The 576,716-nt window shown below is 44.6% G+C and overlaps 1 protein-coding gene, 1 long non-coding RNA gene and 1 pseudogene across 4 annotated transcripts; 2 read left to right on the top strand and 1 right to left on the bottom strand.

The window, feature by feature from the left end:
* Positions 1–28,976: 28,976 nt before the first annotated feature.
* Positions 28,977–40,147, bottom strand: LOC118501904. The gene is made up of 3 exons (XR_004904557.1): positions 40,045–40,147; positions 34,682–34,687; positions 28,977–28,988 (listed from the first exon to the last, which is right to left on the bottom strand). It is a non-coding gene; the product is annotated as an uncharacterized LOC118501904 (long non-coding RNA).
* Positions 40,148–165,686: 125,539 nt separating this feature from the next.
* On the top strand, positions 165,687–509,712 carry SAMD12 (sterile alpha motif domain containing 12). Of its 3 annotated transcripts, none has more exons than XM_028533859.2 (5): positions 165,687–165,856; positions 201,749–201,927; positions 312,984–313,113; positions 356,582–356,722; positions 502,407–509,712. In XM_028533859.2, exons 1-5 carry the CDS (start codon positions 165,844–165,846, stop codon positions 502,427–502,429), a joined length of 486 nt encoding a protein of 161 aa, XP_028389660.1. In that variant the 5' UTR covers positions 165,687–165,843; the 3' UTR covers positions 502,430–509,712. The 3 variants fall into 3 exon arrangements, with proteins under 3 accessions (XP_028389660.1, XP_035887265.1, XP_035887267.1); XM_036031372.1 differs by lacking the exon at positions 502,407–509,712 and adding an exon at positions 388,294–388,646 and having other exon boundaries at positions 165,688–165,856; XM_036031374.1 differs by lacking the exon at positions 502,407–509,712 and adding an exon at positions 417,683–418,068 and having other exon boundaries at positions 165,691–165,856.
* Positions 446,102–447,781, top strand: LOC118501776 (annotated as a pseudogene).
* Positions 509,713–576,716: the final 67,004 nt, after the last annotated feature.

The raw sequence follows: 576,716 nt of genomic DNA, 5'->3' as shown, positions 1-576,716 counted from the left end.
GCAATGCAAGTGATGAGATGTTAGGTCCTGAGGTTGAAACAGAGGGCATAAGCACAAAGACAAACAACACACTGGAAGAAAACAATAGTCCTCTTTTCACACAGAGCTCTTATTGATCTATAAGAAAGATACAAATGTCAATGAAAAAAGGTTAAAAGGCTTGAACAGGCAACTTACAAAAGCCCCACAGATACTCACTAAGCACATGAAAGCATGTTAAATTCAATTAACAAAAGAAATGCAAAGCAAAACACCATTATTTTGCCTGTTAGTTAAGCAAAATTAAATAGACTGATAATATTCAAAATGGCAAACTTAAAAGACAAAGAAAAGACAATATTCTTGAATAAATATATGGTAATATTTATAAAACAGTAAAAGGCACATAACATAAAAAGTATCATTGTGACCATTTTATTTTATTTTTTAATTTTCTATTGTATTTTTTTTCATTGTGGCCATTTTAAAGATGCAATTCAGTGGCATTAGGAACATTTACATACCTATAGCCATGCCCAGTGAAATAAAAACTGTTTAAAAAAACATTTACCATGCTCTGTAGCCGTGACCATGATCCGGTGACACCGACTTTTTCGTTGCCCCAAGTGGAAACCCCCCACTCATTAGGCAACCATCCCCGTTTCCCTTTCCCCCCAGCCTTTCACGACCACTAATCTGCTTTCTGCCTCTATGGATTTGCCTGTTCTGGATATTTTAACTAAATGCACTAATAAAATAGGTGGCCTTTTGTGTCTGGCTTCTTGGATGATTTAACAGAAGGCAGTGATGTGATCAGGTGTTAGTTTATCTGAAACAAAGCCTATTCAAAAAATGGACTCATTTCACTGTGTGACCTTTTAAAACCGCTTTTTCCTCTTTGCACAAGGAAAAATAAGCCACAGAAGAGGCAGAAGAGGTAAATCTAGAAACAGAGATTATGATAACGCATGGTAAATGCAATGCCAGATCACTGTGGGGCATGTTTGGGAGGAACACAGCTACCCCAAACTGAGCAGCCTGAGAGGGGTCCCACATTACTGTTCTTGTATGAATGGCTTCAGGAAGCAAAGTGGTCTTGGGGAAGAAAATGGAAGGAAGGCTCTGCGAGACGGAGAAAATATACTGAAAAAGACACCTTGAGAGGCTTTAAGCAAACTGGCAGCTCAGCGGTCTGCTAAATGAACTGTGAACCCAGAGGCAAGGCCACGGGACGTGCCGGGTCAGAAGGAAGGACGGTCACGTTGGAAGAACCAGCGGTAGCCGACCTGTATCCCATCCCCACTACAGGGGAGGCCAATCTGTCACTCGCATGAGCTTTCATCTTTCCCCAAACCTTCAGTCACTCTTAAATAATTCACACACATTTTAATACTGGAGACTATATGCCTCGTGATCTTCTGTGTGTGTGTTACAGGCCACTGACTCAGCTCCAGCTCCTGGTGACCCTCTGGATGAGTGATGCCCACAGTGTCCTGTCCCCGACAGCCCTGCTCAGCTCCTTAGACTCATAAAATACGGCTTCTTTTAAGGAGTCGGGCCAGCTCCTATTTAGTCTTCCTCTTTTCCTGTGGCCTTCTGCTTTTCCCAGAATTCTTGTCTTTTCCAAAGAACCCTGCCTTCTCATGATGCGCCCAAAGGAGAACAGCTCCACTTTTGTCATTTTCGCCTCCAGCGACATTTCAGGCCTCATTTGCTCTAGACTCACTTGTCTGTCTTTATTCACACTGTATTTCAGATGGTGACAAGCCAATATTATTGCCTCCAAGGCAGAGACACACAGAAGACGTTGCATTGAATCATAAGAGTGTCACCGCCCCTTATAATCAAGCAGTGCACGAAAGTGCACATCAGAAAGATGGTTAGGTAGAAATCTTTTACTTTATTTTTTAAAATAAGTAATAATATATATTTAGGTTAGGATGAGAATTAGTAAGAAAACTAAGCAATGGCGGCCAATATTTTCTTTGGCACCTACATGGTTTCTAGTCTGTGCAATATACCCTTTTCCTTTGGTAACTTCAGTCTGCTTATACTTGCCTCAATGCCTATAGTTTTGCTTGCTCTGTCAATCAAGGCTTTTCCCATCCTCAAGCCAAAATACGCAGACACAATCCCAGTTGGCTCTGCCGCCAGAGCCCAGATCTTCCTGGCAACTAAAGGAGAGCTTCTTCTCCGAGCCGCCTTTGGAATGAGCCAGCATCGTCAGAGTCATCTGAGGTTTCACGCTTTGGGAAAGCGAGTTTAAGTAGCTGACTTGGGATCACATGCAACCTGCTTTGACTGCTCATATCCCAGTGCATCCCCAGCCTGTGGAGAACACCCAGGGAGGCAATCCATGCTGGAGAGGCACTCCCGCTGAGGCCTCAGCCTTCTACCCTCTGTAGTGGCGCCACCAACCCCCGGGAAAACTGAAAATCAACTCCATCTCAGCCTCTTTCCATGATCCTAACCCCAAAGCCAGAATTTCTCCCTCTCTTTCCCTGCCTCGCTTCTCCTCTCTATCTCCCTCTTTTAGCCAAACTCAATTCTCTTGGTTATAAAAAATAAGAAAGGAAAAGTCATGGCTGTGTGAACATCATACATTGGAGTCATTTTCATGGTTGTACACATGAGGATGCTGGGAGATTCATCTTTTTAGAAGAATTAGTGGTTGTCCCCAGTGCACAGGGCACCCATCCCCGGTGCACATGGTACCCAACTTTTAAAAATCTTGCTGACTTTTAAAATTAAGGAAATAAAGGCAGAGAGACATATACTCTTTTCTGAGCAACAACAACAATGAAAAAAATGCAGAGGTGCCAAATTCTTGGAGAAGTAGAAAAACAAGCAGGAAAGAATGTGGAATCTTACCACATGTAAAAGATTCAGGTAGCTCCAGGATAATATTTTCTTTAAAAAATATTCATTATACTTGTCTGGAAACCTGAAAACTGTTGCCTTTTGGCCAAACAAAGCAGAGGAAGAATGTTGGATTGGGTATCAAGTCATTTCCCTACACGCATAGAGCTGGGCAACCAAAACAAATATTTAAAAATACCCATTGTGTTTCTGGCACCCAGAGGAGATAATGTGTAAGGGACACTGCTCCTTCCCCTAACGTAAATGAGGGAAATATATAAAATGAGAAAATTGCATTCTACAGTATTATTATTAGGGGGAGGGGGAGGTTTGGGGCCAGTGACATACACATTACTTACAACTGCCTCAAATACCAGGTACCCTATGGTGGGTACTATGGCGGGTAGGAGAGCAAGCTTTGGAGTCAGGCAGACCTAGGCCTCAGCCCAGATCCTGCCACTTACTTTCTCACTTGACTTCAGACAAGTTTCCTAATGTTCCTCAGCTTCATTTTTCTATTTGTAAAATGGGGGTAATAATAGTATCTATTGCATTGTATGCGGATTTGTCATTGTTGTTGTATTCACTTACCGTGTGATAATAATTGGTACCTCATAGTGTTTTTGTGAAGATTAAGTGAGATTTTATATATATATATATATATATATATATATATATATATATACACACACACACATATATATATACACACACACACACATATATATGTCTTAGATGTAAGTGAGCAATAATTATTCATTATTATGATTATAATTTATCTTGGTGCCATTAGTCAGGCTGAAATTCTAAGTCAGTCCAAGTCAATATTGCCTTTCATAAGTGTTTTTTCTTACTATTAACAGGAAGATTGTCTTCTCTTTTGTCCCTTCACTATTATCGACACTCCAGTAGTTTGCAATAAAATATGGACTAGTCTGGCATCAAGAATTCAGAAATGGCCTCAGTCTCAGTTCTCCCAACATCCTTCCGACAAGCACGCGAAGACACAGAGCAACAAGAATGAAGGGCGGGAACGGGAGCCGCAGTGGATAAACTTCACAAAGAAACACTGTGTTCCATATAAGAAAGAATTTTTCAACAACCAGAGCTGTCAAAATAGGGAATAAGCAGCCAGAAATTGATAGAATATTGTGGTTGAAGGGGACTCCAGAGGTTTTTCTTCAGTGGTCTTCTTGAGTTTGAATTATTTCTCTACCATCCTTGAAGAGACCCTCCATTTCTGAAGCACCTCTAAGAAACTCATACGCACAGGAAACTCTCTCACTCCGTTTGACATCCCGTTTTGAGGAGCTTTTCAGAAGTTGGCAAACTTTTTTTTTAGTAAAGGTCTGAATAGTAAATACTTTTAACTTTGTGAGCCATGCAGAGTGTCCATTCCCCCTTCTTCCTCCTCCTCTTCTTCTTCTTTTTGAACAATGCTTTGAAATTATTAAAGACCATTCTTCACTCATAATCTGTAACGGACAGAAGGCTTGCATCTGCCCAAAATGCACATGTCAAAATCCTAACCTTCTATGCCAAGGTGTTTGGAGATATGACATTTGGGGAGTAGTTCGGTCATGAGGTTGGGACACTTATGAATGGGACTAGAGCCCTATAAGAAGACACGATGAGAGAGCTTGTTTCTTCCCTCTGTCTCTCAGCCCTGGAAGAAGACAAGCAGAAGATGGCCATCTACACACCAGGAAGCATGCCCTCCCCAGACACCAGGTCTGCAGGCAACTTAATCTTGGACTTCCCAGACTCCAGAACTATGGAAGAAATGTTTATTGCTTAAGCCACCCAGTCTATGGTGCTCAGTTACAACAGCCCAAAATGATAAAGATACAGTCCACACAAAACCAGGCCACGGGTGAAATCCCGCCTGCCTTAGTTTGCCAACTCTCTCTCTAAATTGAAATGACTCTCCCCATTGGTAAGCTGCAACCTACCCCAACACAGTGCTTTTATCCTTTAGCCCTAGTTAAATACAAGTGAATATAAAAGAATATATCTTTGAACTTGGTTTATTATTCTGTCAACTCTATAGAATCAAGTATACTATCATCATCCAGTTTACAGACTGGGAAATGGAAGCTTGAGGGTGTTAATCTACTTTAAGTTGTACAGCTTGTTGGGGGTGAGGGGTGGGGTGGGGAGCCAGGTTACAGAAAAGGTCTTTCCACCCTCAGGTTCTGCCTCTGCCACCAGGGATACACAAAGGATATCAGCATTCTGGCAGTTCTTGAAACAGTTATCGAATCTCACAAGATATTTACTTCTGTGTATTAAGCATCAATTAATTCCTATTCCTCAGATAACATGGTTTTGACCCACCTTGGTGGTAATTCTCCTTTAAATAAGGTCTTTTTAAAGTTTGCTACCCCCTTTGAAGAGCTACAGCCAACACCGGTCTTTTGCTTTTCTACTTAACAATATAATTTTGCTCCACAGCTAGTGTGTAGGTTATAGATTTATGAGTGCATATATCTGGGCACAGGAATATAATGATTATTTGTTACTGTTTGCCTGTTTCATATGCAAGGCTCATATATTCAGAATTTTGTTTTGTTCTGTCTTACTGTTATGAGTTTTGCCTGTATAAGTTTTTCCTCTCTAAATTAAGGTAAATTCTTTTAGATGTGCAATGGAAAAAGCAAAATCACCCTTTAATTACCAAAGGTTACTCAAAATTGGATAATAGATCCTCAAATTGCCACCATAATTAAACAAAATATCTGGAGAGAGCCAAAGCGTGGTAGGCCACCCCTGAGATGACCCCCAATAATTCCTACCTCTCACACAGTGGTAATTTATACCTTCGTATAAGCCTCTCCCCTCCAGTGGGGGCTGGACTGAGTGATTGCTTCTAACAAATAGAATACAGAAAAGGCATGGAATGTCACTGCCAAGGTTGTTTGCAAAAGACTCTGACTTTCATCTTGCTGCATCTCTCTGTGTCTCCTCCTAATTCTCTTTCTCCCTGTTCCCCCACCTCTCCTTTTTTCTCCTCTGTCTCTACCTATCTCCACCTCACTCTCTCTCTCTCTTTCTCAAAGTAGTTCATTATTTTTTCACTTGCTTGTCACCTGCCCTGCTGTGAGCTTCCCTGTGGAGAGACCCTCACTGCCAGGAACTGAGGGCCTCAGACCTACAGCCTGCAGGACTTTGAATCCTGCCAACAGCTATGTGAGCGAGGATGGAAACCCACCCTCTTCTCATCAAGCCTTGACATGACTATATAGCCCCTGACACTATGATCATAGCCTGGGAAAAACCCTGAGCTGAAGTCTAAGCTGTATCTAGATTTCTGACCCCCAGAATCTATGAGATAATAAAAGATTACATCATGATTTAAAGTGCCGTGTGAGAGGCATTTGTTACACAGCAGTAGATGACAATACAATAAGCACTTGGTCTTACCAAAGAGAAATGAGACTGCCTAGTGGGTAAGGGGTTTCCTTAGGGGCTGATGAAAATGTGTTGGAGCTAGATAGTGGTGGTGGCTACACACCATAGTGAATGTACTACATGCCACTGAATTGTAAACTTCAAAGTGGTTACATTTATGTTAATTTTACCTCAATAACTTTTTTAAGGAAGCACAAGAAGCAGAAGAAAAACAGGAAGGTAAAAAGAAAAGTAAAGTTGATGTAAGAACACCCACAAGAAAAACAATGCCTCCCAATGACTGAAAACTATGATCAAAATTTGGAACAATTTACTCAATGTCATGAATCCACCTTCTCACAAAGATGAGGCAAATACAAAGATACCAGGGCTCAGTTAGTAAAGGTCAAGGTTAAATAAATAGAGATGACATTTAAAAAGCAGCAAGCGTTAAAAATATCTCACTGTGGGACAAGGAAATGAGATAAAGTGTATGAAGATGCTGTTTCTTTAAATAAATAATTTTACAGCAATTTATCCCTGTAAATTATGTAAATGTATAATTTGATTCAAAGGTAAACTTTGAACAGCTGGAAAAAGTAATGAAAATATTTTTCATTTTAAAATCCCAACAAAAATTTTGTGCACCTAAGGGTAGAATTAAGGGTAACTGCTGCTGAACTTGGTTTTCTTCTATTGTACCAAAAGCCAGCAAGGTAGTCTGTAATCAGGAATCTAATCAACAAACAGAAAGTAGAACTTTTCATAATGAGGTATGATGTTACATCCACTGTGGGCAAGGATAATTGCTTAAATTATTTTGCAGTTAGGAAAATGTTTTCTTATCATGGTATTCATCTAGATTGTTCTGTCAGGGTATAACAATTGCTTCTCGGAAAGTTATATGCATCTTGTACTTGGAGTATCTCATGTTGCTTTTCTAAATCGGTGGTTTTTAACTCTGTTTTAGAATCACCTGGGGAGCTTAAAAAAATCAGGGTCAAACCCTCAGGAATTCTTATTTGGCCAGGCTAGAATTTGTCCTGGGCAATGGATAGAAATAAATGATTGTTTCTAAACACAATGGAGAAATAGAGCCGAACGAATCTGTGTTCTAGATTGGAAGATAGCAGAATTTGGGAAATGCACCACTGAGGGTTGTGTTGTTCTGATACCTCCTGGAGTTGCAGATGGGACTGATGGAAAACACTAGCGCCAACTCAATGCCTGTGAATACCAGGGGACGTAACAGAATGCAGTCTCAGCCCTGCGGGTTGGATAAAAGGGGCGCAGAGCCAAGAGCAGGACAACAAGCAGCCCGGGGTGTCCAAGCGAGGACTCCGCTGTGAAAGAGACAATTTATGGTGCTTACTTCTTAGAGTGTCCACACTCTACATGGATATAATATTTAATCTATAACAAGTCCTATTTATGCCTCCACACAAAATCTCTCATAACAGTCCTTGGTGACTAGCTCAGAAAGTGTTCAACTCTCATTAAAAGCCAAACCACGAACAAAGAGGGTGTTGTGGGTTGAATTATGTTCCCCTCCCCCCGAAGTTTATATATTAAAGTTCTAATACTCAGTGTCTCTCAATGTGACCTTATTTGGAGATAGATTTTTGTAATAGAGCTCTTCATGTAAGAGTGAGTCTGTTAGGGTGGGCTCTCCAACATGCCTGCTGTCCTCATAAAAAGGGGAAATGTGTACACACGGGGAGGACAGAGGGAAGGCAAAGGTCAGGAAAAGAGATGAAGAACGGGGCCACGTACAAGCCACTCAGAGATGCTTGGAGCAGACCCGTTCTTCCCAGCCCTCAGAAAGAACCGATGCTGCCAGCGCCTTGGCTTTGGACTTCTGGCCTTCAGAACTTCCAAACACTGCAGTTTTGTTGTTTAAGCAGTCCCTTTGTGATGCTCGGTTCCATCATCCCTAGGAAACTCATTGAGCAGATGTTGGTTGGCCTTTTCTTTTGGATGAAGGGGATTTTATTTAGAACAATAATTCCTGTTTTGGGGAGAGGGGAGAGGAGATATCATATTACCCCTAGAATAAGCCAAAAATTAAATCCAAGGTAACAAAGAAAAGTGTCCCCCCAAAAGTTCAACTTTTAATTTCAAAATATGTCAGTATGGTATAATAAGAAATACATATTTTGTCTTTGTCTCCTGTTCCTGGCACAGAGCTCCTAAAAACCCTTGACATTTCCTGAAATAGGAGTGTCTTTTGACATTCATAACAAGCCTCTTTCAACTATACCTGAGTTTATGTTTATCAAGTGACACATCAGTGACCCTAGAGACCTTCAAGACAGGGGCTGATACCCTTAATGACCCAGGATGATTAGGGGATTAGAAATTTTAGCCCTATCCCATGATCTCTGGACAGTGATGAGGGGATGGAGATTGAGTTCAACCACCCAGGGCCAATGATTTAATCAACCATGTCCACCTAATGAGACCTCCATCAAAACTCCTAAATAATGAGGTTCAGAGAGCATCCAGGTTGGTGGGCATGGAAACTTTGCATCCGCCTATGCCCCACCCCCTGAAATACCTTGCCCTGTGCGTCTCTTCCATTTGGCGCTTCCTGAGTTCCATCCATTAGATTAAATTGCTAATAATATTTAAAGTGCTTTCTTGAGTTCTATGAGTCCTTCTAGGGGGTGATTAAATCTGAGGAAACCCCTGAACTAGTAGCCAAGTCAGACAGAAGTCCAGGTAACCTATTATCTGACACTTGCAACCGGCATCTGAAGTGGGAAGTTGTTGGAAATGAGCCCGTACATTTGTGGAGTCTGATGGTGACCCAAGGTAGGTAGTGTCAGAACAGAACTGAATTGGTGGACACGCAGTCAGTGTTTGGAGAGAAGGAGAACTACAGCGTTACTAACATCCATATGCTGCAATGCAAAAAAGAAGCTACTGGTCATATTGTCTCTTATTTATTCACTTACCCTTTAAGCGACATCTACCGCATAGGAAGCTCTTGTTTTGGCCCTGTAATTCAGTGAGATGGCAAGGAGGGCACACGTGTTTCCCAGGGAAACCCTATCACACATTCCCTAAGACTCACCCTGGAGCTTGTGCTCTCTCTCAAGCCTTCAGCAGCCTCCCTGACACACAGCTCTCTTTAGCAGCCTCTGCCCAGGTGGCAGCTGGGCGCAGACAGGAAGAGGGGGAGAATGCGGGTGAGGTCAGGGAGGAAACCAACCTTGGCTGAACCTCCCACCAGCTCTTCCTTTCTTCTCCCTCCTACTCCCATTCTTCAAGGGCATTTTTCTCCCTTTGGGCAAGAACTAAAGGTAGGATGAAGTGCAAATTGCTAGTTGGAGGCCACTGCATTTTTTGAGTCACCCTCAATTCTCACTCCCAGGCCAATTAGATTTCCCTGGGCCAACTCAATTTCCTCTCGCCTCTTCCATGTCCTTGCCCTCCATGAGGACCGCACCCCCGATCCACATGAACTGCAAAAAACATGAATGTAAGCCCTCCACCTTCCCTGCCTCTCACGCTCCTGTACTTTGGCCTGATGGATGGGTGGCTTTGTGAGTTGTTTTGCTGGTTTTCTCCCAACTTTCCACTGTAGGTTGGTGTGGGTAGAGAACGGTACCTGCTGGGCTTAGGTCTCAGCCAGGTAGGGATTCAGATTTCCCTGTGGTCCCTATTACCTATGTGTCCTTGTATAGGGTAAAGCCTGTGAATTGCTTTCCTTCTTGTCAAGTGGAGATTTTAACCCAACAACCTGCTGTGTAGCCAGATCTATTTTGATTGTCAGCTAGGTGAGAGATGTCATTTAATGTAGTTGTGTAAAACCATTAAGATCATGTAACTTTTAGAGTAATCTTAGAACCTAAACTATTTGAAAAATGAAATGTAACTATTTTATCCCAACAGTAAATCAGTGTATTATGGCTTAGAAACTAAATACTAAGTGTGAATGGAGTAAACTCTATGGGCCAGAAGGAGTACTTTAGAATTTGGATTCATCCCCCCGCACCTTCAGAGCTTGGAGGGTTATGTTAGAGCAGAGTGGCCCCACACTCAGGCACCTACAAAGCGATTTTCCTTTGTTCTTCCTTAGGGCATGTCATCTGTAAACTTTACCATGTAAAGCATTTTATAGGCTTTTATGCCAAAAATCAAGTGATATGTACTTTGGGATATAAGGAATTTATTATTCTAACTACACCCAATTTTTACCTTATGCAATGATTTAGAATTTCATTTTTTAGTAAATGTATATCTATTGTTTAACACAGAACAAGAGACTGAAATATAAATATATATTCATTTTGGCTGTTTGGCATTTTTCAAATATCCAGAGTAATATTGTATATTCTTACAACATGTAAAAGCAACACTACAAAATAACAGATAAGCAAATCTGCTGGCTGATACCACTCTCAACAATATACCTACACACACACACTCATACGAAAACACTGACACACACTCACACACACAGAGTAACCAGCTTGGGATATATCCTTTCAAATAATCCTATCCATCAAATTTATATATGCATATATTCACATTCATAGGACTTTTACTGTTATTGTTTTTAACAAAATAGAGTATACATGTTACTGTGCAACACTGGTTTTTCTTTCACTCACTCATATTTAAAATGGCTAGTACTAGCAGATATAGAGCTATAAAGCACATATATTTGCATACACTGAAAATTTTATACACATGGGTTTATATTCAACATTCTGAGAATTTTGCTGTTTTTATTTTTTCTTACTTTTATTTTTTTGTTTCTCTACACCTCCCCTCTTTCCTGTCTTCAGGTTCATTGTATTAATTTGCATCCTTTGTTCACAATTCTCTTTAGTTATGTTTTTGCATCAGTTTGAATCCTGTATGTTATTTCTATTCTATAGAAATAGAAATATTTTAAACCGTTACCTTCATTTATGTTGCAACTACATTTTGCAGATCTATCATCTATCCGTTGATTTTGGTATCTTTTGTCATATTTACTTATATTTAAATGTGTCTGTCTTTTATGCTTTATGGATTTCCTGTCCTGGTTAAAAGTTCTTCCACACTTACCTCCAGGCAGTAAGTAAAGATTCTTATTTATTTATCTAAATACTTTATATGCAAGTCTTTAATCCAGTTGGAATTTATTTTCATATATGGTATGACATGGGGCTTCCACTTTATTTTCTTCCAGATGAACTAAATGTCAACTGTGTTAAATAAACTGTTTTCCCCCAGTAAAATAAAGTGCCAACTTTATTATACGACGTCTGTCTGGAAAAAGTCCAACCATTGTTAATATAACAAGAATGGTTTGCGTGACATTGGTGTTACCTGGCAGCCAAGGAGAGTGAACTGGAGTTCTCTAGAGTAGTGAACTCTACTGCGCACACTGCGTGTGCATGAACAATGACAACTTCACCGGGGGCACTAGTCACTGGGGGCAGTACACGCTGTTGAGTGAGCATGTGTACTGTGTGGCCGTTGCATTCAAAATGACTTAGTGAATAGAGAAACAAATCTGCATCAAATTTTGCATTACGTTTGAACATTCCTCCATGGAAATTATTTGGATGATTCAGAAGGCCACATCTATGGGTGACTGGCAGCTTCATCACAACAATGCTCCTGCTCATGCATCACGTCTTGCAGTTTTTTGTCAGAATATCAAATCACCCAGGTGACCCAGCCCCACTACAGCCCAGATTTGGTGCCCTGTGACTTCTGGCTTTTCCCAAAACTAAAATCACCTTTGAAAGAGAAGAAGTCTAAATAGGTAGTCTCAGACTAGCCAGTGGGATGTAAAGTACAGTGCAGGAAATGCAGGAGCCAAAGAACTGATTCACATGACCCGAGGACATGAACAATGGTGTGGGGGTTGCTTGTGGAGTGAGGGTAGCTGGGTGGAGGGGGAAAAGGGAGAAAAATTGGGACAACTGTAACAGCATAATGAACAAAATGTAAGTTTTAAAAATTTTTTAAAAAGAAAAAGAAGAGAGTTCAGACTGTTGATGAAATTCAGGAAAATATGACAGGGCAGCTGATGGTGATTGGAGAACTGTGTGAGGTCCCAAGGTGCCTACTTTGAAGGGGACTGAGGCATCATTGTCCTACATACAATGCTTCTTGTATGTTGTATCTTCTTCAGTAAGTGTCTCTATTTTTTTTCTATTACATAGCTGAATACATTCTGAACAGTCCTCATAGATTCAGGATTCATAATTATTAGAGTTCATTTATTGATTTTCTATTTTGCTTCCATGATCTATTTATCTATTTAAATGTTAAGTCCTATAGCACCTTCTAATGCTTAGCAAGGCAGTATCTTTTCTAATATTTTTTTCATACTTTTCTTGGCTATTTTTGTTACTTATCCTTCATAAGAACATCCTTTATGAAATTCCCCATACTCTTCTTAGAATTAGAATTAGAATTCACATTGTTTTGGAAGAATTAGTATTTTTATTAAATGTTACCATTGAAAAGTATGTTTGTCTAACTGCATGAATATTCATTTATGTCCTTCAATAAGAACTATTCTTTCCTGTAAATTTTCTATTAAATTCTAATTCCTTTCTACTTAAAGTCATTTCTAAGTGCTTTGTCATTTTGTCACTATTATAAATGAAATGTTTTCCTACTTTCACTTTTGGGAAATTCACTTTTTATACATTTATCTTATATCTAGTCATTTTCTCTAACTTTCCTATTAATTCTTATTAATGTATTATGGTTTTGTTGGCTTTCTAGTTATATAATTTTTCATTAGTAAAAATATTTTATAACTTCTTTTACAAATTTTTTTATTTTGTTTTAACTGAAATGGTTTTAGTATTTGACCATTTAGAATATTTGTGTTATATGGAGTGTTTGAAAGTCAATAATTATTTCAGTATTCACTAAGTATTCACATCAGTATTCACATTTCAAAATATTCACTAAGATATTTTTATCATTTATAATTACCTGTTTTTAAATTAATGTTAATACTCTCTAACAATTAAAGGTAAATAGAAAATAAATGTCTACCTCTCTACATACATAAAAGATTCTATGTTAAAATGAAAATAATTATACAACCATTTATTAGCAATCAGGAGCCAAAATAGTCACACACTCTGTGTGTTTAAACTGCACGAGGTCCCAGGATCTCTTTACTTTTGAAGAACCTCAGGAAATATCTTGCCTGAAAAGTTTACCCCTTCACAATTAAGACAAATATTCCGATGACAAAGAAACCCTCAATCTTCTAATCAGGTCAGGTGGCAAACAGAGGCTCAGACGCCATTCTTGATGCAGAGGGTACTGCTGAGGGATGAGGTTGAAGACGGAGGCGCCAGCCAGCAGCCGTGTGACGAGCCACCTGGAAAGTGGATTCTCTTTCCCCATGCAGCCCCTCAGATGGTGTTAGCTCCCACCAGTATTCTTGTTTCGTGTGAGACCCAGAGCCATAACTGTCCAGCTAAGCTTCTCTGAAATTCCTGACCCCATAAAGTACGAGACCATACATGTTTGTTGTTTTAAGTCACCAAGTGTCGGGGTAACTTTTTATGCAGCTGTAGATAACTAATATAATATATATAATATGCCTTTCATATCATCCATCTGCTCTATGGTAATTCATTTCACTTGATTTAATTTTATTATTTTAATTTTATTTAAATTGTTATTGCAGTACAATTTTCTATGTTTTACTCCCATTTAACTTAATTTTAGTTTGACATGTTTCTTTTCTTTCTTTTTATGCTTACCACTTATTTACAAGTAAGACTGCTCATTAATTTGGGATCACTACTGTACTTTGCTAATATACTAGTGGTTCCTTTCCATTTCTTGGCAGTTGCAATCAAATCCATTATATATCTATTAATATTAGTTTTTAGTTTTAAAAAACCCTCACCAAGCATTCTGTTCCTCTACTACATTAGGTCCTTCCATAAAACATCATTTTTTCCCAATGCTGTTAACATGCTGTTTACATGGATGAGATGCCCTAAGAACTTAACTCTTGTTTATATCAATTACCCTGGGGCAAACATGGTTTTGTTACACATCGTTTTGCCTAAAGTCACAGAAGCTACTGATGACACTAAGTGAGGACTTTCTGTGCTTGCTCCCACCACCCATGCACAGTTCAGGATGAGACTTTCAGGTTCTTCACTCTTCCTGCTCCCACTCACCGATTCAATCTCTCCTCAGCCACCTCTCAAACATTTAATTCTTATCTTTGTTTGGATGTAATCTGTTTCAATTGCACTCGGTTCTCCAGAATTTTCTTGCTATAGAGTAATCGGATGATGGATGTGTACTTTGGAATCCTGGCACATCTACAAGCATTTTTATTTCGGTATGCCGGTGAAGTGGCATTTGGGCTGCCCATTGGGTCCACAGTTGCCCATCGCCAGTCTATACATGGCATTCCATGGTTGGCAACTTGTGATTCTACAGATGAGAAGTTTAATACCAACATGACTTTTCCCATTAGCCTTCAAAATAGCTTGTTCTTTCTCCCTGGAAGCTTATACATGTTTTCCTCTGTTCCTTGGAGTTTAGGAAATGTATCAGGACTTGCCTCAATGTACCTTACTGCCTACTCAGGTCTTTCTTCAGTTTAGAAAATGTTTTCTTCTATTATTTGCTTAATAGATCTGCTTGTTTTTCCTTCTGGAACTCTTATTATTTGCCTGTTAAGTCTCCTGTGACTCTTAAGCCTCACCTTTCCCTCCTAACGTGTACCCCTTTGGATTTGACTGGGTGATCTCTGAAGATTTCCTCCCCTTGAACTTTCCCAGACTCTAATTTGAATCTCAATAAGGACTATTTCTCCTTCAATTCATGCACTGACATTTTATCTAAAAAATAATGTCACTTACTTCCCAGAATCATTTCTATGCTGTAATAAATCTTCTTATCTTCTGTTATTTCTCATTATTCAAGTTGCTGTTCACATTGTCCACCAGCTGTCTCGTGGAGCATGGCTGCCTTTCTTGCTCCGCTTGTTCTTGCCGCCTCTGGGCAGTGGGTACCTTCTAGTGTGCAGTTTCTCTTTGCCAGGTTACCCTAAGTGGCATGGGGGACTCTGCTCCAGTGGGGTCATATATTTATGTAGCCAGCATATTTGGGGGGGCCTCCTGTCAGATCACCTAAGGGATTCTGTCTGTTTCTTGGTCTCCTTAAGCTTTCTAGTGGGGTAGACTCAGCTCATTTGCTCAGTTTTTCTTCAGATGGTCATAAATGACAGACCAATGAAGACCCACCCCAGTTCAGTTACTCACCCCAGTGCTCATCTGTACCGGTCCTGGACTCTCATCGTGCCCAAAGCATGGGAAATCTTTCAAGAGCCTTCTCAGTCACATCCTCCGTGCTCTGGATACCTTCTAGTCCCAGCAGCTGTTTGTCAGGCTCGTGAGGACAAAGGACTCGAGTTGAATTTGGGAATGGCAGGACAGCAGGACGTTGTAGCCAGCACACTTCCAGAATTCCTTTCTGCCTCTAGAATTTATTTCTAACTAAAATGTGATGCTAATTTGTGTCTAACACATGGTGTTAGATGACATCCCAACCCCCAAGCATCTATTTACAGTCTCTTATTTGCATGCAAACAGAACATTCTGAATGTTTTCTGTAATTAGGATATTTCTTATACAAGCCATATTGTAAGGACAGATGATAGCTGTTACTGATATATGGGAAGATCGATAAAAAAACATCTCACTTTTCCTGGCTTCCGTTTTAAATCGAATGGAAACTAAAAAATGAAACAGTAAGACAGATGGAGATGACAGTAGCACCTTAATGACCAATTTAAGAACATGGCCTAAGCATTGTGGTAGTTAGTTTCTAAAAAGACACATCCTCTTCGCCTTTGAATCATCTATTGGTATTAACATCCTTGTATAGTCAACCCTCACCCGTTAATCCCTGGCGGGTGCTGTGATGCACTTTTAACCAGCAGAATACATCAGAAGTGACGCTGTGTTACTCCAGCGACTACATCAGCAGAAGCTTTGCAGCCTCCACTTTGCTCCTTTGGAATGCTCACTCTGGGAAAAGCCAACCCCTGTGTAAGAAGTCCAACTACTCTAGACCATCATATGAGAAAGCCCAAGATAACCCTTGTAGTGTGGCCAGGTGCAGAGGTTCAGATACTCAGCTAGCTCTACTTGGTTCAGCCACCCAGCCCAGGGAAAGCATGTCAGCAACACGCTTGGACATTCTGGCCTTGGTAGATAGTGGTGGTGAAAAACTGCGGAATGCAGCCGATGCTTAGAATGAAGGTCCAAGCCAGGTGGCTCCAGTCAAGCCAGCTGAGCCACATCTAACCGATGGCTCTGGTCATTGTAGAGAGCGACCTCTATCGGTCATCCTTGCTGGGTCCTGCCCAAATTTCTGACCCTGAAAATTATGGATGTAATAAAATCATTGTTGTTTCAGAATCACTCAGCTTTAAGCCAGGCTGTCACAGAGCAATAGTAAGTGGGGAAAGCTGTGCAGGAGCAATGGGCTTCCTGTGACCCGTTCTGTCAGGGACAGTACTGGCTAACCACAGCCCCTCCAAGCAGGGTGCCCTAGTTCAATGAAAGGCACAGGGGAACAGCCTGGAATGCATTCAAGAGGGACCAGGCTGCTCCTTCAACACGTTCCTTAGATATGTCCTCAGCTTAACACCCAATTTCATCTCTCACCTGCTTCACTGTGGAAGTCCCATGTTCCACATACACGAGAGGCACGATTCAGCCAAAGCCTTTGATGCTGCATAAGGAGATCTGCCGTTGCTTCAGCTTCCAACCACACACTCTTCATGTTCATCTGAGACCTAATCAGAGCAGCCTTTTCCATCCTCATTTCTAACAACATCCTCGTCGGGATGACTTGGGGATTCTCCAAGAAGATCAATGCTTCTCTGCCGGGCTTCCTTTCTTTCCAGAAGCTCACCAGAGTATCTCCTTTAGTGGTCTGTTCAGGCCAATGCAGGCTATTTCCAGCCTGAATTTCAAAGCTCTTCAGCTTCTTCTCGTTACCCAGTTCCAAAGCCACTGCCACATGTTTAGGTGTCTGTTATAGCAGCACCCCACGCTCACTCCTTACTGTGGACGTAAGAAATGCCCAAACCTGTGAGAATTTCTATACATTTATTTGAGCCAAACTGTCAACAATTCCCAGGATGCAAAATCTCAAAAAAAAAAAAAAAAAAAAAAGAGGATTGAGAAAATACTCTGGAGAACAGCAGTTTTGCAGCTTATTTTGTACATTAGAGTCAAAGGAGGACATAAGGGGGGTTAGACTAAAATCATCTGGTGGTAGATTAAGGGGGTAGGAGAAAAATGTGGGTGGCGCATTATACATGGTAAAATTCGGTAACTTGTTTGATTCTATAGGCTCATAGCTGGAGGGGGTTTGCCTGAGGACGAGCCCTATCTACAGCCTCACTCATATCTGATTTAGATGATTTAGATGAGACTTTGCACCTTAGACGTCTGAGTTGAGGCTGGAATGAGTTAAGACTTTGGGGGCTGAGATGGAATGAAGGTATTTGCATGTGAGAAGGATGTGAATTTTTGGGGAAGCCAGATGTGGAATGTGATAGACTGAAAGTTTATGTCACCACCCCCACCCAAATTCATATGTTAGACTCACAGGCCCCAAGGTGGTGGTATAGGAGGTGGGGTCTGTGGAAGGTGAATAGGTCATGCTGATGAAGCCCTCAGGAATGGGATTAGTTCCCTTATAAGAGAGACTCCAGACAGCAACCTCACCCCTCTGCCATGGACATTCCAAGAAAGATGGCTGTCTGGGAAGTGGGTCCCCAGCAGACATCAAATCTGCCAGCACCTTGATCTTGGACTGCCCAGCACTCATGGTAATAATTTTCTGCTGTTTATATGCTACCTAGTCTATGGTAATTCTATTATAGCAAGCACAAACCGACTACCAGAGTTTTTAAGATTTTAAAAATGTATTTAGTAGAGTTATTTTTAAGGCAGTTTTAGTTTCATAGCAACATTGAACAAGACGTACAGAGTTTACACTTACCCCACTCCCAACATGTTGTATCTTTTCATGTGTCTTTCTATCTTATTTTTTAAAGTAATATTTGTACCTGCCAAAAATTATCATGTGAACAGTTGGTAATCATTCTAGGCTGGGATCCCATGGGATTCTAGTAGGTACCAGTGATGATATTGGAGAAAGGGGGGACAGGTTAGTATTTGGGCCCAAATGTGGCCTCAGCTTGGAGTCACCCAGCCCTGACCACCTGGATCCCAATGCCAGAGATTAACTGGTCTGGATGCAAAATCAAGAGTTATTCAAATGATCCCAAGTGTGCCAAAATTTAGGACCAAGGAGATAGCCACATCCAGCCACAGCGGAGAAAACTGGGCACAATTGAGGGTGCTCCTTTCATCCAGCCTGGCATCTTCTCTCAGCTGAGAGCCCAATGGGGTTAGCATGTACGAAATCAAAACTGAGGTAGCTGCAGGTTTCCACCCTCGGGGCTGGGGACCTCAGGTCAAGTCCTCCCCGGTTCCCTGGCCTTAGTCAGTTGCAGCATGCTCACTGTAAGCCATCCTAACTCTCAATCCTCAGAGCGACTCTCTTCAGATAAAGTTTTGATTTTCCATTTCATGTTGAACACTTTCCACCTGACTGAAGGAATGGCTTAGGTTTTAGCAGTTCTCTCTGGAACCTTGCGATTGTGATCGAACTACTTATGACCTGTCTCAACGACTTCTGCTTCTTTTACAGGTCCATTTATAAAAGAAAGAAGTAATTGAAGAAGTGGAAAGGGGAGAGTCCAGATGCCCTCTAAATTTCCATTTATGTCTAAAATCCTCTGGATTTCCAAAGCCCTTGATGAGTAATCCTCTGAGGCTTCATTTAAAATGGATTCTTGTTTTAGAGTTCCCAAAACTTTTGCATTGTTTTTCACCTTTCCTTTTCCAGTCCAGATCTACCTGGTTGGCTATGCTCATTTAGCTGTTGGCAGTGTAGGACCCCTGATCTGAGCCCAAACATTTCTGGGATTTTCTGCAATTGGCTGGAAAGAAAGTGGTAAAATCATGATTAATGGGACGTGGGCAGAACTTTCTCCCGGCTTCCTTGTTAGCAATAGTAATCTACTCCCCATAGTCGAGTCTCCTGGGAAGGGCATGAGAGATGATGGGGTTTGGTCTTGCTGTTTTACAACCCTACCCCAGATGTGTACAGGTAGAAGTTCACATGTGCTGTTTCTGATTCCTTCCAAGTCAGACGCTGGCACTGAGGAAGAAGGCCAAGATCACAGATGCCCTTCCTAACCATGGTTGTCACTGACCCTAGTGTTGCCTTCAAGGACTCAGGGCACAGAGCCTGGTGTGCAGCATCTGCGGGCATCTCCCATGCATGCAAGCAAGGCCCAGGTCTTCAACACAGAACCCCAATATCTTCCTGCACTCAAGGAGCTAGCACTGTATGTCTCTGGGCTTTTCAACTCCAAAGCTAGCTTCTCGCTTCTCTCCTTCAATGAATGTTTGCACCCTTACAAATAATACAAGACTGGGAAGGAGAACTTAGTTGCTTCTGAAGGCCTGGAAAATTCCATTTCTTGGCCAACAGAACTTCTGAGGCAGGGAAGTTAGAGTAGGAAGGTCTGTGTGCATACTTAGGATGGGAGAGGGAAAAGTGCCTCTCATTTACTTAAGGAGAACAAATCATATAGCACATCATCCAGCCTCAAAACTAACATTGACCTTTTCCCATCTAATAACCCATTCTTGTAGCCCACATATTCTGAATATTCCATCAATTACTTTCACGTTACCTAATCACATGTATGTGAGTCTTTATTTTCCTCATTGGGATATTAAGTCCCTTAAATGCCAAGTGCAGAGCATTTGCTTTGTTCTTGCTTATGAACAGGAGGTGACAACAATGGCAATTCCCCCTTATACTAGGCCCTGCGAAATGAGGGTGAAGCCTTTGTACCATTTCCAGAGCTAGTTTTATTTCGCTTGGATTATTATATCCCACAACAGTGGAAGACACCCTCCATCTGTCCACCTTTTACCCATTCTCCCTCTTCTCCCAAACATTGGTATGGGATTTCTTTTTGCCCTGATGAATGAGAATCTGGGCTTGGATTTCATGTCTCACATCCAGAGTTCACAATGAATTTACACCTATGAAAACACATGGACATCAATACCCTTTCTCACAACTTCTCAGATGAGTTGGACAAGTAGCATAGGCTTTAGATGGCCTGTGAATATTACATGTCGAAACCGATCTGTAAACTTGATAAACCAAGCTGACAGAAGTCCCCCCCCTTGTTAGGAGTCCATAAACAGCACAGCTTCCTCCCTATTTTTCTACCTCAACTATAAATAGAGTCAAATGTTATGTGTGCTGTGGAGGGGAAGATTATGAAACTTCCTGTCTTTTTCAAATATTGTACTGTGGGTAAAGTTATGGTTTTAGCTGATGTTTGTCCAATAAAGTTCTGTTCCAATCACTGCTTGAAGATTTAGGGTCCCTGTTATTCCTTAAAAGCATCTCATAAAATAGAGCAATTGCTACACTGATGAAACTATTGCAAAAAAAAATATATTTTCTAAAGCTAGCATTTGAAACTAGAAGCCAATTCAAAAGAAATTCACACAGCACAACAAAATTTGACTCATATCTTCAATTACTCCCCAGTCACTACTTCGGTGTCCTGCCTGAAACAACACAGATTGCTTCCCTTTCACAAAATTTAGCGTCAAGATGTTATCCCTGTTGGGTGGATGGGCTGGAACGGGAGTAGGGGGGAGAAAACTGTACTTGAACAATGATTGACATTAAAAAAAAAAAAAGATGTTATCCCTGCACCTGTCACTGATCAGGTGTTTTAAACTGGGGTGGTAGGCCAGTCCTAATGTACAGAGGTGAAGCTATCTCTATGAGTGAAGTAATTGCTCTTGAACACACTCCACTTACCGCACGCACTCCTACACAGTCTGCAGTGCTGCGACTGCATCTGTGTGGCTTTCAGCAAGCCAAGGGCTGACTTATCAGCAAATGCAGTGATCTCTCAGTCAAGTTAGAAAAGTTACAATGCTTTAGGTGTGTTCCCAAAGACATTTTTCATCCCCTCCCCTTGAATGGCTGGAGCAAGAAGGAATAGAAGAGGCAAGTGAGTTGCGTCACGAAAGTACTGATACTGATTTCTGTTTTCCTTGGTTATCGTGTGAATGGCCCCTTTTCTCCAATGGAGTAGGCCCCCAACTTGACTGCTCAATTTACCGTTACTGCTATCTGGCCCTTCAGTCCCCAACTCTGCTCTTTGGTCATACTCTGTAGCCAACCTAGCTATCAGTTTTTAGCTCCCTCATCTGGATTTGGTCCATGCATGTGTAGGTCACAGGAATGGAGGGGGAATCTCTGCCACTTCTTGCCTTGGGGCCGAGTGCCACTCTCCTCTCAGTCCTCCTCCTCGCAGCAGACATGCCTCCTCAGCAGATCCCAGCGGAGAAAGGAGAACAACCCTAGTCCTCAAAGCCCCTCCTTGGAAGACCAGTCAAGGAAACACTGCAAGCTCCCTTTAATCTCCACCAGAGGTGAGGCAAAATAGATATATATAATGGAAAGAGAAATCTCTTTGTCTCTTCATGCTAGCCTACTGTCATATTAGGAATGATGTCCTTTTGGCCTTATCTATTTAGGGTGTGCCATTTTTGTTCTTGAGAGTAAGCCCTCACCAAAGCAATGATTACCTTTGGGGAAAAGGTTAACAGGTAAGATCTGGACCCAAAAGAGCCGATTCTGGTTTTTATTTATTTTGTGGTCGTCCCTTTCACCTTGCCACGATGACAACTACCTCTTCCATGTTCAACACTCAGCTTTTTTGCTAAACTCCTAATTCCCTGTAAAGTTTGGCATCAAATCACATCTGGGACAGAAATACTATTCAAGACATTGGGCACCTTGTCTACTTGCTATAACATAAGCCGGCCCCAAAGTTCCTGTCTAGGGCTGCTTTCTTATTTCCCTGAAGAGAACTACCCAGTGTATATGCTCGGAACACTAGCACAGAACTGCCCAACAGTCAGTGCAGTTCATATTATGGAAATATTTTATCTCATCTGTCTAAAATTATATATTGCTAACATGTGAGTCTATAAATCATAGATGCTCTGAAAGAGGCATTCTAACTCTTGATGTGAGATTGGGTATATTCGAAGTCTGAGCAGTAGAATCACAGAAGCTATATTTGCCATTAACCTTAGCAGTCAATGACTTTGTCTCTGAAGGTCCCCAAAGCATTAATCATTATATTCCACCACCTCCCACCCTCCTTGCTTCCAAATATGTTGTATGTTGTCACATTTTGTTTTCAGCCCTTCAGGACTGGAGGGTATAAGGTTCTCTATAAAAGTACTCAGTATATCATTAATCTGAATGTCTCGATACTTGTCATAAGGGACAAAATTGTTTTCTTTTCAATTTCAGCCTGTTAATCTTACCTAGAAGCCTTTGTAACAACCCACATCATTTTTCTCTCTTCTCTGCCTTTATGGGGGATTTTTTTGTCGCTGTTATAAATTTTACATTTTGTAGCTCTTACTCATAAATCATCTACTTAGGCCCATGATTATTTGATTTTCCTCTTCAGGTAATTCTCTATGGGTAGTATAAATCAGATTATCATCTTATGGATTTGCATAGTTTTCCCAAAGCAAATCAAAGAATTTTTCACAAACATGACACCATGAGCCATTCTCACAATTCCAGATGGAAGGCATGAAGGAGAACTGGTGTGTTTAGGCATGAAGAAACTGAGTCACGGAGCATTTCAGTAAGGAGTAGTTTTGAACCCGGTGCTATATATTGTCCTATACAAGCCAGACTGGATAAATTTGACAGTATCAGGCAACTGGATGAGGTTCTATGGGAAACAGGATATGCTTCTGTCTTTTCTGCCGCTCTTGAGAATACAGAATATGTGCATTTCTTTAGAACTCCCCCAAAGAGAGGGTTACACACCTCTAGTTTTTGTGTAATTGACTTTGCATTCTCACTCTTTTTCCTGATTAAGTCAAGGAATTACTGCAGATAAAGTAAAAAAGTTGTGTGTTGGTTGAGGGGTGGCGAGCAATCATGTTTTAATTGCTTCCATTTGGACCAATATAAAGTATTCAGATGGGAAAGGTAAGTGTTGGAACTAGGTAAATCTTGGAGATGTGAGGAGAACTCAGGACTGGCCATGGAGAAAAGTATCACTAGACACATGAACTGTGTCTCTCTGTCCCCTTGGGCTGATTCAGTTTCCTTGGGTTCTGCTGCTGCTTCTTCCCACATCTCACATTGTCAATGTCTCCTGCAGGGACACCCCTTGCTGAAGCTGTCTGATGTAGATCTTCCTGGTGCTCTTTCAACCAAAAAAGCTCATTTACTATTAGACAATACTTACCTAGAATGAGTCCTAAGTGAAAGGAAGGCAAGAGCTAGATGGTGCATCTTCTTTGTACCAAACCTGAAGCTAAGTGCTTTGCATGCGCCATCACAATAGAATTGTGAACCAGGTACTCTCAGCTTCACTGTACAGATGAAGTGTCCGAGGCTCTTCATCACTTGTAAACATCACAGTGTAAATAAGGAGCTGATCTAAAATCATACAGTTAACAACTGGTAAAGGTGAATTCAGGCCCAGATCCTTCTGTCCCCAAAGCCATGCCCTTTTCACCCTACCACAGAGCTTCCCAGCTCACATTTGCCTTCTCTCTGTTAAGAGGCCCATGCATGCAGAAATTCCCAAAGAGCTCACCATATTGGCAGCGATGTCAGCCATACATTCATTTGGCTTGACATATTTTTCTACGTGCAGATCCATCACTGTCCATTAATCAGGTCAAGTAAGCATAATGTTCAGCCACTTATCCAGAGTGTCAGACATAGAGGGACTCTGAAACATAACTCAAGTAGACAAGTATTCCTAAGACCAAGTGCCAATCAGTACCATCCACGATGAAGTACTGTAATCATTAGCCTGACCAGCTTTAAACTATACAGTAACATGAATGAGACATAAGTTTCCCACCTAACTTGTTTGACTCTGAGTCAGGTCACTCCTCTCTCCTTGGACTTAATAAATGCAACTAGTCATATCTGTATAAATTATTTCTTTATACAGCATCAGGGAGGAGAGCCCATTTCTGTGCTCAAAGGGGAATACCTAGAAGGCATAGAGGGCCTCCCTAAAAATCTCCACCTTTATCCCATGGTTCTAATTGATGAACGGGTTTTAATCCATGTTTATAAAACTTTATATGTGTATGATTTTTTCATCAGATAATTTCTTCAAATCATCAAAGGGAACTATGGTTCCTGATTTTAGTTATCATACTGTTCCCCCCTCCCCCCCACAGAACCTACACCACAATATCTGTTCCCACTCAATTAACCTGAATTACAGCATAAAGGATTTAAACTCTGTAATACTAGCTCGAGGTACTGGGCATATGAGAACATGAAGCATCCTTGAATCTACAGCTCTCTGTCAATACATGTCCAGAGGGTCAGGAGATCCCCTGGTCTTCAATAAATCATCTCTGGGTGCAAGAAAGAATTGGTATATTAATAATTGATGTTGTAAGTCAAAAGCCACAGAGTAAATATGACTTCCTTCAACTTGTTTTTGGAATCTATGGGAAGCAGTAAAAGTAGAAAATTAAAAACTTCCTGTATACAGTAGCCACCATACCTTCTGGCAATTCTTTCCACAGGCACTAGTCATTTTCTATCCTTGAAACATTAAGTATCTTAACATTGAAAGAAGCTTTCAAAATCCAATTTCCTGCCTAGAGCCGGAACTTGACCTTGCAAAATCCCTTGCTGAGAGAAAGTCTTCCTACTTCCATCTGGGCCCTCAGTGACGAGGTCTTCATTTAGCATGTAAGGCAGCTTACTTCATTGTTTTAGAGGGAGTCCTAAGTGTACAGACCTTCCCTCTGTTGAGTTAAAATATGAACCCACATAATATTTATTCAGTTTCTTATTTAACAAAATATTTCTATGCCAGACTGGAAATATAAGTCAATTATGACTTGTATTGGAGATTATACATCTGGCCAAGGAATGTTCTGGAAATCAGCCAGACTGAGTCAATACCATCTCTCAGAGGACAGTGTCAATGCTTGAGGTTGTGATCAGGTTTCCTCAAGATGTGTCTCTCTTCCGGGCTCTACAGCTTCATGGGAAGTGTTTCACAGGCCCCTCCATTACCCCAGTCAGCCTCTCCTAGGTGGGATCCTGTTTCCCAGGGGTCGTCTGAACACTGTGGAGTCTAAAATGAAACACAAAACTCAAGTCTGGTGGGTCTGAAACAGAGATTGATTTGTGGAGCAGAGCCTCAATCAAAAACTTCAAAACTTCCCCCGATGATACTGACGCTTCATTAATTGTTGATCAGTGAAGGGAGTAGTAAAACCTGTGATGAATGCCACTCTCCGAAGACTCAGCCAGTTGAAGCAGAACCCATGTTCTTGTCCATGTTCTCGCCCACGTTCTCACCCATGTTCTCACCCACAGGCCCTGCTGTTTTGAGTGGTGGTGATGAGCCACCACTGCCAGGCTCTGACTACTGCTGCGGAGTGAAGCAGCCCAGCTTGGTGCAGGCTCCCCTCTCAGGTGCAGACTCACAATCATACCCCCTGCCCAGTCCTACTGTCTTCGCTCACTCCAGAAACTGACACTGAGAACACCCCCCAAAAAACTCCCTGAACTCCCAAACAGACTCCATGTCAGAGCCTGTTTCCTGGGGGATCTAGCCTAAGACTGGGGCCCACAAGGGTAGAGACTTAAATATGCTCCATCTAATCAGATTCTAGAGCTGAAATGTGTCTACAGAGTTGCCCCACCCTCCTGCAGGGAGACCAGGCCCAAATCCCGCACCTTGCACAATCCGTGCATGGCAGCTCTCTCTAACTGTGGACAAGTCCCAATCACCGAGGGCACTGAGTATCGAAGCCCATGGGTGGTGTACCTAAGCACCTATCACAGACCCTCAGTGGCTGTGTACAGCAGAGCCCATCCACCAACCCAGGGGCTGTGCATAACTGAAAATAAACATTGCGTGTGTGCATGTGTGTCTATGAACACCGAGAGTTCATGGTTAAGTTTTCATTAGCAGCATGGTCTAGACACTACACTGCCCAATAAACCTCCCACCCAGCTTTGCTGGAGCTGAATACATGAAAATGAACGTGAAGCGCATTATGCCATAGGGGCCTTTCCCACCTTTCTTAATGTTCTCGCTCGTCTGTTCCCCGTATGATAAAAGAGTTCTAAGAAGGGAGTCTGTGTGCAGTATTATCTTCCCATTCCTTTGTGGCTCTCCCAGTGTGTTCCCTAGGCCAGCATCATCAGTATTATCTGGAAACCTGTCAGCAGGACAAATTCCCAGGCCCATCCCAGCCCAATTAAATTAGGAACTCTGGGCACAGGGCCCAGCAATCTGTGTTTTAACATCCCTTCCAGGTAATTCTGATTCATGGTGAATTTGAGAAGCACACAGCTCTAACTCATTTTCTTAACTGCTTAAACAATGTTCCTGCCATCTCAGCCAAAGCTGCGGGATCATTTGATTATCTTTCTTGCTTCGAGTCTCCCACACTACTCTTTGTATTCCTCTACCCCTTTTCATGTTATATTTTATGATGTATAGAAATGCATCTCTGCTAACATGTTCTTCTCCAGGGCAGGTGTTAGCTCATTGTGATTTTTGCATCCTAGTGCCTGACACGGTGCTGACACATCATGAATGCTCAACCAAGTTTTCATGAATAAATATGTAGCCCATGTTATTTGCCGTGGATTTTTTTTCTAGGCATATTAAAAAAAATTTTCTGTCTAACAACAAAAGACAGACAACCTTAAAAAATAAATGCAGTAAAGTGAAGCAATGCTAGGCCAAAGTATTATGAGTAGTGATATACTTTGTGTCTGGCACTGTCCACGGTGGTTTGCATACGTTAGTTCACTTGGTCCTCCCGGTAATACTATAAGGTACAAGTCTAGGAAAGGAACAGAGTTCATCCTGAGGAAAAATTGTTCTTTGGTTTGGTATTAACTTTAATATGATCTTTGGTTAAACAAAGCAAGATTTTAGCCTAACGTGGGATAAGGAGGATAAAACAAAGGCAACTAAAGTGAAAGAAAATGTAAAAGCCTGGCCTCCTTGGAGGTTGATGTTTTAATAACTGATTTTTTAAATTTCCCATTCATGAAATGTGAAGATAGAATAAACTTGTATATGGTAAACATCTTCAAAATCAATATAATCTTAACCCAAAGAATAATTCTTTAAGGGTGAAAGCTCAGACCCTGGGAACAGGAAGGGAAGTGCTGGGGTAAGACAACCAGCCTGCTTTAGCTTTAAGGTTATCTTGCTGCCACTTCCCAAAAGTATGGAAAAGTTTCTCTCATGTGGCACTTCAGTTAAGGTTGTCTCATAATCCAGAAGAGTTGTTGTGGATAGGAATAAAGTAGTGGATATGAATACTATTAATACATGAAAGAATCCTTTGGCTTCCCTGTCTTCAACTTATTTCTCAACAGGTTCATGAACCGGTGTTTGAATTACTCACCCCATTTACATTCAGCAATTCTCCCTGGCGTGATCTGATCATGTCTGAAAGACTATATTATCAAGCAAGGAAAAAATCCATAATATTGGGCATCTGAAATGATTTTGTAATTAGCATGATGTGATTTTCTATAACATCCCATTACTTATAACCGTGAAAAAAGACTGGAAATAAATTGAGCTCAAAGTGTGAAGTAGACCATTTTCAGCATATGTGAAAGAAACCCTGCATTATCCATTAGGGTACATGTATCAGGATGCCTCTTGTTATTGGAAATACGAGGCTGGGAATCTCTGAATCACAGAATCCCAGGAAAATGTGACAGGCAATGTGGTAGATTATGCAGGTTGTAGTGAAGACCCCATCCTTCACCTCTTTCTCTACTCATACCCTCTGTTGTGTGAGTCTGTGGTTCCTTCTGTGTCGTAAAGTAGAATAAATTTCCTTGCCCTCTGACTTTGGGTTTGGCTAAGAGGCTTGCTTTGGTCAATGGAACAAAGCAATGGCGACAGTAGTGTTCAGTTCTGAGACTAGGCAGTAAGAGAGAGGCCTGGTCCAGTTCTGTTTGTTCTCTCAACCTCTGCCATCTCCACAGGACAGCATGCCCAGCCTGCAGCGACCAGGAAGAAGGTGGGAGACCCATAGGTCAGAGCCTGCGAGGCGAGCAAGCACCCACCTCCACAGACACAGTGTGGGAAGTAAACGCCCACGGTTGAATGCCATGGATATTTGACGCTCTCACGCAGCATTACAGTGGCTGCAGCTGATTGAAACAGGTGTCCATCTGTTTTTGTTCCAAGATAACTTCAAATGCAAACCTGAATGTTAGCAAATAATAATAACTGAGTTTCGCCTTGAAATGGACCGAAATTAGGAAAACTAGAAACAAGGCAGCCAGAAACAAAGGCTAAAAAATATAAATGGGCCTTGGCTGGTATGGCTCAGTGGATCGAGTGCTGGCCTGTGAACTAAAAGGTCACCAGTTTGATTCCCATTCAGGGCACCTGCCTGGGTTGTGGGCCTGGTCCCCACTTGCGGGTGTGCAAATGATCAATGTATCTCTTACACATCCATATTTCTTTCCCTCTCCTTCTCCCTCCCTTCCCCTCTCTCTAAAAAAAAATTAATAAATAAAATCTCTAAAAATAAAAAAATGAAAAATGACTCCTTGAATCAGCTTTCATTTCAAAGATAATGGAGAAGAATCCAGTTCTCTCAGTGAAACTCAGGTACTCCGGCCTGACACTTCTAATGAAAAAGACATTAAAAAATGAACAGAGAACTCTCCCACTCCGCTCCAGGGCAGCTCAGGAAAGACCGCCGCTTCGCTGTCACAGTGCATCACGGCCGTGCCTGGGCCCATCTGCTTCCCTCCTCCAGGAGCGAATGGGGAGGTCGGTGCCTGCAGTGAGAAACCGCCCTGTCGAGGCTTCATTTCCTCAGCGCCGAGAACATAAAAGCGATCTGGCAGAATAAATTAGTGGATGGTTCCAAAACACACACTTCTGATCATTGGCCATATTCCTGACAGAAATCATAACAGTCAAAATACTTCTCGCTACCAAGAATGGAAAGAAGCCCTATTGGAAAAGGCACGATCCTGTTTTGTCCTTTAAAAAAAGCACTTTCTGAGATAGATACCGGGGGAGGGGGCGTAACTTCTAGGACAGTGCTTCTAAAGCACTCATCTACATACAATCACCAAGAGATCGAGTTAACTAGGGTCGTCCTTCTGTCCTTCTGTCCTTCTGTCCTTCCTTATTTGTGGAGGATGTGTTTCAGGATCCCCTGGGGATGCCTGAAACCTGGGATAGCACAGAACCCTATACATACTGTGGTTTTTCCCAATAAATAAATACCTATGATAAAGTTTAATTTATTAATTAGGCATAGGAGAGATTCATAACAATCACTAATAATAAAAGAGAGCCATGATAACATTATACTGTAACAAAAGTTATGCGAATATGACATTATTAAGTAAAATATGGGTTCTTTGAACAAAGCACTGTGATACCGGGACAGTCCACCTGGTAACTGGGCCAGCTGCTCAGGGAGTAACGGTAGGAAATGTATACATCGTGGATGTGCTGGACAAAGAAACGATTCTCATCCTGGGCAGGACAGGGCAGGAGGATTAAAGATTTTATCGTGTTACTCAGAATGGTTCACAATTTGAAACTTGTGAATTGTTTATTTCTGGAGTTTTCCATTGACTATTTTCAGACTGCAGTTGACCACAGGTAACTGAAATGGTGGAAGGTGAAATCTCAGACCAAAGGGGCGGGGCATGGAGGGCCTGCTGCACGTTCTGAGGCAGTAGGGAGGAAGGGAGTTCCCAGGTTGTGAATTTCTGCGTAGCTCCTGTGTGTGGCTGGTCCCGCTGGCCCAGATACCTCTAGGGAATTATTCTTTATCTGCAAGGAATCTCTATAAAATGAAGTTACCCTTTACTAGAACTGATTCTCACTACTAGGAGAGAGTATTGAGTAGTGGAAGGAAGAGTTCAGAGTCAACCTAACTGGGTAAGCAGAAGGATTTAAATCATGCCCATTGACCCATGGGCTGTATATATATATATATATATATATATATATATATATATCACTCAGCCTCCATTTTCTTTGCCAGTATAATGGGAATATTGTGGAAAAGGAGATAACCTATGCGAAATCATTGTCAGTCAATAATATGAGTTCTCACTGACAATGCAGTAAAATTTCAAATAACCATAATCTCACTTTTCCTAATCAACTGTTCTACATCATGTCTTTGGAAGGGAGCTTGTTCTTGTTCTGTTTCATGTTTGTTTATTTTGTGACAAAATGCTCTAATCATAAAGAGATATGGAGACAAGACTTTCTGTGGTGCTGGAGGTGTTTAAATGCTATTCGTTTGATAAATGTTTCACTGAAGGGAGCTGCTTTGTTAAAAACTGTGATGAGTGCTTTGAAGAACACAAGATTTCACACCCTGAAGGAAGCTAAATTCCAGAAAGGATAGGATCACATTTTGTTTGGACGGTGTTAGCTTCCTCTTGAATCTGTTTAAGATGTCCCAGGATTCCAAGACTGAATATATTTTGTTAGTATCGTCCTTGTGTTTCAAAGAGGTATTTATTGGGTTTGTAGGATCAATTTTTCCCAAGGAAAGGCATTGCTGAAGCTGTCTTGATCAGCTACTCTGTTGTGCAGAAAAACTGAAGTAAGCTGCATGCATTTCAAACTGGATTCTTCTATATTTAAGCAGTCCTAAATATAAGTCACTGGTAAAATGCCTTTTGATACCAATAGGACAAAATAAAGACAAATCATATCACTGAACATTTCCTAGTGAACTAATGGATTCCTGGAAGTAACTTCTCAGTTTTTGAACTGTTGGGAAATCATTTAACACCACTAAACCTCCCAACCCTCACCTGTACAATATAAATTAAGAATGTCTACTTTATGTAATTTGGGAGGAACATAATAATTGCTCAACAAAAAAGGTGACAGTTACTTGTTATTCCTTAATCACTTTTTCTTACCCTTTTCATTTAAGGTATCCGGTCTCTTGAGCCAATAAAAGCTTTAAACAACTAGTTCAAAGGCGTTTGCCTTGCAATCTCCCTCGTAAAATACAAAGATGAATGTGAGGCTTTATTGTAACTAGAACTTTGATTAAATGTAATCATTACTCTCTAGCTTGTCAGCACGTTGTCTTTGTGGACCCACGACTTCCTCACAGATATCTTGTATCCCACGTAAGCTATAATATCCACTTTGTTGTTACAAAGCGTCTTCTCCCTCAGAATTGGAAAGCCCCCACCTCCGTTCTGTCCCCACCCCTAACCTGTGGGAGAAGCTGCCAGAACTGACGATAAGCTCCAGAGGTCCGTAACTCATAACAAAGCCTGAAGTGATGGAAAATCATGCAGCTGAGGCTTCTCGGGAAACGGATGGCAGAGATGTGAAACCTGGACCCAGGGGCGGGATATTATGTTCAGTCCCGAGTGCTGACCCTGGACTTCTCTAAGTTGGCGGAGTTTGTAATTCAATTGTGAACACTCAGATTATGCATCTACAGAATTGTAACTGGATTAAACCAAAAAGAGAGCCAACTCATACATCACCTTTTAATATTAGTATGAAAAGGTCAAAGAGGATGTGAAAATTTGAGAATTTTTATGTTTTTGCAAGTGTTGCTTTTCTTAATGGACATGTTTTGGCTTCTTAGTGTAACCGATTGCCTCCATTTCCTGGCACCTATGATGTTCTCCATACACACTTACCTTCCTTTGAGTCTTAAATAACATTATGAAGTACGCACAGTTATATCATCCCGATTTACAGATGAAGAAACTGAGACTCAGAGTGGGTGAGTGTAATTTTGCCCGCATCAGAGAAACTGTAAAGGGGTAGGGCTGGGACGTATACAGTCCCTCTGACTTCAGGGCCAGTACTGGCTTCAATGAACAAAATATGCTAATGAATTAAGAGGGGCCCCTGTTTTCCACTAGAAAGTGAACTATACTTTAGAATTGATGAAATAGGGGAAACAAAATAAATGACAAATTGCAGGCCAGTTCTAATTGTCATGATAGCTTCTCCCTCCAGATCTTTTATGAAAATTGTGCATGAAATATTTGGCTGAGTTGAGTTCCCCATATTACCCATACAGCCCTATCCAATGTATAGAGAAAATGATGAGCTCATGAGCAGTAGAATATCAAGATGGTTGAGATCAAGGAGGAGGGATGGACAGTAAATGAATGGATCAAAAAATTGTGGTACATTTACACAATGGAATACTACACAGCAGAAAGAAAGAAGGAGCTCCTACCCTTTGCAGCATCATGGAGGGAACTGGAGAGCACCATGCTAAGTGAAATAAGCCAGGTGGTGAGGGACAAATATCATATGACCTCACCTTTAACTGGAACCTAATCAACAAAATGAACAAGCAAGCAAAATATAACCAGAGGCATTAAAATCAAGAACAATCTGACAATAACCAGAAGTGAGGTGGGAGGGGATAATGGGGGTAAGTGGAGGGGGGGAGAGTTTTCAGGAACACCTATAAAGGACACATGGACAAAACCAAGGGAGGGTGGAAGCAAGGGAGGGAGGTGGGAATGGCTGGGTTGGGGGAGGGGAGTGGTGGGGGGATAAATTCAGACAACTATAATTAAACAACAATAAAAAATTAAAAATAAAATAAAAAGGAGGAGGGATGGAGAGTGGAGATTTTGGAGAAGACTCGGAAAGTAACTGAGTGGAAGACTTGAGTGTGTCTATAAATTCATGAAAGAAATTTCTACATGAAGAAAAATTTGCTCTGTTAGCAACAAACAGTAAATTCCTCCCTTAATGAGATCTGCTTTCCTGGGAACTAGTTCCTTAAGATCCCTTTAGGGCAGGATTGGAAGGAATGTTTTAGTTGAGAGAAAAACAAGGACCTAGGGAAGGAGCTCAAAGACAAAAAATGCTGGATGGGGAGTGTACAGGATGAGACAGAGTGTACTTACTTTCTGAGGTGACCACAGGCCACGATCTCAAGGCCTTTCCATAGAGACTGCCAAACGTGTTGAAACTAACAAAGAGGTGGGATCCTTATCATGATCAATGACGCTGGACAAGAAAACATTTGACTTCTTTTTTAAGATTTTATTTATTTATCTTCAGAGAGAGGGGAAGGAAGGGAGAAAGAGAGGGAATGAAATAACCACATGAGAGAGAAACGTGGATCAGTTGCCTCTCATATGCACCCCATCCAAGGATCCGCAACCCAGGCATGTGCCCTGACTGGGAATCAAACCAGCAACCTCTTGCTTTGTGGGAGGACACCCAACCAACTGAGCCGCACTGGTCAGAGCAAGAACATCTGACTTCGAACCACGTGTAGAATGTCAGTTAGCTATTCCGCAGCACTGAAAAAGGACTCAGAATATATCTGTGGTGGATGGAGTTAAACCTTTGATTCCTCTGAAATTGCCAGTGTTTAAACCTCTCTTGTGGCCTATGTCTCAAGCAGTGCTATCTTGATTACATGGCTCTGCTCTCATCCTATAGCTTCTATTCGGTGATGAAATAAATACACTGTGGTAAGGGGCACTTTAGAGTCATCTTTGTACACCCTTTGATGTCTAACAGATAAAGTGCTTGAAACATTTTTATATGAACATATAATGAATAAATTAATCTTTTAGCAAATTTAGAGTCTAGATTGCACTTCACACCTATGTGTCCTTGGACAATTTATGTTACCTCTCTGAACCTTAGTTTCTCCACGTGTGAACCTGAGCTCACAATATCCACTCCACAGGGCTGGTAGAAAGAGGAAAATGAATAACATTTGTTTCTATGTATGTATGCATGTATGTATGTATGTATCTAACATGAATAAAACATTTGGGACAGTACCCAAAATGTGAAAAGTGCACAAATTATAGGTGTTGCTGGTATGCTTAAATTATACACGTAACTACTTTTTACAGATATGCTGATTTTGATCTGAAGTTCAATTCCATAGATTGGCAATCGAGAGCTCTCATAATACTCCTCTAGTTCTCAAGATTGGTTTGCTGTTAGCTCTGTTTCCTCATTCCTGTATCCAAGCTTCCCATCATTCAGAATTAATGAGTGTAAAATAGGGTCCCTTCATAACTTCCCCGTTTAACTACCTCTTCCTGTCTTCACATGCAGCATTTCTGCATCTTTCAGAACATTCAGTGTGAGGGTTGCAAGGGGGTGTCACCTTGCATATCATGTAGTACCCCTACCAGCATTTAGCCCCTACCCCTCTCCTCCCTTTTCCTTTTTCCCTGTACCCTCCCTCTGAGAAGTGGTGAGAAAATCTGTTCCCTTAAGTAGTACAGAGCACTAAAGCTCTTATTTAGGCCCACCAAGCCTAGTCTTCTATTCTAAGTGAGTTTCCTAAAAAACATAGCTGTGCTCCCCTGTGGAATTGTAGTGAATAAAACATTTCCCATTCTTATACTTTATTATTAACATAATAAGGAACTCCCTGATGGTGAGTTTCACTAAGCCCATAATAAGCTTACCAGAGCAGCTACTGAGATTTTTTCCTTCTCTAGGGTTCTTCACAAGTACATGCAGGTTTACGTGTATGTGCAGAAGGGAGCTTGAGATGCTCTATTTTCCAGTTGGTCTGATAGTATAAAATCTTGCGTTTATACTAGGGGTCTTATATTAATGATCTCAGATAGAAGAAGCTGGTTTCACCAAAGCTCTGAAAGTTTCAGATACCTATTTACCAGCAAAGACAAGAAATTGAGTCACCTGACTCTTAGTCCTATGTTCCTCCCACTACATATTACATTACACCCAATGCCCTAGCTCAACCAAATAAACCTCTGTAGACCTCTGATTACAGACCAGGAAGTGCCCTCCTTCCTGATCAAGGTTGACCTCAAAATTCTAAGTCATTTATTTCTATTTTAGTTCTTAAAAAAAAAAAGAGAGAGAGAGAAAGAGACATGCTTTTCTTTTGAAATGATGCAGAGTTTGGAAACATCCCCAAGAAAGTCTTTCTTTTTTTCAAAAATAAATCTCAGGGTCTGGTTTTGTTTGTTTGTTTGCTTGTTCTTGGTGAGGTTGCTCTTCAAAAGGACCCGATGCACTTGGGTTGTGCAGCCATCTGCCACTACATGCTCACGTACTGTGGTTAAAAAAATCTGGCCACCCTGCCTTTGATACAGAAGAACCACATGGGGTTGAGTCATACGCTGTGGAGAGAACACAGCTAATTATGGCATGTGCTGGGCCCAGAGAAGATGTTAGCTGCCACATAATTACAACTGCAATCCAAGGGGACAGAGTCATGGAAATCCAGTTAATATAAAGAAGTCAACATGAAAATTCTAAGCCACAGAATACTGAAATATAGTCCCATTCCTGAACTTTTATTCTCATAAATTTCCAAATTTAAGATCTGGTTTTTCATCAGGGGTGTCCATGATCTTGAACTACTCTTTGGCATTTGAAAAATGGTGTTTTAACAATGCTGGATTGTGATGATCTGAATGAAGATGAAAGGATGGCACTAGCTTGAGAAATAAGACCTTGGTTCTAGCCTCATCTCTCCAATTAAAAAGGCAAGAGACCTGTACAAGTCACTCAGTCTGAGGAGGGGAGGGAGGCAGGAGGAAGGTTAGTAGAGAATGTATCTAAAGTTTCCCCTTCTGACAAATAGGAATAGTTCATTTCAAAAAAGTTATTGATCATCAAGTTCACGTCCAGCAAGTATTTGTTAGTCAGAGTCTAAAAGCCAATTTTCCAAGGTTATTGTACTTTCTCTGGATGTCCTGTGATTTAGAAAGCTCATGAGAGTAATAACACCCTTTGGACATCTTCTTTATTTAAAGAAAAAATTTCAACTGATTAAGTAAAGTAACACCTCAAACTCAGTGGATTAAGAAGTTGAATGGTGGCAAAGCAGAAATAAAACTTTCACTGGCAAAATCTCATGGCTATGCTCAATGATGGCTCAACTATGTTTCTGCAACACTCTCTTTGTAGGACATGAGGCTACAGGCTGAAAACCAACCAGAAAGCACAGGAACCTAAAAGAACCTTGTTAGCGTAGTCAGTGCATCTTATAGGCATATGTGTGGACATGTGTTTATGTGTAAATATGTAGCTCTGTCCCTCAGGGGTGGCCTGGTGTGACATGGTCATGGTTTTTAAACTGGTATTTGAGTCATAATCTTCTAAGATACCCATGTCATACCATAAAGTTTTCATTCAGTGGACATGGGCAATAGCCTTGATTTTGCTTTTTAAATAATAGCTTTATTGTGATATAACTTACATACCATATAATTCAGTCTTTTAGAGCACACATTCAGTGATTTTTAGTATATGCAACCATCACCACTGTCTAACTTCAGAACATTTTCATCACCCCCCAGAAAAGAAATTCTGCTGTCTCAGGACCATTAGCAACCATGCCCAATTCCTCCTCCCCCAGCTCCTGGCAAACATGTTCTCATATCTCAATGGACACTTGTTGGGAACCACCCTGCCTGGTATCAGAAGCTGTAACCCCCGCCAAGGCTAAGGCTGAGGCAGTGGCCTTGGACCATAAGCACCAAGGAGACAAAAGCTTATCTCACTGGCAGGAGTGCTGCTTCTGCTTCATTCATAACAGAACCCCAATGCTTGGTCGGTTAGCCAATGATGGGTAAGATTCCCCAAGGGGGGAACAATCTAAGACAGGCACGATCACGTGGAAGGCCCCCAAGAAAAGGGGGTGATGGACCCTTGCTTCTCAGCTTAGATATAGCCTGAGTCTTCATCGTCTGGGAGAAAACCTCCTTATCCCTTGGCTGCCTTACTTCCCTTGCTTCACCTAAGCCTGAAACAATGACAGGGTGGTGCAGCTCTGTGCTGAAAAGTGGGGGGTTCCCCGGGTTATCAGGCCTAAGAAAGAACATGTAAACTCCTGTGAAACCTGCTTTGTTTAGAATGCTCTCAGTTGAATGATAAGGGTCCAAGAAGAAGTAAGTTTGTTCTTTAAAGTTTTACAGCTCTTTGACCCTGATTCAAAATAGGCCCTCAGACTTCCTTGTTTTCTACTGTTTGATCCTTACTTCCTAGCAATGAGTAATGAGCTTTTACCTGAATTCTTACTCAAACGAAACCAATAAAAAGCCTCTCCCAAGGGGGATTGAGGCACACTCCCCACGTGAGGGGTGGCCATGGCGCCCTCCAGGAGAGAGGGTGGCCAAGGTGCTCCCCACCTGAGGAGTGGCCCTTCTGTTCCTATTCCCCCACAGGACCTGGTTGTCTCTGTGTATGTTTTTAGCATGTGTTGATGAGCATCCGTAGCCGAGATGGATACTGCTGGCCGGTATCATCTACAGACACCTATAAAGAACATGGTCTTTTGTCAAATCTGCTGATTACTTAATTCTTGAGGCTCCAGAAAAGCAGCATACAACTGGGGTCTAGCAGAGTTTCCGTTTACATGGGTTAGGAGATATGTGTCAGGTTCAGGAAAATGCAGAATAGACCAGATAAACAGTAGAATTATGACACCAACAGGGCTTTCACAGTCTTTTTTTTCATAAACCAATTCCTGGAAGTTTTCAGGGAGTTCCCTAACAGAGTAATTCTTTGAAACATCTATGTGCTATCCAACGAGTAGAGAACCCAACAGGAATATGATGTCCAAGAGTTCTTGAAAAAACACGCTGAGCTGACCTTTTAATGTTGGACCAAGAATCTGCCCGGACCTGCTCGGAGACACGTGGCAGACACTAAAGCATGCATGAGAAGGTCAAGGTTCCACCACTCCCCAGAGCTGCTGCCGGGGCCCAGGCTTCTTGAGGGCTGTCACCACTGCTGTCGGTTGGAGGCCACAGCAGCAGCCAGCCTTATGGTGCGATCCCATTGATAGGAACTACTCCTGGAAATGGCAGACGGTTTTCAGGCTGGCGGCACAATGTTATTTTCCAACAGGAGTCAACGGCTCACCTTTGCAGAGAAGCCAGAGACAGTTCATGTATCAGTCAAGATGGAACTCAGCTGCATGTGCCAAAAACCCAGTTGTGGCATATAAACCAAACAGCGTTTATTTTTCTCTTATGTAATAAGGTCTAAATGAGGGTAGTGCAGGGCTGAAGGAGCTGCTCATGGAAATCCCCAAATACCAATACTCTTTCTTGCTTTCTGAGCTGTACATAGGTGTTACCCTTTGTGTTTCCCTCATCTTTCTGCCTACAACTCAGATGAAGGTAGAGCAACCATTATACAACCATGAGTGTGATGGTGCTACAGTCTGAGACAACAGGTTTAAAAACAAACAAACAAAAAAGCCCCAAAACAGATAGCCCTTCCAAAAGCTCTATCCAGTAGACTTCCACTTATATTTCACTGGCCAATAACAGGTCGTATGTCTAGGCGAGGCTCTGCTTCAGGGAATGCTATAGCAGAAAATAAAAACCAGCAGAGAGAATGAATATGCAGGAAACTAGCACTGTCTGCCATCATGAATCTTCTTATACAGCCGCCTCCCCAGCTACCTGTAAGCACAACACTTGATCCAAAATTCATGGGGTTTTTTAAGATGCAAGAAATGACTGACTAGGGCTAATTCCAATTCAAAGCTTCTAGTTATTTTCTGTTACCCTAGAAGGCTGCAACTCAGAAGAAAGGAAAAAGTATGCAGGTTTGATACTGTAAGTTTTTAAAATGAGAATCCTGCCTCAGAAATGTATGAAGCCACAGTCAGTATAATGCTTTGCATATAGAATTCTCCATTTCCTCCAAAGTGTGAATGGGATGGGTTTGCAAAGTAAAGTTATTTTACTTCCAAATCCTGGTAACCGAATCTAAAATACACAGCACCTTCCAAGCAACCACACAGAGCTAGTATCAGGTTGCCTATGAGAAGGCCAGTATGAACACGAAGGTCAAACCAAGTACCTTCCTCAAAATATCTAAAGAGTGACAGAAAGCAGAGAAGAATACTGAAGAACTTTCCAAAGGACTGAGTTGCTGTCACCCACAGGCAGTGGGATGCAAAGGGACATCAGGCTTACCAACAGGAAGAGAGGATTCTGTAGCTTGTTCCTTGGCCCCAGGCAAAGAAAGTAACACTCTATTAGAGGCTTAGGCATGTCCCCCAAAAGTCAGATATTGAAGTCCTACCTTCATATCTCAGAATGTGACCTTATTTAGAAGTAGGGTTATGGCCGATACAATTAGTTAAAATGAGGCCATACTGGAGTAGAGTGGGGCCCTAGTCCAATATGACTCGTGTCCTCATAAAAAGGGGAGATTTGGACACAGGCACAGAAAGAGTGGCATGTGAAGATGAAGGCAGAGATCGGGGTGATGCTTCTGCAAGCCAAGAAACCCCAAAGATGGTGAGCAAACCACAAAAAGCTAGGCGAGAGGTATGGACTGTCTTTCACAGTTCTCAGAAACAAACCAACAACTTGATCTTGAAGTTTTACGCTCCAGAACTGTGGGAGAAAATGTATTTTCGTTGTTTAAGCCAAACTTGTGGGACTTTATCACCACAGCCCTAGCAAATTAATAGGTTCCCTACAGGAAGACGCTGCTGGTCAGCTTCAGCTCACTTCACCCAGGAAACAGATCTAAAGACCATCCAGGGGTGTCGGACCTTTTGGTTTCTCTGCGCCACGCTGGAAGCAGAGTTGTCTTGGGCCACACCTTAAATACACTGAGGCACGTAAGTGCACACACACAAAAAACTCATAATGTTTTAAGTAAATTCACGATTTTGCATTGGGCCACATTCGCAGCCATCCTGGGCTGCATGCGGTCTGCGGGCTGCAAGCTGGACGCCCCTGGTAGTGGTTTTCCAGGGTATCTTTACTACGCACTTTACCCGTTCTGGTGGTTTGGAAGCCCTACTACGTTCATCTATAAGCAAAACATGAGAAAGTTGTGGCCTTGAATTCTGAAAAGACTCTCCAGTTTCTGCTCATTAATAGCCATATGGAAATTGTTTTGGAAAAGGTTATTGGGAGAAGCCACGGCTGCCATCAGAGATTAAAGTTTGCTTTTCTACTATGCTGATTAACTGACGGAAGGGCTTTGGCAAGTAACCTAATCTCCCTACAACTCAGTTTTGCTTATCTGTGATATGGAAAAAATATCTAGCCCAAAGGAATGATCTGAGGGTTAAATAAAGCAACTTATGTAGTTCGTTCTAAGGCTGGCATTTAGTAACAGTTTATGGAATTGTGACAATACTAATACTTCTGAATTGTGTCTTCAGAGAGTGTTTCAATAGAAGAAAACACACGATTTCTGAGGCATAGTCAACTCTCTATAATTTATGATAACAAGAAAAAATTTTTGTAGGAAATAAGATCATTAATAAATAATCTAAAAATTGCATTTTCCAACATCAAAATCTTTATTGTTTTTATTATAAAACTTGTATATGCTTACATAAATATTTAAATTATATAAATATTTATAAGGTGGAATTATAATTTTATACTTCCCAACACTAATACTCAGCGGTTATTTTTCATGTTTCTTTAGGTACATCAATATATATGTTTAATAAACAAGTTATTTTAAATGAAATGGATCATATTATATATGCTGTTCCGCAGATTAATTTAGCTCTATTCAATAATAGATCTTAAACCTTTCCTACCACTACATATTATAAATAATTTCTCATTGTATTAAGGTGTTATATAAAATAATGATATACTGACATACAAAGAAACCCTTTACCCAGCTGTTTAAACATTTACATTGCTTGCAATTTGGAAGAATCTCAAAGGCAAATCACAATAAGTAGAAACTACGCTTTGGAGAATGGTACTTATTTTTTCCAACCTTTTGAAAACAAATTAAGGCATTGTTGGAAGGAAGGAAAGAAAAAGCAAAAAGTGTGTTAATTTACCTAATAATTTGGCGTGTATAATGTCAAATAGCATCTTGACATTATAAGGTTTTCTGCGGAATTTTATCTCTAATTTTCCAGGATGAGAGCGAACCACATTTGGCGGCACTCCGAGGGCTGTGCTCGCACAGCCTTCATAAAAGCTGTCCAATCCAATAAAATTGGGCTTCGTTGAAAATACGATGAATCTAATCTCAGGAATCTCATCCAAGGTTTCAAATTCTGTATCAAAAAATATGTGGCAAATCAAAATATAAAGCTACAGCTATGAAAACATTGTGGTGATTGCATTAGGAATAGACAAATAAATTGGAATGGAATACGAGAGTCTCAAAATAAACCCACGTAAGAGTTTACTGTGTGATAAAGGTGGCACTTCCTCGTGGAGGTACAATTATGTGCCACTCAAAATGCAGGTGGAAACGCTAGGTGCCAACCAAAAAATAAGCTATATGTTTCCTTTTATACATGAATGAAAGACTCAAATGTATAAAGAAAGCTTTAAAATTAGTAGAAAGAAACGGATGCTAATAAGACTATTAATAAATTATTATTTGAATCACGAACATAAAGCACTAGAAAAAACTATAGGATATACATGTATTTCCTATACTGAGGAGAAAGTCTTTCTAAGAAACACACAAAACTCCAAGGGTATAAATAACAAAGATCGGTAGATTTTATTACCTAAATTGTTCAGTTTGGATACTTTGAAAGACATCATTAAGATCATTATAAAACAAGGAACAGAGAAAATATTTATTTAAAAAAGTCAATACTCAATATTAAAAGCTATTACAAATTTTTATGAACAACGTAATAAACCACTAGAAAAATGCACAAAGGATTTGAACAGATAGTTCAAAAAAGAAAGAGAGCAAGTCACCAATAAACATTAAAGGTGAATATTCAAACCTGTAGTAATTGAGGAATTTGGAATAATTAAAACAATACCAAGACGCCATCTTTTTACTGATCAGATATATATAAATTCAAAAGATAATATCTGCTGTTGGTAAAATTGCAAGTGCGGGAAAATGGACACATCCATGCCCTCTATGTAGGAGAGCAAACAGAGCCTTATTGCATTGTAATTTCAAAGTGTTCATCAAATTCAAGTGCACTTATACTTTGGCCCAGCAGTCTCACCTTTCCATTCTCCCCCATAGGACTACTCACTAATGCTAAGGCTTCAGAACGTCAAACCCTGTACTTGTTGCATTTTGACGAAGAAAATTTTTTTTTGCCCGGAACAAATTAACAATGAGTACTGACTGAAGTACCACTGTACTTTTGCAAGGGTATGCCAGCAGCATTTTTTCATAGTCGTCTGTGTAAAGACATGCCGACTACCTAGGAGACATCAAATGGCTGGCAGGATGACTTGAGCATTCAGGAGGACAAAAATACCCAGGAGAAACCCAACTTGAGTGGGCACTCCTCCAGTCAGCTCACTAAAAAGGCTGAAGGAGGTGTACGAAGAGGAAGCATATTTTTTCAGATACTTCATCATCTCAGAGAAAGAGCCAAACCCTGTGTGCTGAACATTCATAGTCATGCTTCTATTTTGTGCCTTTATTTGTGTTTCTTTTCCACTGAAAATTAAGACAATACTTTAGAAAACTTAAACAAATAAGCTTTTACGTCAACGCCTTGCAGTACCCATGTCGAAAGCCAAAATGAATACTTTGGCTGAAAACACCATCTCCCGGGGCAGAATACAAAATTTCACGTATTTGCCAAAGCTTGAGGGTACAGCTGTCACTGAGGAGCCATTGCTCTTTTGGCTAGGGACCAAATGACATCCTCCCCAGTAAATGACTCTAATGTTCTCTTCTGTTTGGTAAAGGTCTGAAAGGTCTGGCAGATGCAACTTCCACAGCCACGTTTGTCTCCATAATCATATTGTCCAACCTGTGTTTGGAAAGCTAGTTCCATTTTATTATAGTTTCCCACGGACAAAACAAAAATCTTGGTTGAAACTTATTCATTGAACCAAAAAAAAAAAAAACCTGACTAATGTTTGCCTCGTCAATTGATACCAGTGTCAGATTTAAACATTAAAATGATGTTAGTGATGCCAGTCTGTCTGAGAAGAGAGCAAGAGATCTTAGGCTCAGAAAGACCACCATGTCCGTCCTTCAAAGTGACTTCATTGGTAGGGTATGAAATGCAGTATCTTGGATCAGTGGGACGATGCCTTTCCCAGGCTTCCTAACTACTCACCTGCTCTCAACCACCACTGACACCAGAGTCTGTCTCACTTGACTTACCTTTTCTCCCAAAAGCAGGGGATCACAATTATCCCAGGATGGTACAATTAGCTTCCCTTTCTAGCAGTTAGCACTCCCACAGGCCCTTCCAGATGCCCAGCACAGTGTGCTCTTGGAGTCACTTGCAAAGGGGAACACCATTACCTGTGTTATGAACACTGGATATCCAGGAAGGTAGTGATTAGGGATTGCAATGTCAAGTTCGACTATAGAAGGAAATCCCAGCTCTGCCACTAGTGTGCATGTCCTTGAGCACAGACTCAACTTCCCTCAGTGCCAATGTCTTTACCTGTAGAATGGGAATAGTAAAAGTACTTCCAGGGTTGCCAAGATTATTAAATAGACTAGTGGTGTCTGGTATATAAAAAGTACCAAAATATATCAGCTCTCATTCCTGGCATTCTCATTATCTACCTGTGCACCCCTGCTGTGGCCAGGCTTACTCAGCAAAACAGGTCACACAAATTCCCCCAAGGCCAAGGTTTCCACATGGAAGGCAGTTCCATTTACAGGGAGGTGAACCAAAGTTCCACCTGGAGTCCTCGTCATGCTGGCCTGGCCATTGTCTGTTTCATTTTCTCAGGGCCCAGATAAAAAGGACACAAGTTCCAGAGTTCGCCACTGGGTACACACCGTCCTCTAAAACCAGGCCCTCTGCAGTCTTAATTGTGCGGACTAATGTCATTGGTAGATTATGAACTTGAAGGAGGAAACGAAGTTTCCTTCTTCTTTGTATTTCTGTGGGTGATTTGCCTTGCGCTCCCTGGAGAAGAATTAAGGCTAAATAAAGAAAGAATGAAGGACAGTAATATTTATAAGCAAAACAATCGGACCAGCCCAAGGTAAAAGGGAATTTGCCTCACTATTTCCCAACTCCCTCATTTCCAACCACAAAAGATATCAGCCCTCCCCCCACCACTGCCCTTGGTTGTCAATGCTTTCCAGAAGGTCTTAGCTTGTCTCCACCCACGCTTTGGCTTCTTCCTCCGGTGTCTCTGGCGCTGTATCGGAACTGCCCCCCCCCACCATGTGGCAATCTGGTGTGAATGCATTAGTCAGGTGAGCAGCCCCTAAACAGCTAAACAAAGTACTAATAAATCGAGGTAACAGGAAATCAAAAAACCTAATCCAAGGAGATCTTGTGCACAAAAAAGCTAATATGGACCCTCAGGCAGGTGAGAGGAAGACACCATTTGGATCATCTTCTCTCCTTGGGATCCTAATGGCTTCTCGAAGTGGCTCTGAGAAATGCTTTTGCATATGGAGGACCTGAATAAGTCTGGCCAGGTGGCTGCTGCTAATTCTATCTGTACTAATTCTATCTTCTCTCTTCGGTTTTTCCAGAGCCACCCTGGAAAGTTCATGCAGAAGGCACTGTTTGAAGAACAGTTGCAGAGAAACTACAGATAGCAGAAGGGTTATCTAGTTCCTCCTCAGAGGCCAGCAGCAGCATTGTTCCAAATACAATCACGTGTTTGATTTCTTTGGATGACCACACGTAACCCCCGGGGCCAGCGAATGAGTAAATACGACCAAAGGCCGGTACTTTCCCTCTCCATTGACACTTCCAGCTACATGGATCATAGTAGTTCTATGAGAAAGTGAGGGAAAAACCCAGGATTAACTGGTCAAAAAACGTTCAAGTATGACTGAGGAAGCAGCTGGCGGGGAAAAGGCAGAAAGCCTAACAAGTCGATGGCTTTTCAGATGCACCACCTACATGCATCCTATCACCTAAGAGTTCCCTGGACTGGAGCAGGTATGGCACTGTCACGATCACTGTATTCGATTAGAGTATAAACTCGCTGAGGACAAAGTCTCCCGTGGCATGGCAGGAACGGTGGCTTTGGTGAGCTGCAGTGCCTGGGTTTGAACGTGTCTGCCACGTACACATCTGTGAACTGTGTCTCGTTATCCCATGTTTCTGGGCTTCATTTTCATTTCTTTTACAAAAAGAAGACAGTAAGACTGTCTACCTCATAAGTTACTGTTGATGTTGCGGATTTAAATCATCCATCTAGAACTCTGTGCTCCACCCAGAGGCATACTAGCATGCAATTTGTATCAACTGCTCTTGCTGACCACGGCTGTTCTTCAAGTACAAAGCTCAGGGCACAGAAAATTCTCAAGTTCAATATAATTTAATAAATAACCCCCCATGGAGCTGTTACTTCGGTGAATAAATTAGTCTGGACGATTGTACCATTGTACTATCCTACCTCTGCTTACCTTATTAAACAAGTTTATATTTTATTTGTTCAGTAACAATATATAATATAATATAATATAATATAATATTTGTTCAGTAACATTATATTAAACATTGTGCAACTGTATAGGACAAATAAGAACTTAAAATGTCAAGGGAGTTATTTACTTATTCCACAAACCCTTTAAAACAGATACAGTTTTCCAGACACTGAAAACACAAGGAAATGAGAAAAAGATAAAATTTCTGTATCATTTTTACTGTTAATAACACCTTATATTTGTGACTCAACACAAAACAGACATTGTGTTCGACTCCTTGCCTATATTTGCTCATTTTATGCTGACAAAACCCAGTAAGGTGATTATGATGTCAATTTTAGGAGGAGAAAACAGAGACTTAAAAAGACTCAATAACTTGCTTGACGTTTTTCAGTTAGAATTTCCCCTCACTTAAACCTCCTCTGTGTTCCCAAAGCCTGCTCTTTTTTCTACTCTCTTATGATTCCCCTTTCAGCATCGCCCCATAATGGCAGGCAGAATGAAATAAGTACCCTGCTGGAAGTGTGTGTAAATGATGGTGGGATCCAGGGAGGGAATCATGAATTTGGCTCATGGGGGGGTGAGGGAAGACTTTATTCAGGACATTTAAAATGAACCAGGGAGTTGGGATTACAGAGGAGGAAGAGGAGGAAGGGAAAGGGGACTCCAGGAAGTAAAAACATACCAGCAGAGGCCCAGGGGTGTCCACTTCCAAAAAGGAGTAGTTTTGTTCTGGGACATAGAAAATAGGCTAAAAGCGGAGGCAAATTAGGTATGTAGATAGAGGTAGAACTTCCAGGTTAGAAAATACTGTTCTTAAAAGCATAGGTACAATCTTCCCATATTTGCAAAGCTTGTTGGATACCTGCAGCAAAGATGAACTTGAGTCCCACCTTAGTTTTGGAGAACCATCACAGCTCCTGTTCAAGCAGGTCTGATTTAAGGGTGTTTCTACATCACACACACACACACACACACACACACACACACACACTGAGTAGCTGATGTGTAAATAATCATACTTTGGTCATTCCCACTCCATTCATTTTCTGCCATCAAGCAAATTACCCAGAGATTATTCCTAGCTCTATAAATCATCAGTGAGCAAACATTTATGGGACCTCAACCTGTTGCAAGACCTAAGAGAGAAAGAGAGACAGACAGACAGAGACAGAGAGAGCGCTTGCTTTGTTGGTGGCCCACAGCAGGTGTTTTAAGAAGCACACAGGGTCTAGAAAGTGATAGTCCTGGGCATGAATACACAGCGTGGAGCAGGGGACGTGTGGAGAACTATGGACCTTCAAAACGGTCTGTGTCCCCTGCTTTTCCAGATGAGAGGTTTAGGAAGCCCTGGATCTGACACAGGCGTTCAGCACTCCTGTTCTTCAGCATCAGTGGTTCTGAGAGCAGCAGCTCCTGCCCCCAGAATACATCCCACTTGCCTCCAAAGGGAAGGCTTTTTTTGGCTACAGCGAAAGGAAAGTGGGAAGATAAAACAAACTTTAATTCATCTGTCCTTACTCATAGGCTTCCCATCAAGGATGGGTTTTATCCTTATTTAGAATCAATACTAAGTAAAGAAAGTATAAATATACCGATTGAAAAACTCTCTCTGTGGATGCCTTGGCAGCCACAGTTAAATTGCTTGAGGTTTAGAGACACCATGCTCTTTCCCTAGATCTTCTTCTGAAACCCTCAAGTGCTACACTCGATCATTTCCCGAGACCCCTGCTATAACAGCATCTAGGATCTGTTCATGCGGGGGGGCGGGGGGGGGGGGGGGTGTTGGGGGATGGGAATAAGGGAGTTGTAGTTCCAGAACAGTTAGGTAAATCCCTAACAGACCCATGGAGGTTTCAAACTCTCACTGCTTGTGTCAAATATTTCCCCCCAAGAGGTAAGAGCAGCTATATTTAACTTGGGCATTATTACATCCGAGAAGAGTAAGAGGATCTGGATGAAAGTAGGGAATTTCCCCTGGGCATTTCCCACAGGTTAGCCTCACGTCGGGGGAACCAAATCTCAGAGTGCTCCTGGGATCATCTAGCAAATGGCACAGCCTCTGAATCGGGTGGCTTTCATTCTCTACTGTCCCTCACGCTGACTAGTACTGTAACCCAGAGGAAAGCCTGCCTTCAAAGAACATGCAGATTCTTCATCTGTAAAATAGTAAACTTGAACTGAATGCCCCTTACAGGGGTGTCCAACCCGTGGCCCGTGGGCCACATGTGGCCCAGGATGGCTATGAATGTGGCCCAACACAAAATCATAAATTTACTTAAAACATGATGAGATTGTTTTGTGATTACGTGTCACAAGGTATTTAATGTGTGGCCCAAGACAACTCTTCTTCTTCCAGTGTGGCGCAGAGACACCAAAAGGTTGGGCAGCCCTGCTGAGACCATGCAGTCTCTGGGTCAGTGAGTCCCAAGGAGGCTCACACTCCCGAGGACAGCGACAGTGGGTTCACGCTCATAGAAGGTGAAGCCAACACAGCCTTGAGTGACAAGCCCAGGCCTGGGACTCCTGGGGTCTCTGGCCCCTTTCCCACTCCAGTGTGCCGCCCAGCTTTTCTCCTGCAGGCCTAAAAGAGAACATGAAATGAACAGCAGATGACCTGGAAAACATTGGACCATTGTTTCCAGATTTTCCACAGACCAGCTCCAGAAGATGTTGCATATGAAAATGTTTTCAATGTGCAAATTGAGGGAAACCAGAAAATTCATCTCTCCTTTAGAAGCTTCAATGCTAGCATTAAAAAAAGCTCCAAAGGTCCTACTATAGACAGACATGTACACATGTTCTTAAATTCGCATTTTCTAACTTATTTGGCTAATTGTCACTGTATGTGATCTATAAGTATATAAGTGATCACTTGCACAGACATATGGAAAGATCATTCTACCTACACTGGGAACTGACCTTTCTCTCATCTTAATGTGTGCTCATTTGCAAATCCTTTACCAAAATTACTCCATTCAGTACAGGTTTGGTTTTCAGTACAGTATTTGACATCCTGATCCCACAGTTTTTGCCATTCCAGATTTTGACATCACACCTCAAAACTGCCTAGCATACTAGCATAATACTTGCAAGTCATGGACCCTCAGACACTTGTGATGACCCAGTAACTGATTTTTATATAATATTTCATCATTTTAGTCAACCCAATGTACAGGTCCAAGTTGATCCTTATTACATGGGATAATCAACTGCTATAGCCCATCGGTCTGGTAGGATTCTATCTAGTGATGCTCACCCAACCTTTCCTGTGTCAGTGAGAGGGGTGCAGCACATCTAATCTTGGCTTAAACATAAACCCAGAGTAAAAGGAAGCCACAAGAATCCTCCCTCCAAGCCAGTATACACAAATCAGGGTCAGTAGTTAAAGGCACACGGTCAGCTGCTGAGTGACTTATCTTTACCCTCGGGAGCTGGTTTAGTTCCAGATAAGCCTTAGTGGGGAGGAAGAATGAATCCAGACCCAAGTAGCCAGAGGGTCCATGTGGCCTGGATTGGCTCCATGTGGTCCAATCCAGCTCCAGGCCATCCTTGGCTAGAACTCCAAATGGTAAGGTCAGCCAGTGATAAGTAGATGATACGGATGGGCACAGGTAACTGGTTTTGGTCATCTGCATGTGTTCAGAGGAAATAAAAAACATATTTAAGATGAAATGTGTTGGTGAGGACAAATGTACAGGTGAGAAATTGGATCCTTGTACAATTGTTGTGGAAATGAAAAATAGAACTACCGTATAATCTAGCAATTCCACTTCTGAGTATTTATTCAAAAGAATTAAAGTCAGCATCTCAAAGAGGCATCAGTACAACTATGTTCATTGTGGCATTATTCACAAGAGCCAAGATGTGGAAGCAACCTCATTGTTCATTGACAGGTGAATGGATAAGGAAAGTGTGATACATATGCACACAATATTACTCAGCCTTCTAACAAGTGAAATTCTGCCATATGCAACAACATAAATGAACCTTGTGGGCCTTATGCTAAATGACATAAGCCAGTCATAGACTGATAAATGCCGCATGATTTCATTAATATGAGACACCTAGAATAGTCAGACTCATGGAACAGAAGAGTGGAATGGTGGCTGCCAGAGACTAGGGGGAGGGAGAAACGGGACATTACTAATCAATGGGTGTCAGGTTTCAGTCCAGCAAAATGAAAAACTTCTAGAGACCTGCTGTACAACATCGTTCCTATAGTCAACAATGTATTGCATACTTCAAGATTTAAGAGGTAGCTCTCACATTAAGTTTTCTTACCACAATAAAAATTTTTTGAAAGGTGAAATATAAGGACCTGGGATGTTGTAGGCTCTCAACACATTGCATTATTTTTCTTACTCAGTGAGTTCTGACAAGAAGGGTTAGCTTCATAAATAAGGGGGTTTAGACCAGAGTCTGATACAGTGTGTCAAAAATCCTCCTAATCCCTCCATTGTATCATCTATACAATTAAAATAAAATAGAATCAGGTAGAGCACATAGCATGTAGGCAGTTCCTAACATACAGTGAGTATATGTTAAGCCATTAAAGATAGGATAGTACAAAGGCCTTACCAGTTTGTCATTAGTCAGGCTTTCTTTGATGTTGACAACCTCCAGATGACCTTGACAATTCTCTTAACCTACTCCACTCTTCTCTTGTTCTTCTCTCCTTGTTCCTCCCTCCTGTTTATTCTCTCTCTGATTTATTATATGCCACATCGATCATAGTCTTTCAAATGCCTACTCCCCTCCTGTAAGAGAGGGAAAGACAGAGACAGAAAGGAGAGAGAGAGAAGGAGAGACAGAGACAGAGAGAGAGAGAGAGAGAGAGGGAGGAGAGAGAGAGAGAGAGAGAGAGAGAGAGAGAGAGAGATCCCCTGCTGGGGAAGGAAGTGGACAGTTTCTCTTTCTACACATGCTGGCCATGGAGAAGGGGGAAGGCTCTGGTGACAGTAGGGGCCGCACATTTCAGGATCTGAGGAAAAATGAAGTAGAGACTATTTTCCTTTATCTACCATGAAATTGCCATAGTGTAGACCCACCACTCTCCTCCTGAACTCATTCACAGTGCTCTAAGAGCACGTGGTTCTTGGTGTAACTGCCTCCGATTGTGATGAGGGTGTATATCGACCCATAATACCCAGGTGTCCGTCAGGCTGCTGTCTAAGACAGACTGGCTCTTTCTTTTAACTGGAAATTATTTGCTTAACAAACATCTCCCAGAAATTATGTTAGTCAGCTACCAATATGAAAAACAAGCAAATGCAGTTACTTAGAAGGAGTTTTTATGGCTTCGTAATGCTTGAAAATATCTCTAATAGACATTGCTTAAGTAATCTGTTTACATTTAAGTAAAAATATATGCAGAAAATATACAAATGGCAAGTCCGCAGCTTGACAAATTTTCACAAAGGGAGCACACCCACATAACATCACACCAGCCAAGAGACAGGACATTTTAAATGTCCCAGAGTGTCCCCATCATCCCATCTTTCAACCACCACCCCTCCAAGGCTCACCCTGTGCAGAGTTCTAGATCATAGATTACTTGGCCTGTGTTTAAACTTCATTTAAATAATGTTAATCAGTCTCTGGACTCCTGTGTTTGACTTCTTCTTCTCAACATAGGGCTACATGCAGTGAAAGTTCATTTGTTTCATTGATGTAGATTAGTCCTCACCTGTGGATTTCAATTAACTTTATATATTAATACTGGCACATTTCTGAGTGCTTATAAGCAGGAGTGATGTGGGAACTAGAGGCAAGATCAAGAATTTCCTTAACTCTTAAACGGTTCTGTTTATTCTTTCTCAGGAAGGCTTCCACTTGGCACTAGCCTGAGACCATCCATTGCATTATTGTCAAACCATGTATGTCTGTCTCCCTTTGCTAGGCTCTGCCCCACCAGTCATTCTGCATCTCCCTCTGCCACCTCTCCCACTTCACCCATAGATCCCCAAAGGGATGAACATCAGCGAGTCTGAAATACAATGTTCTCCTTCCCTGCCAATGTGGAAAAGAACTACACTACACGGCGGAGAATGCTGGACCAGTTTCAACCACTGGCTAACTGGGTCTTCACACTCAAGATTCACTATTTTATCTGAGGTGCCTGTGGATGCCGACACCATTCTATACAAAAAGAAACATTTGTTCCCACATTAAAAAAATTAGTAAGGGTTTATTTGCACTAATCCTTTTTCTACCACCTTTAGCAGGTAGAAATAAGTGAGATTTGACTGTAATGAACTAAAGTGAAGGTAAACATTACATCAAAACAGATGGATGCTCAGAGACCATGTCCTTGTATTTTGCTGTGTACACTGTGCATGTTTTCCCCCAGATTTCTGAAGGAAAAATAAGGGTGTGCATTATACATGGGTAGTATACCTAAAATCCCTTGTATCTGTTCTTGTATTTTGTCATTATTTGTTACATAAAATTTCTTGTGCCATAATATGTTCAAAAATAAATGCTAAAACTATTTTATAATAAAAGTACCTAAATATAAATAAATGAATAAACAAACAAACAAATTGAATTAAAAAATTAAAACACACTATTTTTTCTCCTGAAAGTTTGGGCCAAAAACATGGGTGGACATTATACGCGGCAAAATACGGTATATGGGTAACTCAGCCATGGAAAAAGCCCTGGGGTGAGAAGGAAAGACAGACACACTAAAAAGGGAAGCAAGGAAGCATACTGGGAAATACGGTGGCTCCTCAATGTCATTCTTGCCCATCCCAAATGGGGCACAAATAGAAGCATTTGGGGGCTGATAATTTAAGTCCAATTTCCAGCAAGGTCAAGACTAGGAGCGAGTTATTTGTTTTACTAACTTAGGGTGCGAGCACCTAGGGCGGGTCCTCTGCCTTCTTCTGTATCTCGCTCAGCGCCAAGAACTCTGTTAGCCATCAACAAAACCATAACAGACCTAGAGTCTTCTCCGAGGGCCAATGAAAACACACACACTGAGCTAATGGAGACATTTACAGGCCGAGGACTCCAGTTTCCTTTCCGAAAATGCCACCAAGGCAGCCGAGCTAATTAGCTTTTAGTAAATGGCAATGACTGACCGGAATGGCCCACCTGTCTGGGGCTTTGTGTGAACACCAAACCTGTTTCCCACGTGTTTGTTTTTGTTTTCGTTCTTCTAGCTTTAAAAAAAAGTGCTATTTTTGGAATTTCAAAAGACTCCCTCTGAGATCTAGCCTGGGAATATAATACTCAACAGTACAAAGAATAAATTGATTCATTTGGGACTGTTTGATCATTCCTCTCCCTGCCCTATTATCTTCCCCTTGGAGACACCTAAGAAAAATAATTTTGTCCACGGCTACTCTGAATTGCAGTGACAATTCCAGGAATGAAATTCAGACGTTTCTTGCAGTCTTGTCTGGGACCCAGCCTAGGAGCAGTCGTAATTTTCCCAGTATTCTTAATATAAGTGTCCTTGTAATGGTCCAACACAGCCCGTGTTTGTATTTCTGAAAATAATGCAAATTGATAGGGATCAAGGACATGAGACACTAGACTAACACAGACTCAAAAACGAGCAGGTCTCCCTATGAGCAAGAATGTCTTGGGCTTCAACCAAGATGCTTGAAAGCCAGAGAAAAACCACATCTGATGAATGCTAATTGCTGAAAACTCATTAAGTATTAATGGATTTCCTATTATAAATACTCGGCACACAAATGTTTCTGTGTCCCTCATATTTTCTTCCTCCGAATACCAGTAGAAAATGATACAACTGCAAGTCATGGCCTTTATCCATCAAAAAAGAAATAAATGGCAATTTTTAAAGAAGCCAAAACATACCCCCAAAACTGGAGTGCAATGTGATGGAGGAGAGAGGGAACGAACCACGGAGGTAGATATTCCCAACTGCCGGTTCTGGTTCTGTTACTAGTTCTGTAGTTCTCTAAACCTCTCTCAGCTTCATTTCCTTATCTATAGAACTGGGATAAATATATGTATTCAGAGCTCTTTCCATCGAAAACATCAAAAACTGAACCTGAATTTTTGCTCATTTATTTTGCATTAGTAAAAATACAAATAAATAAGCAAGAATTAAAGAGATGTATTGACAGGCTATGTAACAGAAAAGCCTCGGAGCGTCCCGCTTCTGGCACACCTGGGTTCAGGTGCTTGATACTGTCAGGACGTCATCATTCCCGTACACCTTGTTTCTATGGAAACATCTTGATTTTCAAGTAAGCTTTCCCGTAATGGTCATGCCCAGAACTCATGGATAATACCTTCACAGCCCCAAGTTCAATTCAGTGAAAACTTCTCTTTGCCCACAGTTTAGGAATTCAACCTCACTCTGATCAGTTATCGCTCCATACCTGGAAAGAATCCCAAGGGTGCTATTACCTGGTAGATGGCTTCTAGAAAGACCAAAGCAACCATTGTTACCAATCACATAGCTCAGAGTTGCTGGAAAAGCAAACAAACAAAACTTATCCCAGGACCTATAATTCCCATTAAGATAATAATAAGCTACTTGTTATAGGTGGATATTTGACATCTAGGAAATATTTGGCTGTATTGACCCTGCACTACTGACCAAATCATACTCTTAGTAGTGGAATCTCCACCTGGGGTGTCCAACCTTTTGGCGTGTCTGGGCCACACTGGAAGAAGAAGAGTTGCCTTGAATCACACATTAAATACACAAACACTAATGAAAACTGATGAGCAAAAAAAGGTTTTAAGTAAATTTATGAATTTGTGTTGGGCCTCATTCATAGCCATCCTGGGCCGCATGTGGCCTGTGAACCACAGGTTGGACACCACTATAAATCTGCCAAAATTAAGTAAGGCTGCAAGGATGAGATTTTAGCTGGATTGGAAGGGGCAATGCAAAAATAACAGTTACAGAATTCGGTTGTATAAAATGTCACTAGCAAAGGAAGGTTTCTTCTGAAGTATTCACTCAGTACAGTCCTTTGAAAAGAGACTCCTCCACCTTAAGCTGGTTTGCTTTCAGTGAGGAAGCCTGTGTGCAAACATAAACCTGACCAGTGATGTTCAGACCTCTTCAATATAGGGCACAATTAGCCCATTCCAGTATCGGCGAGGATTTATTGGTTTAAGCATGTTAATGAAAGCCTAGCTACAACTGAGAAACTCCAAGTTGTTCAGAGTGAGAAAGTTACATTAATACACATGATGTGGGTTCTAACTGGGGCCGAGACGAGAACCGTTTCCTGGATGTCAGATACAGGTCTGTCCAAAAACAATCTTATTTTTAGCATTTTGAAGGAAGACTTCAAATAAATAACGGAAAGCAAGACAGAAACGTTTAACCAAATGTGAAAAGAGGTTTTGTAAACACATTGGGAGTGCCAACCATAAATAATTCCTGCAAGCAATACTAAACCAGACTTATCATCCTTCCGGTAATGTACCTACATCAGGCACCAAAAAGCTTTATTTCTGGCTATGATGAGTTCAGATAACCTGTCCCATTCTCAAAAAGCAGGCTCTACTAGCTGCCAGAAGCACTATTCTCTCAAAATAGAAATCCCTTCTCAGTTCGATTTACCAAGTCTCTTGTGATAATCTCAGGGAATTTACCAGTCTAGGGAGATTGATTTCATGGAAATGGAGTGTTTTCAAAGTTTGAAGAAATTCACTCCATATTTCGGGAAATGAACGCATGATGCATTTTGCATGCTGTTTGCACAAAAGAAGCAATAGCTCTTTCCACGGGACATTATGAGCTGCTGATTATAAACTGTTGTAGCTTCACAATCAAGGAGCAAAAACAAAACATTAAAATAAGCAATATAATAAACTAAAATCTTGGGAAAATGAGGGCATTTAAAGGTCATAACAGCAACACATTAGGCTCTAAAACAAAAAACTCGGTGATTCATCCAATTATTCTTTATTGGTATAAAGTCGTTCCTAAACATGGGCATATTGAGAAGTTTCTACACCGAGTGGTCATTGGATGCTGTGATGCTGCTATCCACCTCTGTTGGTATGGGTCCCATATCACTGTGTTTGTGGTCTAAAGGGACCCTTCTTGGACTCTCCCCAACCAACAGCTCTGAAGCCAAAACACAGTTAACGATGTGGCTAAACAAACTGAAAATTTTGATGACAAGAAGAACGTGTACAGCTCTCTAGGTGTCTTATTAGCTATAGAACATCAAGCTAGCCTTGGTGTCTTGCTCATAGGAGAGACACTTAACCTCATCTCCAGAAAACAGGGAGGCTTCTGTGCATAGGGGAAGTATAAGCGATGGCCTAAAGGAGGCTATTCAGATAAATAAGCTGGGACAGCCATGTGCAAAAAAGCAGCAGCCCGTGAGGGCGTGGCTCTTTGCGGGATTGGAATTGGAGGATTTAGCAGAGAGAAAGAATGGAGTGTATGATGGGGGAGTTGGGGGTGGGGAGAAGATGTTAGAAATGTAAGCAGAGACAAGATCATGCATAATCTCATAGGCCATTCAAGATCTTCTCTTTATTCTAAGAGCAATGGGGAGCACATGAATCATCAGGAAAACCTATCATATGTACATATGAAATATATCCGGAATCGACCCCAGTTTTTTACACATCTTCAGCCTCATCATGGTCCAAGGCACTGTCAGCTCCTGCTCAGAGTATTACAATGGCCTCCTAACTGGCCTTCTCACCTTCCCTTGCTCCCTTCAGGCTCTTCTCCTCCAAGCACCCCTGCATCTTGACCCTGCTGCACTTTTCTCCATTACACATGTCATCTGACATATTCTCTAGGGACTTAGAAGTTCCTCGTCTGTCTGCCACCAGAAGGGCAGGAATAAAATAATTCTTTATAAGAATAAATTATATTCTTTTCTCTTAGAGCAATGACTGGCATGAAGTAGATGCTCAAAAATGCTTTGATCACAGAGGACTTGCTTGTGTTTCCTGTATTCAGAACCTCTGCAGTGGATTTCCTGTTCATGAAAAGTTAGAATCTAACTATGGCTCCCAGGGCCCTATGGAATCTGGTCCTCCAGCCTGCTCTCTGCTTTCATCTCCTCCCCCTTTCCCACCCGTTCCATTTGCTAGAGACACCTTGACCTTTCCAGTCTCTGAATGTAGCAAGCCAGCCTCACCCCTGCCTTTGCACTTCCTGCTCCCTCCGCCTGAAACACTCTTGTTCCACAGAGCTCTTTGACTGGATCCTACACTTCCTTCACATATACTCAGATGTTACCTGCCCAAAGAGGGCTTTTCTCTACCATCCCCATATAATAGCAGCCCCTTTCTGCCACCATGGTCACTCTCTCTTTCATCTTACCTGGCTGTATTTTTTTTCAAATAATCATAGTACATAGCTATGTATATTGCCTGAGTTTCTCTATAAGAATTTCAACTCTATGAAGGCAGTGGATTTATCTGGGTTGTCACTGTTCCCTGCCATTTGGAACTGTGCCTGATCCATGTTAAGTACCTGCATTAGTGAGGAGCCAACCGGAAATCAGAAACCGTGTCAGTTATTTGATGAGAAGGAATGAAATATAAAATGTTAACTACTATAAAGTAGTTAACTGGGCACCAGAAAGGACACAAGGAGGCTTCCAAATGTCCCAGAAGTAACAACAGCAGGAAACAACTAGCACCCCTCAGGCTTTGGGGAAATGGGAAGATACTGGAGTTACTAATGCTTAGAAACCTGGAGGAGGGTCCTTGCAGAGCTGGAACTCAGGACTCTGAGGAGGAAGCTCTCCGTGGCCAATGTCTCTGAACTCCAAGGAGCAACCTGATAGGCTTGACACCCAGAGCTTTGGGAGATGGCTCTGCAGGTGAAGAAGTATTGCGTGCTCGAGTGATACTACTGGAAACAGAAAGCAGAAGGGATGTCCCTGGGGAGCTGGCAGGGAGTGTGTCCCTCCTTCCTATTCAGGTTGTGCTGTCTCCTATTGGTGGTGCCCCCTACTGGTGAAGCCTAACATGAAGCCAGCTGGTCAAGCCAAAATATTCAGTATTTGCAGTCCCAATTCCAGCCAGCATTGCAAAGCTGGTGGGTTGAAACTGAAAGACAATAACTGAATGACTGCATAGTTCTCAGTAAATTTCTGTTGAAAGAAGCAATTGAAATGTATTGGAATTTCTTCAAAAATTATTTAAACTGCTTTCAAAATTAAACACATGCCTGAATGTCATAAACAGCAATTTTTAAAAAATTATAAGAAGGACACAGAGCCAATGGAGACTTGTCAACAGGCTAGGCTCAAATAAATTAATCAATTTCTATAACAGGTAGTGACAGTAGTCTGTTTTCTGACTGCTGGGGCAACAATGGAGATGTCTCATGTGTTCACACTTAATTACAATGGTCTAGGGAGAGCATCAGGGAGGTGAAAAAATTAAAGGTTTTTTTTTTCCAGAGCAAATATTTGATCCTTTCAGCATGTTTGAAAACCTAAAGCTCAAAACCTGGTAACATGAAATAAAAAGATTTAGTCTAGCTTATTAAGATTTATCTCACAGAAGTGCGTGTGTGTGTGTGTGTGTGTGTCCAGCTGTTGGCCTCCTCTACTGAAGAACATCAATATACACCCTAGCAAACATCTCATTTTAAGAACCAAGATCCTTGGGAGCCATCAGGATGAATTAGGAGCAAAATGCATGCCTGAATAAGAGAATAAATTCCCTTGTACACCAAGAGTGACTAAATCCTTACAAAAGACAGAATTAGTTGACTTGTTGCCTGAGGATATTTAAAATTGACTGTCTACTACATGCATTGATTTTTTTGTTTTGCAGAATTTTATGCTGAGTGGCTCTTTACGAAAATAAGAGGCCAATAGACCCATACTGCCTCTTTTAAGCTGGCTCTTCGAGAATGGGACAAGGTAATAGGCATAACGGAGGACACTTGTGATTCTTGTCCTTACCACAGGAGGAGATAAAGTCAATCCATTTCATCCTTGTACTATGTTGATAAAGATTCTTAAAACAGGTGCTAGAACTTAGTCCTGTGGGACATCACCTCAGGCTAGATCGCATCTCATTGTGAGAACATTTCGGTCTACTCCAATTTTGGCAAATGCAGTGAATGAAGGAGACAGTGACAGGTGAGGAGACTGAGCTGCAGGAGCTGGCCCATAGGCACCTGTTGTCCGTGGAATCAGAGGTGGATGACGGAGCAGTGATGGAGTTCACACATGGCCTTAAACCGGAGGCAGCACATCAGTGCAAGTGCATCAAAAGCAACAGTTATATTTTCAGTTTCAAAAACAGGGATTAGAAAGACAATCTCAAGGACTGTGAGAGGACAAGGCCACACGGACTAGGAGAAAATATTTGCAAAAGACACATCTGATGACAGAGGACTAGTATCCAAGATATGCACATATCTCTTAAAACTCAACAATAAGAAAACAAATAATCTGATTTTAAAATGGGCCAAAAACCTGAACAAATACCTAACCAGAGAATATATACAGATGGCCAATAAGTATATGAAAAGATGCCTCCCGTCATTTATCATCAGGGAAATGCAAATTAAAATAACAATAACATACCAAGGCACACTTATTAGAATAGACCAAAACAGAACACCAGCTGCACCAAAGGCTGCTGAGGCTGTGGGACAACCAGTACTCTCATTCATCACTGATAGGACTGAAAAATGGTATAATCATCTTGGGAAAGAGTTTGGCAGTTTATTACAAAACTAAACATACTCATACAATCTAGCAATGATGCATGTTAATATTCACCCAAATGAATCTAAACATTATGTCCACAGAATAGGAACACGACTGTTTACAGTAGCTTTATTCATGATTGCCAAAATATGGAAGCAGCTAACATATCCTTCAGTAAGCAGATGGATACACTGGACTATATGCAGACAGTGGGGTGTTATTTAGCACTGAAGAGATCTGTCAAGCGATGAGAGGACATGGAGCAAACTTAAATGCACTAAATGAAGGAAGATGGTAACAAACAGACCGCTCTGGTGTGGGACGGGGAGCTTAGCTGTGGGGAAGGGGGACAGAAGGATTGTGGGAGCTCTGTGTACTTTCTGCTCAAAGTTGCTGTGAACCTAAAACTGCTCTAAAGGAGAAGGTTTATTAATTTTTTAAAAGCATAGCTTGAATGCCTATGCTATGTTACATTGAAACTCCCATTTTACCATGACTTGCTTTCTTCGTCTCTTACTTTCATGCTAAGAAGTAGTGGTTCAGTGTTTGGATTTCCTACCTTTGAACCAGCTGGCTTATAAATCTTGCTCTGTTTTCTACCTGTCATTTTCCTCATTCTGTCTCCTACCACTTCTGTTAATGACGTGTTAAACAAGAAAAAAAAATTGCTACTTTAAGGTAGCACTCGAAAGTTTTATTTGAAAAGTGGCCCAGATTATTTAAATGGGTGCCCTGGAGTCTAACTAGTTAGAGCTCCTTAAGAAATTTGGACCACGTCAGTCTTGCTAATCTCTCTCCTCATTACTTATCGATTTCAAATTCCATTAATCTGCCATGATAAGAACTTTCCAGAAGCCTCTGTAAGAAACACTTTTTGCTTCGTGGTGTTTCTTACGTATCATTCACTCAGCTGGCTCTCTGAAGGCACGTTCACCAGGCGAAACGAGAGAGTGATGGTGAATGGGTCAGAGACCTTCTATCACCAACGGGAGTACCTTGTTCATAATAGTAACACATATAGTAACATTAGCTACCTAATATGGATTATGAAGCATGTGCCGGGCACTGTGCTAGATATTAAAGTGAAAATAAATACTGTGTTGTTTGTAGTTAAGGGGACCAAGGCTCAGACCTAACTTATACAAGGTTATAAGGCTAGATTGTTTTTGGATCCTCTGTTTGCAAAAGTCAGAAATCTGCCTAAAATCCCAAAGGAGCTTAAACAAACGGATGGAGAGAAGGGCGGAGATCAGCAGGGCCTCAGGAACGCACGGAGCCAGCACCTCAGAGCCTACCAAGTCTTCGCCTCCCTCCTCTCTCATTTCTTCTGCTTGTGCCTTTATTTCCTCTCATTCCAGGCAAGCTTTCTTCTTTTGGCAGGAAACTGGGATACCAAGAGATCCAAAAATTTGCATCTAAATTCTCTGGCCCTGGAGAGATATTAATGTCTTTGCACTTATCAATTCAAAAAATCCTGGCCAAAAAAAAGGAGCTCTCTCTATTACTACCGATCCCACTAGGATAATGAACTTCTATTCCTAAAGAAACCACATGGATGACAAGAAATGGGAGTGGAATTGGGAGGAAGATCCAGGTAAACTGGAGACAGTTCTCATAAGACAAACTCAGAGGACTGAACACGGGCTGCAAACCAAAGTGTCGCAGGTTCGATTCCCAGTCAGGGCACATGCCTGGGTTGCAGGCCACGGCCCCCAGCAACTGCACATTGATGTTTCTCTCTCTCTCTCTTTCTCCCTCCTTTCCCTCTCTAAAAATAAATAAATTTTAGAAAAAGACAAACTCAGAGATGTTCGCTACAAAAACCATGATACAGGGCCTGCAAGTATTATTCTCATGCAGATGAGGAAAATAAAAGTTAAGTAATTAAAAGAAATTAAAAGGTGCCTTGCCCAACACAACTCAGTGAGCAACTAGATGGGATTGCACTCAGTTCTCTGTGTTTTCATTTTATATGTTTCCAACCCTAAGAAGAGAAAGTGGGTCCAAGAAAGCTATTGCTAGAGGGTTAATGGCACAGCATCTCATAGGACTAGCTGATGCCAGTACAACTTAAAGTCCACAGATAAGATCAAAGCCCCATCCCTCTGACGTCTACACTTTGCATATTTATAAGACAAAGGCAGCCATGCAGAAATTTGGGTGGGGTGGGAAGTTAGGGGTGGGAAAAGGGAATGGGAAAGACAGAGAGATAGTTCCAAAAAGAAGGAAGATCAAGTGCAAAGACCTTGAGAAGGGAAAAAGCCTGACCTGTTCACAGGGCAAAAGGAAAGCAACTATAATTCTATCTCAATAGTTGTGTTGAGAAATCTGAGAAGAGGTTTGGCAGACGAACATGATCTGGGTCCTGTAGGGGTTAGTAGGCCAAAGCCAAGAGCTTTACGTGTTAATGGAAGTCATTGAATCCTTCCATAGGGAAGCGACATGATCTGATTTGTAGTTCAGAACGATGACTCTGAAGGAAGAACCACATGAAGGAAGAAGGGATGTGGAGGCTGGAGGCTGTTGTGGGAGAATAGGCAAGAGATGATCAAGGCTTGAAAGTAAGTTTTAGTATGAGATTAATTTAGTATTAAGTTTTAGCAATGAGATTAATGAGCAATAGTTAGATTTAGGGCATGTTTTGGAGAAAATGCCTCTAAGCATGTACACAACCCTCCCCAATCCTAGATATCTGGCTCTAACACAGGTTATGTGGCACTGAGATAACAGAACTTTATAGGGAAGCAGATACAGTGGCTGGGTGGGTGGGGGTGGATCCTGCTGTTTTACCTATGCTGTGACTAGTATGCCTATTAAACATCCAAGTGGAGACATCACCTAGGCAGTTAGGTATATGGATTTGCAATTCAGGAAGGGGACTGGAGCTAGAGATGTAAAAAGCCAGAGTCTTCAGCTTATGGATTTCCCTGGAATAAATGAATTCCCTAGGGAGATACTGTAGGTTAAGAGACTGAGAGATAAGGGGAGAGCCTTGTGTCACACTAAAGTTCAGAGTGCTGGTGGAGGAGAGACAGAAAGTCACTCAAGGTATAGTGTGTTTGGTAGCAGGAAAAGAACAGGATTAGAAGTCAAAGGACCCTAGAGAAAAATGTGTTTCAGGATGGAGGAAGACTTCAACAATGACAAATGCTACCAAATGCAATAAGTCAAATAAATAAGGGTAGGAAAACCTGGATCAGAATTCTTTCCACTGCAAACTCCAGAAATCCAACCAAGATACCTTAAACAATATGGGGCTAGTTATCTCACATATCAATATGCCTAGACCCTGTGGTGTCTAGCTTCCCTTTCTTCAGAGAATAACAACAGTACCAAAAATTAGATACTTTCATCGTGTTTTTCTGCTCTCCTCGGAGTGTGGACAATGTCTTTCTACGTGCTAACAAGATGACTATACGTGTTCAAAACCTCATATAGACATGACCACATCCAAGAAAGGAGGCTTTTTTCCTTCTGTGCTTCTCGGTTTAGTAGGAGGGGCCCACATATGCTCCCACCAGACTTTTACTCAAAACCCATTGACTTAATTTGATCTGAAGCCCAAGTCTAAACCAGTCATTCACAAGGAAATTGCCTTTTGGTTTTTGCTTATATCAATGATAACTCACATTCCAAGGACTAGGAAGGTGTTTGGTTATCTTGCCTTACCACACGAGGAAAAAAAAAGTCCAAATATCATAAAAGGCTTAACTAAAGTGAGTAAAAGGTGAAGACAAAACAGCAGTAAGAAATGGGGAAAGTGGAGAAGGAAAAGGAGAAGACACAGCTGAGGAGAAGGAGACAAAAAAAAAAGGAGAATGGAAATATCTTTGGGACAGATAACCAAAGTGTTATAAAAACAGTGTCAGTCGAGGATGGAATGAAAAGTTCTATTACAGCAATTGCAGAGAGAGAGGAACGTGAAGAAGACCATAAACACCGACAACACTCAAGAAGTTTTGAGGGGTGTCCAACCTTTTGGTGTCTGTAGGCCACACTGGAAGAAGAAGAGTTGTCTTGGGCTACATATTACATACACAAACACTAAGAAAAACTGATGAGCCAAAAATGGTCTGTGCATACTTTACAATTTTGTGTTGGGCCACATTCATAGCCATCCTGGGCCGCATCCCTGAAAGGGAAGAAGATCAACGTAACAGCTTCCAAAGAAGGATACAAGGTCAAAGAAGTTTGAGGTTGGTTTTAGTTCTATTTTTAAGGTAGGTGATTTTGTGGCATTGCTCTTTGTCAGTATGAGTGATCCTAAAATGGGAAAGAATTGATTTAAGAAATATGACAATTGTAGGAGCCAACTCCTCCAGAAAGTGAGATGGAAAAAAAATCTAACACATTAATAGAGGGTTTCATTTTAGTAGCAAAAATAAGTCTAGCCTTTTCATAGGATGGGTGAGTCAGTAGTTGAGTACACATGCTAAAGGCTGATGGGTTTGTTAGAAGAAAAAATTGTTCACAACCAATTGTATCCATTTTCTCAATAAAATAAGCTTCAATATTAGGAAGTAAGTAGTTGAAGAGGAGATGTTTAGAATTTGGGGACAGAGAGTAATAAGAGAGAGCCTTTGAGATGGAGAAAGTTCATTGACTAGAGGAATATTACGGTCAGCTAAGCAGAGCTCAGATTTTCAAAAATATTTTTACCATTACAGGATTGGCACCAAGTTAGTGGGTGATTTGGTTTGGTTGGGGATGGGATTTTGCCAGATAATGAGGAGAGTGGAGAAGAGGATGAAGCCAAGCGGGTAAGAGTGTTTTCAAGGGGGTGTCATAGCACCAGATCAGGACGTTACTAGGCTGAGCAAGAAGAGGAGTAAAGCCAGTGAGTTGAGAGTTCGAATAGGGTCACAGAATGTGTGTTGTGGGAGCAGTAAAGGATGTGAACTGAAAATGTAGACGGTGAACAGAAGCGGGTCCGAAAACGAGAGGTTTGAAGTTAAAATTTTTGAAGTGGTCTAACCATTGGTGATGACAAGACAGCTGGACTAGGATAAGAGAAAGCTATAGCTGGCGCTATAGACAGACAGCAAGGACCTGGGCGTCTGGGAGGTAGGATATTCACTTCCTGGCTCAGTAAGTATTGGCTGGTGATCGTGGACAAGGTATTTTATATCTACATGTCTCTGTGTCTTCATCTAAAAAAGAAAGGATAATAATATGAGCTATTTCACAGAGCTGTTTTGAAACTAAGTAAGTTCTTATACATAAAGTGCCTTCAACAGTACCCAGGACACAGTATATGTTCAGTAAGTATTATCATTGAGTACTGTCTGCACTTGTATTATATATTTATTACTTTATTTTTAAGTGACGGTGAAAGTTCTGAATATATATGTATAAGACAGGTACTATTCTAAGCATGCATCTTTTTTAAAATCTCATTTAATCTTTACGATGTCCTTACAAGGTAGACTATTTCTATACCCATTTCATAGTTTAAGAGACAGAGAATAGCCCTTAAGTGGTAGAGCCAGGCTTTGAACTGAGTTATCTGATTCCAGATACTACCCTTCACGGCCGTCCTATGCAGTGATTTATGGGGCAATAGAAAGCCCAGTAGCCACAATAAAAGAGAAGAAGCCCTTGGAGGTAAGGATGGGAGAGCTACAGGAAGGATTACAGGCAATGGAGTCAATAACGTTCACTTCAAAGAATCTGGGGTTTTGAGGGCAAAGGATAGAAAGCCTGAGAGTGACAGTGAGGAGCCAGCCTTACAAGGCACGCAAGCATCTCAAGCATTTCCGACCAAAAGGACAACATGAGAAAATAGCTTCAAATATGGGCATCCAGTGGACTTGGCAGTCCCCGAGGGTGCTGTCCTTTCCCTGTATTTTTGTCCCAGGAAGAGGAAGCTGTTGTCCTCCCGCCCCATCTTGCTAAGAATCACACCCAGTTTAAGAGTGCAGCTATCAGGTCAACCAAGATGACACCTAACTGACTTTTTCTCTCTTTCTTTTTTTCTTTTTCTTTTTGGTAGTTCTTAGACCAATACCTATTTAAAAGTATTCTTTAAAAAAACACATTTAAAAGCTCTTGAATTTAGGGACTTTTCTGCCATGTGAGATATTGCAAATAATGTCATTAATGCAAATTTTCAATTTCCCGTGACAGATTTACAAACAAACAAACAAATGGATTGAACTCTTTTCAAAGCCAGTAGATGCAGCACAGAGGTCAGCAAAGCGCAGCCTCAGGGCCAAATCCAGGTCACCACCTGTGTTTGTATGGCTTGAGAGCGAAGAATGCCTTTTGCATTTTTAAATAGTAGGAAAAAAACAAAAGACAAACACTACTTTAGTGACATGCAAAAATTATGTAAGTTTCAGACTAAGTAAACTAACTAAAATCTTGTTAAACATCAGCATTAACAGATAAACATTTGCAAATTATTCTGATGATACAGGACATCCAACCCAATTAAACAAAACGTTACCCACCCCCATATTCCCAATGTTTTCATTCCATTACAAAGAAAACCCCAAAACTGTGTACTCTGTTATTATATTTCTAATTGTATCAGTAAAATATAGTGGAAATTTGTTTTCCCTCATGTTACATAAGTACTTACTTAATATTCTCCATTTTACCTCTTAGCCCAACCAACTTAGACGTTTTTCTACCTGACCCTTTATAGAAAAACTTTGCTGACTTTTGGTTACAGATAATGGATAGACAAAGCTTATTTTACTGGCGGTATCATGATATAAATACAGATTATGATTGTGACATGTGGACTTCTGAGTATAAATGTAGCCTTCGATCACATATCCATTAAGCCAATGTACATTTATTGGACACTTACCATGTACCAGAAACTGTACTGGTTGCTGAGGATACAAAGCTGAAAATATACGGTCCCTGCTTTCATGAAAAATAAGTCTTATTATGGTATTGTCTTAGTAACTCTAGTAGAATTTAAGAAGAACACAGGATTTCTGTAAAATTTTACTTCAAATAAATATGTCCTCCTCATTCTCTCAGTCAACTTTCAGCTACTATTAGTTATTGAATATTACATTTCTTCATAGCAGTCAGGCGGATTCGCTGTTTTCCAGTCCCGGATAGAAAATGGGAGTTATGACAAACGGGACATCTCCTCCCCACCTTCCTCTCCACTGGAATGTCTTCTAACCTCTCCTCCCTATGCTCATTATGTCATTTAACTTGCTGGAGGCCTGGCATGCCACTTGGATTCAAGTCATGTAAGCATCACTGAGCTGTTGTTCATTATCATTGCAATGGCATTGCTCATCTACAGGATCAAGACCCAAAGCTATTTCCATACTCTTCCGTAGTTAACTCTTATCCTTTCTTTCTAAATTGCCTCTGACATCAGTTGCCCTACAGGATTTCAGCGTGGGTTTTGGGGACTGAACAGCCAATGAATACGGAGCATTCTGATAGCATGCAATCCTAACTTGTGTTTAGCTTTCACAACAAAATCTTATCCAAAACCATCTCAAAGAAGCCAGAACCAACCCAAAACCACTTCCTAGGTCCACATTGCATAACAAGTGGATAAGTTCTTTCCCACTCACGACCAAGGGCACTAGGTAGCTCGATGTCTGATCACAGGAATGGTCAGAGTATCTGCCTACTATGTTTGGGCTACAAAAAATTACAAGATATCTGGTTCCATGTTGTTTATTAAACATTTCTCTTTTCACATCCATTGTTATTCAGTCTTTGACTCTTGGGAATAGTCTATTGTTCTCTCTCTTTCCTCAAATCCTAGCAAAACATATAACTTGCAGGAGTAGAAGAATGGAGAATTTAAGTCGGCTTTCACTGAATACCTACAGATCAAGAAATAGTAGAGAAAGACAATGAATATTTAAGAGCCACACTGACGAAAATAAAAAGGCATCAAAGGCTGCTTTTTAGCATTAAATCATATTTTGGCATATCTCAAGTATCTTATTTCCTTAAGCTGTATCAACCAACACTAATGAGCTTATCTGTCTGGGAAATAGCAAGGATTTGGGAATGTTTACTTGGTTCAGTAATCACCTCTCTCCCAAAATGTCTTTGTTGGTAGCAGAACTCTCAGAATGCTGAGTTCATGGGTAAGAAATCTTCATTACTTTCCTTTTAGAGAACAAACATGTGCGCCAGGGGTCTCTCCCTTCTACAGCACAGAGGGGGAGGGGCTTGCTTGTGCTGGGACAGGAAGGAATCAAAGAATGAATCAAAAGCTAAAGGGTACAGAAATTAGAGGGGGAATTTTTAAGTGAGAGAGAAAGTAAGTGTGCAGAGAGGGCAGGATCACATATTAAGCAGGTCAGAGGCTCAGATGATGCAAATCGATTCTACATAGCTCTGTACCCAGTTCCACTCTACCATTCAACCAAAAGAACATTTCTTCAATTGATTTATTGTGGTCTCTAAAGCTGCCTGCATTATCAACATTCTTTATGGGTGTAATAAAAGAGATAATGCATTTTAACTTAGGGAAACCAATCTGATGCCTATTTGGTAAGAAAGTAACATGTGAACTGATTAATGAATTTCTGAGCTTCAGTGAAGCCTCATCTACACCCACCGCTATCAGAATATGAGGCTTTAATCAGCCCCACTTCGTACGTTCTGTGTCTCTGGGAAGGCACCAGCACCTCCATCAGAACCCTTAAATCCCCCAGCTCCCCTCTGTCTCCCCCACACAATGGCATAAGGAACCACCGAAATGTGCAATTTGTACCTCCTAAAATACCTCTCCTCTCCTCTCCTCGCTATCCACACTACCACTGCTCCATTCTGGGCTACCCCATCTTTCCTCTCGATTTCTGATTTAAACTGAGTGGTCTCATTCCCTGACTGTACTTAAAAGTGAGACTTTCTAAACTGCACATCTGATCTTGTCACCTTCTTGCATAACCTCCCTTTGGGCCCTCCTTTTGGGCCCTCAGGATACAGCTTGCGCTCCTCTCTTGTCTTCCCAGCACGCTCGTTCAGTGGCTGTTCCAGAACAACTCCCAGCATGCATTCAGGGGTCTTTATACTCTGCCACCAGGACCTTCTTCCAGTGTTTTATGCTGACTCCTGCCTTTGCGTTTTTGATACCGGACAGTCTTACTGATCTGTCTCATGCAACTGTGCTTTGTGAGCATACGGACCATGGCTTGTTTGCTGTGGTAGCCATGACAGCTGACAGAGCCTCTGGCACATGGTAGAATAAGACAAAGGACTGGTAACTTTTAAAGCGAGCTGACAATTCCCAAAGGAAGCTGTGTTTCCTGGCTGAGGGCAGGTCGCACCGTGATGAAGGTATAGTTACTCCTGAGAAATTTTTGAGCATCCTGAAAATGTGGGCCTTGGGGAGAAGGATAGGGCGAGTAATGGACACCAGGAAAAAATAAAAGGAATGCTTGAAACACAGTCTCCTGCATAATTTTGCAGAGGCCTGGCCCTGATGTGGAGGGTGGCTCAAAGGGAAATTACTGCCCAACACAGGAGTCAAGAACACCAATTATTTTCCTCTTAAGTAGGGCCAGACCAACTCAACAGAAAACCAGAGAGGGTGGGCATCGCATTCCTGGAAGGAAGCTGACAGTGACAGTGCCATCAGCCGGGCTGACTAAGGAGGCAGGGTCCCGGAGCCACGCAGCAGAAGGCTGGTATACCACAGACACACATGCTTCTTGGAAAAGACCTGTGGTGATTAGGAATCCAAGCTTAGCCCCAACTTTTCAAATGAAGCCTTTTAATTTTCTTTTTCCCTCCCCTATGCTTCTTCCAGGAAACTTGCTTTGTCCTCCTGTGGTCGGGGAAGATCAAATGCGCCTTTTACCGAAAAGGCAGGGCTCCCCTCTCCTCCCTGCTCCTTCCTGTGGCCCCACAGGCGAGGGGTCACGCAGGAGCACTCCTGGTGCCTCTGACCTGGAGCCGCCTCCACCCTGGCCTGTGACATTTTGTGCAGAATGAGAGTACGAGAGGTCAAGGTGGGAGGCCAGACCTGCTAGTCCAAGACCGTAAATGAGGACAGACTAACGCATCCGCAAAAACCTCCATTGTGAATAGAGCTTTTCTGTGCTGTCTTGTGTGCTCAGATATATTTCATGGGATACCACCATATTTTCCCTCGAGCTAAGTCATTTTAACCAAAATCTTCCCAAGAGACAGGAAGAAATCTGAAAAACCACACGGCCTATCCTACTAATTGGGAATAACAATGATTTGTTAAACAGGGAGAGAGAACTTTGACCCCACCTTAGTACCCACTCATTTTTCCCAATATTCCACAAATAATTCCAGACTTCCCAGACATTCTCTACCTGCTGGCCGTGGAAACACAGTATAGCTTCTCAGTGGGCCTCTCCGGTCAAACCCCTTTCCCCTGCCTGCCTGGTTGAGTCAGTACGTCCAACCCTGAGAGCACGGAACCATGCCCCTTCCCCTTCTGTCCCTCTCATCACCTCGTGAATTTCTGGAAGACAGGAATTCATCTCGGTTACCTCCGTTTCCCATCCTTAGGTCACTCTCTTCTTCCAAACACCTCTTCCTGTGTACCACTGCAGGGCTGCAAGCTCCTCATGGGCTGGGGTCACGGCTTATCTCAGCACGGAGGAGACAATACGTAGGTACTGGTCACTTGTGTAACTTGGCCAAACCATTGGTTGCTCACATATTGCCACGTTGAAAGGTTATGTGTAAAACACACGATTGCCCCTTTCTGAGATATGTATTATCCTCATAGGAAGTTAAATACTGCACGTGGAGAGATTTCATCATCTCCTGGTGTCAGCCCATGAGAGGGCTGTGAAGGTGCAGGTGTTGCTAACATTGAACAGGACTTTGAACTTGAAGCCGTGGGTGGTGGTGGCGATGATGGGCTAGGTCCTGCCTCACTCAGGACACTCACCGAAAAACTTCAGCTCTAATGAGGCTAGAAAAGCAGGCTGTTCCAGGAAGTGGGGAAACCGTGGGGTCACTACAGAACAGTCATGAACGGAAGTGTGCTGTGTTTTATAAATCACAGGGTTCCTGACCCAAGGAACAACTCAATTTCTCTGAGGATCCCACAGTATTTTTAGCCATTGAGCTGGCTAGTTCCCTGTCTGAATAATATTCCTCTTGTGTTTGGTCAATCTCGATTCTTCCTTCCTTCCTTCCTGCTGTGAAATGGCATGTTTACTATGTACTGCTAAATCACTACCATATTTACTTGTATTTTTATTGCCAAGATGCTCACAAGCCTTGTTTTTTTCCCATTTGGAGGGAAAAACCGTAACTTAAAAAAGAAAGAAAAGCGTGGCTCTTGCAGGAACAGAAATGTTTCACTTTATTTTCTACCACGTTCTGAGTGTTTCCAGGGTATCAGGTGTCATTAAGCACGTAACACACATTATCTCATTTAACACTCACCATATTGATAGCTAAGTTCATTATTATCCTCAGTTTTATCTATGGGGAAATAAGCACACAGAAGCCTTCCCACAGTCATCATTTATACATAGGAAAGTCAGAATTTGACCTGGGGCAGTGACACTCACAAATTTAACTCTTAGCTACTAATCTCTGTCACTTTGAAGTCTGTGTTCTTTTTTCTTTAACTTTTTTTTATTGTTGATCAGTTACAGTTGTCTCACTTTTTCCCGCATGGCTCTTCCCTGCCCCGGCCACCCCCCCCCCAATCCCCCACCCTTGTCTGTGTCCATGAGTCCTCTATTCACATTCCTGGGCATGTCCCGTCCCCTTCTTTCCCCCTTACCCCTCTCCTTCCTCCCCTCTGGTCACTGTCAGTTTGTTCTTTATTTCCAAGTCCCTGGTTATATTTTGCTCATTTGTTTGTTTTATTGATTAGGTTCCACTTATAGGTGAAATCATATGGTATTTGTCTTTCACCACCAGGCTTATTTCACTTAGCATAATGCTCTCCAGTTTCATCCATGCTGTCATGAAGGGTAGGAGTTCTTTCTTTCTCTCTGCTGTATAGTATTCCATTGTGTAAATGTACCATCGTTTTTCAATCCACTCATTTACTGCTGAGCACTTAAGCTGTTTCTAGCACTTAGCTATTATAAATAACACTGCTATGAACATTGGGGTACATAGATTCTTTTGAATGGGTGTTTCAGGATTCTTAGGGTATAATCCCAGCAGTAGAATTGCTGGGTCAAAAGGCAGTTCCATTTTTAGTTTTTTTGAGGAAATTCCATACAGTTTTCCACAGTGGCTGCACCAGTCTGCATTCACACCAACAGTGTGTTAGGGTTCCCTTTCTCCACAACCTCACCAGCACTGGTTGTTTGTTGATTTATTAAGGATGGCCATTCTGACTGGTGTAAAGAGGCATTTCATTGTGGTTTTAATCTGCATCTCTCTGATGGCTAGTGATGTTGAGCATTTTTTTCATGTGTCTCTGAGCCCTCCATATGTCCTCCTTGGAGAAGTGTCTTTTTCAGATCCTTTGCTCATTCTGTAATTGGATTGTTTGTCACCCTGGTGTGGAGTCATGTGAATGCTTCATATATTTTGGAGATCAAACCCTCATCCAAGGTATCATTGGCAAATATGTTTTCCCATACTATCGGTTCCCTTTCCACTTTGTTGTATTCTTCGTTCCCCACACTCCCTCCAAATCTGGCCCTGCTCACGAGTTTCAAAACAATCCCTTGCCCAGTAGGTTTGCGGTATCACACGAGATCCCGGATCTGTTGGGCTCTTAGCCTTGTTGCAGCGTGTGCTTCTTCTGCCCCTTCTTTTTTCTGTGACTTTCTTTCTTTCTTTTTTTGTTTTTAAGTATATTTTGTTGATTATGCTATTACAGTTGTCATGATTTTTCCTCCCTTTTATCCCTCTCTGCCCTGCACCCCCACTCTCCAGCTTTCTGCCCCATAGTTCAAGTCCATGGTTGTACATGTAAGTTCTTCGACTTCCCCATTTCCTTTACTGTTCTGAACCTCCCCGTCTATTCTGTGCCTATGCTTCTTATTCCCTGTACCTTTTCCCTCATTCTCCCCTCCCCCTCCCTGCTGAGAACCCTCCATGTGATCCCCGTTTCTGTGATTCTGTTCCTGTTCTAGTTGTTTGCTCAGTTTTTGCTTCTGATTTTTTAGGTTCTGTTGTTGATAGTTGTGAGTTTGTTGTCATTTTACTGTTCTATGACTTTGTGATAAACAGTATTTCCTTTCTTTCCCTCAAGAAGTTCTACTTGGCAAAGGAGAATGAAATATCTTAGAGAGAGAGAGAAATCCAAATATGTTCTTTGAAGCTATCATGTACCATACCAGTGGTATATTGAACCTTTTGGAGGCTTAACACATCTTGGTTATGAAAGATGAGTAAGTCAATGAAGATGTTAATTTATCATTTCTCATTTTATAAATTATCCATAGGAACCTGCTTATCCACTGGATGTGACCACAAGGAAGACCAATGCCAGGTAAACTTCGAATTAGGCATACACGTTTTGAATGACGTGCAATGTCCCTTCTACTCTTCTCTTACCTCCCAGCATTCATCTTCTTCCCTGCTCATCTGTCACGTGCCCAAGGCAGCTCACAGGCTTGGCCGCCCAAGCACACCCTGTACCAGCTTCCCTCCTTCCCATCTCCGTTATCCCCTCTCTTCATCCTCCTCCAGGAGGGTTCTCGTTCCCTGAGCCAGATGATCTCCCTCGAGGTTTTGAGGGCCTCTGGCATTCTTTTCCACTCTTTCTCCTGTCCATTATTCTATATTCTGAGAGCATCGATGATCTTCCAATACTTCCTTCAACCTACTCCCTACTAAAAGGTTCCACCCAAATTGGGTAGTGTTGAAACTTTGGGATATTTCCAATACCTCTTTTCCATGACTACCACTGATCACTGCTTAGCTTTCGGAATGCCATTTCCTTATGTCCTGCTCTTTCCTGGTCTAGACTCTTTTTATATTTTGCCTTTTGCTATGTGTCCCATCCCTTTCCACTCCCCTTGAACCCACTGTATTCCACACATGGTTCTGTTAGTAGCAGGTATGACATGATTTCCTATTCACTCGCTGGGGGCTATGTGACGGCAGATATTTCATCCTATTGGCTCTATGTCTATCCAAAGATCAATGCATTTTACATGAATGGATAGACAGTCGTGTATCCTCCCCCATCATCAGGATAGCTTATTCATGAGCAAATCTCTAAGGTTTCATCCCCAGCCACCATGGAAAGAGACGTGGATCAGTGAAGAATGAAAATGCAAATCAGTTCAGTGAAATCATCACAGAAAGCTCAATAATTCTGCTACTTCATATCTCAGTTCCTCTCAAGGATGGTTTGCCGGTACTAGATACTGTTCTGACCACAGTGTGGACATCGGTATCTTGTGTGTGTAAAGTGATCGGAAGGATAAGTAATCATTGAATTAGCAACATCAGGCTTGTTCCAGGAGAAAGTAAACGCAAGTAAATAAAAAGACACAAAGCTGGAAATAGCTTAACTGTGATGTGTGTAAACTGTGGGAACCGTGTTTACATTCCTGGAATCATAAGAATGCAATAAGACAGCAGTGCTTTGGGTCCAGGCCAGAGAAGGCAAAAATCTCTAAACAGGCGACACTCTCTATGTCTGTTCTGCCACTAGCAGGGTGGTTTATAAACCTCTGCCCTGGTCCACAATATTGTGAGAAGAAAAGCCCCATGCAGATGAGGTTAACAGTTAATTGGATGAAACAGGCCACGTTTCAGCTGGTTCTGCCTAGGGATAGTGATGGGCAGGTTGGGGAGAGATGTGGATGGACTCGCAAGTGTAAGATCACACGGGTTTTGAATAAGACAGACTTCCAGCCTGCAGGCAGTGTGCAGTCAGGACAAACAAGCTGAGCGTTCTAACATCCAAGTGACCATGCCAGCCATTCCCAGTGGCCGTCCTGCATGGGAGGAAATCCTAGCCCTGAGAGAAAGCCTCTCCCCTAGGATGGGGGCTTTCGGGGACTGGCTTGGGTTCCTGCAAAGCAGCCTTTGGGCTTGATGACTCTTGGTGGGTCTTGCGGCCATGGAAGGGGTTAGAGAAATAAACAAGAGACATAGCCTATATCTTTACATATAGAGAAAGGTTCCTTCTGCATGACTAATATTGCATTGTATATTCAACTTTGTTTTTAGAGTTTTCTTATACTTTTATATCATGAGAATTCTTCCCCTTGACATCAGAATCTCTGTTGTAGTTTTCCTGATGCTTATACTCACTGCTGAATAAATAAAAAACAAGTCGAACATTTGAAACAAGGCTAAAGGGCAGCGCATGTGAACATAAAGGTTGAAATGAGTGGGAAGCTTTTCAGGAATGTTAAGTACAGTTGAATAAGATAAAGTTGAAAAGAGCTGGGCAGGGTGTGACAACCTGGCCTGCCTGAGCTGGAACTTTAATCTCTGTGAGCTACACTCCCTGTTGAAAAGCATTAATGGCTTTACTTTGTTTATTGCTACGCTTTCCAACTTGCAGTCCTCAGAGTCCAGAATTCACTACATGAAGGTGATTTAGGGGCCCAGGAATGGCTTGGGTGGGCCTTACGGGGAGGCTGTATAAGTTTACGAAAAGCCCAGTTAAATGATGTTTCTGACAGCTCATCGCCTGCTCCAGCCAGAGCAGCTCTGTCTGTACCTATTTATAACGTATTGGTTTGCACAGACTTTTTCACTTGATAAAAAGCAGCTCACCTGCTTGATTTGGAGACCACTGACTATTTAGCTGCGCTCCACTGCATGGCCAAGAGCAGGGAGAGGCTGCAGAAATAACACTCGACAGGCCAAGGCAACGGTGGAAGGAGGCAGGGCCAGCAGCACGAGCGCAGAGGGAGTGCCAGAGCTGACCAGGTGCTCCCCGAGCCTGTTCCCTCTTCCCAGTCACAGAGAAAGACTATTTCCCAGCCTGCTTTGCAGTTAGGTTGCTACCAAGTGGCTGGATTTGGCCAATTCAATGTAATTGGGAGTGATTTCTAGGCCTGCCATTAAATATCGTGCCTCAACTTCATCATTCTCTTATCCCCACACCTCCTTCCCCATCTGCTAGCTGGATGGCATCAGGGCAACTCTGAAGTGACAACGTAATAGAGGCTCGAGATGGTGTGTCCCTTAGTCTATGCTTGCAGAAAGCCTCCAAGGATTGACATCCAAACAGGGATGTCCATACTGACCCTGTGCTAGCAAGACATAAATTCTAACTGGGGTAAGCCCCTGAGATGTCAGTGTCTTTTTCACTAGAGAGTAGCCCACTGTGATGAATGAATATGGTAAAAGGCCAGTATGTTCTACGTGCTGTATTTGATATTCAGAGGATCATTTTTAACACCCTTTTCCTCAACGTGAGAAAATTATTTTGATTGATGACATTTTTAAGAAAGGGTCAGAAAATAGAAGCAGGATGAAATCTTTATTTTATAGGACTTTTCATATAGGTCTAAATTTTTTACAAAATATGAGATAATATGACAACATAAGAAAAATCATTCTAATTATATTATTATATTTTTAAGTGGGAAAAGCATACACCTACACATTGATTTATTCTAGTAATAAACAATAAAATCATAGCTTCCATTTTTCTGCCTTTAATGTTCTATAAATTTGTCAATACTTTTGTTAAAATTAATTTTCTTTATATATTTCTGTTAATACATGGACATTTTATCAATCTGTGTTTATTGACAGGTGATGGAAAACACATTTTTACTCATTTCAATGTCATAAAGCCTCTTGCACATGACGCAGCAGATACGAACACTAAGAAACCTCTCCAGCAGTACACACAGGCCAAGCTTCATAAAAATTCCATTTCTTAATACGTTTCAGAAATTGCATACTCTTCATGTCTTTGTTTCTTTGGTATCAATTCAAGTTATTTCCATTATTTTGTAGTCTTAACTGTTCCACTGGACTACTTTACCAAAACATGTATCTTAAATTTTTATTACATTTAGTAAAAAATTGTAAGTTTTTCTTCTGGATTACAGCAAATGTCTGTATCTTGGGGAAATAATCAGAACATCAAACGTTGCCTTGTTACCTCTCCAACCCCGTAAGATGAGCATCTTTGTTGTTTCTCTGGGTATTTTCCTCTATCTCGATTAATTTTTCAATGCAAATGTCCAATTCCTTACACTTTGTATAGTTCATAGACAGCCTCTCCCACTATGCCTTGTGTGCCAGTCTGCAAGGAACGAGCTTGAAGCTCGCTGTTTTCAATAGACCATTAAACTGATTTTTGTTGTCTGCAAATTTTCTTATGTCTGGTTTCTTCACACCAGGAAAAACAAAAGTGTAATTCAGAAAAGAAAAAATCATATGCAGCTATCTTTGTTTATTTCAAATGTACTGTTTAAATGCAGGAATAGATAGTGCCATGGGAATTCAAAACACAAACTTCACCCGAAGCAAGCTCCGAGGACTCTGAATCACTAGGACTTCCTCTGGAAATGAACTTGGTAGCTGAGTCCACACGGGTTGCAGGCTGACGGCACAGCTGGGAGCCCTCTGAATTAACTTTTGTGCAGAATCCAGTGTTTATTAAAGAGGTCATTTAAATGTGCTAATTCGAAGCATAAATATATGTTATTGAAACTCAGCTGCAACCGTGACCAATGTTTCAAAAGTAGACCAGAAAATGATTTTGTTTTTCACTGACAATGCTTAAGAATTGCCGGGCATGGTGGCAATTTAAAAACAGACCTACGTTTAGTTCCAGTATGCTTTTAAATTCTCTATGGGTAATGCACCCCCTAACTGTCTGTACCCCAGGTGGATTGCGCATCCACCAATGCAGATGGATGATCCCATAACCATCCTCTTACTGAGGTGGAAAATGAGCAAACTGTGAACAGACACAGAAAGGGCACTGGAACCAGGCAGCTGTTAACACCTCCACGGATGCCTTCCCACTTCACTCTGTAAAGTTTTTCTCACAATTTTGTGCATGGTTCTGTGACTATGTATTCCAGGATCTCCCTAAAAAGTTGAGCCAGAAACCAAAGTCCTAGTGCGAATAGTTCCCTAGGAAAGAAAACATTTGCAGAAATCCCTGACCTATGCAGTCCATTTCCCCGCGACGCACGCCTCCTCCCTAACAATGGGGTACAGCAGAGGCCTGTTCCCACACCATTCTCGGGGACACAGACTCAAAACACAAACTAAACATCAACAAAGACAAACTGTGACTTTTTGCTCCGATGCAGAAAACAAACGCAGGTGGAGAGATGGGAATGTCCACTTCATGCCACGTAACCCCTACACCTGTCCCCAGACTGTTACACCTGCTACAAAAAGCCAAGGAGCCGCTTGGTGAACTGGTGGGAAAGGAAGAGTGGCCAAAACCACGTGGGGTGGGGGTGGGCGGAGCAGAAATGCAGGGAAGCATGACAAAGAGAGCAAGACAAGCCATGTCGCCCCTTCTAGCTGGAGAAAAATCCCGTTCTCCCTACCGAGAATCCCTTCGGATATGTCATCCGCGTGGAAGAAAGAAAAGTTCTCCTAAGAGCTCTGATTTCGTCTCTGAGTCTCTCCTATCTTCCCCAGGCCCGTTCAGCTGCCCAGAGTTCAGTTAATCCTCCTGAAAATAAAATACGTCTGCCGTTGTTTCCAGCTTTATTCCCTTGGCCGTTCTGTTTTCCTGCCAGCTGCTTGACTATGGTTATATTGATCCGCGAATCAGTGAAACAAAGCCCAGAATAAACCCGAGACCTTGGGATGTTCACCTCATGGCTCATTTTGACAGCTTTATTTAAGGAGTTCTTGTTGTTGTTTTACTCAGTTTTTGTTTCTCTTTCAAACTAGGTATATCTTCAGGTTCGAAGCCAAATTCATATGGAGTGGATGCCCTGGAATTAGTCTCCATACAAGTGACCCCTTCCGCCCAGACACAATGTGCATCACACCCACCCTTGGGAAACCGGACAAATTCTCAGTGTTCAAAAGCTTCACCTAAATGCCAAAGCGCAGTGTGGTGTGACTGCCATCTGCTGGCGAGGGACTGACATTACAGATGGACCACCGTGCACTCCCTGGCAAAATAATCGGGCGGGGGGGGCGGGGGGGGGGCACTTGCTGGGGGAACGAAAGCTTTCTCTGAAGAAATGAAAAATGTTTCTTTATAAGCTTTATCCATTTTAAGCACCAAAAAACACCCTTTTACACTGGAAAATATAAAGAAGAGTAGAAACCTTGTTTATGGCAAACCTCCGAGTGCTAGAAACATTGAGGATACATACAGTCCGGAGGGTGAACCTCATCCAATCAAGCAACACGATCCTACCTTGTAAAGCCTATCATGGGCCGACATTAAAACCAGAAATTCCTTAAAATAATGACAATTACGATGACCATTTTCCCTCTAAAAGAAAAGGTTTTGTTTCTTAGAGCCCAAACGGTTAAAACATAAGCATTGGGTGTTTATGGGATGAGGGAATTATTTTTCATTCTAAAAGCCGGTTTCCAGTGTTTAGGAATAACAATCATGCTTTAGAAATGTTTGCACAGGCTCACCCTTGAAATCAGAGCCAGGCGCTTTTTCTCAGCCCCGGCCCCTTCTTCCCTTCTCTTATCTTCAGGATTTGTGGGAAGGCGCAGTCCGTGGCCGAGGAAGCCCAATGCCTAGTGCTGACCTCAGTGGGCGTTGCCCCTTATTTCCATGTCAGAGAATGGGACCTTGTGTAATTGTGAATAGATGACCACAGGGAAGAATTTCCCAGAGAGAACACCCCTGATGGGGGAAGACCACTCAGCTTCTTGAAAGGACCGCATTCATGGCAGAAGCAACCCACTCAACACTGAGAGCACCGTCTGCTGTGAGTCAACTTACATTTCTCCATCGAAGGCCATGGGAACCAAAACAAGTGTCAGCTTTTATAAAACTAAAGGTGTATCAGAAAGGCTGCATTTTATACCTGTACGAGCATGATGTAGCCCTTCCCCAGCATCCGTTCCTCCATCTCTGTCAATGGCCACACGTCTGCTCAGCTGCCTGACCACGCCCCCCCACCCCAAAGCACAGAGCCATCATGCAAGCTCCACAGATGCGCCTCAGCCAACCCATCTCCGCGTCTCGGCAGCCCTACCCCCAATTCAAACCTGTTTCCATCTCTCCACTTCCACAGGGACCAGCTTAGTCGATCTTCCTTGTGAACAACAGCAACCTCGTGCCAAAGGGCCCTCCCTTCCACGGCTGTGCCTACGGCTTTGATTCTCAGCGGGGCCGCTGGGACCACTTTTCTAAAACATGAACTGCCAGTGGTGACCCAGCAAACAAAACCCAAATGCCGTGCCGTGGAGTACAGCCCTCCCAAGACCGGGCCTCCACCTGTTCTTTACGCTCATCACCTTCCCCTCTCTCCCCAACTCATCCCATTCCAGCCACTCTGCTTTTCTTTCTGTCCTTCCCACTCTCCAAGCTTGCTCGCCCTTAGGAGTCCAGATGGGCACACTCCACTCCTCTGTGGGGGCATGTTTTCACGTGATCAGCTCCCTCTTGGGGTTCGGGGCCTCATGGAGAACATCACCGCCTCAGCCCAGGGCTCCTCCTTGACCCTCTGTCAAAACCAGCCCTGCCCTGTGTCCCACTTGCTTTGCGTCATCAGCAACAACTACCTCGAGCCTTTGTTTTGGTAAGTTTATTATTTCTATTGTGCCATGAGAATGTAAATCCATGAGAACAGAGAACTGGCTATCTTGTTTGACATAGTACCTCCAGTAGCTATTTCAAGCCTGGCACCTTTTAGGTATTTAATAAACTTTGGTGAATGAATGGATATGTGTATACCATGTAGCTAGTTACATTTGCTCATAATCAGAGTTTTCTCTTATAAAGAAGAATAAGTGGCACTTTTTAGAATGAATCTCTCATTGCGTAGTGGAGAAGAGTTTGGCCTCTGAGGTTAACACTTTGTACATTTTAGGCCAGGATACCAGGTATCGCACCCTGAGAAAGGATGCACGTGCAAGTGGTCAAGGATGGGGCCCAGCAGAGACTTGTAAGGGATCGGAAGAAACGGGACAGGGAAGGGATGGAAGCCGAGCCAAGGTGTGACCTCAAGCAAAAGGCCTGTAGCAGGGACACTGGGTGTGATCCCACAGGGTGCTCTGGGGTGGAAGTTGCCCCTCACAATCAGCCCAACCCGAGGCAAGGGAGCTGGACTTTCATAGTTCATTGTGAGCAGGCACTGGCTAAGGGCTGCCAGAGGGGATTCAAACTCCCAGGCCCTGCTGGACAACACAACTCCAGTGGCACCCAATCCCAGCACTGCCCAGCAGTCTGACCCCGGTGTGTGGAGTGATGCCTCTCAGCATTAGTGTAAATGAGCTTCAATGTGAGTAACTTTCTTGTGGGGCGATTTTGTACCTGGAGACAGTGCATAATACAATTTAGCTCAACATCTGAAACTCAGACAAACCTTGGGCAATAGCTATTATTTAAGATTTGGTTTATGAAGCAATTGGCCATTGAAAGGGATCTCTAGCAAGCTCAGTTCTGGCTCAAGAACAGACACTGAACAGCATCTCCAGTACGCCAGCTTGCCCCTATGCATTAAAGATTAAAAACACATGTAAGGGTTCTTCTGGCAACTGTGGAGCCTGCCGGGAACAGGATGTCTATAATGGTCCAGGGTCCTTTCTGCTTGCTGCAGGCAGGGTCTCCAGAACCAGAGGAAGCACACAGATCTTCGTCCAGCTGAAGGTGTTTATGCTCGAGATGAAGCTGAATTCTATCTGGGCAAGCAGTGTGCTTACATGTACGAGGCAAAGAACAGCCCAGTGACTCCTAGGGCAAAGCGAACAAAACCAGAGTCCTCTGGGAAGGGGAAGCTCATGCTCACGGAAATAGTGGATGGTGTGCGCCAAATCCCGAGGCAACCTTCCTGCCGGGCCACTGGACACAGGACCTGCGCGATGCTGTGCTTCTCAAGGATTTACACATATTGAAAAGTAAATTTAAAAAAAAATTGGATTTGTTCTCTTATTACAAAATAGATGTGAGGAGATTTTTTAGGGAATGGGCTCACAGATGTGAGGGGGCTAGCGAGCCCCAATCTGTAGAGCAGGCTGGCAGGTGGACAGGGTTGGCTGGGGTTGGCATGACCGCCTGGGGTCTGAAGACGGTCTGGAGGCAGAATCCCATCTTCTCCGGGAAACTCAGTCGCAGCCTTCACTGATTGGGTAAGGCCTACCTACGTTAGGAGTGTAATTAGCTTTACTTAAATTTTAATGTTAATTGAATCTTTAAAAAATACCTTCACAGCAGCATCTGGATTGGTCAGTTGGGCACCAGAGCCTAGCCAAGCTGACATATAAAAAGCCACTATTACAAGACAACAAGTGCAAAAGTGATGTGAGACAGTGCCAGGAAGAAAGGAAACTGATGCTACTACTGAACAGCATGCCTTAGGAATGCCCACACGCCCTGCCCAGCCTTGCAACCCCCTTTCTGTTTCCGCCCACAACGAGCTGAGGGGCTGCTTAGCCCATGAACAAAGGGGAGTCTAACAAAAGCTAAAAACAGAAAAGAGGGGTCCCTGCAATCTTTGCAGGCAAAAAGAAATTCTGCTGGTGAATAATGTTTGTGGAGTGCTTCGAGATTACCCTCCACATCCGACTGCCATGTACTCCTCAGGGTGAATGGCCCCTTCCATCACACGGAAAATGAATGCCCAAGCCCTGACCAGTGTGGCCGGTGAGTTGGGTGTCGTCCCACCACTCTGAAAGGTCGACCATTCAATTCCAGGTCAGGGCACATGCCTGGGTTGTGGGCCAGGTCCTCCCGGTTAGGATGCACATGAAAGGGAAACGATCGATGGAATGTTTCTCTCCCTCTCTTTCTGCCTGCCTTCCCCTCTCTCTAAAAATAAATGAATAAATAAATAAATAAATTCTTTAAAAAAACGAGTGCTCAATTTTTTTATCATGAGTCATTATCGTCTGTTTATTTTTAATGGATGCCGTTAAGATTACATTTGTGGAGTTTCCTTCCTTACAATCTTTCGAAGATTCTTTTATACTCTTATCAGTGACGGCTCGCAAAAAAATATTGAAGGAGACAGCACCGTGCACCTGGAGATGCCTGCATCCCCCAATTCCAACATTGTTTTCTGAGAGTTTGAAGCTTTGGAAGGTTACTCAAATCGAGGAGAGAAATGCTGCTTGTACATCGGGCCCCAGATGTGTCTTAATGAACTAGCGAAGGAGCTTGTACAATGTTTCCAAAATGATAGAAGTTGCTTTAGGGTGCTGTGAGAATCGGGCTGACGTCTCATTCCAGCACCATGAAGACGTTGGCTGAAGATTCACCCTATGTTTAGGGCATTGGTGGGTAGAAACTCCATGTGGTTTTCCCATCAAGGCATGACATTGCCTCTAGCAGCCTGATAATAATTTCGAAGTTCTTCAAATATATATTCATAAAATAGCTTTTAATAAGGGTTTAGAGATTATTTTGAATTCCACACGAGGAATGGGGGCGGCAGGACATCCGCCGTCACATCCCTGCTCTCTGTTGTGCCCCTCCCCAAGCAATGTAGTCCTGGCCCGCTCACGTGCCTCCTCTTCCCGAAAAACAAAACTCTGACCTGAACTGCCCCTCCTTCTCGAAAGGCAAGCTAGTAAATATTATTAGTTTTCCCATTCAAGAGTACCCCAAATGGCTTAACAAGAAATCCTTCCAATCACATACATTATTTTGGGGATAAGAATTCTGCTAGATTCCTCTTTCTCCATCTAATTATCTTCCCTGAGCTGTTTAGCAACTTGCATTAGTCAGGGTTAGATCCCAGAAGCAGAGCCACTAGGGGGTTTTGTATAACAAGGGGTTTAGCACAGGGATTCGATCTTAGATGACTGTGGGTTCAAGAATCTATTGTGCTGCTGAGGCTAGGAGATCAGTCAGTCTGGCATTGGGGCATGGGAGAAGGGCGTAAAGAGGGGGAAGCAAGTTCAAGAGGAGCCTCGTAGGAATGGGCTGAAACCCAAAACGCACAGGAATCTGTGTGAGACTCTGATCGCCTCTGAGCCTCCAGCTTTGATGGTGGGGAAAGTATTAATATAAAAGGAGAATCCCATGTCAAGGAGCTAAATCTTCTATCTGAGTCAGGAGTTAGACAACGTGAAAGAGGGCGTCTGGCTGGAATTGCCACATGCCAGCAAGGTGTGTCAGCAGACGAATGACAACAAGCAAGAGCTGCAACAGCACTTCAGGCCCTGCACCAGCCTCTGGAGCAGGAAGGGATTATCGCTATTGCTTCACTTCTGTCTTCCAAATCCTGTGCCTTCAGGGTCTTCTGTGACTTACCCCAGCCCAGAGCTGTACACAGAAGGGAATTCTGGGAACTGTAGTTCCAGATTTGCTACACTGACACCATATCAATCCACCACATTCCCCCCATGAATTGATCCCCCAGGAAAATCCTTAGCTGGCTCCCCCATGAATCCAGCTGCCAGTTAAACAGAAGTTTTGTGACGTCAGGATATAATGGAGAGAAAAAAGAGAATATTAGATGAAACAGATGACTTAGGTTTGTCTCAGCCCAACCCCACATTTTATAAATAAATAAAATGAGGTCTAGCGAGGTATAGAAACCAGCCCAGGTCTCATAACTACTCAGAGACAGTGTAAGACAGCAGCTTACCTGTCTACCGATCCACGATATTCGAATGGAGACAGGAATGGGAAGCAGGAGAAACGCCCAGGGAGGCCCACCCCTGCTTCGACACACACAGGCCCCCTCGAAGCCTGCGTATGTGAACATGTGACTAACTGTGACCTCGGCGTCCCTTCTCATTTAAAAAAAAAAAAGCACTACATAACCTATGTTCATAATTTTTTACTTTGGTATTCACGTTTTATTGAAAAAAATTATGCCTTTTTATGATAATAGGCCACCAGATAATTCATCTGACAATAAGGTGCAGACATTTGAAATTTTCCTTAAAATTACCTTCTAAATTATTTTTAATTTGCAATGTCCTTATGTAAAAGGCTTAACTAAATACAGTAGAGGTGATAGTTTGATTAAAGTTGATATTCTAGACTGGGGCCCCCGAAAGCTGTGCAGTACAGGACGTTACGCTCACAGTCTGCCGACTCGCACAGCCCCGACTTCAAATAGGAGTTCCGCCACTTGCAGGAATGGGGCCTTTTCTCCTGCCCACTCCATAACATATAAACCAGAGTGTGGTTGGCATTCAATGACATAATTCAGGTACAACATTTACTACCATGCCAAGGAAGTAGAAAGAACATTAAAATAGGAACCATTCATTACTACTATTATTATTCTTGTTGTTGCTGTTATATTTCACACTATTAGTAATGGTGTTGTAGTAATTCATATTAACAATTATTTAATTAGTGTTATCAATAGTAATTAATGTGATTTCTTAAAGAGGTCATGTGAATGAAACTAGGCTTCAATGTGAAAATAATCTGATATTATCATTAAATACCTTAGAGTCTTTCCAGTATGAGAATTGTTACACAAATTTCAAGCCTAAGCTATAGGACACGAAATGGTAATTGTCTGAAAAAAGTGTGAATCTTCGCCAACATCCTCTCTCTCGTGCAGTTTATCTATCAGTCTATTGCTCAGCTTCCTCTTCAGAGTTAAGAAATGTATGTGAACACATAACTCCACCTGCCCAGCATCCTCTCTTCAACCAATCTTGGCCACAGGTCAAGAGGTTCTTTGCATGGTCCTTTTAATGTGGGGACAATGTATTCTGAAGCTGCTGGGCCCCAAAGATTTATTCCTTCCCCATATTATATAGCCATTATAAGTTACAAGTAGGTTTCTGCTTATCTTTATCATTCAAGGTCCCAGGATGATGGAGCAGACACCACCTTGAACACTGCCAGTTGCTGTGCCAGAGGAAAGAAAGCTCTGCAGTGTGTTATATCAGTATTTAAAGGCTGGATTAAAAAGTGACATCATAGCTTCCTCTCATAACTCATTGGCTAGAAGGGCCACATGGCCCTGTCTAACATAACAGGACTTGGAATTACTACTCAGCCAAAGGCAAGTGAACTGGGAATTCCTGGGGAGGCCCTAATGACTAGTAGACAATTTATATTTGATTTCAAGCAGCAATGTAGAGACAAATATTTAAAAAACTGTAACCTTGAAAAGGCTGTTTAATTATTTTCTATGAAGAAGTTTTGGTGGTAAGTCATAGGATATAATTGTTATTAAAAAATTTCCAAAATCAGATATCTGTGTAGCATATTGATTAAAAACCTCAGATGCAAGTAAATTTTTGGTCTAGAAGACTTTCTAATAGCAAATTGCCACAGTATCCCAGAAATCACACTCACATGGAGACACGCATGCAACACGGGCAACAGGAGGCTGGGAGCCACGTTAGGTTTGGTTGGATAAACACGTAAATATGGCTTTTTCTGTCTCCCAAGCATTGCGTGGTAATCAACAGTGTTATTTTCATAAGACTTTGGAAAATATGGTTTTAATGCCTTAAAAATGTTAGCAAAGCACTCTTGTTGGGCCTTGCAACTTCCTCTGACCACACGATACTTCACCTACTTCAAGGAAGGATTTCACTGAAGGAATCCTTAGTTCTCACAGGTTCCACATCTGTGAGCAACAAACACACACCTTTGCTCAAGTCTAAAGCATGAACCACAGTGAACGTTCCAGGCCTCTACAGTGAAGCAGAGTGGAAAATTCCAGAGTAGCAGCATCTACAAAGATATTGAATGTTATAACTTAAAAATACCAAATGCATATATCTTAAGGTTAGCTAAGTTTCACGATAGTCTAACCCCTGTGCTGTGTATCTAAAGCTAATACAGAATAATATTAAGTATAAACTGTAATTTAAACCAGAAACATTGAATTAAAGGACAAACTGATGGTAACCCGAGGGGAGGGGGAAGAGGGACAATGGGGGAAAACAGGGGAAGGTCCATCAAGGAGCATGAACAAAGGACACATGGACAAAGCCAAAGGGGGTAGGTTCAAGGATGGGAGGCAGGGATGGGTGGGGTGGGGGGCCAGGGTGTGGTGAAAATGGAGACAACTGTACTTGAACAACAATAAACACAAATAAATAAATATTTTTTAAAATTTAAATATGAAGAAAAGATAGTTGGGTTCCAACTGATTGAAGAAAAACATTTTTATATCCTTCATCTCATTGCCATTAAGCTTTGTTTACACCCTCAGTCTTTTCAAAATGATGAAAGCACACTGCATCTCAGCTGGAAAACATGGCAAACCTTGGGTTTTCACCCTCGGATTACGCCCGCCCCAGGGAAGAACTAGCCTGAAGATGCCGTTTCTAGTGGCTGCAATGGAAGCCGTGCAGGAATTAAAACAGTCTAAGGAAAATAAACAGCTCATAGCTCAAGTCTAGAGATTAAACTCTCATTATCACTTTTGTCTGAGAATTCAGGAAAAAAAATGTGGAACAAAGTCACTGAAGCAAAGCCAGAAGCCACTCTCATTTCAGAACAAGGAACTCCCGCTGCTTTTTTTCTGTGCAATTTATCATGAAAGCCTGGCTTGTATCCCAACGCATAGGGGAAGCTGGAAGTCAATTTTATCCACCTTGTTTGAAAAGGGTATCATGAGTGACCATGGGAATTAAAACAAAACCAAAAAAAAATCACATCTTACACCAAGAAAAATAATATTCAGCAGCCTGAAGGAGATAAGTTCCACTATTATGGTTTGGCATTAATGGATACTTAGAGATGTCTGTGAAGCTTTCTCTTTAGAAAACTCAATGGGATGTTAAGTGACTCTCTGATTGACAAAAGCCAGGTAGGCCCCCCTTCCCAAGCATGGCGCACACCAGGAGAGGTGGTCCTCCTTGAGCAAGTCCTCCTATCCCACGGATTTTCTACACTCGTGATCCAGCCCCTGGGCACTAGGGCAGAGGGTTGGCAGAGAGAAGATGGATTACTCTGGGGAAAATACGTCAAGTCAGATACTCGTCTCAGAAACAATCTCAAAATAAAATCCAAGTGGGTTAAAAAGTGAAATGCAAAAAAAATTATTAGCGAGACCCACAGGAAATAGATGGTATAGCTAATATTGATAAAAATTTTATAAGCACAAAAGCATAAAGCACGAAGGAGCATTTTAATGGAATTTGCCACATAAAAATGCAAATCTCTGCATATCATGAAACACTGTAAATAAAATCAATAGACAAATAACCAACAGAAAATATTAGACTGCTTAAGATAGACAAAGATAAGTATTTATGATGTATAATTAGTTCTTATAAATCAATATAAGAAACCTCTGGTGAAAACACAGCGGAATTAAATATTCAACTCTCAGACATAGAAATTACCAGTAAGCATATGAACAAAACTTCGGGCTCACGTAGAATCCAAGAAGTATTGAATAATAAATAATAGTCTCACCAATGGGCAAACTTTGCTTTGAAATGACAAGCAACATGCTGAGGAAACTTTAGAAAACCAGGTAATGGAAAATGACTAGGAAGCTTTCTAAATAAACTGAACAGCTATGGTCTCATAGAAGACGAGTCGGGGAATGAGGAAAAATGGGTCCCGCCAAGTCACGGGAAGACCACAGCAGGGACTTTGTGTCACTGCCCTCCAGCGCTCACGGCCACACCCCTCTGAAGGACCTGCGTCCGGGATCTGGGGCGACACTCCCCTTCACCGCTAGTGGGGCACCACTGCCTGAGGCCGGGTCAGGCAGTGTCCCAATACTCTCTCTTGGTCACTCAGAAACAGAGCCTGGATATCTTCCATGAGTGTGCAAAGAGATAGATACACTCCATTATTTTTAACAGCAAGCTGCATGTCTTTATTTAATTTTTTAAAATTGTATTCTTTTGAAAGGACTCGTGGATGTGGACAACAGGGTGGTGATTGCTGGGGGGATGGGGTATATGGGGTCTAAATGGTAATGGAAAAATATAATACAGATTATATATTTTTTTAAAAATTGTATTCTTTTATGATGTCACTCTTTCCTTAATGTTCAATAATTCTAATGTTCATATACTGCTTTTAAGATCAAAAAAATTTATAAACATTTATTTTAAGGGGAAGAATCTACTGCATTAGAAGGAGGGAAAAGGCGACTCCTTGGAACTATCCGCATTCCCCCACCCCCTCCCCCCACCCCCTGCCATGTAAAGTAGGGAGGCATCTCCAGGAGAAACCTCAGTTCACTGAGCCACGCATCAGATATCAGCGGAGGACCTGCTGTGTGGCAGGCTCTACGCTGGGCACCGGGGAGACAGGGTAGAGGGGCATGACCTGAGTGCCTGCCTCAGAGTCGTCTCTCCGTCAAGGACAAACCTGCACTCTGCAGCCGCTGCTGAAATGAAGCGGGCAGCGCTCTGCCCCTGGAGAGAAGGTTACAGGCGAAGTGGCGCTTGGCGCTCTCTCGGGTTTACTGATTTTCTGTTAATGCTTACTAGGAATGAGACAAATGCTTTCCCCTGCCCCCGGACTCCAGTAGTTTAGTGTAATGGAGCAGCCAATCTGTGATCTCTACAATAAGAATGATAATGGGTAGGGGTTAAGGGAGAATTGGGGGTGGAATGCCCAGCAAGGGCGTGACCTGTGGTTCCTCTGGATGAATGACTCCAGCCAGAGCAGCTTCCCCTCTCCGACTGCCTTCTCCTCCTCCATCGGCTCTGCGGGAAGGACCACGGCTTCCTCCGGACCCTAGTGACCACTATGTTACTGAAGTGCTGTGGTCAGAGGGCTCTGAGGCTGAGTCGAGGTCCGGTGTGGCTAAGCTCTGCCACAGGCGTTGGAGAAGGAAGTAGAATAGTTCGTTGTTCTCCCCAATCCCAGGTATTTTCAGAGGTGCGAGCTTATTTTAAAATCACCCCAATGCAAATGAAACAGGAAAACTGTTCAGTTACTGTGAAATGATTGTAGGATTATCTGCAGTGGGATTTGGGCTTATAGATAACATCTTTCCTACGATATCACACGTATTTCTCAAACCCACACCTGATTACAAAAAAATAGAAAAGAAAAAAAAAGCTGAGTTAAGAGATCATCCTAAATGGGACAAGAGAAAGTGACTTCAGCCTTTCGGCCCAGCTTTGAACCAAACCCACTGGGGTCACTTGGGTTTCCGCCCCCCCCCCCCCCCCCCCCCCCCCCCCCCCCCCCCCCCCGTTATCAACGAAGCCAGTGGAACATTTTATTGACCCCTGCTGACATTGTCAGGGAACGTGACCTGGCATTGGATCGGGAAAGGAAGTGAGTTCTCCAGCTCACAGTGAGCTTCTGTCATTGGGTTGCAAATGGACTTAAACATAATTTTAAAAAGCAGTTCATTGAAAGGATGTAGAGGACTGAAAGCCACTCAGCGACCCCCAATACATATGTTTTCTTTGTGCAGCTGTGATTGCCCAGTCAGGGTCAATTAAGCCACTTTGCAACTAGAATTCTGACCCATCCAAGCAAGAACTGTCCTGCATAGGTATCAGACACATATCAATGGAGCTGATAGAGAATCAAGTGTTTCTGTATCAACAATCACCAGAGGCATTTTAAAAGCATAGTCATTAATTTAAAAAAAAAAACAACAACATTGCCTCTTTAATGAAGTCTTCCTTGACATCCACTCAGATTGGAGGGGTCATGTCCTGCTCTGAGTTCCCATGTCCCTTCGTCGCTGCGTGTCTCAGCTTTCATCACAGTGCGGCTTGCACGTCACGATGTGTGTGTGTGTGGTACAGTTCTGCTAGAGCTGCTCTGGGTCTGCTGTCTACAGGTCTGATTGTTTTTAGCTTAGTGCTCGGTACAGGTCTGTGAGATGCATAAAAATGCACACACACACACACACACACACACACATAATCACTCTAGGCCAGGACACACAGCCTTTGTCATACTCAGCCTACACCAGGGTCTCCTTCACCAACACAAGTGTCTGCCTGAAGGGGGCACACAGCTAAGGTAACTGGGTGATGTGGGCCTGGGATGGGGCATTTGGGTGAATTGGGGAGGGCCGGGCAACCGCCGCTCAGCTAAGTATCATTGTTCTGCGGGAATGTGAGCACAGATTTGCCGGATCTTCCCATTTTTCAGGAGCCAGAAATCTTGACTGATGTGAGATCCTTTTGCTTTTAAAATGTTATTAACTAACACAATTTTGAAAGTGGAGCAGGACCAATACTCGCTGCCTGCAGGCCAGATACACGCCACAGGCTGCCAGCTCCCGACCTCCGGGTTAGGTGCATACATGACCGTGCCCTTCACCCATGTGCTTGTCTTGTTTCCCTCTCCCTGCCATTCGGCCTATAACCCTCCATCCTTGTCATCACCATTGCTGTCCTCTTCCCTTGCTGGAAGGATTGTCTCTAAGGCTCGGTTTGCCATTATTTGTCTGACCACCCCCCCGCCCCGCCAGGTTCTCCAGCTAGAATAAACACAATCTCCATCCCCCATCTTATGCCTGTTACGCTTACCTTTTTAATAACTCTCCTTCTGTGCTTCTGCCAAGTGAAGGCCACCTTTTCTCTTTGTAATTCAAACCACCGCAAAGGTCCTTCTTTACCTGATCTTTGAAATACATTGATCTCAGCAAGGCTGGGTTTCTTTGATTCTACTTTAACTTGAGTATCCTTCTGTCGATCAGTTCCTCTCTGTATCTTAGGTCTGGGTTCTCTCCTTGACCATTTCTCCTCAGGGATAGTTTTAAGGCTTCATGTTTCTCCTGGGAACTGTGCCCTTGAGTGTGTATGTAGCCACCAGCCAGGCAGCTCCCTGGTTCCCTCCGCCAGGCGGGCTTGTGCGCCTACTCTGGGAATCTTTGATGAGGAGCCATGCAGACGTACACAAGATGTCATTCAGTATGCCGTAACCCTGACCAACATTTTATCAATATGTTGTGACCCTTGGGACTCAGGGATGGCATTGGTCTATCCTCCTCTTGAGATACCTCTCACATTCTAGTCTCTTCTGTGAATACACTGGGAGGAACAACTGATTTTTGATTCCACTGTTTTTTAGCAAAAAAGGAGAACTTCTGGGGTACAGTGTAATGCAGGTATTTTTACAGAATACAAGCCTTGCTGTGTAATCTAGTCTTATTTGTCTTTTCAAAGTCTTTCCCCTGCTCCTAGAGCCATATAACCAATCCGACCTGCCATATTTAAAGCAAAAATACTGATGCGCGTATTCAGATTTCTGCTGCTTAACTGAAAAGGACTTTCACTCTTAAATCCTTTCCCGTCCCAATGTGGATGGCTAGAGAGCCTACTTAAAGGTCTCACTGTTCCTGTCTGTAAAAGTAGATACAAAGAACTTCACATGATTGAGCTTGAACAGAAAAAGAATGCTAAGTAAAGTTTTGTGGTTTTTTAATCATAAAGAATTAGAGACAAGCTAAATAAAGATAGACACATTTCAGGGCATTTTTAAGCATACAATAATAAGAGGTAATAAGCAGGATACCATCAAAAGTAGCCTGCAGGAAAACTAGCCTGCAGGAAGCATAAATAATCTGTAGCAATCATCCAAGAAAACCTAGACAAGATAGGCAAGATGAAGTAAACGGTACCACATAGTGATTCCATAATTAGTCTGAACTCAGTCAAATGAAACTCTGTGATTTTAGACAGAGGAAAACAGGTAATTTCAGAATAAGATTAAAGGTAGTGCTGGGGAGTGGAAAGGACGTGGGGGTACAAGCTGGGACCTGGTGACCTTCTGAAAACGATCTGCCCAAATCTGAGCTTCAACCTGAACCGGAGTTCGGTAAACAGAATTGTGACTGTGTGCAAATTTAAAATTAAATGTCTACTCTGCGTATACTTATTTACGGCCCTAGTCTTCAAATACCAAAGTCTTCAAGAGTCTTGCAGTTCTAAGCCACCAAAATATTTATTTGCCGATTCCCAATCATACCGTCTAAACTGTGGCAGGAAATAGCAACTGTTTGTTATGGCATACTATCAATTCTTTGTCAGGTTTAGTGGTTCAAAGAATCCCCTCCCTGGAGGAGCAAGAATGCCCACCTGAGAACCTCTCCAAGCCCAGCTGGAAATGCCATCGTGTCTTATCTTCAGATCAAGAGTAATTATTCCATTTCCTCACACACCACAGAAATGATCGCAAGTACGGACCACCAGTGATGGCTTTATTTATTTTTGAAATTTTCCATCATCCTGTCGACTCTTCACCCTGTGAAAGTAACTAGGTTTTAAAATAACATTTTCCAACCATGAAAATAAATCGAAATATTGAAGCATCCAAGCTATGCTTACTTGGAAGTAACATGAAGCGGCCGCTTATTTAAGAGCGATTCTTTTCCCCAAATCACGTTAGCTCTGGCGTTTAGTTTACAGGCTTTGGGTTTGGTATTCCAGGTTGAGTTGATTACATGTAAGCCAATAGGAACAGCAGCGACAGCCACTTCGAAAATGAGATGCCGCACAACGTTTGGTCTTAAAAGTCAAGAACCTATGAGTTCACTGGATGATCTAATTGAGCTTCAAATGAACCACATTAAAATAAATTAAATGCTCTTTCCTCTTCACGTTGCAAAACATAAAATGTCATCCTCTGTGATTTGAGAATGGCTGTTCTCATTTGACTCAGGAGATGATGCGGTGTCTTTTAATTTCTTGATCAATATTATCCCACATGAACAGATGGAAGATAAAGCAATAAAGGAGAAATGAGCATGTGCTGTACTTTTGTTGGGGGTGGGGAGGGCTCCCGAAGTTTGCTTACTGGTGGTTGTTTCCCTATATTCACCAGACAGGGGTATGTGCAGCCAGAAAATGACAAAGACAAAATTAAAGGACTAGGGAAAATCCATGATCTATCAGACAGGCAGGGACAGAAGACAGTCACCTCTCTTTTCTCAGGCTACTTCCACTGTTGCTAGATTTTTATTCTAGCAGACAAGTATGCAACATCCTTGATGTTTTTCCTGGGTGAGAAAATTGTGACCTAGATTTTGCCAAGGTAGTGCATCAGTCAGCACGTGTTTAGTGAGCATCTAATATATGCTGAGCACATTGCTAGGTTCTGCAGACATACTGGTGACACAAAGATAGTGGCCCTGACTACCAAGGGAGCCAGGAAACTAGAGGGGAAGCAAATATTAAGGAAAGCATTTCATTAATTAAATGTAAAATAACTGAATTTGGGTCACAGCTGTAGGGATCAAAACAAGTTATACACTATGTCGCTTAGGGTCTGAGCAAGAAACAGAGGCACACTTATACAGGTAAAGGAGACACTTTACTAAACACACTATTTGTTAAAGTGTGGGCAGGAATCATGGCGTCCTCCAGGGTAATAATAAAGAATGGGATAGTACCCTGGGTCTATCACCCCAAGTCCTTTTCCTTGGCCCCCCACGCCCACCCCATCTACACACTTAAAGGAGTAAGAGAACCATGCCTAGGAATCCTGGAAGAAGAGCCGCATGGAGAAGTCTGACTGAGAGGAGCCAGGTCTCAGTGGAGGAATGCACCAGCCCTCGGCAACGCAGCAGGGATGGGTGGGGAATACGCACCCAGCCCTACTCTCTTCCACCCTGATTGTTAGTGGTGAACACAGGGGCCGGACTAAGCACAACATTTAAGCAGGCCCTACGGCCCTTGCTCCTTTCTCCCTGAATCTGGCCCTGAGTGAACGGCATTAAACGACAGAGCAAGGCAGCCTGTGAATGCATCCAGGTGGGCCGGGGAGCGAGGCCGAGAGAGGGCGGGGCAAATTCATAGGAGGGCATGTAGAATGCTCGGCAAACCTCATATCTTTTTCTCTCTCACATTATATCTGCTCTAAATCTCTATCCATCTAGTTGGAGAGAAATTCAGTTTCAGTAATGTCTGGCCCCCTTTCACTTCCTCCATGGGATTTCAGAAGAATTCTAGGAATCTGCGGCAGACATTGGGAGTGGGTCCAGGACTTGATGGTTGTTGCCATCAATAACTGCTCCTTCAGCCACTTGAACTTCCCCTACTTTAGGCATTCACATATCTAGGGACTATCCATATTATTATTTCTTGATCTGATCTTCCAATTAGTATATTTAGTCTAAAAAAAGTAATGACCATGAAATGACAGTTTTTGGTTTTGTTTATCCTCACTCAAGGACATGTTTATTGATTTTTAGAGAGAGGGAGAGGGAGGGAAAGAGAGAGAGAGATCAATTGATTGCCTCTTATATATGTCCCGAACGGGGGGCCAAACCTGTAACCCCAGCATGTACCCTAACCAAGAATCGAACCCATGACCTTTCTGTCTACCAGACGATGATGCTCTAACCAAGTGAGCCACAATGGCCAGGGCTAAAACAAGTTTCAATGTGCAAGGCATAAGTACTCCCTACCTGCATTAAAGTAAATAAATAATCTCTGCCTGACGTCATCCTACACTGCTATGACCTCCAGGCATTTTGGACTGTCAGGTTTTCAGCTCACCGTCCAAGCACGGCTGCCCTAGACAAGCTCAGGGATGCCTCTCCTAGCAGTTTCCCCAGACGCGAACTCCACAGCCTCCCGTTTCCCCTGAGACGCAGCAGCGCCACGCTCTTAATCTCCAAGGTCTTCCTAACTCTGAGAAACCCCCAGTTAATCCTTCTGAACAGACCCAGACCTTAACAGCTCCTAACTCTCCCAGCTCAAGAGAACTCAGAAATGTAGATAGAAATCTGGTGCTGGATTCTCTGTTGTGTGTTAGGAGGGGAGAAAGGAGTCACTAACATCCCTTAGAATATGTGTTTTTTTAAATTTTTTATTGTTATTCTATTAGAGTTGTTCTAATTCTTCCCCCTTGGCCCTTCTCCACCCAGTCTACCCCACCCCTCGGTCCCAAAGTCAGTTCGTACATGTTATTTGACTAGTCCCTTCCCCTTCTTTCCACCCTTATCCCCCTCCCTTCTGCTGCCAGTCTGTCCCATGTTTCCATGTCTCTGGTTCTATTTTGCTCATTAGTTTATTTTGTTTATTAGATTCCTCTACAGGTGAGATCATATGGTATTTGTCTTTCACTGACTGGCTTATTTCACTTAGCATAATAGTCTCCAGTTCCATTCATGCTGTTGCAAAAGGTTGGAGTTGCTTCTTTTTTTCTGCTGCAAAATGTGTGTTCTCACTAACAGCTGCTGGGAGCAGACCAGCCTTGGAGAAGGAGGTTGCCTGGGGGGAGAGAAGGTGTGAGCTGCCCAGACTCTGAGAGAACTGGCCGCAGGCAGCCAAGAGAAGGGGGCCAGAAGTCGGAGTGCCTGAGCTTGGCAGGCGTCCTTGCTCATTTTGCAGGACACCTTCCAAGTTTTCATGGTATGTGCCTTTTCAGCTCTGCTAATGGTGATAAACTGCTGCCTCTGGACCCACAGCCAGCGCCACACATTGTGCACAGGTTCATCCCTCTCACCGGCTAACAACACGCAGTCATTAGGGAATGTGAGTGTCTGGTATAATACAAAAACTCACAGATGTTGTCGTTATCCTGTGTGACATCAACATGTAATTGACCGGGTTTCTGGGGGCAGACCTCCTGAGAAATAGGTAACAAAGCTATTGATGTTTCTTTTTTTTTCAGTAAAAAAAACAAAAACACAAACAAACAATTGCCACTTTGGCCTTGCACTGTGGTGGTCCATGTTTAGAACCAAACTGAATAGTGAGAGATCTGAACCTGGAGGAGGGACCACTGGGCTGGGTGGCGATCACAGGATGCTGCTACTGCAAAGCTACAGCTCGGACACTTGGAGGTGGCAGAGAAGACCTTCATCAACCTCTTTCTCTTTTCACAGGCTTGCTTCCTTCTTCTTGACTCCCATTGGCTGGGCCCAGTGACAGCCAGCCAGGAAGGGGGTGGGGAAATGTAGCCAGCCTAGCAGGATGCAGAGCAGAGAAGGGATCAAGGTGGATGGGTGGAGAGATGATTGTTTTAGTTATTTTTATGTCCTCTATTCAGGCTCTGAAGATCTACTTCGTCACCTGAACCTGACTGGGGTCAGAAATATAGCTTGGAGGGAGCAGAAAATGGTTCCTCCCCTGGGGCAGAGTGTGATCTGGTAGATTTTTTTAAAGTCTCAAGACAAACTACTCCAACAAAAGTGGGGAAGTGAAGGCAACAGGAGCTATAACAACAAATAAGGGTGGCATGTTTTAAATGGAGAACTACACATATGCTGATGTATTCCAGAGGGTGCTTCTGGTTCTGTAGAAAGCTCAGAGATGCTCTGCAAAGGGCCAGAGGGAAAAAGAAGGGGCGGGGGGGGAAGGAAAAGAAAAACATGTAGAGAAATTTGAGAGATGCAGGGCCAAACCCAGGGAAAACCTTTTTTTCCAGCATTTCTTCTACTCTTTAACGTGGTGAAGTGTACTGTTAGTCTCCAAAAGAAGCACTATTTGATGGTGGGATCATTTCACAGGACGTACTCTTTAAATATACTTCAGGATCAGGGTGTGGGTGGAGAAAGGAGAGTGAGGCAGGAGATAGCATAGGAAGAACTCCGAGACTGCACTGCTGTTACTGGCATCCTGGTTGCCAGGAAACACCTTTTATCACTTAGGTAAGATGGATAGTAAACCAAGGTAGGGAGGAGGTGGGACACATGTCTCACCCACTGACTCAGCGGTCCTGAGCCTGGTCCTATAATATTGCCAGGTGTTCCAGCATTACAAGAAACGCCATGCTAAAATGGGAAGAGGGCAAATTCCTTAAAATTCTGTCTACCATTTCCACTCTCTGGGAAAGAAAGCCTTTGAAACTGCATTCATCCCAAGGCTTGGAAAGGAGAAGAGGAGGGGGCCCACAGTACCCAAAAAAGAAGCCCATAAAACAATTTTGGTTAATTGCCTACCTCTGGTTACTATCTGTTTTACAAGGGAGTCCCTAGTGCTTACAGGAAGAGCCCATAAATAACTTTGGGTAACTGCTTCAACTTTAATTAACTGCCTCCTGTCATGTATCTGTTTTGCAACAAGATGATCAAATAGAGTCGGGAGCAAGATAAGGATTCAGACTAACAGACCCCCCCCCCAGACATACCTACTTTTGGGTAGTCAGTCCCCCACAGAAAACCTTTACCCGCCAATCACTGTGTAATTTCTTCACCCCATCCTAGTAACTATATATGTCCTCAGAACAAAGGACCTGATGCTCTTGTCACCCCTGGTCTTGCTTTTTGTCACCCACGTTCTTTCCTTTCTCTCTCCCCACCTCTGCAAGGCCTGTTCTCTTCCTTGAGAACGTATCACCAATAAACACTGCTTGCATGCTAATGGGCTAATCTGTAATTCTTTACTGTGTCAACAAGAAAGACTGAGTTTCTCCCGTAACAAGAGGGTTTGGGGGAATAAATGGTAATGAAAATATGATAAAATAAAAATACTCCAGTAAGGAAAAATGTACAAAATGTACTTACAAAGCTAGTTTAACAATGATGTTTTTAAAAATCTAGCAATAGGGAAAAATCCATTGAAAATCAGTATAATACCTTATAGAGGCTAATTAAACAAGCATGTATCAAGCACAACAAGAAAGCTGCCATTGTTATTATAGATCTGGACTTTATTTTATTTTCTCTTAAAGATTTTATTTATTTATTTTTAGAGAGATGGGGAAGGGAGGGAGAAAGAGAGGGAGTGAAACATCAATGTACAGTTGCCTCTAGCACACCCCATACTGGGGATATGGCCTGCAACCCAGGCATGTGCCCTGACTGGGAATCAAACCAGTGATGCTTTGGCTCACAGGCCTGCACTCAATCCACTAAGCCACACCAGCCAGGGCAAGATTTGGACTTTAAGTATTTTCCTCTTTTCATTTTAACTCCCACTGAAAACGGTATCAAGGAAAGCAAGCATGGGTATTTTATGTCTGTTGACACTGGAAGACAACATAGAGTTGCAGTTTTTCATCCTCGGCTGGGTTTCATTTCCATGAGGAATGCGGACCCTATAAACTCAAGTCAATCATGGTCCCCAGTTGGAGAGCATGGAGAAAGAGAGAGGAAAGTAAATCTTTCCTGTTTGGCTTTAAAAAAAAATATCTGAGCTATCCCTTCAACTTTTGGTTGCACAAAATTCTGGAAACCCATAAAACACTGAGGTGTGAGCAAAAGATAAGGTATGAGAAAGGGTGTTTAGGAATCCATTTTCTCTCTCTTGGAGCCTTTGGTAAGGGTGGAGCCACCTCAGGAAGAAAACACAATAACATATTTAAAACTATTTGGATTCATGTTGACTCAATGGGAGCTAAATCTGGAACCACAACTGTAAAAAATCAGTACACAGATATGACTGAAACGTATCCTAATATTTATGTGCGTGTGTTTTATTTGTGCGTGGGAGAGTGTCTGCATGCCCCGCTCTTCCAGGACGGTTTGGGGTTGTACCTGTTGTCCTGGCGCAATGACTAATATTGCCCTTCTCTACGGGGAACCGATCCGCATGGCAATGGCCAATGTAGCCCAGCTCCTGATTCAGAAAACCAGCAGGAGTGAGTCAGTACACAGGAACTGGGCCCACAGATCAGTTTTCCCAGGGAGAACCAAGCCTGCATTGTACTTAGGCTGCTTTGAGGTTTGCTTTTTGCTAAAACTCCCTCACCCTGAATTGAGGCAATGTTTACTGCATATCTTTAAAGTAACTTCCTAAAGTCTGTGCTGAACCTCCCAAGGAAGAAGTGTAACCAGCTCAACCACTTTTCCCCTTGCATTTGCAAACATCCTTTTCTTTGTAGCAATTAGCAACATCCTCTCCTTTGTTATCTGTAAAAGGTAATCACCTGAAGCGAACCTGTGCCTAGTAAATGAGGACCATCCTCAATGTAATGTGCCCAGAAAAAAAAAGCAATAAAAGCCTGTTCAGGCAGGGGTCAGGGCCCTCTCTCACTTAGAGAGTGGCCATGCTGTCCCTTTTCTCCACAGGACTTCTGTAGTCTGTGTGAATTTGTTTGTCGCATCCACAACACACGGACCCCACTGGCCAGAGTCCACATCACTTCTCTCGTCTCCAAAACGTCAAGTTGGACTATAACTACACAGTCATCCTAAGCTCATAACAAACTGTACCATTATCTTCATTAAACCTCAAGTTGCTATTGGTTTTTGGAGGGGGGTGGGGGGGTATGTAGAAGAGATTTTGAAGTCATAACTACATCCTTACAATCAAATCACAACTTTGCTAATTATGTGACCTGTGAGAGATCATTTCCTCCCTTGTCCTCAGTTGCCTCATGCATAAAATTAGATAATCATTTTAACTACTTCAGGGTCATTATGAGGATTAAATAAGAAAATATCCTACACTTAGCATAATAGCTGGTGTTTAGTAAGTGTTCTATAATGTGAATATTATAACATATCATATATAATTCTAACAACGACCTCGCAAAGCTCCAAGTTTCTTCACATATAAATTGAGTATAATGATACCAAAATCCTGAGTGATATGGAAGACTATATTAGAAAATCCATGACATGTGCCTAAAGCAGTGCCAGGTGTATAATATGTGGTTCATAAATGTGCATTTCCTTCTTTTCCCTAAATCTGCAATAGCTGTAATATTAATGAACCACCACTAATTTGTGTTTCATTACATAAAGAGGATTCTATACTTGGAAAAATGAAGCACAGAAAAGAACAATAGCAAGATATAATTGATGTCTAAAAAATAAAACTTAAAAGGAAAGTAACAGGAATTGAGATTAATTGGCTTAAAGGAACAAAATTGCAAGGAGATTTATTATTTTAGAATGTTTGGACTGTGCTTGACTTTGGAGACATTTTTAAAACTCTGTTTTTTCCCCATTCTTCATAGCATTCCCCCAAGTGTTCTACCCCATCCTATCCTAGTCTACTTGGCCAGAAGTAGATATATCTAACCTGAAGGGAAACCCCATTTATCTTCGAGGATATGTTGTAGCATTCCAAACTGTCGAAAAAAATTGTACAGAATCTAGGATTTTACCCTACTGCAAACTAACAAGTTAATTTGCCATATTCATGGATACCTGCAGAGGATCCAAGCCTCCTAGGTCAGAGGCAATGGATTTTATTACTCACAGCAAGAGCAGGAACCAGAATGTCAGCAAGTGGTACTACTTCCCCAGGCCAGATTCCCGCAGGTGATGTGAAATGGACAAGTGATGCCTACACACGCAGTGGATCGGGTTACAGGAGAAGAACCCAGAGCCTGGGGAACCTAAGTGTTTTCTAGTGGTCAGTAAGTAAGGAATGATTATCTTTATTGTACTGGATAATGAACAACCTACCCCTTGCTCTGGAGAGAACTACTATCTCTATCATCCAAGGCTATTCCCTATGAAAATGTTCTTGAAAATGTAGTCCAGACCAAAGGCAGGCAGTGTCTCTACTCAGAAACATGAAACACCATCAGAATTGTCTCCCAGCACCAATAGAGCACTCAAAGAGTGTGCTCCCCTCCACACACACACAGTGTTCTGTACTTACATAAATGAAGGAAATGTTAAATGCTGGGTGATTTCTGTCCAGAATGCAACGCCCCACATTGGGTAACAGTACCCCTGGTTTGCTTTGGGAACCATTCTCTGCTATACTCAGCACAACTCTCAGACTGGGCATGTGACCCCAGCCACACCAATGAGATCCATCCATCCATTCATTCATTCATTCACTGGCATATTTACTGAACACTTACTATGAGCCAGGTACTAGGAGCTAAGGATATAACAGTAAACAACATATAAAAATCCCTGCCCTCATGGAGTTTACATACCAAAGCTTTTATGGAAACTGATTGGGGGGGGAAACTGATGGGGGGATTGTATTGTATCAATACAATACAAAAAATGTATTGATTTTTTTAGAGAGAAAGGGGAAGGGGGGAGAGAGAGAGAGAGAAAGAATTTGTTGTTCCATTCATTTATGCATTCATTGATTAATTCTTGTATATGCCCTAACCAGGCATCAAACCCACAACTTGGGCCCTATTGGGACAACACTCTAATCAACTTAGCTACCCAGCCAGGGCAGTACTCTTTATTGATTTCTGAGAGGGTGGGATGGAGGCTGAAACAGTTGGCAGCCATCTTGCCACCACAAGGAGGCAGATAAGGCATGAGAGACAAGATCTTAGGATTCCTGGACTTTTTCAGTTCCCTACACCAAAACTATAGTCCCTTTTTTGCTTAAACGAATGTAAATGGGATTGTGGGGAAGGACAACTTGCATCTAAAAGATTCCTGACCAATACCTTAAGACTTCCTCAGAAAAGTATTTGAGGCAAGTTTGGAAATGCCAAGACAGACAAGTTTTCTGAAAATGGCCCATCCTTTAACATTTCTCATCCCAGTCTCCTTCCATGTTGTCCTTTCTCACTGTAAAAACAAACAAACACACAAACAAACAAAAAACCTCTACCTCCAATAACCTCCTAGAATGGGGAACTGGTTGGTTCAGGTCTCTCCCATTGTGCATTAAGAACCAAACCACATCAACAGCCCCCAAATGACCATGAACATGATGTTTCCAGCTGCCTCCTGGAGCTCTTAAAATTGCTTGCTACTGCTGAGGGCTGCAGGTAACATCACCTTTATTTCCCACAGGGCACAGTCACAGAGGTTTTCCTCAAGGCAGTTACTGGGTCCCAGTGTCTCTGATAATAGCTTTCCGTCCCAGGCTGGCCCACCATGCTCTGGACACTCCGCATGCTTACTGTTAGGGGTGTCTGAACGAGACACACAGATAGATAACCGAAGTTAATTGACCACATCCTATCCAACAAGGAGCCCAATAGCCAGCTGTTTCAGACCCATTCTCACGCCCCCTCCTCTGCCTCTGTCACAGTGCTGAACTGATGAGAGTCAGGGTGTGCATAAAACAGAATTTGAGCAGAGGGACATTGATAATTCCAAAATTCTTATATAAAAGGGGCTTAGAGGAAACTACCTGGTTGGGAGAGGTGCTAGGCACTGCATTTGCATTGAAAAAAAACCCACTGCATTTTTCCTTTGTGTGTATTTTGGGGTGATCTAGTGTGGGTGCGTGGAAACTATAGGGAGCTAAAGTTCCCCACAACCCACCCGTGGGGCTTGTGCTTTATATCGGCCTCATTCTGATAACAAGAGTAAGTGATTTTCCATTACTGTTTTGAAGAAATTACATAAAACTCAAAGACGACTGTGTAAAAAATGTTTACCATGGCATTTTTTTTAAAGAGAAAACTTTGCTGTAAAGTGTTCAAGAAAAGAGAAGGATGAGGCTCCTCCAGGTCTCCTGCCTGGAGGCACAGGCAATGGAGACATCCCATAAGAAGCCCCTACCTGCTGCGCATGCGTGTGTGTGTAGCTGTCTTCCGCTCTTGCCAAAGGGAAAACCCAGCCATGCTTCGGATTTGGTTTTGCTTTTCTCGCCTCCGCTTCCTGTTTAGGGGAGCCTATCTCCCCCAACCTGAAAGCGTCATCAAGAAGCATTTTCCCAGAGAGGTTTCATCCTCGGGTCCCTGCTAACCATCACCCTTCTGAGAGTGGTATGAGGTATGTAAAGAATCGGTGCCACAATATCTTGGTCCTTGTCACTAAACAAACTCCCTCGAGTCTGAATTCCTTCCCCAGACCAGCAGCTGAGGACCACTGAGTGCCTCCCAGAGCGGTATCGTGTCCCGTCAACTGTAAAGCAATTGCCCATTTGCCTCCCAGCTCAGGGACCATCCTGCTCTACATTTTCCCTCTAGTCACAGGAGGTTTTCACACAGACACCAGCCCTGTGATCTGCACACAGAGCTAAGTTCTTAGTAGAACATTCAAAGTTTAATGGACCTTGGAATTCCAGCTCTAGCACTTACCAGCTGCATGTCTTTGTCCACTCGGGCTGCTATAACAAAATATCACAGACTGGGTGGCTTTAAAACAACAGAAATTGATTTCTCATGCTTCTGCTGGCTGGAAATCCAAGATCAGGGTGCCCGCTGGGTCAGGCGTAAGTGAGTGCTGAGTCATGATAATGGAATTTTGAGTCGTGGAGACACAAATGTTCAGTCCTGGGAATGCGAATGCTGAGTCAGGGGTGTGTGAATGCTGAGTCATGTTGTCAAGACAACATACTGATATGGCCATTGGACTATGTTATATAGACATTATAGGAAGAAATGTAAAATTGACCATCAAACTCATAAAAAAAGTATTCAAAGTATCTTTTATTATGGTTTTATTCCCTTAACCGCCAATCTTATAGATATTGACTATTGGGTTGGTAGAGAATATTCAATAACAGGGTAGCAAAACAGTATCTCTAGAAAATTGTTCCTCCATAAGCACTCCTCTCAGAGCATGTAAAATGCAGTGAGGTATCAACCAGATTCCTCATCAGAAATAAAGATCTTAAACCCCCAGTTGCTGGGAATGGTGTTGGCCAATGGTTCTCGACCATCAGGGCCCTCCAGGGACTGCCTTATCTCGAAAAAGAGACACTCACCCAAGGTCATGCACCTCTTCCCAGCCCCAGAAGAGCTCACACCCAAAGACTGATTGACACAGGCCTATAAAGGACCAGCTTCCTTAAGCCAACTAAGGAAGCCCTGAAGGGTCACGCCATCTTCAGAACTGCCCTTAGGAATGGCTGAGTCTTCTGCCGAGACTGTGTCTCACTGGACTCTCCCTCCACACATCCCTGCTTCTTCTACTTCCCTTCCTTGGGGTGATCCCGAGAACACTCCCTAATAAAAGCTCTAAATGCTAATCTCCATCTCACAGTCTGCTTTCCTGGGCCCCGACCCACATCACAGAGAGATTATCTGGGAACGAATAAACACTTGTATTTCTCTCTATTGTTCAATATGCCATCTATTGCAACACAGCTGAACAAAGGGACTATTTCCCTGCCAGTATTTCATTAAACTCTTTGCACATGTTTCCCTTTTCCAAGTCTCTAGTTTTGCCCTTGAATTGTACTGGAGAAAATTAATAGACCCGGATCCTTTCAAATAAAACCCAAAGCACACACAGTCTTTTACCAGAAAACCGGATTAGAGGGCAAGAAGGAGAACCAAGAGCTGTGTTAAAAAGGAATGAAGGACTTGAGAAAATCAAGTAGAAGAGCTAGACATGTAGTAAAATATGTTTTAACTCTGGAGGAAAAGGGAGGAAGTGTAATAAATTCACAGACTTACACATCTAATGAAAAGCATACTTAAAATGGAAAGTGGATGCCTGGTCCCATGGACCTCTTGAGCATGCAAACCACCCACCCCATTTTCTGAACTCCACCCCCAGAGGATGCAAAGTCGAGAGCCTTCCTCAGTGATTGACAGGAATGGTCAGCACCACGAAATGATAATGCAATCTCATCATATTCTGTGACAACAGAATAATAGCTAAGTCTGAGGTGTTATGCATGTCCAAGGCACAATGTTAAATGTTTCAATAACATCTCCTTTAAAGAAAAAAAGAGATGCTGAGAACTATAGATCACGTGTTGGGTTATGTCCTGTACTAAATGATTATGGGCATCAACAGAAAGAAATCGAAGAGGAGCTATAGTGTCTTTGCAATGTTTTCAATTGACTTGACAGAACAACATTTCCCCAAATTCCTTTTCCTGTGTGTTGTATGTTAGGGTAAACCCCAAGAGAGGTCCTTATGAGAGATTTGGAGGTCAGTCCTTTCAAAGCTCATACACATTGTTGCTGATCATCATGTTGGCATGAGGTAGTGGCTGGGCCTTCACCGGCTCTACCTTTCCCTGGATCCTCCACACAGAGGTGGGATGGATCTGCTTACACATAAATTGGCCTCAGGCATTGAGATTGCACATGCACCACGGGAGGTTCATTACTCACTTAATGAGATTTTCTGGAGAGAGCAAGGCAGGCTTTCAAGCAGGTAGGGAAATGGCTTGAGAGCAGAGAAAAGAGATTCACTTAGGGTTTTATGGCAGGTAGAGGGTGGGGTTGGGGTGACAGCTCTCACACTTGGATGGGGCTCATGTGGTACGAACATCCCACAAGTGCCAAAGGAGGGAACAACTAGGCTTTCTTAAGAGCTTTCCCAGCTGTGTGGCAGAGGGGATGGGAGGAGGTGGGGCTTGAAAGCTCTCATCAGTAACAACAAACATGGACTCAATCCCTTTATTAGAAGTGCTGTTGGCTCCCGGACCAGGTGTGCATCTTTCACCCTGTGACAAAGAGCCTTGTCTTCTACAGAGCATACACACCACCAAGATCAGTGGCCATAAGAAAAGACAGGTTTCAATCCATCCTTGAGGGTTCCAGGTTAATGTTGCTTGAGCCTCACTTTATATCCATCATCCCTTCAGCATTGCCTGACCTGTGGACTTCAAGCTCTAGTAGCAGGTACAAGGACAACAACCTTAGAACAATACTTAACCAGCTCCCCCCACTCCATTGCATATGACCAAATAAATCCCTGACAGAAATACGTGTGAGTGCACACACTAGTGATTCTGCTGCTCTGCTTGAACTCTGACTGATACAGGAACTCCAACCCCTACTTTTTTGGGACATAGAAATATGGTTCACACAGGTTTGGCATCTCTGGCCATATGATATGTGTATTCAATATATTTCATAATTATAAATAGACCCCTAATACAGTCTCCTGGTGTTTAAGGCCCCTGGGCCTACATTTATACCATATACTGTAGCCAAACAGATGAGACAGCCATATTCACATACCCAAAATTCAAGGGCCCAACCACCACCGGATGAAAGACTTTGGCCAATCAGGCCCTGTGAGCCATGATTACCTTATTCATATGGGGGCATGTGTGGTCCCCTTAGCTAGTCCTCGACTTTTGTTCACTTCATTTTGAAAATCATGAGATCACATGTCCAACTGGTGAGGCTCTTTTGTTTAAAAAAAGGGACTCTGTACATTGAGACTTTCTAAATACTATTCTCGTTAGAAACCAATTCGCAAGGCCCTCATCATGCAGCGTACTTTCTAACTGTTTGATGACAGGTCCACCTGTCATGGTATCGACATGTGCATTAACTTCCTTCCTTTTCTTTTTCTCTCACTCCCCTTACTTAACATATTAAATGCCATAGCAATTTCCTACAATGCCCAATTTGTGCCAAGTGAAGATTTTTCATATTCGCAGACACAATTTAAAAGTGCCAGCATTTAAAAGCTTAAGTTCTTATCAAGGCAAATGATTGTAGTCATTTGTATAATTCTTGCTGACAGTTTTCTTTAACTTTGGTCTCCATGTCATAAAAATTCATGTCTACAATTCACTTTATGGTCTCATAGCGAGGGACAGCACAAGAAAGGGGGAAAGTGCCTGTTCTGTTAGTGAGTGTGGCCAGAAGTGAGCATGCGGGTGAAAATCTAGAATAAAATTAATGCTACTAAGATGCAGAGCAAAGAAAGTGGAATTTAAAAAGCATTAAACAAATGTACCAGGGGAGAAATATAAACTCTACAGAAGACATATTTGCTAATAAAAAAATAGAGACCTAAATTATTTTGACTCTGAACTTAGCTGAATGATTGTAGTTATATTTCTACTCCTGTTTACCAAGTCAAATTAGAAAAATAAACTTGCACAATAAGAATATTGGAGATGCTGCAAAATAAGTATTGGCAAATAACAGGTGGGGAGTACTTAGAGTAAATGTGAACATAAACATTTGGTCTGGATAATATGCATCCTAACATAATGAGAAAATTAGCAAACATCTATTGAATTGTTTATAATTGTCATAAAACACAAAGCACTCAAGACACACCATAAGATTAGATAAAAACAAATGTGGCATTATTCCACAGAGCAGGTAAGAATGGCTGAGGCAGCTATTACAATTCAGAAACTCTACCTTAGCAATATCATGAAACAAATATAATAAGATGAAAAATCTTTAAACAGTTAGAGCAGAATGGGATCGTAAGCAAAAGATATGATGGGCTTACAAAGAAAATATCACGTTAGACTGAAGTCATAGATTTTTGCCAACAAATTGGAAAATCAATGACCGAAGGAAATGAAGTAGATGTTTCATAATTGGCCTTTGGTGAAGCCTGTGACAAAATCTCATATAATTCTATTTGTTAAATTGGTTTGAATTGGCTTGGAGATGAATATAGCCACCTGGGCTGAAAATTGGTTGCCTCGTTGAGGGGATAACCCAGAAGGCTCTGACAAGGATGAGTATTTATATTTTCCAGTGCTCTTAAATTTCCCTTCTTCTTCTCAAGGCCCTGATGAAAAGCAGGGTAGAGTTATAGATTCAGGTACTACTCACATGCAGACATTAAATTTTATATTTTGAGTCAACTAAACAGTGACTGGTACATCCATTTGAAGAATGCAGGTGGAGAAGTGAATTAAGGAAGGGAGTAAAAGGAAATATTTCTGATAAAGCCATAAAGTGCCAAATGTTGACTGTTTCTTATATGTAAACAAATGCAGGTAGGATTTGTTTTTTGTTTTGGGTTTTTTTTTCTTTACTTTGGTTGAGTAATCATCTGTACACGTTCTGGAGTACAGAACGTACTCCAGAAAATAACTGGAGTCTAAGAACTTAACCCTTGAATAATTCCCTTCCTTTACTGCCCAGCTACACCTCCCGCTCTCCACCTGAAAATCCTTTCTGTCAACTCAATGGAGAAAGAGCCAACAGGAAGCTTCCCAAGGAGGTACTCTGTGGAACAACAGAGGTAAGGGTCCTGCTCACACAGCTGGTTTTAAAGGAGTTTATTTATTTATTTTTTAAAGAGAGGGGAAGGGAGGGAGAAAGAGAGGGAGAGAAATATCGACTGTGGTTGCCTCTCATATGCCCCCCACCAGGGACCAGCCTGCAACCCATACATGTGTCCTGACTGGGAATTGAACCGACAACCCTTTGGTTCACAGGCCAGCACTCAATCCACTGAGTAACACTAGCCAGGGCACACACCCAGATGTTTTCACATGCAACAACTTGAAGGAATCCCAAGAAAATTATCCTGAGTGAGAAAGAGCCAATCCCAAAAGGTTACGTATTTTATGATTCCATTCATATAACAGTTTTATTTCTGTTTTATTTCTATCTCCTGGAAATCAGGGCAGAAGGTGGATCTTGTTATAAAAGTGTGGCATATAGGATCTTGGTTGTCCTGAAACTGTGCACCATCTTGACTATGGTAGTAGATAAATGAACCTATTGTATATATAAGTAATTAAATACACAGGCACACACATGAAAATATAAATGATCACAAATAAATTAAGTGGGCAATAATAAGGTCAGTGGATTTTGTCAATGTCAAAATCCTGCTTGAGATACCATGCTATGGTTTTATATAATGTCACCATTGGGGGAAATTAGGTGAAGAGTACATGGGTCCTCTCTGTATTGTTTCTCATAACTATACGTAAATCTAAAATTATCTATACAAAAATTTCCATTGAAAACTCATGTGACATGCCAAAGTTACCTCTTTGCATAAGGAAAGAAATCTACTACAGCATATTTGAAGGCAGAACAAGAAAAAGATAAATCTTTTCCTATTTACATCACATCAAGTCCAACCAGTTTTGTATACTTTTACATTATTCCACATTTATTTTTATGTACTTTGATAAATTCATTTTACTTTAAGCTTCTTTATGGCAGGACCATGCCTGGTTTGCTGATTATTTTAGCTCTAAGACCTGACAGTTTTTACGTGATCAAATATTATTAAATAAACTAATGAAAAAAGGCTTTTTTTAAAAAAATATTTCATGTACTTATTTTTTAGAGAGAGGGGAAGGAGAGGAGAAAGAGGGAAACATTGACATACAAGAGAAACTTTAATTGGTTGCTTCTCTCACACTCTCAACTGGTGCCTGGACTGCAACCCAGGCATATGCCCTGACCGGAAATCGAACTCATGACCTTTTCCAGTTTGCAATACAATGCCCAAATCTCAAGACTCATTCTACAAAACCAGTTGTTGCAATTGAAAATAAAAAACAATACTGGCCAGAGGATTTCAGACAGATAGAAACATTTTTCAACATGTCTTTCAATAGGAAAAGTTTTCTATAAGTTGCATATTTTTTCTATTGGGAGATAAAAATAATAAGCTAGTTAAATAAAATCATTAAAAACAGTTTCATATTCACCACAATATACCACACTCTGGGTCATAAAATATACCTTAACAAATTTAAAAGAACAGAAATCATATAAGGTATGTTCTCATCTCACAATAGAATTACACTAAAAGTCAATAACAGAAAGAGAGCTGGAAAATCTCCCAAATATTTGGAGAGTTAAACAACATACTTCCAAATAATGTGGATCAAGGAAAAAGTTACAAGAAAAATGAAAAATATTTTGAACTAAATGAAAAATGAAAGCACAACTTAATCAAAAACGGTGGGATGCTGTGGAACAATGCCTGGGGGAGAGTTACCACATTGAATTCAGATATTAGAACTGAAGAAATATCTGAAACTAATAACCTAAGTTTTAACGTTAGGGAACTAGGCAAAAGGAAGGAATTTAAGTCTAATGCAAACAGAAGGAAAAAAGTAAAAATGCAAGAATCAATAAAATTGGAAACAGAAATAGAGAAAAATTAATAAAACCAAACACTAACTTTTTGAAAAAGTCAATAAAATTGATAATCCTTGGGCCAGGTTAAACAAGAAAAAAAAAGAGGGAAGACCCAAATTTACCAACCTCAAAAACAAACAATTGAACAAACAAAAAGGATCATTACCACTGATACCTGGATATTAAGAGGATAATAAAGAAATGTAACGTTATTGTCCACAAATTCGACAATTTAGATGAAATGGACAAATTACTTGAATGACACAAACTACTCATACTTACAAAGGAGAGAGAGATAATCTGAATGAGCCTATATCTATTAGATAAACTGAATCAATAATTAATAACTTTCCAAAAGGAGAAAGCATCAGGTCTAGACAATTTCACTGCTGAATATTTTACCAAATGTTTAATGAAGATGTGATACTAGTTCTCCACAATCTCTTTCAGAGAATAAATATGAATAGAAAACTTTTTGATGCATTCTGTGAAACCAGCATTGTCACCCTAATATTAAAACCACGTAAAGAACATTGCAAGACAAGAAAACCTACAGACCAACCTCTCTCGCTAATATAGATGCAAAAACCCTTAACAAAATATTAGCAAATAAGATATAATGATGTATAATAACAATTACACCATGAACAAGTGAGATTTATTCCAATTATGCAAGGCTGGTCCAATATTTTAAAAAATCAATATAATCCACCAAAACAGCAGGTAAGCATAAAAAAAAGATCATATCAACATACACAGACAAAGAATTGGCAAAATTCAATGCCCATTCAGGATACAAACCCTCGGCATACTAGCACTAGAAGGGAATTTTCTTATCTTGATGAAATGTACAAACGTCTATAGGTAACATCATATTCAATGGTGAGAAATTGAATTCTTTCTCCCTAATATGGGGAACAAAGCAATGATATCCCTCTTACCAATCCTATTTAACATACATTGGAATCCCTAGGTAGTGTAATAAGACAATAAAAGAAGATAAATAATATACAGATTTGAAAGGAAGAAATAAAACTGTTCCCATTCTTAAGTTACATGATTGTATTGTCTTCATGGAGAATTCCAAAGACTCAGAGAAAAGACTTCTGGAACTAATAAGGAAGTTTAGGGAGGTCACAAGATAAAACTTAATATACAAAAGTCAATGGCTTTCCTATAATATCAGTACTGCACAACTGGAATTTGATATTAAAAAACAATACCATTGACAATAGCACTAAGGAAGAAATACATATAGGTATAAATATAACACATGTACAAGCTCTATATGAGAAAAATATAAATTCTGATGAAACAAAGGAAGATAAAAAATGGAGAGATACTCCATTTTTATAGATATTTACAAACTGATTCTAAAGTTTATGTGAAAATGCAGAAGACCTAGAATAGCTAGATTAACACCTAAGAGGAACAAAGTTGAAGGATTCACACTACCTGGTTTGTAGGCTCACAATAAAGTGACAGTAATCAAGACAGTGTAATACTGACTAAAGAATTTAATCAATGGAACAAAATAGCTAATGAATAGAATAGACTCACACAAATGTAGTAACCTGATCTTTGATAAAAAGAACAAAACCAACTCAATGGAGAAAAGAGTCTTTTCAAACATGGTGCTGCAACAATTGGGTGTCCATGTCACAGAGAGAGACAGAGAGAGAGAGACAGAGAGAGAGAGAGAGAGAGAGAAACACAGACCTGATCTTACTTCTTTGATAAAAATTAACTCAACGTGGATTGAATACCTACATGCAAAATTCAAAACTATACAACTTCTAGAAAAGAGCAAACAGAAAAATCTATATGAGCTTATTCAGTGGTGAGTTTTTAGATAGCGCACCAACAGTAGGATCCACAAAAGAAAAAACTGGTAAGTTAGATTTTATTAAAAAGTATTTCTCTGTTTAAGACATTATCAGAAAAATGAAATGGCACATTACCGACTGGGAGAAAATATTTGGAAAACACATATTTGACAAAGAACTTGTATCAAACACATACAAAGAATTCTTAAAACTCAACAATAAGAAAACAAACAACCCAACGTTTAACAATGGACAGAAGCTCGGAACATGCACCAGAATAGGTACACAGAAAGGTAAAGAAGTTTAAGAAAAGACCCTCAACATCTTTTGTCATCCGAGAGTTTCAGATGAAAACGTTAGTGACTTTACAGTTCAGAACCATGTCAAACACTCTCAGCCAGGTGATCTAGGTCGGCAGCAACAGGAATGTCAGAGTGTGCGAGCAGGTACACTCCCCTGAGTCTCATCAGTAGAACAACACCAGACAAATCCCAAATAAAGAGCATTCTACAAAATACTCAACCAGTTCTCCTCAAAACGGTCCAAGTCTTCAAAAACAAGGGGAAGTCTGAGACACTTTCACAGCCATGGCAACCAAATGTGATGTTGACCTTGAATAAAGAATAGACTTTGGTTAACATTGTATCAATATTATTGTCACAAATGTACTATGCTAATGTTTGATGTTAATAATAGGGAGAATTGGGTGTGATGTATGGAAATTCTCTGTACTATGTCTGTAATTTTTCTGTAAATATGAAAATGCTCTTTTAAAAATTTTTTTAAGAAAGTCTTCTTTAATGGATATGGTCTGGCAGCTTTTCAAAATAAAAAGTTCTGGAGTTTCAATGTACAATGATGTAAATATAATTAATAACATTGATTTGTATATTTAAAAATGGCTAAGATGGCAAATTTTTATGTTATTTTTTAATTATTTAAAAAATGTAAAGGTCTCATTTTTGCTTTTAGCTACACAGTCAGGAATTTCTCTTCAATCACCTTTAACATTCAATATTAATTATTACAATATTATAGTTATTATTAGTGTAGCCTCTAGCATTGATAAAATGCTTAATGTATGTAAGGGCTATGCTAAGCATTTCACAAAAATTCTTCAGTTGAATCCTCACAACTCACAACTCCATTAGGTAGGTCTTAGTACTCAGTTTCCTATGTTACGGGTGGTAAACAGAAAAGTCAGAAAATTTAAGAAAAGTGCTGTGGTCACATGCTAGTAAGATAGTTCTAATCTGCAGAGAAACTTGACTCCCCAAATCCACATTCACAGCTACTTTGCTATAGTTGCAAACTTCACTCACAGCAGTTGACAACAGTCCTCCCTGCCCCTGCCCCCTCCCCAGATACTGCAACAAAAATAAAAATAAAAAAGCAGGAGAGGAAACAAGTGAATAAATGCCAAGCCAGCAGGGCAGCCGGCTACTACTAGAGCGGCTTTGAACTCCTAGGCATTTCCCATTTTATGGGCTGCCAGTCCCCAGCTGTGATCCCATTACAATCTCTATTGGCTGCTGTGATGTAAACCATACTCCCTACCACTCACTCATATTCAACTCATTTTATGAAAACTGGGAGTGGGAAAATGCTGTAACTTCGAGACCTGGGACAGCCTAAAGGATTTTAACAAATGCAGCATTGAAACAAAATACTATATTCCTAGGAAAATTGGGCTACAGAAGCCCCATCCTAAATGTCATTGCCCTAGTGGGGAGCGAGAGGCTTTGAACAACAGGAAGTAATGGCCCTAAGAAATAGCTTAATCCTTCCTTTTGCTTAAAAAGGCCTGCATTTACCTGTCTAACTAAGCAGCCCCATGCACTTGTCAGACACGGGCAGCAACTGATGGAAAAGCTATTTCCCTGTTTGTAAAATTTCAGACTGCTCTCTTGGCATTTTAAAAAAAGGCAGAAAGCTAATATGAGGCCGCACTGGGTAGCGGCTTGCAGGTGAAAGTTGGAAACCTGTGAGGAAAAAAATGTCAAGCCCCGTCTGATGTAAAACTCAGCACCAATGCTCACTCTTAATGTGGAAAGTCATCAGTGGCCAGAATAAACCCCCGTGTGAGAGGGCACAGGCCATGTGACTGGAGCAGGGAAAAAGCATAAATAGTTTTGAGTAGAAAAAAATGAGCACATTTTCTAACTTTCAAAGTCCAGCAGGATGTCAAGCCAGCCAGGGTTCAGTCTGTATGACTGTTCCCCTCCCCGTCAGCTTTTATTAATTCCACTTTCAAAGACTTTCACATGAAAAGAAGAAATCACTTCTAGGATCAGGGCTCAAATTTCCAGAGTTATTAGCTACACATTATTGGTAATATTATAGGGGTTTTTTTTTGCAATATTGGCAATATTGCAGTTTTTCTGTCCTTAGTGGGGTTTTGTCCTCTGGTTTTCCCATGATTGAAACTAGCGTGTTAAAATCTCCTATTTTCGTGTGTCCATTTCTCATCTCTAGCAGTTTCTGCTTTTTGAAAGTCATTGCTGTGTTATTGGATGAATAAACAATAATAATAACTTTTGCATCTTACAATTTTCAGCCTTCCGAAGTACACAGTATCCTTCTTTACTTATTTTAATGTTATTGTCCTTAATTCCATCTTGTCTAGATCGAGACTGCTGTTTTTTTTATTGTATTTGTCCATCCTTTTATTTTTACCTTTTGAAAGTATTTAGTTTTAGGTATGTCCCTTTTAAACAGCAGAGAACAGTTTTGCCTTTTGGGACAATTTGAAAGTCCTTTTCTCCCTCTGCATAGTAATGAAAGCAAGCCTCTTATATTTGTTAATGTGACTTATGTGTTTAGTCTTCATTCTGTCATGTTGTTTTATGATACTTATTAAATATGTGGTTCTTTTCCTTGCCACCTCCCTTTTCTAAGATCTGTACTATAAAGTATTTGATAGTAAAATAATACAACGTCTAGGATTTACTTTAAAGCACTGCAACCACACAACAGTGGTAATGGCAGGGGAATAGATAACATTAGCGCTGATAGTGTCGCTGGTTATTGAACCTAGATATTAGGGTACATTTGTACATATTTTGAGAGTTTTGTTTTCAAAAATGTTGTGCTTTAAACAGTTATAAAAATAACTTCATATTGTTCATGTTATACAAAATTTATGTATGTTTAAATTTACTTCTATAAAAAGCCAAGTTATAACTTCTCGAACATAGACCTGAAATAATTAAAACTTAAGAGCTTCATAAAAAGAAGTGTTAGTCTCTAAATCAAATAAAGACCTTCCCTACTGCCTCGAGCTCTGCAGTAAATTATACATACTGTAAATGAACACAGCTTCTTTTAAACTTACAAAAAACAATTTTGTCTTTGTGCAAGTTTTATAACTACACCCAACAGCCTATAAAAAGCCCGTCTTGATGCGGTTCCCATGGTGACAGGGCATAATATATGTGTCCATTAAATTTGGAAATGTAATGAAGTGTAATAAAAATCTACTTCAGAAAAAAATACACTTCTCAGCATATTTTTATTAATTAAAACATTGCATTGAGCATTTTTCATGTCTGCATGCCTGACAGCAAATAAAAGCTTTGCCACAGATTAACTGTGACTCGAGTTCCATCCAATATTAATTGGTACAAAATGGAAAAGGCATCTTTGCAGACAAAATATTTTGACGAGTGGCCCAGAGTGATTAATGGGTAAATAGCTATGCTTCTTGAACTGTGCCTATACCATTTCAAATTCCACCAGCAATATGGATTTTGACATTTGTGTCCACAGGGGCAGAAACAAACTAGAAAGTAGATATCTTTAATCCTTGGAGAAGAAGAGAAATTTTTTAATTTTTATTTTTTATTGCCTTGCAGAGAGTGTGTGACTATATTGCCTGTAGGGGAGGCATGGTATCATAAAGACAGATTAAGGAACCCCTGCATACATTCAAGGAACAATAACAAAAGCAAAAACCACAAAAACCACCTCGGCACATGGCTAGGAGCACAGAAGTTGAAAAAAGAATGGGGCTGGGGAGAGGGAACCAAGGAGTCATGAGCCAAATCACTCTCCCATTCCACTTTGGAGAGTTGAAACTTTAAGCAGAATCAGAGGAGAGGGAAGAGTCTTATTCTCAAGATGATTGGCCACTCATCTTCAGACGAGGAGTGGAAAGCTCTCATCAGCTGCTTCTGAGCACCCCCCTCCCCCCGTGTCTGTCCTCCCAAATTAACAATATCTGGATGCTTCTGACATATTTGATGTCACGTGGAAAGTATGACTGGGGAAAGTGTGCAGAGCTTCTGCCCCAAATCAAGAACAGCATGAATTGCCTGTCATATATTAAATTAATCTGAGATATTGGCCTTTTGAGTTCTATGTCATACTGCGATTAAAAGAATCTTCACTGTCCTGCTTGCTGTTCCATGAAGAGCCTGATCAATTAAATCACATTGAACACCTACTCAACTGAAGCACTAATGAGCTGGATTTACTAAGTCATAAACTCTCTCCCAAAATCATTTTTAAAAAAAAATACTCTCCCAGGGTTCCCATTGCTCAACCACGTCTCAATATCCTAGTCACATTTTTGGAATTAGGGAAATACCTGAAAATACCACTGCCCCGGCTTAAGTAGTACTGTACTCAAAAAACGAAATGAAATGCTTGGGCACAGTATTTATACTGGGCCCATCACTGCGGGCAGAATACCAGTATTATATTTCTATTAGAGGGTACAGATTTGCTCAATTGTTGCAGTGGAAAAGCAATCAGTGGCAATCTACAAATTTTTGGAAGTTCCCCAAAGAAATTGTTTTCCCTGCTGGCTCAGAGGTTTATTGGACGTAGGAAACTCGAGGAGTTGCTCGTACTAGGTGAAGATGGGAAGCAAAAGAAGTGAGAAACCCGAAGGCTTTCCAAACCCACAGGCTCCCGGGGCCGCAGAGCACAGCCCATTGCCAAGGGCTACTCCTCACTGGGGGAGGCAGGGAGATACAAAAGCAGGCTCCTTTCACTAACCCAGTGAAGTGTTTCTCTACCAAAATACATCGGAGTTAGAACTCCAGTGAGCTTCCTGATTTCCAACACGGGTACTCCTGCTCCTGCCTATTCCAGAGTTTCTCTGGAGTGGCCTGTTGGTCCCTGATGCTTCCTTTCGCACTGAAGCGCTAGTAAGACTAATCTTTGTGAGCCCCTTGATGGAGGGAAATGAATCTTACTCTTTTCAGCATTCCACTCTGTTGAATATTTAACTCATAAATGTTGATTTGTATAGATGGAAAAAGTCTCAGTGATCTGTTTGCAAAATACCATATACATATGCACACTGATTCTGTCAAACACGTAATGGCACACTTCATCCCGGCACCTCGAGATCACACTGTCCTCACACTGTCTGGGTGTGGATCCATAAGAACGCTCGCATTGTTCTCTGTACCAGTACTGGTTTGCCTGTGTGAAGTGTTACTGAATGGTTAACTTTGAATACGGGAAAAGAGAAAATACACACACCGAGTCACTACCTCTGCCTATTTATACCCATTTATTTATTCCTTCATTCATAGTATATCTTTCTGAGCACCCAGGAAGTACTACATTTGTAGAAGTGCCCTTTGGACCCGTGAGCTTACAACATTCTATGGTGCTTTGGGAAATACAATCACCTAGTTAAAAAAAAAGGCACTGGTCAATCTCAGGTTGTAATAAGTGCTTATAAAGAACACAAAACCGCTGATAACACAGAGTACCTGGAAGGAGAGAGGGACTGTGTTCATAGGTGAGCAGGGAAGGCCTCTCCCAGGTGGTAACTGTGACCAGGATAAATGTAGAAGGAGGGAAGGAAGTGGGGTAGCCTATGCGTTAGAGAAAGGGCTGGGTCAGGTCATGGAGTATGCTCATTTACAGGATGCTACAAGGACTTCGGATTTTATTGCAGGGCAGTGAGGAGCCATTGAAATATTTAAATGGAAAAGCGACAAGATCCCATTTTTAGGAAAAGTCTCTGTGCCTGCTGGGTCGGCATTGGGATGTGGCCTGCCCAGGGGTGAATCAGAGGATCTTTAAGGCCAAGACTGGCCTACATTTACTCTGCATTTACTCCGCTGGTCCTCAGTCCAGGGCATTTTTGCCTCCCACAGGATGCTTGGCAATACCTGGAAGCATTTTTGATTGTCACAACTAGGAGAGAGGCATGCTTCTGGCATCAGGTCACGGGGGAGCCACGGATGCTGCTAAACATTCTTTAATGCACAGGACAGTGCTTCTCAACAAACAACTACCATTTAGCGGTGCCAAGGTTGATAAACCTCAATTTACTCTATGCAGATCTGCTCTGTGACTTCTGGATTAGATGATAGAAGCCAGAGAAAAGGAGAAACCGGGGGGGGTGTGTTCATGGGAAGCCAAGAAGCAAACAAAGTTTAAGAAGCTGTAAAACTAGAAAGCATTTTGCATTCTAAAACTAGAATGTAAAACTAGAATCCTTCCAAACAGGGAATCATCCACTAGCAACAGCTTTTGTACCAAAAGCAAAGCTGCTTTGCCCTTGAGACCAGCTGAACACCCATTAATTTCTTATCCCTTTTTCAACAAGGTGACCCTGGGAAGATGGGCAATACAGGTTTTCTTTTCCTTTCCTTTAAGGAAATAGCATCCATTTAGATTATATTATATTAACACTTGGAAATCCTGGATGAATGGCATTTCTGGTCCTTGGATGTGTCTTTCTTTCAACAAGCTTGACCATTTACTTTCAGAAACTTGAGCATTTTATTAGTGATAGGGTTTAAAAAGTGTGTGACAGTACCTGGATCTTTCCCATTAACATGTGTAAAAATAGACAGCATTCTACAATGGGCTGTGCAGTCAGATACGTGGATCTGGGTTAAGCTGGATTTTTTTTTCATGAAGAGATTGATGGGACAGGATTCTCTCAACAAATTATTACACTGAATCTCAGAAGGTATTCACACCCAGGGGGAGCACCTTGGATTATATTTTTACTCTTTGAAGGACACGTGACTTTCACCGGATATCTGCCTTGCTTAAAATACCCCCACTAGGTGTGAGCACCTGAACTGGATATGTTAGCCAAGGAAAACAACCAGCAAGAAACGAGTTTGCAAATCCCAGGACCTTTGCCAGTAGGCAAAAACACAACTTAGATGCTCAAAAGAAAATCCTTTAAAAAAGGTGTTTAGGGGTTTTCTTTGAAGTCTACATTTTGTGAATGATAACATTTAGTAAAAGTCAACAAAAATTAATGGAAAAATGGAGATCACGTATTTGTACAAGAATGTGAACATTAGACACACTAGAACAAACACATGAGGTAATATATCGGTGGAAAAACATACTTAAAAATGGAAGTACAAGTTAATGGAATGAGTGTTCTCACACTCTGCAGGGTTTATAAATTATTACAGCCTTTCACAGAAACACCTGCAGACAACTTGTTCCTGGATGGAGAGCAGGAGGACAGCTGGGGAGGGGAGGCTGGGGGTGGAGGGACCGAGCACAAAGGGAAGAGGACTCATGGACATGGACACCAGGGTGGTGATTGCTGGGGGGACAGGGGTACAAGGGGACTAAATGGTAATGGGAAAATATAATAAAGATTAAATTTAAAATATTGAAAAATAAAGTTCATGCTTTATAATTTGATAACTACCCTTTCAACTGGAGTGATCAGAGAACACAAAGGTTTATAAATAAGGGGACTTGTTGCCAGATTACCAGAATAGTGTGAAATGGTAACAACAACAGTCAGAAATCTGTTAAGTGGGTTCGAGTTAACCTAAAATAGGAAATACTAATGAGTCATTTTAAAAATTAGGTTTTAAGTCCTGGCTGGCGTGGCTCAATCAATTGAGAGCTGGCCTGCAAACCAAAGGGTCGCTGGTTCGATTCCCAGTCAGGGCACATGCCTGGCTTGTGGGCCAGGTTCCCAGTAGGGGGCACTTGAGAGGCGAACACACATTGATGTTTCCCTCCCTCTGTTTCTCTCTCCCTTCCTCTCTCTAAAAATAAATAAATAAAATCTTTATAATAAAATCAGATTTTCAGGAAAACAATCAAGATACTGTTTACTAATGTATCCTTAAAAATAGTGCCTGATACATAATATTAAACCTTCTCAATATTTGTCAGATAAAAGAATATAACACTGAATGAAAGAGGCTTCAAAATCATTTTTTAGCATTATTCAAATTCTCTTATAAGTACAATTTAGGTAGATAGATAGACCCCTACCTATGCATAGGAAAAGATCTGAAAGGAAATACTCAGAATTATTTACAATGATTATTTCTGGTTGTGGGTTTGTAAGTTGTTTTTATGTTCTTTATTTTTAAAATCTTCTACAATAAGTATTCATGAGTCCTACTGTGGAAACGAATGATGTTTTAGTGACAAAAGGCATGTGTGCATTAGAAAGATGAGTCGGTTTTCCTTTGCATGGTGTTTCTTGCTGTCCTTGACTCTATTTCCCTGCTTGAGCTCTGAGAGTTTAAGGGAAATCAATTAATTAGTTTAACAAACATTTGCTGGCACCCTGTTAAGTGTCTTCCATGATCTGGCAAGACATGAATGAACATATACTTCCTACTCTTAAAGATAGTAGAGTACATATAAAGTTATACTATTCAGTTATATATTTAATGCAAAGAGAAAATGAAAGAAACCTTGGCCATCACCTGGATCCAGCACGCCAAGGGTGGTCAGTCGGTGGGCACAGGCCACTGTGGGAGCGAAGTGCAAGAATGCCTTCCCTGACCTGTGACCGGAAGGAGCAGTTAAAGTCATACGAGCAAAACTCAGAGTTACAAAAGCCAAGGAAAGAAAATGAGCCAAGCAGGAGGCCAAGTTGACATGTAACCCAAAAAACAAGTAAGACGACCCCTGGGATGTGAACTAGACAGCGTGGCTGGCTCTGCTTTTTGGTGGGTATTCCGGTCACACCTTCACGTCAACCCAGGGAGAAATGATAAAGGACACGCATGCTACCTTCTCCAGCTGGAAGACTGACTACCAGCCCCTCGATCTGAGTCTCATTTGTGAGTGAGGCCCCCTTCCCCGGTTACGTCTCCACACCCTGAGCACTCCACTCTTCTCTCTTTCCACACCCCTAGTCTTCCAGCACTGTTCCCAGCTAAAAAAAAAAAAAAACACACACATTCCATAATAGTTTCAAGGTTTTATGACATTTTAAGGCAAAAGAAAACGTTTTAAGACAAAGAATTCATGATTTAAATTGCAGAGAGGGTCCGTTGAAGGGAGATTTGAGTTACTGGTAAGATGATTACCAAAACCAGAAGCCCTTTCCTGCTGGTTGTCGGGCAGGGCACTAAAGATGAATGGCCCTAATGCCAGGCCCTTTGCGCTCATAAATGCCAGGCCCAACGGGAATGGCCCAAAGGAAAGGTGTCTCCAACACGCACTTTATTCAACAACCACACAGATATAGTAATTACCGTTACAAAATCGTGGGGCCAATAAGAGCATAGTCCACTTTGTGGTGCAATGTATAGATAAGCAGCTGAGAATTTCCTTCTTTAAACACAAATTTCAGAAACAAAGCAACAAACCACAAAGCGGCATAACCAATGTACAGAAGGCAGAATGCTAAAATGTTTATGGGATTGTAATAACTATTATAAAAAAATGAGGATCCTGGTTAAGAATTCTGGGGAACACTAGGTAAGATGAGCTTCTGCACCACTGTGTTTAACATGTCAAGATGAATCGAAGGTCTCCTAGTGGATGGAAAGATTATGTCCCATTTCCCAAGTTTATTTGACCACAGAATCTCTTTTTGTAGATTATTTTGCAGCTGTGGGGTTTTCTTAGGGAGCATAGTTTTAAAAATCATAGAACCAGATGAGATTTTAAAATTATAGAATCAGATTAGAAGAGGTCTCTGTTCTCACTCAGAAGTGGTTTTACAGCAACTGCTCACAACTGTGTCTGCACCATGGGATCACCTGGGGAACTTTCAGGACTCCCAATGCCCAGACCTTGCCCCAGGTTAATTCCGTCACAATTCCTGGGGCTAGAACCCAAGCCTCAGTGTTCTGTAAACACCCAAGGGAGTCACAGTGGACAACTGAGAGCCACCGCCCTCACGTCTCCCACAAACACAGCTCCTTGGTGTCTTGTTGTGCTGGCTCGTCCTCACGGGGAACCTCTGTGGCTCTACGAGACCATGAACCATTCCCCTGCTCTGTTAAATGCGAGATGAAGTGCACTCTGTCTAAGATGACACTTATCTCCATTATATCTTGCATTGCTAAAGCTGTAGGACACATGCTCCATTCCTATCTTCCACCAGTAAATGAACGGCCATTATTTTTTTTTCCTTAGTAGTTTGAACATAGTGTTCTGGATAAAATTGCACATGTGGGGGAAGGGGGGGAGGGGGCAGCATGGGAAGCCTTGCATTTATTAATAAAGTTCTAACAGCAAATACTGAAAAGCAGATACCTAGACAGAGAGTGCAGAATACTAACTGTGACGTGTACTATTTAAGGGCAGAAATTTTACATTTATTTTATATATATATGTACCCCTAATATGTACAATCTAGAGATCTAAATAGCAGAGATGCTTTTTGCATTAGGCAGTCATAGGCCCAGCGAGTCTAACCAGCCTCTGGGCCACACAGTAAGACTATGTTAGAGGTGGGAGCTGACACAGGTCCCTTTACCAATCTTTGCCTTGGTAGAAAACTTAATTAAATTTACTTAAAATTCTCCCCAAGTACTGGCTTGCTTCTTCTCAATGAGTTGTGTAGAATCTGTATTTGGCGGTAAAACACTGCTTTCAGTTGAATAGTTATAATAAAAATATTTGACCTGCAGAGACTCCAGCCACACCACCGTTCGAAACTTGGGACCTAAAAATAAAGTAGCTTTGATCGAATCCACCAGATGGCAGTTTCGCAGATAACACCCCCAATAGTACTGTCCTGATTTGGGGTGAATCAATATGGCATATAGGTCATAAAATTTTGTAACAGTCTAATCCCTTGTTACGCATGGGTTTCATGCAAAGTCTGCATCAAAGAAAACAAAATACCAAGTGCTTTGTCCTTCAAACTGAAGAGGTATATGACAAGGGTGTGGTGGTATTTATTGGAATAATAAAATAGAGCCCAAGTTCAAACCTGACTTTCTAACACCAGCTATCTTATTTTAGAGTCACCAGTTTTTATTTCCTTCATAATCCAATTTCCTTTGCTTTGCTAATGACTGTTTTGATTAAGGAATTATGAATAGAAATGATCATGTTGTATAATTGAGTATGTAGATTTGGAGCTTTTTACTTTTAACTGCAGTGTTATCAAAGAGCCGGAACTCAGCACTAGATAATTTGTGAAATTATGTATTGCATTAGTGATGTGCTGGGAGAGTTAAGGAGCTAAGAATTTCAGGATGATCCCAGAGTCCAAGGCCGGTGGCCCATAAATATTCCAAGTGAATCTAAGTGGGCCTCTAAAAAATCCAATTCATTGAATTAAGTATGAGCTTTAATATCCCAATAAAACACCACTGAAAGATAAATATTGCAAATTACATTGCCCAATGTCAACATAGCAATTCACTGAATTTTATCTATCTAGGAAAAATAAATAAATATTATAATGAGTTTTCATGACAAAATTGTATGTAATTCAAAATATACTGCTTCATGAAGCTGGTAGTTTCTATAACAATGGACTAAAGTTACCTGCTGTTTCCAACACAGTGTTTTAGGTATTTTGAAACTGAAACATAAAGAGGGCCTAAGGGAATGTGTAGCACTTACGCTAAGAAGGGGAAACACAGAGAAAGAAGCTGGGAGGGTAGGGGGAGTTTCCGGGTGGATTTAGTCTTATGGTTGGGCTGCTATCTTGTACCACAGGGATTTGACTTGGGTGCTATTGAGAGCTGGAGGCCATGCAGACCGAGACAGATGATAAAGCAACAACAGGGAACCTTTTCAAGCAGGCAAAATTATTTCAAGACAAGAAAGTCCCCAGGAGGAAGTGAATCTTTTATTAATAAAAGCAATTAAGCCCAGGTTTGACAAACACAAGCAGAAATATTAAAGAAGAGGTATAGCATCAGATTCCAGAGTCAACTGGTTACTTTCAAAGTCTGTTTCTACCCTGAGATCTTGGGATTTCCTGAGACTAAGCTACAGTGAACTGGGGATGATCAAAATACAAGGAATTTAATTTAAACATCATTTGAAATATCAGAAATGAAAATCAAATTAAAACGAAACTTTTAACCAAGGCGTAGCCACTGAGAAACCACACATATTTGTGTAATTAGGTCACTCTCTATTAAAAATCTGTACAAGTATGGTCATATTTTTCTATATATAGTCATGTTTTTTTAGAAATCTTTATAAGAATTTGATATTTCACATTGAAAACTATAAATTATTTTAAACCTATATGCTTATAGTTATTACCCCTAGTTTGTACAGTCATAGGTAATTTTTATTTTCTTAGTGTTGCTTATGTTAATACATTTGTTTTCTTTAAAAGGGTACAGTTAATAAATACATTTTAGTAAAATATTAGACGTACGTTTTTACTACTCATACACATTCATAGAATAAAGTTAAAAAGATACGTAGATAATTCTTCGTCAAATACTTCCTTTGACCTCAATTAAATGGGTATTATAAAAAATGTTTAGTTAAACTATAACTTGCCCTTTAATTTCTCATTGCAGAAGCAGCCTACATATTTCATCAGCTGCAGACTCATTCAAATTAATAAAATCAGCATCCTGGACATATTTTAGATCTGTAAGCAAGCAATGTCTTAGTATCTTTCACAATATAATTGTGTACTAGGGAGAATTTTATATTTCACAACATTTTAGTTTAAATTAAGTCATTGTTGATAATTATTTAGAGTTATAATCTCAACAGCTATGCCAATTATGGAGGTAGAAAAAGCAGCAAGATTTAATTTTGGCAAAATCAAGCATTTTACCAAGTAGAGCATTGTAGTCAAAATTAAGGCAATAACCACATGGTAGAAATTCAGGGGGGAAATATGAATTATTTTGCTGTTCCCTGCTAATACCATACAATAAGATTTATGAAAAAATCCATATTTGCTGTGTACTGACCACCTTTGTACTCTGTTTTAAAATCAAGTTGCCTTCATTTAAACACTGGCTGCAAGTTAAGGACATCACAGAAGGCCTTACAACGGAATTCACCCTTTATACTTTCAAGATTATTTGAAACTTCTGGAAATCACAGTGTTGGATAACTCACCTGAAGGAGTGAGATGAGATTTTATACCAAGTCGATAATATAACTGAACGCTTTGAAGGGACCGATCCAGTACTAGTTTTCCTGACACACTTGCCTAGATGATTGCGTCTAGTCTCATGAGTTAACCACAAGCCCAAGGCCCCAGATTTAAACATTTAGCCCACACCTATTCCCTGACCTGCAGACCTGCTGGCTGAATGCCTCCTCTACAATTCCGCATGCATGTCCACCAAGCATCTCACACTGAACATGTCCAGACCAGCAGTAATGCTCCCATATCCTCCCTCTGTGTGTCCTGAGATGGTTTCTATCTCACTACAAAACACCTCCTTCCAGGTATTTCCATTCTTCCAGGTAGGCAGGTAAAAATTCTTGATTCTTCTCTTTCATAGTCAACCCCTTAGCAAATTCTATAAGATCTTTCTTCTAAATATCCAGAATTGGATCTCCTCTTTGCAGCGCTACCAGGACAATCCTGGGCCAAGCAGCAGCATCGCTTGCCTGGATGGACACAGCCTCCTAGCTATGGCTCCCCGGCTTCCACTCACCTCCTTCATGTGTTCTGCACAGAGCCGCAGAGGAGAACCGTTATAGAGGGATGTCAGCTGTCACTCCTCTGCTCAAACCCTCTCTTCAATCCACAACACAGAAGACCTAAATGCTGTGCCAAGGCTTAGAAAGGGCTTGATGGTCTGCACCCCATCCTTCCTCTGCTTCTCACCTGTATCTTGCGGTGACATCTCCTATCACTCTCCTCTTACCCGCTCTTCTAGCCTTCAGCATGTCCGTGCTGCCACACCTTAACAGCACTCCTATTCCACCAACTTTGCCACGAGTGCCTGAAACACTCTTCTCCTAATATCTGAAAATCTAACTCCATCACTTCCTAAAGGTCTCTGCTGAACGTACACTCAGAGAGGTCTTTTCCTGCTCCTTCTAGGTAAAAGAGCATGTCTTACTATGTCACCCCTCACTCCCTTATCCCGCTTTATTTTTTCTGTTAGAATATAATTGATTGAATGATTGATCGATTGGTTGGCCGATTGCCTGTCTTCTCCCAGAGGATGCAAACACCTTGAGGATAGGGACTTTGTATTCTCAGCACCTTGTACAGAGCCTGATGCTGGACAGGCACTCACTCGATACTGATTGGCTAGTTGATGAAATGAATGAAGTGTACACTTTTGTTCCCAGGCTTCCTCATGAAGGAGGCCTGTGTGTTCGTACGTCTTTGTCCATCATCTGGAACACATCAGCCCTCGATCCAGGCACTTCCCATGTCCCAAGGATGGAAAATCTGGAGTTAATCATCCTTTTCAAATTGGCACCGCCCCAGGGGCATTTTATCCTCCTTATACCAAGACCACTGGAAAATCCAGACTGAGCAATTACAATGTTCTCCTAAGGAAGCCATTTGCTGTTCATAAAAATCTAAAAAATAGCATCTGTGAAACAAAGAGCCTGATGCTGGGTAGAGATACATTATCCTGAACAGCTGACGATGGCTTCCCGGAATGGGACATACAGTGTAATAGCATAATAACCTGTCCATTTCTCATTAAAGGGAGACTGAGAGGGCCTGGCACCATACATTTGTGTTTAACGCTCTCTTGTGAAGTTGTTCCCATAGACTCTTAACTGCAAGAAATACAAGTTTCAAAAAGAATTTCTAACAACTGTGAGAATCATCAAAATATCCCATGCCTTCCAAACGGGGAATTGGAGAGCGAGGCAATGGAGAACAGAAGGAAGAAACTGCTGCAGAGAATATGGCAAGTGGTTTTTAGGCAAACCTTTTACACTTTCAGAAGCAATGGACTGGAGTGGTGCTGCCCAACCCAAATCAATTTTTGCTCCAATAAATCCTAACTATTTTTAATATGCCTCAGTTTGCCTTTCAACAGTTCTGGTGTCAGAATAGGAAATGGAAGGAGACCCCCCAAGGCGGCAAGGGATGACAAGGAACCCAGGGTAGGTGCCTGTTCAGCTCCTTGAGTTCACTGCTCTCTCGCTGCCATCTGAGATGGTGGGCAGGTCCCCTCGGCCCTGGATCCTTTCTCCACAGCTTTTGCATTATTTGCCTTTAGACTTTATTTGAGCATTTCTCTTTCTCGACTTTGTCCAGAAACCAGCTGGAATCAGCTGGTTCCAACTTATAGACTGGGCTGGATCTGGGGACGGACTGTTTCCAACTTAGAAGCTGGACTGGATTCACTGTGTCTTCAGATTCACAGCCGTTACCAGGACATCTGATGGTCTCAGTGAGCTTGGAGAAACAGAAACAAGATGAACGAGATGAACACCAAAAACACTTCTTCCATGGACCTGACATCATAGCCTATGTGTTTCACCGAATTTCACCATGAGACAAGAGCAGTCTAACTCTCATGGTAAGTGAGAGTAGTGCTCATACCAAATTCTCAGTTCATTCAGATCTCATGTATGAGAGGATGACAAAGGGGGAAAACTGTTAAATTAATGAAAGGAGGCTTTTCAAATGAGGTGTCTCTCTCTAGCGCTGTAGTGGATTATGTAAGCAAAACAACGTCTAAACCAATGAATAGCTCGAGGTTTGGAAATCAAAACTCTAAGGACAACCAATCACAAGCAGCCAAGTAGTCTTTACACTATAGCCAGTTGATAATTTCCTTATTTCTTCCTATAAAGTCTTGTCTATAAAGTCTTTCCCTAAGCTCCTGACAGTGAAATACTCCTAATCACCCACAGTTTGGGGCTGCCTGATTCTTACTGATTTCTGGGCAAATAAGCTCTTAGAATTAAAAAGAAGAAGGAGGAGGAGGAGAAAGAAAATAAATGGACTAAAGATTAGACAGTAGATATCTTGCCCCATTTGTTATGCATTATCCACAAGAAGTTCTTGGCTCAGAAGAGGCCTTGAGTATTTGGTAGTATTTGAATCACCATGATATCGGTTCAGATCGTAGATTTTGATGTCAGATACACAGGGGTCAATTCTTTTTTTTTGTTTGTTTTTTAATCCCCAATGGAGGACATTTTTTTCATTGCTCTTAGAGTAAGAGGAAGAGAAAGGGAGAAAGAGATGAGGGAAGAACATTGATGAGAGAGAAACATCGATCGGTTGCCTTCTCACAAGCACCCCTACCAGGGATCAGACCCACAACCTGGGTATGTGCCCCGACCCGGAACCAAACCCAGGACCTTTTGGTCTACTGGACAATGCTCCAACCAACTGACCCATGCCAGCCAGGGCACAAGGATCAATTCTTAGCTGCTACTTATTAGCTGTGGGGTTGGACCAGTCACTTCGCCTCTCTGATCCTCCATTCTTTTATTTGGAAATTAGAGATAATAGCACTCTTTATAGTGAGAGGAATAAACAAAATAAATAAAAGAATGCATCTAGTGGAGTACCCAGCACATAAATAAGAATGACAAATACACTAAGAACAGTAGCTCAAACAGCAGGCATTGCTGGGAGAGAATGAGCAGGAAGAGAACTGTCTAAAGTGCAGTGTGATTACTCTTCTGCTCTTTCAACTGTCTGCAGCATGTGATTTGAAGAGTTGCTAACAGGGGAAAGGCTTTGGAAACCTGTTTCTCATGCAGTATGGAGAGGAAATCATTGCCTTCTACCTGTCAACTGATTTCCTACCTGACTTCACACTAACTTAACATCCATCCCTCCAGGGTTTGATAATGCTGCTCTTTCCCTAGAAACTCTCACTTGACCTCTTAGAATTAAGGTGGTCATCCTTTGTCACTGTGCCCATCCTGCCAGCTCCTTGCACTAGGTGGGCTCTACTCCTTACCCTCCAATCTAAGTGCCCTTAGCTGCCTTTCTCCCCTGTGCCCTGTACTCTTCTGGTTGAAGGAAGAGACTGGGGTCTCACAGCTCATCACGTTTGCACCTGCTAATCTTCTTTGTTTTTACCCAAACCAACCTAGACTTACCTTTCAAGATCAAGCCTATGCATCACATCCCTGTGAAAATCCTGTTGTCCTCCCCAGCAACCACAAGCAGAGATGGCTTCTGACTCCTTTGCCTCACCTGTGTGCCTTGTTAGGACTGCATTATATCTTTTAGAACCTGTATTGCATCTACTGATTTGTCTGAAGCACGGTATTAGGGTCGGACAAACCTGATTTCTAATTTCAACTCTCCATTTACTAACTGTGTTGCCTTAAGGATGTTATTTAATGCCCTTCAGCTTCAGTAGCCTTGTCTATGAAAGGGAAATAATAATACTTATCTGAGAGGATTATTATGGGAATTCAATGAGACCATAGAAATAAATGTTAAATCAATGCAGTCACATTGTAAGTGTTTTATGGGCACAGTGCCTGCCATTGGAGAACTCAGTCACTCATCCAAAAAATATTTAAAAGCATTTGTTATGTAGGCATTGTGTTAGGAATTTGCAATTCAATGGAGGAAGGAAGATACAGTTCCAGCATTTGGGAAACTCAGGGATACCAGTTGGGTGGTTGGAGAAGGGGCGTGGCAGAGCAGGGTGTGGAGTATATGGATAGACAAGGAGAGCTGCGATCATGTCCCAGTGTGGTTGGTAGGGGCTATGATGGGTGGGATTACAAGTGACTTGACCTGCTTCAGTTTTGGAGCAGCAGAAAGGCTTGCCAGAGCTCTTGTGAATCAAGCTGAGACCTAAAGGGTAAATAGGAATGAGCCACACAATGGTGGTGGTGGAGGTGGCAGAGGTGGTTGAGGTGAAAAGGCAGGTCAGTTGGCTGGTACTGGGGCAGGCAGGCATGGAGGATATTCTTGGTGTGGAATGTGCAAAGACCAGAACAGGGAGGGGAAGAGAGCATAGTGATTTCAGAGAGCAAAAGCATTTCAGTATGGCTAGAGACAATAACAATGGCTAATAAATACTGAATTGATTCATTAGCTAAGTAATTGATTCATTGGGCTCTCTACCCTTCCGACCTTCTCGAAGCCCTTAGAGCACTTTTCTGCTCTCTGCTGTTTGAAGGCCTGTTCACATTCGGCAGGATACAGTGGTTAAGAGCAGGGGCCCTGGATTCAGACTACCCAGGTTCAAGCCTCAGCTCTGCTGTGTGACTTGAGTTGCTCACCTCCAGGATCCTCTCTTATAAAACCAAGATAAAAATAGTTCTTTCCATGGGGACATGGGTTTCATTGTTATTGTGGCATCTGACACAGCGCAATCATTCAGTAAATGTTACTAACAGGACATATACTCCCCTCTAAGTATTCCCTATGAGCACTTCCTGTCTTGTGACCTGGTTGGACAGGGCAGTATTGGTGTACAATGCTCAGTACATGTGTGCTGACAGTTATATTAGTTCAAGGATCATAGCAGAATGCTTAAGAGCTAACTGAATCCCAGAGCCAATTTGATCCCTGCCTGGGTTCAAATTCGTAGGGAGCTCTTCCATTTTCTGACTCTGTATTCTTGGGCAAGTTGCTTAACCTCACATTGCCTCCGTTTTCCCATCTGCAAAATGAACACAATCATAGTAATGACCTCCCTGGTTAGTTATCAACATTCAAATAACTTATGTAAGAACCCTTAGACCAGGACTGGTATCTAGGAGCTATTATTATTACTATTACGCTGTGTGTAACTGTAGCATTAGAATGGGAAATTGGGACTAAGTTGGAAATGTAAGATGTCTAAATATGCAGTCAACCTAAAGACACAATGGCAATGAAAATGTATGCTTTCTGTGTACAACCACCTGCACCTATGCACAAATTAATATTCACAACACCATTACATTAAAAGTAGCATCACCTATTGTAATAAATAGGTTATACATAGACTTCTCTGTGCTTCACACCTGATTTTGTCCTATTAATCTTGAGTCACAGAATCTTGGCTTTAGTAGAACCCCATTAAGGGACAGGAGGGCTTCCCAGAAATAAGAAATCAAGGAAGAGACTGCATCTTAATATCCTGATATCAACAAATACCAAAAACTACAGCTTTAGAAAGTTAGATATTAATGACTGGTCCAGTCCTAAGAGGCTCACTGCAACTTGCACCATCAAAGTCAGTTCTAAAGTTGGATCAAATCTATTTACCTATCCCTGATTTAGAGCTTATGGATTTTATTCTTCTAAGGACCTGTAATCCAAATATCTCATTTGGGGCTCTTGGGGGAAGATGCAATAAAGTGTACAGAATGCTAGGAATTCAAATGGGGAAATTCCTAAGTCCTTAATTAAAATTGCAGGAATAATGCTTTCTGCATGAATCAGATTCATAAAAGTATAATAACAACCCTAGATTTATAGCCGGACAACAGATATATGTCATGCTCTGAGTTACAGCTGAGAACAGAGTTTGTTAAAGCTGAATTATGGCAAATGCCTTCCACTGAAAAAAATGTATGCATAAAATATTGGCAGCCACGGCACGCACTTAGAATACTCTGCAGTATGATAAAGACCGTTTCTTCTAAAGGTTATAAATTAAGAATGCTTCCTTTAGAATGAATTACAATGATCACTTTCTTTCTCAGAGTGGTTGAGCATGTATCTTGTGCCTATCTGCTATGTAAAGGATATGTCCTTAACCTTAACAATTTTCTCTGTAACTTTCTCTAGGGTACCTGGATTACAGGCCCAAAGCTACCATAAAGATGAGAAAGAAATACACCTCAGCTATTATGATCAGTAATTATCATGTTCACTACCAAGCTGCTTTACACATTCTTTGATTCAGTGGGCAGGCTCGCAAATATTCGGAGCACTTCCTCCATTCCTCCCTTTCTTATTATTTAAAAAAAAAAATCCAGGTAGGAATTGCTTAGACAGTAAATATTTTTTTCAACACCTACCATGAAGGCATATGTCTTCCTCCACACCAGGAAATGAGAGAAGAAACATTTTGCAAGCATTTGAAGGTATATTTGCATTAAGAGACACGGGCATGTGAGCTCATTACTCACCCTTTCAGGGAAGGGAGTTTGTGGGGTAGAGAAACGAGCCCCCACCCAGGCCTGCAAGGGCACACTGTCATTTAGCTGGAAGGCGATTGGGTGAGTTTTGGTATATCCGGTTGTCAGATTTGCAGTAATATTTAACCTTTGCAAATCATTTTACCAATATCAGTCTGTAGTTAGTTGGGGTCCCCCCTGCCCCGAAAATTGGCTTTGGTTCCTACTGGTCTACTGTCTTGAGTTATTGCTGAGTTTATCCCAAACTCATCAGCTGCTGCTTCACCACCTTTTGGTTAGGGTGTGATTCACAACCCTGTATATATACAAACAGCATATACATAATTATTATATATATATAATATAAAATATATATATTTTTAAAAACACTCTGTAGTTACCTAGACATTAAAAACCATGTCTTCCTCTAAAAGTTGCTATTCTTTGAAGATATTTGAGATTCCCATTCTGTATCTTTATCTAGCAGTTCAGAAAGAACTAAGGAATATAATTCTTTAATCACCACTTTTCCTTTCCCTGTGTCATTTTAAAAATACATGTTTTCTTAACATAAGAATAATTGTGGAAAAATTTGGAAATATGAAAACATAAAGAACAAAAAAATCATTTCTAATTTTGGTACTCTAAGATAATCACCATTAATATTCTGACATTTCTTTCTAGAACTTTTCATATGTGCTTTCTAATAGCATTAGGGTATTTATATATATACAGGTAACTTTACATACTGCTTTTAAAATATAACATAATATCTGAGAATTTCTCTATTTCCATATTCTTCGGACACCTAATTTTCCATGGGTGTATAATACTTTCTAATATGAATATGCCTTAATAATTTAACCATTTCTATCAAGTGTGACATTTCAGATATATTTTATCTTTCATATTTACACCCAGAACCTTCCTCTCATCTCTGATTATTTCTTTAGTTTCTGCAACTGCAAACATTATGCCAAAAGGTATATTAGAAGCTTATTTAGCACATACTATTCACTAGACACTGGTCCTAACTTTAATAATGTTGGCTCATTTTATCCTTGTAATAGGTAGCTACTCTTGTTATCCTTATTTTATAGATGAGAAAACTGAGGCAGTGAGACTAAGTAATTTCACCAAGTCACACTGTGAGTGGGTAGAGGGGCTGGGCTTTGAACTCAGGTAAATTCTCCAAGCTGCCTACTGAGAAAAAGTTGTCGGGCTTATTGTAAATACATTCAATTTCTATAAAGATCAGATGATATGCAAATACATGAGTGTACATAGCTCACCTTATCTCATCTTACGTTCACTGACACAGACTATTATGGCTTTAATGTCTGTCCCAAAATTTTAGATTTTACATTTGCATTTATTCGATTCAATCTCTTTTTTTCTTAATTATATAGACATTTTTGCTTGTTGAGAAAACAGTACTTTGGACATAGTTGAAATTCAGCCAATATTTGTTCGTTGATTAATGAATTGATACAAGGGAGCTAATTCAAACAGATCAGTACGCCCTGTTTCAGACTCCTGGAATGCAGGTAGCGGGCTGGAAAAAACAGTATGGCCACCAGAGGACTGTCTGATAGAGCACACAGAAAAACTCACAGCCCCCGCGCTCGCATTCAACGGGGTTCATCTCCTAACTCAGACGAGAGCTGGCAGCAGCTCCTTCAAGAAGCTTATCATTCCTGAAGGGCCAGGCAGAAAGCAGTTGAAAAATGATACAGGATTCTAGGCAGGCATGGACGAATGAAACCAGCTGTGATAGTAGGTCTGAGAAAGGTGGGAACTCGCAAAGGCTAGGTGTAAGCTAAGCCCTGACGAATGCCGTGAGATTCATCCTACGTGATGGCACTGAATTGGCTGAACACATCTTTCTGGGCAATGGTGCGAACCCACTCTTTTGGGTGAAACCTAATTCAGGAAAAGTAGAAATGTTTGCAAATGGCAATATTAGTGTATGCTAAGTGAAATAAGTCAGACAGAGAAAGACAAGCACCATATGATGTTACTTACATTTTGAGGCATCTACAAAAAACAACAAAATACACGAACAAATAAAACAGAAACAAACTCGCAGATAGAGACAACAAACTGATGATTGCCAGATGGGAGGAGGGCTGGGAAGGTGGGTGGAAAAAGTGAAAGGATTAAGCAGTGCAAGCTGCCAGTTATAAAAACAGCCATGGGGATGTTAAGTACAACACAGGGAATATGGTCAATAATATTGAAATAACAATGTATGGTGCCAGATGGGTATTAGATGTATTGGGGTGACCATTTCATAAGTCATATAAATGTCTAACCACGATGTTGTGCCCCTCAGAGTAATATAATATCATATGTTAACTGTCATTGAAAAGAAGCAAATGACATTATTTTTAATTGCCTTTTTTCCCAAGCAGGAAACAGAATATCTGCAACTCTATGTAGGCGTTTTCTTATTTCCCTATCATGAAAGTGGTTCGTTTGGGTTTAATTTATTTTATGTTAAAAATAGAGAAACTGTATAAGCAGGCTGATTGTGTGCTGTGCTTCTGAACACGTTTTGGGTTTGAATAAGATATATCGATGCTCATGTAAGTCAGCTAATTTTGAAATGTGGCTTGTTTTAGCTGCACTTTTTAAGAAAGAGTTCTTTAAAGCAAGAGAGTTTTGCTGTGGCAGAAGTTATTAACAACAGGCTTTTTAAATACAGAACTCCTCATGCTTATGCAAATATGGGCTGCTTTCAGATGTTTCTTGAGAGCAAATATTTTTGCAGTTTAAATACTATGCTACACGTTAATTATGTTTTATAGTTGTTAAGAAAGATGTAATTATAGAATGGTTAAAATTTTTTAAAGATTAAGATAAAAATATCCATTTCTTCCACTAGGCACCAAATGCACATTACCATAGGCCTATAAAATGTTCAAAACCCACAAAAAGGGAAACAAAAATGGGAAAGGATATTGTAAAATGGGAATTAAGAAATGCTATTATATCTACAGATTGTGGCCTGTTGTAAACTATTCAATGATAATTAAATCTTAAGAGTTGTAAGTGTATAAATGTATGACTTGCCTTATTAATGTATATTCTATGATGTGGGTCTCCAAAAACAAGGAAGGCTAAGAAGGGCAAAAATCTTAAGTTGGCCCTGAGTTTAAGGTACTTCTGTCTTACCAAGCTGGCTTCAAGCACTATTCATTAAACATGGCTTTCATTGCTCCCTTAAGTAACATGCATTATATAACATACCTAAGGTACACTTAAGATACCAACAGGTGTTATAAGATTTCTATATCTGTCTACAGCCTCAGTTAATAAAGATCAGTTTCTTCAAGCATTTGCTTCTGTGGACTATATTGTTGGAGGTGTTTGCAGTATTGTCGCCTCTAATTTCATCACTGTGTATTCTTTATTGAATATACAGTACCAACATTCTTCTTGTTCAGACCCTGGAACAAACTATTCACTGCTCCTCCCCAGGGGCCACCCGGTTTCTGGTACTGCGTCAGACAGTCCTAGCAACCTACACATTATCTCTAGTGTGAAATCGCAAAATCCAGCAAGAAGAAATCTGGTCCATCTTAGATCAGGTGTCCTTCTCTGCACTAGTCGACGGTGGTCATGGAGGCAGAAGTATAACTTCTGCAGGCCAGGTATGATACAAACCCTGCGGGGGGAGGGTCTTAGCCTATATCCCTAGAAAATAGAGCAAGAATCAAGAATTAAGTCCTGGTGCTTTATTTGAGGGGAAGAGTGCAAAACCGAGGCAGCCAAGTTTAGGAAGAGTAGGGCTACCATACATCCCGGGTTGCTGTAGCCCTGGTTGGCACCACTTGCCCCGTGGGCCGTGAGATAGCGGTGAGCACATGTGTGGGCAGTGAGCACGTGTATGGGCGGTGAGCGCATGCGTGGGCAGTAAGCACATGTATGGGTGGTGAGCAATGTGTGGGTGGTGAGCACATGTGTGGGCGGTGAGCACGTGTATGAGCGGTGAGCACATGTGTGGGTGGTGAGCACATGTGTGGGTGGTGAGCTCATGTTTGGGTGGTGAGCACGTGTATGAGTGGTGAGCACATGTGTGGGTGGTGAGCACATGTTTGGGCAGTGAGCACGTGTATGAGCGGTGAGCACATGTGTGGGTGGTGCTACTTAGCTCCACAAATTAAGTGCCATTCTTTTCTTCAAGAAAGAATGTGTGATGCCGAGTGACCAAAGATTTCGCAGGAATAGAAATCAGGACATTTCATCTGTTTTAACAATTTCCATGGGATATCAGGCTTGGAAGACATCTGGTTTTGAGTTTACTGACAGATGGAAGTGTTTGTATAGTCATCTTTATATTTTAATGTGCATTACACAAAATAACCAAAAGATCAAATGTGTGAAATATAGTTTCTGAATAAATATATCTAATAAAGTGAATTAAAGGAAAATATTTAATACCTCTTTTAATTAATAAATAAATAATAAATATACTAATAAATAGTACAAAGACAACTGGAGCAACAAATGTGGGGGTCGTTCAGGAAAAAAGTTCATTCATAAATCCAATGTTGGATTCCTTGTGCAACACGCAAGATGCAGCTCAGCTTGACCTTGAACACGTCCAGTGCCTGGTTTCTTCTGCTAACCTTTTCCCATGGCTCAGCCAGGTCTGGCCTCTTCTTCCTCTGTCCTCCACCCACCCCTATTTGGCCTAACTCTTCTACAGAGTCATACAAGATTATTCTACTATTTCTTTTTCTTGACTGTCCTTTAAATACATGAAGTCAATAATCAAAGTCTTCTTTTAGTCAAGGCTAACTATTCCCATGGGTCTTCCTCGTTGAGAATCTTTATATTTTCTTCCCTGTCACATTATGAACGAAGAGAGTGAATGCCCACACCTCAGGAGCATATATTTCTAGTGTAATCTACTTGTGAAGGCCTCCAGGAGAATAATAAGGCTCAATATTTCTATGTGGCCAAATTTTTTAAAATTCTTACATAGAGATATCTCATTCGATCCCCTCTGTAACTTTGCAATGTAGATAGGCAATATTAGTCCCATTGATTGGAGTTGAAAACTGGGGAACAAAAATATTAAGTGATTTGCTTTCATGAGAAGACAAATAATAAAATTTGTCTTCTCTGATCATAAACACAGAGTTTCCATATAGTATGCCTACTTTTTATATAGTGTCTGGCCTCATGAACTTCACAGCCAAGGATGTAACCTAGGGCAGACAAATGAGACAAAGAGAGGTCTGAGCCTGCACCCCTAGAAAACAGAATCACAGAAAGTGGAGAGCAGGAAGGAGAAAGCAAACTAAGAAATTAAAAGAGAAAACATATGAGTTCTGGAAAAGGGAAGATGGGCAAACCCGAGAGAAATAATGGGTATAAAAGAGGTGCGATATCATATTTGAATATTTTAGAGTGGATTGTCTTTCTGCACATTGGCTATTGAACTTGAGCTCTCTAGGCCACAGCCTGCTGCTTTCCTGGTTCTAGGGATGCCTCTCAGAAAATACAATAAAACAAGTACATTTCCCCGGAGAAATAGGAAAAGTCTCAAGACCAGGCCCAGGTTTGATGATTTACCAGAAAGAACTGCATGACTCAGTATATGGTCATACTCATAGCTCAGATATATTACAGTGAAAGAATAGAAAGCAAAGCCAACAAAGGGAAGAGCTGATAGGACAAAGTCCAGGGGGAACCAAGTGCAAGCTTCCAGGACACCTGTCCTAATGGAGTCACACAGAACATGTTCAATTCCTGCAGCAACAGGTTGTTACGGCATCCATGAAACACTGTTACCATGGAAGCTCACTGGGGACTCAGTGACCACAGTTTTTTCGGGAGCTGGGCCCATTGGCACCCATTGCCTGGTGTGCACCAAAATTCCAGAATCCAAGAAGGAAAGCAGGTGTTCAGCATGTTTTTTTTTTATGTTGTTTGTACAGTTTCAGCACAATGAGCCAATCTTATCAGCTGGGAGCAATTTTATATCAGTACAAGGAATTATTCACCATTCAAGTTCCTAGATGCCGGCCAAGGCCAAGATTGCAAGCAGGACTTCCAAAGGATGGCAGCCTCAGGTCTGTTGTGTTAAGTTCCTACACATCCTGTAAATATTGCAACAAGCCAAAAGCTTTATGACAATCACAGGTGGACTGGGCTCTAAGACAGAATTTCTTTTTTCCTCTTGGAAACACAGAGCCCAGACAGTTCCTATATGTAAACACCAGTGATCAGAGATACACTGGGTTAGTGGATACAGGAGAAAGAGTAAGACCAAGCAGTGAATGCGTAAGTCCATCGGATGGATACATAAATCTATAGTTTCATGGATGATCCCTAAAGAACATTGTTTCTCAATCACTTGAGAGTTAGTACTGGCAACTGAGATGTTTCTGCCCCATCAATCTAACCTAAGTCTTTCCTTCTTATCGAACTGGGTCTTTCTATCAGGCTTAGGAAAGCCTTCTATTCCCTGTGGAAGCTAGGTTGGCGGCAGCATCGCACATTATTAGAGGCCACGACTGTATCGGCACTGAGGCGTATCACGAAGAAGAGAGGAATTTGATCCTCTTGTCAAAGGAGCAGGGTTGGAATTTATATGCATATAAAATAAAGTAGTTGGTTCAGATTACTTGAAAAAAGTGTGTCAGGAGATCTGATTTCCTTCAGAGAAAACGTAGACACTGATTAGCTGTGTTTCCTTGGGCAGTTAAACATCCAAAGTTCAGTTGTTGTTGTTTTTTAAATCTATAAAATGAGAGAGTCAGGTTACCTGGCCTGCAAAGTCCCTTCTGACTCTAAGTCCCTGATTTAATGGGTTGCACAGCCATGTCATACACAACACCATCGGCATTGTTAAAAAGTCACAGCAACGCTCAAATGCCTTTTATCCCTTTCAAGTTCAGGGGTGCAGTGAGCTGGGTTTGGGGAGGAGTGACACAAAAGAAAAAGCTATAGGGATAAAAAAGGATCTGATACCCAAGGGATCTTCCAAATATTCTCCATACGCAGAAACTTTCGTTTGGACCGCACAGAACTATTCCTTTGTGCTCTGGCTGAACTTCCCCTCCTTGGATTTTAATAATAAAGAACGCAGCACATTAATTTTTAAACCAGGAAATGATAGGGCAAAGACTCCATAAACAGCTGAAATGTTAATCACACAAAGGCTCCCAAAAGCAATTTCATTCTGGATTCTCCATGGTTTTGCATTACAATAAGAATTCTGGCCCAAACACGAGTTCTAGGACCAGCTGCTGGGCAACTGACACCCAGGCCAGCCTGAGTCCCTGTGCTGGCTCTTGAAGGGGCCACCAGGCCAGAATGTTCCAGAAAAGCCACTGGCATAGAGGGTACTGCCGGTGGGGCTGAGGCACTGGAGGGGGGTAAGTAATCCATGCTGAGGAACTATGAGATACTCTGCTTATATTGTCTCGGCCGATTTCAACACCAGCCCATGAGGGGGCGTGATTATCATGCTTGCTTCACAGATGATGAACATGAGGTTCAGAAAAGGTGAGTAACTTCCCTAAAGTAACGCCATCACATGGTGTATTAGTTTTCCATTGTTGTGTTCTTTCTGCATATAAATCACCACAATCTTGGCAACTTAAAGCAACACGATTGTGCTATGTGGTAGCTTCTGTAAGTCAGGAGGGCTGTGATGAGTTAGCCAGGTCCTCTACTCAGGTCTGTGGGGCTGAAATCAAGGTGCTGGCCTGGGGTTTTAATTCTCATCTGAGATTTGTGGTCCTCCATCCAAGTTCCCAGGTTATTGGCAGAATTCATTTCAACTAGCGGAGGTCAAGTACTCTAACCCTTGTCGTGTGAGTCTCATAGGCAGTTCACAATCTGGTTATTTGCCCCACAGGCCATTCTGGCCCGCACAGGATAACCTCATCCTTTAGTTAACTCAAAGTCAACTGACTACTGACCTAATCACAGGAGTGCTAACCAATCGTAGTCACAGGTTCCACCTTCGATCAGGGATGGGGCGGGGAGATTGTGCAGGATGCGGGCCCTTAGCATTCTGCCTGCTGCACACACATACACAACCCGGAAGTGGCAGAGCTAAGGCATGACTTCATGTCTCTTCACCTCCAAGGCACGGTCCGGCCTGCACACCCGAGCCAGCCTGGGTTGAAGTGGAAGCCTGGACCAATATTCCCAACAGGCCTGAGGTCACTCAGAAGAAGAAGTGATGGCAAACCCTAGCGCCTACATTTCCCTGCCAAGTGTCATCTCTAAATAAGATCATTCTAAGCATCCTCGAAAATGTCCTGGCTGTAAAGGCTCCAGACCATCAGGAGGAATCTGGTTGCCCTGCATCAGTGGCTAATTCCCTAACCCGTTGGATCTACCCAAGGCTCCCTTCCTTCCGCTCTTCATTTGTGTCATATTTGCAGAGTGCCTGCTTTGTGCCAAGAACTCTGAGAGTCACTGAGGAGACAAAGGTGAAAAGGCAAAGCCCTACCCTCAAGATATTTTGGTCTTAAGCTTTGGGAAACAGATGAAAGTGAAAACATACCGTATATAAAATACTATAAATGTATTCAGGCAGATATACCTATATCCATATCTCCATATCTTTCTATCAATCTACCTATCTAGCTGCCTGCCTGGAATTGGAGAAGAAGGAGGCACTGTATATGCCTGGGATGGTTCCATCAAGTTCAGTGTGATTCTTAAAGAGGAAGAGGTTGTTGAGTCAACTAGATGAGTATAGAGATTGGGTGGGGAGGGCCACAGAGGCACAGAAGACCCTCCAGCAATTCCCCACTGACTCTTACTATGAAATCCGGAGTCCTGAATATGATGTAGAAGATCCTACATGATCTGCTGCCTGGGCTCACCACTGCTCTTTCACGTGTGTGGTCTCTGAGAGCATTCTTTACCAGCCTACTGCTGCCGTACTTAATTCCCCAACCTATCTTTACACACACACACACACACACACACTCATCATTCTCCTGTTAATTATTATTTATGGTCATGGATTAGACATCAGTTCCTCTAGGAAGCCCTCCACAGTGCCAAAGCCCTGATTTACAATGCTCACGGTGAGTGCTCTCAGAAAGTTGTATGCATTCCCTACCACAGCATTTATCAGTGCCTTGCATCTGCCTCCTTGAGGCCAGTGGAAGATACGACACACCCAACTTAAGGAACCAGGCCTATCTTTTCACTCTTCCATCTCCAGTGCTCACCAGATACTTAAGTGCTCAAAAAATCTATTGGATAAATAGATAGAAGGCACTGAGGCAGCTCTTGTCCATGGAAGAAAATTAAAGGCATCATAAACTAAATAAAAACTAAATTGCTCACATCTTCCAAAGCCTAGTGCCTGCACTGGAGTACCTGATATGGACATTAACAAAGAATGCAGAAATATATGATAGTATTTCAGTGAAGATCAGAGAAAAAAGAAAGACTTATGCTAATGTTAACCTTGGAAGTGATCCATTATTTTCATCTGTATTACACTGAGTAAAGCAAGTTCACAGGCCACGCCTGCGTTCAACAGGGCAGGCACACAAACCTCACACAGAAGGGGGTTCTTCAAGGAGGGAAAGTGAAATCTTACTGTGCAATAGTAATGCACAGTAAGACAATAGTAAGACAAATAGTAATGCACAGTCTCTTGCATCAGAGATCAGCAAGCAGAATTTGGGATTCGCCCTTATCTTTTGTCAACAATTAAACTTTATAGTACTTCCCTGCAGTGGGAGTAAAGAATACAACCTAGGGCTCTAGAGAAAAGAGAAAGAAAGGATCGGAATGCTTAATTTGAAAAAGTCCCTTTACTATACATAGTCACACCACCATATTTGATGAATGAGAAAACCAGCTCAGAGAAGCTGATGGTCCTCCCCAAGCAACCCTGCATCGTGTGAGGACTAAGACAAAATCCAAAATCACTGGTTTCAGGACTTAGAATCAGACATCCATTGCCTGCAAGAGATAACCCAACTTAACGTCTACAAATCAGACCCGAGCCTTCGTGAAGCATGGATCTGGTTCCTGCCCTTGAACCTGATTGATGGTCCTGCTGAGAGAACCCTCCAGTGCAATGAGTTACAATGGAGCTTTTCTCAAACCAATTCTCCTTGCTCTGTTGAGAGAGGCTGTAATTATGCTCAGTTCTTTGCTTGTTTTATAGCTTGGTACTGACATAGTGAGAACATCTACAATAAAAATGTCTATGGGGCTTTGTTTCCTTTTGTATAAATTCATTGTCTGGAATCTAGCAGCCCCATGTCTCGGTGATTTATCAGAAATAGTCCATTTAGGAAGGAGTGTTTCGCTCAATTGAAATCCATTCTCTTTATTTTATCCACACACTGGTATTGTCGTGCAGCTTAACCTAAGCTCCCATAACTATCTGAAAGTAAAAACACATGAAAAAATAAAAGGCCCTCTCTGGCCCTTCCTCAGTTGTTCTCCTAAAGCCTCTCTATTCTGATCTTCATGCTTCTTGATTGGACAAGGGACACTACTTCTTCCTCATTTTCTTCCCCACTGATATTCCATGTAATTGGGCTACATCATCTGGTGGCTACCCTTACTTACGAATTGGTCAAATCTTACAAATGGCAGACAATGTATGAAACAGAGAGTTATTCTCAAAGAATAACTTATGATTTATTTAGACTTGTATCCTCAATTTTTAATATATCATGGATTTTATGTCCTTCAAATTTTCTATGTAAAAACAAGTAGCACATATGTTAGTGTTCTTGAATCCTTAAGAAAAAGGTACATGTATATTAATACATAATATTAGCATTTTCTTCACTCTCTGAGTTTTGGATCCACTATTTTACCACCTCTTATTTTATATTTTTTAAGAAAAATTTTTTAAAGATTTTATTTATTTATTTTTAAAGAGGGAAGGGAGAGAGAAAGAGAGAGAGAGAGAGAGAAACATCAATGTGCGGTTGCTGGGGGCTGTGGCCTGCAACCCAGGCATGTGCCCTGCCTGGGAATCGAACCTGTGACACTTTGGTTCCCAGACCTCACTCAATCCACTGAGTTATGCCAGCCAGGTTATTTTATATTTTTGATACATTTATGGTTACATTTTTCTCCTAGTGTATTCATGGCATTAATGTACAAGGTTTAGTGCTAAGAACTGAGCAAACAGTATAATGTGAAGGAGTTTAAGGACAGAGAGAGAGAGAGAGAGAGATTGTGCTATTATAAGAAATAAAATAAATTTTTGCTGCCCACAGAGTTGTTTAAATGTAGGTTTTTTAAAAACTGCCTCCCGACACTTCCAGAATTCGGAGTTTAAAAGGTTGTTTTGGGGTCCCCCACTCCCCAGTTGGATTTTGACTGCCGTCTCTGTATTTGCTGACTCCAGCAAAAGGTACCTATGAGTAGTTGGTGTGGTTTCCCTTTGAACAGCTCCACAAACTAGGAATTCGCTAAGTGGGTTCACCTTCTGAAGATTTTCTGTTCTTCGGTCTATATCCACACACACAAACATATATAACACGGGTGTAGTACTTCCCAGAGGGTTCTCTAACATCAATAAACTAAATGATGTCATGTCTAACATGGGAAAGTCTTCAGAGAAAGCCACCCTGCCGTACAGAACCCAGACATGGGGAGCACGTATAAACAAACAGGCAGACTGGGTGCTAAAAAGCTGCTTCTCTACAGCGCCAGGGCTTGGAAAAGCTGAAAGGTTTGGATATTTGAATAGACCGTTTCTAGGAGACACCATCAATCAGTGGACAGGTGACTGGGTTAGGATGAGGAAGCCCATAATTAAGCCCGAAAGGTCTAGAAACTTAACCTGCTCCATGACTTAATTTCCACGGCTCATCCTGGCATGATTTCTGTCTTGGCTATGAGAACTATACTGTGACTTTCTCACTTTGCTTAAGAATAACGAATATGATATTAAATCTACCGCTAAACATGACAATGCTAATCCACAATATGTTTTCTATTTGAAGGGTAAGGAAGAAAAATATCATGTAAACCTATTGCTCTGAGATGAAACTTCTAACATATTTGGTGTATGTCCTTCTAGCTCATTTTTCTAGGATGTCTCCATCCGTATCCCCCAATCTACACATTCAGACCCACACACAGAACCCCACCCCCAGCACATGGACACACACATAGGCACCCTTTGTCCCTTATTAAAGAATTACTTAACCGTTTCACTCCTGCATTTTCTTATCTATAAAATGCAGATAAAAATAATGCCTACCTCCTGGGACTAGTGTAAGGATGAAATGAGTCAGTTATTCTATATAATATCCTTAGAACTTTGTCTGGCACATAATAGATACTTAATCCATGTTGGCTACTATTATCTTAATGTATATAGAGTTTTCTTTCCTTTTTTTAACTTCACAAAATACATTCAAACTCTGTCTCCCTACCTTCATAACCCCAGTCTAAGCTAGCATCCCCTCTCTGCTGAATTACTGCGATGGTCATCCCCTCAGTGCCCCCCCAAGTCTCCATAGAGCAGGGATGATCATTTGCCACAACTATAAATCAGAACTTATAGCTCTCCTGTCTGAAACCCTCTGGCAATTTCCAGTTACACGTGGAACGAAAGATAGAATTCTTCCCAGATCTGTTATGTGGGGGTAGGATTCCAACTCATGTCATAGGATCCTAGTAAGAGTGGTCAGGCCAAATGGGAATCTGAAGGTGGGTATTCCAGAATGAGTGTAACAGCTACAGGATGCCCTCAAGATCTCAGGCACTTTTCATCTTCCTGCCCCAAAGTGCCTAGCCTGCAGCTCTCCCTCTCATGGTTGCAAGGTATTGCTTCATCTTGTCCATGTTCCAGAGAGAGAGAGAAGAGACCCATGAAAGGGCAAGAGTCAAAAGTCCAGGAAGATGAGCTGCGGAATCTGTTTTCCTTATGAGAGTCTTCCTAGAAGTCTCCTTCCACACATTCATATCACCGTACATCTTTATTGGCATGGACAGGGTCACAATACCCCTAACACCAACTCTAGCTGCAAGAGATGCCAGGAAAACCAGTATCTTAATTACAAACACTAAGTTGGTTACCTCTGTAAGGAGGCAAGGAAAGAGGAGAGATGGGACATTAAGGGGAAGTAACTGGCAATGCCTGCCACCAGCTGGCTTGCAACATCTTCCCTCATGCCTACTTGCCCTATCTCTCTCCTTGTTCATTGTGCCCAGCCCCTCTGGCCTGAGACCTCAGAACATACCAGCCTCCTGCCTGCCTCCAGAAAGCTGGCTGCTCTTGCTTTCCTTCTGCCTGGAAGGTTCGTGCCTGTGGTCTGCACATTGGAGCCTCCTTCTCCTCAGTGGAAGAGAAGCCATGTTAGACACTAGTGGAAAGGCAGCCACTTTAGAAAACTCTCCTTAGTGTCCTCTGCAATGTCTCTCCTCATGCCCCTCCCATTTGCTTCATAGCACTTAATCACTAGTTGAAATGACTATTTATTAGTTCATTTACTTACTTACTATCTCCCTCAGTAGGATGTAAGATGCAAGGGAGAGGGACATCCAACCTGAAACATCTCTCCAGTGCCCTGAATAAGACCTGGAGCTTTAGAAGCGTTAGATTTGGTGATCAGGCGTTGAATGAATTATGATAACTCTCTGTCTTCATTAAATGTTATTCAAGAAATACAGATTACAGGAACAGATACAGATTATTCCCTCTAGAAAGATATTTTTTTATCTTTCAATCGGAGTTGACATTCAATATTATCTTGTATTAGTTAAGGATCTTAAGAGATTAGGAATTGAAAATGAGGATGTTATCCTGGGTTATCTACATGGCCATGATGTAACCACGACAGTCCTTTAAAAGGGACCCAGGAGGAGTCAGAGTTAGAGGGGAAGGTGATGTGATCCCAGAAGCAGAGATTGAAGTGATGGTGCTCCTTGGGGACAGGGGAAGGGGGGTCAGAAGCCCAGGGACACGGGGGGCCAATAAGGGCTGAAAAAGGTAAAGGAGCAATTATCCTTTCAAAGACCCCAGAACAGACCAGCCCTGACACCTGGACGTTAGCCCAGCAAAACTGGTTTCAGACTCCTGATCCCCAGAACTGTCAGAGACTACATCAGTGTTATTGGGAATGATTTCCATCTGAAGTAATGTGTGACAGCAGCAACAGGAAACTAGCAGGAGTCTTCTGGACATCTTCCTTGAGTGTTTGCTATTACCATGATGCCGTGATGAACTTGCTTTTACAGGCAGTTCTGCCTGCCTTTCCAGTGGTTTCATCAGAACGGACTTCTGGAAGCTTGCAATGCCTTCCAGCATCTCCAGAGGTGGCTGCGCAAATGCCGAGCAACCTGCCTGTTGAGAAGAGTCTGCTATTATGACCCACAGCCACAGGGCCTGCACGGAACAAACCCGTTTTGTGCAACAATCACACGAATACAAAGAGATTGCTTTCCATGGGAAACAAGGCATATGGAAAACAAGCAAAATACCAGGGTGCTCATACCCCCCTTCTGTCTTCATTAACATCACAATGTAGAAGGGCCAAGCAGGGAAGTGTTAAAATATAAGACCAGAAAAGGCTGCAGTTCAGCTCCAGAGATGGAGACACACCATGGGTCCCAGCCAGATGAGCCTCTGCAGTGCTGAACAGGATCCGACCCCTAAGGGAAGGCAGGCCCACAAGTCCCAACCTATGACTTAATCAGAGAAGCCACCGTGTGTGTGAACAGACAGGGCAGATGTTACAGGGTACAATTCATATAGGCTGCCTGGCTGTGCTGGTCCTCCTGACAGGAGAGGGAAATATCATTTACCTGGGGGACCAGTGACAAGTGTGGGGTCCCTCAGGGCAGTGTGTGTCAATAACCACCCCTTCATATAGACAAGAAGCATGTCACAAATAATACAGAAACTTGTGAATGATTAACTTTGGTGTTTTCCAAGGTTTTCCTGCTTTCCTCACTAGAACCTTGCAACTAGAGCAGTGGGTACCAGCAGCATCCCCACCCTACGGGAGGCTGCTACAGATGCAGGCCGCCGGCAGCATCCACACCTGTGCAGTCAGAACCTACATGCTGACAACTTCTCCATGTGATTCTGATGCTCGTTAACATCTGAAAACCTAACACTAGAGTCTAAGCCGCATGAAAGCAGAGACTTTGGGGGCTTTGTTCAGTGTCGTAGTATTTCCACTGCCGCAAATAGTGCCCCGTGTTCCTCAGAGGGGCTCAACAAATACGTTTCATGAAAGACTCAGTGAGGGAATGCACTAAGGCTTGTACACTGAAGACAAATTTGAAAAGATGGGAATTACTTGTGTATTATTCTCTGCATTCTACACACACACACACACACACACACAAGTCTAAGAACATGTTTTGAATCCATCCCTCAGTCATACCTCAGGCTCCTGAGTGCAACCTAAATAATGTCTACAAGATGGACTCCCTTCCTGACCATTGTGAAAGCATAAATTTACGGTAGGAATTAAGATAAGAGAGCCCGGGTGGCCCTGGAGAAGTTATTTCCCAACTGAGAAGAGCAAGGACGTCACACCCTCCTTGGGAGTGAATGGACCAAGACCCAAAGGGGATGCTGCACCTGGAGGGAACCTGGGGAGGCTGGCCATGTCCTCGGGTACCACAGGCCTCAGAAAAGATCCCTGCTTCCGCTTTGGCATAGAGGCAGCATTGCTGTCTTCTTTCTGAAGATCACTGATACCAGCTCATGGTCATGTCACCAAGGGCCTGTGGGCCCAAGACTTTTCGAAGTGCCAAAGGAGCCTTCCAGATCATTGAGTGACTCTAATAAGGGGCTCCTAGAGTGACAAATTGAATTTTCCTCCAGCCTTGTGATGTAGAGACCGTGAGTCAGATTTCGTTGCATTTTGTCACATTCCCTTTTTATCATTTCCTTTTAATTCTTTGTTAAGAAAATTTCAGATATACAGAAAAGGTTAAAAGGAAAAGAATAATGAGCTTTCATTATCCATCACCCAGCCTCGAGAATTATCAATGTCTTGCCAAACCTGTTTTGTCTATGCCTCCCATTCTCCATTCTGTGTTGCTTGTTTTTATTTAATAGCTTTAAATTAAAAATTCCTAGCATTCACCCACTGATTATTTTTGTAAATTTATATAGATAGGAAAACATCACCACAATTCACACTTTTGTCACCCAAGTTCCCCCAGCCTACCCTCCCACCCCCCATCTACCCTGCTTACAGTCGGTTCCTGCTCCCGGTCCTGGCCCTGGCAACCGTCAATCTGCTTCGTGTCTCTGTGGGCTTGCCTGTCCTGGACATTTCCTTTGTAGAGAATTACCCAATGCGTAACCTTTTGCTTCTGAATTCCTTCATTTAGCATAATGCTTCTTTTTATTTTTTTATCGTCATATGAGGATCTGGCTATTGACTTGAGAGAGAGAGACATTGGTGTGAAAGAAACATCAATTAGTTGCCTCCCCTATGCACCCGAACCAAGAATCAAACCTGCAACCTAGGTATGTGCCCTGACCAGGGATCAAACCTGAAGCCTTTTGGTGTATGGAATGATGCTCCAACCCAATGAGGCACTGGGCCAGGGCTACCATAATGTCCTTGAGGTTCGTCCATATTGTAGTGTATATAAGATGTTCAATTCTTTTTATTACTGAAGAATATTCCATTATGTTGATAACCCACATTTTGTTTACACATTCACAAGTTGATGGACATATGGATCTAGTTTGGGGCTTTTGTGCTTTCATAATGCTGTGAACATTCATTTAAAAGTCATTTTGTGTACACATTTTCATTTCAGCAGGGGGGGGTAGATACATAGGCATGGAATTGCTGTGTCATATGGTAGCTTTTTAAGAAACTGGACACGTTTTCCAAAGTGATTACACCATTTTCATCCCTACCAGCAATGTGTGGTTTCCATTTTCTCCGCAACTTCCTCAACACTTGCTTTTGTTTCTTTTTTATTATAGCCATTCTAGTGCACGGGAAGTGGTATCTCAGTGTGGTTTTAATTTGCATTTCCTTAATAACTAATGATGTTGAACATCTTTTTATGTACTTACTAGTCCTTCAGATATCTTCTCCAGTGAAAAGCCTATTCAGGTATTGTATCCATGCGTTAATTGGTTTGTTTGTCTCATTACTGAGATGCAAGAAGGTTTTTTTCCCCAAGCTAAGAAGTTTTTTATTCATTTATTGATTTTAGAGAGAGAATAAGGGGGTGGGACAGGGGGGAGAAAGAGAGAGAGAGAGAGAGAGAGAGAGAGAGAGAGAGAGAAACATTGATTTGTTGTTCCATTTATTTATGCATTCATTGCTTGATTCTTGCATGTACCATGACCAAGGACTGAACCCACAACCTTGGTGTATTGGGATGATGCTCTAACCAACTGAGCTACTCAGCCAGGGACTGGCAAGAGGTGTTTCTTGGTGTGTGTATGTGTTTGTTTGTTTTTTAAAATAAATTCTGGACATTAGTCCTTCATAAGGTATGTGATTGACAACACTTTCCTCAAGACAGTCTGTGTGTTTTCATTTGATTAGTGACATCTCTTGAGCCCTTTGGACCCTGGATGGCCATACTATCTGCTCACTCAGGATGCTCAGGGGCCTTATTTAGTTACGTGTAGTTCTCTTATCTATGACATTTGACTGGGAAGCCAATTTGCACTGAACATTTTCAGCCTCTGCAAAGTACAAAGATTCTGTGTGAGGAACTGACTCTGGCCCAGTGTCTGGCTAATGGGCCTTCTCTTGTGAGGGCAGGACAGTGGTCCCAGCAAGGCTGCCTGCCAGGATTTTGATAGTGACTGAGGAGAAGGAACATCTTCTGATTCATAACATGGAATGTCTTTTCATTCATGTAGATCTTTAATTTTTGTCACCAATGTTTTATAATTTTCGGTGTACAATTCACACACTTCTTGTTAAATTTATTCCTAAGTATTGTATTCTTTGGTGCTGTTGTGAATGGAATCATTTTCTAAAATTTCATTTTTGGATTGCTCATTGTCAGTATATAAAATTGCAGTTGATTTTTGTACGTCAATGTTGTATTCTGTGACCTTGGGAAACTCACGTATTATTTCCATTTTTTTTTCCTGGAAGATTCCTTAGGATTTTCTACATACAATTGTGATGTATTTCGGACTCATGTGTTTGTGTAATAAGACTCACAGAAACCTAATTTTAAATTAGACACATTGGAACGCACTCAAGATCGTTTCTATGATTGTGGTGTGTGTGCCGAAAGAGCACCATGGGGGGTGGGAGGTGTCACTGGGCATGCTGGGAAGCACATGTCATCTGTCACCTGTCTCATCTGAGAGCTTTGTCAAAATGTGCTCATACCGATAGGAATGTGTCAGAAGGGAAAATCATTGAGAATGGCCGCCTTCAGAGTATTGCTTCTCCTGAGACACGTCCTTGGAGAAGATTCCAGGAAGAGAGCAGAAGCAGCAGAGCCAAAAACAGAAGGGAGAGCAATGCACTCTGATGCACCCCTGTGAAGAGGCGTAAGAAGAGGCCTCTTCCGTCCTTCCCGGAGGGTAAATAATGGTGCCAAGTCAGCATTGTTGAGCCCTGTACAGAGTTAACAGCTCAAAGAATTAGATTAAGGCAGTAAAAAAAGAAAAGGTATAGTAATGGCTAAATTGTCACTGTGTAAGTCCCCAAATCCTTATATTGTAATACAATTGAATTCCAACCTATCACTGAATTAGTGTCAATAATGACTTTGGCTCAGAGTTTGGTTAACAGCAAATGTCTGATAAATGGTAGCTGTTTATATTATGACTTTCTAAACTGGAACTGGAGGCATCCCGTGACTCTCTACAGCCAATATTGATAATGCTAAGGACAGTCCCCTGCTCAACAGGATGGGTACTTCTGAGCCGACATCAGGGGACTGTGGAGGTGAATATGGCAAGGGGTCGGTGTCAGAGGAGAAGGGGGTAAGGAAGATGACAAAGTGCTTTTGCAGAGTGCCTTTCTCATGTCCACGCAGCCGAACTGACAACAGTGAAGGTGGGGGACCAGAGGCAAGTGCTCCTCCACAGTTGCAGGGATAAAGAAGTGGATTATGTGTACGCAAGGTAACAGTAGTCACCTGTGAGAATGAAGGAAATTCTGCTGTTCGCAATAACACAGATGGATCCGGAGGGCATCGTGCTAACAGAAAAACAAATATGGTACGATATCACATGTTTACAGAACTGGAAAAAAGCTGGGGGCTATAGAAAATGGGGCACAAACTTCTCGTTGCAGGACAAATAAGTTCTGAGAATCTAAAGTACAGCAAGGAGACTCTTGTTAATAATACTCTGTTATGTACTGGAAACTTGCTAAGGGAGCAAATCTTAAAAGTTCTCCTCACATACACATGGCAATTATGTAATGTGATGGAAGTGTCTGCTAGCTCTAGGGTGGTAGCCATTTTCCAGAATATGTGTATAAACCCCACACCTTGTACACCTTATACTTACACTATGTTACATGTCGATTGTGTCTCGATGGAGCTGGGGTGGGGGGAAAACTGACAACGTGCTTTCGAAGAGACTCATGAGTAATCCTCAGGTATGTGCATTTGTACCTGTGTGTATTTACATTCAGAAAATCTATTTCTGAACAGATTTATGCATTATGCTTATCCATAATCATATTTGGTTACATCTTTGATTTCTAAATCACCAGATTAAGAAACCGGGTCCCTTCTTGTTGAATTTGCAAATCTGATAGTGGAAGTACCTGCCCAAGAGGCGGCTGTGGTGTGGCCAGGGACACTCCCCTCTCCTCCACGTTCTCACCCCCGCTCTAATTAAGGAAGAGCCGTCTGACCCTAGAGATTACAATATCATTGATTTGAGGAGGGGGGATATTTTAGCTACATTTCGTTCATTTGACTATAATGTATCACCCCCCAAAAACGAAGTTCAACCTGGTTGGAAGGCTTTTGGACCCTGCTGGGTACCGGGGAAACCACCTCTATCTTGCTCAACTCCTGTGCTCGGAGCAAACCCAAGCCGAAGCTTGTCTGGGAGGATGGCTCAGGGCAGGGCCCCCAGAAGTGGCCTGTATTCAGTCGCATGACAAGAATGCTCAGGCAGCCACTGCCTCAGGAGAAGTAGCCAGTGTCAGAGCCGCCCACCTCAGCTTCTGTGCATCTCAGCAGACAGACCATCCTACAGCCAGCAGGGAGAAAGGCCAGGTTGCCGGAGGAAGCAGGCAGCGGGTACACTGATCACGTCTCCGTGTGGTGCCTGGCGAGCAGTGGCTGCGGCCTCAGGAAACGCCGTGCTGGATGGAATAAGCATTCTAGACTCCACTGTGCCGCTTGGGAAGTGAAGGTATTTCACTTCTCTGAGCCTCTGTTTCTGCTCTGTATGTTGGAAATGTAGTAATCCCTACCTGCAGGGTTGCATCAAGGATAAAAAAAGAACATGCTCTCTTTGCGAGACCCAAAGTACCACACAAATAGGAATCAAACCGGGCCAGCTGCCTGTGTCGCTGTGTCTAAACCTGGGCCAGGTAGTACTGTTTACTTGGCTAAAAGCACGGCCGATTTTCTCGCGGATGTTTTTCTAACAAAGGTAGTTTAAGTAGTAAGAATGTATTGTTTTCATAGAATTCTGTAACATTATTTTTGTTTGGATGAAAGGCATATGGTCATGAACATTTTTTTTTTTCTGAACGGATGTCTGTACAAAAAATACATTGTTTATCACGGTTCTGATCAGTTCTCCGATTTCAGTCTGACACTCTCTTAAATCCATCCCCCCCTCCAGAGCCGGTCTGCGCTGGCTCAGAGACAAATCTGAAGCTGCCTCCTCTTTCCCCCAAAAATCCATATCCAATCGCTCAACTCATGAACTTGGCCTCCCGAATATCCCTCAAACACATCCATTTCTCTGCATCCCGCCTGACATGTCTTCAGTTAAAGTCACTGTCGTGTCCCACTGGAAACTGCTGGCCACCTGGTGGTCACTCACAGGAGCCCCCCGTGTTGCATTTTTATCTGATCCCTTTTTCCACACTGCAGCCAGAATGATGTTTCTGAAGTGCAGGTTTGTGAAGTCCCTGCTGGAAAGTGTGATTCTCAGGATATGTGGGATGTAGTCCTCTGGCCCTGGCATCCCTGCACTTTCAGGGTCAGGGTCAGGGTCAGGGTCAGGGTCAGGGTCAGGGTCAGGGTCAGGGTCAGGGTCAGGGTCAGGGTCAGGGTCAGGCCCTGGCTCCTCTCCTTTGCCTCACGTTGCATTTTCCACTCCAGCCATTCCTAACTCTGCAAGTCTCCCACATCCCACACCCTTGCCCTCTGCGCTTGTTGTCCTCTGTACCAGGCCAACTCTTTCTCTTTAACAGTGTCCACACCCACTGCCTTCACCTGCCGAGTCCCTGCTCTCCTTTGGGAGTCCTTCTCAGGGCCACTAAGGCTGGGCTGGGTGCTTCTGCTCTGTGTTTTCCTAGCACACACCTCAGCCCTGCACTTACCTGTTTGCTGCCACAGCTCATCAGCCAGACTTTCAACTCCCTGAGGCCATGGGTGGAACCTGGCTCCTGCTACATGCCAACAGTGGATGCCGTTGGGGTCTCCAGGTCTCCACAAATGTCTCCCCATCTCCTGATTCCTGGGGTACTGACTGCTGATGGCTCCAAGTCATGTCCCTTGCTGGGCAGCGCCCTAGTCTACAAAAAGCAAAATTGCCTTGCCGGTGGTTAAAGCCCCTCTCAGTGACTCTGGGCCACCAAATACGTAGTGACACAAGCACACAAAGGTCTAGCCTTCTTGCCTCTTTGAGCCACTTCTAAAGGGTCATCTCAGTTCATGAGCCCCTGATAGGACTGACTAGGCCTCAGACGCAACCACACTGAGTGCCTGCTTCTCTCCCTGCCCTTTCCTGCCATCCTCACTCTTTCAGGTATATCTGCCAAGAATATTCCCCAATAAACCTCCTGCACACAGGTGACACAAATTCCAGTCTTAGAGTCTATTGCTGGGGAGTCTATTGCTAAAGCATTCCCCACCATATAATATAGGACCTGCACATAGTAGGTACTCAGAATGCACTTGCTATATGAACAGATGAATGGATGAATCCCTTCTAAGGCCAGCTCTTGGAGTGGGAAACTTGTATTGTTTATGTTATCACTTCTAGTGCCCAGCACAGGGCCTGACTATGTACTTGCTTAGATGGTCCTTCAAACGTTCTTGCGACGTGACTAAGGGAGCGATCTTCTGGAGGCACACGGCTCCCATCCTCACCCATCAGGCTCCAAGTGATACAAACGAAAAGCATGCAATGAGTGTAATGTTACTCCATAAAACAATGAAATGTGCTGCTTTCAAAGGAAGAAAAAGTTATATTGCAAATTACAAAGCAGTGAGAAAATACTTTGCTTTTCATTAAAGTTTAGAGAGATTGTCTTCTGTGAATTAAAATAACTTTATGCCAAGCCATGTGCTGCTGTAATAGATCTAACAGGACTTTTGAAAAGGTGTGTCTTTTAGAAAACAAGCAGAGAGATTGAACTTGGGGTTGGGAGTACATGCCCAGCTGAATGGTGCCATCAGATGTGGAGCACCAAGACGCCTCTCTGCCCCTGCACCATTCTGCAGCTCTTTGGGTTATCAGAACAGAGTGTCCACTGTCCAAAGGAAAGGCCCAGGATCCTCTTTGGGACTCGATGACTTGAACTTGGGGAATGTCTTCACGGGGGTATTACACTGGGTCCTGGAAGAACCCAGAACGAGAATGGAATTTCGGTGGGGGAGTCTAGAAGGTGAGTCTCACTGGAATCGAGGGGCAAACCAGGGACCGGGGAGTCAGGTGAGAAGCTGCAGGTGTGCTCAACCCCCCTCTAGTGAAGGGGAGACTTCTAGTCAACAAATATACACACATACACATACACACATACATGCTTTGGGACCCTAAGGTATATTTAGTACTTGGATTTACATTTTTTCCCTTTTGAAATAGACTTTATTACTTTTAGAATAGTTTTAGGTTCGTAGCAACATTGAACAGAAAGTACAGAGAATTCCCATACCCTCTGTCTCCCACACACATGACCTCCTCCACCACCCACCTCCCCCATCAGAGCCGTACATCCGTCGTAATTGATGAATCTACACTGACACATCATTACCACCCAAAACCCACTGTTTACATCAGGGTTCACTCTTGGTGTTGTACATTCTGTGGATTTGGACCACTGCATAATGGCATGTATGCGCCATTATATTATTATAGTGCCACGTAGAGTAGTTTCTATGTTGTGAAAATCCTAAGTGGCTCAATTGCTTTTAAAAACTACCCAGTCCTTCGGTGGAGAAAGTTGTGTGTGTGCATATATATGCACACGTCTTGATATCCTGAAGCGGCAGCTCTGAACAGAGGAGGGTGAGAGTTGCACGGTGAGGGAGAAATAGAGCAGCGGCCCACCGAGAAAATGCTTTTTGTTCTTTCATGTGTTAAAAGCAAGAAATGTCAGGGAAGAGGCACAGCGACAAGAAACAGCTTTCAAATGGACAACTCAGAGGGTCTCTTGGCCTAAAACCTGTGCCCGCCCACAACAGGGCACAGAGGAAAAAACCTCAGGAAGGTAGGTTCACATCATGCATCTGCCTATCAAAGTCTTCAGCAAATTCTATCAGTAAAGGAAACTTCTTAACTTCTTTTAAGACTGCATTCTCCCCAAACTAGCTATTGCTCTGCACTCATGTCTGTGGTCCTCTGTGGAAGGATTCTACTCAGTCAACTGAGGGGTTTGAATTTAATACCAGGGCAGCTTCACTGAGGAGGACATCCCTGGAGACCTGTGTGATCATGGGACACAAGGTCGTTTGGAGAGAAGCGATGGGAGTCGCTGAGCTGCTGCTCGCAGGTCTCCATCCCGGCCCTTATCAGCCGTGGAAGGAGGACAGTGGACGAGAAAAGGAGAGTCATGAGACTAACTGTTAAGGGTGAACTGACTGGATTTGGTCTCTGATTTCTAGGAGGATGAGGAAGCAGGAAGGAGGACTCATGTGATCCTAGAACCTTAGAGCAGGAAATGACCTTCAGATCACTCAGTTTGGTGATATTTCAAACTTGTAATTAAGCTTAGGGCTTTCAGATCTCAAAGTCTCCAGAAGAAGCCTGAAGTGCAGAACAGAAGGAAGCAGAGGGCTGTGGGAGTGTTTGTCAAAGAGGGGAGAAGCCGGGAGCACGAGGGAGCAATGCCTGCCCTTCGTGCTGTGAGATTTTGGCGGGGAATCTTTAGGGCATTCTAGGTCTGAAAGAAAGGCCTCATGATACGGACTTCACAACTCAAGTATCATTTTCTTTCGCCCTCAAAATATTCTAGGTCAAGTAAGTTTCAGAGGGAGGAGTATTTCACGTGGATCATTTCACAGTCCTTGATTTGTGGGAAGAAGCCTAATTTGGTGGTTTAAAGCTACATCCTAGAGTTGACTATTGGGGACCAATTCTTGGCTCTATTTAGCCCAGTTTTCTGTGTATTAACTTGACTTCTCTGTACATACTTTGCCTCTCTCATCTCCCAAATTGATATAATAATAGAGTAGTATTCATTTGGGAACATGAACTGAACCATTCTATCAAAAGTGCTGAGCACAACACCTGATACAAGGCAAGCAGCAAATTTAGCTCATTGTTTAATTGTGAGCTCATTATTTTAAATGGTTGCTATATGCCCAGCACGGTGCCCGACACTGGAAGGGCAGAATGGAACAAGATACTAGTTGAACCTTCTATTGAATGTTTCCATCTATTTGGAAGCCTTCTTTCTGTTGGAAGCCTTCTGTTGATACTATTGAATGCAAATACCAGTTCCATTCATTTCCTGAATATTCATATCCTGAATATTTCATTCTAAGAATTTTACCAATGTTACCCCTCACAGTGATTTAAAATGCCCACAATTCTTAGACACTCCCTTCAAAGAATAGCACCTTATTCCCCTTCCCTTGGGCGCCAGCTAAATGACTCTCCTCTAGCAAGTAGAATATGTGGACGTGATAATGTCCTATTTTTGAGACAAGACACAAAAGAAATTGTGGCTTCCCCCTGTTCTCCCTTGGGCCACTCTCTCTGGGGGAAGACCGTGACCTTTGTATGAGGGCACCCCAGCAGTCTCATTAAGGGGTCCGTGTTGGGAGGCGCGGAGGCCTCCTGCCAACAGCGAGCTCTAACTTGCCAAGTAACCAAGTGAGCCAACACAGAAGGGGGTCCTCCAGCCCCAGGCAAACCTTCAGATGACTGCTGTCCGGGCCCACGTCCTGGCTGCAACCTGCTGACAGACTCGGAGCCAGAACCACCCCGCTCAGCAGCTCTCCGATTCCCTCCGCCATGGAAAGTAGGTGAGTTGATCAATGTTTATTATTTGAAGCCACTAAATTTTGAGTTATTTTGTTAGACAGATAGCTCCCTTATCTTCAACCAGCCCCCGAGGAGGATATATTGTGGTCCATTTTATGGAAGAGAGAACCGAGGCTTGAGATGTTACTCTGTTTCAGTCTGCCCTGCTGCTATGTGCTGAGAGGCAGACTTCAAACCCAGACCCCCATGCCTCATGGGTCCATCGCTGGGCCTGCAAAGGGAAACTCAACAATGCGCTCAGCTCTTGTAAGGCCTTGGAGACACGTTAAGATTAGTTTGTTTTTCTTCCTGAGACCAGCCCAGGAGATAAGAATGAAGGACCCCAAAAATCCATGGAAGGGTTGTACTAGAAATACAGGGACCAAGACACCTAACTGAGATACCCCATTCACATTTAAAACAGTGGGGCAAAAATGAGTGGAGTATTTTTCTAGCCCCCTAAGATTCACATCTCCTTGACTAAAACCAGACTCCACAGAAATCCCTTTTCTGTACCAAGTTTTTCTCTAGCAGTTACCATGGTCTGGGAAAAGCAAGTTCAAAGCAAAAGCTGGGCCGGCCTCCTCTCTGCTAACGGTTGCTTTATCTCACAAGGCACATCTTGGGTGCACTGCATCCTTTCTCTCCCAGGTGCAATCTACATCGTCTCCCCTGTCGCATTTTTCTTTCACTTCGTTGAGTTTGGCAGACATTAGGATTGAGCCCTAGATCATGCCTCCGGGTGTGTGAGAGCAGTAATCCGTCATCAGCGCCTGCAGCACTTTTATCGGGCTCCTACCACCTGAGTTGCCCTGACTCTCACTTTCTGACGAGTGATGGACCTTTCTCATCTGTTACCGCGAAGGCTCAACTCCATCCTTTCCTTGTGCAACGATACAATACGCTGTTGTTGTCATTGTTGTTCCTTCCCCTGGGAAAATAAGGAAGCATGGAGCTTCCTAAAGAGAGAAGGCTGCAGAGGACCCATCCGTATTACTTCCCTGCCCTTCAAGACGAGAGGCACAAGGAGATGCTCCTTGTGGCCCACACCTGATATCCATGCATCCAGCCCTTTGTTTTGACTTTGGTCTGCCACTCCCCAAAAGTGCCTTCAGCAGAAACACGGTTTGTGGAAAATTAAAAAGGCAGCACAGTACAGTGTTCAAGCACGTGGCCTTCGGAGCCAGAAATGCCTGGGTACTTTTAAAACACTTAAAACCATTTCTGGCAAATTGTAGCCACTTCAAAAGTGTTGATTCATGTAGGTGGGTTAAATCTGTTAAACCCACTGCCATATTCTTAGAGGCCTACCTATACTCTAAGAAGGGGTCTCCTTCAGTGACCTCATGTAATCCTCACATCCAAACAGTGTGTGCAGGTATTAGAGTCCAGAATGAAAAATTTGATGCTGTCTAATCATCCTCCCGTTAAGAACCAGAAATTTGATTATTTTCAGGGCAGACTGCTTTGTATAGAAAGTCATCTGCACGAAGTCTTTCCTTGTAGTCTTTCCTTTATGTTCTCTAATTCTGGTGTGCTAGAAAATTGTTCCACGGGATTGTATACATAAAATTGCCAGTCCTGTAATTCAGGGGCAACGTAAGGCATTCTCCAGCACAAAGTTGCCCATTCCTGACTTTTACTCTATATTTTTACTTGAGAATCTACCCTCCTTAAGCCTTGACTCCTCCTTTTAAATTTACTTGTGCATTAGATGTGACTTCACTAATAAATTAAATGTGGAGTCAGCAATAGACCTTGGAGAATCGCCATTTCCGCAAGGGTACCGAACACTGTGCAAAGCACCTTACCTCTTACCTTTGTTTTCTCCTTGATTCTCCCCAGTGTACCTCATGCTGCAGACTTGAGAGCCAGCTGGATGACCCCTCCCCCTTTCCAGAAAATAAAAATTCGTTGTGATGACTTTTGGGTGTAAGAACAATGTTTTATCAACTGCACTGATCCACGAGGCAAGTGGGACCTGGGTTCCTTAGAATTATATTCTTATTACTCAGTGAATGGGTTAAAACTCACTCCACCTCTACCACCTGCCCCTTGCGGATGACGTTCCTGTCACTTATCCCAACAACCCTACATACTCAGGCACAATACACAATGGGGTTTGGGGCCTACTTCTCACTTCTTCTTGAGAATAATGGCTAAATTTAACTTTTCACCAAGCCTGGCTTCCACAGGCCTATCTTGGTGATACTATGGGTTCAGTTCCAGATCACCATAATAAAGACAGAGTCTCTTTAAGAAGCTCCATGCATTCTTATTTTCCCAGTGGTAGAACAAAAAGAACCCCACATAAAGTTGTAATCTCTTTTCTGGTGGTGGATGGGGGAGGGGAGGGGTGGTTCTTGCCTTCTGTTTGTCTAAAAAAAAAAAAAAAAGCAACACCTGTGAAGTGCAATAAAGTGAAGTGCGATAAAATGGGGTCTGCTCTCCTGTATTCTAAGGTCGTGGTTCTCAAACTTGAGCCCAGATGAACACCCCCACCCCCGCGCCCGGAGGACTTGCTACACCACAGATGGTGGGGCCTTGCTCCCCTGAGTCTGAGTCAGGAGGTCTGGGCTGGGGCCCAAGAATTTTCATTTCTACCCAGCTCCTGGGTGATGCTCATGCTGTGGGTCTAGGACTGAGACGTTCGAAACAGCTGCTCTGGTTTATAAACTACGGTATGGGATTCTGGTCTGTTGTGGGTTGAGTTATGTCACTCAAATAGGTCTGTTGAATTCTTAACTGCAGATACTTGCGATCGAATTAAGATAAAGTCACACTGGATTAGTATGGGGTGGGCCTAACTTCAATGAGTGGTATCCTTACAAGCAGAAGAGACTTAGAGAGACAAACTCATGAGAAAAAACGTCACGTGATGCTGAAGGCACAGTGATGTAGCTACAAGCCACGGGACCATAAAGACTGCCGGCAACCACCAAATGCCAGGAAGAGGCAAGAGAAGATTCTTGACTGGAGTCTTCAGAGGAAGTATGGATCTAACAACTTGGTCCCTTCAGACTTCCGGCCCCCAGGACTCTGAAGGAATAAACTTCTGTTGTTTTCAGCAACCCAACTTGTGACGGTTTGCTATGGAAGCCGCAGGAGACTAATACATGGTCACTAGAGAGACTGAGTGATTATCCTGGCTGCTTCTAGGGCTGACTGTATTTCCCTGACTTTGACAGCGGCCATGTGGCTTGCTCTGACAAATGACACGGGAGAGGAAGTGAACGGTGCCCCAGTTCTGAGCCAGGCCGTAAATGTCTCACGTGCTTCCTTCTGACCTCTCATTCCTCTGCCATGACCAGGAGAACAGCTTCCCGCAGGTAACTGCGGCCTCTCCAGCCTGGAGCAGAGCCACCTCCGCCTACCCACAAACCCGCAGGGAGGAGCGGAGCTTCCCCAGCCTCTTCAACCCAAATCTGAGCCACCCAACCAAGCTCAGAGTGACAAAACCCTTTCCACCCAGCCCACTTCTACCCTCGCCCTCCTCCCCCAAATAAAGCCTTGGCCTGTGCCCAGATTCTGGACTCTGACCGTCGTGCCTTGAAGTAACCTGGGCAAACCTTCTCTCCGCCTCAACCATGAAACGAGAGGGCTTCCGTGAACTTGTCTCTAAGTCATTTCTGAATTGATTCCAGGTGTGAAAAACATCTACTTCTAAGAGTATGGAAGCTTAAAGCAAAAATAAAACATGAACTTGCAGCTTCATTGGGACAAAGGTAGGCCTCATCATGATTAGGTAGTTTATTCACACGCTGCTTCAGTCCGTCATTATTTATAAACACATAATACTCAATTCACATGCGACATACTTACGTGCCAGGCACAGTGCTGGTGGCTGGGACATCCATCCACGTGAGCCGAACCCAGTCTGTCTGTCCCTGTCCCTGTGGAACCAGAGGAGGCGCTGACACTATTTAAATGAAACGCTGGTTCGCTCCAGCGTGGGTGCAGCAGGGCTGGGATGGAGCCCACATTCAAGAGGTGTGCTGCCAGAAGACACGACAAGAGCCAGGGACAGGTCAGTGGAGCATGTAACAGAGGGGAATGTGGGACATGGCTCCTCTTCTTACCCGGGCACTTTGCTGTCTATTCACTCAACAAGTTTGCACAACAGAAGCTAGACATTAGACTTTTCTGAAAGTCCTTAAAAAAAAAGACAAAAATGTTGAAGTTGGGAAATCCAGAGATACTGACTTACTTTGTCAGCGTGGGTATTACTAATGATTATTGTTTAACCACCTGTCTCCACCCACAAAAATAGGCCCACGATAACTGTCTGCTTTGCACAGAATACTTGGATATTCTACACTAGTTTCTACTGCTGCATAACAAAGTAAAAAGATGAACACATAGAAATAAGCCCATGTAGTAGCCTAAAACAATACTGGTTTCTTAGCTTACAGTTCCGGAGCTTACAGGTTGGGTGGGTTCACCCGTGTCTCTGTGCAGGTTTTACAAGGCCTAAAACATGGTGTCAGGTGGGTTTAAACTCTCACCTGACACCTCTGGGGCAGAACCCAATTCCAGGCTCTTGCTGGCAGAGTCCAGTTCCTTAGCACTGTGAGACTAGGGTCCCTGTTTCCTCACTGGCTCACTGCCATGGGTCACCTGTACCGCCACTCACGCGGCCACACCTGCCTTCAAAGGAGTGGCTGGTGTGGTGAGCCTTTTCCAGGCCTAGAGCCTCTCTGCGCTCCTCTCCTGCCCTCCGTTTTTACTCTCAGGTGGAGAAAACTTTCTCGTTTGATTAAGCCCACCTGGGTAGTTTTCTGTTTTTACTCTCAACTGTGCCTTATAACAATCCAATCATAGGAGGGGTGGATCATCATACTCACGGGTTCCATGGATTATGGTATGGAATCTTAAGAGATTCAGCCTACCGTATATCACAAGAGCCCCATAAAAATATACTTCTTAAAAAAAATGAAATGGAATGGAACTGTCCCTTTGCTTTGGCAAAAAAGGAGAAATCATAGATAACTAAAGAGTGGCTGATAAATGAGTGATTTATCATATTTAATTAAATCTAAGCATATGTTATGTTTTTAAAGTTTTCACTGGAGTAGAACACATACACACACAACTTCCACAAATCACACCTGCACAGCCCAGTAGATTTTCACAAACACTAGACACACGTGTAAACAGCGTGCAGCTCAAGGACCAGAACACCCCCAGCTGCCGTCTGGGGGGCTTCCTTCCCGTGGCTAATTATTCCCCACTGTGTCACCTCCTTCACACCAAGAGGAGCCACTATTCTGACTTCTAATAATATAGATTCATTTTTCCCCCTGGCTTTTGAACTTCATATAAATGGAACCACACAATAGGCACTTCTTTTTGCCTGGCTTTTTGTGTTCAGCAGCCTGCTCACAGCTGGTGGCAGGCGGCCTCTCGGATGACCCCCAGTGACCTCCACCTTCAGTTACTCACAGCCTTGTCTGATCATCTCCTCCTGAAAAACTCATCCACAGTAGAATACGGCAACATTCAGGGGATGGCAATTCCATCATTAAGTTACAAAGCATTGTGATTTCTGTCTGGCTAACTTGCGGGATCTGATGTAGCAGGCTGCCATGTTGGAGAGGCCCTTGTGGCCAAGTGTTAAGGACAATCTCTGCCCAACCCGAGCAAGGAACTGAGGCCCTCCATCCACGAGCAGTCTGTGAGGAACTGAAATCTTCCAAGAACCACATGAGCCTGGAAACTGATCCTTTCCCCGTGAACCTTCAGGTGACTTCTGCCCGGCCAACACCTTGGCTGTAGCCTGTAAAAGACCCCAAGGGAGAGGCCCCAGCTGAGGTGCACCCAACTTTCTACCCCACAGAAACTGAGATAATAGATGGGCCCTATTTTAAGCCACTAAATTTAAGGGCAATTTGTTATTGGCAATAGAGCATTGATGCATATAGTTCATCCATGTTGTTTTATTCATTCATCCTCATTATTTTTAATATGGTTTGAAAACCTTTTTTTCTATAAAGGGACAGGTAGAAAATATTTTAGGCTTTGCAGACCAAAAAGCAAAATTGAGGATATTATGTGGGTACTCCTTTATAATTTTCATGTGTCACAAAATATTTTTCTTCTTCAGATTTTTCCCAAACATGTAAAAATGGAAAAGCCATACTTTGTTTATAGCCACACAAAGATAAGCATGAGCTCTATTTGGCCCACGTGCCATAGGTTGCTGACCCCTGCAACAGAGGGTGGTTTGGCTATACTACAATTCATTTATCCAGTCAACTGCTGATGAACATTTGGGTTGTTTCCAGTCTGTAGCTGTTCAAATAGAGCAGCCATGAACATTCTCGTATGTGTCTTTTGGAAAAGATGTGCATGCATATATGCTCGATACACATCTAGGCGTGGAACTGCTGGATCACAAAATAAGCGTATTATTTGGCTTCATGTGCCAGATGGTTTTCTGTGGTGCTTGTATCACCTTGCACGGTATACATGAGTCCTTACTGCCCCACAATATTGCCAAGCGTTGGTATTTTCTTTTGGCCATTCTAGTAGAAAATGATTGTGTGTATGCTTCCCAGGAGATTCTAATATTTGTCCACAATTGAAACTCCCTGCTCAGAGCCTGTTTATCCTTCGTTAGGTTGACCCACAGAAAATGGCTCCACTCATAGAAATGTTAGAGACTAAAGACTAGCTGTTTTATATGGTTACACTACTATTTCCTTCACGTCTTACTTATATTTACATTAAAAATGAAACTCAAACTGGAATGCATATCAGTTGGGAAAGCGTTCCAAGACTTCAGCTGAAATAAATTTTTGTAATTAAAAATGGATTTTGGTGATTTTCACATTTTGGTACCCCCCAGATCCTTAAAAGCTTGAAAGCAAACCAGTGATTTTCGCCCTTGCTGCAGATTAGAATCACCTGTGGGTTTTTAAAACTTAAGCGCCCCTACCCAAACCCTCGAAAATCCTGGTTCTTTGAGACTACAGTGGGGCTTAGGAATGTGTCTCTGCAAAAGGCTGATGCACGGAGTTGAGAACTATGGGTGTTGCCTGTCAGCCCACGGCTTTCTCTCTCACTCATTCAGTCTGAGGACGTGAATGCTCTGGAGCTTTCATGCACTTGAGAGGGGAGACAAACACCTGGGTTTCAATTCCTTCCGTATTTCGGAATGCTTGGTTACGTATGTGGCTGGGAAATTTATTTTGCCCGTGACTATTGTGTACCACTGAACAGGTGTCTGTTTACCAAAGCTAGAAGCCTTGGGTTTGATTTGCACTGAGTTAAAGTATCCCCAGAGACCTTTAATGGATACACACAGGTCGTTTTCAAAGACCCAGACACAGCCATATTACCCAACAGGAGGACTAAGCTCATATGTTCTTGGTGGTTAAAAGAAAAGAATGGAAGGAAGGGAGGGAAGGGAGGAAGTAGGTGTGCTAGCACACACTGAGAAACAAAACTGTTTGTAAAAAATAAAAAAAATATATGGCCAAGATAGAAAAAGAAAATCTAAGTCATAATGGAAGAATCAGATCTTTGCACTTCCTTGGAGTTATTTTTTAAAAATCTTCCTGCAGTCCTGAGTCAGTTTTATTTCCAAGGCCATTCCCTTACTCTACCAGCCATAAATGCATCTGTATTTCCACCTGCAGAGGGGAAAAAGTTTGCTAACTTCATTTTTATCAGGACTAATCAGGAGTTACCCACTCTGGAATTCTACTGCCCTCCACGTGACACACTTTCTCCTATGTGTTCAAAGCACTCCCAGCGCCTGGCGTTAGGGCACAGGTTCAGCAGGTGAAAGGACATGAATTCCTAGGCGGTGTAGGCCATATCACAAACCACCGACACGTCCCAGGCCAGGCAAGCTGAAAGGTTTCCAAAAATCTCTGACGTCCTCAGGTGGAATCCTGGTTCCTAGGTTTTGCTCCCAGTAATCCCTTAGGGCGGATGCCTCTTTGGGATTTGTATGCCATAGTCCAATCCTGTGCGAAGTGTTAACCACCTGGACCACGTGAAGGACCAGCTTTAATACTTGCTGGGATTCACCCGAACCCCACACAGCCCAGGGCGCAGAGGAGCAAGTTTCAATAGCACCGTGTGCAGCGACTTTCTGGCCCAGGCGATTAACCATAGCCCCCTGGTGGCTCTGCCATCGTCACTAAATGGGTGGCCAAGGAGGCCAGAATACAAGCCCAGGAGATCACACCGAAAACCCCGCCGCCTCCTGCCTCCTACTCCAAGCCACTCCTGCCAGGTGCTTAACCCCTTCTAATTGAGGAGGAGATCTCAATCACCGGTCTCTAAGTGCGGAACGAATCCCATCTCAGGGCATCTTGGGAAATGTAGTCTCTGCCACCTCCTGGGGTTCCCCGGGTCCTCTCACAAAAACCCCTAGCAGGGATTGCTCTGCGTTGGCCGGCTGAAGCCAGAGCTGCAGTCTGAGTGTGGAGGGTAGAGCGAGCCCCGCGGGGCATTCGGGGTGTTTTCGAGGATCGGAGTGTAGAAAGGGAACTACACTTCCCAGCCGGCCCCGCGCGGAGCTGGGAGCCGGCAGCCTCTCTCTGCGTGACCGCGGCAGGTTGGTCTCGGAGCAGATGAGCGCAGAATATTGAGGCGAAAGCGCGAGGAGGGGGGGGATCGCGGGGGCAGAAGGAGTATCTCGGCCAAGAAAATTATGCATGCGTTAGGGAAGCTCTGAGAGAATGGCTGTGGAAGGTAAGGGACGCTTGGGCATTTTAAGCTCCCTCTTAACCCGCGCACCCCAATACACACATCCTCGGTGAATCTTGGGGAACGTGGGGAGGACAGGAATGGTGTTGGTGGCGAGCGGGCCCTTTCCTCTTACACCTCTTGGCGCTCACCTGAGCCACGTAAGGACGGTAGGCGCTTTATTCAGTTGCTTTGGAAGGACATGTAGGTGCGCAGGACTCTAGGCTTGGAGACCAAGCGTCCCTAATGTGAAACGACGTGCTGGAAAAGGGGAAAATGCGGAGAGACAGGCATGAGGTCTTAGCCCCGAGGGTCCTCTTTCGCTGCCCCCTCCCTCTGGGCTGGCTGGCCGGCTGGCTGGCTGGGTGACCAGCGGGGTGGCCAACGGGCTGGGGATACTGGCTTTGCCCCCGACACGTTGGAGACGACCCTGACCAGGTGCGTCATCGGGAAGTACGGACTGCGATTGGATCGAGGGCCCCTCGTCGTGTGCACCCGGCAAGAGCGGCAGCAGATATACCCCTGAGAGTGGAGGTGCTCCTACACCTGTCTCTCTTTATGCAACCCTCCCGGGATTCCAAAGTTTACAGAAACGGAATGAGATCAGCCAGGGATAAAAAGGACAACCAACCTATTCGATTTGGGTGAATTCATTTCTTTGAAAACCACCTGCCTCTTTCCTAGTATAATTCTGGCCTTTGGTTTTGCACTTTCGGCTCAACAATCCTGCCTCCTTTGAACTTCCTGGTTAAAATCAGGGACAGGCGGTGTGTGTGGGATCCCGAGTTTTCACTTCAGGTTCTCTTAGGTCAGACAGAACGCAAGCTTTCTTGTTGAGGGTAGTTTCATGGGGAAAATATGTGGACCAGATATGGTTGGGATGTCAAATTGGAGATCAGACTGATAAAATGAAATAACCAAGGGGCTAAAGGATGCCTGGTTCACCTCCAGAATTGTGGGTCATGAGTATGGCTCAGGTCATAGGGCAAGGGGCGGGGGGTGGGGAAAAGAGGGCATGCCTGCTAATTGCATCAGGCTCTGTGCCAAGGGGAAGTGAGCCTGTTCCTTGTAGGCTGCAGGCAAGAAGAACCACAAGGACTTGCTTACTTTCCTCTTCCCTCCCTGCCCCAGGTGAGAAAACTTCAGCTAATTTGACTTTCGTTTTATCATTAACCCCACAAAGCAACCAGCCAGCTCCTGCGCTCAGCTTTCAAGAATGCAGGGAACTGCTGCCTGCGGGCTATCTCAGGTGCAGACATGCCCCGCTGGCCGCTGCTAGTTGTCTGTCCATCAGCATCTAATGTATTTATTTATATGCCTGGTTATTTAATGCTATACAGCATCTATGCCTTTGAACAGGACAGACACATAGCCCAAGACTTCTCTAAGTTTCCTGTGCAAATTTAATAATAGGGTAGGAATCTGGCTATTTTCATCTTACAGTTGATGGTGAGATAAGACTTCAGATTTTTAAAAAAAAGACAAAGTTCATCGTGAGCTTGAGGCCAAGGGTAAATTGATGGATGGACACCCCCTCTACCTCACTCATCAGATGACTCTTATCTTCCCCACTTCTCTGTGCCCCCAATGAGGGGCACTCCCACTGCTTGCCAGCCTGCTGTGTACTTGGAAAGAATTCCTGTGTACTGGAAGAAGTATAGAATTAGTCATATTTCTCGTCTGATGGGTTATGATACCTTACGAAAACAAGGGTTTTAGAAGGACTTACACATGGGCCATGGAGAACTTACACGGAAAATAAATTGAGTGAATCATTTGGTTTGATAACCTGCTTGTGTAGTAAACAGGAGATCCTGAGTTTGAATCACAGTGGGGTCTCCACTTAAAGAATGAAGGAAATATTGTAGTCTGAACTTCGCCTGCAGATACGATTCCTCTCTCTGGTCTTTGAAAAGGCAGTTCTCTCTGCCTGGATTGGGCCTGCCTGGCTACTCTCATTTGTTCTTTGCAGGCTCAGGGGAAACTTCCCTTCCCCTGGGAACCTTTCCCAGCCCTTCCTTCCGTCTGCCTCCCTGGCACTCCGTCCTGTCTATGGGAGGTGCCTTCTGCACTGAGCATCCCTGTCTAGCACCTGTGCTTCCATCCGGCCTCTTACCATGCTTAACCTCTCTCTCACGACACTATATGCCTGCGACCCCTTGGGGGTTGGAACCGTGCACCCTTTGACTTTACATTCCCATCACAGTATCTGACCTGTAATAGGTACTCAATCAATGCTCTTGGAATGCATGGGAAATACATTCAGGGAGCTTTTGTAGCTGACTCCATAGAGCGTGGGACTTTCTTGGGCGTCCCAATGCCATAAAATGATGGACTTTGGAGAGACATGAAGGTAGGGGGGCACTTTTCAAGGATGTGCCCCTCTCGTCAGTCTTTTGTCTTGGTACTCGAAGAACCTTTTGGGCCAGTCATTCTCAATCTGAGGGGCCATTGTCCTCCTGAGGTATGTTTGGGACGTGTAGGGACTACTGCTGGCGTCTGCTGCCGGTATTTTGTGCTCAGGAGCCAGGGATGTTGACTGTCCTTCAGTGCCTGGTCATCCTGTACATCATTCCCAGCCCGAGACCGAGCTCACGGAGAAGCACTGATTCAGAGAATAAGGAATTTTGCCAGAGGAACTGGAAGAGGAAATATATGTTACTTAACATCTGAACTGTAATTTCTGTATCTGGAATAAAATGGGTACGTTAGTATTTACTTTCCAGAAAAGTTGTGGGGATCGAGTCAAGGAAGAGGCTTATGCAGGGGTGCCTGGGACATAGATCCTCAGTAAATGGCATCTGTACTCCTTTCCATCCTTTGGGAAAAAAAAACTATGTGGCACGTGTTTTGTATCCTCAATCGTCACTTAATTCACACCAGTCTTTCTAATTAGTGACACATTAGGAGGTTTTCGTGATGTGAGGAGGTTTCTGTGAGGTTTTCGGAGGTTTAAAACCTGTGTTTTAAAGTAAGCTTGAACTTGCAAAAGTGTTAAGAACAAGGAGGGAGTTCATTCATTTTGCTGAACGTGTAGCCTTGAGTTGAAGATGAAAAAGAGGCGCCCCTTGTTTATGGTTTTGTGGCTGTTCTGATTGGTGTTTTCTTCTTTGACTTGAATGCCAGCATCCTAACTCTGTTCCCAGGCCTGACCGGTGCTTTCAGCTGCTGGGCAGCTGGGCTCCCAGAGCTGTGCTTTCCAGCCATGGAACACCTGATGGTCTGCATTCCCACTGGGATTGTGCTGGCATCCATTGTCTATTTTAAAAACAACAACACTGTATTGTAATAAATTACCCCAGCTAGCTGGAGAACTAGGAGCACTGGAGAGGAGGTACCTGCAGAAACCGCAGGGTAGCCCGCTCTCCTTGATAGACTGTGTAGACCGTTGTGCTCACTGGGGCACTGTGTGGTGACAGAAGAGGGTGGCAGGGTTATACAGGGAGAGAGAAGAAGTGGGCTCATCAGGGACCGTGTTGTAGTCACCTCTTTGCGCCAACATTGGTGACTGGCGGTTGGAGAATCGCGGTTATAGTTTCACGAATGAAGTATAAATGCCCCGAAGCCAGAGAAGGGTTTTCCAAGGCCCTGCCCCCAGTTCATCTCCTCGCTTCATCCACAGAGCTACGTAAGGAAAGTGGAGCGCGTGGACCTTGTACACAGTGTTTCTCTTCCAGATCTAATAGACTAGCCCCCCTTACGTGGCAGAAAAGTGGTTTCCAAGATTCAGCATCCCCCCACCCAACCAAGATTTCAGCCGTCATTTAGACTGAAATGTGCTCTGGATGACAACGGTGTTAGGGAATCTGAATTTCCCATCAGAAGGGAACAAATTGGCTTATCAAATGGTCTCTCGTGAGTCATTCAGTGCTCGGGTTCTCTGGTTTTTCTCCTGTAAAAGAGTGAGAAAACTGCCCGTCACCAAAATATCGTGAGGATAAGTAGTAACAGTGGCTGGGGAAGAGGGCAGATGAGATAGACACTTGTCGCAAAGAGAAGCAATTGGAAATGATGCTGTGTATGTACCCTGCTTGAATTCAGAACTGAGTCACAGGGAGTCACAATAGCAGATAAGAACGTCATCTTTATGACCAGGCCACAGGAGTTATTTTTTTTGAGCTTCGAGTAGAGAGATAAAGTGGACTTCCTAATATTGCACCCCGGCAGTAAAACAACCCTCCCAGATGTGCCACGCTGTAACGCTGACAGCTGGGGGGACAGAGAGGAGGACCCTAAGGGGAAGGAGGAAGGCCTGAGTCACCTGGGCTTTGTTCCTTTTCATAGACTGGCATGTGAATCATTGTCTTTTCCTCTTCTGAGAAAAGCCCCGTGAGGGAGTGGAGAGACCAGAAGTGTCATTTTCATGGACCCGCCCCCCTCTTATGACGCTGGAAGCAAGGAGGAAGGTGGCAGTCTTGCTGCTGGCATGCCTGCTTTTTTCTAGCTACATTTCCCCGTTGAGAACACCATTCGTATGCATCTCTTCTGCTTGGTGGTGCTCCCTGAGGGCAAGCACTGTGTCTCAGGCCCAGCCCATGGCACACCCTGCATGAGGCTTATCAGATGAATGAATAAGTGGGTAGGATCACGGAGGCTTCTGATTTCCACGCAGCCCCCTCGTACCCCTAAGCGACACTCCCAACCACGTTCATCTACAGAGCCCATGTAAAAGCAATGGGACTGCCGGTGAGTTTCCCTACCAGGGCCTTTATCTGTGCGGTGTCATGATGTTAGTGTCCAACTAATAGCTGCCCCATGTCCCTTATCACCCAGGGTCCTTTTCCTTCTCCCTTTCTAATATTTTTGTTCCTTAGCCCAGGTGATCAGACCCTCCTGCACCAGCAGATTCTATTAGTCATTCTTTTAGGACAGGAGAGTGCTGAACAGGAGCCCATCCCTAAAGATTCCTGCCTAGTGACTGAGACGTGCGGCCTCAGACCTGCTGTGGCAGTGGTTCCTGCCACTCCCCTCTTTTCCTCCCGAGGTCACAGCCAGTTCAGGCGTTCCAGTCTCGTCCTACTGTTGGCCCAGCCCTTACTCTTTCCCTTCAGCCCACCCTTTCTTTCTCGTCCGCCTTGCCTTACTCATACTCAGGAAGGAAAAAGGGCTGGTGCTAATGAGGGGAGGTTGTGTAGAAGCTTCACCGGTGTAGCTGTGACCTGGAAAGCTGAGTCACAGTGGGTGCTGTGGCGACCTGTTGCAGGAGGGGCAGCCAGCGATCTGAAGCTGGTACTTGAACTTGAGGGAGTGTCAGGTGTGCATGTAATTAATCAGGAGAAGGGAGGGGCAATTGCAAAGACTCTTCCACTGGCCTCCAGGCAGATTTTGCATTTTCCGTTGATAAGCAGGGAACACTGTCTGTGCTCCTGGCCCGGTGGCTCAGCGGGTTGGAGTGACATCCCATACACCAAAACCCTGCGGGTTTGATTTCCGATCGGGGTACATATAGAAGCCAGCTGATAGATGTTTCTCTCTCTCCCCCCTTCCTCTCTCTCTAACAGCAATAAACATATCCTCAGATGAGGATTTAAAAAACAAGAGTGCTTCCTGTGTGCAGGAAGCTCCAGTAGATTTGGGGCAGCTCGCTCTGCTCCCCCCACCCCTTTGGTGAAGGAGACGGAGAACCAGATTAGGCTGAATGATATAAGTGCTAAATAAAAGTCCAAGTGACATAACGTGGGAGGTCTGAGAACAAATGGGGCATTGAGTTCTGAGCTGGATGAGGAAAGCCTAACCAAGGGAGAAGCATTCGAGTGAGCTTTGAGTGGGATATCGATGGATGGGGAGTGGGGAAAGAGCATGAAACGGAGTGGCGTACGTAGAATATGTTCTACCTAATGGATTTTCCCTGCACGTCCCAGTGTTGTGGCTGTGTAGCCCTTTGTGGGCAGGGGAGTGAGCGAGGATGCTCCTAAGTCACGTCTGGTGCGTTCCTCTTCCCACAGGCTCTATGATCTGCTGGGCCAAGCCTGCAGCCCTCCCTGCAGCCCAGCTGGATCTTGCATAGAGTCCTTCTGCGACCACAGGAGCAAGCAAGGAAGCTCCTCGCCTGTAACTCAGGTGGATTCCTCCCCAGTCCTCTGAAGGGGAATGTAGCAGCTTCTCCAGCTCTGAGCTGGCTCATGAGAGCACACTTGGCTATATTTAGTCCGAGTTTTGTAAAGTGTGGGTGCAAGAAGCTGCTTGGACAGCTCCATTCCCGCAGTGAAGAGCATGAAGGGGCGGCAGCTGTCTGGTGACAGGGGCGGCCGCCTCTCTGCCTTACGCAGCCTTTTTCCAAGGGCACTGGGGCCAGGAGGAGCCAGCTGGCAAGTTCGGTTCCTTTGCTCCTCGGCTGCCCTTGCTTCTGCAGAAGGTGTTCGGTGGTGTTCTGCCCAGCAAATCCCAAGTCTTCAGTGACTTGGCAGGTGCTTGTGGGTTGGCCATGGGGTGTGAGCCTCAGAGCTGCAGCTGATTTGGAGAGCGGGGGCACAGAATGGGCTCCGGCCGGCTCAAGCTGCACTTTGGGGGCGCCGATGCACGCATACCACTCACAGTGCTGTCTTTAAACTTACAGCTCTGCAGCCAGACTGGGTGCGGGGCCCAGCTCTGCCGAGCACCTGCTGTGTGGGCCTGGCAGTCCACCGAACAGCTCAGAGACTCCTTTGCTCATCTGTCAAATGGGCATATTAATAGTAATACTCCCAGGCATGTCGAGAGGGTTATATTCGTGTCAATAAAGCTCTTAGGACCCATTCTATCCTGGCAGCTGCTCAGTAAACATTCAGTAAATGTCAGACGAGATGATGGGGATGATGCTGTCTGTCTCTTCTTCCTGCCACACATTCGAAAGTGTCCAAGTCATTTTCGTGGTGCTCTGGTGATGCAGCGTCTGGTGTAATGGGAGATGCTTAGTGAAGGAATGCACGTTCTCAGAGTTGGGATAAAACTGGCCTCCTCACTTTTAAATGTGTTACTTGATTTGTTAACTGTCTGATTCCTGCAGTTATGAGGTAATAGGGGAAACTAAAAGTGATTATAACATGAGTGTGTTCATGAAGGACTCGTCACTTAGATAATTCTTACCCTCCAAAAATTTATCTACCCCCTGATTCCCACACTTTTGTAGGTCGGGCCCTCTCTGATTGGTGTGATAATCACCCAGCCATATGATAGAGTGTGTATGTGGATTGATTGCATAGAGCAATTCTAGGTCTTTCAAAAGAGGAAAATTTTCATGGACCCCATGAAAATGGCATTGGAAAACTGATGGAATCATACAGCTGTGACTCAATTAAGGTCTGGCAGTGTTAGGCCAGAAAACCATTAAAGAAGAGAAAATTGGCACAAGATGCTGACTTGATAGGCACCCAAGAAAAAATATTAATACCATCTGAGGATTAGAAAAGGTCTTTGGTGAAAATCGATGCCCTGAAACATTTTGGGGAATGTAATCTGTATAAATGGGCTATGAAAAGTCAAGCACGAAATGACGAGTGTTTTGTCTTGCTAACATAAAAAATCTTGTTGCAGAAGTTACATAATTAATAAAAAATGGGGTTTTGTTAAGAATGAACACATGTACAATGATACAGATTTGGTCTAATAGGAGATAATATAAACTGAGTTTCTCTTTTCAAGATGAAGTATCATTCCATCTATTTTACTATTAATTTTGAAATTTGCATCCCTATTCAAATACTCTCTATTCTCTGTTAGTATTTTTTTAAATTTTATTTTAATCATTGTTCAAGTACAGGTTTCTCCCTTTTCCTCCCAATCCGGCCCACCCTCCCAACCCTCACCACTCCCCTCCCATTACCACCCCCCCCAGTTTTTGTCCATGTGTCCTTTAAATTTGTTCCCGTAAACCCTTCCCATTCTCCCCTGAAATTCCCTCTTCTCTCCCCTCTGGTCACTGTCAGCCTGTCCTCTATTTCAGTGTCTTGGTTATATTTTGCTTGTTTCTTTGTTTTGTTGTGTAGGTTCCTGTTAAAGGTGAGATCATATAGTATTTTTTTAAATTTTAATTTGGGTATTTAGGTATCCTTTACATACCATAAAATCCACCATTTGTGGTTGCATTTTGACAAACATGTACAATAATTCTGTCTTGTAACCACCACCACAATCAAGCTCCATTCCTACACCCCCAAAAAGTTCCCTGGTGCCCCTCCCCGTCCCCACGGTCCCTGACAACCACTGCTTTCAACTCTGTCCCTGTCCTTGTGCCTTTTCCGGAATGTCACATAGATGATATCACACACTACATTGCTGCTGGAGGCTGGCTCCTTTCACACAGTGTAATGTGTTTAGGATTCATCTGCCTTGTTGCGTGTATCAGGAGCTGAGTCCTCTTAATGACTAGGTTTTACTGCATCAAAGGGATGTGCCCCAGTTTGTCCGTTCACCAAGTACAGTTGATTGTTTCCAGTTCCTGGTGATTATGAATAAACCACTCTGAACTGTTACCTACAGGTTTGTGTGTGAACATAAGTTTGTTTCTCTTGTCTAAATAGCTAGGAGTGGGATTTTTGGGTCATATAAATAGTATGCCTTTAACTTTTTAAGAAACAGCCAGCCAGTCTCCCGGAGTTTCTCACATGTGCGTCACATGTGCCTCCATCGGTTTGGATCTTTTTCTCTGTGCCTATCTTCTGATGACAGCGAGGACCTCACGAGAATGAGAGAAGTGCATTCATGGGGACCAGGCAGGCAGATGGGTGAGGGGAAAAGGAAACATTTTTTCCAGGAGTGGGTTATTGGAGCTGCATTTTAGAAGAGCTGTGTAGCTGCAGCAAACATACACATACCAGTGTCCAGGTCAGGGCTTGAAGATAAGCTGGAAACGCCACTGGTTTTGCCTCCAGAAGAAAGCTGTTATGTTCCCTTCCATAATTTAAAAACAAACAAACAAACAAACAAACACACACCAGAATTTGCCATCAACTTCTGGATATTGAATTATTTTATTTTTATTTTACTTGGTGGTGGTGGCGGGGTCGGTGGGGGAGGCTTACCTGTCCCTGAGCGGAAAGGTCTTGCCTGCCTAGGGCAGTGAGGGACTTCATTTTGCAAAGCCTAAGAAAAGGTTACTTGATTCCATTTCCTGCATGATTTAAATTTTGAGGATGACAGGGGCCAGGTTTGTTTTCTGCCCAGTGTGATTCTGACTTGGAATTTGGTGTTTCATCGGCTGTCCTTGGAAACAGTGGGGGAAGTGCTTAGTTCGCCTGCAAGACCCCATTTTCATCAGCCACACATCGGACATAGGGCCTGACATCAGATTCTGCAATTGTGTCCAAATGCAAAGGGACAGACAGAGGTATAATTTGGGTGCAAACACACTTAAGATTTCCAGGATTTCCCACTGGTCTATGGAACCATGGGGTGGAATATTTGTGGAATTGCTACAGAATCCCTAGATCCATGGTTGCCTAACTGTGTCCTGTTTAGGTTGTAAAATGTGAGTCCAGGGTTCCCTGCCTCCCCGCCCTGAGAAGGGGCCTGTGCATTGCATGGAGGTAAAAATAGGATGTCATTAACCAGGTTGCAGTAGATGTACTTTCCATTTGATTTTGTGTGGGGTTTCTTGTCGCCCCCTTGATGACCAGTGGTTTGTAGGCAGAGGAGAGAGCAGCCAGCAGCCCAGAAGCGGACACACAGCTCCCAGCCCTGGCTGAGTCATCGTCCTGCGCTCCCCTTCCGTCTGCGAGTAGCGTCAGGGGTGTGTCGGGACTTTCTGATGCCCAAACTCTCGCTTTCGGTTTCTTTTCTGCTCTCTGGGAACACTTAGCCTTTTCTACGTGGCTGTCGTTTAATGAACTGTAGGATTGACATTTGGTGTTAAAGTCATCTAGGAAACGTACGTGGCTACGGCGTTTACTTCCTGCAGCTCTGAAGTGGAGTATTCTTCACTTCACCTTCGCAAATATTTACTGAGACCCTAGCGTGTGCCAGGCTCCAGCACAGTTAGATTTACAGCTTTATAGGGCGGTGGGTCAGCCGGGGAAAAGCAGGTGCGGAGACAGACCTGCTTGGGTCATATTTCCGCAACGGTGAGATTCTGCCTGGGCCCTTCATCACATCCACATTCCTGCTCCTTTCCCGTGGGTGGTTTTTGTTTTATTTCTTTTAAATCAAACAGGTGTCCTTAGTCAATTCTTTTTTTTTCCCTTCCGGGTTGCCACAAACCTTTAATTTATAAGAAGTATATCTGTGAGGCTCCGTAGAACCAAGTGCGATGAAACGAGGTGTGCCTGTACTTCTGTACGACCTTAGTCATCCCTCGAAAATATCTTGGGGCCGGGTTCTTAATCCAAGATGACAAGAGGAGACTTAAGTTTTCGCAGGATTCTTGACCCCCCCTACAAGGTGTATGCACGCCTTGTTTATGGGCCTCTGTGTATTTTCTGGGGGGGAAAGGCCTGGGGCTTTCCTTCTGTGCTCACAGGGGCAAAGGATGAATGAGATCAATTCCGTGGGAACGTGCACTTGGCTTCTGTGTTGTCCGCCGCCACTCCAGAGCCCACAGCCCTCCCAGGAACAAGGAAGGCACTCAACTCTTTGTTGTATAGGCAGGAGAGCTAATGTTATTTTGTGCCTCCTCTCAGCCAGATTCTTGATGTCCACTTTCTGAACACTAGCTTTCATAAGGCAGTGGATAGGTGGTTTTTCCCACCCAAGCATTGGAAGACTTTAGGTCCAGAGAAGGTAAGAAATTCCCTCAAGGTCACACAGCTCACTGGTGGTGGATCCGGGCTGTGCCGCCAGCTCCCTGGTATTCCAGGGCCTGTGCTCTCGCACTGGCACGTGTTGCTTTCTGGTGTGGGTTTTGTTCCAGTTTGGTAGTTTGGTCCTGGTTTCCTTTGCCTTTTGGAAATGTTGGTGGTTTATGAAAAACAATGTAATAAAGCATTGCTTATTTGGGCTCTTCAGTAGGGAAGATTCTTTTAGGTTTGGGGATCAAACCTCTCCTAAGGTGTTTGTCTCAGTGTTGGCTCTCTACAGTTTTGTCAGCAGCCCCAGGTCTTTGGGGTTTTGTCATTGAGGTTGTGCCATGCTGCCTTCCAAGTTCACGGCGTGCCCAGCACCCGTGAACATGCCTGCCTACATATTTATTTGGATAATAAATACTTCTTGTGCGCCCGCGGTCAGATAACCACTGTGGACAGCACTGAGCAGGGTAAAGGGATCTGAGGTTCTGAACCTTCCTCTCACCGGCTTTCAGTCAAGTCAGATGCAAGGCTTGGGTTGCCAATGCATCCCAGTAACAAAGCTATGGACTTGGGCGGGGTGGGCTGTGTCGGGGCTTGATGCAATAGGAGGAAAGGAAAGAACAGAGGTATAGATGGGAGAAACACCTCATAGGGCAGAGAACGGCAGGGTGTGGGGCGGTTTCTCCACGGGGTGGCAGAGGCAGACACAGAACTGGACCCAGCTCTGCAGGAGCTGTCTACCGCCAACGGGTCATGTCCAAACTCCTTCGCAGTCAGGGCTCCTCCCCGCGTGCCACTGCCTTCCTGCTTCACGCAGATTTCCACCCCTTCCACTCAGGAATCTGCCCCGGTTGTTGGGGAGCCCAGGGCCAGCTGTTTTCTGGGCTCTCCCTGTGCCTCGAATCCCTTCTGCCTCTGCGCTGCTCTTCCCCCTGGGAAGGCCTTTCTCCCGCAGGCTCACATGTTGCTCCTCTTGCACGAGTCTAAAGCGAGAGACCAGGCGGGCGAGAGAGAGAGCTCCTGTGTGGGAAGAGCGTGACTTCCAGGCAACTGCAGTGTTTCAGGGATGGGTTGAGGGAGCTGAAGCAGGTCATAGGGAAACCATGTCGGAAGGGAGTGTGTCCGCATTGCCTGAAGCCCAGCTGGCAGAGTGTGTGCTGGGTAATGCCCATGCGTTTGGCACGTGGTAAACTGGGAAGCGAATCCATATCCCGGTCATTCAAAGATTGCATGGGTGAGGAGGAAGTTACTCTTGATGTGAAATGTATAGAGATGGAAAGAAGTGGAAGGAAGGGAGTAATCGTTATAGGAAGAGAGATATCAAGGTCAAGGGAGTTGTACACATGGTGAGAAGTTGGAAGAAGGAGGACAAAGGGCCTTACCTGGATGAAACAAGTTCAAAGAAGCTTTTTTTTAAGCTACAAAATAGATAAGAGTGTTTATAGACTGTGTGAACTGACCCACTAGAGGGGGAGGTTTTGTTTAGATGTATTGTCTCTTGGAGAAGGTGGTGTTCTTTTTGGAAGGGGCGGGTGGTGCAGATAAGGAGTGTTGTTAACTGTAAAATAAATACATCACTAAAATATTGATACCTCTAGTGTGTGGTAGGCACTGTTCTTCCTGCTTCTCATCTATTGACTTAACCCTCACATAAACTCTACGAGGTAGACACCGTTATTATCCCTTATAAGTACCCAAGGGGGCCTAATGAGGTTAGTAACTTGGCCGTGGTCGCTCAGCAAGTAAGTGGCAGAGCTGACATTTGATAAACATAAAAGATGTTCATCCAATTTCCTAGTTAGGACACTTTGGGGAAATCCTGGGTTAAGACATCATCTTCAGAGTTTTCTTTAAAAATGAGATTATTAAATGATGACCTACTAATATACTGTTATAGCAATGATATCTTAAATTTTTTTTTCTTCAAGATGACCTAGGAAAACATGTGGGTCACTGACAGTTTCTTGTGTATCCTGTAATAATTCAAGCAAAATGAGACAGGGATGAAATAGGAAGACTTCTCACTTTCAAATGTTGAGGGAGGGTGTAGTTTTCGGAACATGAGTTGTTTTCTGGAGAGGCTAGGCCTTGGTGGGTGCTTGGGCGTGGAGCAGGGGTTGGGTGCACAGGCCAGTCAGCAGGTGCCATGAGGGAACACTGGCCCTACAGCCTGGGTTTGGGGTTCCAGGAAAACAGCAGCAAGTAGTGGGGGCGATATCAGAAAGGGAAGGATGCTGAGCACAGACTCGGCCCATTTTACCTTTTTGCTGAGACAAGAACATAAGCTCCAATTTCTTTTCCTATCTCCTGCCTCTTCCTGTTTTTAAAAGCCTTAAGACTTAGGTTTCCAGGGTGCTGAGGCCATTGTCCCCGATTCTAATGGTGATGATGAATTGTCTATTGCTTGCTGAGTGTCTCTCTACAACCCCATGAAGCTCCAGCCTCCCCGCTGACCTGCTTTGCTTGGCCAGGGTTTCTTAATTGAAACTCCATAGCCTGGTAGCTTTGGCACTGCGTGTTTTCTGGGGCTCACCCCAAGGCCATGGCCACTGTAACCATACCACCCTGGCTTTGCACAGCACTCGTGCTTTCCAAAGTGCAGTTTCTGGTTGGCTCCACAGCGGATCCATTGGCAGCTGGAACAGGGACTCTTATTCCTGTTTCACAAATGAGGATGTGAAGGCTCCTTTGCCCAAGGTCACACAACTCATTAGTGGCAGAGCTCAGATTTAGAACTTGGTGTCTTGAGTCTTTTTATTACAGCTTCTCCCATGGCTGCTGTGAGAGGGGAGGAAGGCACCGTGCCTACTTTGAAGGGGTTTGTAAATGGAATGTTCTAAATGGGATCAAGAATTTTTCTTAAATCACAGATGAAGGCAGCCAGCGTGGGCCTGTGGTCATGTAGTTCTCCAGCGGTGCTTAATCCTTGGCTCAGGTGATGAGAGATTAAGTTCCCCTTCTTTTCTTCCCCCAGTATTTGTTTTGATTCTCCATAATTCTATCTTCCAAGTAGCTATATTAAAGTAATATTTAGAAACATATTTCCTGCATCTAAAAATCCTTCATATTCACTATAGCAAGAAAAAAATTGAATACCAATAAGAAATGAATAACAATAGCTATCATTTATTAGGCCCTGACTGATAACAACAGCCAGTAGGCCCTCGTACGGCTCTGCTGGTTGATGGCAATGAGTGTTCTGATGGGTGGGGTTTCGGCCATATTGGTAATTGTTTGTTTCGAATATTCTGCCTCTTCACAATAAGCCCATGAAATGCTTATTAATATTCTCTCCCTTTCCTACATGAAAAAATTAAGGCTGAGATAAATTTCCCCAAGGTCACCAGCGGTAAATGGTGGAGTAAGAATTCAAGCCCAAGTTCAGATGACTTCCGTGTCCACTCTGTTGCCGTGAAACAAGGGGCCACGCTGACACACCCTGCGGAGAGCCCCAGAGAGAGTTCCCGTTTCCTGCATAACTGACGCACCTTACCTGCGGTAACCTAAGTCATTCTAGCACATCTGAAGAAGTGTTTAGCTGTTGATGAACTATTCATGCATTTCATTATTTCTCCCTTTTTTCCTAACTGTGTATAAGCATAACGATCAGTCTCCTTCTTAGAAACAGATGCCCAGTTCATGAGGGCAGTGATAGGAGCTCTTGAAAGGACAATAAAGAACTCTGTCCAAGTTTCAGAAGATGCCCCATGAGTTCTGTCCCTGTAGCTTGCTGACGGCCATTGCTGCTATCAGCGTCCCAGCGTCCCAGCGTCCCACACTTACCCTTTGTGACGAAGGGCATTTCTGCGAGATGGGGTGCGAGGTCTGTGCAGGATGAGGGCAGGGTCCCAGCTGATTGTAAACCTCATACGAGTGGTGACACATTTCTTACGCTCCAGCCACCTTCCTTACGGCTTCCCAATCATTCCCACACACTCCTTTTATGGGACTATTGCCCTGCCACTGTATTCTGGTTTTCACTATATTGTTCTAACAAGGTTTTCCGCCTGTCCTTTTCGTTTCGTGCTCATTTTGGTCTCCCAGTCTAGCTGGTCCTTCCCTGATGCCTCATCCATCTTTCCTTTTTCTTCTTACAGTGTGTTCAGCCATTTTTATTCTTAATGTAAGAAACCTTTGATTAAGTAATCATTCAGAATCCCTGCGGTTCTTTTCCTCAGCCACTTTGTAGCCATGTCCTCTTAGTGTTAAATATTTTGAAATTAGGTGATGAAACTTACCCAATATTTTATATACAAGGATAGGCAGAGAGATAAATATTTCTACTGTATGCCAAGGATTGTGGCTTTATAAATATTTTCTCAAATGCCTACTAGAGTTGTACTTATTCATGTTTGTGCATGAGGTTTTGGGTAAGTAACTTGTCTGAGAACATTCAGTGAAACAAATCGGGAGTGAAGCCCGTGTATGTATGTATTGTTTAGATAAAATCATCATAAGAGTGTCTAAATTCTTTGAGAATCTACTATATCACAGGAAGTATGATACGTACTTCATAAACTTAAAATTTAGATTATATTTTTATTAAAATTATATGTGAACATAATTTTATAATTAATCATTAACATCTTTAAAAATTGCTTAATGATATTTTACTGTTCTTTGCTTAGTGTCCCATCAACTTGTCACCTATTTCAACAAAACGTGTCACAGTTAAGTCTCCTCCCAATAATTCACCCATTAGGTAGTCTGTGAATTCCTCGTCACTGAAGAACTGTTTCTGAAAGGATTCTGGCTTGTTTCAAACGGGTCTAGTTGTCCTCTACACTCACTTGTGTTTAGGTTTTCTTCCACCGCTGTCCTCGGGGTGCCCGTCTCGGTGGCAGATCCCCCCTTCCAGGACCCTGGGTAACCCTCTTACTTTCCTTTAACCTTGGTTTTGACGGAACTCATCCTCCTGAGAAAAGGTGTGTGGGAGGCATACTTTTGAGAACTTGCATATCTGAAAATGTATATATTCTACCCTTGTACTGAATTGATAACTCGATTAGATTTTTAGAAGTTGAAGGTCATCTTTCCTCACAATGGCGAAGCCTCTACCATGTCTGAGTTTCTAGTCTTGTTTTTGGGAAATCTGAAGCCTTCTGGTTCTTGATCATTTGCATGAAATATACATGTTCTAAAAAATTGTTTAATCTTCTTTCTGTCCCTAGTATTGAGATATGTAATGAGACTGTGTTTTGGTGTGAGCCCATTTTATCTATTGTATTGTGTATTTGGTGGTCTTTCAAAGCGAAAGTGGTCTTTCCATATGATCATTCATTTCTGTGAATTTTTATTGAGTTATTTATTTGATTGTAGCCAATTTGTTCTGTTCTTTATTTCTCTAACTGCTATTTTTGAAATGATAAATTTCCCAGGGTGGTTCTCATTTTTGAAATCAGTGTTTTCTCATGCCTCATCTTGACTCTTTTTGTTCTGTTTTCTGGTAGATTAATTTTTTCTTTCCAGCTTCTATGGCATTTTATCATCCCTATCATTTTTAATTTTTAGAGAGATTTTTTTCCTTCTGAAGTTTTTATAATACCAAATCTTATTTTGTGGATGTAATCTTTCCATATTTCATTGAGGATGTTAATGCTGACTTTTTTTTTAATAAAGCTTACTTTGCTCTCTGTATTTATTTCTTCCAAAAATTCCAAATAGTAATTTTTTGCCAATTTGTTCATTTTGGTCTGCTTTCATGTTATATAGCCCCAAAAGTGTGTATACATTAGGCTCTCTGCCCATATTTGAATGGCCCATTAAAAAAATTAAAAGCTCTTTGTGAATGAATGGAACCTGTCAATCATGGTTTTTATTGTAAAATGAACTGACTGAGTGTTTGTAGGACAAGAATAGGGATCTTCTTATGTCAGAATGTTTAGGCTTTTTTTTTTCTATTGAGTTGGTTAATTACTGAGAAGACCCAATATTTAAACTCCAGAATCTGATTCCTTACTCTGTGCCCTTACCCATTCATTTTATCAACTTCCAGGCAAGTATATTACCTGGTGCCTTCTTACCTGTAAGTATATTACAGGTACCTTCCGTCTGAGTGTATTTTACTATATTATTTCTAAGAAAGTTAGCAATCTAAATGTAGATTTTCTAGGAATTCTCATTTCTGAAGAAGATTCTTAATTAACCAGAAATTTCCCTCCATGACAATTATAATCTTTGTGGGTTTTTTCATGGATGTATTTGAGCACCTAGAAGAATACCTGGTGCATAGTAAGCACTTGACAAATAATAGTTGAATGAGTTAATGTTTTGCCCAGTGCATCAGGCTTGCACAGTATGTAACAGGACATAGAAAAAGCCCAAATTTCCTAACTCTCAATATCATGCTGAGCGTACACGCTCAGATTTGACAAAGGCAGTCATGCAAACCAAAATAGATTCACCCCAGGAAGAGGGGATTCCTATTTATGAAGCTTCCTGGGGCAAAAGTGTATTTCTTTATACTTGAGATTGGAAGGTACTACTGAGGTGGCATTGATCACACGCTGGCCTCTGGAAAAGGTCAGCTGTGGAAGGGTTGGCTGGGATACGGAACTGGTCTTAGGAACTTAAATGCACAATACTCATGTGTTCAGATGTGGCATTTTGGGGTCTTATTTAAGCATCGATTCTGCTGACTGCTTCCTAGAGACTTTCCCATCTGTTCCTTTGTGCTGACAGGGTCTTTCTGAACTTAGAATGGAGAGCTGTCCCCAGGGGTCACACACAGCAGCCTCTTTTCACCCCGACTAGCTTTTTCTCCGCTCTACCCATCTGTGTCTCCTCGTCATTGGAGTGGGAATGGGGGTGAGGGCCTGATAATGCTGAGCTGGCCTTTTTAGAAGAGCCAACTGTCACACCAAAAGGTCCCAGCTATTGGCCCCGCCGCTTGCTCTATGGCATTGCCTTTGTCCTCTATTTTGACATCGTCCGTTTTCGGGAAGGGGCCAGTGGGTCCATTTCCTGAAAGAAGCAGGAAGAGAGCAAGACCACAGCAGGAACCATTTCTAAAGAGAATTCATTGTTCAGAAAATTTTGAACTTATGATACTCAGCCAGCCAGCCATGTTGGGTTTATTTGTCAGGAGATGAGAAAAAAGGGAACAGCACTGGGAAATAAGATAATAGTGAGGAGGCTAGGGTGTCTGGAAACACTTAAAGAAGAGCCATTCTCTAGGCATGAAGGAAAAATAATTTATCCAGTTACAATGCTCTATCAGCTGCTTATACCTGAAAGCATACTTTGTGGTACACCTAAAGAGCTTTAAAACTTTTTACATAATTGTATGTTAATATTTACATAATATATTCTGTTAATATCCTAGAGCAAGATACTATTAGAAATTCAAGAATTTTAAAAAATTCAACATAGTAACATTTTCCTTTTAAATTAACCTTATAATTACATGGTTATATATCCTCTGAAAAGTAGAAGGAAAAGAGTTTTACATGGACCCATATTAAAAAAACAGCCACTATTTGTATTTGGCATATTTTCTTCCAGCCTTTTTCTCTTTGTATGGCTTTTGGTTTTGCATAACAGTCGTAAGGCATTCCGCTTGCCTCTTAGTAAGGTTTTTCAGTCTTCAATTGGAGTTGACTGTGGTTATGTTCTGATAATGCATGTCTGTGATTTATTCTTTCCTTGTCAGGAGGCTGAATAAGCAGTGATTTAGTTCCTGGCCTGAATACATTCTCTGTATGCTTTTAACATAAAACAGTGTTCAGATTAGAAAGTGAGTGATCCTTCGGGCAAAGAAGTATGATATATGTTTCACAACCACTTTAAAAAATATCTGATCCAAAAAAAAAAAATCCGGAGCACAAAGATGGCTTGGGTGGAATGTGTATAACAACAAGACTTTAAGCTTCCTGCAATGGGAGACAGTCTCTCAGTGGTCCTAGGACACGTTATAGACATCTAGTGATATTTATTTAATACTCGATAACTGTCATTACATATGTAACATGGTAGTCTCAAGGCAGAGAGAGAGAAACACCTTTTCACCTAGAGGTGTAGAAGGCAGGGGTGCAGTGTAGAGTTAGAAGCTCTGGTATTATTTGTGCTGCTAACTAGTCACCATCAGAGGCACCTGCCCTCAATGTCATGACCAATAAAACGAGGCTGTTGAATGACATCATTTTAATGAGGTTTTATCCTCCTCTGACATTCAATTGACTCAAGGAATTTGTGATTCCAGACCAGATACTGAGAACATAAAGATCCCAAAGCCTAGCAACTACCTTTATTTCCTTCCTCCCTCATATCTAGTCAATGACCAAGTTTGACCTGTTTTATAGTGTAGATCCGGTGTGAAAAAATTGGCCACCTCTTTTAAGTTTTATTGGAACATCATTATGTTCATTAGGTTATGTAGTTTATTGCCACTTGTGTACCATGGTGGCAGAGTTGGGTAGCTGTGATATGGTTTGCAAAGCTTTCAATATTTATTCTCTGTCCCTTTATAGAAAAGCTGGCCAACCCCTGATCGAAATGGTTTGGAAACCCATCTTCATCCTTGCCATCTCTGTCCTGACTCAGGCCTTCATCTCTCTCTCACCTGCACAACCCAAGACCCACTAAACCTAGTTTTGCTGACTGCGGTTTTGAGCCTTGCAAATGTATTCTCTATAGAGACAGTGTAATTTTGGGATTGTGATTGCCCTTATTCTATGGTTCTTAATTCCAGCTCATCATTAGAAGTACCTTATGCTGGGCTCTTCAGGGACCTGCTAACTTGGGAGCTTTCCTGGTTGGCCAGGTGTGAGTGACTTTGCAAATTCTCCATGTGATTCTCATGTGCATCCAAGATGAACTGTTGACTGGATGTAGGTCCTGACTTTATTTTCTGGTTCTGTGGAATGGGAACAGTCTGTCCCTATTGTTCAAAGGAATAAATAAGTAAGTAAAGGAGGTGAGGTATGTAAGGAATACAGCCTACTTAGGTGCTTAAATAAATGGTAGTTTGTTATGAGTGGTTCTTAACTTTCCAGGGATATTATATAAGATTCCTAGGGCTGCCATCCCAAAGTACCTCAGACTAGGTGACTTAAAGAACAGAAATTTATTTTCTCACTGTTCTGAAGGCTAAAGGTCCAAGATCAAGGTGTTGGCAGGTTTGGTTTCTCTCGAGACCTCTTTCCTAGGCTTGTGCATTGCCTTTTCTTCTTTGCTTACACATCCCTGCTGCCTCGTCTCGTCCTCTTTTCCTAAGGGCACTAACCCTCCTGGACAAGGGCTCACCTGTAGGGCCTCACGTAACGTGCAGTACCTCCTTAAAGGCCCAGTCCCCAAATATAGTCACACCAGGGGTTGAGGCTTCAACATATGAATTTGGGGAGGCACAATTTAATTCATAATAGATATGGATTCTTTGATTTCCTGATGAAAACCAGGATTTCTTTACCCAGAAAAAATGTAGAGACATCCATACAAGTTAAACCTTGTCAACGGCTATACGAGTTTGAAGCTCCTGCTACCTAGGAGCATCCAAAGCAGAAGAAAACACGCCGGAGGGAAGGAAGGATGTGTGTCAAAGATGAGGACGTCCGGTTCTCCTTCATCCGTTTGTTCGGCTGTTAACAGTTATTTCCCAGGTGCTGCCTGTGCGCCGGGCACTGTGCTACAGTTACAACCATGAGTAGCACAGGCGAGACCCCTCCGCCTCGTGACTTAACTTACGATTTTTGTCACAGGAGACGTACAGTTCAGTATCCACACTCCAAGTACCGTGTAGAGAATCAAAACAGAAGGATGGGGTGTTGTTCGCCGGGAAGCCCACTTAGATTACGTGGCCAGGATTGTCTCCACCGAGGAGATGCTTATGTGGAGGCCTGAATAACAGGAGTCAGCCATGCAGATGGTGGCAGAGGGTGTGTGTGGCTGATGAAATGCCTTTTACCCTCCGGTTTATTTTCGTATCAGCTGGCAGAGCCACCTCCTCTCACGCCAGCTGCTTCCCAGATTCAGTCCTACTGCCTGCAGGGCAGGCGTTTAGGACCTGCTCGGAGGCAGGCATGGCTCTTGTGGGTTGCTCCGCTAGCTCTGAATGTCTGTCTGTTCTGTCTCCAAAGTGCTTAGGCCACGCATTCAGAGGGGTAAGACCTGTCAATTGACACATCTGATCCTCTGGGTTTTCTTTGACATGACCGGGGTGCAATCACAATCGTCTTTCGCCTGAATTAGAATAACCACTGTGGGGTGGGACGTCAGCGTTGGTGGGGTGATAAATGCCTAAGCAGCCATTGTATTGTGGTACGTGCTTCTGGAATCACAGGCTGGGCCTCTGAGGGATCTAGACAGACCCCAAACAGCACCTGGATGGAATGGAGAGGACTTCCCCTAGAAGCTGCATCCTAACGGTCTCCTGTGACTTTAGGATAAAGAGCAAAATGCTGCCGTGGCTCGCATGCCCCTTTGGGTCTGGCACCTGGCACACTCCCCAGTTCTCCCCACCTCTCCACCAGAGAGATTGGTCTTCATTCTAGGCGTTAGGTTGGGGTCATTTCTGCTCTGTGTATCTCAGTCTGGGGTCCAGACAGAAGGGGCAGCAGCCCCTGGGCATGCTGTTTCCCTGGTTGCTACAGGTGCGTCAGACACCAAAACAAACCATACCCACATGTTTAACTCCTCTGCTCACACGTGTCCACTCATATCCATTGGCCAAATTAACTCACATGGCCAGGGTCAAAGTCATTGCATTAGGGCCACGCTGCTCCAAAGGGAATGAATATTTGTATCAAACAGTAATTTGATCCACCTTAGCATGTAAGGTGCTTAGAACAGTAACCATACAGGTCTGCCTGATCTATAAACAATAATGCACTTTTAACAGTGTTACCATAGGGAAGGGAAAAAGAAGGGAGTCGTTTATTAATAAGTGAACCAACAGAGTTGGGGGAGGATTATCATCTAGGGCAAGACTTGAGCATGTTGACAGACTGATGGGAGGAGCCAGTGGGCGGGTCAAAGGTGGAAGACAGAGCAAAGCTTGAGGATTCGGCTGAACTTTGGAAACTGGACTGTGGCACCCCCTTCCTCGTGGCTTTTGATAGCAGCAGCCAAGGAGGCAAATGGTTGGAGTGACAGGCTTTCTCCAATCTGAGCTTTATGTTCTCGATTGCCCCGCGGCCCCCTAATCTTAAGGGGAGATTTAGCTGATAACAGTTGGTGTTTACAGTGCTTTAGTGGCTGTCATATTGAGAACTGACTAGAAGCATCTTTAGAAATAATTTATAACACCATGAGATGAATTGCTAATCTTTCAAAGTGTATCCTTTAGAATTGTTTTTGTTTTCGTGTACCAGCCAAGAAAGTCTAGAACAGTCAGGAAACTGATAAAATATTTCAGAAGCATTGTCTGATTTGAAAAGCTAAGTAGGAATATAAATCCTTTCTCAAATGCATAATCACGCGCTGTGTTGTTTGCTTTGGTTTTGTTTCTTTAGTCGTCCCTCGTGGCAGTGTGTGCGCATGTGCGTGGGATGCCCATGGGGTAGGTGCCCGCCCACAGCGCTCAGCTAGCTGTAGGGACTCATAGGTGGGCACATGAGGGCCATGGAATTTGTGTTGCCTTGTCATTATTTGGCCCCTCTTGTGGGCCCAGTATTTGAAGGGACACAGGGAGTGATGCTGATAATTAGCTACAACAGTTTGATTAAACAGGTGCCTAATTTTGTGGTGGTTACTTGAGAAAACAACAATGTGCTGCCCTATGCGGTGCACATAAATGCTTCGGGGGTTTGGATGAAGGAGTCTAGGTATGTGTTATCATGAAGGAGAAGGTGTCAATGAGACTTAAGCTGAATCTCGAAGGATGCTCACACATCAACCGATGCTTATTGCCATTATGTGTGTATCCGTATTACCGAGACACAACATTGGCTGAGTTTCCCCTGCCTGAATCATTTGTTGATTTTCCAATTGTTTAGTAAAAAAAAAAACAAAAAACAAAAAACAAATTTCTTACCCTAATCACACAAGCCCCACACTTTCACTGTAAGCTGCTCCCAGATTATCTTCCTGTCTCATCGCCACATTGTTTTTTTCATGTCCTGTAGATTCTGAACAACTTATTCTGCCTTGTAAACACTCCAAACTTTCCTAATTTGTGTCTTATTTTATTTTAATTTGGGGGGGGGTGTTTCTTTAAAAAAATTTTTATTGTATTTTTTCCATTACCATTTATTCCCCCTATTCCCTCTTCTACCTCCATTCCCCTACCCCCAACCCCGCAATCACCACACTGTTGCCCGTGTCCATGAGTTCTTTCTCATTTTTTTTCTTTTTTTGCTCTGTTCCTTGGTCCCTTTGCTTGAGCACCTGCTCCTGAAATATAGGTGCAAATCTGCTCTGACCGCTTTTTCAAAAACCTATCTGAAATGCCAAGTTTCTATGAAAGCCTTACCTGATTTTTGTTTGGTCGGGGGGTGACTTGGAAGTAATCATTTACTTAGTTTTTGGAACCTCTCAGCGTTACTTTCTCTGTTGCTCTTATTTCCACCCTCTTTCACCTTCCTGTCCTCTACAAATAATTACTAGTCTGCTTATTTTTCATCACTAGTACAGAAGTACCACTCAAACAAAAAATTTTTAAAAATGGAGATAAGGTTTCTATAGCTTTTATTTTCATGCCATTAAAACTTATCTGAAGCCCTGGCTGGTGTAGCTCAGTGGATTGAGCGCGGGCTGCAAACCAAAGTGTCAAGGTTCGATTCCCAGTCAGGGCACATGCCTGGGTTGCAGGCCATGACCCCCAGCAACCGCACATTGATGTTTCTCTCTCTCTCTCTCTCTCTCTCTCTTTCTCCCTCCCTTCCCTCTCTAAAAATAAATAAATAAAATCTTTAAAAACTTATCTGCACATATACATACATACACTCACCATCTCTTATCTAATTTGATAAAAGATAGGCAGTTAACATAAAAAGTGCAGGAAAGATCAAAATAAAGGACAGGCTTTGACACTGAAAACATAACATAGGGCCAGTGGAAAACTCACGAGGCTATCTTTTTTTTTCCCCATTTTGCTGGGGACCAATGACATTTTCATCACATGTCTCGGCTCTGGGCAGACTTTTGGGAGCCACTGTTTCAGTAGACTGTGAGCTTTGCCAGAGCCGACTTATCTCTGATTCTCAGTTTATCTCTATCTCCCTTGGAGATAATCTCGGGTCTCTAAAAGCTTATAACAAAAAGCCAACTGATTTGTGACACAGAAGCAGCCAGGTTGGGGGGTAGAGGACTCAGCGGTCTGACAGCTGTCGGAAGCACGTGAACAGGAGAGCTTTTACTGTTGCGTGAGCCTGTCTGAAATGTGTAGGAAGGTCAGAGCTAGACCCATTACAAGGGCTGTTTATGCCCAAAGAGCAAACATCTTATAAAATCCCTCGCTATGGTATTGTACTTCATGTTTTCTTATCCCTAAGATGTAGATATCACTATTTAGATAACTAAAATCAATTAAGCAAATATAGAAAAAAATGATTTCTGACATCAAATTCTTGTTTTTTTTCTGTTCTTTTTCGAGTAGCATTGGGGAGAAAGACTGGTTTGCCCAACACATGCTCTCAGTAGCCCTACCTGTGGTGGCTGAAGTGTCCGGGAATACACACTGACAGTGTGGCAGTCACGGCGACAGGTGGCCATTGAGCGATCGCCACGTGGCTGCTGTGACTGAGGAGCTAAATTTCCGATTGTATCTAAATATCGAGGAAAAAATAACTACCGTGACTTTACATGAAAGTAGCCAGCCGTGTGCACATGTCGGCTCCCGTCTTGGGACGGTGTGGCTTCAAGAGAGCGACCCAGGTGACCCGAGGACCAGTGACCTGCAGCCTGTGATGCCAACTTGGATGGCACCTTGTCAGTTTCCTTAGGAAATTTGGGACGTTTTTTTAAAAAGGACTGTTTTTTCCATATCAAGGAATCTTTAGCAAGTTCTATACCTATCTGTGGCTCCGGTGAACTTTGCGCTGTGTTTTGGTCCATGAATTAAGCTCTGTTTCCTTACAGCTCTTCTTTTAGGTGCTGTGGTCTTTCATTTCTATTTATACGCATGGGCATATATTAACATGGCATGTACATTTGGAAGATCAAGTGAAACAAGGAATGAGGCATGTTGAACTTGAGTGATCCTTTAGTCTGAGGAGCATTTACTGTGAACAGAGAGAGTGAGCAAACAGACTAGCCCATGGAGATGACCTTGCTTCACACACACACACACACACACACACACCACACACACACAGGACACTCACATTCATCCCATCACACCAGAACCTATTGAGCCTTTTTCATGTTCCTGTGACGTGATAGATACTTATGTTTCTGGCTGAAATAGTATTTTTCCTTTAGTTGCCCAAATAACCCTTCCAAGAGAATTTTAAGCTTCTCTTTTATTTTCTTCTGATGTCTTTTTCTGCCTCCTTGTCCCCCTCTCCCTCCCCCAGCCACACTGAAGTCAGCTCCTCCTTTCTTCAGTGGCAACATCTGTGTGTACGCCAGCCACGATGTGTCCACCCAGCGTCAGGGTGTCCGCTTTTGAAGGCCTCGGCACCATTAGGACGATCTTCACAAGCACAAAGGAGGAAATATGCACAGCAATGGCTACCGCTCATTGCACGCTTGCATTAAGGACTTTAAAAAACTTTTTATTTCATTCTTCTGAAGCTTTATGAAAAAGTTATGATTATTCTGATTCTGTAGGAAAGACAGCCCCCACCTAAAGCTAAGTAACTTGCCCAGTGCCACACAGACAGTTGCTGGCAGAGCCAGGTTGATTAACTCCCAGCCCATGACTTGACCGACCAGACGACTGAAGATACAGAGGGAAAACCTCTCATCCCCGGGGGCAGCGTGCTGTGGTGGGAACAGCGTGGGACATGGGGGTGGGGGGCGGTTCTTGTTCCCATTTCCCCTTTGCCATGTGCCTGGCGGCCTTAAACGAGTTGCTTACTTAACACCTCTCAGTCTTTCCCGCCTTTTAATATCTAATTTTCTCCTTCTGATCTCTAACACCCTCGTGATAGAGGATGAAACGTCCTCCATAGGTATTCATTCTGTGTCCCTCCCTCCCTCCCTGAAATGCCAGCTTGCTGTACATAGTCTTTCTAAACTGAGCCACCTTCGTTTGGTTGACTGGGTTTGGCAGAATGCAGTCCGTAAGAAAGTGTTACAGGTGCCGGTGTTTGCCTTGATCTTTGCTCTTACCTAGTTCCTCAGTCCTCACCAAGCTTGTTTATATATTTGTAAAGCTATTCTTTTTTCCCGCTGGCTTTATTTTAGTTTTTTAACTGAATTTCACTTTAGTTTGCCCTTCTCTCCAGGGCTGCCACTTGGTACTTTCCAAGACTGTATACGATGCCCTAAAAGATTACCCAGTGACTCTTCCTGTCCGCGACCTGAGATGACCTCTGAGATGGTTCACTATGCACCTGACTCAGAAAACCCCACAGAATCATGCAAATCCAGAGGTTCAAATCTTCGCGTTCATTTTCGGAGCACTCATGAAACTGCCCAGGCATCAAGGGAATGCATATCTGAAAAGCCACCAAGTATCTGGAGAATGTCACTTGACAGGAGCGGTGTGTGCCATTCCATTGTGACAAGGGTGGGGTTGGTGGGTGTGCCCAGGCCAAACAGTGGCTCTGGACCCACCCAGGGCTGCTGGCTCAAAAAGAGTGCCGAGTTTTTGCTGCACGTGCTTAAAAATGCAGACAGTGCCCTGGCCAGTGTGGCTCAGTTGATTGGAACATTATCTCATTGCTGAAATGTCAGCGGTTCGATCCCCAGTTGGGGGACATGCCTAGGCTGTACGTTTGTTCCTTGGGCTAGGCTCATACGATCCCCCATGCCAGGCAAGTTCGGGAGGCAACCAATGGGTATTTTTCACATCGATGTTTCTCTCCTTTCCCCTCTCTCTTCCTCTCTCTTTAAAAGCAATGAAAAGAAATGTCCTTGGGTGAGGATTAAAGAAAGTGCAGACAGTAATGCTGAACTAAAGGGTTTAGACATAGATTCTCTGGCCACTGACACATGCAGGTGAGATGAAGCACAGAGCTTACAGAGCTCACGGGTGGGTTGACCCACGTGGGGGCTCGCCCCGCCGCACTGAGATGCCCTACTGAAAAAAAATCAATTGTTCCTCAACCGGAAGAGGAGGCTGCACGGGAGAAAAAGATATCCCAGAAGAAATGGAAGAACAAAAACTTAAAGTCTAGGTGTAAATTCAGCATCCAATAAATACATACTAATAAAAGTAAAAATACATGGCTACTCTTCTGTTTAAAAATTGTTGAAATCGATGCCAACTATTTCTCTTTTATGATAGTGGAGGGCAATAGGATCAAAATGGGGGCGGGGGGTTGATGTTCATTAAACATGGGGTGTCAGGTGTGTGGTGTGTCATCAACACAGTAGGAAAGGGAGAAGTGATAGTGTCGTGTTAACATTTCCATTTGCAGGAAAGAGACAAACACACTCAGCAGCAACTCGGCAGAGCTCGGACCCGCACTGCTGGGTGCTTGTCTCTCGGGCGGAGGAGAGGGATGTGGGTGAAGACACATGATTCAGAAGTCACTAAATTCTCTCTGGAGGTCATTAAAATATTGATAGATAGTATCTGTATTTAATTGTTCTTGTTACATTTTAAAGATTACCTTATATACAACAGCGAGCGCATAGCCTAAGTATTTGGTTCACTGAGTTTGGACACTTGATAGTGTTGTGTAACCAGAGCGAGATGGAGAATGTTTCCTTTTCTGAGGAAGTTCCCTGTACCCTTCCCGCTTAAATCTTCCTTTGTCTCTTCCGTTCTGCTATTGAGCCCATCCACTGAGTTTTTCATTTCAGTTATTGTATTTTTCAGTTACTACATGTCCATTTGGTTCTTCTTTGTCTTCTGGGTCATGTTTGTTTTTTTTTGTTGTTGTTGTTGTTTTTGGTGTGTGAGTGTGAGACTTTCTAATTCTTGGCTGGCTTCCTCTTTAAAAAAATTCATGTCAGCTGTAATTACTTGTAAAGTGTTTTTATAATAGCTGCTTTAAATTCTTTGTCAGATAATTCTGTTACCTCTTGCATCGTGGTGTGGCCATTTATTATCTTTTCTCATTCCATTTGAAATCCTCCTGGTTCTTGGATGTGAGTGATTTTTTTATTGAAACTTAGATATTTGATGTCATGAGTCTCTGGGTCTTCACTCTTCTGTTTTAGCTGGCTCACTTTAACCCTGCTGTGGCCTCAGTTGGTACCTGGGAGGAGGAGCCCCTTACTCATCACAGGGTGTTGGGGAAGGTCACTGGGCTTCCTCTGACTCCGCCCGAGGAAGGGCACCCACCTCTTACTGTCTCGTGCAGGCAGAAGCCCTGTCTCCCCACATGACTTCAGCTGGCCCTGCAGGGGTGAGGAAGTGGCCTCATCACCAGATGGCAGAGATGAAAATCTGGGGTCCCCGTGTAGCCTTCTCTGACGTCTGCATCTCGGGAGTTTCAGGGTACCTTATTCTAGCCTGAAGGGTTTAGAAGTCTAGGGTCTCCATTCCACCTCTGCTGAGTGGTTGGTCACCTGTATTCCATGATATTTGAGCAGAACAGTTATTGTATAAACTTGGTCTTGCTAGCCTGCCCCTTTCACGGTCCTTTGGCTAGAGGGAGCAGGCTTTTGTGTCTTATTTTTGTTCTGTGCTCCGTGACATTTTTGGTTGCAGGCTGCTTCCGCTTCCAGTCTGGAACAGAGGATGCAAAAAGAAAGCCCAGAGAACTCACCCCCATATCACTCCTTGAGTTCTAAGGTCCCTAGATGTCCTCCTTATTTCTGCCTTTCAAAGTCATCTTATTTTTGTCTTATGTATAATGTCCAGGGTTTTTGTGTTTCCTTAGTGGGATGAATTAAGAAATATATGTCTATTCTGTCTTCTCAGAAGCATCCAAAAAGCACTACTTTATATTAAAAAATAAAGGATTTAAGGAAAATTAGATCACCTATAGTAAAGGAAAACATTGTTCCATAAAATCTCCAATTTATATACATAGATGCAGGTGTGTTTGGGCACTGGACTGAGTGGACCCTGTTCCTTATAGTATCACAGTTAAAGTGTTTTAAAGTCACCTGTGTAGTTCACCTGTCTTTTACTCTGACACCTGAATCCTGTCTGAAGCTTCATCACACCTTTAAATAGGCCCGCCTTCATACTCTCTTCATGAATGAGAAGAGTTAATGCTTTGTGCCTTAGAGCCCTTCCCCCACCCTACTGGTGCTGAAATATGTAAGTTAAGCATTATTTTAATATCTGCTATATTTAGATTACCTAGTCCAGAGGTCATGAGCAGGAGGGTGTATATTTGATGTGATTACACCTAAGTCGTCTTTGAGGAACACAGATCCCTCCTGACAAACCGTTACCAAGATGAAACTGTCTCTGTAGACACGGAGCCGGAGTGTGCTTCCTGTGGCGTGGCAGAGACAGTGTTCTGACACAGACGCACGTGGCCTGCACATCTGGCCGGGACAGAGTCATCCAGGCCCAGCTCCAGCGGCCACACAATAGTCATCAGCGCTGCCATCTGGCACACTGGGGAGGATGACAGAGTGTGGTGTTATGGGGTTCAACTCCTCACGGTCACGTTGTTTCTTCCCCTCTCTTCTCACTGGCATGCGAATCCAATGAGTATAGTAAGTCACTTCCACTAATTAAACCAATGTTTGGAGAGTGTCTGTGACGAGTATAGTTTTTACGGCCAATGTATGAAACACAGGCTGTGTCCTTCAGGGACTTTATTTCTAGCTAGAAGCAGGCCATGTACATGAAATCGTACACAGTGGATCTCAATTCTAATAGCTAATTATGGGATTCGAATAGATTTGCTTCTAAGGTCATTCATTCATCCAACAGCATTTATTGGGTGTTTAGTCTTTGCAGGCACACAGACCGTTTCGGCTCAGCAGAAGGCAGGCAAGTAAATCAGTTTCAGGACAGCTCGATGGTTCTGTGATTTTCCGTACTTTTGGCGAATTACACAATTAGTCTGGAAGCAACCTTTATTTGCTCTTTTGAAAAAGAGATGTATATTGCTCCTAAGAAGGGAATGGCAGTAAGTAGGATTGAATCAGGCTCTTCCCAACATACTTCTGCTCGTTGTCCAAACAGTGACTGAGCACTGGCTGTAGGGTGGTCGCTAGGTGCTAAGTTTGTAAAACTTAGCGTGAAGTAGTCACTTGCTTCAGGGGATTCCTAGTCGTAAGCCAGGCAGTCATGTCACTAAATACTTGCAGTGCACAGCACACACACATACACATGACACAGAACACATCTTCTAATAGGGAAAAGAGGTTCCTGTCAACATTGCTTAGGAGGATATATTGGGTACAACATCATTAAAGCTTCAGAGCATTTGATATTTGCTGAGAGGTTCTCCGTGAAAATAGGGAAGAGCATCCTCTGTACAGAGGTGTGTCCTGTCATGGCAGAGGAGCACAACTCATCCCGGGAGCTGGGAGCACTTTCTGCGGAACTGTGGGAACCCTCGGTGCAGGGGCCAGGGCAGCCCCAGGCTGGTGGGAGTGTTTGCTCAGCGTCTCTGTTCACAGAAAGGCTCAGAATAAAGGCGCCTTCAACTCGAACAAGGCTGCGTCCCTTGTTTCACTGCAGGGAGAGAGTGAGGTGTGGGTGGGGGTTGAAAGGACTGGGAAGCTGGGTGACTTCTTGGAGAATAAGAGCCCCTTATTCTCGCAAATGAATTCAGCCATGCCCTCACTTCTTATTCCTCTTCTCGCATCGTCTTGAAGAGAACTTGTGGATGGTCTGCTACTGTGAGACCTGAGTCACTCAGAATGGGCTCCCTCAGGTCTGGGGAGTGGGGGCAGGCTTCCTTCCAGCCACGGCAGAACCTCTTCTCCCCATCAGGCTGGGCTTGGCTTGGAGAAGGTGCCCTTCCCAGGGAAACTCTCAAGTAGTCTGCTGAGCTGTCATGATTAGCTATTTTAAAAAAAAAAGCCCTAACTGAAAATCCCAACTGGATTATTGCTAAGCTCTCAAAACTTTGAATAAAGAAAATATCCTTGGAATTTCTCTTCCTGCTTATGGAGACTGTGAGGGGACAAAATGAGAGGGGGTAGTGTTTCTAACTCTTTTCCCTTTTATTGTAGAATATGCATAACGTGAACTTCATTTGTTTAACCGCGCTTCAGTGTACGATTCAGTGGCGTTAAGCACCCTCACGCTGTCGGGTAACCCCACCACCACCCATCTCCAGAGCTCTTTCATTGTCCCAAATCGAAGCCCTAAGCAATACCTCCCCTCCCGCTCTGCTCCAGCCCCTGGGAACTACTGATCTGCTTTCTGTCTCTGTGGCTTTGGCTGCTCTAAGTACTTTACATGCCTAAGTCCAATCATACGATGTACTAGTCCTTTTGTGACCCGCGTATTTCATCTAGCACAATGTCTCCGAGCGTCATCCCTACTAGAGCCTGTGTCAGAACTTCATTCCTTTGTAAGACTGAGAAGAATATTCCATTGTGTGTTATGCATCACATTTTGTTTATCCACTTATCTGTCAATGGGCATGGGGGCTATTTCCACCTTGTGACTTATTATGAATAATGCTGCTATGAACATAGATGTGCAAATATCTGAGTTCCCCCTTTGGATTCTTTGGTTGCATGGCCGAATCGAGTGGTAAATTCCATGTTTCATTGTTGGAAGACTCAGCAGACAGTTTTCCACAGCAGCCACGCCCCCTTGTATTCCCACCAGCATTCCCACAATGCACAGTGCTCTGAGTTCTGAGGAAGGGATGGTGCCTTCCAAGTGGCACCCCCAAACGTTAAAACATGTGCCTTTGCAGGGAAATCTTTCCCGGTTAAATTTAAAAGTGATATTGATGAAATCTGTTTTGGTTTTCATCTCTTGAAGTGCTCAATAGCAGCAGCATTAACAAGGAAGGGGCGGCACATCGGGTGAAGAGCACAACCAGCCTGGAGCGTGGGTCAGTGGCTGGAAAGGCGCGGGAGTTGTCGGGAAGGTCAGGTGGACATGCCGACCTGGGGGCTGCAGAGCCCCTTCCGTTGAGTAGACAACTTCAGAGAAAACAGAAAGGACATTGATGAAGATGGAAAAGAGAACGCCAACTGGGGCACCTTTTCCGTGATGGGTAAGGAGATGACAGTCACGGCTTGTAAGGGGGCATTTGGGAGTTGCTTGATATCGAAATATTAGGGACCTGACATTTCAGGGGAAGCAAAGCAAAGGCTGTCAGAAATGTGTTTACACAAACAAACCCGAGCCCAGAAACCTAAATCAACTGCCGGGTTTGCAGGCGAGGACGGAGCAGCTAGGAAGGATTAACATGTTTGTGTAAAGGAGGCAGCTACATGTACAGAAAGTCAAAACACCGTAATCCGCCTCATGTTTATAGGTACCTTACATTCTGAATGCTAGGCATTTACTAGCAGAGGAAAGTTTCCTTCTGATTGAAAGGCACGATCGTGGATAAAGTGGAGATTGCTGGTTCCTTTGGCGGCTGGACAAGTGATTCTTAGATGTCTACTCTGTGCCAGGTTCTGGACAGGGGTTGGGGATCGTGGAGATGAATGAAATACGGAGTCTGTGTCTAGGAGCATACAGTGGTGGTGGGCAGGCAGGTGGGTCAGTTAGGTGCACATCCTCGATACAGCGAGGAGGTGACGCTCCAGGGTACTGTGTGCACAGAGGGAGCACAGCCCGGGGGTTCAGTGACCCCTGGAAGGCTTTCTGAAAAAGAGGTCTGATCTGACATGTGGGTTGATGAGGAGTTTGCCTTCCAAGGGAGGAAGTAGGATTCAGGTAGAGTAGAACCTCTTTCTAGGAGGAAGGATGTATTAAAGTCTTATTTGTGGGGAGTTGATGGGGAAGGGGCACAGGAAGCTACCAGGAGCTCAATAGCATTGCTAAGTCATGAATGCCAAGACACGAAGCAGCCAGGGACTGTGTCAGAGAGGAAGATCAAAACTATTCATTTCTCTTTTCCTCATTAATGTCTAAATCCATCCCATGTTAATCTCCTATCTCCCTACACGACATACCTTTTTTCAGTAATCATAGTTTTAGTATGTGAAATGGAGTGTCCATTGTAAGCAGGCTGTTCTCTGAGTGGAGGAAGTTGATTGATACTCACAGTAGTTAGCCACACGCTCTCCTAGGCTTTGTTCTCTTCCTACCACTGCCGGCGTCATGCGTTGTGGCTGGTTCTCCGGCACCCATTTGGTGCCTGCCTTGCTGAGTAACAGGAGCGTGGCTTGGGGAACGGACCTCAGCTGAAGGTCGGCAGGTTTAAGGGTAATCCTATCTCTACTGCTAGGGTTTAGTTCAGTGATGGGCGTGTGGTTCACTTTGGTCTCGTGAGAAAAGAGGGCAGTTTGGAGGAAAGAATGGCCGAGCAAGCTGCTTCTGTTGCTGGAGGAGAATCAGAAGCTTCTAGCTCTATGTGCCATGAGGGAACTTAGGCTTAGGACAGAGGTGATGCATGGAGAGTAGAATGGAGAGATTTAAAAACACACATCAGAGTCCTTAATGACCCTTTTGAACTGGGAAATGAGCTAACTCTCTGTGCTTTTACTCTTAGTGGCCTCTCTGTCCCAAAAGCCAATATATTTTCTTGCCATTTCATATATTTTGGGCTTGTTCATCTGAAACTTGAAATCACCTACACCCTAAATGAAATATGATCTATATAATCTTCAGCATACACCTGTATGACTTTTTTGTGACTAAGTCTTTGAGCCTCATTTTCCTTACCTATGAAATGAATATAATTATTTCTCGTAATTTTTCAAGAAGACTATTTAAGATCCAGCACAAAGCCTGAGGCAGGAGCCATGAACTAATATATGTTAAATACCTATTATGTACCATAAAACAAGCCAGTCCTCAGTTTTAGGAAGGTTAGAAACCAGAAGAGAACTTTACAGATAATTCTATATAAAATGGTATAAAGCCACATGCATAGGCACTGTTGTGCAGTCGGTTTCAGGTCATTCAACATTTGTTAAATACCTGCTGTGCCAGGCACATGATCCAGCGTGGGATGGGGCTGGGCACGGGGCTGGGGCTCAAGGGCAGGCATATCCAAAGGAGTGGTATTGACACCGAAACCTGAAGGAGGAGTGGGAATTAGGTGAAGAATGGGAAAGTGATGAATCACATGCCCATCACTGAAGTAAAACCCTCTTTCTTTTTTTTCATCTGTGGCAAAAGAAAAAAAAATACAAAGTCCAGGAGATGTGAAAGAACTCTGTGTGCACAACTGTAATAGAACAACAATAATAAATAAATAAATAGTGAATAAATATTTCTGCAAGGTATAGAGGAAAATCACTGACTGTAACAAGTTGTTTCTTCAGGAAAAAGAAAAGAGGAGAAAGAAAGAAAGGACTCCATGCGTGTGGCCCCAGTGGAGTGACTGAGGGTGGACAGGGGGGAGACGAAGGGGGAAAGGGGATGGGTAATGCAGGGGACCATGTTGGCCCGTGTGAAAGTTGTTCATGTGCTAGGTGTGAAAGGAAGCCACTGGGAAATTGAAGCAGAAGATTCTCATGATCTGTCCTCTACATTTTTTCAGTGAGATCTCAGGGGTCAAGGGAGCAAGGGTAGCGGGGCTAGAGAACTGGGTGGGTTCGAGCAGCATTTTGGGTGCAGAGCTTACTGGATCTGGCCATAGTCGGGAGGGACGTGAATCATGGAGAGACTGATGTCACAGATGACTGTTGGGTTTCTGTGTGAGTAACTGGAGGAGACTGGAAAGGGGATATTTTTCATAGGAAAACCAAGGTTCAGGTTTGAACATGTTAAGGTCAGGATATCTGTGGTGCATTGAAATTGGGATGTGGAGTGACAGTTTCGCTGCTGTCTGAACCTCGTGAGTGAGGACTTCCTAGGGTGGAGTTAAAATGGGAGGGTCCCTGGCGGGTTGGTCCAATCAGAAGTGAGGGGAATGGGTGGCCCCTGTGAAGGAGGGCGTGGCGAGTGGGAAGAGGGCTCCTTAGCTCACTGTTTCTGGGAAGCCTTCTCTCACCTCTCAGGCGTGAGATATTCCCAAGCCTGGGGAAGAGAAAAGGAAACCCTGACCTGGGTGTGGAGCTGAGTAAAGGGAAGGATGTTTTAGAGTCGTGGAAGTTGGTTGAAGGGGGAGAGTGATGAGAAAGGGGAAGAAGGAAGACGTTGGCTGCGGGGCCTTTATCAGCGAAGTGGAGTCCTGAAGGAGATGGGAGGGGGTTTAAGGTCCTGGCTTTAAATCCTCTGAGGCCAAAGCGAAGGAAAGGAGGACAGGAGTTTAATGGTGAAGGGCTGGGGACACAGGGAGGTGAGATCATTTCCTACTAGAACCTCAAAACACACGTGTCCTGTGTATGTGCATGCACACCCACGCCCCCTGCACACCCTTGGTGGTTCACAGGGTCGCCTGGGGAGAATGTATGGTTCCTATCACATTCACTGCTATTTCTTTGGTAACACTGGGTACATAGGAGGGGCTCGGGAAGGGTTTATTGAATAACTAAATGTGCTCAGGAAATGGGCTTTGTATTTTAGCTGTGGGGCTGCCTATGCTAGAGGATGTGGAGGGTAAGTAGGAGAACTCAGAAGCCACAGACTGGACCCCCTTGCACCTTCCCCTCTGCTCTTTTTGTGATCCTGTAGCAGTTACAACTCTGTTTAAAAAAATCAACAGTTCTTTTGTCTTTTATCAGCTTATTCTATTGGATGGTGAGTTCTTTGAGAGTAACATCTCCCGTATATCCTGCACCCATGGTTCCGGAATCGTGGGATGATATATAGTAAGTGCTCAGTAAATATGTGTTGAATGAGTGCTGGAAGAACGGAGGATGCAGAGGGGGACAGAGACAGTGCTTTCCCGCTCGAGGCAAGACAGCAGCTGAACTGCAGGGGGTGATGGCTGCACGTGGGGGAGGCACTCACGAGGTTGCCTGATTCCGTACTCTCACGTGCAGTGTGGTGATCCGTGACTTGCTCAAGGTCAAACAATGTGGCACTCAGGGTTTCCGGATGAGCACTCCTTCCTCAGCAGAGGTCTTGCCCGTAGTTACCAGGCCACCTCCTCACTCGCTGAAGCCTTGTTTTTACCCACTTAGGCCAGATGAAGTATTGCCTGCCCTGGACACCGTCTTCGTGTGATTTGTTTCCTGAGTTATATTTTTTTTTCCTCTTGCCCAGCTCTCCACTGCGGTTTGAATCCACGGGCTATTGATCACCCTGCCCGCGCCGAAGGCATTAAACTGCAAATTGGCGGTGAAGGCGTCGAGTCTCAATCCATTAAAAACAAAAACTTCCAGAAGGTGCTTGACCAAAAAGGAACCCCCAAGCGACTGCAGGCAGAAGCTGAGACGGCTAAGGTAGGTGGTAACCCAGTGCGCTCGGGAGCGTCCGGAGCTGCAGCTTGGATATTTTGTGGTCCGGCCACAGAGAAGAACCGACGGTGCTTTCCCCAATTACTGTTGTCTCTTCAGGTTAACGGACACTGCTTCTTGATTATAGGTAATAATAAATGAGACTATCGACTGCCTCCCCTGCGGGGTGAAATCGAAACCCATTTGTGGTCAGTCTCACAGCCTGAGGTTCTGAGTATGGTACCGAGCGGGCGAGAGTGCAGAATGCCCTGAACGTAAAGCTGAAGGATTTGTCTGCCAGGCTCACATTTATCACCGTGTGATGTCGGGCAAGTCACGTGACTTTCCGAGCCTCAGATTTCTTCAGCTATTGAGTGTGTATCAGAAAAGCCACCTCCTTCATCGGGTTGAGTGGATGAAATAATGCAGCGCATCTGGAAGTATTTTGTAAAAGGATCGGCTGCATGAGTATCGGGGGGCTTTGGCTGACAAACACTGTTAATAGTGATAACAACGGACACTTTCTTCAGTATATCCATGTATTCCAGGTATTTCTGAAGGACTCTTGACGTCCTGGCTTATTGTATCTCTGCAACAGTTTTATGAGGTAGATGATAGTAAACAGTACATAGGACCCTGATTAATAAGAGACGCAGTTATTCTAGGTCACACTGGATGCTTTGTTCTTTTTAGCCTTCAGTCTGAGTGTAGGTGCAAAACACACATCGGTAAACTGGCCGTTGGAGGGGTAAGTGGTACTTTAGTAAAGCTTTTTAAAAAAGCTTTTCTGCCAGGAAACTGGCACTACGTGGGTTTTTGTCAGAAATAAGGGAAGAAGCTCATGTTGGGGTCACAGCGTATTCACATGAGTTCCCCTGAGAAACGGAGAGAACTAGTCATGGTGTGGCATTTGGCTTCTCCCTTGTGTGTTCTCTGCAAAAGAATTTCCTTTCAAATGTTTGAGTGGAGGTATGTGTGGCTTGGAAAGCAAATGTTGCCGTCACCCAAGAAAAACCTTAAGTACAGATGAACCTCGAAGATATTTCGCATTAGGTCTGACCATTGTAATAAAGCAAATCATAATCTTTTTACCGGTGGAGGATCTTGCCTTCAGTTTGTTTAAAAAAAAAACACATGAAAAGTGCAATAAAACAATAACATGAGTAAAATGAGTTATGCCTGGAGAGACTTGGCTGTCCTACAGTAACCACTCCCTCCCCCTGAAAAACATCTTCCAAAATCAAATGTGATGTTTTTGTTTTATCTGCAGTTCTGAAAGTTTTGAATAATTGACATTGTTGCTTCTCTTTTTTTTTTTAGTGTGGAGGATTAAAAACTGATGGCATTACGTGTGTGTGTGTGTGTGCATGTGTGTGCGCGTGTGTGCCAGCAGCAGTTGGGAGTGGGGAACGGTTATCACGGAAATAGTTACAGATGTTCTGCTGTAGACTTTCTACGTAAGAGAAACTGCACCTCATAGGAAACTGGTTGGTGGTCACTGAAGTTCGGGTTGTGGGCCAAGCTGGGAATAGGTGACCCCTGTTTTGACATGTAAACATCATGAATCTCTGATTCCACACAGGCATCTTGAAAGAGTGAAGGGGAAGAAAAGGTCTTAGTCTTCTTTAGGAAGACAGTTGGAGTAGAATCTTTAAAAAAAAATGATGCTTAAAATGTTAAAAATTAGACTGGAGAAAAATCAAGCAAATTATTCTTTTTCTGATTTTCATTCCGATTTCAGCATTTCCATATCATCTCTTTTATTTGCAAAACAAGTAGGCATTATAAAGAATGCGATTCAAATCTGATGTGCTTTGATTATTTCTGAGGTACTGAGAATAAGAGATAGTGTATGAAACCTGAACTTGCACGTGGGTAGCACCTGCCTTTGCGTCTCGGCCACTTTGCACTTGCTTTGCCTCACACCCACTTCACCCGGAGTGTGGCTGTCTGTGACAAACATTGCCTCAGGAATAGGCCCCAGTCTGGAAACCAGATTCATTACAGCTCGTCCAGATAATGGACGATGAAACCCCCAAGCAGACGGGGTTGCCAGGGGATTCTGAGTATTTTCACATCGACATCATATTTGGGAGTGAACAGACTGGAAGCTGAAAAGCTTAGACCAACTACTGATCGAGTCATGTTTTCACGGAGGACTGGATGGGAGCAGTGGGTGCTGTGGGGACAGAATCGGAAGCAGGCAGCCTGGTGTCACTGCTGCAGACCTGCGCTCCCCTGTGCCCTGAGGTTGCTGAACCGCAGACAGTGTGAACTGGTTTCATGCACGGGCAGACCCGTGCACATTTTCTCTTCTGTTGCATTTACAGGGTTATTGGAGTTTTTTCTTGGGTAAACAATTGAATCTCTGGTAACTTGAGATACTCTGAACGCACCTTAAAAAAAATAGAAACCTTTGGGCTAGGGATGCATGCACTGAACGCCAGTCAGTGATGGAAGCTGGTGCAGTTTTTCTGAAAGACAGTCTGCTAGTAGTTATCAGTGTTTTAAATGTGTGTAATTTCTGAGCCACAATTTTCTCTGTAGGAACTTGTCTTCAGGAAGCAAGTGTCCAGTGTGCAGCGATGGCCGCAGGAGCGGGGTCCCTCTAGCAGTGTTTATGATACAAAAGCGCTGGAAACAGCCTGAATGCCATTCATGGGGCGCTGGCTAAAGAAAGTGTGCACTCATGCAATGGAAAAGACTTTTTTCTTTATGAGGGTAAAGGATACCTGTGTGTATCTATCCTAGTCCATTTGAGCTTCTGTAACAAAATACTTTGACTGGATGGCTTGTAAGCTATACAAATTTATTTCTCATAATAGTGGAGGTTTGGGAAGTTTAAGACCAGCGTGCTGCCTGATTCAGTGTCTGATGAGGCCCCACTTCCTGGTTAATAGGCGGCTATTGTCTCACTGTGTCCTCACATGGTGGAAAGGGACGTAGGGGTATCTTTTGTAAGGGCACAAATCCCATTCGTGAGGGCTCCACCCTCATTACCTAAGCAACTACCAAAGGTCTCGCCTCCTAATACCATCACACTGGTGGTTGGGTTTCCACATGGATTTTAGAGGAACGCAGACATTCAGTCTCTAATAGTATGTGTGTGGGGAAATGAGTGTGATGATGGTTCAACGTAGGGAGGGGAAGAGAAGGCCAGGCCACTGCACAGCGTGTCTAGCGTGTTCCCATGTCTGTCAAAGTGTCTTTCACTGCCGAAGGGCGTCACTGAGACTGGAGGACTGTTCCCCACAATTTGAGCAGCCCTTGGTATCCGGAGTCGAGATTATGGAGAAAACTTTCTCCACTTCAGTTTTGTTTGATTTTTTTGTTTCTAAGTATGCATTCTTGTATTTATTTTCAAGCCTTTTACAGATCGCCCTAGTAACGTTAGTAGCTCAACTGTGACTCACGGGTGAGTCATGTTCTGCCTTCTGGGGCGCTCTGCTCCCTTCCACGGCTCCCGGTTCTGGCCGGTAGACTGTTTGCCAAGGGAGAGTTATCTTGGGGAGTGTGTGTGGTCATGGAAGCCATTTGATGAGGCGGGGTTTTTTTTCTTTTTTCTTTCTTTTCTTTTTCCCACTGAATGAGCACTTACGAGGTGTTTCGGGCTTATCTCTTCCTGAGTCTTTTGAGATACAACACCTGTGACCAGGTGTTACATTATGTTTCAATTTGACATTCTGACTGCCGACTAACTAAGCAAATAAAGTCCTCTCGCTTGCACTTCCCCGGTGTGGGCTTCACCCAGGGAACCTGCTTCTAGCTCCATGCCACGCGTGGGGGTTCTGACACGGAGCGTGGCCACAGTGGGCTTGGAAACCACTCAGTCCCTCCGCACGTCAGCTGTCCCAGCTCTCCACCAGATACTGTGAGCCCATGCCTCCTCCCTGCCATCACTTCCTGGCACCTAGAGAGTTCTCTCCCTTGATTTTAAGCTTGGTGTTATATAAGTGTAAAATGTTATTTTCTAGGATCTGTAACTTTCTAGAGCCTTAGGGTGGGGTTGTAGCATGAGTTTCATCTGTCTTCTTGATCCTGAAATTTGTATTTCTTTCCTTTAAAAAAATATATCATCTCTACCTATACAGGGTGGGGCACAAGTACTGTTACAGTTGCTTGTATGGGAAATAATACAATAATTAATAAATAATAATAATACAAGACTAAACTCTGTTTTGTGTACTCACAACTGTAAACCTACTTTTGCCCCACCCTATGTTTCCATTCTGGGAAAAATCATCCTTTTTGCTTCTCTCTTAGAATATAATTTTGGGACCCTTGGCCCCAATTCTTCAAAAGACTAGAACCCTAATTCCAGCAGGAGGTTTTCTGGGCCACAGGTTGCCTCCAACTCCTACAGACCAAAGGCAAAGCAATGGAGAACCAAGCTCACTTTTAAGCCTTATTATTGGGCAGCGGTCAGTCTAGTTGAAAAAAGAAAACAGATCCAGTTGAATTGTTGATCTGAAAAAGATATTTGCCAATGGAGGTCCTAAGAGCCTATGAGCACTTGGGAATCCAGAAAGCATGAGTACCATTTTACCAGTTCAAGGGGTAAAACTATGGTAACGTAGCTTTACAGGTAGGTACAGAGCAAGAGGGATGGGAGGTATAGCACCTTTCTCTCTTTGGGAGGACAGAGAAGTTTTGGGAGGCACCTCATCCAGGCAGGGGCACGTGCAACTGCACCAGGTGAGAGCCACGGTAGGAATGAGTCTCCTCGACACGGAGGAGGCACAGCCTCTGCTCCCCACCAATCTCTTTTTAACACTGTACTTACAGAGGCCTAAGGCCAACTCACGGCTCCTGAAGGCCAGGTGCAGTTCTATGTAGAAGTTTCCAAAGAAATAGCCCAATGACTGACAGGTCCTTCCTGGATGGGCCCAGGCCTGAGGTTCATTAACCCTTTCCTCACAGGGCTGTGGGGATGGGGCTTCCAGAGAGGGCACTGCAGTGGAGGTGGAGCTTGGCATGGGTTGTGAAACACAGGTAAAATTCAAACACACAGCAGTGAGAATGGAAGGTGCCCTTCGCCGTGACGTCTAAGTGCCCTGAGCCCAGGTGTGGCAGCAGACATCCTCAGGTGTCTCCTCAGAGTCAAGGTGTGTGTTGTGCAAACAGGTTGAAATAGTGCGTTGGGGTCAAGCTATATGGAACATGACAATGAGAATGGGGAGCATGGATTTCTTTTCTACCTGTACTGTCCGGTATGGTAGCTAATAGCCACATGTGGCTTTTTAATGTTATCGAAATAGAATAAAATGAATAAATGAATATCTTTGTTCATCAGTTGCCACTTGTGTCTAGGGGCTACTGTTGCAGATAGCAGAGACATAGAACATCACAGAAAGTTCTGGACAGTGCAGCTCTGATCTGTGGGAAGCTGTGGAAGTGCTCTGGTATAGGAGCAAGATGAAAAAGGGGAAATGGTGTTATGCTAACTTTCTCTCCAACCCTTGTCCTTGGGCCTTGGAGGACATGTGCTTCAGTCACAAGAAAATTGTCAGAGCAAGAGCCTGCTTTGCAGGTGATATTTCTAAATGCTCTAGTGGTTGGGATTTGAGTTTCCATGGCAACCTGGAGGGTGGAGTTAAGATCAGCCTATCAGCAGGAGGTATCCTGGCTGGTCCCCATCTTGGAATCCTGGGATGCCTCCTTACAAGTGACCTAAAGACAGTATTGGGAAACTAAATCCCAACTTCTAGATTTGATCTTCTAGGTGATCACAAGAAAACGTACCCTTTCTATGTTTTTAATCTGGAAAGTAAAGGTTTCATAAGGTTAAAAGCCTTTTTGTTTCCTCCTTTCGAGTAATCCCAGGGTCCAGAAAATGGTGAGTCAGCGTGATAATCCAGAGCCTGGGTGGCTCTTGCCTGTGTCATGGACAAGAGTGACTGCCCCGCACCTTTCATTTATAAAATCTGCATCCCGATTTTGCAGCCAGGAAGACAAAGAATTTAAATGACTTGCTTAGGTTCTGGCCAACAACTAGAGGAAGATGGATGTAAAACTGGAGTCAAAGTCTAATGACTCTAAATCCAAGGGTGTTTCTTTTTAATTCCCTTAACATTAGATGTACACATGATTTATTTATTTGCACAGAAAATGTAATCTGTTCTGCTGAATATCTGGCCAGCAAGGCAAAGGAAGAGGTTAGAACGCTGCGTGCAGTCTTTCTTCCTCAGAGAGCAACACAGGAGATCTTGATTGCTGCGTTATATAATGGCAAAGCAGTGCCAACATCTAAAACAGTGAATAATTGTCTGCATTTGGCTTTGGGATGCATCATGAGAATCTTTGGCAGCAGATAGCCTTTTCTCATTAGGCTAATATTAGATTTAGTTTGTATTCATTTGGCACAGAGTTAAAGGAGCTGGCCCAGAACCTGGTGCTGGAGGCAGGAGGAGGACTGAGCCCACTGTGGTGGATGAGCCACAGGTGGAGAAAGGGGAGCTGACCGGAGGGCAGCTGGTAGACGTTTGTGACGATGAGCAGGAAGCATTCATCTGGGATTTAAATGGAAAGCTAGAAGAATTTTGACTTGGGTTAAAAGAAGAAGGCTGGACTGTACTTAACCTTGATCAAATTACATTGCTCAGCTGCCTCTGAGAAGGTCTGCGGCAATCTGGGGATAGAATGATCTAATTCTTGGCTATCTGTGTTGCTTGGCTCAGGGAGCAAGTGTCTCTCCAAAAAAAGCTGCCAACCCAATATACTGACACCGATGATATGAGAGGACATAATGCATGAGAATCACAATGAACGCACACTTTGTTAAGAATTGCCAGGAGGTTCAGGACAAGCGAGACAAGGCAGAATGACGTCATGCTGTGTCAGTGCCAGGGCCCCAGTGCACACACCGGACGCTTGGGGAGATCTCAGAAAAACTACAGCAAACCCATATTTGAAAACGTAAGCGCTTATTACTAAGGAGTTGAGCTCTGAAAAGTGTTGCAATACATAGGGTGCTATTTGAGCCATAGTTTCGTGGTATCATTAGCGAAGAAAGGAACCTTAGGGTTCTTCTGACCCCATTTATATTGCAGATGAGGGAACTGAGACAAAGATGGGGTTAAATGGCTCCTCTGAGATTTCTCTGAGGCCAGCAGTGACCAGGCTAATGTAAAGCATTGTTTGTCTAATCCATGGCCAGAGCCTTCTGCTCTGTGGTGCTGCCTGACCCACACGAAACAACCGGTGCTGGGGGCCATTGGTCCGCGTTGTTTCTCCAGTGTACAAAGACTGCAACGTGTGCCATCTGAGGGTGCAGGCTGGAAGGAGGTGTCCGAGGAACTGGAGCCCGTCAGAGTGGGTTGATCAGAGCCCAGTCACAATTCCATTAAGAGGTTTGACGCAGCCAAGATAGGCCTCTGGAGAAAAGGGCACGTGGGCCCTGGGGACGGCTTGTCTGGTAGCACTCCGCCCAAATGCTTTTCCAGCCTGAACCTCTAAAGATCAATATGGAACCCTTCCAACCATGTGGCAGCAGTTAAAGAGCCATCACGCTCAGAGTGGCTGGAGATATTTCTGGATCGCGTGCATCTATATAAAGGCTTGTACATACAGCGTGTACCTGAGAAAACGGCAAACGTGACAGCAGTGGGCTTTTTCTGTAGTTGTGATGCGAAGACTCTCAGTCCTTGATGAGTGACATTGGAAAAGCCTAGAAGTACCTAAGAGCGCTGCTCAGCCCAGCCGCGTGAAGGGCTTGGGCAGCAGATAAAGCCAGCGCTTCGAGGCAGAGTAAGGTCAGCAGCCAGGGGTGGTAGAAGAAAGCGGCGTTTAGACATAGCCGGAGGGCTGATGACTGTCCCTCGTGAGGGCATCATAGTTAAACACAAGTCATCTCCAGACATACAATTTACCTTCCCTGTCTCCATACATACGTGCTAAAAGATCTTCTTTATACAATGGGTATTATTTCGTAAGGTTTTCACGTGTTTGCCTTGCTTCCCCCCATATCCTACGTGGTACTTGCTGTTGAGCTGTGACTGCTTGGACTCGGTGACCATTTAGAACAGGGGCTTTGCAAAGATTTCCTGAGAAGAGGCAGATGGTAAAGGGCTCTGGGTGGTGGGTGTGGCTGTCGCCATGTGTCCTCGGGGACGTGGATGCATTTCACCGAGATAGTAAGTAGTGAATCTGTGGTTTGGATGCTGTGCATGCCTTCGCTGCTCCATGTCACCTCGGCTGTGCCTCAGCTGATGGGGGATGCTGTGCACCCGGCGTCACGGAGAACTGTGGGAAGAGGGGTGGGTGGCAGAAGGGGTACTTCAAATCATTGTAAAGGACCATCCTGCTTTCATATACAAATGTCCACAGCTGATGTCCTATTTGGGTATAAGTTGCCAAAAGGTTTTTATTGTAAAGGAAAAACAAAACCATGGAAATAAGTAATAAATTGTTCAAAATTGTACTGATATCACTCATCTATCAAGAGATTTAGTAATAATAATTGAATTAGAAAAAGAATAGTCCATCATGCAAAAAGCATGCGAATGGGTAACTCTTTTGTTTTGGTGGGTTATCCATCAGCGTGTCCGGTCGGTCCGTTCGACCCCGCACAGATTCTGGGACCCGTGCGAGTCTCACCTGCTCTGCCGTCACCATGTGGGGCCTCCTCCCGGAACCTTGTCGGTGGCCTCTTACCTGGCGTCCACGTCACTGTCGCCTTGCTGTGATCCATCTTCCACACAAGTCTTCAATCAGAGGATGCTCCTCACCTGCTGAGCATCCTTGATGTTTTTTTGTAGCACTTCCAGTGAAAACCCAGACTTGGTATCATGAGTGTTGACCTAAGACATCCGGGTCCTGCTTGCCTTCCCAACCTCACCTCGTCCCCGGCTCTCCTCTCATTGTCTGAGCTCCAGACACACTTGCCTCTCTGTTTCGTGAGTACACCAAGGTCATTCTCTCTTGAGAGCATTGGCACTTGACACCCTTTCTGCCCATAATGTTTTCCCCTTCAAGCGTTGCATGGCTGGCTCCTTGTCATTTGGGTCCCAGTTCAAGGGTGCCTCTCCGGAGAGGCCTGCTCACCCTCACTGAGTTAGTCCCCCAGGCATGCGCTCTGACATCGTAGAACTTCTTCCTCTCTGAAACCATTCTGTTTATTTTTTCTCTGCACTGGAATTTAAACTCCTTGAGAGCAGTTCTTGACTGTCTTGTGTCTTGCTATAACATCAGTGCCTGCTACAGTGTCCAGCACATAATAAAGAATACATTCTTGGAGGAAGGAAGGAAGGAAGGAAGGAAGGAAGGAAGGAAGGAAGGAAGGAAGTTGGTTGATGTGACACAGAAGTCCCTGGCCTCTGGTCCTTCCTCATTTTTGCCTCATGGCTATTTCATTATCTTTCACTTCTCCACAAGTGAGCAGAAAGATCGATCTTGCTGGGCCCTATAATAGTTGACCGAGTCAGCGGAATGCTGCTCTGGGTGGTGGGGGTGCATGGGACATTGTCCACTGGGTGCGCAAGGGATCCCTCCACAGCCACTCAATTACCCTCCATCCTCGAAACGCCTTGGTTGTCCCTAGGACTGGGCAAACATTTGCAGTCTGTGGCAGGCACTTCAAACTTCACTTAAAGAGTCTCCAGGGTCCAGATCAGAACCCATTGATCTCTCTGCTGCCTCCGGGCTTGGCCAAGATTTCAAATGGCAAGGTTCCTTCGCCCCCACCCTGAGCTCTCTTCATGGTCCCCAGTGTAAACATCAGCAGATTCCCAGGATCACACGTCTCTTTGAAGTTAAAAACTTGAAGGAAATGGAAAGCAGCGGCTTCTTCTTAAATGATTGGGAACTCCTGATTTGAAAACCAAACCACCAGTTACCAAGCAACACCTGGGACATCATTTCCAGGACTCTATGAATCAGAAATAGTTTTCAAATGTTGCCTTCACACATAACCTTAGATATATACTATCATAGTTTGGGATGCTGTAGCAAAATACCATAAACTGGGTGGCTTAAACAATAAACATATAGTTCACATAGTTCTAGAGGCTGAAAAGTCCAAGGTCGAGGTGCCAACTGGTTTGGTTCCTAGTAAGGGCCCTCTTCCTACAGTTGGTCACCTGCTGGCTGTGTCCTCATATAGTGGTGAGAGGGCGAGCATTGGTCGCTCTTCCTCACCTAACGAGGACACTAATTACTTCATGGAGACCCCACCCTCATGATTGCATCTCATCCTAAATATCTCCCAAAGGCCCCACCTCCAGATACCATCACATTGGGGAGTTGGCCTTCAACATATGAATTTGTGGGTGCACACATAGTCATAACGTATACTAGCATGTGTTTTGGTCACACAGCTGAGTGTTAAATCACTATTAGTCTGAAGTTCAAGATCACCATCACATACCGAATGTCTGTCCTATAAGAATACACCTGTGATACTGAGTCCCTCTTTATTACAACTTAATTAAAATTATACCAAGCAGATTTTTCAATGACATTATACTTCAGTGGTAATCATTTCTCCAAGCTGTCAGTTCCTGTGGGCTTTATATTGTACATTTACAATGTTAAAAATATGCTCTCTTCCAACTGAGGTCAATGAAGGCACAACAGATGTTTTTTGTCAAGCTCCACCACTACAGGGCCTTGCTCATCATGATATTCCACAGTTATTAACCTTTCTTTCTCTCTAATAATAACTGACTAAAATAAAGACTTCAACTCTTGGACTTGCCATCTTGGCTCCAGAGTCACAATTCAGTTTTATTGAAACGGTCCCGTACGTTAAAGGCTTGGGCTGCACTTAAAGAAGACACTTTGTAAAAATTCTTAAAATCAAGCTGAATTTTGTTGCTATCACGCATGGTCTCCGTTTTTTTAAAGTAATACTTTCACAATAGTCATCATAAAACAGGATTCTCCGCTCGGCCAGAATGATCTGGTCAGTGTGCGAGTCAGCTCACGTTGCTCCTCTGCCGGGACCCCTCTCATCCCTCCCCATTTTCCTCAACTTAAAGGCCACTGTCCTTCCAGGTTCTGCATGGTCTGTCCCCTGGCGAGTCACTGGTGTCCTCTACCACAGTCTCGCATGCTCAGGCTGCCCCTGGACTAAACCAGGAATCCCCCCCACTACCACCCCGCACCAGGGCCTTTGCACTGGCTGTTCCCTCTGCCCACAGTTCCTGTTCCTCAGACTGCGCACGGCCTGCCCATCCCCTTCAAAGGCTCGCCCCACGGAAGCAGAGCAAGCATTCCGCGGGCGACTCTGTTTAGATGACGTCTTCCCCGATGCCTCTCATCTCCTGGCTCCTTTCTACTATTCCTCATGCCCCCCCGCCCCCTCCAAAAAAACACTGACCACTTTCTAACGGTTACTCATTTCCTTTTTTTTGTTGTTTATCATTTTATGTCACCATCTACTAGAGTGTAAACTCTGCGAGGACAGGGACCTGTTTTGTTCAGTGATGTGTCCCTAAGACAAACCATGCCTGGTACCTGGTAGGGGCTCAAGTCTTTGTTTAAATGAATTCTTGTAATCATCAGTGCACATTTAATCTTCACCTGGCCAATGGATTTACTGTGTAAAGCCAACCAGGAGAATTTCACTCTCTAAGTTACATCTAGAATGCTTAGTTTTCTTGGAAAGGAAATTTTTATGTAGCAGCAGTAAACTCTAAGGACATCCCTATTTGGGTTACTAATAGTTCTGCGATGATCAGGTAAGTAAATAATCTGTTTGCTCAAACACTCATTAATTGCGTACAACTTCAAGGTTGCCAAAAATATGGCCGGAATGGCATTTAGCTACTTGGTCTGCCAAAAACTAGGGCTGAAGCCAAATCCTAATAGCACATTTTTGGCCAAATGCCATAACCAAAGCTGAACTTCAGTGCCTCCTTGTTCTTTACATAATTGCTCGGTTTAGTTCTAAATGTTCACATGTCTAGCGCGCACATTGTGTAATCTGTTTTTTGGGGAAATCTGATACTAACCTTTTCTCATGTTGTACTAAATAGATGGAGAACAATTAACCCTATACATGTCCGGATCATGGAGGGGCCAGCGACAGACTAGAGCTGTAGTGAAAGGAAGAAAGGGAAGCATCGAAACTTGGGTTTTTTTTTTATAAAGCACGATGTTTTTATAGATACGTTAGTCCACTCTTTTGATTTATCTTCAAATTACGTAGTAAAGAGCCTGGCCCCGCCACTCACTGGCTACACCACCTGGTGCTGATTTCTTGACTTTTCTCTGCCTCAGCGTCTTTCTCTGTCTGGTAGGAAATAATGTAATTTCTCTGCTTCACTGGGTGTTGTTACGATCATCACGTACATATATATGAAGTGCCTAAAACAGCTCCTGGCATATGCTAAGCACAATGTAAGTTTGCTACCATGGTTGCCCTTAATTAATATCATCATTATTCTCAGAAAACACTTTGGCAAGATGGGTAAAAGAATGTCGTGGGGTTTTTTTGTTTGTTTGTTTAGCAGAGATTTCAGACTGTCTCTCTGCAGCCACATTGGGTCTGCCAACAAGTTTTTTTTGTCCAACAGAAACTTCAAGTTTAAATTATTCTCTAACAGTGGAAAAACCCCTGAAACTCCTCATTTAAAAGCTCCAGATTTGCCACTTCTCTTGAAAAATTAAAAATCTGGAAATGATAAGCCTAAATTCATACCAGCCGGCGTTGTCAGCAGCTGCCCCTTGTGGGTGAGTGGTGTTCTTTTCAGTTTGGTGCTGGTCTGTGCTGGCAGGCGCTCTTACTTCTATAAACACGTTAGTGTGCGCCCCTGGGTGTACAGGACCCTGGCCCAGGGTGGGTGCTATAGTTGACCCTCTTCTACTGCATGGCAGTGGCTCTTGTCCCTCTCACAATGCACGTGCCGTTCTGCATTCCAAGTGCCTGTTGACCCTTCTCTGGTGGTACTATATGGAGCAGGGTGGGAGGGGAAGCTGCATCTCAAACATGTATTCTGATGCAAATTATAATATATATTTGGAAGAAAACCAACTGAGGTTTGAGAAACTGAGACAGAACATACCATGAAACCTGCATGTTCACGATGCAGCCATGCCGAGCGGTAAGCGCAAGAACACCACAGGGACCTGGGTCAGCTTGTGCGGAGACGCTGCAGAAGGAAGGCTGCGTCCTGGGCAGGCACAGAGAGACCCATGCGGCAGGCTTAGGAATGGCTGGAGATGATGCTAGAGACACCTGTGGCTTTGCCTGAACTTGATACTTAGTGCAGTAGAAAACCAATGAATGGTTTCAGATAAGGGAGGCACTTAAAAAAGGGAAGAGTCCCGCTGCTCTCTGGAGAGTGGATTAGAAGGTAGCAAGAGGAGAGAGGAGAGACCGGGAAGTGACTTAGAGTTGATAGAGTTGAGAGCTTGGGCCAACTGGGTGGAGTTAATAGAAATGGAGAGAGGTGGGGTGATGCATTTGAAGTTTGTCTCGAAGATGAAATTGGTAAGACGTGATAAGGTGTAACCCGTGACGCAAAGGGAAGAATCAAGATGTCACTCCTAAGTTTGCAGTTTAAGCAGTTACATGCATGGTGGTATTCTTTAATGACATGGGAGAAAGTGGCAAGGGAGAGGGTTAATAGGGGGAGCTTTGGGGCAAAATCAGGTGCTTATGTTAATTTTATGGTTTTTGAGTCCCACTCAGGAGAAGATGTCAGGCAGGCCACGAAACTTGTGAATCTGGGTTTTCAAGAGAGGTCTCAGCTGCAGCTATAGATCAGAGGTCACCCCTGTCACTCTAGGAGGGGGAATGTGTGTGGAGGGGGACACATGCATAAAACAAGGAATTTTCCATTGGTCCTTTCCTCTGGGTGATGCTATCTCTCTGCTTTTCCTGCCTCTGTTGTTGCTCCTTTGATTTTTTTTTTTTAACCTTTGCCTCGTCTTCACTGAACTTTGATAAGCCTGAGGGATGGACTTCACTGTGGAGGGTACTGGCCCAGCATGGAAGCACGTAGAAAGGGTACACCCTAATTTTTCTTGTCAGCCTAAGTTTTGACATCTACTCTCCCAACTGTGCTCGCCTGCTGTTAACTGTTTTGCACATCCCGTGGAAAGAGACCAGTGCATTTCATGGACGGTCAGAAAAGGAGAAGAGTAGGGCTGTTGGGGTGAGCAGCCAACACGGTGTTTAGAATGTAAGGCGGCTCACTGACTTTTTTTTTTAAGATTTTATTTATTTATTTATTTATTTATTTATTTATTTAGAGGGACGGGAGGGAGAAAGAGAGAAAGAGAGAAACATCAATGTGCGGTTGCTGGGGGCCGTGGCCTGCAACCCAGGCATGTGCCCTGACTGGGAATCAAACCTGCGACACTTTGGTTCGCAGCCCGCGCTTAATCCACTGAGCTACATCAGCCAGGGCTGCTCACTGACTTTTGTAGGGCTGTGAGGATGTGTTCGCTTCTCACCTGCGCCCTCACAGGAGGCATCACTTGTGTTCGCTCCCTTCCTTCCCGGCTCATGGACAGAGGCGTGCACTTCCCAGTCTCTCTGAACGACTGGTTCCACACAACGGCCCGTGCTGGAAAGTGACATGTGCACCAGCAGGCGAGGGCAGCAGAAGCCCGGGTGCAGCCCTCCAGCGCCTCTCCTTCGGGGGAGTGTGGTGGCAACGGGTTCAGTGGCAGTGCACAGAGTCAGAGGAACTCGTGTTGCCAAGTCCCCGCATGGGGGACGGCTGCCCGGGAGCTGGCTGAGCACAGACTTTGTACAAATAAGTGAAAACTTTTAGCGTTTTTCTTTAACTAATTTTGATTTTTCCGTTGTTAAATTCTTTTAAGGATTTTATTTATTTTTAGAGAGAAGGGGAAGGGAGGGAGAATGGGAGGGAGAGAAACATTGGTGCATGAAAGAAACATCAATCAGTTGCCTCTCACACCCCCCGGCTTGGGGCCGATCCCGCAACCTAGGCATGTGCCCTGATGGAGAATTGAACTGGCGACATTTTGGTTTGCAGGACGATGCCCAGCCCACTGAGCCACACCAGCCAGGGCTGTTGTTAAGATTTTGAGGGGTGTTTGTTACTGCAGCATAAGCTTAGCCTAACCAGATTAATCCAGGCAGTATCTGGAAATGATACAATAATGCTTGCTCAGAAGCTAAACAAACAAACAAACAAAACAAAACAAAACTCCCAGACAACAGTACAATGATTACCAAAGTGGTAGGGGAATGGGGGAGGTAAAAGAGGGTAAGTAGGGGATAAATAGTGATAGACGGAGACTTAACTTGGGCAGGTGAACACACAATACAATATACACATGATTTACTATAGAATTGTACACCCAAAACCCATTAAATTTTATTAACCAATATCACCCCCAAAAATTCAATTAAAAAACTTAAGCTGCTGATAGGCATCTTGCTGAAACTCAGGCCATGTGCAACCCCCCAGCCAAAAAAAAAAACAAATAGGTTTGCTAAACTATTACTCTAAAGTCAGCATTGACTGGGACTTTGTTTTTAACAGCTGTAGGCTATCAGAGCTCTTCTGGCACTGCACTATGGCACTAAAATCATTATTTGAGGATTTCAGACCTTCCTCCTGGGTCTCAGTGATTGTTACCAGTGTCAGGACATTGTGGGGCATGCATCTCCCTCGTGCCCTCTTTTGTGTTTGAAGTCATTGACAGCAATTAGCTGCCGTTTCCATTGCATTGCGATGCTGTGATTTCCTTTCATGTGACTCATGCTTTTTTCTAGACTGTACCACTACGTGCTCAGCCCTTGTCACTGGTCTAAATTTTGGGGCTTCCAAGTTAAGAGATGAATGGTGTTTTTCCAGTGGGGGGTGTGTGTGTGTGTGTGTGTGGTTTAATCCGCTGAAGCAATTATTTTGTTGTGTAGAAGCTGACCTATTTTTCCCTCCTGAATGCAAATCCGGGCTACACATCTTGCCATTTACATGTCCGCTTTCTGAGACATGAGTGCTTCTCCTGGAATGGCCCCTTTCCCTCTTGGGCTTACTCGGCTAATATTTACGGACAGGATCTGGGCTCGAGCGCCGTGCCATTAACATGCCGCAGGGCATATTCATGCACATGCGTGGGTCATGGGCGTTTCTGGCCAGCTCAGCCATCTTGTTGGGAATGGGCCCTCAGAGCCCGGGGGTCTGCAGCTATTTCTTAGGAAGCAGAAGGCTTGCGGGCCTTGGTGCAAACTCATGGAGAACATAAGAGAAAGGACCAATTCCAATGGGAATGGATATTAGGAATCACCTATGCCAGCCATCTCCTTCTACTGGTGAGAAGACGGATGGACAGAGAAGTGAGCTGACTTGCAGAAGCCACCAGGAAGAAGTCCCAGAGCTGCCAGGAGGACTCAGATGTGTGGCTCTCAGTCTGTTGATTACCCCATCCTGGCTTTTCTTTCTTGGGACTCTACTCAGTGCTGAACCCAGGATAGTTTATTTGGCAGGGGGCGGGGGGACTGGGAGGAGCTTTCTTAGTTCACAGATTATTTCTTAAATTGTCTTTCAGGGAAGAAAAATATGAGAAAATTCCAGTTGTGCTTGGTCGGTTATTTTCCGCATTTTTAGGTTTCTGCACCTTCCTCCCGGAGAAGTTCTCTTCAGGGGCTGTCGCTCGGTCAGGGCAGCGTGGCAATGCCTTTTGCTTCACACTCTGGGCGTGCCCAGCGGTGGCCGCTGCTGCGGCCGGGACGGAAGAGAATGGCAACTCCAGCTGCTGTTAAAAGTGATTCCCAGGCTCATGCTTATATTTCCACTCTCTCCTTTTAAATATGTATGTGTGATATTTGATACGCGTCCCCTAGCACATGAAACACGTGCGCGTGGCTACCAGTAAAACCAGCACTGTGCCGGAGCCACCACCGAGCTTACAGAAGTCTGCCCGCTTTCAGACTCGCCTCTCGTGTTCTCTGGAAGGGGCTCCCTTCGCTCTTTCCCTGTTTAAATTTTTGTGTTTTCTCTTCCTGTAAACTGTTACTAAACATCTGTACTAATGTCTCTCTTGAAGACAACTGCACTTATGACAATTTTTTTTTTCTTTTTAACCTTTATTCCTCAGATACACTGATTTTCAAAACGGTCGTCAGCCCCTTTTCGGTCTTTCTCCCCGTTCCCACCCCCAGCAGTTCGTGCGCTGACTTCTCTCCTGAGGGCACCTTCATTTTTGGCTGCGAGGTGGACAGTCCACTGGAGTTACGTCCGAGGCTGCATCGAAAGGAACGAAGGAAATCTCTCTCCTTTGACCCCACCCTGATTTTTAAAAATTCTCTTTAGTGCTGAACAAGTATCCTCAAGGAATACTTTGTACTCACTCCCTGTATTTACACTGCACCATCGACGCTGTTTCATTTGTGCCGTTCGCACTGTAGCTGCACGGCTGACAGTACAGTCTCCACAGCCGACAGTCAGTTGTATGTTCCCGCCGTCCTGTCGCTTTTCTCAGCGCTCACGCTTGTCACGTCTCTGCAGTGTTTTACACTGTTGAGCAGCGCCTGTTGTGTGTGTTTGTGTTGGTGTGTGCACTCATCTCCCGGTCTATAAACTGCTGCTGCAGCCTGATTTTCTGCCTCGCCCTCTGGCGTTTCCCTATTTTTCAATGGCCTCTTCTGTTCTTCTTTCATCCTTAAGTACAGCGATTTCCAAGTGTGGCACCAGCCCCTTTCTGGCCTTTCCATTCCCCTCCCTGGCAGTGTCCGTCCGTGTGGACAGCAGCCAGCTCTTCGTCCCCAGGCCCGCCTCCTCTCCCGAGGCTGTGTTCATGTCCTGCTACCTGGTGGGCAGTTCCCACCCCACCCCCCGGCCTTACGTCAAAGGCCACATCGGAAGGAACACGACCAAGGGAAGGCTGCCTCTCTTCCTTACCAGCTTACAAGCCCTTGATACAGAAATCGAGGAGGGGAATTATCCAGTGTATATTGCACTGGGTGGCTGTTGGCTCACCTCCAGCCCCAGCCAAATGAACCTCCCTCAATGTTTCCTCAGCATTTTGCTAGTTCCCCCCATTTTGTCACTTATATCACAATTATCATAGTCCCCGTGCCATTCTCTGTCACTAGTGGGTGACTTTCTTGAGGACAGACTGTGTGCCTTTGCCATTGCTAGCTGTTGACACTTTTACACCTACTGGATTCTGAAATCATTACCAAATTATCTGCACTTGCGTTTCAAATGGTCTCAAGGGTCCAAAAATTATTCTTTGCTGATAGCTAGAGGGACTTATATATACACGTCATTTGCACAGTTGACAAAGGTAAGTCATCGCGCTGCCTAAATATTGTGACTCGTGAATGATGATTACTAGGGACTCTTGGCCATTTCTGCCCCCCGACCTGAAGATGCCGCAGAGCGTTTTGGAACTCCCTCCACCTCATCGTGGCCCTGTCAGCCACTCTAGAAGATCATGCTCGGGGGTGTGAGTGACGTTCTCAGCTCTAGAACATAAAGGGGTGAATGCTGGGTCATTGAGGGTATTTTTTAAAAAATTGTACTATAAATGGAATTGCTTTCCACTTAAATCTTTAACATATCCCTGGCAGGTGATTGGCAGGTAGATTTTTGACCCCCTCCACCGTCCCCACCCATTTCCAAGATGAGAAGACAGATGAGGCACAAGAATGAGGATTGAGAGTGGAAATGTTGTGCCTTTCCCCCCAGTGCCCTGTCCATAGTTATCTCACCCCAACATTTTCTAGTCCCCTGTTCTCAGGATGTCATTTCTCTCTTTCTTTTTGTTTCTTTTTTTTTAACCCAATTTAGTAGAAAGAACATCACTTAATGACTGGAGAACACACTGGAAATTACCAAATAGAAGCAATTGGTAACCCCACCTCAGATAATTCATCTAAAATTAAATTGCTATGCTAGGTAGAGATGACACAGTGCTCAAGGATCCAGTCATACCCATTGCTGATTTAATGTTGCAGACAGAGAGGGATTTGGTTGGTTGGGCTACCTATAGACAATAACTCTCCTTACGGTGTGTCCCTCTGTTCGGCAAATGTAATGATAAACATGTAACAGAGCCAGGAGCCGCCTGCTCTCCGTTGGTGCTGCATATCCTTCAGCAGGAATGGGCGTTCACAACATGCCGATGCTCAGAGTAAAAGAGAGCTCATTTAAGTTTTATGATATTAATCACTTTGAATATTGATGTGGCTGTCAACGTGGACTATTGAATTCATTCCCATATTTGACTCATTAGCAGAAGTTTTATAGCTTGTGTCCGTGTGATGTGGGGAAGAAGACAAGCTTATTGTTGTACCTGAGACATACGAAGAGGTACACCTGGAGAAATCCAGCTGTTGTCGTTAGGAGTAGGGAGATAAAGAGGAAGAACACTATTGTTTTAGGGAAATGAATTTGGTGTGTTGTTTTCCTGGCACCCTCTGGAAAAGAGAGAAAGACACCGTAAACAGACTGTGAAACTTGAGTGAGGGTGCCTTAGCTGTTTTGTTAGTGATGTAAACAAAACAAAGAGTGAAAATCGAGTGTAAAGATAAACAGCATCAGGAAAGGGATTCTCCAGCATGCGCCCTGAGAAAGTTGTAGTGGAAACTCACTGGTAATTAATTGATTTGTGGAGCTGCTCTCTGTACTGCTTACTTTGTTTAATTCTCACATTTTCTGTGTTAACAAACAACAGATGAATGTTAGCTTTTTTGTAGTTGTTGAATTACTTTTATTTCCTCCCAAATCCCTGACTGGTCATCTCTAGGTATGAACCTCCTCCTGAAAATGCACAAACACAGAAAAATGTGAGGCTTTAAGTAGAGCAAAGTTGTCTAGAGGACCAGAGACAATATAGAAACAGATACATCTCAGGAACTGGCACATTCAAAATCCATAGGGCAGGTGGCCCGGCAGCAGGCTGGAAACTCAAGCAGGGCTTATATGTTGCAGTTTTGAGGCAAAATGCCTTCTCTGGAAACCCTTAGTCTTTGCTCTTCAGGCCTTCGACTGATTGGATGAGGCCCACCTATACCATGGAGGGTTCTCCAAAGAAGCAGAATAGGGTATGTGTGCGTGTGTTTGAGTTATTGTAGGAAATTGGCTCGCACAATTACGGAGGCTGAGAAGTCCAGAAATCTGCAGGCGGCCAGCTGGAGACCCAAGAGAGCCAATGGTGTCGTTCCAGTCCAAGCCCCGGCAGGCTCAGCACCCTGGGGGAGCTGGTGTGTCAGCTTGAGCCAAAGCAGGGAAAGACCGATGTCCCAGCTCAACGCTGTCAGATGGAAAAGGTTCCCTCTTACTCTTGAGAGTGACAGCGTTTTTTCCCTCTCTCTCTTCAGAACTTCAACTGATCGGGGCCCACCCACATTAGGGAGGGCGGTGTGCTGGACTCAGTCTACTGATCCCAATGTTAATCTCATTGAAAAACACCCTCACGGACACACACCCAGACTAATGTTTGTATCTGGGCACCTGTGGCGCAGTCAAGGTGACATTAATCATCACAGAAGGGAATCTGCTCTCCTTAAAGTCAGCTGACTGAATGTTAAAAGAAAAACAGTTCTACAGAAGCATGTTATACTAGTATCTGACCAAACTACCGGGCACCGTAGCCTAGTCAAGTTGACACATGAAATTAACCATCACAGATGGTGTATGTATTTATTTTTTCATTACAAAGTACTATATAACCACATTGTAAGTGAAAGTGGGAAGGAGAAAAAATAACCTATCTGTTACAGTGCCCGGCTTGTTTTATTTTCTAGTCAGTCTTCTTAATAAAAGGGCACTTTTTAAAGTATCTTGAAAGTATTTTCAATAATGTTTTAGATGTTTCAAAGCTTTCATCTCCATCTCATATTTGTCCCAGTTGTCAAACCAAAACATTAAAATGGGAGCTGGCGCCCTGGATGTTTGTCCATTCTCTGCCACTTACTAATTTCATGACAAAGAAATAGAATCCCCCTGAACCCCTGTTCTTACCTATTTATGGACAGTTTGGGCTGGGCGATCTCGAATGACCTTTTGCACTTGAATATTTTATCGGTCCAGGATTTCATAAAGTGAGGCACACGGACCGGTCTATTACTGTAGGCTGGAGGATCAGAGGTGGCACACGCATGAACAATGTTGAGTTTAGTAATTCAGTGTTTTATTGTACATTTGGAAAAAGTATAATTAGCCCACACAATCGTGGCTTCCCTGTTATTGTGGCTTAGGGCAAAGTGAGAATTAACACAGGGAATTACTTAAAAGAAAAACATTAAGAAAACACATGCTTCAGACTGATCTGGCAAAACATTAGACATGAAGGAAGCTTGGAACATATACGCTCTTGATCTACAAATCCGACTTGATGCACGCCGACGCTGCTACTGCGGAGACCCGCAGGACTGCTGTTCTCCTAGCACAGGGCAGCACAGGGTGTGGTTCATGTAGTGTTTTGCCCCACCTGCATAGGGCACCTCCTGCTGCTACTGTGCCAGGAGCAAGGGTGCTGGAGGGAAGGGGGTGGGACTTAGGCCCTGGGTAGTTTACAGTCTGCTGGGGCATCAGAAGTATACACGATCCATTGCTGCAACCCATGTCATACCTGCAGTAATAGAAGTACGTACTCGGGACCAGGTTTGGGATAACAGAGAAGAGACACCAGCTCTGTCTGGGGACACCAGGAGAAGCCTCACTCAAGTCACCCTTGACCTGGCTGACAAACTGGGGACAGGCATGCTGGGGAAAGGGAACAGGATGGCCAGAGACTTTGCGTAGACCCTTGGGTACTTCTGATATGCATGTATCAAGAGCCTGCGGAAAGTATCCGTTTTCACAGGAAACGCTTATATAGAGAGAAGACGATCTTTTCCAGCTCTCTCCCCGGTTCCAAGTGGCAAGCTGGAGCGAACGCTCCCAAATTCACAGGTTTAGATTCTGGAATATTTGCTTTTTCCAGGCTCACCTGTTACCTGGCTTGGGACTTCTACTTCTTTACTCCTAAATGGGTCTCAAGCAAAAGTCTGTATCCTATAAAAATTATTTTTCAGTATAGCTTTTATCATTTAAAAAAGGGAAAGAAAAAAATTATTTCCAGTAATCTCAGGAGAGGGAAGACTTTGTAGCCCTAATTAAATTCCTGAGTTTGGTCTTGTGTTTGCTGGGAGCCTACCATAAAGCAAACCGATGCGGCCTTCTGTTCCCTTCCCGGCGCCAGGAGCTCGCCGGGCTGGGTTCCCGCTGGGCCTGTGCGAAGCATTCCTTCTGTCCCACCCCACGTGGCCGCTCTGCCCAGGCTGACGGCATTGCCTTGGCTGACAAAGCCATTCCCCACTGCGTTACCCGTGGAGCTGCCTCCATGGAGGGCTGGGGTGGGGGTGCAGAGGGACTCGCCAATTAGTTCAGCATTTCATTTGCCTTTTAAAAAGTGCTCTTTAGAAGTAAGCATGATTGCACGTTGAAATGGGAAGCACTTTGCAGGACTGATTTATCGCTCCTCTGCCATCAGCCCTGCAAGCACTTCTCATCATCTGTGCCCCTGACTATGTAAGTGTGTTTTCCTCCCAACGAAGGCCTCATCTGGACACCTGGGGAGGCGGTGGGAAGCAAATGGGCAAAGTGGGTGTGGGCTGCTGGGAAGAAGTGCTGGACGCAGCGTCACTCTGGTTGAGAGCAGACGAGGTCAGGGCTCCTCGCTCCCTATCAGGGCTGGGGTTTCCAGGAACCTCTCCCCATCCTGCCCTTGCCTTGGTAGCTGAATGCTACTCATCATTGTTAAAGTCTCATCTGAACTGTTCCTTATTCCAGGAGCCTTCCCCGACCACCCAAGGCAAGGGCGAGCCCCCATGCTCTGCTCTCTAGGGGCGCCCTGTGCCCCTCCTCTCATGACACTTGCTAGCAGCTACTTCTCAGCTCAGTCGCTGCGTGGCGACTGTGGGTGATGGCATTTGTCGAGAGCTTGCTTTGTGCCAAGCCTGGTTCTCGGTGTGTTCTGTGCGCTCCGTAAAGGCATGTACAGCGGAGGCAGAGTTCCAGCCCGGGCTCGAGACTGCTCCCATAAGCTCTGTGGCCTGAAGAAAAGCAGTTCCTGGGCTGAGATTGGTCATGTTGCATCAGGCCATGCGCAGTACCCATGTGGTATTTAGGATTGCCTGGGCTGTCTATTCAGAAATGTGTGTTTACATGCATATGTTTGTATACACACATGCATGTATGTACACGTATGTATATATTTATGTAGCTCTGGGCCTCATCCCAGCTCTACTGCTTTATCTGACTTGGGCCTGAACATCTGTATTTTAGCATTCACCTACTGTTGGCTTTCACTCTGCTTCCAGTTGCCGCTTTGCCTTTTTCTATTTGCTTTCTTCCTTCTCTCTCTATATATGGCAGCGCCTGGCACCATGCCTGGCACAAAGCATATTCTTAATATGTCTCACTTCTTTCTCCATTGTTTCTCCTTAATATTTCCCAAGCTAGTGCATAAACATAACGCGTAGGGAGCAGAGTTGCTCGCAGGACATGCTGAGGAGGCAGTGGAGCCATAAGCTCTACCGCCTGACCTTTCTCCACGTCAGCAAGGAATGAGGGCTGGGGAGCAGGGGAGCCCCAGCTGGCGTGGTTCTCGGCTGTCCCTGCATTGGCTGGTCTTCTTCCCTTGCTACTCTGCAATGCACATCGAGTACTTTAGTTTCAATTTGATTTTTCAAGACACGGGCCTGGGGTGAAATCGCCGGAGGACCTCTCTGTCTGCTCTGACCGACTTTTAGTCCTGACCAGTCTCGACATCAGGTGCTTAGAAAGCCTAGAGGACAGGAAGTCCTTGTGATTTTCCTGTTCATGGTTATAGGTAAGTGTGACTCTTACCCCAGAAACCTTGGAGAGAGGCACCTCTTGTGTGTCCCCTCCCACCCCCGAGCTACTGCTGCTCTTGGCCCTCTGCTGCACCCTTCTATCCAACAGCATTCTTTCTGGAAGGTTTTTGTGCAGACTGCTCTTCTTAACCAATCCCTCAAAGAGGAAAGGGGGTCCTCCTTTGTTGCTTGCTTTTCTCGGGTCTTCCCAGCCTTAGAACTAACCATTCTCTTGGCAAACGTACCTCTAAACTTTGTCCAGCTAACACCTCCCTCCTGAAGGATTCCAGTGTGACTGTGAGTGTGAAGTGGGGCCTCTGGTGCTCCCCCGCCTGCACAGCACAGAGCAGGTGATTCCATGTGGATGTGTGTCCAGGGGCAGGTGGGGACGAGCCTGGTCATCAGGAGAAGGCCCGACGATCATTCACAGAGCCTTCGGCCTCGGGGAGATGGGGAAGGAAGGCTGGGAACGGAAGGTGGGAGACCGAAGACACCACACAGCAGCTTACACTGTTTCTGTATGCAGAGGGGGCCACCAGAGATTTTGCAGAACAGGAGGCTGAGGGAGCAAAAGTGGCGTTTTGTCCAGAAACCTTCAGCCTGATGATCTGGAATGGGGATACGCTGGAGACAGTGTGGGGAGAGGCGAGGGCTGGTCTAGAACTTCACGAGTGCCCAAGACTTGGAGCGTTATCGGAAGCACGGACAGGGAGGAATGGACGCTGAAACAGTCCGGCTCTTCACTGTTGAGGGGGGTGGGGTCAAGGCCCCTGAGGTCTCTACCATGAACTGGAACAGGCGTGGGAAAGGGAGGCGGCTGAAGGAAGAGCGTGCTGTCTCAGGTCACATCAGGGCGAGAAATGAAGGTGGTTGTCCTGGAGGGAGGCCTACAGCGGACAGCTGGAGGCTCCGCCCGGGAGACCAGCGGGCGGTGGCTGTCACGGGCAGGTGCAGTCGGAGTCACGAGTGTGAGACGCCGTGCTGAGGACTCCGTGCATAAACTCTGGGGTCTCGGTCCTCCCAGCTTTTTCATTTTCCCTAGGACGACAGGGTAAACAGCATCTAGGCTGTTTAATGCTCTTCGTTTTTCTCCTCTTTTCCTTCTGTCATCTGCCCTCCCATTAAAACAATAATTTCTTACATTTTACTTATTTCCAGCCATACTGACATATGTACTTGACATATAACATTGTAAGTTTAAGGTGTACAATGTAATACTTTGATATACATATACACTGGGAGGTGATTCCTGCAGTCACATTAGTTAACATATCCATCACCTCATGTAGTTACTGTGTGTGTGTGTGTGTGTGTGTGTTCGGTGAGAGCATTTAAGGTCTGTTCTCTTACCCACCCCCCAGTGTACCATACACTGTGTCCCCCAGCTTTGTTGAGCTGTAGCTGACATACAACATTGTGTAAGTTGAAGTTGTACAATGTGTTGATGTAATACTTTTATATATTACAAAATGATTATCACCTTAGGGTTAGCTAACCCCTCGATCACAGCAGATAATTGCCATTTCTCTTTTCATGGCGAGAACACTTAAAACCTACTCTGCGGGCAACGTGCAGGCGAACAACAGCGTGGTGTCGCTCCCTGCAATGCCCGAGCTGCATGGTGGATCCCGGAACTCACTCGTCTCCGAGCTGCCGTCACAGAGCTCGGCTTCAGAGCACCTTCTTGCCTTGCCCTCCTCCTGCCCCCTCCCTCTCTCCTGTGCTGCTTCCATCCCTCCTTTCCTGTCTTGGGCTTCCTTTCCCACAATCCTGTGCAGTGATGCCTGGGTAGTTAGGTGCAGGGTAGGGGCCACCGTGGAGGCTAGACAGAAGAAGGTAGGCAGACAGGAAACCATAGACAACCTCCAAGGAAGTCCGTGGTTCTCCTTTATGTGTTACACACAGGACTGCTTTGTCCTTCAAGGGCAAATCAGTCCTCGTGGTGGAAAGAAAAGGCATTTTGTTCAATGGTATTTACCAGCAGCCTATCCTTACCTAAGTAGGTATAGGCTCAGAAAGGAACTTTCCCTTGGATCTAGTTAAATAACCACATGAAAGTGATTGTCATAAAACATGCCTGTTCTTGTTCTCTGATTCCTTAATTCTGGAAGACCTGGGCCGCCTCCCTCGAGGCCCTCTTTAATGGTGTTGGAAGTTGAGATCAGAGTACCGCCTTCTTCTTCAGATGCCCTTAGAAACGTGTTCCCTTAGAAACCAGACTGTAAAAAGGTGTATCTAAGATTGCATTCTTTTCTCAGTACAATATTTTAAGTAATAACATGCATTGGTAGCAAATACTGTTATCTCACGGATATTTTCATTTATATCTAGAACAATCACACCGTGACTTAATTTTGAAAACAAATGCTTGTTGGGAAATGAATGCCAGCAGAGGTGCCTGTGTTCCCACTGAGGAGGAGGCGATCGCATCACATCGGCACCTCTCAAGGAAGGAGAGCATCTTATTGGTATAGCATTCCGTTGTGTTGCTGTTGTCTGGAAGCACCTAACACTTCCTCTTCATGCAGCCAGGGTAGCCCGTTTCTCACTGGTTTACGTAGTTCTTCCGTCCATGCGTGCAGGAAAAGGGGCTGCCCTTTTGCAAAGGCCGTACGCCCTCCCTCTGGCTTTGCCTGCTCATCTTAACTTTCTTGAATTTATTGCCAATAAGACATTTGGAACACTCATCTTCAAGAATCAAAATACTCAAAATCATTATGAGTTAACATGTGAAGTTAATTAGTACATTTGTGTACTTCATATGTGTCTGGCAGTTCAGATAAGGGTGTATTTATTTATTTTTTTTTATTTTTATTATTTTTTTTTTTATTTTTTTTTTTTATTTTTTTTTTTTTTTTTCAATCATTGTTCAAGTACAGTTTTCTGCCCCCTACTCCCGTTTCAGCCCCTCCACCCAACCCTCCTCCCTTCCCCCCATTACCCCCCACCCTTAGTTTTTGTCCATGTGTCCTCCAAATTTGTTCCTGTAATCCCTACCCATTCCCCCCTGAAATTCCCTCTTCTCTCCCCTCTGGCCACTGTCAGACTATCCCCTATTTCAGTGTCTTTGGTTATATTTTGCTAGTTTTTTGTTTTGTTTTGTTTTGTTGTTTAGATTCCTGTTAAAGGTGATATCATGTGGTATTTGTCTTTCACTGCCTGGCTTGTTTCACTTAGCATAATGCTTTCCAGCTCCATCCATGCTGTTGCAAAGGGTATGAGCTCCTTCTTTCTTTCTGCTGTATAGAATTCCATTGTGTAAATGTACCATAGTTTTTTGATCCATTCATTTACTGATGGGCATCTAGGTTGCTTCCAGCACCTAGCTATTGTAAATTGTGCTGCTATGAACATCGGGGTGCAAAGGTTCTTTTGTATTGGTGTTTTAGTGTTCTTAGGATAGAGTCCCAGCAATGGAATTGCTGGGTCAAAAGGCAGATCCATTTTTAGTTTTCTGAGGAAGTTCCAGACTGCTTTCCATAATGGTTGTACCAGTCTGCAGTCCCACCAACAGTGCACTAGGGACCCCGTTTCTCCACATCCTCTCCAACACTTGTTATTTGTTGCTTTGTTTATGATGGCCATTCTGACTGGTGTGAAGTGGTATCTCATTGTGGTTTTAATCTGCATCTCTCTGATGGCTAGCGATATTGAACATCGCTTCATGTGTCTTTGGATTTTCTGTATGTCCTCCTTGGAGAATTGTCTGTTCAAGTCCTTTGCCCATTTTTTAATTGGGTTACTTGTCTTCTTAGAGTGGAGTCGCATAAGTTCTTTATATATTTTGGAGATTAAACCCTTGTCTGAGGTATCATTAGCAAATATGTTTTCCCATACAGTTGGTTCTCTTTTTATTTTGATACTGTTTTCCTTAGCTGTGCAAAAGCTTTTAATTTTGATGAGGTCCCATTTGTTTATTCTTTCCTTTATGTCCCTTGCTCTAGGAGACAAGTCAGTAAAAAAGTTTCTGCGTGAAACATCTGAGATTTTCCTACCTACGTTCTCTTCTAGGACTTTAATGGTGTCACGCTTTATATTTAAGTCTTTTATCCACCTTGAATCTATTTTTGTATAAGGTGTAAGTTGGTGCTCGAGTTTCATTTTTTTGCACGTAGCTGTCCAGTTCTCCCAACACCATTTGTTGAAGAGGCTATTTTTATTCCATTTTATGTTGCTGCTTCCTTTGTCAAATATTAATTGACCGTAGAGGCTTGGGTTTATTTCTGGGCTCTCTGTTCTGTTCCATTGGTCCATGTGCCTGTTTTTATGCCAGTACCAGGCTGTTTTGATTACAGTGGCCTTGTAGTATAGTTTAATGTCAGGTATTGTGATTCCTCCTACTTTACTCTTCTTTCTCAAAATTGCAGCAGCTATTCGGGGTCGTTTATGGTTCCATATAAATTGTTGAAGTGTTTGTTCTATGTCTGTGAAATATGCCATTGGTACTTTAATTGGTATTGCATTGAATGTGTAGATTGCTTTTGGTAGTATGGACATTTTAATGATATTAATTCTTCCAATCCATGAACACGGTATATGTTTCCATTTGTTTGTGTCCTCCTTGATTTCTCTCCTCAGTGTTATGTAGTTTTCTGCATACAGGTCTTTTACCTCTTTGGTTAGGTTTATTCCTAGGTATTTTATTTTCCTTTTTGCTATTTCAAATGGGATTTTTTTCTTGATTTCTGCTTCTGCTGTTTCATTGTTGGTGTACAGAAATGCCTTTGATTTCTGGATATTGACTTTGTATCCCGCTGTTTTACCAAATTCATTTATTAGGTCAAGCAGTTTTTTGGTGGAGTCTATAGGATTTTCTATGTACACTATCATGTCATCTGCAAACAGTGACAGTTTTGTTTCCTCCTTTCCGATTTGGATTCCTTTTATTTCTTTTTCTTGTCTGATTGCTGTGGCTAGAACCTCCAGTACTATATTGAATAGAAGTGGTGAAAGTGGACATCCTTGTCTTGTTCCTGTTCTTAGTGGAAAAGATTTTAATTTTTGCCCATTGAGTATAATGTTGGCTGTAGGTTTCTCATATATGGCCTTTATTATGTTGAGGAATGCTCCCTCTATTCCCACTTTACTGAGTGTTTTTATCATAAATGGGTGCTGTACCTTATCAAATGCTTTTTCTGCATCTATCGATATGATCATGTGGTTTTTGTCTTTGCTTTTGTTTATGTGATGTATTACATTTACTGATTTGCGTATATTGTACCATCCTTGCATACCTGGAATGAATCCAACTTGGTCATGGTGTATGATCTTCTTAATGTACTGTTGGATGCGGTTTGCCAGTATCTTGTTGAGGATTTTAGCGTCAATGTTCATCAGCGATATTGGCCTGTAGTTTTCTTTCTTTGTTGTGTCTTTATCTGGTTTTGGGATTAAGATGATGTTGGCCTCATAAAAAGAGTTTGGTAGTCTTCCATCTTTTTGGATTTTTTGAAATAGTCTGTGAAGGATAGGTGTTAGTTCTTCCTTAAATGCTTTGTAGAATTCTCCTGTGAAACCATCTGGTCCAGGGCTTTTGTGTGTTGGGAGTTTTTGGATTACTGCTTCGATTTCTTTTGCTGTTATTGGTTTGTTGAGGCTTTCTGCTTCTATTTTATTGAGTTTTGGAAGGTTATATTTTTCTAGAAATTTGTCCATTTCATCTAGGTTTTCAAATTTCTTGGCATACAGCTCTTTGTAGTAATTTGTTACAATCCTTTGTATTTCTGTGGTATCTGTTGTAATCTCTCCTCTTTCATTTCTGATTGTGTTTATTTGGGTTTTCTCTCTTTTTTTCTTGATGAGTCTGCTTAAAGGCTTGTCAATTTTGTTTATCTTTTCAAAGAACCAACTCTTGGATTCATTGATCTTTAGAATTGTGCTTTTAGCCTCTATGTCATTTAATTCTGCTCTGATCTTGGTTATTTCCTTCCTTCTGCTTGCTCTGGGCTGTCTTTGTTGTTGTTCCTCGAGTTCTTGTAGACGTAGGGTTAGGTTGTTTGTTTGAAATGTTTCTAACTTTTTTAGGTGGGCCTGTATCGCTATGATCTTCCCTCTCAGGACTGCCTTGGCTGTGTCCCATAAGTTTTGGGTTGTTGTGAGTTCGTTTTCATTTGTTTCCAAAAACCGTTTGATTTCTTCCCTAATATCATTCTTGACCCATTCATTGTTTAATAGCATGCTGTTTAATCTCCACGAATTTGAGTGTTTTGGGTTTTTTTCCTTGGGGTTGGTTTCTAGTTTCAGTCCCTTGTGATCCGAGAAATTGCTTGGTATGATTTCAATTTTTTTGAAATTGTTGAGGCTTGTTTTGTGTCCTATCATGTGGTCAATCTTTGAAAATGTTCCATGTACATTTGAAAAAAATGTGTATTTAGCTTCTTTGGGATGGAGGGTTCTGTAAATATCAGTAAAGCCCAGCTCGTCTAGGGTATTGTTCAATGCCACAATATCTTTGTTGATGTTTTGTTTGGAAGATCTGTCCATTTTTGATAGAGGGGTGTTAAAATCCCCCACAATAATTGTGTTGCTGTCCATATCTTTCTTGAAGTCCTCTAAGATTTTCTTTATGTATTTAGGTGCTCCTATGTTGGGTGCATATATATTTACTATGTTTATGTCTTCTTGGTGAATTCTTCCCTTGAGTATTATGAAATGACCTTCTGGGTCTCTCTTTATGGATCTTCTTTGGAAGTCTATTTTGTCAGATATGAGTATTGCTACCCCGGCTTTTTTCTCCTGTCCATTTGCTTGGAAAATTTGTTTCCAGCCCTTCACTTTCAACCTGTGCAGATCTTTTATCCTGAGGTGGGTCTCTTGTAGACAGCATATGTGTGGGTCATGTTTTCTTATCCAATCAGCTATTCTATGTCTTTTGATTGGAGCGTTTAGTCCATTTACATTTAAGGTTATTATTGATAGGTACTTATTCATTGCCTTTTATGTACGTGTGATCCTCTCTCACTCTCTCTTTTCCTTTCTTTCCTTAAAGCAGTCCCTTCAGCATCTCTTGCAGAGTTGGTTTAGTGGAGGTGTATTCTTTTAGACTTCTTTTGTCTGAGAAGCTTCTTATTTGGCCTTCTATCTTAATTGAGAGCCTTGCTGGGTAAAGTAGTCGTGGTTGCAGGCCTCTGGTTCTCATTACTTGGATTATTTCTTGCCATTCTCTTCTGGCTTGGAGTGTTTCCATTGAGAAGTCAGCTGTTAGCCTTATTGGAGCCCCCTTGTATGTTACTTCCTTCTTCTCCCTTGCTGCCTTTAAGATTCTCTCTTTGTCTTGAAATTTTGCCATTTTAATTATGATGTGTCTTGAGGTGGGCCTCCTTGGGTTCCTCTTGATTGGGACTCTCTGTGTTTCCTGTATTTGTGTGACTTTTTGTCTCATCAAATTAGGGAAGTTTTCCATCATCACTTGTTCAACTAGGTTTTCTATCCCTTGTTCTTCTTCTTCTCCTTCTGGTATCCCTATTATACGGATATTATTACGTTTCATATTGTCTTGCATTTCTCTTAATCCCTCTTCATTCTTTCTGAGCCTCTTTTCCCTTTCTTGCTCTTTCTGGGTGTTTTCTTCTATTTTGTCCTCTAGCTCGCTGATCCGATCTTCTGCTTCATCGATCCTGCTTTTCATTCCTTCTACTGTGTTCTTCATTTCAGAGATTGTATTCTTCATTTCCTCTTGGCCCTTGTTGAGAGTTTCTATTTCCTTTTTTATGCTGATGTAGTTTTCATTGAGTTCATTGTAGCTTCCCTGTAGCTTCTCGTAGCTCATTGTGAGCTCATTGAGCTTCCTGACAATCACTGCTTTGAATTCAATATCTGATAGTTGAATTGCCTCTGTTTCATTTAGCATTCTTTTTGAGGCTTCCTCCTTTCCTTTCATTTGGGGAGTATTTCTTTGTCTTCCCATTGTTTGTGAGACTCTTCTTGTTCACCTCAGCTTCTTATATTGATCTGTTCTGGCTCCCTCGGTTTATGATGTGAACTTCTTTAGTAGAGTAGCAGTGAGTTTCAGTGGTACTGTTTCCTTGACCCCCCAAGCTCGCTGGTCTTGGGCTGTTGTTTAAGTTGGCTTTGTGTTTGCCTTTGGGTTCTGATTGTTGTTGAGTCTTTCTTTGATGGTTCCTTCCCTCCAGCTGGTTAAATGTGGGTCACTCTGTCCACCACCTTCTATATTTTGTTGTGCTGGTGAGGGCAGGTTGTGTTGAGGCTGGTTCTTCTGTGTGTACAAGGTTTAAAGAAATCTTGTTCAGTTGTTTGTATTGGGTACTGTCTCTACTGTTTAGTTGTATTTCCAGATAAGCCCTGGATTGAGGTTTGTGTGGTTACTACTCCCTCCTTCACCTTCTTCTGCTGTTATCTGTTAGTGGTTCCTTAGTTGTTGGGTTTCCTCTTCCAGTGGGTATCCTGGTGTTCACCTCCTCCACCTATTCTTTTTTGTCATCAGATGGAGGGGAGGGCAAAATGGTTTAAGACAGCTACCGAGAATTCTATGCTATTTACAGTAGTAGCAAGTAGGGAAGATATAGGAGATCCTTTCACTATGTATAGTGTTAACCGTGGTCTTCCACCCAGCTAGCTGATTTTTAGAAAGGATGGAAAGAAGATAAGACTCTTGTTGGGGGAGGAAGGATTGTGCGTTGGATCTATAAAGCAGAGAGGTTGTGGGCGGTCAGATTCTGGGGTAAGGTGACAGTAAAGGGTAGTAAATAGGTGTAGTGTGTGAGAGAATAGAGTTAACCACTACAGTAATAGAGTTCAGGAAACTTTGAAATGGGCTACGATCTGGGGGGGGGTGTTGTGAAGTAATTACACTTGCATGGAACAGCAGTTATTTACAATAATATTATGGCAACATTCATATGGCAGAGTCTATGAAATTTAGGTAATAAGGATATGAAGTACCAAACATTGAGTAGTATGCTTATAGGACACAGGTGAGTTAATGGACAGTAGATTAGTAATACGGTATAGAAAGAGATATCAGGGGAAAGCTGTGAGGTCATACAATAAAACCAGCCTAGCAAAGCAGGCTATACAAAAATAAGAGGGATATAAAAATATTGTTTAAAAAAAAAAAAAAAAAAAAAAGGATGTAGGAACACTGGAGAAATAATAATAATACAAATTTGCAATAACTTGCAGGTTCTTTGTAATAGCAGAGTGACATTTATCTCACTGTCCCAGCTGTTGTGATGCCCCTTCTTTGGGTTCAACTTTGGTCTTTTCACCGTTCCAGGCTTTTGTCTCACTTGTAGGTATTTAGGAAAAAATTTAAAAAAGAAAAAAAAATAGAAAAGGCAGACGAAGGCAGGAAGAAGAGATAAAATTGGAGGACAGGAAGGAGGAAGGAATAAAACAAGAAATCAGGTAAGAGAGGAAAAAGAAATCAAAAGAGAATAAAAACAATAAAACTTAAAAAATTAAAAATTGTTAAAAAAATAGAATCAAATTAAAAAGTCTCTTGATTTCAAAGTGGCCAAACCGGTTTTTCTGCTCTTGCTGGCTGAGGCAGTCTGAAGGTTGACTTGTTTGGCTTTTCTTCCTAGGCCCGTGGGGTTCGCACTGGCTCCGCGGCCCGGCCGCCGCCCGGCGTGACCCTCGCTCCCCGCGCTCCGGTGAGCGGGCGCCTGCACGGCCGTCTGCCGCACGCCGGTGCCCCCGCGGGCGGGCGGGCGCGGCCTGTCTGCAGCCTGCGCGCTCACAGCTTGATGCAGCAATCTGTTCTTTGTTCTTTCGGTTCTGCCACAATCCTTGGTCCTCCGTTCTCAAAAATGCTGAAATATGTTGGTTGCTTGCCTTCCCACTCCAAAGATCGGTCAGGACTCTCTCCCCTGAGCAGAGGACAAGGGTGTATTTATATGTGTGTTGTCATGGGTAAATTGTAAAGCAGTATGGAAATATTTAACATATGGAATTTCTCTGTAAGAAATTTACAGTCTAATTGCAGAGTGAGTAATAGCTTACAATAACAAACTGTTACCCACAGGCCTTTCCCCACCACCTATTTTGTAAATAAAGTTTTATCAGAACACAGCCACACACATTCATTGACATATTGTCTATGATTGCTTTCACACTACAATGGCAGATGTGAGTAGTTTTGTTGGAGATTGTGTGGCCTGCAAACCCAAAAATACTTATCTGATTCTTCATGGATGAAATTTGCTTGACCTCTAGCTCACACGGAAGCGTACGTCAGCTGATGCCCAAAGACGTGCCCACGTCTCCTGGGTAGGCATTTTCACATTGGCTACAAAGTCCTCCTCATTTGTGGTTTTTGCTTTCTGCGGTTTTCATTAACTTCGGTCAGCCGCAGCCCCAGAAATATTAAATGGAAAATTCTAGAAATAAACAGTCTATAAGTTTTAAATTACATGCTATTCTGAGTAGTACAATATGATGAGATCTTGCATCATCTTATGTGGGATGTGAATCATCCCTTTGTCCAGCCTTTCCATGCTGTGGACACTTCCTGTCCATTAGTCCCTTAGTAGCCACCTGGGTGATCAGGTCGACTGTCATGGTGTTACAGTGCTTATGTTCACGTGACGCATATTTTACTTAATGTCAGGTGGACTGTCATAGTATTACAGTGTTTGTGTTCGTGTGACCCACATTTTCCTTAATAATGTCTCCTAAACACAAGAGTAGTGATGCTGGCAGTTCAGATATGCCAAAGAGAAGCCATGAAGTGCTTCCTTTGAGTGAAAAGGCGTGTATGTATGGGGGAAACCATAGTATGCATAGGGTTTGGTACTACCTGAGGTTTCTGGCATCCGCTGGGGGTCTTGGAGCTTACCCCCCATGGGTAATGGGGGGAACTGCTGTAAAACAGTATATAACTTCTTGGAGGACACGCCAGAGAGACTTAGACTTTAGTGTCTGCTCTTTTATTTGCTGATTATATGACTTTGGACAGTGACTTAAACTTAGAGTCTTAGTTTCCTTGTCAGAAAAATGGGCTTGAGAGTGACCCACTTCCCTGGGTCCTAAAGATCGAATGCAAGAACACACACATAGTGCCTAACATACCACTGTGTGGTCGTGTTCCCGGGTCGGCTTCACTCTCTGGGAGAGACAGTTCCTTGTACCTCTCAGCTTACAGGGTTCTGCTAGGAGAGTTTTGAGAAGACTCGTTTTGTCATTTCAACTTCTGAAACAAGGCTCCTGATTGGCCCCTTCCAGCCACACCCCTTGACCAATCACTGTCCTACCAAGATCCTAAGGCCTGAGGGAGAGGCATTTCCCATGAGGGAAGAAACCAAAAAGTAACACGTTAAGTACATTGTTCAGCCTCATTATTTGACTTTACCCAACCTTTGCTTGAGATCAGTTTTCTCAAGGGCCAAGACTGGAAGACACACGGACACTTCGTGGCCAGCTGCGATGGTGAAGGCTTAAGGAACCACTTATTAAGCTGCTATGATGTGTTTAAGATTCTGTGAAAGACACAGTCTCTGTAATTCTTAACTTTCCATCTACTTTAGTGAACAGTAGGGATGGTTTTCACATAACTAACATACCCCTGTGTACACACCCAGGGTTATAGATACAGAAAATTTCTCTTCCACCCAGAGAGCATATGGGAATGCAAGTGACGATGTCATATTACAGATGACCTTGAATCTGCTTGGGGGAGGGGGGGGCACAATCATAAAGCACTAGCCAACATTATTACTTCATTATAATTTAAAAATTACAAATGATATCTCTCACCATGGATCACAATACCCCGGAGGCCTGTGTCATAGTGGTTGAGAGCCACTGCCCAAGGAGAACTTGGAGTCACCAGAGGGTGATCGAAGAGGCCTGTAAAGTGAGTCTCGGTACAAGGAGATGAGTTGAGTGCCTAACAAATGGAACAGCCTTGGGAACAGCTACACATATCAAAGTCCCGCAGATAGAGGATTCTTGTATTTGTGCATCTATGTTAGTTATAGGCCTGGTTACAAAAAATAGGAGCTCCTGCCATGAGCTTAAGCAAAAAAAGGACAATTCATTGTAACAATGAAGTATATCATCTAGTGTTTAGTTATGTAGAATGATATCTGGTACATATTAGGTGCTCAATAAATATTCATTGAGTGAAAACATGGTCCCAACCATACAGTCATTAGAAACCCAGGCTGCAGCCTGTCTGCAGCATTTATCTCTGCTTCTGTGTCTGTAACACCTCGTTTGTCTTCTCTCTTCTGAAGCTGGTATCTCTGCCTCCCGGTGGCACGTGGCTACTCCAAAGCTCCTGAGTTTGACATCTGGTTTCAGCTGTTTGATGAGGCTGACTTGATCCCCTATTTCCAGCTGTAAATGCTGGTAAAGAGAGAATCCGATTGGCCCACTGTTAGCTGGCGGTCCACCCTGGTAAATCACCTGTGACACAAGCTTGGTGAGAGCCGCATCTTCCCCAGGATCCTGTGGCTCTGGGTTAGACCATATGGGGAGCATTTCCAGACACAAAGGATTGCATTATCAGTCGGGAGAATAATCCCAGGGGTATTTACTATGAGCTGCATTGGACAGATGAGACAAAAGTACCAAAGCCAACTCTCTTGCTGCAGGACAGGAATTGCTCAGAGCTAGTAGCTGTAGCTGGTGTCAGAATAGTTTATCGTCCTGGTGTTGGATAGAACATGAACCCTAATCTTCTTCCTTGGCTATTATCACTTGGCCAAGAGAGCATAGAATTGTCTTTTGAGAAAGTGTCAACTTGAGGCATCCTTGTTTTTTAAGTGAATTTATTGGGGTGACAGTGGTTCCCTAAACCATACAGGTGTCAAGTGCACAACTCAACAGAACATCATGTGCACACTGCATCATGTGCTCATCGCCCAAAGCAAAGTCTCTTTACGTCTCCATCCCCACCTTTGCGCACCTCCACCTGCCCCCCACCCCCTTTCCCTCTGGCTATCACCACCCTGTTGTCTGTCTTTATGTGTCATATACCTTTTTAAAAAAATCTCTCCACCTTCTTTCATCCACAAGCCCCTCCTCTCTGACAGCTGTCAGTTTGATCCATGTACCCGTGAGGCATCCTCATTTTCGTGATAGCAGATAGTTGGTGCTGAGTAATAATGGGATTCTATTCCTGGACTTCGTGATCCCATCTCTGGGCAAATGCAAAGCAGAACTTGGCAGGTATGTCTGTATACAATCAGCGATGCCAGGGCATCTCTCCCATCTAAAGCAGCACAGTAGACTTGAGCGGCATTTTTAAGCTTGTTTGTACTGAGTGTAAGTGATGATATTTTAATGTGGAAAATATCGTGCAAAGCTATAGGGAAGTGGCTCGGTTTGGTAAAAAGGACCAAACAGGTACTGTTCCAGGCAGGCCACTTGCTGCCTCTGCAATATCAAGTGAGTTTCCTAACATTTCTGAGTTTTAGTTTTGTCTTTAGCAAACTTGAGATAGTAACATTTCAGGAGAAAGATAGGAAACAGAAATAGATGCCTCCCCTTTTGTATCTATACAAATATAAATTCCAGATGGGTTGAAGAGCTAACATGATAAAACAAATCTCTCACGGTTTCAGAAGGCGATATAGGGGAGAGGCTTTCTTAAGCATCATAAAATGAAGCACTTTTTATTCAGTAAATACAAAGTCACCGTGAGCACAGGTGAACATGGGTGACAGTGTTGGAGAAGATACTTGTGACATAAATAGTAGACATTGCATTAATGTCTATGGCATATTTAGTAAAACACAGATCCACAACAAACCAGTAAAACAAGCTATCAAATACATAAATAGGCTAACGGAATAAATAGGCAATTGAGAGGAGACATTTTTACATCACAGTAAACTTATAGAAAGACTCAACCTCATTAATCAAAAATTCAGTTTTTAAAGAATGAGGCTCCTTTAGCAAAAATTAAAAAGCAAGTTGTGTGGAACAAGGAGCACTTTCATAGTCTGTTAATAGGAAGCATTCTTCAGTAAAGCTTCTGTTTAAGTTATTTTGTCAGTGATTCCAAAATACAAAATGAGTATATCCTTTGACCCAGCAGCTTGACTTCCTGGAACCATTAAGAATTCTTCAATTGTGCACAGTAATGTATGTAGGGTTCTTGTTTTAGCATATTTTGTTGTAGAGAAAAAATTAGCAACAACCTTTAATAATAGGAGTTAAATTATAGTACATCCATCCGAGTGAAAAATTGGAAACCAACAAATACCCATCAATAAGGGGTAGCCAGTCAGCTGTACATACTCATTCTGTTGAATGTTTTGCAGAGATTTAAATGAAGGAGGTAGATCCACAGATAATATTATGGGCTCATAATGAATTATAGAATCATTACATATAATATTCAATTTAAGTAAAATGCACTTATGTGTGTGTATATACACACACACACACACACACACACACATAAGTGCATGGAAAAGGGACAGGACAGGTCACACCAAACTTGGCAGTGGTCACCTTTGGAGAAGGTTTACACATATGGCAGAAGGATTATTGTCACACTTTCCTATAGTATTGTAGTATTTGACTAAATATATTAGGTAAAGCTCTTACTAATTTTTCACCTGAAACACAAAGTGACAGATTATTTTAAAAACAGTGATGGTGTAAGGACCCAGTATTGCATTAAATCCGAAAACACTGAGGACAGTGCTTGGCAGATCGTACGCCCTTGATACATGTTCGTGTTTTCTTTTAATCCTTTGCTAGGACAAACGAGAATTGTTTGAATTAAAAATATTCCAGCCGGTGCCTGGGGAGAGCTTATCTGTAAGGACCTTCCAATCTGCCTGTGACCACGAGGCCGATGCACAGATATTTCCAACAGTGATTGGAATTGGTTCATGCACTCCGGTAATGTTTGTGCTGTTATTTACAACTACCACAAACTTCTACCGTGACTGCATTTATTACTCCATGTTGGTCGTGTACGGTTTTGTTAATGTTCTTTAGTTAGCTACATTTCTGATCGCTTTTTATTCTTCCCATCCCAAGGGGAACAAATTGATCCTTTTATGCGTGTCCTTCCTTCCTTTCTGCATAGGCATCTGTTGAGGCACGTCTTATTTACCTGTGTCTTTGTGGCCAGATTCTGGAGTTCCAAAGGAATCAGAGACAATGGATGTTTGTTCATGGAATAGACAACAGGCCAGGGCCAGGACTGTAAAATAAATGGTTGACGGCAGCATAGTGTGAACATTCACATGCTGAAGGCATCCGGGAGTACGGGAGACTGAGGAAGAACATGGAAGTGTGAATAATGCTGATAGGTTTGTGGGAAGGGGCTTGGAGGCGAGCGGGTAGACAAAGTCAGAGAACAGCATCGCTTATAGTAAAGAAGAGAGCAGACGAAAAGCACACTGTATGTCAGAAGGCCAATGTGAAATGAATGTCAAGTGGAGGGATGATGCTAGAGAGAAGGTAGGAGCCAGATTCAAATGACTTGGTAAGCTCCACTTTGCCTGGGAAAATGGTGGCATAGAATCTGGTCTCTGTCTCCCTCCTTCAAGCCTAACTGTTTCCCATCTGTGCTAAGGGGAGCAGTTGTGGGTTAGGCAGGAGCACCTGGGGATCTGCTGGAATCCAGAACCAAAGAGCCAAGCCAGGAGCCCAACCTAGCCTGGGGTGTGGTGGTGGAGAGCCCTCGGGGGACTTTGGGGATGCCGTGCTGCCTGGAGCTGGCTTGATCTGCAGAGTGTCGTGGACCTTGGGGGTGAGGGCAGTGCCAGCCCTGAAGTGACTCTGGAAGGCCCCCCAACCCTCAAAGAGCTGCGTGATGAGGAGCGAATATGTCGATGGAGTCCTTTCTTTCCACATGAGCAGGAGAATACCGGCTTTATCAGCGGAGGGATCCAAGCAGGGAACTTAATTCCCTGTCATTGTATATTAGTCCTGGTAGGCTTGGTTTAATCTGCGGAAAGAGAAATTCTCCAAATCTCAGTGACAAAAAAATACAACAAACATTTCTTTCTTTTTCCTATTACTTTTCCGTCACCCATGATCTGAGGTCTCTGCACGAGGGACCCAGACTGACTGAGACTCTGTCATCTGGAAAGCCCGTAGTCACTCTAGCAGAAGGGAGGACAAATGAGTATTTGCACAGTGACCTTTAAAAGTTTTCACCTGGAAGTGATGCCTGCCATTTGTCCTCATTTTCACTGGACAGAACAATTCCCATGGGTACACTAATGTGGGGGGCTCGGAGGAGCGTTATTCTTTCCATGGCAGAGTCAGAGGGAACTGCATGAGTGCACAGGCGAACAGTGGGATTGTCTCCCACATCTGGAACGGTAGCCGCCACCCTGGCCATCGCTGGCCCATAGGTCCATATTGCCTGCTATCTCTTACCAGGCTACTGCTTCAGGGGCCTCAGGAGCAGAACCTGACCCTGAGGGGTGAACAGAGTCCCAAATGGGCAAAGAAAAATAACCTGAAAGGGCCCAAGAAGGCAGAGAGAAGAAAGATATGCAGAACACCCAGAAGAGATAGCAGCTCTTAGCGGGGGCTGGCAAAGGACAGCCCACAGATCAAACCTGGCCCAGCCACCTCCTGTGGTATGACTTTCCAGGTAAGAATGACCTTAGCTTCAAATGGTTGAAAAAAAACTAGAAGAAACAACACATCAAATGCTTTACAATATGTCATGCCTTCTAAGTCTCTGCATTTATCACCTCGCTTTATCTTTCCAACAAGCCTGTTGTAAAGAGGTACCAGTAGTCATCTTGCAGAGCGGGCATCTGAGGCTTCTAGGTAGGTTGAGTAGTTAGGTGGAGCTGATGGGTCCTTCCGCTGGCATACAAACCCAGAAGGTTAAGACTTTCGGAGGTAAGACTTTTTCAGAGCCTCTTCTCTTCGTCCACTCTCCTAAATGAAAAGGTCAGCACTGTGCGTGCAGGATTTAAGTGACAAAAGAAGAGACGCAGCAGCACATTCTGCTGTGTCCCCAGGAGAGACGGCACTGTGTTTCAGAGAAGCGAGGGAAGGCTTTCTGGGGAGAGGGGCCACGTTTCTACCATGCTGATAGGTAGGAACTAACTTTGAACTAACTTTGAACCTCAGTTAAGGAAAATTTACCCATCAAAAAACAAAATTCACTCTTCTCATTAGTAGGCTGTAGGGTTGTATTACAAAAATTATACTCAACTGTTGCTATTATAGTTGAATTTAGCCAACCAAGAATTTATGAGAATTGATTTTCTCTCTTGCTAAATGTGTAACTACATAATATCCTCGGTTTTGCCTGTGGGCTCACGAAGCCTGATCCTTTACCAAAGCAGGCCGCCGACCCCTGAGCTTGTGCCTGGAAGTTCAGAGGGAGACCTTCCAGAACATTAATGGAAACAACACCACAGACACATAGGAGGTTCGGCAACAACATAAAAGGCGTTTGCAGAAATAAAAAATAGGATTTCCCTTAAAATTTTAAATATGAAATGTTCAAGCCTACACAAAATAGTAAAAAGATTGGTAAAACGGACTCCCAGGTACCTAATACTTCGTTTCAACAAATACCTCATCTTATGGATTTCTCCAGTTGGTTATCCCCACTCCCAAGGTTGGGGTGTTGTAGAGTAAGCAGACATACTCTCATTTCATTGGAAACTATGCTAGGATGTCACAATAATAGATGAGGACTTCGGTCGTTTAAAAAACGTGTGCAGCCACAGTACCATTATCACACGTAATAAAACTGCTAACAGTGCCTTGAGGGTACCTAGTACTAAGTCCACGTTCCGTTGTTCCTAACTGTCTCAAGACATTTAGACATGAACCAGGGTGCAGACAGAGAAGGGTAATTTGATTAAGCCAAGAAAAACAAGAAAAAGAGAAAAAAGGAAATAACAAAGTAAAAAATAATATTAGATTAAATTTAAAAACCAGCGGAAGCACAAAGAACGGAATTAAGTGTACCCGTTGCTTGTTATTATGAACATGACAAATTCCCTTATAATTTTATACAGATTCAGTTAAAAGCCTGCAACACGGAAGCACTTTTAAATCAAAGAGATGAAAAATGGCTTAAATTACAGTAATGTGCAGATAGATACCAAGAAAAATAGAGGTCGTAATTTTAATAGCAAACTTATGGGAATTTAAGGTTAAAAGCACTGAACAGAATAAATAAGGACATTGCTTAATTATCATAGGCACAGTATGAGAGAAGATATATTAGTCATAAGCATAAATGCAAAAATGAGACTGAAAAATATAAAGCAAAACATTAAAATGCAAAGGGGCCTTGACATTAATAAAATTTTAGTGTGTGAGCTTGCTACATATCTTTCAGGATCACCCAGCATCAGGCAAACGATGTGTTATGATAAACAAAATTGAGTATCTTTAACTTCTAACTCTATGAAGGGGAAAATTATGTGTATTTTTGTGTATCTGTACAATAGTTCCAAGAATAGATTATGTTCTTAGACCTGAATTTTCCTAGGCTATGTATGTTCTCTAGTCATAATCTAATAATTCTAAAAAGGAAATCAGCACTAAAGTGATGACCAAGAAAGTCTTAATTATGTGCTAATAAACTTCTTCTAAACTATCCTTAAATCAAAATAGGAATCAAAACGTGAATCATAGATTATCTAAAAAGTAATTAAAAGAACATTTTTTACCAAAATTTATGGGATATACTAAAAACTGAACTCCTAAGGGAACTGTGTTGCCTTACACATCAATATTTTAAAAGTAAAATCAAGGAATGTAAAATGTGTCCTAAGAAATTAGAAAAAGAGCATAAAAATAAAACATTTTTTTTATTTTTAGAAAAAGAGAAGTATTAAAGATAAAGGCTAAAATTGTTCAAGTAGAAAATGGACAGTTTGTAGAAAAACTAAATGAGTCCCAAACCTGGCTCTTCGAAAAGAGCAATAAAATTGATTACTTCTTTTTGAGTGTACTTGAGAAAAATGGACAGCAAAAAAATATATATAATTAGGAACAAGAACGGTGATAAAACCACAGATAGAGAATAACACATACACCCTTGTGACAAATTGGAACGCCCAAAGGGAATGACTAGGGTGCGAATTGTAAGTCATTTGCGGTGCTGGCCGAGTGGAGATGCCCACCAAGCCCATTTCTCCCACCGATTACAACTGTGAGCTCCCGACAGAATACCGAACGCAGTGGCCCGAGGCCTCTGAAAAGTCAACCACACAGACAGATCGCAACAGCAGCCTGAACTCGCCAAGACAAACAACTAGTCCAATGGCGAGGGCAGCCCGCAACACCACACTCTGTGTGCAGGGTCCACAGCCACAAGTTAGGAAAGAAACCCTCCATTTCCGGCCAGGAAAGGGGGCCCCCTGCAAACTGGGGAGCGTGGGGGGAATCTCCCTTTTTTCTTCCTTTTGTTTTCTCTCTCAGCTGCATTCCAAGGGCAGCTTCAGCAGGGGTGCAGGCACCTAAATCCTTAGGGGGGACATGGTCTCCATCCAGAAGAATCAGAAAAAGGGATCCCTGTGGGCCAACCAGTAATGGGGGGAAGGGCAACCCCCATTATCTTTTCTCACCTCTCCTGAGAAAAAGTGTAAGGGACAAAAACTGCAGATCAATATTCTGTAGCTATAAATACCAAATAATCTACATGTGTCAACGAATAATGCGCTGTGACTAAGTAGGTTTTTTCCAGGGATGGAAAAATATCCCCTGTCAGGAAATCTATCCATGTAATTTATTTCTACCACAAATTGAAGGGAAAAAATGATATTGTATTAAAATGCTTCAAAAGCGTTTCCCAAACTTCAGCAGGTATTCCTAATTAAACACATTTAAAGTTAACTAGGAATTTTAGAATATAATAAAGGCTGTTTGCCCCCAAACAGTGGCTACTATTATCTTAAATGCCAAAACTACTGGAATCACTTCAGGTACCTGAATTAGACAAGGAGGACTGCTTTCACCATTATTATTCAGCGTTGTTTTGGAGATTCTAATGTAGTAAGGAAGGAAAATGTAAAAATTGGTAGAAATAGCAGAAAAATAATTCAATTATATCCTTTTTTGCTTGTTATGGAATCACGTGCCTAGAACACGCATGATCGACTGACAAAGTACTAGAATTAACCACGACTTCATCCCCGGGAAATATGTAACATCAATAGTTTTCCCTCTGCATTAGCAAAAATGATCTAGACCTGGAAATAAGGAAACATTTCGAATTCACAGCTGGCCTCTGCAGTTTACCTGTATACTGTAGGGAACAACAGAACGAAGCCAAGCTGGAGAGAAAGGGGATCAGGTTTGCATTTTGAAAAGAATGCTTCAGCAGCTCGGAAGAGACAGGTTTGAAGCAAGGAGACCAATTATAAGGCTCCTGCAGAGAGCCAGGCAGGGAGATGGGGAGGCCTCAAGCAAAAAATGGCACTGAGAAAGAAGCGAAGGGGAAAGAACGGAGCTATCAAACATCGAGAATGATGAAGGATTTATGTTCCACTGATTGGAAGGAAGGGAGAGAGGAGTGTTACAGAAGACTCCCTAGATCCTGGCCAGGAGCCTGGGCAAAAGCAAGTCTGTTCGTCTGTTTGTGGAGTACAAATACAGGAGGATAAGCAGGCTTCCGGGGGGTGGGGGTGGGGGGGTTGGCTGAGGAGTGGCATTTAGTTTGGGCATGACATATCTGTGGGATATGTAAGTATTCAGCAGGCAGCTGATGGTGTGGGCTTCGGCTCCGAAGAATGCATTCGGATGCAAGACATTTGGGGGTCATCAGCAGGTTTGTCTGATACGTCCAGTGCAATTACTGGACCAAATGTGTCTTTCCACAGGAAGCTGACGGTTGAGTGGTGGGTGTGCACAGTGGTTTCCGCTCAGCCCTCCACAGCAGTGTGCCTCTCCCGGTCTCCACGTGGCCCCAGACCTCAGGAGGCTGTCCCGTACGGACTGTACCCCGGCTCTCTTGTTCTCTGGTTTCTCGCTGCCTTTGGTGTTGACCGAAGATTCAAGCTTCTGCCAGGCTGTCTTCTCTGGCAGCTATAGCAACTCTGCAGCCTTCTGGCAACGGCTCCGTCACCTGTCTCTTTCAGCCTAGAGTTAGTAACAACCCTCTGCCGGGACTCTACTCCGCTGTGTCCCCACCTGCACTTTCATACGTGGTCTCTTCATTCAGTTCCGCCTGCCCTCCCCCATTTGATGTGCTGTTGTCTGTTTGCTACATACACCTGGTCAGTGGATTGGCAACATCAAAATCGCTCAGGGTACCTGTTAAAATAGGGCTCTTTGGGCTTTATCCCAAAGTTCAAAACAGAATTTCTAGGGGTGAAACCAAAGACCCTGCAATTTCTCAAGCATCTCAAGTGATTCTGATCTGCAGCCAGAACTGGGGAACCTTCCCCGGTCTTGGCAGCCCTTCTGAGGCAAGATAATGCTATGAGCTGGATGGTCGAGGTTCAACTGTCCAGTCCCAGGCTCTGCCAGTGCCATTGTGTGACCTTGGGCGTAGTTGTTTAGCTCGTCTGAGCTTTGGGTTCTGCAAATGCAAAGGGAGTTCATAGTTCCTACCTTGTGTTGTTTTTCAGAGGCTTAAGTGAGGTAATCCGTGTAAAACAACAGGATGCTAATAAGCTTCCCGTAAGTATTATTTATGATCTGTTGATAGCATCCATTTAATCTCTATAAACTTAACTCAGATCTTGCCAACTCTAGGTCAAATAAGACTTGGCGCCTATATTCCGTCTTGTGGAGGACACAGAGAAGTAAAACCATTGTAACAAAATGCAATGAGATGCTTCCATATGTATAACCCTCTAGTTTAGGACGTTTCACTGATGCCAGCACAGCCGTGGCCCGGAGCAGATGTCTGTCAACTCCGCGCCCCATGTGGGGCGGGGCTATGGCCTTGCACACCTGACTTCACAGACGGGGACGTTTTCTAACGAACCGACTTGGGAGTGAAGAGGAGGCTGGGAGGAGCAGGGCAGGTTTCAAAGACGTTTGTGAAGTGTCTCAGACCTTTCAAGCTGTCCATCCAGTGCACAGGGAGGCAGGGCAGGTGTTCCCGTGACCGGGAAATAGCATCTGGAGTACACGCGCGTGAAAGTGCGGAACCGTGGGGAAAGGCACGGTCTGGTATAACAGGAACACACTGTTAGAACCAGCTGATCTTTCGTCCAGCGAGTATTCGTAGGCCTTCTCCTACAGGCCAGGCACTGGTCTGGGCGCCGGGGACACAGAGGAGCGCAAAACAGTCACTGCCTGTCTTGGTGGAGCCTACATCCTAGTCCGGGCTTCAGTTGATGAGCAAGTAAGTAAAGGTATAGTGTGAAATGATAACTATTACCATAGAAAGGCATTGTACAGAGGGCAGAGGGGAAGAGCGGGGGGCGGGGGGGGGGGCCGGGGGGCCAGGGAAGGCCTCCCCAGTGGGAGGGCTTACAGAGGCTAGCCCAGGGGGCATCTGGGGGAGAGCCCTCCCTCCGGCAGAGGGAACACAGTGCAAACACCTGGACGCGGAGCACGCTCAATGTGCCGGAGAAACAGCCAGGAGCCTGTGGGGCCTGCACAGAAGAAGATGAGAAGAAGGGTGAGAGGCAGGGTTAGATAACCGGGCAGGGGTGCTGCTCTCGTAAAGCCTGGGAGGCAATCGTGAGCATTTCCGCTCTCGCTCTGAGGGAGGTCGTAAAGCAGCATTGGGTGCTGATGTCATCTGACGTCTCGTACTGGCTGCTGTGTTGAGAAGAGAGTGTGTGTGGGGGGGCAAGTGGGTAGTGGGGAGTACCACCCGGGGGCTACTGTAACTGTGGGGAGGGGGCAGCGTGGGAGCCGTGGCAGTGGAGAAGAGGGGTCAGAGACCCGATGTATTTTGAAGATAGAGCCAAAGCGCTTGGAAGACGGGTCACACAGAGGTGTATGCATGAGATAAGGAGCCGTTGAGATGGACTCAGGGTCTTTTGGGTGAGCAGTTGGAAGTTGACAGTAGTCATGAACGGAACTGGAGGACTACAGGAAGAATGGGGTTGTGAGAATGGGGATCGGGGTTCTCTTTCGGATGTTGGTAGTTGGAGATGTTGAACAGGCAGCTCGGTAGGCGAGTCCGAGGTTCAGGAGAGCAGTCCAGGCTGCAGATGTAAATCTGGGAGGCGTTTGTGTATGGACGGTATCTAAAGCCTGGAGACCGGGCGAGTTCCCTTAGGCAGAGAGAAGAGAGGCAGGAACTGAAGTGGGGCATCCAATGCTGAGAAATCGGGGAGACTTGAGGGAAACAGCAAGGAATTCGAGAAGGAGCAACCAGTGAGGGAGGAAGGAAGGGGGGAGAACCATGTCCTGGATGCTACAGCGAAGTGTTCCCAGAAGGGGGGATGGTGGAGGCAGACGTCGCTGTTGGGCTGAGTAGGACAACTGAGAACATGCCGAAGGGTGTGACGACGGGGAGCCCCCTACTGGCGACTCCGAGGAGCTGTCTCAGGGGCGTGGCGGGTGCGGAGCTGGTGAGAGTGAGTTCAGGAGAGGACGGGCCCTGAGGGTTTGAAGAACGAGAGCAAGGACCACACTGCAGGGGGCAGGGGGACTTTTTCCTGTAAAGGAGGGAAAGAGAAGTGCAGCGGGATCTGGAGGGGGTGAGGGACTTGGAGTGAAGATACAGAAATCCCTCTGTGCGGTGATGGGTGTGACCCAGGAGGGGGGGGGGGCTGGGGGTGCGGGGGAGGAGTGCTGTCCCGAGGTAGGCACAGGGGTGTGAGATCCGGTGTAGAAATGGGTGGTTTTCTTCACACGGGCATGCCCAGAGCTACGAGGCAGAACGCAGAGTGAATGGGCCCAGGGACAAGGTGGCAGACGAGATGACAGGGCCCAGAGGCAGGTAGGGTGATGGGAGTCGGAGTGGAAAGCCCTGTTCTGCTGGCCATTCTTGTCTCAGAAATAAGAAGTGGCGTTTCTGTTCAACAGCGAGCATGGGGAGCGTCCGCTGGGGGGCGTAGGTGGGAAACTGGATTAGGGACTTGTAGCAATGATGTCCAGGAGCACCAGGGTCCTTTTGAAGTGCCGGCCTTGACTTTCCAGGGAGACCAGTCACGAGGGGTGTGTATTATGCCTTCGTCTTACTCAGCCGGACAGCCGGAGGCGTTGAGTAGACAAAGCTGAATTTGCCAGGCAGGTGGGGTTTTGCCAGGCGGACCAACTGATGAGAGGGAGACAAGTGTGCTGTGTAGGAAGTCTCGCTGCGCTCCCTACACACCGGAGTCGTCTGTGCCTGCAGGTGTGTTCACAGAGACCCAGCTGATGGAGGTGGCAGCAGGGAACCCTGCCCAGGGCGGCAGCAGGGGACGAGAGCTGACTCTGAACGGCTTCCGATTCAGCTTCAGCCGCCCCGACACCGGGGGCCTCCTGCTTTCAACTCCATGGGCTTTTCGAAGTCCGGACCTCGCACTAGACCTCTCTCTCTTTGTGGCAAATAATAACTTCCATTTCCACAGGAGGTTGAGGGCACCCCCTGACCCACCCCCACATCCTCCCCTTCCCTCAGTCTTCAATAAACCCTGCGCCGAGTCAGCGGTCTCTGAAAGGTTTGTGGTTCCCAGAGCTAATTTTAAAACCTTTGTATATCGCGGCACACACATGGCGTGCCACCCGTTTGGCTCAACTAGGCCAACTATTTTCAGGCGCAGAGTGTATTTTATGAGTTAGATATGTATCTAAAGAGTACATTTTGTAAAGTCGGGTAAAATTGCATCTTCAGCTAAAGAAATATCAAATATCAGAATGACCTCCAAGGACTGAACCGTCCAGGAACATTGTGTATTTTATTAAATAGAGAGATCTAAGCAAAATCCACTGCGTGGCTGTGTACAAATTGCATTTACACCAGAATAATCTGTCTTGGGGTGACCTCCTTATGGCTCCTCATGTCCTCAGGAACAGCACAATATCTCAGGGATTTTTAAATTTATGTCAATAAAGGGGGAAAAAAACCTTCAAAAGCTATTCCATCAAGCCAGCAATTTTCAACCTTTTTCATTTTATGACATGCATAAACTAATTACTAAAAGTCTGTGGCACACCAAATAATGTATTTTTTGCTATCTGACAAAAATATAGGTATAATTTTGATTTATTCATACTGATGGCTATTGTGTTAGCTGTTGTCATTTTTTTTTCATTTTTTTTTCAGTCGACAACCTATGGGAAGAGAGGTCAGTGCCCCTGACTAAATAGTCAGGTGTTGCATGTATTAACAATCCTTGCAGCACACTGGAGGAAAATCACTACATTAAGCAGTGCTGATTTTGTTCAGATTCTTTTCTGTGTCTGATGATACATTTGTTTCTCAAATGTAGCAAATCAGGAAAGTCCTGTTGACAAGGTTTACAACTGAACTGAATATGAAATTCTTTAATGTGGCATTGTCACAAACAGATGAAAAGTTCACAGCGACTTCTAAAAAGCGTGTCTTTTAATGATGCCTCTGTTTCCATTTGATGGACATTTCATTAAAGGTTATGTTTCCTAAATGAGGGTGAGTATTTATCACCAAACTTTGTATCAGTCTTTCAGCATGGGCATTCATTCAGAACTTCATTTGGTACATGAGTGTTTAGGTTACTGTAGCCCTAGAATTGATGTGCTTCAATCTCCCCTCAAAGATTGCTGAAAAACTCTCTCCCCACCCCTCCAAGCTGTTAGGAGTGACTTTCTCTAATGTGATTTGTGAACAGGGCAGACTTATGGGACCACACAGTTCTTAGCCCCGAGAGCTCACAATGTGGGGAATACTGGGCAAATCGTGGGATATTGATTACCATAGAGATTATAGGCCTTGTTGGTTAACCAGTACTTACTTGGACTAATACATTTGCTCTTGACCAGTATGTCCAGTAAGTCACTTTAAGAACGAGCCATCCAAAGTGAGTTTGGAAAAACTGGGCAGAAATAATCTCCTCTCCCCCATCCCCATCCACACAAGGAAGGGGAGAAAGCTTCTGTCCTGCATTTGCTCTGTACTTCTGAATCTGGCTGAAGGCCAACAAAATGAATGGGGACAAGGATATGCCATTTAATTAATCTGGGAAGAAAGATGCGTAATAAACTGTTGGCCTTGTCACTTAGCATTACTGTTACCAGCAAGGAAAATAAGGACCTGGGTAGAGGTCACAGGGCAGCCCAAACAGCCTGGGGTGAAGCACGAGAGTGGATAGTAAGCCCTAGAAAGGCCTGAAGGTCACGCGTCAGTCACTTCTGCCATACGTGTGCGTATCTGGTGGCCTAACACTATCGGCAGTAACACAGTCAAACATGCAGGCACTGGAGGATACACGAGCAAGCTTCGTGAAAGGCAGAAGCGAGAACAGAAGAATAAATGACAACGAGCACTTCTCTCTCAACAAGAGAAGTGATTTCAAACATGCCCTCCTCCGGGCTAGCTCTGACAGGTCTCTAAAATCCTTTGCCTCGGGTTCCTCGGAGCCAGCATCTGAGAGCTGGAGACACGGTGCTCGGCCACCTCTGCTCAGCAAGGGGACGAGGGGTGCAGACGTGGTGGTGGCCGGTGTTACAGGAGCTTAGCTCAGGGGGAGGATCGAGGGACATGTGACAGCCAGTGAGTGCTGGGCAGAGATCACAGCCGCATGATGGGTATTTAGAAATGTGTGAAAAATGGGACAGTGCACCAGATAAAAAGGAGGAGTGGAGAACGCACAGCGAAGCCAGTTGAGACTCAAAGGAAAGAGGTGGGCAGGCGTTCTCACAGACACAGACCAGCTGACGTGAAGGAAGAGGAAGGTACACACACACAGTCCACGCGCATTTGAATTGTGCGTACGCGCAGAGCCCGGCCACTCTTTAGTGCCTGAGCAAACACAGATTGACAAGACCGATGGCGCGTCGGTACTGCATAATAGGTTTACCCTTGTCCTAATTATTTTCTACGGATCGCTGCCCGCAATGGATATAAAAAAGAATGGCTTTAACCTTTCTCTCAGACTGATTGGAGTTTTACTATCTTTTTGGTCTTCGCCTTTCTAAACCAGTGAAAAGAAGGCTCGTAGAAGAAATAGTGAATTCAGCCACTCTGACCTTTCGATATTTGGGTAAAGCAAAAATGTAAGTGATCATCTTCAGATGTCTTATTGACGAGTCTTCCAGAAGAGAAACAGAAGCCACCTGGTGCCCTGGCCACTTTTCCTGGGCATCTAGTTCTTTATCTCTCAACATTTCACCCTTGAGAGCCTGTGTCTTCACAGATAGGATATACATTTTCAGCAACAGTTAATTTGTCTCAAGGTCCCTGGACTAAATATGTTGGTATATAGATTCCACGGAGCATTTATACTGTAAAATTATCTTTCTTTATTTTCTCCATTCTCATCTCAGCGTGGAGAAAAAATTGGCTTGCCTTGTGTTCAGCCGCTTTCTCTTTCCTGGCGGTAGGAACGAGCATGTTTTGAAATATCTCACCCCCATTCAGTGTGGTCTCTTGCCACGCCCGCCAGTTTAGTTATTTCAGATGCAAAAACATTTGGGGAGGCTTCCAAATCATTTAAATGGACTGCATTCTCTGAAAACTCAGGAATTTGAGGGTGGAAAGATATTTCTATGGAAATTTTTTTCTTCTTTGCTAGAAGCTGGTTCTCTCTCTCAGTCTATACTCATACGAGGTACTTAAATCTTTAGATTCTAGCAATGCATTTGTTTTAGAGAACGGACCGAGCAGATTACACGGGGAATGCTCACTGCCCCTCCCCTTCCTCAACTCCCCTCTCATCTCTGTGAGCCCTTCCCTGGAGTAATGTCTAGTGTGGGGCCACAGAAAGCTCTTCCATATTGGTGACAATTACCTGAAATTATCAGTAATCATACAAGAGGCAATTATAACTCATAGAAGCACCAACATAATTACCACATCTTTTTCAGCATGCTGAACTTAAATGCACTCTGATAGCTGGAACACAAATGATGTTGCTATGGCCTTTTTTAGTCAAATTATCTAGAATACACAGAGCAGGTACTAAATCACTTTATGTAGTTGTGACCAGTAAAAGCCAAGTCCCAATTTTAAAAGTGTAGAGCTGTAGACATGTCCATTACTTGCGACACGTTCATCAAGGCCGTACCATAAACAGCACATCTTTGGGTAGGATCTCTTGTTACAAGGGATGCGTGCTTGACTTACATCCGCGTCCCTCAGCTCACAGATGCAGCCGTCAGGTACCCTGTGGCACTTGAAACAAAGGTGCCGCCACTGTGCCCGTAGGAATCATCCAAAACCATAAAACTGTGCTCCATGCACTTTAGAGCGAACCTAACTCCTCTGATTGGGAAAGTAGCCCCAGAGGACATTTGATTTTTATACAGGGGGAAGAATGTACAAATGCCAGGGGGCTTGCATTAACATTCTGATATATAACAAGCTCGTTCTTAAGCTTGAGCCACTTAGACTTTTCCTTACCATAATTAATAGGGTAAGCTCATTAATTAATATAATTAATGATTACTGTAAGTAAAGAAGTGAGGTACTTGGCAGAGGGCCTGGCCTATAGCAGGTGCTCAGTAAACGGTAGCTTACGTCACATGTAGATATGCTTGGAAGAGGCCCTCGAGTTTTGCAGGGGTGGGAAGATGAGTGCAGGGGTGTGGAGAGAACCAGAAATCCCTTGAGGCTCAGGTAGCTGGGCTCTGGGGAGGTGTGTGTGCACTGAGGGCCTCACGGAGGAGGAGACAGCCCAGTGCCAGCCTGCGGTTGGGTTTCTCTTACGCCCGCATGAGGGGCCGACTGGTCTGTTAGTGTAAACCAGCCCGGACCTCAGTCCCAGCTGCTGCCGACTGCGGTCCCCTCTGCTGACAGTGTTCTGTACTCATATGTCTCCTGCCTCTTCAATCGAGCTCTGTCGCACGAAGCTGCCGTCTAAAGCCCCAGGTTTCCATGTTCCCCTTCTTTACGAGTTCCTGCTTTTCTTTCCACAAACATTTATCAAACAAGCCCTGGGTACCAGACTCTTGGGTCTAATACAAGGGATACTGAGATAAAAAAAATAAAAAAAAAGACCTAGCTGTGCTTTCCAGGAACATGCATCCCAGCTGTGAGGCCTGATGAAAATGTGGTACTTAATGATGCTGGGGACACACTGCCTTAAACCTTCTTCAGGAGGGCAGTGCCCTGCACACAAGGGTGGGGCAGTGGATACAGAAAATCTGATCATTCCGAGCATCGTTCCCTCTGTGTTAGGTAGGAAGGGCGGGGAAGGTGGCGGAGGCTCTGGTGTTAGTAAGTGATTGCCCTTCACCCCCAGTTTCACACAACAAAAGTTTTCTGATAACTTAGAAAATGTTCAGCAAGTCCTGTGCTAAATGCTTCAGATGCAGCTCTAAATGACAATCTTTGTCATCCTGTGACCGGTTAGGCCCAGGGGTGTTGGGGGGAGATTGGAGGGAGGGATGGGTAACAAAGGCTGTTTTCTGATGGGTCGAGAGACAACCACGGGCCCATGGCGAACGGGATGTGGGTTTCCGCGGGGAAGTGATGTCCGCTGTGTTACTCCTCTGGCACAGAAGGCTTGCTTTGCGGATGATGCTTCCCCAGTGTCACCCAATGAAAGGGGCTTCCGGTTTATCTGTCCATCATCCTCCCCCCCATCCCTGTCCTAGCACAGGCCCTAGATCCTGTGGGGAACCCAGTCCCTGCGGTTTGGTGGAGCCAGCAGTCCCCATCCCGTTGCACTGACGTGCCCACCATGCAGCGGCACCTGTCCGCAGCGGAAGTGGTTTGGGATTATACTGGTTTGGAATCACTTTCGGTGATCTTGCCCTTGCCCTCCCACCTCCTTTTCCTCCCCAGGTGACCAGTGTGTCTAATGCCCCCTGGGAGAGAGGAACCATTCAGAATTAAAATGATTTCTCCCACAATGATTGCTCGTGGAGAGGGATGTTCACCCATATAAGGAAAACAGGAGTCAACCTAAAGAGAAGGTTCTGGGTTTTCTTGGAATATGGAACTTGTAGAAACATAGCCTCTGCACAAAAAATGCCTCTCCTGTTCAAAATACCAGTAGTTTGTCTTTGACAAAGAAAAATGTCAACAGTAGCAAAGTGCCATGGACGAGATTTAGGGGAAAAATGAGTCAGCAGGAAAAGAAAACGGGAACCAGAACGTTTGTAGTCCAGCGAAGGAGGAGTAGACGCTTCTGGACTGTCTGAAAAACCACACTGCCCTTCTGAACCAAGGAGAGCTTGACTTCAGCCAGCTGATGCCACCAGTTAATGAAATAATGGGGTGCATGTCATCTGGCTCACAGCACCGATGGCTCAGGCACGGCAGATCTAGGGCTCACGGTGTCATGGATGCCATCTCTCTGGCCTGTCGGGCCTTCCTGTGCTTTGCTCTCCAGCAACATCTCTGCGTATGGTCCTCCCAGCCTCGAGTCCAGTGGACGCGTCTCTTTCCTGGAAGCTCCTTCCGCAGTCTTCCGAGTGAAGAGTGCAGAAACCACCCTGTGTGCATTCACCTGCCCAGTTGAAATGCAGACCTGGGGACCATGAGAGAGGTGCCCCCAAGGGACGTGTGCATCCTGGGTCCCAATGAAGTGGAAGCAGTGTTGGGAAGGGAAACACGTCCATGGCAGTGCCCCATTCTTCTCTCTCGGGAAGGTGCAGCTCCTGGTTAGTTTTCTCATTTACTTCCTTGACTTAACATTTAGGACTGCAGGCTCATATCTCATAAAGGGACAGAAAGGGCAGCTTTGATTTGTCTTTCCGCCTGAAAAGTAGCAGCAAGCTCATGCCAGAGGCCACCACTCTGTCCAGTGTAGAAGTGGCGGGGCTCTGTCTGCACTTTTTACAAAGTAAGTGGATTCTCTCAAAGTCATGACAATGAGAAACGACGATGTAACTACGCCCAAATTGTCTGTTTAATTCCCTAACTGATCTACACGGCACTGTGAAGCCCAGTGCTCACCTTCACTTTGTTGTGGGTTTTTTGTTGAAAAATATTTTAAATTGTCCTTCCGCCTGCCCCCTTACTTTAGACCACCCGCCTGTAGAAGCTTGAGTGCAGGGCTGTAGGAAAGGAAAGTGACTTTCTGTGGTTCTTCAGGTGGAACTACAGAGTCACAGGGGCCCGCCGTAATAACTGACACCACGCAGGTTCGGCAAACGTTGTTCTGAGGTTCACATTATCAGGTCCACCTGGATTTTTCCAGTCTACAAAACCTCTATTCAAGCACTTGTTTTTTTTTTTAATGTCAAGAGATTTCTAAATTTGTCAATTGACCTGCTAGACACTACATATTGTATTGCCTAAAATAACACCGTAAACCATGGGGGAAGGTGGAATTGTCAAATCCCCCACAGTTTTTAATGGTTTTCTCTTTCATATGAACATTTCAATTTCAGTTGCTGTCAGTTCCTCTAAATAAGAATCAATCTTTTTCCTCCCTTCCTATTCCCATCGTTCTGAGTGCTTTCCAAGAAAGTAACCAAATTAAACTAATCTCTGCAGCTTTGAGTTTTTAATGTTTATTTATTCTTTTCTAGTTTGGTAAGTCTATTACACTGAGACATTTCTTTTGTTAACAGTTCAATTTTCTTCTACTGTTCTAGATGAGTTGTCAGTGATAAGCAAAGTAATATTCAAATTCCAGTAGGCTCTTTTGTAAAGAAAAATAAAATACCCCAGAACGTTACAGTCTGCTTATTTTTTTTAATGACAGCAGTGGTGTTAATACCTTTTAAATCGAATTTCTTGAGCTACCTCAAGCTTCCATTGTTTTAAAATCGGTAGAAAAGTAACCACATCACACTTTCTTTGCATGGAGGAAATGCGTTCTATCTACTGAATATTATTAGCTATTAACATTTTTAAATATTGACCAAGCTCTTGATGGGAACTCTATGAAGAATGGCTCAATGAATAAAATGCTCCCATTTGTTGTTGTTGTTGTTGTTTTGTGGGGGTTTTATTTTAATTCATTTCTTTTTTGAGTGGTTGCGAGGTTTAGGGTCCTCTAGTGCCTAGTGCAGCTGGGCTGTTGTATCTAAAATTGACCAGTAGGTGTCACTCTCTGGGTATGGTGCCTCCCTGTCCACCGGCTGTGGCCAAAGTGTGAACTGCATGCTGCAAAGGGTGGGGGGACTTTCATTTAATTTATCATATGAATGATCCCTCCTGGAATCGTGTTGCCAAATTTTTTCTCTTCAAAATTTATGATTGAGGCATATAAATGTAATTATCACCCTACTTCATAGGCAATAATGGAATATTATAAAAGAAGCCTCCATACATAAGTAGTTAGTTCCCTCTCCTGTTTTTAAATCTGTCTGTGGCCCTGAACAGCTCCATGAAGCATGTCCTTGTTTCTCAGAGCGTGGTTGGCATCGGAGCCACGGGGCATGCTTGCCCCACCCCCACCCGAGCCTCCTCAGGCAGAATCTTTCTGGTGGGGAGAGTTGCCCCTCCAAAAAGATTCTTAGCATTACTGAGCTTGCCGGGGTATTCTATAAAGTACAAGATGGAAACCATTGCTATAAAAGATTACTGGTTGTGGTAAAGTGTTGGCCCAACACACATTTAGGACCATGGTTTCCCCAATGAAATGAGGGGAGTATGAAAAGGAAAAAATATTTTATTTATATGCGAGTATATATATATATATATATATGTGTGTGTGTGTGTGTGTATACAAGTATAGGTATGAGGTCCAGAAAGTATCCAGCCATGCACTATGAACGATAGAGACATTTATTGAAGAAGAGACAAGAAACATTGTACATAGGTCAATGATGCCTCTGTCCCCTTCAAAGATATGACCTTCTTGAGGAAATCTTGTTCATTGGCAGTGGTTTGAAGGAAGCCATTAGCAACTGCAGCATGATGTTCTTTCTGCCGTGGTAGAAGCAGCTGTGGAATAAATTTTTCCATTATGTTTCATCCCAAGGTTCTGTGTCAAAGTCTCAGACACAGTAGTTCTGGGATCCCCAGATCAGCTTCTAGCTCTCTCACCGTCAGTCACGATCTTGGTTGACTTCAGCCCATACACGATCACCATTCTCAGCTGTTCTGCTTGTTGCCGGCCTTCCAGAGCGTGAGTCACTTTCAGCAGATTCTCGACCATCGTTGAAGGGTTTGTGCCACACTGTTATTTGCACTGCACTCAGTGCATTGTCCCCGAAAGCCTTCTGAATCATGTGAATAGTTTCCACAGGAGAATGTTGAAGCTTAATACAAAATATGATGCAGGTTCATTGCTCTCCTCACTCAGCCGTTTTGAATGTGACAGCCACACAGTACACATGCTCACCAAGGGCATCTGCCACCCTCACTGACTAGTACAGTGACGTCGCCATTGTTCATGCTTGTGCATTCCAGCCCACTCTCCTTGGCTGCCAGGTTACACATCAGTGTCACACAAACCATTCTCATTTTATTAACAATGGCTGGACTTTTTACGGACAGACCTTGTATTTGTGAGTATGTACATAGTGTGTGTTACTACTTAGTTTGCAGAGATAACTCTTCCCCCTCAATGTTGTCATCTCTAAATACCCATGGCGGTGTTATTCACTATTATTGAGATAATTTATTGTATGTTAACAGTATATAATGTAACACTTTAGAATAATGCATTTTTATGCAGACGTCACCTTTCTATCAAGATTTATTATCTAAGATAAATAGCTGGATATTTAGGACATATGCTAAGAACAGAAATTAAAGATATTAAATACTTCAATTACATATAAATTACAGCTGTTCGTGACGTTAAATTTTAATGAAAAATAATTAGCTATAATCTGAACTAAATTATATAAAGGGTGTTAGGGAAGGAGTGTGTGTGTGTGTGTGTGTGTGTGAGAGAGAGAGAGAGAGAGAGAGAGAGAGGGAGTATGTGATGTTCAGTCTTCTGTACTGGGGAAGTTATGTCTGGGGCTTCTACCAAATCATACACTTCTCCACGGGAGAAATAGAACGCTTTCAGGAACAGAGCATGTGTGGGTGTGTTCATACCTGCCCACAGAGTCAAGGCCAGGTTCCCGAAGACACAGTAGAACTCCTGTTCCCTGGGGAGGCGCTCTCTGAAACCCCCAGTCCGGTTGGCAGTGTAGTTCCGGCGCCGGCCGTTCGGGCCCCTCGCCGCCCGCCCCAGCCACTCCGTGGTCTAGTCTGGGAGTTCAGCCAGCCCAGACCAGGGGGCCGTTTGGGCTGTGAGTCACCCTTAAGGGTTTAATATTATTAAACTTTGGATAGTTGGCCAAATTCATTCACGTAAGAACTTTGAAAGATTTAATGTAATTAATTATTGGGCGCTTATCGGGTGGATGCAACCACACAGACGGACGTTTCCTTAAATTTGTGATCTTTCCGCACCTTCATTGGAGATCAATTGAGAATCATCCAAGAAAATGATGCTTTTCTTTTACCAGACAATTATTGGACCTTAAGGGAAGAAGGCTAATATTTTTGTTCTATATTTTTTATCATCCTCTTGCCTCCCAAGTGGCAACTCACTGTCAATATTTATACCAGGGTGTTATTAAGAATATAAAACGTTATTACAGAGCAAATTTCATGAGAAATTTAATCTATTACTTAGGTCTGATCCCAGACTTCCAATCATGTCTTCACATTAAAGTTCCATTTTTATTGTTGCCTGGGCCTGGAATTATGTCCAAAGTTAGAGAATAAAATGACTTTGGGGAAAAAAAATCCTGTCTTTCATTAGTATCTCCATCTCAGCCATGCTCTGCCTGCCTTTCTGGCTGCACACGGGAACTTGGTTGAAAATAAGACAGCACGTACGGACTGAGCACCTGCCGTGTGCCCCAAAGCGCCCCCGTTTTCGGCAGTAACGAAAGGAAGCAGCCTCCTGCCCACACTCAGAACACCCTGATGGAGGCAGCCGGCGACTGCGCAAGGGACGCGGAAGGGAGGGTGTAAGGCCTGTGGCCGTCATTGGTCAGTTGAAAGGGCGTTGACAAGTCCAAGTTCATTATCGTGAAAATGTTGGCTTCACAGATGACAAAAAGAACACACCACCCCTTCAGGAGAAGGGTGCTTTAGTCTTTGTTAATCCATTCTTTAAAAAGGAGAAAGACTGTATCCTCTGGGTGTCTGTCCCACCTAGCAGCCCTCGCCTGCCCTTTGGGAGAAGAGATCTTGTCTCCGAGAGGACTCCTCTCATCAACTAGCAGTTTAGGTGGTTGTCCTCGCGTTTCTGGGTCGAGGTCCCTGTTCCATATAACAGCTAATATATCCTTAGTTCTTACTCTTGGTCTTGCAGCCCAGAATTTGAATCCCAATTAGCTTTGGGACTTTGGGCAAATCACCTAGCCTATTGAAACCTCAAATTTTTTCAGCTACAAAATAGGAATCATAGGGAATTAATGAGATGATGATTACCCTGTGCTTGGCATCAGGCTTGGTCCGTAATAAGCATAATAAGCCCTGAAACTATGCTCTGGAGTGGATGTTGTCTGTGTTATACACACCATTAAGGAGTTTACGGTCTAGTAGTTAAGATGGGGCCTGTATTCATACCATTATATAGTCAGTTAATACAAAGTAGGGTTCAGAAGGGGGAGGAATCATCTCTAACCTGCACCTTAGAGGAGGGTGTGTCGCTCAACCTGAGCCTTGAATAAAATTATTAATGTTTCAGCAGGAAGGGAGCCTTTCTACGATGAGAGAATTAACCACGCAGGGCTGGAAAGGCGGCAAGGCAGGGTCTGCGAGCTGCAGCGATGCAGGGGAAGCCTGGGAAAGAGGACCCTGTGGTAGCTAGACCAATTGTGTGAGACCTCAATGCTTGGTGTTCAAGGGCTTGGTCTCCAAGCCGTGGAAGATGGATCCTCATTCTGATCCTTTGGAGGGGGTCATGGCCAGCTCAGTGATAACCACCGTGCTTACCCAACACTGAGACCCACCCCCATAGAGCTTCGTGGTGGCAGATGATCTGCTGCAACAAGCCAACAGCTGAAGCTTCCTGTGTGGCCCTGGACCTTTATATCATCCAGGCACTCCATCGCAGCTTCCAACGAAACCTGTGGAGTCATTGAGTATTACACGTCATATTTTTAGGTTGGCTGAGCTGAAGGCTAATATTTTCTAAATTGGCTGTGACTGATTTCTTTGTAAATAGTCTCGGCGGAGGAAACCAGAGGAAAAATGTGACCCTAGTGCCTGTCAGCCAACATCGGTGACAATGTCAGGTACACATCACTCTTCTGACATCAAGTTATTACCAAGCACTTTTTAAAAAAATATCCACTTATGGTTTGGAAAGCCCAGACTAAGAGGGTGTGTAGCTTTGTCTAGTTCCTGCAGGCATCGCTGACAGAGTGGCAGGACTGACCCAGTCCCATCTCCCTTCTCCCCATGGAAGATCGGGGAGCAATGCTAATGCATCAAAGACCCAGAATGTCAGGCAATGTCAGGAGGGAATGGGCCCCTCCAAAACTGTCTGCAGTCTTACCTGCATTGGGGTTCCAAAGATGTTCTGCTCACTAGAGACCAAAGCCCAAGCAGGAATTCTAAGCTCAGAAGTGTTCTAGGCCATAGAAAAATGAGTATGTAATGAAGTTTAATGAATAATCATGACATTAAAAAACTGATGACAAAGTAAAGCCAGTGATTAGTGGGCAGGCATAATGAGGAGCAGATAAAAACTTAGGAGTTCTGAAAATCTCTAGGAGAAAAAAGGTGTCAGTCTTCAAAGTGGGAGCTTAGTCTTCCTCCCGTTGGCACCTCCTCCGATCCACTCTGCCAGTACATGGGGACCTGTGTTCTGTTCTGCAGGGTCCTGTACCTGGGCCACAGGTGTGCAGGCCATCAGTATTGTGGGTGCTGACTTCTATTAGTGATGAGAGAAGTAAGCACAATTGCTAACGTTTACTCAGAGGTTTGTTATAGGAATGACAATGAGATTGGGATACACATGGATGATATTATAACCAAAGCATTGAGTAATGAGCAAAACCCATTCAGGGATCTGAGGATGATATTCCAGTGACTGCAAACCGGAAGGCAAAGTCATCCATTTGGGGCTGTGAGTTCACCTCAAATCCTGGTGTGGTGAGCTCTGTGAACTGAGTGAGTACACAAAGAGCATCTTCATTTTTCTAAGCTGGGGGCACATCAGGATTACATTCGGTGTGTGATGGAGAAAGCCCAGTTAAACAGTGGCTGACATACGTGCTTGATTCTCCTCACCTGACGTGAGGTCCAGAGCCTGTGGTGCATGGCTGAGTCCCACACATGCAGAATCTTAGGCTCCTTCTGTCTTTCTCTTCTGTCTCCCTCTTCCTTAGCATAGGGCCTTTTCCCTTTCATAGTTTCAGTTCTAATCACATTTGCATGCTAAGGAGGCAGAGGGGTCTTCCTTCCCAGGGCCAAGTGGGAGCACAGAAGAGTGTGTCTGGCCCCTTTGAAAATGGTTTTCCTGGAGGACAACCGAAACAGCTCCCACTTTTCTCTGTCAGACAAGAACTCAGTCTATTGGACAGTTGCAAAGGATCTCGGGAAGTACAGCTTTCCTATTACTTCCCTGAAAAAATTAGAGTTCTGTTCATAAGAAAGCAGAGACTGGATATTGAAGAAGCCACAAGTGCCAAAGCTAGTTAAGTCTGGACACCTTCCAAACCAAGCGGCTCCCTGAGGCTCACCGAGCCTCTGAGACTGCTCACCCAAACCCAGTCTCTGGTTCTATCCCAGTGTCACCCCATCCCAGCCTCGTGCCGAGTAGTACAGGGGCTGGCACTGGAAATACCCAGACAGAGGAAGCTCCTGTGTACCTTCTGTAGTAGTGTTTTTGCATAATCTAACACATCCCCCCAAAGGTTAGGAAACAACCTAAATGTATCCTCTCGCAGTTCTAGATGCTAGAATCCGAAACCTGGCTTCAGGGGCTGGAGAGAGGCCCACATTCCTTCTGAAGGCCGCGGGGAAGAAGCTGCGCCTTGGCCGTGTCTCTGGCCGCTGCGTGTTCGCACTGTCTTCTCTTCTCTGTCAGAGCCCCCTGCGCCGTTCTCCTGTGAGGACGCTTGTCTGGGGCCCAGGGCCCACCCGGCTAGCCCAGGGTGGTCTCATCTCAGGATCCTTCCCTCAACGAGATCTGCAAAGATTCTTTGTTCAAGTAAGGTCCCATTCCCAGGTTCCAGGGAGCAGGACATGGACGTAGATTTTGGGGGGCCACCATTCAACCCAGGATACCTCCTTCTAAGCACTGAGTTTTCCCAGCTCAGCAAAAACTTTTTAGAAATAGTAAGTTAATGGCACGTTTGCCAGATGGTCTCACCAGTTATTGGAACAGAGAGAATGTTTAACAGCCTGGTCTCCTTTCTCTTGGAGGGCTGCTTTGAGGGTTAGACAGACGTGGCACTAAGTGTGTGTGCAGTAAAGAGAATCTACTCATTACTGTTACAGTGTTGCCCTAACCTGGGCTTCTCCCTAATGCCTGGTCTGGGAGAGAAAGATCGCAGACAGAGGTCTGTTGTTTTGCTATAGGTTAGAGGGGCCAGTGCAGAGCTGCTTTAGAGAAGTTGACCCTTCCTTCCCACTCAGCTGTGGCTCAGGATATAAGTGAAGGCACCGGTCACGTGAACCTCGTAATGTGCCGACAGGAGAAGACGGGAGGATAAGGGGCTAGGAATGGCTGACCTTGGATGATAGCAGGGGGTGGAGGTAAGCCAAGGAAACTGTCACAGAATATTTCTAGGTTGCTATTAATATAATAAACCGTTTTTGAGCACTTATGCTTTGAAATAGCCCCAAAGTACAGTTAAAGAAGGTTTGGGGTATGACCTCCCCCCCCCCAATATGGCCGACTTGCAAAATTAGTGTTACTACTCCCCTTACCGTCTGCAAAATCACTGTGAACTACCTTGTGAGATCATTAACTCCTTTTTAAATTCTGCTTTAGTTATTTATTTTGACTGGATTTTACTTGGGGCAGAAAAAGAGGTGGCGGTTATGAACAAGGATTGACTCTAAGAATGAGGTGGAGGGGCGTGGCAGCAGTGCTGTGATTCCCCCTCCCACCACCAGGTGGCGATTGATTTCTGATAGAACATTGCGCCTTAGACTGTTGTCTGTCTCCCCAATCCTCAGGAGTGATGAAGGCAACATCACTTGGAAACACATGGCCGGCTTTCCGTGGACTCTGTGCCTTGAGGAGAAATTCTGGCCTTGCTGAAAGTTTTCTAGGGCGCGATAAGTGCTTGGCCAGACGAGTCTTAGTAGTGCCGTCGGCTGCTAGGAAGGGAGCCTGGAGCACAGTGATTCTCTGTATAGACGTTTGTTAAATGAATAGAGGACTCTAATACCTTTCCATGAAAGAACCTTCTTCATCAAAGACCCAGTCCCAGCCACAGAAATAATCGCTGAAGTTTCTTAATTTTCTTTCATAATGCAGTCCTGGTAAGAGAGCTAATTTCTAGCATTAAGCCAACCTGTAATGCGTGATGTATTTCCTTTTATTTGCAAGAAATCCCCACAGACAGCATTAATGGATTTATTTTAAATTGTTGTTTGTAAAATGAAAGCAAACTCCAAATAATTATATAGAATTGTTTTTTAATGTTTGCATAAATTTTTCATCATTAAAAGCTACCCAGCTCTTTAATATTGAGGCAGAACTATCCACTGAGCATTAAAAATTGTTACCTTGATGCTTTTAATATCTCTGCCTCACATACACACGGGCGCTCTCTGCGTGGTTATATATAGCGCTTGTCATATTCGTGGCTTATTCTGGAAAAAAAAAAGTATTGTTTGGAAATGACCTTGAATCAGAGAGTTAGGAAAACCCTAATCCAGAAACTTCCTCTAAACCAAGCCTGTGTACTCGACCTGCGTAGAGAATTGGACAAAGGGGCTACTCCCACTGTATCATCGGAGAGGCCCTCCCTAACTGATGCTCTTCTTGGTCCTGCCCCTATTTTCCTGACTATCCTCCGCATAGGTCTCGATTCCATGGGCGAAAAGCCTACAAACTCTACTCGTGAGAATCAAGGTGTGGCTTGTAAGACGCCTTCATCAGAATTGCAGAGGTGGCTCAGGAGTTCAGCTGATAATTGCTTTGAATTTGGTTTTACATATATTTTTACTCACTGAACGCGGTAATGAAAATATGCCCTCAAATGTATCCTCAATTAGAATACACTAGAGACCGTGTTTTAACGTGCCCTGACTTTTACACAAATATTGGAGAAAAGCTTTGTCTGTCATTTCTGTTTCATTGACACCTAACCTAAGACTGTAAGGCAAGCTGTTAAACTGCTGTAAATGATTTCTATGGGTTTTTTTTTTTGTCTCTGTGAATCAGGACATTCATCCAGACATGAAAAAATAAGTACTAATGGTAATATTCATTTGTCTTACATAACCCACCTCAAAGCTTGCATTTACCAAAAGAGCCTCACTAATCTTTTGACTTAACTGGCGTTATAATTAGAAATGTTACAAATTTGAACTTTAAAAAAAATCAAGCTAATAAATATTGGTTTTCTCTGTCATAAGAGATCCTGGAAGAGATTTTAAGATAGGCTCCTACCTAATAAACAAACTGACAAAAACAGTTAAACGTGTGACCTTGTTATTTCAAGTGTGGTCTGCATACCAGCAGTCTGGAGGTCTGTTACAAATGTGTAGGCCTGGTCCCCCACCCGAGACCTGCTGAGTCGAAGTCTGCATTTTAATAAGACCCCCAGTGGTTCAGTGATTCGCACGCATGTGGCTCTGAGAGGCACCGCGCTGGTGGGCACAGCGGAAGTTCCTGCCAAAAAACTTGTAATCTACGGGAGTCACCCATTGTCACCCGTGCACACATATTGTAAAGGTGCTTTTCAAATGTCACTCAGTGTCCAAGCGGGACAGATTCCCAGGCGCCACGCACAGAATCGTGCTTTAATAGGCCTTGTGGGAATGAGAAATCTGTACTATTTTAGAAAGCTTCCCAGGCAATGGTGCTGAACAGCTAGTTCTGCAGAAAGCAAAGCATTGAAGAACAGGATGTAAAACTCAGTTTTTTTTTAATTCTCACCCATGGATATGTTTATAGATTTTAAAGATAGAGGAAGGAAGAGAGAGAAATATCAATGTGAGAGAAACATCAATCACTTGTCTCCTGTCCACACCCCAAGCAGGGAGTAAACCCGCATCCTAGGCATGTGCCCTGACTGGGAATTGAACCCTCAACATTTTGGTGTTTGGAATGATGCGCCAACCAACCGAGCCACCCAGCCAGGGCAAAATGCACAGTTTCTTAAGTTTGGATGAAGAGAAGATGGGTATAGGAAAGGTTGATGTGGAGAAAGATCTCGCTCGATTATCTGTGACACAGTGATCCCCAACCTTTGAGGCACCAGGGACCAGTTTCATGGAAGACAATTTTTCCATGGACTGAGACGGTGGGGGCAGGCGGTGTTTGGTCCAGGATGACTCAGGCCCAAGCCCTTACATTCAAGTTCACCTCCTGCTGTGCAGCCTGGTCCCTAACAGACCTGGACCAGTATGGAGCTGAGGCCAGAGATTGGGGACCTCTGCTCCAAAGTATCAAGTTGGTGAGAAGCCATTTGGGAAGGACATGAAAAAATGGGAAATGACAGAAAAAGTGGCCAGAGAGGCACCCCACCTATCCCACAGGGGTCTGTCTCTTTCACAGACCACCGTGCTAGACGGTGGTGGGCAGCGAGGTGAGGCATCAGACACTCTCTCTGAGCCCCCTACGCTCTCTGACAGGGCAGGGCAGACGAGAGCATCCTTAACAGTGGTCCAAGTCGGAAGGGAAGAAACATGGAAACGAGGTAAGGTCATGGTATTCCCCCGCAGAGGAAGGAAGGAGCGGCTGTAGCGGAGGGCGTCAGGAGTGCCGTGCAGAATGCAGCTCCTGCCTGCACCCCAGGCATCGCCCTGACCGCACTGGAGGAGGACTGGGGTAGAAGGAAAGGCTGGAGGAAGGGTTCCAGGACAGCACAAAACTCCGAGGCATGAAAGAGTTTCTGGGGCCCAGACCAGCACCCACACTGGTGTGGCTGGGGAGGTGGCAGGCGGTGACACAGCATCACAGCGCACCTGGCGGTACCACGGGGGACAAGCCTTACACGGTGCTGCGGGGGCATGAAACCTGGGAAAACGCTCGGGAAAGGATAGTGTCCCAAGAGAAATGACTACCAAAGCAGACTCTCGAAGGATGAGGAAAGTGAGTTGGGTGAAGTCGAAGAGGCAAGGAGGGAAACAGGATTCCAAAACACTTGGAAAGTGAGAGAGCTCACTTCTTCAAGGGACAGAGACGCCCAGCACGGCTGAAGGAAGCACACGGTGGGGAGGTACAGAAGATGACTCGGATGGAAGCGTTCTCGGCCAGTTCCTGGGAGCCTGCTCCCAGAGGGACCTGGAGTAGACCCACCTTCTGCTTCAAGTCCTCCTCCCTGCTCCAGGAATTTGCGTGTGGCCTTGTGCCTAGAGGATGCGGCTGCACCCTGGGGCTCGGGACTCAGGGCTTCCTGGGGAAGAGCTTACAGGCCAGGGTTGAGCTGCAAGCCCTCAGCTTTGATGAGAGGGAGAGGGAAGAGGAGAGAAGGAAGAAAGACAAAGTATCTTCAGAGTTTGTTGTTCCAGCTAGGTGCACCTAAATCCTAAATAACACCCTGGATTTACATTTGACAAGCATCCTCCTGGCTTCATTGTGATTCCTGAGCTGGAGGTTTCCTTCCCTTTCTTAGGATTATTTCACTTGTCTTTCTGTCTCCTTGTCCCTTAGGGATTAAGATGAGGAGAATGAAGCCATCCTGTGTCAACAGGAATAACATTTTGTGGTTTTTACTGTTTCTCCAAGTGGCTGGTGTAAGGTACAGGAAAATGATAGACATGATACACAATTATAAACTAATTGCCAAGAACGTGGGAACCAAATCTCAATAAACGGTTCCCTTCTCCAGTTTGTTTTGAGCAAAGTTGATCAGCATCTTAAATAGGGAGGTTACATGACTCTCATATCTGAGTAGCTGCAAAATGTTAACATGCGATAATGATTTGCTGCATCGACAGTGTCAGACCCCTTGTTTTTAAAACACCCAGCTAGGGAGGACTTAACGCATTTTACCCAATTAAGATTTTTTTCTCTTGACCAGGAGGGGACAGAAGCAGGGACCTTGCAGAGGGTGGGGTGCCTGGGGACCATTCCTCCCTATAGCAGTCTGAGTTCTCTAGGATGTATCCTGAGCACAGGGCTGCCCTCCCCCCGCCCCCACCCCTCTGCCCCCGGTGGTCACCGGGACCTCAGTATTCTAATAATAACCAAAGGTTTGCGTGGTTGTTTTGAACAATTAAATCATGTTCTTTCCTCTCAAGTGTATCAAGCAAAAGGAAAAGCCAACATTAAAAAAACACACACACACAATAAAACAAAAGCCATTACAACAACTGTACTTAGAACAGAAGGACATTATGATCTAAAAATGTTTTAAATTAGTTTTTAATGTGAAAATTAAAGGCATTATAAATCCATCACATAAACAAGATTGTAATTTCCAGTCGATATAAAGGAAAAAAAAACACATCCTGATAGTAGGAAGGGTTTTAAAGCGCCGGAACAGATCAGTGAAGGAGATTCGTCAAGGTGGTTTCTGTGGAGACCTTGAAAGGGGGAGAAGCTCATCTGTCTTTGCTGGTTAGAGGAAACTCTGCAGGAGGCAAGAGGCTGCAAGTGCTGGTGGTGAAGTTCTCTTCCACGGGAACGTTTAAAAAGCTTCATGCACAGGAAAGGCCTTCATGACCTTGGGTTGGGCACAGATTTCTGAAACAAGAAACAACAAGCACTAAACGCAACTAAAAACGATAAACCGGATGCTGTGAAAATCAAGAACTTCTCATCGTCCAAAGACGCAGTAGAATGGAAAGGTAAGCTACCAATTAGGGGGAGTTATTTACAATACACAGATCCAGCCATTCTTGTCTCTAGAGTTTATTTAAAAAAAAAAATAGCCCTATAAATTAGTGAGAAAAAAAAGGATAAACACTGCATTTTAAAAATGGTCAAAAGATCTGAACAGGCATTTCACAAAAGTGGATGTTGAAATTTCAGAGACACATAAAAAGTTCAGCATGATGACTAAGGTTAGAACGGCAGGTCAAAAACCAAACAAGACACCGTGGCCCCCTGACCAGAATGTCTACAGTGGGAGCACCTGTCCGTACCAGGGTTTGGTCAGGATACGGAGCGGCTGGTACTCTTCACGCATTGTTGCTCAAGTGTGAATTGGGGCGACCTCATCAGAGAACTCTTTAAACAACTACCCTGTGACTCCGCAGTTCCACTCCTGGGTATTACTAGAATTGAAGGCATGCCCAAACAAAGATTTATATAAATGTCACAGAAGCTTTACTAAAAATTGCTACAAACAGAAAACAATTTAGGTATCCACCAAGAGAGGAGGGAGGAAAACACTGAAACCAACAATGGCAGAGACGCGACACAGTATGAAAGAAGAGTGAACTACTGATGGTGTAATAATGTGCATAAATCCCACAGCCCGTGTGCTGAGCACAGGAAGCCAGCCACAAAGGAGTGCTTTCGATATGTCTCGTTTAGGTGCAGGTTAAGAGAAGGCAAAACTGAGAGACGGGGAGAGGCACCAGAATAGCAGGGTAGCGGGGGTTGGGGGTTAGAGGGGAAGGGATCATGTGGCAGGCTGGCAAGGACCATGAAAGGACATGTTCTGGGGTGATGGAAATTTCCAGTGTCTGATCTACATTGTGATTGCAGGGGGTGTGTGTGTATGAAGAATCACTTTATTGTAGCCCTGGCTGGCGTAGCTCAGTGGATTGAGCACAGACTGTGAACCAAAGTGTCGCAGGTTTGATTCCCAGTCAGGGTACATGCCTGGGTTGCAGGCCATAACCCCCAGTAACCGCACATTGATGTTTCTCTCTCTCTCTCTCTCTCTCCCTTCCCTCTCTAAAAATAAATAAAATCTTTAAAAAAAGATAATCCTTTTTTTAAAAAAAGAATCACTTTATTGTACACTTCAGAGTAGTGCAAGCACTGTTTGTATCCCTCCAAAAAGAGATAATTAATGAAAACAAATTCTGTGTTGCGATTCTGAATCACCTTGGAGTATCATCCAGTATTTCCATTATATTATGTAAACTGTCTTCAAGCATTTTAAATGAACCCTGTCATTTAAAAAAAAAATGATAGTAGAGTGAAGAATGAAAGAATGAATGAAGCATTTATACAATACAATGCATGGCTTATTAACTATATCCTATGGAACAGAATGGGTTTGGAGTACAGTCATCATCTTTGATAGTGGTTGGGAAACCATATTTGATGGTCTTGATTGCTTTTTCCTGGGCCGTCTTGGTGCCTTTGCTGCCAGAGACCCACTCTCACCATGCTTACTTGTGGAATCAGCTTAAACCCACTTGAACTCACCAGCTGTATTGTTGAATTTCACAGCGAGCATCTTGCAAGGTACTAATGAGTTCTATGAATTGTAACCCATGGGTGAAACTAGTCTGATTGCAAGGATAGGAAACCATGTTGCATTGTGTGGGTCTGTCCCCCAAGTCTTGACGTTGTTTTGGACCACACTGGACCGTGTTATGATGAACGGGGAAGTGGACTTAGAAGATGAATGATTGGGGTCAAATCCCAGTTCTGTCTCATATTAGCCCTGACCAAGTTATGTTTTATTTCTGGGTTTCACTTTCCTCTTCTCTAAAGGTGGGGGCGGGGGGGGGGCAGTCATCACTACCTTCTCTCGAAACTAGAATGAAACAATAGTTGGCAAGTGCTTAGCATATTAGTTAAAAGCACAAGAAAAAATGTCCTTCCTTTCAGCCCTCCAAAGCCACTTGAGTCATCTAGATGTGGAGTTCTACTTTTTGTCAGCCACCACGTCGTCAGCCACTCTCAGCCTGAATAGCAGAAGCCCAGCTGCTTTTAACTTGACAAATGTAGGGGAGCTCTGAACTAAGCGACGGCATTCTCAATGCCCGCCGGGGCATGCCCTGCATTGTCTTCCTGCTCTCCTGGTCCTTGTTCCCTGCTTATTCATTAGATTTAGTGTGCTTTCCCCCACACTCCCTTTCACACAGCTTGTAGTCCTTTGAATTGGATACATTTCCCAGAGGATATTAAGCACTCCAGTCTCATGCTATGTGCTGCAGCACAGTTGTATCAAATAGCTGGAAAATAACAATAACCGAAACCTAGAGGCACTAACGCCCCAAGGTGGTGGAATGGGCTGCCCAGGTAGGAAAGGCTCCCATGCACGGGGTCCTTTTGGAGCCCCTGCAGATTCGCTCTCACCTCTCTTTGCCCTACTCAGACCCTTTTAGGACCACGTCACTCACCTCCCTTACCCTCTGTCTCCCAGTGGGCAAACACCAGCAGGAGAGCAAAATGCAAAGGAGAGGGAAGTTGGGTGGTTATTTCTCCACTCTTGCCACGTGGGCTGTGGTTTGCCAGTGACTGCATCTGACACTGGAGCCCACAGTTCAGCAGCATCTCTCTCCAGAGCGGCTCTCCTTGCTCCCTTTTCAGCCTGGAGGTGGTGCCTGCCTCCCACCATTGCCAGCACAGAGGCACGTCAGCCCCTCCCTTGGTTCCACTGAACTTCCCTCTGCCTTTGTCCATACTACTTCCCATGTCCATTTTCTACTGCTTCCCTTAAAACTTAGCACAAGTTCTACAGCTTCAACAATGCAACTTTGTTGTCTTACAGTTCTGCAGGCTAGAAGTCTGGCATAGGTCTCACCGAGCTAAGATCGAGGTGTTGGCCGGGCTGCATTTCTTTGTGGAGGAGGCTCTAGGAATCTGTTTTCTTATGTTTTCCGGCTTCCAGAGGTCGCCCGCATTCCTTGGCTTACGATGCCTTCATCCATCTTCGAAGCCAGGAGCAAAAGGTTGCATCCTCACGTCCCATCCCTCTGGCTTCCTCTCCTGCTGCTCTTCCCCTTTAATGCAGGGCCCACCGACATAACTTAGGACAATCTCTTCATCTCAAGGCCTTTAACCTTAATCAAACTGGCAGAGTTCCAGGTGACACAGTCACAGATTCTGAGGATTAAAATATGTGCGGGCCATTACTCTGCCTGCCACAACTACATTAAGTTCCCTTCACGTATCCCTTGGTGCCCTCTGCTCCCTGCCAGGACACTGGCTGATAAAACATTGTTTAAGTTTATCCCACGGCGACTGTGGTTCAGGTGTTGTTTCAAAGGTGAGATTGAGGATAGAAAGTAGCCAAGTGTGTTTGGGATTCACCATCCCAGTATTAGGTAATTTTAATGATATTAGTTTAAAAAAATTGGAAAATTCAAAATTATTTATACCTGCAAGCTGCTGAAACTGTCCATAAAATTTCATAAACATTGGCTATCTTGAGACAAAATTATCTGGTTTCCAATGTGTATATATCGAATATATATACACATATGGCTGTCGCCTACCGACTTCTATAGCAAAAAAGATCATAACCCAGAATAAAGTTTTAAAAAGGAAAAGGATTCGCATGAAAGAAAGAAAATTTACATCATGAACGTTCAAGGTAGGTTAAGCTTTGCTCCGGTTTCCTTGGCCTCTCTGCCTTCTCTCCTCATCTGATCAGTGAACTTAGATTTTTCTTCCTCCTTCAGCCCCTCCCTCTGCTATTTGCAGAAGAAAAGTGTATTTAATAAGTCATTGCAGTTCTGGGGTGAATTGGTTAAGTGTGTTACCTCTGCCAGGAGTATTGATGTGGTGAAGGAGGAGGTATTTGCAAACCAGGGTTGCTTTAATGTGAGTCGATAATCTTGGGCCCGTGGATCTCTCCGTCCTGTTCAAAAAGGAACCGCTCCCTCCATGTTCTCGCTGCCGACTGTTTGTGCTAGGTTGGCCAGTCACGCTGGTGAAAGAGGACATGGCAGGAAAACACCCAAATGAGGAGCCATGACTCGGGTCTGCAGATCAGGTGCTGCAGCTGTAGAGAAAGCAGGAGCAGAGTCCACGCAGGGAGGCCAGGGCCGCCGCGAGCATCATTGAGGAGATCTATTAGCATGAAAGTCCTGTTGGAGTAAGGAGCGTTGTCTGGATTCCTTGGTCTTCATATTCCCAGTGCCCAGGACAAATATTCTATGGATGTTTGTTCAATGGAAGACTCAAAGGGGGAAGGAGAGAAGGAGTGACATTTCAGGGTTTCTAACCACCCCTTCAAAGACAAAAGCTGCCTCTTTTTCCTTGGCCACCGTGCGCCCCTCTGAGGGTAGAACTCTCAAAGGCTGACAAGTGTGTTCACAGCCAGAGAGGGACAAGGCTGCCCAGGTAACACCAGCTGTCGATTTTACAACAGGATCTCAATGGATGTATTGTTCTGCTTTAGGAGACAGCAGTGTTTGAACCATGAAGCTGTATCAATAACACATGTAAAATCTACTTGTAAATATAAAGCATGTAAGATCAGTTATGAAGTCCACTTGGCCCACATACCTGAACCCATTCTTTGGATATTCTCACGACCCCCTTCCTCCCCATGAGGTACTTCGCGGAGGCCTCGGCTCACGTGCTCCCTTCTTGGTATGGTCTCCCAGCCCCACGCCCACCCTCTGATCCTCACTGTCCTCACTTTTTCCTCCCAGCACTTACCACCAAATGAATCTGTTACGTGATAACTGTATATGGTCTGTTCCTTCCCACCGGAATGAGCTCCCGTAGCGGTAGGCACTCTGTGTCATGTGAGTTTGCTGAACGAATGAATCTGGCTTTGAATCTCTCTGAGCCTCGGTTTTCTCATCTGTGAAATGGGAGTGATAATTACTATCTGGGTTATTTTTAAACTGAAATAAAAGCCAATAAGCAAAAGATCTGGGCACAACACCTGGATCTTAGAAGGCCCTCACAAATGTGAGTTTTTTAAATGCTGTTTATCTTAATTGTGTATGTTCTTCAGAAGCATAAGGAATCCATCTTTGTTATGTGTAGTCAATATTAGGTATTTAGGAAATATTAATGATTTAGTCCTGTTTTGTAGTCATCAGATTCCATCGAGACAGAAAATCAAAGTTGGCCGCTGATCATTAAATAAGACGTTTTAATGAAATTCACTAGATGGCAATCTTGGTCTCGATACGGCTGGAGTTGAGTGATTGACAGGAGTTCTTATTTGTTACAGCAAACTGTAAATGACCACATTAGATGACATGAGCGCAGCAATAAGTGTAGAGAGTTATTTAAGGCCAGGTTCTTATAATGCCAGTCTTTTTCGATTTACAAATCTAAGTGGTGTGTTTCTCCATAAAAAGTACGTGTTAATGCAAAATAGTGTCTCAAGATGTCAAGTGCCATAATTCACTAAGAGGCTGCTGATGGTTTGTGTTTTAACCTCAAATTTAACCAGTTATTGTCTTGATTGTTACAGATAGCAGGCACGCCTCCTGACATGATTATTACTTTATTAAATAATTTTGTTCAATGCCCTTATACTTCCTCCTTGTCTCCCCAATAATTTATTCATGAGGCTCATCAAATTCTGCATAAAACTTGCATGATTATATTTGCACCTGAAATTTTTTTTAGATTGAGATAGATGGCAAAGATCAGATACTTTCAAAATACTTTGCTGCACTGCTCTCCAAATGCCCATTTTACCAAACGTGAAACATACTTGCTTTCTCTTCCCCGTGGCTGCCCTGGGAATAAGCTTCAATGAAAACTCTATTCACTACCAGGCAAGCCTTCTTGGACCCCTTCTGGAAGACTTTTGTTGCAAAATTATCTCAGTGTCCTTATTATAGATTGAAGTGATCTCTGTGGGTGTCCCGGATCACGGATCCTTGGACAGCTCCGGAGCAAGCAAGGAAACACGCCCCTTTGCTTCCCTTCGGTAGTCATGCAGGAAAAACTAGAATTAAAGGGTATGAAGTGAAGTGAGTTGTAACAAGTTCAAATGATCTTTGCCTCAGAAAGCCTCCGTTATTCTTTTGGGACAAAATGGAAATGGCGGTCAGTGGTCAGTGCTTGTTTTGGAAGGTGGGTATAATCCTGTGTCCGGGGTCTGACTCGGTGCATTAAATGCTTATTTCGTGTCTTTGGAGCTGTGGGATCCTACTCCTGTTGAATTAAGAATATGCTCTGCTCATGATCATTTGGGGGACTGAAGATGAAGCATGATCACTTAACAGATGTTGCTGGGCATCCTTCTTTGAGGGGCAAGGCCGCCTGGACTTAAATCCCTGTCCCTCCAGCAATTAGCTAGGCGATCCTGCCCCGTGGGTAAAAGGGGATGAGAATTACAATCTACCCCATGGGCTGCTGAGGGGGGTGAATGACTGAATCTATGTCAGGCTCTTGGAACATTGCCTGGCTCAGAGTAAGCACACCTCTAAGTGTCTTCCAAGGCCCACTGCAGAGCCTGCTTCCCCCACAGAGCCTTCCCATGCCTCTCTTCCTCCTGGCTGCCTGTGTGATTTATTGTCCAGGCCATATACTTGGTGGCTTTATTATATTTAATGGAACCCTTTATTGTGCCTCCTTCTCTCTCCCCCAAGCACGTAAGTCAGTCCTGCCCACACATTTATAAGATTATTAAAGGCAGGCGTGGTGATCAACCATTTTTAAGCCCCTCCTATAGCCCAGAGCTGGTTAAGTCTGACTTCAGATCTTTGGTAACAGCAGGTCAAAATGACCCACTTCTGCAAAACCTGTTAGAGTCGTCTTTTCCTGTCTCTATGGAGAATTAGCCTCTCCCTTCCCCTCCCCGTCTCTCTCTTTCTCTCTTTCAGCATTCTTTTGTCCTCTGAAGTCATTTTTTTGGGGGGCAGGGGGCTTCCTTTTCTTCTGTCCTTCCTTCCATCCTTCCAGTCAAGCTAACCACGTATCCAGCTATTTAATATTAAAAAAAAAACCAACAAAAAAACCCACCTTGCTATGTACCAGAAACCATGCTAGGTGTTCAGTATATAAACAGTCAACCTAAAAATAGCCCGTGTTTTCATGGAGCTTATAGTGTGCTTACTTTCTTTTTTTTAAGATTTTATTTATTTTTATTTATTTTTATTTTTTTTTTAGAGAGGGAAGGGAGGGAGCCAGAGAGAGAGAGAGAAACATCAATGTGTGGTTGCTGGGGGTCATGGCCTGCAACCCAGGCATGTACCCTGGCTGGGAATTGAACCTGCTACACTTTGGTTCACAGCCCAAGCTCAATCTACTGAGCTACGCCAGCCAGGGCTTGTGCTTACTTTCTAGGAGCAATTATATAAGAAGGTAATAAATAAGTAGTTTAATACTTAACTAAAAAGACGTTAAAGGCTAGAAAGAACAGAGTCCCCTGAATGAATAACAAGAGGGGCCTGCTTTTGAATTGTGTAGTTAGGCTGCTCCGTGGAAATGCTGTTTAAATGGAGACTTGAAATGGAACCACCGTGCCAGGGATGATGGGGGAGGAGGACGGTGAGGAAGGCCATGGCAGGTAGAGGGAGGCACAGAGGCCCTCGTGGAACAGAGAGGACTGCGTGGCCAGTACCACAGGAGTCCAGTGAACTTGTGGGGGAGCATGGAACGTGAACACTCGGTGATCAGCGGGGACCACCACATGGAGCCTCGCAGGCCACATCAAGGGTCCAGATCTGAAGTGGAACCGAAGTCAGTGTCACGGGGAAAGGCGACATTTCTGGTTTCCATGTTTAAGTTATTTGGGTTGCTTCTGTGGATACTGCTTTGGAGGGGCCCAAGCCAATGCAAGGAGACCTAGAGGCTGCGGCAACAGTTTATAACTCAAGTGCCACATTGGACACGTCGGGTTACTCTGATGATTGATGGACTTGGCTCTTCCTGTTTGCGTCACTTCCTAACATCCGGCTTGGAGACGCCTGAACTAAAGACCGCCCTCGGTGCAGTCTGGGGTGGGGGTTTCTCTTCTTGTCTGTGGCCTTCTTTTTGGCCCACGATGCTGTGGTCTCTGCTGTCTCCTGCTTAGGACACACGGCGTGTGTGTGGCCTCACTCCACAGGCACCGGGAATCACGCGCAACCCCCCTGCCAGTGGAAGGGGGCCTTGGACAGAAAGCCACTTGCTTCTCCTTGCCCAGAGACTCCTTAAATTACCCGATGCTGAAGTTTCCAAAAGTATATACCTAATTTATTCTTTGTGGTATGTGTGTGTGTGGTGGTCTTCATGTTCTTAGGGTTTTTCTGTTGAATCTAAATATCACTCTGGTGCTAGTTTATACTTCACTCCCTTCTAGCTTCTTTCTCTTCTATACGGTTTTCAGAGCAAGGGGTGCTGGGGTGGTGTGTGGGGATGAGGCCGTGAACACAAGTTCCAGGTGACCTGCTTCTGCCGAGCTTACCTTCTAGGAGCAGCTGTACGAGAAGATGATAAGCATCATGGGGGAAGAGAGTAAAGGCCTGCTGGTGGGTGGTTCATGGTCCGAGAAGGTCACGTTTCAGCACGTACTTGAAGGCACAAGGGACCTACGAGGATGTTAGGGAAGAGTGCTCCCAATGAGGAGGGCAGCTCACGCAAATGTTCTGAGGCCCCGTGTGCCTGGCGGGTTAGAGGAAGGGCAGGGAGGCCAGGGTGGTCGGAGGGCAGTGAGCTGAGGGCACTGATGGGAGCTGTGGTCAGTGAGCCAGCTGGGGCAGGCTGTGGGCCAGTGTGAGGACTTAGCTCTTCTCTTCGAGGGAAGTGGGGTGCACTGTATTGACCAAAGGAGCTGCAGGTGCATGGACTGTTCACTGTTCATTAAGTGACAGAGGGAAAACAACCTACCAAATCCTTTTGCCTTGACATCGGTGTCTCGGGTGCGGTAGCGTAGGAATCTGCTGACACCGGCCTTGAGTAACTATGACATATTGTCATTGCTTGGGCAGCTGAACAGCAAATAAAGGAGCGTCAGCTTTATTCTAATGAGGTCCTGGAGCTCCTAGTTACTGCTGGGGAGGGACAGGCAGGAGCAGGAGAAGCAGATCCGCACAGCAGAGACAACGGTGACCGAAACTGCCCTGGTGACCGAAGCAGCGGGTCATTGGGAAGGGACTCACACGTCACTCAGGTGGACAGGCAGCCTAAGCAGTGGCTAACAGCAGGGACTCTTGGGTCAGCCTGCTTGGGCTGGAATGCAGCTCTGCCATTTGCAAGCTGTATGATGTATTGGGTTGGCCAAAAAGCCCGTTTGTTTTTTTCTGTAAAATCCAAGACACATTTTTCATTTTCGCCAATAATGTTATTGATGTGGATATTTTGAGTATGTTGGCTATTTCCCACTATTGGCTTCTAGTGGGTAGAGGCTGGGGTGCTAAACATCTTCCAGCGCATAAGACGGCCTCAAGGGAGAGAATTATTTGGCCAAAATGTCCATAGTTCAAAAAACCTTCACAAACCACTTTTGACACATTCAGTCAGCCACAACACCTTCTCCATATACTGCACAAACCTTTTTTGTGTGTGTTTTTGTTGCATTTTTACCTTTCTTGAAATGATAAAGCATACTACACCAAAAATGTTGTGTTTCTTCTTCCATCTTCAATATTTAAATGGCTGCACAAAAATTCACCAATTTTGGTAAGTTTTTTAAGTGCACGCTGATATGACAGCTGTCACAAGACAATCTAACAAAATTGTTCCGAATGAAGTTAAAGACAACTAAGCACTCTGAGAGCTGTCGTACAAAGAAAACTAACTGAACTTTTGGCCGACTCAGCAAGTTAACGTCTCGGTGCCTCAGTTGCCATGACAGAAATGGGATAATTGTGGTACCTCTTAGAGTTTCCTGGAGGCCTATGTACTAGTTGAAAATTGCTTTAGAAATGTTTTACATGCTATCCACATACACTCCCTTGATTCTGGGGCATTTAGGTGCCAGGTTTGTTACTTTGTGACTCAAGGAAATGAGATGGCCCTGTGCACTCTTCCCTGGGTCCGTGTCTTCCCCTCTGTCTCTGAGGGTTGACGGCTCTGCAATGAAGCCTGGTAGGTCAGGGCTCGTCTCCCGTCCCGACAATGCAACAGCAGCTCTCCATTAAGGGGAACACCCTGTTGGAAGGAAATATGTTGGCCAGGCCATCATGCTCATTATCTAAGGCTGAAAGAAATTGATTTTCAGGTAGTCGTGGAGCTTACTGCCTTAAAAAAATAATTTATTAAATTAATGTGGTATAAAAGGATTTCTGTCTAAGTAATTAGATGGCAACCGGAATAAGAATGAAGGCAAATTGAGAACTACAGGTACAGGGTTAGGCAGGCAATATTGTTGAACATGTATCAATTCCCCATTGGTTCTCAGTTTTTGAAGAATTGGCACTGATGGGATGCTATGCTTGAAAGGCAAGGACCTACGTGCAAGGTCACTCTATCCAGCAAAGCTGTCATTTGGAATGGAAGGGCAGATAAAGTGCTTCCCAGACAAGGCCAAGTTAAAGGAGCCCATCATTACCAAGCCCTTATTGTATGAAATGTTAAAGGGACTTGTCTAAGAAAAAGAAGATAAAAATATGAACAGTAAAATAATGACAGCTCACAACTATCAACAACTGAACCTAAAAGAACAAAAATAAACTAAGCAAACAACCAGAACAGGAACAGAATCACAGAAATGGAGATCACATGGAGGGTTATCAGCGGGGTGGGGAAGAGGGGAGAGTTGGGGAAAAGGTACAGGGAATAAGAAGCATAAATAGTAGATCAAAATAGACAGGGGGAGGTTAAGAACAGTATAGGAAATGGAGAAGCCAAAGAGCTTATATGTATGACCCATGGGCATGAAATAAGGTTGGAGAGAATATTAGTGGGAGGAAGGGTGCAGGGCAGTGGGGAATAAAGGAAAGGAAAAAAATGGGACAACTATAATAGGATAATCAATAAAATATATTTAAAAAAATACTGACTGGTTCTTTTCTACTCTAGAATCAGGCAATTATTAAGAGAGAGTCTGGTCAAGCATTGATAACTGTTCTATTCCAGGCACTTTTTGAAAACTATCTCAGTCAGCCGTGGTAGGTGTGGCTCAGTTGGTTGGGCATCATCCCACAACACCAAAGGTCACCAGTTCGATTCCCGGTCAGAGCACATGCCTGGGTTGCGGGTTTGGTCCTTGGTCAGGGTGTATTTTAGAGGCAACTGACTGATGTTTCTCTCCCTCTCTTCCCCGTTCTCTCTAAAAATAAATAAATAAAATCTTTAATAACAACCAAGAAAACTTATCCTAGTTCATCTTCACTTGGTGAATAGTATCATCTGTGACTCACAATTGGAGGAAACAGAAGCCGAGAGGCCACACAGCTACAGATGGGGAGCCGGTGCTCAGACCTTCTGTGTCTGCTCCCCAAGACCCTTTTCTACCCACCACGCTCCCCTGCCTCCCTTGGTAGGTCACAGCTGGGCCTTACGAGCCCGCGGACTTGACCTCTTCCATGCTAGTAGGCAGCACGAATGGTGCCCGGTCCAAGGTGTAGACCCCTCCAGCCAACACTACAGAGCTGGCCTGGGAATAAGCCCCTGTGTGTGTCTTGGTCCCAGTGGCAATTGGGACACAGACTTTCAACTGGTTTTCAAACCGAAGGATTGTGGTGCCCGTTCCTATAAAAGCAAAAGATTAGAAAAATAGGAACAACAAACACTAGCTCCAAATAGAGAAATAGGAAAAGTAAATAATTGGAATGAATATCTCTGGGATGCGTTGTAGCCAAGGAGCTTTTCCCAGCTGCTAACTCTGTAAGGCTGTGTCTTGAGATTGAGCAGGGGCTGCTGTGTGAGGATGATGAAGCAGCCGTCACGAACTGGGCATCGGACTGCCCTCAGCATCAGACGGCACTCCACTCTGAGCTACGACCTGTCCGCATCATGAGAGGGGCTGGCTGGTGTGCTCGGGGACGCTGGGCGGGGCCCGTGGTGGCAGGGTCTCCAGAGGACCTGTACTTGTGCTGTCGCCAGCAGCTGGGAGGAATTACGGAGCATTGCTCAAGAGCTGGCAGAGAGCGCAGGAGCTAGAAGAATAAATGCCACTTTCTGAGCGCTAAGGGTTCTTGGCAGAAGCCGTTGATCGCTGGAGCTGCCAGGATGCAAATGAGGGCATGAAAGAATTTTAACTTTTATTTTTAGTGATTTTGAGAACACGCCTGGTATTGTCTTGCCCCCACAACCACCTGTTCACATTTGTTGGACGGGGACGGAGGCAGAGGCAGGCGTCCTTCGTCTCCATCCCTGCCACATGGAGGCCGTCCCGTGAGTTCTACTCCTCTCCTGAGTCCCACCCGTCTCTCGTGTGCACAGCCGCGAGAGCCCTGTTGGCTCTTCCCCAGGTCCTGTGTTTTCCTCTGTGTCTTTGATGGCTGACGGCCCTGCAGTTGAGCGGTAGGGCAGGGCTGTCCTCCTGTCCCGATGATGGAACTCGGCTCTCCAGTAAGAGGAATGCCCCGGCGGAAGAAATGGTCAGCCGTGGAGTGGACTGGACTGCAGTCCGGGAGCTTTGGGACTGTTGGGGGCTTTGACACAGTTAAAGAGGCCTTCCTTGCTTTTCTGGGCTGGACTCTGCTAAGAGGAAGATTTCAGGTACCAAGAGATAGAAAACATCCAAAACCTTTATTTTCCCGGTGTTCCCTGAAAAGCTAGAATGCCCAGGAAAACCCAGAATGACCCCCACTGCTCTGGCCCTGTGTGTCCAGGTGAGAATCCTCTGCCACCTGCATGGTCTGAGCCATGAGAGTTGGGTCAGCTCCCCCAGGCTTTGGGGGGATGGCAGAGGGCCCACCTGCACACACCGCTGCGACCTGGCCAGCCGGCACGTGGCGGGTCGTTCCAGTGTGGGGAGCCGTTTTGACTCCTCTCCCACTCTGCTCAGGGCGGGAATCGAGTTGTGGACCCCTGGTGGCACGTCAGTTTTCCCGTTGCTTTGGGAGCAGGCTGGATAGTGACACTCAGACACACTCTTTTCACACCATTCGAGATACCAAGTGGCAGGTGTTTTATTCTCTTACTTCAAGGGATGATTTATGCAAGAGGGAAAGACTTTTCGCAGGAAATCTGCAAACTTTCCACTGTCGCTGCCTGCCTCGCTGCAGAGTCAGGTCGTCTTGTGGGAAGGGGCAGCTGGAAGGGAAGCCCCGAGCAGCGCCTCACTGGAGAACACCGACCAGTTTGTTCATTTGAAATTCCGGCTGCTTCTCATGAGCAGCGGGGAGGGTCACAGGGTGATGTCAATGGACCTCAAGCCTCATCTGGGGTTCCCCGAAAGTCTTCTGTAACTAGGACTTAGCCATACCTTCTTTACATCCAGTTGGATATCTAGTAAGCATGCTGGCATTTACTAAGTAACCCAACAGCCGTTCAGCACGCGGTGGAGGTAGCTGGGGGCGGAGGCTAAGACGGTAGATTCCGGACCTGGAGCGCCCACGTTTCAGTCCCGGCTCTGCAACTCACTCCTTTTCTGGTCTGGCCAGTTTACAATCATTCTGTGCTGAGCTTCTGCATCTATAAAGTGGGGGTAAAATTAATATCTGTATTCCTGAGTTGATGGGAACAGTAAATGAATCACTCTATCGGAAGGAGTGATAACGCATTTTATGATATAATAAGCACTTTTTAGGAGCTTGTTGGAGGATGGCGATAATGACGATGATGATGACTATGACAGTGATGATGATGATGATGATGATGATGATGATGATTTTGTTTTTAAACTGAGAATGCTGTCAGGTGGCTAGTAATCTTGGGTGGGGGTGCAGCCAAGTCCGTCGGGAGGAGCTCATCACAGAGCTGGGAAGCGCGTGGACAGATGTGTGCAGGGGTGCACGAGCACAGACGGGACATGGAGTGTGGCGGTGGGAAGGACTCTGAGGAGGGGACGATGTGCCGGGGGGCTCCAGCAGGCAGCGGGGATTCGCTGGGAAGAGAGGTGAGAGCAGTGCCGTCCGGAAGAACCACCTGCGTGTGACGGCTTTGGGGAGCACAGTGAGTTCGGCGTGTTCGTTAGCATGCAGAGTGCAGGTGAGGGGGGGTGGGGGGGAGGGGGAGGAAGGAGGAGGAGCCAGATCCCCAGTGGGCTCCTGTGTCTTTATGGGGAACTGGGTTTTATCTGGACGGTCTGGAGCAAGGGAATGACAAAGCGAGGGAGGCAGCGAACTGAAAAATCAAAACAAGACGAAAACTTCAGTGACCCTTAACGCGTGTTGAGTTTCCTCATCTGTAAAAGCAGGGCTCTGGGACTGTGGGGTGCGGAGGTCTCTGCCGTGCTCGCCAGCTCAGAACGAATGGACGGAGCATCCTCTTCGGATTCTCTGTCAACAAGGCGGGAAACAGATGCTGTACATACTCCACCAGGGGTCTTGAAGATCAGTGCTAAGGCAGGGGCTCATCCGGAGGCGTGGGTAGGATTGAGAAAACCACGGAGTGTGGCGAGGGGCCCAGGGCATAGCTCCAGAGTGGAGAATGAGGGGCCGTGGAGGGGGACACAATATGGCGGAGCCTAATTCAGAGCTGAGGCTGGGGCGCAGGGGGCAAGATCCCCTGTGCTCCCCTTCTCCTCTCTGCCACCTCCTAGTGGTGCCTCCCGTCACTGACCCCGGAGCAGGAAAGCAGTGTCCCTGCTCAGCCTCCTGGGGCCCCGAGAAGGGCTAAGAATAGACCCAGCGAGACAGTGGGGGATAATCAGCACCTCTCTCAGGACAGACCACTCTGAGACTATTTCAGATCTTCCCCCCACCCTGGCAACCTCCACCATAAGACAATAGCTGTGGGCAAGATTGGAATTGGTGAAAATTTTCAAATCACCGTCCTCTTCTGAATCAGAAAGGTGTACAGAGCTGTTGTGCTGTCATCGGTGGCTTCCCTCCATCAGGGCGCTCTAATGGAAAACCCCAGGAGAAGTCCAATAACGCCCCTCCTTCCCTCCTGCTGACCGAAACCCATCTGTGCGCCAGCCTCTTGAGCCTGATCACCAACCTTTACAGCGCCTGGAAGGTGCTTTACGTTATTATTCACAGTTTACGGATAAGGAAATGGATGCAGTGGTTTTCTGATGACACCACAGCTAGAAATAATGAAACTGGGATTCAAATTCAGTTTTGTGTTTTGTCCGTACCCCACTGCCTTTGGTAGGTCTATCACTCTGCTTTGGGAAAGATGCTGGGCACATGGATCTCCACTGTCCTCACTGTTACCACTGCCACTGTCTCCACTCCATCACTGCCAACATCACCATTGTCCCCACCACCAGCAAAGCAAAAGACACGAATAGACGCATATGGCCAGAGGCAAGTTTTAGGGACACGAAGCCCAAACATCTTAAGGAAGAGTTATTTTTACTTAACTCTGGTTTTGTTTTTCTGATGACAGGCTCTGGTTTTGACTTTGTGAAGGGAATGTTTAGCAGGTGTCTTCCTGCAGATGCTTTCCGTGGTGGCCTATTGGCTGTAATTTGGTGCCATGAAGCATTTCGATGGAATTATTGGTGTAGCCACTATTTTGATACTATTTGGAAGCCACTAAGATGCCTGCAACACAGTGCAAGATGAGACCGTCCTCCTGTTCTCTCCCAAAACGATGGCCGCTGGAAGTCCTCACAACTGCAGACCAGGTAGCTGAGTAATTTGTATCCCAAATTAAGGTCCAAATGATGCTTTTAATAGCATAATTACTCATAATAAGGAAAAGGTCAGCATTCACTGGTAATTATCTATTCTCTCTGATTTTTAACACATGAGAAAAATGCTGTGGCCAGCACATCCAGAGGGGAAAGGCAGTCTGAAACATTGCTGGTGTGGGAGAGCCAGACAATAGTAATTAATTAGTAAATTCATTCGAAAGACACAATGTGTATACTTGATCAGCTCATTTCTCCTGAAGCCTTCCATTTAAATACCACAATTCATAGTTTCTTACATGCACATTGTCTTTCACATTTTTACTTTCCCAAATCAGGCATCCCTGTGTGATGTAGTTTGGCTTGGCACCTTCTTCTGTCTTAGTGGCACGTCGATAAATGCGTATCTTAAAACCAGTGGCATCTTAGATGAAATAGGAATTCAGACCTTTATATTTTATTTTATTTTCCAGTGAGATATCCTGGAAAGACTAAAAGAACTCCGGAAGGAGCTAATGCACAAGACCAAATTCACATATTCTAATATTCATTCATTTTTCTAATTTACACTGTGTGCCTTATCTGCGTGAAACACCGCGGGTGTTTCACGGGAGGAATAATCACAGTGATAAAGAGCACAGTATCTTCTGTGTTTGGATAGTGCTTCACAGCGTTTAAGGGGCTGTTGTTACAGGCATCATCTTATTTATTCTCAGAGTTGCCTTGGAATCCAGGCATCATTCCTACCTCCTGGCTAAGCAGTCTGCCGCATGCCTCCTGGAGGTTGGGCGACTCGGCGGAGGGTGCCCAGGCCAGTCGTGACAGAGCCATTGCCTCCCTGGGTCCCCCAACTCCAAGTCCACGCTTTCCCTTTCAGAGGGAGGGGAATGCTGAACAGGGAGCGGGGGCTCCCGGGGCAGCTGGGCCTGCGTCCAGTGTCCTCTTGGCCACCAAATATCCACGCTGCCTTTTCCCCACGTTCTAACCTCTAGGCGACCTTTTATCCCACGGTAGTTGTCTTAACCGCATAAGAAATACCTGGACCTAAACCCACTGTTTTTTAAGAAAGGTGTAACATGCGGTAAAAAGTAAAGCACCCTCACACCGCTGCCCCTCGTTGGCATGCACCGCATTCGTGTGCGCATCTGTGTGCAAGCGGCCTTCCAGCGCGCGTGGAGTCGCACTGCATACAGCGTTTGGTGACTTGCTTTTCTGACTTAAAGTCTGTCTTGGAGATCTAGTCATTTGCTCCACAAATCTAAACAGTTCTCAGCACCCAGAAATTCTCACATCATGTGTAGTTTTCTCTCCCTTTTAATCAATAAAGAACATTCTGTTCTGTGTACTTACCGTAAGTTACTAAGTAAATTATATATAAATGATGGCCTCTGTCCATGGACATTTGGCTTGTGTCCAATGTAACTTCGATTACAATGAATGCCATGAGAAAAATAAAACATAGCTCATGCCTGTCTGCTCCAGTATGTATCCTTGTGGGCTAGTTTCCTAGAGGGAGAGTTAAAGAACGGGTGTGGTTTTGCCTAACTGCCCACCAAGGAAGCTAAAACAATGGTGTGTCAGAATGAGCAAACGGAATCTCCATGAAATCATCTTTTTCATGTATAAAAGGAAGGGAATAATATAGAGTTCTACAGAAAATCCTGCAAAATAAGAGTTGGGACAAAGTAATAATAGCCACCCTGCAGGATTTCACCCCTTTTCATGGACGAGGCAGACTCACAAAAATAGGGCACAACAAGGCAGCCAATGCCAAGGGCATCTGGATAGCGGGTCTGGATTTAAAAGGTCAGAGGAAGACAATGAGGTTGCAGCTGCTGTGGGATGGGAGAGCAGGAAACCTGGGCCTGCCCAGCAGATGGGTACAAACACCCAAGGCTGCAACTTCTTCGGCACGCGGGAGCGTGGACCGAGGCACGGCAAGGAGGCTGAGTGTGAAATCCAGCCAAATCCTACCTCCTCCGTTGGAGCCGCAGCCTCCCACTGTTGGGATTAAAACTTCTACTTTGCATCTCATTAGTCATGCAGGAAGATAAGCCACTTTGCTTTGTCTCCTCAGCTTGGCCATTGCTTTTTGCACCTCACTTCCCTGCACAGTGACAAGGATTACACACCCACGGATGGGCTCTTGCAAATCCTGCATATTCCTCCAGCAGAGAATAGTGTTCATAAAAAGTTCAATGACACAGTTGGGACTGGAGTAGAAACTCTAGTCCGTTGCTGTTATGAAGCTGCATTTCAGCTCAAGTCACCTGCGCTGCTCTGCGTCCAGCATTCTGCTAGGCAAGGAGAGGAGGGGGAAAAGTGAGGGGGACAAAGAGGTTATAAAACCAGCTCTCAACCCACTGAAAGCTTTCACAGTAGAAACAGACTTTTGTTTCCTATCAGCAAAGCCCCGGGAAGCACCAGGGGCCTCCTTGGAATCTCCCCTTGCAACACGTTGTTTTCCGAAGGCATTTTTCAACTAAGAGAACTGGTGGCAAGGTAGATGAGAGACATCTGGGTGTTTTTAAGGAGGATGCTGCTGCCAATAAGGGTAGGGTTTTGCGAGCATGTGAAGGTGGGGTTGGTTTTCAGTGACAGTGGGCTAAAACCCAACCCTCCTTGCTAGTTCATGTGACCACCTGGCGACTCTACCAAAGATCACGATGATACACGTGGTGGTCTGCTCGCTGCAGCTCTGTGCCCACCACCTACATCGATTTCCTGTTGTCACGAGTCAGGCCTCGCAGGGCGAGGAGGGGGTCGGTGTATGTCAGTGCATGCTTCCTATGCTAGGCTGCTGGGCTACGTGTTACTGTTCACTGGTTTCCACATTTGTACTATTGACAGAGAAAGGACTGTGGTTCACGGGGATGGCATTACTAAAGGAGGAAGGGGTTGTGGCTTGTAGTGGGTCCCGATGTCCAACCGGGCAGGTACAGTGACCTGCAGAATGGTGCCATGCTGACCCCGGTCCTTCTGCACTGGGAGGGCTCCGGAAGCCGCAGCTTTCCCGATCTCCTCAAGGACTTCTGGGCGCTCGAATAGGAACAGTGTCTTGGTGATCCGACTGTCGTCTAAGGAGCCACCCTGGCTTGTAGACAGGCTGACATCGTCATACTTGATTGAGAGCCACCTACCCTGCATTTTTGCTCAGGCTGTAACTGACAAGGCAGGATTCGAGCAGATCCTTGCCACCTGGCACGTTTGGCTGATGCCAGGCTCCAAGCTGGTGAGGAGCTGCCGGACCCAAGGCTGTCCTGGACTAGATGGCCAACACGCCTGTGAGGTCAATGGCTGCAGTCTAGGTGGCTTGATATTACCTACTTTTCACTGAGTCTGCACTGCAGCAAGGACCACAACGGCCATGTGCTTTTCTGCAAGGGCGCACACAAGACGTCCCCACCACTTTTTCACTGAGCCCAGGTCAGAGATTCTAACTGGAAAGCAGAGGGAGGCCCAGCATTTGGGGCATCATTTAAAAAAAAACACTAATAAAAATAACAATTGTTCACATCAGTTTTCCACGCAGGAGACATTACTCCAGGCACTCTATGTGGATCATGCCACTTAATCTCTCAGCAGCCCTCTTTATGAGGTAGGTACAGGTATTCCCACTTCACAGGTAAGGAGGCAGAGGCATGCTAAGGTCATATGCTCTGGGTCATCCAGCTATCACGTGGTGACCCAAACCCAGGCAGCCTGACCTTAGGATCTGCTGGCCCATGGGCTACAACTGATGATAAGGTTCCGAGGGGCCCAGGGGTGGCCGTGTGAACAGGAAGTATAGACAGAAGCATCTGATGGTTGGCCGATTGCCTCTGATCAGATGGCTCCAGAAAATGCGGTCCTGTCATTTTCTGGTCCCAACAGCCTGGTGTCTTCTCTTGTGATCCCTACCAGGAACCATTGATCACCGAAAACGGTGTGTGTGAAGCAATCCAATTAAGTGAGGCGAGAATCGCGTGTCAGCTGTTACCATCTTTATTTGCTCCTGTCAAGTGGAGTCAGCACCCTTCTGGGATCAGCAACGCCAAGTGTAAAGCGGTTGATTAATTTCCTTTAGGTTTTGTCAAAATTTGTGGGCAGAGAATCTAATTTTCGGTTTAATCTCCCTTCCTAACACCCACAACTCCGTTTTCCCTCATTCTCTCTCTCCCTATTACTGCCAGCCAGGACACATAACTTGCGGTTTTCCTTTACTGGACTGTTGGGTTGATAATATTAATCTGAGTCCTCTCCATTCTTGTTATCCTTATTTTGAGTAATTTGTAAAGCATGGTCAGTTACGGCCCTGCTTAAATGATGTCAGCCATTTTGCAAAATATCTGAAAAAGCCAAGGATTTTTATTCAGTTGCTCTTTGAAATTCCCACACTGAATTTTTTGGTGGTTAATAATTTTGTGAGATTTCTGTGTCTACTACAGTTTAGCCATGGAGGGAATACAAGAGTAAATAAAACCCATACTACAGCTTTTGTTTTCGCAGATATAAAATCATTAGATTTATTTCATAGAGTCCTGATTAAATCATACAATCTTTGTGACTGTCTTGATCTAAGTACTCAGTAAGTGTTAGCGAGGGCCACACGGCTTCCTGGTTTCTAATTCTGCGGCCTAGACCCAGCTGGCTGCCCTGGTCCAAGACCGCCCTTGCTCTCCAAGCCTCCAGGCCTGTGTTGAAACTCCCGTGTTCTCTCTGCACACAGCCAGTGCCCAAACTGTGACTGTTTTCAATCCTATACCGAGAGTTCCCCCATAGAAACACTGCGGTAGGTACTAACTCCGAGCTGGGCAATGGAGTGTTGGCTGGTTTCTCATCATTCGTGTTGAACACTTGAGATGTGAGATTGAGGACATCTTTATTTCCTCCTCAGATCTGCTGGTTTCCATTTGGTGACCACTAGGTGGTCCGTGAAACCTCTTTTATAAAGTAGGTGTGCCTTAGAAAATGGGGGGTGTCCACGGGGTCACCAGCTTGTTCCAGACTCAGCACTGACAGTCTTGAGCCCCAGGAACCTTCTAAGAGATAGTTTCCCCAGGACTGTCTCAGGCTCTAAAGCTGAAAACCCCAGTTTCCAAGAACCTCTTGGGTCTCATGCAAACAGGGACATTGGTCATCCCAGGACCAAGGCCATGCATAACCCATGGGCACAGACAACAGTGGGTGACGGCCAGAGGGAAGGGGGTGTGGAGGCTGCGAGGAGGGGCAAAGAGTAGGGTTGGGGGGAATGGGGGCATCCACAATAGTGTCAAGAATAAAAGTAAAAGAAGGAGACAACCAAGGCAGTCAAGAATGCGTACCTCACATCCTGTTTATATGTAATTATTTTGCCCCGGTAAAAAAAAAAGAAATGATTCCCTTTGAAATACAATGATTGCCTTTTAAGTACTGTTTGTTACAGAGATGAGTCTGGCCCTTCTTCACGTGCCTTTGGAAACTTTTGGGAGAAGCCTTTTTATTCTTAGCTCAACAGTCAGTGCTCCACAGGCCAGACTCCGTGCTAACACCACTTCCCCAAACATAAACAGCTCGCTAATTCATCTGATTCTTTCCCGGGTTCTAACCATGTCAGCCTCGACTACCCCTTTTTCTGAAGCCATCTTTCCTCCCAAGTGTTACCTGTGCTGATTCTGATCCAACTTCTGGGCCACTTTGGGAAATACAGAGTCTCTTTGCCCCTGCTATTTCTCGTTTGCAGGTTTCTTCAAGGTCAACGGTGCAATTTCATTATACTACTTACGACACAGCCAGTTTGGGTTCAACACAGGGAACCCCTTCACCTGGCATAAACACAAAGCCAGTGCATTTGTTTGCACGGGGCATCTGAGGGGACTTCTCCCAGGTCTCCTTTGTTGTTCCCGCAAGGCCAGAGGGTGAAGGGCGTTATGTAATGAAGGAATCAGCTGATTTCCTAATCCTTTTAGCAGCCCTGTTGCTGTTCAGGCCTGCTTCTGCAAGCTGCCTCTGAAATATTATTTTCAGTCTTTCAGACGTGGAAATCCACAGTGTCACCAAGAGATTAAATGACCTCCGCAAGGACACTCATTGCTAGTCAGAGGTTGATCCAATAATCTAATTGAGGCCTTATAATTTCAGCAGTGTTGCCAAAACCACACTTTTCCCTCCCTCTCCTGCCGGACCCAGGAATGGAGTATGATGACTTGCTTGGCCCCCTGCCCCGGAGGCCTTCCGATGCCCACAGCTGAAGCCACATGACCACACGTGAGGGTCCGTCCCAGGCCAGGGTGCGGGGTGATGAGTGGTCAGGTAACTAGAAGGAGTTTGAGGAACCATCCCTGGGAGTCAGGTCTTGACCTTTGTGGCAGTGACGCAGCCTTGTAGTGTAACCCAGCCCTGGTCATAGGTAGGATGGCCTTTCTGTTCCCCTCGGTGGGATTCTCCCATTCGTCCTCCAGTTCCCGCGAGACTGTGAAGCCCTGTCCTGGTGCCTGGCCTACGCACCTATGTCCATGTTCTTTCTCTGAGCCTTCGCCAAACAGTGGGAGCCCTGGTTTCTCCTGCCCACTCACCATCTGCTTGCCCTCCCCCACGAGGCTGGCTTGCTTGTGCCGTTGTTCCCTGAGGTTCCTGGGTGCTGCTTGACCTTTGTCCTAGACCTCCGAATCGGTGATCGCCTGCCTGAGCCGCTGCGTCTCACCGTGCACCTGGCACCTGCGCTGCCCGGCCTGCCTGTGGCTGGGTCCGCCTCGCCTCCGTGAGCCTGTCCAGGCTCCAGGCTCTCGTCTCACCCCACTGTCTGTGAAGTTCCAGTTTCCTGGTCTGGAAAGGAGCCATCCACTCCTTGTGCCCGTTGAAGATTCTCTGTGGACTCAGCACTTCCCTGCACTTTTTTTTTTTTTTTTTTTTTTTTTGGATTTAACCTTTTATCCTGGCCTCTGGGTGTAACCAGTGGTTGACTTTTGTCTTTCCCAGTGGTGCCTGCCCTCTGCTTTTGATTTTGTCAGTTGTCCCCATTTCTCACTCTCCTTACTTTCAGCCCTGGTGTCAGGTTTGGTTTCTTTCTTGCCTTTCTTCCTCGTGCAGGGCTCTGTTCACTCCATCTCGCACTGTGTCAATCTGGCTGGCCAGCGGATGGACGATGGATAGGTGGACAGACAGACACACGGACATTCTGCTTCCTTCTTCCTTCCTGATGTGTGGCTGCCAGGCTCAGAGTATCTGATGGGTGTGACACTGGGTGGGGGGGGTCTTTGTGCCTTATCACTGTTCCCTCCACTGTCCCTTACTGTGTTTAACACTCAACACGTGCCCTATTAATAATAATAAAGCTAATGCCTTTGTCTGGCCAGGTTCGGGCTTGGCGTTGGAATGGAGGAGGGCCTTGTACAAGTTTACCAGGACAGCCATGTTTTCCCCTTCATGTAGGAAGGGAAGCAAGACATGGAAGTAATTAACATCTCTAAAGGAATCCGATCACCAGACATGCCTGTACACCTGAGGTACAGTACTTGAAAATTAGAACTGAGGGATTTTATAAAGCAGCCTGAGAATGTAGCAGACGTGGGACTGGAGTAAAGTTCAATTCATTTAATGCCACGTACCCAAGACAGGATAAAACCCAGGTAGTTCGCAATGTATGAAACTCACTGTAATTGTTAAATTAAAATGATAGACATTTTAGATGTCCCTGGTGTGCCACGCTGACAAATTCCAGAGCGATGCACACGGCTTGGTCCCCTCTTGTCCACACATGTCTGTCTGTGTCTCCACAGCACAGGGACCTTGATGTGGGCTGCACCTTGTCAACTTCTGGAAAACATGGGTTCGCACTTCAGAAAGGCAAAGCCAGTCTAGGGGAGGGCGCCGCTCCCACCGGGCCTTGTCGGGCTGCTCAGTGCTTATGTGTATCCGGGTGCAAACTCAGCCCCGGTGTTCCTTCACCTGTCTCTGTTTGCTGGTGAACACGACGCAGCAGTTGAAAACAATGAGGCCAGTCTGTACGTGTCAGGGTGGAAACTCTCTCTGAAATCCGTCGTTAAGTAAAGAAGTTGAAAAGCAAGGCATAGGGTACTGTCCCATGTGTCGGGGTGGGCTAGGCAAGTAGTAAACTGTATATTCCTATTATGAATGTATATGATGCATGTGTAAAATACACAGGAAAGGCATGTGTGCGAGGCTGAACCTCCGGCAACGCAGGGAAGAGTGGAGCTGGGAAAACAGTAGGAAAAGAGTGTATGGCTCCTTATGCATCTGTATGGTTGGAATTGTTTACAGTGAGAATCGTTGAAGGGTCACCATGAACAATTTTTTAAAATTAATGAGAACATCATAGTACAATGTCTTCTGTCTTCGGTGTCCAAGGCTTTGTTAAATGACTGCAGGATGACAGAGTATATGGAAGCAAACATTTATATCATCAGCCCCTACTGTGTGGCAGACGTGTGCCAGGGCTGTGAGTGATGCACAGCATAGGAGCGGACAGTGGGGCAGGAAATGAGGCCTCAGTGGGCAAGGGACTCTCGTTGGAGAGTGTTGCCAAGAACAAGACAGGGAGGGTTGGGGGATTCTCCAGGTGAGGCTGTATTTGCTTTGGGTCTTGAAAGGTGCGCAGGAATTCTGCAGATTAAGAAGGTAGAAGGGACACCCTCGCAAGATAAAACCTCACATGCGAGGGCACGGAAGCATGAGAAGGGGCAGGCGTTCATGTGGCTGCAGAAGTAGATCTGGGGAGATGATGAGCAATGAAGCTGGGAAGCTAAGTGTTAATCTCATCAGGTTTCCAGGTGGGACCAGTGAGACGGCTCTTTCACTCTTGCTTCACCAGCCCGGAGAAGGCAGAGCGTGTGCACACGGGTGTCCCTACTGCACGCGGGAACAAAACCACATCCCTGCTCATAACTCCATCATCCCTCACCTGCCCCAGCCCTTCCCCCACCCTCCTGCGCAGTTCTTCATCAGTGGTGTTCCTTTCTCAGAATGGTCCAACGCTCTCAGCCTTCTGGTTTCTTCTTCTCATCACATGACTACCCTCCTGTGCCTCTGTCCTAGAAATGCCAGTGTTGGCTCTCCCCCCTCACTGACTCTATGTCACCTTCACTCGCACGGGCAGCAGGCGCGCTGTGCCTGCTGTGGGAGCTGGAGCCACCCACTGCACCTCTCTCTCTCTCTCACACTCCTGCCGCCTACTGCCCTTACCTGACTCTCTTTCTCTGTTCTCTGTCTCTCTTTCTCTCGCGTGCGCACTCCTGCCGCCTACTGCCCTTACCTGATTCTCTTTCTCTGTCCTTCTGTTTCTCTCTCTCTCTCTCGCACTCCTGCCGCCTACTGCCCTTACCTGATTCTCTTTCTCTGTCCTTCTGTCTCTCTTGAAACCCTTGGCCTCAAGCTCTCATTTTTCATTTTTGTGTCCCCTGGAGATGGCACAGTGCTTGGCATATAGTAAGTGCTTACTAAGTGCTGACCAAATGAATTGACTAAATGCATTTTCTTCCACTTAATCCTGAGTTGTTGATTGGTTTTTTTTTACCTTTTTTTTTTCATTTTCCATTTTTTAATTGTATTTTTTCCATTACCATTTTGGTTGATTGTGAATGTGTGTTTTTATACCTGGCCCATCTCACAGTACAATGTTACGTGTGCTTATCGGGCGATGTAATTCTGTGGTTATAGGATGATATAAACCATACTAGTTCACAGAGGAGAATGTAATGGGAGTAATAGCATGAGAATTCAGGGCAGATTGGAAGCCATCTTATTATTGAAAAACACTTTTCTGTTGAAAATTGAAGCTTTTCAATAAAATTAGTGTTGCATAACACAGTTTTAATTTTCATGTTCTCACGCTGAGGTTTCTGTATGTTGAGTTTTTCAAATACCTCTAATTCATCTGAGCTTTTCTTTTCGTGGCCAGTTGGGATAGGAGATAAACCCGAGGTGGCATCTTCTCGCAGTGGCCCGCCCCTTGGTCCCGGCCCCAGGCTCTCTCCAGACCCAGCGTTGTGGTCCTGGTGGCCCGTGTCACCATTTGGCTGTCGACTCACTAATGCCCGTGTCTCCTGCCAGAGCAGAAGTCATTGCAGGCAGGGTCTCTTTACTTTTTCTCACCAGTGCGTCTTAAAGTGCCTTGCCTGCAATGGGTACTTGATTAAGTATTTCACACCTGAATGAATCTTCTCATTATTCTATAGAAGAATCTATCGAACCATTTGCCTTCTGCGCGATATTAAAATTTCATCATATTTAAGTTTTTTTTTCAAAGCCTGAGGAGTTAGCAGGGGCCTCTTATTCTGTGGATTTAAAAACCTTTGTGTGCACACCTGACACTACCAAATAGTCACCCATAGTCATTAATAATTGTTTGCTTGTTTTAAGGGGTTTTTATTGAATTTGATATTATGTATTTTCCCTTCTTTCACTGCTGCCCTGCTGCCCAGTCCTTTGTCATCTGGATGGGCAGTCGATTTGTTTAAAGTAGAAGATAAAAAAATAAGACACAGCTGCTCCCGAATATGTTAACCATGGAATCCAACAGCTTTGCCAATAGGAACGGCAACACTCATGCGATAGATCATGAATTATTATTTGACACCTTTACTGCGTAGCAGATTTTTTAAAAGAGCCCTGTGTTATTGTTGTCACCACCGGCGCCATGAGCTGAACACGCACACACGCACACACATTTATCTAGCTGGAGACTCCACTGTTTGCTTTGAACAGTGGGGCAAACAGCATAAAATTAAGTGTGGGACACGTGAAATCTACAGATTTCAAACTCTTTATGTGGTCACTTTTCAATCAGTAATAGTAACTCGAAAACCAGTTTGGCTGTCAAAAGTATTAGGGAATGAAATAGGTTCAGTGAGTAGAAATAATATGATGGAAGGGGCAGCCGAGAGAGAGGCTGGAGCCACCCTGCTTGCAGCATGAGAGACTTTTGCTGCTTCATAATCAATAATCCCAAATGACTCTGAAGGGCTTCACTGATGTATAAAAGGTAGAGAAAATAACGTAATAGAGAAATAGAGAATCAGTGGAAAATTAGTTTGTGACCCTCTCTTGGGCTTTTCTCTGAGGATCAGGAAAACGTTCTGCCCTCAATTCTCTCTGGCCTGTATGCCAAATGTGCAACCAAGATACTTTTATTATGAAGGTAACGTGCTTTCAAATCAAAAGGCGTCAAGAAATGCAGAAGAAACCCTCTGAACCTCCAGCCGCCTTCTGCACCTGCTCAGAATGCCGAATGGCTAAAAGAGTGGGACTACAGCCCCAGAACAGGAACGAAAAATAATGTATATATGAGGGGAGAGAGTGAAGATTTTTAAATCCCACAACTTGTATAATTTCAAGGAAAAATGGGCGTGGAATAAAAAATAAAAAAGGGGAGCTCGTTAGAAGGGAATAAACAGGAGAGAGGAAAAAGTGAAGTCACAAAAGAGGATTTTTGATGATCATTTGCAGGGAAATGCAACTCTAGTCAAGCCCACCAACTCCATTTGTGGTGTATTTCTTGTTGCCGTTATTCATTCCTGCGGGCGCTGGACGATGCTTGTTGGGCAGCAAAGTTTCTCTTGCTTCAGATTTGTTAAGCATTCACACAGGATCCCAGATTTCATGGTCACGAATAAGATGCGTGAGCCAAGCCTGTGAGAGTCCAGATTTCTGTTTATGTCCCCAAACGATCCCCCCAGGAGAAGGCCAGTCAGCCACACAGACCAAAAAGATAAGACAGGTTGGAAGAAAGACGAGAAAGTGAAAATGCTTCCCTTGACCAAAGAGTGTGTGTGCTGATTGGGAGCTGGGATTCATGTTTCATTGGATATTTGTGGCCAGAGAGGATTATGTGATTTCTCTTATGAAAAGTAAGTATCAGCTTCATGCCTAGATTTAAGGAGTGACAGGGATATGATGCCGTGTTTCTTGCCTGTTCGTGCTGTTTTCTGGAAGGAACCATCAAATCCTTTGCATTGGCCTTTCTTTGGGCCCAGGGGGTGGGGGGAAGATAAGACTTATCTTATCTTTTAAATAAGATAAATAAATAATCTTATTTATTATGCTACTGGGAAATAAATAAGATGGTTTATTGTGTAGCTGTCAACAAATATATCTAGAAACATGTCTTAACCCTGATTTGTACCTGACCCAAAATTCTTCAATAATGGTAAGTAGTAACAGTAGCGGGAACAGCACCTACAGCAGCCTTACAAGTAATAATAACATAAAAATCATGTGAAAGACAACCCCTTATGAATTATCATTAATTACCCTTAGTGCCAGGAACTCAGTGATGTTTCGCTTTTATTTTCTCATCAAGTCACCATAGCAAACCCGTGAGGTAAATCTATTGTCAGTCTTTCTTCTATGGTGAAGCAGAGGTGTAGAGGAGTTAAGTTACCTGCTTACAAGTCAATAGCGAGTAAATGGAAACGCCAAGATGCAAACCCAGGTCCCTGGAGCAGAGTCGGGCTGAATGGCTGCTCACAATGTCAGGCTTTCTTATTTAGATCTGTCGGCCTATCAGACTTGTCCTTGTGAATATCAAAGGTACCATGAAGAAAAGCCTCTTCTGTGTATTCGGTGCTCAGTCTCCCACCCCTAATGTGACACTAGGCTTTGAACAAGTAGCCAGTAAGTACATGTGAATGAATGAATGAATGAATGAATCGGACGGGGCTGAGCCCTCCTACTTTCCAATCAGATGTATAGTACTGCTCCTGGGCTCTGGAGGTTGCTTCACTGCTTCTTTTTGTCTTATCCCAAAACCTTGCTCTACTGTCAGATTGGGACAAGACACAAGGAGGACTTCTGGTCCCTGGTCCAGCAGGTAAGAAGCTTGGAAGTTGCCACACCATCCTAACAATATGGGAAAAGCTGAAAAATCAGTAACTCGGATCTGTAAGAGAAGTGAGGTCACAGAGAAAACCGCTGGCCCCCAAATTGGAGAAATAAACAGGTATATATGGAGACTCCCCAGGGCAGAAACCTCCCTGGGAATCAGCCCAGGTGGGAAAACCTGACCTGTAATTGATGAATTACTGAATGCTCAGCGTGGGCAATTGAGGGAGGAACTCTGAGATAGAAACTCCTGGTGAAAACCAGCTTCTAGAGACTAGAAAGCATCAGAACCACACTCACAGATGGCAGGGATATTAGAATGATCAAACCAGGAGCTTAAAACAATTGTGATGGGTGTGGTAAGAGCTTTAAGGGACAAAGTAGACAACATGCAGTTCCAAACGGGCAACATGAGTGGACGGCTGAGAATTTTAAGAACAAAAAAAAAATGGCAGAGCTCCGAAACACTGTACCAGAAGTGGAGAACGCCGTTGATGGGCTGCTGAGTTGACTGCACACAATCATATTTACTCATTTCCAAGTTTACTCTGCTGGAGCGATGGAGGATAGATCACAGGTGGTGAGTGAGGATGCTGGGAAACCAGGTACGGGACCGTTGCCTGAGTCTAGCTTGCCTTCCGAACTGGGTTGGAAAGACTAATGGCGGAGGTAAGTGTAGGGATGCTGAACACATTCCCCCTGCAGGTCCGATAGGCCTGGTATGCGCTGTGTGTATGTGTGTGTGAGGAGTGGGGGAGGGAGGGCAGAGGGATGGAAGGACGGTGGCTGTGACTTTGTGCAGTACCTGCCACCAAGAGGTAGGGACCCTGCTGAGAGAACAGCTGTAAGGGAAGTCACAGGATCAGTTGGGGGCATGGTACATTTGAAAGTCCTCTTGGACACCCACGTGACACACCCAGTGGGCAGCTTGTGAGAGTCCCAGGGAGATGGAGGGAGAGTATAAACCCAAGCAGCACTGACTTACTGACGTTACTTAAAGCCAATGGGCCTTGAAATGGCTACAGGAGAGAGGAGAGACAGAGTAAAAGGGGTCACAGGGCCAAATCCTGAAACGATTAGAGGAAGAGAATCAGGCAAAAGGAGGAGAAGGAGAAAAAGAAGAAGGAAAGTGACTAGCGAGATAGAGAACCATCAGACAGAGAACCCAGGAGAAGGGAGTGTTTCCGGAACAAAGTGTGTCCCATTGTGCCCGTGGCTCCCGAGAGGCCACGGGAAGGAAGGTGTGACGTGGGAAAAGTGCCGTCGGAATTAGCGACCTGCATGCCTCAGGGGCCGTGAGCCCCAGGGGCAAGGAGCAAGTTCAGTGGCAAAGCGGGGAGGAAAACCTTCCAGGAGGGGCAGCGAGGTGCTGAAACAGACCCCAGGTGATTTGTTACAGGTGTGCTGTGTGAAGAGCGCAGAGACCTGGGACGGCAGCGCAGGGGGAAATGGGGCGGGGAGGGGGAGGGTTTTCAAAATACGTAGTGGCAAAAAACTGTAGACAATGTAAGTGTATGTGTGCTAATAGGGGGATGGTTAGATTACTAGCGTTTCAGTGGGATACAAGTATGTGTGTACGTGCGTATGGACATCTGTCCGTTCATCCGGATGAAATCCACCCCAACAACAACACGTTGTGAAGGCAAGCAGGTGTGGAGACGGCACGTACTGACGACCAGCTGAGCGCAGCTGTCTGCTTGCCCTCCTCAGTGAGCTCCACCTGAAGATCGGACTGAGGGAGTACAAGCGTAGGTGGCAACAGCCATTAGAGTGGACGGGAGGGGGTCAGCGACGTGGGCTGTAAAATGTCGGGGGCTCCAGACTTGGGTCCCGGAGTGAAGAACAGGACACAGACAAGCAGTAAGGAAAGGGATGTTTGTCCAAAGTCTGTTCCATATGCCTTGGGCCGAGAAAAGCAAAAGAAATGCCTGTCTCTGAAAAGTGTTGTTCTCTTTTTTGTTAAGTGGCTGGGGTGAATTGGAGCACATTGTGCAGAGAGTTGCACTCCAGGGTGACGTCATCTCCGTTGTGGCTTGTAGGGGACGTTCTGAGCGTCAGGCCACCCCGGCAGCAAGCCCCGTGCAAATGCACAGAAATCAAGGGCTGGCCTCCATTGCCTGGATTTTTAAAAAATTAAGAGACAAAGATGTAAACCAGATATTTGCAGGACATTTGCAGATAAAGTCCAATGTGAGCAAAGAGAATGTTGTAAAAATAACAACCCTCCTTTGAAAAACGTCAATTTCCTCAAAGAAATTTAAAAAACCTAACTGCATTCATTAAAAAATCCTTCCCTTTAAAATAAAAAAAAAGTTCCGGATGCTTTGAAAAAGGAACACATCAGAGAAAAAGACGGTCCACCAAAATTAAAATGCAAGTTTTGAAATAAATTTTAAGATGTAGTAGATGGTTTGGCAGGTGAAATTGAGAAAAATCTTTCACCGTGTCGGGCAGGGGCTGGCAAACCTTTTCCGTAAAGGGATAGATGGTAAACATTTTCAGTTTCGCCAGCCAGTCAGTCTCTGTTGTAACCCTTCACTCAGGCTGTGTAACACACATGCAAACAGGCATGGCCGGCTGCCAGCCAAGCTTTGTAAACACGGACTTTTGAGTTGTGCATAATTTTTTCACTTCCTAAAATATTTCTTCTAGTTTTTTAACCATTTAAAAATGTAAAACCCAGTATTATTTCCTGTGTGGACCATAAAAAAAAAAGACCGTGGACTTGATTTGGCCCAGGGTGCCACAGTTCCTTGGCCCTGCCCATTGAGGAGAGACACAGGCGATACACAGGAAAGGAACACCGAGTTGTGGCCTGAGCTGAAGCAACTGCTGACATAGAGGAAAAGAAAATCTGTTTGATTTTCAAGTTGGGAAGCTTCTTTGAAATTCTCAGCACATGTGGCAATGGGCTTCTGAGAATGTAGTACAAGAAAAAATAATCCAAACCAGGCTAATTGGCTCAGTGTTTGAATGGTTTTTATACGGTCATTATAAGGTAAATGCAACTTATTGATTTTTTAACTTTGAAACAATTCAGTCATAATATAGCAAAGAAGGTAGAGGGTATAGAACAGAAAATACATGCTATTATATATTTTCGACCATGCTATTTATATGAAAATATATGCTATTAACTTCGACCATGTTAAAACAATACTGTGGGTAACAGAAGGTGGGACTTGGAAGGAGAGGAAAAAGTATAAAAAACATAAAAAGCAAATAAACATGTAGAGAAAATAAAAGGTGGTTATTTGGAAGATCATACCGATGTAATGTGTCATATTAGTATTATTTAAGGTTGTAAGAGTAAAACGTGGGAGAACCTGTACAAACACTTCTGCAAGGAGCATGCACAGGTGGCCAATCGTCACACGCAAAGGTGCTCAGCGTCGCCGATTGTCAGAGACGTGCACATTAAACCACGATGAGATACGTCTCACCATGGCCAGAACGGCTTTCATTGATAAGTCAACGCATGTTGGCAAGGATGTGGAGAAAAGGAAACCCTCGTGCACTGTTGGTGGGAATGCGGACTGGTGCAGCCACCAGGGAAACCGGATGGAGGTTCATCAAAAAATTGAAAATAGATGTGGCTTATGACCCAGCGATTCCACTTCTGGAAATATATTTGAAGAAACCCATTACACCAATTAGAAAGAATGTATGCACCCCTGTGTTCATTGCAGCGTGATTTACAATAGCGAAGATACAGAAGCAACCCAAGTGCCCCTCAGATACACAAGTGGATCAAAAAGTGGTGGTACCTGTGTACAATGAAACATTGCTCAGCCATAAAAGAGGATGAAATCTTACCATTTGCTACAATGTGCCTAGCAGGGGTGTCCAAACTGAGGCCCACGGGCCACATGCAGCCCAGCAGGGCTATCATTGTGGCCCGATACAAAATCATAAATTTTCTTAAAACATTACGAGATTTTTTTGTGATTACATGTCACAATGTATTTAATGTGTGGCCCAAGATAACTCTTCTTCTTCTAGTGTGGCCCAGAGACACCACAAGTTTGGACACCCCTGAAGAGGGCGCTGTGCTAAGTGAAATCAGTCAGTCAGAAAAGACAAATACCATATGATTTGACGTGGAATCTAAATAACAAAATAAACAAAACTGGAACAGACTCATAGACACAGAGAGCGCACTGGTGGGGGCCGGAAGGGAGGGGGGTGGGGAGGCTGGGGGAAGAGCTGGAGGGATTGAGAAGGATGGACTGGGGGGTAACAGGGCGGTCACAGGTGTGAAGCGCAGCAGGGGGAGCATACTCAGCAGTGCTGTGGCACCTGTGCGCGGTGGGAGGTGGGTGCTCACATACCGGGGGGAACTTTATAAAACATATGATCTGTGCTGTATACCTAGAGCCAATACAAAATAACATTGAAAAAAAATAAATCACATGGCAAAAAATAACCAACTAAGAAGTAAAAATAACACTACCAAGAGCAGACCAAGGAGAAGGGAGGAGGGGGCTGGTGTATGCGTGCTCATTCCGGAGCCTTCTCATCCCGGTGTCCACAGATGATTCTCCCGGTCTGAGGAATTCAAGACGCTGAAGAGAGACACGACTAAGGGGTTGCCCCTGACGGGGGAGATATTTGAGTTGGACCAGACCGTGCATGTTTGACTTAGAAAATAATCATAGTTTCCAGTGAGAAGAAACGGGAAAAGACACTGGTGTTTTTCACTGTGATTCCTTTTATATAGCACTTTTAAATCGTGTGTGTACTTTATTTGCTAACTATAGAAGATTAAAAATAACCAGGAAGGTTATAGAAGCATAGAAATTACTTAAGTGGTCAAAAGCAGATTTTCTCTTCAGAGGGGATGTGGCTTGTGAAGACCTGTGCGTAGACATGGATTCCAGAAAACAGTTTATGAAAATGAAGGTAATTTTGTCCAGTGAGCACAGTTTTCTTTAATTGTGTAAAAGTCAGTATTTGACATGTAAATATATAAGAAAAGTATGGGGCATTTTTGGTCATCTCAGCATTCACCTCACCTCCGTTTTAGCCTCTTCCCAACTGTCTGTGTGTGGTGAGATTTTCACAGCTGTCTCAGTCCTGGATCATCAGATTGTTTGGCCAGATCTACCATTTATCGAACTAGAGTTTGCCCCTGTGTTAGTCCAAACAAAACACCTTCAACTGTAGGGGTTAAGCAACAGACATTTATTTTTCCATCGCTTTGGAGGCTGGAAGTCCAAGGTCAGGCAGGGTGCCCCAGCACGGTTGGATCCTGGTGGGAGCTCCTTGTTTGCAGAAAGCCTCTTTCTTCCCGTGTCCTCACCTGGCGGGGAGGGACAGGGACAAAGGGCTCTCTGATGTCTGTCCTTATCCAAGAACACTAACCCCGTTGGGCCAAGGTCCCACTTTATGACCTCACTTAACCTTAACTCCTTCCACAAAGGCCCTGTCTCCACAGGCAGTCACAGTGGGGGTTCCAGTGTCAACCTCTGTGCTTCATTCGGGAGAAGGCCAATATTCAGTCTGCAGCAGCCCCCACTGAACTAATTATCTTGTTGTTCAGCTAAATTGAATGTGTGGACAAAGTGACCACGGAGAAGTCACGGAGCTGGGCAGTACCTACTCTTCACATAGGCTTCCCTTTTAAAGCCCCAGAGCACTGGTGTTGGGAGTTTTGCATAAACGGACCCCTGCCCTCACAGATTCTAGAACTTTTAGGCTCTCCAAACCCCAGAGCCGCCACCCTACCCCGGCTACATACCATCGCAGCAACATTTTCCTAGTGCTTTGGTTTTCTCCTGAGTGCCCGCAGCATGGTGACCCCAGCTTCCCTGGGACCCGTCCGCCTTCTCTTTCCTGTCACACTATAGGGACACTCAGGTGTTCCATTGGTTCATTTGATCTTCACAGAAACTTTGCAAGGTGGGCAGGGGTGTTTTTGTTCACGTTTTGCTGGAGATGCCATCGAAAGGCAGAGAGTAGCACTGTCCCATGTACCGAGCAGAGCACGTGCACCCTTCCATGACAGGAGAGTGGAAAGAGCGCTGGACCCAGGTCACAGGAGCTCCACGCCTGGCATACCCGGGTCAGGCCAGAGGCAGGGTGGTCTGGATGGGATTTATCTTAATTCAATTAAGAAGGAATTCTTCCCAGTCAGGGCACATGCCTGGGTTGCAGGCCACGGCCCCCAGCAACTGCACATTGATGTTTCTCCCTCTCTCTCTCTCTTTCTCCTTCCCTTCCCTCTCTAAAAATAAATAAATAATATTTTTTAAAAAAGAATTATTTGTTAAAAAAAGAACTCTAGCATTGGAGTGCTCAGTGAAATAGCTCACACGTCTTTTCTCCCTGTGTCCATCAAGCCAGAGTGATAGCATGAAGTAAGCATGAAGTTTGAACTCACTAGCAGTGTGACCTTGGATGAGTTACTTTACCACTCTAAGCCCGTTTCTGTGCAAACTAGAAGAAATAGTCATGTTGTAGCTTGTTGGGAAGATCAGAGGTGATTTGTCTGAAGTGTTGTATTTAGAACAATTCTTTCCATGTGTTGTGTTACAAAATTGTATCTAACAAATTATGTATGTCTGGAATTATGTGTGGATGTCTGAAATTATATATGGATGTCTGGAATTACGTATGGCTGTTCGGAATTAGGTATGGATGTCCAGGATTATGTGTGGATGTCTGGGATTATGTATGGATGTTTGGAATTACCTATGAATGTCCAGGATTACATATGGATGTTTGGAATTATGTGTGGATGTCTGAGATTACGTGTGGATGTCCAGGATTACATATGGGTGTCTGGGATTACGTATGGATGTCTGGAATGGCATTTCTGACCTTGTGTGCCGTGTGTCCAAGCCTCATTCACTCAGGCTCTCCCAGGTGTGTTTTCTTAGTGATCTCAGAGGAGCAAGAAGGAATACATAAGCACAAAGGCCTCTTGAGAAATCACCTCCACCTTCCTTTGCTCAGAGCAGGCCACAGGGCTGGCTCCCCTTCCCTCTCCCCCACCCGCAGACCCAAGGAACCGAGAAATAGATGCCACCCTGTGACTGACAGATTTCGGGTCATATAGCAGAGGGTCCTTTTGCGCTGAGAACATCTTTGGTATTGATCTAGCCCATTGTTATTCCAAAGGAATTGTTGTAGAGATGTGAAATGATGATGATGATCAATAGCCGTTTTTATGATTCCTATTTGTTTCCAGTTGTGCTTTTGTCATGCTTTCATTCACGCAGCACCCGCCCAGGGGTTGGCCCGTAAGGTACGTGCTCACCGCGCATGTGCAGCTTTGCACTCTTCGCGCACGGCACCTCCCGTGCAGTGTGCTCTTCTGGGCAGACGAGTGGCGGGGGTTCTGCTGTACTGCGACAGCGCAGACACGGAGTGCAGTGTGATTCTCCCCCTCCATATTTCTCCTGACAGGTGCAACAATCTGGGCCGATGGGAAGAGCAGGCCTTGGTACCCGGAGCCATCTGGGATGCCAGAGACAGCGTGTTCCCTGTTCGCTGCCTCTGCACGTCTCTGTGTTCCCTCTCTGAGGCTTTATTGTTAGAAACCCCGACACCCAGCAGCATGCATTTGGGAAGCGGCAGATCTTACCAGCATTACATGCAGGTGTTCACTTCACAGCTTGTGCGCAGTCGCATCTGTACATCTGGATGGCACTCCTTTATAAATAGCTCCATCAGGAGCCTGGGGAATGTGGGATGAACGTCTGACATGGGATCAGGAAACTTTGCCAGTGGTGGTCCCTGCAGTCAGGGAGGAGTGGGCTCTGAGCCAGAGGGGAACCGCTGGCGTGGCCTGTCACTGGAAGGCGCGAGGGGATATTTGCCTGGTGCAGTAAGTCTGGTCTAGGCAAGGATGAGCGTCTCTCTACTTCTCCTCATTTGGTATCTTTGTCTTTCCATCTTTCTTTTCTTCCCTGCTTCTCTATTTTCTCACTGTTTCTTGTTCTTCTGCCCACTTTTTCCACTGGCGTCTTCCTTTTCAGTTCTCTTTGGGTCTTAGCACTCTACACCTAACAACATCTCACAATGCCTGCGAAACAGCCTAAGTGTGCTGCACTATCGCTTCCTCGAATCAGGCTTGGGGGTCCCGCCAGAGAGCATATTTGTGCCATTCAAGAGAGGTGAACACAGCCCTGGCTGGTGTGGCTCAGTGGATTGAGTGCTGGCCTGTGAACCAAAGGGTCACAGGTTCGATTCCCAGTCAGGGCACATGCCTGGGTTGTGGGCCAGGTCCCCAGTAGGGGGCATGTGAGAGGCAACCACACATTGGTGTTTCTCTCCCTCTTTCTCCCTCTCTTCCCCTCTCTTTAAAAATAAATAAATAAAATCTTTAAAAAGTAAAAATTCTTAAAAAGAAAAAAAGAGATGTGAACACAGAGTATGTGGCAAGCACTTTTAAAGTGCTTTAGGTAAACCATTTCTAATCCTACCACAAAGGACAAGATAGGCATTGTATCCAGTGGACTGAGGACCATGTGTAGACAGGTCCAGTTACTGGCCCGAGGTGAATGCCACAGCTGGCCTTTAGGTCAGGTCCGCGTGCTCCCAAATGCCAACCCTTTTTCATGACATCACTACTGTGTCCATGTAAAAAGAGGCTCAGAAATTGTGAGCTATCTGGCTAAGAATCGTAGTGCTAGAATGACTCTGCTTTTTTGGCTCAGCGTAAGAGAAATCTAATCAGAGGAAAGGCTGTTTTATTCCCAACCTGGGAATGTCAAGAACACAGCTGGGACTTGAACCTGTTTTCTGACACTCAAGGAGAGAGGAGCTGTGATACATGACCAACCAGATCATCCTTTCATTCATTCACTGAATAATTATCGAGTCCCGGCTATGCGCCAGGCACTGTCCTGAAATTTGGGATTCTGCACAACATAAGAAAGATCCTTTGCAGAGGGTGCAAGGACATGGGAAGAGACAGATAATAAAGAACAGACAAAGTAAGTGAGCTGCGTCGTGCATTAGATGATACTTGCTGTGGAGGTGGAGACAACGGAGCAAGACAGTAAGCACTAGAAGCTCCAGAGGAGGAGGGCGGCATTTGTTAAGTAGGGAGGGCAGGGTAATATTTGAGTATAGGCCTGAAGGAAGTGAGAGAATTCACCATGCACATATCTGCAAGAAGAGCATTCCAGGCAAAACAAGAAGGCACAGCTGGCATTTGTGGGCAAGGGCAAGGAGCAGTGGGAGCGGCATGTGTTAGGGAAAGAGCAGCTGAAGCTGACACCAGATACTGGGAAGTCAGGCTGCTCGAGGCTGTGTAAACTATTTTAAAGATTTAAAATAAGGGCAAGGTAAAAACAGAATGGCCTCAGGCGTGTTAGGTGCTTGGATGAAGTAACCTAGGTACAGCATGCCAGCGTTTCTTTCTGATCGGGACTGTAGCAACGTTGGTGATGAAAGGCGAGCGGAGTGTGGACATACCCTTCGAGACCCCCACACCCCAGACTGTCCCGTAGATGAGATGTGGGACGCACAAAAAAGAGAGGAGGCTGTGAGCTTCTGGCGAGAGGAAGGCCGTTTGGGGAATAGGAGGTCAGTTCTGGACGTGTTGCGTGTGAAACGTTTACTAGATGTGCAAATGTCACAAGTCATCAGCTGTATGTATGAGTCAGTAGTTTGGAGAGACGACTAAGCTGGAGATGTAATTGGGGGCTCATTAGCATATACCATGGCTTGGAAAAAAGGCACGAGACCTGATAGAGAGCACTGATACGCTGTGTGTGGCAGAAGTTGGAGCAGTGGATGGTAAAGGCTGTGTTGCTCCGAAGACAGGACTGGAGAATCAGTGAGGAAGATGACAGGAGTCTGATTTTGGCTTCGATATCAGAGACTGTTTGAAACCACCAGAGCTCAATAGCATTAGAATGGCCTATTTCACAGGATGTGTTTTCCGATACTGCAAATTTTCAGGAAGAGTCTTGAATCCGGATCATTGTTCTCCTTGCCTCCAAGCTCTCCCCCGCACAAAAAAAAAAAAAAAGAGAAAAGGAAAAAAAATAGTCATTATATTGTCTTTATTCAAGTAAAGTTGTTTACACACACTCCTTAATACATTCATGATAGTCCATCAAACACTGCTACAAATAGACTTTGATGAGTTGTGTGTATGCTCTGCTCCCTCCCCCTTTCTTTTTTTCAATCCGGAGCGAGATGGCACAATGAAAGCCAATTAAATGGTACATTGGGAACTAAAGAAGAAGCATTGCGAGATGGTCAGGAAAGGAAAAAGCAATGCTGGAGCTTGCAAATCTTGCGTATAAATGAGACACCGCAAATATGTTTGCCGCTCTCTGATATTTGGCCATAAAGCTCCCTTTGTCCTCCTAGTGGGTACAAACACTCTATGTTTTCTCTGCTTTTTCACAGTCAGCTCGATGGGCCTCGTGTAAGCTCACCCAGTGAAGAGTTTGTACAGCCATCGGGAGCTTAAAGTTGCAGTGTTCTCTTTAAATCCAAACCCAGTAAATTAAAGGGGAATTTATATTCCAAAGCAGATAAGGGATAATTGGATTACACAATAAGATGTACCTTTAAAAGTGTTTTGTATATATTCTTTCAATAACAAACTTATTCATTTTTTTAAAGATTTTATTTATTGTTGGAGAGAGGGGAACGGAGGAAGAAAGAGAGGGAGAGAAACATAGATGGCAAGAGAAACATTAATCGACTGCCTCTCGTATGCCCCCAACCTGGGACCTGGCCTGCACCCCAGGCATGTGCACTAATTGGGAATCGAACCAGTGATCTTTCAGGACAATGTTTAACTCACTGAGCCACACCAGTCAGGGCACATGCTTCTTTAAAGCATGACTATCTTATTAGCAGAAAAGCTTCAAGTTTACCTTAAAGAACTTGAAAGTTAGGTGTTTTTTTCCAGTTAAATACAAATCAGAAATTACTAGAAAGCATAGCTGAAGTTATTGTCTAAAATAGAATCATTTGCAAAAAAAAAAATAAAAAGGCCGTTTGCAAACCAACTTCCCTTCAAAGACTTGTCTTTTGCATAAAGGGAAGTCTTCATTATGAAACAGAAAGCAAAGGCACTTTCAGCCTGTCCAGAGAAGGACCAGGGCCGACTCAGAAAGGCGGCACCTGCAGCTCTACTTGGTGTCCCAAGGCACAGAGGTTAGAGTAACCAAGTGCCTCCAGCCTCTCTCAGGGCAGCAAAAGCCACCAACGTCGTCTCCAGAGCTGTGGGTGCTGTAGCAGCCCAAGCATGGAGGGAAGAACTGGGGCGAGTGTGTTTTAACCTTTGCCTCTGGGCCGGAATTTTCTTTGATTAGTTTACTGTTTCTAATGAGTATGGAATGTTGTCTCTTTGTTTTAAAACTATTATTATTTTGGTTTAGGCTCACATTTTGGAAAAAAAAAATACAGCATCTCAGAGAAAATACTCATGTATTGGGTGTAAACAGAGGCGTGAGTGTTGGGTGGCCGGAGAAAGCAGGGCGGTTTAAATGACTGTGCTGAGTTCCTACAACTCCCCGCTGCCCAGTGGGACGGTGTGATACATAGATGGGTGTGGGTTGAACAGGTGCCCGTTGTTTTGAATTGCACATGGAAATAAAGGGCGAGGTCTTTAAGGGAGTCAGATTATGACATTCACTGCCCCAACCTGGTTGCTTTGGGGGCATGAGGCATCACAATAGACGGAGAAGTCCTGAGCCAGCGGCGGAAGGTGTTGCAAAGAGAAACTCAGGCAGAGCAAAGGAAAGTGCGCCCCCTCCCCCCTCGGAGAATCCAGAAAGCAGCAGCAGCCTGGGGCAGCTGGAGTCACCCTGGCTCTTAACGTGGAGCAAACTGATACCAGTCTCATAATAAAGCTAAGGCAAAAAGTCAGCTGATTCATGGGGCCAAGACTTGTATTGCCATCGATTAAGGACGAATGAATGGGCCTTATTCATGGTAGGAAATGTTCCCCTTCCCATTCTGTTTGCTATACCAGGATACATGGAGGCATGTTCATACAGCCTTAAACAAATCTATGCCCAAAGCTTTGTATTTTTTGCTGTCCTGGCAAGCAATTACCAAATGACTGCTTAGCAAGAGTACATATTCTGAAGGAAAAATGAATCGGCTTTTTAAGTGCTAGCCTCAGACCACCTGGATTTACGATAACAGGAATATTTATAACAAAAGCATACACGGCGGGTGGGTGCGGTTGAGTTCGGAGATGACTTGTCATGTTCGAGTTCATCTCCCTCTGGGTCTCCAGGTGAACGGGCCGGCGCCGGGGCCGAGAGTGCTGTCTGTCTTAGGAAATGCACAGGTTAAAGAACGACCCTCCTGGAAGTTTAGTATATTGATGTGTAAGCAGTTTTATCCTCTTGCCTTTCCCCTCCTAATTTACAGCCTTCTGTGACTGGTTTATAGGAGTTTTCAAGAGCCGTGATTAGCTTTACTTGCAGGGAACTTGCAGAGGCTTTTGGAGTGATGATGTGTCCGCTATGCACTCATCCAGCTAATCCGAAGGCAGTGTTTAGAGCAGGAAAGAGCCAGACTCAGAGGTGCTGTCTTGTGGAATGTGGCGGTAAGTTCATTTCCAGCTCAAAGGGCCAAAATTCTAGTTTCCTAATCATTCAAAGGACAGGCGGTGAGGATGGACAAGAAAGGGAAAGACTAAACAGCAAAACGTTCACTCATTGGTACCATCCCTGCCAGAGGTCCTCGTCTCTCACCCAAACCAGGAAAGCCGAGGGGACACATCTGACTCGGAGAGGCAGGGTCGAAGGAAGAGGCCGAGTTTGATTAGGAGCCAGGTGAGCGCAGCACAGGTGTGTGGAGGGCTGGACCTGAAATTCACTGCACACTAAAGAGGAAGTAGGTCTGTGAGCGCAGACTCAGTGAGGGCGGGTTCATTTCGTTAATTCATTCACTTATTCGCTGTGGCTGTACAGAGCAGCTATTAAGCGCCAGGCACTCTGGAGAGCAGTTACAACAGTTGTGTCTTCGCTGAGCAAATAACTTAGCATTCCAGTTACTAGGGTTGCAAAACAAATAACCCAGAACTTAGTGGTGGAAGACAACCGTGCACGATGCTCACGGATTATGTGGGTCAGGAATTCACTCAGGGCTCAGCAGGAACAGCTGGTCCCTGAACCCTGGTGTCTGGGGGCCTCGGCGGGAGGACGCGGAGGCTGGTGGCTGGGGTCATCTGGAGCGTGTGCACATCTGTCTGGGGTTTGGGGCTGGTGGTTGCTGTAAGCTGAGATTGTCGCTCTGCGATTGGCCCACGCTCCTGCACATGGTCTTTTCGGGTGGCCTGGGCTCCCTCACAGTATGGTGGCTGCGTTCCAAAGCCGAGCACCAGAGAGGGTGAGCCCGGCAGACACCGCGTCTGCCACCCAGCTGCAGGGTCACACAGATCCTGGCCCCGACTGTGCGGCGCTGCACTGGTCAGGACCATCGCGGACTCTGCAGAGCTCCAGTCGGAGGGAGAAGCACCAACCCCAAAATCCAGTGGGGGAAGGCCAGCCCCAACCCAGGAAAAGCAGATACGGATACATGCACACATGTGTGCATGCATATGCACATATATGCAATATATCATATTTCATAAGGCTGGAAGAAACAAGTTACCACAGCACAAAGTAAAAAGTGATCTAAGTATTGTTTGTGATTGTTTTCTGAAAGATGGCACAAAGAATCACACCACTGAAAACATAGTAATGAAAAACAACATCCGAGCACTGTGCTTTCCAAACTTGAATCTCCTGCATGTCACTTCCATTATTTTGACTGTTATCTTATTATCTGCATGATTGTTTCCTTGATTTGCAGTATTTTTCTTCACATTGACCTACTGGGTTTTTTTACTCGAGTTTGTTTTAAAGGGAAACTAGATAGTATTTCTGAAAATAGTATTTCTTTTTTGCCGTCATTTATTTGCCATAAAATAAAAGCAACTTCAAATATAATAAAGTTAAAGCAAGTTACTAGACCCTCAATAGACTGCTGTCTTTTGAAGGGGCTGATGCTGAAGGGACTTCTCTCTTTGTCAGAAAAACATGGTAGCAGGAGTTAGAAAGAGGATAAATCACACTCACACAAAACTGAGGCTCTCCCCTTGGCTTAATGGGAAAGACGGAAAGAGAAGCGAAAGCAAGCGTGCCCTAGTGAGAAGGTGGGGGATATTGACAGCCATGCTGTGTGCCTCCCAACATCCTTTAAAGAATCACCAACAGTATAACCCTACTTTGTTGTTGGCAAATACTTACACCTGAATGGTAAAAATTATACATAGCTAAGCTTGTATCTAGCTAGGTTCAATCCAGTGCCTGGGATGCGTGAGGGAGACCCGCACCTAGCAGCACAGTTGACTGTTTTCAACAAATAAATGTATTTGCAACCTGCCATCTGTCAAAGGCTGGGTGGGTCCTCGTACCCCTGTTAAGACTGGCTTTGTACACACCTCCTTGAAAGACCCAGTGAGCAATAAAGGGCCTTGGCTCGCTGGCTTCCACAGAAGGCTTAACTGCCCCCATTATCTTATGACCATTCCTCGCATGCTGGTGGGATTGTCTTCTGGCCTCCCCACTGCAGCATAACTAGTGTTCCCACGCTTTACAGAACCGCCCTCAGTCCTGTGCTCCCAGGCCGACTTGCACTTTCTAGTATGCGGTATCTGAATCCTGTCACATTCATTTTAAAAATACTTATTAGTGTCTGCCAGTACCAGTAGGCTCTGAAGATATCAGAGGAAAAACGATGGACACTTTTTTGGAATACAGAGGAAGGCCAGTCGGGAGTAGCTATTCCTCCCCTCTAAAATCTGGTTAATTGCTCAGCGACCCCATTGCCTTGTTGTTGTTAGAGCATCCCTCAGAAACATGGTTCCCTGGAGGTTTCTCCCAGTAGAGATGGTAACGGGAGGATAGAGTCCTTTTCATGGGCTTCTCCACCAGGAGCTTTTCTTTCTGGTTTTCAGGGGTTTGGAGAAGGCCTGCAGAGGTTAGGGAGACGACAGCCAGATATTTATCCCTTACCACACTCTAGGACTGCTCATAATAGTGCCTTTCTGGGCATGGGGTTGCCAGTCACCGACCTTCTTTGCTTTCTTTATTTGTAGTCAGCTACGGTGAAGCTGTCCAAACCGGTGGCTCTGTGGACTCAGCAGGATGTCTGCAAGTGGTTGAAGAAGCACTGTCCCAATCAGTATCAGATCTACAGCGAGTCATTCAAACAGCACGACATAACTGGTAAAGTATGCAGTATCCAGAACATTTCATCCCCTCCCCCCACCGCGATGGCCTTTCCCGTACCCGCGCAACGCGACGGCGTCTTCCTGCCGAAGTTCCCTGGCATGCGTGTGCTTTAAAAGGGATGATCAATTCCAGACCTGGGTGAGCCATGCTACTTAACAAGCAGAAGACATTATTACAGAGGACCGTGGTGGAAATCAGGGCAAGGGGCTGGGGGGGTCTAGAGAAAATGAAAGCAATCCTAGAGAAAAGAAAGGGAGGAAGTCTTTCAGATCAAATTGGTTACAGGATCAATAGGTAGATATTCTAAGTAGAAAAGATTTCCAAGTAGGAAAATTCCGAAGTGACTGTAATACTAACTCCCTGCCCCTGAGTAAGTTACCTTCACAATACTTCAAAGCACAAATTAAGACTCCATTTAGATCAAGGGGCTTTGAGCACTGTGTGTGGTGGTCGAGAAGCACTCGGGAGCACGAAATATGATGGTATAACGAGCTGTAAAAACCCTGCGGGTCAAGTCTCTCAGCTGTAGAATGGGGTGGGCGAGGGGGAGAGGACAGGCCTTCTGTGGCAGGCCATCAGAGTAAGGGGGTCTCTTCCAGACCCCACCTGCCCTGGCGCCCTGAGTCTACTTAACCCGCCAGCACCTCCCTTTCTCCTCCCCTGCAAGCACCGTCGTGAAAGCTAGAGCCAAGGAACAAGCTCCGTGCACCACACCTGTGCTGCAGGAGGAAAAAAAAAAAAACACAGTGTTGAAAAGTCCTGGTTCTAGTTCAGAATCATCCCTGGTGCTACGAGAAAACTGACACTCCAGTGGGAAAGTGACTTGCTCCAGAGCAGCTCGGCACTCGAGATGCTAAGCCTCTTTCCAAACTTGCACTTTCTATCTGCCGAAATCCTAACCTCTCTCTCTCTAGTCTATTTACCCCTATTGGTTCGCAAAGGGGCGTGTTAAGCAGAAAGTACTTCCTGTTGCAGTTCAGTTTCTGCCCATAACTCCGAGACCTGGGGCAGATCCTGCCTCCTCAGGGCAGGACACGGTGGGCAGTTTCCAAGTGTGTTCCCTGGAGGCGGCCTGTCTGTTTTGTGTATTTGAATTGCATAGAAAACTTCATTTGGAATAACCCTGAGTTTTAAAAAGCCGCTAAGCCAAGTTATCATAGAGCCCTGCAGACCAAGCTGATAATGTTTAAAGTATATAAAGAACACACCCAAGTGTAGCTCAAGCTGACTACACACACCGTGAAATACTCCTAACTTAAATGTAAAAAAAGTCTTTAATTCACTTCCTCTCTCCCCGCCAACCAGAGGTAATGGCCCACCGCATGAAATTCCTGAAATCCTGCGGGCAGAGCTGGAACTTGGCTCAGGTTCCAGGGGTCCGATTTTACTTCTCAGTCCCTCCCTAAGGACATAAGAACATCCGGCGTCAGGTCAGTCACTCCACCCCCAGAAGTGATCAGTCACCCCCAGAAGTGATCAGTCAGTAGGGAGCCATGTGGCTGACCCTGGTCGCCTTCATCAGACAATGCCCCCCTAATACTTCTCACTGCCTGAGACAGTGAGGGCGGAGCCTTCTTCGGGATCACACTTGCCAGTGGTGTTACCGCTCATTGGGCGGGGAGGGGATTGTGAGATGCCCTTGAGGGAAGGGTAAGCATTTATAATGGCTCCAAGAGGATGAGCGTTTTGCTCCACGGAAACGAAGGTCTCGTGCTTCGATGCTTGTGGAGCAAACGGTACCGCTTCCCCAGGCTTTCTGCTGAGAGACACAGGAAAGGGCGCGCGGGAAGGGGTGCGGTTTCCAACAGCCGTCGTTTTGCTTTGGGCGGCGCTCGCGGTCTCCGTGGAGCACTGCTGGCGTAGGTCAGCGGCAGCCTCCGGGGGACCTCGGGCAAGATCCCGGCGAGGGCGCTGAGCAAGTTATTCAACCTCACTTCCTCATCTCCAAACTAGAGATGATACTAATGCCCGTCTCACAGGGTTCTTGTGAAAATTAAAGCAATCAGTAAGCGAGTAAGTCAGCCCAGTATTGACACCTCTTGCATGTCAGCATGGCATTATTATTTACCGCATTTTTGGACCATAAGACACACCTAGGTTTTAGAGGAAAACAGAAAAAAAAATTTGAAGCAAAACATGGTAAAATATTTAACAACATAAGTAACATAATATTTCACCTATAAATAAATGTAAACAGAACTCAACAGCAGCACCAACAACCATTACTCCTCCCAAATTTGGCAGAGGGGTGGAGGGAAGGTGCGTCTTATAGTCCGAAAAATACAGTATGTTGAGACTCGGGGGGAGGTGTCTGACAACATACTATTACTTCGCCCTACGGGGTGGCCTGTTTTCTGGCAAGAAAAGCAAGCAGGGAATCATCTGGGCACTTAGGGATCAGAGGGAATGATGGCAGATAAACATGGGGTCCACTCCTTTCCGGCACTCACCTATCCAAGGTCACTTTCTTCCCCTGTTCTCTGGCCCAAGGTAGAATGTAAAATACCCAAATGGTCACAAAGGCCCAGCGGCCAGAAAAGAGCTCTCAGAACCGGGGCCAGCCTGCCGTGATCAGCTCTGTGAAGCCAGAAGCAGTGGGAATCCTGGGACACTTGCAGGTTGTAACCAGCGAAAGCGAGGAGGCTTATAAAATACCAAGACGGAGACAGAGCACTCCTGAACAGCCTCCTCAGGCAGCAGCGTGACTTAGGGGACGGTCAGGGCACTGGGTGCAAGTGCCAGGTCGCAGAAGCCGGCAGCTGCATCTGTGCGGTGCGATTTTGTGAAGGTCAGTCGATGACTGCATCCTTCTTCAGCTGTACGGGGGGGGGGGGGGGGGGGGGGGGGTCCCAGTCTCCACCTGATGGGGCTGCTGGGACAGGCGCTCATGGTCCTAGTCAGCATGCAGTGAACGCTAGCTGCTGCTGTTTTCTGAGGTGCTGTCCTGGTTTCTATGCATGTAAATAGCACATAAACAGGTTAAATCCATCCATCTTTGTTTTTATGAAAATTGGGAAGGGGGCATCTGGGCCTGGTGAACATGCCGAGCTTGTCTGCAAGGCTGCTATAAAGGTGTGTCTCTGGTTTGTGCTTAGATTCTCCTAGTACTGCCGTTCATTTATCTTCCTTAAAGCAAGGATCTCCAGTATAATGCTCATCAACGAGGCACGGTGTATCAATGTAACATACAAACAGTCCCGTCATTTACAGGCACATGGTACAGGGAGTGTAAATAAAAAGGATACGTATTAAATGGGAAGGAAAAAGGTTGGGCTTTCTGATCTCAGATCTGGGTCACTTCCCCCCACCTTGTCCTCCACCCCCACCCTTGGACATGTCCCAAGTTCCTCATCAGTGAAATGACAATATTTATCTCAAAATGGTTCTGGGGAAATTAAATGGGATGATGCAGGTGAAGGGCCTAGCTCAGTGCATAATAGACATTTATCCACTTAGCAAGTATTTATGAAGCATCTACCCTGTCCCAGGTTTTGGGAATACAGCGATAAATAAGATGCCCAGTGATCTGTGTAGGTAAAACTTTGTGCTTCCGGAGAAAACTATGCATCATCCACAGCGCACTGTTTTGGGTTATCCAAGTCTGTTTCTACAGAGCTGGTTTACAACTCTGTAAATCCCTCGGTAACTGATAGCAATACAGAATAATTCTTGTTGTAGACGTGTAAATCCCTCCCCACGGAGTTTCACTTGTCTTCCATAGCTGCCGTGACAAAGGTGAGTTTTGCCTTCCACTGACACTTGGGCTTCACTCTTCCTGGTGTGTGAATGTGTGTGCCCTTTGGGTCCTCCTTTGGGTGCAACAGGCTATCATTTTCCTCATTAATGATTTACAGAAAACCTTAAAATGTGCTCATTTTTGCATTGATGATAGTCATGATCTGAAGGTTTTTTTGCAAATGTAAACTTTCACCTTGGTAGTTTAATTTTTTCATTTATGTTTTAGCCAGTAATTTCACTATATTAACATTTTCTGATGCCTTTGTTTAAAGGACATTACATCCTAAACAACCCCCCCCCAGTTTCTCCAAAGTCGAATAAGATACATTGTAACCCATCAGCATGCAAAATCTTTTGCAAATTTCCTGTTAAAAGTTCTGAGAAATTCATTGTGTCCAGAAGGTACCTGCTATTTTGTGGCAGATGTGTTTAATCAGAAGAGAAGCTGCTAGTGTTAACTCCCTGCAGAAGAGCTCTTAAAAAGGCCTAAGCTGGTTAGAACGCCTGAGAGACATTAGGATAGACAGATTTAAATCATCAGATTAGGCTCCAAGGAAAGAAATTTGTCTATTTTCCTGTGCTTGCAAGATTTCTCTCCCCAGCTTTCTGAGGCCTGGCTTAGAATGCTGATGAGGAAGCTCCACCGGGGCCAGGTGTGAACTCACAGACCACTTTTCCGATTCTCTTTTATGCACAGCTGGGAATCTTTCAGGTTGGAGGAGCTCCGCCCCGACTGTGCCCAGCCTCACCTCTGGTGGCTGATAAGTCCGTTCACCTCCTCCAGCAGCAAGTACGGGTCTGAAAAGCGTTCTTTCCCCTGCCAACTTGAAAGACTTATGTTGGGGGAGAAGCTCTCAGACCCTCCCAGAATACAAAACATGCCTTTACAAGATATTTTGAATGTGTAAAAGGTATTTGTGTTGGCTGCTTTATGGACCGGCAACAGGCATCCTGTAGACATCCAGATGTGTGTATACATGAATAAATAGTTATCATGTGCGTTTCCCCTGCAAATGGTCAGTATTGGTTTGACCTGTTTCTTAACGGTCTCCTGCAAAAGAGAGGAATACTTCCGACCTTTCGGTGCCTCAGGCACTGCCCATTTATACCTCTTTCCCCTTTTCCGAATGCTCTGCTGAGATGCAGCTCCTGCAATCTAGCAGCTCTGCCTGTGCTGCGGAACAAAGCCAGAGCCTCTTCCTCTTTTTCAGACCTCCAGTGTGTGGCTCTGGGTATTTGCTAACATCATTCCCTTCGCTGGGGACTTCCCCGCAGCTTTCCACCCCTCTATCCTTCTGTTGTCTTTTATTACGGCTAGAGCTCCCAGGGACCAGTGGGGTGTGTCGTTAGCAGGTGTCAAAAGAAGTGGAATAATTACTTTATGTGACATACCTATGAGAATACTACTTATAGAATCCAGGTTAGCCAAATAAAATGTGGGTATATTTAACTACCAGTGTGCCTCCTCTGTGCATTTTCGTGTCTTTATTGGTTTTCCCTCTGGATGTTATGTTCTACTTTTCTCTCTCATTGTATTTTGTGATATTTCTCTTTGGTGTATGAACTGTTCTACATTTGTTACTGAGCCTCAGGCAGCATTTTTTATCTGCATAGGAAAGTTCCTGTCATCATCAGGGCCCACGTTTTCCCATAATCTGATTTTCCAGGAGCAGAATTTATCCTTTGTTTTTAAGCTCTTTTGATGGAATGTATGTACAAACGTCATCTTTGTGCCCCTCAGCATTCTTAAACCGAAGGTGCTGAATGTGTTTGCCTGGATGAGTCAGGGTCGTAAGCTTCTGGGTGTGGGAAAGAGCTTCAGTTAGGATGTCGTCCAAGATTTTATGGGGTCAATGAAAAATACCCCTTTCCATGAGAAGCATGAATGAAGATCAAAATATCAGCTCCATCCCTGATAAAGCTTCCTGGGAGAATGTCACTTAGGTCTCCAGACAAATCGATTTGCTAAGAATACTTTCCCCTCGTGTAGGCATTCTGCTCGCTGGCACAGCAGGGCCCTGGCCCTTTCTCCTGGTGGTGGAGCCATCTGCATGAGGCACGCGGGTCACAGGAGCGGGCGGAACAGGACACGGGGCTGAGCAAACCCAGTTCCTGCTTCCATGGGCGCCAGATAGCGGCCGGGAGCATTGGCCAGGGAAGTCCATCCACAAAGGAGGAGGGGGACACATGTCTTCCCCCCGATTCAGCCGAATGTCTCCCCACGCGTCCTCTCCGACATGTCTGCCTGACCGGCCGCCAGCCTGCGAGTGCACATCTCCAGGATGAGCATTTCGTAACTTTTTAAAGCAAATTGGTTTTTTTTTTCCATCTAAAATTTGTGATGGTGGTTGCAGCGTTTCATTCTCCTGACTCCTTCCTCCTCTGAGTTGCAGGCCCGGGGATCTGCCGGGCAGGGCCCTGCAGTGCCGTGCTCCTTCCTAGCATCCTCCACCCTCAAAGCCACCCGTTTCCGGAATGATCCCAGGTCGCCTTCAGTCTTGAGTTCAGAGACCACCTCCTACAGAAAGCGTTTCTTTCTCCTCCTCACCCGCCCTAAGTAGCCCACCATGCGGCTCCCAGGACAGGCCCGCCGGTAGGACTTCCCACGTGAGGTTAGAGTTGAGACGTTGAAGTATCAGAAGTTCTGCTGAGGTTTAACTGAAACTCACCCCTAGGTCCTGTGTATACACCCAGGTTAGAAACCTTTGCTGAAAAAAAGCCCTTGTTGGCTCCCCTGCACCCCACATCTTGCTGCCAGACCTCAGTGGAGCCATGGTGCCCTTCCCTCCGCCCCCTTGTCCTTCATCCCCAAGACCTGTTGAATGGACATCTCAGAATGCCCCCTTCTAAGCTCCCCCTTCATCTCTAGTGCGTGTCTTTCTTCTGCTGCCCTGAGGAGTTATGAGCTGTCTGATGAGATTTCCCTAAACTTTGTACCCTCTGTTTCATCTGTCTTCTCCTTCCTCTTGCTTCAGAAATCACGGCCTTGTTCCCTTCTACAGGTAGATATGTTAGAGGCTTTTGCGGAGGGTGTGTGTGGGGGGGCAGTGAGCCAGCAGAGAACTGACGTCAGGAGGCAAACAGTTACCCTGGAACCTGGACAGCGGGGGCAGGTGCAGGAGGTGCAGCCCTGGAGACTGGCTGAGCGAGAGCAGAAACCATCCCCATGATGCTGGGTAACAGATTCGGACTTTTCACAGAGAAGATTTAAAAATGGCCAATAAACACATGAAACTATGCTTAGCAATATTAAGTCATCAGGAAAATGTGAGTAAAACCACAATGAGGTGTCACTTTACCCCGAGCAGAATGGCTAAAATCCAAACGCCTGGCAAGACGAAGCTCTGCTGAAAAGGGGCAGCAGCCGGACCTCTTGCACACGGTTGTGCCGTGCGCTGCCCCTGATTTAAAAACCGCGCACCTCTCGCAGTCAATCACATGCTCATTAAATGTTCCTGCATTTCTGCTCTGAGGTATTTGTTTACCCAAGAGACTGGGAAACATATGTTCATAAAAATTCCAGTTCGCTCATCTCCAAAGGAGCTTCGTTCCAAGCAGACAAAGTTCTAAACAGCCGCCGGGCCCCCCAGGAGGAGACCGGGTAGACGAGGATGCTCTGCCGAAGCCACCGCTCGACAGCGGAAAGGGGCCGGACGACCCACGTGTCGCAGCTGCATGATTGAGCCTGACGCTGTGCCAAGTGAGAGACATGAGAGACGGGAGTGCACACGCTGTGTGGTTCTGGTCTTATGCAGCCGTGCGACGGGCGACGTTACCCTGGGGGACAGTCAGGCCGGTGGGTGCTGGGAACCGGGGGTGGGCAGGAGGGAGGGAGGGCGGCACAGAGGGGCAAAGGAGCTTTCTGTCCTGAAGAAAATGCTCTTTACGTCTTTGTCAAAAGGCGTCTGTTTTTCAAGTGTTTAAAATTTATTGTATGTGAATTTTAACCCAGTAAAGTCATTTTTAGTAACTTACGTGCTTTCCCAATTTTCCCAAGTGGCATACTGCTTTCTGAAAGGGAAAAGTGAAAATGTCATTCTACAGCTTTCCATGCTGACTATCGCATCATTTATATTAAAGATGATAGATCAGGTGGATGGATGGATACCTAGATGTGGTTTTATATTCCTCCGTTATCTGTAGGTATTTATGTAGATAGAAAGCATTGGAGTCTGAAAATGCACTTCATGCATCCTTCCCTGGAAGGAGAATCCGCAGGTATCAGAACGTTTTTCCAAAGACAGGTGCAGTTGTACCTGCGGTCAGAAGATGACCCCCGACAAAAAGACAGCGTATGTGCTTGCGTACCGAGCCCCCGTGTGCCTGCGCCTGCACCAGCGCACCCGGGACTTGGCTTTCGCAGACCAGTGTAATTTCAGAAAACATTTCGACACAGCGAATAGTTGCCACCATTGTCTTTTACACGTTGGTAATTCTTACATTAAAAACTACCCTCACCATCATTTTATAAACCGAAGAATAGTAACACCAACAAAAAATCTCATGATTTAAAAATGGAATAAATTGTACTTTAAGAAGAAAATACATTATTCTTATTTCTTCCAGTTTTATCACAGCACAGCATCACTTTAGAGTCCAGCGTAAGGAGACTCTTGCTCAATGGGGACATTTATTGATATTCTAAATATAGTGTGTGTTTCCTATTAGTGAGGACATTAGACAGGATGAGAGTGGAAGTTGTCCCCAAATGAACTATTGGTTGGGTCACAGGCCAGAGAGCTGAAACAGCAGGAATACCTACTTGTTTTACCCTCATATCTGACCCCAACACACCCCCATGTGCCCCCTCCAACATCTGCTGCCTACCCACTGCAGAATCATTACACTCCAGGCAGGTGGGGGTTCCCATGGCCCACGATTCCGTTTTCTCTTGGGTGCTATTCTCCTCCCCTCGCCGCTGCTGTCATCGATTTTGTAGTCTGGGAAACCAGGACCAAAGGGAAAGTCTTGCCCAGGTCCCACAGCCAAAAAAACGGACGGCGGGGTCCAGGAATTCGCCTTTGAGCAGATGGCGATGTGTGTGGGGCCCTTCACAGACATGCCTCAGCGTGGCTGCAGCCGTTTCTCGTGTCCGTCCTACATGGACACTGCAGGAGACCACTCCCGTCCTCGCCCCCCTACCCACTGCGTTCACGCTCGGCTCAGTTCTCAAGGTCTGACTCAAACTGTGCTTCTCTTCCCTACCCTCCCCCGGGGCCTTCCCCAGCAGAACTGACTTCCCCATTCCATGTTTTTTGGTACATTATTTGCAGCTATAATATCATACCACTTACCACATTATATTAGCATTATTTGGTTACATGTCTGTCTTTCTCCCAGCCCAGAAACTCCCCTAAGGTAGAAAGAGCATCTGATTGATCTTACTGCCTCTTCACTGTGTTAACCCAGGGCCTGGCATAATATAGCTGTTTTAGTAAGTGTTGATTGGATTAAATGCAGTTTGCTCTTCTTTTGATAGGCTTAGCACTGAACTTGGCCTTTCTTCATTTCCGTTGATAAGAATTCTTTGATTAGTCCTTCAGTCTCCTGATTTGCCTCCTTTTCATGAGCTTATCCTATACTTCCCCGTCTGCGGCTTCTTAGGATTATATGCCATTGATGTTCACGTTGGTCTGCCTGTCTCCTCGGAGAAGCCTGTTTTACTTTTTTAAAGATTTTATTTATTTATTTTTTAGAGAGGGAAGGGAGGGAGAAAGAGAGAGAGAGAAACATCAATGTGCCGTTGCTGGGGGCTGTGGCCTGCAACCCAGGCATGTACCCTGACTGGGAATCGAACCTGCGACACTTTGGTTCACAGCCCGCACTCACTCCACTGAGCTACGCCAGCTAGGGCTGTTACTTTTTAAAAGAGTTCCTGTCTGGCAGCTGTATGGAGCCCCACACTGCCATCTCTACACTTACCTGAATGACATGCTCTTGAAATTTTGCGGGATCCAGAGTCCTACAGCCCCTCCGGGAAGGTTTTCCAGGGCGGTTTCAGCAGGTCGTGCCTGGCGCTCTCTGCTCAGCACCGAGAGCGAGTGCCACTGTGTCGTGGCAGCTTGCTAGGCCCACTGCACTCCGAGAGACAGGTGTCACTCTGTAGGGTGGAAGGAATGTCGTTCATCTGCATAGCCTCTGTGGATGGCAGCAGAGCAGGAGCACAGAATCCGTCACACTGCAGGGACAGCTCTGTCTGTTGGCCCGCATTTCACAAATGACAACACGGACCCCCAGATGCCTGGATGATGCACAGCCCTTCGTGGCAGATGGGCTAACCGGAAACTACCTTCGTGATGCTGACACTGTGTCAGAGATATGGCTTACACAGGAGCAACGAGAGCAGGGAGTGGCCAGTACATAAAATTGCTTATACTGAACAGTTTTCCCCAACAGAAAGAGCAATTTCATTAGGTCTGGCACAACAGTGGAATGCTGTGTCTTGTGTAAAGGGGGTAGATGATAACTAGGGTCATGTTTTTGAGAGTTTCCTACTGTTTCCTGCCGAGGCACCGTGCTACGTACTTATTCTCAGTGCTGAGAGGCATTATCCTTGCCTCTGTGTGCAGAGAGACCGAGACACAGAGGGGATGGCTTCCTGAAGCCCACGGAGCCAGTGGGCAGATGACCCACTATCAGCGGGGAGAGTTCGTCTAACCCGGGTGTTGGCAAACCTTCTTTGTGAGGGGCCAGACAGGGACATTTGATTAGGCCGGCCATATGGTCTTTGTCACAACTACTGAACTCCGCCCGTGGAGCATGCAAATGAGTGAGGCGGTGTGCTCCAATAAAACTTTATTTACAAAAACAGACGGTCCTCACTCTGCCCAAAGGTGTTTTCTCAGCAATGGTTATGAAAGGAATGGAGAAGTCATAGTTTTTAAAAACATGTATTACTTTTTCTCCCTGTTTGTAGATTAGAAAATGTAGAGAATATACATATACAAAAAAAAGAAAAACATGTAAAATTCCCCTCTCATCCCAACATCCAGAAATCATGACTGGCACAGGCATTTGGGTGTCCGTGCCCATGTATTTATCAGGGTGGCATCATACCTTAGTAGCATAGCCTCTTTCCATGGAAAGATACGTGGCAAATGCATTTCCATGGCAGTTGTTAGATGCAAAATATTTTCTTTGGCTGTATCTTCTCTGGATGTTGTGTATATTTCTACTTTCAGGATAAATTATATATCGGGGGTCCTATGCTTCTCCATCCAACGCTCCACCCTTCCTTCCCTGTCTGTGGCCGTCCTGTATTCTTGCTTGTGTTTGGAATTCTCCTACCTCATACTCGAACACCCAGAGACTCAAAAACAGCACCCTCGAGCCCTGTGATCTCCATGTCCATGGCCCTCAGTTGTGAGATGAACTGTCTAGCATTTGTACCTCCAATACTGATCAGATTCCTTCACCTTTGCCCCGGCTGTGGCCAGCAACAGGCGGGGCAAATGGGCAACCAGAGAAGTAATGTATCTTCAAATCCCTGTCATTGTCCTCTGTAGAAGAGACCCCAAGGGGCCAGTGCAACTTCCTTGAATGTTTTCTTTCTGCCCGCTTTCCCCAAGACTCCTCCAAAAGGGAGGCTCGTGCAGCCTTCCTTACATTCATTACATTTTCAGTGTCTTTCCCCAGGGGTTGGGACACTCAGGTAACACAGGACAGGAGGACGTGAGAACCCCTTCCTGGGAGAGAACAAACTGGGAGCAGTTTCACAAGCTCAGGCCCTGGCTTGGTGTTCTTCTCGATAAAACCTTTCAGAGGACGGCGGGGCAGATCTAGAGGCGGAAAGCTGGGACTGCTGTAGTCACTCTGGAAGGATCTCAGCCCCACATCTGCCGTTTGGTAGTGAACCCACAGCGGTGATCTGGAGGAGCACATAGGAAAAGGGAGGACAAGACAGACTTACCTGTGTTTGCCAGATACGCTCACAGTGCCTTCAAGCCAAAGACTAGCCTCTCTTCCTACAAATACAGATGGTGACAGGGCGAAGGACGCAGGTGTAGCTGGGTGCAGGCACCAAAAGTGCTGCTGTAGGGTAGAAAAGGGAGGCAGAACTTTCTGTTTCTCTAAACGATTTCCTGAATGTGTTCGGTTCACTACTCTGAGGATGTCTCCAGAATCTTACAGATTGTATAACTCATAAGAAATTTCCCACCGATATTTGTATCACGTTTGAAATCTGTAAAGTGATGTCTCACACACACAAGCCAACTCAGAACCCCAGTGATGTAATATAATAGTAGATGAGGAATGGAAAGCTCGGGAAGTTGAGAAAACTGACCCAGCCTGCACAGCCAGCAGGTGGCGGTGCTCAGTTCCTCGGACACTTGCGTCTCCATTTTTAACTCCATTCCCAGGCAAGTTCCACCTCTCTTACTCCCGTGCATTTGGCCCTTGTTAATTAAATGCTCAGCCCAGTCATATTTGGCTATTATACAACATTCAGTGCTGTTCTGTGCCACAGAGCATGCAGACTATGGGGGGAAATTTTTTCAACCAAGGAGAATATTGTCTTCACAGATTCAGAACTCTACAATGATACATATCCCAGGCATGGTTGTTGAAGATCATTTAACACTGAAGTTATTGTCCACCAAAAGATACTGATTGGTACCTTCAACTAGAAACAGAAGGGAGAAAAATTATACTGAACCCCCCTTTTTATTTAGACGATCAGCAAAATGTCGGGAACACAGGGACAGGTGGACTAGAAACTGTGGAAAAGCAGATGTTTTACTGTTTCTCCCTGAGCTTGGGTTGGGTGCTATAGTGGCACGGACCTGTTTCCTGGTCGGAAAAGTATCCTTTATCATTCTGTCTGCTTTTTATTTAAGAAACTGGCTGGCTTCCTCTTGACAGTTTCTGTCATTTGTACCCCTCCCTCCTCATCACCTCTGACCGGAGGCATTTAGGTTGGATTTCCTCAGCACGCTTACAGAGAGAGGCCAGGGAAGCAGTAGAGCCGGCAGACAGGCCTGCTCTGTTTCTCGGAAGCAGCCACAATAGAAGTGGTTGTTTCCCTGCTCTGCCGAGGGTGAAACCAGGTCAGGTTCAGAAGGTGACCCATAGCAGGGCACCGCACCTCCTTGCCACTTAAAAAGCTAAGTGTTGCAAAGATACGCTCGTATATTGGGGACCACGACCTCCTAATTCCCCAAAATTGGCTGAGCTCATAAACATGACACAGTCACCCCTGAGGAGACAGGGGTGGTGGGGTTCCTGTTAGTGGGCATAAAGGACGGAAGAAAAGAAAAAAAAAAAAAAAAGCTGCGGAGGAGGCCAGCTGCGCTAGCCAAGGAAACCCGGCCAGGTCGCACCTCTAAACCAGGGCTCCATTTCCTCGTTTGCAGAACAATGGGGTTTGGATAGAAAACTTCTCAAGTGCATTTTAACAGTGAGATTCTAAATTGGGCTTTTAGCCATTGAATATTAAAGAAATCTCTGTTAATCATAGGTTATTATGCCAGGCAGCACCGTGGATTATGCTACTCATTAATTTACCCGGTTTTGTTCCAGTGCCCCTGTACGGCTTACAGTGTTTGACGATAACAGCACTTCCTTCTGTTGCCGATATCCCGTAGTTTAGAACTCTAATTTTTAGGGCTTCCCTTTGGATCCCAATCATTTGTTTACTTACTGAATATTGTATCGTGGTCTCTATTGAAGTTTAATTATTTACTGATTAACTAAATAATTTGTAATTTATCATAAGTTGCTAATTTACGAATCATTCATTACCTACTAATTGTTCAATTACCTTTAAATTAGTGCTCATTAATTTACTCAATAAACATTTGCTGGGCCATTACTTGATGGCCAGCGCCGGCAGAGCAGAGACACGGGCGGGTGGTGAAGGGAGCTGGGCTCCTTCTGGAAGGAGCTCACCGTGGCTTTCAGGAAACCAGATCTTCTGCGGGGCCAGCACGTGTGTTCCCCACGCCTCTTGGGCGACCTCATTCTCTTTAGCCCCATTTGTAAAAAGCCCGAAAAGGACACTCTGTAGAAACTTGGATCGCTACACATCTTTCCAAGACTGACCAAGTGAAAAGACCCTTTTTGATAATCCGGGAACCCTGCAAGATCAAAGTGAGCAACGGTAATCGAATCACCCACATCAGAGGTTTGTAGTATACAGTTACAAAATAGTATGCATCTGTTGCTCGTCAGATGAATATAGATGCTACGTATTTGAGGGGTGAGATAAGGGAGATGACTAGAGATACTGGGGACAAGCCTGGGGGTGGAGGTTAAATGGGGCTTAAGGATTAGCCTGTGAGTCCCCCTCTGTGGTCACGGGTAATACTGGTCAGGAGGCTGATCAGGCCCCAATGAGTGAAATTGTGTATCGCTGGGTGGTTTGGTTTGCACGTAGGACAGTTCCTTCAATCTGGGATTTTGGCAACTGCAACACTCAGTTCAAGAAACGAAATGTTATTTTAGATGAAACCAAGTCTTTGTTATTTGATTCTGCCCTAGTTTAAAGATTGTCTTTATTTCAACTGACTCCCTAGGGCATGTTAGAGATCCACTAACTAAAAGTGTAATGTCGTTGATGATCCTTTGCCAGAATTTGAGTAGCATACCCCGCAATAAAAGGAAAAAGAAAAAAAAAAAACCTGTTAATCCCTCTTGGCCTAAATTTTTTTCCTGGTCTCATTAACTTTCTAATTATTATGGTTAGTGATAATAGCAAATGCAGTCAATAATACAAGTTCATCACTTCATCCAATATTTTCTTGGTATCTTTCCCTACATCCGCATTTGGTGCTATCATTCGGTGGTTCCGATGGACAGTGCACATTCAAACTGCAACGTGATTCCACCGAAGCAAGGACTGTTAAACTGGTTCTGGAACTGAGCTTCCTTGGTCTGAGAGAAGGAAACCCCAGTTCTCCATTTGTAATACTGAGCATTAAGGTCTGTTCTTCGTTGTGCTGAGAGGAACGTCTCCAAAAACCTTGCAGGGAAACTGGGAAAGCCACGCTGGATACAGGAGAATCTGCAGACAGCTGTAATGGCTGGTCCGCGTGAGTCACCCGAGGCCGCAGGCGCTGGTAGTCCGATGGCGCTCCCTCTACGGTTCTAGCCCAAACGGGGCAGATCCCGACTTGTGAGCTGCCATTTCTGGGCGTGGAATGTGCCCTGGAGGTTTGCTTCTTTGACTTACGTGGCAGACTGGAGCATCATCCTTAAAACCTCCAGGGGAAGGCAGCCTGTTTCTGCTGGAGGGGAAGGGTTGCTGACGACCAGACCGGACTAGCACCAGACCTCCCGATTCTTCCGCAGCCCCGGGAAGGGTGAGCTTTCTGGCGTGCTCGTCTTGCACACAGCGCGCAGCCTCCAAAGTCTCATTCGGCCAAAGGATTCTTTTCAATCACAACCTTTTGTTAAGAAGTGTCCTTTTTTCCCCTTCTGTCATTCTCAGTACAAAAAGTAACTAATTATAGGTAGCAATCTACACACACACACAAAAAGACACTAGAACACAGTTATCTTTCCTTTTTTAATCATGGCGTTCCCTGAGGTTGGTTGAAAGAGATGAGTCCTGGCTGGAGACAGGCCTGGTGGTGTGGTTTGTTACCTGTCTCACTTCCTGTTAGAGATACCAGTTAAGTAATAAAATATCTTAGATGGAGGCAGGAGAAGAAAACACATTGGTAAAATAGTCTTTGCCAAAAATGTGTTGTGAGGGATGTCTTCTCCTTTGTCCTGAAAGCGTGCTTAGCCTTTTCTTCCCAAGGGCAAGAGCAAGAGCAGCACATTTAGTTTTTCAGTTGAGGGTTGCAGTTCTTTTGAGCTCCTCAAGGGGGAGCTTTCACACAAGCTAACTGTAGCGTACTCACCTCTGAGGTTGGACCTGGACTTGCATTGGGCACCCCCTTATCCATCCATTTCCGTCCTGGTAGGAGTCCCCCCTTTGGTATGCAAATTTTGTTCTTTTAATTGACATGCTTGCAATCTCTTGAAAAACTCCGTCAAGTTGTATTTGGATGTAAATTCATCACCTTCAATATCAGGTGCACCACTGTCTGTAATGGGAAAGGCCAGTTTGGTCAGTATCCCCACTGACCCAGAAAGCAATGGCAATTGTGCCTTAGACATTCACCTGGCAGTGGAACATCCTTATGGACAGGGTTCTGCAAACCCACCATTGTTCACAGCCACAGAAGCAATACAGAAGCTATACCAACCCGTTTTTAGGATGAATGTGAAAGGGAGGGCTCACTGTGTGATGGGCCTCAGGGCGTATGTACCCCCCACCCCGCCCCCACGCCCTGTCCCTTCAACACAAATCTCATTCAGTACGAACACACATGCATCCTTACTTTTAATGTCTAGGTGTAAGTCCTATCAGGCTCCTCTTTCAAAAGTAAGAGGGGAGATAAATGAATAACTGTACTTAAACTTCCTTGCTAGTTGAAACTGGGTATGAAGAAGACTTTTATTTTTTTTTCCCCCAGCAAATGATGAAAAGTTATTTCCCTTTGCATTTTTTTTAAAGAAAAAATTCAGATGCGGTACATTGTCTCTAAAATGTGATTTTTGGCAGGTGATTATTTGTTCTAATTCAGCCTCCCCATTATCCTCAGAGGTAATTTCCCGGGGGAAAAAGTTGAGACAGAGAGAAGACGCAGAATAACACTTCTCTTTATGATTCTTGGAAACAGAATGCCCTTTCATGAGAAATACAATCTTTTCAAAGAAAATGATTCTTCTGTTTTAACTCTAAATACTGTGGGAGGATATCTGTGGAATATAAATATTTGCAAACCTTTTATGTAAGCGTGCATTAACCAAACACCTGGTAAATGTTGCGCAGTTTATTAATGACTCGCAAAGCCTCCAAGTTGGGAAATACAGCCCTGCCGTTATGATCAGTCATTTGGCAGATAGTCAAGCCCGACAGCAACTGTTTAATACCTTTTTACCCATAAAGACGCCAAATCGCTGAAAACATCCAAGATTTCAGCAGATTTCCCTCCCACCCCTGACCCTGCACCAAATTGCTCAATTATCTTCCATAAAGAGTTCTATTATTCTTTCAAATTTGAAGTAATAGAAAGTGACTGTAAGCCATGTCATAAAATGGGTATTCTGCCATTCCTGCATGTCTAAGACCCTTTTGAAAGCTATGGCACAGTCTTTGCTCTCTTCCCATGTCCATTGAACACCTAGCATGTGCATGAAACTGGGCTACGCACTCTAGAGGCCGGGGTGAAGGGTGGGAAACAGCATGACACAAGATACCAACCCTCAGAGATCTTTAAACATAAGTGGGGAGAGCTGAAGCACAAATGTAAGTGACGTCGCATCTCAGAGCACAGACAGGTAATTATTAAGAAGTGGTTCGGGAAGGGAATTCTACAGGGATCAGAGGTGAAGCCGTTGTGGGATGGAGTGACCCAGGTTGATGCTAGGGTTCCAGAAGTTAAACTAGGCTCTTAGGGGATGGGGGGTATATGGGGGTGGGGGAGGCAGAAAGAAGGCAGAGGGTATTCTGGAAGGAAAGGGCAACAGAAAAGAAAAATGGTAGGTTGAATATTCCAAGTGTTTTAGGAACTATGCACAAAACTGTATAATTAGAAATAAGGCGTTTTTATCAGGGAAGTACCTTGAAATAAAAAATCGCATTGTCACTCAAAATACATAACACACATACATACCCTTTAAATGAGTGACTTAAAAGAGTGAATATTTAGCTTAGAAGTTCATAGCCTGGTAACTGAGGCCCAGTTTGGTGAGTGGTCCTTCTGATCTTGCCTGGATGCGTTCACATACTGTTCACTTGTGGAGGATGGACTTGACCGGATGACAGGAACCACCGGGACCTCTGCTCTGTGGCCCTGTCTCTCACTGCCAGCAGCGCAGGAGAAGAGAACTTCAGTCTTGCAAGTGCCATCAGTCGTTTGCTTGTGTCACGTTTGCAAACCTTCCATTTACCAAAGAAAGACACCTGGCTGGGTCGCCAGCACCAACCCAGCCCCGAGTATCCTACACATACTTAGTGAGCTGTTCCAGATATCTGCTGCTGCTTAACAAAATGCCCCAAAATTAGTTGCTTGAAAGAGTGACATTTATTGTGCCTCACAGGGTCCTTGGGACAAGAGCTCAGGAGGGGCTTGGCTGAGCTGTTCTTTGGATTCTGTGACATTGGTGGAACTCAGCCGGTAGATGACTGGTTCAGGTGGCCCAAGACAGCTTCACTCACATGGCTGGTGTCTTGGCTGGAAGTCTGGGTTCAACTGGACTATCCGGGAGAGTGCTGAACTCCACGCCAGCTTGGGGAGGCCTTAGGGTAACCAAACTCCCAGAGTCAGCCTCCCAAAGGATTTCTAAACAGAAACTGCATGACGCTTTTTGACCTAGCCTTGGAGTTCATGCAGTAAGCTCTGGTAGACTCTGCAGGCAGGAGCAGACACAAGCACTCCCAGGTCTTAAGAGAGGGGACACGGATCCCACCTCTTCATGGGACAGGCATAACAGAATCTGGAGACATGTTTTGAAGCCACCATGGTGATTCTACAAAGAACAAATGACATTTTTCCAACATGTGAATATACTAAACCCCTCAAGAAGACCAGACACCCAGAGACCCATCCTGTTATGATACTGGGCTCAGGCCCAAGGTCCAGGTTCTTATCTCAGTCAAGTGCAGAGGAAACTCCTACCTCAGATGCTATTCCCTGGGTGTGGTTCCTTTTGATCTGAAGACCAGTCAACGGAAGAGGCTAGTTCTGTGTCTTCCAACCTAAAATGGTAGAGCAGGCCTTGGTTGACCTCAGTTGATACAAGTCCACATCAGTTCTGAAATATAGCCCGGACCACACTACCAGTTCCGTTATCGGGGCCCCTTCCTGCTCCCTGGGAATGTCCTCCATGCGTCTTGGCTACATCCTCTAGGTCAAGGTCAGTACGTGATTTCTACAAAGAGATAGTAAGTATTCATCTTTGCATATCAAATTTTATTCTTTTTAAAAAAATCTTTTCAGAATGTGAAACGCATTCTTAGCTCATGGGACGTGTAAAATCGGGAGGCCACCCCCTAAATCAGAACCATCGGCTGGAGTTTGCCATCCCCTGCCGTGTATATCTTCTGTTACTGCCCTTTGGGTCATTTTTCCTTTCCACTTAAATAGCCTGTGTTTCCAGCCAAGTAGCTGTTTCAGCTTGTTTTCAGCTCATAGAGTTTTGAGAGTGCAGAGCTCTCTTTTTATTTGACAGTGGTAGTCCTAGCTGGCAAGGTATTCTGCCAATACAGTTCTCTTAAAAATCTTGTGGGTTTTTTAGAAACCTTATTGGAATTCACTCTATGAGACAAAATTCACGTGCATTAAAGCCTTTACAATGTGGCCTTCTCTGTCATGAGTCCCCTGTGAGACTGCTATGGGACAGTAGGTGGGCCCTTAAGATTTTAGAAGTTCTGTGTTTAACAAAGACAATTTCATAAGGCACACTCTTCAGGTCCCTCTGATACTTGTTTTTTTTTTGTTGTAGTTTTTGTTTTGCTAAAATGACCAATGATACAGCACCTCCGATCTTCTGAGGTGTCAAAAAGTAGCGTTAGAACCACCCCCTAGGTTCCCATTGACCACGCCTTCCTCACAATGCCCTAGATTTGATCTTTGCCCTCATACCCTCCCTTCCTTCCCTACTTCGATAAGGCTGTGCCGAGAGACACTGGAGCTGAGAAACAACTTTATTTTTGAACTAAGCAAGCCTGACTCCTTTATATATTCTCTAGAATCTGCTTGAAACAGCACATTTCCTTTTTTAGCTCCTCTCCCTTTATCAGTAAGTTATGAAATGCAGTTCAAAGAAGCCAGTTTGAAACTTTTGAAATTGTGCAAGAAATTTTCTTAGCCAGATTCTTCCATCTATTAGTACGTTTTAGGCTTTATGAACTACCGCAGGCACCGGGTTTTCTAAAATCTCCACCACTGTGGAAGACGGGCCTTCTTTCTTCCAACCTCCAACAGTGTTTTCCTCCCCTTCTGAAAACAGCGTGCGCCTTCCTCTCGGAGAGCATCCTCCAGGTCGTTCCGTATTTCGCCCAGCACCTGTTCCTAAAGTCCGTGAAAGTCGTTTTTGTTACCGTGGTCCTTACTTCAGGTAACAAGTGTTGTTACAGTGATCTATGGCTGCATAACAAAGAATCCTCACATTTTGTGGCTGTAAATAAAGAACCATTTTATCATATATCAGAGATTTTGTGCTTTAGGAATTTGGGAAAGGCTCTGCTGGGTGACTCCCAGTACCTGGTAATGTCAGTCAAGGTCACACTGGTCCTCACCTGGCAGAGAGACGGGCTAGAAGGTCTGTGATGGCATCACTGACACGTGTGGCCCAGAAGGGGCCATTCACCTACATGTGGCCTCTCCAACATGGTCATCTTAGAGTAGTTGAACTTCTTACATGACAGCAGCCCATGGGCCCCAAAAGCATGATAGCTTTTATTGACAACAAAGGCTACCGGTCAAAACAGACATAAACTCACCCAGACCCAAGGGGAGCAGGCGTAGTTCCTACCTCTCAGTGAAAGGAGTAGTAAAATATTCAGATCATATTTTAAAACTACCGCATGGACCATTAATGCAAATAATATTCAGTGTGAGGCATTTTCCATAACCCTTGCGGAAATATGTGGACTTGGCCTTGGACTGTCCAGCCCCTCTGTATCCGGTCACACTTAGCAGCACTCCCTCCCTTTCGGCCTTCATTGCCCACACTAGTATCCAAGCATTTCCAGTTTTTTGATCATACACCCCAGTGTAAGGCACATTCGAACATGTATGGTCAATATGTGTAAGTTCTTGTATGTGCCATTCATAAATAAATAGCCTAGTGATTATGCTCATGATGAGACAGAAAATAAAAGTGGATCTGATAAAAGCATTCTTAAATACCTTGCTAATTAAGACAAAAATAAATATTTAAGATGATATTCATAAGTAACTATAGTGACTGTAAATACATATTTAAAGTAGTCTTTTTTGATAGTTGTTAATTCAGGGGCCATTTTTCTTGTCAAAATAGTATATTATTGTTGTTTTTACTTCATGGTGCAGCTAATTAAATTTTTTTTTATTGGAGTAAAAAGTGCCAGTTCCACAGTTTTATTGGTTCTCAAGAACTGTTTTAACTTGTCTGTGTTATGTAAGTCAGTTTGGTTAGAACTTACTGTTGCATGCCACACGTCTGTTTGCTCAGGCACTTGTAAGCAGCATGTGTCCCAGGACACTGGTCGGGAGCTGGCGAGTGTGGCACCGTGGCTCCTCCTCAAGCCCGCGGAACCCTCACTGTCCTCTGGGGAAAGGCTTCAGATGCCCCACGAACTTTCAGCTAATGGACTCTTATTTTTTTAGATTAAAAAAATAAATATGGGTATATAGTCTGATATTTTCTTACCACACCCTAATGAGTCCTCTGGCACATGGTAGGGTGCAAACACATCATCCTGAAAGCAATTGACATAGAAGACATTCAATAAATACATGTTGCATTACTGGTTGTTGTTTTTTTTTTTCTTTAAGTCTAACACCAAGTAGGCACTAACATTTGTTTAAGGAAGAGTGAAATTGCTGTAACCACAACAAAAAGAAAGTTGCAGAAATCTCCGTCATTGGCAACAAGTCATCTCCTCGACGACTGAGTCAATACGTTGTGGAAAATTAGAACTTACTTTTTATGAAATGCATTCCCACTGCAGGCTGACTTGAAAAATTAACTTCCTTTATCAGTGAGGATTAACGATATTTCCTCCCCTTTGCAGCCTTTCCATTTTGTAATTTCACCTTGATGCCTTGGGTGTTACATTTCCTAACAGCCTCTTAAATGATTTAATTTTCTTTAACAATTAGCTGAGCTGAGTTTCCAGTATTAATATCATTTCGGTTCTTTTTAATGGGAGAACCAAAGCGTGTGGCATTGAAAATTCCTGCTTAAGGCCGCGTAGAGCATCAGTAACCATGCTGGGATTCAATTTAAACTTTTTTACCCAGAGGCTTTACCTGTGCTCCTTGGAGCCTCTGTGGCCATTTGATCTTTGCTTGAAATAAAAGAATTCATGATGATTAAATAAGTCAACTTTCTTTTAAAAGAGCAAATAATGGAGCTTTCAAAACTAAAAGCAGTTAACCTGGCAAACTCAGTAAGGATGATAGTTTATGTAATAGAGTTGCCACAAAACAAACTGTTAACTTGCAAAAACCAAGGTAGCAGATGACGTCGATTCTTCCAGACTCCTTTTCAGCAAGGTGTAAGGTGGAGACTTACCTCCATTCACCTGAAAGCAGTCAGCGGGCTGGTGTTAGAGCAGAGAAGTGAGAGAGTTCTCATCTGCCAGCCCCGGTTTGTCTGCAAGGCAGAACACTTCTGAGCAATGTCATGTAGTGGCTGGATAAGGAGGGTGGGATACTGGGGAATCCGGAATAGCAGCAGTGCAGACTCAGGAAGAGATTCACAGAAAGAACCGTTTGGTAGGTCTGAGAGTCCAGGTGAAGATGGAGACCGTGGCTTAGCTTGTATTGGCAGCTGTCTTCACGTGGGCGCAGCTTCTCTGCATGAGCAGTAGGTTGAGAGGGCAGAGGGTCAGTGCAATCTCTGACAGTTAGCTCGTCTTTCGCAGCATAAGCCCAAGGGACACTGAATTTGAGGATTTTGTCAGGAATGTGGTATGCAATTAAGTATGGGAATGGAGTGAGAAAGCGGGCTCACACGGGGATTTATAGACATGGGGGAAAGGAAGGTGCAGGCAGTTGAGTATGCACAAGGTTGAAGCTGGAATGAGGGAGCGACTGGGCAGATGGGAGGTTGGTGATGAAGCTTAGACTTGGAGAGCTCAAATAATTCACTGTGATAACAAAGTCCCTGGAGTGTGGCTGTGAGGGTGGGTAATTGGAGTGGTGTAATAGGAGGATAATAGAATCATTTGTATGGCGGAGAGTAGGATTTGCAGTGGAAATGAGTCTGGGACCCAGGCGCCATCTTCCTCAAAGGGATGTGGTGAATGAGAAGGCGGATGAGGGCAAAAGGGGTACAGATGCAGCGGGAGGATGGCATGGGCATCTAAAGCAAAGGGTCTCTTAACAAGAACAGAGTAACAGTTTGGAAGCAGCAATAGGAAACTGTTTTCAGCATCACCCTGGACCCACTTCACCGCCTATCTGTCCTGTGACATTTGTCAAGGAGGCAAGAAGGAGGACATTCCTGGTTGGTTATTTGTAAAAGAACAAAAATTTCAAAATAAATGCGAGACTTTTATCCATGCAGTGTCCTTCCTAGTTTAGTAAATGCAAAACATTTTCCTTTCTGAGTTTATCATTGTGTGATTTATTTTCTTTTCGGAATGCATCGTGTTTATTTTAACCTAATTGTCGCATAAGAATTATTGGGCCCGGCTCATGTTAGGGAAGGCGCTGTGTATTTTTCTTCATTAAGACTCTTTTCTGGTCGGAGGAAAATACTTAAATCTGCTTGATTCCAGCTTATGTAATCCAGTTAAACCAACATTCTCCAGCCTTCTGAAGTTATTGAACCTTGTTATATTTATCCATGGAAAATATTTTTATGACTGGTCATAGAATGCCAAAAGAAAATCAGCAAGAATGTCCTTGCTATCTATTTACACATATGATTCCCATTGACTGTTAATATTTATTAACAGGAAATATTTTCTTTATCTAGACTTTCTTAATAATCTGTGACCATGATGGCTAAGAAGGAACATAATAAAAATCTGTGAAATCATTAGTGGCAAGGGCTGAAAAGACTTTCAAACTTGTTTTCCAGATTTTCTTTTCTTTTTTTAAAGACTTTATTGATTTTTAGAGAAAGGGGAAGGGAAGGAGAAAGAGGGGGAGAGAAACACCAGTGTACCAGAGATGCATTGATTGGTTGCCACTCTCACGCCCCTGAATGGAGACCTGGCCTGCAACCCAGACATGTGCCCCGACTGGGAATCGAACTGGGGACCTTCAGTTCCCAGGCCAGTGCTCAACCCGCTGATCTACACCACCCAGGGCTGTTTTTCAGATTTTCAAGTTTTAGGACAGGGGTGTCAAACTCATTTTCACTGGGGGCCACATCAGCCTCGAGGTTGCCTTCAAAGGGCCAAATGTAATTTCAACTCCGTAACCGCTAAGGAATAGTTACATTTATACCATCCTAAAATTATTTCAGCCCTTTGAAGGCAACTGTGAGGCTGATGTGGCCCCTGGTGAAAATGAGTTTGACACCCCTGTTTTAAGACAAATTGGTTTATCTCTTCCTCTCTTCCTCCTTCCCTCCCTCCCTCCCTCCCTCCCTTCTTTCCTTTTTTTCCCCTGGTGTAGTTTACTTACTGTCAAGAGCACAGACTTCAAATGTACAACTTAATAAATCTTTACACATGTGCGTGCACTCATGTAAACCTCTCAGCTCCTTGCGTGGAATGTTCCCGTCACTCCACAGAGCGCCTTGTGCCTCTGGCCAGTGGGTCACCTTTAGAGTGAATCACTGCTCTGACTTCTCCCATTGTAGGTCAGGTTTATTCTTTTAAAAAAATTATTTTGTGCTTGGCTTTTTCCACTCAAGATTTTCTCTGAGATTCATCCATATTATTTAGTGTAACTGTGGCCTGTGGTTTTCATTGTTGAATAATATTTCATTGGGTGACTACATCCTAAAGTTCAGTATTCCATTGCTGGGGAACTTTGGATGATTTCCACTTTGGGGCTGGTTTGAGGAAAGCTGCTCAGCACGTTCTTATACATGTCTTCCACTGGAAAGAAACACTCGTTTCCATGCTCAGGAACAGAGTTGCTGGGCGCTGCGTATGCTTACCTTAGTAGATACTCCGAGGTTTTCAAAAGTGATTATTCCAGTTTACACTTTGACCAGCAGTTCGTGATAGTTTCAGGTTCTTCCACATCCTTTTCAACAGTTGGTATTATCAGTATTTTTAATTTTAGCCATTGTAGGAGAGTTGTAAGAACAGTTCATTCTTGAACTAAGACAATTTTAAGATAAAAGAAAGTGTAGGTTCAGACACAGAGCCATTAATTTTGTAAAACTTATTGAAGTGCTACCAGTGCAAAATAGTGAGGCGTTTATGGGGATGGTGCTTTTCCAAATACATTGCCACGTCCCCTGCACCGGCCCCACCCAGATGCTTGGTGAGTAAACATCATCCCAACCTCACCCTGAATCCACCAAGTCAGAATTCCTCTTTCTGGGAATTACCGAAACTCCCTTGGTGATTCCAATGAACATTAAAGTTCATCTGTACACCATTACGTACGTGTTTGAATGACAGAAACCTCGAATGGCAACTAACACATCGGGTTAATCTCCGTTTACTGCATATCCGAGCGAACAGTTGGGGCGCTCTGACATCAGGGAAGCCGCGAAACACCTCCACCACCCTCCATGTCATGTGGAATTCCAGAAAGAGAAAGTGAAGCCAAGAAAATCTTTGCGTTGTCTTTGGGAGGCCAAGAATTTTTTTTTTTTAAATCAGTGCAGGCACCAACCCACAGACCCAAGAAGGACAGAGAATATGAAGTAGGATAAATTCTGAAAACTGATCAAACCAACAACATATCACACCAAGCCAGTCACATTGCCGACGGCCACATGCAGTACATTGTCTGTGTTCCTGAGGCATGGCAGCATATGCGTCACCAGTCACCCCGCGGCCTTCTGAACCCGAGTTCCAGGCTCTTCCTTCAGGAGGACGGCGCTGCCGTCCATCGCCCTCGCTGGGGCTCCCCTCTGGTGTGTTTCTCGTGCCGCACTTGATCGTATTGTATCATGATAGGCCTGTCGTGTGTGAGTCTTTAAAACTGACCTGTTAGGGTCGATATTCTCCTGGCAACCTTACTGTATAAATGGCACTATTGTTATCCTTTCTTTTCCTTGCACGTGTAGAAACTGGGGATAAAGGAACTTAAAATATTGCTCAAAGTTACTAGGCAAGTAAGTGAAACAGCTAGAATTTAAACCTAGGCAATCTGACTCCAGACCTCCTACTCTTTTTTTTCCCACTTTTATTGAGGTATAATTGGCAAATAAAAATTGTATCTATTTAAAATGTGCGACTTGAGGTTTTGATATATGTATATATCGTGAGAAAAAAATATCCTATTCTTAATGTTTCTGATCTAGTGTCTCAATTTAGAAACCAAACACACACACACACCCAGGTTATACATTACATCTAACATTTATAAAAGTATAGCAGGCTTTATTCCCCATTTCCACTGAGAATTATAGCCCAATTTGCTCAACAGGTTAGGGTACATTCTATCTCTTTACCATTGTCTTCACTAGCCCAGTTGCAACAGCGGCCTGGCTGAAATGAGCAAATGCTCTTGAACTCTCAGAGTCGGGTAAAGGAATGGGCAGGCTGGCCTCGAGAGGCGGCACCCACCCCCAGGCCCCCCACCCCAGGCCAATGCCAGCCTCGGTGTGTGTGTGCAGACAGGCGATGAATCAGGAGAGCAGTGAATTTGGACCCAATTCACAGTGCAGGGGGTGGGGGTGGGCTCGTGGTGGGATCCTGATACATTTTAGAGATTGCTCACCAGCTGCTTGGTTTTACCCCATTCCACTAGGCACTCTGGCAGTCTTCGCTTTTTCAAGGGACATGTAGCAACTCGTCCCTAGTGTCAGGTTGTTTTTAACGATGAAATGCAATAAAAGGTCCATCGGACTATGCCATACCAAAGATCTGCATCATCAGAGGTCATGTTGCGTAATGTGAAGATGTTCAAGTGTTTAGATAATTTTGCTGGTTGTCTTGGTCAATGGCAGTGTCTGATCCTTTATGTTTTTTCCTTGATCAGCTCACAGCCCTTCTCCCAGACCTCCTCCCTCCCCAACACCCGCACTCAGAAGAATGTTTGCTACTCACCGCAGCTCTGCACTAGCAGGAAACCAGAGCAGATTTCTAAGGGTTGTTACATTCCATAGATGAAAGGCTGGGGTTTCACACACAATAATACCCTTCCACCTTTGACCCCTCTGGCTCCTCTGGCTGTGACAGGTCCTTACAAACCCATCCCTGGACACTGTCAGCATAAACATCATGGCTATCGAACATGGCTTCCTCTCTATCTAGAAAGCTTTCGACTCAAGTGTTATCTCCTTGTTATTTCCCGACTGTGTCTCCGTTTGCCTCTCCTCTGCACCTCAGGTATTCCTCTCTGATATTTTGATCTGTGAGGACTGACTTGCCTTTGATTAAGGTCTCTGCTCCTTAAGTGTTCTTTTTTTAGTTTCCCCGCTTTATCAAAAGATGGGCGGCACCTCGGGTGACCCAATATCTCTGGCATAGTAAATCCGGGTGTCAAATGCATGGACTTTTTTTGACAAATGACCTAATAGGCCTTATCCATCTCTAATTTCAGTGGTTTTCGTAAGACTGAATTATTTCTTCTTGTGGGCACACGATTCTCTTCTCCTTGATCTTTCCTGTGTCACCGAGGTTTTAATAATCACATGCAGTGGATTGTTTAGAATCTAATCTTGGAAACATGTGCCTTTTTCTTATGCAAAGACAAGGAAATGAAGCTTCATAAATCAGAATATCGTGCCCAAAGTATAATTTGTAGGGAACAAATGAACAAAATGTAAATCACTCTCCAGAAAGGCTTACTTTCATCTTAAAAAGTTGGATTGGAAAGATCATGTGGATACATTTGTAAGTGATGCAAAGGCATTCTGAAAATAACACCTCAAGGTTAAAATCTAAAGGCAGAAGTGCCGTTGGTAGGTACTTGAGCAGCTGCCGTACGTCAGATGTTCGGTGTCTGTGTGCACGATTGACCCAGCCATGAGTCTCGGGACTTAGCGCACTGAAGAGACGAGTTAGCATGGGGTCTGACTTCCAGGTCCTCCTGAGTTCTTAAGGTTTCGGTATTCCACATAAAGCCCAGAGCTGTACTAATCCAATCCAGAAAACACACAGGACCTAAGGCAAAAAGAAACCTGGAACGCTATACTATTTTATTATCAAAGAAAGTCTGAAAGAAATGTTGTCCGTTCTAATTTTCACCTGTGTCCAGCTCGCGTATCACTCTGTGACTAAGAGGGTGGGAATATTTGTGACACACACTTAGGTTCTTTTTGGTAGAGGCTTGGCATGAACATGGCCCGGAGAGCCGGAGCTAGGATGATGTGGCGCTGGGAGATGCAGCCCAACCCACCGGAACTTTCATGTTCGAAGAGAGCTTTGGACCTACCAATTCTGTAAAGTCATTCCTAAGGATGGCATCATCTAATTCTTCATTTTAGGCACATTCTGAACCTATTACTCACTGAAATAGTGGAGTTGTAACATTTGACATCTTTATGTAGAAGACTTAATTTAACCAATATAGTTCTCATCGCATTCAAGCTGTTGGTGTTATGAGAGCAATACATTTATCAGTTACGAGATGTTTTTTCTGACCTCGCTTCTGTTTTTAGTGGCTGATCAGTGTCCGTTAGAATCAGCCCTCCCTTTGGCGGAGGCCACCTCCTGGCTTCTGAGAGCGAATGTTCTCCCAGTCCCAACCAGGGGGAGTGTGTGCCGGTTCACAGGCTTTTGTAGCTGAGGCATGTATGCGGCTCTGCTCCATTACTCTGCCCAGAAAGGAAAACGTTTCCATTGTAAAGGCAGGCTCACCTCAAGGGTCAAGATGAAGCGCTTACAAGGGGCAAAGGGCTACGCTTTATATTTCCTTATGGCGTTGTTGCTTGTGACGTCAACCTATCTGTATTTCTGGGTGTCTCCTGATTTAGGGAAACCCATTATACAAAACCCAAATATATCAGATGAGGGATTAGTGAGTCTCATTTTGTTTTTGTTATTCTCTTATCAAATTCATACATTTTTCTAAGAAATTAGCTCAACTTAATGTGCAGCATGGTGTCGTGTTTAAAAGCACAGGCGTTAAGCCTGGTGGTCCTGGATTCGACACCAGGCATCAGCTCTTCTAGCCAGGGAGTCTTTGTCGGGATCCGTAGCCTCTCTGGGCTTCAGTTTTGTCATTGGAAAAACAAACAGGAGCAAGTGTGCTTGCCTCAGAGAATCCAGCGAGTTCATTTGTGTCAGACATTTATCATAACACCTGGTGTAAAGTAAGATAGATTATACATAGATGTTCATATGTGTTTTAAGTGTGTGTGTGCATATATATCTACTTCTGATTGACATAGTGCTCCAATACGTAGTACACTATGATTACATGTTTTATGGAAATGAGGTGCACTTATGAAATCAATTGATGATATACACGCAGAATTGTTAGCAGCAGAATTAGCTTACCAATCATGTATTGCAGAGGTCACTGTTAAAATGCATCCTCACTCCCTGCACACACACCTATGACGGTAGGTGACCTAGAAGCCTGCTGGGTGGTACAGGGAAGCCCCCTGGGCTGTTCAAAAGCAGTACCGGCAACAGGGCAGGTTGATGCCACAGAATCACGTGGGCCTCCCTTTGACCAGTGCAGCACTGTCAGGGTTCTGGGCTCAGTGGAGATTCGCACATTGGACGTTTGTTGGGTTCAGGCCCTGTGGAGGAAATGAAAGAAAAGGGACTGGGCAGAAAGAGAAGCGGGCTGTGTTTCTGGAGCTGAGATTGACCTTAGGACTTGTCCTAAGCTGGGGCCAGTGTACCTGGAGGGCTGGACCTCTGTGCCTTCTCCTCCCTGCTTCATCCACCAGTCACTGGGTACGGGCCTGACCTTGGACGAGGCAGACCTTTTCAGCCCAGGTGAAAGGAAGGGTCGACAGCTAGAGTGGTCAGCAGACAAGACTCACCCGCAGCCTGTGGGAAGCTCTTCAGGCCTTCAGGAGGAGCTAAGTGGCACCGCACAGAGGCGATGCCCGTCAGAAGAACTGATCACTCCTGGAAAGTGCGGTGTGGTCCAAGCTACCTGCTCTCTAGGTTTCTCTGCTCTTTCTCCCTCTACCTCTTCCTCTCTCCCACCCTTCCATCAACCATTTACTGATGGCTTGCACTACAGCAGACACTCTAAGGAGGGCTAGACTTTTTTTAAAAAAATATTCTCTTCTTTTTCAAGAGCTCTGTTCACATGCAGAGAAACCCCAGCAGCAGAACGGGTAGAGAAGATGAGTTTTGGAATTGAGAAATAATTCCGAATTCTGCCATCTCTTGCTATGTCTGTGAACATTGCCATCCAAGTTCCCAAGCCCATTTTTTTTAGAAACAGAGGTAATAATTGAACCTGCCCAGAGGGCTGTCCCAAAGAATAAGTTAAAGATTAAGAAATCATTCACAGTTACTCCCAGCCCATCATAATTGTCCAATAAGTTGCTGATGTTTTTCTCATTCATAAGAATGATGATGCTATCAGAGGTTCATGGGACCATTTCCATGTAACTCCTGTATCTTTGTGGAGTCAAACAGAAGGTATCTAATCTAGGAGAAACATTCTGTTATTGGGTAACCTGAAATGTTAGACTCTTCACTCTTCACACTTTGTTACACTCAGGTTTTTACACCTCAAGGCCCTTATGTTGCCGGGTGCGTTCTAGTGCCCATACCTTGCAACAACTTCTTGGTGTTCAGCACAAATGGCCACTTCTCTTTCTTGACCCACACTCCTCCTGACACCTCATTCTCTGGGATTCCTTTCAGCATCTCCAGCCACTCCTTAGCGGCGTCTCTGTTGGCCTATCTCTCTGACCTACCTACTCCATTCTAGAGGTCCTCAAAGGATCAGTCCTAGGGCCTCTCCTCTGTTTGTGTTTCCATCCTATTTGGCCATGGACGTGTTTGCCAACTGTATGATGGTGGCTCCCAAGCCAAGCTGCAGACCTGACTTCTGTTTGGAGCTCCAGGATGTGCACTTACTTGCCCGCTTTACAGTTCTGTTGAATACCTCATAGGCAGTCCTAACCAAAAGGGTGTATCTTCTCCATTGAATCTGCCCCCTCAGTATTCCCCATGTCAGCAACTGCAGATTCTTTTGTCTTATTGCCCAAACCAGAAACACAGGGCCTTCCTTGACACTCCCCTCATGCGTGCCTTGGATACCTCATCTGTCACCAGATCGTTTCGATGCTACATGTACCATCTGCACATCTTCCATCACCACCTGTTTAGTAGAAGCCACCGTCATCTACGGGCTCCACACAAGTTCCAGTCCCCTGGCCAGCTTCTCTGCTTCCACACCTAGGTCCTCAGCTGAGAGGATTTTGTACAGGCAGCCAGAGAGAGAGTTTTAAAATATAAATTGCCTTGTGTCACATTTGGAGTCAGTAACAGGATCGTTGATTGGCCTCCAAGACCGGGAATGATCTCGCCCTTGCCGGTTCCTCTCTCCTCATCTCAAGCCGCTGGCCTGCAGCCTTCCCACAAGTCCACCTCAGCGGTCCTCCTGCCCCCACTGAAAGTGCTTTTCTCCATGCAACATTTGCATATATTGTTTCTCCTGCCTCAAAACTCACTCACCCGGCTCATCACCTTTCTCATCCTTCAGGTCTTAGCCTAAATATTCCTTCAAACTTCCCCTCTCCATACCTCAGTCTTGGGTTTCCTCTGTTTTTCTCAGGGAACACATTTTGTTCTTTCGTTCTTTTCCTGTACTGAAATTACTTATTGGGGGATTTTGAAGTGTGTACTTCCCCGGCTCAACTGCAGCTCCGAGCACAGAGACGTGTGGATTGTCGTTCCAGGTTCCACCCAGCCCCCAGCCTAGTGGCTGGCACTGGAAGGGCGCTGGCTGTCTCTTAAGTGAGTGCTGGACTGAGGTGCGCACAGCCATTCTAATCAGAGGCAGCATGGATTTGAATCACATATCTTGGTGCTGCTCTTTGCCAGTTCCCGGCCCTGTGTCTTTGGGCATGTCTCTTCACTTTTCCAGGCCTGTTATCTCACCAAAGTATCTCGCTTTTCTTTTATCTTCCTCTCTTTTTTTGCCAAATTTCCCTGGGTACATTTTGCTATTATTTATGATCAATTATAGAAAGAGTCAATTGTTGGTTATGGAATATTTTTATTTGTACCCACAGTGAACAAAGTCCTACAACAATGATTTGCAACTTTTCAGTCTGAAGAACCCTTCTGCGTGTGGTGGCATTGATCCTGGAACACCGTCCCTAGTGTGTGGTTGTGGGGGAAAACCCAAGTGGGCATCGCTTTGCTTTCTTTCCAAACAATTCTTTTTTTTATTGTTGTTCACTTTCAGTCATGCCCATTTTCCCCCCACTACTCTCTCCTGCCCTACCCACCCCCAGCTTCCACTTGCATTCCAAACGATTCTTGAAATGTCTCGTTGAAACTTAAAGTTCTTCAGAGAAACTCTTTCTCAATCAGAGATTGCTTGAAATCGCTGAGATACACATCCTGTGATAATGGAATTATAAAAAGGGACGTGAAGGGCAGCTAAGGGACCTGAGCCCTCAAACAGAGGTTGAGCATAACAGTGAGTGGAGTCTGTGTGGGCACTGGTTCCCATACAAATGGGCCGTGCCATATAAAATGAATGTCCTGTACGTTTCACCTCTGGCAACAGAGGGACCATATTGTGCATCAGCGCCTCACCTGGGCCAAGTCCCCAGTCTTAGGTCTCGTCGTCATCATCATCATTCGTAGCTAACTTCTACTGGAAACTTAATTGTTATGTGCCAGGCAGTGTGCTGAGTGCTTCCCATGGGTCATCTCACTTCATCTTCACAACCAGTCCTGTGACAGAGGTACTGCTGTCACACCCATTGGTAAGATGGGTAGGTGGGGACGTACATTAGGTTCAGTGATTTGCTTAGGGAAGCAGGACATATAATTTGTGGCTATGGGATTTGCCCACAGGCATCCGACTCCATGGGCATTCTCTTCATCATCATAAAGCTGTTGTCTGTGCTATCAGGGCCATCTAGGTCCCCCTTCCCCTTGTGCCGGCAACCTTCGGGAGTGACCCAGCTCTTCACAGCCTGGGCTCCTCCCTCCCCCTCTCATTCTGTTCCTTCCACCTTCCTCCTGCTCCAGGTCTTTCTGCAAAGTCAAGGTATTGGCACCAAGACATGGAAAAGCCAATCAGTTCAAATGTACATGAAAATGTAACATGGGACTGCTACCCTCAGGGTTTGCCCCATCCCACTAACTTGGGTTTTTCTTTTCTTTTTTTTTAAGATTTTATTTATTTATTTTTAGAGAGGGAAGGGAAGGAGATAGAGAGAGAAACATCAATGTGCGGTTGCTGGGGGTTATGCCCTGCAACCCAAGCATGTACCCTGGCGGAGAATCGAACTTGGCGACACTTTGGTTTGCAGCCCACGCTCAATGCACTAAGCTACACCAGCCAGGGCTGGGTTTTTCTTGATAAACTTCATTTCAACACTGTCATATACTATTTCACTAGTTTATTAAGCAGTATCCTGGATGTTGGCAATATATAAATGGAAAGACACACCTTGCTTTAAGGACTTCTAATTTAAGTAGAGAAGTAGACATTCTCACCGTAACATTGACCACCTCATACTTTACCTGTGGGTTCCAAGGGGAGGAGTCGGGGATGACTCACTGAGAAAGAAAGACCCGAGCCAGCCCTCTCAGCCCATCAGACAAGAAGAGAAACACTAGAAGGCAAAGCATTAGGGAGACGCAGCAAAGGAAACATTGAAAAGAATCTGTTCGTGTTACTTATCTTCCCCAAAAGAACTTTTAGCGAGGTCGCCTGTTGACATCCAATTTTGAACTTCAAGCTAAATGAGCTTATTTTGACTCCCTTTCTGAGGGCAGAAAGGGACATTACGTCAATGTGCACTTTCACTGTCTCTTCAGCATTGCAGCCATGCCAAAGAGTGTCCGTCAGTGTTTCTGGACTTGGTTCCCGCAAACTGTTGTTACTTATCAAACAGTAACTATCATTACTCTTTCATTCACGATGCCCCTTAAATCTTACTTGAAGTTATGAGTTCTAAGACATTTCAGGACCAAACGTGTGGAGACTTTACTTGTAGAACGGAGCTGGAATCTCTGTTCTGCTACTTGTGTGCTTTGGTCCTTCCTCTTCGTGAAGGCCAGTCTCCTCCGCCTTAAAGCGGAGGTAGGGATGCTTCCCGAGCTGATGTGTGCACTCAGTGGGACTGTGGATGGGAAAGGGCCTGACACATAGTAGGTGCTTTTCCCCACAGTAAGTTTTGTGTAGGCTTGCCTCCTCACTCACCTGAGGCCCATGAACCTCCAATACTGAGGATTCGTTTGTCTCTCGGATTAGCATTTCAAGAACCTGTTGTTCGAAAGCAAATATCTACATCAGTGCTTCTCAACCAGGGGCAATTCGTCCCTCAGTGGACATGTTGCAAAAAGCTTGAGATGTTTCGATGGGCACAGCTGGGAGCAGGTGCTCCTGGAGTCGAGCAGGTGGAGACCAGGGCTGCCGCAGAGCGCCCTGCAGTGCACGGGACAGCCCACCCCTGCCCGGCCTCAAATGTCGATGGTGTCCAAATGGGCAGTTAAGCTGGTAAGTCCCATTCTACTTGCATATCACGGTGATGACTTTTGGAGTTTGGCGTGGAATAAACACGATCTCCTTCTCCTTACGACGCTTCCCTCCCCAGAAAGGAGTCCCACTGTTACCATCAGGATGCCGTCCTCCCAGGTGCCCCCACCATAGTTTTGGAGTGAGCTGCGCCACTGCTCACGGGCTTGGGGGCGGGCCTTTTGTCTTTCTTTCTAAAAGTACCAATGCTGCTTTCTATCCTGCCAGCTTGGTAGAGGACCTGATCAGCACACCTTCGGAGAGAAGGTGTCTTCTCATCCCCAGGGTACACGTGAGCAAACCGAAGCCTAGTGAGCTGATCGGCACAGTGGCGATGTAGCGAATAACTGGTTCATCCAGCCCCTGACTTTCAGCTCCAAACCCAAGACCCCTTTTTTTTTTGCAGAGCCTTCCCAGTAGATCTGACGGCCCTCGTGGTCTTTGGCCTACAGGTGTTATCACATACAGCAGGCTTTCCATTTTGTTCATCATTTTGAACATCATTTTGTTCAACAACATTTCACGATACCATGGATGAGATGTCGTAGGAACTTAACTCTTGTTTGTATCCTTTTGCCTATGCTAAAATCGGTTTCATTGTACATTGTTTCACTTAGAGTCACAGAACCTATCAAGGATGTTAAATGAGGATGTACTATAGTCGCTTTTAGGCTGTTTCATGCTCGCTGGTCTTATATCTGCAGGCGATTTTCTTGTAGCTCCCTGAAAGCAGAAACACTGTTTTCATCCTTTTTACTCACCAAATTTGGAGCAAGGACAATCCTCACTTGTTAATTTTTCTGCTAAAAGGAATCCCTGATACTAGTAAAGATAAACATTTAAAAGTTTATGGAAAAACAATTCCTAGGCATCAGGAAGAGAAAGTCAAAGTACCTTTGAAACGTTTTAAATGATACTTTGGTGATGGGTCTCCAGTTCGAATTGATTCAGGTGTAGCAGCCAGCACGCCCGTGCCTGCCCCTTCCGCGCAGGAACAGCGCACACGTTTGGCTGTTCCGGCCATCCGTAGAATATCCAGGCGGGGGAGGGGGCTTGTCAGTAGGCATCTCACGTGCTTGTTGGTAATTAATTTTAGAAGCTGTCTGATGCACGGCGGGTTGCTCACCTGGTGACACGCAGTGAGCAGAGAATCCCGAAACAACGCGTAAATATGCTGACACATAAATGCCAGCACACCGAGAGCGTCGCTCCGCCTATCAAAACCAGAGCAGACCTTGAAGGTTGTTGACGATCTCATAAATCTTCGGCTGTAGTCTGCACTGTGTTGGTACTAGACTTCTTATGCTCGAAAAACCTGGTCTGAGGTACAAGGAAGTAATTACGAAGTCTTTGCTGGCTATGGAAACAGAATCCCCAAACAACACGTTAGGGATTTTTTAAAAAATTAATTTTGGAAGGGATTTGGTCATTCTGTGTACTGCCAACTATACTAAAGGATTTAACCTTGAATTTACTGTTTGGAGACTGTGTGTTCTTCCTTAAAGAGAGAAAAACAGTGCATGACCACATTCTCACTCCGTTCGAAAAACATGGTGATCTATAATTTCTTTCTGAATTTCTATTTTGGGTGGGAATTCACATCATTTCAGCTTATTCCTACTAATGTCATCAGCACTTGAATATATTCAACCAAAAAACTATATTGTCTAAAACAGTCCTTTTACCTAAATCTGATTAAAAAGTATCAACATATGCGTATAGTTCCCATCAGTATGGCACGGTACTTACAGTGACCACAAGGCAAGTATCCATAGCCCTCCTCCCCCTTGGCCCAGAGAAGGGCCTGCGGTTAACTGCCGGTCATTTGAAAGTAACCAAGTGAGTGGCCGGCCTTGGCTCTCCGGGTGGGAAGAACGGGCTGTGCTCGCAGGTGGAAGAGAGAAGAGACGTGTTGGTCTTGGAAGGTTCTATGCACATTCCCGCCAGGAAATGAGGCCATGGATTGGCTGACCTCTGAGTCCTCGTTAGCCCTGGTACTGGGGACTCGCAGGCACCTTCCAGAAGTTAGGCATGGGGTGGGGGTGAGTGAGGAGGAAGGGTTTGCAATGCACGTTTAGGATATCAAAAGCAGAGGACTCGTTTAGGCTGTTAGTGTAGAAGAGGCGACAGAGAGTGGAGGCACAGAGCCTGAAGTCCGTTCCTGAAGTCCGCTGGAACCCTGACGGCGAGACCGCCCACATCCCTTTCCGTTGCAGGTGGGAGGGACGACGACGTGGCGGAAAGTGGGTTAAAAGTCAGATGTTGAAAGAGGACACTTGTCGGCCAAGTATGACCTATGTACACGATTTGTTTGGCTCTCAGAGGATGGAAAACATGGGCAAATTTTAAATTGGGAGATTTCATAAGACTTCTGGATTTTTCAGTTGTTCTTAAAAATAGCAGTGGCAATACTCAGCCTGTATTCTAGCAAAAATAGTTGTGGATTGCTCGTTTTAGGAAAATAAAACTGACTAGTCCACTGTGGTCCACCTAACCCCATCTTCCCTTAGTGTGGTGCTCTTTGTACCATTTTGTCATCCTGGTGACATCTGACTTTGTGACCTCTGGTGAAACTGGATAAGGAGGTTACCCCCGGTGCATCAAACTTACAGAAGCATGCGATCAGAATTAAGATGTATTCCAAATAGTTTGTAAGGAATGCTAATTAAAATTCCAAACTTTGCCAAGGATTAATATTTCGAAAACAAATTCCCATAGGTTCCTATTTTTCTTACTTTCCTACCCCATGATGGGCTGTTTCAAAATGGGGATAAGCCAGACAGGACAGCGAGGCAGCTGAGACTTACTCATGAGCTTGGATCTGTAAGTCAAGATTCTCCTGGGTGCAAGCGCCGCCGCGAGTGAGCTCAGCTCACTCACCTCCTCCCCGCAGGGTTGACTCACATAAAAATGAGAAACCCAGGGGTGTCCGACTGCAGCAGGCCCGGCTCCGTGCAGGAAATCAAATCATGCCCCCTTATCTCTCTCTCCCCCCACCCCTCACCCTCCTTTTCCCGTTCTGTTGCTCAGCTCTGTCCCTCTGTCATCTTAATCCTCTGGCAGAAATCCCTCCATCTGGTGGCAAAGACAGTCACGGACAGCGAGTCTTGGCTTATGTTGTCCCTTGAGACGTGATCTAAGTAAGAAAGACAACTCTCCGAGAAACCATCGCGATTCTAGTAAAGAGTGTTTATTTGCCTGGTCTGGGTCACACAGGCAGCATTAATTTAGCAAATACTGTGTTTTCTTAGTGACTGCATTGAGTCAGGCCCTGCTCTTGCGGCTCTTACCTTGTGGGAGGGGGCGGGAGGGAATCACAAACTAAAAAATAAATGTAATGAGCAAGAAAATTATACAGCATTTTAAAAGTGAAAATGCTACAGAAAAAAAATATTTTCTTTAGTTTTTACTATGCCCACCAGGTGAGGAGGAACAGCTTTCAAAAGACAAAGGAGGGATTCTTTGACCAGAAATGGGCAGGGTTGCCGTATAGGCAAAAATTAGTCATAATATTAGTTCCACAAATGGGAGTGTTTTACATCTGTGGAGATCATCTCTGTGTCTTCTGTGTGGTGCTCTGGGCTGGGGGGAAAAGGAGCAAGACGGGTGCACCTGCCAGGTGGGCATCGTGAAATGGCAGGTGAGACAGCACACAGTATGCCCCCTGCCTCACGCTTCATGCTCCGCACCATCCAGTTTCCTGGAGTTCCCTACATGGACCGTTTGGTTTGCGTGGCCCTGCCTTTGCCTACACTGTTCCCTGTGCCTCAAATGCACTTCCTCCTTCCTGACTCTCGTTTTCTCGGTTTGTTTGTTTGTTTTGTTTGCTTTTTGTCTAAGGGCCCCAGCTAAGTTAGGTGCCCCATCTGTGGGCTGTCAGAGAACCTGTGTGCTTGCCCCTCTGGCAGCAAAAGTGTCTCTCCTACTGCCTAGCACTGGGGCACGCTCAGCCCCTGCTGTACATGTGGGTAGCCTGCACAGTGAAGGAGTGGACGGTTCGGCGGCTGCTCTTAAAGACCCCCCAGTGCCCCGTCACACCCCACTGAGTGAAGACCAAAGACCCAGAGCCATCACAGCCTTGTGCCTCATGAGGTTATGCCAGAGCTCGCACTGCTTGCCTTCAAGTCATCAGAAACAGCGACCTGTCCGGGCCATCGGTCTCTCCCCTGCCCTAGTGGGGATCCCCACGTGAGAATTGGCAGAAGTGGGCTCGGGGAGCACATTAGGTCTGTTGGAAGGCTCCCTGGTCAGCAGTTCAGGGAGGGGGTTAAGGGCATGGCTTCTGTGTGTGTGTGTGTGTGTGCACCCCAGGTCTGCAGTTCCGCATGCATAGGACCTTAGCTGTGTGTACTATATTGTAATTAATTATAGTTAATAATAGTATCGGCAGAGAATTGGTGAAAATGAGGTAATCCATGTAAAGCTCTTGGGACAGTGTTTAACACATAGTAAGTGCTTAATAAATGTTTGCTCTTGTACTCATTGTTATAATGAGGAGGAGGAGGAAGAGAAGAAGGAATCATTCTCACCCATCCAAAGAACTGTGCAACCCAAACTGTATCCTCACAGTGACACCAGCTTGCTAAGGGCACGTGTGTCATGTCATTTGGTCCTCACAGCCACCCTGTGAGATGGTGTCATTTTCATCCCCACTGAGGGGATGAGGAAATTAAGACTCAGAGGTGCTTTTCTGGGCATGCAGCTCTGCCTCTTAGCTCTGGAGCTCATGCTTTTGCAATTGCATCTCTCTCCTTATTTCTCTGTTCCAGAAATTCCAATTTTGGAATAATGGCGAGACGGAGAAACACAGGTTCAGGCGGTAGAACACTGCTTTTATGCCCAACACCTGTCACTCTGTTTCTCTGGCCCAGCCAGGCCTGGAGTAGGATGCTGGCCATTACCTGAGAGCAGGTTTGCAGCTGACCCAGTAAACAAGTGTCCATTTGTTTGGGGAACTGAACGGTGACCTCTATTCCTAGCAGAAAAGAGGCCCTGTATGTAACGCAGCCACTTCCCTGGGAAAGGTGGGCTCCCAACCACTTGCGGCGGTACCAAGACTTCCCAGTAGGGGGCGGGCTGAAGGTACGTCCTCCAGCTAACCCTGAAATTTCCAACTGTGCTTTGTGGCATGTGATCTTTCATCTTGAAAAGCTGTGACAGGGCTTTTGTGACAATTGTCTGAGCTGAAAAGATGGGGGTGGGGGTGCACACCCAAACTAAAGACCAAAAGACCACATTGGGCCTGCAGGTTGGAGATACGTGTTGAAGCCTAAATCTCGCCCCCATATTTCGTGTGGTTTTAGAAGGTCCCTCTCCCTGAACCGCAGCTCTCCGTGTGGACACCCTGAGTCCTGGGCCGTGCTCAGAAATCCCAGAGGTTCCCTCCAGCTCGTGGCAGACTGAATAAGGGCCACCCGGAGACACAAGGTCCTGATCTCTGAACCTGTAAATGTCACCCTATAAGGAAAAGGGGTCTTTGTAGTTGTGATTAAGTTAAGGGTCTTCGTAGGAGGAGGTGATCCTGGATTAGTTACTCGGGCCCTAAACCAAGTCCCTAGTGTCTTTATAGGAGAGAAGCAGGGCGAGATTACACACTCATGGGACAGAGGCCGGGATTAGAGTGGCGTTGTCACAAAGGGGAGTGGCAGCCAGGAAAAGCTGAGAGTTTCCGGGAAGGAATGTCCCCTACAGCCTCCAGAGGGAGTGGGGGGCCTGGCTGACACCTTGACTTCAGCCCCATGATCCTGCTGTTGAGCTCTGGCTTCCAGGATGCTGTGGAAGGAATTTCTATTGGTTTAAACCACCACATGTTGTGATTGTTACGGCAACCCTAGGGAACGAATCCACTCCTCTCTGAGTCGGTGGTCTCTCTCGCGTGTTCTTGCCGCCCGTCCCTCCAGCAAGGCTGACGGTGGTCTCACGTGGTGCCTGTTCAGAAACAGAACAAGACACTCATCTGTCTTTAAGCCTGCAGGAAGGTGAAGTCCTCATTTTGTCTCCAGTTCTCTATTGCTTTCACCTGGCGTGTGTATCTGTGGTTGCCGCCGAGGAAATGCAGCCCCCCTCCCCGCCCCCCTCTGCTGCACGCAGTTCCTCAGGGCTGTCGTCCTGCCGGAGAGTCGGTTTTCAGTCAAGTGCCTTACATCAGAAAAGAGAGTAATGTGATGACCTTGAGATCATCAGTATGTGAGTAACGAAGACCACATTCATCTTAGCACTGAGCATATTCAATCGATAGATGTTTTTTGAGCCTTTACTGTGTACCAGCACATAGACGACAATAGGGAACTTGGGACCGTGGGGAACCTGACGGCAAAAGTATTTATTCCAATGGAGCTGGCATTGTCGAGGGTCACAGACAATAAAGCTTTTACATATGCATTCCAGCTTCAGTTGCAGCAAAATTCTAATGTTCCAAGATTGTCAGCAGAGCTCCAGATCTGTGTGTCTGCTGGGTGAACTTCCTCACAGAATAGTCCGTGCCTGGAACTTCTACAAGGGGACCTGGAAGATATTTTTAGCACTGAAGACACCTTCTGCGGTGAAGGAATACAGAGCTTGGGTCGTAAGAGGGTCCTCTTATTTCTCTAAATTTTGCTGCGGTTGCCTATGCTCACCTCGCCCCTCCCGTCAACTCAGAGCTCTGGGCTTTGAGGAGCATGTCAAAGGAACGAAAGCAGGATGGGGGAGAAAGCAGAATATTCTAACTGTCCTCCTTTGTCGATTTCTATCCTTTCCTTTACTTCTCCAGATCCCTAGTGCTCTCAAGAGAAAAAAAAAACAGCAGTAACACTAACGAGATTTCCTCCCTCCAGCTCATCCTCTCTAGGAGCGGTGGCTGCACTTCCTGCACTGAAAGTGCACCCCCTGGCGGTTAGGGGCTCGGGTTGAAAACCTGAGTCATGTCTGACGTTGGCTTTCCATCACAGCCCACTTCCAGGGACTCCAAAGTCATTCAGAATATAGCCAGGACCCCACGGCTCCTTCACCACGCCCCCCCACCCCCGTGTCCGGGGCGCCGTCACTTCCTGTTCTGATGACCCCAGCAGTGTGCCGACTCTTCCCATTCCCCCTACTCCTCCCTTCCGACCCCTAACCCGTCCTCCACGTAGTGACCATGGAGAAACTTCCAGGCCATGGGGACCATGCCCACGTCCTCCCTCATGCAAACCTTTCCGTGTTCAGAATGAAGCCAGAACTTTTCAGCAAGGCCCAGGAGGCCCTGTCTGATCTGGCACGCCCCCCGCCATCTTTCAAACCCCAATTTCTTGTCCTTCTCTTGTCCTGCCCACTCTGTCCTCATGACACTAGCCTTCCTGCCGTTTCTCTAATTGGCTTGACACTGGCAGATGTTCCGGTGTTACCTCTTCTGCGAGGCCTTGTCTAACACCCAAACTCTAATAAGTCCATCCTGCCAGTGGGGGTCGCTGTCTGCCCCTGTGTATCAAGGTACTTGTGTACTGCCTGTCTCTCAAACCAAGTGGTAAACTCCCTGGGGAGAGAAGACACCACTTGTCTCCCTAATCCCAGCACCCAGAACAGGGCCAGGCATTCGTGGTACTCAGTAAACACGTGACAAAGGAAAGAAGGGAAAGACCAGGAGTACGATCCATAGGAAGGACTCGATGCTTTTTTCATCTCCTGGGATCCAGGAGTCCGTGAATGGCCCAGCAGTCTGGCTCACCTGAAAAGCAGTGTAGGGTCTCAGGAAATCCAGGTGGTGCTGCTTTTCTGAGATTGAATTGATTTTCCCCTCCTTGATTCCTTCCTGTGTAGGCAGCAGCCTGCAGAGGACACTGGGTAAACCTAGGACATAGTAAGTGCTCAATAAATGTTTGTTGACTGAACAGTTGGGTTTCTATGGTAAACAACAAAAAGTGACAATATAAATTGTAAAAAAGGATGTGACTGATAATTGACTACTTATATCACTCTCCTGATACCTGCATCAAAAGCAGCATTGCACTTATTGGGGACACTCTTTTATTTTGTGGTCAATAGGAGGGGCTGGGATAGGAGGTCAATGGGACATTTGTTCCTGGAAATGATCTAATTCCTGTGAAGTTTTTCCAGAAATCAGGACCTGGATGGCACTCTAGAAGCCATCTAAGGAAAACAGTGACAGATTTTGTCTGTAAGATTCTCAGTGTACCACTTGACCCCACCTTCTGACTTGGGTTTCTCACGTGAAGAGGTAGACTGTTTATCTCCTGAAGTGTGTGTGCCGTTGTACCCGAAGACTCCCTGTGGATCACACGCAGTGGCCTCTGTGCATGCTTCATCACCTGAGAAAAGGTCTGCAGTGTGATGGCTGGGACTCTGGGGGCGAGAGCACAGGGCACTGCTGCAGGCGTGTGACAACAATCATTCTCTGTATTTCTTGTCTCAGCTCTCACAATGGAGGCATGTTTATTGCAAGGCCAGCACAGGGAGGGGAAAAGTCGGGAATCTGATGGAAACCACAGACACAAGGGAAGCATGCAGACCTTCCAGGGAAAGGAAGGGGCTGAAAGGAAGTTGCACCAGGCTCTCTAGGGCCTAAGGTGTGTGCAAACTGCAGGCATTCACCCTCGAGCCTCCTAGTTCTGCAGTCTGCAGGTGCTCGCCCCTGCCCTCCTCCTCTCACCCTCACCTCCTCCTCTCACCCTCCCCACTGCTGGAACCCTAGCCTTAGGCCGGTGATCGGGAGGAAAGCTTAGCTCCCAGCAGCTGGAGGTGCAACCCAGCACCAGGGGTACAGCAGGGAAGTTCGTGCTGCAGGTTGAAACTGGAACTTGAAATGCATATTTCCCAGAAACGTTATTGTAACCTGGGTTCAGTGGCATTGGAGTTTCTCTCCAACCACAGTTAGAGCATCCAGGTCTTCGGCTCACTTTGTCAGTGGCACGGGCCAGCCTCAGAGTGGTCACCCAAGGAAGAGCATTGTTTCTATGGAAACCTGCAATCCGTGACCCAGATACCCAGATTAAAATGTTGCCGTTTTATTTAACTCAGTCTGTGGGTCAGTTGGGGATTGCCAATATTAGATACAAATTAGACTTCTCTTTTTTTTAACCTGTGCGGTTTTTTTATCCAGATTATCCATTCCTGTCAGGTAGAATAATGGCGGGGGGTGGGGGGTGGCCTGTGTCCTCCAGGGTCTGTGTTTAGACGGAAACTTCTGCTATGGCAGAATTAGCCAAGGCTAAGGTGGAAACCCTTCTCCAGCCCTTGTTCATTTGCTTTTCCTTTTATTTCTTGAAACCCCGCAGGGCGAGCCTTGCTGAGACTTACCGACAAAAAGCTTGAGCGAATGGGGATCGCCCAGGAAAACCTCCGGCAGCACATCTTACAACAGGTGCTCCAGCTGAAGGTGCGAGAAGAAGTCAGAAACCTACAGTTACTCACACAAGGTACCCTGCTGCTTTCTGTGGGCAGATGGAAGGGGAGCCCGGAGGGAGGGCACTCTGACCATGGTGACACAGGGGAGCTGGGGAGACACTGTCATTGTTTTGTTGCGGTGGTGGTGGCGGCGGTGTTTGTTTGCAGCATTTTCTTTATTTAAAAAAGGATATAGATTTAAAGACCACTCTCTTCCTGAAGTGCCTCTTTATCAGAGCCCACTAGGGGGAAGGATGCACAAAGGAGTCATGGATGGGCAAACAGTGTTGTCTCAGGCAATTTCAAGGTCATCACACAGCTGTGTAGGTTGTGCACTGTACAGCCCCAGAGAGGACCAGCCACAGAGGTCAGGACCCCTGGAGTTGTCCGGGGTGCTGTCTGCACAAGTGTGCCCTGCGGCCCCAGCCGTCTCCATCTGACTACCGGCGCCCAGAGGGTCTTGGGCTCTGCATGATCCCATAGTTCCTGTGACTAGAGACGTACATGAGATTTTAGTTGTGTTTTGTTTTCCTTCGCTTCCCACTGACTGATGGGAGAAAAGCATCTTAGAGGACTGTGTCTCGATGTGTATACGTAAGCACACACACACTTGAGAGTTTGTGAGCAACTGTTTAGAATCTTGAAAATAGAACCATTTAAAAAAAAATAGGCTGTAGGGAATTTAAAACTGCAATGTTGATACCATTGTAGTTCTAAACAAGAGCCGTTAATAACTTCAGTATGTGGAGAGCACGTAAGCGTCCCATCACTGGAAGTGAGAATGTACAGCTGGAGTTTGAAGAAAACCTTCAGTTGCGCTATACGGAATGGGTGGGTCTACAGAAGATGCCGTTGCCGTCAACCTCTGTTGGCTGTCACCCTTTGTTTTATTTTAATGCCCATTATATATCACTTTAAGTGAAAGGATAATAAAATATGTATCTTCGAGCCTTGGGTATTTTCAATCCATAGACTCTTTGTAATTGCATGCATACTGATATTGGAGAAATCTGGGTCAGCCAAGTTTCATGTTATTGCATTTAGATTAACCCGGTAATAGTCGACTTGCCTAGAGGGAGTAATGTACTGCCCGAAAGCACGCCTGCTCCAGACGGAAAATGCAAACTTCGAGTGATAGGAAAATAGTATTGTTTGTTTGTTATGCATTGTTGGCACTGGTCTCCAGACACCCCCACTGGTAACGTTATAGGTACTGGTACGTTGAGTAAGTTAAATTTGCATTTGACATATGGATATACATTTCGTTTTCTTTGGAGAAGTAAAGAGAGATTCAAAGACTTCCCACAAGAAAGTCCAACACAGTGCTATTTATAAAACTGAAAAATTTGAAACAACCTAGAGGTCCAGCAATATAGAAAGAATCAAGTGGTTCTGCTTAAATTCATAAGATCTAGCCCTGGCCAGTGTGGCTCAGTTGGTTGGACATCATCTTGTGAACCAAAAGATCACTGGTTCAGTTCTTGGTCAGGGCACATGCCTGGGTTGCAGGTTCAATCCCCAGTCAGGGCATGTACGGAAGGCAACCAATTGATGATTCTCTCACACATTAATATTTCTCTCCCTCTTTCTCCCTCCTTTCCCCTCTCTCTAAAATAAAACACAAAAAAATCATAAGATCCGGTGTAATACAGTCATTTACACTCCATCTTCAAAGAATATATACAATACTATGAGAAAGTATTCAAGAAGTAGTAGGAAGTAGGTAAAAACAATATATATAAAATTTTGTTGACTGTATGAGCCCAAGTTTGGAAAAATCATATTTTTATATGTAAATAGAAAACAGGCTACAAACGAACATGCCAATATTTTAATATTAGTTCTCTATGGGTGGTGGGACTGTGGGTGCTTTTAATTTTTTCTTTGTATTTTCTGTATGTTCCAATTTTCCTAGTACAAGTGCGTATTACAGTGATAATCAGATAATATACATTTTGCAAGCTTCCACCATAGGCGTCACTCTGTCAGGTTCTGTTTAGCATCTGAGGTTTCCTCTGTTCTTCTGTTTTCCTCCTGCGATGATATATATATATATATATATATATATATATATATCCACAGACCTGAATTTATCACGTGCACCTCAGACTCTTTTTTATCTCTGCTGCTGTCAGCCTGAAGCCTGTTTGCTTTGCAAAATCATTTTCTACAGCTTTCATTGCCCTAGATGCATAATATATAAGATTTTTCCTGAGATAGTACTCAAGTCTATTAAGCTAAATATATGTTTGTGTTCTGGGAAGGTAATGCCAAGTTCAGCCTGTTCAATTCCGTTGTTGTCACTTCCTTTAGCCTTGAAAGGCTGTGCGTTTTGAATCCTTCCATTCTATTCCCTTTAGAAGAGGGAGCGTTCTCCAGCTCTTAGATATTTTGTCTGCGCTCATATTGCCTTTCTTATTGCTTGTCCTTTACATGTTAATGTTGAAACTCATTTTATGTCGGGCAGCCGTTAGAAAAATCCATAGCCTTATCAAAAAGATGGTTTCTTTTTAAAACATAAAACAAAAAGTTGGCAAGGTTGTTTGGGTTTTTTTTTTTTTGACTGAAAATAGAAATTCTAAAGACAGCTGGGTTTGCCTTAAAATATTTTGGGTATAGGTTTGCTATAATAAGAGTTGAAGGATGGAAAATAGACTTTGGGTGGTGAGCATGCAGTAGTGAATATAGATGTTGAATTATAATGCATACCTGAAACTTACACAATGTTATGAGCCCACGTTACCTCAATTTTAAGAAAAAGCAAGAAAAAAATCGCCCATTAAAGTCATTCCTTATTTCCTCCCAACACCCTCCAACCACCAGCCCTCGGAAACCTCTCATCGACTTGCTATCTGTTTGCCTAGTCTGGGCGTTTCCTGCAAATGGAATCATTTCAAACATGGTTATTTGCCATCAGCTACTTTGACTTAGGCTAAGGTTTTTCAAGTCAACCCATGTTGTAAGCCTGTGTCCGCATCTCACTTCTTTTTATTCCCAAGTAATATTCCTTTGCGTGCGTGTAACATTTTATTTATCCATGAGTTAGGTGACGAACATTTGGATGGTTTCTGAATCTTGGCTATTATCAATAATGCTATTTTCAACATTTGCGCTCAAGTTTTGTGTGGACCTGTTTTCATTTCTCTTGGGCACATTCCTAGGAGTGGAACGGTTGAGTCATAGGATAACTCCATATGTAACCATGTGAGGAGCTGCCAGACTGTTTTCCAAGGCAGCTGCACCATTCTGCATTCCCATAAGCAGTGTGCGAGGGTTCCAACTTCTCCACATCCTTGCCAACATTTGTTCTTGTCTTTTTGATTATAACCATTCTGATATGTGTGAAGTGGTACCTCATTGTGATTTTGACTTGCGTCTCCCTGATGGCTCACGATGCTGAGCACATTTTTCTGTGCTTATTGACCGTTTGGGTATGTTCTTTGGAAATACATCTATTCAGATCCTTTGCTTATTTTTTTTAATTGGATTGATTGTTTTCTCCAAGTTTTATTTTTGACCTGCTGTGTTCTACCACGCTTGATTACCTACTTTCTTTACGAGATCAAGAGCTGAATATGTGGCCACCATTTCCAAAGAGGGGCCCCATCCTCAAAGCATGAAGTCTTGCTACCTCCAGAGGCGTTCGAAAGAACCTGCCACAAACTTGGAAATCAACTCTGTAATGCAGTAAATGAGTAGACTCTAAATATTTTCTCTCAAAGAAACAACATTAATCTGGATATAGAAATTAAACGCACAAACAGCAAATCAGTTGCATCAGTTTGTAATCAGACCTCCAAATTAGATACACCCATCTGAATGCTCACTTTGCCATGTTTCTAGAGGAAATAAAATAATAGCTAATTAAAACTTGTCTTAAGCTGTTAATTCGACACCAGTCATTTCACCCAGCTGGCCAGGAGCCCCAGGCCAGTAAAAGGGCTAAGATGGCCACAAACGGCCTGGGAAAGCTGGTCCTAGCCAGTGTGGGTTACCCGAACTCACACGAGGAAAACCAAGTATTTGCCCTCCTTTTCCTTGCTCTCCTCCTTCTGGATGCTGACCAAAAGACAAGCACTATAAGGCATTTAAGAAATGTGTGTGGTGGATGCATAGTAAATATATCTGTTTATAGGCACTGTTAATGCCTCCTGACAGCAATTCCTGCACCCGCTCATCATCTCCAGCCAGGGCTGTCTTTTAGCTGAAATTCTGGCCTCTGATTTCCCTGCCTTTTTCCACAAGGGCCCAGTAACTACCTGACATTTGCAGCAACATAATCAATGTTTGGCCCTGCTTTCACGTTGTTTCCTTTGGTGGCTTTGAAGTGGTTCTGTCTTCCATGCAGCCATTTGGTCTTCGGTGCCCCGTCCCTGGCACGGCAGGGGTGTTGATGCGGGGGGCTGGCTGGCTTGCATGCTCTTGTAGAAAACTCCGCCTTGTTAGGGCACCTTCAATTCTCTCTTGGGAAATGCAGTGCAGAGCTGGAAATGTCATTATGATACTTTCCTTTTGCTTGATTCACGGGAGACAGAGGGAAAGGTGCCTTATGTAACACAGAGCAGAGCCTCAGTGCAAACTATTTTGGGATCTTTCCAATTAATCTATAACCAGCCGTATGATGGGCATCATTAGCATTTTATTAATGGACAATATTTCTAGGAAGAGAACACCCCAGGGACACCGAAAGCTTTTCTCATATAGCTAATGAGTGTTAAATGTTTACAGTATACAAAGCATTGCACTAATTGTCACATCTACTCCTGACATTTGGCCTCCTGTAATCAGCACAGTTATTGGCTCCGATTTAACAGGGGGAAACTGAGGGCGGAGAATTGAAGCAATACTCCCAGAGTCAGACAACTGGTAAAAGCATAGTGCGGGTCTGTCTGGCTGCACAGCAAATTTTTAGCCATTAAACTTCACCACCTCTGATCTGTCAAACGAGAATAATAATTCCTGCTTCATGGTGGTGCTAATGATTAAATGAGACGTTACATACAAGCCATATAGCATAGTTCATGACATATTCTATGTATGTGGGCCGGCAGATTTTTTGTATAAAAGGTACGACAGTTAAGTATTTTAGTCCCTGCGGGTCGTAGCATGGGAAAGCAACCCCAGGCAACCCTAAAGGAATTGGGCAAAGCAGTGTTCCAACAACACATCACGGGTGAGAGTAATTGCTGGGCACGATTTGTGGGACCCTACTTGACAAGGTTAAAAATACAAACTTTTGATATTGTCATCAAGGTGATTGTGTTGATTCTTAATGTCTTCCCTTCTGAGCTGTACATGCTTCCTTCAACCCGAGGGGCACTAGCGTAGGGAGCCACTCCTGGCCCCTTTTCAGGCTCTTCCTTGTCTGCAAACACATGGGCAGTGTGGAAATAGGACAGCCACTTGGAGTTAGGTAAGTGCACACAGTAGAAAGCAGCATTCCCACTGGAGGGCAAGGCAGATGAAGGTAGTAAAAACATCCATCCTCAAACGCCTTTTTAATAAGTGCCTACACAATGGGAAAAAAAAAAGAAGAGCATGATTGTTTACTCAGGCCAGTTATAGCTCATTAAACATTAGTGTTTCCCAAAAGACTTTTTCCACATTGTCCAAATATATGTGTCAAATTTTAATTGCGAATTTCATGACCAGATGGACTTTCCCAAGGCTCCATCTTTCGAAGCAACACCAATTAGAGACACGACTTTCCAATCCAAGAAGAGTTTTCAGAACCACGTGTACGGACTGGGTATTTCGGTCCCATCGCCCCCGCAACGATACTTCAGCAAGCGAAGCAGTCCATCTGAATCGAAACAGGCCATCTGGTCCACCACCTCGCTTAAAGAAGGAAGTCTTTGTAAAACATAGCAGTAGACTCTTTGGGAGCTTTTCCAGGCTCACTTTACAGAGTTGGGCACCGAGACCCAACGAGGACTAGGGGATCGTCCATGGTCACACCACCAGTCAGTGGCACGACAGCCAGTGAGATCCCGGTTCTCCAGGTTCCCAGACAAGTGTTCTTTTCCTCAGCACTTTCAAGTGCAATTTACGTAAGATAAAATGTTTACTGTCAGTGCTCAGTTTTTCAGGTTTGGACAAAGCATACACTTGCGTAACCACCACCACAGTCAAGAGAAAAAAGTTCCATACCTCAAAAAATACTCTCCCTGCTTCCCCTTTGTTGTCAACACTTCTCGCTGCTCCCAGCCTCTGGCAACCACGGATATGCTTTCTGTCCCTTTAGCTTTTCCCCTCGCAGAATGTCATATCAATGGAATCCCGGAGCCTGGCTTCCTCCTTCACCGACTGCCGTGCGCTGAGGTCTTTCAGCGCGGTGGTGTGCATCACTCACTCGGTTGTCCGTTTTCATCGCTCAGTGTCCCACTGCACAAGTGTACCATAATTTGTCCATTCCCCAGCAGAGAGACACCTGGGTTGTCTCCAGTTTGGGCAAATACAAAGGTATCACAAGCATTCACATACAGGTGTTTATGTAAAATCGGTTTCTACTTTAGTGGGTAAGCACCTAGAAGTGGGACTGCTGGGTTATATCATACATATATGTTTATCTTCATAAAAAAACTGCCAGGCCAGTATTCTTAAAATGAGAAAAGTATATGAACAGTATTAGACAGTGGGTTTAATACATACAAAAATATGTTTTAATGTTGTACTGGAGGTTTTCAGGAAATTACTGTGTCTTTATAGAAGCCCCACCTCACGCTTCCTGGAGGCACCGCTGTCTTAAGAAGCCCCTCTTTTCCTGAGAGTTTATGGTAAATTAGCTCAAAATAACTTCAGGTCAAACATGTTTATGGTTTACTCATTAATTTGCTAAAAAAAAAAGTTCTTAGCATCTTTGTATAGTTAATAGAATAGGGTTTTCCACAGACATCATTGAGACATGCATCCTTTGTCTCCCCTCTAAGGAAGAAAATCTCGTGTTTCTAGCATCTACAGAAGAAAGCCTGGGGCAGTCAGGTTCCCTTCTGTGCCTACAGAAGTGTGTCTGATGGGTTTTCCAGTGCCTCCCAAATCACACCGTTTGAACTTCCAGGCCGCTGCTTGTGTCTTATTTAGCTGTGCTACCCGTGTTACAGACCTGATGTTCACTCTCTGCATGGCCCTTCCGCCTTCTTGCTGGGTTTACCTTGAGCTTTTCCTCCTTGGTCGTCATCTGTGTTCGCGAACATGATAATGACTCTCTTGGTTCCCCCTTCCCTTTCTGATGTCTCCTTTGGAGGCTGGTGGCAAGCCGCCTTCCCCTCCCACTCCCCAGATGTTGGTGTTCCCCACTCACAGCCCGACTCCTTCTCCTTGCTCTCTGGGGAGTCCCACCCACCCCCACTGCGTTAACCACCCCCTGCCTCATAGTGACTCGCAGACGCATCTCCGATGTCTCTGAAGCTTCAGCTCCTGGTTTTAAACTCCCCTAGATATTCCACTGACACCTCAAAAATATCCCAGATTAACCCCATTGTTGTTCTCACCATCTCCCTAAGCTGTTCTCCCCACATATTTCCTCTCAAGGTGAACAACGGCATTACTCACGTTATCACCTAATGCAGAAGCTCAGAGTCACCTGCGATTATTCTTTTCCCTTCACCAGTCCTAGGTAACCAGTGACCAAATCCTCTGAATTCTGCTAGGAAAATGTGTTTCCCATCTTTCCTTGTTTCAGCACCGCCCCTGCCATTCTGTTAGTTCATTCCTCCTTCATAGGCCATTAGAGTCACCTGCTAATTATTATTTGATCTCTAGTCTCTGCCCTGACCCATTCATTCTCCTTTAATTAATTTCCTCTTCTATTGCCAGAGACCATGTAAATGTATTTCTGACCACATTATTTTCCTCCTTAAAACATTTGATATCTCCCAATTGCCTACAGAATAAAATTTAAACTCTTTAACATCCCGTAGAAAGCCATTCTGGGCATTTTATAGATGTATTAACTTTGGGTAAGTCACTTATCAGAGATTAAGATTCCTCAATTGTAAAAATGGGGATAGGCTCTATTTCACAGAGTTGTCATGAGCATGGTGTAATGGAGCTCACGAAGGACCTAGCCTTGATGAGCTAGCACCCCTTCTGAGAAACGTTAGCTCCTCTCTCGGGCAGAACCAATCGTTCCCCCTTCTGCATTGCTAAGCACTTCGTTCATTCCCATCATGTTGTATTCATTACAAAGTGTCCTTTCTTGCTCTTCCACCCAGTGAACACGAGGCTGTGTGGTGGGTACCAGGGATGAAAAGGGGTACCCAGTCTAGCAGTGAGGCCAAGCTGTGCCTGCCACCGTATTGTGGAGATGCACAGATGGGCAGTGACAGCACAGAGCTGGAAGAGGGGAATGAAGGAAGACGGACCAAAGGTAGACCACAGGAACCAGATGCTGAAGGACAACCGTTTGGATGGATGGGCAAAGGTCAGCATGAGACCGAAGCAGCGGCCTCCACAAAGGCACAGTGGACAGTGTCTGTCCATCTCCCCTGCAGGCTGTAGACCCCTCAGTTGTCTTCCGATTTTTCTGTGTACCCCTACATCCTAGCCCTGTACCCGGCCGAGAGTGGTCCCTCTGTTTTTCCTGATTTTAATTTAATTGTTGCCCTTCTTTCTATATATTAATCCTAGTTCATTTTCAACTTAATCTTCTTGAAGCAGTGAATGGAATATCAGTTTGTATGGGTTCATAGTTTAAGCATGAGAGGAGCTGCAAGCCACTTCAGATAATCTTTCTCCATGAGCAACATGACCCAGGACCTTTTCCTTCCCTGTGACTTGTTGTTGTTGTCGTCGTCATTGGCTCGACTGGTCAAGACAATGGCGAGGGCTCCCAAACACAACCCACGCCTTTGGCAACAGCCCTGAAACACATAAGGCACCCACTTGCCTTGACTCACCTTGCCTAATGTTTTCAATTTCTCCAAAAACCCATTTAACTGCCCCCGGGGCTCGTGGTAGATGAGGATATTAGCTAGGTAATTTTATAGGGTTCTGTGCAGATTATTTATGTGTGATTGGGGTCTTTCATTACCGCTTCTTCATTCAGTCTTATTTGATTATGACCTGCCCACCAAATATTTCTTCCCAGTTGCATCGAAGATAGCATTTCCTCACACTGCCACCTTTGAACTTGCTGCCAGTGCTTTTCAAAATCCGCACTCTGTTGTGCAGAGTTCATGACCAGGGGTATTTCTAACTTTATCAGGTACCTGCGCCTTCACTGACATATTCTGTCATCTAAGCTTTATGTTCGGAGGCCCACACACGGGCCACTCCTCGGGGGTGGAGTTAAGCCCCACGTCAGTTGATCCGTAGGAGTTGGCATTGTGATGCCGGCACCCGAGCCAGCACCCACTCCTGTTCCATTTTCATCCTGGGAGTCCACTGTGGCCAGTTCCCTCAGGACGGTGTTTTATTCAAAGTGGGGCTCGTGATGGACACTTGCCTCTCGACTGTTGTATTCTTCACGGTAGGGCAGCACCTGCCTGTCCACAGTGCCGCCGACGGCCCCTCCAACCAGCAAGTGCAAGAAGCACAGCACAGTTTTCTAATTTGGACACGTTCTATCAGGAATTATTCTCGTCACTACTTCTGTACACCTCAGTGTGTAGTGAGATAGTTTAATGGTGGACAGTAACCTTTAGGGAAACTCCAGATATTGCAAACGCTTTTGTGTCTACCTTGCAAAAATCACCAGTCTCAGCCTTCTTCAGCCTTGACCCCTTTGCATTTAAATGTTGCAGGTGAAATAAGCAATATCTTTGATGCCTCTTGTTTGGACGGTTTAAGATGGCCATGGGATTGCATTGTTATTTCACCTTGACTTTGTGGTTTGACTGTGGATTTGAAGGATCTTGAATGACGGATACTTGTATGGGTTTTCCACAGTGACATTCATTGATTTCTTCAGGGTAAATCTACACCCTGTAGTCTGGGCTCTCTGGTGTTCAAATCTTCTGTGGAGTTTTTGGAAAGGCAACTGTAATAGGACAATGGCAGGTGGACTAGAGGAGAGAAAATCAAACCCATTTTCAGGGATATGCTGAACCGGTTTGGCTTTTCTAAGGAGAACTGGAGAATTATGTCATCTACATGCTTTAGAACTTCTGTCCCTAGTATTTTGTATTATCTGCTTTCTCGATGGCCTTTTTGGAGGTCACCAATCCCCAGAGCCTGGAATAAAGCTCTACATGGCGTAGATGTTTAAGGCACTCCTTGTATCCAGGTTTCTACGTGCCAGTTCCAGAAGGCACCACACACTACACTGTGAATGGCCCAGCCTTGTGCCCCAGCCAGGGGTTAAAGTCTGCTCTTCTCTGAAATAACCGCTCCCTTCTTAGTTTCCTCCTTTCTTGTTTATTCCTTTACAATAGTAATCACATAGTAATCTGTCAAAACAAACAAACATTTATTGAGATCTGACCATGTACCCAGCACTGTATGTTATGTGTTAGGGATACAGGGGATAAGACGGTCTTTGCCCTTGAAGTCAAGTGAAAGAGACATTAAGGAAAGACCGTGGTCAATGTAGAATTCTGGGATTGTGAAGGCATGGCATCCAATCCACAAGGAATGTGTTAGGAAAGTTTACAAGAATGAGTGACCTCTGAACTGAGCCAGTGCTGTAGTTAGCAGGGTGTGTCTATTTCCTCTCTAGTCATCAAATATAAACTTGCCAGGACAGATAGAACCTTGGAGCGGTGTACCATGCCATAAAAGAATATTTACTAAAACAAGGTATATTCCCTGTTTCTGCCGTGTGCCAGGCCCTTACTGGTGCTGGTGAAATTCATTGAGCAAGTTAGAAATGGTTCTGAGATACACAGATTTTACATTTTAATGAGGAAGACCCTCATCAAACAAGGAAGCCTAGTAACGTGGTGAATGATGGGAAAGGGAACGTTAATTATACTTTGGAGGGTGAGTAAGCAGAGGGACTTGCCTGGCCCTGGGGGATCGGGAAAATTTCCCTCAGGAAGCTCAGATCTGAAAGAGGAAGAGGCAGTAATTAGGGCAGGTGGGAAAGACGTCCCGGAAGGAACATCTGAAGGAAACAGCGGTCTGGAGCCAAGACGGAAGAGCAGGCTTGGTGCATTCCAGGAATGTGAGGAAGGTAGTGGCTAGTATGATTGGAGGATCAAGGGTGAGTGATAAGGGAGGGGGACGGCAGGAAGTGAGGCTGGAAGGGTAAGGGAGGTGCCCAGTGGCGAAGTGAAGGCCTCGTTTTTTCTACTTTCCTTAAGGAATTGAGTTCCTTCAGACAGTGGGGAGCCAGTGAAAGGTTTGGAACCAGAGACTATCCTGATCAGATTTGTACAGCGAAAGATAAGGAGATGCACCGGAGAAGGATGACACAGGCCAGATAGCTAGTTAGGAAGCTGTCGTGTTCATGTGTGTTGGAGACAGTGACAACCTGGATGAGGGTGGTTGCAAGGAGGGACAGAGAGAAGCCAACTCAAGAGACTAGGCAACCTGCAGTGATAGATTACAAAACGGTAAACATTAAGATGACTCTGAATAGCTTCCTTATCTCACAGAGCTCTCACTCTCCATCCCCTGTTGTCCACTAGTTTGGGCTGCCAGAACGGGAGGCGTGTAGTTTTGCTGACCTGTCTCCTGCATATACCCAAGATATCAGGGCATGGAGAAATCAGACTTGCTTATCTCCCAACTTGACATCATAATAAAGCAGAGATGCCAGTGTAGCATTTCCCGATGCCCCCAAACATCCTGAGTAATCTTAATCTTGTTAGATCAATGACTTGACATTTTGCTAGTTGCCATTTTAATTGATTTAGCTGAAATTGATTTGGCATAAATGAGAGCATGGAAAATTATTAACAGTGACCTCGAAGGTTTCAAGAGTCTGCTGTGTAAGAGGTGATGTGGCTTTGATTTATACATCTGAAGGCTCCCTCTTTCCCAGTTATAGCAGAGAAGTGAATCGGGTATAGCACTAAAAGCTATTGAACATGGATGAGGGTCGTATTCAGAGAGTCTGAAAATATATGAGAAGCGTCTGAGTGTACATTCCAGTTCATCCCATTTCTATCGTGTTGGCTGGTCACCCTGATTCGTGTTTACAGTAAACTGCAAATGCAAGTACTTATTCTTCTAAGTATCAGGAAATTTGACTTTCCCTTTGTCATTTGTGTCCCTAATATTCAGACCATACCGTGGAAAAGAAGAAGAAATGAAATAATAGCAGAGCAAATTTCAATGACCTGAATTTGCTTTTTATTTGGTTTTGTTCTAAATGGATCCCCTCCTGAGACTTGGGCATTTGTTTTGTTAGACAAAGAGTTTTACTATAATAATTTTGGTCTGGCAGGATTTGACATGTACTAAAGTGTAAATAAATGGTCTCTAATTTTCTTCCGGTTTTTAAAAGTTTAAATATGCATCACCTTTTGTGCTTCCTCTCTCCCTTTCTTTCCTCCTTGTCTCCCCAGGCCTCCTCCCCTCCCCAATACGCCCCTGCACTAACGACTCCTCTCAGCCCTCAGAAGAACTAGTAGAAATTTATTAATTAAGGATCTGTGTCTCCTTTTTTTTTTTTGTCAGGGAGAATCATTTGTTTTAGAGCCGATTTTCCACTTTAATTAAATGAAAATGTCACTCAGTCAAATGAATTCATTTATACTTATTTATCTAGTTCTCCAGGCTCGAATTTCTTTGAGAATTGAGCTCATCACATTTGCTCACAGAATGAACTAAAAAATGTCTCTCACGTTGGTTTAAAAAGCTCGCAAATGATTACTCCTCCCCCCGTAGAAGTGCTGTGTAAACAAAGCCGTGATTAACAAATATGCAGATGGTGACTTTCTTGTGTACATGTTATCTGAGTGCATAGAGGAACGCGTGTTTGAGGATGTCTGTGTGCACACGTCACCTGCGCGTGCGAGAGCAGGACAGTGGGGGATTCCCATCACCACTGTCCCTGAGGACTTAAGAAAGTGTCAAAGGCAATATTTTGACCATCTGTGTGTCTTTATTTGCCTTTCAAAATGTGAATTGATGGTGCAGCATTTAAAGCCCACCCCCTCTTTCCCTACTGATTTTTTGGAGGCTTACTTATTGAGCGTGGTCTGTATCCAATGTTATAATCCCTGCTTTAGGATGCTAAAGTAGAATTCGTACTTGATCATTCACTCATTGAACACCTTTTATTGCGTACCTACTATGTGTTGAGCTAGGTATTCACTCAATGATAAACAGTGTATTCCTGGGAATTGACAAGTAGGCCAGCTGCAAGTTCTTTTTTATATGAGCGAATCGTGTTCACTTTCCAGAAGGCTAACACCCTGGTTCTTAGGAGTTCTGTTCTGCTCTTCCAGAACACATTCTGAAAGGGGAAAATGTCACCTTAAATACTTCTCAAAAAAAAAAAAGCTTCCATCAGAGTAGTTCTGTATCTCACTAAGAGGGTAGAAATGGGCTCTGATGCCCAGCTGGCGTGGATAGACTTTTATTTAGACTTTCTGCTGATCTCACAGCCCCAGATGTGAACTCTTTCACCAACACCCTCCGTGGTAAAACCCCTGTGAGTTCAAAGCTCAGGTCTGAGGCAACGCACTAAAAACTGGCTCCCTCATATGCACCCTGCCATTTCTCCTTCTGTGATACGAGCAGGCTTTTCACTTCACCTGGCTTCATTCTTTGCTTTTAACTTTAAATGGCCTGGAGACAAAACTGGGTTTTAAAGGCTTGAAAGTTGAGTTTCCAAAAGCTTAGTGAGTGCTCCATAAAATCAGCACAGTTTTAATCTTGAAATAAGTTATCCTTTTGTTGTCTTCTCTGCATCATAATAGGAGTTAAAATTATGACAGCTTGACAGTTTCTATTGTGTGAGACCGTTCTACTGGGAGTCAGGGGAACCCTCAGTTTAATCCAGTACTGGGGTTAGGCATTGCCAGTACTTGAGTTTTCTCATCCTTAAAATAGCTCCTTGGTAGATACTAAGTACTGTGTCCGTAAAGATAATTGTGGTAATTATTACTTAGACTCCAGGGAGCCCATCCTATTTAAGCCCTGGGCTTTGGAAGAAAAGGTTGAGAAAGAGTTGATCCATTTGTCCCTTGAAATGGATGCTGACAGTGTTGCCTCTGGCTGAAATCCCACTGCCCAGGAGTAAAGGAAAAAGCAATCTGGTTTCTCCAAACGTAGGAGAATGGCTTCAAAGGAGATCCATTCCAGACTGTATGAGGACAGCTTAGGGTATTCAATGGAATAAACATTTATTGAGCATCTACTATATTGAGCAAGACACTGTACTAAGTAACGACAGTCCCTTCCTTCAAGGATCCTTCAGACCAATGAGTATTCTAAACACTTGGGCTTTTAACTTCTCTAAGTCATATCAGAATTGGTCCATGGACCCAGGACTCTTAGCCCTCCATGAGGCCATGGTGAATGGCAGTGGCAGCAGCAATAATCACTACCATCTGCTGTGTGCATGTTATGGTATCAGCTGCGTTCTGAACACTCTATTTGCCTTATCGCTCTATCCTTACGAATACCCTGTGAGATGGGAGCTATTATTACCCCCATTTGGCAGATCAAAGAACCGAGCCACAGAGAATCATGAGGCTCAAACCAGGCCACGCAGTTTAAGAAGTGACGGAGCAAGCATTCTCTTCGGAGCCCGCGTCCTGGGGCATCTTGCTATGTGTGCTGCTATGACTCTGGCTACGGTGTGAATAAATTTTATTGCTTTGTGCCAAGTTCCATGCCAGGTACCAGAGGTCTAGTAGGGCACCCAGTAGAAATCCTGTCCTAACTGATTTCAGGGCGTAGAGAAGAGATGGATGTCACAAAGAGAAGTATCTAGTCCTGTCTTATTTAATGCCACCGCTGTGGCACGGCTTCATTATAACTACTTCTTTCTTAATGTTTTCTCAAAAAATTGTTTTGTATCTGTATCTGTTCAACACAGTAAATTTTAACTTTTGTTTTATCCCTTCTCTGAACACTTCCAGAGCGTCTCATCCCATGGGCTGGCACAGCGCCCCTAGTGGACACTTTCCGCCCGTGAGCATAGTCGTACCGCCCTGGAGCACGGTCAGCCACTCAGTCTTTCTCCAGGTTCCCAGTTACTCGTGCCCCCTTGCTTATGTTTATTCTGCTTTGGCCTCTCTTCCTGCCTTTTAGTTTGTCATCTGGTTTTGACTATAAAGGCAGAAAGAAAAGGCATGCAAGGGAAGGTGTTGGAATAGAAGCAAAGAAACCCCCAAAATCATATAATTATAGATGTACAAAGTCAAGGTCTAGAGAGAATCAAATTCACTTTCAGGGTTTCGAATTTGCTTTCTATAAAGACTCACATGTGAGAGGTAACCGATCTGTTTCTCTCCCTCCTTTCCCCTCTCTCTAAAAAAAAAAAATTAGTTAAATAAAATCTTTAAAAAGAAAAGACTCAACCGATGTTCAAAGAAGCAGAGGATCAAGGGAAGATATTAGAGGTTGTCTGGACCTGGTGAAAGCCAGCAGGAATATCATGAAATGGGCCACTGGTGGTTGGAAAAAACCTACAGTGAGACTTTGTGCGATCTGCAAGAGTGGCCACCGCTCTCCAGTGACAGGGCGGGGTCTCTGGAGCAGGTACGCTGCCACGGCCCCTGCAGCACGGCTCAGTTAGCACATTTTTGTCTGGGTCCTACCCACGGGAAACGAGGTATGTGTGCGTATGTTTGTGTGCATGTGTGTGTCTGTGCGTGCATGTGCTAAAAACCTGTGTTAAGGGTAATGAAGGAAAAATATAAAGTGGGATGAGAGGTCCTAACTGGGGAATTACCCTGCCATTTAAGTGGTAGCAGGGAGACATGAGGGTCGCCAGGTGAAGAGTGGGGGAAGAGCAAGCAAAAAGAGGGAAAAGCATGTGCTAAACTCAGAGGCACCGAAGAGTTTATTTAGCATGATCTAGGAACTGAACAGAAACCACGCGTTGGACCACAGAGCTCAAGGGAGAGTCACGTGGCCTGGACACAGCAAGAGCCAGGTCCTGCAGGGCTGCGAAGCCACATTAAAAATTTGGACTAGGGTCTCATCCAGTGTTGTGAGAGGCCATGAAAGGGTTTTAAGCAGACAAGTGATGAGATCTCATTTACACTTTTTCCCGTTACACAAATATTTTTATTGAATCATGTCGATAAAATTGGATAACAGGAAAACTTCAAATGAAATATTAAATATGATAAAAATTATTGAGTTTTCAAATTACTTCTAAATTTTATTAAATGTATTGGGGTGACATTCATTAATAAAATTATATAGGATGGATCTTGAGAATATCATACTAAGCCAAATAGTTAGAAAAAATCAAGAGTAATATGATTTCACTCATATGTAAAATATAAAACTGAAACAACAAATAAACAAGACAAACAAAAACTCACAGATACAGGCTGCAGTGTGGTGGTTACTGGAGGGACAGGAGTGTGGTGGGGGGAGACGGAAAGGGGGAAGGGAGTCAAGTATATGGTGACGGAAGGAGATTTGACTTTGGGTGGTGAGCACACAATGTAATGGACAGATGACGTATCACAGAATGGAACACTTGAAACCAGTGTAATTGCTATTAATCGTTTACATTTCTCAAAGAGTACCCTGGCAGCTGTGTGGAGGATGGACTGGACAAGGGCAGAGATGGAACCGGGGGGCTAGGCAGTGACTTCCGCAGAAATCCAGCTGAGAACACCTGATGGTTAGAACTCGGCTGGTGGCCACGGAGTGAACGGAGGAGAATCTGTGTGCAGGTCAAAGCAGTGGGACTTGATGATGGACTGGATGTGGCCCGGGGCGGGAGAATCAAGTCTGGTTTCCGGCCGGGGCTGCCGCACAGGCTGGGCAACCTGTGCTGAGGAGTGAGCATCAGAGGCTGGACTGGGGAATGAAGATGTCGGCAGTAACGTGTTCTGTGTGAGGCCCCTTTGAAACATTTAAGAAAGCAGTTGGCTGTCTTGACTATGGAGTTCTAATGGGAATTGGCACCAAACATGTACATTTAGGAATTACCAGAATCTATGTACACCTTGGCGGAAGTCCAGTTACTTGACCACTAAACTCTGCTAACCTTTATTCACATTGAATCTTGTTCTGTGTCAAACGAGAGAGCGAGAGGGCCAGGCTCCGGGAGTCCCACGTATGCCTCCTTCACCGACCTGCCCGTCAGTGGTTGTGCGTATTACAGGTCTCTTCTGATGAAGGTTGGTTTGTCACATAAATACGGGAAAGGGCCTCGTGGGGGAAAGAAGCTGTCCAGAGAGAGAGAGAGTGCCTGGTGAGGCCATATCATGCCCTGTCCTGGCCAGCCTTTATCCCCAGTGTTACGTCATTGTTAATAGGACACACTCTCACAGAGCGGCCCAAAGCATGGTCTTTGGAGTCAAAGAATCTAAGTTGCTCTCCCAGCTCTGTCCCTCACTACCTGTGCAAATGGCATATCCTCTCAGAAAGGAAGCTTTTTCTATCATAAAATAAGAACAAAAGTACCCAGTCCACAGAGTTGCAATGAAGATTAAAAGGAGATTTTTGCGAAGTGATTATTAGCACAGATCTGAATACATCGTAGATAAGAGGTAGATCTATATCTTAAAACACCTTCTTTCCAGAGATAAGTAGAAGGCTGAGATATGTGTTTTATAAGGCTATTCCAACAAGTCAAATACTGAGTTTTTGTTAAAATTCTGCAACCATCTCAAGCTAGAGTCAAGAGAAGGTGCTGTGTAGGGGGTGGGGCTGCCTCACTTCAGCCCCGTGAAATTGCTTCTAACACAGGCCGGTTTCTGTGTCAACCAGCATCCCAGCCAAAGTGCACTAGTACCATTGTCCGCGGACCAGTCTAGAAGATGGTGTGGAGGCTTCTCTGTAAAACTGTGCCTTTGGGTCCTTTTAATGATCTCATTTGATCAGGGCACATAACTTGTTCAAGAATCACCCCCAGCATTTTCCCCGGGTTCTTCATGAGCGCCTACGGAGGACGTTCTGTAGGACACGGAGCTCATGCCGTCATTATGGTGGGGACTGGGAGAATCCCCACCATCACCACCTCCAAACTGCCTGGTCTACATTCTTGCTATACCTTTGCTTCAATTATTAATAGTTCCTGTCTTTTAATGTTTAACGTTCAACTGGAAACTAGTCATGATCACTATTCAAGCCACCAAGTGCATTTACGAGGCATCTCCTAGCGTGCCCAGCACTGTTTGGATTCAGGATGAAGAAGGCAGACTCTGTCTTGTTATACTTTGACTCTGCAACTGGAGAAAAAGGGAAGAATATTCATAATGTGATACTCCTCATTAAGTGCTCTAGAACAGCTCTGTCCGATACAAGTTCCTGAAGTGCAGGACACACACGCTAGATCTGCATTGTTCAGAACAGTGGTCTGAGCCGATGCGGCCACTGAGCACTTGAAGTGTGCTTAGTGAGACTGAGGGACTGGGTTTGTAATTTAATGGTAATGTAAGTAGCCACACGTGGCTAGTGACTGCTGCATCAAATAGCACAGCTGTAATAGTTCTAAGGAGAAGTGGTGGGGGCTCCAGGAATTCAGGAAGGAAGTAGAACTTCAACTTGAGCTTAGAGGTCAGGTGGACACTGAAGGACCGCTCTAGCTATGGTGACAGCATGAGCAAAGGCTGCAAGGAAGGGGGACACATGTGGTTTGTGAATGTTACAGAGGTGAGGGAATGGAGGGAGACTTTCTGAAAATGACAGGGGAGAAGCTTCTAGAATCTAGACCATTCCTCTCTTTCACAAGTTTGGTGTGAGTATTTTGTCTGCATTGAGCCTCTCACTATTTGGAATTTGGAGCATTACATAATTCTGTTATGCTTTTTATAAACAAACGATGTTCATAGAGACCATGTAATACACAAGTTCATTGAAACTTTCAATGCAAATCAGATGGGAATCTGCAGGTTATTTGCAGAAACAATTACTTAGCAGAGGTGAAAGGAACCCACCTGGGTTGTTCAGTCACCCAGGGACTAACAACAGCAGAAACCGGACGGAGCGAAGGGAGGGACTTTGTTAGCAGAGTCTGCGCAGAGCAGGAGCCGTGGAAGAGGGGTCAGCTGACAGGGGGACCTTAGCAGACAGGGGTAGCCAGTGCCAGAACCATCGGGTCCGGTCCGAGCAGGGAGGGAAGGAGAGAAGAACAGACACACCTCTTGCCTACTGCCTCCTGCTGCTGCCTCTCGCTAGGCAAACACAACCCAAAACTCAATGGCAAGCAAGCAAGCAAGCACAGCTAATGCAGTCCTCAGGGGTCAGCCTGCCTTAGCAGAGCTGGGCAGAAAAGGTGGGAATGGATCTCGGGGATCGGACATGGAAGGAAGTGGAAATAAATAGCTCTCTTTGTTTTAATGTATAAAAAAAAAAAGAGTGTCATAGTTCAGGCTGCTACAACAAAAGTACGATAGTGGGACTGAGTGGGTTAAACTATAGAAATGTGGTTTTTTTACAGTTCTAGAGGCTGGGAAGCCAAAATCAAGGCGCCAGCTGATTGGGTTCCTGGTGAAAACTCCTGTCCAGATTTGCAGAAGGTTGCCTCCTTGCTGTGTGCTCAGGTGTTGGGGAGAGAGAAAGAAAGCATGCTCTGCTATCAGGGCATTAATCCCACCCTGAAGGCTCCACCCACGTGACCTCCTCCACCCACATGACCTCCCAAAGGCCCTGCCTTCTAATACCATCACACTGGGGATTAGGGCTTCAGAATTTTAGAAAGACACAAACATTTAGTCCATCGTAGCCGATAATAAAATGGAAGCCATATAAATAATGTTGGTTAAATTATGACAAAACCACACAATTGAATATGATATGGCATTGAAATTAAATGCAATGGCAAAAGAAAATTCTTGCTAGATATTAAGTGAAAAGAAACAAATAAAAACACCATATACAGTAGGATTAAACTGTTATTTTTACACAGTGTATATACAGTAAAATAAAAGACTATCTATTCATACTCAGAAAAAGAAAGAAAATTGGAGAGAAATGCACCAAAAGTATAGCAGTGGCTCACGGGTGTTTTAAATTTTCTTCTTGGTTCTCTCCTGGGTTTTCCAAATTTTCAAAAACAACATAATTACTGTGTTTTCCTGTCCGGAACAGTGTTCCTGTTGTTCTTGATGTAGCTGCAAGGCTGTGTTGAGGAGTGAGAGCTATCTGACCAAGTTCCTTCTGATCAGCCATCCACTCGCTCGGCAGTTAGCTTAAGTTTCATTGTGTCCCCGTCTCTGCAGTGACGACAGGCACCTGAGCTACACTTCTCAGTGTATTAAAAATGGGATGAGTCAATAAAATGCTCTTCTTTTAAAATATTCCGCAGAGAAACCCTTAGGTCCTGCAGAATGGCCTGGCGTTCTATCGATCCTTTTATTGCCTCATTTTCTCAAGCACTGTTCGTTAATTCAGATCCCCACCAACCGCCTTTCCCCGTTGTCTGTTGCACTTGATCTCTGTTACATATGAATCTCTGGTGGCACTTGCATTATTAAATTGACAGGCGCATAAAGCCTTATTGGCATCTGTAAGAATGAAGCACGTTTCTTAGGAACCGTGGCGATGGGAGCCATTTCTTTTTTTCCCCTGAGCCACCTGAGCACAGCCAGTTTTTGTACTCCTGTAATCTTCTCCTTCAAAACAGCAATCCGTCTGTTTCATTGTTTTATTCCTTCCCAATAGAAAAACATTTCCACCTACTGTCTAACTGATGTACAGTCATCTGACCTTGATGGACTCTTGTAGACGGGATTATCGCCAATGACTTGATGGCTTCTCATATTAGTTATAGTCCCAGTAAATCCACTCCCTCTCCCTGGCGTGCTCTTCCACCTCCAGCTGCCGTGCAGTTATTAGTTCCTGGATGGCTGCTTCAGCAGCATCACTCTAGTACTTGCTTGTAGCAGGTATTAATAATAAGCAGTGTGTAAAGGTGCCCAACTCAAAGGTTGCATGCGTGTAAGGATTACTGCTGATAACCCTAATCGTAATCACAGTCTTGCCTTGGAGTTAAGTTAGGGTTCTCGTGGTTCTGAAGAACAGGAGTCTGAAGGCGGCTTTAGCGAACCCGCACCACTTGGCGGGGTGTTCCCGAGGTACAAACAGGAGTCTTTGACAGGGCTCAGAGCAGAGTCGCGGCGGGGCCTCAGGAAGAAGAGAACTGTGAATTGGAAAGCCAGCAAGAATCCAGACAACGCTCTGCTCTGGCTTTCTTGTTTCTCCTTTTTTCTCTCTACTTCATTTCCTATACACAACATCTCTGTGACTCAAGTCACAGATGGGCAGGTGGCCTCTCACTGTGCTCAAGCTTGCTCACTGTGGCTAGGAACTTCGGACCTCTCTCAAGTGCTTTCTCCGTTTCCTCTTCCTGCTCCCAACCATTTTCCACCCCTCCTCATCCCAGCTCCGGATGGATGCCCTGGACAGGGACTCTCCTCGCCCCCGTCTTGATCCAGTCCATCCCGGACAGCGGCAGCATTGTACTGTCCACTGTGCCTTCCTCGCTGTCCAGAGTCATCCCCTGTGGGCATTGTGAGGCGGTCAGACACCCTCAGAGGTGTTCACCTCAGTTATCATGTAGTGGACACTTTCATTGTACTTAATCAGTGACGGAGATACAAACTTATCCAATTAACACTGTTTGCATTCATACTTAGAGGAAGAAGCACATAGCTTATCAAGATGGAGTTGTGGGGAAAAGTGAGTTTTGAAGACTTCTCTCCCACATGGCAAGAAAGAGCCGTTGTGTGTTCTTGACCTAGAGATTGTCACAGAGACGTGTTGGGAGATAATGGGATGTGATCCAAGGAACTGAAGTAAAACATCAGGTGTGGAATGACACCAAGTCAAGGAAAAGGGGGAGGGACCAGCCAATAAGAGGCAGGCCGGTTTCCCTTAATGAACATGACTGTCTGGGCACCACATGTAAGAATCTACTATGCTGTGGTCTAGGCACTGTGCATATTTAATGAAGCCTGCACCCTGCAAATAAGATCTGTTTTGAAGTGGCCAAAATATAATTAGCCTTTCTGTGTGGTTCTTGCTGTATTGGGTCCTCAAATTGAGACATGTATGTATTCACTCATCTAATAGCTAAATACCCACTGGTCCCCACTGGCCCCCAGGCAAACCGTAGGCAGAATGGTTATCAAACAAACCTTTACTCGAGTGTTAGTATGAATGAAGTTCTTTGCTAGGTACTTGAGCAAGCACTTGATGTTCTTTAACTCATTTACTTCTCACAAGAAACACAACGAGTGCTTCTCCCATTTTATAGAGAGGAATTCTGAGAGAATGAGGTGACAAGGTCAGGATGACGAGGTTAAGGTTTGGGAAGGCTGAAGCTTGACCCAGATGTGTATGACCACAGAATCCTTGGTTTTATTTTTTCAGTGTTGGGGGTGTGTTGCCTAGGTTATCCAGCCTGTCTTATTGACTGTTTGAAGGACGACTTGAGGAGCACCCCTTCCCTATCACAGACAGCTCCCAGGCTAGTGCTGACATGGACCAAGGGATGGTTAGACCATGATAAGCCACACATGGGGTGGCAAATACTGTGTCTGGGGAAGCTGGGGAACAGGCACCTGCCCCTTCCTAGGCAGGGAGCCTTGGGTAAGCTCCTTCCTTCTCTGGGCTTCGCTGCCCTATGCCTGTCAAAGGACCTCCCTACCTTATAGGTGACCGTGCAGAGTGGAAGAGTTGATGCCTCTAGAGGTCCTGGAGCAGCATCTGGACAAAGTCAGGGCTCCCACATGTTTCATTGCCATTCGCAAAGCACTGTGTACTGTGGGAATGTGTACTCCTGGATGCAGTCAGGCAGGATTCGGAGAGCAGAGAGGCTTTGACACTGGGTAAGGAGGCAAATACTGGATATTTAAAGGAAACTTCCGTGAACAAATGACTTCATTTAGTCCACACACACTTACTGAGCATGCACTGTGTGCCGGGCGCCCAGCCAGTGTTGGTTGTGGGTAGATAGGCATGGTGCTGTGAAAGCACACGGAATGTTCTGCACCCAGGCTTAAAAAAAAAAAAAAAAAGGACGAATCCTAAGAAAACAGCCACAAGGAATTAATTATCTCTAAGAACAATTATGGGCACGACAAAACTAGGGTTGTCTCAAGGAGATATCAACCGAGTTTCTTCACCAAGCCCTTTCTTAATTCTTCATTCAAGGAACTGTTTTAGCACACCCTCGTGCACCGAGGGGTCGCACACACAGATGCACCCCTGTGTCCACCCCCACACTACAAAACACGCCACTGCCCTTCACTTAACAGGATGAGTCTCCATATGCCCATACGACTTACTGCGTCCTTTCGGCCACCGGCATTCGACAGCCACCAAGTGGGAAATCCTGAACTGAATGTGTGCGCTTCCGTCACTCCTCTGGCCTCGGCTCTCACCGTTCACTGAAATGTACTGATCACAGCAGCTACCACCCACGTGGCTCTTGCTGTGTGTTAGAGCTTTTCGTGCAGCGACTCACTGAACCGGGAAGAGGTAGGACTAGGTAACTGCTGAGCACGGCAAAGCAGCGCAGTCAGGGGCGGGAACGCAGACCCCGAGTTGCAGGGCCTGAGCTAGTTTCCTGGCGTTGGCGGTTCTCAGCTCTGTGACATCTGTCTGAACCCTGGTGTACCTCAATTTCCTCATCCGAAAAGTGAGAACAGTGCTGAATACCCAGTAAGTGCTACCAGTGTGCTTGTTGAATTATTTTTTAAAGATTTTATTTATTTATTTTTAGAGAGGGAAGGGAGAGAGATAGAGAGAGAGACATCAATGTGCGGTTGCTGGGGGCCGTGGCCTGCAACCCAGGCATGTGCCCTGACTGGGAATCAAACCTGCGATGCTTTGGTTCACAGCCCGCGCTCAATCCACTGAGCTATGCCAGCCAGGCTTGTTGAATTATTTTAAGTGCATGAAGTTCTTTCTAGCTCAGACAGTTGCAACGCCTTGCTCTGTGCCCTGAATCACAGCGAGGCATAGACAATAGACTCCTGTGGCTCCAGGGCCAATGGGGGGACATGGTCCGATGAGGAGGCCTGCGGGAGCCGGAGCAGCTGCAGGCGGACTTCGGTCCAGGGCCCTGGAAGCCTTGACACCTGAGGCCAGTCAGAGCCAGAGCCCGTCTCCAGGAAGTAAATGCAGAGGTCAAAGGCCACGAGATATTACTAATTTCCTGGGAGTCTAGGACCGAGGCCAACAGCAGAAGCGAACTGCTTTTGACTGTAAATAGAGCAAGACTCTAAACCCCCTTCAATTAAACCTGGCGATTTAATCCATATGTTTGAAGACAGACACCTCGAGAGAAAATCCCCTCTGAATCAAGACTCACGCAGATCTACATGGCAGAAAAAGGGACAGGGAAAGGTGCCAAATTGAAAAATGACAAACTGCCACCAGGAGAAAGCCAGTTTTTAATATGCTTTAACTCTTTTTCTTTATCCCCCCTCAAGCTCTCTCCATTTGAGGGATGTTCTGTAACTCGGTAATTCTTCAGCCACATGTATGATCTATAGATAGATAGATAGATAGATAATGATCAAACAGGTTTGGGAAATGTCTTAATAAAAAAAAAAAACAACCTTTTATATTGCAGTGCTTCTCAAAGTCGTCAATAGTATCCCCACATTGGCCGTGGTGCACAGGACGTGCTGGATTCTATAGATCATAGGAAAAGGTGACACAGCAGGCCTGGGGCTGCTTTTCTGAAAGGTGCTGCTTCCAGGGGTGGCCCCTGCAGGTGTCTGGCATTTGGATTCCAGGAGGGTCCCCCCACTCCTTGATCAGGTGGTTCACATGCCTAAACTGTACAAATGGTGTCGTTTCTGCTGAACTCTGACCTTCTTCCTGAGTCTGGAATCAGGCACGTGGTAGGCAGAGGATGCACACGTGATCAGTCCCCAGGAAAAACCATGGGCACCGCATCTCTGATGAGCGTCCCTGGTGGACATGTCATGCCTGTTGTCATCACTTGTTGCCGGAGGCATTAAACGCATCCTGTGTGACTCCAGTGGGAGAGACCTCTTGCAAGTTTGTGTCTGGCTCGCTCTGGACTTCACACCATGTGCACTTTCCATTGCTGGTCTTGCTTTGTGTCCATTTTCTGGAAAGTACATCTTAGCTGTGAGTACAGCTCTGTGGTGAGTCTTGTGGGTCCTACTTGGGAATCACCTACCCTGGGGCTGTTCTTAGGGATCCCTGTCACAACCAAAGTCCTTTTCTCCACAATGCCTTTTCAACATCTCAGGAGTCACTGAGGTCCAACAACATGCAGTACAGGCAGTGGCAGTTCAATCCCACAAGTTAGAGGCAGAGATCATCCCACATCACTCCTCTGGGCTTTCTGGTGAACAACGTTAGGGTTCCTAAGGTCCACAGGGAGATCAAGACCAAGTGACGCCTTTCCTCCTGGCTGGGACACATAGATCAAATAGATACTAACAGAGCAGAACTTGCAGACATAACCTCATCTTTCTTTTAGAGCGCTCATGCAGGTAGGAATGGTAAGGATGGGACCAGTAGCCTCAAGATACAGGCATCTTTTATGATCTTCCATTTTTAAGCTTAGCCATTTAGCCCAGGATAACATCATTTATATACATTTATTTATATAAAGATTTTTTTTAATTTTTATCCTCACCCAAGGTCATGCTTATTGATTTTAGAGAGAGGGGAAGGGGGGCGAGAGAGAGAGAGAGAGAGAGAGGGAGAGAGAGAAACATCCATCAGTTTCCTCTCATACGTGCTCTGACCGGCAACCAAATCCACCACCTAGGCACGTGTTCCCTGACCCAAAATCAGACCCACGACCTTTCACATTATGGGCTGGCACTCCAACCAACTGAGCCACACCAGCCAGGGCATATTAGTGTTTATATAAAAATGAATTACATAAAATTATATATGTACATATGATTTCTTTCATACATGTAGTCAGACAGCCTTACTACAGGGACTTGATGGCTTTTTGAGCCTTGTGGCTGAGCCCGTGGCTTCTCCCATGGCGAGTATGATTCCTCTGAGTTCGTTTTACAGAAAAACCAGATGCTCCCAGGGTCTCCTGAGAGCAGGTAGGCTGCCGTGGTGCATGAAAAACCAAATGGAGAGGGCGATCAGCCCCAGCGTGTGTTCTTCCAAGTACCTTTCTCCTCCACATTCTTCATGGCTGACTCGCCCTCTGTGTTTTTCACAGCTGCCACAAGTTATATTTGTGTATCCTCTGCTGCGGGTAGGGGACTGTGCTTCCTGCCATCCAGCCTGCTCCTGCCTACTTCCTTAGCGTCGTGTGTCTAGACCAGCCTGACCTGCTTTCCTTTGACGTATCTCGCAGCCCTTGTTGACCCGTCTCCAGGTAGAAGCCACTCTATACCAAGAACCCACCAGTTATTAGTTAGTTTGGCTGGTTCCTTACCAAGCTGACCAGCAGACAGATAATTCTCTGAACAGTGCACCTTCCTCGCTGTCTCAGTACCTCAAGGTTATTGTGCATCATGCCTCCATTGATGTGCATCCTCTGTGCTTTCTGGACCTCTCCAAGTCCCAGCACATGCCCTACTCTCCTCTGCATGAAGCTGGCCTTCTCTACTGCACCCTGTGGAGCCTGCTGGACCTTGAATTCCCACCCATATGTCTGTCTTTAGCAGACATCTTTGCACTTGTCTTTTTTTTTTTTTTTTTTGGCTTGTACGTGCAGCACAATGACTGAGCTCCCATTTAAGAGCCACTCATTGCACTAGAAAATAGATACCAAAAAAAAAAAAGGAGCAAAGTCCCTGCCTCCAAGGAGCTTACTGTTCAGTTGAAATGCTGTACACCTTGTTATGCTACTATTTTCCCACGTGCTAGGGCTGACTCTTCTCTGCATCTCCAAACTCCCCGAGAGCAATGAACTCTGCTTGGGTTTTTCGTGTTTCCAGAGTCATGAATGTTCAATGGTAAAGAATTGTTAAGAACTCAGAAAAAAAGCCAGTTTCTGTCCCATTCCTAAAGTTCACGAACTATATTTGCTTCTATTTCCTCATCCATAAACTGGGAATAGTCATGTCTACCTCTTACAGTGTTGAAAGGGCTACTTAGAAACTGTTTGTAAGTGCCTGGCACTGGTCCATGCATGTACAAATCACTTAAATAAATGTTAGCCGTGATTCTTACTAAGCAAGCCTGTGACACGGAGTCTGAAATATTTTTTCCTGGAACTTTGACCTCAAAGCAGCACCGGGAGGCTTTTCCCGGTGGGCGAGATCCTGGCATTGTGCTGTCAACCTCCCCACGTCTGGTCCACCCTGAGCAGGACGGGAGGAGTTAAAAGAGAAAGCGGCTGTGAGTCAGGACACCAACAATGCATTCAAGACCCGCCTGGCTCGCTCCGCACGGGAACGTGGGTGTCCACGTCCATTTTTGGTGTGAAGGACACCAGCCCTAGCTTGCTCCTTTTCCTGACAGTCACTCAAGGCGGACTGGAGGCTGGGAAGAAGGAAAAAAAAATCTCCATTTACTGACTAAATGCTATGCTGCCAGCTGCCTTATATACATCCTTCATCTTCACAACATCCCTGCCAAGAAGGTGCTCTTATTCCCGTTTTATAGATCGGAAAACTGAGCTTTAAGGAGTTTAAGTAACTTGGCAAAGGTGCACGGCTAACCCAACACAGATCAGAAACCTTTGCCCTTTGCGTCCAATGCCCTTCATTCAGTGAGTGAATCCGTGGAAGTTCTGGCCTGGTTTGGCCTGATGTATCTGCTTTTCCCCCTTCTACAACGACCCACTCCCACTCCATCCAACGCTCCCACTGGTATGTGGTAGAGATGACAGCTCCTCGGCAAGCTTGAAACTCCATTGTCCTAATACAATGTGACAAGTGAGTTGCCTGGAGCAGAATGTAAGGAGGCAAGCACTCCCGGGCTCACATTTGTGTGGACCACTATTCCGTTTGTGCTGATGCCAGCCCTGCCCCTCCCACTCATTGTCCCAGTGTCCAGCTACCAGGGCTTGCTAGAGGAAACCACACGCACCAAGACCTCCCTCACCTTGACGATCAGGACGGGCCTGGGGATGGCTGGCAGACTGTTGGGCACCCTCACTGTTCTCAGATGGCACATCACCATTTCTGTATGGCTCCTTCCCTCCAAACTCTTCCCTCTCTTCCAAAACTACCTTTCATGACTTCCTTTCACTTGGCTTTCCCTCCAAAACCATAATATAGCCATACAGGAGGGAGGAGACCCCAGAGACCCTCTCCCAGGGCCCCAGATTTGGTTTTGACCCATGTGTTAACTCCAGCGTGTGAGTAGTGACTGGTACAAGAGAACTGTGGGGACACACCAGGGCTTAGTGGAAAGGCGGTGCCCTGGGTGAGCAGGGTTCACCTTGGACGCAGGATGCGGGCGGTTGCGTGTGTCATCGTTGGACCCCAGGCCTACACTCACCTTACAGAAGAGGAAATTGAGACCAGGAGAGGGGAAATGACTTCCCCGAGCTCAGTCAGCTAACTCATGCAACATGCGGGCGGGAACCCCGATCTTCTGCTCCTGGCACGTTTTCTCCGCTGCATCAGGAGATGGGATCCAGCCCACCATGGACCCTCTTCTCCTGGCTCCCTTACCCCGCGAAGGAGGCATGTTTTGTATTCTGGCTGTGCCTACTTTCACTCTCTCTCAAAAACCTGTCCCTGTAATTGAGTACAGGCAATGTGGTTCGGGGCCACGTACATCAGAAACATCTAGAATATTGATTCAAGATGCTGAGTCTTGGGACATTCCCTAGCTCAGAGTCAGAAAGTGATTCACTCACTACAGTTGAAGAAGTTCTAATGTGGAATTTGGACTGTTTATACTTATGACTTCTTATTTAGTTTGTTTTTCTTTCCTTTGGGGCATTCAGTCAGTACCTCCATCACTTTCTGATATTTCCAGTTCTCGGTCAAATTCAACAAGAAATGAAAATTACCACACTTTTCATCAAGCTGTGATTTGACCAGGACGGAAATGGGAGAAGGGAATTCTCAGAACAGGAGACGTTCAGTTTCTCATGTGGGTCATGATAGAATTAAACAGCAAGATCCCTTATTTCCCTGCTGGTATGTTTCCAATAATTCAAAAAAATATACTGTCGAACATGGTGAAAGCTCTTAAGATCTTCATTTTCAGTTATAGGCAAATATTTCCAAATACACGTCAGTGTTTTCTTAAAACACCTTTATTAGAACTTGGCTTAGCACTTGAAGCAGGGTTGGGCATGGGCTGTACTTGCAAATGAGCATGTCTGGCACATGAGTTTTTTCCAAAAAAAAAAAAAAGATTGAATTAGCTACTGATATTTAAGAATCAGGATATTTCACATTTTTAAGTTATACATTTTTGTCTGCTATTTAAAAATTTTCACAATATCTTATACTGGGCCACAGCCTCACAATGCAGCAACCAGGAGCACAGCAGCTGCTCGCTGGAACAGCCGACACCACACTAAAGACATTGGTAGATTCTTTAGCGTTCCACCTGCTGAGAGGCGGGGTCTGGGTGCCCTCCTCCCCTGGAATCTGGGGAGGCCTAGTGACTTCTCTGACTGGGGAAATGCAGCAGAGATAATGCATGTCAGTGCTGGGGACCAGGCTTAAGGAACTGGCAGCAGCCACTTTCTGTCTCTTGGGACCCTTGCCCAGTGGAACGAACCACCCTATAATAGGTGTAACCTCTCCGAGACCGTCGTGCAGGGAGGAGCCCAAGCCTCATGACGAGGTCCTAGAAAAGAGGCACCACATGGAGAGAAAGACACAAGGTCAAGGAGCACCGAGGCACCAGACACGTGACTAAGGAAGCCGTCTCGAAAATGGAGCCTCTGTCCCCACCAGGGGGCACTTGGATCAGAGAGGAACCTCCCGTCAGATCCCCCCATGAATTCCTAACTGACAAAAGCACGAGTGTGATAAAAACCACTGCTGTGAGCCTCCGCTGTGGAGTCGATACCTGAGACCAGAGTGTGTGTCTCCAGTTCACGCTAGCCCCTCCCCTCTCTGTCCCCTGGCCTCTCACCTAAATTACTTCACATCTGGGCTCCTGTAGGAATTTGGGGTTGCAGTTCTCATTTAAACCATGGCCCAGTGAACCTTGAATTATGTGAAATTTGGCAATTAAAATATTAAAAATGTACATATATTTATGACATGATTAGGTTGTGAGGGTTGGAGGGTTACAGAGAGCACTGGAAATTTCTACTTGCCGTATTCTCTTCCATGGACCACCTTGCTGGAGGTGAAAAGTGTACAAGTTCAAGGATTGGTCAGCTCTTTCTGAACGTTGGCTTCCTTATGTATAAAAGCAGGTCCCATTCATCTTCGACCTTCGTTGAGTCTGTGAGCAAGAGAGCTCAGCCCTGGGATGATTTATTTCGCGTGTGTATTGTGGATCTTGTAATGTATGAGAAAGTATATTTATTCCATGGCAAGCCAGCCTGTGGGGCAGGAGAAAATGTCTAATTCTTTGTTGAAGCCTGTGCCTTTCTCATCTCCTACCTCCAGCTCCCAGTAAATATTTGCTGAATAAATGAATGAACAAATGAACGTGTGTTAGTCACCGAGGGTACAAAGAAAGACAAATGAGACGTGGGCTCTGCCCCTGGAGGAGCTCACAGTCTATCGAACACAGGCAGCAAATTAAATACTGGTTCTGCCTCCTGGGTAGCACATTCTTTTATTCAGAAACACCATTTTATCTGTGTCTAGCCGCTGTTCACATCCAACCCCGGATGAACCGACAAGCTGCAGAAAAACGTGCCTTGCAGGAGCCCAGAACGGGGCGGAGGACTGCAAACCACCTACCCCAATGAGGCAGCCTTCTCACGCCGTGGTTAAGTCATGAGAAGGAGGCAGGGAGGAGCACCCCGTCAGAGCTGTGGGAGCCGGGGTGCGGTTACTCAGAGGCCCCCTCAGGGACCCGTCAGCCAAGCAAGAACAGAGTCACGGATGCATCATTCCATCAGCCTGTGCTTGCTCTGACCGCAGGACCCGCAGCCAGGCAGCTCCAGCAACAGCGGTCCCCGGAGCCGCAGCTGGAGCTGAGAGGGGCGGGGCCCGCACCAGAATTTGGTTTTGTTTATTAAGAGATGTGAAGAAGGCCCTGATTTTCATCAGCCTGCCCCATATGGGTGTACAGAATGATCTTTTCTTCCTTCCCAAGTGTGTTTGGCAAAGTGTCTTCTCCCCCTTTCTTACTTTATAAGGGAGGCCTTTGTGAAGCTGGACAGACGAAGCAGACTTTCGTTTAATATCGAAGATAAGTGGCTTCTTGTTCTTTATTCTCCCAGTGAGATTCTCAGTGTCAATGTATTGACACGATCAACATCGTACAGAGTGTCGATGAAAATGCATTTGGGTTTGGAAGATTTCTTTTTGTCCATGTTGAACAGCGAGACCGTGATGATGTCAGGGGATGGTTAGGGAGCCAGGCCCCGGTTCTCTAGTCCATTCCCACGTGGTGGGGCTGTGTCCTAGGGCGGCGAAGCTGAGCCCTGCAGGTGGGAATGGCTTTCTGTCTGCAAAGCAGAACCTGCTAAAACAGTGAAACCAGAAGTTCATTTGCTGTGTTTGTTCAACAGACTCTGAGCTCCTTCAAGTAGAAATCCTACAAGAAAGGGCAAAAACCAAGAACAACAGCGACCAGATCCGTCTCTTCCCCAAGTGAGGAATATTGCACAGTAGATAAGGGGCCTCTTAGATTAGGAAGGTTTCTCTCCCCCCAGCCGTGGCTGTGCCTTCTGCATGGCCAGGAAGCTCTGGCCCCACAGCTGATGGAGAGCACAGGCCTTCACCAGTCCACGGGGGAAAATATCTTTAAAAGAGATCTAGACTCACTCAAACGCCAGCCTCCATGAAGAATAAAGTCAACTACGATTCTCAACACCACACTTTTCGGAAGTTGGGTCTAGCAGATGGTAATGTAGAATAATTTTCAGATATTTGAAAAATGATGAAGACCAACATTTTGTCACTCCAGAACAAGCGAGAATTAAGAGGAGGCTTGAATTCTGAACGATGTGATTCAGACTAGACTTCAGAAGGACTTCCTGACAGGCAGAGCAATCCATATTTTTTTTATTGTGGGATCTTTCCTGCATTCCTCAAATGCAAAAGTGTCATCTCTCTACTATAAAATAAGCAGTTACTTTGAATATCAAAACCTGGCCTTTATCTTTCCATCAGTTTTTCATGCAACAAAGATGGAGCGTGCATGTCAGCCCATGCCAGGTGCGGTGCCGCAGTCCAGGGTCACAGAGGGAACAGACATGGACCAGGTCCCCCAGGGGCTCACTGACTGATGCTTCGAGTGCCGTATCAAGTTGGCGGACACACATGTAAATGCAGATATATAAATAAATAAATTCTAATACAATGAATTAGTACAAAGAGCTGCCCCGGTACTGTGTTTATACTTCTGGTTATAGGCAAAGTAATTAGAGAGTGTTTTGCAGAAGAGCTGACATTTGGGCAACATCGTGAAAGATGAGTGCTGGTCTGCAGGGTGGGCGTGAAGGTACAGCCCACACACGTGTGTGGGGGAGGCGTGGAGCTGGGCTGTTTGGACTCTGAGTACCGTGCGATGGGAACAGAGGTTTCTTAGCAGGAAAGATGGAGAGGGCCGGTGATCAGAGTGGAGTCGAGCACATAAACCCCAGTTCTTTAGAGTGTCTCTTGAGATTCTATGACTCCAGTGCTTTATTTACTGTAAGTCAAGTCCTACTGCAGTAGGGCCATCCCGAAAATAAGACATTCCTTGTTTGGCCTTCATTTGTAAATTTGTAAAACAAAAGAGTCATTGCTTGTTCGTTTCTGTGAGTGAGGCGACTCTTCAGGCTGGGAATATTTGCCATCCACATCAGACACGTGTGAATATCCCTTCTTCCAACAGGACACACTTGGAATCCTGACACAGAAAGCTGAACTGCGCTTGGACTTTGCGTAGGAGGTAGGTGAGGGGAGAGCGCAGGACAGCGAGGACCTGGATGAGGCTGGAGCCCCAGAGCATAGCCTTTGCCCGAGAGCCCTTGCCGACATAGTGTGTCGTGTGAAGATCTCACCTGTGTGTAGGGGCAGAGAGGGCTCAGAAGCTGGGGAACAAGCTTCTAGTAAACACTGCCTCTGAGATCCTAGGATCTGCCCCACCAAGGAGAGAGGTGCAGCGAGGGAAGCAGGGGCTGGGAGCTGAAGTGAATCAGCTCGGAGAAGCCCTCCATGCACAACTGTCTGCTGCGTACCTTCTGTTCCTCCGGTGCTGGGCTAATGCTGGAAGGCAAATGCCGCCCATTCCCTTCCAGGCAGTGGCCCAGGTCTTCTCCCGAGACAGGCATTTCCTTTGCAAGACAGACTGCTGAGCAGGAGCAACATAACACGAGATAACGAAGGGGCTGGGGAGAGAGTGCTTTCCCATGTAAGGAACCCTTAACTCCCCTAATATGGTAAAGCATCCCGGGCATGGCAGCAAGTTTTAAGAAATGACTTGCTCAGGGTGGCTGGAGTCTGGGGTTCGTGCTGGGGCAGTTTGGACTGCTGAGACCGGAAGTAGATGAAAGCGAGCGGTGCTGAGGGGCTGAAGGGCCTCCACGCACACACGCCCAGCAGTCACCCAAGGGCGCTCTCGTGCCGGTGCGATGGTAACGCAGAGAAAACCGGGGAAGAGCACAACTGCAAAAAGTAGGTGGTGTTGTGACTAAGTACGCGAACACCGCCTGTGCATCCTCTGGGGAAATGAGTCGCATTAGAGAAACGAGTTGCAGAATCACAGCACACGCCAGTCCCCACCACGGTAGCCTTGCTGGTCATTCCTAGTTTTAACGAGTGGCTTTGTGATCAGTGTTCATTTGGAGGATGGAAGAGGAATTTTAGTTTTATTTTCAATCACATAAGCTGTATGTAATCATTGCCAGAAAATTTTTAAGAAATAGCTATGCAAAAATAAGTCAAGTTACTCCAAACTCCCTATGCAGAAATGACTGTCAACATTTTGGTGCATACCGTTTCAGACTCGTCAATATGTGTATTTACAGACACTGATTGTTCTGTTGTTTATTCTGTTCTCTTAGTTTACATTTGACTTTTCAATAGTTTTCGTTTCCTGTGTCCCCCACTCCACCCCTTTTTTTTCCTAAGTGGGAAGGACCAGTTTTGTTGTATGACCTGAGATTTTCTTTGATCCCTTCCCTCCTCCCCAGGCCATTTCAGGCATTTGGAAAGCATGGCATTTGTTTAAAGTTTCCTCCGATAGTTACTGTCCAGTCATTAAATAACACTGATACATGTTCACAACCTGTGATCCAAACCGAAGCTTCTCACATTACTAATATGGAGAAAGAAAGAGTAGCTGTGGACGCAGCCCTGTGAACAAATGCAGAACGGCCACCCTGCTTCCTCCCGCCTCCTCCCACACATGCCCCCCCCCCCCACTGGGGTTTGCTCTTCTACTTCAGGATTTTCTCCCAGTGTGTAATTGCTACACTGTTGACTCGTATATAATTGGACCTCTTGTTTCCAGAATGATATCATTGACATTTTTCTTAGAAACAATGCTATTTAACAATGTTTGCATTCCTCAAATTCCGGACTGTTGGTTCATCCCCATTACCAGAGAGCACATAAACGTCTTCTCGTTGCCTTCGCTCCTTACGGACAGATTGGGCAGGTCATGGAATCTGGAGCTCACAGCACAGCCATTCTCCCCGACAACCACGAGGGCATAGTCCACGGACATCATTTTCTTTTCTGTGGGATCTGTTTCTTTTTCCTGGATTTGAAGGGAGACGCTTTTTTAAAGATGTAATAATATTCAGTAGATCTAAAGTGGGTGCCTGTTTTCAGAGTTCAGAGTAGAACCTTTTAAACTAGAGATATTTTTTTATCAAGGCGATTTTCTCCAATATGTACTTTTGAAATCGGTTCTGTTGCACTGGCTCCGACTGCATGCTCAGTAACTCCCATTATGCATATCCTACAGGGACTGTGTTCGTGTTTCGAGTTCACCTTTTTCTCTTTAATTACTTTCAATTGCCTTTTTTTTTTAATCTCCCGCTGAATGCTCAGTGAGTGTCTCAAGTTTGCACTCACCTTAACAGTTTCTAAACCAGACTGATTTTCAAAATCATGTCAGGGAATTTTTGGAAATACAAATCTCTTAGCTTTCACCCGAGACCACTGAATCAAAATCCCCTGTATTTGACCCTAGTCGTATGTATATACGTGTTAAGCATACCCTGCCCACACCCTGTATCTGATGGTCATCTAGGTTTGAGAACTACTGTCCTATTCCAATGGCCTGATTCCATTTAATAAACAGGTGATTTTCCTTCTTACCGCCTTTCATACAGTTTTAAATTCTGCAATGGAATTATTTGCTGGCTTGTATTCTTTTCATAAAATCCCTTTTATCTCTGTCTGTTGCCTCATTACCTCTCTTTTAGCAAGTTTGTATTTTGAGTAATTACCTTGAGAATACCAAGTAGTGCCTCTCTTAAACTTTTGTTTTTCTCATGTGGCAAATCTTTCCCCAAATATACTATATGTTTACTCTTTGCATATTACACTTATTTGCTTGTGTTTATAATCTGTGTTGAGGAACTCCTTTTATTCCACATCGGGGGCCTATCTGAGAACCCGCTCTTTCAGTGGTGGTTTAGGTGACTCCCCTGCATTCCTGGGCACTCTTTTTCTTTTATTGAATTTATTGGAGTGACATTAGTTAATAAAATTAGATAGGTTTCAGGTGTACAGGTCTGTGATATATACCATGTGTATAGTGTACTGTGTGTTCACCACCCCCTTCCATCACTATTCATCCCCCCTTCACCCTCTTCCACCTCCCCCTACCCCCTTTTTCCTCTGGCACTCACCACATTGTTATCTGGGCCTATGAGTTGTTTTTTCTCTGTTCAGTCCCTTCATCTTTTCCACCCAGCCCCGCCCCAGCCCTTCTCCCCTCTGACAGCTGTCAGTCTGTTCTCTGTGTGTTTACCGCAGCGAAGATCTGGAAGCAGCCCAGGTGTCCATCAGTGGATGAGTGGATTAAAAAGCTTCGGTACATTTACACAATGAATACCACTCACTCCCCCCAGCCCACCGCCCCCCCCCCCAAAAAAGAAGAAGGAAATCTTACAGGGCACTCAATTTGAGGGCTGCTTGATGTGCATTTACATAATACGTGTGTCAGCAGCCCGAGGAGCCCAGAGAAGAGCCAGTCTCATGAGCAGAGGCAGCAGCAGAACCCTGCCCTGCGCAACATCTTCCACGCGTCTGGGAACTCGTGCATCAAGACCCGTTCCTCCACTTCTTGGGTGCGCTTCGCCCTGTCCACTGTTCCGGGTGCCTCGTGCGACCTCCTGTAGTATCGCACATGAGATGTCCGTCCGTGAGAGGAGGAGAGAACTTACATGAGCTGCAGCAGCATCCTGTCTAGTTCCAGAATGTTTGTCCTTTTTTTGTTTGGGGGGAGGAGCTGTCACACCTTGGTGGCAGTAGGTTAGAGAAAAGTCCCCACCTTCACAGGAGTCCCGTGTGGTTGGCCCGTGTGCACTTCTTTCCCACACGACGTAGTCCACATCGCTCCTTATCGGGGAGCCCCTCTGCCTCCTGGCAACCGTACTTGCCTTCAGACCTCAGCCTTCCACAGAATGAACCTCTCCCTCAGATGTTGGAGCTAAGTCCACAAAAAGGACAAATAATAGGCAAGAACTGGAAATAAGCCCATTGTCCATGCGCAGTTCTGGTTAATAAGTTGTGCTGTATCTGAACAGCGGAATGCAAACCCTAATAGCCGCATGCATCGGGATGGACAAACATCAGAAACAAAGTTGGTCAAGAGTCACATGGAAGACACCAAACAATTGTGCTCCACTCTCAAGACGGGAGTTGTATGTTTCTCTCCCTTCAGGCCTTCTGCATGGTATCAGAAGCAGGTTTCTGCTGCTTGCAAAATGGCTTTATTAGGCGACCTGGTTCAGCCCTGAGGAGAGGTTATTCCCTGTTGCTGCTTCTCTTTGGATTTCTGAAAGGAAAAAGGTGGGAAGCTTGCTTTCCTGTGACACTTTTCTCCAGAAACAGATAAAGAGTAAATACAGGTAGACGCCGGTGATATTATAGCGGTGAACAGTGCGGAGCACCATTTTCCGGCAGCACTGTGGGAACATTTTGTTCGTAGGCGGGGTCGCTGCTCACAGATGAGGACAGCAGACCTCGGTGAGCCGAAGTGACTTCTTTCTCTTGTTGTCTAGCACAGAAGCTGAATTCAGATACCGTCCCAAGATGCCCAATGTCCACTGCATCACAGTTGAAAGTCATGTTCATTCATTCAACAAGTATTGATTGAGCGTCTGTTATGTGCCGAACCAGGTGCTGAGGACACAGCAATGAACAAGACAAGACGTATCTTTGTGCTGCTGTCATGACACTTAAAATATAGGCTGGCACTGCAGGAAGATTTGCACAAATAACTATTAAATGGCAGTTGTGAAGAAGTTACTGTATAACACACACTCTCTCTCTCTCTCTCTCACTATATATATATATATATATATATAAAAACAAACCTAGGCTACAGGATCAGAGGAAGGATTTCTTAAGGAAGTGGCCAATAGTGTGCACCCCAGTTGATAAGTTAATGAAGCAAAGAAGCAGGGAGAAGAGCAATACCACAGAGGTAGAAGCTGTGGGCAGAGGCCAGCGGCCGGGGACTACACTAAAGAAGCTGACACACGGGCCTGGAGAGGAAGGCAGACAGTGGCCAGAGATGGGGAGCAGCATACTTGGCACAGCCATGTAACCTGTGCTGATCAGGATTTGGGTCTTATCCTAAAAGTAAGAACAAGTCTCTGCAGGGTTTGAAGAAGGCGGGAGGCGTGGTCATATCCATTACTTTGTCGACTAAAAAGAGGGTGAAGAAAGCAAACCTGCTTATTCCTGAGCCAAAATATAATGGGGAATAATTAGTATGCACTAATTACCTGTTACATTAATGTGGATAGTGTCCATAGCTTTTCGCATGGATGAAAATACGCCACTCTCAGCCATAGGTCTGGCCGCCCTCAAAAGACAACCCAGTGCTCACAGCGTGTCACGTTGAAGCTTCATTTGAGTAGTTGTCGGAATCTGGGTGCAACCCCCATTGATCTGGCCACACTCCACCCTCTCCCGCCAGACTTCTCTGCCCTGCCGCCCACAAAAGGTGGGGCTATGCACCCTGAGGACTGCTCAGGCTCTTCCAGGGCCCAAAGAAATGTACACATGGGAGATAAATGGGCCATTATTTAAAATCAGCATGTTATTTTAGTAGGTTCTAATCCAATGACTTTAAAGGGCCCGTTCATTAGGTCTTTTTTTAAGATCAGAGAATTAATTTCAGTGTAACTTCACATGATTGCCTACCAGCATCCCTCCCCACTTCTATGACATTTATCGGTTGTGCTTCCATAAGCTGGGAAATAACTGATTACTCTGCGGAATAATGCCACCAGGAGTGATGAATGGTCCACTTCACGCCTGTTTATTGAGCACCTATGGCGAGCAGGTACTACGTCTCATGCTTTGGAGATGGGTGGCAAAGATGAGCAAGCCAGGTTTTCTGCCCTCAGCGGGCCTCCTGTCTCGGGAGAGAAGTACAGAGGATTACCACGGACTGCTATGTGCGTGCTGGCCAGTGGCTGCGCGTATATCACATACTCCTGAAAAGCTAATTACAGCAGAGGATCCAAAGACACATGAAACGATGTTCAATATCACTAGCTATCAGAGAGATGCAAATTAAAACCACAATGAGATACCACTGCACACCGGTCAGAATGGCCATCATAAACAAAGCAACAAACAAGTGTTGGAGAGGATGTGGAGAAAGGGGGTCCCTAGTGCACTGTTGGTGGGACTGCAGACTGATACAACCACTATGGAAAGCAGTATGGAACTTCCTCAGAAAACTATAAATGGATCTGCCTTTTGACCCAGCAATTCCACTGCTGGGACTATACCCTAAGAACCCTGAAACACCAATCCAAAAGAACCTTTGCACCCCGATGTTCATAGCAGCACAGTTTATAATAGCTAAGTGCTGGAAGCAACCTAGATGCCCATCAGTAAATGAATGGATCAAAAAACTATGGTACATTTACACAAAGGAATTCTATGCAGCAGAAAGAAAGAAGGAGCTCCTACCCTTTGCAACAGCCTGGATGGATCTGGAAAGCATTATGCTAAGTGAAACAATCCAGGCAGTGAAAGACAAATACCATATGATCTCACCTTTAACAGGAACCTAAACAACAAAACAAAGAAAAGCAAAATATAACCAAAGACACTGAAATAGAGGACAGACTGACAGTGACCAGAGGGGAGAGAAGAGGGAATTTCCGGGGAGAATGGGAAGGGTTTACAGGAACAAGTTTAAAGGACACATGGACAAAAACTAAGGGGAGGGTGGTAATGGGAGGGAAGTGGGGAGGGATGGGTGGGTGGGCTGGAATGGGAGTAAAAGGGAGAAAACTGTATTTGAACAATGACTAAAACAATAAAAAAAAAGAAAAAAATTAGTGACAACAGAGGACTGGACAGTCCGTTCATGAATCCCCTGTAGAACTCCCTTCAGCCCATCTCTTGAAGCCAGTCTCCTCTGAACCAGCAGTGCACCCTCGGGGGTCACTCGTGTGCGTGGTTAACAGGCCACTGCCTGGTTACTCTACAAAGGGGACCAAAATAGCGACTGTGTAGTTGTTTTCATCTGTGGCTTGCTTTACCGTGAATGTGATGTAAAGCTGGCTATGTCAAGCTAATTATTCTGAAGCTTTCATTTTCTACCGCTACATAGAACCACATCGAAGGCATCTCTCCACCCCAGAGGAATGGAATGTTTAACCACAATAACCATCCTCACATTAAATGAGGCACCTTTCTATCCTTTAGGGCTTTGTAGCCATAAAGTTTCTGACTATCCAGGGGAACATAGCAGGTCCTGCAGAATTATGTTGTGTTCAACAGTCCGTAAGAACCCCCAGATGCCATAAAGTAGCTTCCCTTTGGGGGGTCGGGAGGAAGGAACGATGATCTCCACTAAATACCAGCTCTAATATAGATTTACAAACAGACGTTTCTAAATAGGCCAAAATGGTTCTTTTCCCCTCTGCTTGGTACCTGCCATCCTCATAGAAATCTGAAGCAGCACAGATTACACACTCAAACCCAGACAGATGTAGAATATGACCTAAAATATACTTCAGGTGTTAAAACACATAATCTTCCCTTCCGAGCCACCCCTTAGCCTGAGCTCCTACGTTTTTGGCCCCATAGAGGAGGTGACATTTCACTGGTTACTGCTCAGTTTATGGTAGTTTTATGCCAGTCCAGGTCCAGGGACTATTCATCCCATATTCTTTATGGGAAAAACTCAACTGTCATTTGCATTTTAGATCCCCGCCGTGGGTTGGCAGGCATTAGGGAGTTAACCCATCCTTTAGCTGTTTGATATGGTCCTCATATACCTTTTCATTCTCCAATTTGACACAGTGGAGCAGGTTGCCGTTATTGAGAAATTGAAGCACCAAGTGTGATTAAATAAGATCACACGTTTCATTCCCCCTTTAATTTCACATCACTTCTCAGCGGCTGAATCCATGTGATGCGCGCCCCCCCCCACCCCCGCCCCATGATGTGGAGCCAGCCAGCCCTGTGCATTCTCAGTGTGCCCAGCAGAGCAGGAGCGGGGTGTTTCCACAGTCAGCCACCCTGCCGGGCTGCTGTGAGTCAAATCTGTTTGTGCCTCCAAATCATGCAGGATTGCTAGCTCTGGTTTATCCATCCATCATCTCCCTAGAGAGTAACACTTCTGGTACTCTTACATCACCGATGCCCAGTTTCAACCAAAAGTAGATACGCACTTAGATGAAGTCCGTCATCTGTTCCCCACCCACCCTACTTCTCCGAGTTAGGACTGAGAGTTGGAAAGGGCATTCATACATTTCTTTTGCAAGCATGTCCTAAGAAGCTGCAATTGTTGTATTCTTGATGTTGTTAAAAATGAAATTGGACTTCAGGGGAAAAGGGGAAGGGTTTACAGGAACAAGTATAAAAGACACATGGACAAAAACTGGGGGGGGGGGTGGAAATGGGAAAGAGGCGGGAGGGCTGGGAGTTGGCTGGAATGGGAGTAAAAGACAGAAAACTGTACTAGAACAACAATTAAAATAAAATAAATTCTTTTAAGAAGACCAAAAAAATGAAATTGTGAGATAAGGGGTCTTTCTCAGATGCAGGTCCAGTGTGTCTGAGCCCTGCTGTTTTGCTGCAGGCAGTGTAGGACCAAGATGGGTAAACCTGCACCTCTGTATTGAGAAGCAAGCAGTGGTCACGGGACACACCCAGCTTGGCAATAGCACCATCACCGATGCGTCTCTGGAGAGAGGGAGGAGTAGCTGTCCCTTCTCCCTGTGTGTGCTCTTCCTTTGCAAACCCAGTCCAATCACTGTGACCAGTGATGGGTCCACCGTGTAGCATGGCGTAGGTCAGTTCATTCCACAAACACAGGTTGAGTGCCTGTGTGCTGTCCTAGGCAGCGCTGAACAAACACTGTCACTGCTCTGATGAAGCTTATGATCGAGACCTCTTCATGATCGGACCTCAGCTTGCTTCTGCATTCTTATCCATTCACCCCCGTGAGCTCTATTAACGCCCAGTCAGGTGGAATAACTTGCAGTCCCGTGAGGGTCATGCCCTTTCTTGAGTCCGTCCGTTCTGGCCCATGTGTGTGGGGAGCCTGAACTCCTTTCTATACCTCTTCCTGCCTAATTTCCAGCCAAGTGTCTGGTCTCATTTCCTCCAGGTGCTAGCTCCTCTGAGCTCACCTGAGAGGTGCCCTCTTGTCTTTCATCCCCACTTTAATTTTTCAAGGGTGGAGACTGTGTCTTATTCATTAAAGTCCACATTCTGCCTGACACACAGTGGGCACTCAAAAACTGTTTGTCGAATAAATCATTGAATGCATTTATATCCTTGTATAAGATTCGTATGCAATCATTTGCCCTCCATGTAATTTTTGTAAGACCCAGACAAGAGCTCTTAAATAGAAAGTAGAAAGATCTGACATTTGTAATCTTGATCACCCTAATTGTAGTGAGAATCTACACCCCCGCGACTTTCTTATTAAAATCACCTCCTCTCCCTGGTATGCTTTCTAATAAGAATGGAACCCCTTGGCAAAATTAAATTGGGACTGTTAGAATTATTAGGTAGTTCTTTGTTGAAATCACTTCTGGAGAATTACTAAGCCTATGCTTTCCTTGCTTGAGTACAAATCAAAATTTATTTAAAAAGTGAGAAGTGGCAGATTTATAACTATACAAATAGATATGCATGCAGCTAAAAGTTTGAAGGCACTGGCTAAAAGTGAAAAGGTTGTGTTTGAGTGGTAGAATTAAAGGTGTCTCTTCTCAAAAGGTTCTTTACTATTCTATAATTAATTTTTGATGGAAAACATATTAGAAAGGAAGACAAGAATCTTTTGGGGAAAAGCATGTATTCAGGAGGTTTGGGCTTTATTTGTATGAGCTCAAATGTATCAGTTAAAGATTTCCTCTGGCATGGACACGGATACCAGTGTGGTGACTGAGGCAGGGGTGGGGGGGTGGAGATGGAAGAGGGTATAAGGGCATAAAAGGTGATGGAAAAATACAATAAAAAGAAAAGATTTTCTCTAAGCATACAAATATCTTGCCAGTGCTGTTGTATTGTAGGGAATTTTTTTTTAATCTCGGGCTTTTTATTGACAAGATGTTTATTCTTTCATTCAACAAATAAATATTAAATATGTGCAATGTGTCAGGCAGTCTAACAGGCACTCATTTGCTCTGTAGTAACAGTAATGGTGATTCATAGTACATGCTTGTGTCCAATCATCATGTTGTACACCTTAAATGTACACAATGCTGTGGGTCCACTACATCTTAATAAAGCTGGAAAAAAATAATGATGACAAATTTTTACAACACTCGCTACCTCCCAAAGCTCTTTCCCATATGTTAGAACTACTATCTCCCTCAATTCTATAAAGTAGGTAGGAGATGTGAGGTTAGTCAGTGACACGCCAGCTGCTATAACAAATACGATAAAAAAGTTAGTGACTTAGTTCTCTGTTCTGTAACAGTCCCAGCTGAAGGCTGAAAATCAGTGGGTGGCTCGGTTCCACACAGTCCTTCATTCAGGGCCCCAGGCTGAGAGCAGTTCTGCCACCTTTCAAATACCGTTTTTGAGACCACTCCGCTCCTTGCCATTTCGGCCTGGCAGGAAAGGGCCTTGCTCAAGTAAACCGAGCTTACAAATGCCACTGTGCTTACATTCTGTTGGCAAGAGCTTAATTCATAACCACATCAGCCTCGAGGTTAGTCTGGAATTGTAGTCACGCCTTGCACTGGGGGAAGGGAGAAGTGGCTTTCAGCGGGTAGCTGCGGTCTCTGCCACAGCAGATACTTTTCAGTTGCCATTTGTAAGATGAAAAAACGAAGGCTCAGAAAGGCTGACTTGCTTACGGTCACTCAGTCAGGCATCAACGGTCAGAACTAGAGGTCTGCCTCCTGAACGCCAGATCAATGTCTCTTCCATCGTTTCATGCTGCTAGGAATGGAGTAATGGCAAAATACTGGCTTGGAGGAGGCATTGCCCATGGCTGTCCTTCGCACGGCCTGTGAGCGGCTTAGCACAGCCCGGAGTTTGATGCTCTTGTCTGACTTCACCTAGTTCAGCCTGGAAGAGTGAGGGGACCCACCAAGTGCTTGCAGAAGGGTCAGATGCCGCCCTGTAAACATCTTAATGTGAGCAGTGTATTTGGCATCCCACCAGCTCCAGAGTAAGACTGCGAACAGACTGATAAAATCCATACCCACGTGGAAAGCGGAAGCACTGTACAAGGGCATGAACCTAGCCAGGGATCACCCTTCCGTTTCTGTCTATCTGGAGGCTCACTTAATGAATGTGGATGGACAGCCTACTGCATGGGAGGAACACAGCTACTCAGAGAATTAAGGCAGCATGAACCCAGCCATCAAGGAGCTCACCATAGGCAGCAACAACCAAAAGAAGAATTGCCATTGTGACAAAGGATGCTGAGAGATAGAGGAAAGTGGTGAGAGGCTTATTTCAGAGACGGCTTCCGGGGACATGTTTCTGGGGAGGGAACATGGAAACTGAGTCCCAGAGGATGAGAAGTCAGGCATCTGAAGAGCAGTGAGGAGTCTCCCGGACAGAAGAACACGGTACGAGCAGTGGCCCCAAGCAAGGCGAGTGTGGCGTATTCAGGGAACCGAAGATGCCCCTTTGGCTTGGGGTGTGGAGTCAGCGGAACGTGGTCAAGAAAGTAACGGCTAAAGCATCCTCGCTTAATCCTCACAACATTTTATAGGGTGGCTTACCATTAACATACCCATTTTGTAAATTAGGAAACTGAGGTGGTGAAGAGGTTACATGGTTAAATAATTTGTGTGATGGCCCACAGATCATAAGCGGGAGGGCCAGGGTTGAAACGGAAGGGGTCTAGCCCCAGCCCGCCCCTCCACCACCGCCAGAGTAAGGCTTGAAGCCTCCTTCTCTCTCCATAAACAATTTTTCTCTCATTTAACTTTTTTTAAAAAAGATCTCTTTCCCCTCAGCAAAAGCTTAAGCTAAAAATCTCTGGATCCCTCCTTCCTCCAAAGGAAGCACAGAATTTAAGAGGGCTGATAAGTCTGGAGATACATAATACATATATTTCATATAGAATAATATTATATAAAGAATATGCTTTATTTTAATCAAATGAAATTATACTTTATTTTATACCAAATTTAATATACAAATTTATACTTAATTTTGTTTTTACAGACATTTAACATTTTTTATTGTGAACAATGCACAAAACCTCAGTGCTTTTAACAGTTCATGTGACTTTGCCACTAGACTCACATAACAGTTGTTGAAGGTTCATTGAAATATCATTCACACTCAGGACTTCTTTCAAATTATGATAGTTACTATTCCTGCCAATAAATCCTTTTTCAATGCCTTGATCAAGAACCATGAGTATTATGGGTGGGTGGGCTGGGATGGGAGTAAAGGACAGAAAACTGTACTTGAACAACGATTAAAATAAAAAAAAAAAAGAACCATGAATATTGTTCCATACAAAGTTTTAATACTAGTTTGGTGTTTTTCAACATAACTTGTTTATATCGTAATCTTATGTATTTTTCTTTTTGCATTGAAATGTATTCTTGAGAAGAAATCTGTGACTTCACCAGACAGCCTGAGGAGTCCGTAGCACAAAATCATCCCCTTCCCAGCCCTCACTGTGTGTCAGCTCTGGCCCTGCTTTCCTGCATCTCCCAGTTTCCCCAGCAGTCTCTGGACTGCCTGTGCTTCCTCATGTCCCGTTTGTCCCACAGCCCACTGCTTTCTGGCTCTCACCCCCAGCAGCTTCTTTCCACCATAAGCTGGCCACTCGAAGATCGCAGGAGTCCTCGGAAGTGAGGTGCATGCATCTGTATCCCATTTTTCTTCGAGAGACTGTCTTGCTTCAGCTTCAGGAGAAACATTCTTTTTTTCATTTCCCCCCTGGCTTGGCAGTATCTTTACAGCCACCCCCCCACTAGCCCCTCCTCAGAAAATGATGTTCCAAATGTTCTTCCTGGGAAACTCTGTCTCCTAAGACACCAGCTGCACCTGCTGCACCTGCGCCTCAATCATCTCATCCCAAGCGGTTCTCTAGGCTTCATTCCTGAGCTCCCAGGGACAGCCCGGAGGCACATCCTCGCTGCACTCAGTTACAGTGGTCCCCCCTTGTCCACAGCTTCACTCTCCATGGTGTCAACTGTGGCCCAAAAACATGAAATAGAAAATCCAGAAATAAACAATTCAGAAGTTTCAAATCTCGCGCTGTTCTGAGAAGCGGGATGAAATCTCTCTCCATCCTTCTGGGACGTGAATCGTGCCTTTGTCCGATGTGCCCACACTGTGTGTGCTCCCGCCCCTTAGTCACTGGGTAGCTCTCTCAGTCCATCATCACATCAGCTGTTGCGGCACCGCAGTGCTTGTGTTCCAGTAACCTACCTTTCGTTGTTAGAATTATTCTGTTTTATTATTAGTTACTGTTGTTCATCTCTTACCGTGCCTAATTCATAAGTTAAACGTTATCCTAGGTATGTATGTATAGGAAAATGCACAGTACATGTAGAATTCAGTACTCTCTGCAGTTTCAGGCGTCCACTGGGGATCTAGAACATACCCCACACCCCACAGATAAAGGGGCACTACTGTATTGCCTCAGCCACACACCCTGCTCTCTTCTCCTGCACCACCCACTGTTGGCATCAGTCTCTTCTGATCACCGAAGCTCCACCCTCAGGGTTGCCCTCAGTGTCTCCTCCTCCCTCATCCCTGTCTCTACTGCACAGTTTCTACCGGTTTGCATTATTGAGGCTGATCTGGTCTGAGATGGCGTGTAGCCCTGGGAGAGAGATCAGCATGCTAGGTGTAAGTTTGGTGAATGTCATATCAACTCATAACCCCTTGACAATTGCTCTGTGATTTTAATTATCTTTCCCTGGGCCGCACCTTCCACCAGAAGTCTGATGACTGGCCTACGACTTAAAATTCGGATTTCAACGGGTTTCCTCCCCTTCTCGGTGTGCAGCATCTTCAGAGCAGCCCACCTTCCCCCCTACCCAGTGTCCTGTACAACTCCCCTACCAACGTGGGTGTTCAACATTTTCTTGATCAAAGCTGGGGGATGGAGACATACAGGTCAGGAGAGTTCTTTCTTGACAAATGCTGTCACCTTCCAGCCCCTGCTCCTGAGGGCTGACAAGTCTTTGCTTTTTGATGGCTTCCTCGGGCAGCACCACCAACCCACCGTCCCCATGCTGGAGATGGCTCGCCTATGGTTCCCCTCATGGGCGCAAATGTATCTGTGTCCTTCTAGTTTATTTTGCCTGAGCCCACAGCACTGCAGCAATGCCTCAGCTCTTTGGCTTGAGTTATGTTTTCCCCTTTGAAGTTGTGTTTTCCCCGTAGCTCCTCCACATCAGCCCTCTTGTGATGGACAGCTCAGATCTGGTCCTTGGGAAATACTTGTGTAGCCCTTGCCCAGACAAATGAGGGCACACTGTCCCTAGCATTCAAATCTCGTGTTTAGTCTGCCGCCAGAGACATTAACAAGCTGCAGATTCTGGCTTCTTACATGTCTCGCTTTGTCCCCTAAGCTCCCAGAGACATGTGTCAAATTGTTTGGGGATCCCCTCAAAGCCTCCTCACTGGACTTGGGATCAGGAAGTGGCCTCCACCTCAAGCAAGTAGAGGCAAGTTAGGGTGTTGGGGCTTCATATATCCAGTTTCCTTCATCGGAAACCTCCTTCTAAAACTTTTTCATGGAAGCATACCTACAGAAAATACACATATATTAACTGTACAGCTCACTGGATTTTCACACATTGAACACACCCATGACACTAGCATGCAGATCAAAAACCACAGCATGTCCGATATCCCAGGGGCCCTCCATATTGGTCCCTTCCAGTGGCTGCTCCTCAAAGGGTAAACCCTGTTCAAAATTCTACCAGTAAAGAATAGTATCATCTGTTTTCATTCAGCGATAAGTGGAATCATTTGTTATGTACTCATTGCATCTGACTTCTTTCCATCAACATTATCCTCGTGGCTAAAAGGGGTAACACAAGGGAGCCCCCAGGATGGTGGAATAGCTCTGTGTCTTGATTGTGGTGGTGGTTACACAAAGCCACACTTGTGATAAAATCCCGGGGCAACACATACACCCACGCTTATGCAATGGGTGGACTGTACCAACGCCAGGGTCCTGGTTTTGACATTGCGCCGCGGTTCCACAAGATGTTAGCATGGGGGATGCTGGGTGAAGTGCACCCAGGATCTGCCCGAACCTTCCTCAGTAACTTCCTCTGAATCTGTCGTTATTCATTTTGGGGCATGAAACAAACAGAAATTTACTCTTTCCTAGTTCCCGAGGTCAGAAGTGTCAAATCAGTTTCCTTGGGCTGAAATCAGTGTCAACAGGGCCGTACCCTTTCCCAAGGCTCCAGGAGAGAACCTGCCCCTCCCCCTTCCAGCGTCTGGTGGCAGCCTGCGTTCCTCGGCCGGTGGTTGGGTCAGTCCAGTGTCTGCCGTCAAGGTCCTGTCGCCTTCCCCTCTTCTGACTGTGTCCACTCCCTCTCTGCCTCCCTCCATTAAGTACTCTTGTGATGCATTTAGGGCCCGCTTGCATATATAATTCAGGATAATCTCCCTATCTTAGGCTCTTTAACTTAGTCTCATCTGCAAAGTTTATTTAAAAAAAGAAGAAACCTGGTGTGTTTTATATATTTATGTTTCCATTGGTAATATTTTAATTATCCTACTTTAAAATGCTATTTTTATCATATTCTGTAGAATTTATGAATTAAAAATAGTGTAGGAAAGAGAAAGACGGTACAAAAAACATCAAGCCAGTGTCTGTTTCTGCCTCAGTTTTAAATTAGTAAGAGTAGTGGGATCTAGCATATAGATATTTAAAGATGTTTGGAATTATACTTTCTTTAAACAAGATTAAAGACAAAAGTAACCTTACTAGGAAATTTCATCTTTAGTCTCTTTCAAGGAAAGTTTCAGAATTATTCGTCAACATGGGACCCCTTATTTTCTCTCTTCCTCTCACTCTCTTCCTCCCTCCCTGCCTTTATGCATGTGTCAGATAGCAGTCGAGAAAACAATGAGCTACACTGGAACCTGTGTAATTACTAAATGCCTACGAAGAATGGAAATCTTTGTAAACTTGATCACTTGTTCCTCCTGTCAAATCCTATAAACCAGGGCCAACTCTTTCAAACTTAGGGCGGAAAATACAGTAAATGAGGTCATGGGAGGTGTTTTCCTGCAAGAATATAGGCTGACCTCCGTGCTGCCCCCCTGTCCCCGCCACCGCCTCTGCCTGGAGGAGCCTCACTGCTCCTTGGAGTCGCTTACTATCTGTCCTGTCCGGTAGCCCAAGAGCTGCCAATGGAACATGATCTCCATTGAAACGGAGAAGTTCGTCATCGATTTTCATGTACTTCTTGATAAACCCTGGCACTTCCAGGTTGCCAGCAGAGTCGCTGCGGGGAGATGCCTGCAGGAGAGGGAGGAGGAGGCAAGACTGGCGGGTCTTCCATTTACATCTCGGACGAATGTCACCACCGCCACCTCAGCTGCTGTTTTGTGCTTGGCCAAGTGGAGAAACATAAGTGAAGAAAAGCCAGAATACCTCCTCTCGGCTTATAAATGAGCAAATTACCAGAAGATTATCTAATTTTCCTCCCTGCTGCTCTCACACCTGCGTGCCATCGGTATTTTGAACTAATATGTCAATACAGGGGCACAAGGTGCTTTGCGTGCTGTGTGGATTTGCAGCTTGGGTATATAATGTCTATGAGAGAAAATATCTTCCTTAAGCCCCTCAGCAGACATGGGACAGGGAGAGAATCTCTTAAATACCTTCATCAATGGTTTTGTACCAATGCCTGTGGATAAAGAGAAAATTACAGTTTGGGGATCTGTGTGATATCATCTACTCTTGAGTGGTTGCAAATGCTAAATTTTTCTTCCCATGGCTGTCTCCCACCAGTATGGCTCAGTCATCTTAAGAAAGGATAAGAGTATTTAATGGTGATATGGGAATATTGTTATTTGATCTAATACCAGCCTAAGGTCACTAAGTTTCCCTGTGCTTATTCTGTGTGCCATCTGTGAGCTGAGGCCAGAAATAAGAGGGGTTTTGAAGCCAGCCCGGCCTTTGAACCCAGCTCTGATTTTTATTGGGTGTGTCACCGTGGACATGTCACTTCGCTTGCCTGAACCTCAACTTCCACAATTATAAACGCTAGATAAAATTGCTACCATAAAGTTTCTTAAAGTAGATAAAATATTTTTTAAAAGAAGAGAGCATGTCCTGCATGGGAATTTACTCAACAAGTAGTTTAACAGAAGCTGAAAATAAGAAGTAAGGCTCTCCGCACAACATCTTGCATACCCTAAGTGTTCAGCCAGTGTCACTATTGTTGTCAATATTTTCTCCTCCTCCTCTTCCCCCTTCTCCATCGTCATCCTCATCATCATCATCATCATCACCCCTAGAGGAAGGGGATTAGGCAGGATGGAGCACTGGGAAGAGGAAGGCTTTGGGGCCAAGGGGACTGTGTCCGTCATATCCCTGACAGGAAACATAACACTCAAAAGGCGTGACGTGAAGGAGAATCTAATAAAGAACTGCTCTATTTACGTCATGGGCAAGCTGTAGGGAAAGGAAGGGGTTAGCATACTGCTTCCTCCTATTTAGAAGAAAGAGAAGGAAACCAGTTATCAGCCCCTGAAGGGGAAAGAAAAGGGAATTGTTACAAGAACTTGGAAGGAGGCAGTCAGTGTCAAGAGTCACTGGCAAGAGCTGTGACCTTGGGTCAAGGGATGGAAGCGCAGGCTATCTGCCTAGAAGGAGGCTGGGGAACAGATACCCTGACCTCGCTCTCCTCCCAGCCCCCAGTCCTCCCAGCCCTGCCCACTGGCAGAATGCAACCCGACAGGAAGCCAGAGGGCAGGGGGCTCTGCGATGCAGTCCACGCGGGTCAGTGTCTAGGAGGACAGAGCACGAAGGGGAAGGGTGCAGAGCCGCACCAGGGGAATAGACAGAGTGTGTCCACACACACAACCCGGCCTCAAAGCCGCTGTGTAACTTCGGGCAAGCTGCTTGATTCCTCGGGTTGCTTGCTGTCAAACAAGGTGGCGACAGTGGCGATGTGGGACACAGTAAGCGGGAACTGAGGTGATGATTTCTGGAAAATGCCTGACAGAGCATCAGTTAATGGTCCTCAGCCTCCCCCCCAGCTAATGACGACCCTCTCTGCAGGTGGCTGCTGTACAGCCAGGGGTTCGCCAGGAGCAGGGGCTCCCGCACTGTGGTCCACAGACCATGTGCGTTAGGGGCACCTGGGATCCTTTCCACAGGCCGGTCCGTGGCCCCCACCCCAGTCCAACTAAATCACGAGCAGAAGGGCTGGGATTCTTCATTTCGGACAAGTTCCCCCAAGTGATTTTCATGCACAATAAAGTTCGGGAACCACCGTGCTAGAAGTCCATATTTCTAATTGATGCCCACTTGGGTAAAATGTAGGTGAGATTTATCTGTGCTTGGCAGCCATTAGGTTCAGCTACAGCCCATCAGCTCGGTGAAGAGGGGCTGTCGACCGGGGCACTAACGGTCTGGCGTGTGGCGCGAGCCCACGCCGGCTCTCCGTTTTGCTGGCTTTATTAATACCTGAGGAACAATGTTCCCAGGCTTTTAATTAAAACTTCTCTAACATCCAGACTCTAATCATTTTCTAGGTTGGATATGGGCTTGGTAAGTAGCTGGATTTTCCTCCCTTCCAGAGAAAACTTAATAAGCAAAGCAGAAGCTGTTGAAGGGAACGAAGCTTTCTGAAAGCTTTGTACATGAGAATAGGTCAATTTTGAGTATCAACAGGAGGAGGCCAAAACTTAGAATGAGACTAGACGATCAAGGACCTTGCTTTAATTTGGTAAGGAAAGGTGTATGAAAATTCATTCGCAGTCTGGGACAGGCTCATGATTTGGGTCTTGAAGTTGTTAGGATTCGGATCGGCTGCAATAAACAGAGACCTGAAGCAGCAGCAGCTTAAACGAGAGAGAGTTCTATTTGCTTCTCACGTAAAATTTCAGAGGTAGGAAGAATGAGGCCAGGGTGGTGGGTTTACCCCCACAAACCTAAGGACTCGGGCTCCTTCCAGCATTTTCGGTTCTATTGTGCCCAGAATGCAGCCCATGTCCTCATGCTCTGGGATGGAGTCCAGTTGTCACATCCACGCACCAACCCCAGGAAGAGAAGTAGGGAAGACGGTGCAGAGAGGATGGAGCAGCAGACTGTTAGAGGAGGTTTAGAACCTACCACATGGCACACCCGATTACATCACTTTGGCCAGAACTGCTTCCCATAGCCACAGGACAGCCAGGGGGGCTTGGAAATGGAACCACAGCTCCTGTTAAGTGGATGACACACTGAGGACACCTAGCAGTCACTGCCACAGGTTCTGCTTCCTGAGAAACTCATACCTTCCTTTCCCAGGAGAACGGTTGTCAGTCAGGTTCCAGGCAGGAACCCACAAACCATCCCCGGTATATTTGGGAGAGGAAACTTAGTGCGTGGAGTGGGCAGCACAGCTGGTAGAGAAGTTGAATATTCAAAGTGCAACAATGAGGCAACTCGGAATATATCAATAATAGGAAACTTCTAGCCTCACTGGAGCTGGAGGAACAAAGGAGGAGGCAGAGCTTAGAGCTCAGAGCTGCCTGGAAAACTTGGAACCCCAATGGGCTCTCCTTGGGAAGCTGGAGCCAGGAGAAGATGCGGCCGCTGCCCAAAATGCCGCAGGAAGCAAAGCGGTAGAGGAAGAAATATACTGTCCTTTCCCTTCTTCTGCCTCTCATCTGCGTTTAGTGCTCCACATTGGCTGAAATGCCTGGAAGCCAGAGGGCAAGGGATTCTGGGAAGTGCGATTCCATGCAAACAGAGCAGGCAAAAGAATAAAGCGTGGGTCTGAAATCAAACAGGGGACTGGAGCAGCTCCCAAACCCAAGTTGCAGACCAGGGTAAATGACTAATGATTGAAACCTTGCCCGACACTATTTCCAGATGAAGTTGAGAAATTTGCAAAAGAGAGTCCTTCTGTTGAAAGCCAGGACTCTAATAGATTCGTGTACATCATTGTTCGCAGCAGTATTATTCACCATGGCCAAAATATAGAAACAACCCAGATGTGTATCAACAGGTGAACGATAAATAAAATATGAGATGTAGACAGAATGGGATATGATTCAGTCATAAAGAGGAACAAAATTCTGACACTTAACTACAGTGTGGGTAAACCTTGAAAACATTATGCCAAGTGAAATAAGCCAGACACAAAAGAAAAAGAATTGTGTGGTTCCACTGATAGGAGGTACCAGGAACAGGCAGTTTCGTGGAAACAGAAAGTGGAACAGATGTTACCGGGGGCTGGGTCTTTGGGCACAACAGAGAGTTATAGTTTGATGGGGCAGAGTTTCCCTTTGGAATGATGAAAAAGTTCTTGAAGTGGACAGTGGCGATGGTCTCAAAACATTGTCAGTGTACTTAGTGCCACCAAATTTTACATTTAACAGCAAAGTAATATTTTTTTTTAAATACAAACATTTTTAAAAGGTAAAGAAAGCATAAAAATAAAGGGTATCATTTGGCTTCCTAAGTGTACTTACCCATGATACGAGCCCTTTATGGGAAGGGAGAATGTTGGCAATGAAGCAATAGAAGTTGACTGGTAGACAGAACAGTAGGATCAAAAGACCACGAAGACTTAAACACTAAAACTCCATTTCCGAGATCTGTCGTGATGTCACAAGAACACTTTCTGGGAGGAGAAATATTGCATCTCCTTCCCCAGACTGAACTTGACTTGGTCGTGGAGCATGAGACTCACTCGGAATGAAAAGGCAAAGGCAAAATGAGAGGTAGACAGGCGGCCTCGGGCGCACCTCTGCATGTAAAGGGAGTCCGTGAGAACTTGGAAATAGGTGATTTCACAAAGGAAGAGAACAGAATGCCCAGGAAGCCCGCAAGGGATCCTTAGAAGGATGGAGATGACTGGGGGAAAGTGTGGTTTCTGAGTCCTCTGTTAACAAGGACTGGGAGAGTGAGGAGGATCTGGTTAGCTATGTCAGAAGCAGCCCAAACGTGTCATCAAGGACAAGCCCTTGAAGATGGTTGTTGGCTTTTGCACTCTAAGAAGTTCATTGGCTGCTTAGTGAGGGCCACTTCCAGGAGTGGAAGGGGAATCTAACCTGGAGTGGGATGAGCAGGACGGTGTTTATTTTTCTGCATTTCTCCACTTGCTGGTGCAGCAGAAGCAGTAAACAAACCCTATTCCCATAACTCCGCTCACCACGTTGATGATGGCAGCGCACAAATTAGGAGGGAAACAAAAAGCCATGTTAATTTCAAGCTCCATTAGAAACACAGGCAGGAAAAAAAAAACCAACATCTGCCGCACAGAAAAGGTCAATTCTGGAAAGGAAGGAGACTTTCCTTCTCCAAGCCTAAGAAGATATTCCCAGCATTGAAGACATTCTATTTCCTCGTTTACTTTTGTTAATCATTGAATTTAAAAAAAAAAAGCAAAAAAAGACTCTCATGTTAATGTTTCCTCTAATCAGTTCTGTGAGGTGATGGTATATGAACCGCACACCCCTTCTCCCCGAAAAGGAAGTGATACAGTGTTTGGGGTATATAACCACAGGATTCCATTCCAGAACTGTCTTCTATTTTGCCGCTTGCATATAATTCTTTTAAAGAAACTCCAATAATGGTTATGACTTTGGCATATTGCGCAAATATTATCCTTTTGAAGACTCTGGCACATAAGTTGTCTCTGACATGAAATTGACACAAGATAGTCTTGTCTAAGAAGCCTCGGCCCTTTCATCCCTTTGTAGAATGTGTTGCATTCCCCAGATCAAGTCCAGGAAGCGTGCACATCTTTCTCTCTGCTGGTGTTGAAGCGGATGATACACAAATGAAAACAGATATCTCTCTTAAATTCTGTTTTATGTCATGGCAGTGAGCATTCTGGGTCTTTGATGATGGATGAGTCTTCATTTGTAAATTTAAAGCCATATGTATTAACTTAGTTTCCTTCCAGGCATTTTGTATTAGTGAGCATCACATATGGCTTTATAATGCTCCCATACCAGATGCCTGGTTATACTTTGATTCAACATATGCAGGAAGAGAAGATATACGAGAATGTCATCGTAACTTTTTGGCTAAGCAATCAGTCAGAAGTTCCATCCCACCTGGAGGCGAGGGATTGGCCCTGCTGATTTCTCAGGCTTCTCTCTCTTGATGTTATGATCCTGGGGCATCTTTTCCCAAAGGTCGTAAATGTGAAGAGTCAATCACGAAATGCAATCAAATCCATCCACCTTCCCCCCAAAACTAAACAGGTATTTTTAAACACACAAAAAACACACATATGCACATTTCGAGAACAACAGATTTCTTTTTTGAGAACGGAAATACAGTCATCTCTAAATTACATTACTGAACTGAACTCCAGGTTTAGGTTACAATGAAAAGAAGGAATTGTAGGAGACTCTTTCCTCCTAACCAGAACATGGATTATGGCCTGAATTTAATTAAGTGTTGCTCGTGGCACCACGCTGGCTGGCACTTAATTATATTCAGTTTATCTCTTTTTATATACCATCTCTTCTTCTTCTCCAAATGTGTGCTCCTCCTGCTTTCCCCGGTTCTGGTGTAAGCCCTTTGAGATTAGGGCTAACGCCACACAGTAGATCCTCAATAAGTCGATCATAAATAAATGAGTGACCCGAAGAATAGAAGAATGTGGCTGCGGATGCAAGATGCCAGCTTTCACATGTGAGATGTGACCCGAGAAATTCAAGAAAAATGGACAAGGTTCCTTCCCCGTTCTTCCCTGGAAGGCATCCAAATGCTCCTCCTCTGGCGTCCATGAATAATATACAGATTTAATTTGTTTCCCTCGGGCCTTTCGCCCTTTTCATCTACCCCAGCGAAATCGCTCAACAACATGGTACTAGAAAATATTGTGAAAAGCTTTACCATACTCCAGCATTTGTATATTTATATACTTATTTTATTCTTGACCCTAGCTTGAGCTTGTTAAATCTTCTTAGTTTTCACCGTCATTTTCTAAGCATGTTGTCTTTGTCTTCTTTGTGGCAGCTTATTAAGATACCTGTCTTCAGTGAGATCTCCCTAAAATACAGGTCAAGGATTCTCTGTGAAAAATTTCTTGAAGAATAACATAAGGAATTAGGGGCAGTGGCTACATGTGGGAGGTACAGGAATGCGGAAGAGGAGAATGTCCAGTTTTCATTCTGTAATCCTCTGCGTGGATCATTTTTGTCTGTGAGCCTGTGTTACTTTTATAATTTATAAACTGGTATGTTCTTCATGACATATACCATTCTAGCAGGACATAGAAATTGTAATGAGATATTAATGCCAGTTGTCTATTTATGTGTTTATTATAAACAAATGAATAACCTCGTCGTTTTAAGATGCGACACTTAAAGAATGCAGTAGGCCAGCCTGTGAAGCATCTCTGGGTGTGCGTCCTTCACCTCTGGCCAGCCATCACACTGGCCTCCGTGTATGGGCAGGTGACGGTGGAGCTGATGTCGTATCTGTAGATCTTTGCTTGGAATGCCATGTCCCCGGTGGGCATTTTAATGACACAGAAGATGTTCCAGTCAGCAGCGCAAGAGAGCCACGTCCATCGTGGCTTTTTGTCGTTCCATTTCCTGTCTTCACCCTCGGCAGTGTTCACGGTGGTAACACGGTTCCCACATGGGGGGGGGGGGGCTCCCCATCCTTTACTGCTCGCTGATTATTCACATCCAGGGGTCCCACCCCACTTCGCTCTTTGCATTTCCAAAGTTTTTCTTTGTCTTAAGATTTTTCTGGCATTTTTGTCTCAGGGTTTTATTCCTGTGTCAGAATAACTGATCCTGCTTCTAACTTGTCAGTAGAGTTTCTACTTGGGCTTGTTCATTTTGAGTTTCTACAAATGGCTTGACCGTGGTTAGACATCTTTAAGCCTGTTAACCTTTAAGTAAATACATGCTTACAAGTGCATAAAATCATTTGCTGCTCTAAATGAGCTCTCAGAAATGCAGGCAGTTCTTATAAACATAGTTATGTATTGTATTAAGTTCGAAAGTGGTACCCATGCACGTTGTATAAACTGTAAGTTTAATTCTCAGTAGAGTAAGTGCATAAACACTCAGAATGCATATAATTTTGTGAACATACATACACTATCTGTAATCCGCAACATTTAAAAAATAACAAAACAATAAAAATTGTTTAATTTTTTTAAATTAAAATGAACAAAAAAAGATGTGAAAGAGACCAGCTAAATAACCCCCTACCCTGGCGGTCTCCAATTCTAACATGCATCAGAATGACCAGAAGGACCTGCTAAAATGCTGATTGCTGAGCCCCTGACCCAGTGGGTCTGCTGCAAAACCTATGAATTTTCTTTTCTAACAAGATCCCCGTTGGTTCAGATTCTGTTGCTTTGGGATCACGTGTTGAGAACCATTGCTGTCCCACGTCTTCTGAGCACGCAGAAACTCTGCATTTCCCAGCCGTGCCTGGAGTTCGCTTGGGGCCAAACACTGGGTCTGCGGCAGGGCCATGGGTATATACCACTTCCAAATCGGGCCTCAGAATTGCCCTCGAGGCTCTCTGCTCTCCCTCTCCCCTTCCTGGACACGGTGGAGGCTGCATGTGCAAGGTGGCAGCCCCACAAGATGGAAGGCACCCAGATCTGCAAGTCTGTGCGTGGAGGAAAGAAAGCTGCCTTTGTCACGGGAAAACTGTCATGTGAAAGAGGAGTGAGCCTTTGTCATATGAAGTCACTGAGGTAGGGGCACTACCCAACTTACCCCAATACACATGACTTTCAGTACGTGATCGTGAGATGAATCATGACCAGCTTTGAGGAAACCGTTATTGTGTAAATTTGAATGAAGACTGAGTCAATTTGACATCCACTCTTCCCGTTCAAAAGGATATACACAGCAGATACTTGAAAAACACCCTTTGGTTCCATGTCATTTCATTATAATGCTGATGAGATGCTGTAGGAACTTAACACTTGGTTGTACCAATTAGCCTACGGTAAAATCAGTTTCATTATACATCATTTTTGCCACAGCTCCAAGAACCTACTGACACTGTTAAGTGAGGACTTACTGTGTTTATATTGGTTTGTCCTACCGCCATAGGGGTCTGGAGGCCACAAGGAGATTTTTGCCACTCTTTCTGATCTTTCCCGGATTCACCATAGCACATCTGGGGTGGGCTTTGACCTGAACTTTTCCAACTGCTGTTCTCCTTGGACTCATGTATTCTCTCAGTCCCTAGAGGGCTCTGCCTGCACACCCTGTGCTTCGTGTTGCAGGAGACCAAGGCTCTTCTCCCCCTACTCCACGTCCATTGCGGAACAGCTCTGCCTTGCTTGCCTCTGTTCTTCTCCTGCCTGGTTCTGCCAGTGAGGTCACCCCAGCCTTTTTGAGCCTAACCAGCCTGGGGCAGAACTTCCCCTTAGGCATCTGCAGAGAAAGGTCCACAGGCCCAGAGCGACCCACGTCCCCCATCGCAGCCATGAGCGGCCAGAACCATTCAGAACATCTCTGTTCCTTAAACCGTATCGCTGGTGCTACTTTTGCTGCATCTGACCCACACCCTTTCTCTGGACTCGGCCGACATGTCCATGTCCCCTTCCTGTCCCCACTAGTCTTGCTGAATTTGACCTACTCGGAAACGTTTTGAACACAAGTCCAAAGACAAAGAAAAGAGCCCTGTGTATTGGAGAAATGGAGGGAAAATGTGGGTTGGGAAGCAGAGAGAGATGTGGAGAGTTGGGAGAGGCAGCTGGGGAGGCCTGAGCTGTTCTTGGCTGGTGGTGAGGGAGGGACACACCGGCCCTTACCAGCAGCAGCCTGAGCCTGGCAACCCCTGCCCGCTGGGGTTGTCGTGAGCATCAAACAGATACACGTAGCTCTTTCCTTAACGTCTGGCCCATAGGAAATGCTCAGCCATGGTTGTTTTCTTCTTCTCTTTCTTTCATTGCATTACCTATACGTTGAGTTCATTAAGAGCAAGAACTTGATCTTATATTTCAATGAATCCCCTCAGTGCCCATCCCAGTGTGAACTGATTGGTAAATGCACCATAAATGGCAGCTGTGATCATCATTATTATACTAAGCAGTCCGTTGTATGATAGAATTTTACATATATTTTCTGACTTAGAGTTTCATTTCATAAAAACATTGCTATGGCTTTACAATACCAAACTGAGTTTCTGGCATCTGATACTTTCATAGGTGGAATTATGCAACTCTGTTATTCACTGATATTTGGGGTTCAATTGTATAATTCAAACATGGTTTTGTTTTCCAATAAGTGGACATTGGTTATTTCAGAGCTCCAAAGCATCTCTAAGATTTAGAATGATAAGGAATATAGTCAATATATATTGACTTGCATCATAGCACTTTCCTGATAGCTATTAGAAAAGTGTATAAATATAGAGGTTAAATGAATGCACAAAAATAAAAACAATCCTCTTACCAATAATGTGCTGCTCGAACAACAAAGGAATAATTTGACCTTGTGATTCTGCTGGGCCAAGGAGTCCAGTTCTCTTATTTCATGTTATGCTGTATCTAACTGATGAAGAAATCTAAGCGAATCCATGTGCCAAAATCTGACCTAGAAGTCAGTTTCCTTCCTGCTTACCCAAATTTCTAGTGAAAAAAAAAAGAGTTTGGGGTTTTTTTGTCATTGCCAGGACTGCAAATTAAAGCTGGGCCCTCCCTCTTTCTCTCCCACATAATTACATGATGAAGTTCCTGCTGTGCTGGAACTCCAGACTTTGCTGATGCTCCTGCTGACAATACAGGAGACAGAAGAGACTGCTCCCCAGCCTCGATGAGCTGGATGAGCCCAAACACTCTCGAGAACTCCCTTTAATCAGATGAATGTACTCAGACCCAACCAGATGCTCCGAGAGCAGATCAGAAGGGAAAGCACCGCCTTTCGTCGAGTGACCCTGCGTGATTTTTCTTCTGATTGATGTTAGATACAAGATGATATTTATACTCCACATGTTACTCACAAAGGGGTTTTTTTTTTGTCTTTTTCATTCTTCTGCTTTTATTAAGAAGTTAAGTTCCTGTTTCTCCCACCCCTCTGTCCCTCTCACAAATACGCTCATGTGTACTGGTCTATTCATAAATTACTAATGTCGCATTGGAAGGAACCTTTCCGAAACAGGCCCTCCTGATGTGTCACTGCAGGCAATTTCAGCCGAGCTTCCAGGCGCCTGCAGCCTGCCCAGCTCCCAGTGAAGCAAGCCCGCGGAGCTCTTCTCCTGCTAAGGGAACAATTAACTTTGTGTTCCATTCACCAGCCATGGGCGCTCCTAGGTTGATCACCTTTGTTAAACCTGTGTCAGTCTTTTCAGCCCGCACAGCTAAGGGGAGAGTCACAACGTACAGCTGGGCTCCAGAGCCTTTGAGTAGGAATGAAAAGATTTGCACTCTCATTGAACAAGAAAATGGCATTCCTGGCTGTCAGTCTGCAAGGAACAGCTTTCTCTCTGACATGCATGCAGGCTCTGCTCACGTCCCCAGGTGGCAGCTCACGCCTCATGGCTGAGCAGGCGTCTCCCCACCTACCCTGGCAGGCAGGTGTGTTTGACATGAAAGCAAGCCACCATTAGATTGGGACATGAGGATACCCCCGCAATGCAGGGCCGGTTTTGTTAAACTGAGCAGGCTGTACTGGATCTTCCTTTGCTGTGGGTTTACGCCCTGCTTGGAGATGGGCCTTCGATGCCTACGAAACCAAGGCTGAGGATGGTTTGCCAGAGCTGGCTTGTGTCTGCAGTCTCAGCGAGGGGCACCTGCTTCCTCCCCTGGCATCCTGTGGCCCTTCACCTCTCTCCGGCCGCATCCCATTCATCGCTGAGAACCTGAGTGTGTCAAGAGGGTGGCTGCAAAGGGAGCTGAGATCCGTGGAAGGAATGCGCACTGAACCCCAGGGGCAGCATATATCACCAGTTGGGACCTATGATCGACCTGCGCACTGGGGGTGTTTGGCATTTCACACGTGCAGCTGGCTGCAAGCTGCACTCGTCTGGCTCTGGTTTGCACCAGTGCTCTTTTTGTGGGTTGTATTTTTGTTTTTAATGCAAACTCACTGAGGTAATCCTAAAGGAGATACAGTATAAATCTGCTGAGGAGAACTGCGTGTTTCCTACCCAATCATAAATTGACTTCTGCATTTTGTTTTCAGTTTTATAGATTGTCCTTTCATTCACAAACATTGATTGTGCGGCCCGGCTGCGGCACCATGGAGGCGAGCAGAACTGACATTTCTCTGGCCTACAAGAAGCTAACCGTCCGAGTATCATTCCTTCAATTATCATGAATCATCAGGGCTGACCATCTATAAATCCATAGCCCGAACACTTCGAACTCACCCTTCCACCTTGTCTAAATACCTTGTGGGTCTCAATTTCAGCCTCTCGAGTCAAAGGAGGGAAAGGGGGCGGGGTAATCCTGTAGGTCCCTGGAAAACACTCAGCTGCCTCTGCCGTCAGCACCTGTGTGTCCTTGGAGATGCCGCTCCTGTCTCTGAGTTTCAAACACTGCCTAAATTAAATGAAATAATGCTCAATTTCCAAGGGCTTGTCTTCTGTGTGTGTGTGTGTGTGTGTGTGTGTTTAATAGCCTAGATTAAAGTCTAGCCTGGCCTAAGAGCAGTGCAGAACAGAAGTGTCTGTTATTGTATTGTTGCTGTTTTATTTTCTGTGAATCTGTAAATACTGCTTTTGATCCAAAGATTCCAGAATGTGCTTTATTAGATTTGCCCAAATCCCCTCATTCAGGCATGCTGCAGTTTATAGTAGGCAAGAGAACTCAGTTTCTAGAGTGGCACCCTGTAGCATTTTTCCCCTTTATAGACCCACATGCAGAAGCACGGATGGAAAGAGACCAGTATATCCGCTTTTGCGTCTTAAAGCAGGGACATGCCTAGGATGCATTGCCGCGTGCCTAACGAGTTGTCAGCAAAGAGTCAGCTGCTCCGTGTGGACCTGATACCAAATTCTGAAGTCACACCTACTGCGGTTTCCAGCAAGCCCAACGCATGGCAGTTCACGTAGACCCTTGAGGTTTCTCTAGCTTTTTCCTTCACCATTAGAAAAATGACAAAGGTTTTTCTGGGAACTGAATGGTAATACACGATAATAAAAAAGCTCCAGGAAGTTAGTAAATATTTCCTTTCAGAGCCAAGGACACATGGAATCCAAGCCTCTGAAACATCAACCAGACACTGGAAACTCGCCTGATTTGGCCTCATTGAAAATACCGAAGAATAATTAGACCGTGAGGGGAGTTCTGTTTTCCATTCCCCAGGGACTGTGATTAGTAAGTGGCTTTCCATGTCATTCTCTTTTCCACTTCCTGTTTTCTCCCCCTTTGAGAAAACTGTTTGCTGAGTGATAAGAGCAAAGGAATGGGTACTGGGGATGGGGGCTGGGGGAGGGGGGCGCTGCGTGGTCGACTCGGGAATTCTGCGGGTGTCTCCTTTCATCCACCGGATCCTGCAGGCCTGGGCGAGGGCACTGCCTTTCCCTCCGTCTAAACGGCTGAAATGATAGAATGTCGAGAACTTCTCTTTGCATTGTTAAGTTTTAAAGAGAGAGAGAAAAGAAATTAGAACGTAAAGGTGTGTGTGTAGTAATAGAGTGAAGTGACTTCATTTGTTCGTGTCCCTAACAAACAGACGCATGGCGACACTGTCACAAGTAGGAAGGACGCGCAAGGTTTTCATGGTATCGCGAACTGTACACAATTAAGTTGAAATATGAATGTAAGCCAGCATTTCAGTTAAGCTGCTTATTAAAATAATTAGGGCAGTGAAGCAAGGAGTATGTAAGCCAGGGAAATTGTGAGGTTTGGTTAAATAAAATGCTCTCTGCAGAAAGAGAATTGAATGGGAAAGGAGTTTGAACCCACGGGTATAGTGAATAAAAACTGTTCTACGCTGAAATCAAAAGATACTGGAAATGAATTGAAGAACGTTAGTGTGTGTGTGTGTGTGTGTGTGTGTGTGTGTGTTTATAGTAACAGAAACCCTGAGCTGGAAGGGATTTTTGTAAAACCATTTCTACACTGGCCACCACCAGGTCCTCCTATAAAACAGATTTTTCCCTATAAGTTTTACTTTTTGAAAGATAATAGTACATATGAAGTAGTAGTTAAATTGATTTCCCCACTAAGTAAAAACAGGATCCTCCCATGACAGTACTGGATTAGCACCACATAACCAGTGTTCCCCCTTTTGGTGAATTTCACTGGAAGCAAAGCCGGTGCCCGGAGACCCACTGCCACCTTCGAGGGTGACTGGCCGGGACCCCTGTTCAGTCCCGCCCCCTTGTTGAATGGCGGGTTTAATGCCTCTGCCCAGATGGCACAGGGCAGCACACACTGCCGGCCGCAGTCGAGGCCTCTCCATTTCCAGTGCAGCACTCTCTCCGCTGACCCACTCTGCCACTTTACAAACTCGTAAGACTGAGCCATTTAGAGCACTATGAATTCCAAGATTTTGGAGCAGACCCGCATCTGAAAGATAGTGCTGTTGTAACCCATTTTCTTCTCTGGATTTCTCTTTAAATTTTCTCAATATCAAATCGGTCATTTTTTAAATTTTTCATCTCATGCACCTCTAAGGGCCATAATCTCTACCTAGCCAATCTGTTGTAAGAGCTTGCAAGTCCTGGAATCTTTCTTATGTGAAAAGGGCCACCCCCAAACCTTACCTGTTGGGTCATAGAAACAGGTAAGACCTAGAAGAGTACAGAAGACTCCTCTCTTAAATAAATAATTGTTATTTATTTGTGTTAAGATTGCTTCTTTCTGAGTTTAGCTACATTTGGGATCCCACTCTATGCTCTCTGGATCGCAACGCAAGCTGGTCAGTGACTCAGGCGCGCCGTTAGGAACCCAAAGAGTATTTGGAAATTGAGTCCGCGCTGTGTGTGCTTTGGCCTGTGTCCTTTCACGACTTTGGGCAGACTGGAGTGGGCATCAGGAAAGTGATATTTGAGGAAATCCAGTGTAACCAAGAATCAGAATCTGTGACAGCCACGTAGGAAGGGTCTGCAGCCCTGAATGTGGTGAGCTCTCCCGCAGGTGAAGAAGCCGTAGTGAACGACCGCTCCATCACACCTGGCAACACCCTGACTTTCGGACCACCGGAGCCCGCGGTGAATGCATGGGAGGTTACTGCTGCTCATCGCACACCTTTGGGAGGTGTGGGCTCGCTGAATGCCACCCCAGCCCCTCCGGTCATTCCAGTTACATTCGGGAAACATGACAGTTAACTGCCTGTTATTCTGAGCTGCTTGCTGCTGAGAAGCCCCTCCTGAGGTGGCCTCAGGGGGACATTTGCGGGACCTAGCAGGTGTCCTCCAGCCTCTCAACTAGGGGAAGAGCAGGGGCAGATGTGGTATGTTCAATGGCCCTACGATGGATCTCTCTGGAAAAACCTCACATTGGCAAGAGTGATTCCAGTTGCCAGGAATCCAGAGTGTGTGCCATGTGACATGCCCAGACGCCGGACAGGGTTTGACTGGTTTCCTCCGCTCAGCGAAACTGCTGAGATGACTGTCGGGAGGTGATTAATAAAGTGCATGAATCTTAACCATGGGGGGAAGAGAAGACAGATGGATGCACGCGCATGTTGGAAATGTAATGAAACCAAACTGAACGGCAAGGTTTTGCGAATACATTACAGAGAAACGATCCCCTGCATAGCGTCCCTCGCTGGTCTCGTTTCATTGGTCTCGTCTCAGAAATGACCAGGAGGCCACGTTTGGTTTTATTTTATTTTATTTTTCTAGCACTGGGGACCTAAACTAGCAACAGAGCAGGAAAGGAATAATGATCTAGTGAATACGTGCCCCTGGTTATCGTTTATTATTTATTCCCCCCATATTAATGGAGCTGAAAAAAAGAAAGATTGGGTCAGCTTCCCTCCAAGCTGCTAGTGAATGCTGTTAGTAATCATACACGAAGTTTTGGTAGTTTTCAAAGTAATTAGAATCCCAGAGCAAATAAACACTAAATGCGCTCTCATCTTTGAAGCTATTTTTTCCAACTAAATAGCTCTGTTCTGCTATGATTACATACCAGTCATTATAAAATTAAAAATCATTTTAAGTAAATGGGTGCTTCTTTAAGAAGCATTTGTTTCTTGCTAATTATTACAAACTAATTGTAGTTTATGATGGCCCTCAAGTACTGCCTGAGAGCGCTGCTCCCCAGTGGTTGCAACTTCCAGTTCCAGAAGGAAAAGAAAATGTTGGGGAAGAGGATCCAACTCAGTCAAAGTCTGAATTTGCACAACTCTCAAAAGCTCAGACTTTCTGATGGTTGTCAGAGACAGCAGTGCAGGGTGCTGGCACAAAACGTGACCCTGAACTTCATTCCAGCATAACTAGAAGTGGCCTTTGGTGTTTGAGTTAATGTTACTAAGCGTCAATGTTTGCACTTGCAAAATGGGGACAATAATACAAACTTACAGCCTTGTTTGGGGGCTTAAAGGTAACGTTTATAGAATTTTTTAGTACAGAAGCTAGCATCATAGTTAGTAGCTGTTGTTATTCTTGCATATCATCTTTCCCACCGTGATTTTTGTGATAGGAAAATTGACTCCTGCTCAGAGGCCCAAGCACGGTCTTCGGGACAGTCAGTGCATCGTGTCTTGTGACGCTGTTGTCTTCCGCGGCAAGCTCGTGTCTGCCGGGAGCACAGGATTTCTTTGAAATAGTCCAGAAAAGCAGAAGTTGTGTTTGCCGTTTCCCTATCCTTGCGGGCCAAGGGCAGGGCAAGTGTGGGTAGGAAGTGTGACTGTACAGACCATGGATTTATTAGGGGCTTTCCCATGGACGAGCAAGTTCTCAAAAGACCACCCATTCATCATTTCATGGGAGTCCATGTGTTGCCAGTATCTCCCTGGGACAAGAAGAAAACAAACAAAAGAGAAACAACAGTAACAGAAAACCAGACATCAAAGTATAAGGAAAAATCCCTACAGTTGTGCTTCATTTGTGACCCCTTTCCTTTAGTCCTCGCTTTCTTTATTCTTTGTTACAAATTAATATCATGCATCATACAGGTTAGTGAAAACTGGGCACCAGGTGTTTCTGTCAGGAGGCAGAGATGATGAATGTCAAGTTCAGGGTTTCTCTCTAACTCCCAGACTACCCCAACTCTTTTCATCTATCAATGATTTCCCTCCGTTATCCTTAGCTCTTTGCTCTCACTTGTCATTTTTCATTTTGTTGTTGACTTAGAGAACATTCTTCCTTAGTTTCTTGGTTGCAGGTACTGACCGTGCTGATCGTTTCTTATATTCCAGGCACAGGGTGCTTCACACATGTTATCTTCACTAATTCTTAAAACAATTCCGTACTCAGCTGAGAAAAAAAAAAGCCATAGCCTCATGGTAATAGTAAGTGCTGGAGCAAGGGCTTGAGTGAGTTCTTTCAGGTACATGAGAACAGACCACCTTCCTGGTTATGTTCCAGTCTGGTGGCTGCATACTGAGGATTCCAGATGGAATACCCAGCAGAGAAACCAAATTTTGCTTCTAAATGTAGATGCTATGACGGGTATTTAGACGATGAATCCTTAAAGTGACCTCTCCCCACCTCCCTTACCATTCTCAGCAGATGCACCCAATTGAGCTGGTGCACAGGTGTTGTTCATCAAGGGCTGCAAATGCAGCTGATTCTCAGATACCTATCCCTTTGCCTCGGATCCATCCCATTCATACTCACAGCTTCCTGGTCCCACCAAGCACCCCAGCTAATTTCCAGTTAAAAAGAACAGGAGAACCCTGCCAGCTAATGACACATTGCCTTCGGGGTAATGGAAGAAAATGTTCTCATCTAAATAGGCGAAGGGAGTGGTAGTGTTAGCCTTTTTTATGTTTCTTAAAGATACTGAAAAGAAAAAGAAGGTTGGATGCATTTCAGAAGGAGGCAAGAGGGATTGATGAGTAACAGGAAACAAACCCCATTCAGAAATGAACAGGCCCCCAGAAGACAAAAAAATGCACAGCATCTCCGAAAGAGAAGCCCAGCTCAGCTTTCTGATGCAGGCTTAACCTTAGCCACAAACTCAGTGATACAACCAGCCAGGCCATGCCTTTCTCCAAGTACCCAACAAGGGTTCTCATAGGATTGGCTACCAGTCATTGTCCACCCATCCTGTGTCAGATACTGGACTTGGTCCCATCCCATCTCCACAATACCTCCGTGAAATTGGTAAATTATCATTCCCAGCTGATAGTCTAGAAAGCCAAGGCTAAACAACCTAAAAAGTTACCTACTCTCACATGGAAGTGGGTTGATCTGGTGTTGAAACTAAGTCCTGTTGTCTCCAAAGCCTGTCCATTTCCACTATGCCACAGTCTCGGTGGCGGGGCAGTTTTCAGGTGTGCCATTCAAATTACTAGCTCTTTTCGGAGGGATGGTTGTAAAATGGGGAAATGTTTTTCGGGAAGTCTGTTGATGCCACAGTGACCTAAGAAAATATAATGAGTTCCTTATTTTTTAATGGCAACATTCATCATAGTTTATTGAATACAGCAAACCTTCAAGCTGCCAAATGGATTATTGGGCTTTTTCTTCTTCCCTACTCCTTAGAAAAGAAATCCCTGCATCCTCCCCAGTTTGTGTGATCACTATATCACGGGGACTATCAGATATCTGATGGAAAGTCGATTCAAGACTCATGAGCACCTGCCCTGACTGGTGTGGCTCAGTGGGTGGGGCGCCATCCCACAAACCAAAATATTGCCAGTTTGATTCTACGTTGGGGCCCATGCCTAAGGTGTGGGCCAGGTTTCTGGTTGGGAGCTTGTGAGAGGCAACCAATGGATGTTTCTCTCACACATCAGTGTTTCCTGACCTCTCTCCCTCCCTGCCCCTCTCTCTAAAAATAAATAAATAAATAAAACCTTTTCTTAAAAAAAAAAGACTCATGGGTGCCTGCTGTGTAATTTGGGCAAAACGGATTTACAAACCACTCAGATTAGACAGATCTGGTCCAGAAGTAACGGTCCTGCAACCAATATTCCAGGCTCTTTCTCGTGACCTTCATGAAGAAACAGCTAACAGCAGAGACATTGAACCAGAAATCAGAAGGCGCCGGCCTGAATGTCAAAGGACATGGCACCCATAACACACACTATTGCACCCACATGGGAATCAGAAGGAACTTTGGCCAGGTCATTAATCTGCCTGAGATCATGTCGTTTTCAGCAACAGATGAATTTTTATCCAATACTTCTCCAACATTCCCCAAAGCCTATTTTCCAGAGAACAATGATGCTGGGTAGGTATGTGTCACCTCTGGCAATTTCAGGAGAGTCTAATGAATTTTACACCATCATTTCCAGTCTTGCTGCTTCATTTTTGTCTAGATAGAAAGAATAAGAGGGACCATTTCACACTCTTTATGGATAAAGATCAGGCAATCAGAATAACTCACTCGTCAATCTAATTATGCAGTCGTTCAAAACAGGGTAGGCTGATTCTTGTCCAATTCAGTATAAAAACTCACAGAATCATATTGCTTGAAGGGAAGCTCTGAGGTCATCCTAGCCAGTTCTGCCGCAAGCCAGGTACACACCCAAATTGTCAAAGACAGGTTGTTTCTTCTTTCATCAGTTTTCAAGAAGTACAAGAAACCTGGAGCTTCCTTCATTTCTCATAAAGAGGAGCAAAAACCAGCCATCAGTATTGCCCAGAATGAATCCAGAGGAGTATCTTCAGAAAGGCTGCATTTAATGAGCTCGGTGGATGGAATATTTGGCAGTATTTTAGTTACCTTTACTTTACGAATTTTATTGACACAAAATGCATGACTCAGAGTCATCTTTGTTCTTTGATAATGAGCTCACTCACACGCCTTCCAGAGTATGATACACTTCACTTTGGGGTGCCAGCAGGCATCTGCAGACCAGAAACCACTGTGTTTGCATGGGTAGAACTTATCAATGGGAGCATGCCATAATAGGGGAAGTTTCTAAATAACACTGCCAGATAATGAGAATAGAACCCTATTGTCCAGCCCCTACTCAATATGCATCTCCTTTATCCATTCATCTGCTCTTTGGAGTCTGCTCGTTCTGTTTTCCTCCATCTCTTCCTTTCCTGGCCACATGAGCAAGGCCCAGTGGCAACCCTTCCTCTTTAGAGAAGACTCGTCACTGGAGTTGAAGTTGCACCTCCCTTCCCCAGAGTTTTAGCGCTCAGTCATTGTTTGCTCTTGTCTTTTCCCTTGTCTCACACCTTGGTTCAGGTGTGGTCAATGGGCTTCATCTTCTGTGCCGGTTTGGACTGGCTATGGCTGACTGGTGGAAGAGCTCACAGCCGCTTACAGAGAATAAGAGAAGGCTGCTGTGGTGGATTAGCAGCATCTCTCACTGGTTTAGCAGCAGGAAATAGAACACTGGGGCTGTGGGCCCACCGTTCCAAAACTGTCCCATAAGTGTCTGAAGAATGAGCATCTCCTGCTTTGAATTTTAGATCCCTTGTGTGCCTGCTGTGGTCGTGACCTCATGGCAAGAGCTTAAACCATATTTGTTGATTGAAGTCCCAAACGGTGCCGTTAACACATCAGGGAGAAGATCTAAAGGTGTCTGGAAAGCAGCCTCTTGTTTTTACCAAGAGGCAGTATTTTCTGTAAAGGTGAAGAGCCAGAAAAGGAGTGCTGTGTGCTTTTCTCTGTGAGCCCTGGCCAGCTACCGCGAGAAAGTGAAATCCCGCGCGCAACCGCACGTAGAGCTAAATTTTATTTGTGTTGTGTCTGGGCTCACTGAGCTTGCATTGCTTGTGTATTTAGTCCATGAGAGTGGTGGTCCAGCTCCTTCTTCCCGATGCCTAATTTAGCCTTAAATGATATGCTTAAAGGGAACAGAAATTAAATATGTATATTTGGCTAGTGTAAAAATAAAAAGAAAATATTGCAGGGAACCACAGCTACTGAAAAGATGCGGCATGCTAAAAATAGTCATGTTTGCTTTGAAAACCTGCCCCCGTTCCCCACATTTCCAGTCTGGGTGGCGTGGACTGAAGCATCCTAATGCTGATTCCTGTTCAGTTTCAGCAAAGTCCGATAATGTTTGAAACTTGATGTTTCAGATGTTATTATTCTTTACTTCAGAAAGAATAAAAATGCCCCCTATAGTTACAGCGCTTACGGCCACAGTTAATTGGAATTTCAACTTTGACAATTTGTGCAAGCTTAGAGAAGAATATTGTCTGTTTGAAAAGCAAGAGAAATAAATTGCAGGAGCCTGGCGGGTTGGGTTTACACAGAAGTTTCCCACAGGAGATGTCAAAGGAAGAAAGAGCCTTTACCTGCTGTGGACCTCCTGTCCTGAGGACAGTGGGAAAAACGAGAGGGAAGACCCAAGTTCAGGTTCCTCCCAGATGTTTGGCCCTGAGCTAGGATATAGCTGATCCAGACTTGAGTTCTTCTTTGAAAAAAAAGAAAAGAAATAATTATGTTTCCTTATGCCACATGCTCATGATGGTCAGAAAGAAGTGAAAGACCCTGAGAAGCTGTGTTCAGTGGCTTACTCCCTCCTCCAAATCCCTTGCCTTGAAACCAACATCATTAATGGCTTTCTTCAGTGGCATTGACCTCACTTCTGCCAAAAGCTCCCAAAAGAAGGCCACAGCTCCTGTATGTAACAGAGGCTTTCTATACCTAGAGAGTGGGAGATGAGATACGCAGTTCAGCCTGAACAACATGGGTTTGGACTGCATGCATCTACTTAGACACAGATTTTTTGAAGTATATTTTATTGATTATGTTATTGTAGCTGTCCCAATTATTTCCCTTTGCCCACCTCTGCCTGGTACACCCCCATCCCTCCAGCAATCCCCCCTTAGTTCATGTCCATGGGTCGTGTATATAAGTTCTTTGACTTCTCCGTTTCCTGTATTATTCTTAACCTCCCCCCATCTATTTTGCACCTATCAATTATGCTTCTTAATCCCTGCACCTTCTCCCCCATTCTTCTCTTTCCCCCTCCCAGCTGATTACCCTCCGAATGATCTCCATACCTATGATTCTGTTCCTGTCTGGTTGTTTGCTTAGTTTGTTTGGTTTTTGGTTTTTTAGATTTAGTTGTTGATAGTTGTGAATGTGTTGCCTTTTTATTGTTCATAGTTTTGATCTTCTTCTTTTTCTTAAATAAGTGCCTTTAACATTTCATGTAATAATGACTTGGTGATGATGAACTCCTTTAGCTTTACCTTGTCTGGGAAGCACTTTATCTGCCCTCCCATTCTAAATGATAGTTTTGCTCAGTAGAGTAATCTAGGTTATAGGTCCTTGCTGTTCATCACTCTGAATACCTTTGGCCAGTCCCTTTTTGCCTACAAAGTTTCTTTTGGGAATCAGCTGACAGCCTTATGGGTACTCCTGTGTGGGTAACTCTCTGCTTTTCTCTTGCTGCTTTTAAAATTCTCTCTTATCTTTTACCTTTTGTATTTTAATTATGATGTGTCTTGGTGTGGGCCTCTTTAGGTGCAATTTGTTTGGGACTCTGTGCTTCCTAGACTTCCATGTCTATTTCCTTCACCAAATTAGGGAAGTTTTCTTTCATTATTTCTTCAAATACTTTTTCAATGTCTTGCTCTTCCTCTTTTCCTTCTGGCATCCCTATGATTCAGATATTGGCATATTTGGAGATGTCCCAGAGTCTTCTTATACTATCCTCATTTATTTTTTGAATTCTTGTTTCTTCTTTCTATTCTTGTTGAATGTTTATTTTTTCCTTCTGTTCCAAATCATTGGTTTGAATCCTGGCTTCCTTCCCTTCACTGTTGGTTCCCTGTAGATTTTTCTTCATTTCACTTATCATAGCCTTCATTTCTTCCTTTATGCTGCTGCCATACTCAGTGAGTTCTTTGAGCATCCTGATCACCAGTGTTTCGAACTCTGCATCTGATAGGTTGGCTATCTCCATTTCATTTAGTTCTTTTTTAGGGGTTTTGTTCTGTTCTGTTCTTTGGCCCATATTTCTTTGTCTTCTCAATCTGGCAGCCTCCCTGTGTTTGTTTCTGTGTATTAGGTAGAGCTGCTTTGACTTTCTGTAAAAGGCACCTGTAAATTGTGTGGGGCAGAGCCTGAGGTAATTGCTAGGGTGGGGTAGTTTGCTTACCACTTTGTAGCCCTGTGTGGAGGGAGAGCTTGAAGAGGGGACTATGCCACTGCCTGGCTCCTGGGCCTTTGCCTGGCAGTCACCCTGTTTCCAGTGACTTCACCCACCCGCTGTATGTGATTGGCACCTTCCAGCTGTTGCCTTGGGGTTGAATCTCAGAGTGGGTGGGTTTGCGTATGTTTTAAGACTGTCTGGGCTCTTTAAGTGGAGTTTCCTGAAAACCCAGCAGTTTCCTCTGCCACCCAAACCCCCTCTGGTTTTTACAGCTAGAAGTTACGAGGATTTATCTTCCCAGCTCCGGACCCCTGGGTTATACGGTCTGGCCTAGGGCTGGGATCACTCGCTCCCAAGCCATCCCTCCTGATTTTTATCCACCCACATGAACGTGGGACTGCCTGTGCCCATTCCACTGCTGCCACCACCTCTCTGCACCACACTGCACCTCTCCACCTCTCCGCCCCATCTCTGCGTCTCTGTCCCACCCACCCACCTGGATGAATGTGGCTTCCTGAAATCCTTGGTTGTCAGACTTCCATACAGTTCAATTTTGTGAAAGTTTTGGCTGTTATTTGTTTTAAGATTTAGTTGTAATTCCTTTCTGTAGCTGCACAAGGAGGCAAAGGGTGTCTACCTATACCTCCCTCTTGACCGGAAGTCCAGATTTTTTAGTAAATATTGCAAATGTATTTTTATGATTTTCCTAATAACATTTTCTTTTCTTTAGCTTACTTTATTATAAGAATACAATATGTAATACATACAATGTGCAAAATAGCATTAATTGACTGATTAGGTTATTGATAAAGTTTTCAGTCAACAGTAGCCTGTTTGTTATTAAGTTTGAGAGGAGTTAAAAGTTAGCTGCAGATTTTTGACTATGTGTGGGGTTCAGTGCACCAAACCCCTGCATTGTTCAGGGGTCAACTCTAGTTTGAAATGACCTCCTGGTGAGGACCACAGTCTTCAGTGTAGAAGAATGGATGATGAGCAAATTTTAGGGAGAATAGAAGAGAAACTGGTATAGAAATTCCAGAAGAGTTCTCAGCCAGCTATGGAATCCTACTCAGTGGAGAGTCTATATTTAAAGCTACCTTGACTGATGCTACTCGCACTCAGCAGTCTACCAGCTTGTCTCGGGGCCTCATTCAGAACCCCTCCCCACCCAAGTCAGGTGTCTAGGCAAATTCCAGATATATGACATTATTAGTAGAGACAGCTGGCATGTAGATGATATATCCTCTTTTCTTTCTGGCTTAGAGACTGTCATTTTATGCCAAATGTCAGCAGTCTATTCCTAAAAAATGCCTAGTATCTATTAGAAGTCATGCAGTCATTCACCTAGCATTACTGCGAACCTGTCACACAGCGGGTTCTGTGCTTGGAATAGACAATTAAATGGTGAGCAAGACAGAAAGGGTCCCTGCCTCAGAGTTTTTGCATCCCTGGGCCCCAGCCACTGCTCACAGGGAGTCCCTTGAAGGAAGGGGCCCTCCTCTCTAGACACACGTGATGCTGCATGTCTAACGGGCACTGGATTCCGAGTCTTCATGGAATCCATTCTTTCTTACTAACTCACCATGGAATCTTTCTCACCCTCTGTTTCTGCATCTGTTTGTTAAACAGAGGCCAACATGAGTTCTCTTAGGACCCTTTCAATTCTAGAATAGCCCAATCCTTTGACCTTAGGAGAAATCTGTGCCTCAGTTTCCATATTTGGTAAAGAGAAATCATGGTATTTGTCCCACGAACACCACTATCTCTGAACTTGAATTTAGGTAACAAGTGAAACAAGTGAATGAGTTTTAACCATATAAGATATTCATGGCAACATAAGGTACTGCTAAGACTATGATGAGGATGTGGCCATTGACACAGGACAGAGGAGGGAAACCCTGCAGTTTCTGCTTGGGACCCAGACCATACACCTCTGCCACTTGAACGGAAAGAATGGAGATCCCTGCCCCCGTGCAGGTGTCTAACACAGCCTGTAGTTATTAAGAACTGTTATTTCTAGAGAACCTCCCCACCCCACAGTGCTCGGGGCACGACACATATATAGTACTGTTGCTGAGGTGAGGAGCAGTTGCCTAATGAGAAAAGAGCCTCCTGTCACCATTTCTGTGTGTTCCCTGGAAGCTTGGCCCAAACTGGTTCCTTCTCACTTCTGATGAATGCCTGAGTCTTGTCTTTCCCTTTTGCTGGTGCGTGGGGCTTGCTTTTGATAGCAGACCTACAATCTGTCTTTCTCTTAAGCTTGATAGTCCAGTGTCGTAGCCCCCTCCAGGTCGTTAAATACTATCAGCAGCATCCAGGCCAACTTTGCCACATTTCTATTGAGAGCTATAACTCACCCAGGAGGTGTCAGTGATGACGATTTTGTCCTTGATTCTATCTCAAACTCAAGTTTATCCCTGCCCTTGCAGCACAGAGTGGGCAACGTGGCAGATTGGAGATGAGCTCAATGTGCCTTGAGGGATGGTGCTCCTCTGAGTTTTTTGGCTACAAGATGGCACCAAGGGGGAGCTTTGCATTGGTTGAAACACTGTAAAAACTGGGCTAAGAAATATACTTTGACTAAGAATGAAGACATTGTGCTATCATTTACACAGGGACTTTCTTTTGGAATTCCTTGTTCAGCTAAAGAAAATGTTATGTGTATTGATTTTGTGTGGTTTGTGTGGTTACTTGTAATAGGACAAACACTACAGGCATGTACTGTGCTCCCCCACCACCCCACCACTAAAACAGCCAAGTGGTCCAGTCTCGTGTGCAAGTGAAGAGAACGTGCAAGGGTCAATTCTGAGCCTCAGTAGCATCGTTTAGAAGGGAATTATTTACATACAAGAATTCACCAAGGCAAATCACATGTGTCTGTGTGTCTGTGTTGTGTCTGTGTTCAAGTTGTCTGCTTAAACACTCACCCCTTTGGGGAAAGTCAGTCCCATGGGCCAAGCAGTTCATCTCCCCTTAGCTGCTCCCAAAGAAACAAATCTCAAACTCACAGGGAGTAGGATTTGTGCTGCCTGGGACTCAGGTGGTGCATCGCATTTGCATGTCCAGATTACAATGTTAAAATCGACTTTTCTACGTATTCCCTCTTGTGTCTATAAAGTACTGACTGTGCACCCCACACTGTCACAACAAGGAAATGGTGGGAGAATTAACCATTTCACTCCGGTGTCTGACAGCTACAGCCTTTATTACAGTTCAAAGTGTAATTCAAATGTAGACCAGAAATAGGCGATTAAAATCAAGTTTAAAAGGGCACAGTGTTTGTATCACTTCTCATGTAAGTGTCTCCCATTAATGTTGATCACAAGCGTGAATAAGAGGATGGTAATGCATATTTATTACAAAATACTGAAATACACAAGGGTGCACCCCAGTTTAATCTAGATTTCCAGTCCAGTTAAAAACATGGGAAGATGTTAGGATATTTTTCTTTTTGTGTGTGTATTCAATCAGTAATAGAAGACAAGTGGTCTGGTCAGTGGAAGGACTTAACGATAATAAAACTAACACCAGCTGATTGTAATTTATATTTTGGAAAAACGGTTGTTATGCTTTTCATTCCAAGGAGGGAAAAAATTGTCAGGCGTGAGCACTTTTGAGCTTTTTGATCACTTGAAATTCATCTTCATTTTTGCATCAGAGGCTAAAGCAGCCTCAGGCCCAGATGTGCAGTTGATTTTTGTTCAATTTCAGCTCTTTGGGGAAAATTACACAGAATTGCATAATTTTTTCCCTGAATTCCCAGATTATGTAAACACACCCATTTCATTTTCACAACAGAGCTAGAGACACGCACTGGGAGAGCATGCTAATACTTTTTTTTCTCTCACGTATATTTTGGGGCAAGCTTTGCCCAAAGAAGGATTTGGAGCAGCCTTTAGTAACCTGGGGAGTGACAGCGTCTTGTGAGCCACTTTGCAAACACACGTGGATACGTATAATGGAAACAATACACCTTCCCTTTCCTTCCCTTCCCTTTATACTGACATGCTGGGCCCTTTGATCCTGTGTGAAGCCTCGAAATAGAAAACTTGCCTGACTTGGTTTTGCATTCGTGATCACTGACCTCTAAATTACATTGATCCAAACTCTAACCCCTTCCCATATGGCTTCAGAGTGAACTGTCTCTGGGTACACCGCTTCCAGGCTGGTTTTGAGCAGCAATGGTTATGTTCCAACGGTGAGGCAGCCAATGACCAGTGAAAGTGGCCCAGTTGCCCTCTTTGTGGTTTGTTCTGTAGGCTGTCCAGATGCTGGTGCTTATCTGGACCAGTTTCAGACGTTCAAGTTCAGCCAGGGAAAGGGGGAATGTGGAAAGTCACAGAGAGAGAGAGACAGCCTTTTCCTCAACCCTTTGCCTGTGGTAAGGTCCGCAGCGATAAAGCGCAGCGTTAAAATAAGATGGGCTTACCTGTGGCACTCTCGGGTCACCCATCAGACTCGGCAAGGTGGCCATTAGTAACCGTTTAGGCTCGGATTGCAGGGCTCCCTAGGGTCTTGTATGAACAGATCCATTATTTTATAACATTTTGAATATGAACTGACATCAGGAGATTTTTCTGAAAGGCTTCATTCCTCTCAACGGTTTATAGGGTCTTAAATATGAGATGATTTGGTCAAAAGTAAAAGTGGCAATTAAAAAAAAATGGCCCGACACTAGGACCCAAACAAAGGTTTGCTTTGAACGCACTTGTGTATGTTTTCCCACAGTCTGGACTCTCTCTGGAGTCGATAAATACCATGTTTGCCAACAGAGTGAATGCTAGCAATTAGCAGCATTCTAACCAATGCTGGGTAAATAGCTGCATTGTTCGCTATGAAAATTACCAGTGAAAGACTAACTGGGATTGTTCCTACCGGCTCTGAAAAGAATCCCTCAGAGCTCTCTATTTCAGGAAAGGCAGCGTGATCGGGGATCAAGGGCGTGGGCTGTGGAATTAGACAGGCAAGAGTTTGAATCGCAGTTCAGTCATTTGAACACCTCAAAGGGTGGTCCCAGATACCTCATCTATAAAAGAAGGGTAGTAATAACTATCCTATGGAGTTGTTACAAGGATTGAATAAAGTGAATATATGAAAATAATATACATAGTGGAAGCAAAACATTTTATTAGGGTTAATTCCTTTCTTTTTCTTGATCCCTAAAAAATATCACCTGGGAGCCGAGTTCTGCAGGAGACGTACAAATCAAATATATTACTTTTCCACTTTGTCCCAGGTTTGCATAAAGCTGTCAAAACCACATAAGGAAATGATTGCACCAGAACCAAAGCATGGTCTTCCCCTTCCAGCACAATGAATGGCCAGATGTTCAGCGAAAACCCTCCCAGTTTGCACTTAAACATGCTAGATAATGAATAGGTGATAGATAGATAGATAATAGAGGAATATAAAAGAGAGCGAAGTCAAAAGGCATCCAGAAAGCTCTACTTTGCAGGGGTAAGCAAATCCTGGAGCTGGAGTCTTGCGGTCTAGGTTTCAGAGCTGTGCACAGCATCAGGAATGAAAACCTGGACCCTGAGCAGGATGGGAGGGCGACTCAGACGTCCTTCACAAAAATCCAAAGGGTGATGTTCTAGTATGTGAATTAGGGGGGAAGGGCCACACCACGAAAGACTGGCTTTTCCTGGGTCCAAATGATAAAGGGTTCACACATCTATAATTTCTAAGCTTGTAAAAGAAAAAAAAAACACAGAGAAAAGTTTAAAAAAATATCTTAAGAAGTCAAGAAAGAAAGGCAGTAATAGAAGAAATGCAGAAAAAGTAGAAGAGATACTGCCAAGTAAAATTGTAGAAATGAATCCAGATATTTCAGTAACCAATATCAATGCAATTGTATTACCCTTCCCTGCTAAAAGACAAATATTGTCAAACTAGATTAACACACACACACACCCCATCAGACAAAATCCATCTATATTTTGTTTATAAGAGACACCAAATGGTTGAAAGTAAAGATTAGAAAAAGGTATTCTAGGCAAACGTGAACCTAAAGAAAGTCTTCATTAATATAATGATAACGTTAAGCAAAAATAAAATTAAAGACAAAAAATAAAATGCCAGAGATAAAGAGGCATGCTGAATTTTCTTAAGAGTTAACATGCCTCAGGAAATTGTGATAATGTCAAATTTATAGGTAATGAACAGTATAGCTTCAGATATAGGAACAAATGAACAGAATTACAATGAGAAATATACACCTTCACATCACAGCAGGAAATTTTTACTTATGGTTTTCAGTAAAACATAGAAAACTGGAACAACACCATGAATAAACTTGACTTCAAGGGTATGTGTAGAACACTGTTGCAATGCTTGGAGAGTAGAAATTCCTTTGAAGGAGACACAGAAAATTTATAAGCACTAATCATATTCTAGGGCATAAAGCAAGTCACAACAAATGTTAAAAAATGCATTTTATTGTACAGAATATAAACAAACCAGTTAACAGAAAGATAAATGCATGCATATGGACATTTAAAAATCCACTTTTAAATAACCTATGGGTCAGAGAATAAAAAATAATGGAAATGATGGAAATTAAATGACAGTGTAAGTACTACTTAACAAAATATATGAGATGAAGTTAAAGTAATACTTGAAGAGAAATGTATAGCCTCGGATGCTCATATTAGGAAAAAAACGAGGACATCCGCTCATCCGCAGGGCATTCCCTGCTCCCAGGCTGTGCAGTTTTCTCTCTCTTTGCTCCCGGGCCCTTTGCCTCAGCCGCGCTCCCTCGGATTCTCAGTCCGGCCAGGAAGCCCCCACACCTGATGCCCCTCTTTGTATTTATTGGCGCTGGGGAGACTGGGGCAGTGCTGTATGTAACGTGCCTGGCATTGCTCAGTCCGGATGTCTGCTGGGACAGAAAGAGTACCACGGAACCCCGGAACAATCGGGTCCCAGTGAGCCATGTGCGTTCTCCTTAGTGGATGTAGATTACAGCATGCTGAAGGAAGAGTTCTCAGTGACATGTCTCACTGTGAAGCTGCTTAGAACACAGTTCTTGCAGAAGTCCTCCGCACAGTTTTCCACTTAACCGGGAAGTACTTCCCCTCCACATGCATGTAATCATGTTGGTGTATTCTGTTGGGGTTTACACTGATTAATAAATGTTTGAAACTTGGAACAAATGTAGTGAGTAAATCATTAACTGAAGAATTCAGAAAAAGAGCAGCAGAGTAAACCTACAGATAGTGGGAAAAAATTATGATTAAAAAATACTAATAAAATGGAAAACCAAAATAGAGAGGTTCACAAATATCAAAAGTTCATTCTGTGAAAGGAATAATGAATCCTTTAGGATCACAACATTAGGATAGGATTGACAACAAAAAATGAAATTGCACAAACAAATATGCAACTTTAAGGGACATAAATGCACAAGAAGTTAATCAGATAATAAGGCAAAAATATAAAGGTATGCAGATAAATTTGAAAATGTGGGTGAAATGGCTATTCTAAGAATACATTTATTTTTAAATAATGTAATGTAGTTTTAATAATTTATATTAAATATAAACTTTCTATAATATTTAGAAGAGAAAAGATAAATTGTCCCCTAACCATGAAAAAAAATTAAATGAGTAATTAACTTCATTTCTCCTGGAAAACACAAGACCAGAATGTTGGACATGTGAGTTACGCCAAATATTCAGTTCCAAAATACATAGTCTTTTAGACAATAAAAAAGGAGGGAATATTCCCAAATTTTTTCTACAAGGCCAATGTTACCCTTGGATCCGAAACTTGACACACAGTATAAGGAAATAAAATTACACACCATTCAAATATTTAGAACATCAACATGTACAAAGAACATTTGCAAGCCAAATTAAGTCGTGGATTTTAAAATTATATACTGTACCATTAATTTGGGTTTATTTCTAGAAGCAAGTTTAGTCCATTAGTATTTAATATATTTCCTCACATCAACTGCCTAGAGGAGGAAACAGCATGTTGTCTTAATACATATCCAAAAAAATCATTCAATAAAACTCTACAACTGTTTGTGATAAAAATTCTTGGCAAACTAGGAATAACATGGGGCTTTTTTAATCCTGATAAAGTTTATCTACAAAAAGCTTACGGTCAACATCATATTCAATGGTGAAATGTTTTTAAAGCCCCTTGGAAATCAGGAACAATATGAGGATGCTGGCTCACCCTTCTATTCTCCACAGTGTGTGGAGTTCTAGAGAAATGTCACCTAGAGAATAACTCATGTACGAGGACACATGAACCGGAATATCCACTGCAGCTTTCATTTTAACAGCAGAAACCTGGAAAGTCCCGATGATCCTTTGACGCAGCCTGGGCAAACTAACTGTGACATCTTCATGTAACAGCCTTGTCTACAGCAGGAAAGCCAAAGGGCCGAATGGGTGTGTGCCCCATGGGTGAACCGTGTTGACCAAAACGCTCATCACGGAAGAACAAACATAGATTCTCAGTCCACTTATATGAAATTGACATAAAGTTCATCAGAGGAAAATTTTAATCCATATTTTAAAAAAACACATATGTGTAAACCGTAAAGAGAAATAAGGAAATGATTAACACGAAATTCAGAGTCTTGTTAATATCTGAGGGGAGCAGGGAGGAGGAGAGCAAGGGTGGCCTTGTGTATAATTTTTAGTATCTTAAGCTGTTAATAGATTCATGGCTATTATTGTTATTGTAATTAGTTAGACTCTACATTTTGTATGGCCCTATGATATTTCAGTGTGTAAAACAAAACAAAAAATTGTTATGACTGTGGGATGGAATACACATTCTTCCTTGGTGTTTTGCCCTGTTTCCCCATCAAAGGCATCCGTTTTGAAAACTGCAAACGTCATGTGCAAGAAACCTCCCAAAATAGTCATTTGACTACCGTTTTTTGTGCTGCTTGGTCTGTAATCAATTTTATTTTCCTTCACACCCTTCTACAACTGTGCTTTCTCTTAGAACTATAGGTGCGTGTCATGCAGCACTCAAACCTACATGCTCACGTGGTCATTTGCAAATCCCTTAACTCCCCTCAGGTACTTTCTCATCGGTAAGGCAAAAAAAGGTATTACCGGCCCCACGCCATGGGGCTGAGAACTGAACAAAACAGTATCAGCCTGGAATTTAGGAAGTCCTAAATAAATGTTAACTATGATGAATTGTTGCTAAGAAATGAAATCGCTTACACAGAGTTCCAGGAAAGTGTTGGCACATCACAACCATTCCTAGTATCATGGATCCAGGCCTTATTTATTTCCCTTCACTGATGTGACCTCTCAGGGACAATTGTCCCTACTTCCGGGACTGTTCCCACTTGCGTGATGCTCAGCACCGTTTCCCAGGGATGTGTTCTCTGAGGCAGGTTCTCTGCTTTCCCGTCTGTGTATCTGCATTGCCTGCTACAATGTATTGTCGGGGCGGGGGGTCCTGAATGCTTACTGGATCTCTTTAAGGCCGTGTGCTGACATCTCTTTCACAGCTATCATCATCTGGTATCTCAAAGCTCTTCATAGGGACAACCCAGAGCACTTTACTGTCCTGGTCTCTTTGGCTTTGAGCTGTACCCTCCTTTTCTCTGGGGCTGATAGGTTCACCATCTACTTTGCCTAGTAAGTCATCACAGGTGCTTCCCCTTAAATAAAATCCAGTGAGATAACATATAAAAGCTGCTATCACCCAGCTGACATTCGAGAGCCTTCTCAAAAATGGTTTTTGTTCCACGCCCTCTCTCCTTCACACTTTTTCCCTGCACTCAAGCGGTTCTCAGAATTCCAACAACAAATCATGGCCTCCCTGTCTGTTATAAGTGATGGGATTGCCCACCCCCACTCCATTTGCTTTAAACTTGTACCTCCCATGACCCCCGCTAACCCAATAATTATATTCAACTAATGCTATTGCCCCTTGGCCTGCTCATGTTATAAACGTTGTATTTTATCTCTTCTTTATCCTTATTTGTTCTCTGTTTTTGCTATGTGTTCTTCCTCTCTGTAATCCAGGATATACGTTCCTGTCATCTTTTGGATTATAAAACCAAGTGTAAGACCTAGAGGATGGTCAGGGTGTGCGGAAGACAGTGCTAGGAAAGACTCCTTTATGGCTGTATCATTAATTTTTCTTTTAGTGGCTAAGCTCAAAAACATACTAAAATTCAGCACACAGTATGTTCTGTGACTCCCAAACCTCCCCAAAAAAGGCCAAATAAAAATGAGAAATGTTTCCATTCAACGTGCTGTGTGTGCAATGCAAACGTTGTAATCCATAATAAACATTCAGAAAGGAAAGATGAAAACTTCAGCAAGACCGTCCTGTCCTCTGAGAACTCACAGTGTCAATATGACAGACATATAGGGTGAGGTGGGAGAAAAGAAAGGGGGTAGCAATGATACTGCGGACAGTCATGCTCATTCAGCACATGGAAATCTGTAGAAAGAGGAGTCCGCTAGTTCTTGGGCATTGGTCAAAAAAAAATACACAAACACAAAGAAGGAGTTCACTTTATTTTATAACATTCTACTTCTGATTTTGGGTGGTTATATAGCTAGCCTGCCTTTGTCATCTCCAGGATTCTGGGGCACTTCAGCTAACATTGCTATTTGCAATGTCCAGAAACTCAAAGGAGGTTAGTGCTAAGGGGATATGAAAGAATAGTCATTGTGGGGAAAAAACACACAAAGACATAGAGGGAAAAGGAAATTCATAGGAATTTACAAAGCAGCCTGGCAGTGTTACCGTAACAAGTAAAGACCTTCCCCTCCCCCACCACCACTAAAGGCAATCACATTCCCTCCAAAAAGTCCTTATTGTGCCAGCCACACCATGTCTGCCGACCCCAGTTGACCCATAGGATACCAGTGTCCAAGCCTTAACAACTCCCACTGCACAGGCGAGAGATGCCTATAGTGGTAGCGACTTGCCTACAATCACAAACAGAGGCAGAGACGAGTCCAGGATCCAGACCTGCTAGTGCTGATGGACTCAACCTGAAGCTTGTACATAACACAGGCAGGTGTTGTATACAAGCAACTGTTTGCTAGCTGGAATAAAACTAGATGAGTGGAGTATAGAAATTTTGTAAACACCCCCAACGTAGCGGGGTCAATAAAAGAGACCAAAAACCTGATTGAATAAAACATCTTGCTTCCACCTCATTGCATCCTTGTCCATATTGATCAGCTGTAATAGAGCATGACAGAGTTATTGATTGAATGAAACAATTCTCAGGTATTTGGGAGCTAAAAACAGAAGCCGAAAATGAGGGAGATTAAGTGAAGAGAGTACTGGGACATAAGGAATTCCGTATTTATATCAATCTAGCAAATGATGTTTTGGAGGCAGAATATGCCTCATTATTTTCACCTATGAGTCACAGGTAATCGTGTGTTGGTTATTGTTGTATAAATTGCTGTTGCTGAAATGCCTACTTAATGTATTTGCCTGGGTTTTCCATAACATGGATGTCTAAAATAGTCTCAAAAGCAGTGAAAGCAGATTGGATACATGCTACATTTGTTCCCTACCCAAAAAAAAACAAAAAAACAAAAAAAACAAAGAAGTGTTAAGGGCATAAATCCATGAAGACGTAGAAAACAGAAGAGACGCAGGTGGTACACAAATTTTGGAAGCTAGAAAGCGGAGGGACACATGGGAAATAGATCAGCAGGCCCAAGATAGCAGTATGTGAGCTAAAGTAATGAAGATCACTGGAGAGTTTGAGAAACAGTCATCACCAGATCCCGTTCCCACTCCTCATGGTCAAGAAACAGCCACGCCCCCAGCCTGGCCCCGGACTGAAGCTGTATTCCCGAGCTGGGTCAAACAGTCCACGGGAATGGGTGGGTGCACCAGCCACAGCTGAGAGCAGCGCTCCTGAAGAGGCCCCTCCAGGGAGACAAAATTGACGGAATACCTAAAGGATGGAACGTGTCCAGAGTATATTTGCCCGAGTGGTGAATGCGGTGGGGCTGAGTTATTGTTTAGTATTGAGAAAATCAAACAAATTTAACCAGTCGATAATTATTGCCTCTGGGGAAAACAATAGCCATGAAGGAAAGGAATTGTGATGGGTAGTTGACTCCATGCTGAATTTGGGATGGCACTGAAATAGCACAGTAATGTCAACACTGTATATTGATTCATAGAAAATTATAATATTGGCATGAAGAGAGGCCAGAAAGGAGAGCATAGGAGACAGGAGTGGGCGGGGGGAATGTCCTCAGTGTTCCTAGTGGGTGATCAATTGTTTAAAGTTCGAAATTTTTTAACAAGTAACAATACAAGAACATGATTTAGAGATTTGGAAGTAAATACCAAAACAGTTAAGTTAGGGAAGGGAGGGCATTAGGGGGAGAGGGGAGGGATATTGCAGGTTGTTGAATAGCAAATCTTATAGGCAATTCAATTTTTTAAAAGTAGGCATAGAGCTGTGGCCTGTGCGGCCTGTTTGGCCGGAGCAGCATCCGGTGAACTGAAAGCTCACGGCTTCAGTCCCAGTCAGGGCATGTGCCTGGGGGGCGGGTTTGGTCCCTGGCCAGGGTGCATACAGTGGCAGTCAGTCAGTGTTTCTCTCTCACGTGGTGTTTCCCTCCCTCTCTCCCTCCTCCCTTCTCCTCTCCCTAAAGTCAACGAGCGTGTCCTTGGCTGAGAATAAAAATGAATAAATTTAATACAATAAAACCAGGCCTAGATCTCTGTGATTAAAATACATATATAATTTGTTGACGTTTGTGGGGGCAGTGTTAGGGATAATTTTTTTCTACAGAAACTGAAAGAGACTGTATATTATAGTGACTTCAATATTTGGTTAAATAGGCTCTAAAATCAGAACGTTACAAAAATGATATGAAATTATTTTTATTTTGCAGTTTATATGGATTGTGGTATTCAAAAATAACGACCATAAAAATACCCCAATCTTGTTTTAAAAATCTGATCTTGCCCTGGCCAGGCAGCTCAGTTGACTGGAGCATTGTCCCCCATACCAGAATGTTGCGGGTTTGATTCCCGGGCACGGCACAGACCTAGGCTGCAAGTTCAGCCCCTGGTCAGGGTGCACATGGGAGGCAGCCAATCCATGTTTCTCTGCCACCTCAATGTTTCTCTCTCTTTTCTTTCTCCCCATCTCACCCCCTCTTCCTTCCCCTCTCCCTTCCTCCCTATAAAAGAAAAAGAAAAGACTCCAATCTTGTTGGCAAAAGTATATATACTGTAATCCTGAACTGTTGTGCTACTTTTTTTCATTTTTAAAATTTCTCCAGGTTTTCATCAAATGTCAGATGAAGGGTTACCTTTTTTAAAAGAGATTGGTGGTCCCAGTGTCAAATGTCCCAGAACACATCACTCGGTGATAGATCGTCTACGAGCTTTCATCTTATTGGATTTAACGTCTGCTCTGATAACTTATTGTTCAGAAAACCAAAAAATAAAAAAGACCTTTATAACCTGCAACATAAGTGTATTTGAAACAAGTGAACAAAAATAAGATGGAGATAGAGCTGAAAAGCCAAATTAGTGGTAGCCTCTGTTTCAACAGCCAGAAGTGAGGAGGAACAGAAAAGGTCTTCTCCCAGCGCTGCGTCTTGCCCAGCAAACCCACTCTGTGCACCTGCTGTGTATTGTCAGGCCTTCCGATGAGCGGACGGAACTATGTGCCCTGGCTCAGGAATAACAGGAAGCAGACGGCCTCGGCCTCCTCGGAACATCTCATTTTAACTGCTTTTATTTATCTCCCACTTTGGGCTGTATTTCTTCCGGACATTTTTTGATCTTACGGATAGTAGAAATTATTTTCTGAAAATCGTGGCATTGTAAGACTGAAAAATTCTCTGGAGTTTATTGAGTCTGCTTTCCTCCAGATAAATTATATTTATATGCCTTTTACTTACAGTGACTAGGTGGGAGAAGGGGCAGTCAGCGCTCCCTCTGGTATCTCTGTGCGTCTTCAGGTCTTAGATAGGGAGCTCGGTGGTTCTTAACCTTTCTCCAGTCTCGAGACTTTTAATCTCATTAAAGCTGTGGACCTGCTCTTCAGAAAAACTCGTACGTGCGGACTCTGCATACACTTTAGGAAATCACAGAGTCCCTGACATGCATTCCTAGACCACTTAAGTGTCCGGGAGCCCGTTATGAGTCTGATCCAGATCACTTGCTGTGCCAATAGACACTGTGTAAGTGTTGAATCAAGTGAGCAAATGGACCCAGAGAGAGGGACTCCAGTTTCAGCTGACTTACTGGGTGAAAACGAGGGCGTGCAATCCATGCCCCTTGTTATACCTTGGGTTTTCCTCTTGGAACATGGGGAATCGGTTTTGGGTCGTTTTCTCTCCTCGCTCTCTGAACCCTGTCTGCCCTTGCATCATCCTCCATCCACCCTAAAGCAATAGTTAAAGAACGATTTCTCCTTGAATTTCTGGCCTCAGCTTGTAAAAAGTGCCCTCCCAGTACCTCTTGCCATTCTGAAATAAATACATAAATAAATGATTCTTCATCAGGCCCAATTCGTTCTACATACTCAAGGCTGCCATATGGCTTCAATGACTTGTCTAGTGGAAATGCATTTAATATCTCATAAAACCTACATAAAGATGTTGAATGCCCGCAATTAAAGACGAATCGTCTTTGAGATATCGCTTTACCAATTAGCCACCTGGAGCTGCCTGGCCAAGTCTTAAATCAATTAGCCGTTGTGGACATCTTGAAGATGCACGAGTCCTAAGGAGAGGTGGGAATACTTGGCAAGTTTAGTGGTGATGATGTGCTGGCGTACCTGGATTCAGGAGGCTCTCATTATGAGAGGATGCCTTGCAGACCATTTCTGCTCCCTCAGGTAATCACCATTGGAAGTTACTGAGCAGCATCACCTGTGCCCTGCCCTTTGCAGGGTAATAACACGTTCAGTGACCACGTGAAGAGCAATGTAGTAGAGGTCATAGGAAAGTACTTGAGGAATTAGCCTTACTCCATGGGTGGTCCTTTGTATTCTACAAAGGACAGTAAGTCTCAATGGAAGTCCCCACCTTGTGATGCTGCCAGGTTCACAAAATGTCACCGTCATTTCCTTCTCCTTCAATTCTCCTTCGATTCTCCAACCAGGCAGGGACAGCATGGGGAATGGAAAGTTTGGTGTGCCCCTGAGTCACTCTAGGGGCACGTGTAAGACCATGCAGATGCCCGCGTCACAGCCCCAGAGCGCCAGGGCTCACTCCAGCACATTTGCTTTGTTCCCGTCTTCCCCTGGCCTGCTGCCTTCACCCATCTCACTCCCGAGCACACGGCGGTGATCGTGTTCCCACTGTGGCGGGTACGCGGACCGGCGTTAGCAAACACGCAGCTCTCCGTGTCCTGCAGCTTTGCCATGGATAACCAGTGCTTGCAGACTGTTTTCTATTAAAATAATGTTGTCTTCCCCTTTTGGCTTGGAAACCCAGAAGACTACTCCAAGGCATTATTTATGTCACTGAATTGAAATGTGAAGACAAATGTTAAGGTGGAAAACTTGGTAAAAGATGTCCAGATGTCCAGGATTTGAGCGTATCCTTTAGGGGAACTTGGGAGGGAGTGAAGTGGAGGAAGACATGTCAGTGTTGGTCTCACAAAGGCACTTCAAAGGCTAGTGAGTTCCCTTAGAACAAATGCTGCGGGAGTGGTCACCCGGAGCCGTTTGCCTTATGGAAAGACGGTTAACTAGAAGATCGTTTTGATTTTTGCAGGTTTCCTTAACCAACAGAGTAAGAAAGTTGGACGCAAACAGAAAATGAAACTGGAACTTATGTTAAGAAACAACAAGAAATAGCACCATTTTAATAGCAATGGAATGTGGCTTTGGTGGTCACACAGCGAAGGAAGTCTCAAATCCCATGATTAAATCCATCTTCTCGAGGCCTAGGAGAGGAGCGGCCGGTGCGTTCGCACCTCGGGCAGTCCCGCTGAGGACGGTGCGTGCAGTTACTGAGAGCCCTGCTTGCATGTCCACAGCTGCTGTGCCGCACAGGTGCTGCCTCGGAGCAGGGCCCACCAGCCGGCATCTCCCAGTACGCGCACACACAGTTCCTCCGCTGCATTTTCACGGAGGTTCCTCTTGGTCTGTGCTGGGATCTTTCTCCTGGCGTTCCTCTGCATTCAGCCTGGAGGCCTTCACCTCCTAGAAGCTAGCAGCAGTGCCTTTCTGGTGGGGCAGTGGGGAGGGTCGCATTTAGGGCAATACCTCAAATTAAAAAAAAACAGCCTTTAAACACGTGGATTAACTCGCGAACAGATCTGGAGGGGTGTCAGGGATACACGTCTCTGTGCCTCAGAACAGAATCCTGTTACTTAATTTCAGTTAAATGTACGTCTGAAAAGTTTCACGTCTTCCAATAGTCAACGTTTAAAATAATGCCATATCCCTCACAATGCCGCTGATTTTTCTGTCCTGTTCTGTTCCCACGTCTACAGTGAAAGTCTCACCTTTGCACACCCTCTGCCATTGTTTTCACGTGTGCACACTTAAGGATTTTCTGTGCTTCACACTTGGTAGTTTTCTTCCTGACAGCAATCATAGGTAGCGGGCACACTTTTACAAAAACAGGGAAACGAAGCAAAAGCACTTTATTAGGACTGTTTTAAAATACCAAAACACAGTGGAGAGGGAATGGGAGCTGAAACAAGAGTGGCAGGTGCAGATGGTTATTGAAATTGGGTGATGGGTAACGTGGGTTCATAATATTAGTCTCGCTATTTTTGCATATGTTCAAAAATGTCTATAAAGTAAGCGTCTTTAAGTTATTAAAATAAAAATAAGTCCAAAACTTGTCAGGAGAAATAAGATCTCCTCTTCCTCTCATCTTTGGTTAGGATCACTTGGGCACCTTCCCCGATACAGAAAATGCTCAGCATAGCTGAGCTCCATGCTACAGCTCCACCGCAATCCTGGGTGGTTTGTTTCCTACCGTAGTCTAGCCGTGGCCTTAAAGTCTTCAGATTTCCTTTGGCTTCCATCCCGAGTGCTGCACAGAAGCCTGTTTTGTCCCCCAGGGAGACAGAAGGGGCTGCCACTTGAGATGCATGGAATGATCCTTTTGCTCTGTTCGCGTGTGAGCACGTGTGCCTCGCCCAGGAATGTCTCCAGCGTGCCGGTTCCCTCTCCCTGTCGTCTGTGCTGCCACCTCCTTCTCTTGTTGTTCACTGAGAAATCGTTTGTCTCTATTTAGGCTTCAGGTCTGCATCTGCTTTATGCTTTCCATCTGCTCTGCGTTGTAGTTTCTTAGTCATGTATCAGGTTCTGGGTAACTTTTAAGGAAACAGTCAAGTGTGCATGAGCCTTGAGCTTTCTGTCTCTTAGTGGGGAAGTTTCTTAGATGTTAACAGAAACAGAAAAATGGTGTTTTGTTACCAGGTGGAAGTCACTTCGCCTCTGAAAATTTGTGAAATTGTTTTTTTTTTAATATTCTCCCTCCCTCCCTCCCCCCGCCCCTCTCTCTCTCTCCCCTTGGTATCATCCAAAATGCACTCTTAGAACTAAGTGACCTAGCCTCCCTGGCCAGACTGAAGGTCAAACAATTCCATACCGAAATACCCAGTGTATAGTAAGTTGAAAATTCAAAAGTCCCGCCTTTTTTTTCCTGTGGGAGCCACCGGGCTGTGAGGAGCATGCTCCCACCTCTCCACGCCGGGGCATGTGCGTGTCCACTGATACCAGTGCACCCCGGAAAGGGGGAATCATCCAGCAAAAATTTCCCTTTGCCCCCTGTGTGCAAGGCTTCCATTTGACCAGATATTGTGAACCTTGTTCACACCAACTGGCACAAACACAGCAGACCGCCCTGTGCTGTCAGTGAATTGGCAGGACATGAAACCAGGGCTGAGTCCTGGAGTGCTGGCAGAGCTGTGGCTCGAATAGAGTTCAAGGTGGTGGGACTCATCATCCAGGCCAGAGTGCTTTTGGAAATATGTGTCGTGGGGGCCAAACGTGTGCACCAACCAAAACCTGGCACCTTTGGCAGCACAGAGCGAACACAACACAGGAGCGATCCGCCATCTGCTCTGCCCTGGCTGCCTCGGCCTTACCAGCACGGGCCTGTCTGCAGGTCGTCGTCCTGAGGACGTTCCCAACTTCCTTTGGTGGCTGAAGGTAACGTTGAAGGCTGCAAGAAAACCTTGGAGGCTGTTTTGCTTCTTCAGAAGCTTGAGGCCTGGAATGATACCGCAAAGGGCTATGCCTCTCCGAGAACGAGAGCTGGCAAGGGCAAAATGAGCAGCCGTCCTCGTATCCAGTGCGGGGGCCTTTGGATCATCTGCAATGAGGACGGCGGTCTCCTCAAAGCCTTCAGAAACCTGCCTGGAACTACTCTGCCTAATGTAAGCAAACTCAACACTTTGAAACTTGCTCAGGGTGGGCACGTGGGCCGTGTCTGCATGGGGACTGAAAGTGCTTTCCGCGAGTCTGAGACTACCTGTATGGCACTTGGCATACAGCAGCCTCCCTCAAGAGCGACGACACCCTGCCTGCACACAAGATGCTCGGTGCAGACCTCCGCAGAATCTCGAAAAGCCCAGAGACCCAAAGAGCCCTCTGAGCACCAGGCAAGAGCATCCATCGCAGAGTCCTGAAGAAGAATCCCCTGAGAAACCTGAGAATCAGGTTGAAGCGAAACCCACGTGTGATGACCATGTGCCGGAACACTGCTCTCCGCCAGGCCAGGAACCACAGGCTCCGAGTGGATAGAGCAGCTGCGGCACCGAAAGCCAAACCTGATGAGAAGGGGGTTCCAAGCAAGAAGCCGGTGGTAGAGAAGAAAGGAAAGAATGCTGCCGGTGTTACAAAACAGAAGCCTTTGGTGGAAAGAAAGGCTGCAGCTACCAAGAAACCAGCAACTGAGGAGGAGCCTGTGGAAAAGAGACCCACCACGGAAGGAAAGAAGCCTGAGGCCTGAACTTGGATTTGTTTATTCCGTAAAGGTCAAATCACTGTGTGCCGCTAGTTCTGAATCGCTCTATCAAAGGCAGTGAGAAACATGAAAGAAAAAGTCCCTTCGTATTTACATCTCTCTTTTTGATAGTAGGGGCAAGTGGCTCTTGATCAGAGAAGTGCAGTTTCCAAAGTGTGACTTCCTTTTTTAAAAGATTTTATTGATTTATTTACAGAGGAAGGGAGGGAGATAGAGAGGGAGAGAAACATAAATTGCTTGCCTCTTGCACACCCCAACTGGGGATCTGACCCACAACCCCGGCATGTGCCCTGACTGGGAATCGAACCAACAAACTGTCTGGTTTACAGGCCGGCACTCAATCCACTGAGCCACACCAGCCAGGGCCATCCTGTGACTTCTGAGTCAGATATTCAGATTCAAATCCCATCTCTGCAAGGAGCCACCCAAGAGTCCGCTTTGCCCTCCCTGGAATGGCTGGGTAATAGCTACCTTGGAGTACTGGTATGGAGACAAATAACCTTTGAAAAATGTCCAGTATGAAACCTGTCACCTATTGTAAAAACTTTTACAAATGGTCAAAAGCTATAATTACTATGAACTCTGCCTTAGGGAAGTGCGAACTGTGGACTATAATAAAACCAGAGTTTTCTTGGTTGCCAAATTAGTTGAAACCCATTTTCACATTAACAGCAGGCATTTGCTAACTTAGAAACCACAGCCACCAAGAGGCTCCAAAAGAAGGTCTTCGAGACTGCTGCTCATTTAACGTGTCGTATCTGCCGATAAAAATCCTTGCTGCAATGTGAGAGGCTCAGCAGACTTGATTATTTCCCATTCCTATCTATCTGGCTGTCATTACGTGTATCCTCCGAGGTGGCGGTGTTCTGACCAGGGCTTGGTCTGGACAGAAGTCTCACGCTTTGATTTTGGTTTGTGTTTGAGGTTAGTAATGAAGAATCCAGGAGAACTGTTGATGCTCTAGGGAAGATAGAGATGTCACCTTATTTCCGTTTTCTATAAAGTTGAAAACGACAAAGAGCAGCAATGCTAATAATAACCGGTACTGTGTCTAGTCAAGTTCCAAAGAAATCCACTGCTTTTGAGGAAACAGAGGACTTGGATGAGAGCAGATTTTTTCACATGGAAAATTTTGACAGTCAAATTTTTTGGTAACATCCGTATTTATTCATTTATACTTTTAGCAAACATTTATTGAGTGTTGTCTTTGAGCTAGGTACATTGTTTGACCCTGGGACAGTAAAACATGTAAGACCATTGTAAATGGAGAGAAATCTCAATTAAATTCTATCATTTGAGGAGAGTTTCCAGAAGAGGGACTGGGTTTAAATGAAGTCACAGGGGATGGTGGGGTTCCCCAGGCATCGTGACAGTGGCCGTCATTACCATTCATTGACCCAGGTGAGTCCTAGAAGCTGGAGAGAAGCTCATATGCGTAGGTCACCTCTGGGAGACGCACCGTGGACCTCATGCAGGGAGCTCTGGCTGGGGAGGTAGCCACAGAGGATAAACACCAAGGTCGCTCCTCTCCTGGCTTCTGCAATGCCTGCTGGAAGCCAGAAGGACTGGGAACCCATCAGTGCGGGTCACAGAGGCCAGCCTCCCAGGGCTCGGAGCAGAACAGGGAGGGAGCTGGAAAGGGCAAAGGGGAAAATCCAGCACCACTATGGCCTCCCGAAGAGACTCGGTCTAGCAGGAGAAAATTGACACACAAGGGGATAAATTTTAATACCCATAGTAATTAGCACAACACTGACACTTAGAAAATAATGTGAGAGCCCAGATGACAAAGCTACCAGCTCTGCTACTAGGGAACATTTATTCTAGATCTCACAAAATGAGTATGAGTTTGCCTGATGAAGACAGAATGCCCTAAGGGGCAGAGGAAAGACAAGTGTATAAATCACACAAATATACAAAGCTTGTTCATAAGTCATCAATGTGACCACTGTGTAAGATACAGGGGACACAGGAAAAAGATTTGGGACTTTATGAGGCTTTGTTTGGATTCATAGAGAATAACCTCCTGAGTCACCAAAACACGTCCAATAAGCAAGTGTGAGATACTTCTGACCCACCAGCTTTGAGAACCGAAGTCCCACAACTTTGTTCATTTGTCACAGTTAAATGTGATATACCATCGCAAGTGCCATCATTGTGACTCCTCCTTTCTGTTCTAGAAATGGGTAGATCCAAAGAGCAATGGTTTGGGGGACAAGCACAAGCTGGGGCGTCAGGACCCGCTGTCCATCACTGGAAACACCATCCAGCCTTCTGTCTCTCAGCTCTCCTGTCTCTAAAGTGGAGATCACGCTTGCTCCCTCCTCTCTTCCTAAGATTGTTGTGTGCATCCAAGATGCCTGGAATGCATGTCAAGAATGTGGCAGATAAGACGCTATGATGGCTCCTTCTCCCACATCAGTAGCGACTGAGATGGGCCACATACGTGAATTTTCCAAGCAATTAAATCATGGTCTTTTAAAGCAGAGTTTCTCGGTCTCAGTGCTACGCACATTTGGAGCCAGAAGACTTTTCTACTGGAGGTGTGGGGGGCTGCCCTGGGCATTGTAGGATGCTTTGCAACATCCCTGGCTTCTACCCACTGGCCACTGGCATTCTCCTCCCCCAAACAAACCACCATGACAATGAAAAATGTCTCCAAATTTTGCCACATGTCCCCTTAGACAGTAAAATCATCCCTTCATTGAGAATCACTACATTAAACCTTCTTCAGTCTTAACCATTCTGCATGGTCATCTTTCTAAGATACGTTGGCCACATCCTGGCCTGTTAAGCATGGCTCCCGGGCTGCTACACGGGAACACGGGCTGTAACAATTACAGTGTCATCAAGACCTGTTAGGATTACTTTCCTGCACCCCTGGTCTGCTACGTGCTTGTGGACCTCGTGCCTGCATTTCGTGCTTTTTGTTTTTCCTCCCCCTCTCCCTGTGAGGCTGACAGCTGTCACTTTCCTGCAATCATCAAAGTGTACTAATTTTCTCTTTCTCATCTGCTGAGAATTTAAAATGCAGTTAGCCAGTTTTCATAGGATGCGTCTAAAATAAGAATCAATCCCCGAGTTTGGGCCCAGGTGTGCAGGGCCCTGGCCGGCGGACTTGGTCTATTTGGCCCCACGCAAAGGCTTTCTTACTTCTCAGTTCTGAATTCCTCCTTTTAGGGACACCTGCCAGGTAAGTGCGGTGTTGCCACAGTGATTATCAATGTCCCTGTATGATTTTACTCACATCGGTTTTCCCATGTCCTTGATCTAGGATGAAATAAGAGAGGGATAAAAATAGTTCAAACATTCCTACCAATTGGGTGCAAACATTTCAGAGAACAATTAGTCTTCTATTTCCTCGCCACCCTTCTCACCCCCACTTCCATTTAGAAATTATATGAGAGGGGAATATGTCACTCATGTATTGTCCAGGAGGCTGCACAGAGCCTGGCGTGGCGTCAGGTAATATGAATTTCTAACATGTTAGCGCCTGGTACAGTGGCATGGTACCAGGCACACTGTAGGCACTCAAAAACGTTTAGGGAAGGAGACACATGAATGAATAATAAGAATATAACTTCACTTTCCAATTGTCAAGATAAAAAAAAAACTTATGTAAGGTATATCAAACCAAAGAAAACGACTTCAAAAATCCAGATGAGGAACATGGTTTGCAATGAAAGCACAGGCTAATCTTTCATGTCACAGATAAAGAGGGAGCTGCCATCGTCCCGGAGGGGGGAATAAAATGATTATACGCCAGCCCACTTGCGGCTCTGCTGCCGTTCTCTTTTAAGTTTGCAGATTGGGAGTGGCCCAACAGACCTCAGCTCACGGGACAGCATTTAGCTCCTCCTTGGCCCCCCATTACAAATGTTTGTGCTTTTCACTGGACAGGAAGAAAGGGGACGACTCTCAGCATCTGCCTGACGCCGGCGGATAGGATCTCAGGTACCTCTAACAGCTCACTTGTCCGAGTTGTTAGGCTATTTCTGGCTGCCATAGCGAGGACTAATCTCTCACACCAGAATAAAGGAATCTGTAGGGGAACTCTTACCTGAATGGTGTGCAAGGTCAAAGGAAAGCATTTTACTTTTTAAAAAATGGCTCTGGGCAGAATAAAAAAGGGATCAGGGTCCAATAGGACTCTGAACACTGGGAGAAGAATGGCATTTGACTTGCTGCGTTTTGTCAAGGTCTTGACTGATCTTAATAGCCCCCATGGATGACAGATTTCCAGATAGTGATTCCGGACCAGCCAGATCCTTGAGAAAGGAGGCCAAGATGGACTCGTTTCCACTGGGAATATGGAACTTGTGCTCATGCTGCTATAGAAACATCACCCACAGGGCTGGTCTTGGATCACCCAGAATCCAAGCTTACCGCCCCCCCACCCTGAACCCTGAACTGAACAAGCCCAAGGATGCTGTGACCTGTACTTGCAGATTTCATCAGGTCATTCCAGTGAGGAGTTCTGTTGAAGAAATCAACACCATATGACCTGGCTAACCTCAAGAAAATAGCCGGTCCTTGGGAGCTAAAGAAATCCTTAGAAGATAGTACCCTCCTAATTGTATTTTCAGAAAGGCACCATTAGTCAGAAGAGATCTCTGTGTCTCTAGGGGCCTGCAGTCTCGACCTTTCAGATGGGTCCCTGGTTAATTGGAGTGGGTGGAGGGTGCTTTTTATTGTGGTGACTTTTGACCATGTTTTGGCAGGAGGCGCCTGACTAAATCACGGGCTGCTGTGGGTGAAAGATGCTGCGTCTCTGGCATTTCGTCTCCTCAGAGCAGAGCAGGAGTTAGGTGGAGTGACTTAGGAAGATGGCGGGCACTTAGCTTTGGTTTTTTCTGCATCCCTAACAAAGAGTAGGATTTGGTTCCGAGTGGTTCCAAGTGCCTTTTCGCATGCGACGACCACACAGCGATGTCTTGAGGCCATGTGTCTGGAGCATGAGCAAGCCGGGGAGTGGTCCGGGGAGTGGTACGAGACAAGTTCAGCTCGGACAGGACCAAGGTTAGTAACCGAGTGGGGAACGAGGGAGGAGGGGGGTTTAGGCGAAAGTGGAAACAGCGCAGGGGTGAAATGCTGGGTCGAATTCTCTCAATCTAGTTTAATCTAGTTTACCCTAAAGGGCTCACTGAACAATGGGTTCCGAGGCTGAAAAGGGCTCAGTGCGGAGATGTTGAGCTACGGAGGTCCTGCTGCCCATTCTGTGGTTGTTTATCAGGTCCTGGCTAGGTGCTGGCCATTCTTATGTGTGTGATTTAAGAGAATTGCTAGAAGCCTTTGAGATGTGAATTATTATCTTTATTTTCAAGACCGGGACGTGGGGGCTTCTACCTCATTTATCTTAGGTCAAGCTCCAATCCAACGTGTGCAAGACAAAAGCAAGGTTTTATTTGGGAATGGCAGAACCAAAAGCAGAAAGCAGGCTTTCTGCTTGCCCTGTCCATGTTACACTAGATACAATTCTTCTTATGCTTCCTAGGTTAAATTAATTGTTGACATCTAACCTGGGCAACTAAACTCCAGGAATAGTACTGTGTCAAAGGGAAGATGCTTCCTCACAGCAAATGTAAAACTGGTAGCCTGTAAGCTAGCTGCATATGTTCCTATTAGTTATGGAGCATACGCTCTGTGTGTAATAAGTGAGTATATGTGTGCATGTGTGTGTGTATAGTAGCTACTTATTTAATAGATCCTGTATCCACTACACCCAGAAATATGTGAAAATAATAGATATTAAAGTGTTAAAAACAGCCATCTCCAAAAGATAGGATTTAGGGTCGCTTCATTTTATTTAGTCTTCCTTTTTTTTGGTCAATCTACATTTTTTTTCTACCACGGGAATGGAGCGAAATTATACTTCTCAAGAAGACGAGAAAGAAGGAGCAGGCACACACCTGGCTCCTTTTAGAGCCAGGCGTGCATGGTTTCCCCTTTTCCGCAGCGCATCCTGGCACCTGTGTTGATATCATCACAGTGATGCGGCCTGCTTCATCACTTTGAAGGTGACCCTGTGAGCTTACCGATGTAAAGTTTGTGCAGGTATCGAAATACCAAAGGCATCAACTTGACAAAATGGAGGTTAAATCATGAAAATCAGGATTGAGAGGACGCTGGGGCTAGGCATCGGGGAAGAAATGCGAGAAACCAAAGGGAAGGAGTAGATCAGACCCAATCTAGGGGACCCTCCAGCAGGAGATGTTGGTTTGGGGCAGGGCGGTGAGCAGGTACAAAAGAAACGAATGACAGAGTTGCTTGTCACAGCCCCTGAGATCAGTCTGGGGGAGGAACAAAGGGCGGACCTCATGGCACAAAAGGGGCTGTGGGAAGATGGAGAAACACAGGCCACGGAGATGAAATAGAGAGGAGCTGGAAGCTGCGTGGTAGACAGTGTGAGGAGCAGCTCAGCCGAGCTGTGGGCACGGGTGTGTCTGAACGGTCCATGTGTGGTGCGGTCACATAGGGGCAGAGGGGCTCCCATGACTCATTCATCACGGGAAGAAATGGGGTGGGCGCGTGTAGAAGGAGCAGGGCTCCCAGGACAGAGGGCGTGGAAACAATTCAGATGAGTGTTGTTCATGACGGTCTCCCAGGAGCCTCGTGTGGAGAGACGATGATGGCAGGGGGGTATTATTTAAACCCTTTCCAACACAGCTCACTGTCTCTTTCCGTGCGGCATGAGTCATCTTCTTGGGAACTTTCTTGTTTCCAGCCAGGAGGAGGCTGCAGCACCGATGAGGGCTGTGGGGAAGACCAGTGTCCCTTCACTGCCACTTGTGCCGCTGCTCTTCACCGTCCCATCAGCCCCATCCCGAGGGGCCCCGGGGTGGAACTGTTCCGTGCAACCTGATACCTGACATGCAGGGATTGACTCGAGAATGATTTCTCAGAACCTAAGTTGTACTCTAAAATGAGAGGCTTCTGGCCCTGTTCCCACCACTCTCCTCGACGTCTTTCATCTTCTGTCCACAACAGATGTGGCCAATTTTCCCATAGACGGAACCTATTTTACTTGCAGAAGACTGTGGGATAGGCGTTATTATTGTTATAGTGGTGGTTGTCATTGTCATTTAAACTTGACCTTTTTCCAAAAGTGTTTGAGAGAGTTTCTTGGATACAATAGAATCTTTCAACAAGATTAAAACGTAAGAACTTTTTAACAGAAGGTATAGTTATAACCCAAAAGCCTCAGTGTCCTATTTCACCTTCAGGGCACTTTCTTCTTGGCACGTAGCTGGTACTCGACAAAATGTTTTGGAATTAAGAGCAAATAGGTTTGGTTTCACATAAATCATGTCTCTGTTGCCTATTAGTGTTCTATTCATTGGTCAGATTACCTTTCTTTTCTGGGCCTGGCCTGGGCTGGTGGATGGGTTAGTGAGTTCATTCATTTACCCATTGCACTAACCGAGCATATGCTGAATGTCAGAGGTGATTTGAGGCATAGAGAACACATCACCACTACATGTTCTCATCTCGGCACCAACGATACCAGGAACATAAGCTTCACGAAAGACCTGCTGTCGTTGGCAACGAAGCCCAAGACAAATCGGGGCCTACTGTTTACAAGGCAACTTCTTACGCCATGAGGTGCAGAGAATACATAGTGTATCCTTATAAATACAAAAGAAAGGTAGGACATTTTATTGAAAAATAATAATGTGGAACATTATGGTTTATGATAATTTAGTATAGATAATTTATGTAACCATTTGCACAGAAATGATGCAGAATATGTCTGCCACCATTCCTATTTTGTCACTGAGGTAACTCCTAGAACCACAAGGGGTTTGTCTAGGTTCTCCAGACAAGCAGAACCAGTAGGAGAGAGGGGGAGGCTGAGAAGTGCAAGGGCCGCAGTCAGCAAGCCGGAGACCCAGGGAGCCAATGGTGCAGATTTCAGTCTCAGTCTGAAGGCAGAGCAAAACCGATGTCCCGCCCCAAAGACAGCCAGGCAGAGAATGTTGGGGAGGGCAATCTGCTTTCCCCAATGTACTGATGTAAGTGTTCATTTCACCCTGAAACACCCTCACATACACGCTCAGTTTAACCAAACATCCGGGCACCCGTGGCCCAGACGCATCAAACTAACCATCACCCATGTTTTACCCAAGACTGCGCATCATGAAGAGGGAGATCTCAGCACGCACAGCCTTCCACGGGTTTCTCGTTGAAATACCAACCATGCCCAACTCTACTTAGCTGTGGCAAACACAAAAATGGGTTACGTTTGGGTATGTGTTATCAATAGCTGGTTCACAAATACCCAGCGTGTGTCCCTTCTCTCACTAAAGCAGCTTCAGTGGCCAGGAGCCTCTCCTGCCTCTCTGCCGGGCTGAGAGCTACCACCATCAAAACCATTGGTGCACAAGGTGCCTAGACTGTCAATCAAAATTTAGTAAACACCCTGGCTGGTGTAGCTCAGTGGATTGAGCATGGGCTGTGAACCAAAGTGTCGCAGGTTCAATTCCCAGTCAGGGTACATGCCTGGGTTGCAGGCCATGACCCCCAGCAACCGCACATTGATGTATCTCTCTCTCTCTCTCTCTCTCTCTCTTCCTCCTTCTCCCTCCCTTCCCTCTCTGAGAATGAATAAATAAATAAAATCTTTAAAAAAAATTTAGTAAACAAAAGGGAGGGCAGGATGAAGTGGGGAGAGGAGGAGAATATAGCCAAGGAAGGAAGATAAATAGAGTGTGGAAAAATGAAGAAAAAGAGAGGGCAAATGAGGGAAAGAAGAAAGAAAAATGAGGAAAGGAAGAGAGAAGAAGAGAAAAAGAGGAAGAAAAAGAAAGAGCAAAGACAGCAAGAAGGGTTCTGGAGCTGAACAGGGACAAGGGATAACCGCCAGTGAGGCTGGAAGCACGTGGACTGGGCCGGAGCAGAAATGACAGGATTCTGCCAGCTCTGCTGAAAGCAAGCCCAGGGCCTCAGACCCGACGCCCAGCCTTTGTGGACCACGAAGGAAGGAGTGAGACCAGGTCATCTGATGGAGCTCCTTCCCACATGAGCACCCTGTTTCCATCCTGGGCCTCCAAGGTCAGCGAGCATGGCCTGGCCGCCAGTGTGCCGACCCAGTCCCGTTCCCTTCATTCGCCCAGTCTTCTCATTAGGCGCCTACGTGTCCTGAACAAACACAGGGAAGGAAACACACAACGTTCTCCATAGGAGCTCCATGGCACAACCTCGAGAGGACTTGAGAAGGACAAATCTTACTTCATTCCGCTGCCTCCAAAAGCCAGTATCCATGCAACACAAACCTTGGGTTGTCCCCTCCGCGGCACCCAGGCAGAGCGTGACTGGGACACTTCTGTAAGGAGAATGTACAATGAAATATAGATATTTATAATTGAAGTATCTTTCCCCTGGGTATCTCTTCTTTTTTCCTTTAATGAAAATTCAGTCGGCTGAGTATTCAGCTCCCCAAGGAAGAGCCCTCGGCGGCCGCTTACGCTGCACGCATGGAGAGAAGCCATAACGGAAAATGACACCCACCCCTGGCTAAGGCTCAGCGGGAGACAAGGTCTTTGAGGTCAGCCCCTCTCAGCTGTGAATTAGGTATTAGGTACAGAATGTAGCGAAAAGCATTTTGTGGGAACCCGCGCACCAAATGGATGCTAGATCCAATTTTACCCGTGTACAGGTATATCAAATAAATTTAATTTCCCCATTGAAGGTGCTTGCTTTTAATTCTGGGGCCAGCAGTGCAGAACAGTTTTGAAGATTAAATTTTTATTCCGAGAAAGCGGCAGTTGGGGATAGAACATTTGATGCAGGAGTAACCAAAAAGCTGAAGTTTTTTTTTTTTTTTTCGGTGCTCACAGGGCGGGGTGGAGTGGGGGAGCGGGTAGAAAGATCTAGGGAGCCCTAGGTAGACAAGAGACCTTCAGGTGCAGGATTACCTCTGCCACCTCATTTCAAGCCAGATAATCACCTTATTTATAACCAAAGCAGAGCTGGCGCTGACACCCCGATTGCGGCAGCAGGGACCCTGCGGTCATCTGAGACATCTGGCGCGCCTCCGGGTTATATGTGGCTGCTGAGCTTCCTTAATGACTACTATCAAATGCACATGGATAAGGAGTAGTTTTAAGGCCAAACTGGAAGGTTGTAAAGAATAATCCTGAATTACTTCCCTCATGAAGCCTTTCCTGATTTCTGCCGCTCACCCACCGCTCTGTCGTGTGTCTCACTGACCCAGTCCCTGTGCATGTGTCCACGACGGGACGGGAATGCAAGGTAGTGCTGCCTAAGGGTTAAGTCCTACAACCTCGGGCAAGTTACCTGGCCTCTGTGCACGTGAAGTTTCCTGCATTGGAAGTGGCGATCATGGTAATAGGGTTGCGGGGATTGAGTGAGCGTACTTACCTCAGTACTTGGCCCACGGGAAGTATTACAGGTAACATCAGAGGCCCGTGGAGGACAGCCCTGTCTGGCTGTCGGGGCTTAGCCCAGTGCCTGACACCTTTTCACAGCTCCATGGGAAACACAGTTGATTGGCTGTTTGACCTCAATTTTCTGCCTGCCTAGCATTTCATACTTCAAAGCTTGGGGTATTTGGGGGTGTTCATCAAAACGAACAAGTTTATGTTCTTCCCACTTATTGAGTGCCCACTCCTTTCCAAATACTGTTCTGGTTACTTGATGTAAAGTATTCTATCTCATCCTGATGTAACCCCCTTATTTTCTCACCACTCTAAATATTAGGACAGAGAGGCTCAAAGGGTTTAAATAACTTGCGTAAGGTGGCGAGCTGGTATTCAATGAGCCAGGAGTCAAACACATCACTCTAAGCTCATGCTCTTTTTACCTTTCCTTGGCCTCCTGCGTGTACCAGGGATTGGATAGTTAAGGGACATGTGGGCACTCTCTCTGGCGTGCTCTGCCTACCTACACGGTCCACCCTCCTTGCATGACCAGGGAAACTTCTGGTCAGTCTGACTGACTGCCCCTCCTGCCCTAAAGGCCAAGCGCTCAGCCTGAGTAAAGATATAGGCAGAGATTTTCTCAGCTCGTCCTCCAGCCTCCCAGCAAACCCCACCCACCTCCTGGAACGTGTCCACTTGGAGGGCACTGCGAGGTTCGGGTCACCCCGCTGGCCATGAGGCCAACAGCACGCTGGGTCTCCGACGCCTTCCACCCGTGACTCCATGAGCAGTTCATAGTGCAGCTGGAAACTAATCCTATTTAAAGTTTAGATTCCACACGAGATCATTCTAAGGGGCTGTAGCTGCTGCTTAAACAGGCGCGAAGGGAACCTGCAGTCTTACACACAGTACACAGGAACCCTGCGATTCCCGCATGTCTTTTGTGAGAAGCTACCTGTCACTAGAATTCTCTTTCTTGCTTTCTAAAATATAAAATCCTTAAGAAGGTGCTATTTTATTGGCTATCTAAAATAACTTATGAGGACGGAAACTGCAGCTGAAAAAAATTATATGGTTGTGCATATATACATATATATAAGTATACGGTATATTCCTTTTTATGTAAGAAAAGGAAGTAATTGTCAGTTCAAGTAGCAGTTTTGAAAATAGGAGCAATTTCATTCAGAGGGCAGTCCTTGAGCATGAACAGATTCTAATGAACAAAGAGGTGCTTATTGCTGTGTGTATCTTAAATTGGATTTGTTTTAGTGAGTCGAGTATTTTAAGGAGAAGTACATGTTAAGAAGTTAAAAGAGGGTTTTAATGAGGAAGGTTTCGGGGGCTTTTTGTCAGATAGCACTGATCAGAGTTTAATTGGCTTCTATTTCTTGCACTTACGTTTTCCGAAGAAGGTGGGCATCTTCTAATGTTTAAAAAAATAAAGTCACCTACTCACTAATTGTTTTGTCAGCTAGTGGCCAAAACCAAGAGCGGGTGGGCTAAGACCAGGTAGGTAAATATACCGTCGTTGTCACCATCGGATTCTGCCCTCGGCCATGGCAGACATCAAAAATCAATCTGAACGATCTTAACATTCTTCTTAACACCATCTCTCACGCGGCCACCACCAGTTCACTGACACTGGCCACCACTCTGACCCCCCAGCTAACAGTCCCTTTGTCCCTCCATAGTCAGAGCCAGTGTTCATGTAAGAGTAGCCAAAAGTTAGAACAGGATTCCATGGAGAATAATAACGATGGAAACATTCACTGTGGAAATCATACCACATGAGCCCCGTTTTATGAGCAGAAGCAGGACTGTGGCTTCTGGTGTAGGAAAAGAGTCGATCGTCTGGAGTTTGGCTATATTTAGGGTAAGTAGGGCACAGCTCCTACTGTATATAAACTTCCTATCTCCCACGGGTGACATGCCCCCACCCTTCTAGCTCCACAGACTCTGTCTCATTCTGCTTCTTGCCATCTCTCACCTGAACTTCTACAGTAATCTCAAGCAACGGGAAGTGCTTCCAGAGCAGGGCAGTGTCCGTTTTCCTTATCACTTGTACATGAGTGCCTACTACCATTTGGCACAGCGACTGAGTGTGAATGAATGAATTCCTCCTAATTGGTCTGCTCACTGCCTTTAATTGTATCCTTCATTTCTCGGCCACATGTGGATCTGTACATGTCACCCCTCTGCCTAGAGCCTTATCTCCTTTCTACCTACTGAGTGAGACCCAACTCTACCGCAACCACGCTGGCTGCTGGCCAAGCTTCATACTTCATCATCTAGCAATAGCGAACTCTTTCAAGTTCCACACAAATATCACGTGGTTCATGCCTGGGTGCATGTACTCTCGCTCTCCCTGAGACTCCTTCCTCTCCTAACTCCGGCTCATCCTTCAAAGCTCAATTAAATCACTATTTCCTTAGAAATTCTTCCCTGATTCCAGAGTTGGGGTCAGTACCTCTCCTTTGAAAGTTCATATTCTCTGTTCATGTATTTATTATAGCACTCACCATGTGATATTTTAATGATCTATTTTATGTCTCCTTAAATAATTACGTTTTTGCTGCATGTTACAGAAAATCCAACTCAAACTGAAGTACATTGGTTCATGTAAATAAAAAGAATTACCCAGCTTCAGGTATAGTTTGATCCAGAGATTCATAAAGCATTGGGTTTCTTTTTCCTGTGTTTCTTTTGACCCTGTCTTCCTGTCTTTACCATCAGATCAGCCCCTTGTGGTACCCAAATAATTGCCACAGCTCCTAACACAGGTTTCCTTATTAATATCCAATTGGGAAGAAAGAATTTCTCACCCTGGCTGGTGTAGCTCAGTGGATTGAGCTTGGGCTGCGAACCAAAGTGTCGCAGGTTCGATTCCCAGTCAGGGTACATGCCTCGGTTGCAGGCCATGACCCCCAGCAACTACACACTGATATTGCTCTCTCTCTCTCTTTCTCCCACCCTTCCCTCTCTAAAAATAAATAAATAAAATCTTAAAAAAAATAAAAGAATTTCTCTTCTCACCAGCAGATAAAAGCTCTTCAGTGTTCACTGATCCAATCAGTAAGTGGCTGGTGCCCATCCCTAAACCAACTATGAGTGTAAAAGAGATGAGAGTGTGCTGATCAGCCAAGATTTCATGGCTGAAAATACTAGGTCCTTGCAGGAATGGAGAAAGGATAAAGATACCTTGGAGGCCACCAACCATATCCACTACACTTTCCAGTTAGACCAGGCTCCTGATGGTTGTGCATTCTCTGCCATTTTCATCTTTAGTTTCCCAGCATGTAGCACAGTACTTGCAAAGCAGATGATGAATATGTATTTCCTTAGCTGAAGAGAGCCAAGCACTCTTGGACCAATAACATCTATGTTCACACCCACCTGCACCCCTGCTCACACCTGAGCTCTGCAGATCCACCTCCATGCTGGCTGCCTCCTCCAGCCCCTTCTGTCCCTTCCACTCGATAAGTTTTTCTGCCTAAAGTGGGCTCCCATTTCTCTTGTTGTAGGTTACCTTTTCTCAATCAAAATTCACACCTAAACCCCACCCATGGCCACCCCAGTCCCAGGAAGATCATCCAGTCTAGTGGCTCTCTAAGGCTCCCCTTACAAGTTGAAGATTCTGTGATAAATGCTGAACATATCAGCAGAAATGATGCAAAAATCAAAAGAGAATGGCTAGTCAGTCAGCTCTTTCTTATTAAATATTCCCCAAAGGCAGCTGCTATGTGTCTTTTGATTGTGCCTTCAAAAGAAAGAGTATAACAGAGTAGAAAGAGACTAGACTTTGCAAACAGATATGGTTCAGATTCTGGTACCGTCACCTCTTAACTCTAAGAAATGTTGGGCAAGTGATTTAATCTCTCTGAGCTCAGCCCTCTCCTGTGCAAAATGCAATTCATAATCCTCAGGTCCCGGGAAGATAACAAGGGTTAAATAAGATTAGCTCAGTGTGGCGGGGCCAACACACAGCAATCAATGTGGCTTCCCTCCTCTCCCTGTAGCATCCAGAGCACATCATTGGAATGCCTAATACTTTTATTAGTCTCATAATGCCAGTCTTCAGGTGGTCCAGGCTGTTGAAGAATCTCGCTGGAACAAGAGAAGCATTTCTGAGGGCTAGGCTGGCCTCACAGTGTTGAAACACAGGACCTTGAGGCTCCCTGGCAATCTTTGGTAACTTGTCCCATTCCCCCCAAAAGCAGTTGTCTGTCCAGGTTGGCCTGCCCTGGTTTTGTTTCCCAGTGAAGCAGGAAATAACAAGCTTGCCAGCTGTGGTCTCTCTGAAGAACTAGACAGGCCGGGTGTGGAAGTCAGAACGACCGTGGCTTCCAAGGAGCTGTGAGTGCCCTAGGGGTTTCCGTAATGCTCGCTTCCGAGCACGCTACCTCCACGATATAACACCCAGTCCCCTCTCCTGTTTCCAGCAGTAAGCCTGACTTCAGATGTGTGGCAGGGAAGAGAAGTTCTCTCTAGACCTCAAACAACGGGAGGTTGTTCGTTCGCATCCTCGTTTGTACAGGGGTGGGCAAAAGTAGGTTTCTAGTTGTTTGCGTGGAGAAAGGCATACAGATTATGATGATTACAACAGCCTGATTGACTCAAATGAATGTCATAATAGCACAGTGCATGATGCACGTAAACAGTACAGTAATTAATAAGTAAATAATAATAGAAGAATAAACTGTATCATGTACTCACAACTGGGAACCTACTTACTTTTGCCCACACTGAAGAACCCCATGGGGTGCTGTTACATGGTTATTCCTTCAAACCTTTATACCTCCTCTTGGTTCCTCCCTCTACATTCCCTTCTCTCCCCTTTCCCAATGTTTGCTCCCCTTTCCTATTGAGACAAAACAAAATTCCACTCACTGTCTCATTCAGGGCATTTCATTATCATCAGCTTTCCAGATTTCCACTACTAGTCCCCCTCTACCCTGTAGAGCTCACGAAAAAAAACTTCATCAAAGAAAAATACTTCCTTCCCTCGGAAGAATTCTAATGTCAGCTGTTAATAATCGTTATTAATAGCACATCCATTTCATATAGAAATCCGAATGGATTTTTTTTCCCTGCAAAAATGTACAGAAGGGGCCACCCCGTGGAAAGAACTGCTGAGGTTCTTACATCCCAGGGACTGAAAAACAAAGCCAGAGCCATGATTAGACGCCTGAATGGGGGAAGGGTAGATACTGTAAGTGTTCCCTGCCAGTGGGTTTTTAACCGCCCTGGCAGTCGTTAGAGATTTTTTTTTTAATCATAACACTCTGGAGTTTTTGGAGGGAGCCAACATGAGGAAGCCGTTGCCCTCGTGAGTCATTTTCTCTGCCTTCATGCAGAGTACTCTCATTTGGTAAATCCGACTGCCAAAGGCTCAGCTCTTTAAAATTTTACACCTCTCCATTTTCATGAGAACATCCAGAAACAAGTCACCTTTCAGGGGCACAGGTCTTCAAAGTCCCACATCATGGGCACATATATAGGTTTCTGAGTCAGAGAAACATAACAGATCCTTAGGGTTTTTAAGCAAAGTTGCTTTCCTCTCAAAAAAAGGAATGTATGCCCATGGTAGAAAGTCTCCGAGTATACAGATAAGCAAAAGAAAAGAAGAGTCACATCCCATCCCAGCACCCAGAAATAACCACCGTTAATATTTCATTTCACATGCTTTTAATCTTCCAGGCATATATGTACCTGGGTGTATGGTTGTTACAGGAAAATAAATCCCACACTGCATGCAGGTGTTGTTTCTGGAGCTCAGGTGAACAGGGTGGAGTTAATGGTAGGACTTGATTTGCAGTACACAATTTTTTCAGCTATGTCTGGACACTGTTGTGGGTTTCTCCTCCTTTTTTTCCAATTTTATTTCCAATTCCCACTCACTAAAGCAAAATTACCGGTGTTTTTACATATTGTGAACATACACTATTGCTTTGAGTATGAAAGTGCTTATAATCTACACAAATAACACTGTGACATAGACCTCAGTTTCTTCACCTTTACCTAACACTCTTTTGAAATCTACCCACATGTCTACATTTATATCTAGTCTGTGGTTCTGATTGCCACATAACATTCGATCACATTTTCTTAACTGCTACCCTGGTCACATACACTTGGGTTGCCTCCTACAAAGACCTGAGAAAGACTTATCTGCTCTAGTTCAAGGATGGAGGTTCTGGATTATAGGACGTCTTGGTGTCTAATTTTACTATGAGCTGCCTAATGACAGCCCATAAGAGTGAACCAGTGTGCATTCCCTTTGCAGAGCTTGGTGTTATCCAGATTTCTAATTCTGGCCAATCTAATGGGTACAAAGCTGTATCTGGATATTTTAACTTGCATTTTTCTGATAACCAGGGAATTTGAACTTAGCTCCAAATATTTCATAGCCAGTGAAGCTTCCCCATGCTAAGATTAGTCTGTTCAAATCCTTAGATTATTCCAACTGGGGGGATTCCTGCCTCTTTTTCAGATTATTTGTCTGACTTTCCTGTAGATTAAGGTTTGTTGTTGTTGTTGTTGTTTTTTAATACTTTATTTAGATTTTTTGAAGATTTTATTTATTTATTTTTAGAGAGGGAAGGGAGGGAGAGAGAGAGAGAGAGAGAGAGAAACATCAATGTGCGGTTGCTGGGGGTTATGGCCTGCAACCCAGGCATGTGCCCTGACTGGGAATCGAACCTGCAATGCTTTGGTTCGCAGCCCGCACTCAATCCACTGAGCTATGCCAGCCAGGGCTATGTTGTTGTTGTTTGTAAAGATTTTATTTATTTATTTTCAGAGAGAGGGGAAGGGAGGGAGAAAGAAAAGGAGAGAAACATCAATGTGTGGTTGCCTTTCACGTGGCCCCCACTGGGGACCTGGCCTGCAACCCAGGCATATGCCCTGACTGGGAATCGAACCAGCAGCCCTTTGGTTCGCAGGCCAGCGCTCAGTCCACTGAGCCACACCAGCCAGAGCTAGATTAAGGTTTTTGATATTGCCTGTATTTGGACACTCTGTTATCTTTGTGCTAACTTACCTTCAGTAGTTTTGGGTTTTATTGCCAAACACAAATTCTTTTTTTAATCTAGTTGTATTTATACTTATGGTACATATCCTTCATATGGCATTGTTTTGTTTTATGCTGGGGGATTTGCTGGTTAAACCTGGTTTGCAGAGTTTCTTGTTACAACTGGAAAGTTTATACAACTTGAAGGTCCCTAAAACTTTTATTTTCACAGTGCTTTCATTGCTATCATCTCATGTGATCGTTATTTTAAAAAACCCTGAAAACTACATAAAGTAGGTATAATTCCCCCATCGTACAGATGAGGAAACTGATTTGACTCAGAAAGATGTAGTGACCTGCCCAAGTTCACATAACTAATCGGTGGCCAAGTCAAGATCAACGGTCAAGTCTATCTCCCAGAAATATCCCTGTGGGGCTTATTAAGAGGATCGTGTCCAACAAGGTACAAACACTGTAAACTTCCCCATGAGAAAGTCATTCACCACCGGATGAGATAGTCACATCAAACATAAGTTTTAATAAGTCTGGATTGACCATGATTTTGGCCTAAGAAGTGAGCCAAATGGCCTTCTCCTCAAAAAAAAAAGCAGAGATGCCAGAGTGGGAAGGGGTTTCCTTAGCGAGTCCTGCTCTGAAGGGGTGACTGCAGATACATGATGGCTTTCAAGGTGAACCGTCTCCTGACCCTGCCCTCCGGGGACAGGGATGGACTGAGCCATTGGGACAAGAGTGACAGAAACTTGATATGAAGAATGGGAAGTAGGAAAAAGTCTCTAATCACTCTCACACCAACACAGAATGTTCTTTCAGAAAATGGGTGTGTAATTCACTTTGACCTTCGTACAGACCATAAAAAGACAGATCTGAAAGAATATTGGACTCTGGCCCCTAAAATCAATGAGTACTATCTCAGGGGTAGGACTAATGGCTGGCGGTCAGGTGACTGTAGGGGAAGGTGAAGCCGAGCTCTTGGCGCCCGCTGGCGAAGGGAAAGGTGATTGAATAATGGGGTGATGGGGGACTCATTCTTCAGCATAATCTTAATTACATTATAAAATGCTGTTCATCAGCATTCTGTTCATCTTGCCATGTCCTTCAGCACCACAGGCAACAGCAGGCAAAACCTGTGTTCTCTGACGGAACATGTCTCCCTCATAAAAAGCTTCCTTTTGCATAATCCAATTGAGCAAGCCATATAGTCAGTACTTTCGGAAGAATCAGTATTTCAGATGTTTGCCAAATAGGTTATAATGGGTGCAAAAGGTTATAATGGCAATACTAATTATATCTTCCGAGTACTGCTTACTCTGCACTAAGTACGGTGTTAAACAAGCATCATTTCCTTTACTCTGCGCGGTGGGGATGAGGGGGACAAGGTGGGAACCCAGGGCATAAGTAGTATTAGTAAGGACCTTAAGGCATAGGAAGGTGGAATGCATTGCCCAAAATTAAAACTCAATGGCTGGCAAAACTAGAAAGCAAATCCAGAACAGTCTGATTCCAAGATGAATTTCTGTGTTCCTAAAATGTGTGTTAGTTACCCATCACTGCATAGCAATTCATCCCAAAGTCTGGCTGTGAGAACAACAAACATCGTTACCTCTTGTGCGGGTCACAAATCCAGAAGTGGCTTAGTTGGGTGTTTCTGGCTCAAAGTCGCTCATAAGTTTGAGTCAAGGCATCCCCCAGGGCTACAGTCACCTGAACTTGACCAGAACTGGAAGATCTGCTTCCAGCACAAAATAAAAATATCCTAGCAGGTTTTTATGAGGATCAGCTAAAACAGTCGATGAAAAAAATGGTATGTAAGCTGAAATAAGCTGCACAAATGTTAGATATTATTGTTATGATATGAATTTATCATCGTCTTGTATAGGTTATTCAGGGAAGTGCAGATAATAGTGACTCCTGCAGAAGAATGCCCAGGGCCAGGCATGGTTAACTCCATGCCCCCAGGAAAGCCTGGCCCCTATGGAGGTGACATTTCTTCCAGGGCTCTTAACAGTGGAGATGCAAACACCTGGTTTCTGCAAATAGCCCCCATGAGACAGTTCATATCCAGTGGTCCAGCTTGGGTTCCCTGCTTCTCCTTATGGTTGATAGAAGGAAAAAAAAAAGATATTCTCACCTACAGAGACCTGGTGGCTGCTAGAGAGTGAGCACCCATACCCTTTGTGGTCCAGCCCCAGATAGTTGGGTCTAAACCCAGGATGGAAGTAACAAATGGTCTGGATAGAAAATGAAGCCAGAGGTTAGCCTGAGAGAGCAGACTGTTAGACCTTCTTTGGCGTGGGATGAACCCATCAGTGTCCGTACTTGTTATGAGGAAACTAAGGCTCACTGAGGTTCTGTGAGGTGGAGATACAACCTACTGTGTGTGTGAAGCACCCAGAAGAGTGTCTGGCACATCATAGGTGCTCAGCCAATAGAAGTGTAGTGTCGCTTTGTTACTGTCATCACTCCCACCTTATATGGTCATTTTGAGGTTTAGGATAACATATTCAACTATTTACTTAATAACCTTCTTGTGCCATAGGTTGTAAATGCATTGAGTATACAAATCTTGTGTATCTATCTGTCTTACTACTGTATTCCCAGTACCTAAAACAGAGAAGATGCCCAGCAAATATACATGAATGAGTATACTTAATACAAAACCTGGAATATAGTAGGCTGTCTGTGGTTGATAGTTACCAGCGTTATCATCAACCAGCATGATCATTATCCTCACCACCACCATCACTCTCATCTCTGGGGCATAAAAACACCCTGGTATGACTATACAACTATGTTCTCATTATACGAACATAAGACCTAATTCCTCTTCCACTTCTGGTACTCTTAGTTCACAGATGGGTCACAAAAGATGCACTCTATTATATTAGTACTATATTGTTGTGACTCAGGTGAAAAGTATTTTTTATCCCTAAAAAACCTGACTCTGTCCCCAGATTCACCCAAAATCTCTTGGAGTATTGAGTCCTCTCCTCTAGTATTGAACCCCTTGTCCACTATCTATTGTGTGGTGTTAGGTCACTTACCAACTTCCATGGCTTCATTTATGAAGTGAAAAAATAATGTTAACCAAATATCATTAAGGCTGTTATAAGGGCCCTGACGGGTGTGGCTCAGTGGGTTGCAGTGTCATCCCACAAACGAAAAGGTCACCAGTTTGATTCCCAGTCCGGGCACTTGCCTAGGTTGCAGGCCAGGTCCCCAGTTGGAGGTGTGCGAGAGGCAACCAATTCATGTAATTTTATTCCCAACTTTGCTAATCATTCCAAAACTTGAGTTTGCGTGAGAGGAAAAAGAGATCCTTCCAAACTCTAGGGAACTCTGCAGGGATGGAAGGTAGGGGTCCCCAAACTCAGTGTGACTTTGGGTGATGCTTCCGAGTCTCACAGGCTTTATCCCCAAAGTAAGAGGAAATGATGACAGTAAAACAATGTGAATGTACTTAATGTCACTGAACCATACACTTAAAAATGGTTCAAATAGTAAATTTATGTTACGTATATTTTACCACAATAAAAAAATTTTTTAAAGAGGAAATTTCTGGCTGGCAAGACTAGCTTTCTGATACTGGCATGCTCAGACTTGAAATGAATAGTATTAGCTAGCATGTATGATCCTCATCTACGTACCAGGCACACAAAAATGTCAGGTGTGGCCCCATGTAACCCCCTCAGTGCGACCATGAGTGAGGTTCTGTTATCACCTCATGTCACAGATGGGCACGTGGAAGCTCAAGCTAGGATTTCTAGAGCTGGGATTTGAACCAGTGGGTGTCTCACTGGACAACTCATGTGTTGCCCACTTTTTTCTGATGCTCTTTTGGATGAACCACCGAGTCACAGGGGCAGATAGCCCAAACCTTGGTCAAGGAGAACTTTGGTAGAGAAGGTCATACGGAGGCTTGTCAGAGTTGGCAGAAGGCCATGGCTACACTGGTTCTTTGAAGCTCCCAATATATTGAAACAGAGGGAGACAGGAAAGGAGGAGGAGGAAGAAGAATACAGATAGAGGGAAAAAATCAAACACTAGCGTTTTTTAATCACATTTGTTATAATTGTGTGGTTTTGATAATAACAAAAAAATACCTTATTGAGCAATAATATCAAACGTCCCGAGTAAGGCCTTCCAAAATTGGGAGGCCTGAACAAACAGTTACCAGCCCCTGCCTCTTCCTTCCCACATTCTAGTTCCTCCCATAGAGAGAGGCTTTGGTGGAACCTCAGGGGGATCATCTTGGCACACGCATGGGCCATGGACAGGCTTCTGGGACACTAGGGCTGGATAGAGCAACAGCAAGTCCAGGGTTCCCTCCCATCATCAGCTTGACAAGACACAGCTCTTAGGTCCCCAGTCCAAGAAGGGTTGCTCCCCACAATCTACTCTTATGGACTCGATTGATTCTTAAAATAGTTGCAGTAATCATAGTAGTGATAATAATAGCTAACACATAGGAGGCTTACCATATGTCTGATAAGCACGCTACACATAACTCATTCACTTCTCCCAACAATTCAGTCAGGTGGGTACAGTCAGCAGTCACCATCTTTTTCCATAAGGAAACAGCTGTACCTAGGAGTTAATGTCAGTTGCCCAAGGTCATGAAGTTTTTAAGTTGCAGAACAGAATGATGAAAATGGCTACCATGCACAGAGCACTTATAGGGGGATTGTTGCCAGGTTTGAATGGAATAATTCATATAAAGATTTAACCCAGACCCTCACACTAAGCCTAGGGCAAAGGTCCTATGACTATGACCCTTAATCTACCGATGGGGAGAGCACAGCTTAGGGAAGGCAAGAAACTGGCTGAAAACGCACTGCTCAAAAGTGACAGAGCTGCAGGGTCTGTAGCATGCCAGAGCACAAATGCTGGTCTGTCCTCATCTCTGGCCTTTGCAAAGCCTGAAGACGAACTGAGAGGGGAAATTTCTGACTGTCATAGCACTGCTTTGCCAGGTCTCCCTAGTGGTTCTGTGCCGTGAACCACTGTTGTGGTTTTTTTGTTGTCATTGCTTGTTTTTTTTTTGTTGGTTGGTTGGCTGGTTTTTTCCTACTCTGAGTGAAGCATAGGGGAGGGTTCCAATCTCTTAAGACAGGTCTTTTCATCTGAAGGGTCCAATGTGTTCTATTTAGTCACTATGTCAAGTCCTTATAGAAAACGGGTATCGTCAGCAGGGCCTTTCGCAGGCACGAGTTGCAACTGCTTTTTAATAATCTGTCTGTGGAGCAATGCACAATGATTCCAGGCAGCCCGGGCAAGGTTTTTCCCATAATTGTGTCTGTAATAATCCACCATTTCATATTTATTTCATCAGTTTCAATAGTTCACAAGAACACCCATAATCTTAGATGCAGTAATCAACGGTTTCAGAATTGCCACGTCCTAAATTTAGGCCTAACACTTGGTAATTTAGCTAGAGAGTGGCATTGTCAAGTGCCGCTCTTTCATGGCTGAAAGTGCTACCATTGGGGCTGTATTTAATACTTATTATTTCGCCTGGTGAACTGGATACCATGGAGTTTCATAATGCAGGGTATGGTTGCTTCAGTGCTGAGAAGGCGCATCGCCACCCATGTCCCTTGTCTTTACTAGGATTCTCTTATAAATGGGACGCTGCTGCTTAGTAAGGCTTTCCTGCTTCAACCTGTGCATAAAGCAGATATCATTGCATTGTGGATTTGTGCAGGAGGTGGTTCGGGGTATGAAGTAGTCACCGAACAGAGCCTCTTCTGACTGCCAGCACAGAGCGGTCGAGGTGGTACCCAGGGCCTGGCACTGTGCCATCGGCCTGTTTCCTCTCCGACAGCCCTAGAAGCTGGCTGCTATTACCATCCCACTTCCAGCAGCTTGGAGGGATTTGTTTATGGTGGGTCACAGAGTCTGCAGCAGGAAATGCCTGCTCCAGAGTCAAAGGTCTGCAATTCCTGTTACGTTGTCTTCCCCAAAAAAGGCTGCTTGCAGTTATTTTTGCAAAGCACAAAGGAGGAAAGGAGAGCCAGAGACAGAAAGCACAACACAGAACACCTTACCAGGAACAGAGAGAGTCCCAAATGCACTGTGCATTCTGGAGGTTTGTTTGCCTGTTCCCCAGGCAGGCTGGTCGTGGCTCTGAATGGCACTCAATGTTGTCCTTGTGTCCACCTGCCTCCCACCATCCACTCTTCAAATATGGCCCAGCCACCGAGGGCAGGATGCGTTTTCCTCCGAAGTGTAGAGTATCAATTCCCACCACTAAGGTCCCTTTCTCTGTGTAGGGGGACTCACCTTTGATTGCCTGATGAAAAACGATTCTTTCTTTATCAGAATGTTAAACCCTGTAAACACCAGCACATGTGTGAGAAATATGGGTTCATGGTAATCTCGCATTTATTTAAAGTGTTGGTAATACATACATTATTTGTTAGTAGACTGAGAGTGACATCTTACCCTAAAATGTAAAGTTTATACATCTGAGAGAATTGGGCAGATTTTAAGATAAATGGTGGTAGAAGTGATAGCTTAGCTGAATAATACCTTCTGATTACCAAGAAATGGAATGAAATTATAAAATGTAAACATATTCACTTATATTTATATAAGTTGGAATTCATTGGCCTAACATTGAACATTTTGAGGATACTTAGAGAAGAAAAAGTAGAGGAAAATCAATTCTGTTTCTATTGGGCTGGCCAAAGAGTTCGTTTGGTTTTTTCCCTGTAAGATGGCTCTAGTAGCACTTAGTTGTCTTTAACCTTACTCAAAACAATTTTGTTAGCTTGTAATGTGTCAGTGTGCATTTAAAAAAAGAGTTATCAAAATTAGTGAATTTTTGTGTAGCTATTTTAATATTAAGATGGGAGAAAATACACAACATTTTTCAGCATATTATGCTTTATTATTTCAAGAAAGGTAAAAATGCAACTGAAACATGAAAAAAGATGGGTGCAGTGTATGGAGAAAGTGTTGTGACTGATGGAATGTGTCGAAAGGGGTTTGCAAAGTTTCGTGCTGGAGATTTCTCCCTGGACCATGCTCCATGGTCGGGTAGACCAGTTGATGATGATAGCGATCAGATTGAGACATTAATTGAGAACCATCAACATACCACGCAGGAGATAGCTGATATATTCAAAATATCCAATTCAATGAAGTTATTGGTGAAAATGAAAAACGTGCCATTTTACAGAAAAAACTAAATAGACTTTTAAGCCAACCTAATAAAAGTACTTCTACACCAAGAAAAAGTACCTCTATTTGCTGGAAAATTATCTATTTTTCATGTCCTATTTTATAGCAATAATTAAGTTTGTTTAACTTAATCATCATCCTAACCTCTAAAAATAAAAACAGTAATCACTATACACATATATGTTATTTTGTTCATAGCTTCATTCAAGAAGTATTTCTCTATCAGGCATTGTCCGCGAGGGATACAGGAGCAATCAAGATGGAGCACCTGCTATCACAGGTGCGTCCTCCTGGGGAGACAAGTTATGAGGACAAAACCAAATCAATATGTGTAATTTCAGATGATAATAAATGTTATGATGAACATAAAACAAGGATAGAAAGTAGACCATGCTTTCTTTGGAGAGCAGGGTATTCAGGGAAGTCTTTTGAAGGAGCTAGAATCCCAGTGGAGACATATAAGTGGGAAAGAATATTTTAGTCCCTTTTCTGTATAAACTCCTCACCAAAAACCAATACTGGGGAACTATCAAGTCAGTCCTTCCTAAAGGAAAATAATACTCTCCTACCTTTTCCCCTGCCACCTTTTCCCCAGTTCTCTTTTTGTTTGAAAAATATCTGTCAAAGATGAAGAGATCTCGGACCACCTTTTATTTAACATCATTTCCAAAGTGAGGCCAAAACACTTCTCTTGTCCTGAAGTTGAACCAGACTTGAGCAAGTCTGCTGAGTGACCCAGTTCTGCTAGTAACCACCTTTCACCCTCTGTTTTTTATTTAATTTTTCAATTACAGTTTATATTCAACATTGTAGTAGTTTCAGGTATACAGCATAGTGGTTAGACAGTCATATACTTTACAAAATTGATGTCCCCCCCAATATTTCCAGTACCCACCCGGCACCATGCCTCCTTACCGCAGTAGTATTAACTATGTTCTCTATACTGTGCTTTGCTGCCCCAGGACTATCTGAAGGCTCCTGTTTGCTTGGGTCTGTTTCATCCTGTGGGCTCTTCAGATACCCCCTTTTTGCAAGAGGCACCTTAACATTTAACAGTACACCCCCCCACACCTGCCAGGTCTGATAGAATTACAGTAGTCCCCCCTTTTTTGGGGGGATATGGTCCAAGACCCCCAGTGGGTGACTGAATCCAAGGATAGTAGCTACCCTATATACACTCTGTTTTTTCCTGTACATCCTTATCATTTCACTTACAGAAGCACTTTATGGCCACTCATTGGCATATTCGAACTGCAGCCATCACTCCTCTTGTGCTTTGGGGAGACTGTTAAGTTAAATACAGGGCAACTTGAACACCAGCACCGAGATATCATCACAGTGGATCTGATGACTGAGACGGCCACTAAGTGACTGATGGGCAGGGAGCGTGCACGGTGTGGAGATGCTGGACTGAGGGATGATTCACGGCCTGGGCAGGACAGAGGGAGATGCGTGAGATTTCACCATGCTACTCAGAATGTTCGTCAATGTAAAAGTTATTTCCATTTCATATTTTTGAGCCACAGTTAAGTGCAGGTAATTGAAACCACAGAAAAGGAACCCCCGGATAACAGGGGGACTGTGGAGCTGGGAGTAAGGAACGATGCTAACGAACCATGTGCGAAGCAGAAACCATCTTTGTGCCACTGTGCAGGGCCCCACAGCCTCTCCGCCCAGCCCTTAGGAGGAAGGGAAGAGGGAGGCAATGCCATTTGATAGGATTCTCCTGAAAGGCAGGCACTATCGGGGTGCTTGACTCGCCTTGCCTTGTCTAATCTTTGCACCCTCCGAGGGACGTCCTCATTTCACAAGCGAGGGGAAGTTGAGGCCCGCAGTGCTTAAACCACTTCTTCAAAGTCACCCCGTTCCTCAGTGGTCGACCTGGGACTTGGTCCCAGTTCAGGTTCCCAAACCACCTCGCGCTCTTCCTACTGGATACGTGGATCCAGGCAGCTTCCGGCGCTCTGTCCCAAGAGGGAAATAAATTTGGAACTATCGTACTGCTCAGCATATCCAAAAAACCTGCTACCTCATTCTTATGGTCAGCACCTGGAAAATGGGACATCAAAGCTACTAAGTAAGGTTCCAACCAAAGAAAGTATCTAGAATAGAATTTTCAATAAGAGATTTCAGACAGTAAACCGACTACCTGAACAGTGAGTAGGTGCCAAGAGCCGATGGACGATTTATAGAGAAGTTGAAATAAGGAATAAAAATATGTTTAGACTTTACTGAAATCCTCTCTGTGTGGGAGGAAGAAAAATATTATTCTCTGGGAATGGGGAAAAAAATAGATTCATTCCTCCGTGCTATTGCATGTGTCCAGCTAAGCAGTAATGCACGGCAAAGCCAAATGCTCTAATCAGTTTCTCTGAGCTGTTATTAAAGTTTGCAAAATGTTACTCAGATTCTTCCTGGCAGGGTTTCAATATCATCTGTTTAAACTGGAATCGGGCTGGTACTCTTCATTTCTGCTAATCCTGCCAATGCCGGTGATCCCACCGCACAATCTCCCGGCGCCATGGTCTTCATCCAGAGACACCCTGACAGCCAACACCCTTGTTGGCTCTTTGACATGACTCAGTTCAAAAATGATTGAATCAACATCTTCCTCCCCTTTCTCTTTGCCTCCCTTTCTCACCCCAGCATGCACATCCACACACACACGCACACACGGGGCTCTTAGTCTGCAGGAATGAGACAGGACATGTACGAAACAGCATGTCTCTGAAGGCATTCCTGCAGTGAAATCGGGGCCCCTGAGCCAGTATTCTAAAAGGGACATGAGACTCTTCTTGCCCTCTACTGGTCTAGCAGGTGATCTGAATCCGGCCCGTCTCTTACCACTCTCCAACTTTGCCCTCCCACCTCCCTCGGGCCCTACTAAACCTGTTCCTCAAATGCCCCAGGCTCTTTTTTGCCCCATGCAGGTGGGAGCGCCCTCCCTCTGTCCCCTCCTGATGAGCTCCAGTTTCTCCCCAGGTCTGGGTTTGGATGGCGTTTCTGGGATCCCCCAGGATGATGGTTTAGATACCCTGTCCTGTGCTACTGTGGGTAGCTTATCTTGCCACAACCTTGAGTGCCATTTGTCTCCCTGATGCAGCTGCAAGTTCTGAGACACAGAACAAGGTCTGTCTTGCCCACAGATCTCTGAGACGGTAGGCTAGCTGCTGTAACAAGTGGGCCGAAGAAATGTATGAAAACATAAATATGGCTGGCTTTGATTTCTTGCATGGATAATAAATAGTACTAGGCAAGTTTGACAGGCAGGGTGGTCCTCATCTGTGCAATCATTCAGCAACCCAGGTCAACAGAGGCTCAGCCATCATTAGTACATGGCCTTCAAAGTTTTCCTAGTGGTTTTCTCCACTCAATACAGCCAAGAGGAAAAAGAGTGTGAAGGAGTTCTTCAAGGGAGGCTTTGCTGGGCCAGGACTGGAGGTGTGTGCATCACTCTTGTTCACACCCTACTGTTAAGAACTGGGTCTCCTGGCCACACCTAATTGCAAGGAGTGCTGGGGCATGGAGTCCCTAGCTAGACAGCTCCTCCTAGTAAAATTTATATGAAAGGAAGAGCACAAATTTTGGTAGACAGGTAGCCGTCTGACACACAGTAGCCAGTCAATAAATAGTTGCTAAGTAAATAAATGAATCAGTGAGTGAAAAACCTTAGGGCAAAAGACATCCGTTTAACATATTGTAAGTTGGGTGGTACAGGACCACCTTATCGCAGCTACTTCAAGTTTAAAATCAGCAAGCTCCCAGCGGTCAGAGAGGCAGGAGAAAATCTCAATCACCTTAGCCATCTTGACAGTCACTAGCTGAATGGCAGTGCCTGGCACAGGGCCCATCATAGAGCTGATGCTCAATGATGGCCGTCAAATGAATGAGCAACTGGAAATCACAGACTGTGGCGATTAGAAGTGACTTAAACATCACCATGTTTATGTTGCGCTAGCTAAATGATCTCCAGCCCCCACTTCCCAGGTAGCGCACTCACATCCAAACACCTTGGTGTTAATATCCCTGACTCTTAGAAACCCTTCTCCTCCACTGAGCTGAAACCTGGCTCCCCGCACTATCGCTGTATTTGGTACTGGACCTGGCCCTTCCGGCCAGACAATCATGTGTCCTCTAGAGGTGCTCCGACCTGGCTGTACGTCAGAACTACAGAGGAGGAAGCTTTTAGGAAGCCACACTGTCCAGGAGGCATGGCTAGAAGTTCTGGTTCTGTATATCCTCTGGGTCATTCAGGCATCAGTCGTTTGAACAGCTACCCAGGTGGATCCTTCTCTGTAGCCAGCCTGGGAAACCGTGTGTCTGATATTTCTCTCCGGGTTGGAATCCTGCTTCTGTCACTTACGAGCTTGCGGTCCCTTGGGCAAGTCATTTAGCCTTTTCATTGTCATCTCTAAAGCTGTGACAAGAATAGTATCCATGTCAGAGGGTTGTTGTGAGGACTGAATGAGCATTTCAGAGGAAGCTGTTAGCATAGTGCTGGGCCCACAGAAAACCCTCATTAAGCATAGCTGCCATTGTCCTCGTCACCCTCCTGCTCCTTTAGCTTTTCCTCAGCCTCCATAGCAGTCTTCTGGGTACATCAAGCCACAAACCCTGTCACAAAACCCCGCTCTTCTAGGCCAGTTACCCTCAGTTTTCCTTTTTCTTTTTTAGTTCATTTTCCCATGTGTCAGATTCATATTTCTCCCCTCACAGACAGATTACGTCCCAGGAGGAGGTGTGGTATTTCTGCACCCCAGAACTAGTCAGGATCGCAGCGTCCTATACAATAAAGTTAGATAATTGGGTTCCTGCTCTGAACTTCTGACGGCAGTCATTACTGGTCCTAGGAGGGCGGTGTGCGTACACTCTCATTCTGGGAACATCTGCACCTCGGGGAACCTGGGGTGTGCAGTGTCCGTAATGAGGGGCAAACCTGAGACAGGATGTTGGAGTTCATTTTCCGAATGCTTTCATCCCGATGTGCTCAGCTGAGAGTCAGAGCCCAGCCCAAATTAACTCATTAGGTTACCAGAGTTTGTTGCAGATTTTCAGCCTTTAGTCATCCTAGTGAACACCGTAGGAACAAAAATAATGGAAATGGTGCCTGGGGAGGCAGGAAGGGCAGGTCTAAAAGTCCAGTGTGAATTCAGAAGGGAGGGGGAGAAGGGCCAAATGCAAAAAGAAAAGCGAGCACCAGTTAATGATAAGGTACAGTGTGGACTTCGGGACACGTACCCGGGATGCATTTTTCCTGTCTTATTTGTTAGTCATGGGTCACTTTTCTTTCCCTGAAGGTCGAGCCTTGTCCTTATATGGTGAGGGACAGCTAGAGAATGGAGAAGATACATTCAATTATAATCATACAATAATAATTTGTATTAAGAAAATGTTTTTGGAGCTCCATAAATGTTCAGCGAATGAGAGGTGTGCTGTATGTGCATCAGAGTTCTTCTCTCATCCGCGAGAACAGCGAGGGCCATGCTGCCATGTCGTGCCAGGCCCAGCGGGAAAACCCCAGTGTCCTGATCCCTACTCCGGGACTCTTCACTCCTGATGCCGCCAGTGGTTTCTGCCGTGTTCCTCACTCACCCTCTCACTATTCCTTAGTTCACACACGCACACATACACACACACACACACACACACTCAAAGCTGCCATGTTCCCCTAAGCAGCACACAGGTCACCTTAAATGTCACCCACTCTGGGAGTTCTCGGCCACCCCGAGCTGATTTACTACCTTCTTCCTCTCTGCACTTGTGGAACTTACTTCTACCTCAGTTATAACATGGATATCACTGAGTTCTAATTACTTTGATAAGACTTTCCCACCTCCCATGATGGTTTTCCAGAGGGCAGGGACTGTTTATATACTTATCTTTGTGTCCTCGGCATCTAACATAGTACACAGCATAGAGTGAGCCCTCTGCAAGTGTTTATTGAATGGTTAGACAGATGGAAGGATGGGTGGAAGGATGGAAGGATGGATGGATGGATAGAATGTCTTTCAAAGTTGAGATTGAAAGAAATATTTGAGAAGCCAGCTTGCTTTCAAGGGAAGGCTGTCTTGACTTTTTGAAAGAGAGAGAATCCCTCTGATACTTTGGGTTTCGATTGCCTGCCATCATTTCTTAGCCATGTCCCACTAGAATTTCTATTGCTGAAGCATCTATTTAGTATCAGTCTTCAATGGGCCCACAGGGAAGGAGCTCGTTCCCAGCAGCAGTGCCATAAGAAGAGCACCGTCCCCAACAGCCAGGACTGGGGTCCTGGTTCATCGAGTTATTGCATATGTAAATTCTTGCTGATGCCTTAGCCTCCTTCTTCCTTGGTGTCCCCATGTGTTAAGGGGGACAGTGATGGTGCCTTCTGTACAAATGGTTTGTGGTAATCAAATGAGATTGGGTGAGGTGCCAGCACTTTGGACAGTGCCTGACACGAAGCACTCACTATGTGTGAACTCGGAGATCTTCCTCCTGCACACACATGTGAACCCTGAGACCCGAAAAGCTGGCTGAATCCAGTCTGAATCTGGAGACCCAATTCCTGAAAAGCCTGAAGACGTGATTGAAGCTACTCTGGGGACTACACAGGCTATAAGTCACTGCATCCTTAGCCAGGGCTCTTCCCATCTCCAAACCTCAGCCTCATCATCTGCTCTTACAGAGTTGCTTTGTGATTTTAGTGAGCTCACAATGAAGATCTGAGTACCTCCTCTGCACCTGGCTGTCCCAAGGTGTGACTTGAACTGTAAATTATTTAAAGGCAAGGGCCCTTTAATCCTCATCCTTACACATCCAGGCCCAACTTGCTCCTTGGGAGTCCCTTCATACAGTTTTGCTGAGTTGAAATAAACTTGCTAAAACCGCTTAACATGCTCTTTTGGGGACTTAGCTGAACTGAACACTAAGCCTCAGAAAGGTTCTGGCCCGTTAACCCTATTCCCCGGCAAGCAGTTAGTGAGTGTGGTGAGCCCGCCGCCCCGGCCTGGCACCAAGCCCATTCCCTCTCGGGCTGCTCCTGGATCCTCTCGGGGAGCCAGGGGCCTCCAAAAGCCTGGGCAGCACCACATCCCCGGCAGCCACGCTCTCTGTAGAGGTCATGGAAGGACCTTGTTTGAGGTTCTGAACACCCCGTTCTCCCATTCAGATTCAGAAGCCTCTTCCTGAGCTATGAGCCCTCCTGAGATGTCAGGTCTGTGCACACCTAGCACAACGCGTGGAACTTAACGAACACTCAGTATACGGGGAGTGAATGGATAAATGAATGAATGATGCATCGTTTTTACTAGTATTAGCCTCCAGGTGTGTAGCATTTACCCGATACAAGAAGAAGATTATGCAGAGCTACTTTTACCATTTTCTAATAAGTCTTCTGCTACAAGTGATTTTTATGAGCAAAGGGCAAGGGGGAAGCAACAAAACCTTTTGGTCATTTCAATGTACACTCGCTCCAACCCTGAGCCCTTCCGAGAAGTCCCGATTGAGAAATGTCTATAATAGGTGAGCAATGATAATGTCATTGAATAAAGAGTGATGGAAACAGATACAAACCCAAAATGTTTTTAGTGCCAGAAATACTGTTTGCTCAACAATAAGTTACATCAAAGGACCTCAGCATTTCCCACCGAGGTCAGCAGTTCTGCAATGATTCACTGAAGTTCACACCTCTGCCAGGCGCTCTGTTCCTGGCATGTCAAAGAAAAAAAAAATCAAGTCTGTTAATGCCAGTACCTGGGGCGGGGGGCAATTTTGCCTTTTCTGATGATTGTTCAGGTGTGTCATTCTCCCAAGAGCCAGCCTCCGGAGGCTTGTTAGACTTGTTGTAAAATTAAAGCTTTTTTTTCATATAAATCCTTCTACCCCCACCCCACCCCAGAACTGAAACTACAGCCTGCAGGTGTCTATCCTGTGTGAGTCTTAGAGATACTTCTGTTTCAGCAAGCATTGCTGTTGTTCCTGTAACTGGCCCCGTCTTGAAGCAAACCACCTGGACTGAACTATATCCTTGGTTTTCTTTGTGATTTTAAAATATTGCCCTTTGTCACTCTTGTGCCTGTTTTTGGAGAATCATGATTTTGGAGTCAGAGTACTTGAGGTTAGAAAACAAAGATAACGATAGTAACATCTGAGTGCTAAGTGCTTTTGCTTCCCCTCATTGAGTCATCACAACAACCTACCACTTGAGTACATTGTTATATTATTGGTTATGAATGAGGGGGTCATGACCTGAAGTTAGAATCCAGATCTGCCCAAAGTCTGCCATGTGCTCCCCACCCCCATTCACACTCCAAAACCACCCTACCTTCTCTATGTTTTCCTTTAATATAGCTCCTATCAACTCCCGACATTCAAAATAATTAACTTGTTTTGTAAAGTATGTGTATCATTTATTGTCTCTTCCCTCACTAGAATGCAAGTTTCATGCATGCATGCAAGAATTCTTATTTTCTGTTCTGTTCCTTAATGCGTCCCATGTTCAAGAGCAAAGCCTAGCACATAGTAAGTCTTCACTGTGTATTGCTATTTTTATCAGTACCTGTTTACCTACTATATCCTGTCTCTTCTCTCCATGTGTCACTGGTAGGAAAATGAAGGTCAAGAGCCACTTGGTGGTTTTCTGAAGATGACACAGTGAGCAAGTTGGCAAGGAAAAAAAAAACAAGATCTCCTTACCACTAGCCCAGTTCTTTGCCTAAATCCCAGTTCAATCTTGCCACACTTTTATTATGCTATAAAATGAATAACTGTTTATGACTTCATTCCCAGGCACATTATTGCTTTTATATCACATCAAAGAACTTGAGACAAGCAAGAGACATAGCACTATTGATTGTTCTCAGAAACTCAACTTTTCTATCCCATAAGGAATCTGTGCTTGAGGCTCATATTGAGGAGAGGAGCTGGTCTCTAACAGGGCAGTGTCTTCAACAGGCCTACCTCCACATCAAAGCAGGGCTGCCATAGTGTTGGGCTTTAGGAATCTATAATTCAGTCATCTGGATTGAGGACCCTTTTCTGTTCCTATGGACCAGACTCTTACGTAACCACACAACTGACCTAGAGTCTAAACACTGAGATGTTTTTCAGCAGGTCTGTCTCCCAGGGAAAACCCAGATGCTACGGGAACTAGCATAGAAGCGACTCACTCCTGCCCGAATCAGGCATCGAATCCATGGGCACAGCCTGCTGGGGTGAATGAAGTCCTAGATGACGGCTGGAAATGACAGCCTTACAAGGAAGGGTGCGTTAAAATCAGGGACTTGTATTTGACTTTCTGAAAAGAGGAGAGGCTGCAGAGCCTGTCAAGAGAATACATTTACTTGAGCACGAGTTCTTTCCTTGTCACCAGCAAGAGAAACACCTCCTAACCCTCATCTTAATATTTTTTCATTCTGTTTCAAACAGAACATGTCGCTCCCAGTAGGAGACGTGTGAGGAGAGATTTTCCTACCTCTGCTGATGTGCCTGGCCTACTCGGCTGCTGTACTCACTCACAAGGCTGCTGGCCCGAAGGGAGGGACCTGTTTGCAGCTTTAACAAGTCAGGAGGCCCATGTGACCTTGAACTAACTGGTACCATGCCCTTTTAAGGGGTACCCTACAGTCTTCCAGGGCAATGTGAATAATAATAACTGTGAGGTCTCATAAAGCTCTGTATACTTCTAAAAGCACTTTCTCATACATTTTTAAACTTGGGATTATTGTAAAATCATCCTGCGTTAGTCACGGCAGAGATTCTTATCATCCCCATTTTATGAGTTAGAAACCGGAGTTAAGAGAGGCTAATGACAAGCCCTGGGTTAAGGGACACTAGCCACCTAGCTGGTAAACGGCAAAGCTCGCATCTGGTGTCCTCTGGCTTCTTAATTCTTTCCGTTATGACTTTCTGCCTCCTGCCCACATGCCGTCTCCCCCTGATGCCTTGTAGGCTTCTCAAGTACATGTCAAAAACCAAGTTCATTGTTACCTTCCCCTCTCAGAAAAACCCCACTCCTCTTCCTCCTGCTTATTTAATGACTGCCCTTCCCCCCAGTGCCCCCCACTCCTTAAACTGTTAGAGTTCCTTTGAACAACCCTCCTTTCTTCTGCCGCACTTCCTAGAGTTAACCCAGGAGTTTCACTGTTGAAATGTCAGTCAAAGCTCTTCCCTCTTACCTGCTGTCACTGGTACTGCCCTGACTCAGGCCTTCATCGTCTCTTGCTTGGCCTCCTCTAATGAATAGTTTGATTCAATCAACAGTTCATCGTTGAACCTGAGCTGTGGGCCAGGCTCTGTCTGTGCTTGGACTAGGGAGCCTTCTCTGAGCAAAAGGAAACATGGACCTTGTTTTCATGGTCCTCTGTTCTCCAATTAGTAGTAATTAAACAATCACTCCGACGGGTATACAAGGGCAATTTTGACAATTGCCCCAAAAGCGAATACATGATCACTCTACCAGCAGCAGTACCCTTACAGACTGGTATTTCCAACCCAGAAGTGCGATCACGGCACACCCTCTGCTTTAAAAGGTTCCTAACTGCCCATTGCCTACATGATAAAATCCAAACACATTAGCCCAGTGTACATGTCTCTTCACGACCTGGCTCCGAATACCAGATTAGACTGCACGCCGCTGCAACCTGCTTTCTCCCCCACCCCTCACTCAATTAACTCGTCCCGTGACTCAGCCATATCTGATCTTGATTCACATCTTGCCATTCCAGAAACAGCTCTGCTCCTTCTTTCTTCCATGTCTTGGCGTCAGCCAAACTCTCTTCCAGAAATGCTGCCGCTGGAGCTCAGCGATTTTCAACCAGTAAGCAGCAGAATTTTAGGAATTAGTGTATGTGCGCCATGAGCTGGAAAAGGTCGAGAATCCCTGCCCTAGCTGTAGTGGGAGGTACCCACTCACACCTCAGCTCAGCTCCAATGCCCCTGTCCCACTCCCTGCACGCAGCCAGTATTCTCCGACGGTCTCCAACACGTTTTTCACACCACACAGACAGCACTTCTCCCACTGGAATATAGACAGTCACTTTCTTTCTACCCCGCGTCAGATCGTGAACCACTCGTAGGCAGAGATTTTGTAAATTCATGTAGGCTCGAGTTTATATTTATTCTACTACACAGAGCAGAACCCTAAATTCACAATCGAGGAGACAAAAATATTTTGTTCATGTGTCATTTCTTTTCACCACGAGTCTCTAATTTGTGGTAAGTATTCCTTCTCTGCCCACCCACCCCCCGTTTAACTTTAAGAAGTTTTTATACAATCGAGTTACCACCGGGAAGTCTTTATACAATCGCATTCTACTGTGTGTCTTCTCTTTTCCGTACACAATGTGTCCCCTACCCCTGCTGCTTTTTCAAACTCTGGCAAAAGGACAGGTCTTGCACATTTGCACAGTCACTGGTCACATGATTACAAAGTGGCCACAACAAAATATGGGAGAGGTGGTCTTTGGGAGGCATTGGTCTGTCTGTTTAATGGGGCTAAAGTATCGGGAATGGATGTAGCAACTGTTGACTCTGTTTCCATTACTTTCCACCCTTGGTCAAGTCCAGATCTTGTTACTCTGCTAAAGGAGGATTCTCGTCCTTTGGTTCCCAGGGTTTGCAACAGGAAAATTGAGAAACTCATGAAAATAGTTGAGAACTGTTCTTTGAGAAACTACTTTTCCAATGTGATAAGAAGGGTAGAAGAAAAAAAAAAAACGTAGCGATTAACTAAAAACAGACTCCTGGGAAGGAGTCAAGCCTTTATTAAAAATGGACACTTCTGAAGGTCTTCCAGGGCCTGGCAACTGGAATGAAACATTTCTTAGAGACTATCCCATTTCCTACTCCACAGCCTCATAGTCCCCGAAACAAAGTCACACAGTACAGGATCACGGCCAGGTTATTTATATAGATCAAAATAACAGACAGGTACCTTTTTTAAAATACGAAATAAAAAATTAATAGCCCAGCAGAATTGCTGTAGGGAACAAGAATGTTATTCACCGTTTCCGTCCTGAAGGACATGACTGGCGGGGGCGGGGGGGGGGGGGGGGGGGGGGGTGCAGAACCACAGCGCTCACTCACCCCGGCGCGTGAGCCAAAGGATACTGTTTCTCTCAGCCTTGGAGGCGGAATTCCCACGCTGGGCCCTCCATCCATGAGCAGCTGAAACCATTTTCCCAGAATGCCCAGCAAGCATTACCGTTTCAATGTACACCTTAACACTAAAAAGATAAATAAGGACTCGAAAATGATAATAAGGATGCCATTCGAGTAAGCAGTGGAAACTTTGGGATAAATTCTGTTTCATTTATTCACTGCCTCCATTTCACTCATGGCTATGCAGCAGGCCATCCCCAAGACTTAGTGGCTTAAAACAACAACTGTTAGGCCTCAGTATCGAGGGTTAAGAATTGGGGCAGGTCTCAGCGGGGTGACTTTGCAGCCTCGCATGGCATCGAAGGTGGTCCCTGTGTGTTATGTGTCAGGGCAGGGCAGGTCCAAGACAGCCTTCCTCACGTTCCTGGTGCTTCGGCAGGAATGGCTCGGCTGGGTCCCTCCCCTCTCCACAGACTCTCAAGGCTTCTCTGCGTCATCTCTCCTGCAGGGTAAGGAGTCAGACTTCTCAGCAGAGCAGCGGAAACTGCCTGACCTTCCAGGCTAGGTCTAGGACGGGCATGGGACCTTCCAGCATTCTCCACCGGCCAAAGCAGTCAGAGGCCAACCTAGATTCACCCGGGAGGAGAAATCGACCCCCATTTCTCACGGGAAGGTGGTATCAAAGAATTGGTAGCTGTTTTTAATTCACCCAAGAGTGTTAACAAAATGTCTTGCTACATTTGATTTAGGATTTGTACTTCAGATTTATAACTCAGCAGAAGAGATCATTTGTTCATTTCGTTATTTTAAAAATATTTATGAAGCACCTGCTGGTTACGTGCATAGCACTGTGCTGTCTGCTAAGAGAGACTGAGAAAGCACACGGGGCATAGTCTCTCCACTCCAGGCATGTGCACCTAGAGGTGAACACAAGGCAAATGCACAGCAAGCAATTAGAATGTGTGCTGTTGTAATTAAAGCAGCAAAGTGCACATCACAGACCGGTGTGGCCAACACCAACGCCTGCAGGGCTCAGGCAAGTGCAGAGCGAGGTGAGCTGGCCTGGGCGCTGCAGGAAGTGCAGGGGGCACTCCAGAGAGCTGGAGCCTTCATGTCAGACCTAACGAGGCAGTGCTCACGGGCCGCAGCCAGTGTTGCCACTTGAGAACAGGGGACATTGATGCCACAATTGCCACTTGTTTCAGAGTATAAATCTCCCAATCTCAAAAATCCATTCCTTCAAATAGGCCACCAGTCTTTAGCCCCTAAAATGGACAATACGTTTTTCAAAGGTTCATGGGCTGAAGAGATGTAGTTAGACTAGAGCCGTGCTGTTTCGAGTGTGGGCTGCAGCCCAGGGCCAGGCTGGGAAGCATCTGTTACCGATCCACAGTGGGAAAGGTAAGTGAGTGAATAAGGAGTCAGGCTCCAATAGCAATGTAATGTCCAAGCCTGTCATTGGTGCACTTGTCTGTTGGATACAGACCAACGCTAGTGTTGCAGCCCTTGGGCTGCAAGCTTTGTTTAGTGTGAACGGCGTGCCAGTCATGCACCGTAGGAGCCTACGTGACCAGGAACTGGAGTACAGCCCCATAGTGAGGCCCCGTGAAGAAGTTGGATCTCAGTCAACAGGCAGAGTTGAGATAAACACAAGGGAGCAGGAAGTTTTTCTAAATACTAGCGATCCGCATGCCCCAAACTCAGAGTCAGGAAAGCACTGAGAGTGATCCGGAGGGAACTTACTTATGGGGCCTGTGGTGGAAGGGGCGGATGGGTGGGGGGTGACGGCAGACAGCCTCGGCCACAGCCCTGGACAGTGGAATTGACCTTGTGAGGGATGTGCAGCCAGAGGAGGGCTTTGAATGGAGACTGACATCACCAACTTCCTAGAATGCCCCTTCTCTCTGTTCATCTCTCTTTCAAGGCCCATCTCAAATTCTCCCCTCTCCAGGACCAACCTGTGCAACAGCAGTCGCTCCCTCCTGGGAAACCTAATAAACCTTTTTCCTGCACTGACTGTCAGCATACTAACAGTTGTTCCTCCCCTAGTACCTTAGGCACTTGGTGAGCAAAGCTCCCTTTCCCAGCTCTGAGTCTCCCTTGGAGCCTAGCACCATCTCTTGCCCATAATGGATGTACACTTGGTATGTGCTGATGAACAAGGCAGGTAGTTTTGTAGGGAGACTAACCTGGTCAGAGTGTTTTGAGTAGATTAGAGCAGAAGAAGAGAGTGTTGGAGGTTAGATAAGAGACTGTTGCAAGGGCCTAAGAGATGAAAGCTGGGACCAGGGACTGGAAAGGAAAAGCTAAGGCAAGGGAGTGTGTCCTGAAGAACAGTGCGTACATATTCTTCACTCAGAGTCGTATCAGTGGTTCCTTGAAGTCTCACACCACATCTGTGCATGGCTGATATTTATCAAGAAACATTCCGAATAAACTCCAACACTTAAGAGTTTTCCAGATTACTGAAACTTCTTCTTTTAAGCACCTGAATGAAATTTTTAAATCTCTCGTTGTGCACATCCGTTTATTTATCATGCTACAGTGCATATGCCCCTTAAATGGTCCAGGCTTTTGCAATTCATTACTTTTTCTGTACTTTTCCTCTGCCTTTTGCTCTCCAAAATAAATTTAACACAAAGTTTCTAACATCCATACCCACAGTAGATAGCATCCTGCATATACAAAAATACCTATTAAAATGCTTCCTTGACTATTTAGTCTCCTTATAACCCATCCCCCCACAACCTTATAACCCATCCCCCCCAACCACCACACTGTCATCCATAGAAAAAAATACAATAATAAATACTATTAGTGGGAAAAAGTGCTTCCTGTTTCCGTGGTATTTGGAGTCTCTCTGAGACAAAGAAGACCCGCCTCCTGAAGCCCCTTCAGGTGAACGGTGTGCTGCAGGGAACACGGCCTGACCACGTGGCCTCCCTGGATGTCAGCTGGCTCACAAGGGCGCCCCCTCACACCGTCCTCGGCCATGCGCTGCAGCAACCACGTCCTCCGCTCGCTGGCCGCCCGGTGTCGAAACAAAAGATCTTGACATCCTGGCTTAGAAGGTGAACAACGCTGTGAAATATACTTCATTTGCTGTTGAAAGTGACACTGTGGTCAGCCCAACGTCTGTCCCTATGTGGAGTCTTTCGGTCACAAGGCCATGACTGATTCCGCTCCCTGTGTTTTGTTCTGCCGACAAGTAATTTCTGTGTCCCTGGGATCCCGTTCTGAAGAATCCGTGACTGAGATGAATGGATCCCCAATGGCTCTTGTCTCCATGAGGATACTGTTCCCGGAGGCCACCACAGGACCTCGTCACGAGCTTGGGAGTGTCTCAGACGCATCTGCATCTAATCATGAGCTCTGATCCCACATTCCAAGTTCGGTTAAGATCGAGTGTGTGTGTTATACTGAAACGTTTCCCCATCTTGAGTATTTTTTAATTCTTCCCTATTGCTTTCCTAAACTTGGCCGAGAACCCTCTCATAATATAGTCACATGAGAGCTAAGGAATAAGGCAGTTAAGAGCCCTGCAAGCCATGCTTATCCCTTACTAACCCCAGCAGGTAGAATAATTATGCAGGGTCCCAGTCCAGGAGTCAGGAGATGTGGTTCCACTTCCAGGTTCTGCTCCTTGAGATTCTGGAACAGTCCTGCTCAGAACATCTGTGACGGCTAACAAGGTAGTGAATTTCGATTGTCTACCGAGGCATAACAAACTGCCCCATTCTTTAGAGGCTCAAAACAACAAGAGCCATTATTATTTGGTTGATTTTGCAATTTGGGCAAGGCTCAGCAGGAACCTCGTCTGTTATCCCCCCGCCCCGTGCTACCTGCCGGGGCTGGGAGAACTGCACCCCGCGGGGCACACTCACATGGCTGTAGAGTTACTCTGAGCACATGGCTGGTTGCTCAGCTGGAAAGTCAGCTGGGGGCCTCGTTTCTCCTCCTCCGTGTGAGCCGTGTAGCTCCTGGGCTTACTCAGAATGCAATGACTGAGTTCCAAGAAGGAGGAAGCAGAAGTTTCCAGTTCTCCTGAAGATTAGACCCCAGACTGACCCAGTGCCATTTCTGCCCTATTCTATCGGACAAAGCAGTCTCAGGCCCGGCCCAGATTCAAGGGGGTAGGGAAAGAGACCCCCATTTCTCAATGGGATGTAGGGAGAGGGGCCACAGCAAATGCATGTGCAGCCACCTCTCACATAGTGTTTGAAAAAAATGCATTTCTCCAGATTTCTCTGGAGATCATTCATGGTTTTATCGTTTCTGAAATGGAAATTTTATCCAGCAAGAACTAGATTTAAATCCAGTGTTTTCTCTTTGAAAAAAGATGCCAGCCTTGCCCCACGCACACACCACGTTGAGGTTTACCGTTCTCCTTTATCCAATGGGGATGGGTCTGAGATTTGTTGGACGAGACCCATAGCACATGCTCTTCCATTTACTGTATTTCGTGGCATCTGAGATGCGCTCTGTTTTCATATTTTAACGTTTTTGGATTGTGCATTTGGCAATCTAGGCAGCCTTATAATCACCGTAGGTCATGTGCAGTCCTGCATGCATGAATTTGGCTGTGACTACTTATATTTTCATCACCTCACTCAGGTTATGTATGCTATTAGAGCTGCACCTAGCGAGTTTAATTGCTATTCAAAAATGCTTGAGAAGTATTACACTATAATTTGACATTGAAACAAAAATGTACCTTGTAGGCCGAAAGTCAGAGAAAGAGAGCACCATTAGTGAGGCAAATGGGGGACATTGGAGGCATGGCCTCAACTGCATATGTTTTTGCAAAGCAGCAATTGTGAGCTTTGCACTACTTAAGATGTCTTGGGTAGATGAAGGTGCGTTGAGTTTTATTACTGGGATACTAGAAAAAAGGGTTGCCTATTGTATACAAGCTTATACCTGAAGACAGAGAAATTGCCAGGTTCTTCTGAATAGATGAAAGGAATAAAGCAACAAAAAACTATTATCATGCTTTGCCCAGGACTATCAAGAAATCCTTGTGTCATAGTTTAATTAGCAGTGGGTTTCTGTTTTTCTTTCTGAGTGGTGCATTAAACAAAAAAAACATGCATCTTAGATACCATGAAAAATAGCACTTCTTACAAAATCACCTGCAAAACACACATGAATTCCCTCTTTTAACAAATGAGGAAGCTGTGGCTCAGAGAGGTCCAATAACTTGACTGGTCTCGAAACTAACAAGGGGGAGAACCTGTGATTTTCATTACCCCACACTGATTCCTTAAAATTATAAGGCAACACGGGTTGTTGGTTCTGAGAAGATACGAATGCTGTATGGTGACAGCCATTCCACCTACTGTCCCCAACAAACTGCACAAATATGAACGCTGGTGCGGTCTCCAAAAACCAGGATTCAACAATCCTGTTGAAAAAAAAAAGCTAATCAAAAGACTTATTTGTGCAGTGTTTTGTGAGTGCCACATACTCCTAAATGATCAGAGTAACTGCTCTGAAATAGGTATCACTTTGAATAAGAACTATTTCCAAACCCTCGAGAACAAAAGTAGGTTTGGGGGAGACTTGCCCGAACCCTAACTTTAAAGCAGTCCATTGAACTTTCCTTGGCCCCTTATGGAAGAAACCAAGGGCGTGGGCTGCAGCTGCTCACTGACACTAAGGAAACACCAGGAGCTTCCTCTCCCCTTTCTGTCTGGCCACCGTGGGCAGCAGCGAGTGTCAATATTTATTACAATGTATGGTTGCTGAGTTTAGAGACCATGGTGACTCCTCAGGGGCTATACAAAGATGCATCAAATACAAACACGAAGTTTCCCAAACTGAGAGGGAGCATAAGACGTGGGTGGAATTCCCAGGCATATCTGTAAACACCAGTGAGCACCACCAGCTTCTCGCTGCTCCGCTGGAACCTCGCCCTGTGCAACAGCATACAGGGCTTTATGTAGTCGTGGTTTTCCTGCGTCCGCAACTCACATACTTAGACTGGGAGCTTCCTGAGGACAATGAGAAGGGCTACTTGTCATTCATCTTTACATCCCCAGTGTTTCACATACCGCCTGGTACAGTGATCGAGAAACGATGTTTATTTATTCCACTGTTCACCCATTCACTCAACATCCAGAGTTTCAGAACAGGGAGAGAGGCTTCGTGTGACTATGGGAGGAAGCCTTCCTGAAGTGGACTGCAAGCTAAGCCTGTAGGAGGCGGAGAACTGGGGCAGGACGATGAGGGAGGAAGGAGGAGCCACGCAAACAAAGGACTGGCAGTATGGGGTGAATTTCATCAGGTACCGTGTCTGGAGTGCGTAAGGCTGGAAGAGTCATCTGAAGCATGTTCATGAAGGTCCTGGAATATTAGGCCAAGTATTCTTATCAAATGGGACGTCCTTAAGCAGAATGCCCCTCCTCTCAGACACTCAGGAGGTGGCGCTGCCCTGGAGGAGGACAGGGAGTAGGGATACAGGGCCGTCTCATTGCAGAACATGCCTGGGATTTTTCTTCCGTCTTACCAGTAACAGGACATGAATGCCGTGTTAGCCACAACAGACTTGTCTGTGATGTTGACCATACTTCCATAGAGAGGTGGCAGCTCATAGTAACTCAGGGCCGCAGGACCAGCTTCCATCATGGCTCCATCAGTTACTCTCAGGGGGATCACCCTCTGTGTGCCGAAGTCTTCTCGGCCTCAAAGTGGAGCCGATAATCATCCCAACCTCAAAGCTCTTCAGAGGCTGAAAGGCAATGAGGCACAGCAACCCCGTGGGAACGATACTTCACGGCACATAAGGGTTCCACAAATGTTAACTATTATTATCCCTTCTCCTCTGCGTATCTTGGTTTCCTCATCCAAATGGAGATAATAGTACCTGTCTGAGCCCATTTCTCCTGGACCCTGACAGAATAAAATGCAATTATATGTGTGAAAGCAATTTGGAAGTTAAGTGCTGCATAGCGGCGAGGTGGCGGTAGGGCTGTTGATTACCATATCCTTGGCTGAAAGGTAATCCCAAGGGCCTGGGCAGGAAGGGAGGGAGCTTGCGTATCTCCAGGCTGTTGGCCACAGGTGCGGTCTATGAATGGCCTCTCATATGTCAAGAGGAGGGCCTTACTGTTTGACTGGTACAAGATGACATAAAGATGAGAACAGGAACATGGACTAAGCAAGAAATAAATAAGGCTTAAGCCCTGCAGCCTTGCAAACAGAGTAATTTCAAACATCATCGTCTTGGACATCTGGGCTCTATTACCTGAAATCCCATTAAACCTTCAGTTTCATAGTTCTGTGTGGAACCTTGTAAATTGCAAGGTCATGCTGATGGCCACCAGCCAGTTCAAGCAATTAATCACAACGGTCCCCAAGCAGGTTTGCAACTCATCCCCAGTGGATTCTTCAAGGGGAAACTGTGTACACAAAAGAATTAGCCCAATTCGTGCAGTTTTCTTAGCCATGTGCTTTGTAGCCCTGCCAACACAGAGAAATTATCTGTTATCATTAAGACATCCAAGCCTCATAACTTTGTCCTCAATGGAAATGAATACTCACCAGCCCAGGGAAGATCCGCAAACCTGGTTAGCTGTCATACACACCACAGCCTGCTGAGAGCTGACACATCCAGTTTAGACAGAGCTCAAGCCTACCCTTGCCCTACCCTCAGAATTTTCTCATTTGGGGGAACTCAACTTGAACTGAGCTCTTTTTCTTTTTTTTTTTTTTTAAGCTTTTCTGGAATGTCTGGATTATTTGCATTTTCTCCTGTGTTCCAGGCCAAAGGGCCAAAAAACCCACAGCAAAGAAATAACCTAGGAGCCTGTCTTCAGAATCTTGTTAGACATACCCACAAGGTAAAACGACTCATAACAGAAGAATTATTTTTATTTATTTGAGAGAGAGAGAGAGAGAGGAAGGCGCGAGAGAAAGAGAGAAAGAGATTTGTCATCTCAATTATGTATGCATTCTTCGGTTGATTCTCATATGTGCCCTGACTGGGGATCAAACCCACAACCTTGGCATACGGAGATTATGCTCCAACCAACTGAGCTACCCAGCCAGGGCACAAAAGGACTATTTCTCATAAGATTTTTTTGCTAGGTTTTGCCAAGTCAAAAGGTTTTATGTAAACGAGATAATCTTCTGTACTTCAGAATGTTTATAAAGTCTTTCCTAATTACTATTTTGTTTATAGAGTGATTCTGGGAACATGACAGAGGACAGAGGGGGAGCCTCCAGCCCCTCCCTCCAGAAAGCAGGATGTGGGGCGGGGGGGGCGGGGAGTGGGAACCAGAACGTGTCTACTACACGGGGGAGAAAATTGGGGGTTTCTCTTGCTTTTAAGGTTTCTTCTTTCTAAGGCCTTTTAACCAAATCTTCCTGTCTTGTTTTCAACTCTACAAAGCTATGGTGTTCAATACAGTAGCCACTAGGCACCTGTAACCATTTCAATTTAAATGAATTAAAATTAAGACTTAAAATTCATTTCGACCAGGCGCTCCCACATGTCCAGTGTTCAGCAGCCACACGCGGCTAACAGCTGCCCCAGATTCAGGACCGCACTGGCGCTGCCACTGGAAGTGTGGGTGGGTCATGGGCCAGCAGCACCTGTGTCACCCGAGAGCTTGTTCCACCTGCACAGCCTGCATTTTAGCAAGAGTCCCAGGTGGCTCCGAGTCATGTTAGAATGTGAGAAGCCCAGTTCTGAAGGGTCCATCCACTCTAAGATTCCGTGTGGCGACCTCCATGATTGTTACCAGCATCCTTTGTTCACATTCATCCAGCTTGTGCAGCAATGTTTCGGAGGCCCTTGTAGCCCCTGGAGACTCGGCACGCAGAAGGGGAAACACTAAGTATACCCTGTACATGCATTGAAAACGTGTGCTCCTTCTCTTGGAAAAGCTGCAAGATGTGGAGAACTTTTGGGATGCATTTTTTCTAAAGAAGCAAAACTTAAGAACATTTTTTCCCATGAAGCAGCAACTGGAATGGTCAACAGAGAGGCCTGTGAGATCAGAATAAGATTAAACAGAAAGACAAAGAGGGGAATAGAACTCTTTTAAATAGAGGGAGAAGGAACCTGACTTCTGAGTACAGTTACAAGTACACAGGCACTGGGCTCTGTGACTGGGCGAGGCGGGGTACAGAGCACGGGGAGACATTAGCACACAGTTCCTCAGGGCGTGCTCTTCCTGCTGGCCTGACATTGTGGAGACCGGGAGGAGTTTCCGTGGCACCTTGGATGAACATCACATTGTATTTACATGCTCTCTCATGAGATTCACTGTTCTTTGAGCCGCTGGACAGAGTTTTCTTCTGGAAGGTTTTGTGTGCTCTTAGAGTGGCTGTCAGAATTTAGTGACTTGAGATGCTTCCCTCTGTCCAGCTCAGAGACTTGAGTCGCTGGGTTGCCTCTAACTGGCTGCACAAATGCCTCCCTGCTGAGAGTGTCTCCGGCCTGGGTGCTTCCTCCCAGGTGTGTTCCACGTACCATCTCACACTCACGTGGTGCGAGGTGGGAGCTACGATTGTCCGCAGGCTTCTGGTTCACCTCGGCCACAGGTTAAGCGACGTGTTTCCATTTTCCTGGGGAACTCTCACCCTGAGACTGAATTTGATCGGTGTCCTGAACTATCACTGAGAATTCACTGGGTCCTGATACTTGCACACGCTGAAACTCCTAAATCAGTTCTCACTAGAGAACAATGCTATGGCCCCCAAACAAATTCTGCCCTTATTTTAGGAAGCTGCTAACCTCACTCATGTAGCTTTTGCCATACATTCATTCATTCATTCAACAAACATTTCAGAGCACCTTTGATATTCCAGGCATACTGCCACACACCTCAGAAAGGAAAATTAAGGCATGCTCTTTACTGCAGAAGTTTCAGACGAGGAACAGGGGTGCTTAGAGTGGTCCCAGACTAGCAACATCGGTGTCCTTGTGAGTTTGTTAGAAATGCACATTCACAGACCGACTCCGGATTCTTTCTGTTTGGGGCCCCAAATCTGTGCTTTATCAAGCTCTCCTGGGGGTTTCTAAGTGCAACCCAGTTCGAGAAGCATTCGTCTATGGACAGACGTACACACCATTGGGTGAGTAGGGTCTGAAAAATACAGTGATACAGATCAAACCCCCCCAAGCCCCTCAGCCCCCAAGGCAACGCTGGACATTTTAGTAAGTGCTCAAGGGAATAAATGTGGCTTCCTTGCTTGGGTGGTTGATGCATGAACCGATCTGCAGAAACTAAACAATAGGGGGATGATGGAACATACCTACGTCCCCAGGACTTGGAATGGTTTGGGTAGCTTGCTCGGGTCCCGCCATGCCTGTCTGCACCACTCGGAAACCCGCCGTTTGGATCACTGCATTCTAGTGTATCCAGGTTTCTTGACATTTTATTATGTGGCATGAATAAGACTCTAAAGCAATTTCCCCACTGTCTACACATTTTTCTCTGTCTGAAGGACAAATGCCTACTATTTAAGTACTGGGGAAACAACGTAGACGTTTCCTCCATGGATTTACTCCAAGCTGCTTTTATAAGAACCACTGCTTGTCAAACATGGAGATTCCCAGGCCTCCCTCTGCATGTTCTTAATCAATGGAAATGGAGAGAGGCTGGACAAAATGAAAGTTTTAAGAACCTTTTTGAGATGAGTCTGATACAGTGAAGGCTGAGAACCTCGGAGTTCTTAAAAACCTGGAATCCAGGGACTCGATTTCACTCACAGGAACCAGAGTCCATTTCCAAGAGGATTTTCAGCTTCGTGGTCTAGACTAGCAGCTTTGCTTGCAGTTGAACAGCAGGGAACAAAGACAGTGTCGTTGGTGTTTTGCCGAGGGCTGAGTACATGGAGAGGCACAGTTTGCACACAAGTGCATTCTTTTTCTCCCTCTGTGTGTGTGTGTGTGTGTGTGTGTGTGTGTGTGTGGTGGTGGCGGTGGTGGTCCACCTTGACTCATCTCGTGAACCCTGTAACACTCCCTAGAGAGAGGTATCAACCCCAAGCCGAGGAGGACTGCAGAGCCAACTACAGAAAGGCCCCTCTCATACCCAGGAGCCAATCACTTTCTAATTTAAAAAATAAAACAGGGGGCCAAGAGCGTAGGAGATAGAGGCCCAGGCCCCCCTATCCTGTCTAGGACTAAATAAATGATTGCCTGAGAATGTTCCCACGGGGCCTTGGGATCGCGTGTTTCCTGCTTGGAACTTCCGGTGTCAGGAGGCTCCTGACACGTCCTGATTAGATCCAGGGTCACACACGGGCCTAGAGGCCGCAGCCTCTGTTGGGTTTCTCTCTCCAAGCCCGGCTTTCTTCATCTGTGTGCAGGCACGCCTCGCTTTATTGTGCTGCACTGTATCGTGCTACACAGATGTTGCTTTTTTTTTTTTTACTAATTCAAGGCGAGACCCTATAGTCATCGCAATACCCAGTTCATTGTGGTGATCTGGAATGAACCCACAGGCTCTCTGAAGTCTGCCTCTAGGGAGGTCATGGTATTCACCTCCTCAGGTTGCTGCAAGATGGACACAGGTTCTGAGCATGATGCTAGGTAGGTGGTCAGTACTTGATGAACCGTAGTGCTTACGGTCGCGGTCGCTGTTGTCTGCAGACTCAGTTAGTTGGTGTGGTCCAGAGAAACAGACCAAATGAGATACCGGCTCTCCACTAGAAGACACATTGATATACCTGTATCTAGATAGGTGTCTAGATATCCAGAGAGTGAGAGAGAGAGAAAGTGGCTCCCATGATTATGGAGGCTACGAAGGCCCAAGATCTGCGGTCAGTAAGGTGGAGGCCCAGGAGAGCTGATGGTGTAAGTTCTAGTCCAAGGGCAGAAGACTGATGTCTCAACTCAGACAGGCGGAGAGAGTCAGTGCTCCCTAACACAGCCTTTTGTCTACTTAGGCCTTCAGCTGATTGGATAGAGACCTCCCACTTTAAGGAGGACAATCTGCTTTACACGGTCTACTGATTCAGTTGTTCATCTCATCCAGAGACACCCTCACAGACACACTCTGAATCGTGTTTCCCCCAACATCTCGGCAGCCCAGTCAAGCTGACGCATAAGATTAACCACCTCCAAGTCATTGCAGTTTCCAGTTTACTAGGGGTTAGAAGAAGTCACAGGTGTGCATGTGTCACCTGTTTTATCGCCCTCAGCCCAAAACCCATCATGTCAGAGATCCTGACCTCAGTCCTCACGCAGGTGGGTGACAGGGTTGATTTCCCAATCACACTCTCAGGCGCAAACACCCCCAGCTGTCGGGGGACAGGTAGTGGCAGAAATGAAACCAGTGCAGCTGAGAATGTGACTTCTCCCACCAAAGCGCTGGTAGCAGAGTTTAGTTTTATTGCCACATAAATCTTCCTTTGTCCTTCTTTTATCTCCTAACTTCTCTCATACATACTAATTAATTAATGGAGCATCCCTGTTTAAATCATCCAATCGTGGTTCTTACGACGGCATGCCTGTGAGGGTTCTAAAAGTTAGAAGATGATTTAGTATTAGAGGTTTTGATTACATTGAATATAAAAATCAAGTAAAAGGAGCAAATGATGAATAGAAGAGGGGAGTGTGGTTGGAAATTAGTCTTGTTTCCTGTGCACACAGGAGGCACGCTTACGTGGGTTTTTATCTTGGCCTATTTTAGGAGTGATATATTTGGCTTGCCACCAGAAGAAGAAGATAAACCAGGACCTCTATCCTTTAAACCAACATCAGCACTATTGCCATTTTGAGCCTGATAATTCTTTGAAGGGGGTGGGGGGCTGTCCTCTGCCTTCTAGGATGTTTAGCAGGGTCCCTGGCTTACACCCATTAGATGCCAGTAGTAGCCCCCAAGTTGTGACAATCAAAAATGTCTCCTGGCATTGCCAGAAGCGTCCTAGCAGGCCAAAGTGCACTCAACTACCAGTGCTCTAAACACGGGAGAGATTTTAGCTGTTAAATAGAAACATACTCTTTTTAGGCCAAACTTCTTATTTAAGGCACTTTGTGTCTAGGATTTGTATTTAATGAGCATTCTTTTATGCAAACACAGATACCTGCTTTCTCTATGTTCCTGTTGGAATTAAGGAACTTGCTTTCCTAACACACTTCTTATGGAGTCAGGAAACCATCGTGGTGAGAACGGACCTGGGTTCTAGTCTCAGCTCTGGGCCTTCTTGCAGTATGGCCATGACAAGGTAACGACCTTGGCCTCATTTTTCCCGGGTGTGTTACAAGGATAATGCAGTTCAGGCCTCAAAGATGGCGATGAGGGTTCAAGGAGTGACAACCCATTGTAGCTGATGAATAAATGTTAGTCCTGCTTATCATGAGCTGTTATATGGGGGCCACCATGGATGTCATTCCTTTGGAGTGTGCCTCCAACACCTTATATAAATAGTCCCAAATCAATATGCAAATCAGGTCGGCCCCAAATTCCTCAAATCTGAGTCACATAAAAGACAAAGATGGAAGATAGGGCTCGTCTTTTTGAAAGGAAGACACCACACAACCTTTTCAAGAGAGGAAGTCTTATTTCTCCCCTTCAGCCCACAGAGGAGTGGCTTCCCACACAGCTTACCTTCACTCCTCCCCCAGACCTGCCAGTCCCTCGGCCCCTTGCAGCTGGGGTGGGGGTAAGTAGAGCTGGGCACTGTCGGTCCCAGATCTCAGCCTCTGCAAGGCTGGCCCTGCCTCTGATGTGAACCTCCTTTTCAAGGAACTGCTGGTTCCTTTCTGCCCTAACCTTGGGCGAGCCAGCCTGTGTGGACAGCGACCTGCCGGGTGAGAAGAGTGTTCTCTCTCTCTCCTGGCAACTGCAGAGGCCTGGCCTCCAGGCATGTCGCTGCTTTTCCCCGGCCCCAGGCTTTGGCATTAGACCATTGACCCATCTGTATCTCCAGCTTCTCTGGGAAACTCAGGGAGTTTGGCATAACAATAATAAATAGTAGCCATCACTTAGCAGATACTTTTGGCCAAACACATGCAAAATGCTTTTTCTACTGGCTCATTTTATCATCGCAGTGGCCCAGTGAGGTGGGGATTACGATCACCATTTTAAAGGTGAGGACATTGAGAAATCCCTGTTTCAACCTCATGAACTGGGAAGTGATGAACTCGGGATGTCAACCCAGATCCCCCTGATTCCAGAGCCGCTGCTCTTGGTCACTGGACACTAGTGCTTCCCTACCCATCCGACTTCAGAGCCATCGGACTACAGAGGAGATCGGTTCCCAGGATGCCTAAGCAAGGAATGTTGGCCCATCAAACAGAGATTTGAGAAAGAGCCCTTTACCATTGGTAGCGGCTCACCCATACACGGCCAGCACCAGGACTTCCTTGAGTAGTCCAACAGACCTCTCTACAGGCTGGCCTGAGCACCAGCATTGAATCCCCAGTGAAATTAGGTATTGAATTAAGCAAAACAAACAAACCCTCTTTCTCTTCAACATCATCCCTTCATTAATCTCACAACTATTTATTAAGTCAGGTATACTTTCTCTGTACCTGGCACTGCGCTGTGCATTAGGAAGTCACACAAAAAGAAGGTGGGGCATCACCCTCAAAAAATATAGGAGGAGAGATGGATATGATACCATAAAGTGTTGGTGGTGGTCTGTGGTGGGTTCGGTGGCAAACGTTTAACATGCCATCCTGGCATATTGGGGGAAGTTGTCAGCTGGCATCTCGGGCAAAGAAGGCTTCATGTGCAATGCAGCATGGGAGGTGGTCTTGAAACATGGAGGGGTAGGTGCACAGTAGTGTTTGCAGGTGTGCAAGGAAGGCATCCTAGGCCGGAGGGAAAATTGTGCAACGGCTTCATATAACCGAGTGCGTGTGAGGAGCTAGAAGGGCACTGGGATGGCTGAAGCCCAGGAGATGGAGCCCAGAAAGTGTCCTTTCTCCATCGTGTTTCCTTCGCAAAGAGGCAGAGCCATCTGTTGCAGACCACTGTTTTGCATTGCAACTTCTCGTAGCTTTTCTATACCTGACTCCTACTGCAGATTTTAGAAATCTCTAGCAAAATGGTGGCAGCAGAGCCCATCCCAATGCCTCTGTGACAAAAAGACAGCGGTCTAAGCTTTACAGTATCCACATACTTTGCACATACAACCAGGTGAACAGGGGCCTCTTGCTCCCACGTAAAGCTTAACTCAATATGGTGACCCTTTCAAAAGAAACACAGCTGACTGCAAAAGCACCGAAGAGCAGTGAATACTGGACTGATTCCATGGATGGATGGCCTGTGGGCATTAGGCCATAGCACACTCGTCTCTTTGCCCATCCATCTTCTAAAGGTCCCACTCATTTGGTGGCCAGCACCCCAAATGTCCTTTGTCTCTCCCTACGTCCCCAATCTGTCCCTCTGTGGATGATACTTCTGTGAGTATTCAGGTCTTATAGGACTATCTTTCTGCTCTAATATTCATTTATTTCGCCTCCAGTTTTCTTCCCCACCCAGCAGGGCCCATATTGTGCTGATAGGGCTTATAGATAAATACAGAATTCTGCTTAGCAGGTAGGAAAATGGGAAAGGCTCTGAATACTTCTTATACTTTATATATTTGTCCCTGTCGCTCCTGTATGTCACTACATTGGGACACACCTAGGTCGGCAACAGATGAGATCTTCTCAGATCTGTGATCGTGGACAAACAATACCTTGGGGCTGCAATTTTCTTATCCACAAACTGGGACAATATTACCTATCCTAGGAAGCATGTTGGGGAGCCACAGGTGGGAGGACCTTTGAAGGATAACGGGCTCAGCATGTGTCCATGGTTGTAACTGTTATTGTACGCTGAAGTTAGACAGGCTTTTGCCAGCTATCAGAGGTTCACACGGAACACCTGGTTATTTGGAGATGCAGCAACTGTGATCAACTGTCAAACAATCCAGACTTGGGATCCAAAGTATAGTAGATAAGCAAAGTTCACTCTTTTTTAGTGTCATTATTCAGTTGCCAATTTTATTTTATAGGATATTGTCAATAACACTTTTCCAAGGTTACCCATTCCCCAGAGCTGACTTTAGCAGCATTCTTCAGGCTGCTGTCCTAGGTCAGGCTCCTAGAAACCTTCCTGATTCCAGGCTGTGCTGCTCCCCTGCAGGCCGACCTGGACAGAAGACTGTTACCCAGGCCGTTTTCTGTCCCCCGCATTCAGTGATACTAGAGTATTGTCCTTTAATGCAGTTGTGCAGTATCTGTCTGCAAGGTACTCGTAGTGAGTAGAAACAGCCAAGGTTGCTTTAGTTGGTCAATGTTCATGGGTCATATCTGCACCCTTGTGAGCCTAACTTTTATGGTTGTTTTGCAAAATATTTTGATGCCCATAATAAATATTCTAGCATTTGCATTATTTCACTTACAGTTCTTTTCTGTGCATATGTGCAAATTTTGTATTGTAGTATATCATAACTGTTTACCATGTTGCCACCTAATCATCATAATTATTACTTTAATGGCTATGTAATCATCCGTCTTGTTAACACATCATAATGTAGGAGACTTGTTGTTTTCCCGTGTTTCCACTGTTATAAATAACCTCTTGGTTACACATTTGTGTGCATAGCTTCTTTCATTTTTTAAGATTATTTCCTTAGGATATACTTCTAGAAAGGGATCACTTAGTCAAGGAATGTAAATTTTTAATGGTTGTTGAATAAATGGGCACTGTTTCTCCAGTTTACAGTGCCACCAGCAATAGATTAGTATTCTACTTTCATTACAGGCTTATTGGTAGTGTGTATTACATTATATTTAATATGCTTAAATAATACCTTCTGGTTTTGCATTTTCTCAAAAATAGCAAGTTCTAATCAAACGTGTCCTTATAAATTGTGCATTCTCTTGTGTTTTGAAAAGCCAGTTTGAAAACCTAGGTAGGTTTGTTTTTAACATCAAGAACTCTTTCTATCTGCTCTCATTGGCCGATAGTTTTATTTATTAAACAAAACTAATATTGATATTTTTCTGAGCAAATCATTAGATTCCATGCCTATATTAACTAATAAATGAGGACCTGGATATAGGAACTAGAGGGAGAACTCAGATAAAATGGTAGGAAAATTAGAAAAAGCAATAAAATCAAAACCTACACCAGCATTCCCAAGGTCAAAAGCAGAGCTGCGATCCAAGTAGTTCAGTCTCTGGCCAGATGGTGATGACCTTCCCTGTCTAGTCTCTAACCTGCTCAGCCACCTGACTTTCCAGCTAGCAAACTCAGGAGCTCCGGCCACGCTGTTCCCAGCATTTCCTTCTAGGTCTCGTGCCAGGAAAGCTCCCTGATGGATGAACCCCACACTGCCCCCCCCACAAAATGCCTTCACACCATTCCCAGTCTGATCTCGTTCCCGATTAAGTACATTCACGAAACCGTATCATATATGAAACGTTTCCCCAAACCGCAGCCCCATCAGGGCCGAATGCCAGTCCCAGAGAGCTGGTTTTGCCCTCCTCGCTTCCAGGTGTCACAAAGTAAGAATAAACAGAGCCACCCTAGAGTGGAGCCGGGCCTGCCAGGCCAGAGGAGCTGCCTTGCATGACTTACGTCTCAAACCTGGAAGTCTGGAAGCAGGAAATAAACTTTGGACTGGGCCTAAAGCAGCACTGTGCTCCAAAGAACTGCTTGCAAGATAAGGAGAAAGCAGACATGACAACTACTCCGTGGTCACTGCAGGACTGAACGTTGACAGTGTTGTTTAAAATTAGCATCACTCCGTGAACTTACCTGCACCCATAGAAATGTTTTCTTCTATTGATGTAATTGTCCCCCTTCCCTTTCTCATAATTACCCCTTGCCTTTGTCTACTGACTGGAACCCTAGTTGGGCTTCTGCCCGAATCCGTGCTCTCCTGAATAGCTTTTCTGTTTTATTTTGTTAATCTCAGACAAATGCCAGTCGCCCCCCACTTTGAAAGCCTTTTGTTCTTAGGTTAACACAGGCCACCTTGCCTGCCCCTAAGATGGGCCGTCTTCTACGCTTACCGAATGGTGAAAGGGCATTTCCAGAATCCAAGCCACCATGATCTGTCCTGGCGATGAGTGGCTGTATGTTCGCTAGAACTTTCTCTCTGACCTAAGGACGTGAGGGTTGGTTGGAATCACGTGACTGCTTCATCCCAGAACCTGGGAACGTAAGGAAATAACTGACCGTGTCTCCCCCTGTTTCCTCTTGCAGCCTCCCTCGAGGGTTCTCCATGAACGTGGTGAGCCCTCCAAGCTGCTGTCCTGCCAGTGGGTGGGAGCACGGCCTGCTCCTCGCAGAATCACTAACTCACGGCCCTGCCGGAAGATACCCTCGGCGCCTTGACAGACTAACCAGCCTAACTGGAGGAAACAAGAAAACACCCCTTCCATCAAGATTAAGATCTTCGTTCGCCGTGGATGGTAAAATGAGGTGCACAGTACACAGCGCCGAGCTGCGGCGAGCAGTCACTGGCAGACCGTTAGCTGGAAAATCGCTTCCAGTCTTCATCACTGTGCTTCACGCCAGCGCCCTTGGGGAGCTGTCCGTGCCCTTCACTAGAGGTCCTGTTTTAGCATGGCGACTACTGGATTCCTTTATTCTGTGTGCAGATGGCATGATGTGTTAGAAAAAAAAATTACAGCAGTTCTGCAATCCCGGTGGAAGTGTTTACCGTGCGATGCCCTCGTAGGAATGTCAACATGTCTCAGTTATGTTAGTTCTGACATCTAAAGGCGTTCTGTCCAATTCTTAAGCACTTTATAGGAGAACATGACACCGAAACGAATCAGCATGTTCATTACCTGTGAGAAAACAAGTGTTTTCTTTCTCCTTTATGAATCTTGTCCTATTTCTGGCTCAGACTGTCCAAGGCAAACTTCACTGCTAACGTGTCCCCAGTCGTTTATGGTAGATTGGTGTAAATATGGCCACAATACTGTTAGATTTAACATCTTGACACTCCACTGAACAACTGGATTCTACAGGGAAGTAGAAGCGGGCGGACCGTAATATCTTAGCTCCTCGTTCGTTGCACCCAGGCACAACTTAGCACTTGCACACACAGCCACTCTCACCCAGGAGGCTTCCTGGCCAATGAGCATACCCTCTCAGTCTACGGAGGAGTTCTTTCAAAGGGAAAAAAAAAGGAAAATGGCCTTCTTTTAATCAAAGACCATGGTGGGTTGATGTGAAGGGCAGCAGAATGCACTCTTCCTGTGTGGTCTGGCTTTAACACTTGGGGAGATTTTCTAAGTCAAGTTCAAATCACAGCTCTCTGGAGCGAAGAGCACAGCACGTGACTCCTGCATGCCTAGAGAAGGAAAACGGTCCAGTCTCACACAAGGTTCCTTCCTCCACAGAGAACCTACTAGTCCCTGTTGATCCTTTCTGGGATTATAGCTACAACTAATTTTTTTTTTTACTATGTCTTATAACAAAGCACAGTCCTGGGGAAAAGGTCAATCCAGTTATCTTTAAGCATTAGAAAAATGTCCATAATAACGGATCCTACATAATGTTTTAGCATTTTTTTTCCTGAGAATATAAACTTGGTTGAATCAAAATCTCGGCAAAGTATGCTCTGCTCGCCCTTGGTCTCAGCCTGGGACCGTCAGGCACCAAGGACTTTTCTATAAATATGCAGAACACCTCTGGGACTATGCCAGCACAAGCAAGCTCTGCGTTTTAGGGGTCTCCACACACACTCTCCCGCATCTTGCCTCCCCTGGGGGTCTCAGGAAATCATAGCCCATTGGGGGAAAAAAAAGGGCTTACAAGGAGATTTGGACACCAGACAGGGAAGGGGAGAGAGATCCAAATGGGATCGGAGCGAACCACCCAGCAGGATGACTCGCCACAAGCCTGCCGGGCTGTCGTGCCAAAGGCGAGAGGACTTCCAAGAGGGAACTTGGGGGAATTTCAAGATGCCACTGAGACCTGGCCCTTCAACAGGTTAGCAACAGGACCATCGGGACCTCAGCAGACCACAGTTCCTTACAAGTTCAGAATGAGGAGGCCATACCCTGGCTGCCAACGCCCCTGCCCATAGCATGCCAACCTGCACTGCCTGCCTCCTCTGTTTCAATTCCGACAGCAGGCTTTCCTGCTCCTTTCACTCCTTCCTTTATTCAGCAAGCATTTGCTGAGCACCTACTATGTGCCAAACATTGTGCTGGGACAGCAAGAGTGTGCAAGGCAGACTCTCCCCACCCTTGTGAAATATCTCCACCTCCCAAACCCTGTCCCCAACCCACCTTTTCCACAATGAAAACAACATTCACCCGCTGCCAGAGTCCCCCGGGAAGACGCACACAGGAGCAGGCAGTTTGCGTGCCCGAAAAAGGAGGGCAGAGGAGCAAGAGTTGATGCATGGCCTCAGGCCACTTTTTTTGTGGCCTGGAGGGTTCCTCCGTGCACGGCCAATCCTCCCAGGGCCCAGACAGAGCTAGTAAGAGCTTCCCCTAACCCTGGCCACCTATATTCCTGTTCTTTATAAAGACACAGCTGTCCATCATGATGCTGGATTCTCTGAAACTCCAATTCGACCACCAGTCCTGGGGACACAGAACTGGGCCTGATGCATCAAAAGAAATGCTGCCAGGTGCTGAGACAGTGTAGCTGGGAACTAATTCGTTTAGCCGGGGACATTCGGAGACCACGGCGAACACCTGAGGCAAGCTGGACATGCTTGATGGTTCAGATGTTCATTAAATGATGGTGGTTCAACCTTCAGCTTTTAAGAAATAGGCTCTGAACAATTAAATAAGTTGAATTTCCTAGGGGTTTTTTTTTGAGTCAAAAGAGCACTGGAAAGTTACAAGAAGATGGTGGGTGGAGACGGAGATGGAAAAGTGGGGTAAAGATGACGATGAAGGAGCTCAGTTGATGATGGCTTCTCTAAAAATGCCTTAACTCTTGGCAAGGACCACAGGTTTGCAGATGAACTACGACTGTTCACCAGACTGCCTGCCTCAGTCTGAAATCATTTGGGAGGATAGTTCTGAAAGCACGGTAGCCTAAAATTGGAGCAGTTGCGAGCTACACCGGCAAAATGGAGCAGCGATGTCCTTCGCAGGCTCAGGATTCTCGGTCATGTGTCGATCCACAGTTACCCCCAGTGACTTTCTGCTGAGCTGAACCTTCTTCCCAAGATCTGTGTGGGCAGTCTGACCTCCCCGAAGTTCAGAAACAGCTGGGGTGAGTTGTGGTTAGTAGGAAGCAGGAGACAGGGAGCTATGGGATAAATGTGTTGACACCTAAGGACTGTAAACTGTTGACACCTAACTTTTCCTTAAACCTGTGCTACACCTTTCATTAAAAGGCTGACACCCACACTTTACAGGAAAGGCACTCTTAGGGATGAACAGAAGTGAATAATTGTCCGACTCCCCGGGGTGCCAAAGGGATTAGCCTGTTCCAGCCCCAGAGCTGAATGCAAATGTGCAGGCCACAGAAGCTGTGCTGGGGCAGGAGCAGATCCCTGCAGTATTTGACCACAGACCTGGGGGGAGGGGTTGCTCTGTGGGCAGTGACGTATCTTTAGATCCCGGCTCAGGTTCTGTGAGGTGTGTTGCCACACACCTGACCTCTACCTCCAAAAAACGCGTAACTATGGTGAATGGCCTGCGGCTCTCCCTGCACCCAGAGTGACTTCTCAGTTGCCCAGACAGGGGCTTGTAGCCCCTTGTTCTGAGGGAATTCTGCCATTGTTAATGTTTAAGGGGGAAAGAAATGTCAACCTCACGTGAGAATAGGAACTCAGGATAAAGTCAAATGGATTTGCCCCTTTGTTCCTTGCCAATGCTTTCTTTGTCTGCAGATGTCACGGCACTGATTTTGGGTAGAAACACTGAAAGTCGCACGGAAGAAACATTTTCAAGACCCCCTAGCACTTCAGTTTCACCCAAACGTCCTCTTCCCAGTGCATTAGCAGCTCCCTTCTTTGTGGTGTTTTTCTCTACACTCTTTAGGGCAATTTTGTTACTTGACAACTAGACTTAGGCTGCCATAGTCTCTTTTTGAACATCTAAACTTTGAAAATGACATACATTTCTTTATGCCTTAAAGGCTGCTTTTATTCACCTTTCTTACAACCTCCTCCACCCTACTTTTTTGCTTTGTTTTGTGGGGTTTTTTAAATCTTTTCTTCTAACATAGTTCCGAGGGTAGGTTTCAAGTATTCTATAAAGAACTCAAACAGAAAAACAGAGTCATCACCTTTCTCCCCCCGCCCCCAGTGCTGACTAGTAATTCTGTCTTAAGCTTGCGGCCCACACACTAGCGGGCTATGGAATCTCATCTCCAGGGGTTGGCTGGTCAGTGCTACTAATCAAAACAAGACCCACGAGATCATGAAAGAGGACAGACCAGATCCTGCATCTGCTCGGGGCACAGCTGGGGGACCTCCATTTCAAAGACAGGTGCTGCCCTTCAGCCTCCTTAGATCTGCCTCTAATCCTGTAGCCAGCAAACTATCTGAGGAATTCTGTTTTTATCGATGTGCGCGATTCCTGGCACCGCAGCACAACGTCAAGGTCAAAGAGGGCCGCATTTCCATTATTTTGCTCTGGTGGCTTACTCTAGTGGGGAGAAGAAGGGCATTCTTTCAAAAGCTAAAAGAAGCTTAAGAAAAAGCTGGCCCGGTGCACAGGGAGGTTGTACCACAAAAATAGCAAAGTAGGTATTTCCCTGGGGATTCTCATTTGGGAAGGCGGCCAGAGGGATAGTCCCAATACTGCTTTTCCTGGCCATTATCTTGGCCCCGCAGGGAAAATTCTAGGCTGGGGGCAAGCACTGTTCCTGAGATCTAACACTTTGGGGGTGAAATTCACCTACGACAAATATAAAAGGGAATTGTCATTGAGTATGGATCCGTTCTACACCTTCGGCCCAACAGTGCAAAGACTGAGAAATGACTTGCTCCGTAAATCTGGAGTTTCATTAGCCACATAGGGCTCTCTTCCATCTTGAAGAGCTCCAAGCATTCTTACTTCAGAGCCTCCTTTCCCCCAATTCCGTCAAGCACGAGAAGGCACCAGCAACACACAGCTAATAATAAAATTTCAGAGTAACCACATGATTTGCATGGAGTTGCAGTTGACTGGTTGACGTAATATTAAGTGTTGTACATATCTGGACATCATTTCTGACTCCACCACATCCTTTTCATATTTGGAGTTAATGGTTTGGGGGTTTCAGTTGTTTAATTGCTCGCTCTGTCCTTGTTGTGTCCCAAACCTCAAACATTTACAGAACCATAGAAAGGCTCTTTAACCCAGGCCTTGCGTGCCCAAGTGCAACGCTGACAGAGACAGCCCCACTGTTTCTACGGGATTGACGGAGAGATGGTTAAATTAACCCAAAGTCGGATATTCATACCGAAAACATCTGACACACTGAAGGTCTGCTTGTTGTCTTCTGCATTATTTATAGCCTTTTAAATTTCAGTCGTTGGGATCAAAGGAAATAGCCAGGCAGCTTTCCCGTGGCTCGGCCGTGTCGGAGCGCACGCAGCTACCGAAGGTGGGGCTCTCGGCTGGGCTGAGGTCTGAGAGCGCACAGGTCTGCTTTGTGTCCTGTAACTAATTGCCATCACCCCCCAAATTCTATTAAAATGTATTCAGATGCTTTACTCTTTGAAAAATTATAAAGCGAGAGATTTTTATTGGATCTTTCCTTCTTTCAGGGTGGGGGAACTGATTGGGGGATATAAACTTGAAGAAGAAATGGTCTGCCATTAAATGCCCCAAGCCTCTGGGGGTTGCTCACATCCTGTTCCACACAAACTGACGGTGATCTTCTTCCACCTGCCTGAGGGGAGCCTGGCCTCCCTCTAGAATAGCACAAGTACCATGAAGGCACCTTTTGAAGTTTTAAGGAGACTCCCTCTTCAAGCATCATTGCAAAATCGTGATTTGGATTGAGCGCCATCACGGCCCTTGAGCATACGATCTCTAAACCAGTTCTAATTCTTCATATGTATTTCCATTATTTTTAAACCATACTCAGCTGCATTTGTGTGTGCATTGGGAGCTGCCTGCTCACTCTGTGGCTGCTTTTGACCATTCCAGTGCTGAGTCCCCATACAACACGTTCAAGAGAAGACCAAGAATGTGTTTCTTCCCCACGCCAGCTGCAGAGGTTTCGAAGTGCATAACCAGGTTCGCATCAAAAGGCCCCCCTGTTTATAGATGAAAACTTAAAGAGAATGGGGGTGAGGGGTTATTCGTGTTTGAACACTGGCACCTTTGTCCTTGTTCATTGTAATTCCGCCCCCCCCCCACCTCCAATCACCAGAAAGAGAAGCCGTACCCGCTTCAGGGAGTGTTGGCCACCACCGGGGTTAGTTGGGGTTCCACCTGTTTAACCTCACACTTAGGCGATTGGAAGTCTCTCTGGGGCTCTGAAAGACCTTTCCAGCATTACCTTTCCCCCACCAATAGAAAAAGGCTACCCTTACAAAGCCATATTTGAGGAGGCCGTGGCTGAGCCAGTGAAAAGAGCTCATGTTGCAGAGAGCTGAATGGTGCCATGCTCTCGACTTTGCCCTGCGCGTCTCGGTCATGGTTGGCACAGAAGTCCCCCGTCTGCTGGAAGCCAAGCCAGCACAAATGTTTTGAAACTAATTCCGCCAGAACTCTTATGTCACTGAATCATACTCCTGTAGTTCCAGTTAATTCAACTAGTTAATATCATTAGGCAGGAAATGAAAGCACTGCACACAAAATTTTGGAAAAGATCAACGTCCTTACAAAATTACATCTTAGCAGCCAAAAGGACTCAAGAAAAAAAAAAAGCTTGATCTCTTGTGGTGTATGTACTTGAGTTATTCCTGGGACCTTATGGGCACAGTCACTACTCTGATAAAGGAGGAGAATACTTGGATCCAACAGAAATCACCCATCTCTCTGAACCTCTGCCCCTCTGGTTGGGAGGCCAGCTGCCCCACCTTAGCCGACAGGGCTGTTTGGAGGCTAAAATGAGCGGAGGGGAGAAGTTGTCTGGTACCACCAACATCTCTGTAATTCTTAGGGTGACGGGGCTACAGGTTTTAATCCATGGGCCTTCTCCTTTACTTTCTGCTTTTTCTCATAGGCTCCATTTTGGGATTTCAAAAATGAAAGAAAGAATGGTAAGAAAGTAGCCATCAGATCATTTTGCCCACACATGCTTCTTCCAATAGCTGGGGGCTAGTCTGCAGACCCTGCAGCCAAGGCATTCATTTATCTCCACTTCTCCACCTCGCCAAGGGTCGAGCCCTGGCGCTTAGCTGAGGGAGAGGGCCTCGGGCCTGGCTCCGTGCAGGCGAAGATCTCCGATCGCAGGGCCGGAGAAGACTGACGCAAGTGTGAAACTGGCAAATCGAGGGTCACAGGAGCCAGAAAGCCATACCGAACTTCTTGAAGAGCTATATAGTGTATTAGTATTCGTTCTAGGAAAGAAAGAAGAAAAATCACACAATGTGAAATGAATATAAGACCAGTGCTCTCAATAGCATATGAGGGCAGAAAATCTGATTAAAAAAAAACAAAACTGGTTCACTTTTTTAACAACGCTAACAAACATGGCTATAAGAACACATTTCAGCGGGGAGGGGGGAAAAACACCACATTTCATAGCACAAAAGCCCGCGAAGATGTTAGACGTTTTCCTAGCTTCCTTGAGTGAGTAGCTAAACCAGCAGTCCGAATTCTCTCAGTCCCCTCAGAGTGGTTCATTAAATAAGTGTTTTCTTTATTCATTGCCCACAACTGTGGTTTTTGTCTCTCTGCACCCTGGAATAACTCCCAAGGCTGAACTTAGAGGACACAAACAAGTTTCGTGGTGAAATAAGAGTGCCTTTTCTGTTGGATGTTCGTTTTCGTTCCCTGGATTTCCAGGGCATACAATGTTTAGACAATTTTTTCTCTAAACATAAGAATTATTGTGCACCACAATTTTGAACCACCGATTTCCATATCGTAAGCAGCTATCAACTTGCCAATTCCCTTTGGGTCTCCTTTATATTTTCTTATAATGTTTCCTTCTGTTTTTGGTTGTCCTCAAAAAGAATTGGGGGGCATGATTCTTTTTAAATTAATAGAAATGAAACTGTACATATTTTTGCCCCCTTGTGTCCGTGAGCATGATCCCTATCAGGCCTGAAAAATCTGCTTTCATTTTGTACATTTGACTATTTTGTATTCCACATTATTTGATTCCTTATGTGCATGGCAATGTATTAAAATGTGGGATTTCTATTACCATGTAAAAGTGTTTTGATTCTGATTTCAACGTACATCCTTGGGAAAAAAATTACATTAAACTTTTTATTTCTATTTTCTTCAGCTCATCAGCTTTGCAAAAGGAAAAGAAAAGTTAACAGCATTTCACTTTGCCTGTGTTAGCTAATGATGCAATTCATGGTGGAAAATTGTCCTCAATTATGCCGTGTTTCCTGGAGAAATAATATATGTGAAATGAATTGGTGGCCTCCCTCCAGCTCCCAGCACACAGAATTCCCCCAGCACCAAATCCCACTGGTGCGATTGCTGTTACTGTTGAATGCTTCAGTGTTGAGCACAGCTGGCAAAACACAATTCTTGTCATCCCCAGATCTGGTAACACCCTTGAAAGAGACGGGACAACAGTGCTTGGGTCTCCAATTTGCTTTCACCCTGGAGAGTCTTGCATGCGTGTAAGGCATGATTGATGGCACTTGCCGGCACCTCCGTCTCCATTTCTCTCAGGCAGAGACCACGTATCTGTATTTCCTCCAAAGAGATACTGACCTTTGAATCACACCTGGCCAGGGGATGTGGGATTAGAAACTGGTTCTCCTGAACAGATGTGCCACAGCCCGCTCTCCAGTTCAGGAAGCATCTGGATACACCCCACTCTCAGACTGCACAAAATAATCCACTGATTAACATGATGCACCAAATGTAAACAAGAGACCGTTTTGCCTGCTCTAAACTACCATTTCACCCTCCCCTTTCTTAAGGAGACATTGCAATGAGTACTTACAGTCACTCCAACTTTGCTGAGCACGACGGATCGTACTGGAGACACACCTCTTTCCCAGAAAGGAAGAGGCACTTAGAAGTTGCATGAAAAGGAAAGAAAACACCCATACGTGTTTATATTACATCTTTACTGTAAATCTAGTTTTGGGAGAGGTTTTTCCCCCCAGAAAAGGTTTCCAAAAGCAAAACCCGTGATAACCCTTTAGGTTAGCTTACTGATTCAATGTGTAAAGCTTCTCCATCTGGCCACATACCTTGCACCTGTAAAGCACACTTCACTCCCAGTTTGTTCACAGAGACTCAGGCCACAGAGAAACAGAGCAAGCTTTTGGTCCGTTATCGTCCTTAGTGGGTGTAAAACTGGAGCCCAGCCCCCAACACTCCATCTTGACCTTTCTTGGGTCATCTCTGACCATTCCTTCTCTTCTTCTCTCTTTCTCTTACCATTTTTTTTCTTTTCCTCCATCAGTTCTCTGCCTTGACCTTATCACTGCCTTTCTTTGTGATGGTCTTGTTACTTTTTTTTTGCCTGACCTTCCTCTCCCTCTTGACTTTCTTTCTCCCTTTATTTGTCCCATCTCCATCTCTCTCCTCCAACCCATCCTACCCGTCTCTATGCATTTCCTTGCTGCAGTGTAGGACACTCATTTGGATTTGGTCCCATCTCTTGGCACATAATAATGACTCAATAAATGCTAGCTTAGATTGAATGGAACTGGGCATCACGTGCTTCCCAGCTTATTTTCCCCCTTCTACTAAGTCTATTAACCCCTACTCACTGCATTCAGCAAATCAGCTCCTAATAATAAAGCCCAAAGCCAGGTGTGTTTCCTGAAGTAGGTGAAAGCAGCTGAAGTAGGAGGTTACCTAGGCTGCTTCAGGTAGCCCGTGCTAGGAGTAGGCAGGTTCTCCTAGAAACTGCTTTGCTGGTGCAATGAAAAGTTTCCCTGGCAGCTAGCTCCCTGTTTGGGGAGCTCATACTTGCCTGAGTAAACACGGTGGCCTTCTTTGGATCAAGGACAGTGATGTCTTTGAGAAGCTCACTTGAGGCCACCAAAATAATCTGTTGACCTAACGTCACTCAGAATCGTAGAATCTTACAATATCCCTCCGTGAAACCTGGGAAATTGTACACTGCTGTGCTGGGCAGTTTGTGCAAGAGAATACTGTCCCCGTTGCAGGAGGTTTCTTATGGTGATGATAAAGTCATACGGACTGTCAGTACTTCCACGTAAATCTGTTTTTGTGACATAGATACATGTACATCATGGAACAGCTTTTCATGATTTTATAAATGTATTGAAAAGTCAACTAAGAATAAGCTCTAGGGAAGGCAACCACATTCTTCTGTTTGCATGCACACCTGGGGAAATGGAAGGTGGGAGGGGTCATGCAAACTGTATACAGTTGTTTCACAGGTGACAGTGTCCCACATTCTCACGGGAAATGGGAAGCTCGCTAAGGTCCTCCTTTGTCCTCATATCTCTGTCCTTGTGATTGTGTAACCCAAGTACAATGACATTCTCCTAACCGTGCAGCCTCTAGGGAAAGTCCAAGAGGGAAATAAAAATAGATGAACACATTTCCAGATTTTCCTTTGTCCTTCACGAAACTTCCAAAGCAGGATGTATGGGTGTTGGTATATTGCCTCTCAGAAAATATCTTTAAAATCCTTCTTTCCACCTATGTCACTCCATGTCATCCATACAAGAGCGGCTGTTCCCTCTCTTCCCCCAAATCTTTCGCCCTTCGCCACTCTCAACTAGCAACCCAGAACCGTCGCCACCGGACTTCCCTGGTTCGTGTCTCCCCCTCCATGCCCTTTCTCCCCGTGTCCATCTCCTCTTCTGAAGCTCAGCCCTTTCCCATGTGATTTTCCCATTTCTCTTCCCACTGTGCTTTTCTGTACCTATGGCCCTGATTCTGCTTGCAAAAGCTGGTAAATATTAGCTTTTCTTTAGTGAGCAAGCAAAGAGAAAACATGTTGTAATACAATATTTTTCTTAATAATTTTATCCATCAATTTTTAATCAGCCTTGCCCCAGACCAAAGTCTAGATGATCAAAAAATGAAGAGTAACAGAAGGTTAATGTGGTTTCCACCAATGGCTCACGCTCTCCATCCAGAAAGCAAGTCTTACGGGGCGTGCAGGCATTTTTGTTTATTCATTTAGCAAACACAAACGGATCTTGCATTGTTTGTCCTTGGTGCCAGGAACTGTACGTGGTACTGGGCTGGTGACTCTAAGATGAAGGACATTTTTTCCTTTCCTTAAAGACTTCACATCCTAAGGTAGAGACATAAGGAGTTCAACAAACAATTTCTTCTTGAAGAATCCTTTTTTTTAGGTTACTGATTTGAGCTATTTCTTATTTTTAGGTTACTGATTTGAGCTATTTCTTATTTTTTAATGTAAATGTTTACAGTTTTCTCTCCCATAACACTGCTTTTGCTCTGTCCCATAGTTTGGCTAGGTTTTCATTTTCATTTAACTTTTTAACTTGTGATTTATTTTAGACTCATGTGTTGTTTAAGAGTGTGTTGTTTAATGCCCACAAATGGGGATTTTTCAGTTTTCCTTGCATTATTGATTTCTAACTTCATCCTGTCTGGTCAGAGATGTTTTGTATGTTACTCATTTTTCTAAACATATCAAGACTTGATTTGTTGTCCACAGCATTGTCTATACAGGAGAATGTCTCTACACTGGAGAATACTTGAAAGAGAAGAACACGTATTCTGTTGTTCCTGGGTAGAGTAGAATGTTGTGTTTATCACTATTAGATCTAGTTGCTGTATTGCGTTTGTTATGTCTTTTACTTTTTTTAGTTTTTTTAATATATTTTATTGATTATACTATTACAGTTATCCCATTTCCCACCCCCCCTTCATTTCCCTCCACCTTGCACCCTAACCCTAGCATCCTTATTAAAAATGCAATGACCTCTGGAAGGCAGATGCTGGGACCAAGGAGGGATGCAAGAGTGTCCCGGGTCAGGAGGCCCTGAAACCATGGTGTAGGTACTCCGTCCCACTCAGAGACACCCGATGCCCGCCTGCATGCCAGGGCTCTGAGAAGTCCTGCAGGAAGTAACCCTAGCCATTTGTTCAGTGTAGCGTTTCCAAAATTCACTGAAGCACCAACTGTTTCCCCCCCAGAAAATACCAACAATCCATAGAGCAAGCAGTTTTGGAAATGCCATTCTAAGGTAAGCTGTCTCAACCAGGTCGGTATAAAGCCCCTCAGGATTTACGTCGTGCAAAAAGGCGGACTCCTGAGGGGGTGACGGAGGCCTACAGGCCAGAAAGCAGGCTACAGCCAAGTTTGCTAATTTTTACTAATACAAACAATTTCGGAGCAGCTGCCACAGGTCAGCCCTGTGAGCCTATCACATCATCACTCTGCCACCAACCGGGAGGGCGAGGAGACAACCGTAGCAAGACTGCGGCCGAGCAAGGCTCACGTACTTCTGGATTTTAATTATCTTTATCGGAATATTGTGGGTTTGGAGTGGGTGGACTCCAATACCCTCTGGCAGAACAAAATTTTAAGCCCAATTAAAACTTTTTTACCCCTTTATCTGCAATTTTGCTTTCAAAGAGAAGTAAGCACCCTTTCAAGATCTAGATGCTCCCATCCACCCTAGCTTCCTTTCCTTCTTAAGACTGAAGAAGACTTCTAATCCCACATGGTTTTTTCCTCTCTCAAGCGAGATGGCAGATTCTCAAAGGAAATGAGACCTTGGACCACAATTCGAGCAATCACGCGAGCACAGAGGCCCACAGTCGGTAACTTCGCCGACACAAAAAGGTATTGATTTTTTACTGGTTAAGCCAAAAATCTTTAAAAAAATTATTCTTGGATGCAATGGAACTAGGGGAAAAAAAAGAAGTCATTTAAAGAATTTGAAAAAGAGAACAAGGCTTATTAAACCCGACACTTTGGGTATTCTTCCTTGAACGATAACCTTTTCAAAAGTTAAATTAGGGGAGTTAGAGAAAGGCTGAACTCAGAACTGCATTTCAGAGAAGGGTTCAGAAAGATTCCCAACTAATTCCCAAGGGTGATATTTCGGAAAGTGTGGTGGTGCACGTGTATACCTATGTGTGTGAGTGTGTGTGTGTGCATACAGTAGTGAAGACAAGGAGGGGTCGAAGGGGAGGAGGAAGGGACTGGAAAAGTCTCGAACAAAGAGCTGACTCTCCAGGTAGGTTGACTTCCCCCCGGATCCTGGACAAGACCGGTAATTCCTGCTTTGATTCTCCCTTTGGATTGGTCTCTATCACATTCCAAACTCATTCAGTGATGCTGCTGTGTGAAAATAGAGTAGTATTTTTTTAATATTCTCATTTCGCTTTGTAAAACAAAAGTTGTTATAACGAGAACTAGCCCCGAGGAGTATATGATAACGGTCTCTGAAATACTGTCTACTTGACTAACAAAAACAATAGCTACATGAACTGAGTGCTTACTATAGGTCAAGCATTCGACATTACCTTGTTTAATCCTCACTGTCTTCAGTTCGATATATTATTCCTGTTTCCCAGAAGAAGAAAGTGAGGTTTACAGGCCTTAAATTCTTAGGCCAGATCACACAGATTACAGGTGACTCAGCGGTTTCTGACTAGGAAGCACAGAATCTCAGCCATTGGACTACACACCCGGTCACTGAGCACCTACTATGCACCAGGCACTAGACAACCTTCCAGATCACAAGTACTCGCCTGTCACGACAGGGTAGTGTCGGTGAGGCCTTTCGCTCCTGTTCCACTGCGGAGCTCACATTTCATACTTGGAGGCCTCTTCGTAGCGCCAACTGTATGAAAAAAGAAATTTTTAATTAAAACAATTAAAAATAGTAATAGATGATAAATTGGACCACATTAAAATTGACAAATTCGGTTCACGAAAGAGACCATTAGGAGAGTGAAAATGCCAGCTGCAGAGTGGGGAGATGTATTTGCAGTTGCATTTATTACACCAAAGACTATGTCTAGAAGGTGTAAACAAGGCCCACAAATCAATAAGACAGAGACAAATAACCCAAGAGAAAGAGTAGTTAAAACACACACACACACACACACACACACACGTACTTTTGAAACTTTTCTGAAAGCAAGGATGCTTCAAAAAAATATACCAGGCACTCAGCACACCAACATACATTTTCACTTCATTCTAGCACCTTCTGATCCTCTTCCCACTTTAAGGACTCCTGCCTTACGTAACGACAGAGAATGTCATTGGTGAAGAAGAAATGGCAGCAGAAGACATGGAGTCAGCAAGAATTCACCCCTCAGTGCGCAGCCAAGGCCCTCTCAGCGGAAGAGAGGCACAGTCAGAACCCATTCCTCCAGGAGGTCCTGGGTACCCTCCATGGGACGCCCCACAGTAGGCCCCGGGAATGCAACGGGAAATTGTGCAGGTGAAGCTCACTTCTCATGGAGCATGTTGTTCAGAAGGGGAGCCAGGTCAGTAAACAGGCATCAGGTTTGTAGCCCTCATTCTGCATTTTCGAGCTTCTCAGAGCGTCCCAGGGTGTCCATAGGACCAGCTTCCTCATCTCTGGATGAACATAGTGAAGATACTGCTGTTGCCCACTTTCTTTCCCACTGTGTGAAGCTGAAAATATAAGGAGCACTTCTAGGAGCAAAAATACTTTTCTTCATTGCCTTTGGGTAAAAAGGAAGCAAATAGATCCACCCTTTTGAATGCTGATTCCGACTTCTGGCCTCCCAAATTGGTTGGTGTTCACGTACTCTCTTCAAATGAGTGTGTTTGTTTCTCTGTGGACAACAGGACTATCAGCCATGCCTTTCAGGTGCCATTTCTGTTAACATTTTAAACACCTTTCTGTCCAATGTGTTGTGCAGTTCAGCGGAGGTTGGGGTGAGATGTCTATTAGCAGGAAACCAAGTACACGTACTGTGTCTTTCATATGGGACTTCGAGCTTGTCGATTCTTTTTTAATATTTATACGAATGCTTTTACTTATTCATAACTCATTTATTTCCACAAAGTAGTTGAGGCAATTCACAAGAAAATACACCATGAAACAGACAGCCGTAAATACACGGAAATCAGTAGCAGAGAACTTGTAGACCATCGGAAGATCAAGACGAGGATGTCGGCTGTAGCCTCTGTACCTCGGCTGTCTCTGTTAAAGAGGGCCGTAAATTTCCCGTCAACCTTGGAGGCAAAGTGATCTGACACAGGATTTACAACCTCCATAAAAATAAACATGGATGTCTAGCGGGGAAGAATACTAAAAATCACATGAATCGCTCACATAAAACAGAAGTCGTGCTCACGGGGCTTAAGGCTAGGCCTCCATCCCCCGGGGAATCTGAGTTCAGTCTCCTCCGAAGAGGAAGGTGAAAGAGTGAGAGAAGTATCACCTTGAGGGAAGTCAAGCTTTCCTCCCCACGTAAGTCGGAGAAAAATGTCTTCACGCTCCTTTCTCGGTGGGACCCTGAGCGAGCGGCAGACGTTGTCCCCGTGGCTGTTCAGTGAAGGTTTGCACGTAGCCGCTTCGTCGGGTGTCCCTCGAAGGGTGCAGCAACTGTGTGCAGCCAGGGGGAAAAGTCCTGCGGGGCCCCCAAGCATGCGGGCACGGCTGATGAGTTCGTCAAACCTTAGGGTTACCTGAAGGGTTGAGAAGGAGGAATAAGCAAGCTAATGTGCTCATGGGTGGAGCCGCTTAGCAACCAGCCTCGTAAGAGCAGGCATAGTTGGAGCCTTTGCCATGTGGCAGGCACTTAAATACCTTGTTTTGTTTAACCCTTATAATAGCTCTCAGGAGCACTGATCAGGGCTCTTTCGACTTAAGGAGAGAGAAAACGACACATTTTTATTGGATGATGTATCGAAAAGTCTGGGGCTAGATAGAACTTGTGGCTCTCTCTATCCACGCTGCACTCAGTAGCTGCTTTCTTCTCTGGGTGGACGAGGTGGCATCGCACAGCTCCAGGTCTGCACAGAAAGACTCCCTCTCTTACATCATCAAGCCACACCTGAAAGTATTCTCTGATTAGCCTTTTTTGGGTCACTTGCTCACCTCATGACCCAGTCAGTGTGTCCAGAGGGTATGACCCTCTAACTGGCCAGCCTGTGGAAGGAAAGTGAGTCCCTGGATCCACGGCTCAGCAAGAATCTCACGGAGTGCCCTGGCCGGGTAGCTCAGTTGGTTAGAGCGTTGTCCCGATACTCCAGGGCTGTGGGTTCAATCTCTGGTCAGGGCACATACAAGGGGTGACTAATGAATGCATGGAGGGGTGGAGCAGTGGGCTGATATTTCTCTCTCTAAAATCAATAAGTAAGAAATTAAAGAAGAATCTCATGGAGTTAGAGGAGGAGGAAGTTTACTCAGGAAGAATGGATGCAGGGCAGACGAAAACACCAGACGGTCCCTGCAGTATGTATCACTATCCCCACTTTACAGATGAGAAAATCGGGGGGGAGGCAAAAATAGCAACGGCAGAGCCAAGATTGATTGCAAGTCTTGCATTAGTCCTCATTGGTTAGATTATCCTGTGGTTACCAGAAATAAGACCTGAAACGTCAGTGGGTTCGTGCACCAAAATGTTAGTTCTTCCTTACCTTCCACTCCTGACTCCTCACAGAACTCAGGGACCCAGGTTGACAGCGAAGGTTTTGGTGTGTGGAAACTTGGGTTCCAGGCCTGTGCAACAGAGAGAAGCATGGAGCGCTCACGCCATGGCTCACTATCCAGAGGGAGTCACAGGGCACCTGGCTCTGTGTGACCACAAGATGGTTACAAAGTGACTGGGGCAGGGGGAGGTTGTGAGGCCCACATGGATATTTGTGAGCATTAACTCTCTCTGCCCGGCAGGTCTGTGTGACTCCAGACCTTTGTCTCTTATCTAGCCTACCTCGGTCACGTGTTTCTCGAGTGCCACAGAAGCAAATGTGAGCAGAAAGGATTTCTGGACCACTTTTCCCCATGGCAGCCAGAAGTGGGAAAAAGACAGGTGTTCTGGTCCCTTCAGTGGTCCTAGGAGACAGGAGAAGGGATCCAGAACAAAGCTGGCTGGCACCCGGTCCCAAGGGCCACCTCGGCCCCCTGCCTTCCCCTCAGAAGCCACAGAGAAGGCAGCTGACATGCACACTGGTGGCTACAGCCCAGTGTGTGTGTGGGGCGTCCCAGAGGTGAGTCCTGCTAGGAGAGAGCCTTCTCCGACTGCCAAGTACTGGGCTAAACCTGCAAAGCAAGTGTGCTTTGAGGCTGAGAGTTGTGTTTGTAAATGTAGCATTTCGCACGATTTAAAAAATCTCGACTTCCTTGGCAACACCCAGCGGTCAGAGCATTGCCTGGATTCACCTGAATTGCCCCAATTAAACTGCCAGTTGACAGGCGGGGCATCGTCTCATGGCATCAAGGTTTCAGATTCATAAAAGTTTGAATTCAGCATAGGAACGGCGGTTGAGGGGTCTCGAGAAAACTGTGCAGCAGTGTGGTCAGACCACGTGGGAGCACTCAGACCTGTGAGAGGAGCTGTCACCTGGCCTTCTTATCTCGTTGGTCTCCAGGCCGGGGACACTCAGGAGCCAGAGCATCACATGACTGTGTCCTTCTCAACATCCTGGGTTTTTCTCAAATGCCAGGTGCATAGAGAAGTCTTTTTGCATTGCCCAGATAACCACTCTCCCACACAAAAGAACAATAACAACAAAGACAGCTAAATACGAAAGTATGGGGGGGGGATGAGTGAGGACGATCTGAATTTTATTCCATATTAAATAATGTTATCGTATGTTATATAACATAATGTTATTGTATGCATCGTGGTTACATGCATAGTTGTCCTGTTGGGAAACGCTGGCTGGAACACTTAGGGATGGTTCCTCGGTGTCTGTAACTTACTCTAAACGGCTGCACAACAACAGGAGCCCACACGTGTATGTGCACCCCCCAAAGACGTGCGTGCACAGAGCAGGGAGAGAAGGCAAATGTGGCATAATGTTAGTAATCGGTGGGTTCAGGAGATGAGAAAGGCTCACATGATTTGCCCAAGGTCGAGCACTTTTAAGTGACAGAGGCAAGATTTGAACTCTACTTTTCTGACTCAGAATACTTTGCCCTTTTCACTTTCATTGAACTGTTTCAAAATATTGCAATTACTATCAGTCATTTAACTGAGTCAAATGAGTTATATATTCATATATGCACATATACAGATAACATGCATGTATATGATACTATTTGGGATATCTATAGCAGTCAAAGCCACATCCCCAAATAGTTTATCACATTAAAAAAAAAAAAAAAGGAGATTACCTGTCTAAAAGATAGAGCCTTTTGATGCGCAGTGACACTGTCACTGAGATGAAGGCTCTGGACAGGCTGGTTTTGAGCTAAGCCTCTGGGCCCTTTCAGGCAAGGGCTTCTGTCCCTTAATCCTCCAGCTTGCCCTCCTGCACTCCCGCCTCCATGAAGTCAGCGGGTGGCCTCAGAGCTCCAACCTCGCACCCCGACCATGCTGACACCCTGTAAGCTGCACAGAGCCCTACCTCCATCCATGCTTGAACGGAAAGCAAATCAGAAAAGAAATTTCAGGCCTTGCAAGGAATCGTATTGTTCTCTCAGGAAGTTGTGTTCTCAGCCGTGAGTCAACTGCGTGCCACTTGGCCGACAGGAAAAGAGGGCTGATGGAAAAACATCCTTCCTGTCTAATGCGAGGAACCAAGACCGATTCCTAGAAGTGGCACTTAATAAAAATCCAATAGTACCTTCTAGTTAGACTAGAATGCCTCTTGATCAAGGTTCAACCCAGGTAATTGCATTCCCATCTGAATTTCCAGTGCTCTCCAATTTGCCCCAACAGACTTGCATACTTTGACTGCTATAAAACATAGTGTTAAATGAAAGTAATACAATGTTCAAATATATGTTTTATATTTTAAAAGCCTATGCTGAGGAAACTGATTATAAAGTCTACATTCAAGATCTGTTTGGCATTTCTTTTTTTTAAACAGTCTTTTTGAGATGTAATTAATATACCTTATAATTCAGCCATTTTAAGTACACAATTCAATGTGTTTTCATATACTCACAGGGTTAGGCAACCATCTACCACAATCTAATTTCAGGATATTTTTATTATCTGTACAACAGGAAACTCTATATACTTTAAGAGTCATTCCCCGCCCCCTACCCCCCTTCTCTGCCCTCAGCCCCTCACAGCCACTAATCTACTTTCTGTCCCTGTAGCTTTGCCTACACATACAATGAAATCATACAACGTGTGGTCTTTTATGACTGACCTTTTTCACCTTGCATAATGTTTTCAAGGTCCATCCATGCTGTACCATGCATCAGTACTTCGTTCCTCTTTATTGCCAAACATTCCATGGTATGAATACACATTTTGTTTATTCACTCATCAGTTGATGAACATTTGGGTTGTTTACACTTTTGACTATTACAAATATTGTTGTTATACATGTTCATGTACAAGTTTTTGTGTGAGTATGTATTTTTCTTTCTCTTGGATGTATGCCAGGACTGGAATTGTTGGGGCACATGTACAACTATAGGTCTGTCCAGAAAAAGTCCAGCCATTGTTAACATAACAAGAATGGTTTGCATGACATCGATATAACCTGGCAGCCAAGGAGAGTGGACTGGAATGTGCATGTGTGGACAATGACGACTTCACCGTACCAGTCAGTGAGGGTGGTAGATGCTGGTGAGGGAGCATGTGTACGGTGTGGCCATCACATTCAAAATGACTGAGCAAGTAGAGTAATGAATCTGCATTAAATTTCTCGTTAAACTTCAGTATTCCTCTGTGGAAATTATTTTGGATGATTCAGAAGGCCGCAGCTATGGGCAACTGGTGATTGGCAGCTTCATCACAACAACATGCCCACTCATGCATCACGTCTTGTGCAGAGTTTTCCGGCAAGACATCAAATCACCCAGGTGACTCAGCCCCCCTACAGCCCAGATTTGGTGCCCTGCAACTTGTGGCTTCTCCCAAAACTAAAACCACCTTTGAAAGGGAAGAGATTTCATACCATGGATGAGATTCAGGGAAATATGATGGGGCACCTGATATTGATTCTAACAAAGGATTTTGCAGAGTATTTTGAACAGTGGAAAAGACACTGAGAGAATGTGTGAGGTCCCAAGGTACCTACTTTGAAGGGGACTGAGGTGTCATGTCCTGTGTACAAAGTCTCCTGTATCTTGTATCTTCTTCAATAAATGTCTCTATTTTTTCATTAGCATGTGGCTGGATACTTTCTGGACAGATCTCATCTGTTTAACTTTTGGGGTACCTGCCAGACTGTTTTCCAAAGTGGCTGAACCATCTTACATTCCCATCGGCATGGGGTAAGAATTACAGTCTCTCAACATCTCATCAACACTTGTTTTTGTGAGACTTTTTGACTATATGCATCCTAGCGGGCATGAAGTGGTATCTCTTGTGGTTTTGATTTGCATTTCCATAATGACTCATGATGTTAAGTATACTTTCATGTGCTTAGTGCTCATATGTGTATCTTCTTTGTAGAAATATCTTCTCATGACCCTGGGCCATTTTTAAATTTGGTTGTTTTTTCATTGAGCTGTAAGAGTTGTTTACATATCTTGAATGCGAGTGCCCTATCAGATATATGATTTGCAAATATTTTCTCTCATTCTCTCTGTTGCCTTTTCACTTAATTGATAGTATCATTTGCAGCACCAAAGTTTTAAGTTTTGGTATAGTCTGATCTATTTTTCTTTTGTCACTTGTACTTACATTGTCGAGTCAGAAAAACTTACTCTTCCTATTGTGTTTTTTTCACACTTCTCCTAACACTTCTGAAAGCACATGTGTAGGTTTTTCTCACCAAGAAATTCTCTGACACCAGCTGGGTGTCCTACAATTCAACTCACTTCTCACACTGTCTACCTCAAGACAGTATCAGAGCCCACCAGTGAAGGGTGGGCTCAGTCCCACGGGATGACCCCTACTTCAAACGCCAGCACCAAGTCCAGGTTGTTATGGGTTCATCTGACCAACTGGCTATAAATTGGAGGTTTCCACAGTCCCTCCTTGGGTTTGATTGAATTGTTAGAGCAGCTCACAGAACTCGGAGAAACATTTACTTACGTTTTCTGGTTTATTGTAAAAGGATGTGATAAATTATACAGATGAACAGCCAGATGAGGAGATACATAGCACAAGTTCCGGGAGGTGCCTGAGCCTCCTTGCGGAGTTGCAGCGTGTCACTGCCCTGGTATGTGGACATGTTGACCAACCTGGGAGCTATGCAAACCCCACACTTTGGGGATTTTTACGGAGGCGTCATCACTGAGGCATGATCCATCATCCACTCAATTTCCATCCACCTCCCCCTATCTGGACAATAGAGGGTAAGATGGAAACTTCCAAGCTTCTAATCATGGCTCAGTCTTCTGACCAGCCCCTGAACTTCAGGAGCCCTCCAACCATGGCCTCCATACAACAAAAGACACTCCTCTCACCCAAGAAATTCCCGGGGATTTAGGATTTATATCAGAAACGAAGGTCAAAGACCAAACATTAGAACAAAAGATGCTCCTAGTGATTTTATCACTTAGGAAGCTACAAGAGTTTTGGAAACTCTGTGCCGAGAAACAGAGTCAGAGACCAATACATATTGTTGTGGAAGGGGAAACTTTCTCCCTTTCTTCTCGGTTCTTCTGGCTGGTAGAACTATTAAAATGATGTAAGGCAAATTAACAGGAAAAAAACAAGTTTTAATATATGTGCATGACAATTCCAAAGACAGCAAGGCGTGACATTCCAGTCCAAGGAGGGGGGAGCAGGGGTCTAGGGCTTCAAAGGGAAGTAATGTACAAGGGGATGGAAAAGAGGTAACCTTTAGTAAACAAATGTTTGCCGGGTCCTCTGGAAACAATGGGACACAGGGAGGACTCGGATCAAACGGGCTTGGCCGGGTCCCTCCCTGTCTACCCAACCTGGTTCAGATTAAACTACAGTTACGATGGCGTCTCCCTGCCTGGAGCAGGTTCTAGACCTGAAATTCTTTTAGACGGCAGAGGCCCGAGTTCCTTCTTGAGTCTTCTGAGCCTTGACTGTTTTTAGCTCAAAATAATCTGCATGTCAAAGCAGCACATATTGGGGTGACTTGTCTTGAATACTCTCTCTCTCTCTATATATATATATATTATTTTTGTTTTATTTATATGCATACACACATATATATGCACAAACATGCATACACATACAGGGTAGGATAAAAGTTAGTTTACAATTGTGAGTACATGAAACAGAGTTTATTCTTGTATTACTTATTAATTACTGTATTATTTTCCACACAAACAACAGTAAACATACTTTTTCCCCACCCCGTATTAATTCTATTATTTTTATAGCTGTCTTATCTAAAAAACGCCTGGCTATGGTCATGAAGATTTAATCCTGTTACTTTTAAGTTTTAATTTTTAAAATTTATGTTTAATATATTAATATGTAATAACCACATTATATTAGTTTCAGATGTACAACATAGGCACTAGACATTTATATACTTTAGAAAGTAATCATAACAAATTTAGTACCTGTCTGGCACCATGCATGGTTCTTAAAATATGATTAACTCTGTTCCCTGCATTTAGGTCCGTGATCCCTTTGAGTTCATTTTGTGGATGGTGTGAGGTGGGAGACCAACTTCATTGTCTTTCCTGTGGACATTTAGTTCTCTCAAAAGTATTTATTTAAAAGACTACTTTCCCTATTAAAACACCTCGGCATCCTTGTCAAAACCAATTAACCGGAAATGTAAGGATTGGGCGTGTTTTTACATTAGCATGCCTTACATATGCATCTAAAAGTTACAGCTAATTAAATTGATCTCTTTTAAGGTTTGGAAAATATGTGATGTTTTCCTAGAAAATGTGCCAAGTATACATAAACCCATAGAATATAACTTCTTAAGGATCCCATTAAAGATTGAGTCAAAAAGGAAAAAGGACTCACGGACATGGACAACAGTGTGGTGATTGCTGGGGAGAGGGGTGTGTAAGGGGACTAAATGGCAAAAATACAATAAAGATTAAATTTAAAAGAAAAAAAGAATATATTGTAATGACCATCACAATAAATCTAGTTTTAACAGCCATCAAAGAAAAATGATGGCATTAAGCTCCCACGGTAGTTTATAAGGAATAGTAGTTTTCAAATCAAATATTAAGCTATTATATTTGTAATAATTATAAAAATAATAATGGCTGGCACATATTAAGCCTGGAGCCATGCTGATCTCTGTTATCTATGGCATTTGACGTTCACAAGAATTCGATGAGTTCATTGGACAGTTGCTCCCCGAAGAAGGAACTGAGGCTCCGAGAGGTTAAGTAACTTGCCTCACGCAGCTGGTGAGTCACATTTCCAAACCTCAAATGAACTGATCGCCTCTGTACGGGTGTATCTCGTAGGTGTTGCCTACCATTGGGTGTGAAGGTCTAAGTTCTCTCTCAAGGCCTGAGAGCATAGCCCAAAGCAGCCCACTACAAACCCGAAACTTCTTTGAAGGCCCCATGTTTAACTTGTAAAATCATGCAAACTTTCCGTCTCCATAACACATGAGTTTATTTAAACTGCATAATATATGTGCTTATTTAAAATAAAGCTGGCTCCTGGAGGTAACCCATCAGAAGTAGGGGATTCGTTTGTTGTCCTCCTCATCCTTTCTTTTAAAATTACAATTTCAGTGTTTCAGAAACTGTACATATGTCCCCTTCTAACCCCCGCTAGGACTCTCCTCAGTCTCCCTGGAAGAGCCCTTGGGGTCACAGGATTCTGGCCGTGACTTTGATGAGCTTACTGATGGACTCCACATGCGTCTGGGGCACAGCGATAAAGTAATTTCCTTGAAGCAAATCCTATTTTCATACTGACTTACATTATACAAGTGAAGATGTATTCCCACAGGAACAAAGAAATGTAGCCCCAACATGTAATTTTGAAACAATTGCATCTGCACAAAAGCTCTTCAAAATCACGTATTTAAAAGCAAAGTGCATCATTTTTGATAAAACAACAATGAAGCCAAAGTGAGTCACGGGAAGCACAGCAGTGTGCTAAGGCTTCACACGCTCTGCCAGGATCGGCGTTTCCCTGCACAGAAGAGTCTATAAAAGAAAATTTGTCTACTGTGTTCCCTGGGCTGTATAATCATCAGTCTGGTACTGGTTTTAAAGGGGAAAAAAATGAGGGACTGGGTTAAAAAAAAAGTGAAGGGATTAAGCAGAGAAAAAACTCATAGACACAGACAACAGTATGGAGATGACCAGGGAGAAAGGGACTGGGGGGGGGGGGTAGAAGACGGTAAAGGCGGGTAAATGGTGATGGAGGGAGACTTCGAATGGGGCGGTGAACACACAGTATGGTATACAGATGATGTGTTATGGAACTGTACAGCTGCAACCTATAAAAGTTTACTAACCAAGGTCACCCCAATAAATTCAATAAAGACGTTTTTAAATATGTTGATAAAATGCTAACCATTTTCAAATGTGTTCATTAAAGGTCATCTCTTAGATAATCCATGGTTAGAGCAATTGATGGGTTTGCTTAATATTCTTTGTACTTTATAGTAAAAACGGGTTCATTCAATACACATATGTCTTCATAAATTTTTTTTCCTTTTGAAGTGGGTTTTCACAACAGGCATGTAGTTTTCTGACATAGAAGTCAAAAACGGAAAGGAGAGACCGGCCAGTGAGCTGGTCTTGAAATTTAATAATCTCCGAAGGTCTCGTCTCAACCTATTAAGCTCGGCAGGGCCGCGAAGGAGCAGCTTGTGGACGCACGCTTCTGCCCTGTCTGGGATGTTCCTGACGCACTGGGGAAGCAGGCGAGCCAGAGGTCCCTTAGCAAGAGGACCGAACTACCTCTCAGGAAGAGCCCAGCTTAGAGGAAAGGGTCAGAGCGTAGTGAGGATAACCCAGTAAGAAAGCTTTGGTGTCAGCAATAAATTGACAGCACTCTCCATGTGGACAGTGGAAGAGTGTTTAATGAAGACGGTAATGGCAAAGGTGCGGTCGGACTTCAGCAAAACCAGCAGGATCCAGAGCACTGCCTCAGAGCCTGCAGCCCAGGGGGAGACTGTGTGATCACCTGAATGTGGAAAGAGAGGACGCAGGTGCTGGAAGGCAGAGGATGGGGGATAAACACCTCCTTCTCCTCCTGCCCTGGATCATCTGATGGCTCCTCCCATTGGCCCACCCCCAAAACGCCAGGAAGACCACTGTTGCCTGTCCATGCCCTCCAGCCAAAGACCTCCAGGAACACAGCTGCCGCTGAACAACTGGGGTTTTGCTCATAAGTGAGCAAGAATGCCCACCCTAGAGAAAGAACTTTGAGGTGTCTCAGTTAAGGGATGGAAAAGAAGACTTATTTCTAGAATTTGGGCTGGTGGTGGGTAATTTGGGGAAGGGCTGGGAAGGGAGAGGCTTTGCTCTGGATTGGATACCCTGGGAAAGTGAGGCGAAATCAGCTCCTTTATTAATTACAGCCTTTGTCTCCCTTCATTGCTCCCTCATTCTAGGTAAGATTTATTGATATACCCCATGGTAGGATTGCCCCCACTTCCTGAGAACATCCCCCTTGTCTAGATAAATTGGTCAACTGTTTTTATGGTTTGGACAATGTCCATGTTTCTCTTTGTTTTTTTTTAAACTATATTTTATTGATTATGTTATTACAGTTGTCCCATTCTTTTCTCCCCTTTATTCCCCTCTGTCCTGCACCCCTCTACGCACCAGCATTCCCCCCTTGGTTCATGTCTATGGGTTGCATATATAAGTTCTTCAGCTTCTCCATTTCCCAGACTATTCTTAACCTCCCCCTGTCTATTTTATACCAACTAATAATGCTTATTCCCTGTACCTTTTCCTCCATTCTCCCCCTTCCTTTTCCCCACTGCTAAACCTCCATGTGATCTCCATTTCTGTGATTCTGCTCCTGTTCTAGTTGTTTGCTTAGTTCATTTTTGTTTTCAGGTTCAGTTGTCGATAGTTGTAAGTTTGTGGTCATTTTTACTGTTCATATTTTTTATCATCTTTTTAAATATATTTTATTATGCTATTATAGTTGTCCCATTTTCCCCTCTTTACTCCCCTCTATCCTGCACACCCCCTCCTGCCCACATTCCTCCCCCTTTATTTCATGTCCATGGGTCATATATATCAGTTCTTTGTCTTCTACATTTCCTATACTATTCTTATCCTCCCCCTGTCTATTTTCTACCTACCATTTGTGTTACTTGTTCTCTGTACCTTTTCCCTCTCTCTCCTCTTCCCACTCCCCTTTTGCTATCCCTCCATGTGATCTCCATTTCTGTGGTTCTGTCCCCATTCTAGTTGTTTGCTTAGTTTGCTTTTGTTTTTGTTTTAGGTATTTTTGTTTTGTTTCTGTTTTGTTTCATCTAATTTGCGACCAAATTCAACCAGTTCTGTGAGCATCCTGATTACCAGTGTTTTGAACTGTGTATCTGATAGGCTGGCTATCTCTTTGTCACTTAATTGTAATTTTCCTGGAGTTTTGATCTGTTCTTTCATTTGGGCCATTTTTTTTTTGTCTTGGCGCACCTGTTTCTAGTAAGGGGCAGAGCCTTCGGTGTTCACCAGGGCGCAGCAACCCATGCCACTGTGCTGTATGTGGGGGAGGGGTCTGAGAGGGAACAGTGCTATTTGCTTCGCTCTCTGCTGATTTTCAGTCACTTCCCCCGCAACCCCCAAGCAAATTGGGCCCTTCTTGTTCTGATTCCCACGTGGGTGAGTTTGTGTACATCCCGGGACCCTGTGGGTCTCTCCAATGAACTCTCCTGTGAGGCTGGGAGTTTCTCCCACTGCTGCCTCAACCCCCACAGGTGTTTTCAGTCACAGGTTTGAAGCTTTATTTCCTGGAGCTGGAGCCCTGGGTTGTGGGTGTGTCTTGCTCCCCAGTTGTTCCTCCTGGTCTATCTGCATGCGAATATGGGACTACAGGCTCCACCAGGAGCCACCTTGCTGGGTCCGCCAGCCACCGCCTCGCCACCAAATCCTCTTCACACACCCGTCTCCACCCCTCCTACAGGTCTGGATGAGTATGTCTTCTTTAACTCCTTGGTTGTTGGACTTCCTTACAGTTTGATTTTTCTGTCAGTTCTGGTTGTTTTTTGTTTTTAAATTGTTGTTGTCCTTCTTTTGGTTGTGCAAGGAGGTACAGTGTATCTGCCTTCATCTTGGCCAGAAGTAACATTCACGTTTTTGTCTGTGTCCCCATGTGATTATAAAGTGCGCATGCCGTCTTGTTTCATCCGGGTCACACCAAGCAGCCTTGTCTGATGTTCAAGTTCTGGGCTAGATATCATGCTCTGCCTTTCCACATCCACGCTGGTGTGTACTCCGGGTGGCAGGTCCCTGAATGAGAGCAAAGCAGCCCCTCTTCTCCAGGACTTGGCTTGACCCAATCAGCCAGGCATTGGGACTCTCCTGTTGGACATGAAACTCTCCCAGAACCTCAACCTTGGGTAAGACCCCTAAAGACACAAAGTTCTGAGTGTGGTGCTTGTCTGTTATCAGGCTACGCCTCTGAGCCCAACTTTCCTCGGGGAAAAGTAATGATAGAACCCATGGAAAGAGCAGTCCCAGACAAACACTGCAGCTGAAGGGGCTGTGCCTTGGACTGCCCCCTGACAGGATGTGATACACGGGAGGAGGGCCTCCTCTCCCACGTCACCGAAGGTCACTGGGCACCGTGCAGCTCAAGCACCGAAGGGGCCAGTTAACTTTGTCAAGGTGTCAGGCAGAGCAATGGGGGGAAACTGCATTCCGGCCCCTGATTGGAAACTGGTGCTCAGTGAAGCAGAGGAGGCCCAGCAGGCCTGGGCGGTCCATGAGCACAGAGGAGATGCCCACTGAGGGCACCCAGGTACAAGCAGTGGCCTTGGCAGGAAGCTGAGGTCTTGAATTATGTAGGAAGGAAGAACCAGAGAAATTAGAGCTCACCATTATTATAACTTTGTTAACATCCACGGTCTATTGAGGCCGAGAAGAATCCAGTATGGTATACGTATTTTTAAACACCAAACAAACTAATTTTATAGGCGTTTAATTAAAATGATCTTCTCCTTGAGTTTGGCAGCGACGCACTATGTACTTTTGACAGCTTCGTGCATCATTCCCAACCTGTAAATGTGGATAATCATGCTTATTTATTTATAAAGTTCTTTGAGGTTTTTGGATGAAAGGCTCTTTTAAAGTACAAAGCTTTAATTTGTGTGTGTGTGGATATGTGTGTGTGTGACAGAGCATCATATGAGAAATGAACACGAAGCAATATAAAGTTTTTTATGTTCTTTCTTGCTTTAAGTTCTTAGTTGCTTTCTTCAAAGAGACACAAAAGCTAGTCTCCAACGGGAGATCTGGGGCTGGAGATATCACAGAACTAGTAACGTGCTATAGGTGTAAAATCCGAAGTAAGCTGGCATCAGCTCCCCCTTCAGAGAATGCGAGAAATAAACTGATAGACAAGTTGGTCTGTACGAATGAACTCATTTCAGCAAGTCGCACTGATCATCTTCAGAGTATGTAAATGGACCTCTATTTATAGACCTGTTATATCCATTTTTGACCAGCGTGAGCCAGTGAAGCCATAGCAATAGTCGGTCATTACAAGTAACTAGACCACAGGAGAAAACTGTGTCAGTTGCTAGGTGATGACTTCCAATCTATCATTTTAGGCAATAAATATAAGATGAAGTTATGAGGAAAGAAGCTATTCATAGCTAAAACGCTAGCTAAAATGGCTATTATTTATTGCACGGAACTGAAACCAGATGACGCTGAGAAACCCACCGTACCAATGCAGAAGCCAAGATAGCACCCAGGTGGACACAGTTCAAGGGCGAACCCAAAGGTAAGTAGAAAGCACAGATTTCGAGGGGCGGGAGTCGGGGGTGGGGGGGGAGGATAAAAGGTTTAAAAAAACTGGACTCTACTCTGCCACTTAGTATCATGTTTCAAACCATAAAAGGAAAAAGGAAAAAGTCATTTTTTCAAAACTCTCTCATTTCTGAGAAAGAAGAAAAGTCCACCAATCCCTATCAATCCGTTAGCAAGTGGCAGTGACGAGTTTGGCACAATGGTGTATGTAAATGCTACGTGAGACCCTGTGTTCCTGCCCTTTGACTGCATAGAAATTCATTTGGAAATACAGGTAATGCAAATAAAATGATTGGGGAATCACATAAGGCATTAAAATCCATTGGCTGACACTGGCTAAAACAAGCATTCAATCCACGCCAGCAAATAATCCAGAATTGTAGAGTGTACTGTGTCCTCTGAGGAGCATGTTTTGCTGGTCCTACCAGGCAGGAATCTTAGCTGTCTGGAACACAGCTGAAAGTCACAGAGCCTCAGGAAAAGCCCTCCCTCGTTACTCACATACTTGAGCAAGCCCAATCGTCCAGAACAGTGGTTCTCATACTGGTGCCGGCATCTGGATCACCTGGAGAATTTGGTAAAGCACACGTCACTGGCTCACACACACAGAGTTTTTGAGTTAGTGGGTCTGAGCAGAACAATTTGCACTTCTAACCTGTTTGGAGGTGATACAGATACTTCTGCTCTGGGGGGCACATTTTGAGAACTAGTAATCTGAAAGAGTGTAAGTAAATTTAAAAGCACCAAAGAGGATATTGATAACAGCTAGAATTCACTGGGTACCCACAATACCACTGTCCTTTAATCAATAGATGGATGATAGGTGGATGATAGAGATTGATAGGGAGAGGCAGAGGCTCTCATTTTTCTGTATGCATAAACATTAATATAGACATTGTTTATTTCTATTGTATAGACAAAGAACTAAAACTAGGCTCAGAGTGGTTAAAACATTTGCTCGCAGCATGTAAAAAGGGGGGGTCACAGGCAAGAAGGAGCCCTGGTCTATCTCAACATCTGTGCCCATTCTGCCATAGCATTCTGCTTCTCTGAGAGGCAGCTGGTCACCTACTAATAGTAGTAGTAATAATAATAATAATCAGCTTCTGGTGTTCAAAGGGCTTGGAAATCAACCCAAACTGGATAGAAGAACACAAAATTCACAGCAGCCTTGGATCTTTCAGACAAGACAACGCAGCCTGACCCTCTCCTGGCCGGAGACAGGGTGGGGCTGCACAGTTTTGTCTCTGGGTAACCCTTGACAGCTTTGTTATAGCTGAAGCTGGCTCGTGTGACCCTCACAATCCAGAGAAAGGATAAGAGGAAATGCTTCAAAATTACATTTTCTCTTTGAAGGGCTCACATTTCTCCTATTGACCTTGAACCCAAACACTAATTACAAGTAGAAGCTGACAGGGTAAAAGCTATAGAAAGTGTCTCCTGACCATAACAAACACCAAGAAATGGGAAGGGAGTTTCTCCTCTCCCCTGCCCCACCCTATCCACCTCTTCCCCTTCCCCCTCCCTCTTATCCCCTTCCCCCTCCTCTTCCTCCTCCATGAAGAATGGCCATTTGTTGCCTACACCAAGAGTGGCTATGCAACATTGGAAGGGAAAACAGTGTCCCCTCTCGAGTCTGTGGCTCCCCACTTCAGGAAGACTGAAGCCCCCAGAGTTTGCTCCCACCAGAGATGCTGATTGGGTTCCTGAAGGCATCAGTGTTTCTTTAAAGCTCCCCCAGGGGGTTCTAACGTGTAGCCGAGTGTGAGAACCACCGTGTACTAACTTGTCCTGGCTTGTACCTCCAGTCTCTCCTTCTGTCGCTTTCTCTCCCTCCAGAAACACACTCCCATTGTCCCAACTCTAAAAAAAATAACTCTCATTGATCCCACATCTCCTCGTATTACCTTGTCACCTACATTCTCAAAACATAAGTACCGGTAAGAGGTTGTGTGTGCCTGTTTATTTAAATCCATTCAGTATTTAATCCTTCAGAATCAGGCTTTAATCTCTAAAATCTTACGAAAAGCAGGACTTTTTGTTTTTGTTTCTTTAAGCTCAGATAACTCATAACTACTACCTTTTTCTCAGTCCTCCACCCTCCCCAACTTGAATGATGTATCTGATATTAGAAGCCCTTTCACGCCTTGAATTTGTGACCTTACTCAGTCCTGCGTTCTCTACCTTGCCGAGCATTGCTTCCGATCATTTTCGCTTTCCCCCAAACCCAGCCCTGTACCTGTAGAAGTTCCTCAAAGTTCCAGGCACTTCCGTGTCTGCTGAACAATCTCATTTATTCACAGGAATTCATGAAGAGATCTACACCATCCTCATCTGTAGCCTGTACCCCTCGAAAACCCTAGACCTAGATTTTACCAGTCTCCACTGGAACATCCCATCAGGATCTCAAAGTCAATGGGTCCCAGAATAAACCCATCACTATCTTCTACCTATATGTTCTTCTCTCTCTTCTTTTCTGTAGAACTACCATGTTCGTCAGGTACCCATTGTTGAAACCTTGACATCAACTTGGAGTCTGATTTCTTCCTTTTCTTTCTAACCAACAAGAGCACATTCTCTATAAATATGCCAACAGCTTCATCAAGGTACAATTAACATACAATAAAATGCACCTAAAGTACATAATTTGATAAGTTCTGACAGATGTGTATATATATCTGTGAAACACACCAGATAGTATAAATAACAATAACCCTTAAAAGTTGCCTCAGGCTCTTTCTCCTACTCTCCCTGCCCTCCCCATCCCAGACAACCACTGTTTTCTGTCACTAACGCTTATTTTCCACTTCCCACAATGATACTGATCTTCTCCTGTGATTATTTGCCATATGTGTTCCTTTGGAAATCATCTGTTTAAATCTTTTGCAAAAATGTTCATAGGACACCATCTTGATCACTGTACCTTCATGATAAATCTCAAGAAGTAGTGTAAATTTTGGTCTTCCATTTTGAAGGTTGTATTGGCTCTCCTGTGTCCCATAGAATTTTCATTTTGACTGTGATTGTCTTGCCTCTATAGACCAAGTTGGAGAACACCGATATATTAAAAACACTGAGCCTTCAGGCCTATGAGCATGGTGTATCGGTTCCTTTTCAAGTCTGCTTAGGTTAACCTCAGCAACACTTGGTAGTTTTCAATATAGTAGTCCTCCCTTACTCATGGTTTTGCTTTCTGGGGTTTCAGTTACCCAGGGTCCACCTTGGTCTGAAAATATTAAATAGAAATTTCCAGAAATAAATGAGTCATGAGTTTGAAGTTGCACGAGGTTCTGAGTCATGTGATGCAATCTCATGATGACCATTCTGTCTCCCTCCAACCCTCCCTTGATCCAGCGTCTCTGCGCTCCAGCCCCTTAGTCCCTTGGCTGTGACTTTGCAGCCCTTGTTTTACTTAATAATGGGAGGGTGGGAGCAAGGGAGGGAGGAGGGTGTGGAGGGGGTTGTAGGGAGGGGTGGGGGGAAAATGCAGACAACTGTAATTGAACAACAATAAAGTAATTTAAATTAAAAAAATAATAATAATGGCCCCAAGGCACAAGAGTACTGATGCTTGAAATTCAGATCTGCCCAAGAGAAGCCCTTAAGTGCTTCCTTTCTGTGAAAAGGTGGAAGTGCTTGACTTGATAAGGAAAGAAAAAAATGTGTGCTGGAAGGTGCCAAGATCTAAGGTAAGAAGAAATCACCTGTTGTAAAATTGTGAAGAGGGAAGAAGAAACTCGTGCTAGTTTTGCTGCCGCACCACAAACTGCAAAAGTCACGGCCACAGTGCGTGATAGTGTCCGTTAAGACGGAAAAGGCATCACGTGTGTGGGTGGGAGACACGGACAGAAGACGTGATCTGATTGACAGCACTGTGCTGTGCCAGAAAGCTTGGAGCCTGCACGGAGACTTCAGCAGGGGGTCCCCTGAGGGGAGCATCTCCGAGCCATTTACTGCAAGCAAGGGATGGCCACACAGAGTCAGGACGAGACCTGGCCCCTTATTATCTCACACCATCACGGGAAGGAGGGTGAGTGCAGTTTAATAAGGTGTTTTGATATAGAGGTCACATCCTTATTCTTTTCCACATTATTATGTAAATAACTTTTATCAAAGTATATTGTTATAACTGTTCTATTTTATGATTAGTTATTGGTGCTAATCTCGTACTGTGCCTAATTTATAAGTTAAACTTTATCATAGGTATGTATTTATAGGAAAAATATAGTATACATTATACATAATATAGCATATATATGTATATGTATCATATATATATAGTGCTATTCATGGGTTCAGGCATCCACTGGGGGGCCTTATCCCCCTCAGATTAGGGGGAACTACCATGCACAGGTGTTATTTATCTTTTGTTAGCTTAATCCCGTGACTTTTACCCTGTGGGGTTCTGTATATTTTTATGATCCTGTATTTGTGAGCTTTGTCCTGGAATGCAGCTGAGTTACTTGGGAACTGGAAACAGCTCGATTCTTCGGGGCCTCGCTGGGAAGTTTGGTCAGGCACAACCAGTGCAGGGTTAACTTCTCCCCACTGGCGAAGGAGACCCCTTCTGAGCGCCCCGCTTTGTGCCTTGTGCCTCGTGAATTACAGCACTTCCTCTTCTTGCCCGTGAGAGCATGCAGTCTCCCAGGCCCTGTGTGCGTGAGATCTTCAGGGCAGGTTCTTTTCCCAGGGGCGGGGAGTTTCCCCGCCTGCCGGTGCTAATCATTACTCAGCGGAACAGGCAGGGAATCTCCTCCGCAGACCCCCAGCGTCCTCTCTCTGAGCCAATCTCTCTCTGCTCAGGCGTTCTCCCACTGCGAACCCCAGCATTCTGGAAGTGGGCCTCCATGGACTCCCACCTCTGTCTCCTCGTCCCGGGGACACTGCTGGCATCCACCCCAGTTCCCTTCCCCGCTCCAAGGCCCGGCGACTCTCTTCGAGCAGTAAGCTGTGGCAACCATAGGGTTCACCTCATTGCTTTCCCATCTTCCTGGGAGCACGCTGCTCTTCATTGTCTGATGTCCACCGTCTTGCAAAACTTTGTTTCATATCTGTGTCCATTTATTTTTCTCAGCTGTTTCCAGCGGGAAGACAAATCTAGCCCCTGTTCCTCCATGTGGGCTCTAAGCGAAGGTCCCCGCTGCCCTATTATTCCATTCTGCCATTTTTCTCTCGTTCTGTATTTTCTGTTTCACCACCCTCGTTGTCACATTGTGAAAACCGTGATGAAATAGCTTTCATTTATGAAGCCCGGCTATGTGCAATGGCCTGTGTCCCTCACTTGATAAATATCCATCCAGCAACCATGACTGCAAGCGGAGCTTATGTTTTTTATTTATGAAATATTTCAAACATTTAGAAAAGTTTAAAGTAATATAAATGTCCTCAGCACCTAGAATTGACAATACTAACCTTCGGCCTTTGCTTCAGCAAAAGCTGAAGTTTCCTTTGAGCCTCCATCCCCCAGACCCACTTCCTGCCTTCTCTCTGTTTAGGAAGCCGTTGTGCTGGCTTTGGTGTTCTTCATGTCCAGGGACTTGTGCCTTCAAGGTCGACTGATTATCTCCGCTTCACTGATGAGGAATCTGAGGCTCCGAGAGGTTAAGTAACCTGCACAGGCTCATGCAGTTTGTAACCACTGGTACTAGTTTGGGAGCCCAGGCCTCCCTGACTTTGTCCAATGCCATGTACTTCACCAGAAAATGCATCCATCCTCCTGAAGCCTGTTCAGACCCCATCATCCCCGATTTTGCCTGCTACCCCCGGATTAAATATCAGTTTCTTATCCTGGGTTTATAGTCCTGACAAAGCACGACTTCAGTGTATCTCGGCCCTCCTACTCTGTGTAAACATCTTCCTCTTCAGCCGCACAGAACCATCTGCTGCCCCAGGATTACCGTGGGTTTTCTTGCTGCTGTGTCATTGCCTGTATTCTTTCCTCTATCTGGAACGTCCTCCTCTTCCCGTTGCCACAGGTCAAAGTCCGTATGGATCATTCATACTTGATCTCACAAAACACATCATTGATTCAGTCATTCATTCTTGTCTAACACCGATGACTGCAAGAACGGATAACCAATGGCTGTTGAGATTTTGCTTCTTCTCTGCATCTGGGCATTCTGTCACTCCACTCAGAATCCTTTAGCAAAGCATCGTACTTATTTATTTTGTATTAGTATTTTACTATTTGTTCATCCTCACCAGAGAACGTGAACATATTGAGAGAGAGAGAGAGAGAGAAACATTGATGTAAGAGAACAACGTGGCTCCGTTGCCTCTTGCACATGCCCCACCCCCTCAACCCAGGTATGTTAACTCTCGACATCGTGGTACACACTCCAGCTGACTGAGCCACACCAGCCAGGGCTAGCAAAGCATTTTAAATATCTTCCCCCAGCACTTTGCCATCTTTTATAGTATTTTAATACATGCCCTCCTTCTTCTATCTGCTAACTTGCTCTCTGTATTACTCCAAATGCCTACCACTGTGCCTTTCTTTGTACATAGTGGGTGCCCAGCAAATACTTATTAAATTGAATTATACACCCAAAATCTGGCTATTATGGGAGATGCAGAGAAATTGATAAATACAGTAGTATTAGGTTTTCATTTACTTTCAGCTATTTAAAAACTATTGAGCCCTGGCTGGTGTGGCTCAGTGGATTGAGTACGGGCCTGAGAACCAAAAGGTCACCCCTTCAATTCCCAGTCAGGGCACATGCCTGGCTTGTGGGCCAGGTGCCCAGGAGGGGGCATGCGAGAGGCAACCACACATAGATGTTTCCCTCCCTTTCTCCCTCCCTTCCCCTCTCTAGACGCTGGACGCTGTCTTTAAAAAGAAAACTGCTGAGTACAAGGGGGTTCTCAGGTCAGTACGTACATAGAGCCCTTTTCAAACTCCCAGCATTGTGTCCTCAGGGAATCTTGATAGCCCGTGTTTCTCCACGGAGCCTCTGATACACAAAAGGAAATGTCAACTCTGCCCTTCCACCCACAGGAAATGACCTTAACCTCTTAAAGCAAGTTGGCTGAAAGACATCTGGATCCAGGCAAATTCTATTAGCCTTCATTTTCATACTCATACAATCCGATATTATCTTACACCCCAATTGTATTCTTTGTGGCTTGAGTGATTGTCTGTTGTATTATCCTTGCCACGGAAAGTGCCCCTAAGCTAACAGGTGTTGCTGTCGGTGGGTCTTTTTATGGGCACTGAGCTGCAGAGCAACCTGCTTGAGCCGGAATGAAAAATACAGCAGATTCCCCAGGTAATCCCCTGCAAGTTTAGGCCCATTTTAGAGTTCCCTCTGCCTTTAACTGAAACAGAATAATGACTTGGAGATTATTCACTACCGAAGGCTGAAAATAAATCATGTATTAATGCTACAATATTATGAAAAAATGTGTGTTTTATGAGACAAAAAGATTCTGGTGTTGGATAGAAATGCTTGGATTTATTTCTGTGATTGTGACACATAATTTCACTCAGCTAGAGGGATTAACTAAAGAATGAGAAGGAAAAAATATAATAAAAACTCGCAGGCTGCTTCACTGGATTCAGCTCTGTATGCACGGACTCTGTGGCTTTGGACACATTCCGTTTCCTTTTGATTACCCACCCTCCTGGACACTGGGCAGACTGAAAGGTGCTCAGGCGGGGCTGTGAAAAAGTCATGGACCCTCTGCCATAGGCACCTTGCCCACCCTGTGCTCCCAGTACTAGGAGTGGCCACAGAGGAACAACCCGTGGCTCTTCTCCAAGGAGCACCCTAGCATCACCCTCAAGAAGCACATCCATTTCAGCCCAGACCAGGGTGCACCAGTGGGCATCTTTCCGGCACCAGTGCCATTTGGATCACTGAGCCCTGATTGAGTACCTAATGGAGTGCCGGCCACAGCGCTGGGTTCTATAGTGGATCCAATATGATGCCTGACTTTGTGGCTCTCATCACTGAATAGAACTACAAAGAACTTTGTACTGTATTAGGACCTATAGTTAGTTACATGTGGCCCACCCAAAGGGGAAGTGCATTCAGCTAACTCATTCTGTAATGACATATCGTGTCTGTGTGCTCTGACCATTGGGATGTTATTTTAATATAGGCTTGGCCCCATTCTACCTTTGGTAAACATCTAATAGGGCTTTCTACCCAGGACTTAATAAAGACAGCAAAAGGATTGAATGGTCTGACTGAACCCACAACTTAAAAATATATTAGATGTGATACACTAAGTGGATGATTAAATAAATATATTTATGTTGATTGCACACATATATGGTATTAAAGTTTAATAACTAAACCATAACTAACATGCAGAGCTGGCTAAAATGTAATTATAGTGTGAGCAGACTTGCTAACAGCATCACCTAAACGGATGTCACTCTCCAGGTGGGGTCTAGCTTTCTCAGCTTGTGTTCAGGCTCAATGTCTGTCTACTCAGTGTCTTTGGTGGCTCCCACTGCCTCATATTAAGGCATTTGTTTATTTTTCTATCCTGGGAATCACGTGTATTTACAGAAAATTATCATTCTCTTTTTCTGTCATTGCTCTCAAGATTTGGGTTTCCATCTTCACTGGATATTTCGCTCTACCTGAAGCTATTATTGTTCTTTTTTTTAAATTTATTTATTTTTAGAAAGGGAAGGGGGGGGAGAGAGAGAGAGAGAAACATCAATGTGCGGTTGCTTGGGGTTATGGCCTGCAACCCAGGCATGTGCCCTGACTGGGAATCAAACCTGCGACATTTTGGTTGGCAGCCCAAGCTCAATCCACTGAGCTACGCCAGCCAGGACTGCTATTATTTTTCTTAACTGATGCTGCTGCTGCTGCGCAGGTGTGTGCAGTGCCAGACGACAGGACACTCACAGTCCTCCAGCCGCAGCTCTCCACTCCCTTCTGCGTCAGCCGCGTGGATCCCTTGTCTGTGCTTGCGGTGTGAGGGGTTCTATAGAATGCCCTCAGATCTCAGGAAGGGAAGGTACAGTCTCCAGGCTAAGCACTTTCTGGACAGTTTTCTGTGTTGTGCAGGAGTTAATGATGCTCTTTGTCTTCCTGAGGTTTCTGTGAGGAATCGATACCAGCATGTTTCTGTGAGGTCTGTGCTGTGGTAACACAACAAATAAAGCACTACGAGAACATGGAGGGGAGACTGATTAATTCTGCAAGGACAGTGATGTGTGATGATAACAATTAGAATGTTCGGTCTGGAAGAGGATCTATGGAAGGGCACTGCAAGCATAGGGAACAGCAGGGGCACATACAATAATTCACTGAAGTGTAGAAAGAGTGTACATTGAGGCACGTGTAAAGAATGTGTAGCCCGTGTGATGAGAACACACTGAGTTGGGATGAGATGAAGCTGGAAAGGGAGCAAGATTTTGGAGGTCCTTTAAAAAAATATATTTTGGAGGTCCTTGAATGCCATGAGAAAGACTCAAGGATTTGGTCCTGTTGGAAAATATCTGTCCTTTGAGTTTTGTTAAGCAGGTTTCGACATGATTTACAGTGAAGCCTGAGTTCTCAGACATCCCCCATCTTGAACAATCCGGTTCTTGACCAAGTCGGTCATGGAAAAGATGTCTCGGTTGTCGAACAAAGAACAAGGGTTGGTTCTGGATCCAAGAACCCTTTCATGCTAGTACCTGTACGATTGATTAGTCACACATCCCTCAGACAACAACAGAGATTTGGTTTGTTAACAAATCACGCTTCGAACAGCCTTCTGGGACGACTTAAGTTGGAGAACCAAGGTTCCACTGGAATTTGCTTGTCTCAAAGGAAAGTGAGTGCAGGGTGGTGGAGGAGCTGAGGAGGTGAGGGGCCGCAGCAGGCAGTCCGACTTCGGGTCGCTGCAGCCATCTACGTGGGGGACAAGGAGGACCTCGGTGAGGAAGGCAGCAGAGAGCGTGTCATTCCAGATGCAGAGGCGAGTGCCATGTGATTTCACTTACACGTGGAATCTAAACAACAAAATAAATAAGCAAACAAAACAAACTCATAGGTATAAAAAACAAATTGATGGCCACCAGATGGGAGGGGGGATTGGGGAGCTGGGTGAAAAACGTGAAGGGATTAAGAAGTACAAATTGCCAGTGATAAAAATAGTCCCAGGGATGTAAAGTACAGCACAGGGAATATTGTCACTAATACTGTAATAACTATGTATGGTGCAGATGGGTACTACACGTAGGCTGATCACTTCGAAAGGTATGTAAATGTCTAATCACTCTGTTGTACAACTGAAACTCATATAACGTATGTCAACTGTAATAGGAAAAAATAAATTTAAAAACAAATTGTGTGAGGGGTTGAAGAAAAAAGAATGAAGGTGATGTTTAGGTTTCTGAATGAGGTGACTTGAGTAGGTTGTGATATTATTAATTCAGATTAAAAATGTAGGAGATGGATGAATTTTTGCTTTGAGGGGATATGGAGGAAGGAGAAAAAGATTACCTAGCCTAGTGGCAAGGCCATGGCCTTGGCCAAGGTAACGGTCAATGGCCATTCAGCTGATGCCAAGTGAGAACACACCTGAGTAGGACCCAGGAACCCTTCCGGTAACATTGTTGAGGCTTTCAGTTCCAAGTGACTTGTGTGAATTGACTTTGTCCTCTCTCTGCAGGAGGTAGATAGGATTATTGGCCCCAATTCTTCACTCCTTTCTGTGTGCACAGCCTTTGTTGTATATTTCTGCAGCGCCTCCCACCACAGGCAGAAGGTGCTTTCTCTTGGCTGTGGGTTTGACCAGCGAGATGTTAACAGATGGGATTCCAGCAAGGGCCTGAAATACACTGTGCCATGGGGCTTGCAGGCTCTTTTACACTTCACCGTGCCCTTTACCCAGGTTCTCAATTGAACATTCGAGGGGCAGAGCCAATCCAGCAGCTGCAGCTTGAAGCCAGGCCACCCAAACCCACAACAGGAAATACGTGATTATTTTGTGCCACTGAGTTTTGGTGTGTTTTGTTATGCAGTGAAAACTAACTGATACAGCCAGCGAGTGAAGTATGGTTATGCGCGGTGATCCTCTCAGCTTCTCTTCAGCTTATCCAGTCTGGGGCTGGACAGCAGCTGCAACAGAGCCAGCTGAGACGGCACGGGTCTATTCCCATTAACAGCGTGAGCCTTTATGAATTTTCAGCCACGTTAAAAACCTTCACTTCCGACTGTGAATGGCATTGTGCTTGTGTTTTATAGATAACTAGGAACAGAAATTCCATCACCAGTGGTAGATTTTTGCAAACCTTAGTTTCTCCTGAGTAAAGAAATTCTTGCTACTTTGAATCCCAATTTCTTATTCAATTCTAACTCTTAAATTATGTATTTTGGGGCGAGGAGTTCGTTTTTTCTGGGTATGTAGACTGTCTGGTTAGATATCAGCTTCAAATTCTTGAACAAAAGCATTAAAGTAGACCTTTGGCTTTTTTTTTTCTCTGGGCAAACAACCCAAATTCATTTAACCTTTCCTTAGCGGTTCAATTTGCTGATTATTTGACTGTTTCTCTGCTCTTTTCTGAACCCCTTTCTACTTTGTTACATCTCTTCTAAGTTGTAAAGACCTAAATTGGATATGGTCTTTGCATCTGAACTGCCGCTAAGTGTACTCCCTTTATTTTGGGGTCTTGGAGAAAGTACCAGGTCAGGTATGTTAGGGCTGAATTAACTTCCACTGCTTGCTGGTAGAGGGTCTGTGCTCATCTTAGATGTTCTAGCCTTCCCTGGACCTCCCTCCCCATCTTGTAGCCTTGACATTGGTTTCTGATAGCACAAAGTTTGAATCAGTATTTTGCCCTTGTCATGATCACTGCAGGTTGTAGATGATTATTCTTTATTTTGTTTTTATTCCTTCTGCTGGGACTATGACCTGTGTAATCTACTTCTGTAATTTCAAAAGTTAAAGAGAGATGAGCAACATTAAGGGGGATAAATGGCAATGGAAAAAGTACAACAAAAAAATAGAGCCAGATTAGGTCTTTGGGATGAACACACACTGTTCTTCCAATACTAGTCAAAGATAGTATTAGACTTAATTACTCAATATAAATGTTACACTAAAATAACTAAACACTACCACAAGGTTTAGCTTGCCCAAAGGAAAACTGAAAAATAACACAAGATGTCTCACTTTTGTAAAAGGGTCCCCACCCCCCCATCAATGAGATAAGGAAAATTAATAATAGTAATAATAGCTAACATTTTCTGAGTACTGTACTGTTCTTGTATTTTAGGTCAGGCTCCCCACAAAAAGACCCATAGATAAGGAATTAATGTGAATGATTTATTAAGTTGTGCTCCCAGGAAAAACCAGGAACAGAATGGAGAAAGCAGGAAAGGGAAGGGGAAAAGGTCAAACAAGTATGCAATTTCGGGCAAAGTCCCACAGTGGAGGCAAATTATCCCAGTTAAGAATTGCTGGGATGATGTCATCAAGACAGTGTGGGATTGGTGTCAAAATGGACAAATAGATCAGTAGTACAGAACAGAGTTCAGAAATAGACCTGCACATATATGGTCAATTGACTTTCAACAAAGGTGCAAAGGCAATTCAGTTGAAAGTGATAGTGTTTTTAACAAATGATGCTGAAATAATTGGCTGTTGGTACACAGCTAAAACAAATAAATGAAAAACAAGGAACTTTTAGTGCATAGCTCACCTTATGTACAAAAATAAATAAATTAAAAATAGATCATGGGCAAAATTGCAAACCTTAAAACCACGGAACTTCCAAAATAAAACATAGAAAAAAATTTGGAACCAGGGATTAGGCACAGATTTCTTAAAGAAGGCACCAAAAGCCGCAATCCTTAGGAAAAAATGTATTATATTTTACTTCATCAAAGTTAAGGACTTCTGCTCTTTGAAAGATTCTAAGAGAAAGAAGAGTCAAACCACAGAGATTTAGACTTCCAACCAAGATAGGGGCATAGGTAGGTACACTTCATCTCCTCGCACAACAAAAGAAGGACAACAAATTTAAAAAGAAAAAGTAACCAGAACTGCCATAAAATCAAACTGTATGGAAGTCTGACAACCCAAGAGTTAAAGAAGAAATATTCATCCAGACTGGTAGGAGGGGTGAAGATGGGTAGCCAGGGTGGAGATGACCTGCAGCAAAGTGGTGGCTGGCAGACCAGATAGTCCCACATTTGTATGCGGATAAACTGGCAGGAACTACTAGGGAGTAAGACAAGACAGCCCAACCCAGGACTCCAGCACAAGGAAATAAAGCCTCAAAATCTCTGGCTGCAAAACTCTGTGGGTGTTGCAGTGGCAGGAGAAATTCCCAGCCTCACAGGAGAGTTTGTTGGAGGGACCCACAGGGTCCTAAGATGTATACAAACCCACCCACCCAGGAATCAGCACCAGAAGGGCCAAATTTGCTTTGGGTAGTGGAGGAAGTGACTGAAAGTCAGCCAAGATCTGAGTAAGCGGCATTGTTCCCTCTTGGACCCCTCCCCCACATACAGTGCTACAACATGGAATACGGGTTGCCCTGCCCTGGTAAATACCTAAGGCTCTACCCCTTACTATGTTAACAGGCACACTGAGACAAAAAAAAAAAATATGGCCTAAGTGAAAGAATAGATAAAAGTTCCAAAAATAGAACTAAGCCATCAAGAGATCGCCAACCTATCAGACACAGAGTTCAAAACACTGGTAATCAGGATGCTCACAGAAATGGTTGAGTATGGTCACAAAATAGAGGAAAAAGTGAAGGCTATGCAAAGTGAAATAAAGAAAAATATACAGGGAACCAACAGTAAAGAGAAGGGAAACAGGATTCAAATCAATGATTTGGAACAGAAGGAAGAAATAAACATTCAACCAGAACAGAATGAAGAAACAAGAATTCAAATAAAATGAGGAGAGGCTTAGGAACCTCTGGGACAACTTTAAATGTCCCAACATCCAAATTACAGGAGTGCCAGAAGAAGAGGAAGATCAAGAAATTGAAAACTTATTTGAAAAAATAATGGAGAACTTGCCTAATCTGGCAAAGGAAATAGACTTCCAGGAAGTCCAGGAAGCTCGGAGAGTCCCGAAGAAGTTGGACCCAAGGAGGCACACATCAAGGCACATCATAATTACATTACCCAAAATTAAAGATAAGAAGAGAATCTTAAAAGCAACAAGAGAAAAGGAGACAGTTACCTACAAAAGAGTTCCTATTAGACTATCAGCTGATATCTCAAAAGAAAACTTATAGGCAAGAAGGGGCTGGGAAGAAGTACTCAAAGTCCTGAAAGGCAAGGACCTACATCCAAGATCACTCTATCCAGCAAAGCTGTCATTTAGAATGGAAGGGCAGATAAACTGCTTCCCAGACAATGTCAAGTTAAAGGAGTTCATCATTACCAAGCCCTTATTATATGAAATATTAAAGGGACTCATCTAAGAAAAAGAGGATCAAAAATATGAATAGTAAAATAATGACAAACTCACAGCTATCAACTACTAAATCTAAAATAAAAACAAACTAAGCAAACAACTACAACAGGAATAGAATCACAGAAATGGAGATCACATGGAGGGTTATCAATGGGGAAAAGAAGAGGGGAGAATGGGGGAAAAGGTACAGGGAATAGGAAGCATAAATGGTAGGTACAAAATAGACAGGGGGAGGTTAAGAACAGTATAGGAAATGGAGAAGCCAAAGAACTTATATGTGTGACCCATGGACATGAACTAAATTGGAGGAACCTTGGTTGGAAGGAGGGTGCAGGGTAGAGGGGAATAAAGGGGAGAAAAAATGGAATAACTGTAATACCATAATCAATAAAAGATACTTAATAAAAGAAAAGTCAAACCACAGGCTGAGAAAATATTTGCAAATTACATACCTCATAAAGGAATTTTACCCACAAGATATACAGAACACTCAAAATTTAATTATAAGAAAACAACCCAATAAAAATGGGCAAAAGGTTTAAAGATATGTAGATGGCAAATAAACTTATTAAAAATGTTCACTATCACTGATCTTTAGGTAAATGCAAATTAAAACCTCAAGGAACTATCACTTCACATCTACTAGAATGGCTGTAATCAAAATACACAAAAAATGTCAGTGAGAATGTGGAGAAATTGGGATCCTCATGAATTGTAGGTGGGGATGTAAAACGGGACAGCCATTTTGAAAACCAGTTTGCATTTTCTTAAAAACTTAAGCCTGTGTGTACCATATTACTAGCCACTCCACACTGAGATATGTACTCAAAAAAAAAAACACACCCATGTTCACACAAGCTTGCACACTAATGTTCAAACGTTCATAGCAATATTATCTATAATTGCCAAAAGTAGAAACATTCCAAAAATGTCCACCCACTGGTGCGTGGATAAATAAAAGGTGCTATAACTATGCAATGGGGTACTATGGTACTAAAAGTAACTGAGATTCACGTTACAATGTGGATAAACCTCCTAAATGTTATGCTAATCAAAAGAAGCCAGATGCACATGGCCACCTATTATATGAGTCCATCTATAAGAAACGTCCAGAAAAGGCACATCTGTAGAGAAACTGTATTACAGTTCACGATGGCCGGGCACAGGAATGGGGGGTCACTTCAAACAGGCATGAGACTGGCGGGGTGGGCTGAAGCGGGGGTCGGGGCAGGCAGGGAACTGATAGAATATTCTAAAACTGGACTGTAGTAATGGTTGAATAACTCTTGAGATTTTCCAAAAATCATTGCATTGTCTACTGAAACTGAGGAATTTTATGGTATGTAAATTATACCTTAATGAAGTTGCTTTTTAAAAAGAAAATAACAGCCCTGGCTGGCATGGATCAGTGGATTGAGCGTGGGCTGCGAACCAGGCATCGCAGCTTTGATTCCCAGTCAGGGCACATGCCTGGGCCTCTCCCTCCTTTCCCTCTCTAAAAATAAATAAATAAAATCTAAAAAAAAAAGATGTAATCAAACTTTAAAAAAAATTAAAAAATAACATTGTATGTACAATTTGGAATTCCATTTTTTTCACTTAAAACCATACCATAAATATTCATTAATGTCATTAAACATAATTTGAAAATATCTTCCTAATAACTGCTTAATATTCTTTTATATATGCTCAAAGTTTACTTTATGGTTTCCCTTTGGATTGCTTGTGATCTTGTCAAATAATGTTTTGTTAAAACCTCTTTGTGCATGTTAGCGGTGTGACCTCAGACATGTTATTTAACCTCTCTCAGATTTAATTTTCTGATAGGAAAATTGGCGTAATTAATAGTTCTATTTCTTCAGCACAATATGGCTGTTCTGAGCACCACGTAAAATCGACTGTGAATCGCTTAGCATATGGTAATGGCAGACACCACCAGGCTGTTCGTCATTCCTAGTCTCAACAGCAATCATTCTAAAACTTTACACGTAAGTTTATTCCTCAGAATGGAATCATAGAAGTGAAATCTCAGGAGTTGTTTTTTAAAAAACACTGCTTTCTAATTTGGAAGTAGACAAAACACATTCTTGTCTTTCCTTCACCCCGTTTCTTGATACTGGGAACCCAGAGTCGTTCTTCAGATTCCTGCTCCGATGCCCCTGAGACTTCATGACTCTGAACTTCTCGGTCTCTCCAACGCAAATCCATCAATCCTGTGGTTTCTCTCCAAGTGGGGGGTGAATTAGGTGGGCTTGGATAAAAATACTGAGCAAGAGTGAAAACAGGTGATAATAAATTACAGTTTTCCTCATAGGTAAGACCTTATCATAAAATTCACTAGTGTCTATATAAATACAGAGAATTGGAACATGGGGTCTTTACGATTCTTTACTGATGGAAAAAAAATGTTGATAATTGTGTGTTCACGTAGCAGAGCACTGTGTGTGTGGTTACGCTGCCCAAACGCCTCAGCACAATGTATGAGACGCATCATTATTTACCCCCTATTTGCTTTTCCAGCTTCAATTGTGGCGACACCTCCCTCCAATGCGATACGAAATCTTGTTGTAGAATAGGTCTTGCCGTTCCCGAAATGTGCCAGGCTTCCTCTCCCACAAGGCTTTGTGCATTGTATTTCCCTGCCTTGAACACTCTCTTCCTATTGCTACCCACTTCATTTGACTAACTTCTTCTTATAACCCTGGCTGCATCTGAAAGACTTGGAAGTATTTCCTGTCCCCAAGATCGAGTTTGGTACCCCACCTTTGAGTTTCCACAGCACCCTGTCATTACCTCACTGGATTTAAATTGCCTGTTTATTTGCCTTCTTCCTGATCACACTATGTGGCAGCCATGGGGTTGCATCACTTTGATCTCCCTTCAAGAAAGAACTTGCTATTTAACTGCAAGGAGTGCAATTAGCCGACAGCCTGTAGCTGTTAATGCCTTCAAATCTGCCTTAGCTTTCAAGCTGAGGCCGCAGTCTTTGAGGGCATCCCCAGCCAGTGACTGAGTTGAATAGTGGTACTAAGGCCAACTCGGGACTTTTAGTGGGAAGTCTTGGGGCTGGCTGAGACGGTCAGGTGAACGGAGGCTCCCTCTCCCTCTGCACACTTCCTCCCTCCTGCCTTTCACAGATGTTGTATCTGCTTTTGGGTACGAAAGGTTCCCTTGCCCAGCCCTGCTTCCTCGCTCTTTCAGTCCCTGTAAAACTCTCACACTTCTAAAGTTGCCGCTGCATCTGTTTTCTGGTTAACCCAATTAACACAGGCAATGAGCTCTTTGGAGGCGAGGGCCACATTCTTATTCAAATTGTGTCTTTAGCTCACAGAACAACACACGGTAGGATCTCAATAACGAACTATGGAATCGATGAAAGCACGCAGGCTCAAGACAGTTTTCAGCACTGAATGGCGTCTTGCTCTTATGTAATTCACAGATGCTGGTCAACTTTCAAGAACATTTTGATTTGAAGACTCAGATTTGCTTAGGAAATGCACTGTAGGAATGGCATAATTGTGCATTTTCAAGTGGGTATTTTTCCAATGGTTAATTTATGCCAAATATATAATTTACCTCTTAAGATACTCCCAAGGGCTAATGTAGTTGAGTATGAGTCATAATAGAGATTTGTACTTAAAATTATACAATAGTTATAAAATTGTTATTTACTGCCCACATAGCAAATATTAAATGCTATTGCTTATGCCTAGGAGTCTCATCTGAATATTGCTTTGTAGAATAAAATCCAAAGACATTAAAAATCCTTCAAAAATCTGGCCCCTATTGATTTGACACTGTCACATGACCACCTGTGGGAAGCTTCTACCTAGCTGGCTCCCCCAGTAGACTGAACCCCTGGAGGGCAAGCCTGCCGTCTACTGCTCTGTACCCATCCCCCACCACCCACCCTGACCTAAACCCCAGCATCTGTACTATACTGGGAAGCAAGAGATTTCAAATACTACCTCAGCTGAAATAAAATCCGCATCTTATTGTGACTTTCACCTTCTAAAACGCATCCTTGTTTTCCTCCCATTGAACCCCGTCTTATAGGAATTATTAAAAGCAGTGAGATTTGGAGACATTCCCTTTTCTTGCCTTTCTCTCTCTCTCTGCTGTGGCTCTCACTCCCTCCTTCCTTCCCTCACCTTCCTTCTTCCTTCCCTCCCTCCCTTCCTAGCTCACACTTTCCTTTTCTGATTTTCCTTCCTTTTTTCCTTTCTTCCTTTCTCCCCTCCTCCCTCCTTCCCTTCTTTTCCCCCTTTCTTTTATTCCCCAAACATTCATTAATTGTCTACTCCACATTTCTAGACAAACACCACTGAACTCCAACAGTCCGAGTATTTTAAATTACGGACGGGGGAGGCTGCTAAGGTGCGCTTTGCCTGCAGGTGTTCTTCCCTGACAGGGTAAGTGTGACGTAAAGGGCACAGGTGGGCATCATGATTTCTATGTTTTTCATTCAGCCTCTAATGCCAGAGTATTCCAGGTACTCTGCTGGGTACTCTGGAAGCAGCCAAGAGTAGAGAGGGTAAGGCTTAGGGACTCCTGAACCCTCAAAGAAAGGATGGGTGTTATATCACCCAAATAATGAATATATGCCATCAAATTAGAGGTGAAGGAGTGTGGTGGGCCAAGAATGCCCCCCTTCCAAAAGATAGCCAGTCAAACCCCAGGAGCCTATGAATAAACCCATTTTATCTGGGAGGGAAAAAGGGGTCTTTGCTGATGTGATTAAGTTAAGGATCTTGAGATGAAGAGAGAACCCTGGGTTCTCCAGGGGGACCCCAAATGGGCCCAGCCAACACTTAGATTTTGGGTCTCTGGCCTCCAGACTGTGAGAGAATATGTTGCTGTTGTTTTAAACCAGCCATTTTGTGATAATTTGTTACAGCAGCCACAGGAAACTAGCACAAGGGGGTTGTGCAAACGAGGTCCTCTCACCCAGTCGGTGGCCAGGCAGTGGGGGGAAGGGGGGTGCAGTGAAGGAAGGCATCTGGCATCTGGGAAATGCCTGTGCAGAGACCTCAGTTTTTCCTTTGTTTTCCTGCCCTCTGTGTTCCACAGCACCTTAGAACAGCATCTCGTTTTCTGGACTCCACATTTTTTCCTCTCTGTTTGACATACTCTTTACCTTTCGTTACCCAGAAAGTTGGAGATTAAGTCTTATCGGTTGTATCTGAACCCTCCTGGCTATAGATTCTCTGAGCTATATTCCACATTTCTGGGAGAACACCACTGAACTCCAACAGCCCGGATATTTTAAGATATAGACGGGGGAGGCTGCCGAGGCGCACCTTTGCTACAGGTGCTCCTCCCTGACACAGGGCACTGTACGTAATGTGCTGTACAGGGCACAGGTGGGCATCAGGATTTCTACCTTTTCATTCAGCTTCTAATGCCAATTGGTGGCATGATCTTGGGCGGGCCATTTCTGTGATTTGTGCCTTAGTTTCCTCATGTGTGAAGTGAGGGCGTGAGATGGGTTTCACTCTACAGTTCTTTTCTGGCTTTAAAAATAATCATAATGTGCCCTGGCTGGCGTAGCTCAGTGGATTGAGCGCGGGCTGCGAACCAAAGCATTGCAGGTTCGATCCCATACAGGGCACATGCCTGGGTTGCAGGCCACGGCCTCTAGCAACCGCACATTGATGTTTCTCTCTCTCTTTCTCTCTCCCTTCCCTCTCTAAAAATAAATAAATAAAATCTTTTTTAAAAATAATAATCATAATGTTTTTACATTGGTGGGGAAAAAAAATGTATGTAAGTTGACTTGGGGTCCTATACAACTAATTCTGTAAGGGAAAAGTTCTGCAAAGCACATACTCTAAAAGGAAGAGGACTTGAACTCTTAGGTACTGTGTGTCTGTTGGTTTGGCCCAACCCAGATGATCCCCAATATCAGATGTACAGGTAATCCAGGTCTTGACTTGGCCCCCATGTCACACAACTCAAGTCAAGCATATCAGGAACATCACAGTGTCATATTTATGAGTATGCTTCAACAAGTAGTGTAAGCTACAATATTCAACCAGAAGAGGTTCACCATCATACTTCCTTGATGAGATTGGCAATGAACAGGCCCTAGCCCGTGCCTATGATGGATTATTCATCATTCATTCTAACAAATCCCTGGGCCTGTGCTCCAGGCAGACCAAGTCTCGACAAGCCTGCGCTTACCTCACTCACCTCTCACTTTCTGTCTCTGTGACACAGGATAATATTAGTCACTTACACACATCAAGAGATGTTAATCAAGCAGCCTCCTCCTTTGCCTGGCACTGCAGGAATCAGAAATGCACAAGGCATGAATGATCCCTGCCATCAAAGAGCTTACCTATGCAACGGTAGCCAAGTCTTGGTGTCAGCAGTATACTGTAAGGGCACCCGAATTTCTGGTAGAAGCAGAGAACAGGAAGCAGATATTCTGGGCTGTTACACTGGACGCCACATGGAAGTTACATGGATCTAAGTTGTCCAACTTACCATTGTGTTCCCAGCGCCTAGCACAGTTTGTCCAACAAAGCGAGCACTCCATAGATATGAATTGATTGGATCAACATATTGTCTGAAGTGGGTAGGGATGATCAGGGGAGGGGTCCCAGGAGGAATGACGCTGGAGTTAGGATGTGAAGGATTGGGAGGTATTAGATGCTATAAGGCAGGGAGAATATAAGCAAAGTTACAAAAGCAGATTCTACATAGAGACAGTACAGAGATGGAGTCTTAAAAGGTTAACGACATTTCACTTCCTGGCTCACATGCTATTGAACAGCAGAAACTGCTTCAACACACGTGCATTTTGGCAGTGGAAACGAGATTCCAGAACTTGGAAGACATGTGTGACCTCTCTCTGGGACTGACTTCGAAAAACTTTCCTAATCAAGTGCTGAGGATTTGATGTGTCTCTAAAACCTCTAAATATGTAGAGAGAATCTTTAGCTGAGGCTACAAGATTTGTGTAGCTATCAGCTACTGAGCCTAAGAAGGGACAGTGAACTGGAGTTGTTATCCTGGTGCACATGTCGTTAAGGATGATCCCAGGGAGAGGCAAAGTTCAAAAAATTTCCAGAAACAGTCACCAGGGGTGGCCAGGACCATGTTTCCAACCATGTGCCTTTCTAGCCCTCTTCTTTCTTCTCCTTGGGTTTGGTGCTCTAGGTCAGAACATCTGTAACTGGTCTTTCTTCCTTGCTCACATCATAGGAATTGTCATGGAGTTTGGTGGCACAGAAAAGACAAATTAGGCATGAAAAGACTCCATGTAAGGTCCCTATGGCTCCTATCACCCACTGAGTAAGAACTAACATTCTTATTCTTTACATCAAAACTATTCACCAGAGTTCCTTTGTCTAGTTCATTCCTTTCTCCTTCACCAACCTCCCAGTCCCTGCACTTGTGTTCTTGCGTCGTGGAAAGGTAAACATCAGGCTGTCTTGGGAGGCAGCTGGGTGTGTGATGCATTGGCTCCAAGGCTGAAGACCTTGGTTCAAGACTGGATTCTGCCACAAAGGAGCTCTCTGACCCTCACCTGGTAGAATGAGAACAATAATACATAGCATGTCATCCTCACAAGATTCTGGAGAAGAATCTAGTGAGATTCATCATGTGACAGGTAAATGAAGGTGTAAGGAGTTGTCACTTTTGAGTCTTCTCTAAGCATGCGCCAGGCCCAAATTACCAAGTGTTTCTGTTCCATGGTACAAAGAGCTACCAAATTCCCAAGACTTTCCTAAAACCAGCGTCCAGAAAGAGTTGACAATGTCTTGTGAATATCACATTCTCTTAGAATTTGTTTCTGTAGCTCCCCACCTTTTATGCCAGGGTCTAAATTTACTCTTCCCCTTGTGACTAATACTCTGGAATTCTCAGTAAATGTCTGTTGAATTAATGTATGAATTACTCAGTGTTTATTAATCAGGATACTGCAGTAACAGCTAAATCCTGCAATCTCCGTGAGTTGCCCAGCAAAACTCTCTCACTCATGTAAAATCCGATGCGGATTGATGGGGCAATGGGACACCTCCAATGGCCCAGAGATCCAGGGTTCTTCTGTACTGTGAACCAAGACATGGTTTCCCAGGTGGCTGCAGGGAAGGAGGAGAAGAGAGAGAAAGCTCAAAGGTTGTAAGTGCCCTACAAATGGTGTGTGTCATTTCCACTCACAGCTAATGGCCAGAACTAAAAGCGTAAGCACAACCGAAACTGCAGAAGAAGTGACAGAACGTTGGGGAGCAGATGCTGAGTGTCAAAACATTTGCTGAGGACCCACTTCTTCTGTGTGGCCAAAAGAGTCCTTGCCTATTGCATCTCGGAGAGCGGGGTGGGCACAGAGCAAGCAGCAATACGTGAGACAGAAAAAGTCCTTGACTGTGTGGAGGGTACGTTGAGGTGAAAGAGTGAAAATATTTTGGCTGCACTCTGGTTTTTCAGGATTGCCTACTGTCTATTCCTCCACTTTGATTATTTATTCTTCTACCCCAACGATGACATTTTCCAAGGCGTTCAAGTTTTTGAAAGAATACGACAGGGGTCATTCCATAAACTCTGCAGTCCTCCCCAGGGAAGTGAGACTTGCTTCTTTTGTTTTAGCTCATGTCTGCTGGTCATGAGGTTCCAAAGCCCCTGTGGTTTCAGCTGGGAGGAGGGAAGAGGGAAGGAAGGCTTGGAGGCAGAGCCTTCCAGCTGGACTTGTTTGGATTGGCACGGTCTCTGTAAGCAGCCGTGACTCCCAAGCTGCTAGAAAATGTGCTTATCACCCTAGGGGGCTGAGCGGGAAGGGGAAGGTCCCAGCTGATAGAGCCTGAATGAGAGCTGATGGAAAAGGGACCTCGGCCTCACGGTGGGTAAGCAGGGGGAAGACATGGGGTCCAGCTTCAGGGTGTGCACAAGCTGTGAGGTTGCCTTCACCATCCGTGCCAGATGGAACGGAAGCCATTGCTCGTTTTCATCAAATGAATGGGAGAGAGATGCAGTTAGGGTTCCTTCTTTGCCAGTTTCTTGTGATAGTCTTTTCCTTCTATCACCACAGCTGAAAATAAATATTTTTTTTATTATCTGCCAAAATCCTGACGCTAATCTCTGGGCTGACGTCACCCAACATGACTTGCTCCTCTAATGCAGCCTAGCTTTTCTTGATTCTCTGCGCTGCCCTTGACACTTAACTAGATATTCTTAGCATCCATTTCCACCACCTCTAGCTCCAGTTTGCTTTATGTCACATGGGCCAGAAAGCCAAAAAGTACGTTCCCCAGTCTCTCCTCGCTGTTGTGTCTAGATGGAAGACAGGGCCCGCCAATGAAATGTACTCTTATGAGATGAGAAAGTGGAAGGGAAGAGGACCATTCCGATTCAGTGTTCTCGTTGGCTAAGACACACTCTCACCAAACGGGAGCTTCTGTGACCAGGGAAGCGAGTGTGGGCACCAGACTTGAGGCAGTGGGGCAGCTGGGATGGCAAAAGCGGTTTCCTGTAGCTTCCTGAGCTGGGGCCAGGAGCCGTGAGAGAAGCCTTAAAGCCTGGTGGTGCCCTCTGTGTTCAGTACCTGCCATCTTCCGTCTGTGTTCAGTACCTGGCATCTTCCCTATCATCTTGTAACTCCTGTCCCTACTTGAAATCCTATTCTGCATGAAATACCTGGAGTGGCTTCTATTTCCTTGCCTGTGCAGTGCTTCTGTTCACCATCTCTCATGTGTAATCATGGACTGCAGCCTGTCCAAAGTCGCTCACTCACTGAGAAGTAGTCGGCATGCATTCTCAGACCCATGCTCTAATCACTGCCCCGTGCCACCTCCTTCCTTGTCTTTCTTAAGGCCCAAATCAAGTTTCACCTCTATTCTTGCCTTGATTCTAAGCAGATGTCTGTCCCATACCTCTTCTTGTTGGCTCATCTTGCCTAATAATAATTAATATCCCCCTCCCAAATCTTAGCTCCACAAAAAGAAAAGAAGAGAAAAATTTAGCTCTTCTGGAAAAAGAAAGGCTTTCTAGTACTTCTGCCGCCACCCCTCAAGTGTGTTTTTAATATTTGTGGGATGGCATTATGCTCACTTGTCGAGCCTAAGAACACAGCACAGAAAGCCTGTGTCCTTCAGTTTAAGCTGATACTTTTCCCATCCTCATAACTCAGTGTCTATAGGACAATTACAAGCACTACTGGGAGACAGGGATGCACATTCTCGGGGAGGAAGAACCCCTATTTCCAAAAAAAAATGGAGGAGGAAGAGCAGACAGAAAGAAACTGTCTAGGAATGTGCCCACACGGGGGTCCTGGGTTTTCTTCCTCGCTGACTGAGCACACACTTCATAGCAGGCCTCAAAGGGACCCCCTCTCCCCACTTTCCACATCTGCAGCTGGGGCGGGGGAACCAGGTCCGGGGGCACAGATGCCGGCCGTGCACATCACTGGCAGTCCTCAAAGGGAAACTTCGAAGCAATTTTCAAACATTAAAGAAAACTTGACAGTCTGGAAGCTGCTGGAAAAAGCCAACGCAGACTTGATTTCTTTCTGATCTAAGGAGCGAACCTAAGGGATGGAAGAACTGTTGCTTGCGGGGAGAACGCCCAGGACATTAGAACTCAGTGGGGGAGCCTCTGGATTGGCAACAGGAAAAACTTCTCCAGGTGGTCAAATTAGGTCTTCTGCTTAAATTCCACCTTTTGACTTTCTCACCAGCTCTGTTGCAAAGTTTTGGTACTGGTATTGGCTGTTCGGTTCATGAGAATTAATGTGAGCCACAACAAAGAAGCTAACTTCAGATGGAAAAGGCCAGGAAGGTGAACAAAGTATAAAAGGGCGGGGTGGGGGGTGAGGGTGAGGAGGAGGGTGTCATGCACCAAGGAGGAGAGGAGGAAGAGTGGAGATCACAGGGAACTCAAGGAAGAAGAAAGCAGAGAGGAGGATATTTCTGCAATGGGAGTATCCTTGTCCCTAGCGCCATCAGGACCCGACCTGAAAACTCTTCTACTGTTCATTGCTTACATCACTCCTGTGGTTCTGACCAACCGACAAGTCCTTCAGGATCGTTTGTAGTTTTTCCCTGTGTAAACAGCGTGTCCTCAAATAACAATAACATGTTTTGTTCAACATCATTTTATTATGACATTGATGAGATTCTAGGAACTTCAACTTTTATTTGTATCAGTTAGCCTATGGTAACGTCGGTTTCATTCTGCGTTGTATCGCTTAAAGTCACAGAAAACATTGATGACTTTAAGTGAGGACTTACTGGATTTGGTCTTCCGGCTAGACTGCCGGCTCCTCCACTCAGTTCTCCAGGAATTTCTGTGCGGCCTTTGGACCACCAGCATCTCCCGGGAGCTTGTTAAAAATGCAGGATCTCAGGCCTCACTGTAGCCGGGCTGAATCAGAATCTGCATTTTAACAAGACCACCGTATGATTCGAGTGCACATTGGAGACCGAGAGGCAGTGCCCGACAACTCCAGAACTGAGTAAGGAAGGAGGACAGTGAGGGAGGGAGGGAGGAGGCCGGTATAAAGCAGTATGTACTTGCCATAGGCTCTGATGCTGGGAAAACCAGTGGGCGGTAAGCAGTGGATGAACTGGCCGTGGGCTCCCCCTAACTAGGAAACGCCGGTTCCTCCCTAAGCCAGCAGGTCTCCAAGTTGAGTGCGCATCAGAATCAGTGGAGAGCTTGTTAACGTGCAGACTGCTGGACCTGCCCCCTTCCGGAGTTTCCGCTTCGGTTGGCCTGGGGTGGGCCTGAACCTGCCTGTCTGCTCAGGGCCCAGGTGATGCTGGTGGTGCTGACCCAGGCACAACGCCTGAGAACAGCCGCCCTACGCAATACCGACGTTGAGATTACAGACTCGCCCTTCTGTAAACTGTTTGGGATCGTTATGGTCTCAAATCCCCCACTGGATTGGCCACTGGAGACCAGACCGTTCCCAGAAAGAGGCCCTCGTGGGAAAGCCCTGATGCATTTCCACCAGCTGTGTGGGGCTGAGAACCGATGAGGAGGGAAGCTAGCCTGGTCCTGCTTTCCCAGCCCTGGGATCCAGCAAGCCCAGAGACAATGGGTTGGTAAAGAAAATTACACAGATGCGACCCAGAAACTGCTGTTTCATCGGGGAAGGCTTTGCCTTTTCATTATAAGAGAAAGCTAGCATTTCCCAGCCTTCCTTCCACCAAGAGTAGGCAACCATAAAACCAAAGTCAATTTCTTACAATTTAGTAACCTCAGTACCAACCAATTATATTCTGGGACATGAGAAACAGCTGTTGTAACATTAGAGCTCGAACAGTTTCATCTCAGCTATTTAAAGGGATAAAAGAGCCAATATTTTCATTCCCTTGTGATATTATCAAGACATGATAAACAACCAAGACTATAGTATTAATTACATTAATTTGGAGAGGAGAGAGACCACTTTAATTGCTCCAAGCTGGAGTATAATTTTTTATGGGCAGACAATCATTCCATAAATTCACATTAGAAAGAGTACTTTGTCTTTTTCTATCAGCAGCAAAAGTTCTAGATGCAAAAAAAGAACCCCCACAGTAACTATCCCCCCTCTTTATTTAATCTATTGGGGTGACATTAGCTAATAAAATTATATAGGTTTCAGGTGTACGATTCCATAACACATCATCTGTACACTGTATCATGTGTCCACCCCCCCAAGTCAAGTCTCCCTCCACCACCAGTTATCCCCACTTTAACCTCTCATGCGGCCCTCCACCCTCCTTTCCCTTGGAAAATCACCATACTGTTGTCTCTCTATGAGTTTGTTCGGATTTCTAAAAGATTTTATTTATTTATTTTTAGAGAGGGAAGGGAGGGAGAAAGAGAGAGAGAGAGAAACATCAATGTGCAGTTGCTGGGGGCCGGGGCCTACAACCCAGGCATGTGCCCTGACTGGGAATTGAACCTACAATGCTTTGGTTGGCAGCCCGCGCTCAATCCACTGAGCTACACCAGCCAAGGGGATTGATTTTTTTTTTTTTTTGCTAAATCCCTTCACCCTTTCCACCCAGCCCAGAAACCCCCTCCCCTCTGACAACTAGCAGTCTGTTCTCTATCTATGACTCTGTTTCTATTTTGTTAATTTATTCTGTTCATTAAATTCCACATATAGTTATGATCATATGGTCTTTGTCCTTTTCTGGCTGGCTTATTTCACTTAGCATAATACTCTCCAGGTCCATCCATGCTGTCACAAAAGGTAAGATTTCCTTCTTTTTTATGGTCAAGTCGTATTCCATCATGTATTTGTACCACGGGTTTTGTATCGGTGTATCACTAAAGGGCACTTGGGCTGCTTCCCAATCTTGGCTATTGTAAATAACACTGCAATAAATATAGGGATGCATATATTCTTTTGAATTAGTGGTTCAGGTTTCTTTGGATAATGTCCCAGAAGTGGAATTACTGGGTTGTAAGTCAGTTCCATTTTTCACTTTTTGAGGCTGCACCAGTCTGCATTCCCACCCACAGTGCCTTAGGGTTCCCTTTTCTCTACACACTCAACAGCACTTGTTGTTTGTTGACATATTGATGCTATCTCATTGTGGTTTTAATTTGCATTTCTCTGAAGGTTAGTGACATTGAGAATCTTTTCATGTATCTATTGGCTGTCTGTGTATGTTTTCTTTGGAAAAGTATCTATCAGGCCCTTTGTCCATTTTTTAATTGGATTGTTTTTTTTATTTTTTGGTGTTCAGCTTTAAAAGTTCTTTATAAATTTTGTATATTAACCCCTTATCAAGTGCATCTTTGGCAAATATGTTCTCCCATTCAGTGGTTGTCTTTTCATTTTGTTGATGATTTTCTTTGCTGTGCAAAATCTTTTTTTTGTTTGTTTGATACCAATGGCGTATTTCACAGAACTAGAAGAAATATTCCAAAAATGTATATGGAACTACAAAAGACCCTGACTAGCCACAGCAATGTTGAGAAAGAAGAACAAAGCTGGAGGAATTATGCTACCTGATACCAAACTATACTGCAAAGCCATAGCAACCCAAACAGCATGGTGTTGGCATGAAAACAGATATATAAATTAATGGAATAGAATAGAGAGCCCAAAATTAAACCCAGGCCTTTATAGTTAATTAATGTTTTTTTAAATATAATCTCTTTTTGAATTTTGCTCTGAAACACTGTGTTTTTTTTTAAGATTTTACTTTTTTATTTTTAGACAGAGGGGAAGAGAGTGAGAAAGAGAGGGAGAGAAACATCAATGTGTGGTTGCTTCTCATGTGGCCCCCACCGGGGACCTGGCCTGCAACCCAGGCATGTGTCCTGACTGGGAATCTAACCAGCAACCCCTTGGTTCGCAGGCCAGTGCTTAATCCACTGAGCCACACCAGCTAGGGCTATAGTTAATTAATATTTGACAAAGGAAGCAAACACATACAATGGGGTAAAGATAGTCTCTTCAATAAATGGTGTTGGAAAAATTGGACTGATACGCGCAAAAAAAAAAAAAGAAACTATACTACCTTCCTATACCACACACAAGAATAAGCTCAAAATAGATTAAAGACTTAAATGTAAGACTCGAAACCTTAAAAATCCTAGAACAAAAAATAGGCAGTAAAATCTCAGACATTGCTCATAGCAATATTTTTTTTCTGATATATTGCCTTGGACGAGGGAAACAAAAATAAATAAATAAACAACTACCCCCTTATATGGTGAATTTCAACAGGAAAAGAAACCCTCACAATTGCCATACATCCTCTATGGAACCCTGACCCGCTGAGTTCTTTGAGAGAAAGAAACACGGGGAAGGTATTTGTCTTGAAACAATTCATAACCTCAAACAGGAAGCAAAACTGACAGCTACATTTAAATGCTTTCTCATGTATAGAATGGGCACAGAGTGTGGCACCTCCCTCTCGGGGTTAAAAAAAAAGATGAATGATGGACATCCACGTACTTTGTAAGCTGTAACGCCCCGGGAAAGCAGAAGAGAAGAAACTCTCATTTATGGAGCGAGTTCTACATAAGGCACTGAGCTGGTGCTTGACTTACACGATCATAATTTAATACTCATAAGAAATGTCAGAGAAATAAAAACATAAAAAGGAGAGAATATAACACATAGGTAATGAACATGCCAGTTTCGTCAGTGTGGGACGTATTTAGATAAGCCGTATGGCTCAGATTAATTAATGGGATATATACCATGCCCCATAAGTAACCTCTCTCACCCCCAGAGCACACAATAAATACTTGTTGACTAATAAGGTGGTCACATTCTGAAATCATCTAAACCGATACTATAGTTTTATTAATGAAAAAAAATACACCTAAGTAAATCTATCTACTAAGGCTCCTAGGATGAAAGACTCCGTTTGGCCCTGAGCAGTGTGGCTCAGTTGGTCGAGTGTTGTGGGCAAAGGGGACGGTCTCAGCTCCCCGCAGGGCACGCGCCTGGGTTGTGGGCCCCTCGGGGGTTGGGGCGCGTGCAAACAGCAGCCAGTCAGAGTTTCTCTCCCTCATCCACTTTTCTCTCCCTCTCTTTCTCCCTCCTTTTCCCTCTCTCTAAAAATAAATACAATCTTTAATAACAATATAAACACCCAGCTAAAAAATGTCCTTTGGCCCCAATGGTTGTGGTGGAAGGTGGGGATGTAGGGTGGTTCCGGGAAGTAGCTCCTAAGAGCTGCTGAGTGTAGCAGTGTCGCTGTGGCTTTGGGCTCGCGTTTGGACTGGGGGCCCAGGGCGCTCCGTCCAGGTTCCTCCAAGTGCCTGTTCTAGAAACTCCCTCTGAGCCTTGCAGACAGTGCCGCAGTTTGCCTGGCACCCCTCCAGCGGCCTCCTGCGAGCCCTTGTGAGGAGTGGGTCCCCGCCCCGCACGCTCTGAATGCTCCGCAGCAGGTCAACGCTCGACTGGCAATGCTCAATGCCCGCACCAAGGAAGAAGGGGTTGTAAGAAATCAAAAGAACCCTTCAGGGTGGCGCACTGCTCCACGGCTGGAATCAGAGGCACTGCGGTGAAGGGGAGCACTCCCCAGAGTGCGGAAGCCTGGATATTGTGAAGTTCCGACCCACAGCATTTTTTTTATTGTTGACGCTATTACAGATGCCCTCCAACCCCCCCCCACCCTCCTCCACCTGCCCCCGCCCCCCCTGCCAACCACACTGTTGTCTGTGTCCTTGGGCTGTGCACGTATGTTCTTTGGCTCATCTTTTCCAGTCCCCACCCTGGAGACTTCTTTTTGGGTAGAAATACTCTCCTAACTTAAATGTCCAATAGCAGGTAGCTTGAGCGAATGTGGAACAGCTTTATGAACACACAAAATCACGCAGTAAAACTGTATGTGTCAGTCTAGTCCAACGTGTGAAATAACTTGTAGGACCTTCAGTTTCAAGGCATTAGCGTTCGCAGTGATCTCACTTTTATTTAAAAATGTATAAATATGAGTAGAAAATAGTGGAAGTGTATATATATATATATATATATATATATACCTTAACATTTGTTATCACTTGGTAATGGAATTACAGGTCATTTTTATCATCTCTTTATCTGCAGTTTCTCAGCATTCTATAGTAATGTAACTTGTAAAAATAAATTTTTTTCTGAACAAATATGATTTTTGTTTTCCTCAGGACAATAACAAATAATCTATTTATTGGAAGCTGACCACTGTGCCCAGTGCTTTGCCTTTGTTAGATCATTTTTTCCTCACAAGGGCACCACAAGGTCGTTTGTAGAGGGAGAAGTTACTACCTTAGCAAAGCCAACAAATTAACAGTAATCGTAGAGTGTCATGTCTTCCTACTACCCTCAGTCATCAGGAAATTCGGGCTTCTAGACCTCCACCTATGGCCTTCTTTGGGGAAATGGGCGACACAGTCAGAGGAGGAGGATGCGGGGGGAGGGCCCTGGTAGACGGGAGTGCCCAGGAGAAGAACTCCAGAGGTGGACTCAGGTGCACACGGCTGCCTGTTCCAGAGCTCCTTCAGCAAAAAGGTTTTGCCTAAGGAAGGCAAGCAGAAGCTGTATAAACACTAAAACTGCTTTCAAAGAAACACCCTTGTGTGAAAGAGGGGTGAAATAGGGCACCCTAAACAAGCCAGACCCTCTGACACCTGAAAAGCAGTTAGACCCCTGGCTAGTAGATCTTCCAAGAGTCCTCAGGCACGTCCATACTGCGGTGACCCACCCTGTCCTCATCACAATGCCCTTTACTCCTGCTTGCTGACGGCCCAGAGAGATGATGGTGTGAGCAGCATCCACATTGGTTTCGGGTTTGCTCCCAAAAAGTTTTTAAAAGCTTAAGTTTCAAAAACCCAGAAACACTGCCGAAGAAACTGTGTGACCTCTCCAACATCCCACCCTTTTTCCTTGCTAACACAACCCAAGTTTTGTTCGTGGTGAGCAGGAACCCGCAAGGGAACGCAGGCACGGCTCCAAGGAGCTGGGCTTGGTCTGAGCCACTGCAACGGTGGGTTTCCCCGGGTCAGCCTGACGGGGCCATGGAGTGCCCACGCATTGGGTCACACTACAGCAAGTCTCCAAGGGGGATTCCGAATAAGATTAGTATCTGAGTCAGTAGCTTTAGTAAAGCACATTGCCTTCCCCAGGGTGGATGACTTCATTCACTCTGCTGAAGGCCGGAAGAGAGCAAAAATGCAGCGTTAGAGAAAACTCTCTCTCTGCCTGCCTGTGACCTGGAACATCGGTCTTCTGCCTTCAGGTCCAGACTGGAACTTGTGCGCTTGGCTCTCCTGGGTCTCTAGGTTACTGAGTGCGGGTTCTGAGGCTTGTCAACCTTCATGATCATCTGAGGCAATTCCTTACAATACATCTCCCATTATAAATCTTCTCTTGGTTCTGGTTCTCTGAGGGCCCAGGCTAGTACAGCCAATCATAGCCGCCGGTCTTTGCTTTCTCGTTTGCTGATGATGGGTGTGACTGTGACCCACTTCTGATGTGCCACGGAAGAGAGGCGCTGGTGGGGGGAGGGGTGTTCCCCTGGGACACTCTTTGTCTTTAACAAGAAAAAGAGAGACAGCATCCAAGGCCACCGTGCCTTCCCTTTCTCCCTGCTTGTGCCTGGGGCTTTGTGAAGAGACGCCCGGAGCTGGGGTAGACATGCCGTAGCATCACAGCAGACATCACGGACACACGAGAGATGGCAAGGTGGGAAGCTGGAGAACTCTGGATTCTGGCCAGCGTCGCTGACCTGCTTCACCACCCAATGCCGATCTCCGGACCACCTGTTGAGTGAGAAACTAATGATCAGACTTCGATTAAACCCCTCAGAGTTGGCATGCTAGGACTTGCATCAGAAACTAGCCAGGGAACGAAAAAGTATATCTCTCCACTATTATTATATTTTGTTCATCTGTTTTTAAAGATTTGCTCTTTATAATCATTTCAGCCACAAAATTGAAACTTTTTTAAAAATATATTTTTTGTTGTTGTTCGCCTGTGGGACACTGAAGAGTAGTCCCTGCAGGAAGACAAGCGATACCCAGGAAGGCAGGTCCCCTCTGGCATCAAGTCACGCTCACGTTGTGGTCGGTCAGTGCACTCACGCTTACTTGTGTTCGGAAGAGTGGGTGGGAGAAGGCGCCCTGTTTTCTGTTGTCAGCTGATTAATTTTTAGTGCTGAATCGCTCTTAGACTTCAGCTATTGGTAAAACCCATCATTCTGTCTTCTAAAGGATAAAACTGGTTTTCTTTGGCAGGATAGTTTTATGGTCCATTTTATCTTTTCTTGTCTCCAACAAGAGAAACCTTTATGTTGAAAAGTCTAAACTGGGGAACGGTTTGTGGGTGTCGTGTCCATGAAGCCCACAGACATAGCACAGACTGCCTGGGGCCCTGGCCCTGCCCTCTCAGGAGACCTGGGCAGGCCCAGAGGATGGCTGGGATGCAGAACTTGACAATGGCTGCTTGGCCATGGGGCCACTTCATTACCGGAGGGGCACTCATTCTGGGACAGTTAATGACCTCTCATTAGAGCCAAAGAAACTGAATCCTTGAAAATGAGCCCCAGCCAGTAGTCAGCCTATTGAGAATACAGTCAGAGGGCTTGTGGACATAACGTAGCCATTCTAACCGTGTGCCTCCTTTCACGGAGGATAAGCAGCACCAGGAAATGCGTGTAAATTGACATATTGTCAAGGAAATCCCATTTTCCTATTGGCCTGTATCGCATCAGAGTTGATTAATCAGGCTGATTAAATTTTAGGTAGTATTTGTTTCTAATACTTTAACTTAAACATTTCTTTTCCCCAAAACATCTCAGTGAATTTACATTATGTTATATTACATTAGGAATCAACACGCTCCTTCATTCATTCATTCCGCAGTGTGTCATGCACTGGGCTAGGTGTCCTGAGCTAGGTATCCGGAACACAGGGGTGAAAACTAGATCATCCTTGTCCTTACAAAGTTAATGGTCCTTCTGAGACGTCTGTGTGTAAAGCAACAGTTGAAATAAGACGGGAGTAGCATTACTACAAGAGTATGGACAAGGCACAGGGAATGAGTCCCACCAGGTGAAATGGTCCGTGTCACCTGGCGACAATAAAGGAAGCCTTTCATTCCACGCAGGTTTCTTCTACAGCATTTAATAAACATTTTGGAAAGGGAACCATTTTTGGTCAAATTTCAATCAACCACTTTGTCTTAAAGCACGACCTGGCTTGGACAACATATCCACTCTATTGTTTTCATTAGCTTTTCTTGAGAATATGGGTTTATGTATTTCACAACTCACTCAGAAATTCATTGCACTCCCTTATGTGCAGGGGAAATCGGAAGATTCTGGTTCCCAGTGTGAGTAAATCAAAGAAGAGGTTAGGGCAGGCTTGAAGGGGAGAGAGGAAGGGAACAGCTGTGGGGCCGGGTCAGTACCATGCCGGTGACCAAGAGGATGTTTGGGAGCCTCATGGGTTTGACAATCAGTCTCCCACCTTCCATTAAGAGGCCAAGAGGCACATGCCACTTTCTTTTCAATGAAGGGGAGGATCTCAGATCTCCGTGCTCCATGCAAACCAGTAACTGAGCTTTCTAATAGAAACATCCCAATTCACACAATATTCATGATCTAATTTAAGGCCCTACTTCTGTGTACACTCCCTTGCTACATATCATTTTTATGGTTTTCTAAAAAGTCACTTATGGTCAAGGCAGAAAGCACTAACACCTTGATCACTTGCTGCGTTTTATATATATTTTTAAAGATTTTATTTATTTATTTATTTTAGGGAGAGAGGGGAAGGGAGGGTGAAAGAGAAGGAGAAACATTGATGTGAGAGAGAAACATGGATGTTGCCTCCCACGCCCCAGCCGGGGGACCTGGCCCACAACCCAGGCATGTGTCCAGACCAGGAATCCAACCGGTGACCTTTCAGTCTGTGGAACAATGCCCAACCCACTGAGCCACAGGGATCAAAGATAACCCAGCATTTCAGGAAGACTTCTTCCCTGACAATTCCAAGCATGTTACCCCAAGTGGCACCCCACGAAAGGCTGGTGTGGAAACTCAAGCCTGGAAGACTGAGAAATGCAGAGACCAAAGCGGTGTGTCTAGTGGGAGTGGCAGTATGCCCCAGAAGCTGTCAGAATGTGACAGGAGGGCATTTATTTTAAGGGTGAGGGGAGAAAAAATAAATTAGGCTGCAATTGAATGCAGTCAGGGGCAGTTGAGAGGTGCTCTCGGCTTGTGTGAGAAAAATTTTTTAAACAAGACCCAAGTGGAGAACAAGGAGATACAATTTTTCTTAACACACCGATGTACAATAAGAACATATATTTAGTAACACTCGCCTCCCTGCGCCCTGAGCAGCTGTTCGGCTCAAGCACACACTCCTCCTCCCAGGCTGGGGAGGGAGCTGTGCTGCACGAAGTGTCTGGAGTTGCCAGCAGTGGGGGGTGGGGGGCCGCATTCCGGAGCCGCCCCGCCCCTGCAGGCAGTGAGGGGTCAAACACAGCCAGGGGTTAGGAAGCAAAGGCAGGGAAGTTGCTCCAAGAAAAGAGCAACTGGAGAGTCCTGTTTAATTTAAGCAGGAAGCACAGATCTGCTTTAATTTGGCAGTCATTCTCCAGTCGGGTTCTTAAAGGCCCCAGAGGAGTTCAAGTTCAGTCTTCTTACTATACCTTCTTAAATGCAGGGAGCCAGGAAGAGAATCTCTTAAAATTATCCCTCTTCGCTCTGTGCGACTGTGACTTACTCAGCAAGGTTTTTGACTGTCAGGGAAATGCTTTCTGTCCCCTGGAGCAGAGGCTTATGGGGAAGTGGGAGGCAGGATGGATCCACTTCAGGGCAGGCCATTGTTTTTTAAGGCGTGACGAGGTGGACACCTGGTTTCCTAGGCTCATAATCGCCTTCCTGACATTTTTTTTATAGGAGCCTTGGGGGTACAGGTGGCAGTGAGGACTGGCCAGGGGGGAGAAAGGCCATATGTAAATGTAATATTTGATCCAGTGAAGGACAGGTGTTCATAGGTCCCCAGATTTCCTCTTTTTTCTTTCTTCCTCCCTCCCTCCCTCCCCCTTCCTCCCCCTCCTCCCTCTTTTCCTTCTTCCTCCTTTCCCTTACTTCTTCCCTCTCTTCTTTCTTTCTTCCCTCCCCTCTTCCCTTCCCTCCCTCCCCCTCCTCCTCCACACCCCTCATCTCCCTCTCCTCCCTCCCTCCCTGTTTTTAGTGCGGTGCATCCGTGCAACTCAAAGCACCTCTCCTGGTAGCAGCGCCAGCATAAGACAGCTTAGTCAAAATGCAAAGTCTTCAGCCCTACTGCACAGTACTTGGTAGGCAATCTCTGTGACCAGGCAAAAGTGATGGGGAGTCACTTCCTAGACTCGGTTATAAAAAGTCTCAGCTATGGTCTCGGAGCACTCACTCACTTACTATGAGGGAAGCCAGCTGCCATGTGGTGAACAGCCTTTAGGAAGGTCCACGTGGCATGAAACCAATGCCTCACTCAGGTCAGCAGGCGGCAAAGACCAGGGGTTGGCCAACAGCTGCACGAGTGAGCATGGGTGCGACCTTCCCCAGTCAGGCCTCAAAATAACAGCAGCCCCCCTCCCACCCCACATCTTGATTGGAGCCTTGTGAGAGACTGAACCGGAGAACCCTCCAAAGCCGTGCCCACATTCCTGACTCACAGAAACTGGGAGAGGGTAGATATGTTTGTTGTTTTGAGCTTCTAACTTTGGGTTCACTTGTTACACAGCAATAGATAAGTAATACCATGATAAAACCAGAAACTTGAAGAGCAAACCTAGAATGTGTCTTTAACATGTTCTCCAGGTGATTTTCATGCACAGTAGTTTGAGAAGCACTGTTGTAGCTAAGTGAAGAACAGGGGCTTTGGAGCCGGATGGCCTGGGTTCAAATCTTAGCTCTTTCACTTCCCAGCTTCAAGAGCTTGAGTGGGACACTTAACCTCTCTGTGCCTTCATTTCTTCTGTAAAATGTCACTAACAATAATACATACCTTTAGGTAACATAAAGAGGATTAGTCGACTTACTATATTTAAAGCACTTTGCATGTTGCCTGACAACAGCCAATAAAAAAATTAAGTGATCATTCATTCATTCTTTCAACAAGCACGTATAAGGCACCGACTAAGGGCCAGACGTTGTGCTAGATGCTGCTGCTACAAAGAGTAACAAGACACAGTCTGCTTCCCCGGGACTATTTCCTATAAGGTCGATTGGCACTAAAAGGATAAACACGATCGTGGGTTACAATGCTGGCACAGGCTTCAGAGCTCAGATGCCCATTCTACCGTGGATGAAGGCATTAGGAGATGCTTAATAAGTGGGGTAATTGGAAGGTTGGAAAAGCGTAGAGAATACGGGCATAATTCCTTCAACACCTTACCTCAGTTCTTCTGAGTCTCCGTGGCTTCCTTTTTGTACGGAAAACTGCACACCTGTCCTCACTCACGGCCTCTTCACGCCAGAGCTGCTCGAACGCAGGACCTGGGCTCTTACCCACCAGGCTTCAGCCCCTTCGGCCTGGTTTCTGCTCCTGGGTCACGCAGCCTCGTTTAGCCGACCTTCAGGCGCTACGTCTCTCTGAAAGCTTCTCCCTCTCCCCTCCTCTCCCAGCAAGGGAGGGTCCTTCTTACCCTTGAAGCCTTTGCTTCGGTGCTTTCTCGGGGAAGTCTCCCTAATCACGCTATTTAAATAAGGCCTCCATTTTGGTGCACTATTTATTCCGAAGCAGTGCTAGAATCTGGATCTCAATTTGTTTATGTGCCTGTTCATCATGCCTCCCTGAGCAGACTTGTCACGTCTGAGGGCTGACACTCGGTCTGCCTTATGCACACGGAGCATGCCCACTGCCCAGTTTTACTCCCTGGGACAGAGTGGGCGTTTAATAAATACTGGTGATGGAATGGATAAATGAATGAAGGAACATGTCCTTCCACAGCCTCTGTGACAACTCAGCGTGATTTGCTGACATGTCAATCTTTATCACGAAGGACATTAATTCAAATTCTGGAAGATAGAACTGCTGATAAACAGAATGTGAAACCAGATCACTTTAACTAAGGGGCTGCTGGAGAAGTGGGAAGGAATGGGAGAGAGTGGGAAGCCATCACGCTAGTTCACATTTACGAAGTACCTCCTCCTCCGACGGGCCGGGCACTTCATTAGATGTTTTATATGCACCTGAAGTTGTTATTATCATGATGGGGAGCACATGGGGAAACTGAGGCTCAGAGCCCTTCATTAACGTGCGTGACAAACATCACAGGCTGCCTCGTACGGAACCAGGACTGCACCCAGCTGTCACACTCCGGAGCGCCTCTGTTTAACCACTCTACTCTCCTGCCTCCAGTGGAAGGAAGCCCATTGAGTACATATTCTGCATGGATAGAAGCATACAGAGCTGAACAGCTGTATAACATTAGATCCGATGGGGAAATACAGGAACACTTTCTCAGGAGACCACAACCTCGGATGTGGGAACTGGACAAGTGGTAGCTCATTCCCGGGACCCCTCCCCCTCCCCCTCCCCCCAGGGGCTTCCTGTCATTAGGAAGAAAGTTGCTCAGGGCTGCAGTACAGTGCCCCATCACCTCCAAGTGCTCTCAACCCTCAAACACAGGTTTGGTGATCTCTTCCCAAACCCCAAGGGGTTAGCATTCTCCTTGTCAAGGCGGCTTGTAATTTACAGCAATTGGCAGTTCCTGTTGCAAGGAATTCCAAGATCAGAGGGGCCAAGGAAGGTGACAGGTCAGATCTGAGCTTAGTGGGAGAAGTTATGGGGTGGGGGTGGGGTGGGGCTAGAGTTTTACAAAGCAGTGGGGCCGGCCTGCGCTGTGCCTAGAGCAACCTTTGGCTGCGGATTCCCATGGACAACAAGTCTCCGCAAGCTTAAACGAAGAAGAGAGGAACCAGGCGTACCCAGTCTTAAAACAGGACAAAAGTCTGCATTTTCCCCTCGTGATGAGGAATTATTGGGCCAGCAGTGAGGGTGAGCTACTCCCCGGTAAGGGAGAGCAGTTAGGGAAATTGAGAATTATGCTCTTGTGGGCAATTTTTTTCTCAAGGCTTACTTACTTGAAGCCAGAATGTATATTTTTAGTCCGCTTTGTGACTTTTCAATATTCAGATTTTCGGAGAGACAAAGCCTCTGCTGAAATTTACATAAAACTCTGCTGAAATAAATTTAAATATTAGCCTCCTTCACAGCTTTTCCCTCCGAGTCCCTGAGCTGTCCGTGCTTCTGCAGCGGGACTGCGGGTCTCTGCGACATCGAGGACACAAGTGCCGGAAGAGACAGAAGCTCAGGCACAACTGCTGGGAGGGTGATACACTAGGGTGGACCTAGAGTCGTATGTAGTTTATAATTTGAGGAATGGCTTTGTTTGTTTCCATTGCAAGTTCTCAGAATGATGGCTTATGTGGGCCAAAGGAGAGTCCCCAGCCCCGCAGACTCCTATAGATGATGTGTGCAGCTTTACCCACGTAGAAAGGCTACAAGCTCCCTGAACCTGACCCGGAGACTTCCCCTTAAAACCTCAAGAGTCCACGATTCTGAGAAACAGAAGAAATTTGACCCCAGGAATAACCTTGGAGCAGTCAGGGACCATTTGGATAACTAGCTCCATAGTCCGTCTCATTATCGCGCTAATAACAAGTTACCCCATATCTGATTCACGGATCACCAACTCTAAATGATTTTGACATTCATAAAATACCCTTGAATCACTAAAATAGGACTTTATGTGATTTAACGTTCCTCGAGTGAGTTGGAGTGAGTTCTGCGGGGTCTCTGACTGTCACTGTGAGAGACAATAGTTATTGTAACAGGGCAGTGCCACGGAAGTGCCAGGTAATAGAACCTGTCCCGCTGATAGAATATAAGACAAACTCGATTCTGCTGGGTATCAGAAGCTAAAAAAAAAAAAAAAAACCCCAGAAAGGTCGAGGGAGCATGGACACACCGTTCCAGGATAAACAGGGTTGCTGTGGGAAACGGGGACTCGCCTTGTGGGTGACTGCCCGGTCTCCTCACCTTCAACACCTGAGGTTTTCATTTCCCATTTTCTCTCCATTGCTCCTCTAGGAGTGGGTCTACACATGCTAAGTAATGGGGACGCACTCACATTGAACAAACCTAACCACTTCTTCCTCTATAAAATTATACCACGGAGCCAGCTTTATTGTTATTATTTCCTTCCGCGTCTGCCTCTGTTCCTGAAGTCCGAGGCACCGGAGGGCAGGGCCGTGTGGCACACGCATCGCTCAGTGAACCCCTTTGAGGAAGCAGGAGCTACCTGGACAGGCAGGGAAGGCAGATCCTCTGTGTCTTCCACCAGGGGTCAGTAAAACTTTTACGAGACTCCTAGGATGGCATGCAGAGTGGACGAAGGGCCACTTGTTTGTCACCATAGGTCCTTTAGAAGACATCAGCAAGGGGTGTCATAGCAGCCAGCCCAAAGCTGATGAACACATACAAAAGGCATGGCTATAGCAATATCTATATCTATATCTATATACTATGTACTATATCTATATCATCTATATCTATGAGACTGGGATGATATCAAGCATTAAAGGAAACATCATAAGGACAACGTCAAAGTATCAGAGTGAAGATCATAGAATTTTCAACTTCAACGTGTAATTTTGACAAACACTGAGACAAGCTATCTGGCCTAATTAGCGATCACAGACTAATTGTCCAGTAACTAGGGCTTATTGGCTTGACTCTGATGGTCACAGCTTCTAGAAGCAAGAAAGTAAGTCCTGAAGTTTCCCTTCTCTTCCTAGCTTCCAATAGTTGTTTTTGTAAGGAATAAAGACTTTAAAAAGTGCCTACGAGATATGTAAATTTGACTCTTTGCTTCCACTTCTGCCCTACTATCAGCTAGAGGGAGCTGTAAAAAAGCGAAACAAAACGAAACCTTATCACCCCGCTGCTTAGAATCCTCCAAAGCCTATCCACTCAGGGAAACCAAGCCCCACCACTCGCCTGGGCCGGCAGGGCCAGGGTGTGTTCAAGTTCCTGGAGCTTCTCTGACCTCATCTGCTCCTCCTCCCTGCTCTCAATGCACTCCAGAAACACTGAGCTTTTGGTGATGCCCCAGCTCCGTGGTTCTCAAAGTGTGGTCCCTGGGTCTGCAGATAAGCATCCTGTGAAGGGAGACATGCCTATCCTTGGGTCACATGCAGAATTATGCACCAGAAACACTGGGGGAGGCCCCCAGCAGTCTGCGTTGAACCAAGCCATCTCCCGATCTGATGCCTGCCAGTTTGAAAACCACTGTGCTCATTCCTCAAGCTCACCTTTGTAGCTGCCAGCCCCTTGGCCTGGTTAACTATACCCAGAGCTCTTCTTCCCTCACCAGTCAGATGTCAGCCGAAATTTTAGCTCCTCACAGAGACTTTGCCCGACCACCTACTTAAAATGGCCTCCCTGAGCCCCCTCATCCCAGTCTGTGCCACTATCTCTTTAATTTCCCCATAAAACTACCTGAGATAACTCGCTTATTTGTTCATTTATTACTTCCCCCACGATAATGAGAGCAGACATCGTATCTATTTTCAAACCATGGATCCCGGGTGCCTAGAGTTGTGCCTTGCATATACTATGTTCTTAATCTTCTTAATGTCTATGAGATCTTTTGATCAGCCTGCCTTGTGGAAGAGACAGAAATTAGATTCTCTAAAGAAGCTGCGGTGTTGTGGCAAAGCCCTGGTGTGGAGTCAAAAGATGAGGGTCAAGTTCTAAATTTTCCACTTGAAAATCAGCTGACTTTGGGTAAGTCATTTAACTAGATTAGTGGGTCGGAAACAGGGCTGATTTTGTCTCCTAGGCTCACTTAATGTCTGGACACGTTTTGGGGTCCCAACTGGAGATGCAGGTGGGAATGGGGAGTGCTATGATCTCTAACAGGTAGAGAGGCTACCGATGTGGCTAAACGACCCACAGTGCACAGGACAGCCCCCTGCCAAGCAAAGTGCCCAAAGGGCCCAGGCTGAGAAAGCCTTGTTTTCTCATTTGTAAAATAGGGATAATATTCTCTTCCTCATTCACAGTGCTCTGATGACACTTAAGCAAATTTCTTCTCATTCTTCTCATGACAAAGACTGTGGACAAACACCCTCCATGTCTGGCACCATGCCTTATACAGAGTACCTGCTCAATAAATATTTTTTCAATGAATGAATGGATGGATGGATGGTCAGGAGCCCCTTCCCAGGGTTGAGTTTCTGTTTCCCTGTTTGAGACATGGGATAAAAATAGTACGTGTGTCCTAGGCACCTTGTGAGGGTCACAGAGACAAAGCGTATAAAGCACCCAGCTCAGGGTTTGACACATCCATGGAAAGTCACCCTCAATTCACCCTTGGTGGCTCCCTGGCCTGGCTGCCCTGCACAGGTCCGAAAGAGGCACTCACTTCCGCTCCAGCTTTCCCCCATTCTCTGTGGAGTTTCCTCTTCCTCCCTCCCAAGCTCCTCTCCTCCTCTGTTCCCTTGGTCACTCAGGGCATCCTTGACTGTTTCCACTGTATCACCAAGACCCACCCATCCTGCATTTTTTTCCAAAGAAACCCTCAAGGCCGGACATTTCAGAAGCAGCCTCCTCCAGGTCTCCTTGAGTTCCCGGCAGAGAAGAAACTGGAAACCAGGCTTCTGTTTCCCGTTTGGGGCTCTCTCCACCCTCCGCGGTGTCCCAACTTTCCTTGGCCTCCTTGTCTTTTCCCACCTTCTACAACCAATCAGCGTACACCCAGGAGAGTTTCCAGGCACCAGGAATGCTTCCCATTAGAGACCCTATCACACATCACCGAAACACTAAAATGTTTCATTTGATGCCCACAACCAATAAAATCTGGTGTGACTTTATGAAGATTGGATTGCCTCACCAGTCAACCTAAAGTTACATTTTAGAGCATTTAAACACTGATTAATTTCCATACTTTAGTTTGTTTCCACATTTTAGAATACATCCATTATTTTGTTTCCTATAGCAAATACAATTGTAGGCCCTTGAAAAGCATGCCTGCCTTTGGTGCTTTCTACATTGAAAATTTTCTTTGCTTTTTTGTCCATTGGTGGCTTTTCCTCCTTTCCTTTCCCTGTGTGCTGACCATAGTCAGTGATCATTCCAGAGTCTGTAAAGCACCTGGAAATGGCTGTGTGTTTGGTGGGTGATATTTCTAGTATGTAATGCCGTTGACTTGCAAACACGATCTCACGCGCTTGTGTCCGTATTTGTCCGACAGTGTGACAATCAGCTCGCACGTTTGCTATATGCACCGCGGGCAGCAAAGGGCTTTTACCTGTGTTTGCATTTGTTCCCATCGGGCTCTCACGGTGACCCAGGGCCAGCTGACCACAGTGTGTATTACATTACAGTCAGTCTTGATTTTACCAGTGAGAATCCAAAGTTTAAGAAGGTGAAGTGACTCATGCAGAGTTACAGAGTGAGTGACAGAGGCAAGATAAAAATCCACATCTTCTGGGGATCGTGTGCTCCATGCTGTGTTCAGGTCTTCGGTCAGCCCTGGGGAAGGATTACTCCTGGAAAAGGAAATTAAACAGGTCTTGAGCCACTGCGATAGTTTTAGCGTACGCTCTCTCTCTTTGTGATACAATAGACCTCTAGTCTTGAATTTTCCCTATTTGCCCTACAAACAATAGGATTGAATTAATTAGTTCAACAAATATGGTACTTTTTTAGTGATGGCCACTGTTTCAGGTGCTGGGAATATAGCAGGGAACAACAACAACAACAACCAAAAAAAATCACGTCCTTGTCTCATGGAGCTCACAGTCTAGGTATAATCAATAAATAATAAATTAACCAGTCAATATGTAGTATGCCAGACATTGGTTAGTGGTGAGGAAAACAGTAAAGCAGGAGGAGGGGATAGGAAAGTGCGGGAGGGCCTGCTATTTTATTGAGAGAGGTCAGCAATGGGGTGGCATTTGAGAAGAGGCTTTGAAGAAGTGAGAAAGCGTGTCCTGTGGATAGGGCAGAGGCAAGCGTGTGCAAAGGCCCCGAGGCGGCTGCATGTTCGGCAGGCCTGAGAAATAGTGCAGAAACCAAGCTGGCTGGAGAAGAGTGAGCAGAAGGCGATGGAGGGAGAGAGTTACGGCAGGAAATGATGGGAAAGGAGTCTGGCGAGCAGAAGTGGCAGCGGGGGTGGGGGGTGGGGGGAGCAGTTAGGAAAGATCCCACAGGACCTTATATGTAAGGGCCTTGGCTCTAATTCTAAGGGTGACAGGGGTCTTCTGATGGCTTTGAACAGAGGAAATCGTGATCTAACCTATGTAGTAGAGGATTTACGATGGATGGATTGGCCCTCTGTTACGATATTCCTGGACAGTAATATTTCCACGTGGAAGGAACAGGAGCTTCAGTCCTGCTCTGAGAGACGACTGTGGGGGTCTTTCTTTTCAAGTGTGACCAAGTACTGTGGTGAAGGTGAATTTTGGTAGTTCCTTCATTCATTTGAATCAGCCACTGCACTCTACCCAAGTGTCAGGGACTACCCTGGGCCTTGAGGTTGGTTCCAGAGTGAGTAAGACAAACTTACCCTAGGGAGCTCCCTTTCGGGAAGAAATACAGAGAGTAAACCAACAAACATATATGAAATTTCGGATAATGAGAAGGCCTAAGCAAAAAAATAAAACAGATGGAGATGCAATGATAATGCCTTGTAGGGGCTACTTTAGATTCCAGTCATATTTTGAAACGTTGGACTTAGGCTAAAATGTTACACGGGCAGAGCAATTCACAGTTTACAAATTCAGAGAGGCTGGCAAGAAAAGTATTGGTCTGACTTTTACACGAGAAACTGAGGTTCAGTGAGATTAAGCCATATGCCCAAAGCCCTAGTAAATGACGGATCTGGGGTCTGATTCCAAGTTTTCTCTAACTCTCAGCGCTGAGGTTTTTCTCACAATATGCACCACGGAATGTGAGAGCAGGGCTGGGGAGTAGTGGGGCGTGGGAGGAGAGAATCGGCACTGGTTAGCTAAGGCAAGAAGCCTGTGCCAAAGGGGGGGGGGTTAGGGGGACACAAGAGAGCAAGGACGGTAGCTGGCTCCCCTTAAGGTCACACAGGACGGGTATAGAGAGGCTGCAATCCCCACAGTCCCAACTTGCACAGATCCCAGGTAATCTTTGTCCTAATCTCAACACAAGGACCCTCCCCACTTTTGGATGGCTGCTCTCAGCCACCAGGGGCTGCGGGGTTGGGAGGAGCCCTGGCTCACATGTGGTTTCAATTACTGCATTTATCTGCATTGTTGTCATCGTACTTAGAAGATGAGTGAATCCTCATTTCTGTCCCAGGCGTCTCCACATTGTGTAGAGATACAAGTCAAATCTGGAAAAGCTACCTCATCGTTGGCAGGTCAGAAATAGGGAGAGGCTTCAGGAATGTACAGTAATATACCACCCATGCCCCTTCCCCACTTTATTAAAACAAATCTGAAACAACAAATGTCTAAAATTTTCCACTTGATCGTTTCATCCAGACTTGTTATAACCAAGGCCTTTGTCCACACCCACTGAAGTTTTTTTTGCAGCCTGAGGGAAGCTGGGAAGTGTCTGTCCCTGGTTCTCAGTCACTCCCATAATAAACAATCACTAAACAGCTTGCTGCCCTAGGCAACTGTTTGTCCAGCCTGGCCAGGCCCTTGGACTTCAGCTAGGGAAGGGAGTGGGAGGCCTACTCAGTAAAGTAGTGTTCAGGGTGGAGG

This window comes from Phyllostomus discolor, chromosome 7, assembly GCF_004126475.2.
Source record: "Phyllostomus discolor isolate MPI-MPIP mPhyDis1 chromosome 7, mPhyDis1.pri.v3, whole genome shotgun sequence".
NCBI classification, from domain to species: domain Eukaryota; kingdom Metazoa; phylum Chordata; class Mammalia; order Chiroptera; family Phyllostomidae; genus Phyllostomus; species Phyllostomus discolor.
This window is presented reverse-complemented; position numbering and strand designations above follow the sequence as displayed.

Excerpts from the sequence above, each read along its gene's own strand:
- SAMD12 (XM_036031372.1), top strand. Across the intron at positions 201,928-312,983 it reads CAGAAGCTGAGACGGCTAAG|TCAGCTACGGTGAAGCTGTC; the intron begins GTAGGTGGTAAC and ends CTTTATTTGTAG. Across the intron at positions 356,723-388,293 it reads CCTACAGTTACTCACACAAG|ACTCTGAGCTCCTTCAAGTA; the intron begins GTACCCTGCTGC and ends TTTGTTCAACAG.